The sequence below is a fragment of the Acanthopagrus latus genome, chromosome 10, assembly GCF_904848185.1.
Source record: "Acanthopagrus latus isolate v.2019 chromosome 10, fAcaLat1.1, whole genome shotgun sequence".
Taxonomy (NCBI): domain Eukaryota; kingdom Metazoa; phylum Chordata; class Actinopteri; order Spariformes; family Sparidae; genus Acanthopagrus; species Acanthopagrus latus.
Genome location: NC_051048.1, coordinates 18,900,614 through 19,402,380, shown reverse-complemented (window position 1 = coordinate 19,402,380; position 501,767 = coordinate 18,900,614). Strand labels below are relative to the sequence as shown.

Below are 501,767 nucleotides of genomic sequence, written 5' to 3'. Positions count from 1 at the left end.
AATACAAATATAAAGTATATATATAATAATATAAATACCAGGGATGTCAACACAATACACTAAGATATAAATATTTAGATTTTTTTCATGCTGGGGCCGGTGGTGAACTCATGAAAGAAATATTGTGGCCGGTCGTGGCTGGTTTACAGGCCAGCTCAACCTACGTAGAAATATAAACAAATACATGTAAAACTGGGGGAATGCCAAATGTCCGCTACGATAATAAACAAATGCCTCTTTTCTGGGTATGATAAACAAATGTGCTCCCACAAGCCCCAGGGGAATAACATGGTAAAGTGAAGGGGCTTGGGGTTTAAAGGGGCTCCCCAAATAAACAAGATGTGGGGGGCCAGAAAAACAAAATACAGCTTATGGAGACCAGAGTTTCTGGCTGGAAATCTGAGGGGGAATGAAGTGCTCAGTGATTCAAGGGCAGATTCAGTATGAGGGCGAGAGCCACCTGTGTGCCATTTCCTTCCTCTTTTAAGCCTTTACAAAAAGGGTGTCATTACACCGTGATTGGCTGGGACAGAAATGCCCCAAGCTGCTTTCACTCCTCAATCAGGAGTCAGGCTCCCCACCTGTGCACAGGTGATCTGAACCCCCTGCAATTAGTCATGAGGGAAAATCAGCACAAACTAAGAAACACAGCAAGTCAAATAATTGGACTGCTACAATATAAAAGGAGAAAGTCCTGAGGCGCTCATGGTGGAACAGTAACAAACACTTCTTGAGCATCCTTCAGGGCACATTTTTCCTCTTGTTTGTTTTTTGCTAAAATTGAGAACGAAAATAAAAATCTTCATCACCAAACCTGTCAAACAACTTCAGTATTTTATCATGAACTCAGTCCTCACTTAGTTTTCAATCCTTTCTCCTGTGGATAGACTGCACCTACAAACGTTCGCATCTCAGGTTCCTCTCTGTCTCTCAGGTGCTGCTGTGTCTTCTCCCTGCACAGATATAGCAGTGTCATACCTCACCTTACAATCAGGACTCGCAGACATTTTCACAGCTTGAATTCTGGTAACAACCCCTGTCATGTGTGCCATCAAAAATAAGTGGAAGATTTCTCAGTAATTTCAATTGAAGTTGTATTTCTTGAGCAAAAGAAACTTGAGAACTCAGAAGCACTATCTGAGAGAATGAGAATATCCCAAACTCTACACACTTCATTTTTTTTTTAGAAAAAAAATGAAAAAAGTTTGAGGTTGTGCGAGAACACATCCAACAGGAGAGTACACTGTGTTCCTGAGGAGAAGTCTAATGAGGCAGGTGGAAACACCTGTGTAGGAGGACCAGGAGTGTTCAGTATTGATTTAATTGAACCGTATAAAGTAAAGGCTTTTTCAGATGATGAACATGTTGGTCTTGGACGCTTCTGTTGGGGAGATTGTAAGATTTATGTTGGCATGTTAGCATGCTAGTGTTAGCTTTCAGTCCAAAACACTGCTGAGGCTACGAATAAACCTGACAAAGTGCAGCTTAGACTGAATAGAGAAGGTTGTTTAATGAGCTGAATTGACCCTTTAAAGCCTGAGACTTTCATAGGCTCTGTGAGGCAGCATGCAGTTCCTGTAGCACTATAATACATCCCTGCAGATATCCTGATGAGGGCGGACAATCTAAAAAATACGTTATTTAAATTAAATGTATTAGATTATGTCCAAATATCACATTCATGGTTCAGGAATGTATTCACATTGATGGTAAATTATTGCATAGTCAAATTCTGTTATTGGCACTGGTTAGATTAACGGTAGTTCCTAAAGGCTGCTACATACTGGAGTATGATATCGACTGTGTAAGCAGATATTTATAAAACCTAACCTTGACCTTTGACATGATAAAGAGTTAAAGGTGTGAGGAATTAACAGACCATTTCCTTTTTGATATCAGCCTCAGGTCTCTGTTCTTGTTCACAGCAGAGGTGACACGCTTCCGGAGCTGCGTGTTTGACTTTGTTCGTCAGCCCACGACATAATACAAGCTGCCTGGCCTCAGCGACCTCCACCACCGTCATGATCTTGTGCTGGTATCACATAACAAGGGAGGGAAAAAAAAGCAGGCAGGTTCCAGCAAATCAACCTGATACTAGATTTATAGATCACAGGGATGTGAGCTACAAGTGGGATCCCCAGACCCTGATGAATCAAGGTTTTTAATGCTCAGCATCTTTTATTAACTGCATGTAGGTAGAGAATAATAACACTGCAGTCATTCTTTGTAGACATATTGAATTCCTTGTAAGACAAAGAAGTGTGAATCTAGACCTAAATTCTTAATGAAGGCCTACTACTAACATTGCTGCAGGGGGATCCATTATTGGCAGAACGGACACAACCTTGTGCTATGATTCAGGTCTCATCAGTGTCTCATTACGCCTCTTGTATTTTTGCTACTATAAACAATTTTTCAGGGACAGGAACAGTGTGGCTCATTCCTCTAATAAAGCGTGATGCTCATTTACTGTCTGTTGTACACACTGGTTGAACAAGGCTATTATTAATACGCCCAGACGCTGAATGTTTTTGACATAGACGTGCACAAGAAGAAAACATATGGAGTGATCCTGATTGCGAGGGAAAGGTAAAGAAGGCCCAGGATGCACCTTGGAAGAGGACACAGCCTGCTGATAAAACCTGAATTCTCTGTCTGTGTCCTGTTTATAGGATTATGCTCTCCATTTCAGGCGGTGATGCGCCGTGCTTATCAAATTTGATATGAGCAGTTACTCGAAATGAAATGTATCAAAATGCCCGCCGGGATGGAATCTGTTGCCTGTTAAGTCATGACTCAGATCGAAACTGCACCAAAAAAGCAATGCTCTGATTATATTTGCATTGTTCCCTTCAGTGTAAAGGAAGAGAGAGGGACTGGCCAGGTGTCAGCCCTTTAACCACCAAACTGCAAACTTTAAAACTTTTAGTTTCCATAGATCGAGTCTCAGATTGAGAGCAGGAGCAGGCAGCAGGGTCACTGTGTAAGAAGTCATTTTCAACCAGGGAGGGGAGAGGGATCCGAGCTGCTTTCAGAGAGCTGATACAGACTAAATCCCTCCACACCGTTTATATCTTTACTTCTAGCTCCCTCTTATCCAGCCAATAACTCCCATCTCACTTTGACAATAAGCCACTTTTATGTGGGAGGTCTGACTCAGCCAAACACTGGAAAAGACAAGAGACTGAAACAAGAAAGAAATGAAGGAATAAAAAGACATCTCGGCTTCAGCATTTTGTATTTTTATACCTGCCCATCACCGGCCCTCAGCGGTAGTCGTTGCTTGAGACTGCTTAGTGACGTGAAATGTGGTTGTTAGGTCCAGATGTTCAGTGCTTTTTTTCCCCCCCTTGAATCATCTCTCATTTAGGGCAACAGTTCTCTGTTCATTTCATAAAAATTGAATAGTGGTTGTATTTTGTGCCCCAAATTACACCCACTAAAGGGACGCTATAGTTTTGTAGAATACATTTAAACTCAGAATTTTAATACAATATCAGTGAGGTATTTTTGCCATAACTGAAAAAACAAGCTGTTTTTTCTCAGAGGAAACGTAGATCCCCAGAACACTGTCTGAGGCTATAAAGGTGGCAGGGTCCGCCACATGTAAACAAAGTAAAACAGTATGAATTCAGTTTATTTATTCTGTTTACTCAGTCAGGAAAACAAAGACAGTTTGGTTATTTACTTTGTTTGGGCAGATTCAAATTGTCTTCCCCTAAATAGTGCAGCTTTAAACTAATTTACAGGGGGCCGGTGTGGGATGTTCTCCATGACTACAGGTGCATCCAATAACTAACAAAGGCGCAGCATCATGACTGATACTGTTTGAAACCCTTGTTGTGTGACCGGTCTGTAGATAGAAGACATACAGTACTTTGTGCCAGTCACGTTCACATGGCTGACGCGGCCTGATTGCAGTGTAGCGCCAGGATTAATAGAGGAGGTCGTCATTCAAGGTCACAACAATTTGGCAGTAAAATGGTGACCTATAAACCTGCAGTCAGAATGACATCCCTGAGTGGAATCCACACATTTTCTTTGAACGAACCTCTCGGATGTCATCCTTTATTAGATACTCGCTTAGCGAGGTGTTTAAAGTCACATGAGGTACCCCGAAGGAATCACAAATCCAATGACTGAGCCGTGTTGGCAGACTGAGAGCTGGCATTGTCCGCCTGTCTTGATTTATTGCCAATAAATCCATCAACATTCAAAAAGCCTTTGAAATGGAAACATTCCCAGATGATAAAAGGGCTCAGGGGAAAGAATCAGACATTATGACTGTATTTGTCACGCCACTAGGATAGATAGAGCTGATTAAATGATAGATATTGCAAAGTAGTTTCCTGTCAACAGGTCTGATCTTAATGTGCTGGGTCAGTGGTACTAAATGGCATTCACCAAGAAAGAACAACTGCAGGTTTAGCAGAGTTTAGTTTAAGAGTTTAAAAACTAGAAGGCTATCCGGATGCTGGTCCTTCAGGGAATTATTGCTTTGTGATAAAAGTCAATCGGGGTCAGAGGGTTGAAAATTGAAAGTTTGGCCTCATGATGTTGTAGAGCAGAGGTCACACAGGTCACAGCTAATCAATAGGTCTGTTCCTGTTGGGAATGTGCAGATGAAACTGAAATGCCAATTTAGCTGCGACTTTTGGAGATTTTGAAGGCTGCGAGAGGCTTTGTTAGCTACAAAGAAAGTTTGACGGAGGGGTTTGGCTCTAAGGAGAGGTCGTTAGATTGGTTAAAGTAAACCTTTTGAGAATGAATGTGCGCGCTGAATGTCATGCCAATTCAGGCATTTAATAAAAGTCAATAACACACATTCAGCAATAACAACTGAACTGTAACCTTCAGTTTTTTCCTGGCTTTCAGGCCTGATGTTTGACTGGAAGGCATTACTGTGCACAAAGTATGAATGCTGCGTTTGCTCATCGAAGTCCTCTAAAAGTCTTCTTGAATATATTGTAGTACTAACACAAATTTTTAAAAAATTTTTCCTTTCAAAACCAAGAACGGTTCCCTCCTCTGAGTCATGCACAGAAAACTATATGATTTAAATATTGTAAATATTACATCATACTATATTATATTATAATGTCTTGTATTGCCCTGTATTACATTATCATAGCTCACATTATCTCGTCACACTATATTAGGTTAAACCATATTGCATATTATATTATAATGTCTTGTATTGCCCTATATTATCTTATCTTATCTCACATTATCTTGTCACATTAGGTTAAATTATATTGCACTATACTACGTTAATATAACGCATGTTGTATTGCAGATTATTTATTTATTTGTTTATTTCTCTCTTTTTCTTTCCTCTTCCTTCTCCTTTCATATTTCTACTTTTTACTTTATTTACTTATTTATTTTTATTGTATCATCTATCTATGCCACATTATAAGTGTATATAATACCATACCACCTGCCTCTCATTCACATGCACACAGGCACGCACACACACACACACACACACACACACACACACACACACACACACACACACACACACACACACACACACACACACACACACACACCTATACAACATATACATATCATTGTAACTTTACATTGTTATATGTTGTTATCTGTACTGTCCGTCCACTGTCTCTGCTTGTAGTCCATGTGGTGTGATGTATTTGTCCCTCATGTCATCTTGACTGTCACTTAATTTCACCAATAAAAAAAAAAAGAAAGCTAAATAATTTGAGCAGTACTGGAAAAAAGACCTTTTTTCAGACCTTCACTGCGATAGATATTAAGTGTGGTGTGATTAAATGTGATTAGGATCACTTGCAGTTGGCAGCTGTGCTACTGCTTGCTGGAGGTCGCTGATTGCTAACCTGGCACAAAAGGTTAGTTTAGACAATTTATTGCCTCCCTCTTCTTTTCAAGTGTCTGTAGCATTACACCACCAGGAAATTACAACTTGCATCATTCAAAAGAGCTTTTAGAGCTGTTATCCGACCCATATTTCCACAATATCTGACTTCATATCATAACAGCTGAAACAAAGGCCCTATAGTATATATCCAATAGTGAGGGCTGCTTTTGTCGTGCTCTGAATGTCCCATTCAGACAGAATGAATTACTGAATTACTATTATGATCTGACAGTAGAATCAGATACAGGTCAGCTGCCTGTGGCTCCACCCAGTGGATCTTATTTGATTTGTAGGAATCCACCTCTCCTGGAGCAACACAACCAATCAGAGCTGAGGGGCGTATCTAAGAAGTGTCAATCACTCTTGTGCATACCCTGTGACAGCCCCCCTCTCTCACGCAGCACACTGGGCAGGGCTCCTTCCAGGTGCAGGTGCAGGTACAGTGCCTGCTCTTATCTGGTCAGATATGTTCAAGCTCAAGACCAACCTGGAAGCAATGGCAGAGAACAGACGTCAACAACAGAGCCAAAAATGCCCCACCAGTGCCCACGACAAAGAGAAGATATAAGAAGACTGACAAAGAAAAACAGCGCAAAAAGAAATAATTGGACTGAGCCAGAGAGAAAACAAGGATAAATATCAGTGTTATGTCAGAGGGGAAGGAGCTGCAAGGACTTTTCTGCTGGACAGGTAAGGACCCCTGCTGGATATATGTTAAATTCAATGTTTTAAACACAAGGCTAAGATGCCGGCGGTGACAGTATTGCTGGTCATAGCGCATACCGCTGTGCGATGTGGCAGCTACATAGCTTGTTGCTAAAGCTAGCTTGTTAGCTTGTATGCTAACTCCAGTGTTTAGTTTTGTCTTTAAGGCTACTGGTTAGCAAAAGTGTCTCAGGTGACTGGGCAGTTATAATAACGTTAGTTTGTACTCAGTGCGCTCTGAAGTGGTTGAACTGGTTTAGAGAAATAACATCACTCATGCTTCAGAAAGGCATCATGGTGAGAATGTTGCACCTGGTGATGATTACCAGGTAGCTCCGCCCACCGCCATGTTAGGAAGACTGTTTGTTACTTGGGATATCTACAGTGATCGACATGAGGCACCACTCATTTAGTTGTATTGATCAGAAAATGGCTTATTTTGTTGTTGTTATTTTGAATGCCCATCTTGGTTATCTGGCTTCCCCTGTTACCATGGTTACAAGCGTCTGGCTCCTCTATGGGGAGGGGCTTTGAAGGCCCAGCTGTAGGGAGCTACCAGACCTGGGAGTGGCTAAATTTGTACTTAGCTGTGTTTTCAACATTGCTAATAGGATGCATCTCAGTGAATTTGTGCAGTAACATTGTTTTTGGCTTTTTATATGTTTTAGTTTGATGCCCTTTACACTGTCAGACTAGCTGTTCATACAATTTCCCTTCTTCTGTCTTCTCAGCTAGTAATTAAACTTTTTAAGGATGCATTCAGAACCTTAGTTTTGCACAGTTGTAGCAATAAATGTTCACTTGTTTGTGTTTATAATTATGCTTTTGTCATTCTGAACTGACAGGATGACAACGCAGCAAGAAATAGCAAGATGTTTTTTTTCTGGTAATTATTCAGAACGCTTGCAGCTACAGGCGTTTGGATATTTCCCAGACATTTTTTAGACAAGCTTACAATAATGTAATGTGACTGTGACTGTCCTTGTCAACGTTTCCACAGCAAACTTTAAAGTGAGGAAAAGTTGCGGACGCCTGTCATGATGATAAATAATGTAGCGTTGTTTGTGGGACTGCCTTTTTTAATTGCTGATGAAGTGACTGCCACACTGTATGTGTGACAGGGTGGAAAAAAGTGCTGCGAAGAACCTCTGCGAGAAACTGACTGATCGTTCATGTAGTGATACACATGAGCACCTTCATACCGGCGGAGGCTGAGCATTTTTCTAGACATGCAGTTGAATTTAAAACTGATAGAGACACACTGAATGAGTGCTGAGACACACTGAATGAGTGCTAACACACACCATGCTGTTGCGGCAAATGCTTCATGCATGTTTGTTTTTTGATGAGTGGGTCATAAAGTTGAAGAAAGAGACACATGAATACGATTACAGCCTTCTTGTTGTGGTTTATGGTTTGGTTTACTTGATCTTAAAACATTAAGCACAACGTTACATAAGCCTACGATTATAAAGGGGAATACATGAGTTATACTTAAACTGCGTTTGTGATGTTAATTCAATTAGCTGTTGTCTTGGTTTCTACCATGGCAATTTATGATGTGCTAGCTAAAACCAGCTAGTTAGCATTCCGGACAACTCATTGTAGACGCTGCATTAGCATATTTTCATCTTATAAGGCTGTAATGGCAAAGCTGTTAGTTAATTAGGCTAAACGTCTAGCAGAGACAGAGTAATATTAGCATCTCAAATCATGTGTCTGGCTGCCTAAATGTGTCCACTAGTCATTATTTTTTTTTTTTTTAGGTCTGTTTTGGTCTCCAGCTCCTGAGTGAAATATCTGGTGAATTCAGATAGCTAGTGTGGATCACAGGAGACGTTTATCTTCCTTCAGCGGCTAACAAAGCTGAGGTAAGGTATAGTTAGATAGGTATAGATAGTCTTTCCAAGTGTTAGCATAGGCTAGCTGTTTTTCTCTTGCTCTATGATAAATTCAGCTAATAGACCCGTTTCACAGCAGACATTTTGACTGGCCAAAACAGGTGAAATTTCAAGCTTTAATGATGGCTGCATTCTATTTTGGTGAGCTAGTAACAGGACTTATATTTGTCTTTTCATGGAATTCTTGAATAAGAATATCTGCCAACATTTGGAACATCTACTTTTACAGTGACAGTCAAAGCTACTATCAAAAATGTAAGTCTGTGTTTTTCTGCTCTTTTCCGTTTAGACCATTTCCGATCGCCTCCCTATGTTTGTCAGCAGCTCGCTACACTTCGGGCTCTTTAAAGGTAATGAATGTGTTTTAACCCCATATAACAACAACAACAATCATAAGTGAAAATATATTCATGATATGTGCCAGTCTTTGTTTTAGCCTGCAATGATGTAATTTCAAGGCAAACCAGTGAGAACTGTGAAACAGGTGATGTAGAGATAGGACGTGTACATCATTCTCCGTGTCCATTTGAAGTTTTGCAGATTTGATCTATTCGCTCCCTGACTCACCTAAACCTTTAAATAACACCAACAGCGGTAGTAGCAAAGTAAACTTTTTAACAAGTGTGCACATTTAAAACTATATAATTTCAAGTAGCAGTAACTGTTGAGAAACTCTGCCATGTGGGCTGAGGAAGACTCTGTTTTAGCACAAAGCTCCAGTCTCTTCCTTTTGTGGCGTCTCTCTGTATGTGCTGCAGTGTTTTTCTCGCTGCATTGACATTTTCAGTCATGTGGAGGTTTAAAACGCAGCAAAGGTCAAACCCAAATCTCCAGGAATACACAGATACGCTGTGGGTGTATGTTTGACTATTATTAGCCCTCATATTGTTGGTATACTATTTAGATATATTTGGCATTTTGACACATCCAACACAGACAATCAACTCTTGCTGAGATTAACATCAGTATTATTAGCAGCAACTCATTTATGTGCCATGAAAAGCCTCAGAAGCTAAAAATTGCCTACATGACAGTAGGTGTGTGCATCCAGCCCTGCTCTCACACACACACACACACACACACACACACACACACGCACACACACACACGCACACACACGCACACACACGCACACACACGCACACACGCACACACACACACATACACTCTCTTGCTGCAGACATACAGACGCTCCCGCTCGTCCAACAGAGGAGAGAGAGCCATCGATCCAGCTTTTAATTTCAGTGCATTGAATTACACAACCATTTTTTAGAGTTTCTGTCGAAATCATTCTACCACTATTCATTAGGATGCAAATTAATCCGAAGTGGATAGCAGCCGATATTGTGATGGGAGGAATGTTGTTGTCGATTACACTGTTAGAGAAATTCTATTAGAGCTAGCTCCAATACGTCTTAGTCATCGTATGAATAAGATTTAAAAGAGAAAGATTCACCTTGATCCAAAACGAGGCTGCGTGGACACCCACAGTCACGCACACATAGATACAATCAATCACCAGCAGCCTGTTGGGCTGCGCCGTGGTAACCCACTCGTGACTGGACCACCTTTGACGTTCATTCTAGTCAGTTGTAAGTGGACTTATTCTACATTGTGCCGCATTATGTATGACATTTCTTTTTAACTGTAATTAGTTAAAGTTTATATTGTTACTGAGGCTTTTTGCAAAAAAAAACATTGGAACGTTCCCTAGTGGAAGAATTAAGGCTGCCGTGGGTGAAACAAATGTAGGTGTTGCTTGCTGAAGTTTATTGCAGCTGATGTAACGTTAGATGTAGGCAGGTTTTGTGCCCACTGACTGTGGGTAGTCATGTGCCTACACGCACTGAAGTCAAATACAAACTCTTGAAAATGTTAAGAAACATATACACAATAGGTTTAACAATGCAATCAGTTGTATAAATGGCCTAATTTTGCCACGTTTTACTTCATAGGACTTTTAGGCAATTATTGGCTTTTACCATAACAGAGAGGAATATTAAGGATACGGTTCAGATCCTTACAATATGTACTGTATGGAGTGATAGTTATTGGTCACTTTAATTGTTCTGCAAGTAGCAGTTCCTTTGTAGACCATCAGCACTGTTCTGTGCATAAATTCGGCCTCAGGTTGAGCCAAAGCTAATATGAGTATTCGTATTATATTATATACTTTCATACATTTTTCTTGGAAGTTTCACCTAGTTTTATTGCTACCGATTTGTACCTGCAAGGCTGTTAACTTCCCTGTGTACCAGGAAACGCACAAAGGATTTTTGAACTGAAAAGACTGCAGCTTTTAGAGGCAAACACTTAGTTTGGCTGACTCACATTAGCTTTTTAGTGAGCATCAGAATGCATTGATTCACCTGCGTTGATGTCTCAGCAGTCTTCCCTTAGAAAAACTTGCATTTTATTTATTCAAGTAAGAAAAGGGCACTTCAGGCTCAGGAACTTCATTCATATCTGATGAAGACCAAAATGTAAGGCACTTTTTTGCTATTGCTTCCCCATTTCGTAGTATCTCTTTTTTTCTGTTCAAAGGCCTGTTCTAACCAGAAAAACTGCCATTTGGTCGTCTGTGCGAGCAGCTTGTACGTCCTATATTCACATGAATTGTTAGGTGGTAGCTAACTTCTAGGGGGTCGAAATTATTACAGGAGTAAAGGAGGTAGACTTATTTTTGATTATGCAATGCAAAGCTTAACCTACATCAGGCAACCTTGATCTTTTCCTTAACTAACCATGATGTCATTTCAAGGTCATATCATTTTTGAAAGCAATTTGAGATTGACCCATTCAGCTGTTTAGGCATGAGGATGTGCTCATGTGAAGAACAAGAACAGTCCAACATGTGTTGTATTCTCATGTGGACTATGTTATGTGTTATGTTATGTGTTAAACTTGTATCTGTAGAACTCATTTCTTTACTCTCACTCCTAATATCACAAACACACCCTCCTGAACCAAGTGCACATCCACACAGTTCCCCACAAACAACCGAAGAAGACTGTCTAGTTGGCTAAGCACTTTAAGCACTGCTGCATACGTAAGTGTCAGCACTGTGGAGATGATAATTCCAAGGCTTGCTAGCATGGATAAACAGGGAAAATGGCTTCTGCATTATTGGATTCACTTTGCGCAACAACTGTCCCCATAAGCCTTAATTTTCCTGAACAGCTTTGTATTTGGCAGGAGCTTCTTGCAACAGCATGGTGAGTGGCTGTACAGAGGTTTTATGGTGTCGTGCATCACTTTATGGTGTTCAATTATGACTGTGTCTCAGGTGCTTAACTCTCCGTATTTAGTAAATCCATTGTTGGCAGCTGGAAATTTAGCATTAGCATGTCACACATGCAATTACACATACTGCCATAGAGCTGAAATGTTGGTGTTTACAAGGAAATAGACATTGAAATGAGTTTGTCATTATACAAACGACTTGGCTCAGAAGCTATGTTTGTTACATTTTCCTCCCTTTGCTTGAGCATTTCTTTATTCATTGACATTGTATAGGTTACAGTTATGTAAAGTAAACAAATCATATTTTCATCCTGTTTTGCTCTCAAGAAACACTGAGTTTGTGTAACCAAATACATTCCACTTGAACTTGACACTCTACATTGTGACTGCTAGATTCTGTAGTTAATGCTCTAGAATGCGTATTGTGTTTTCGGCACCCAGTAAGACACAGTGAGTGCCTCCTTTTTGGTGTAAGTGAATTAGCTTTGATACTGAATGTGTGCCAGAGAATCAAAACTGCTCCACTAGAGTCCTTTTATTGAAATGTGTAATCAAACATTCAACAAAAGGCCTTTACAGTATGTTATTGAATGCATTTTATCCTTGGCCATCATTGCACTGGAGATACTACAGTTGTATTATGAAATGTTTTGTGAAGTCTTTTGATCGCTGATGGATTTTTAAAGGTGGATTTAGCCGTCCATCCTTCATATTTCTGGCCACATGTTGAATGCAATTCAAATAGTTACCGTTCTTTTAGCTCTGTTTTTTGTCTAAACTAAATCCTTGGGTATGTACTGTCTCTACTGAATGCTTCACTATGGGTTCACCTGCTAATTGCTCAACCCAATCACCAGAATAAATGTTGGCATTGTGCATTTCTGCAAAACCAAGGACATGTTCAATTTGTTTTATATCAACATGTATATGATTGATTTTTTTTTCCTTTATATACATTTTTTCTTGGTGTGAAAATGTCTGGAACAGTGGTCTGAGGCCTGCCGACTGTCTCAAATCTTGAAATGCCATTTTGAAAAGAAGTTTCTTATGCCAGCAGCAATTAACATTTATACAATATGATACATATTGTATAAATATTAATTTATTTATTAAACATAGAACGTTAATGTGTACATGTTTTGCTAAGTTTGTCTCTTGGCCGCTTGGCGCTGGGCAGGTGGAGTACAGGTGGTTCTGAAAGCTTTGTCAGTGAGACAGCTGTCGATACGAGCTGTCAGAGTGAGACACAACAGTAAAAATGTGGGTCTGAACAACAAAACAATGACCTGAAATATGCTCAGATGGAGCTGAGGGTAAGTTGTCATGTGATCAAATATTGATTGCAGCAGTGTGAAAGTTGTAAATCAGCTTATTTTATCGCCCTGTTGCTGGTTTAGGGTATTGCGATGAAATAGGTCTCAAACCCTGTTTTCCTGTTTACAATCAGAATTCTAATGATGTTGTCTGTAACACAACGGGCGCGTGGGTGTTAAATTAGATTCAATAAAAACACTTCACCTCAAAAACTGAACCCATTCTAATTTTGCAATTTAGAAGAGGCATCTGAAAATGACTGTTTCTTTTTATTTATTTTTTTTTAATTCCTGGAAGGAGACTTAATTTGAATTGAAAGGGAATTATTTTTATATTATCTGACAGCAGTAATGTCATCTCTGTCTAGAGGACACTTAGTTTAGAATTAACATGAAGAAATCTCTTCAAGCATGAAGTCAGGAACAAATCTTTGAGCTGATCCGCTCACTGCAGATGCTCAGCTGGCATTAATAGAATATAAGGTATTTTAATGCCTCTGATGAGGATATTTTAGGAGCATAAAATCCAACATGTCTGATTATTCATCGTCTTTAAACTCAGTGCTCAGACCGGAGCTGTTTCTTTGTTTTACAACTTTGAATAAGACTTCCTATTCACAAGTATTGAAGAGTAAAACTATTCATTCTTGGTTCATTTTTGATCTAGAGTTTTTCGCTAACCCTCCTCTTTTCTGTTTTCAAACAGGAAACTGCAATATATTTGTGCGGTTCAGGGACGTTTTCCAATCTCTTTCATGATTTTCTGTCTTTTTCTGCAGTAAAACTCGATATACTAGGGTCTCACTTGCCTTCATTTCCATGTTTTTGAAATGCTTTTCCATTTCAGTGGAGGATGTGGAAAGCTGTTTATACTTTAATCGTGAAGAGTGTGTTATTCAGAAGATAAAAACGAACTGATCTGAATCTGACTAGTATTCTATTAGTCTCTAGGCATCTGCATCTCTAATATTGGTGAAGCGGTCATGTTACTGCTAATGTGAAGGCTGTTATTTTGTAGTCTTTGTATATTTTATGAAGTCAAGAAGGCAGCAGTATGTTGCATGGCACTTAAGGTATCGCTTTGAAGCTACCTGGTTTATGCAAGCATAATGGCAGGCAGCTTTGGTCAGTGCTCTACCTGGAGAAATCCATTTGCATCAGGGTGGGGGTTGGGGGGGATGTGCATGCAAAGCGGTGCCAGGGAGAGATAACACTGCATCTTTTTCAAATGCAGGCAGCCTGGGTTATTTTTCATCGGGGCGTTCAGGAGTTCAAGGTGTTCCTCAGACAGGAAACAAGTGCAAAAATGTGCTTTACCGGGTCTGTGTTGGCATGGGCTCATTAGTGGAGCACTGGGTGAGTGATTGGTTGATTACTTGTTATTGTTTGATTGCAATTAGGATTATTAAAGTGATTATTTAGCTATAGTGTGATCGAGGGGTTGAGCGGTGGCTGGCCCCAGCTGGAGATGCTGCAGCTGGTGCACCATCCAAAGGCCATCAGAAAAAAAAGAAAAACATTTGTGTATGTGTGTGTGTGTGTGTGTGTGTGTGTGTGTGTGTGTGTGTGTTTACATTTAGTCAAACTGTGCGTGGTCTGTAGATTTAGGGTACAATTATATGAAGCCATTTTTAACTTGTGTTTTATTGCATGTCCAGCTGCAAATGCAGTTGAAAGAACAGCTGGGATTATATGGTGGGATAAAAATATGGAGCTCCACAACAGCCTTCAGCACATTGATCTGTGTGATTAATTGGTTTCCAGGAGAGAGGGAGAGCACCATGAACTCCTCTTTAAGGGCAATACAGTAGTGAGAAAAAAAATGCATATGTCTTGGAAGCAAAGACTTTTCCCTGAAGGAGAGGAGGTTCGGCTCAGTCATTCACTGAGATCTCCTGTCCACGTTCACCTCAGCTGTCAGATGATCAGCTCTTATACAAGCTGCATTCTCTTGAAGACTTTTGAGAGGGAGAATCAGTGGGTTTCGCGTGGATATTGCAGTCACCGGCGCACAGACAGAATGTAATATAACATAGGTCTCCTCGGCTGCCTCGGGCGAGATACACTGTAGGTGGAGAGGCTCTGGGTCTGGGGCATGTCATCTCCCACTTGCTGCTAGGTGGAGCCCGAGTATACGGCGAGAGCGGCAATCCACATCCGAGTTTTTCCTCTCACCTTTCACTGGCTCTCCAAGCCCTCGGTCTCCATACAGATTTACTCCCAGCCAGTGCGCACAATTGGTTTGTCATAGTCGCAGAGAGCTCAGTTTCTGGACCCAAACAACTTAGACTCCCGTTTTTTTCTCCTCTTCCCCCTGCGGAGCTTCTCTCATAAGATTCCCTCCCTCCCCCTCTTCCTCTGCTCCTTGTCAAATTCTTCTGGATACTCTTTTTTTCCTTTTTCTTTTTCGCGTGTGTTTGTGTGCGTGAGCGGCGCGGTGCTGCTGGCGTTTCGCCTCTTCAGCTGTACGGGACGTGATGTAGCCCCCGCACAGAAGGACGCCTTGTGCCGTTAAAGGGATGTAAAGGTGTTTGGGGTGGGTGACAGCACCGTGGATACAACGCTGTTTTTCCTCATCATCACCATCACCATCGCCGGGACTCGGGATTGTGGACGCACGGCAGATTTCAACCGAGGCAATTTGTGTGTGTGAGTGTGTGTGTTGTTTTTTTTTTCTTTTTCTTTTTCTTTTTTTTTTTTACGAGGATATTGAACGCAGCGACAGGAGGCAACTATTTGGGGATTCGTTGTTCTCTCTCTCTCTCTCTCTCTCTCTCTCTCCTCGACCCTCTTTCATCAAGTCCGATCCTCGCGTAAAGGACGGTGCCCGACGCCCGAGAGACAGTTCCGAAAGGGAAATGGTTTGAATGGAAGGACGTGGGCTATAGCTGCTTCTCACCCAGTCATTTCTTTAAAAACAAGCCGCGGTAAGTGTGACTTTCCTGCACAGAACGCACACATCATCCATCCTGCCTGTGCGCAATATCCTCAATTATCTGCATGATCCAGCTCGGGGCGATAATAATGCCCACGGATGAGTCCCCGCAGCGGCGTTGACGTGCTCTGTAATGTCAGTCATGGCATGCACTCCACTCTTAATTACTTTAACTGGGCTATCGATGCGTTCAGGTGTAATCAGCGCCGATCAACCCGCAACATATTGATAGGCGATATGAAAATTCCAATTCTCTGTTGCGCTGATTCGTCCGTTCTGTGGGAAAAGGTTGGATTATGATCCAGAGTGTCCCAGGATTTTTATTTTTTGGTGCCATTCACATGGCGCGTGAAACGATGTGGTCTCTGCAAAACAGAAGTTGCATGTTGTATTCACACCTATGAGTGAAGTTTGTGCATTCTGAAGTCTCGCCGTTTAGTTGCATCTGACCTCTTTTGAATTTTGAATTCAATAGGTTGCGTCCATAGGACAGAGCTGAGACGGTGGCTGGCTGTAAAGCATAAATTGTGTGTCTCTCAAACGTGATTCAATGAAGCAGGCCTGTGTTTTCTGTTGCAGTTTCTTCTGCTTGAGTGTGAGGACGGATGCAGTGCTGTGAGCGCCTGCATTTTTCATGAAAGGTTGAATTTGTGTTAGGAATGGAATATGCAAGTTATTGGTATTGGCTGTGTGGGGGGGAAAAAATCATATAAATTTTACTGGATATCCTCCCCCAGTCAGTGCACTCATTTACATTTCCGGGCTTTTTGGCAGAATATCCATTGCAGTCAGAAAAAAAAAAAACACTGCTCAACACAAACCATTATTTACTGCACACATAGGAGAAGAAGGGGGATGGCTGCCGAGGAAGACATCCTGCCCTGTGTCTGAGAGAAGTGCAGGGTCCAAGGGCCGCTGTAACCCGCACGCTTTGATGTGAGGGCATCACACTGTCTTTCAACATCAGAATCAAAGTGGGAAAGGTAACCGAGCCCATCACTTTGAATCGCATCTGAAGTTTTCTCATCGCCGCATGGTGATGCCCCTTCATTTCCAATTCATGCTTCGATCTCTGCCGGATTTTTAATCCTAAGTAACATAACAGCTGCACACTTTGAGATCTGTCATTAGCAGCTTCTCATCCAGGGAGTCTTGACTGGGGGGGGGAGTGACTTGACTTTGTGATTCAGATGTGACACTAACTCCCATCAGAATATCATTAACATTACTGTTGGTTGTATCCTTATTTGACAGTTACATTCATTACGGCCAGGACTGCAGTGCCATCTGTCATATAATCTGCATCGGTAGAAGAGCCCTCGAGCAGATGACACACAGACACACACTGCTCTCTCTCACTCACACACACACACACACACACACACACACACACACACACAGAGTTTTCTCTGTGAACACTAAAAACCTTGACTTTCTCCTCCAGGGGGGAAACTCAAGAGGACATTTGATGCTTTCTGACTAAACGGTTATGCCAACCTGCACTTTGTTTTCATCGGTCTCATCCGTTCTGATTCCAGCTAAATGCTCCTCGTGGAAAATAGAATCTAGGTTGCATTTAATATAACAGCAGTTGAACCCAGCATCTGGTGTGAAGCCTGATGGAATGGCGCTGTATGAAAATAAAATAATTGTTCGCTCGCTTTACTCGGAGCTGTTGTTTTGTTGCAGTCTATTATAAGAAGAGTGTGCTGAAATAAGAGACACTGTGCTGCGTATTGATTCAATCGGTCGTCTTGGGTAAAGAATCACATTGAGATGGAGGTGATACGTGATGGAAACACGCACTGATCCACAGCATTTGAGCTTTTAATTTCACCATAACTTCTTATGTCAGTTAAACTTGGAAAAAAAACACTTTACATTTAGGATTCATTCAAGCACTTTCAGGAGTGTTTCTCAGACTGTCTGTTAGTGACTCATTCTGTTTTTTTTGTGCTGGCACATATTCCTTCCTGATGTATCGTCTTACACCAATATGGGTTAATTTGTTGCTCTCATTAAGAAGCGTGCTTTTTCTTCACTCGGTCAGTTGTATCAGTCCTCTGAGGTATCTCTGTGATGTTCCCGTTTTCCCTTCTTTAGACTCGTTGATGCAGCTTGGTCTTTTCAGGCTGTGGATTTCTTTCCATGGGCAGTCCCATTTATTTGATTTGATTTTTTTTTTCTCCTTACCCTTTTTTGGACATGATTGCAAGCCAGGAGGAATCCAATTTGTCGTTGCGGTATGAATGGAGACATGGCCTCCGATTTTCTTCATTAGGTTAGCTTTTGTGGGGTACAGCGTCACGGCCCGTATTATGTACAGTGGGGGCTCTCGCTGGTGTACCAATTTGGATAACTGCTCTTCACGGTTTCCTGTCAATATCTTTTGTACTACAAATTTAAAGTGAATGGGGTGAATTGCATTTATTTTTTTTGCAATGAGAGGCATTTACTGTAGCTCTTAGCTGTGAAGACTCTATATTCCCCTGAAGTGACCCTGCACTGTCCTTATGCTGTCCACGCAATTTAAAACCAGCCTTACAACTATGCCCGAATATGAATCCACTCTGGTCTGAAGAGCACTACGGCGCAGTCTCTGAGCGAATGAACTCCTTTTTATGTCTTCATCTAACTGCTGTGTCCGTCGTGATCTGGCGTGCCGCTGTAAAACCAAATGCAATGCTTGAGGTCATGTAGCACAGCTCGCACTTTTTCAGATGTTTGATTCAGATTTGCTCGCACTGAAAGAGCGGTTATCTCTCCGGAGATCACATGCCGTGGACTGGTTGTGATTTAGTTTTTATATTCCTCCTGTCTGCCCTGTACATTAGCACCAGTGAGGGAAGTTATATATTTAAAGTGTTTCTTATCCATCTAAGGCAGAAATATAGTTCAGTAGAGGCACAGATGACAAAAGCTGATTACAGATAGATTGCAGTTTAGTTTGAAGTTGATGGTCTTCATAGCTACCAATCAATAGCCTCGCTCTTAAATTTGATCGGAAACATTGCTGGCTTCAATACGTTCAGTAATATAAGGTCACTTGTTTTCCCATTCACTTCAATTAAAGCTATGGCATGTTTATCCTGTAGAGTTGAAACGATTACCTTATAAAAATCAGCAGTTCCCAGCCTCTCAAATGCAAACTGAATGTTTTTGAGTTTTGGACCTTTTGGTCAGAAGAAGACATTCGAAGATGTCCCTTTAATGATCTGCCTTTTCTTCCCCTTATATTTTGACTAACACAAATATCAAGAGAATAATCAGTAGTCCCTGGTTGCAGAAATAGTGTCCTGTATTGGTGTGACATTATGAATGTCACTGTTCTGTGACTTCAATTAGGTCATTCATTGTTGGCCAATAGAAGAGCTCATCCTCAGTCTGAGGGGTGCTTCGATGGCTCACACACAACCAGACTTTCACTCAGGAGAATGCCTTTTCTATGCTGGTACTGTCCAATGGTCATATTCGATAGCAATATATGGCAAAAGATGTATTAAATCGTTTCGGTGTGAGGACGTGTTGCAATAGAAAGACTGTCAGGCATTATTCTGAGGGAGTGCCATCGCCTTATTTTGTGAAATATTACACTACCAGACTGCAAATCGCTGCAGCACTCTCATACGTTTGTGTTTCCAGCGCTGAGCGTGGAGCAGTTTTGGTACCTCAAGGCCATGGTTTCCAGCATTCCTAGATCCCTTACATGGAAAAACTTTGTTAAACCTCCCCGCAAAAAACATGACTGCCCTCAAAAGATTAGAAGGTTTTCTTTTTTCTTTTTTTTTTCATTATCAAAGGCAGCACTGTATGAGAACCTGGACGTGTTAGAAAATAAGAGCACCGCAGAAGAAGAGCTTTTCTAAATTCTCACACAGGCTGTCTAAATGATGGATTTTTAAAACTTATTTTGCAGTTGAATGATTGTTTATCCCCGCGGCTGCATGCTGACATGTTGAGTGTCACAGGTTCATCTTCAGATAGGGGAGATGGTGGTTTTTATTTTTTGGCTGATTTTCTTTTTCTCCTGTGATTTTTGAATAATAGGGGGCTCAATCTCCAGCATGACCCCATATACAAGGTGGCTAACTACACTAGGTAATATGCTTTATATATACTGTATATGATTATAATTGTGTTTCTTTTTTAACATATTACCTAAAACAGTGGCAAATAATTCCAGGTTGGCCACCTACCGTAATGCATTCACATTCTTCTGGGTTAAATCTCACCCACGGCTCCAGTGAGGCCCTTGGTTTTTGTAAGGTCCCAAAGACTGGAGTTACCCTGCTGTTAGGAGTGAGACAGGTTGGTCTGCTGGGGCCCTTTCTCTGGCAGGAATGTCACAAAAGAAGAAAAGTGAAAAGCTGAAAATAAAAAAAAGGGAAAGCACGCGGCCGAGGAAAGGTCCTCAAGGTCTCCGCCTCTCAACACTTTAGCTGTCCTGTCTCATAAAGAGCTTGGACACAAAGGTTTTGACACAAGCTTTCACAACCCCCAGCAGGAAATGGGGGTTACAGTTGAGATGGAGATTTCAGCTGGTGCTTGATGGAAAGAGCAGACAATTAGTTTCCTGATTCTGTATGGCTCTGTGAAGACTGACTCCAACATTTGAGATTATTTGAAGTGTAGAAGTCAAAGAAAGCAACCGATGACCCTCATTTAAAAATTGCATATGCAGCAAGACGGCATGTATTGGAACAACTTGTGTATATATTTTAAGCACAGCTTTTCATGGGAACAGTTTGAGAGTTTGGCACATTTATTTATGCATTTATCACACTCAAGAAAAGAAAGATGAGAAAAAGTAAGTACCTCTGTCGAGACAAAGAGAAAAATCAAGAGTCTGTTGATCTCCCTTGCTGTGAAAACCCAACTGTTTTTTTTCCACCAGTACACCTGTTATTAACCAGCATGATGATGGGGATTATCAAATTAATCCCAGACCCTTTCTCTGTGGCTGGTTTACAACCAAAAAAAAAAATCAGTGCGGATAAGAGAGAAAGGTTGTGTGGGGTATTGATGAGCCTCTTTAAATCACTGACGGATTTGCAGGGGATTTTGTACCACTCCAGTGAGCCTGTGCTTTGCGGAGGATGGGAGGGGGCCTCGGAAACATTGCACTAGTTATACCTCCAACTTGAAGTCATGACAATGAGTAAGAAAGCAAATGTGGAGATAAACTAGGACATGACATTGTTGTGAGAGTCAGTTCATCGCCATTTTTTTTTTTTTTTTTTTACAGTTGCATTCACAGAACACACTCCGCCTCAACTGTGTTTTGAACTCCACCAGCATGCCATTTTAATTTATGCATTTCATTTTACTGAAGGGCCGCGAGGCTGGTACACTGTCAAGCTCAAGTGTAGATGCTAGCATGACCAGTGACAGCTTGCTGTAAAAAAAATCATCATGTCATAGTTTGCAGTTTCTATTATCTGCAAGGCACCCCTCCCCCCTCAAACTGACACATGGTTAAGTTGTCCCTAGGGGGGTCAAAACACTTAGCAGTTGTATTTTAACACGTCACAACTTCGGCAGGCAGAGATACAGAGACCGCATGCCAAGGGTGTGGAAGCACAACGTGTTAGCTAGCGTGTGCAGATGCAGATATGCATTTATTATACGAGTGAAAGCGGAGATACCATCTGTGTAATGCAGCAATGATTCTTATAAGAACGTCGCTTGCAGATAAAGGGGTACTGCAGTATATCTAACCAGGGAACAGTTCAGTAATCAAATCAGTTGACCCTTGTTGAGATCTGCACTGCTTTTTTTTTTTTTTTTTTTTTTTAATCAATAATAACTGTATTCTGAAAAAGCAGTCTGTTGTATAACTGTGTTAGCCCTTCCAAGACACAACTGGCCCAGGGCAAACTAATGGCTACAAGTGTAAGAGATACATCTCGGCTGGAGTACAGATATGGACCCAAAAATGTCAACTTAGCATTTAAAGCAATCCAAGCCACTCTTACGACTCTGTTGGTGGTGTTAAGAGGTACCCAAAAGCTATGAAACTGACAAAGCCTGACAGAGCCGCAGTACATCAACCTCTTTACTACTGTGTAAAATCTGATACATTTGTCTATGTGCATTTTACAGTATGACACCAAGTTTTTTGCAGCAATATTGATGGCCCTCCTTTGTTCTGAGGGTTTTTTTTCTCCTCGTGAACTTTGGACCAGTGAAGAGGATTCAAACAAAGATGCAATGCTTCTCTGAGACCGAAGCTCTAAAAGAAGTTAATTTATGGCCTGTTTGGGAGGCAGGTTTGGGCTTGAATACATAATAAGGTAGTGCACCTGCAGCCGAATACAAATGAATGGAAATGACGGTTAGTATTTACGCCTCCCTAAACCATTGGGACCTCCTGATCTGACCACTAATTGGCCAGCAAAGAGAAATGAAGATAGCTTCCTTGTTTACAGGCCGCTGTAGCTGCAGATATCAGGTGCACATCTGCGCAGAGCAACTTTGCATACCCAAATTTTGCATCAGTTATCTAAGAGGGCACTTTCAATTTACCGTAAAGTGACATAAAACATGTTTTGTGTTGTCAGATTGCCTGTATTAGACTGAGGTTTGCTAAAAACTAGGCCACAGTAACAGTTTGGTTGAGACAATGTGCTCCGTAACTTGGATGATGTAAAGTACGGTGGCTCCTAAACAATGGACAGAATCCACAGACTGAGAGATATAAAATGACTACAAACGACAAATCATGTAGTCTCTTTTCGTTTTGCATCCTTTGCAGTTTGTTTTTTAATCTCTGTAGTTGTTTTGTTCAGCCTCCATACGTGTTCAGTTCAGTGCTCCTCAGCAGTTTGTCATCTTCAAAACATGGCTGCACACTGAAAAACATAGAGTTTTTAATAGTGTTAATATTGTATTTGGATAAAAATTCTATTACAACTTCTCTTTTTTTTTTCCTTTTTTAATTCTGCCATATTTTATGCCTTCCACTTCAAAAGCGCTTGTAATGGAACTCAAAGCGTGAATGCTTTGCAGAAACGTTGATTACAATATCCTGCTGAATCTTTTTAAATTAAAATACCATTTCCCCATTCCTACTTGATAAGATTTACAGAGGGTGGAAGCATTTTTTGCAGGTGGATAATTAAAGTATTTCCGCACAGGTGGATAACTCCACAATGAAGGATTTATGCTGCTATCATGTGAGGTCGTTTCCTCTTTTTGTCAATTAAGGGAAGGAATATTCATCATGCATTAAATCAGGGCATACTGGGTGAGTTGATCAGTATCTGATTCCACTTGTGTCTTCAAAATGTATTGCAGCATTTCAGCATCTCCCTCCGTGCTTGTGACTTAGACCAAATTGATTTTCCTAATCGATAGCATAGGATTGGATTTAGGAGTGTGGGAGTGGGGGGTGGGATCTGGCAGGACCGCCTGCCTCAGCCAGCAGGCTCCTCAGCAGTAGTCCCTTGTTTGTTCTCATCTTTATGAGCCCTGTTCATGAGGAACGGTGAATTATAATTCTTGGTGCTTTCCTGCGATCCCGCTTCATCTCAGGTTGGTATAATGACAGCAGAACTGTGCATCTACTGGCAAATATAAACTTCCCTGCCAGCCCTTTGTCACCTCTGGAATGATGACTGAATTGATGCACCGCCCCAGTGGAGCAAAACGGTTTAAATGACAACACATTTTTGTCTCACCTTGAACTTAATTGACTGCCTGAAAGCTGGCGTTTGAAAAGTGCTGACAGAGTGACTTCCCTGGTTGTTTGGAAACGGTAGCTATTGACGGAGCCTGTTCTGTGTTGTTTTCAGACTGCTGTCACACCTGCATGCAGCTGTGCACCACATTCACGAGTGACGATAGGTGGTGTCTTCATAAGGCCGTGCATTATGGATGGTTCATGTGACACGTATTACTCCTAATGGGCTTAATGTCTGTATGCATTAGTATGCATCACATTTCTGCAGGGAGGAGAGGAGGCGAATGTGCTCCTTACTATTCAAGGGTGAATTAGTATAGGGATCGCGACTTTGTCACGTTTTTTGGAAATGTTATTCTTATTTCAGCCTTTTAGTGAGAAGAAGCAGTCGTTAACAAGGTGCCTGAGACAGTCAGTTGATGACCCAGGTGTCCACTAGCGTCTCTTTCAGTCTTGACAGCTCGAGGACTGGGTAGCAGTTATGCTGTCATTGGAAAAGCCCAGCTACCCCCCCACCACCACCTCGTCATCTGCTCATACGTTGGTCTTGCCTGTGATGCTATGCCGCCGCGGCGCAATAGTGGCAACTGTGGGATTTCTTAGAGGGGAGCCACAAGACTGTAATCAGTCATTATGTCAGAAGCGAGCCCCGTGAGCCCCGCTCCAGCTCATTCAGCCAAATAATAAGCAGCAGATAACGGCGCTGGCGTGCAGGCAGGAACAGAGCCCCCGCAGGCGAGCGAGAAAACAGGGGGCCTATTCCTCTCGTCTGCCTACGCAGAGACGTCACCTTGGTTCAAGGGCTGGACTGAGCCTTTCATACACAGAGCATTTCGACTGTTGTACACAGCCCTCCCTGCAGTTAATGGAAAACACACCTTGAGAGGCTGACGAGGAATGTGTGAGGTCAGTTGAGAAAATTATCCCGACTGGTTATTGCAGGTGATTAATTGTTTTTTGGTCTAATGGTTGCAAGCACCACAAAAGTAAATGCTAAAATGTCTATTTCCTAATAGAATGTATTTTTTATCGGTGTGATTTTTGCGTATTTCTTCAATCATTTTCTCTTTTGGTTGTCCATTGTACTTTACATCCTCAACACTGTAAAAAAAAAAAAAAAAAAAAAAGGCCTTCTGTTTGTTGATACGATTCCATTTTTCACTTTTTCAGTTGCTGTTTTCTAAAGTTTATTATGAAAGCATCTCTGACGTGATAAAGGTTGTGTCTAGTATGGCTGCAGCTAACAAATATTTTTGATTTCATCTATGGATTATATTCTTTGAATGGATTAGTTGTTTGATCTGCAAAATGTCAGAAAGTGGTGAAAAATGTCGAACGAGATAACCAAGATAACGTCCTCAAATGTCTTGTTTTGTCCAGAACCCAAAGATCTTCGGTTTACTGTCATAGATGAGAAAAAAAACTGGAAATAATCACATCTGAGAAGATGGATTAAGATATTTTTTACTTTTTAAAAAAAAATCGACTCAGACTTAAAATAGTTTCCGAGTATAGTTTTCATTGAATAGTTTTCATTGTAGCTCCACTCGATATCTCGCCGTAGGTGGATCTTAATGAGCTTTTTTTTTTCAACATTTGTAAATATGTTTTCTTGCAGTGTCTAATAAGCTAATAAAAAAGTGCCACCACAGGACTGCTGAGCTTGTGATATTGAATTAAAGAAAAAAAAAAACACACCCTCCCCCTTTTAAGCCCCATTCCTTTCCCCTCCGCCCTAATGGAGTTTTGTCATTCCATAACAAGGGTCACAGTCCGCCATTGTCTCGCTATAGCATTCCTCTGCATGGTGGTATTGACTGGTTCTGCTGGGTGAGCGGTGCCGTATAACATCCATACATCACTGGGAAGACAGAATGACAGACAGTAGGAGTTGAGATGTCGGCTCGTCCTCTCCAGACAACTGACATCCACTCCCTCCCTGTTCTCCACAGTGATACTCTATCTTCTGACAGAGGCTGCATTGATAGAGGCTGTCCTCCCGCTTCGGCACCTTGCTGGTGTACTTGACATGCTCGTGATATAAATTTCCTATGAAAAGCGCTGGAATCAGTCTGCCTCTAATTAATGTTTTTTTAAGGTTCTCCAGCAGCTCAGATCGTACAGTCGCAGAGATATAAATGTTATTTGTTCATCGACTGCCATGTTATAATTGGTTCACTACTGTATGCATGCACAGATTGATAGCAAGATTAATCTCATCAAAATGTTAAGCTTTTATAATCTTCTCATGGACCCCTTTTACTCTCTCATACATAATAAATGTAGCTAAAAGTCAGGCTAACATAGTGCAAATAGCCTAACACCGTAGCATGCTAGTTCCACACGGAAAATATAAAACTGCAGCATGCCATCAGAAAATGAGCTCACTCAGGTCAACATAGGTCAACCCTTTATGGAATTTCTGCCCATAATGATTAATAAGGTAGGTGTAGTTATTGCCCTGGAAGTCATCAGTGGAATGCTGGAGCTGAGCTGTAATCCAGTTTCATTACACCTGTCTCTAGGATTTCCCTTTCTAAATGCATTGTTCTTCCTTCTTTGTTAATTTTGTGTGCCGTCCACGCAGCCCTTCATTGATTGGTATAGACAACAAGGATTGCTTTGTTCCACAATTTCTTATCAGTTGACTCTCTCCCAAAGAAATATCGAACGCGGTACAGAGACATTCGACTCCTTTTGGCGACCGAAAGGCCGTTTAGCAGGGGTTCTGTTGTCGCTCGTGAACGCTGTGAAAGGTCAGGCTCCTGTAATCTTGTTTATGTTTTTGGTCAGTAGTAAGCCTTCCTAAGCCAGCTTTGTGTCAGACACAGCTGGAGAGGCCTCTACAATTGCAACAGAGCAGAAATAATTGGTCTTGCAACTTGGATGCGGCCGTGACACACAGGTAATTTGCTAATTTCTGTCTCTCAGCTGGTGTTAACCAGCGCAGGAAGCTGTGGTTTTTCAGAAAGAGTGTATGAAAATGATTAATTCTCTTCATGTTGCTTTGGTGGGATTTGAAATGAAGCGGGGCAAACAACTTGTGTAAAAGAAGCTTCTGTTTGCTTTTTTGTGCCAAGTCCTGCTGTTGCAATTTCATAGTGCTCGATTGTATCGTTAAGGGGAGGAAATCAATTGTGATAGTACAATAATTACACATGACCCCCTGAAATCTTAAAGCCTTCACAATTTGCCTTCACAACTTCCCCCGCTGTTGGCTTGGCTGTTTTCAGCTGTACGGTGTGCAGTGCACATGCTCATCCAGTGAATTGCCACAGAGTAGATGCCAATAACCCAACCTGCCATACAGTCAAGTTCTGCATACATGATGCCGTGACAGTCCCAAGAGAAGCCTCTTACCCTGAACTCAGCATGGATGACTTTGAGCAGGCCACCTCCAGCTGATGAGGAAATTTGGATTGGAAAGTCGGTAGCAGCCACTTTTAATTATGCTGGCAGTAAAGGATGAAATTGAGCAGGAATGAAGTGCTTTTTGTGCATCGATTTTTCTCTGCATCTGTGGACGCACTGGAGAGAGCGAGAGACAATTGTAACCTTCCCTATCGCTGCACTGCAGGCAAACAAGGGGGGCTCCATGCATAGGTCGTTTTTTTTTCTTTTTTTTTATCTTGGCTTTATTTTTAATACAATGAGAGCACAAACATCAAACCATCCTTCTCATCTAATTAGGAAATGCCATTGAATAGAAAGGGAACTTGGGCAGGTCTGGAAAAGGGCCACACGAGCACTTTACCTTGATAGAGTTTTGATGGTTTTTTTGTGATCTGTTTTGATATCTGACAAACTTTGGCCAAGGTTCAGTGTGGATTTGTGTGACTTGGATGACAAGGTGTGGCAAAGGCCAGCAGATGGATCCTTTGAGCTCTTTCGACGGCTTTCCCCTCAGGATTTATGCCCATTTCAGGTGCTGTTTCCAGTAATCTTAAGCCTTTATTTTGGCAGAATGTCACCTCACCTGGGTACTGGGAGAGTGACTGCCACATTGATTGCCCTCAGGTCCCCACAGGATTCCTGCCTGACTCGGCTACTGCGGATGACTCCGGACTATAAAAAGATCAGTTACTTTGGAAACAGATGACAGCCTGGCTTTTGTTTGCTTGTTTTTGAGATCACGCTTCCTCCTGTTTTCTTGAGAACTTCTCCTGACCGCGTGCATTGCACACTCACACCAGCAGATGCGACAATTCATCATGCATAAGAAACCCCACTCCGGCAGCCATCTGTCTTCTTGTGTCTGTTACCATCCACCGGCAGTTTGTTTTCGTACCCATTACCCATATACAATTTTAATGGCATGCAAAATATGCAGAACCAATATCATGACCTCCGAACCTCATTCTAAAATCTCGCTCCCGACCTATACATGACCCACGTAACAGAAACCAGAAAATATACTGACTGTCAACATATATAGTTTCTGAGACCAGCGGAAAGGTTTGCCATTTGGTGCCCCGCTATAATGTTACCTCCACTGGATGGCTGGGAATGAATTATTATGCCCAGTTAAAATTAAATTTGACCTCCCCTACCTGATTCCTAGATGCCCTAACAAAAACAAGATGCCAAACCATAACAAGTCAAAAGCAGTGAGGTCAGAGGGGTTTGGCAACGGCTCAGGGGAACTGATACCAAATTCAGGAGCCATTTCTCTGTTTCACCAGCTCAACTGACGATATGAAAACTAGTGCATACTGATAAGAATACTTACACACCATAAAGTAAAGTGAGTAACTAAACCAACCCTACTGCTAGACGAGAACATCAATATTGAACTGTTCTGCCATTCCTCAGCATCCAATGCCACATTTCTTAAATTCTTGCAAGCTACAATTATAGTAGGATTTTGAAAAGGTGGTGTTATAGCCAAAACATTGTGCTTACAATAAAGTTTGAATGAGGCAACCAATACACTTGGTTATGGTTAGGGCATGGTTACAGTTAATTTTAAGGGCAAGATTGCCGTCATTTAACAATGACTGATTGTGGCAAGGTGGCAGCTTTTGGCAGGTTTTCCATTGGATTGCATTGGGTGTTAATCTTGTTAATGGTAACCTGACGTGCCAGATGGTTTGTTACACAGATCCATCTGGAAAGGTTTGGAAAAGGGCAAGCCCCGTTCAAAAAAAAAAAAAAAAAAAAAAAAGGTTTTGCAAGATCACGTGATAGCGGGATATTGTCAATCCAGCTGCCTCCCAGGCACAAGGAACCATCTAATATGGATGCAATTCTGAGGATGCTGGGCTGAGTTAGACAGTTGTAGATATGTACTTGGAATATATCCAATAAGACAGTACCAGCAGGAGAATGCTGAGAATATGCTAGCTGCTTCAAAGGTCCGTGTTTCCATTATCATGCAGCTCCCCTTTCAGTTGAGCATTGAGCTTTTGGTAACCACAGCACACTGCTGCTCACCAGTTTGATTGTTTCCGGTTTCCTCCCCCACCTCCACCACACCTTCTCTTTGTCTTGCATGGCAGTTCCATCTCTAGCTCAGAGGACTGCATTTCAAATTTCTGGTGACAGTCTAATGTTGGAGGTGGGATTTGGGAGGCTTCAGGGGTGCCTTCACAGTGTTGTGTAAAAAGGTCATGTATAGCTTGTTCTGTACTGCCAGCAAATGCACCGACCGTCGAGCATCCAAGTGTTTCATCCCCCTCTTTTTCTATACGGCCCTTTCTTGTAATTATAAGAATGAACACACCATTTTCGCTCACACTGTGGCCATTAACCAGCCCAGCCATTGTTTCTCTTCCCACCCATTCAGTTCAGTCACATTTTCTCATTGCGGGTGAGCTGATGAGAACATGGCCCTTATCTCTTTCTGTGCCTAAGACGAATTGAACACGTTTCCCTCAGTCCATATTGTAACATTAAAGCAGTCGATTGCCACATGCTATCGCCGCAGCCACTTGCATGGAATAATGCAGTGCAGGTTTTTCAGTGATAGAAAGATGCCTATCATTCTTTGCCCAGCTTTTACTCTCCTCAGGGCAATGTGTTTAATATGACCCTACAAATGTGATTTAGTGGGCAGATAGCCTTGGGACTGAGGGGTTGCTGCTGCAGAGACCTCTGCTGTGTAGTGTAGGGAGACAACGTCTGTAGGTTAAGGTTATCTTGCTCATGTTGGATATGTTGTGGAACTGGATATAGCGGAGGGATTCTTATAGAAGATGTGAATGTCAAGGCCTCTATCTTCACCAACAAAGGCAACAACAAAGGGAACAAAACTTTCCGATTATTTCATGATTTGCCACAGTTTTTCTTTCTTTCCTCAGCGATAATTTGTTGTTTATCCCTTTTGAGCGGACTCATTCCTCCTGCACATTTCCTGAAAGCATCCTCTTGCAGAACATCAAATCTTTGCCACATGTTTTCCTTCAAATCTCATCCTACCCTGTCTATATTCATTCTCGATTCAATTACTTTTTTGGTTTCAGCAGAGACTCGTTTCATACAATATTGCTCTGCGATGCGTGTTGCTGCCCCACAGATTTATGTCGGAGCTGAAGGATGGCTGTCCCATTTTCTGCATGGATAGCGGCGCCGGTGGCATTGTGTGTGCTTTAAAAGCTCTCGTCAGATGCGCGTTCAGGACGTATGGACAGCACAGCCAAGTCATTCTTCCAGACACCGGCCATCTCTGTCACATCCTGCCATTAGCTTGTGTATCACTATGATTTGTCATGCCAGTTCTTTTGGTCTAGTGTCTCAGTGAGGTGTGTGTGTGTGTGTGTGTGTGTGTGTGTGTGTGTGTGTGTGTGTGTGTGTGTGTGTGTGTGTGTGTGTGTGTGTGTGTGTGTGTGTGCTGAGCTGAATTTGAAACTATAATTCGGTGACAGTGCACATGCATGTCTTAGTAGTTAAATTACTCAAATTACCAGACTTATTAATTTCAGAGATAACTTTCACCACCTGAATGGTCACTTTGTTCATTCTTTTAAGATGGGTTATAGGGTTGAATACAAAATGAGAAATGGAACAAGCCAGTTACATTTGTTGTAGGGATATTTAATTTTTGCTAGATGTCTGATAAAAATGTTTTTTTGAGTGAGGTTTAGAAACTGGAAAATGTATTTATTCTCCTTTCAATAGCTTGCTTTCCTTTGGCAGATTTTGGCACATGCTGGGGATAAATGGAATAAAAACACTCTGTGCTACATTATAGTGTACAGCACATGCCATAATAATCAATCCTGACAAGTCTCCCAAGCGTTTCCACTCTTAATGTCACTGCTATTCGCTGTTCAAGACCTATAGTTCCACATCAAACCCAATTTTTGGCCTTAATAGTCACAGATATTTCAGCAGTATCTGTCTACTCTAGACATTTTCGACAACCTAAATCTGTCACAAACCAGTAGCCAGCCAGCACGGGGTTCCACAGCCCATTACCGTCTTGATGCAGTTATAGTTATGTCTTCTTTTGTAGTCACATTTAAAGGTTGACATGCCCCCAGATGACCGCCCCCTCCTCACAGGGGTCCTGCGATATCTCGGTTGTCTCCTTCCAGGCCTGAATGGGCACATTGTGCTGCAGCTCGCTGCTGCTCTGCAGACCACTAGGTCCTCCACACACACCTGTCAAGCCATGTCCTTGGCGCCTTGGGTGCTGAGACACTCCAGAGCCCCCCTGCTGCACACATGGTTATTGAACCCCCGCACAACCATGCAAACACACATATACACACACCTTAAAGCAGCCATATAGGAACAAATAAACACATGTGGTTAGGCAGACCTCTATGAAGTCACAGACGTGTATACAGAGACACACACAATTGAATTTCACATAAATACAGAGCATGCATACATGGTCTTTCACACACTGCAACACACGCACGCACTCAAAGACTCGACTTTATTGGAAACACACCTCGCTCCCCTCGTGTATGCTAAGGTTATATTCAGTGCAGGTCGGCCTCAGTATTCAGACGGGGTCAAGTTCCATATTTGTCAGGGTGGGGAGGGCAAGGGCACAGAAGGCTGGTTGACGCGCACACACTCGCACATGGAAACAGGATTCAGAAGTAAACTACTCGTAACTCGATCCACCGCCTCAATCAGTTGCAGGTTTTCTGTTTTTGAGCTGAGGGGGAACCACCGGGGGACACAGTGTCCTTTCCCTTCATATAGCAAGATGTGTGGTTTACATTAGTGCTGAAATGACTGAACTTTTATAATTGAGTAATCATTTTAGAGATTAAATGATTAGCTAATTAATCGATAATTTCAATGACATTTGTTGAAGTCTTTGCATAGTCATCCATGGTAATAAATGGAACTTGGTTGGACATGTATATGTATACAAGACATATGAAGATGTCATTTTAAATGGAATTATGTATGTTTTTCACTATTTCATTACATATTTTAATGCAAAACCATCTAGCCATTATTTGAGAAAAATAACTGCCACTTTAATTGATCTTAAAATAATCATTGGTTACATCGCTAAATCACCTTATCAGGGTTACTGCTGCGCTGATGTGACATGTAGTATCTTCTTCTTCTCTCTTTTTTTATTATCATCCCTTTGATGTCCTAACTGTGTTTCAGCCAAAATTAGCAGTTTGAAGATTATACCTTTCAGTTTACATTAGTATCCTTTTTTTAATATCTTCCATTTAATGGACTAAACAACTGCTTGATTTATCTTCAAAAATGTTGGCCAGATTAATTAAAAATGCAAATAATTTAGTTGCAGCCCTGGTCTCAAAAAGACATCATTTTTAGTGGCATGACACATTTTGAGAGCACTATGTAACTCATGACCCATTGAAGGTAATCCTCATTTTTGATGTCTTGCCGCACTCATCTCAAGTACATCCTCTTTGTCCCCTATAAGTGTCTCTCCATGGCCTCGGCTGGTAACCCGCCATAGTGCCTCTCCATGTGGCATCACCATCACAGAAAAATGCTAAATGGCTGATTGTACATGCACACAACGTGCACAGTGGTGAAGGACCTCTGGTGTCAAGTCCCACAAGTGTCACCCACACAATTTTCCCCTCTATTGACTTTTATGTTCTGCTGCAAGGTTGGTCATCGTGGGGGGAATATGTATGTATGACATGCGTGATTATCATAATGATATTCCCATGCTAAGGTAAGCAGCTCCCGAAGATGGGGGGTGAAACCGTCCATGCTAATGTATGGGGATTGTGACAGCTTATTTTTGACGATACATTTTATGCATTTAGTATTTGGCGCCGTGGACATCAAAGCCTTTTAAGAGCCATCTCTGAGCGGGGATTGGTGATGACATCATGTGATAACATGAATCTCGTCTGGGCTTAAGAAGCAATCTAGCGCTCGAGGAGTACAAAAACATGATATTTACATAAATATTCAAATCCATGAGCTTGCACACATCCAGTAATAAAAATTCAAAACAGAGGTGCTGTGTACCACTTTGGCTGAATGCATTATTCTGTAGGCTGTGTGTGTTCATCACTTCTGTCGTTTGTGCCTTTGCACAGACACATACAAATGGACACAGTCGAGAACACACTCATGCTTACAGGGCATAGTAACCTACAGACTCATATCCCACGGTTCATCCCTTTCCAATTAAGGCCAATTAGGGCCCGTGTAAAAGGAAGTCTTTCGGGGAAGGACTGTAGGTTGGTATTGTACATCCCCCATCACCTCTTCTCATTGGTATGCTAGCACAGGGTGTGAGATAGAAATAGTGACAGAGGAAAAAAAAAAACATAATGAAGGTAGAAGAAATGTCAGAAAAAGTGTCGATGAGACGAGTGGATGCTGAGAAATAGACGAGGTGGAGAATTAGTGAGGCTAAACAATGAGGAAGTATACGTCATCTTGCTGCAGTTGCCAGAAACCTCAGTCAATTGTTATCAGCTTGCTTGAATTTAATGTGACCCTTGGGGGTGAGGATGCTGCCCATGCATTATAAATGCTGCCCATTGACTCCAGCTGGTAGGCTTTTCCTCCCTTCCGAGTGAGCAATCCCTGACTGGCTATGATTACTCAACTGATTGTTGCAGCACAGCATAATTTGCACAAGTCACATTTCATAAACCGGCAGCTTTGTTTGTATTTCAAACTTGAATGCGTCGAGGGGATTGTTCTCCTATGCCTTTACCTTTTTTGGGATTAAGACCCTCAGTACATACAGACTTATCCTCCCAGCATGAGAGGTGTAGTTACATTTGGTGAAAGTCACGGTGTGTTATCCTAGAAGTGCGCCTTACCTGAGGGTGCAAGCCAAATCTTTATGAAGCCCGGTTATTTCTGTCTCTGAGAGCAGCTCATTTGAAAGTCTGTATAATCTATGAAATAGCTGCGAGTAGTCGAATAAGTACAGACGGTGCATATTGCACACTTCACACACAGGAGTATGTAGGTTACTCAAGGCTGACTCTACTTGTAAAGGATGCCACCATTTCAATACATTTTTCTGTCCATTAGCCGTATCTCCTTTGCCTTTGGCCTCAGTGTGCACAGGCCGGCTTGTCAGTTACAGTGTCACGACGACTGGGTCATTTAATTTAAAGCCCTGCTCCGCCGATTAGGGCTTTTGTTGTGAGCAGCCGTGACTACTGTAACGCGGGTGTTTGGGTCAGCGTTGGGCACAATAGCTTAGTTACTCTCGCTGACTTCCTCGCTATTGCCTCCCCCTCTCTTTCTCAGCACATTTTCCACTTGGCTGATAAAATAAGCCACTCTTTGATGAGCTTTCGGCAGGCCACGGTGCCGTGCCTCAGTAAATGCTTTTATAGAGACACACCACAGGCTGTCGACTTGGATCAGTCATACAGCGGCTGCATGCGTCCACTGCTTTCTCATATGTCCCTTTGTCTCCTGATTTTCTTTCTTTTTTTTGACACACAGTGAGAAGCCGGCGCTTGAGCCGCTAATATATTTCAAGAATGCCCTTTTAAACTAGAATATGGAACCCTTCGCCTTGAGTTAATCCCGCCTTGTTTTCTCTTCAGTTGGTCAAACTAATGACCGTGTACTATTCATCACGATCAGTTGTCTACCTTGAAACAGCATGAAGCCTGAGGGTGTGGTGGCCAACAGCTGCAGAGCCATCGCAGGCTGTAGAGTGGCAGACAGCGGGTGCAGCCAATCCCCCCACCCCCCTGCCAGAGAAATTAAAAATTGATGTTGTTCATTGTAGTTTTAGTCTTGTTTGTTACCTTGTGTTACCCTCCTTGTAATGTGAATAGCAGCTCCGTTAAGTGTTTAATCCAATCTCTTTCTCATTGTCACTCTTAAGTAGAGTTTTATTACCCTGATGCTGGTTTCCCTTTTTTTCCCTCTGTAAGTAGTTGTGAAAAAGAAAAAAAAAGAAAAAAACACTGATTATTTTGTGTGCTTTTGTTTCAGTGCCTGTACTGATTAAACACACTGCGCTTGCATTCAGCTGCTTTATGTACTTATTTAGATATGTACATGAATGAAAGTCCTCAGTGGCTGGCTTCAGCTTGTTGTTAACCCACCACAGCTCTCATATTTCAACCCCTTTTTGGTTCTTTTGTTGAAATGAACATTAAAAGATTAAACCCTGCATCTTTCTTGGCAGAAGAAGCATTGTTCCACCCAACATTACTGCCGGGCGTGGCCAGCAGTACGGTCCACTGCACTTGTGACCAGACTCAGTGAGCAGTGGTGTCCAGCCACACTGTACCACAATGAATCACTTCGGGGGTGTGAAATCAAATTACGGTTGGAAGTTCACGGCGGTGAACGCTGGACAGTCCGCCTGTGTCTCATCACTTTGTAATTTAGAGAAACACTCCTCTCACCATGGGAACTGAAAAATAGGAGTACAGTAGATAATGGGAAGAAGAGAGAGAGATTTTGTGTTTGATGCCATAAAGTTCCTACATGCAGCGTCTCCTCTTGGTTTTCACTCACACTCACAGATATCAAGTGGTCCTGGCTGGCTTACTTGGCAGTCCAACAAAACTCTGCCCTCTGTAATATACAAGACGTTACTGAAAAGTTAAAAACATGATGTGAAAGCAAAATCTTATATTTTTTGGCTTTTACTTGAAATAGCCTTCACATGGAAATATTGCTCAAATGTCAGTATGCAGAGACGGGCATAAATGTACGACTGTTTCATGGTGTTAGTTTGTTCCTTCAGGTTCAGTGAGTCAGCTGGTGGATGCTGCTGCTCTGCAATGTTCAAGTGTAACATTAAATAAGAAAAATCTGGGGAAAATAAGTTGTTGGAATCTTTTACTTATTAACCTTTTTAGGTGTCATTGTTTGTGCTGAATTGAAACACCCAGGATTCATACCCATGATGCAGTTCTGTGAGGCGAACGTTGACCTAAGCTTAGGTTCATATTAGCTTAAGGGCTGCAGGACATGGTCAAAAAGTGATATTATATTTTATTGTTGTTGAAAAACTAGTAAAATCATGACGATGGGGCATTTCTCCCGGTCTCTGCCAAACAGACGTGTTTTATTTCATCTGGAGAACAAGCCTTGTAGGCCAGAGCATCTCTGCAGCTCTGCAACATTTCATTAAAACACTAAGACACATTTTAACTGTTTAATTAGATATTGCACTTAGTCATATTTCGATTCTAATGCAATTTATTGCACAGCCCGAGCAGCTACAGTGCAGCACGGTCAAGCATTAGCTTCTGTTTGTTCAACATTGATAACATTGTCAGGTTTGTCTTTATTACCACACTATTTCACTACTGCAACTGTAAATATAACAAAGCTTTTGAAAGCCATGATTATATTGTAATACCTCTGAGTAAAGCCAATTACTCAGCTTCTATATAAATATGAGCCAAATTGGTCAGTTTTTGTCAGTTTATGTCTAATTTTTAACTTTTTTCCAAGTGGCCAGGTGAAAGATTGTGGTTGAATCGTTTTCTCAGAACAAATTTAGCTCTAATGCCAGCTGTGTAAACCTTACACAGCCCTGAGTAACTCCACAGCTATGCTCTGTCATTAATGAGCAACCTGGTGTTAATAAGCAGCTATCTCTCACAGTGTCACATCAGGTCATCCATGCGTAGTACTTCAATAGTGCTGCATATCTTTGGAATGAACATCCTAGAAGTAATGGGACAAGATAGCCCTGAGTGCCTGGAACAGCCTGGTGTAAATTTCTCTGGTCCAGAACCCTTTGAAGAGACTTTGGAGGCTTCAGTTCTCAACTACAGGCAGCACTTTAACACTGCTGATTATAAGAGAGGAGGCTTGAATTGGGCTCTGACAGTGTTTCTGCTCAGTGAGGCCGTTCAGGGAGAGGAGCAGTGAATATAGGTTTTATAAGAGGTACAGATGTGAAATTAAGTATATTTTCATTTCATTTTCATTTTCTTTTCAGTTGTCTGTGAAATCGGTCACTCCTCTCACGCTGCAGTTTGCGGGTAGGATCATTGCAGTGTGGTGTGATTGTGTTCCTCTCCAAACACTTCCAGGCCTGTTAAATGACTGGCAGATGCTCTGTTGACCACACTAGCTTCAGTGGTTCAGCTGAATTGACCTGTGGCATCTGCCTTCTCTGCCATGGTCTCAAATTTGATCGAACATAATGGTCAGCAGATTTGACGCTTCACGGCCCTCGCACTTGTTTGGAAGCCAAGACCGGACAGCCATTGTGCCCGGATGATATTTGAAAGTTTGGCAAAACAATTGGCTTTTTTATGTCTGTGCTCGGTTTATGGCTTTCAAAGCACGTGTACATGTTTATAAATTATATTAATAGACTTCCCAGATAGGTTAGGAGAAAAAAAAGTCTTTTTATTTTGTGTTTTCCAGTATCTAGCTAATTTGCATAGTAAACACAGGACCACTGATGAATCATTTTTAATTTTGGCTTATTATTCAAGACCTTAACCTGTTTTAGACACCTCAATTAAGAAAAGCTTTTATCACTTGTATGATTGCAGGTGAGATTTAATTAGAAACCAGGTAAAGGGAGTTTGCATCACAATAATGAAAGGGAGTAAGGGGACATGTTTGCCAGTGCTTGAGGGGGAGAAAGAAACAAGCTTTCTAATTTCACTGAATACAATTTGAATTTACCTGTGAAACCGTTCATGTCGCTCATTAATTCAGCCATAATTAAATGTAACCACTTCACCTGCACACGCTGGTATCAACCCAACAAAGGTTCATATTGAACCTAATGAGTGAAGAACGCAATGAGCTGACCGGCGCGAAGGCAAACGGGGAGAAAGCGCCACACGCGAAAGACGGATTGATACAAAGGCGAAGAGGCAGAGCAGGGGAGGCGAAAATGTGTGCGAGGGGAAAATGAGACGGCGCGAAAGGTGACTGGAGGAGGCAGTCATCAAAATGCTAATGTTGCATGGGATATTTACTGCAGAGTGTTAATGCAGTTTAAAACAGGCTCTTTGTCCCGCGGCCCATCACCAAGCCGCTGTTGGGCCCTAATAAATCAGCCATTAAAAGCTGATGTGACCTGAATAGCACTTCATACAGCGGCAGTCCAGCTCCATCGCCAGCGTGGGAGCCGGACAACAGCTGAAAAATTTATGAAGATGCCAGTTAATGAGGGTCGACCCAGAAGAGACAGAAATATAGAGTTTGTGTGTGACGCGACTTTGACAAACTCACACTTCAGGCATTGAAAAATAATTATTTTCAGTGGTGAAAAGTAAAGTGGTCAAAGTAAATGTCCTGGATGTGCACAGACCAGTTAACGGTGACCTAGAGTCGTTTTGGCAGACATTAAGAGTTGCTGGACTTTTTAATTATGTCCCCTGTCGCCCCATTTTGAAAAAAAAAAAAACTGTTCTACTGACGCAAGACTATCCTGTTCCATCTCCTAACCTGCTTCCTCTCTCTGTTTCCTCACAGGGCAGGACATGGTTTTATTCTCTGGAATGTGATACGCAGGACTTGTGTGGAGAAGACTCAAGAATCACGCTCCTCCTCACACTCAGGTATCGTACATTTTCATCACGGTTTGTGACGGCGACGGACTGGAAATGTGTCTTTACATGTCATGAGTAAGCAATGGATTCCTGACCTCCCTCCCCTAACAACACATCACTAATGAAGAGCGTACATGTGGGCCAATTGGGCTTGTTCTTTGTGTGCAATAGGATGTTTATGAAAATGATTCAGGATAGGTACTCATCTTCATATGCAAATCTGTGGGACTTCAACAGCAAGCCTTTAATTTCTGCCGCCAGCGACAAGGAGGGCTTTTTTTGGTCGCTATCTGCCGAGCGTGTTTGGATTTCATTCCCCGATGCAAATGATGTTTTCGCTGTAATCATGCAAAAGCGCAGCTGGCTTCCATTTCTCTTCGCCTCTAGTCCCATGCTCCTTGCACACACCCCCTCCACCACCCAAAAACCTTCACGCACCGAGCTCTTTCTCCTCTCGCTGTCTGTTTGTCATTGTTGTATTTTGCAACCCCGTGTTTGCTCTCTGCTTCTCCTACTTATCTCCTTCCCCTTTTCCTCGCTCACTTGTCATGCCAGCTAAAGCCCCCCCCCCATCCCGTCGATATGCGCACACTTCCCCTCCGCCACCGCCGCCGCCTCCACCAGCCCTCTCCATACTTAATGGAGCCACCAGCCTCCGTGCCTCCTGTGGTGAGCCTGGATTGAATTCAATTAGGGAGATTGTTTGCCCTCCAGAGTTTACTGGTGGGCTCCGTGGATGATAGGTTTGCTGTCGTCCCTCCTCCTCTCTTTCACTCACACTCACACACACACACCTACACACACAAACATACCCTGCTACATCCATCTAACCCAGTTCCCCTTCATCCAACTCAATGCAGCCGCCCCTCCTTTTCTTTTTTCCTAACAACTTCCCCGCGGCAGTGCATGTTTTTTTTTTGTTTGCGCACATTGTTGACATTTCTTTTCTAGCCTCTGTTGATGTTTTTGTGTTATTTCACGCCATCGTATTCAACAAGATTAAGCCATAAGAACTTGCCGTGTGAAAAGAATATGTCATACCACCTTTTTTGTTAAGGCCTCTGGGGCTCGTCTTTCTCCATACGACTGTTGGAGAGTTGATGGGATGGGAGATTTCAGAGGAGAGTAATTGGAAATCATGTTCGAGCTCAATCCCGGCTACTCCCTGCACATTCCAGTATAATCCCATTTTTAGAATTAATTTGCCACTTCGCTTGCATATCCAGCACAAAAGAGAGGACAGTAAATGTTGCTGACATAGGAGGAACGGTCACATTAGTCGCAAGGTGAAAATAGAATTGTGCTGTCATTTATATCACACTGAGAGCAGCAGGCGGTAGTTAAACGCAGTGTTGGCTCGTGCTTTTCAGATATGAAGCGTACGTCTGGTACAGACATAATGGTCTCTATTCTGTGTAGGAACACACTTCAGCATACTTGTCCGGCAACCCGCTGCTTTTCCTCCAGATGTCACGCTGTGTGACCGTGTTCTGGTGCTTCTCAGGAATCAGATACTGTATTCGTGCTGAAAGATGTCAAATGAATTAAAAGCCGGGGATCGCTTTGATGATAAATATCCTAATGCCCCCCGAAGTAGAATTACAACCTTCATTTGATGCACCTTCTTTTCTTCTTTTTTTTTCTAAATTGCGGTCACTTTGGATTACGTCTAATCGACCTTGGGAAGATATTTTTTAGTGCTTAGAGAGGTCAAATTTACAGCACAATGTTTTGTCATGAGTTGCAGATAGCTTTGATTAAGCTGGACAGGCTGAATGTATCAAGTCTCTGACTGCTTCAGTTGCTGTGAAGCTCCAGAGGTGTTTTGTGGATCTTTCATTTTTTGGGTGAATTTATCTTTTGAGGCAAGATCTTTGATTTGAAAAATCTTCAACACTGCTCAACTACAAAACCTCATTTCAGTCTTGTTGGAGAGTATGATCCTCTGCACCCTCCCACAATGCTTTGCATACCTAACACGGTTGCCCATAGCATCGGCCATTCAAGTTAGTTTGACCATAATGGCCTGTGATGACATTAACCCTGCCAAGTTTTGGTTCTGTTATCTTAAAGCCCTGCCCTTTGTTTTCATAGCACGATCCTGCCCAGACTTCTTGAAATGATGCAAAGCAGGTCATTTGAATGGAAAAGGAGCGAAATCCTTTTGGCCGATGTCAGCAGTGTTCTTGAATTTGAATCCCGCCCACAGATAGTTGACTTTGCACGTCTTTGTTGTTGTGTCCTGTTACTTGGGCAACTACGGTCGACACCAGAGCAACCTGGCTCAAGGATACCAGGCAGAGCGTCGAAACCCTCTAAACGACCAAATTATTTAAAAGGCACACATTGCTGGATGTGGTGTGAGGCTGATAATGACAAATTTGTTGACCCTCCTTGCAGATTGGTGTTGTCTTGACAACAGCAACGTCCTGGAAATGTGTTTTGCTCAGACATGTTTGTGGTCATTTTGTCCCAACAGGTGCAGAGAGTTCATGTGAGAACACTAGTGCAGCTGCATGAAAATGTCATTTATATACATGGACTGAGAGATGAAATTGAGAAAAAGAATGTGTTGATATTTGAGTGCATTGTTGAATTTAACGCCAATGTGTTCTTTAAGGCGCAGTTTTATTTAGGCCATGTGTGTATAGCTCACAGCACAGCACACTTTATTTATTTCCTTTTATGTTCTGAACTTAAAGCAGCTGTAACCTTAATTATTCACAGTGTTGTCTTCCTCTTTAGAGGATATATTTAACTGTGTGTGGTGGTCATGCTTGATCAGCCCGTGTATATGTACGTGCAGTAAATGTGCATGCGCGTAATGCACATTTACCGCTGAAATGTGGTGTTTGCTGAGACAGTGTGCATGTCCGCCCCCTCCACCTCTCTCAATACAATATTCATGCCTTCAGTGGCTCTACATCGCTCTCAGGAACTGCATTATCACACTACAAGTTCTTTTCATTTTCTGCATACATCCATGCATGTTTAAATCCTCTGAGTTGTCGGTCTCACAAGGGAATATTTTTAGGCATCTCACAGTGCTAAGAGGTTTTTTCACACTACGGTTAAAAATCAATAGTTCAGCTGCTGTTAATTTCAAAGTTAAGAGGTCAAAGAAGAGGTTGACATTTTGGGAAATGAATCTTTTTTTTTTCCTGGCCAAGAGTTTGAAGAGAAGATTGAAACAATTCTCATATCTTTCCACTCAGAGTATAGCTACAGTGAGCATCTTGTTAGCTTAGCTTAGCATAAACACCGAACACAATGGTGAAGGATTTGGCTTTGAAATACTGTTGGTATATTTTTAGGCAACATCTGTATAACTGCAATGATAATTAATTACTTGTTAAACCATTTTGTTAATAGATTAATCAGTTGTAGTCATTTTTAAGGAAGTACTCTGATTTCAGCATCTCAAATGTCATTATTTTAAGGTTTCTAAACTGCTCCACCAAGACATTTAAGGACATCACCTTGGGCTTTTAGAAAAACTGATGGACTAGACCAAAAAACAAATTGATTAATCGAGAAAATAAATGACTCACCAATGAAAATAATAATTTGTTGCAGCCTTACCTATGTCACAACACATCATATGTATTTTAATATTTTGAGATCTCCTCAAAAGCATTTCATAAATGCATATTTTTGACCTAATACCTTGATATAGTTATATTGACAATATTGTAGGAATTACTTTTGTTATTTTTACAAAACACTAAGACAAGACGAGACACACTCTCATATCACGACATTATAAATTGATATAAGAAGTCACTTTCCTGGTTAACTGTTTCTTCAGCACTGGCTTAATGGGGGGATATTTTGTAAGAATTTACTTTTTATAACAGTTTGTAGTTTCTTTCTCTTCCAGTTTGCCTCCCACACACACAAGTCTACATTTTTATTACCTGTCACCACCCACCTCCACAGTCTGGACAGAGACACCGGTGAATTTGGATGGAGCTATTTCTGTCCGAGAAGGGGTTACCGGGGATGTTAGCACAAGTGTCTTGTCGTGTGGCCGGCTGCTCTCCTGATACCTGCCCTGACAGTTTGGGTGTCTTAATAAAACAACACCCTTGACAGCGAACTCACACAGCAGCTCAGTGGTTTCTCTCCATCATCTTCTGCCAACTCCCCTCCCACCCCCAATCCTCCTCCTCCTCCCCGTGACCATTTACGCTAATGTGAATGAACAGGACGATCTGTTGATGACGATTAGATTCAAGCGCCGCTTGCACCTCTGGGGGGCTACGCTGATATCATCTGACATGACAGAAGAATCCAAAGCAGCACACTGGCCCTAATTTGAAAGACACCACTGTTATTTGAGCTCCGAGGCATTGGGTTAGAGATATGGTAAGTGGATACTGAAGTCAGCCATGCTGATTCAGTGGAAGCTGTTCAAATGTGTATAGTCCAGAGAGATGTCCACTAACTTGAAGAGTTTTTCCTCTTTGGTTTTTCTAACACTCACTCTCCCTTGAACTTGGTCGGCACCCTGTCCAAAGCTCCTGCACCAGCAAGGTGTGCAGCTCTAATCAGCCCTGTTTGATGTGCAGAGGCAGCAGGCTTTATGGAGGAGCCAAGATCTCTTAGGACATTAAGGGGAGAGGAGAGAGAGGAGAGGGAGAGATTACTGCTGGTCTTTTTATAGAGGATCACTCCATCTTGTCCTTTTTAGCTCACTCATTAGTTCTTGCTTCCCCCCGGAGGGCGATTCTCTCTTTCTGTCTCTCACCACGACCATGGCCACCTCCCTCACTTCGGCGAGGAACCTGTCTGGATCTCGGCGAACCAAATATGAATCCCCGGCCTTTACCGTCATTATCGAGTCACAGTCGGGAGGCGCTTGTGTGGTCTGTGCTGCTCCTGTTCTGGCAGGTATGAGGAAAAAAAAATCGGCCCATGAGAGGAAAAGAGAGACAGATGAATAATGATTGCACATGCTTTCTTTTGTTGGCGGTCCAGGCTGAGGAGCCTGTGACATACCCTTTCTACCCCCCCCCCCTCCAATTCCCCTCTATTTCCTACCTCCCTTTGGCGAGTACCTGTGAAATCAGACATCCCTCTGTGCCCGTCAAAAAATAACCAACACTCTGCAGCTGGCTGTCAGGGGAGTTTGCCGCCATACAACCGGCGTGCACGCTGAGGTAATCAGAAGTTGTCAAACGTGAAGTGTCCTCTTCTACGACTGCGGGTGCGCTGGGTGTTTGCCTCTCCAGCACCCGAGCCTTGGCTACAGTGTAGGTGCACTAATAGCCTCTTTATCAACAGGGATCACTAAATAATGTCCTGCGACTGCATATTTGGCAGGAAAGTTGTTGTTTAGCAGAGGAAAATGGAGACAGAGATGGATAATAGGAGCTTGTTGTCACTGCCAGCCTTCCCGGCCAACCCAGTCGTGAGATGGGACTCTTTCATACACTCTGATGACCTCTTATGATTACACATCATTTTCAAGTACGCCGACCGCTGTTCTGTTCACATATTCCCAAGTGGTTTATGAAAAAAGGAATTTACATATTTGTTCTCCATATGCATAGCCCACTCTCCAGCCCCGTCTGAGGGGAACGCCTGTCTTATAAAAACACAACCGGAGAAATGATTGATTTGCATCTGTTTATCTGGGAGGAAGCCGAGCACCCCACCGCCGTCAGGCCCGGCGGGCTGGATGCGAGGATCCCAAAGGTGCCATCGCACCCGTCTGTCCTTTTTACGGTGGCTCTAAACCGTGGACAGGGGCTGCAATCTGTTTCCGCCCTCCCTTGAATTTTATTTACAGCCGCAGCTTGGCAATAAAGCCTCAAATTTATGACTTACTTTTTAATTAGAAATAATGTCTTGTAGAGTTTAAGTGATGGATGGTTTAATCAATATATAGACTGCGGCTGGCCCCATGATGAACGCTGCTATTGACAGCGTGCAGAGTAGCCTAACTTAACACTTTGTCTTTCAAAGAAATATGTAGTGTTTTGTTTGCCGATGGAAACTGTACGCCGGCACCGTCTGTGCCTCTCTTCAGTCTTTCTCCTTCCACTCTTCTGTCTCTTGCCACTCTTTCAACACTTTCTCGCAACAGGCAGCCTTCTCTCCAGAATGAATCAACCTCCCCTGTCACCCTGTATTTAGCCAATTATTTTACCCTCAGCGATACCCCCATTGTGTTGTGTGCCATATTTGCTCAGGTTTAAATAAAGTATGTGTTGAAGGTGGCTTCTCGCCAATGGAATCTGACAAGCTGGAAGAAATGCAATTCGAATAGGTAGAGATTTCTTTTTTTTTTTCTAATGGGTAAAGCAATTTCTGCTCAGGTTCAGAGGAAGGAGAGAGCAGAAAGGATTTTCAAGTAGAATAATTAAATATGAATCAAGTCAATGGGATTTGTTTCCTGGCGCCGTGGATGATTGCGTAATATACACCGGGGATGGAATTATGGTACTTGACAAGTGAAGTTCAATTTTGTCACTTGTGGCTTATTGTGAAGTGCTCAAACAGGGTTGTGGGGAACTGGATGTGGCTTTTTCATTTACCAGACAATTGCAAACACTGATCAGAAATGGGAACAGCATTTCCATTCTCTGTCACTACATGAAAAACTGATTTCAGCGCAGACATCAAGGATGTGATGGTCCGGTGCTGGGCGGATGCGCGAAATGAGCTACAGTACTACAACTTTTACTTATTTGTTTGATTGTTTGATTGATTGTTCAGTCTGTAAAGCATCACAAAGTGGTGCACATTGCCTACAAATGTCCAAGAACCCAAGGTCTGCAAATTGCTAGTTTTCTGAAACCCAAACACATTGCCTTTATAGAATATAAGGAATTGTGAAGAAATTAAAAAGAGAAAAAAGCTGCGATGGTAGGAACGTCATAAACCACCAGCTCATGAATGCACCAATGCAAAATTAACAACGTACGCAGACTATGAGACAGGAAAGTGTTCCTGTGTATGAGGAAGTAGTGTAAAAGGACTGTTTAACTGTATCATAGTGTGAGAGAATATAAACTGTTACTGTTTTTAGACTGTTTTTGTAAATATTGTGATGGATTTAAAAGTTTGTGGTTCGTCCAGAAGCTGTGTGTGGGGATGGGTCAGCACTGGGGTCAGGGAGGATGCAGTAGAACCTGACCACCCGAGGGGAGAAGCTGCTGTAGAGGATGCTCTGGTACCGTCCGTGCAGCTGTCTGTGATATAGTGAAGTGAGTGGTGTTAGTTCTGACGATCTTCTCGGCTGTCCTCACTCTCAGCTGTAGAGATTTCTGGTCCGCGATGCTGCGATTCCTGAAGTAGACAGTAAATTCAGCCGTAGACGGCGCTCTCTGTCGTCCCTCTGTAGAGGATAGTGAGGATGGAAGTTGTGAGGCTGGCCAGGAACATTTTTTTTTGGTGTGTGAGTGTTGGACAACATAATCATCTCCTTTTGTTTGACAGAGAACGATATTTCTCTCATGGTGATGATGATTCTTTAATGCTCCAATGGGCTGGATTTGAGAGATTATTGACTTTTGAGTGATAGTGTCCAAAAAGGGCACCATAAGTAGAATAAATTAGCTTAAACAAAGCACATTGTTGCATATTTCATATACGCACAAGACCTAAGGCCATTAAAAAACCTTCTAATAAACAATAACGACATAAAGAAAATTATACACAGGGGCTTTGATTTAAGGAGCGGGGGAATGAATAAGAAATCAGTGTAACCATTTCTTTTGTAGAAGTAGTTTCAGTCCCCTGGCGGGTAAATATATTGTACAGGTTAAAGTCACAGTTAATAGAGTTAATAATTGAAACTGAAAGGAACAAAGGCCATGATGAAATATTTCCAACGTCTTATATTAACAGTTGCAACGTGATGCTCGCTGCTGCCGTCCAGGCCACCTACCTCAAAGAGAATTCTAATAGACAGGATAATCGTATCCATCCGTGCACACACAGACCAACACACACAACATAATATCATCTGTCCTCTAAGACCGACCACAATGCCTTTCTTTCTCATTGATTAGTGTTGCGTTCACTGCCCAGGGCAGGCAGAGGCCTTAATAATGACTTTATGCTTTGTTTTCTCTGGAATAGAATAACCATGGATGACATGGATCCCGCGCTGTGTAGCTTGACTAGTCCCTCTAGTCAATGGTTAACTGTTGTTCGGCAATTCAAAGCATCCAGGCTCTGTCGCAACTGACCGCACTCCTGTAGATCTTGACCCGGGTACGTTTTCTTCACCCCCCCAGCCCTCGGCCTCATTTCCACTCATTTCTCCATTCCTTCATTCTGCTGGCATGTCTGAGCTTATCTGCCTCCTTTGTGCAACATAAGCTTGTAGATAAGCGGTATATTGGGCCGGGTTACTCATGTCTGTCTTGTTCATTCATCAGAATCCTCTAATTCCCCCCAGAAACCTATTTCCCAGACTGCAGGTGGCCCGTGTTGTAACACGAAGGGCACGCCTGATCTCTCCAAAGCAAACATAGACATTCAGTCACCGCTGCCGCTTTTGTATTCCCTGCGAGTGCCGGTAATGCCCCGATATGTATGTGCACTGCGAGTGTACACATGACTAATCTCAGAGACAGTGGAGAAACATGCCAGTGATGGGTACGCAGCTTTAGCTGAGATTAGCCATGAAGTCTGGAATTATTCAGTTGTTGGATTTGCCCCCTCTTTATATCCTGGCTGACAGATAGGTGGCACATAAACAAACAGAATCCTACCAGGATATTTAACAGTGGTTACCCACAAGTCCACAGGTGTCTCCAGTTGTGCTGTGTCTTGAAACTACGTAGCCTCCAGCTGGCCTCAGGTTGTCTTTCTTAAAGAATGACCCAGTTCTTGCCGTTCCATGACACACGGTGCTGTAACTACGTTGGCGGAGGGTTTATTGGGAATGAGCAGGTACAAACCTGAGTAAGAGTAATGCCCTGAGACTCCAACCAGTTCTGTTCGCCAGTCAGGGTCACCGCCGACCACGATCTCTGTTCTGGCCAGTTAATTAGGAATTAGAACATGGCACGACCCTCAGGATGTTCTCCATGGTTTGAATAATGAACACCTGAAAATGGACGAGGAGCGAGAGTGGGGAAGAAAAAAAAATTACATTGGCGCATGCACAAGTCATTCCATTAAGATTTTTGAACTCGTGTGACCTTCATAATTACACGCCGTTTTTTTTTTCTCCATTTCTTCGCAGTCCTTCGAGTATTTTTTTCATTAATTTTGAACGATTTAAAGACACACGGTAGCGTCTGCGGCTAGAGGAACTGCGGTCCTATTTGTCATGTGATAAAGGCTATAACACAGTTAAAGATACACTGACATTTATTAAGCACAGATTAGAATAGATGCAATGCCACCGGGTGCCAATGAAATCCTTCACAAACCAATTCCACTTCACTCTTTACATTAATTTAATTGCTATAATTTAATTATTTGATGATTCTTTCAGGAAGCACCATCCCTTGATTTTATTAAGCAATTTATCAAGTAGCCTATTGAGAGGAATTGCTGCACAGCTATATACATGTTGTTTGCCGCAGAGCATGAAAAAGCTTTTCTCAGTCGCCACAATTCATTGCGTCGCGCATTTATTCAAAATATCCACCTGTATGAGACATAAATTCATGGTGAAAATAGAATTCGAGAAAAATCTGACTGGAGATGATGCAAGTAGAGGCAAAAGAAAATGTGTTTTGCAGGAATCCAGCCTTTTTGTTTGGGGAGTTTTGAGCATTGCCTCGCTGTAAATTCCCAGTGAAATGTGTGTTGCCTGGTTATATCTTGCCATTTGTATCGTCAAAACAAAGACTGTGTCGGCGCTGTTTGTGTAGTCGTGGAGGGAATGCAGTGCAGGTGGAGCGTGGGTTCCAAAAATACAGAGCCCTAAAAATTACATATACATGCTCTCTCTTAAAAAAAAAATCCAATTTCATCCATAATTCTCATATTGCTTCTCCCGCAGCTGGTGTGTTCATGATTTAACATTCTCCCCGTGTATAAGGCCCAGTTTTGCTCCCGTCTGCTATATCATAATCATTTGGCTCGATGCCTTGATTCGAATTGGTGAATTGTTGCACCCCGAGTAGGTAGAGTATGATACATCTGCTCACGGGCCACATTATTTTATCAACCGCATTTGCAGGTCACAGTGCAGTGTAGTCAGAAGGTGGTGTTTTTTTCCCCCCTCTGTCTGTGCTGGCAGTGAGTACGCCCCAGTACACACGGTCCCTAGATGCAGTCTGGCAGGCCTAGTGAATCATCTTCCCGTCACAGGTGGGGGAAATACAACAGCGGGATTGGCAGTCCAAAGGTGGCGTCTGGCTCGCTGTTGAGTGAGGTGTTTGGCTCGCTTCCGCTGGAAATGTGGATATGTCATATTTCTTCATGCAGGAGAGGGAAAGTAGTCAGGCAAGTTTTCTATTTTTCCTCTGCCCAGACAGAATTAACCACTGAAGATTTTAAGAAGGATTATTGTTTAATGTCAGGATCTGTGCAGCATCAGTCTGCTTGTGTGCATATATGTTAGTCGGCCTGCTTGTTTGTTTGTTTGTGTGTTTGCACTTCTACCGGGGTGGGTGTGCTTCTCTCATGCTCGCCGGGTGTGTTTAAGAGGCTGTTTCATCCAAGCTCTTGTAGGAAGGTGGTTTTGCGAGGGCCGCTGATCAAAGGCAGAATCCTGAGGGCCAACAAGGGCCCGGCGCAGGCAGCAGATGTTCCCCGTCTCTGTTAGCGCCTCAGTTGGAGCTATCCTTATTTAACCAGCTCTGGCTAATGGCCCTCGCCGGCGTTGAATACACGGGATCACTTTTCTTCTCTGTTGTGTGCGGAACATGGGACGGAACCCGAAGCGCCAGGGATATCTTGTTCCTCTGTGACACTCTCATTGTGCTCCTCAGCGAATTTCTGGCCAGAAAAATCCCTTTCACAGTAATTGGGTGTGAATGAAACACTTGCGCTCGCCTATTGTCTCCAGTATAGTCTTGCATTCAGGCCAGTGGTTAAACAAGCCAAGAGCAAAGGCAGAAAAGGGTAGAGAAAAACTGGGTGGGAGGAGAGGGGGGTTGTTGCAAAGTGAAAGGGATCAAGAGAGGACATGGTTAGAGAAAGAACAGTGTGTGTGGAAAATGACAAAGAAAAGTCTCAGGTATTGTAGCTTGCAGAAAAAGAGGGAAGCAAAGAAAATATTAACGGGAAAAGCAAGGAGGGAAAAAAGCACTTTTCAGGAACAGCAAGGCAGCAGAAACGGTTTGTAGTGTGTGAGAATGCAGGCAATTTGCAAACTAGGCACCAGAATACAAAGTGGACAAGCACGTTGGTTGAACAGACACAGAGAGCCCCGGCCTTCATATAGCATGCAGGAGATTGATTGAGAGATTCGGCGGGCCTAATTGTGCTGTACCATCTGCCCAAGTTACAGAACCTGCCAGGCATGTGACAGTTTCCAACAGGCTCACTGACAAGCAGATGTGTTCAGGAGTGTGTATGCTTGTGTGTGTGTGTGTGTGTGTGTGTGTGTGTGTGTGTGTGTATTTAAGCACATCAATCTATCTACTTTGTGATTACGTCTTTTTATTCAATTTTTTCAAAAGGAAATTGAGACGAGGATTACTCTCTTGAATTACAGAAAAGTGACAAATGCAAACACAGTGTTATTTTTCGACATGATTAAATCTCCCCATATGTGCTGCTTTCTTGGTGTGTTTTTATTATTTGTAGGATCTATCGGTAGATGTCGGAGTGGTCATTGTTGCTGTCAGTATTGCTATTGATAAAACAGCCTGAAAAATATTATAGGCGCAGAATGAATTTCCATAAATCAATCAACCGTTTCCCTCCCGCCGCTCCCACAATGAAACGGATCGTCAGCACTTCAACAAAGGAAACCAACAAAAAGCTCCACACAAAGCATGCATACTAATTCATCCGGTAAATTCATTAGGCATTCAATGGCTGATGAGGGGATGTTTTTCAAAATAAAAGTGCAGTCAATATGTGCATTAGAAAGGCACTGACCAAAAAACTCACAAGAAATACTTTATTTATTCTTATACTTATTTATATTTTATATATTTATTTGATACTTATTTGTAAATACAAGTTGAGAAATAATACAAGTTTTGTTCTTTATCTGACAGTTGGGTGAGATGATTGATACCACTCCTTTTCCTATGCACCAAATATGAAGCTAGCAACGCTAACCAGTTAGCTTATGTGGTGAAAACAAGAGGAATCAGCTAGCTTGATGCTCTTAGCTTGCAAATTGCCATGTCACGTTTTGTAAAGTAGAAACCGATGTCGGATTGAACAGTAAAAGCTACAACATGTTAAATAGTGGAGGTTAGGAGTGATGGATTTTGTTAGCAGGATGGCTGGTTCCATGTTTCCTGCAGACCTACTTGGAGGACGTTCTGCCTGCAAAATAAAAACACAATAGATGTACAAACATGTCCTTTCCCAACAGACTATAGAGCTGGACAATTTAAAATCCAAGCACAAGATGGTGTTTCTAGAAGACAAAATCTGGAAGCCATTTCTTCGACAACGCTACAGTGTCCAGTTCTCTACTTGCAGCTACAAAGAAGTGATTGGATCCACCTGAAATCTGACATCTTTGTCTTGCCAAAGCTTGAGGAGGAGACACAGGATTAGCAAATAAAGTAATGGCATTTGCATATCAAATCACCAACAACTATCCTGCTGCTGCCTTGTCGCTGCCAGGGGTTTGATTTGGCTGCAGTATCCACTCATACTCTGTCTGATTGAAGAGCCTTTCAGCCATCAAAGTGTCTTACATCATCAGTATTATAATTAATGAACCATAAAGGCATTCATCTACATACTGTTTTTTGGCTTCTTTTGTACATATAAAAAATAGACACATTCCAATATTAATTTTATTAAATGGCTATTGGCTACTGAAAAGTACAATTTCAAGATTTCCGTTCATTGCAACTTATAAAATCCGGCTGAACTCTGTTGTCCCCAGCGTGACTATTTAACAGCCTCATTCATTGAGTTATCAAACCGCAGCATCTCCAGCAAAAAGTATTTTACATGGAATCCTTGTAAATGTCCAACAGCGATCCAAGCCACTAAACATGACAATAAAGTAATGGGTTGTTAATTTACATGCAGGGCTGAGGATTTCACTGGTGCAGATCCCACAGATGATGTTAACTATATGACAGCTAGAGCAGTTGTGGTTAAAAACGTTCTTACAACGGCCGGCTAGAGTCGCTTACATTTGAGAAGACTAAAGAGAAAGGAATGAAAAGCTGTGTCCACTGTTGTCATGTCTTTGTCTTTCATTATGTTCTGCAGCACTGTCCCCTTCCCTTGCTTTGGCCACAGATGACAGGGGACGCTGGCATGTGTTTCATATTCTGCATACTCATATCCCCAAGTCCCTCTCGTAATTATTATTCAGTAGATGCACTGTTTGGCACAAGGACAAAAGTTTGCATAATTTATGCAAGGCCGTCATCAATTTTTGAAAAATGGCCCCGGCCTTTTCTTGTGCTTTTAACTAAATAGATGCACTTCAGCCTGGACATAAAACGACCGCACGGAACAGTGAAAACTTTATTTATATCTTTACCTAAACTTTGAACCAATTCAGACTTCAGAGAGTATATTAGGTTTGCTGTGTCCAGCTCAAGGAAATTTATTTTACTTGTTCTCCTGAGCCTGCTCTGCTCTCTCCCATTGGGATAACGCCACTACGGTGTATGAAAAATTTAAAAATAATACTTTGCGAGACATCTTTCCTGCCAGCTTCTCAGATAAAGTATTCGGAGATGAGCCGGGTATGATAACGTACAGCCCGCTTCCTCTGGATGTGTCCCTGAGGGCTCTCACCTGAGGACACTCAAGTTATTTCCAGCATATCGCTCTCAGGAAGAGGTCCTCGGAGAAAAAGAAACTTTGTTGTTCCACATCCCGAGAGAAAGCGCTCTATATTTATTTTAATGAAGACTGAGGTGATGTAAATAAATCCTTGTCCATACATCCCACTTTCCATCCCTTTCTCTCTAATCCTGGTTGTGAATGTTCTCCGCTGCATTGTCCGCCGGTTCTGATTTCAGCAGTCCACAGCTTGGACATTGTAATCCATCTGTGTTGCCAGACCAGGGAAAGGATGTTTCTCCAGCTCTTTTGTTTGACGTCTTGCGAAGACGGAAATTTGGCAATGGCCCTTTAATTTCTAAATAGGCTATGTTTAGTGGACACGAAACCATTATCCAGAATTCTGGAGGTAAATTGCGAGATTGAATAATAAGCTTTTTGGCTCTTCTCCTTGTTCCTTCAATCCGATGATTTGAGTATAAAAAGGAACATTAAATGGTATGTTTCCCTATTCTCTTCTTAAATCTACTACACAAGGTACTTACTCAGATCTCCAAAAATGTGATTATGGTGTTATAATTTCCCGGTACGGACATCTTTGAAGATAGCTTTTGAAATCTATTTTTAAAATGATTCTTACATAAGCTTTATTTGGAGAAACCACGTCTTCTCATCGTAGTTGACAGATTGAATCACTCCTGCTGGCTGGCCGCTTTGTACCAACCCACTAATATTTTTTATTTGTAGAAACTCAAGATTCATGAGATGTTGTTGCTCCGTAGTCATTTCAGTAAAGATTTAAAGACACATTAAATGGGCAGTGTTTCCATGCAGACCGAGCTCATCCGATCGCATCGCTTTTCCCTCCATGCAGACTTAGCATTTCCATTTAAAACCTGCTGCTTGCATCTGTGGAGCCAATCAATAACCCAGCAGAGTGTGTTATTTGCATGGTAACTGCTGTGGAGATGACAGAAAAAGTACAGCTAAAGAAAGAGTGGAGATGGAGGTTTTGCCCTTTGACCTTCAGAGGAATCTGTTCAGGGAGAATAAATAACCATAGAATTCAGTGACTTTGACTGTGCTTAATGACTCTGCACAGAAAGAAAAAAAGGAAAAAACAAGCCCAGCGGTGCAGAAATATTGCGAAAATTGCTTAGAAGTATGTGTTCTTGCCCAATCGCTCTCTCTCTCTCTTTTTTCTGAAGGAAAACAGATCAATGTGCTTCACTTGGTTAGGGGACCCTCGGGATACATTACTCGTCCGTGACAAGAAGCTCCAAAGCCAGGATTTTTGCCAAGATTTCAGGATGCCAGACAAATACGTTGGCTGCGTCTCACTTCATAACCTGACCTCCAGAGCTGTGGAATTTGAATACATACATATTAACATAGAATAATATTGGGTCAAGAGCGGACTTGTCGGATATCCCACTTACTCTGCGCAGTCTATTTTGTTGTCCGATCTGAGCCTGACCATTTATTACAGCTCGTACGGGGACAGTGATGGAGGATGCTGAATATTAAAACTGTATTTCTTGGTGAGCCTCACTTCTAGATAAACAATGATAATTGCATCAGAGTATAACGCACGGATGGGCCAGTGTTTGTTGTGACCTTTTCGGAGAAAAGAACTGAGAGCTAGACACTTTTTCTGTCTTTTTTCAGCGACCAGCGACAGCTTGAGTTGATCCCCTTTGTCCATCAGTTTACAGACAACACTGCTGAAAGTGGATGTGAAGCCATATGGCACTCTGAACCCCTCAAAGTGCAGTTGTCTAAGTGCTAAGTGCTTCATTTTTCACACTAGCATGAGGTCTGTTGTATTTATAATTCATTTAGCGGAAGGGCGAGCTTCACACGGTAGACGGGACATTATATGCTTAAACAATTTAACACCCACAAACTGCGGCGCCCTGTCTCTGTTAATACACTCCAACGTTTTCAATTTTTCCTAGCTGTTTGAAGATGTGACCCAGGATATGTTGCCCTATTAGAAAGCAATAAGGGATAAATTGCTTTGCAGAAGTATAATAAAGGAGTGCTGTGAAAGACTGCAGGCGCTAAATAATTTCATTTTCAATCGTTCAAATATGACACATTATTAAAATTTAAATGAGTGTGTTTTTTTTTCTTCTTCTTCTTTTTCTTGACCTGCAGGGTGTTGCTGTGTTTATTTGGTGGGAAATATCATATGCAAGTCTGACTCACAGCTCAAACGTTATCAGTCAGAGTGTTCGAACTGGGTCGAGGTATGTGCTTAACACTTGTTTCCTGTCGTGCACAAGCTCCGTACGAACACAGATGTGCATTCATGCACCTCGCACTCAATTTGGTCTGAAACGTGAGCCGAGTTTCGGGCCGCGGCTTAATAACTGCGCTCTGGTGTTTAATGTGCGGGTCATGCTGTCAGTGCAGTGTGATGTGCATGTGCTCCATCTGAATGAAGACAGACTTTGACTTTGGCATGTACTCCGTATGTGTTTTGGTTGCAGCTGCACCGTTCTGACATTCCACCGCAGGCAAATTGAGCCACTTGAATCCCCCGTGAAGACGAGGAAAAAAAAAGAAAAACACCACTTTAATTCAGAGGCCAGGTTTCCTTCTTGTGCAGCCAATGAAAGACCCCGACAGATTTGCCATGCTTAGTTCCACTTGCTAACGCTGTGATTGGACTGTTGCTGTAAGGGGGAGGGGTTTAGCGTAGGGTGACGTGATTTCAGACGCGTGGGCCGCATTGCTGCTTACCGAGATGATATAAGGAATGTTTAATATGAAGAATAACAGCATAATCAAGAAATATCAAATGCAGCATCAGTTCCTGTGTCACAGTACCTGAGGCGACATTGCATGAAAAGCAAATCTTAATCAAACCTGTCATGAAATCATAATCACTTTAGTCCACTAAATCTGAATGAATGTTTGCATTGCACATTGCCAACTGTCTTTCGGCGAGCCTTACTCCCACACTCCCACACCCTGCCTCGTCTCGCGCAAGTCATTTGAATTTTTAAGGGATCGTCAAAGAAACTGTCAGCATCAGCTTGCGCCGAGGAAATCACTCAAATGCGCTGAGTTATCGGTGCCATTTGCAGCGGGCATTAGTGCGTGGATACAGGCCGGGATCGCTGAGGTGTGCTTCAATCTGAATAATGATTTGCGGAGTCAGACTGAACCGGGGACATTTCTCCGTGTCACTCCACTTAACATGCGCCCTTTCCATCCCAGTGACAGGTCTCCCGCGTTTCGACAGGATATCTGCTGGGAAATATGTGTAAATATCTTGTGTGATGTTGTCCTCACTGAACCTGAATCAGAAAATACGTGCCATCGAAAGGCGGTGCAGAGAAATACTGCGTGAAAATATGAAAAGAATAGGAGAAGAAATGCCTCTGGCTCCGTTTTCTCACACATTAGTGGGAAAGGGCAATGAAATCGACTTTTTGAATAAAGCCGTGTGTTATTGTGTTCTGAATCAGGCTTTCACAGTCAGCTGTGCAAACTATTTGACACTGTCCTCTGCTATTGGATCCACTTTATTGTTATTTTTATTTAAAGGAGTAAAGTTATCCTCGTTCTATCATAAAATCGCATTAGTCGTCGTGACCTTATTTTCATGATGATACAGACAAAATCTTTGTAATGCTCACATTACGGCTGAAGCAAAGTTCTCGTGCACTGTGCAGGAGCTCACATTGTGAGAACGATTCTTTTGGCTGATGTCTGCTTCAGCCCTAGGCGATGAGTGAGGTCAAAGCAGATGCCGACTGTATGCAGATAAGGCCGCGGCGATTGGAGCAGAAATGATTACGATTCACGCTCGTGGGGTTTTTTCTTAACAGTGCTATTTAGACAACAGAAAACAGGAGCGCAGCAGTACATGTTGCCATCATCAATCACCAGAGAGACTCAGTCGCTGTGATGTGTCAAAAGGATGAAAGGCATGATTCGCAATGATAAGACTGTTAAAAATTCAGACTTGGGAATATGCTGTGATGCCATCCGAGCTGACCCAGTGGGGAGTGTCATCCCACAGACCCACTGACTGTGTTTACATACACATAGGAATCCAAGTTATTAAGGGAAATCAGGCATGGAGGCAGGGAATCAGAAAAACACATTTACTGTAATGATTGCTGTAACAGTTGTGTGTACATGCACATGGTCAGCAATCATATTTCTCATATACCCATGACCATGTGCAATTGGAACTGAAACAGGCCAACTTCTATCATGAATGATGGTGATATTAGTCATTACTGGCGCCTCACAGGCTGCTGCTTTTTCGGCATTTGAACTGAAAGTACAGTGACAGTTTTTTCATTACTGTCTGACTTTAATAAATAATTGTAATTTTAGTTTAGTGTCACTCCAGTCAGTTCAGTCAGACCCTCATTTTAATTATTTCGGGTACAAAGACGCAGCGTAATCAGGTTATGTGACCCTTGAAAATGAAATCAAAACCATCAGTGTCAGTTTTTAAATACTTTCTGGCTCTTCCACCTGTCTGTGCCACACTCCACATTTACAAATTGACAGATACAATAGATCATATTTTTACCAAAGCAGGGGCAGATGGTGCTTTTGTCTGGGACTATTTTAAGCTGTGGATGAATACACATCTGGTGCTGTACCGAGTATTGGCAGCAACATGTCAGTGTATGTGGGATGGACTCAAAAACAGACATGCATAGTAATGAAAGTACATGTTGCCTGGTGTGATCCTGTGAGGTTTTTTGTCTCTATGGCAGAAAGGATGAAGCTATATCAAGGTTTACCTGAGATATACTTACTGTTTATTAGGAGAATCAAATCACTGTTGATTTTGGAATTTTCATGGAATTTGTTGAACAAATATGGAATATCAACAAACTTATTCTTTAATTTCATGTAAATGCACCGACTGTAATCAAGAGACACTTAAGCTTGGCATTGGGAGTTTTCATTCTCCTGGCTCTTAATGTTTTAACAACCCTTAATATGAATTTTTACTGTGAATTACGCATAACTTTAATGACGAAAACCTCCCAAGTAAAAATGGGCCCGGTGTGTATAGTCCCAGGACAAGGCAATACCATTTTACATTTTTTAAATGGATGTGAGTCGGGTCTACCATTCACATCATTTTAAGTCTCCCCATCGGCTGCATCCCATTACTCATTTTTCAATCTCAGTTTGGAATTATCCGTCAAATTTGATGAAGCCTCTCAAACTCAAGATGGTAACAGATTTTTAGAGGGAGTGCAGCCCCTGCACTGGGAGTTCTTAGTCATCTGTTAATCAGAGACAACTATAATTATTCTAGTTGTGAGGCATTTTCCCTCATTTCTCAATTTGTATGCCTGGCATTGCCAAGAGTTGCCTAACTATATCCATTATGAAATTCTTGACATGAGCATTGCGGTGTTGGCTGCTGTTACAATATTTCCACCCTCCTCCCGATGGACATATTGGGTAATAAATATGAGATCCACCAGTACAGATGATGTTATTAGACTTGCCAGCCTGAGGCATCAGCTGTGTGTATTGGACGTCTGTCAGAACAGAGTCCTCCCCTCCCCCTACTCAAGACTCCCCTCTGTGCTGAAACCAACTGGTCCAGGAATCGCATGCCAGACTTGTGGAGAGTCCCAGAGACCCGTCTTTGGTCTGTGTCCAAGTCAAAAGAAAGAGTATGGCATTGAAATGGACTCCACTGCACACACATGATGTAGAAGTAAAGCAAAAATGTTCTTTGACTCGCCCAGCCTCATTGGGGATTCAGGGTGGAGGTGGATTGCAAAAGGTAGTGGGTAGGATAGAGTTTCAGGGTTTAAAGGTGGTCCCCCACATGCTTTTGACGTCCTGTTGTGCGAGTTGAATAACAATCCAGTGTTGGATTGGTATAAAAATGAAATGAGGAGGATGAAAAGAGAAAGGATGGCTGGAATGGAAAGTCCGCTTCAGCTTTTGAGCTTTGGGCACCCCGCTGTAGGTAGACAGAACAATATTGACTCGTTTCTGAGGAGTCCTGTCAGCCATCTCTGAGAGCGTGTGAGGCTTCCAATCAAAGAGGACCATCGGTGGTGCAAAAAGAGCTGTGAGATTGACATCAGCATTTAAATGATTTGTCAGTACACAGCCCTCAGATGTTCTCATTTGAAACAAATGGGAGTGCAGGTGGCCATTATGACCAGACGCCCAGTCTAGATCCACAGTACACTGAATGCATTCTCTTGGTCACAAAGCTAACATTCTAATGTTTAGCGGGTGTTGCACCACCTTCACCATCTTAGTGCATAGTGTTAGCATTTGCTAATTAGCATGCAACAGAAGTACTGAGGCTGATGGAAGTGTCATTAACTCTGCAGGTGTTTGGTTGTAAACTGGCGGGAAAGTGTTTGGGATTCATCATCTTGGAATCGTAGATGTCTTTAGAAAATGTCATCATAAGCCATCAGAGTTGTTGCACTATTTCTGCATGGACCAAGTTATTCAAACAGCTGACTAGTCCATAGAGCCATGCAGCTAGTTCATAAAATAGAAATCTAACTATTAATCTAATTTGGCTGCAGAGACGCTGTGAAGATTGTTAATTGGGTTAAAAATAAAAGACTCTGGCACAAAAAAAACAGCTGGATGACTTCTCTTTAAGAACCTCAGGGGCCCATCTTTTTTGGCCAGATTAGATACAGGTTGCACCCAGAGACCTCCCGGCATTGATGCGCTTGATATTGATTGGGAAAAGGCCAATGCCATCAACTGAGAGTCTTCTGTTATCCCGTCTGCATAAACAGGAGGCAATCTCATTAAAAAGACTTTGCTTCGAGTGGGTCTGCGAAATTTCCACTTATTTGGGGTGCGGTACTCTGGAAAGTCAAAAGCAATTACTGACTTCCTCGCCTTCATCCGCTCCATGGAGGGCACAAAATGGTGTTTGCGGCTGTGTCGTAAGTGGACGAATAACATTACACTAGAGTACAATTAGGACTTGGACCTGGATCACAAGTCGCGATGATTCGACGCTATGTCAATTAAAGTGTGTTGTAGAGAGACCGAGAAACCACAGCAGCTGTGTAGTAACCATCGTAGAATGAGACTGTGTGTGTGTGTGTGTGTGTGTGTGTGTGTGTGTGTGTGTGTGTGTGTGTGTGTGCACTTGCTGCGTCTTCAACACACTGTCGCAGCTGCCAACAAACAGACACTATTACATTTTCTACAGAGGATCTGGGTGCAAACCCTATTATTATGCTTTCCAGTCCAATCATACCACAATTGTCAGGCTTTCCAGGTCCATCTATCCAAAACCTTTATTTGAATCCATATTGTGCGTTTTTAATTCCTGGACTGTGGGCTGTTTCTGTGACAAACTGTCCAGTGTTGCTGCCTGTAACAATCCAATGTGTGTCTGCGGGTGTACATGTGTGTAAGCTCCAATCACAGCACTGTAATAGCCCCTTTTTCACAGTCTGTTCCTGTACTTTGACATTCGCTAACTATCCCCGACTGTTATGTGGCTTCCTCACCCCGGGAGACCTCCGCTTTTAGATTTAGAAAGGTTGCCTGCTGAGTCCAAACCCAAACACATTCTGCCGCTCAGCCAAGAGAACACAGGGCAAGGTCATTGAATTGTGTGTGTGTGTGTGTGTGTGTTTGTGTGTGTTTGGGTTTTCATGGCACTCCCTGAAGTGTTTCTGAATGCGTAAAAACACAAAGGCACACACAGGTCATCCAGCGTCCTCTCCTCCCCCCGCTTGTACTACATCTACTCCTCGTTCTCATCTTGATTTGACATGTAAAACATCTGAGTTGCCTCCCGCAGATAGAAGGAACGATGATAGCATCAACATGGTGTCAATGTGATTCTCTCTTTGTGGTCCCCAATCCACTTGTTAAATCCCTTGTGTTTGCAGATTTGTTCTTCAAACTAAGTCTTTAATGACTTAATTAGAGTCAGCATCTAGTGAAATTAAACCGGTATGTCCTAAATAGCTTGTTTTTCTTTTTTGCAGTCAGCTCAGCATGAGAGTCCATGCTGCTGAGTCTATTACACAAATGCTACATTAGTTGGAGTCATGGTTAATGCCATACGTCTGCAAATCTCATGTCTTATTTTTCCTCACAGCGCATATACAGTTGGTGGAGAGCTGCAGGGGGAAAAAGTACATCGAGAAGGAGAAGAAGAAGCTTACTTGAAATTCAGCAGACATTTAGATTGAGGTTGATATAACCCTGGGGGCCCCAGCTATCTCATCAAGTTTTAGAACTCGTGGTAAGAGCAGGCACCTGGAGACCAGCCATTTGTCAGACCTGAGAGCATTTGCCTCGACAAGAGAGGAGAGTATTGCTCCCTTTGTCCGGAGACATACCCCATGAGGATGTTTGCCCAGACCAATCAGACTTTCATCAAACTCCATTCTATACAAGTCTGAGTGAGAACTGAGGGTACCCCACAGCCCGCGAGCTGTACACCCTTCTTCCATACATGACTGGGCGACCACCTCTTCCCTGTGGCTTGGAAAAAACAAAATACGGAATTAAAGATCATAATCGCTGAGAATTTTGTGATAGGTTGGAGCCGAGGAAGACAGGAGGAAGAAGTGTTGGCAACCAGGAGGATTCCTCGGGATGACACGAACCATAATGATTCGGAAATGGTTCATGGGATCTTGGCTGGGCTGGCAGCTGATGCCGGTCGCAGGTTGTTTCTCTTCACAGCGGTCTGCGTGGGCAGACCTACAGTCTGTATAAACCACCAAGATAAACAGTTTAAAATAAAGATAATTTGATTTTTATTGCTCTGAATGCCTTCTAGTATTAGTATCATTCTTCTTATACTTTTCAGTTGAAAAGTCCTCCAGCACTCGACTAGGCATTCACAAGTTTATTCTTGCCCACAAATCGATCACTCTTAAGCCGGGTCACTGAGGTCTTGACAAAAGAAACTCTCTCACATTTCAGCCAGCCTTCTCTAAAAAGCTGCCCAACAACTCAAGCAGTTCACCGCGATGACCTTTGACCTCTGTGTCAACTATGTTTTGGATGATTACTTACCTTTAAACAGTGGGTGAATGCGAGCATGTGATTCAACAAGGAAACAGACTATCGGTGACCACAAAGACCGAGTCAAGAGTGTTTGCTCTGTTTTTCTCTCACATTTTTCAGCCTTTTCACCTCCTCTGACTATTTTATAGAGATGGAGTACATTTAAAGGGTATTTAAGGTGGATTTTTTTCCGGCAGGGCTGATTTTCTCTCATCCAGGTCAAAGCGGCAGAGAATAAAGTCGGTGAATGTAGACCAGTCTTTTGCAGAGTTGCAGAACAGTGGTATTATTTTTAAATTTAAAGGTCTTGCTAGCAAGGTTTGGGTTGGGAGTCGATGTTACCTCACAGTACAAGACCTGATTCAGCACTGATATATCATGTTTGAAATAAACATGCTGCAGTAAACATGACACTAATTTCTAAAAAGCCAGAATATTTAGTATTTAGTATTAATCGATTCTCATATTGACCTGCTTTCAGTTTCAGAGACACCAGAGGCAAAAAGCAGGACGAAGAAAGAGATCACAAAGAAAGATATCACAGTGTAGGCGCCACTGAATCAATACTGTCTTGCAACAAAACCCAATATATCGCAGCATTGATTATTTGTTCGCACTTTTACAGTGATGTTTGCACATTTGGGAGGCTTGCTAGGACCAGGACATTCAACACAATCACATGCAGGGAAGGTTCCAACAAAAGACATTTTGGGCTGAAATGTCTGCAGTTAAGCCTCATTAAAAAGACCCTTAAAGAGTCGGCAGTGGTGGGTCTTCCTCCTGCTTGTCTACAAATCACATTGTCACTGTGTTCCTCACAGGGAGTCCATTTTTGTATTATCTCCGTCAGATCAAAAGATCGCAATTGTCTGAAACTTTAAGGAAGATTCTTTATGGACAGAAATACTAAATCCATCTCATATCAACCTGTGGGGGGGTTTTCTGCTACAACCTTATTTGTTCCGGTATGAACAGTACCTTTCAGTGGCTCATGTTAGCTAGCTAGTGTAAGCAGCCTTAAGATAGAAATTTTAGGATGATAGGCTCTTCTCTGCACGTGCTTTACCTGTTCACATTTGATATTATCCCCTAATTGTACTGTCATTTGTCACAGTGGCCACTGTTCGGCAGAAGTTTTAGCCTGTTGCTGTGAGTATGATATGCAGTAAATGAGTTGGCTTCCTGGTGAGCGAGGAATGAAACAGCGGTGAATTATCTAAATTGCCTCTGCAGTTTTCTCAGCTTTTGACTTCCCTCTCTGCTTATTCTGTGGTCAGTGGCTTTGCTAATGTGCACCTCCTCCCTTCAGCTATTCATTTATATGTATGAATTGAACATTTGGTGGACATTGATTGATACATAAGCAAATGTACACACACCTGCCTTCTGTTCAAACCACTGAATCCCCCACCCCGTCTAATTGAGCTGTGAGTGGAGTCCAGGTGGAAGCCATTTGAATTCCCTCTGGTCGTGACCATTGTGGTTCCTTGTGACACAGTCGTACCTCTCATTTCCAGACCATTTGCAACATATTCTTGCCATCGGTAACACTCATTCCACAGTCATTATGCCACCTCGACACACCGGAGCAATTTGTGGTCAAAAACACTAGTGCAGATATGCAGGACCAGATGGAAGGCGGAATTAACATTGTAATCAACTCTGTAGAAAGTGCATGCGGCATGATACATAATGTATTGCACATTAGGCTAGCCAGGGGTGCTGTGCAATTCATGTTTTAAGATTTCATTATATTCTGTGCACTTGGCTCAGCATCAGATAATGATATTGAAATGCATGCGCCATTGGGATCAGTGTTATTGACACTGGAATTTGCTGTACCTCTGATTCGGCAGCTGAGCTGAAATTGCTGTTGTTGTTTGCGTCTATGGTGTGTGTGTGTGTGTGTGTATGTGTGTGTATGTGTGTGTGAGAGAGAGAGAGTTTTTTTTTTCTCTCTACCTTCTCAAATCTGGCAGGGCATTGGGAAGTGTCTATTGGAAAATTATGCAAATACAGTTAGTAGGAATACAAACTTGAGGGAAATTGAGACCTGAAAGAGTCAAATACAAATAAAAGGAAAAATAAATGGAGGGTTTTTTTCTCAAGCAGATGCTCTCCATACGTGGCTCAGTTAGGTACAGGCTGTGCTGAAAAATGATAGCAGTAATTAGAAAAATGGCTTGGTTCGGCTTTGTTTCAGGTGTGAAAGGGTGCAGCCTGTATTGTGTTTCTTTGTGTGCAGTGGAGCTCATGTTTACAGCGCTTCGTGAGGTCTGCAACCGTCCTTTGGCCATATGTCGTCCATTTTAAAAATGGTGCAGGGGTTTTTATAATTGCTAGCCAATCACTGAAAGCAATTATCATCTCAATCAGATATATTTATAGCTTCAACAGAGTTTGTTCACAGTCTGCAGCCATGATACTGCATGATAGAATGCTCATAATGTATGCTAATAGCATTTATATAAAGTTTACCATAACATAAAGTAACGTAACAAACAACAAAGTTAGATGTTGAGGCTGTCGTTAGTTCTGTAATTACAATCAGCTTTAGGGGGGCTTGAATTTATCTCAAGCTGTGATGATTTATTGATGAATCAATCGAAAAGGAAATGTCAACTATTTCCTGATTTTAGCTTCTTAACACACTTTGGGTTTGGGGACATTTTCATGAGTGTATGTTTTGAACATGTTTTTCAACTGATAAAATAATCGTCAGATTAATCTATGATGATGACATCAGTCATCAGTTGTGGCCCTAAATGTTTGCACCAAATTAAGTATTCCAGTAGACCCTCCTGGTGGCTCTAGTAGAAAAGTCATGAGGATATTGTTGGGGCATCATTACACTCTGCTGTGTGGGTACAATAAAAAGCAATTTGATCCCATTATCACACATTGTGAGGAATCATCCTGTAATCACCACTGATCAAACTCCTAACAATCAACACAATAATTGTGGAGATATTTCACCAAAACACTGATGTTCAGGTCTTCACTGAGGTCAGTTAAATTAATGAATGAGAGGACCTCGTTTCATGTCGATCCATGGTACGGGTCTGGCCCATAGTTGCAGGACTGTACTGATGAGGTCATGTTTTTTTCATCACATATCCATCAAACCCATAACCCTGTCAGCTTGTATTGTTGAAAATTGTTCTAGTCAGCATAACACATTGGTTATATATTGACACAGCTGTCTGAAAAGGAAATCCATACAGATCTCTGGATTTACCTTGGAGGTCACAGTGTTTCTAATGTATATCCCATCGTATCTCTGTCTTCGTCATATGGCAGTAAGAGCTGTGAGTGCTTCTGCAACATGCACGCTGCTGTTTAGGCCACAGCAGTCATGTGATGTGCTGCCAAAATCAAGCCTGGCCGCGGAGTGACTCGCAGTGTTTATGGGCACGGCGTTCCAATCGCTCTGAGGCAGGTGATTAATGGCCAACAGGTAAGGTTGTCATGGTAACCTGCCCACTAAAGCAACAGCCGCCAAAGTGAAGCCTGTACGTATTTCACTCGCGCTGCAATTCATGACCTTCAGATATCAGCTGATACCCCTTCTACTTTACGTCTTCATCTCCGTCCATGCATCCTTTTCATCCGTCTTTTGTATTCACCTCACTGATTTCCCTTTTCTCTCTTTCTGTCCTCCTACTCTCTTATCCATCCCTTACCATCCCTCAATCTCTTGCTCCCCCCTTTCCCCGATTCTTGAGAGTCCATCCCTCTCTCTTTCCTGTCCTCCCTATTTACCCCACCTCTTCCTCTCTTTCGTCCTTTGTCTGGGACCCATTTGTGCTGCATTAGGCAAGATATGCCGAGAGAGAAAGAGAGAGGGAGGATAGAGAGGAGGAAGACGGGGAAAATGGATAGTGTCTGAGCTTTGCATTATAATGGAGAACTGTCTCAGGGCTTTAAAACGACGCATCTATCTGCATTCATTCACCTAGCTGTGCGTCCGCTCAGGACTTCCTGCCTTTCTTTCGCTCTCTTGTGGGAATGTATCCCGTTCCTATGGTGTACTGTTAAATATTTGTAATGGTAATTGGTTTTATTTGTTTTGCAGCTGAGGTTTTTATTATTTTTATTGTTTGTGCTAGTAATTTCCTGTAATGGATTGCGTTTGTATTGTCCTGCAGTTGGGAAGTGTTTTGTGTGTCAGGAGGTGTTGCAATGCCTTTTGCGCGCATGGAAAGGAAGAGGGATGGTCCCATTATTTAACCCAGGCCATCAGTCACACTCAACAAGCCTATCATATAGGGCCATTCAGAGACTGTGGTGGCTAAAGTTAGCACTATTATCTGCCTGTCACTGGCTAGCTGTGTTGGGGTCCCTCGTGGAAAACCAATTGTGTGAGTGAATGCCTCGCAGCTCACGTTGTCAAGCTCCAGGGATGCGAGCAGTGCCTTTAAAGAGCAGCACTCTCCATTTACCTTCAGGTTTTCACACCTTTCAGCTCGCATTAGAAAAGCACGATTTTGATATTTCTGCTGTTTAGCGCTATAAAATTGACCGCTCAATTTTTAAGGTTCGAAAGCTCGACCGAGCGGAAAAAAATAATCTTCACCTCCTCGGAGGAAAGGATCATCTCGCTTTTTTAATCATCGCTGCTCATCTCCTAAGATTTCCGAGTGAGTGCTCGTCAATCAAGCTGTATGCAGACAGTGTGCCTGATTAATATTCATTTTATACGAGACACTTCATTTACATGAACACACTGTCTGTCTCATAAAAATTACCAAGTCCTCCCCACTGCCGCGATAAGCATCTGGACATGAAACAGTTGAAAATCTGAGACATGGTACTTAACCCGGAAACAGGATCGCACTTCATTGCATAGTGTTACGTGGGAGGGCTTAAAGCAGGCGTGACTAGTAACATCATACTTACTGTGCCCCCATCAGATAACACTGAGGATCAAGTTTCACTTAGTTTCACAGGCATTGTATGGAACACGTCAGGATTAATCATCTTTGGTTTCCTCAGGTCAGGCAGTGACAGATGGAGAAATGCCCCGAGGCAGAGCTACAGAATTGAGCGTGCTGCATGTGAATAAATCCATCTCCATCATTAAAAAGCCTCGATATGAAAATGTATAGCCAGTGAGCAGACCTCATATGAGAAGATGAGTGCTGATTAAAAACATGTTCAGACGTGTTCAGATACATTTCAGCGGCCGTTAGGGATGCACGCAGGCTCGGAATGAAAGCCTCTTCATTAAAATCATATCAGTACAGCTGAAGCCGAGTACAATTGACTTTCTTCGGCAAGATCTTTGCTAATCAGTTAATTGATTCAGTGACTTTTCAAGTAAAAATGCCAAACCTTCCCTTGTTCCAGCTCCCCAGCTGTCAGCATTTGCTGCTATTCTTTGTGTGATGTTGTGGATTTTGGACAGTTGGTCAGAAAAATATAATACTGAACTAAACTTATTGGCAAATAGCTGCAGGTGTGATCAGGCGATATAATGAAATACTGAGTGAGGCAGCAGAAGCTAGGCTGTTTTTTTGGGGGGGGGTTTGGTTAATTACCTGTTTAATAAATGTGGTTGTATTGTGGGCAATGTTACAAATCAATAAGCAGGGATGCTTATGGACGGGCTGCAGCTATGATTCATTTCATTATCGATTATAACTTTTTAATCTATAAAACCTTAAAAAACCTGAAAGCCTGCTCATCACAACTTGACTCAATTGTGCAACCGACAGTCCAAAACCTAAAGCCTCTTCATTTGTTATATGATGTGACGAAGAATGTATGAAAATCCTCACATTTAAGACGCATTAGGATTTCATGCACTGCAGTTGATATGTCAGGATCGTCACATCTTTTCAGAGTGGATCAGGGCTCAGTGATGCTGCGCAGCAATCACAGTGGAGAGACAGTGACTCATATGTAAACTACCAGTTGTGTATTTAAGAATGAAAAGCATATGTAAAAAGCATGCAAAACCAATGGCGTACTGTATTTCACTCCTGGCACACTCTCAGTCGAGCTCTTGGTAGGAAGAAGGAAAGAAAAGGAAGCTTTTTTACAGGCTGGCCAGGCTGATGTGAAATATATAAAATGGCCTCCAACAATTTTCCGTGACAGAAATGACTCTGTAGCCGTGACAGGCGGTGCAAAAATCCCCCCCCAAAAAAGAGCTGTGTATATAATGTTTTTCTTTTATTCGGTAGAATGTATTTAGGCTTCCAGCTCGGCCCTCCAGAGGTTTTTATTTTCAGGTGTTGTGTCATTGACATAGCACAGTCACACATCGTTGCCTAATTGCAACATAACACGTTTGACTCTCACCCAATCCGAGGAGCACAGGAGCGTTATCGGTGTCAACATACTGTAGCGGGAAGGTGTTTAGTAGTAAATCAGCGGAGCCAAACATCTTCTTCTCAGATTAATGCAGGCATCTTCAACACCTCTCCAGAAAGGTGTTTTTGTCATCTCCACCATCACCACACGTGAATAATGCATTTATATTTGAGCTTGTTGCACATGTATGAAAAAAGACTCATATATATTTGGCATTTTTAGTCTGAATTACTCTCTTTGAATGCAGCCTTAATTTTGGATCAAACTAATAGGTTCCATTTCCCTCATCGGTCTTTGCCTCCCATTTGTCTTTATCTCCAAGTCACATGACTGCTGCGAGACAACAACTGCTGCTGTTACCTTCTATATCACCCGACTCCGTTTTGCTTTAACTAGATAGAAAAGTCAATTAATTAAATCTGTCAGGTTTCATCTGAGCCGCTTTGGCAAGTGCAGGGTTCCTAAAATAACAAAAAAAAAAAAAAAAAACACAGCATCATCGCTGATTAGAAAAAAGGTTGCAGGAAACAGCGCAGCAGTAATGAAGAAGTCTCCTTGATGTGGCTGAGAACAGAAGCCGCGGTCGGTGCTGCTGGGCCCGCTAAATGTTGGCCAGCTTATCTAAGGGAGTTATACTAAATCCCCCTCAGAACAAGTACCCTTGAAACGTCAGCACCATAATGTATCATAAGGCTCCTTCTGGAATACAAGACGAGTTGGCAATGCCGGACTACTGCTCTGTCTTTTTTTTTCTTTTTTAACTTCCTCCTTTTTTCAGCATTGAACAGGGTCCAAGCCCCTCTCATAAATATGTATTTTATGTTTTTGTGGTCCCTGTACCTAAGCCCACATGTTTTGTTTTTTTTTTTCTTTTTAATTTTTTTTCTTGAGAACAAATTAACAACTGTGATAGTGAAGTGTTTTTCTTTTTATGTGATTATTTCTAAGCAACACCTGTGCAAGTAGCTTCTGCTTTATCGGCTGCGCTGTGAGATACGGTGCACTGGAGTCTCACTCTCGCACGTACACATCACTTGCCGACTGTATATTCACACTGTCTTCACAGCCTCTATCTCCCTCTACTTCCTGATCCTGATTTTTTTTTTTTACATTTTGTGTGACAGTCGGGGTGCCAACTTGCAAAACAAAACCCATATGCCAACAATCCTCCCATGAATGGATGATAGATTGTTTGATATATGTATTTCAACATGCCTCCTTTTCAGTCCGTTTGTCTGCCACTTATCTCAAGCTTGTCCTACAATATAAACCTTCAGGTCCAATTTGCCTTTGTGACAATGTATATGAATGTGATTTCTCCTGGAATTATATGTTTTTTGTCACAGGAGTCATCTTATTTGATGTCATAATGTATTTAATTTGGCTCTCCTGCACCTGTCAGCGCTGTTTACTCACAAGGATATTTCTTTGATGGAATTCACTCCCTTACACTGCTATTTTAATGTCTTTAAAGTCCTGTCACCATATGTATAAGTATATAAATATATATATCCAAGGATTGAAGTCAACAATATATCAGATGTGGTTCCGATGAGTTGTTAAGGCTCTAGCTTTTTTTTTTTGTTTTTTTTTTTTTTTGCTCATGGCCTCCTGCCAAGACTTTACTGATGAGCACACGACCATAACCTCCTAATATTGCCCAAATGGTCTGTTTATACAGAGTCTCATGATAGGCTTGCTGCCCTTCTCTTTAAACCCATTAATATCTGCTCAAAAGAGGAGAAAAATCTGATTAATCTAATGTAGGATTTTCTTTAAAAAAGAAAAATAAACGGGGGATTAAGAGAGTTTTGGGATCGGGGGAGAAACGCCACCAAAGAATTCAGTGCGTGCAACTCCACGTGTTGAAAAACATAGTGTTGGTATGATTTGAGATTTTGATGTCAGTCGGCTTCTCCCTCCCCCCAGTGGCTTGTCCTTTGATGCAGTGCTCACGTTTTGACCTTTTGTAACTAGATTTTCTGGCATCCCACAATGGAATTAACCGGCTGCAATATTAAACCCGGTGCGGAATGCCTAATGTGCAAGGGTTAGCGTTGTGTGTGCGCTCTTTGGCTTGTATCATTTTGCAGAGATTATATTTCTGCCGCAGATCATGGTTGATGGTGGATAACAGAGGGGTTTGGATTGCCTAATCATTAAAGCAGACTTAACCTTAATATCATGATACGGGTTTGATGGGGATAATCTCATCAGAATATAGATGGAATATAAGATTTCTCATCATCTGTCGTCCCTCACTTATGGGATTTGAAGCCATAAACGTCCGCTTACTGTGTAGTTTAGGGGAAGACATTTTCATCAGAAGAAAAAAGCTCTAAATAAACAGTCTAAACAAATACATTTTGTGTTTTCATGACTAAATGAAGAAATAAACTGACCTTAAAGGACTGCACAGCTTCATCATGTCATACATTGTTTATATTTGGCGGACCCTGCCACCTTTCTAGCTTCTGGGGACCTGATTTTCCTCTGAAAACAGCTTGTTTATTCATGTATGGAAAAGACAGATATTTCTTGAGACTGTTTGTTTGTTGCCTCCTTGATATTATGAATATTCTGAGTTTGTAATTCCTCTTGAGAGAAATTACATAGTGCCCCTATTATATTGACACATTCAGAAGTGTAAATCTCACAGCAGTCACAAGCCAACACCGTGTAAATCACATGTGATGTCTGCAATTAATTTGATCTCAATGATGACTTCATCCAGCGTCAGGCATGCACTGCTGATGGCTCTCCCACGAGCTTTAAAGGAGGTCAAGGTATCTCCGGCTCGTTCGGCTCTTCAGAGTGTAGCTGTTTAGCCATTTTGTTGACTGGAATTTTGGAGCGAAGCCTGAGAGCACAGTAGCTTTTTCTTAGCCCGTGCGGGTACATACACAGGTGCAAAGACTCAAACTGTGAAATTATGGTACATGCCCGCAGGAAGGGGAAAAACACCGCAGAGATTCTTATGTCGGTTACCATCAGCTCTTGCAATAACACACAAGGTCTGGAGCACATATGCGCGTGCAAGGACAAACATGAGTAATACGGCAAACACATGCATAGTTCTCAAAATCCCAAAGCAACGCGCGCTTCGTCGCTCCCTCCTTGTCGCTCTGTGGGAGTGATTTGTTGGTAAGGTGGGGGAGTTAACACATTGACGAGCAAGCAACCACAGAAAGTCCAAAAATACATTCAGTGGTTCGCACTGCCTTCGTGTTTGGTTGATCGCACCCGGTATGAGTTCAGATGACTGGAGACTGAGCAACTTGCACCCAGTCACTTGATGACAACTTGAAGCCCACAATGCCATAAGGACCGCACATGAGGATGATAAAGCTGTGGTGCATCCATCTGTTGCGGTTCTTTACTGGAAAAGACGCCCATTGTTCCTGTAAATGAACAAAGAACTCATTTGCCTAAAAACTTCTGCACAGCTAACACGTATGTTTTTGTTGGTTTTGTTTTTGCCTCTGACAGATTTTCGACAGCATCTGCAACAGCAACTGTACTTGTGGTCTTGTGGGAAGAGTGGCGCGGTGGAGGGAACCGTGCCATAAAGGAAGCACCCGATTCGGGCATTCGCCAGCAAAAGACTGACCTCAACTGGGACCTTCAGCAGCGGGGCGGTAAGAGGAGGAGGCCATGTGGACCGCACGCCTGCTTGTCCTCGCCAGCCTCTTCGCACCAGCCGCTCTGGGTGAGTTTGTCTGTGCGTCTGTGTTTGTATCCATGTGACGTGTGTAGATGTGAGCGCAAAAACACACCTCTTGTATTTTGTGACTTGCGTAGTTTGAGGCTGTACCAAAATGTCCTCCTCTTGCTATTTAAGTGCCAGAATCTGTCAGACAACTGCGATAAAAGCCTCTGACTTTTTTTTGTCAGTCGTCTCTTCGGCGTCTATCTCACTCCTCTTGCTAATTAGCAGTTTTTTACTCTCTAAATCCCCTGAAACTTTTTTTTTCTGCACTTTTCTTATTTGCACTCTCTGTCTGTTTCATTCTCTGATTTACTACCTATTTTTAGATCTGTCCCTCTGTCTCTTGTCTCAGTCTCTTGCTCTTCTGGCAATTGGAAAACAAACCAAAATTACTTTCAAGGAATCATTAACACTGCTTTGGCTTTGTGGCGGTGCCTTGTTTAGGATAGAGGGACCTGCAGGAGGAGAAAAAAATGTGTTTTGTCATTTCACGCATAAAGATCTTCAGATTAAGTTGCAAAGTCTTTCTTTTCCCCTCGTCTCTGTAACCGGAAACCGCTGTAGATCTGCATCGTTTCTCTTTTGGCCTTTGGTGGATTGTTTCAAAAACAGACTAAATGAAGTCATTTAAATTCAGACTAAAAGACGTCAGTAGGGGAGGTCGGGCTGTTTCTTTGTATGAAGAAGTGTGTGTGTTTGTGCGGATGGGGTGGTTGGTCACAGTCAATGACGGTTTAATAATATGGGAAGTGTGGGGAGTGGGATACAGCCCATAGAAGTGTTAATTTGATATGGGTAAAATCATTATGGGAGATTTGAAGCTAATTGAATAGTTTTTGTGCTGCGATATCTTCGCAGGACGGTGACTACTGGGCTCACTAACGCTAATGAACTCCTACTTTCCTGCCTCGTTAGTTTTGCCTTAATGCTCAATACGAAGAGGTCAGGGGACAGCGACACGTCATACATCTTCTTTAGGGAGATCTTTTGAACAGAGGTTGAGACATTATGGAGAAGCTTATTTCATATTAGTCAGCCAAAAGAGCTACAAGCACGGAATATAGAAATTGAGGGTTGTATTTTGAAACTAGGACTGGAATAAAGAAATCATTTTCACTGTCAAACCACCAAATATCCTCGGTGTTTGTCTGACTGACGATGTGGTTACTGCTAATTTGATTGGTTCAATATCTTTTTGGTTCATAATAATGCGTCAGCTCCAATGGCTACATTATGCAGTTAACCAGCTGGGGACTGATGTTTTTATGCTCCACTCCCATCTGTGCGCTCCCAACGAGCCTCTCTGCGTTAATTCCGTGTCTCGATTGGAACCATTGAGTAACATACGGGGGCCTGAGGTCACAGGGCTCCCCGTTGTTGAGTCAGGCCATTTGCCAACCGGACCCTACGGCTAAAGCTAACTAGAGCCCCTCCTCTCTATAATGTGGTGTCCTCCGGAAATCAGCACTAATGTTGGCAAGCTAGGCTGACGAGTTTCCTCTTTCCTCACAGAGACTAGTTAGCCTAGCTTTCTGACGCACTCTGTCTGAGTGGAAAAACAAAATAAACAGCACAATGGATCCTTCCAAATGTTGTATGGAAAAGGACAGACATCTTGTATTAACCTAATTTTGCAATTGCAATTGCTGGAGTATTGACATGTTAGGAGAATTCACCTTGCAATCCACTTTAAATCCATTCAGTATTAATCTTACAAACCTGCTAGGTGAGATGTAGGTGCGTGTTGCCCATACCCAAACATACAGTTACATATTTAACTATCTATTGCTGACCAGCACAATTTAGTACCAAATGTACACAGATTTGCTGTGACCCTCTATCCAGCCCTCTGTTAGGAATGATGCACAGGCACATCCGTGCAGGAAGCATATAGCAGACAGCCTTATTGTTTTAACCTCTCGACCTTCTATTTGACTAGCATTGACTCTAAAGTGCTAAAGTGTACAACAGATGTGTCAGTCACACAGAATCTCCTGACCTATCCATGTGGATCTTCAATGCAATGCAATGCATTTCAATCTGCACTTCCAGACATTATTCTTGGGTTTTCATAATGTGTTTGAGGAGATACACGCTGCCCTCTAAATAAAAAAATCTATTGTCCACAAACACCATCGAATCTGAAAGCACTCAAGCATATCTTTGGGTTAGGGAAATGCATATTGATGCTCCATTTGGCTGGGTAAACCCTAACTGGAGGACAATCAGCCTCAGCCAATTAGAAAGTGTCACGGGGGATTGATGTGAAGTGGTTTAAAGAAGATATATGTCTGTGAAATGCTCCTGAAACGTGTCCACCATAGACACCATGTGCCAGTTGTGGTTTATTTAAGGGCCTAAGATGTGTTTTAGCATGTTTGAGCCCGTTTACAACAACAAATCTTGCACACTTCACATTAGTGCAGTATCGCTTCCAAGCATACCATAGTTTTCTGAATTTATGGTATGATTTTCGCATCTTCCACACTGCCATTGTGTTAAGCTCATGATGGGTTACAAATGGGCTAAAACGTGCAAAAACAGCTTCACAGTCCTTTAAATCAATCATTCTACTTCTTTCCTCATACCCAAACAATCAATCACTCATCGATCCCGTAGGACTAGGTGACATCAAACTGACAAACCAGCAAGTGGTGTGGCGGTTTAGTGCTCTAAGTAATGAAAGAACTCTGCATATGAGTGTTTTGGGCGTGACATCCCGAATAAATAATATGGTAGTTTTATTAATAAAACGCAATCATTTAACACCCAACCCAACCTTGATGCTATAAGTGGACACAGCCAGATGTTACCAGTGAATTGTTCTGCAGCTGGGAAAGCAGCAGTGGGAATATTCACTGCGGTGTCATTGTGCATTTTTCTCCCTGAGAGTGTTGGAAACGTGTACTCCAGGGGATGCTGGCCTACTTTGGGATCTATAGCCCCTTTTGTCTAAACACAAGTCAGGCACAGGCATGCATGGGTGACTGGATTCAAACACAAGGAATAGCACTCTATCTATTGACACACATGCCAATATTCCCGTTTAATAATCACATGTGTGTAGACACTTGCGTGGCGGTGTGGGCTGAGAGTCCGCATTTGGAGCTTCACAGCATCCTGTCCTTTCGTGTCTTTATCTTTATGTCAACACGTACCAAACTGTCTGACACTTTACTCTCAACTGAGGAAAAATGAGGAATATTTCTGGACAAGTGACACAGCAGCGTCATGAAAAAAGTCAATGTTAGAACGCACCCTAAGGAGTGGTGGGGGATGTGTGGGCGGACATATGTGTGTTTTTGTTTGTGTGTTTGCTCATGCATCAGCTTCAAGTTTCCTTTTGTTTGTGGTGTGTGTGTGTGTGTGTGTGTGTGTGTGTGTGTGTGTGTGTGTGTGTGTGTGTGTGTGTGTGTATTTGTGTGTGTGGAGGTATAAGTCTTGCAAGATTAATAGAAAGTTCTATCACAGATGCAGTCACTGGGTTGACAAATAAGTAAAACGCATCCTTGTCATTGTTTTGGTAACGGTGAATAATAATGGAGAAGCAGCGTCCAAAACACTCAGGCCACGCCTGAGCAGCACATTAATCATGTGTTTCTGTGCACATAAAAAAGCTCCAGGAAGGATTTTATATTCATTCCACTTAATACTACCCCATGGAATCTGAGACATAGCGGCTATAATGGATGGTGGCTTGTGGACCAATCCAGCAGACGAAAGCGTGAAGTCTGACACATATTTTTCATGGTCAGATACTAGTGCATACATCAAGCCGGGAAGCAGATCACGTCCTGCCGGGGTGGGATAGGTACGTAATGAGGGATGGAACGAGACGGCCGGGCAGATGTGTGCCGACACATCTGCTTAGCATATGTGTGTGTTTGTGTTTTTTTTTTATTCTAGCTTTCTGAACAATGACAGGTAAGTGGCAATTCTGCATGAAAAAGGTACATGTAATATCCATCTTGTGTTTTCCTTTCATTTTCTCGGCATTATCCCTAGTTTGTAAAAGAAATCATGGTTTCCCGGTTTAAGGGAGGATGAAGAAAATGGACAGGAAAGACGGAACCTGATGGAAAAAGATAAAAATGATGAAGAAAATGAGCTTTCCAATGTGATTAGTGAACAGATACCATCAGTTGGGTCACATTACAGGAAAGCTACTATTGCGGGGAGGGGCAAGGCTGAATTCTGATAAGAAATATAAAGTAAATTTGAAATGAAGAAAAGAAGAAGAATCCAGTAGCTTGCACAGCGTTGAATCCATGCCAACAATCACCTCACAAACACCTTCCGCTGCTCACGTAGGGCCATCCGCATCAATATGCTAAGGTTAGCCTTATCTAACCAAACAAGAGCATTAAACTCCAATGTCAGTCTCAGTGTTCCCGTACCCGATCCACTTAATTAATCTCCTTGTGCCAGGGCACCGACTCCATCCGCCAAGGCATCCCTGGATTTGCCTAATTTGCTTAATTAATTAAACAAATGATTTATTTGAGCTCATATTTCAAAGCGGGAGAAAGTTCTTTGTAGAGCCTACTGAGGCATGTACTGTTTTGTTGTGACTGTGAGATGCCTCTTCAAGCATTGAAAATAAGTGGGCTTTGGAGTGGGTGGATGTCAATCATTTATTTGCAGCGGCATAATGTACGGGCAGACACACCCAGTACCTCAGTGCTGCTCGTAAATTATGTGCACATTTGCATGCGACGTAAGATTAAGGAAACATTGAACAGTGTCTGTGTTTTATGAAGGTGAGGAAAGGGGATGATTACCGTACGATGACTCTTTTCTCTTTGGTGGAAGTAAACAGAAAAAAAGTGTAATGACTGTAGGTTTTGTACAGCCAAATTGTCAATGAGACGAAAACAGGCCTTTTTGTATGTTACAGTTTGAGGTGCAAAGTGAGTGGGAGGTGGAAGGCTTAAAGTCGAGGAAGTGAGCCGAGAGAACTTTTTTTTTGGAGTGTGCGCCTCACCGTGACTGCAGGTGAGGTGCAGTTGAACAAGGCACTTAATCTCAAATTAGTCCAATAATGGTTCCTGGTGGTAGGCAGGTGTCAGGCTGAGCTCCAATTTTAAACACAATCACATAACAAACCTATTTTGTCATTACCACAGCGGGTTTTAAAGTGTTTCAGGTCAGTACTCAGTTCTTTTAGATCTCTTACCAATTATGCACCGTTCATATCTCTTGTGCACACGAGTGTACCGAGTCTCCGTCTGTCTTTTGTTTTGCATTATTATGGCCAGGTATTGTGCTCATATGGACAATCTGCATACGCATACAGTGAATGACATTTACATATACAGAAAATGAACAGCTAAATTACTTCATACAAAACATATGTTGTGCTATAGCTGTGTGACAGTGACTTTAAATCATAAGAAAGAAAATGAATAAATAAATGAAATGCTGAAAAAAAACAACCAGTTTATTTTGTTTTAAATCAATTAACAAGCCTACAAGCATCTGCAGCCACACTGTGAGCAAAGTAAGCTAAATGCTGTCATGCCAATCCATAGAAGGTAATTTGTTGTGTGTTTACATCATTAATGTCATTAATTATGCAGTTATTCAGACATAAATCAAAGGTTTGGACACATTGATGTCTGACTGAGTTCCTACCACTCATCCTGAGGGGGAGCTGGATGTGTATGATCTCGTGGTAATACAGCCAATTGCTTTTGAGATATTTCTGTCTGGACCAAAGTAGTGGACTGCTTGACATCGTCATTCCCAGAGCCGCACCGCTCTGGCTTAAAACCCTTATTTCCAGCCTCGTTTGTGTGTTTGTTTTGTTAGAGCTCAGTGCTAGTTGTGCAAGGTAGTGCGCCTCATTCAAACTAGATGAGGGTTTGATAATGCGTACAACATCCCTCAAACCGGCGCTTGGAATGTGGAGTGTTCTGCACATACTGGTGCAATAAATGTCAAGGCAAGGCCACAAAAGCACTAAACAGACGAAAGGCAGGAACACAGCTTGTACCCGTTGACATTAGCCCGTCCCTGGTGCACGGTCACTGCACTTGATCTGTGCAGGCATGAAATTATAGCTCCTGACATGATGATAAACATAATTCAGTTTAGTCTGAGGCTTGATTTATTGTATTGAGCACTGGAGGAGTGTTCTGCATAGAGATCCACAGATATCTGATCTAATGATAGAGCAATTTATCCCCTGCAACATGTTCGGTTAAATAATTTTGTTACTCGACTTCCACATAAAAGTTTGATTGCTTTGAAAATGGTTTTGATGATGTTCTTAAAGACGCCTTGGGTTTAATGCTTCAACAGATCTTCTTTTTTAGTTGCCTCTCTTTATTCCTACAAATGGATTATGCTTTTTTCCCGTAAGCCACACAAGGCTTCCTGAAAATAGATAATAGTGTTGCACTTATGGAAAAAATTACTTCGATTTTATACCCACCCTTAGGGTGGCCTCCACAGCTGTCATTTGGATGCCAGCTTATTCCATAGCCTCTTCCTGAATGCTAATTTTTCCTTGCTTTTTGTATAGCAGTTTTACCGGGTCTCTTGTTGTCAGGACAAGCGATGTTATATGAAAAGAAGTACTTTAATTTAAAGTAAATAAACTGCTATAAAAATCCACTTTTTTGTATTCCGTTCCAGTTCTCACTTCCCCGTTATCCCCAGTAACATTTTGTGTGGCATTTGGCATGGTGCTCAGAACTCCCCTTCCCTTTTTATGTTCTTCTGTAATGAGTGAAAAATCAATACCTGCTTGATATGGGGAATAAAAGAATGGCCTTTGCTGCCCATGGCATCCGTAGCGACTGCTTGACATTGCCAAATTGCTGTCAGAACTTGCAACCGAAGAGGAATGAATGACAGCAACATTAAGAATGGCAGGGTGGGGTTAAATACCTCTGCATGTTTTATAGGTGTGGGACCTGTGTATATCTTCCAAATAAATGAGCCCGACTCCCCATTCATTCTGCCCAGTTACACAGGCATAATTTGGTAAGCGCTGAATGATGCCATTTAAAGTGGACTTGCAGCTGGCCGAATGGTGTTTAATGAGGACAGATATTGACAGCAAGGTCAAGTGGCAGTGGATGCTGGTTTACATTAGGCCTGCATAATGGGCGCGTGTGCGGAGTGCACGTATATGTTTGCGGTGTCTGGCACAGTGGAGAGAGAATCGCTTAGTAACCCCACAGACCAGCTCACAGGGCAAAAATGGTGGGCGTGCGATACCACAGGGTTTCCCACACTGCAGAACAGCAGGGGTCAGGCAGTAATTTGGGGTGTGGGCGGAATGTGAGGAGCAGGAAGGGCAAACAGAAACCACACAGAGAGACAATGTGGCGACCTATGCTTTACTCAATTTGTGAAATTAATTACTTTTTCCTTCCCGAGCCACACGTTCTATTTACACGAGCAACATATGCTTTTTCATCTCTCGGCTGTAAAATATAAAATCCAACACATGCATGTAGCTGTTTGCATATGTGACATATTTGCATTCTGATGACACAGTAGGTGCTGAAAGACTGAGCAGATGATTGCATGTTGCAATGTAAGACACTATAGCGCTGTATATGCAAATATGTCAGCTTTGTAGGATGGGCGCCGTAAGCTCTGTTCCCACCGTAAGGCTTTCACAATCATGGTCGACAGTATGAGGGTGTGTGAGTGAGGCTGTCAGTCCTCTTGCCCACCCACATGATGAATAGTTACTGCAGCAGCATATGATGTTTGCCTCGGGGCTCCACTCTATGCATGTGTGCTAATTATTTAGATTAGAGTCTCTGCCTTTTTAATGCACATGTTGCTAATAAAATGCATTAATGGTTAGATCTTTTGTGTGTTTTTTTTTTTTGTTTTTTTTTTTTTAGCTTTAGCTGTGTAGGAGTGAAGTTGCCAGGCTATCTGTTAATGATGTGCATCCCTCCTTCTCGGATACATATTGAGGTCCAAGATCACAGATGAGTTAGTAATGCTGTGATAAACTGTAATGCAAAGCCCATTCGATACAATCTGAGTCAGCTGTGATAGCTTTCCTTTTCTGATCATTAAAAATGTGGCTCAACTTATTTCCTTTGTTTCTATTTCAAATACCGAAGCTTGGCTACCCTGCTACTGGGTACTAACCAGCCCAGCTGCAACAGCCTAATAGGTCGGTGTGTTTACTGGGGAAACTACAGCTCACAGTCTGCTGTATCAGCTCCATTGCTGGCTGGAAGCAAAACACAGACGCATTACCACCAGACAACCTCAGAACATAACAGTTAGGAAAGAGCACTCTAGCTAAGCAACCCTTGTCTGTTCTGTGGTGTGTAAACAAATAATCCACGTATTCCACTGACCTCCCTTCATCCCTCTGGTTGCTCATTGGACTGTTACGTCGCCCGGGGATGTGACCAGAGGATTATCAGAGCCACTGCAATCTTCATCAGATTTTTTTCAGCTGAAAGAAGGTCGCTCATTGGTTGCACTTCACCACTTTTCTCACATCCCCCATTGAAAATCAGGATTGTACATAATGGTGGATACATTGAAAATGGGTATGTGATTGGGGAACGTAGCCAGATAGCAGGAGAGTGCAAAGAGGAGTTATTTAGAAAGGTTGCTGACAGCCTCATCAACCCTTTTTCTGAACATCACACAGACTTTGGGTTGAATATGTATTAACGGGCTGAATCTCTGATTCAGTTTTGAGAATCGGTTGATCTTCACTCCTGCTTTTTATATCTGGCTTGCAATCTGGCTAGCTAGCTCCATCTGTGGCCATCCGTCTTTCACATCAGCGGGACTACTGATGTCATTGTAGTGTTTTTGGCATTGTTCATTGACACTGAGACCTGCAGATCATATGTCCAGGGAAGCTCTGACAGCCTGTGCATGCCGACCACAGCTTATTTCAAATGTGGTTTAAATGCTACACAGCAGCAAACAGTGAGCACCTAAACAACTAGTTCTCTACCTTCATTTGCACAGTATTGGCGGCTAATCTTGGAATAAATAGTCTTGTATTGTTTGGTGAGTGATTGTCGCTGTTCCTGGAGCAATCAAGGGTATTAGAGACCTGCCTTCTTGAATACAATTGAGAGGAAGGGGTGAAGCGGTACCAACTTTATTTGACCAAAAGAAGGAATAATTGAGAAACAAAAAGGGGCAAAGGATTAATTAGTTATTGTTCCTTTTGATTTCTTTTTCCTACCCATCACTCGAGCTATCAGGTTGAATTTGAATGTGTCCGTACACAGACAAAGACTACTAAAGATCTGATACCACTTCCCTCAAACTCAAGTCCACCACAGTGGGCCAATTATCAGCAAGATGGTGTGTGTGACCCAGCTCCCTCTTCCCTCAGCTCTGTCATCGAACAAAACAAGCATGCACAGTAAATGGTGATTTCATCCCAGCAAATCAATATGAAGTATTGTAAAGTCTGCATTTGGAGCACAGGGGTGGGGGTGAGGGGTGGGGATCAAATGATACCATGGCACAGATTAGCCCATGAGACCTTGAGGATAAGAGAGAAAGGGAGCGAGCAAAAGGGAGGTGGTGGTGGTGGGGGTGATACTGGAGATGGCCTTCAATATGGCCCAGTGGCCTTGTAGGGGAATTCAATACAGCCATTGACAAAAGAAGGCTTCCATTGTGGAGGAACCAGCCTCCTTTGGGAAGCCGTTCCATTTCCTTATTAATTGTGCTCTCATTAAAATAAAAGGAAGGGGAGAGGGGAATGGATAGCACCACAGTAATGGTAGCTCTTCAGCGTGGCCTTCTTGTTTGGACACATGCCAAGGTCAAGTAGTTTACAGTTCTGGTGCTTTACACTGGATGGGAAATACACTGTAGTTTATGTGTTTTATATACTGCACGTACAGCACACACAGATATGAGCACACATCCCTTCCTTAATCTTCATCTTCTCTGGCCCTCCTACACACGAGCACACAAATCTTCCTCACCGGCATCCACTACAGATGTACATTATCAAGACTCTGGGGGGCTCATCCTGGCCTCAGTCTCACACCACAGCTGACAGCAGACATGGGAGGAGTCGTCAGTTTAGGCCATGGATCACCAAACATACTCCCTAAAGAAGCCTGTAACTCTCTGCTTAACGGGTAATTCTTTTTGTACTTTTTGCCATCATGTCTTATCAGTTCAGCAGACACTGTTCCCTCTGAAGTCATTTATGAGATCTGGGATCTGGGTGACAAGTCTGATGGGGCAAAAAAAAACAAGCAGTCAAAAAGAAAAAAAAAAACTGTGCACAGAGAGTGAAAGTTGACAGTGTGTTTACAGCAGTTTGCTCACCTGACAGTCTGTTTAAAACCTGTACGATCCTCTCACCTCTCCTGATTGTTCCCCCTTTGGACAGACACATTCCTTGATTGCAGCTCTAAGCACTGCAACTAAAGTTTATTTGATATATTAATTAATCTGCTGATTACTTTCCAGATTAATGCTGTTTTTTGAGTCTATAAAATGCCCAGCACAGTCTCACAGAGCCCAAAGTGACATCTTCAGATTGCTAAAAACGAAAAACAAAGACTCTTTGTTTGCGATGATAAATGACAAAGAAAAGTGGCAACTTGCCTTTGAGAAACAGCAAATGTTTGATATTCATGCTTGAAAAAAATGGCTGAAACGATAAATCAATTATCAAAGCATTCAGCAGTTTCTTTTCCATCGACTAATGGATGAATCTCTAAATGTTGGTGAGTAGAGAGTTAGTGTATCTGATAACAGCAATGGCTGAAATACCGAAAATAATGCCCCTTTTTAATAAAGTGGACTTTCTACTCTCTTCACTTTACTCTGGGCAGTACAACTTAAAATTAAATTAGTCCCCAGCTACAATATTAAATTGAACATATGGTCATTTTTCTTTAATTCAAATGTAATTTCTACCCTATGACTCTCTGTGCTTCATTATAAATGAATCTGCCAAGTTCTAACGGCATCGTGTGTAAAGAAAAAATACAAAAGCCATTAATTATATGACTAAATGTGCATGTTGAGTATGACCTTCATCTGTTTTTTTTTATTACCAACCATATGTTTCATTTTTATGTTTTCCACTACTGTCTTTGTTTTTTCCTCTCCCATATGGACCTGCAGCTTTGTTACAAGACTTGTTTACGTCTGATGGCTCTCGAGTGATGAGGTGTGTGTGTGTGTCTGTGCTTCTGTTCAGCTCCCCCCATCTAAAACTGAGAATACCACAGTGAAGATGTCTTTTGTGGGGTGAGTAGGGGGCAGGGGCCGTAACTTTCTCAGACATCTCCCTGTGCCCGAGACCCCTACAAAAGACCAAGTGTGTCAAATGAGAGAAATTGCAGGTGCACATTCCCCAGTGGTGCACTCCCTCTTGCCTCCCCGGTTCCACACACATACAGTATTAACACTTGCAAGCACACACACACATTCTGCCTCTGCGATTACGGCCCCTCGTTTGGCGGCGGGAGGAGGCGGAGGGGGTTAGAAGGAGATCCTTTTTCACTCTGATAATACGCTCCTTTCTCTGCCACGAGATGGACTGAGGAACAGGGGTGAAACTGGAGAGGCAGAGCGAGCGATGTCATTCCACAGCGAGCGACGGCATCAAACAGTACTGCATGCCATTTTTATAGGCCGGCTGCAGATGTTTCTCAGCAGCATGTTAGCTCTGTGCGTACAATGGTGGGTATTTTGCGCTGGGGTCACCATGAAGTTCACGGGGGCCACACTTTAACTCAGAGGTCTGGATTTCACCCATGTTGCCTTTTTGACCCGTTTCTTGTGTCGTAAACGAGTCAAATGGAATGCGAGTACATTAAACACAGAGTGCAACTTTAAAAATCATGCTAAAGTTATAACATGCTTCTTATAACCATAAAAAATGTTCTGATTTATAAAGACTATGTTAAGAAATATACATAGACGAAGACTTGATGCCAAAAATGTCAGTGTTTTGTGTTGCAGAGATATCTACAGAAGTTAGCATGCTAACCAGCTAGCCCTGGTTCATCCTGTCTTGTAATACCACATCTGGATCACTAGCTAGATGGCTAACTAAGCTAACAGCAACAGCAGCTACAGCTAGCAGCAGTTACCAGCCACTCCTGTAACATGCTGCCTCCTCTCAGTTCGGAAGGACATTCGACAGGTCATCTTGCATATTGACCCCTTTATAATCCTGTAAAAAGAGTGGGTGCGAACTGTAGTATCCAAAGGTGTTATGCACCCTTTTATCGAGCCCATCTGAGTTTGCTTGAGGTACATGTTTAAGAAGAGTTTCATCTCAAATTAATGTATGCAGCCGCTGAAGCTTCTCAGTTCTCCACTGGCAGCTTTGCCAGATAAATTAATTGTTTTCTGAGGTGCAAGCCTGCCTCGATGTGATACTGTGTCACGCATTACGGCGCTACACCTGCTTGTGTGAAACCATGTGTGGCATGTTTTGCCCAAAATCTCGCATTCCTTCCCATCTCCTGCCTCTCACGCTCGTCACCGGATTCCAGCGTGCCACATGTTAAGAGTCGCGGCCAGATGAGTTTGATTGGTACACGTTGCTTCATACATATTCAGCGCTCATTATATCCGCACAATAACCCCGTGTCTGATACCTGTCATTTTGAATACAAGCAGAAAAGACGATCAAAGCAGATCATCACAGCTGTGTGTCTCGGATGCAGCGTAGCCACCCAGCCTAATTTCAGCAGCACTGCCTTGATTGCATACATGTGGAATGAGATTACGCCTCACTCTGTGGGTGGTTTGAGGAATCACTTTTTTTTTTTCACATTACCTCCATTTCAAACACTCGGATTCTGTGTCAAACACATCTCCTTTCTTCTCCTCACAACCTTTTTTTTATCTCGCTTTTCCCCTGTTGTTTTATCTTTCTTCTCAGATCCACCTTTACAGCAGTGTCACCCACACATTCCCTTTCGTCACTCCTGTTTCTTCGCTTCAGCCTATTGACTGGCGGCATGTCAATGCTTCGCTACAAGTTAGCGCCTTAGCCATTGTAACCCCACTGAAAAAACTCTCTGTATTGTAGAGAGCAGGGGGAAAACGATACGGCCTATGAGGCGGCTCGTGCCGTCCCACAGGACAGGCTGTGGCGCTGGGAGAGGATCGACATGAGATTGAATCAGTGCTACACCTTGCCGGTGATGTCGTAGCTCAGGCAGGAGGCAGCACAACAGAGCAAGCAGGGAGCCTGATTTAAAAGTTGTCATCCTTGAACGGTGTCTCGTACTGAGCGCGTAGGTGTGCGCGCCAGATAGCAAGACTCCCCAGGGAGGAACACCCCCCACCCAATGCATAATGTATTAGAGTGGGCACACATAAACACACATGTAAGAATGAACAAACCACAGGGGAGGGAACAAAAGAAGTGGGTCGCATTTAAGTACAGATACAGACAGCCTTTAATCTGCTGATGCCACCCACCACATCAGATTGCACCACCCTTTAGGTTTTTACAGTATATAGGCCAAACCCCCAACCCCCAACCCCCAGTTCATCTCACTGTTATCTACAATCATTATATACCTTTGAAATAAACCTATCAGGGATTTAGCTTAAACTAGTTTTATACTAGTTTTATCATCCACAGAGGGAATGAACATTTTTTTGCAATAACACTCAAATAAGAGTCTTTTTTTTAAGCATTTTTACTGTATGCTTGACTAAAAATGTTGTTTTTTGGCCAGCGCTTGATATTATAAATGCAGCTCCACTGGCACAAATAATTAGAGAAATAAGAAGTGATGTCTTTGTTAACCTAAAAAGAAAACAGATGCATATGCATGAAATCACATTTTAATTTTGTCATTTAAATAATTTCTTGTTCTTCATTATGTAAGTAAACATTACAGCACCAAGCTTTAATTGGTATTAATTCATGCTTTTTGGCCCTCGGATATTACACTGCGGTGAAAAAAAGATACACTCGCAGGAGAATGGGAAGGAGAATTGGCCAAGGTTTATTTCCACGGAAAACAAATCACCACGGTTTAATTTAGAGAGTTCGCTCGGTCCTCCTCGGCGAGGATACTTCTTCTGATAGAACAGAATGAAAACAAGTTCAAACAAGGCCGCTTTCAGAGCGAGCGCCAATTTCCTGTTTTATTGTCAAATGGCTAGAAATGGAAAAATGCTCATCCTGACTTCGCATCATCCCAAATTCCAAACAAGGCCAAATTCTTTATACAGCCTTCATGACAAACAGAAGACGAAATTCTACTTCAACATTTCATCAACAGCCAATATGCTCTCCTTGAACAGCTGCTTTTTTCAACTTGAAAAATAAATTTTTAAAAAATTTTTTTTACCAGCCTTCAACATGTTACTGCCTGTTGGTGTGTTTGATCGATGAGTTGCAGAGTTGTGGTCATTATTTTGCCACTGTTGACTGATTGGGGTCATCTCAGATTGAGTGCTGCTTTCACTATCATCCCTGTCATCTTATTGTGTCAGAGCAGAACGCTGTGACCAGTCTGGTGGCGCTCACCTGATGTCAGAGCGGGAGTTCAGCTCAGTATGCACTCACTATTAATACAATGATGAGTAGAGCCCTAGAGATCCATTCAGACGGCGATATTGCCTGGCTCCTATTCATTACAAGAGAAGCTATTTTCTACGTGTTCTCTCGCCAGTTTGTCCTGTATCTCATGTAAAAGAAGCTCAGAAGCTTTTACAATACTGTGATATGCTGGAGCAATAAAGGAAGTGCCGTTGGTTATTCACATGAGGTGTCAAAGGATACAGAGGCATTCTTTACATTAGACTGAGTATGTTGAAACTCCTCCGCTAGATTGTGAAGTGTGTCATATTTTCAGAAGATGTTCAGAAAACGGTGTGATTGAAAACAAAATGAAGCAGAAAGCAGAATTCAGGTAAGAACTCCCTGTGGTTTTAAAAACACACTGCCTGTAACTCGAGTCTATTTGATGTGTTTTTTGTCTGCTGCGGTTACAAACAAGCTAGTCACATATTAATTTTAGCAGCCGTACGGAAACAGACTCATCAAAAAAGTGATTATCACATTAAACAGAGAGAAATAAAACGTCTGCTACCAGTTTTGGAAAAGTTTCTTTTAAGCACATTTATTCAAATACTGTTCGATACTTGTCACTCTACAGTTGAGGATGATGGTAATATTTTTGTTTTTCTACCTAAGTATTAATGCAGAACTTAATTTGTAATCAAAGCATTTTTATCTTGAGGTATTGCTACTCTTACTTCAATTAAGGATGTCATTACTTCTTCCAACTGCACATGCATGTAGGTTTTGGAGAAGCTAAGGATGCCTAAGTGGTTAACTTGGCAGCAATAAATCCAATATATTCCAACTGGAATTCTTTATGATAACCATTATTATATAACAATACAGTTAAAATTACTTAAACATCAGGTAATTATTTCACTGCTGGTGTTCATAATGCATTTTAAGTGATTAATACATTCATAAGCCGTTGCAACTGATTGTAAACCATTACAGCCCCCCCCCCATAAAATTAGGCTACCATATATTAATGATGGTTAAAATAAAGTGTTACAGATACTTTGTATATAAAAAGAAAGAAAGTCTGTACATTTTGGTTTTAAAGCTGAACCTTCAATTAAGGACTGCTATAAGGAGGCGTGTTAGAATAGTACCTTCAGAATAATGTTTTTCAGTGTACAACATTACAACATTAATATTGTAACATTAATTTGCTGACACCCAAAAAAGCTCCCACAGGATGTTTTACATGTAGGCACGCGTTTTCATTTTATTCCTTGGCCTCTGTACACCAGTGTTTTCCTGCTCTGATCATTGAATGTCCTCCTTTTTTCCAGAGAGGTTCAGATTGGCGAGGCTGCACCGCATCTTGTCTCAGTTCACAATGCTAAACTTAGCCGAGCCCTCCCCTCCGGTCCGCTGTTAGGCAGTTCTATCTGATAATGTTTGGTAAAAGGAGGAGTGAGGAAAAGACCTCTTCCCGCCTCACACAGGATGAAAAAAATCAGCCTGTTGTTTCTTTTCTTTGACCTCAATTACCATCAGGGCACTCGTTACTATAGGGGCATGTTGAGTCATGCCTGCTCTGGGAGCTCTGTGTGTGTGTGTGTGTGTGTGTGTGTGTGTGTGTGTGTGTGTGTGTGTGTGTGTGTGTGTGTGTGTGTGTGTGTGTGTGTGTGTGTGTGTGTGTGTGTGTGTGTGTGTGTGTGTGCGCGCGCGACAGCGATTGTGTTCACTTGAGCCTAGGAAGCAGCGTACAGTAGGTGGGGGCCAAGGTGCATTAGTCTGGGCTGAGATGCTCCCTTGAGTGATGTCGGCACATGTGGGTGGGTTACAGGAAGGATGGAGGAGGCAATGAGAGGAGAGGAAATAGCAAAACGATGTCAGACATGACGAGAGCTGAACAAAGCCCAGCTCGCTGTCAGGAGCCGCAGCTGCCAGCGCCGCAGACGCACCTCCGGCTTGACAAAACGCCACTCCGCTGATAGAAAGCAGGACACGCGCCTCTGTTCTGTTTACACTGAGGAAAGGAAAATTGGAAAATGACCAACACTTGCACCAATTTAGCACTGTAACCAAAGGAATACTTTTTAAACTATGCTAAAAGTTCCATTTAAATCTGATCAATTTGAGCTACTTTAAATGTACAAACACTTTGAGCTGCGGTGAGAGGAATCACTGACGCATCCTAAGCTGGAGTGGATTTGATCTAAGAAACTAATGTTGCAATTTGCACAGGGAAGTGGTTTTAAACATAAGACCTTGATGGGAGACTTACTTCCCATTTCCTCATTTTTTTCCCCCTTCTTGCCACGGCTATGCACTTAATGAATTGAAGTGGTGATTAATTAAAAGAAAGTGCTTGCTGGATGGAAGGACGCGTCACCCCTGTGTTCTGAGTATGTGAATCAAGCCTTTATGGAGAGGTGGCATGCTTCTTGTATTTGTTACTCGTGTGTACACAAACACGAGGTTACCGTCTCCTGGGAGTGTACCACCGAGGGAGAGAAGCTGCTGTGCTCTGCAGATTTCCCTCAGTCTAGCATTCAATTTATTAACTTTCACAGTTATTAACTTTCACTGTGTCAGTACATCTCTGCCCTGCCATGACAGCTTTCTTTTGATTTCGCCGGGAGGATGTTGCGTGCAGCTCCTCGGAAGAATCGGATCAAATATTCACCCTGTGAGGAGGTTGATCCAGTAAGTTGCGGTAGTTTATTATGACTGCACTGTATCTGGTCCTCCCTCAGAGCTAATTTGTCAACACTGAAGAGCTAATTTCCCCCACAGGCATCATGGGCAGTTTGACTGACGGTTTGAAACTCGCGTTTGTACGTTGCCACCCGGCAAAGAACACCCCATCAGTCTTTCCCCCTCTGCTGGAATTTGCAAGTACGTGGTGTGTTGCCAATTAATGTGTTCAAATGTGTGTCAGCGGGCGCGAGGAGAAGCAAAACAAATGGCTCAATCATGCGCCGTGCTGAATGGATATCTGGGCCCTGTCATGATGAGTAATGCTAATTGTGCTTAGCAGCACCGTTGGTCAAAGTGTCAAAAGCCATCAAGTAAGGTTTAAGAAGTTTGTCACGATGGTTCCCGCGGTCAGCTCATGAATTCATCATTACTGAGGTGCTATCTGTCATCCGGCTGCATGTCTCTTTAAAATGGCTTATTCAGTCGAACTTTTCCTGAGGTTGCCTGACCACTTTGAGCGAAGCAGGCAAGAGCGAAGCAGGCAAGAGCGATTGCACTGGTTCCAAGCCACAAATTCGTCTCACGCAGCATAAACATTGTTTAATGATGGTGTTCCCTTAAATCTGCAGAGTTCTTTGACAGTTAAGTTCTTGGATAATTTTGCACTCCGCGCAAAAAGCCTTTGAGATTTCGCTTGCCTTAGGCCATATGTAAACGTAATTTACTTGGGAGAACAATTTGCCTGAACTGTTCCTCACTTCAAGATAAATAATCCCTCATGCATTATTGAAAGTGCGATACTTTTACCACAAGTCACAGTTCACGAGGATTTCTCCCCCTCGTTCCAAAGTCGTCTTGCAAATGACTTATTTTATTTCTTGTCCCCTTCCAGAAATTGCAGTTTGTTGCAAACTAGGAAGTGGGTGTGACAGTTGTAATCAAATAACGGTATCCAGATTCATGCGCTAATTAATCACTAGCTCTGGGGGCCGAACCCATCCAGCGATTCTCGGTGGAAAAAGAGACATTTGATCTGTTGAATCAGCTCCCTTGCCGTCTCCTCCTCCCTCTTCCATCTATCTTCCATTAATTCAATGAAGTCAGAGTTCATTTGAATGCAGCCCCCCTCTCGAACACGCGCACATTAAGTTTTCAGTTTGTATCATCCGCTGCAGAGTCGCAGCCTCTTTTTAAAGAATAAAATATTGTATCTTCACATTCTAATAGCCTAAACATTTTTTTCCCCCTCTTCTCGGAACGTATTTGGCACTTAGCCCGACTTTCCGGCTGCCTAATTGTAGAGAGCATTATTATTTATTGAGATATTTTTCCGCTGTGTCTGAGCTTACGCACTTAAGCTGAAGCCTGAGAATGATCTAAAACCACATTCCTCTTGTTGTGAACCGTCACAAGCCCCCGACATGTGTTTATCCAAGTGGAGGTGGCTCATGTAGTCAGCCTCATTGTCATTGTTCATGGCAGTCGACCTTAACTTCTTCTCCCTGACACTTTTCCTTGAGAGATGAAATGAAATACAAGCTCCCCAAGGCCGCTCTTTTGTTACTAATGATGACTTTTAAATGTCATTGTTGCTCTGCTCCGTCTGCACTCCAATGCCCGGTGGTTCAGAGAAGGTAATGGGTCTTCGTTTTGTATTAGTGACCTAAGAATGAGCTCTGATTTTCAACAGCTAAATTCTTCCCTTCTTACTATTAAACTCACAATCAGAACTCAAAAGCCCCCCTCCCGGAGTGGTTTTTATACGCTCTGTGGGGGTGCGACATTTTCCAAATGAACATTCTCTTCCTGACCTTTCTGCTGCCCTTTTTGGTGAGTAATTGCAGTTTTTGAAATATTCATTTGTGAGTTATGTCATTTGTGGGCATCATGATTGAAAACACTGCTCTGCAGTGTGAAAGTAATGGGAACTATCCAGCGTGACCCCTCCAGTTCACCCTCCCCAAACTAGCACTCCTGCAGGCCTTCTTCCCTCCTCCCATACTCAGCGGTGCACTCAGAGGAATTATCCCGGGAGAATCTTCAGTGGAGGAAAAAACAGTGCATATAAATACTCCTCTGAAGTATTAACTGGAGAGGGGGGAAGAGAGATGACTTGGACAGAACATGGGATGACTTTCGATAAGATTTTTTTCGTTTGTCGATAGCTGTGGCGATGATGTGTACAGGTAGACAGCGGTACGTGCGAGCGGGGCAGGATGCTGGCTCTGGCACCCGAGGAATATGAGCCCCATCAATCACCGCCTCCGGGCACAAATGTAATTACAGTACAGTTGTTGACTAGCCGGGTAATCCGAGACATCACTGGCATGCGTTCACTTGCTTACATTAGGGGATTGCTGGTGGCCGTGTTGACGGCGTCACTCCTCTCTGATGTTTTTTTAATGCTTCTTTGGGGGACGCTGGCCTGAATCGAGCCGCAGCCTTTTAAAAAAAAAAACACAAAAAAAACACAATGATTCTTTTAAGCTTGAGAATTTGTAAAGTTTCTGTGCAAATTGATTAAATAAGTCAAGATTCATCACATAAGGTTATATAATGGAACCCATTCCGGGCCTTTTGTGGGGTTTAAGATATCTAAAAAATAAAGGACACTCAAAAACATGAAGATCGATAATCAACATCATATCGGTCTCATTTGCTCATTTGTCTAAGTGCACCTGTCTAAGTCAGCTGACATAAGTTCCCCTGTTTCTTTGCCGTTGTCACTTTCAGAGAAGTTTGGTGTGATCCAGACCAGAACTTCTCGGGGGGGCGGAATAAATCTTCCTATTAAGAGGGAGATAATTGATGGCTTTCATCACCAGCATGAATTAATTTATTCCAACCTGAGATGTTTGTGGCAAGTGCGCTTTACCGTGTTGAGGTCTGAATGATTTCTGAGAAACCAAATGAAACGACACGATAATGAGGGACTTCTTCTGTCGTCTCACCCCTCCGCCACCGCATCTCTTTTTTAAAATGTTTTTTTGTGTGTGTGTGTTTTTTTATTTTGTTGATTGTCAGGGAGGGAGTGCCTGCATGACACCTGAAAATATGAAAATGGCAGTGATCGTTTTGTAACCTTGTGAAAATGCTGTGCGCTGACCGCCTATGTCTGTGTGACATATATTATGATTTATAGTATGACTTTTTTATTTTCCCAAAAAGAACATGTGTTTTTTTTGACGGAACCAAAGGGCTTTTTGACTGAATTCTAAATGGATATTTTCATATACAATATCTTATATTTCACATGAAATATTGTGAGATGCCCGTATGGCTCATGTGCTTCATGTATTTCTTGTGTACCAAACTCTTCATTGTGTGTGCTTTTTTCTGTAAGGATTGCTTGTGTCACTGTAAGTCACTGGTACTTAAGTCAAAGGCACCCATATAAATAGTATTCAGCTAAAAGTCTTTAGTACTTTCATGTCAAAAGTAGGAGTCTTTATGCTGTTTTATTCCTGGTAGATTTAGTTGTGTCCACATTATTACGCGCACTGCAGCTGCTTTAAGATACGCAATTACCCTCGAGATGGCCGGTATAACTTTTGATAAAGCAAGACAACCAGGATGAGCTGGTGCAGAAGGAAAATGCCTCGTGAGTCAACACGAACAAAGTTACATGTAACTTCTGTCAGAAAACAGTCATTATCACAGCTTCAAGATGAAACAGGAGCAATTTTTCCATCACCTGAATCACAACAACATTATATAACGTGATGATTGCGCCGCTGAGAAAGAAGGAAAGAGTGGAAATGTCACGCTAACGAGACAATTTTCAGACACAGAAGTCTGTCACTTTGCATTTGCCATTTTATACACCTCCGACAAACAGAAAGAATGATATGATTGATGCCATGAACGTGTCTTTCAAATTCAATTCTGTGCAACAAAATCATTTTCAGTTAAGGTAGTTTTTTTGTTGTTAACTGAAATATCAGAAACATGATAACAAATGTTGTTTCCATTTAGACGTTGTTAAAAGCTCAGAAATAAAAAACTGCCGTTCTGTGTGTGAGTATTTGTAATATTATCATTGTTGCTCGAAAATGAAATTGAGCCTTGTTTTAATATGATATGAGGCCCATTTTGTAGCAGTTTCCAATCCCGTGACTTAATGGAAATTAAAATCTTGTGGACATGTTTGTGTCATTTATTGCTACAGAGGCGAATGTGACAATTAATCATGATATGGCTTTCAGGTGATGTTGCCTAGCTCTGTTTTCTCCGCGCTGTTATTTTCTGTCCCCCCCTCTCTCTGTCCTTGTGATGAATGTGTGTGCCCAGCGGTGGCTCTCGCAGCTCAGACGCTCGTCTGAAGGGGATGTTTATAAAAATCTATAACTGCCACAGTCCTCCTACAGTCTCTCAGGCCACTGTTTACGTTTCTTGCTCATTTTTTATTCTCGCTGTAAACACAGAACTCCTGCAGTCTGCCGTGCACATGCCCGCTCGTGCGTGAGTGTGAGCCTCCACAGACGTGCGTGGGTGTGTGTGCGTGTGCCTGTGTCAAGGAGAGGGTGAAAAAAAAAATGCAACCTCTGAACTGCCGCCGCTCGGTCCCACTAGTCCTCCTGGCCATTTTGGCTCTGCGGTAAACAGCAGATTTTTTTATTTTTTTTTGCCAAACAGACTCTCAGCTTTGGCTTGAGGCACCGAGCACCTTTTGACCTGCTGCCTCCTGCCGGCTTGTAGTTTAACTGAAGTGCATTGTGTCACCTTAAAACACAAAGCATTAGGCAGCTCTTATGATTTATGGATTCAGCTCTTGAGGGAAATTGTACCAATTTCCATGAGACACACTCCGCTCTGCTTTCTCTGTCTCTGCATGTCTGTCTGTCCTCTAATTTCTCAGTTGAATGCTCGTGTAATTAATGTTTATTTTCTCACAGCCGAATGCAAACACCGTGTCTATTTCCTTATGTTTGATCCGTGTCAATCTCGCGCTCTCTCTTTCCACAACCCCCTGGCTTCTCAAAGGCCCCTGTGGTATTGCTCATCCACCCACTCCAAGCAAGCAGCGTCCTGTCCGCCCACACTCTCTAGACCAGGGTGGACAACCTCTTCTCATATGTCTTAATGTCGGACCTTTTGATTGCAGGTCCTCCCGTCTGTTGTTGTATTTTCCTGTAGGAATATTCAGACTTATTTTTTCTACAAACCCTGACACCAGGATAGAGTTGTATCCACACTAAAGTGCAGTGTGGTTAAAGCCTTTAACCAGGGGAATGGAAGGAATCAGAACAAGTCGCGCTTACATTCTGGTTCTTTTTCTCTGCAGCCTTCAGTCGAGCGCCCATCCCCATGGCGGTGGTGAGGAGGGAGCTGTCCTGCGAGAGCTACCCCATCGAGCTGCGCTGCCCGGGCACCGACGTCATCATGATTGAGAGCGCCAACTACGGTCGCACCGATGACAAGATCTGTGATGCCGACCCGGCGCAGATGGAGAACACGAGGTGTTACCTGCCGGATGCATACAAGATCATGTCTCAAAGGTAGGGACGTGTTTGTGGTCATTATTTGGACATTTTTGCATGAATTTTGCTAAATGAAGTGGGGATTTCATTGGACTCAATTGGGCTGAAATTGAGTTTAATTTTTGCTAAGAAATCAGTATCCTGAGTGTTTGTTTTGACTTTCCCAACAACGTGGTGAAAAAAAATGTTATCACCAAGAACAAGATATTTCCTTTTCGAATTCCAACATCCACAAAGGCAGTTAACCAGCATGATTAAAAGAGATGGCTAAGTTAGATACAACACTTACCTGTGAAGAGCAGCAGGTGAGTTTGTGAATGTTAGTATAACATATTGGAAAAATAAAATCTAATTAGCTCCACTGCTAGCTTCCACTTTCTGAGTGGAATACATACTTGACCGTACAATGGGTCCTCCCAAATGCTGAATGTTGTGAAGACCGACTGCTTAATGGCTTAAAGGACATAAAACATGCTTTAGATGTTATTGCTGAAAATGAAATGAAAAATAGTTTATCAGGGCATCTGCGGATCCTTAAATTGTTTCCTTCCTGTTACTCAGTGTTCATCTTAACACAACCCTCAGGGACTTTAGGAGAGAAGCATGGTCTTTTTAAAAAAATCTTTGTTTAGTACAACCTATAATTGACAGTCATCTTTAGTATGGAGTCGACAGTGGCCAATAATTGAGACGTATCAGCTGAGAGGAAGGCGGCAGCAGACATTTTAAATCGTTGATCTCTTCAGCGGGTGGATACTCCATAGTTAGATAAGCTCTTAAGATGGAGGAAAGAGCGGATCAAATATGTCCAGAACTGCTAAGACTGTGCAAAGAAGTTTTACTAAACAGGCCGAGAAGAAACAGGGAGGTTGTAGTCTTATTCGAGAGAGAGAGACAAAAGAGAGACAATGTATGTTTTCGTCTGTGGAGACGATCAGCTTTGTATTTGGACATGGTGCGACCTCGTTCTCTGACGTTTTAGTGTGATGAACAATATGTTGGCAGTTTCAGAGGAGATAATTAGTGGAACTTCTCAGTATGTGTGATATGCAGTCAGGTTTGTTGGATGTAATTATTTCTGCAATCTGCACCTAGACTGTGCTATCGTTCCTTGAAAGTGTAGATTTTAGCTGTTGCCATCAGTGATTTTGTATAAATTGGTGGTGCAGTTAAAGGAAAGTGTTGTCATTTTCTAGACAGATAAATGCGTGATGTGAGCATCTCCCTCTAGGAAAGTTGACATAAAGTACTGAGTAATAAATTAATTGGGCGAAACTCAATAAATCAGTTGATGATCATTTAAGGTGATGTAGCTGTTTGCAGCATGTACTTGTTTTATTTTTAAATTGACCACAAAAGATTCATCATAGTTTATCTGTGGCTTAACACGTGATTAACAATATATCTTCTTTCTTTCTGCAAGTGTTGCATATTTATTTGTCTGTAATTTAAAGCTCTACAGATAATTACAACACATAGCCGTGATGAAAAGTGCTCGTTCTTAGCCACATTCTTAATAAAGGAATATTTGCATGTATGCGTATGTACACATAGAGTCACTATCACAAACAAATTGAGCTTCTGCTGCTAAGTAATTGACTCAAGGAGCTGTGTTTGTTAGAAAATCTGGAAAACATAATTATCAGTTAATGAGAGATGCTGTAATTCACACCTGAGGTCAGCCCAAATGGAATTACATGCCGCTCTCCTCGGGACATGTTTTTTTCTCCATGAAACAACTGTTTTTATTGATCTCGCCTCAGAATATGGAAATTAGTGGCTTTGTGGAAAACTGGTGCAGAGTATCACACAGTGTGTCCACGATTCATGTGTGTGATAAATATGAGGTCTGGCCCTTGAGATTTGTAAAAAAAAAAACAAACAGAAAACACAAGAGCCATGTTTAAAGTTTCCAGTGGTTTCAGAAGATTAATACAAAAGCCCTCCTGTGGGGTGGTGTATGGTTTAGTAACATATCCCTGTTATTGATTAATTGGGTCAGGAGTCCCAGTAAGCCATTAACACGTTCAAACGTAACCTCACCACGCCTGGCTCCTAATCTATATTAGTCATAAATCCGTTCCGACACAAATCCATGTTCATTTGAACTAGTATGAATAACATTATCAGCTATTTGTCAAAATAAAAATGTGCTCGATGAGCTTTGCTGCCATGTGTGAGTCTTCTTTTCAGAGTTATGACCCTGTTGTGCAGAAACCGGGACATGGAGACCTATTTGTCAGGGCAGACAGAGTATAGTCTTACTGTGCAGTGGCTCTTGCAGTGTAATGGATTGCTAACATTAAGGTAATATATACACAAGTTTCTGGGGGTTTTAACCAAGTAGGCTGGATTCAAGAAAATGCACGGTTGAGGACAAGTGTGGACTGAATGTATATGTAGTCCATTTTAGCTCTTCTATTGACTTATTGCAGCACTTAGAAGGCATGGACTCAATCTAAATAGCGAGCCTGCGTTAGCGTTTGTCCAACTCTTTTTATGTCCGAAGCTTTGGGTCCACATAAGACAGACCCCTTTGAGAATACTAATGGACCTGCAGGGCTTTATCAAACAATTGCTCTTGGCTTTTTTTTCGTTGGGTGCCATAGAGTTCAGATAATCAGCTGTGTGAAAAGCAGCTGATGGTAAAAAGAGGCAGTTTGAAACATGTTGTCAGATAATTGATGCACCCTGTGGCTCCCTTGTTCTCCAGCCGCCCACTCAGACTAAAAATCCCCGCAGGAATGAATCAACGGGTCCTGCCACTGTCAAGAACACAAAACTACCATAAAGTGCCAGAGAAAAGCGAGTCTTTTTAGCATCTCGTCGCTACTGGGGGCGTTTCAACTATGCTAAAAGGTAACCACAACCCGATTTCAGAGCCAGAGCACTTTGTCTTGGAAGAGGAAGTCGCTAAGTGGATGAAAGGTGTGGGCGGTTTGAATCGAGGGTGGGTGGGGAAGGAGGGTGCCAAAGTAGGGACGGGGCGAGAGGATTCAATGATATTTGTGGCTGCTGCGACACAGCCGCACATTAGCATGCGGAGGGTTAGCACAACAAACGAACGCCACCCCCGACTATTTCATTGTCGAGCTGTCAGCGCCGTTGCTAGGAACCTGTGGCTAAGCTCATTAGGGTTAAAAAGAAAACGAGAACAAAACAGAAACAAGTAATCTGAAGGGAGGAAGTCTTCAAAGGCTTTGTGATAAGGCCCAGGTGACAACAGGGGCACCCAGGGCTGACTGGATGTGTTGGGGCTAGATGTATACAGCATGATTTCTGTGAGGATAATGTGACGCCTGAATAGAATGAACTGCAAATAGAGTCACATGCTTGATTTCCAGTGTTGCTTTCCCTTTTCTGACTTTCAATTAGCTTGCTTTGATCGGATCTGTGGCCTGTAAGCCACCGTCAGCACAATCTTTAAGTTGTTATCACGTTCATCACCACAGAAAATAGTTTTTTTCTTTTTCTGTGTAATTGTCTGTGAGTCAATATCAGCAGTCTGTCATCAGACCCCGCCCCCCCCACGTCTATTGATCAAGCAGTATGTTTACATACGCGCTATAACCCAATCACTGGAAACAAGCCGAACACTGTAATAGTGTGATTAAAGCATTTAAGTGGGTTTTGCAGTAACCGGATTTCCCCAATAATCGGTGGTTTCCATGAGATGTTTGATTACAGGGCGAATGTGTGGAAGGATGTGCTTCAGACTGCAGAAAACAAACGGGAGACAGTAAATGGACAGATTCGTTGATGTGTTTTGTTCTTTGTAGCGGTTAATTTGCATAATCACACCACTGCGCCTGTGTGTGTGTGTAGAGACACATTAGGTTAGATCTGTTTTTTTTTTGTTTTTTTTTTAAATGATTGGGGCAAAAATGAACACTTCCAAAGACATGTTTGAGTTTAAAAAGTAGAGCAGAGATCAGCACTTTGAAAATGTGCGGTTTATATCAGCCCAGACACACTGCTTTGCATCTGGTTTACTGTGACGTCAAGTCAAAACAAGGTAATTAAGAACAACAAATAGAATGCTAATAATTTGAATTTGAAAGAAAGTATTGAAATCACTACGACGTGACATTTGTTGGCGTCCGTACCACACAAACACGTCTTACATTGAAAGAGGCTGGATTTGTCGGCCAGGGCCATCTCTGCATTATATTGTTTTATATATTATAAAACACACATGTAACCTCTTCTAACTTCTTTTTTGATTCATATAATCAGCGTCAGCACGTTCGTATCCTGTTACTCTGGAATATTAGAGCATGTTTGTATTCTAACTGCTAAAACCAAAAGCACACAAGCTGAAATGAGACACAGCAGGGTCAGCAAACACGCTGGCATTTATTTATCTAATCTGATTATGTTTACCCAAATTTCAATCTTAATTCAACAAAGACAAACTGGTTAAAGTGTAATAATCTGAGCATTACCGAAAAAATCGAATTAACATGCTCGTGAATGCACTGATAGTAATTTCCTCTTGTGGGACTTGTGGCCCCCTTTCTTCCCCCCCTAGCCTGTGTACCACCTGCCTCTCCTGCTGGCACCAGTTAAGTCGCGGTGACTGGCAAGCGTGGTAGTTAGCATTCACATCCCGTCTGAAGATGAGCCACACTGCTGCCAGCTTAGTCTCTGTGCCAGGCTCACATCCATCACCGGCAAATGCCCGGCCATGTCACCAGCTCTCGCAAGCTGTCAATATACATTTAGGCGGCTCAATCCCTCTGCTCCCCCAGCCTCTAAGAGCTCTCCATTGATATTCAGCTATCAAACCCAAGTGCTACCTTTTCCAGTTTAGCACCCTTATAAAGCTGTATACTGGGCTACTTCGGCAAGGTGTTTGGTTCCATTACAGTCTTCTAAGCGAGAGCTAATAGCACCCTGTACCTGAGTGATATCACGCCGCTGAGCTAGTGAGTGCCGTAATGCATCTCAAAATGAAGGTTGTCTCGCACCACGCTGTGACAGGATGAAATGAATGGCCCTCTTTCATTAGCTATTGCTCCCTTTGTGCTGTGAACATCATGGCAGTGCCGAATCCCCAGCCTCTGGGTAAACATGTCACCTATAGGTGGTGTCGCATTGCAAGCACGACGGAGGCTAATGATGCTGTAATTGCAGCATGCTACCGAGGATTAATTTAGCACAATTTGAGGCCATTTGCATTTGCCTGTGCACGCACACTGCAGCCTGTGATTTTTGCAAATCGTTGCTATTCCCCGGCGGGATATTTTTGGAGCTCATTGTTTGGGCGCTGAGGCGTCTGTTTGAGTCTACCTCTCTCCAAAAAAACGTGTATAGATCTAGTGCCATTTCCCATTGAGTGAAATCGCTGGAGAGACCGGGCACTTGTGCTATCAAACAACAGTGACCCTTTTCTCATCAGAGCCTCAGTGTCTTTCTCCTGCCTTTTTTGTGTTCCCCTTTTCCTTTCCCCAAGGCGGTGTGGCCTTCACGGCCAGTAATTACAGGCTATATCAAAGCTATATATCACCTTATATCTCGGTAGAGCTCAGCGGACACCTTAAGGGACAGCTGATAGCATTGTGGCAGGCCTGTGCATGACCCCTGAAGGAGAAAAGCAGGTCAGGATGGAGCAAACCAGCCCCTCCCACCCACCACAACACCAAAACACACACACAGACACACACACACACACACACACCCTTGTCCCTGTTGGCCCTGACGCTGCTGTTCTGTGTCACTTTAATTTCCTTTCTAAAAATTCTTCCCACTGCTGTGTCATCACACTTGTCATTTCAAGGAACAAAACATAATTTTGTGTACCAGCATTTTGTTATAATGGGCATGACACTAATGATGAAGGTTAATAGATATCACAGCTTGATGAGTCTCTTGAGGGAGATAAAACTAAATTAGCGCAACCTGGGATCTGAACCTGCTGGCCTCGTGACAGTTGACATTTGACAAACCCTCCTGTTAATGACGTTTATGCCGGAAATAAATGCTTCCAGGCCATTGTTTACCTCACAGCGCTCCGGTCGGAATGCATGAAACGAATGGCTCCTCTCCCGATGGATGAAAACATGTGCCGACAGAGGGGACAAGAATGATTGAGGGATAAGAGGAGGGAAGCAGATGGGAGGATCCTTCCTCCTTTGCTGATGATCTTGCCCATACGTTCCAGTTCTCATTATCCTTGGCTTTTGACCTTATTTCAGAGTTGAAGGATTTGATGAGATATTTGTTTTAGCAGGAGAGGAGGATTAACTGAAGAATCCCCTCAGGTTTTTTTTTTTTTTTTTTGCCCATCTTCATTTAAATCCCCTCATCTAACATCAGGATGTCATGGGATTTCCGAGGAAGCAAACAAATTCTGACGTCCGTGCATTGCCTGCTGCCAAAAATACTAATGTTCGGCTCATCTTGGGGAGGTTAAGATGTACATATATGTAATGTGATTTATGAAATCCTATTAACTTAGAATTTGTATCATTTAATATCAAAAGTCGAGCAAGAGACATTATTATTAAAGCAACAAAGGAAAAAATTCTGCTAATTGTCAGCGTATGAATCAACATATCGATTGCAAACATGATGTAATTCTAAACAACTGAAAACACAAACACATGCCTAACTGTCCTGATGTGCCCTCTGCTCTGAGACATGTTGTAGAGCATGAACATCTGCTTCATACTCACATACAGTATCTCCGCTCTGGTTGTGGTGTGTAGCATTATATAGTGCTTAAATGTGCCTAGAATACATCATTTTACTTTGGCATTTTCAAAATGGCTGCTTCGTTGGGGGAATATCGGAGACGATATCACCTGAAATGAATAATTACTTCATAGAAGGTCACCATAAAAATAATTTAGCTGTCTGCATATTCTCATTTAAAACACCGGTTGCCCTTAAAGATGAGCTTTACTTATTATCAAAGACAAAAAAATGTCAATATAGGGCATGGTGTCATTACTGGAGTTTGAGAATTTAAGGGTACACTCAACAGACAGCGTACATTTCGTGTAAGATTCTGTCAGGTTGCATTATGGGAAACAAAGGATCAGGTGTATTTTGTGGTTGACCCAGATAAAAGTTTAGACACGTGGATCAGTTGTGACCATTTTCAAGTGCGTCCCACAGCTTTTTGGTTGTGTAATTCTAAATTGCAATTCCAAACAGTTTTTTGCAGCCTTTTCTTTCTGTCAGTACAATTGTTTCTGTGTAAAGTAATTAGATTATTGCTCTACGTTTTAGTTACTTTTGAGTGAATGCCCAGATAGCCTTTATAAAACAATTAAATTAAGAAAACAAATGGCCTTGGACACAGGGATGAGCAGGCAGACAAAGGATCAAAGTCTGATACATTGTGAGACAGACATGAGTAAATATTTGTGATTGTAGGCTCAGTCATATGAAACACAGTAGAACTATACAGTCTATAATGACAAGAGCCCTCGGAGGATTAGGCTTCATCATTAAGTTCATTTCTGTCACACAGAGACATGAAGAAGTTAGAGGCTATGCTGTGATAAACACACACACACCTATGTTAATATGGAGAAATATATTACTGTAACTGTTCATAATGCATTAAAGCAAGCTGGCATCAGTGCATATTCTTAGGGTAGCCTTTAATACTTAACATAGTCTTTGATACAAGCTGCCATTGGCATCAAGAGTGACCTCATCATGCTGAGAGGAGAACCAGCATTGTTCATGCATGACCCCTTGTTAAAGTCAAGGTTTGCATAAACATTTAACCCCGCAAACAATGAGATTTCAGACATATTAATTCATGACTCTAATGTTTGAAGTGCAAATATCACACAGGGTCTGCTTTGTATTGAAGGTTCCATGAGGCTGATAGCAGTAAGAGACTCTTTATTATATAGCACTTTATTATATGGAATGATCCACCACTGATACTACTTCAAGGAAATGGATTCCAACTGGGCACCTAACCGAGAAATACAATACCCAGGGATCAACATATATATGAACAATTTGTTGAAACCATTTGCTTAACAGCACAGTAGATTATAGTGCGTGCATGTTGTCCATCAATCATCCAGCAGAGTTTTTTTTCCTACCAGCCATTTTCCATTCGTTTCATTGGTTTGTCTTGCTTACTCTTGGTTGGAGGCTGTTTTTCCATGATACAATTATGTGTTGAGCACCTGACAATTACAGAACAAAAACATGACCGATGAGCGCAGCGGGGGACAACTGCCTGTTGTAATAGTATGAACAAATAGAGAATGGTGGGTGTTTTTGCAGCCAGCGTTAATATGCAAAGGGGTATTAATAAAAGCTCTCTGACAGAAAGAGAAGATAAAGACCTCCGCTCGCTGTAAAGCAAACTTGCAAAGTAATAAACACATTTCCCGAGTTCTCTGGATTACTGATGGATTTTAAACCGCCTCTCCTCTGCACGTTTGCCTCCTGCCCTCACGTCACCCCTCTCTCCGTAAAATCAAAGAGGTTTATTTCCTCCTCGTTCCATTCTGTCCCCGCGTCGGATGACATCACCTGACATTCATTATTCTGTCTCATTTTTCAGCCCGTTCTACCTCCAACCCTACTTCTCCAATCCTCTTTGATAAGAACCTGCCGCATTCACTTTTGGCCAATTATTTGCTGTAAATTTCGAGCTGGCAGCCTATCCGGTCAGCCCCAGGTGCCCAGATGAGGCCATGCAAACCTCTGTGGTGATTAGACGAGAAAGGAAGCCTGAGTTGGCAAATGGGAAATGTTTAAGGACATCTCCCCTCGTACGAATGGGATGGGACCTCTCAGGAAGTAGAGATAAAAGAAGAGCGGATTGATTCCAACCAGGCCAGTGGTTTGAATCGACCGTAACACAGTCCATTTTTGGATTCCTGAGCTGAATGCCCCATAGACTTTGTTATGGCCCTATAAGTTGAGCTCTTTGCCAAAGAATCCAGAAGTTTGGGAGTTCTCGCAAGAAATGTTATTTTGTGCCCCTTTAATATTACCCTGAGGAAGCCTCGCTCTGGTCATTGGTGTCAGATTAATAGCCGTCACAGTAGTGGCTCACTAAACATGGGTTTAGGATCAGTCCATTTGTCAGCCAGGGGAGTGAGTTTCACTTGGATGAGTGCAAACAGTAAAGAAAGGGCTAATTCAGACAGGAGCAGGTGGTTAGTCAGAGAGCAGGGAGCGCACAAGGCTTTTTTCCTTCCCTCTATCTGATATTTGCCCTTCTCTGCGCTCCATAGTCTTTCATCCCTGTTCTTCTAGTTTTTTACTTCTTCGTCTTTTTTTTTTAATTGGCAGGTGGGAGTTGGCAACATACACATTTGATGTCTACTGCTCGATCTCTTCCTTCTGCCCTGAAGCGCTGGATCCATTTTTTTTTCTCTCTCTCCAACATAGAGAGGGCATGCAACTTCTTCTGACCTTTAATAACTTTCCTGGCTATTCATCATCTCTCCTTCAAGATAAAAACAGCATCCTTTCAAGCTGATTCATGGCTCATTATTGGAATGAGTTCCGAAACGTTTCGTGGCTCTTTTATCCCTTCAGCTGACCAATTTTGCCGTTAAAAACAACTTCACTCTGATGGCTTTCCTGCAGCTTGACATCTGCAATTATGGAAATACAGTGTATTAGTTGAGGATCTAACAGCAGAAAATTAACCCTAACCCTAACCCTATAAGAAATAACACCAGTGTGAAGGACTGTAAACAAACTTGTGTAAATCTTTACAGTGATTCGGATCCACCATCATATTGGTTTTCTCACACCCTCCATTGCTGCAGCACCACTATTCATCCTCTTTTTGCGTGCTCTGTTTTTAATAGCCTGTCTCTTTAACACAGCTAAAAGCTCTGATTGGTTGGCTGCCACAGGCCTGAGCAGTTTCCCTGTGGATGAGAGTTTTAATACTCACTTTCTTCAGTATGAGACCTTTACATCAATTAGCAAAGTTTTCTGTGACAGCAACATTCAGTCAGATGCAACCGACACCACACCGCTACAGAATAACCACTCGTTAATCATTCTGTGCCAACTGTACAACTCGGCACGCTCACATTTCTAAGCATAACAAGCGATCGGCTTAAGGAGACGAATTTCTGTGGGACGCATCAGTGGACATACAGTTCAAAGAGAAAACTCTTAAGTCAATTTAAAAGTTCCTCTCTTCTTCCTTCACGTTGCTGAATGATCTGGAGGCTGTTTGTTCCCACCAGTCTCCTCTCCATATTCTCATCCAAAAAACCCACGGGCCACAGCTGTGTGAGTCACCACCTTGCTTTCAACTTGTCTGGCAAAACTATCCTTGCATTTATAATTGCTGAAATGCATTTCAAGCGGCAGTACAATGCCATGCAGGGGGAGTTATGATTGGAATACTTTTGATGAAATATGATAGGGGTGAGCAGACAATTTATCTTTTTGAGGAGAAAAAAAACAAACATCAGCAACTCTCCGTGGATAGCCATGTAAACAGGATTATTGTGCGGAATTGTCTGTTTATGCAATCATATAAACAGCTTAAACAAACTGCTTCAGTCTTCTGGTTTTGGCAGCAGTGGCGTTATCGTCGCACATAAAAGTAAGTATATCTAATTGAATCCAACCTTATTAATCACTTAAGTGAAACAAAGGCAAACATCAAAATAATGTGATACATAATTCATTTAATTTTACGACAGAGCCGGCGTGCAGCTGGGGATGATTGTGTTGCCAAATTAAACTTTAAGTATCTCTGCAAACACAAAGGCACATTACCTGCCTCTGGTGTTGTTGAGTTGCACCTCGCCACTCTTAACCTCCCAGACAATCAAATGATCTTTCCAACATGCATCTGCTTCCCGACCAGCGAACCCGAGGTGCGACTCACCTGGGCTTTGGTGTCAGTGACTTTTAAATGTCATTGAACCAACACCCCGACCAGAGTGGCCTCCGTGGACTAGTGTCAAATGTGCATTTCCAGTATGAAATGATCAATTAGATCTTGTTTTCTTTAATGTAGTGACCTTTTGCTGAGTCATGCTTTCCTTTGATTGTGCTTGTTTTGTTTTTTTGTCATTTTGATTAGTCTTCATGATTTGCTACTGATGTTAGGGCACTGAGTCATCTCTAAGCATGAGGCAGCTCTTTGTTACACTTTCAAGAGTCAAAGTCTTTAGTCTCTCAAAAAGAGGCTTTTGAGTATTTTGCTGCTTTAGAACAATTCTCGATTCCCAGCGTTTGTCATAGATAATATGTGGTTGCTGTTTGTGTTTGTCGTCGTGTTGTTTGTGGTGATGTGTGTCATCTAGCTTGGTTGAGGTTGAGCATTGCTTGAAAGCGACTCATCTGTGCAACGCGGAGCTGTACTCACCCTGAAACGGTTGATGGCTCAAACTCCTCCAGTCGTTACTCAGCCTGGCATCGCAGGGCACTGTCTACCTCTCTTAATCCTGCTATCATCCCCTCGCTCTGTCTCTTTCCCCGTCCTCTCAATTACCATTCGACTCCTAATCCCTTTTGCCCTCCTCAGCACTCCTCTTCCCAATGTCTCCGTTTGATTTATTTCACTTTAATGTTTCACTTTTTCTTCGTGTCTTTGTCACATCAACCCTTTTTTTCCTAATGGGCTTACGCTGGGCATGAATGAGTCGCCACAAAATCCAAATTCTCTGTGTGCTGGGAGACTCACGAGGGCAGCGAGAGAGAGATCTACATTCAGGCCACATGCCCTCTAACCTTGGAAATCAAGAGAGCGAGACAAGGAGCGGTTTCACCTTGTTTCCTTCGTGACTCTCCGTTGGCCACACACAGTTAGCACCTCACAAAGGACCGTTTTTTTCTAGCCTGGTCTCATTCACCCACGGTCACCGCTCTCCATTTCTCCACAAGTATGTCTCTGGGATTATGTTTGACGTAAGTTTGAAAAATATTACTTTCCTGATAAATGTGGTGCTTGTGTATTTCTGCTAAATGGAAAGGATCACATTTGGCTGAGCCTGAAACTTTAAATCCTAACTAATTAAAACGGTGCAATTATGCCTCCGTTTGATCCTCAGCTGCTGGACGCACCTGCGTAGTTAATATGCAGCAGAGAAAAAAAATGAAAACATAATGCATCAATCTTTAAGCTTTAAAACTGATGACACTCTCGTAATCAATGTTTCATGGCACCGTTGCATAATTCACTTTGATCAAGGCCAAGCAGCTGAGTATTCATTGAGTTTGTACCACTTGAACTCTATACGTATCCAGTAATCCATACAGAAATACTTAGTGGGCGGGAATCTTGAGGGACACTGTTCACTATTTGAGACTTCCAGTGCATTTAGATTTCATGACAGTAGATCTGTTTGGTTTGACCTCGAGTGACTGACGTGGTCTAAATTGTCCTAATAAGCACCATCAGGCTAGTCGGCCATCTATCATCAAGGGTGTCCTTATTTAAAGGCATTTAGAGATACTTTTCACCTTTCCTTTCCTCATTTTTGTCTTTGAAACTGTTGTAGAAGCTCTGGAGACTCTCACAACCAACTACCAGAGTGTTTTGTTGTGGGTCAGGTCCTGGGTCCCAGGTCTTTGCAAAACAAGTTTCACTTAAGTTGAAGCCTTTTAATACTATTGTCTAGTCTCAACTTTCAGGGAGTTAAGTATATAAACAAATAAATCCAAAGATTTTGTTTCTTAAGCCTAACTCGAGACCAAGTGTCAAGTCTGGAACTCTTCCCAGTACTGAAAATACAACTTTCTTTCTTTATTTTGGAAAAAATAAGTTTCACTAATATTTAAAAACAGTGTTTGGCAGCAATCTTATATGTTCAGTTCCAAAATTCTGAGACCCTGACGAACAAGGTTTTCTAAATCAGTGATGTGAATTTGAGCACGCTGCTCTTTTGTATTTTCAAATGTTTCAAGCATTCAACAAGATTATTTCACTTCACGGACAATTTGTTTGCTGTTCTGTTTCAGAGCTTTTGATTGTAACACGTGATCTTCATCAGCAGGTGCAATTTGGGTAGAAGTCCCGAAAATGTAGATCAAATTCCCATTTTTTTCTCCACTGATTCTCATCCACGCTGTTAACAGCAAAACAGTCTCATCTCAAGGTTCATTTGGTAGCAGTTCTCCAGCCTTCCACTGTAACACATGAGCTCAATTTTTTTTTTCTGACGAAACTCAACTATTTCAAGCATCATTACTTCTCGTATCATAATTATGCCAGTGTAATTTTCACAAAAATCTTCTACAAACCCATTTGCAAATCAGTTGACCCCCATAAATTCTGCAGCAAAGAACTGCCTTTGATTGTCCTCCACCGCCTCACCCCGCCGCTCGCCCATCTTCAGTGGCTCACACGTCCTGTCGAGGGCTTCGTCTGTGTCTAGAGTGGCCTCTCCTTTTTTTGGCCTCTTTTGAAAGCTAATTATGCCAGGCTATTTTCCGACTGGGGAGCATGTCAATATTACACAGTGGGAGAGCTCTCACTCGCTCCGCGCTGCATTCTTATTCATGAGCCTTAATTCCATCAATGGCCTCCTCAGCCGCTGGACCGTGGTTGTTCCTCGCTATAGTCTGTTTTTGAGTGAAGTGCTTGTCGCCGCCGCAGAGAAATGCTATCCCCATAAAGGAGTGTGGCATCGAAGCCCGCCCTCTCGCCATTTGCTGAGAGCATGTTTAAAAGTGGTGCTTATAAAGCCAGAGGGGGGCTTTTGTGGGGGCCTAATTTTTTCATGTACATGCTCATTGAGGAGTGTGTACCTTATCAACACTGGAAAAAAAAAAGGTTTAAGTTCAACCAATTGGATGAGAAAAAAATTTAGTTGCACCAAAATGTTTATAGCTCCTATTTTTGTATGACCTGCATTCAATCAAGGTATTCTCATATAATATAATCCCAATATAATTACAATTAGTTCAAGCAGTTTGAGGCTACTCTTCAAACCCCAAGGAAAGTAATCAAGTTATATATTTGAAATTAATGGCTGAAAAACATTTACAGACCCCTCTCTGCCCACATCAAGTGTTAGAGCTCCCAATCAGCCTCCATTTTTGCATTTGGTGAGCTCTGGAAGAGTCATGAAATGAATTGATTTTTGTCTGTAAGATATGATAGATGGAAGGAAGCAATTTGGTCCATCAGTTCACTAGAAAATCCTTTATCTGCCTTCTTTTACTCAGAGGGCTTGACTATAAAACAACTTGAAAACGGTTAAAGAATCTAAAACTGTGGCTTTAATCTGTATTTGTGTCAGAGGAGCAAAGAGGTTCAAGGACTCGTTCAGAAAGTTTGGGACGGAGGGAGGGAAACTGCGACTGTTTCCACAAGTTGGAGAATGGCAGAGGGGAATGCAGCTGAGATAAAAAGACGGTTCATCTGAGGCTCCACTGCACCCTTTCTCCCTTTTTCGCCTGCTGATAGTGTCACCACACAATCAAGTTTCTCACGTCACCTTGAAAAGTTGAATTGTTGTTTACAACGCTGTTGACTCGCAGCCTGGACATCTGTTGGTGTTTGATTGGTTGCAAGATCAGAATTTGAATTTGCCTTTGCAAGGATGTCTCTTATCCTTTCCTTTCTTTCGGGCTCGGTCATGGTCTGTTTATTTAGACATTATAAGTTTCGCCAGTGTGTCGTCCACCTTTGACCTTCCACTGTTGTCTTATTATTTTGTAACATTTCTCTCAGGCATTTCAAGAAAGTACTCCAATTACCTCGTTCTCCGTTGCGTCTGGGGCCTTTCCTCGTGATGCAAGTTCACATGAAAGAGGTGAAAGCTGTGCAGACAGCCAATCGCTTGACAGCAGTATATTTAATAAAAGATATGATGGAAGTGTTGACTCCAGTTGGGAAATTAGGTTGCTGCTGCAGCATAAAATAGTAAAATGCTGCAAAGTTAAGACATAGAATACGAGCAGTAAAAAAGGGTGAAAACAATGCAATTTTTAAATATTAAAAGCAGGATGAGGAAATATTTAAAGTAGACTGAAAGCTCTGCTTTTCACTTACAAAGTGAAGAGCAATTTTAGCATTTAAAAGTATAGTTTGAGGAAACACAGTCTACAAGAATTCTCCAAATATTGTGTCATTTCTGTCAAGTACCAGGAAATACGTCACTCTGAGCTTCTCTGTCCTTCTATGTAAATGCAGGATTTTTGTCCCTGCTGATGACCCATAGACATGAGGCTCAGTGGTCTAGGAGTTGGTCTTTTTCTACGTATCTGTCCACGAGCCTGGACAAAAGCAGCCACTTGGAGGTTTGGTGTGGGGGCATTAGAAACCATGGCAACAGAGCTCAGTTTGAACTCGACGCGTCTTTGTCAGACACAGTGAGGGTTAGCTCGCCTTCCCACTAATCCTGCTTTTTGAGACGGGCCTCTTGTCATAACAGATACCATAAATGATGGAATTAGGTGAGGATAACACATTTTATGTTCGGTACAACAGCACAACAAAGTGCGCTCCAAAAATCTGTCATTTTTCAAAGTGTTTTGCAATAAATCTTCTGCTACCGACAGACGTCGACACCAAATACATACCGTAGTTGGAAAGCAAGCCGAGCAGAAACAAACAGACAGGATGACACACTCTAGACTTTGTTTTCCACCAGAATGCGACTCCTCTCCTCCCCAGGCTGTATCTCAGGAGACCTGTTGGTATGGAAGAGAAGTTAAAAGACAGCTAAATGTCTTGGCTTCCCTTGACAAATTCAATGGGACAGCGGTGCTGCGTGGGTGAAATACAAGGAACGCCTTGTCACCTCTACCAGTCCAGGAAGGGGCCAGTACTATATCAGTCTTTGTACTTCTTGTTCCTTCCTTTTTCACCTCACTTGCTCTCCTGGTCTGTCAAAAACAAGCTCTGAATAAATCCGACGCAGTCACAGCATGTTCGTGAAGCCTGGCTTCTGAATCAGAGCTGGAGAGTAGATGTTACTAAGGTAAAGAACCTGCAATGATTCCACACATTTTTACAACAGGCTTTGGCTTGTTGTTTTCAAGCCAAAATGCCAACTACTGCTGCTGGTTCCAACTCAGATTTGAAGATTTGCTTTGTTCTTTTTTTGTGTGTGTGTGTCTTTGTTAATTAAATGTCTTTTGGTTTTTGAGAAAAAAACAAAAAAAAACAAGGCGTGAGCCACGATTCACATCCAAATTCATCGTCTTTCTCTGAGTCATAACTGTGAACAGACAGACTTGATAAACATATTGTCAGATCAAGACTGACTTAAACTTCTCGAAGTTATCATCATCATTATTATCATACAATATCAATACTAAAATAAAAGCCAAGCATCTAAGTAGTAACCACAGAACAGACAAATGTCAATTTGCAGTTCTCTTAGTTTCATCTAGCAAAGAGTTATTTGATTAATTTAAATTAACAGAAAGAAACAGTGATTTCTATCAGCCTCTAAAGGTTTAGAATTAACATCAGCCTTTCAAAATGTATTTGCAAATTCAACACATTGTAATGTACCTAAGTCGTGTTTTTACCGCTGCTGCCATCCTACCATCAACAAAATTGATACACCTTGTACTGAATTAGCACCCTTGTGCAACTAAATTACTTTCCTCTCAGACTTAAGTCGTGAGTGACAGTACCTCGGGCATATTGACACAGAGAAGACAGGAGAGTTCAGTCAAGCCCAAGCTTTTAATCCCAACCGTGCGTCTTTCAGGACAATTCCTTAAGACCCGCGGCGATTTCCTGCATGCCAATGCACGCCTGGACCCTTGCCGAGGTATCGACGCCTGACCCCTCCTGTCTAGAGCGCTGAGGTTACTCATAACCCCGGCTCGTCATTCATTATTGAGATGTGAATGAGGAAGGTCAAGGGGTGGCGTTCATCGATCGGTCAACACAGGAATATTTGATTGTCGCTCGGACGGCTCTGCCAAGACACTCCTCTTTGTGGCAACAAAGGTGGCCATTTTGAATGCGGAAAAACGTTGAAGTGAGCAAAAACACGCAGGTTTGAAATGGCTGGGTAAAATCCTGCAAGGTCATGTTTGGCCTGTTTAATTCCGTTCTTTCACTGTAAGGATTATGAAGCAGCAGCTGTGGAGAAGGGTTTATTTATTGCTAAACGTTGTGGCTGGTATAGATAGAGTGGTTTGTTATTAAAGGCACCTGTGCGTCCCTTTGTCACATGAGGTAATTAGCAGCCAAACACCCCTTCAAGAAGCTAAGCACTCTGGGTGACCGTTGGAGAAGCAATGTGGTTTGAGGCTTTGAAAAAAGGGCTTTGAAGAAGGAAAGTGCTGGAAGCACATACTGGCCCAAGTCGGACATTGGAAGTTACCATGGTGACAGCGACTGGAAATGAAAAATCTGTGCTTAAAGGCAGGCCTTGGTGTGTGTGTGTGTGTGTGTGTGTGTGTGGTGGGGGAAGGAGAGAGAGAGAGAGAGAGAGAGAGAGAGAGACAGAGAGAGAGAGAGCGAGAGAGAGAGAGAGAGAGATTGGCGGATCGGGGATACAGTGTGCTTATTGATTCGTGTGTAGATTATAAATACAGGGAATGGAGTGCAATCCAGTTCTTGTGTGTTGGTGTGAGTAGAGTTTGTATTCTTTATCCAGACAAGCCTCAGAATTTCTTCCAATTTTCCAAAATAGAGATTGAATAATGGTCCAAGCAAAGGATTAGAATCTGTTTTGTTGTCACTGTGTGGTGCACACAGCCACACAAGTCTCCCCCAAAGCTCTCCTTTGACTCGAACCAGCAGCAGACGTCGCTCTTTGTGCGTAACAAACGGGACTCGATGCCTTGAAAAGTCAAAGCGGTATCTCTGTCTCTCTGTTTTTATTCCCTGTCCGTCCGTCAGAAGGCCAGCACAGCAGTGGCACCCCTGGGTATCTGGCCGAAGAATCTGAAGCTTGCAGAGATGCTCTTGAGATGGGCTTAGAATCTCAGCAGGAATGGTTCAAAAGGCTAACCCTGGTCAGCAATTCAATGGGGCCTGTCTCTGGAATCCTTCAGGATGGATTCCTTGATGCTGCAGGAAGAGTATATTGAGTGTGTGGATGCCGCCTGCCTGCAGAGATGCTCATACATACATCACTTCAATTTAGCCACAGATGCACATGCGTGTGCACATGGCCATCAGAAATCTCCTCTCGCACCTCGCACATCAAATGATCGTTTTTCTTCAATATATGACCCATTAATATTCATATGACTGCGGTTGTAAAAAAAATATGAGCCAATCCTTACTTTTACACGTTCCCTCTGGAATGAGGCTTAGCCTAAAATGGGCCTACGGGCTGAGAGTCCCTAGGGCTGCGGCTGGAAGATAAATCAAGCATCACGGGGAAGATAGGGAGCAGCATCATGTGTTGGCAAGAATAGAAAAATTCATCCCGGAAATCGTAAATCATTAGACAGGCAGGCCCCGGTGAATAAGCCTCAGCCACCAAACAAATCGATTCTTGAAGTTATTGCACATTTCAATCCTCCCTTCTGCCTCCTTACAGGCACCTGGAGAGACCCCGTGGGCGTCTGTGATTTACATACCCGGAGATTAGACGCTTCTTGTTTTTTGACAGAGTGACAGATATTCAAATCACACACTCGGCTTTTTATTTATTTGTTTACTCGTAATGGAAGAAATGCATCAAAAAAAATGTGTTATTAGGCTTGTGTAACAAATATCAGTGTCAGCAGGTTAGTCCTCACAGTGTGGGTGCCTCTGAGTGGAGTAGGAGTGCTTTTCCAATCAATGCCTATTCTTCTCACAGCAACAGATTTCAAAACATGTCTTAATTAACTCTTTTCCTCAAGCTAGGGGGAAATAATTTTTCTTTTTAGCCCATTTGACTTAGTAATAACCAGTCTCCAAATAATAAAGACTGCTGCTTCTAATGACTTTTTGCATGCTAATTAAATTCATATCAGTTTCCAGGTTGAGGCCTTTTATTAAGGTTTCTCAGAACTATTTGTTTTTCTCGATTAAATTCCATCCAAATGGGACAACCCAAAAGCCTCTAAGACAGATGATATGTTACTCACAGATCATACGGTGAAACGGCAGCCCCATACATTATACCGTATCTTGTGTCACAAGTGTGACAAATTGTGTGTTGAGTTGTCAGTCTCAACCTCCATGAAAGAAATCCCAGTTGCCTTGTTTAAGTTTGAGCAGTCGAGGGAAATATTGACAGCAGAGCTCATGCTTGTGTTTTAATTAGCCACCGTGGCTTCTGCATCATGTAAATCATATCTCTGCATGCATGATGATGTCATTTGCATACACCCCTCTTTTTTCTCGAGTTGTGGCTGCGATATAAAAAGCAGCAATAATGATAATGGAAAATGTGTAATTTCAGTGAACGTTTGCGGTGGATCCAGCTCGCTCAACGGGTAAAACAAAGAAAACAGAGTGCGGATGATGCATTATTTATCGGACACTCCACTCCGGCTTCAAGGCTGCGGTTCAATCTATGTGTGTGTGTATGTGAGAGAGAGAGAGAGAGAGAGAGAGATTTAAACTAATATTGGCAGAACTTGGAATCACTATCAAGTTTAAACAAAACAGTGTTCTTTGCTCTCTGTTCGAGCTCCGCGCAATTTTCAAGATGTGTATCTCCTGACATCCAAGGAAGAGCGGCTGAGGAGGATTATTCGGCTGAGTTTATCTTTTGCCCTTTTGGAGATGGAACTCAGACACTCGTGTCTGCGCTCCAAACGACCACTTGCTGTGCCCCTGCCTTGAAAGCAGAGATAAGCTGTACATGTGAACGCATGTATGAAATGGGCCTAGCAGTGGTGTCAAAGGGGAATTCAGTACACAAGCTCTATTGTCCTTAAAATAATGGTTCTGTATTCCCACTGAGTGAAGGAAAACAATTGAACTGCGGCAATATGAGGTCGCCCATTTTAAATGAATTACCATACAGGGCCAAGCTTTCATTGTATAATTTAAACAATGCACGCAGTATAAACTCTAGCTGCCCCCTTCCTATAAAAGCAGTCTCACTGGATTTATTTGGATTCTTTTTCTTCGTCTTCCCTAATGTTGAATTTGGAAGCATCAAACTCCCCCAGCGCTCCTCCAGCGCCTGCCACATTCCAACTTTAATGGAATTTCGGTGTGCACAGCCAGATAGATGTCTACAGCATGTGCAGAATCACGGATTGACCTTTCAGGTGGAGAGAGAAATTGCATCACCTAATACCTGTTGTGGCACTGAAATAGATGGATTAATTTCAAAGAGGCTAGCTGCGCAAGTTTGATCTGTCTGCAGCTGGATTACTTCTCCTCCAAAATAACAAGAGGTGCATTCAAAACTGTTGCAAAGAAATCGCAGTGGCTCTCGAGTTTGATGTGTCCCAGGGTTTAGATGAATAGCTGTGGCTTCAGACTTAATTTCTTACTACAACAACTGCTTTAATGCACATTCACCACGCAGTTAAAACACATTTCCCTTTGTTTTAGCTCTCCCACACAGTGTGGTTTGGAGCAAGCTGGTAGGGTTACTTAAAGGTGAAGAAAACATCTTCCAAGGAGCACAAAGGTTTGTCTAATATGTCTGAGATTTACGGGTTATTTTAGATTTAGTCACTGGTATGAGGAAACAGTGCAAAAAGAAATAGGAAATGTCTTGCTCTTCCAAAGTTGTCTGACTACAAAATGTTTACCACAGCTGATTAGCCTTTGGTGTCAGCACAGATCTCTCCGCTCTCACAAAACATCCCGTGGTTTAAGCCTCGCCGAGAACAGCAGCCGACCCGAGGTAAATAAATTCCTCCTCGGAAGCAATACTCATCATGGGAGGAGCGCATACCCTGAGGTGATAACCTTTGTCTGGCTCGACCTCAGATCCATGTGTTGTCTGACAAAGTAACAGCCCGGAAAAGTCTTTGCAACCAAGTCTTAGTTTTTCTCCTGTTTTCCTTTTTTATTTGGCCCCAAAGACACAATTATCTTCCAACTGCAACAGAAATGTGCACAGATCCCATTTCAAAACAAGGGTAAATTGACATTTTACATGATTTATTTTGTTGTTTCAGATCTGCTAATTGTTGTTTCATGTTTAATTTCACGTTTGAAATCAGCGAATAAGAGAGCGGTAAAGTAAATGGGTAGTTTAAGCAAAATATACACACCAACATATGAAACAAAACAAGTGTGGGTTTTTCTGCTGCGCTGCATTAAGGGTCTCGATGCTGCTGGAGGACTGTGCATCGGCAACTTAAACTTGTCATGACCGCAGTGGCGGATGTAAGTCCTTGCCCTACAGACTGTGACCATATAGTCAACATTGTTAGAATACACAATTACCACAAAGCCACATATGTTAACAAAAACAAACCCTGTATACATTTCCTCTCCAAACTAAGTGGTAATAAAAAGCACATGAACTATGAAGAAAAATGTATTACGAGGCAGGATTCCTTCTCGCTTTAAGCCGCAGTGAGTGCGGAAATGTACCAATAGAAAGAATCAGAGATAGAAATGTTTTGACCGGTGTTTATATTTGTCTTATCCATCATCGTGAGCTATAAACAAGCCCAATCTCCCTTCTCAGTTACAGAACATCGTTTTAGTCATCACCTCGGTGGAAGTGCCCACTCGTCCGAGCACGCGGCGAAACAGCAAAAAGCATGTGTTTATCAAGCCTCACTTTGGGCTCTTGGACTGTTTCCAAACACTGTACTGCCACATATAGCCCGCATCCATAAATTCTCAGCAGGAACTTGTAAAAATACTCAAGAAAGTCTGTACTGCGGTTGATCAGCACTCCACATCCAGCCGCAGTGCCTCAGTGCCACTGTCTTTTTCTCGGATTGTTGTTGCATTGGGATGAAGTGCGGCTTATCTTCCAAATACAATATTGGGGGGGGGACTGTGTGATGTAAAAATCTTATGAAAGCTGCTAATCTGTGTGAATGGCTAAGAGGGATTATGCTTGTCAGGAGGAGAAAAAAACAAGCGGGAGATGCTCTTTCCTCTTTTTTTTTTTTTCTTTTTTTAGAAGTAGCCATGAATTTATGTAAGCAGTGGAAGTAGTTCATGTGAGTTGATCAAGCTTGACCTTTGTTTGACCAGCCCTAATGAAACTCTTATTCCATACTTAATAGAGCCTGATAAAGGTCATTCATATAGCTCATGCACATAAACAGTCCATCTTCTCTATACTGGACAGCCACTTGGCAGTTTATTCATTTATGCTTAGTTACACATAGTTAATCCTATGAAAATATGAATATGGCTGATGTTTTGTCACACATGGTGTTTGTACAAACAGTGTGATACAGCTTGATGTTTCGTTTTTTGATGTGCAGCACGTTGCTAATGCCACCAAGCAAGCAGGCCACGCCGCGATGTGTTAATCTGACGTTCAGTCGCCTCCATATGTGACGAATCGCATTGACAAACATCTGTTGGATATGTAGGTGCTTGTATGCACTCGAGTGCAGATGTTTATCCGTGTTTGCGGCGCGCTGCGTGAACTACTCGAGAACAGTGAGCTCCTTTCAACACTCCACGCCCACACTCGGTCATTGTGTTTGTGTTGTATACGTTTACTCCCAATCTTCCTCTCCTGCTTTTAAAGCAGCGTCGAGCGGCTCTCATGGTGTGTGAAACTTATTTGCTTTTAGCAGTAATAACAACAGCGGGGCCATTATAGATCATCTCAGAATGTACAGAATGCGGTGTGTATTCGTGTACAAGTGCAGGAGATCTGTGTGCAGGTCGATGGAATATAGATGCACCTATCCTTGATGTGGATTCAGCCTGAATTAAAAGGAATCCTTTTCATTCACCAGAGCAAGTCGATGTGTACTCCCAAGTTTGACCTTTAACCCCTAACACTGTATGTATACTGTGTAACACAGGGGGCTTTCAGTGCAGATAGGTCATATATATTTATATATATATGTATGTATCGAAGGTTGTGACAGGAAAGTACAAACATATGCACAAAGATAAGGAACAAAAGAAATGAGCAAGTAAGCCTCTACCCAGTTCACAGATGCCATATGAAGATGTAGAATTTATTCTGGTATAATTAATATATGGTGACTCTGTTGTTGTGATGATAAAATCAAATGCTCCACAAACAAAGAAAACACTGTTTTGAATATGATCAGCAGTCTCACAGCCTGGCTTTAGATCATTTTGTTGGGAAAGAAGACGATCATATAATCTTTAAAAGAGATTCCAAGTCTTTGCGGCTGACTGGCAGCTCGTGCATCAAAGGCTGGATGGTAAACAGGTACCTTATTGAATTAAATAGGGACAGTGATTATAGGTGCTCATAGGAACAGCTGTACAAGGCTGTTTTTTTGTGTTTCTCCTTTCATTTACAATTCTGTGCAAAACACTTGGAGATTTAAAGTGTGCACCCACACAGCACAGACGCCTCAACGTATACTCTACCAGGTTAGTATTGCAGCACCTGTATTCATCCTTTGTCTGAATGCTTCTTCTCTTTAAGACCCAACTACCAAAAAGCCCCGTCTGCTCTGATTGGTCAGTTCTCACGGGCCTGAGTAGGAATTGTCCTCCGTGTTTCTCCATGGGACACACGGCTGAGGGGCCTCGGTTGCATACTTGTGACATCGCAACCAAACATTCGCCGCTTTGCAAGCAACATCTGATTTGCCAGTTCAGAAGAATTTTGTTGTTTGATACCACAATATACGCTTCAACGACATGAATCATTTTGCAGCTTTCCACCTGTCGCAACCAACAACAAAAACTAAAACATCTTTGCGATAATCCTCTGGCTTGTAACACCTCTCTGTGAAGTAGTGGTCCACTGTACTTCAGCAGACGAGATAATCAAATCAGTGTAGTTTGAGTTCAATCACACACACACACACACACACCAACCTCCCACGCAGAAGTGGAAGCAGCAATTAGAGAGCATTAGCATGGTTGTTAGAGTTTGTTTCATAATCCCCAGCTCGGGGTATCTTTGAATTAAGGCCAAATTATCAGAACATATGAAAGATACATTATTCTGTAGCAGTTCCACAACAGAACACATGATGCATTATGCTCTTTAACTGGCTTCTCTATATGAACAAAGGGCCTCCACGTGGGCTTAAACTGATCATTCCTCTTCCTATAAAAGAGTTACACTAATCAATAATCAACAGTTACCTTTTAATACTTCTTGGTTTTACTCAAGAGCTAAACGCACAGGCTCAAGGCCATCGCTTCCCCTCTTGTAACATTTCCTTTAGGTTTTTCATGGGAGTTTTAAAGGCTTTTTTTTTTTTTTTTTGTGCTGCGCCAGGAGACAGGCTGGATGAGAAAAGATGGATGCTGCGGCGTGCAGCTGGGAAAGATAATGAATGAAGTCGACCGTGGGTGGCGAAGACCATCACTAAAGCGTAATGGGTCCCAACAGAGAGACGGGGATATTGACCCGTCCGTCACTCCCCCCCCACCCCCACCCCCAACACACACACACACACACACACACACACACACACACACACACACACACACTGGCTCCCCTCCCTTCTGGTCTTATGAACACAAACCCTCACAAGTGTGTACACAGCCTGCCACATACACACACAGACAGACACTGCAGTGTACACATGAATCAGACAACATGCACTCTGTCTTTGCACACACACACTCCAAGTCCCTAAAGCACCATGTGCATCTTTTTCTCATCTTAAAACATGAACCAATACCTGTGTGTGTGCGTGAATCTCTTGGAGGCGGGGCACTCTGGACGTGTTTGCTCTTTTTAACTGAAAGCAAATGGGAGAGTTTGCGCTCCCTGACAGGAACGTTCTCATCAAACATACACCAACTGCAGGAGAACTCTGCGGAGAGACCTCCCCTCGATGCAGAACGCCAGCTGAACCGTCTCCGTTCTTATTTGACGCACCTCAAGCAAACATCGTTGATATGAATCCAATGGAAAATCACTCAACAGCGAGCATTGCATCATTTTCTTTTTTTCCCCTCCGCTACTTTTACTTGGTTGGTATTTTCCATTGGATATAATAAATCACTTTAGCTTTGAAAGGGAACAGTGGTGCACACCACTTCTCCTTTATTACTCTCCATTATGGACATAATATCTGACTGGATTTGTCAGCAGCTGCATCGTCCTTGTCTTAGACAACTGGTTAGATTCTTTTTTTCTTCTTATTTATTCACCCATTTATTTATTTGTTACATATTTATCTTGGTCCTATGTCAGTGGTCAGTGGACTGGAGGGGACTCAGCCCCTCTTACATCAGAGGCAGCAGCAGGATCAGCTGGCGATTACAGTCATTACAGTTTGTGCTTACATAGGGCTCTTGTGCTCTGTGCCACATCTCCCCTCGTCAGCTGGCAGTCTGAGCTCTAATCTGCCAGTTATAACAAACAGCAGACGAGGGAACAGGAGGAATAAAGCTATAAGGGAGGAAAAGCGGGAACGTGGATAAAAAGGGGCAGTTGGTGGCCAAATTGCAGACTTGAGTTGTGTGTCCTCTTTTAGAATCTTTGCCCTGATAGAGGTTTATATCCAGATCTAATCTGATAACATCTACAACATGATCTGTTACCATTGTATGTGCTTCAAAGATGACATTTCGACCTTTTGTTTACCATATGCCGCTAGAAGCTGAGCTACCAGCAAGGCACCAATTAGAGCGTTCAGGCTGCTTCCGACTACCTGCTGTCTTCTACCTTCTATAGTGAATATGCAAAGCACATATTTCTATACGTATTTGAATACATCACTCAGAGTGAATCCATCTCCCTCTCTCCCTGTGAGTTCAGAGGGCTCCATCAAAGCCAAGTGTCTGATGAAATCCTAATTACCCCTCTAATTGGTAATTGTGAAGTCTTTGTGGCACGTGGTGTGGGCAGCTTCTCCTTCCATCGATCGGCCTCCTACTCTGCCATTGATTTGTGCTTGATACATTTAATTGTAATTATTCCTCCACCTTATTTTATCCCCTTTCGAGATGGGGGTTTTTCTCCTAGATGCTACTGGAAGAAACTGACCAGGGGGGTATTGTGATAGTTGAGGTAAAAACAAAGAAATGCACAGCACAGCAGTGATAAAAGGGATTTTTCTATATGGGTCAAGATAAATGTTAAGGCTGGGATTAAGTCTGCAATCCACGTTAAATACACATTATGATGGTTAATCCCTCAAGAGGAAGTTATTACAAACCGTGATTAAACTTCCAGATTCGGTCCTTGTTTGACCTGCAGGGCAGCATTATTGAATCAAACACATCACGTCATCCGCCCACAAAACAAGCCGACCATTTAATCTTACGTTGCTTAAAAAAGAAAACTGTATGTTGAGCACAAGTGAATGTCCATTCATGCAAGTGTTTGTCTCTGCTCCGACCTCTAGCTTGTTACATCTCCTCCATCCATCTCACTCCTAACACTATGTGACACTTAATCTTAACTTGTGTTCTCACTCGCTGATTAGGCTACAACCCCTCCCCGGGTGTCAAAGCTAAACTAGAAATGGTAGTCAGGAAGAGGGGTGTAGAGATGAGGAGCGTGCCTCTATAATTGTTTCTCAGTTTCACAGGCTTGACCCCTTATTTATTTGACTGGCATTTACTGCCTGGGAATTAACTCTTCATGTGCAGGGACAGGCCGCAGACAGCTGAGTGAGTGAGTGGCAGAGGGTGATGGGGGAGGGCGGGCACTGGGTTCATGTACCCATAAAGCTCGCATGGGAGAGACTCGGCAGACCATATCTCATTACTGGGTTGGCTTGAAATGAGATGGGCCCCTTTTTGCTTGTCCCTCACTGGTTCGATTGATCAGTCGGCAGCCAATCAATGTTAATTAAGGTGTAGAGAATCCTTTAATTGTGGCGTATGAATCATTGTGTCAGACCCCGCCTTGACCTTCACAGGACTTTACACTGTGAACGGCCACGCTGGGGAATAAATACCTTTCCATATATGGCCAGATAATGGCAGATCATAAATGAGTATAGATTTGACGGATGCTGTAGCTCGTCAGCAGCAGCACACATGAGGATCACACACACAGTGGGCGCTCAAACAGAAACCCGACCGCCCTTTATTTCCCGCGTTGCATTTTGCAGAACGGATGCAGAGCACGGACAGATCAATACCTGTCAGAACACTTAAGAGTTAATGTTGTGGGATAAGTGTTGCTATTATGTGTGGCGAGAGGCTCTCCGTGCATATGAAGTGGGGCTTTGATTGATGACTGCCAAAAACAAAATGACACATGAGAACACCACCGGCAGCCATAATTGTGTTTTTTAATGAAGACCTACATTTCACGTTGGAGATGATTTTGCACTCAGTTGATTGGGTCTACCCCGCCTCCCCTCCGCCACCACCGCCACCATCCATCATGTGGTGGGAACGATATAACCTGCACATGGTTTAAAGCCTGGTTGTAGGTCCGTGACGTCCAACTTCGCTCCTCAACAGAAATGAATTTTGCAACGACAGTGCTTCCTGATCCTAAAGAGAAGAGTGAACGTCGCAATCCCTCAAGATTAGAAACGTTACATAACTGTGCTCCAGTATATCATTTTTTTTCATTGCCTTAATTTTTACCCCCCCCCCCCCCCCCCCGACTTAATCAAGGGTAGTATGTGAGACTGTTGCCTGATTCCTTATGCTATGCCATTAGTTATTTAGCCATGTGACACCATAACTATAATGTCTACAATCTAAAGCAATGGCTTATGATAAATACCATTCACTGTTATGTAGAAAGATTACACATGAAAAATACAAATGCTCATTCAATACTCCAACCAGTGGCTAAATTATCTAAACGGCACACTTCCTCTTAAACAATCAGATTGAATCATAGCTTTCCAATGCAAAATGGCAGACGAATGAATAGTGACCCTGACCAAAAGTGATTCTGTGTCAATACAACTAGAGATCATTCAGCTGGAATTAAGATTATTCATAAGACACTCAAAATATTTTATTAACCTCCAGTAAAGTTGCAGAATTCACAAGAGTTATGTTGATATATGATCAAAATTAAAGTGTCCAGGCTTTTTTTTTTTTCCCTCATCGGTATGATCCACTGAATCCTTCACTTTACATAACCCAATGTCATAACGGCTGTCAGTGGACCCTCCTGGCCTGTTGAGCGCCGGTGTCTGACAAATCTCACAATCCCATTTTGTAATACACGCTTCCCGTTGTAAATGTGTCGACTTTAAGCCCAGTGACGCAGACAACGTTTCATATCTATTTTCATAAGATGACTCATGTTTCCTGACTGCGATTAAACTTAATCGAATGTTTAAAAATGACAGAGTGTCCCTTTAAAGTATCCAGATATAAAAATACCCACTTCGTATATTCTTTAAGGAGAGAGACTTGGTGATTCATCACCAGTGGGGCTTCATAATCGTCATAATCTCCTCTACACAATTAAATACTTTCAACCTCATTAACTACACACTAAACATCTGACTAATGTGCCGCTGTGTAAAGTGGCTATTCAGAAGAACAAGATTGTCTGATGATCTTTCCTCTGTTTTCAGATGTAATAACCGGACCCAGTGTGCTGTTGTGGCTGGACCAGATGTATTTCCTGACCCCTGCCCAGGAACCTACAAATACCTGGAAGTCCAGTATGAATGTGTACCCTACAGTATGTACTCCTTCTTTCTCTCACACTCCTAACCACCTCCTAATGCTCTCCTTAGCCCTCCTCATTTCCTCTCTTACAGCAGTGACTCACGGAGGAAGTCGATCAACATGCATGCTCTTAATGTTCCAAGTGTTCAAAAATATCTCGAAAGGTGTCATCCAGTTTTGTTGAGCAGATTAAGACGCGGCGGTGGATGATTCCTGTGATCCGGAAAACACAGCACCCTGCATGACTACAAGAAACATTATTGAGAGTGTCGCGCACATGTGAGGGATGATACAGTACATCAGTGTGGAGTGATGTTCACCCATCGATGCGATACTGCTGTTTATCAAACGTTAAAGTCTTTGTTGTAACTGACAAGAGCACAACGCTTTTTTCCCTTCATTTTCTTCATCTTGCACGGCAGCAATTATGTCAACAGTGTGCCAGCTTACACTCAGTTGTGACAAATAAATCTACTCTGGTTTCCTATTATACTTTTTCTAGAGTATATACCTATGAAATTACACCACCAGTATCCCTGAGGACTTCGTTTTTTAGAATAATGTCAGCAACATGCTAATAAGATTAAAACGGCATATCTAATAATGTCATCAGTCAGAGAAATTGTTAGCTAGTTTTTATTTCTAGCTGGTGCTCATCAGCTTCCCATCAGCTCCCCCAGTTCACAGCACGTTAATATCTTTGAGGAATCATGTCTGATCGTGTCATGTCTCTGTTAGCACAACAGCGAGAAAAAGGTCCGTTTGACTTTAATCAAAATGAAAACATGCTTGTTGTTTTCGGTTCAGTTCAGCTCAGCGGACGCCAGTTAATGTCGAATCCAGTGAGGCATCTCTGAAGGGAGTAAATAAAAAACGGATTTAATTAGTGCAGCAGGTGAAAAAAAAACACGGTCAGACTGCACATAACTTGAGTGGAGACATTCGGGCTGGGAATGGAAGAATCAGCATGGGGTGACAGGATGAGCACACCAGTGAGGAAGTCCAGGTGAGGTCAGAGGAAGTGGCTTGGACATTGCTGTATGACCCGAGGTATTGTGTTGTAATGACCTTTTGAATCGGAACACCAAAGTCACCATAATTACGTCTGCCAACATGATGTGAAGCTGGAAATATTTGGTCATTTTATCTGTGTAGTCTGCAGCTGCTGGGTTCAAGCGAACTCTAATAATTCAAATCAAAACCGTCTTTTCAACATTTGATGTCCTCACATGGCTCCCTCACTACTCCGCCTGACAGGAGCTTTTATGTTGTGAGGTAAAAACCATTTCTACCTGTGATCCAGAGCCGGCAGATGGCTCTTTTATACCTCGCTCTTTGCAATTTGCACATTTTGCTATCTCAGCTACCTGGTGTCACTGTCTTTCTAGTGACCTGACTGAAGCTAATGCAGTAACACAACTTTAATTAACCCTCCATTTTTTAGTGCCCCTCTGAGCTTCTGTCAGTACTTAAACATAAGGTGTTTGGCTTTGCATGCCATTTATGGACTTTTGGTCCAACATTGTTCCATTTAAAGGTCCAGTGTGCAGGACTTAGAAGCAGGAGAAGAAACTTTATCTTCATCACGTACAATTAAAGGATGTAGTAAAGCTGGTTCTCTGCATTTAACCCATTCTGGAGGAGCAGTGGGCCAGCTGAGTGGACCGACTCCAGACCTTAGCCAGTACCTTGGTAAATTCATCTATTCAAACCCAGTCCCACCACATCCTGATTCCATCATTCCCGCTCCAATTTGTATCATAGTTTCAATTTGTAACTTAAATACTTAAATTCGACACCCAAAGTTGGGTGTGACACTCCACAATTAACTGTCCTACAAATTGGACAGTTAAGGCTCAAAATAAAATTTTCATGAACTCATGTATAATAGTAGACATCTTGTGACACCATATATAAAAGTCCCATCTAATGCTTGGCTTGGTTTTGCCTCAAAGTAACAGCAAATAGTCCAACGTAAATGTCATGAGACTCACAGGACCCATGGCATTCACAGTCAATCGTCTGCCTCAACACCGCCTGCCTGCTTTTTTAATAATACACTCAACTCCCTTCACCAAAGCCAAGTCGCAGCACAAAACAGTCTGCTGAGCTGTTGGAAAACTGCTCCTGGCTGCTTTGTTCTAGCAACAGTAACGAGGGCCACAATTAGGGGTGCACCAGGGAGGGTAGGCAGGGGCAACTTGTGTGGCGTACAGTTAAATATGGATCGTGCCCAGAGACATCGCAGGATTGAAAAACCTGCTGGCAATGCATAAACATTGCAGAAGTCATGTAGGCGTTTATTTGTATATTGAGTGGGGACGCAAAGTAAAATCCCAAATGGTCACTGGAGACGGACTTTTACTGCAGGGTGTGAATGCAATTCATCTGTGACAGCCCAGTGGACTTTGTTATCATCGCCCAAATAAAGCAGTCGGATCCTTTCAGTGTGAATGAGACACATTTAGGTACATTTCTTAGTCATGAAGATCAATCGACGCCCCAAGATGAAGGCTGAACAGGGTTAGGGTTGTTTTAGCTCATTAATTTGTGACTAATAATTTGCTGTTTACATCGGCAGCAGAGTGTGCTTTGAGACATGGCTGCTCGATTGTGGATGGGCTTTTAACACAAGTCTCCTTACCAAGTTCCTGAGACAGACTGAAGGATTTGAGTGTGTAATAAGAAACGCAGCCACCCATGACTCCAACTCTCTTCAGTGGTGAAGTCTTGACTCTGTATTCCACAGAAGAGTTCTCCCTCTCAGTCCTAACACTCTTTTTTTATTTCCCTGACTTTCCTTTTTACATTTTGTCCTTAAGAGTCTCTCACTGCCCTCCCCTCCCCATGTCTCTTTATTTCCCCCGTCTGTTCCCTCACCTCACAATCCCAGCTGCCCCTCCCTGCGTTCTCGACCACCTTCACTGGCAGCTTTTATCTGTATTCTGCTTGGGGAGCTTCTTTTCTTTTTTCGGATAAATTACCGCTCTCATCTCCGTATCTTTGTAAGCCGGCAAGATTGTACAATCGGATCCGCCCGTTAATAACAGCGGAGGGGTGTGCTAAATTGATGGACACATGCCGCAGATACAATATTGATTTTATTAATTTGCGATTTGATCCGCTCCATCAGTCACGATGGGAAAAAAAGAATGTTACAACAATTACTAAGTGTGCCAGTGTTTGCCTGTACAGTGTGGCAGTGCCGTAGCATGAGGCCATCCATCATATTTTCATTTGAGCTGCCGCCTGAACAATTATTTGATATGAGCTGTGTTTCTTCTGGGATCTAACATCAAAGGTGAGACAATGAGAAAGAAAGTAATACGTAGTGGATTCATAAAGCTGAATTGAATACTCATTTTGTATTTACACCCTATAAATCATAAGGAGACCTGTGAACATCAGGGCAAGTTTTTCATCTGCCAAAGCACGCTGTCGTCTTTGTGCTGGTTCAGTTTGTGCATGCTCCCACATGCACTTTAAAGATTAGTAAGGCCACCCTCCGGCTGAAGTGATGCGCTGACCTCTTATGATGACTCATAGACATGACTGTGCTCCGCCGGCTGACATCCGTCTCCACCACGCCCTCTCACCTTGACTGTCCACGGTTCAGCGGAGAGACGCACGTCTATTCTCTTAGCGCCTTATTAAAACCGCTCTCCCTCGCTTGCTCCTCTCTGTGTAGCTTTCACTTTAACAGCTCCTCCCAAAGGTCGAGCTCATGAGAGGTCAACGCAAGTGCGTGTCTCTCCTCTGCCCGCCCCGTGTTCTTCCTTGGCAGTAATGAAGCACTTACATCCCCTCGGTGGCCCCTCAAATTCTCCGAGTCGTCACACAAGAAAGCATTCGGACCCGCTCCGGCGCTGAACGACTCTTCCTGTTGTTGTCCTTGTCTCGAGCATCAGCCACCTCCCTCCAGTTAACCTCAGTGTGTTGTTTCCGTGGCAAATTGACTGATTGGGTCCAGACGAGCTGTCATACCCCTAATCCTAAAAAGGATGAGGTAGGGAATAATTACACGTCCTTTTTGTTCAGTTCACTTCTCAAAATTGACACTTCAGTGTGTATGGCAGATGAGGTTGGCGGGAGCGACAGACAAGAAGACAGTGAGAGAACAAAGGAAGAAAACCTGCTGGCAGTCTTTTGCTATACATAAGCCACAAGTTCCCCCCACTGTTTGTAGCTAATAAGGGCAATGTAAAATCCTGTCTTGCACAGTGGGATCCGGCTCAGCCCTGTCAGATATTTCTCACACTTCGGAAGCTAAGCCAGAACACATAATCACGCTATCAATTCGCCAATTTTGAACGGATCTGGCGTAATCCTGAGCTCACACCTCATAGAAACTTGCCATGTAATTTGTCGAGTTCTATTGTTTTCCAACTCGCCTAATTGGTTTTTAATTCATTTTGCTAATAATAACACACCTAGCGGGTTCAGGGGGCCCTCAACGAATAATGGAGTAGATTGTTTTGGCATGTTTTACAGAGCACCTGCTACCAATCTCTGTCCTTCTGAGTTGGCAGGTGAGACCGTGAAATTGATGCTGTACACATGGCTATCACTTACAATGCAGCTTGGGCAGAATGGTGTGATTACAGGGCCCATTATGCAGTGGTCACGCCTAAGGTAAACACCACCTGTGTGACCAGGATGGCACTGGCTGTAATGTGGAGGCTGCGATCGGTTATGCGTCTCATCAGGCCAGCCCATTGTTTTATTGTCTCTAAACATTTATTGTAGCTGATGTTCAAATGTAGATCTGTAGATCTGCTCAGTATTCAAACTTCATCGGCGGGCTACCTTCAGAGCACCGTGGCAGCTCTCTTTGCTCCTTATAATCTTGCGGCAACTTTTAAGCTTCTCGAGGAGTGGATCACTCCGTCTGCTGCTATCGGTAAATCTACTAAGCAGATTGTGTGCAAGTTCAGTGGCTTTTTGCCCTTGAGCTCTCCGATCCCCGCTCATCAGGTCTAGCGTGGGAGTCGACACCGTGACAGCAGATGGATCACACAACCACACCCTCCTCACTCCCCGCTGAAATGCCACTGAGCATTAGCCTTCTTGTTCAGACAGCTTTTTCTCTCCTCCTCCTTCTTCTCCCCACCTGAGCGACCAGCTCCACTTCTTCCCCATGTGTGACGGGGGCCTGTAATGCCAGAGCATCACTCAGTGACAGCTGACCACTCCCTAACCCAAACAGCAAGCTCTGATGACTATGACTTTCTGTCACATATCTCACACAGCAGATTCGCACTGCTGTCGTGGCCTGAATTGATCATGTCACCATGCATTGGTTTTAAACTGTGCTTTGCAGAGATGTCCTGCTTTTACCAGGATTTATATGTTAGAATACAACTAGAATCACAATTAGGCATCCTTTATTGAAGTAATGATGCAATTTATTTTTTTTTATATTATTGAAAAAAGACCAAAAAAAAAGTCTTGACAGAAATAATAGAAACGCTCCCTTTCCCTTAAGCCCTTGAGTGGGCGTGTCTTCGTCTGTGCTTGACGGACAGTTTAGTTAAAAGACTCATTTGCTGCAGGAGAGGAAAGTAAACAACGTGTGCTGGTATCTGCAGCTTTTAAGCCAATGACAGACAGCATTTTGGTTGCAGAAATAGGCACCGCAGCTTCTCTACTGGCCAATCTTCAGAGGATTTAATGTGCTTTTGTTACACCTGACTAGCTAATTGGCTATTTAGCCTACAAACAGACATTAACAGTACATTTTTCCCGGCAGTGGATGTTTGTTTGGTAGACCATTCAACAAGCTGTGGTGCAGGAACAAGCAGGTCTCTGATTGTAGATTACAAGGATGCATTAGCTAGAAAGCTAAAGTGGGTTGCTGTCGTCCTGTGTAGCAGATAGGTAGATGTCTGGCGTCTGCAAACAGATTTTAAAAATGGAATAACTTGATGGGCTGCAGTTATGAAAGCAGAAATATGGAAAAGAAATTTCTCCCAATGAGCTTATGATTTAGTTCCCAGTGAAACCTGGATAAAGGATGGGTCTCAGCCCAGAATAGACCCCACTACTTTTTGATGCAGATCTGGATAAACAGAAGGATTCTGGTATTTTGTTTTCCTCACTGTCTTTAACGTTGCAGGGCTGACATTTAGTTAACTTCTGAGATGCATAAATGCTGATGATAAAATATGCGGCACGTTTAAGTAGCTGGTATCTATAACAGAGTAAAATGTCATGCAAAACCTTATCAAGATCTGGATGTGGCAGAATTAAAAATGTTTTCATTTGATATTGATTTGGCTTGAATGAACTAAAGGAGGACTGTTGGGATTTTTCTTTGGATCTGCATCAAAGTGTGCTCACTCACAGACACTGGCCAAAAGCCTTTTCACAAATTCTTTCATCAATATGCATGCATTATTCCCTGAGGAGTTAACAAAAATGTCAAAAATGCAATCTTGCAATGTTAAAGAAAGAAAAAAAATGGATCCCAAGTTTCGTGGAAATCCGCTCAGTAGTTTTTTTTTGTAATCCTGCTGACAAGCAAATCAACCGGCACAGGCAAAAAACACCTCGGTGCTTACCGCCCTGCGCTACATGTTTACCATCGTCACATGGACCATAAAAGGTCAGTCTCCCCGATTTAATAACATGATTACAAGTAACAAACACACTGAATGAAAAAAAAGAGAAATAAGAAGCAGCTTGGGGGTCAGTATTAACGATGGTCCTTCTGCAGGAAAAAAAATCCCAGCTGAGTGGCGAGATAATTGTTGGAGGACACTGTGATTACCAATGTGGATAAATGGTGGTGTGAAAGAGGGTGAATCTGGACATGTGGAAACTGTTTCCCCCGACTAATAGCTGAATAAGCTGCTGTAATCTATCAGACTCTTGTTCTGTTCTGCTCTCTGTTTTCCTCAATTATACATACATACAGGATCATCCTTCGTTTTTAACGGAGCGACAACAATGTGCACACTCCAACATATTGGAATAAATGCTCTGGCACGCCGAACAAGCTTCCTGTAATGTTCATAAACACTTCCATTTATGTAACGCAAGCAAAGCTTTTATCTCGTGTTTCCTCCGACTGCTACCCACACACACACACACACACACACACACACACACATGTTTGAAAGGCTCATCGGGGTGCCAAATGTCGAGGATACAGCACTAATTAGAGATCGGTCTCTTCAGGGGGTCTCTCCTTTTAATGATCACCCCACTAATCAAAGCTCCTTCTCCATTTCCTTGTCTTTCTTTGTTCAGGTCCAGCCACACGCCAGACTAAACACTCTATTTCATTTTCTCTTTTCCCCCACAATTTGCCCCAATCTTTCTGTTCTCTCCCATAATTTCAAGGTCCTTCAAAATCAAGACATATTTTAGGAGGTGCAATTAGGTTATTTCTGCTCCAGTTGCCGCTCTGTTCCACAAAAAAATGTATTTAATTTTGTTTTTCCTGGGCTGCACTTGTCTTCTCTCCCTCTGTTGCTCAGTCCCACATGGGTAGCGGGTTGGATCAGCGCCAAGCCCTTGCACCTGTCCCTCAAAGAGAGACAAACACACACACACATGCTCACAGACTGAAGAGTGAGCACACACACACACACACACACACACACACACACACACACACACACACACACACACACACACACACACATCCTGCACTGTCAAGGTTATAAGATAGCATAGCAGCTCCCCAGTAGGAGGGAGAGAGAAAGCGGCGGAGACAGAGAGGAGACGCCAGGGAGGAGATTGAATAAGTACAAGAAGGGAGCACAAGGAAGAGCAGACAAGTGGTTGAAGGAAAAAGAGGAGTGTTGAGAAATGGAACCTGTAATGATCATATGGGAGACTCATGAGCACCAACCGAGGGAAATGACGGGGAGAAAAAATGAGGGAGATGAAGAGAGAATAGGGAGAAAGAGAGATGGTAGCCGGCGTGTCCTCCCCCATCCTTAGGCACATGCTATTCAAAGCCCCGTAATTTGTGTCATTAATTAAAAAGCTGATGGGATGGAGTTAAGGGGTTTGCACTCTGCAACTCCTCGGCAGAGAGAGAGAGAGAGAGGGAATGAAAAAAAGAGGAGGGGGGGATATTGCAATAGATATTGCAGCCATTCCACCATGAATCTCTATTAGCTGCTAATGATACCATTCTGATACCTCTCAACCATTAGTGTGAAATCGTGAAGCGTTAATTATTCAAATGAAGATCCATACAGCTGCCGCTCACACGACAGGGTCACAGTCGCCCAAAGGTCCCCATTGTTAGCTGCTTGGCATGCGCCTGGAGCAGGAAGTCCAGTCGGATGAGTATGCAGGGCAACTTCTCAGGTGTAAATTATTTTTTGAAATTATGAATTACCTGAACAAATACAGTATGGACTGCATTATGCAGTGGCAATATAATTGAATTGTATAGCATGTGGTACGGCTGAACTGAGGGGTGCCTCAGCATTGTCTGCCTGTCAGAGCTGAATCACTCTAATTATTATTTAGATTGTAATGTTACGACCATGAACTAAAATACATTAAAGGGAAGCCACACATGTAAGTTGCCTGTTCTGCTGATTAAATTTGGTGCGACAGCTTGGCCAATTAGGAATGCTGCAGAATCAGCCGTGTTGAGTTTTTCCAGCTTTATGTGTTTGGCAGGTTGGACCATACAGCAGCCAAACCCTTCCAAGCTGCAGGCCCACGGTTCAGTGAGTTATCGTTTTGGCCCGAAACATGTTGCCAGAATCATCCCCCGACCTCGCCAAGCGACCCTCCTCTGATTGGATGCTTCTGTAATTGTCATAAAGGCAGCCTGATGCAATAGATAGAAATATATTTAAACAACAAAAGTACTAATTTATAAGTGTATCCTAGATGTGTGTGGGCAGCAGTTTTCCATCCCTGGTCTAACCCTGAGATAAAGTAAGCAGCATCAAAGTGCCTTAGAGCAAACTTTCTCTCAATGGGCAGAAGATAAGAGTGCTCGCACTGGGCTGCTTCCAGGTGTGCAACTCTATGAAGCTCAGTTTGGTGCTAGTGAAAAAGAGCAAATCTCTCCCTGATAACTGATGTACAATAACAGAACATTTGTCAATTGGCAAGCTGTGGAGATTTGTTAACTTTAAGGGGTTTTTCTTTTTTCTTTTCCTTTTTTATCTCTTAGCCAATGGTGGGATTGCCTCCGTCTGGTTTGCCTTGGCATCCAAGGAAGGGTGATTACAGCTGGTCATTTTTTTTTTTCCCTTGCCTCCAGCAAAATGTGCCAGACACTTGTGTTTCTTGATGAAACATCCAACTGTCCTGCCCGTTTGCAAAAGGGAGAATGATGAGCTGTTTTTCTTATGCTGCTTTATCCATCAAAATTGGTGCAGTAAAATTGTCAAATTATAAGTTCCTGAGATGTCGAGAACTTTAAATCCAACCCGGCTGGACCCATCACTGAATAGAAGTATATCTTTTCACATTTGCTCAATCCCACATCTTTAGAGTTTAATGGCCACTCATTGCTCATCATCTCTTATTCATATAATTAGCTCACTGCATCATTCAAAGTTGATATCATTGATGCACGATGTGTTGGAGAGCAGCATGATTACCATTAACAACATCATTAAGGCCATTTAGTGAAGTGTTTCCATTAATTGTATTTTCGGTATACCTTCAAATGGTGCCTGAATGAGCAGATCTTCAGGAAATGGGCTGTTGTTTTTTGCCCTCGGCTGTGCTGAAAACACATAACGTACAGTGGAAAGAACCCAGTGGGACACGTTAGACTGTGTGCAGTAAATAACCCAATAAATGTGGTGTCCTTGAATATCAGGATGAGGCTTTGTCAAGTGCTTCAGTGCAGAATTAAAGATATAGAATCCTTTTTTTTTTTAACCATGCAGAGCTCATGAATGAGGCACTCAAAGGGCTGTTTTGTGTGATGGAAGAGGGTGTTAACACTTTCACAGAGGTAAGAGTAGCTCCGAAAAGCACCCTCATTTTTTAATTTGTATTATTTTGTGCGCGTGTTTCATGATAGTTTCGCTCTGCTCAGACATCAGAGAGGGGGGGCGGAGAGAAAGACAAGGAGAAAGGAGAGAAAGGGATTGGATGAGAGGATGAGCGAGCTAAGTGCTTTTTAGTGACTCAATGACAGCCGTGACCAAAATCGTATTAAGGTCACAATGGGGGTGGTGGGGTGGAGTAAAGAAGCTTTTCAAATGAATCAATTCTCCGTCTCACTCTGCTCCCCCCCGCTCCACTGCTTGGATCCATGACGTCGTAAACGCGGCTCTCCGAGGCTCCTGTCGCAGGTGCGCCTCAGCCTTTGCTGTATTTGCAGTGAAACACGAGCCGACGCCACGGGAACAAATTGGTTTGAGTGATCTGAGGGGTGACCTTGCTGCGTCCAGTGGCAACCTCTGGCCAAGCCACAGGGCCGCGTTACTGTACAGTAGCCCTGGGAGTGGCATATTTCCTTGTCAGGGATTTCATCCGAATCCTTTACTCCCCTTCTCACACCATCTCCCCCGGCGATTGCGTTGTATACCACTTCTCACATCCCGTCCACTAATGCCTTTTTCTATAGATCATTACCCTCCTCTCCCCTTGCCACTGTTGGTGAGCGCTCAGTCAGAAACGCCGGAGGTCCCCCTTGTGTGGCCGTTGCTCATGGGAGGTGAGGAGGCTTCGATTGGAGACGTTCGGCTGTTTACTTTGATTTGATCTATGGGGTCCATGTGCAGTTCCGAGTTATTGGCAAATTTGAGTGGCCGGTAATGATGATTCAGATGTAGCCCAAAGCTATTGTAGCTCAGTCTCGGTGTGGACTTATCGTGTTTCAGTGACAGCTGGAGTGTTTGCTGTTGATGAGGTGCCACGCCGGTACCAGCGAACAATTTTATGATCTGACAAACACAGACGACTTGTTGAAAAGCTTCTCCCCTCCCCATTATTTTTCTCTCTCTCAGCTCTTTACCCCCGCCTGACGTGGTCCACCTCGCTTGCTCGTTTTTTTTTTTTTCCCATTGGCTCACCGCCTCGCATTAATATTGTTCTCCTCTAATAACTTTCCCATCGTTCAAACTTTACCCCGCCCGCCCCTACCCACTGACCTCCATACCTCACTCCGTTGCACTCTCCATTTGGAGGAGAGGACTCTTGTAAGCCCTGGTAACAGAGGTTAATCCTCTCTTATTAGAACCGGGATTACTGGAGGGGAAGGGACAGGACCAGCAAAATGCCATGACTGACATAAAAAGCTTGTCCACGAGAGGAAGTAATACGTATAGTGTGGAGAGAGTTGAGATGTAATAGCCACAGTAGTTTTCAACAGGCTTTCAGGATACTTGTTGAGCTGGAGAATCAAAGCTTTTACATTTCACTGACACCTGCAGCTATACGTGTTTGATAGAAAAGGTCAGACATGAAGAAAATTAGATTCCAATGCCTGTCATCTCTAAAATACAAGTGCATACAGTATTAAACCAAAATTATACAAATGACAATATGTGACGACAATATGTGACGATCTGCACAGCATTTTACAGTCTTTTAGCTCATTATTTTGGATATATATACTTTAGCATTACAGGTTTGGTCAGTATCACACAACATACAACTACACAAAACAGCACACAAGCAAAAATGATCAGATTTTTCTGCAGTAGACGTTGGTGGAGACCAAAACGGAGCTGAAACACTGAACATCAAGACATGCAATATGGACCAAATAGCAGTGATTACAGGTTTAAACAAAGATCTCAGTCAATATCAAAGACATTTAAAATTATGTTTCACCACTCGCAGTGTGCTGTGATTTAGGTTGGTAACTATACAGTATGCTAGCTTCATCCATCTGTTTAGGTCATCAGTGATTCAGTTTGAGACTACAGCTGTGCACAGTGTGAAATATGAGCAATGAAATGTTTTTTTTCCTTCTCACTAAACTCAAAAGGTTTGACTATAAGCTGCCACTTGTTTGAATGATTTAATGGTTGTGAGAAACTCATATATGTATCTGTTTATCAGGTTCTGAACACACCAAAAAAAACAAAAAACAGACAACATTTTGCACAATACAAGACCTGATTAATCTGTCTTTTTTCTGCAGGCTCATGTGTGACGCAGTGCCTTTTTTTTTTTTATTTCCTCCGTCCTAAAAGCTTATGATTGATTGAATGTTCTGTGTGTCTGTTCCACTAACCCCATGCTCTTCTTATATTGTTAAAATAAAGACCTTTCCCAGTTGTCACATCAATAATCTGTTCTTTATTGTTTTGTTTTTTTTCTCTGTCTTTCTCTCCCCTTCATGCCTAATCATAGAAGTGGAACAAAAAGGTAACTAAATGCCAACAACTTTTCTTCGTCATCTGCATTGTCATTCGGTGTACGCTTGCATTTTTTGGGTGACGGGTTGCTAAAGCAGGTTTTTCTGACTGGTGCTCATTGTATGGTTCATTGCTGAGGTCGAACATGTCATTCATGGGGAAAATGAAATCAGTTAGTGAAACAGTGTCAACGTAATGAGCAAAATTCCTCATCATTTAGGGATTTTTTTGCACCGCACTCCTGTCATCCATGTCTATCAGCAGCTTTGCAGACAGACAGCTCCTCTGACATTGCCACATCTACGCTAATAATTTCAGGGTTAGGTCCTTAAAGACTTGCTCTCCCCTGACACCCTGTGACCCTGGGATGTTTTTATTCCCTGTTATAACTGCAGATTATTCCAGCTCTGCTTTATCAGCTGCATAATATTATAGCAGAGGCCTATACGAGGTGATCAATAGCTTGTCCAATAAGCTGTCAGCATTTTTGATTATGGCTCTAACATGATGATGGCCATAACCTTCAGGGACTCACCAGTCAATACTGCAGACAGATCATAGCAGTCATATTCTTACCTTATCAGCACCGCATGATGCTGCAGAACACATTGAACAAATTTTCACTTGTGCCTCAGGAGAATTGTGTTCGCCGAGCTACCTTTTTAACACGAGCTAGAAATATGTCAGATGGTAACTATAAAGCTGGATTCAAGTCAAATATGGAAATGGAATCGTTAAACAAGAGTCAAGCATTCTGCTGTAATAGCTATGCAATACATTTTAAGTTCCATTGTAATTAATTAATGACATGTCAGTGAAATCTGTGGCAAAGAGAATGAACAACGAGATGGCATTTTATAGAGATGGCTTTATAGAGACGCAGCCATAAGAGTTTTTGTGAAATTCCCCATGAAAGCCATGATTGCTTTTGTATCACTTCGCTAATATATTTCATTTGCTCCTCCATCTCTGTGCTTACATCCTTAAAAAGCATATTTTACAACCTCCTCAGAGCTCAGTGGGCTGTCAGTACAAAGCTTACGCTACCCTGACCTCGTACCCTCGCACAACTCATCTTTTTCAACTGTAGGAACAGACCCTCTTAGCATTTAGCAGAGCAACCGCTGAGCTGTGTGCCGAGGCGCTGTGTCAACGGGACGCATCTCGCCACATTTTTCACCTGCAGGTAGACAACATGTTTAATCTTAGGAGATTACAAGGGAGAGAAGCCCGCGTTTCTGCTGTCTCTTTTCTCTGCCTTCTCCTCGGAGCACAGCAGCTTTTACCTCTCGACGGATCTGTGGCTAGAAACTGTCAGCGCCGTGTCAGGCTGCTGGCCCATTACTGGGAAAGGAGCCTTCACGCACACTTTGTTTTTATATGTGATGGACTGTGGGCCCAAACCTGTGGAAAAAGAGGGGAAAGCTGCTCCGTCTGCATTCCTTCCCATTCCTTTGTGTCAGACTTTTTCTTCTCCAAACAATTTGCTATTTTAATGACTTAGATGATATTTTTGGTCTATATAGAAATAATAAATGTCATTTTTGTTCTTTGTTTTAAATTTCTTTAGAAGAATTACAACTAAAATTGTCATTTAAATGTTTCACCCACTCTGATTTTGATCTCTTTATAACCCTGAATTCAGACGTCATCTTTTTAGAAAGACAGAACATCATAATAGCCTCAGTCCAAGATAATCCATAATGAACTCAAATGAGCTTTTGCAAACGCTGCCCACTATTGACCTGCTCTGGCTGCATTGCCTTGGCCTGGCTTTATCAGATTTGAGTACAAACCAGTTCACATATAATTAGTTTACTGCGTGCGGCGCTGTAAATCATGCTGCAGACTAAAAATGTCATGTGGATGAAATAATGGACAGGCAATCATTATATGGACAATGTCATTACTGTATTTCTTTTCTTTGTGTTTTCTGTCCCCTGAAGGGCTGCTGCCGCAGCCAATAATTACAGCTTAGCTATTTGTCAAAATCTTTTAACTTTGGATTTGTGTGGTTATTAAGTTGCATTACAAACTGCCACTGGGTTGCTAAAATCAAAGCAAAGCCTTTTTTTTCTCTGGTGAAATTCTATTTAATTTGAAAGATATTTGCAGAGAAGACATTTCATGACTAAAATGGGAAAACGTGCTTGTAAGTGCACGCGGGCGAGTCGGTCTGCGGTAAGTCCGAACAACTTCTTCTGCTCAACATTAAGTCAAAGAGATAACCTTCATTTCATCTATTCAGCCCTGCAAAGTCTATTCATTAATGACATTGTACAAGAATTACCTTCAGGCTCGGAGTAGGAGCATCTAACGCGAAATTTTTTTAATTGCAATTAGTAACTGAAACAAAAAAGCACTTATTGAATTTGAACTAATAATAATGGTGGTTGTGTATGCACATCTGCTATTCTCTGTTTAGTTTACATGCAGTGTACAATCCCAAACTTGTTGGCGTAATCCAATCACATTACTAATTACATTCTTTGTTTGACAGTCAGTCGTCTTTTCTGCATTTAATCTAAATCTGATCGTCTGACCATCCAGATGTTGATGACGAGGGTCTCATTCAACATTTAGGTCCTTCATGGTGGAGAAGATTCAGCTGCAGATTTAAACGTCAATCTAACTCTAGCTGCATCCAGTTGCTGTTTGTGTTCATTGGTGTGTAATACCTGCCAATGTAACTCTGTACTTGTCTTTCCCCTATTTTGGCTCCTCAGTATTCCTGTGCCCAGGGCTTCTGCGCAGGGTGTACCAGAGCGAGCACCTCTTTGAATCAGACCACCAGTCAGGAGCCTGGTGCAAAGACCCTCTCCAAGCCTCCGATAAGATTTACTACATGCCCTGGACACCTTATCGCACTGACACATTGACTGAATATTCCTCCAAAGAAGACTTCATTGCCGGAAGACCGACGACAACCTACAAACTTCCACACCGTGTCGATGGAACTGGCTTTGTGGTGTACGACGGGGCGCTCTTCTTCAACAAGGAGCGCACGCGCAACATCGTCAAGTTTGACCTTCGGACTCGTATCAAGAGCGGCGAGGCCATCATTGCCAACGCCAACTACCACGACACCTCTCCATATCGATGGGGAGGGAAATCAGACATTGACTTAGCGGTCGACGAAAACGGCCTTTGGGTGATTTATGCTACTGAGCAGAACAACGGGCGGATTGTCATCAGCCAGCTCAATCCCTACACATTGCGTGTGGAGGGGACCTGGGACACGGCCTATGACAAGCGCTCGGCATCCAACGCCTTCATGATCTGTGGAATCCTCTATGTAGTGAAGTCGGTGTATGAGGATGACGACAATGAGGCAACAGGAAACAAGATCGACTACATCTACAACACAGAGCTGAGTAAAGACGGGTTTCTGGACATCCCTTTCCCAAACTCCTATCAGTACATCGCTGCAGTGGATTACAATCCCAGGGACAACCTGCTGTATGTGTGGAACAATTACCATGTCGTCAAGTACTCTCTGGACTTTGGAGCGTTGGACAACAGGCTTGGTAAGACCACTTTTTTAAAAATTCTGTTACATGTGTAGATGTTGATCTCAGTGCTCATTGCGGTTTAGTGTTTCAGGATGCGTCCAGTGAATTGTTTTGTTGTTGGTTAACATGAAAAAGAGAGACAGGTGAGAAGGTGATTGAGCACAGAGATGACAGGAAATCCCAAACATTTCATTTTTCCCTAATTATTTTGGAAGTGAGCTCACATGTATGTAACAAGATAATGGGATCCAGCCATCCTAAACTTGAATTCAGAGGAGGCAATTTTTAGATCCAAGAGGATAATTCCTTAAAATGTGTGAGATCCATCAACCTTTCCTCGAAAAAAACATTTTTCCATTTGGCCACAACAAATACAATCAAAATGTATTTGTTGGATTACCAGATTACTATTCAAACTCCTACTTCCCTGAGGATATACCTAGTCCCCTCCATAAGCTTTTTACTCGCACCAGCAGAAATCCCTCTGCACTCGAGTATCTTCATAATCTAATGCATAGATTTACATAAAATTTGCTTGACAGATTCATGCCTCCAAAAGAATAAATCCATGTGCCTATAATGAACCATTTGATCTTCTCATACCTTCAGAATGAATTATATTTTCACATTTTCATCATTGGCACATGGAAGACTCTAAGAACCGAAATATTTCCAACATGTTGTTTCTTCACCCCATATTTTAAGTCTCATTTTTTTCATTTTTAGATCAAGTAGAGTGACATTATAAGAAAGAAAAAAATAACTTAAAGGTAACACCCCAAGACAGTGTGGGCTGGTGATAATTGCCTGTATGTTATGCAGCTCGATGTGTTATTTCTGTATTTTAATTAGTCTGAGAAATGAAAGTGTAATAAAGTTAACTCTCTGATAGATACTGTACATGGATGAAAACAAATAATGAGTAGCATAAAGCTGCAGCAGCCATGATTGGGCAAAAAAAGAAGCAAGAAGCATGCGTGTGTATAATGAGCTTTATAAATTCTCACTTTTAGGGGAAAACATTTGTCAGGCACAAAAAAGGAGCAGCTAAATTGTCTTGAAGTCTGTGACACGCTGGGTGAAGCACACTAAATACTTCATACTTTGTGTTTCGGCCACAAGCTAAATCTTTTACCAAATCCAGCAGTTGCTGTAACAAAAGAACAAGCAACCGCCTGAATTAAACTTCCCAAAAACTCTTTTGAAAAGTCTAATTTATCCACTCCATTGTTCTTTTTATAAATTGGAGCTTGTTGGGAAGCATGAAACGGGCAAAAAGAACCTGTTTTGACACACCAAGGTAATTCTTTGCTCTATCTCATCAACAGCTCTAGTCAAAAATGTCACAAGTTATTTGACTGTGAAGTCTTTACCTCTGCTTTCTCCTCGGGAGCTTTCTCTACCTGCCGCTTGCCAGTTTAATTTATTTTCCTCAGTTGGCTGCTGCCCGCGCCCAAATCTTTTTTATACACTGAGTCCTGCTTCAACACTCCCTGTAATATATTCACTCATTCACTGGCCATGCTTACCGCCTTTGGTTCTGATAATACCCGACAACCCGTAGTATCATTTATTGTAGTTAAGGAAAGTGAAATGGTGTTGTTCTCTGCTTTCTGTATTAAATGATTATCCATCTCGTTTTTAACAGTGATACACAATGATTACGCTCACTTGCACACACACACACACACACATACACATGCACAAGCAAGTGCAAATTCTTAGCACTATACTTTCCAGTGAGATGTTGACTTGATGTTTGGCTGCTGTTCTGCAGAGCAGGCTGCCCTCCAAAGAGGCTGCTGCATGAATATAGATAATAAAATGTTGCATTAAGCGGATGGATGGAGTCAAAGAACAGATATAAATGTCAGATAAACAGACGGATAAGAGATGAAAGAGTGATTGAATGGACTGTGGAGTGATAAACCATTTTATTTGATCAACTCTCAGACCCAATACAGAAGAAGCAGACTGATTTGGATAAAGTATTTTTAGCTGTGCACATTTTCCATGCAGCTGTTTCATAAGGTGCCTCATTTTGAGATGGCACAATTGTGCACTTGTATAATTGTGGTTGCACAAAATTGTTCAAATTAGCATCACTGTAGACCACTTCATCACACACAAATACGTCTGTATTAGCTGCTGGATACTGTCGTCTCAAACGGTGACATACTGCTCCAGTGAGGACGAGATAAATCAAATAGCCAAATACGATTAAGGAAAACTGGAAATAGCAGTCACATAAACTTACAACAACAATAGCTGCTCTGAAAAATGACCAGTGGTGCTTTGCTTCTGCTTTCTCTGTAGAGCCCAGTGCTGTACTCTCCTTTTGCTGAAAACATGAGCTTTTGAAATTTGATCCAGTGTCATGATCACAGTGCCTGTTAACACTTCCCGAAAAGGTGTCATTCTGTGATTGCTCTGACACGAGCTCATTTCCACTTGTGCTTCCACCACCGTGAGCATGCATGACCTGCCACACCACTGAAGCATGCTGCATGGCCAACGGAGCAGGAGCGACATGCCCCGGTCCACAGCTGGGGCCCGGTGCCGTATGCTGAACCACATACGCCGCGACACTGCACATGCTACAGGGCAGAGGCAGGGTAATGATAGAGGTGACTGAGTTCTTTCTTTATCTCATCAACACAAAGAAAGTGAATCGTTTTTTTATGACATTCATGAAAAAGAAACTATTTTCCTGCGTTTTGAAAACTCCCCGCAATGAACCTGAGCTGATCCGCACAGATGCTGAAGTGTCCTCAACAGACAGAGCAATATTTTTCTCCCAAAGAGGATGTTTTTTCAAGGACAGATGATCTATGCCCAAGAGTGCTTCCATGACAACTCCATTGATAATTAAATTCTGTGAATTGGTGATAAAAAATATGCTGCACAGACTGCTAATAGCAAGCAGATATAAAAGCTCTTGTACCATTAGTCCCCCTCTACATGGCCAGATTCATTGCTGAATATGCAAGGACAACTGGGAAATAAATTGCTCTGTGATCCATTCTTAAAAACATAAAATAGAATATAACCTGAGGTTGATACAAAGCTACATGCTGCACATATAGTGCCTGAATTAATACAGGAGCATGGAGAATGTGACATGTGTCCTATCAGGTAATTATGCAAACTCATTCACAAGGCCACAATGACCTCTCTCTAGAGGTTGTTGATCTTTCAAGCGGTGGAAATTCATAGTCTTCCAACTGTCCGTGACCCAGTTCTCCAGATTCGCCGTTTAGAATGCTCCCACCTCTTCCATCACTGTGTGGCTCAGCTCAGCCGTCCCCTCCACTGAGGACAAATTGTAGTGAATTGTTAGCAGGATGCAGAGGCTCGCAAAGCAGTTTCGAGTGGATAAGTTGCATGAAGTCAGTGTCAAGATAATGTGTAATGTAATTGCTTATGGCCCGGCAATCACCCAGGGAAAACGCTACTGTTCCGTCAAAACCAGTACATCACAACAACTGAACGATTTCTTACTGCTCAACAAACCATCCATCCATTTTCCTAAACGCTCATCCTGTCCAGTGTCACGGATCAACGAGCCATTTAAGGCACAATATAAACCAGACGAATCATCCCAGAATTTAGATCCTCTGCTTATTGTATTCCAACATTTGGGAAAATATTTAAAATTGAGTCCACATTATTCATGGTCTGTAACAGTTTTGTTTACCTCTTCACTTTTCATCCAGCACCATCATGAGGTCAATTGTTTTATTGACCATATACCTGTTAAACCAATCGCTTTCCCATCAGCCTCAGCTGCACTTTGTGTTAAGTGCTACTGCACAACTGAGAATACTGCAAAACACTACCGCTGTGTTTTAGCATGCTGACTTTAGCATTTAGCTAAGCACCACTTTGCCTCAAAGAGCTGCCAAACATGGCTGTAGGCTCTTAGTCCTGTTCAAATAACCCAGTCAATTCTGTTGATTCTCATCTCTAAAACTTCACTGCCTGTGATATTCACTTTTTATTTCACTGTCTTTGGGCCATTGGAATTGTTAAAGTTTCGCATCATGATGCTTATATAGATGCTGTGTTTTGTAGCCTCTGTGTTGTCCTGTCAGATTGAGATCATTGTCTCCGTGCTGATTGATAATTCACTCACAGAATGGTAGTATTAATATCTAACTCCAAAACAAATCAGCTTCTTGTGCTGGCAGTGAGTGCAACTCGCTCTTTGCAGTGTTGTTTCCTTAAACTCGACTGAAGACGTTACCCCCGGCCTCACCTTTACCAGGATATCCTCTGAGCTGTCTGCCACAGTGAGCATGAGTCACGAGCTGCATCGACTCCACAGGGCTGCAAAGACGAGTGCAGCCACATGAGAATATTAGCCTCAGTCTCACACACCTCCTGCAGCAGTACTCATATGCTGCTATGGCATAAAATCCATGCCGCGTATCTGACAATATATCTGTGTTAACTCGGATGCATTCTTCAGCTTCGTCCCCACATTCTTCTACAGTCTTCTCATGGACTTTACAATGACGTGTTTGCTGTCTGTGTACAGTAATTCACTTTTCAATGATTTCTATCATTCAAATTAACATATTCAGATCCAAGTGTGATCTGAGGGCTGTGTGTTGAGCACTGTTTATAGAATACAGCAATCAGTGTCTATTAGTCTGTTGATACTCGAGTATCCGCGGGGTGTTCCCCTCGTCGCACATTTCAGTCAGGCAACCTCTGATTTCTGAATGCGTCACTTCTGGAGACATTCTTTTGTTGGCTCGATTGGTGCATATGATGTAGCACAGTTGGTGTCATAGATACATTCACTGTCTGGCAGCCCTGTAATTTTGCCACATGTTGCCATCTGGCCGGGGCACGGTGCCAGCCCTGATAGCGCGCAGGGAGTCCGCAGTCGCGGCACCCTAACCTTCATGCAGAAACACCCGCTGGTTTTGACTGTCAGGCTTTCTTGGCTCTGCCTGGAAGTGCCTGATACATGCTAAATTGATTAAGACTGTCTAAACAGAATATGCAGGCTGGCAGAATCTAGTGGAGATGATCAGAGTGTGACTCACTCTGATTTTAAGGTGAAATCTTTTTGAACCTTTGTGTTCTGATGCTTACGCACCAGCTTTCCAGCGCCTGTCATTGCTTTTGATTGATTTGCTTTGATATTCTATCGTATGACCTGTGTTGTCACAGGACCTTGTCTTTCTTGATAACAAAGCTTTAAGGAGAATCTCTCCGTAATTCAAACTAAACGCTCCTCTTCCACAAAAAAATGTCTTTTGCATTCTGCATGAAGCCCTTTTGATGTGGCGGCTTAGAAATGTAGGCTACATGCTTATTTGCAGACTACGCACTCCTCACATGCCGGGTGCACCTCTTGCATAGGGCAATTTCCTTCGAGGGAAAGTGCAAGGTTTAGGATTATAGTTCAGAATGATTTTCCTAAAGCAATTGCGCGTGTGCACACACGTGCACAAATGCACGCTCTTCTTGCAAACCCTTTAATGCTGCAACACAATGGGGCTCTGTTAGTAATGCAGCTTTAGATTATTTTCTTTTTTGCATGGAAACAGGGAGCACTTTGTCGGTGCACCAGAGCCTTTTTTGAACCTTCCTCATGTAAGAATCATTTGAAGTATATTGTAAAACATAATGATTCTTACCCTATTAGTGCATGTGTGCATTTTGCTGATCTGAGTATACATCTATTTTTTTTCTGGTGTCGAATCTCAATGAACCCTTTGTCAATTTGAGCGTGCGAGCTCCTTTGTTCTTTCACTCTGTGTGTGTATATATATATATATATATATATATATATATATATATATATATATATATATATATATATCTCACATGATTTTGCCTGCCGGCCCTCCTCCTGACTGGCCATCCATCATGTGCCTTGGCGGCTCTACCTTGATCCAGAAATCATACACAGATCACCTGTGTAGTGAGAGCGGTGGCAGGCAATCCCTCAGTTAAGGCCAACACCCTATCCATCTCTCCTGACATGTGCAGAAATGGAAAAAAGACATACTTATAGTGCAAAATCAAAGAGTTTTGTGTAATGTGAAACTTGTGGAGATTGTTAGGCGCGCAGAAGGGCATTTTTTCCTACCTCTGTGCGTATGTCATTGTGCTTTTGCAACTCTTTCAAGAGTCTAGAGCCAAAAAATACAACAGTGCTTTGTCACTGTTTTCAATTGGTTGTTACACTAAAGTGTGTCGGTCTTCTCCTCCACTCTCCTGAAGTGTGTGTGAGAGTGAGTGTGAATATATAGCTACCAGTTTCTCTAGAGCCACTCGAAATAGCCACATTAGATGGGTGTGCCTCTGCGTCGCCAAGCCTGTTAAGTTCGGTGACACACAAGCTCGAAGTGATTTCTTTTGGCCAATTAGCCGACCAAATCTGATTGGAGGCCTCCGAAGCATCTTTAACTCTCTTTGTCACCAGTGTCATAGTTCCTCTGCACCGCTTTGCCCTTTTCATTTGGCCCATTCTACTGTTGGTTGACAGTCTTTTGAAAAGCCTCTCTCGGTTTTTTTCCTGGCAAATGGTGAGACCTTGGAGGAGAGTGCCTTTTCCTCTTTGTGAGTCTGAAATCCCCCGTGCTCATGTCCTTCCACTCGTCTTTTCTCCTTTTGCTTCTCTTGGTACGTTTGTCGATGACTGGCCTCGTCAGTAGCCTGAGAGACTTGAGTTTTGGCTCATTAGACTGGAACGGAATCCAAAATTCCTCAGTTTTGCTTCAAAGAGATGTTGCTAAATATGTTTTTCCGTGTTTTTTATGCACACTAGTACAGTAATGTACGAACGGCGTATATATATATATATATATATATAGTATGTAGGTGCATGATGATTTGCATGATGTATGATTTGGTTTGGGGGTTTGAGGCTATTGAGAGTATTTAAAATAAATGAATAAATCTCAAATTAGTGTAATCCCCTTTTCTGAATGCAGATGAGCAAATATTTATGCACATTAGTCAAGAGGTGCTTGTGTTTTTGTGTCTTTGCATGTATTTCCCTGTCGTGAATACATACATACAGTACTTAACTGTGGTGCATATGCGAACAGGCTTTGCTCACGTCTCCCTCTGTCATTTAACTCAAACGCTGCGAGTGTCTCTCTGGGCCTGTTTCCACGTGTGCATATATATCAGCCCCGGCGCATACGCTTCTCCCAGAGCTGTGTGACCTCCATAGATGCCCTCTCAAGTCCCGGCAAGAGAGCTGGGGAATGAGAAATTAATTGCCAAACAATGCATAGCTCCCATCCATTACGGTTCTCATCATGTCAGATGATATCGAAGCATTACCGGATGTCTGGCTGCATAATTTACCGCACCCCCCTCCACAACCACCGCCGCCGCCACCTCCCCTCCACTGCCCACATCCCAGTTGCACTCTCTGATGGATTTGTGGGCCCTGCCACAAAAGGCTCCATTAGATGACGTGACTTTTATCCTCTTTTTCTTTCCCACCATTCTCCTCAGCCAACTACGACATGTGTAGCTCTCAGTGGGATCATATGACATAAACATGGGGGAATTGATGAGCTTTGGGAGTTCAGTGAATCATGCCATTGTGAAGAGGCTGCTGCTTGTCTGAGATAGCTTAAAATAGATGTTCTTTCTGTATAGGTGTGTGTGTATTTCTCATCATAGATAACATGTGACATGGTGTCTTATAAATTGATTCTTAATTAGCTGATGGCCGAAATATAAGAAACCCTTTGGTTAACATGTTAAAGCCTCAATTACTTCTCTCCAGTTTCTTTTGCTTTTATTTTGTAGGGATAGGGTGAGATCGGGACGCGTCTTGTAATGTTAATCTCATTGTTTTTACATGACTGTGAAGACTCAATGACTTTTATATTGGTACTATTGATATAGAGCTGCAAATTAGCTTAGCCGAACATAAGGACTTTAAATAACTGGAAATGGCTGCCCTGACTCTACGCAGCAGTGACAAAATCTGCCGACCCCCACTTCTAAAGATGCCGAGTGGTGTGAGTTAAATTTCATTTGTTAAATCCATACAAAAATCCAGACCACTTCATGTCAAGGAGCTGTGACTTCATGAGTCCTCAGATGATGGTTCAGAGATTTGATGGTGACAGCTTAGTGAAGAAACTTGTAGACCAGTCCCAAGATTAAAGCAGCAATTAGGTTCACAATTACACGTGTCATACATACATTAAAACCTGGCAACCAAGGGAGGTATTTTGAGCCAAAACATGATCTTTTTCTTAACCCTAACCAAGCATTCTTTTGTTGCTTAAACCCAACCAGACAATATGCGCAGCATTGTCACAACGTAACATAAAACTCAACCTAACATAGACGTGCAGTTTCAGCATTTGTAGTTTGCACAAACATTTATACCTGTAATTATTTACATTTTTTGTTCTGAACCATAATACTACCCCTAATATAATGCAAGTGGAGCTGTAGCACTGTTGCCACCCCAGAAGGCCTCTCAGTTTGAATACTTGAGGGAAAGCCAAACAGTTTGCACCGAACCATCATGACTCATTAATGGTATTATAAGTTGACAAGACCGTTGTTCCGGAACTGTCAAAACTTAAGTGAATGTAGTTTCTGAGAGAGGTTCTGACATCAGGCCAAACTTTAAGAGCAGTAGACTGAGCTATAAAGTGGAAGCAGCACCCTCGGACCAAACAACCAAGTGACACAAGAACAGGGTTAGAACTTTTTTCATCCCTTAATGGGTGTGATCACGGATTTGGTGAAAGTACTTCAAGTTCATTTCTTTCTAAAAATACATGTCCCAGCACCCAGAAATCCCTTTTTGCAGGCTTTAAACAGTTTCGTGGAAAGTTAATGGGTGACATCACACAAAGACTGTCAGATATTTTCAAAAGTCCCTACTGAAGATGTAACCATGCATAAAGGTTCAACATCTAAAATTAGGAGGTAATTGGGTTCAGCACGAGGTTGGTAGAGTCACTTTACCGTCTGAGGCTCATTTCATTTTCTCCCCCCAAAAGCCCTCTCCACCTCCTTTGATCTGGCGTCTGCAGAAGTTTCTCAGAGCCGTCGAGCCCGCTCTCGGTGCGGAAACGGCAAGTCATATGAACCGGATTCATTTCATAATGGCATAGCAGGTTTTTTTCCTGGAGCGAAGTAGAGTGGGCTTATCTAATTGTGGAAGCCACGAGCCCTGGGATACAGAGAGAGAGGCTAATTAGTTAGAAATTAATGCTTTGAAATGAAGCACAAAGCTCTGTGTGCGGTGGAAACAGACGTCACGCGTTTTGTTGAGGGGGACTTTTGTGCAACAGAAGCTGAGCGTAAATGATGAGCGAGACTCGATGCGAGGAAGTCGGAGGAGTGCCCACAGACGTTTGTCCTGTCTTATTAATGTAAAGGTCGCCTGTTTAGGTGTAGGAACCCTTGGTTTAAAAATCATGAATATCTGATAGCTGGCTGTTAGCATTATTCATATTTAATCGACTTTGTAATGCCTTTGAGAAAGCATTGAATCTTTAATATACAGGAGATGAATTACTCTGAGGTTTTATGCCGTTTTTGAATTATGTTTCTAAACTTGGCCTTGAATCATTGTGGAATACCTGAATGCATCCGATGACGCAATTCTAATTAACAATACCGCAACGAGGAAGTGCTTTTTAAGTAGATTTTGAAATAAGAGATTCTCAAGAGCTGAAGAAGAGTTCAACCATCTATATTCATCCGTCCTCGTCTTCGTTTAGGACCATGGTTTTGTTGTATTTCTAAAAAACTCACAACCAGACATTGAAATCTTCCTCTGAGGTCACTCACGAGTCCCTCGGAGCATGCCAAAGTTCTCGTTCAGTATCGTTGGTGCTCTTGAGGAAAGTTTCTTCCTCCCTTCATCCCATTGGATAGAATGAGAAAGCTGGCAAAGCAAAACAAAATGTCCTTGTGTTGTCTCCAAGGCGATAGTGCCTGCAGACTGTGGCTGCTGTGTGCTGCTGGCTTCCCTTTTTTTTTTTTTTGTGCTCATCTCATGGAAAAGATATACAAGTTTGCTCAAGGACACTTTTTTTCTTTTCCACTCCTGCTCTCTGTCTCTTGTGTGAGCCTTTGCAGGCGTATTTAACATGCTGCGTGGTGAAAAATAATTCAACAGCGGGCTCAACGGGATCATCCGGAAGTATGGAATTACATTCTAGACATGGTTCCCAGTGACTTTGAATTAACCTCATGCTGCGATGGCGATTTCCTGCAGCTATATTCTGCTGTACTCATACTACCTCCAGTATTAAAGAAGGTGATACGATGACCTTTTTCATTATTATTTTAAAAGGATCTGTAAACTAAATTAATCGAATGTTCTTTGAAATCTAGACATAACCATACACCACATTACTGATCGCAGCACATCGTATCTTATGACAGCTAATGTTAGCTCATCGTAGCAAACCTAGAAAGATAGATAATGCTGCTTGACTGACTTCACGGAGTCAGTCTGACGAGTGAACACACCGTATGTTACCAGGAACATGTTTGTTGCCTGTTGTCCCATCATGCTGGCATGTCGCGTTCAGTGTCAGCAGAATAGGAGCAACAGGAAAAGCTTCTGTTCTGTCTTAGGAGTATTATTTTCAAGATGGTCGCCCCTGCTGTTAGTCTCGTAGTCATGTAATTTAAAATCTAAATTAGACTAAATTAGCTACTTTTGTGGTGTAATGTACTGGAAGTCAGCCGCTGCTAATCTTGATCTGAGTGACGTGATGTGAAGGTAATGAGTGATCTCAACTTAAAGCAGCTCACTTCATTTTGGAAAATAAAGAGCGGTTCAGCGAGACAGTATTCTGTTGTTGCCTGGCTCTGGCTCTGGACCTGCCAGTCCACAGGTGTGCAAACGTTTCTGTGGCTCTCAGCGTGTAAAATGTTCCAGGAGCAGCCTCTTGGTAGGGCATGTTGTGTTCACTTCTTAGTTTAACAAAAGCACAAGAAGAGATATTAAAGGGTAACTCCGCCCATTTTATACATTTTACACTACTGTATATGTAAAAAGAAGCAGTGTAAAGCATGTAATATGATAAATTACCTCCAGTGGCTTAGGTGCATCATGGGTAATGTAGGCAACGTGTTTTGCTCTTTTGTTCTAGTCCTGCTCTATCAATTTTGATCATTTGTTTTTGAGTGCAGTACAGAAATAGCGGTGTACAAACATGGTGCCTGTATTACCCATTATGTAACTTAGACACTGAGTGACATCACTGGAGGCAATATGTATCTGATAACAAGCTGTTTCCTCTGGAGCTACAGAAGGCTTTGTACTACTCCCCACCCCACTACCCCCAAGTATGCAGTAATAGTCTGCCAACATTAGCCACGCTAAGCTAAGCTAAGTCAAGTCAAGCTTGCTTACAAATAAATATAACTTTCAATTTAAATAAATAAACAGAATTACATAATTATCCTTTGCTGATTTTGATAATTGATGTCACAAATATTTTTGAATTAAATAGTTACTTACTTTAATACCTAATATATTTTTATATATATATATATATATATATATATATATATATATATATATATATATATATATATATATATATATATATATATATATATGAATCTCACATCTCTGTGCATTTTACCACTTGCTCTGCATTCTGGGCTGCCAAAGCAACACACTCCCTCAGCAAAAATCTGTCACAGTCAACATCAGTCCTGCATCTGCCATCCTGACCAGCACAAGAACCACCTTATCCTAACAGGCCCGTCTGCACACCTTTTTAGCCACCAGCTTATCTGCGTCTGTGCACTGCGACCTTTGCTGACCTCAATATGAGCAGTACATTTCCATGATCAGATTTCCATGAGCCACTCCAGCGGTCTCATTTTTCTATATGCTGTTTAAGCACCGCCAGCCGATTTCAATTATACAAAAATTGATGCTACTTCCCTTTACCGAGAGTGCGGCTGACATATTTAAGGTTATCATCACTTTTCTTCAAACACACACATGCGTAAATAAGTTCTCTCATAAATAATCAAATAAATGGGCTGGTGTCCTTGAAGATATTTCTCCCTCGTATTAACATGATCATTGCAGCCACTGGGCTGCTGCGGCGCAGATTGATGATGATGTCTAATCGTGGTTATAGAATGTAAATGGTGATGTCTTGGTGGCTGGTGGAAATGTTAAATACCTATTTGAGCATTCATGTGATTTTTTTTAAAGCCCTGTTGATGGGTGGTGGTGTCAGTTTATGTTGGCCGATGAGGGTTTGTGACTGAGTGTGTGGCTGCCAGTGTGTGTGAGCACGTGACTGTGCATTTATGCTCACTTATTCAAATGTTTGCATCCAGACACACCAGTGTGAAGACGTCTTTTCAAGGCTCTTGTATTATCCACTTAACATTTACGGCTCTATATTTTGCCGATTTGTTTTTTTTTTCCTGTCTGTGAGAGAGATTTGGAAGTTATACGGCATGCATTACCAGGTAGCTGGGATTAAAAGAGAAAAAAAGGCTCTGCATGTGCTTAGTTCACATTGCAATTCAATTAGGTTCTTGTTATAGTACCACTTTGCTGATGGACTGCCTCCACAGGAGTGTCCACGATACCTGTGGATCTTAGGAACACAACAAACCTTTTTGTTTTTCTGAAGAACAAATACTCAATCAGCCTGGAACTCTTGCTGCGGCTGCAACCTATTTAATCAACCTCGGCTGTCGCTGAGGCTGCTTAGCGTCGAATGCATTGACTGCTGATAGCGGTCTGGTGTGTGTCATTACAGCCTCCGGGCGTCTCTGCGATTCCCTAACCGTGGCACTAATTTATGCCATCTTATTTTGCCGCTTTTCAAATTCCCCATACAGAGAAACCGTCCGATTGCAATTTGAAACTCGCTGAACAGGATTTCTGCAGTCATGTCTGTTATCTGAGCTCTCTGAATGTGTGACGTCCATTACACCTGCCAAACTAAAATCGACCCTCATTAAATTTTGTTTCGTGCCCCCTTTATACAGAGATTGGGACCATTTGTCACTTCTGTCATTTTGATTGTATCTCTGCATTAGGCGGAAACAACGTCTATCCCAAATTGCATTTTTGCAAAGGCCCAGATTGGGTATGAGTGTTGTGTGTGTGTGTTTGTGGAAGTGCTCTCTCATGGGAACTTATTTAAAGGGCCTAGAGTAAGCTGCCTTCTTCTGAACCACACAGAGTAATAAGATCATGACATATAGAAATGTCAGTGTAGCATACTGAAGAATTATCGTATCAAAATACCAATGTGATGCAAATGTGTAATGAGTAACACGGAGCAATCTTTCTAAATAAAGCTTCTTGCCACTTTCTGAAGCTATATAACGAGGTGTGACCTTTCTGTGTGTCCTCTGACCCTGTGTGGGTTAACCGAGTCCACACATTCATAAAAAGCCTGTCGCTTAATTCATTTTGGGCTCCTGTTTTCCAATCAGCGACGCAGGGGAAGGAATATAAAGGGGACAGAGTGGATGGGTTGATGGGATGATTGATGACAGGGAGTCGAAGACACTGAGAAAAGGGATCTCTGTGCCAGTATATGTCTCCTTGTGTGTTTGTGCTATGATAGCCCTCGTCCCCAACAGCTCAGGTAAACAGCGTCATTAGCAAGCACCCCCTGGAGTGTATCCACAGGGAGGAAATAGGTATTTCAGTTTATCCTGGCTGACCCAGAAATAGTATGTAACTACAACATCCAGTGTCTGACTCGCAGAGATATGCCCTCTTCAACAGCTCTATTTAGACTGCACGGCTATAAGTGTGTGTACGGATAGTGTGTGTTTGTGTGTTAGTTCAGCCGGTGTGGGTCCCATCGCAGACACCACGCATGCCCATGCAAGTCACACCTGCCAGTTCCAATTGATCCTCTTTGAACCATCCTCTCTTAAAGTGACATGTGGAAAGGAGGCAAGAACAGAAACCGCTCTGCGCTCTGTCCTTTTATTTTTCCCCAGTGCCAAAATAAGTTCACTCTCAGACATTAATGAAGTGTGACTGGAAAAAAGAAAGGCATTGACGCGCAATCTTCTTTTTCCAAACTCTACTTTTTGTCTGTGAGTACACCGCTTTACCTCGTGTCTTCTCTCTGTTTTTGACAGAAACATCCTCCTCTGTCATGGTGTACATGGACACGACAACGATGACGACAAGGACCACCACTCGACCGACCACTCTGACTATGACAACCACAACAGCCAGGACTACCACTACCAAGATGCCTGCTACGACACCCGCGATGGCCCAGTGGCCCCGGACCACGTCCACTGTGGTGGCCCCTGTCCAGACGCTGGTGGAGGGATTGGTACCAGAGGATGACAACAGGGCGCCGCCTTCCTCCAAGCTGCCCAACATAAGGGTGGAGTACTGCAATCCTCTGGTGATGATGGACATCTCCTGGCCCAAGACCAAGCAGGGCATGGTGTCCAAGATGCCATGTCCACCTGGAACCATAGGTACAGTCAATCCTGCTATCATGACAGATATTTAAAGGTAGTACTTTACTTCACTACATTTCATTTTAACATACAGCTAAGGTTAATTTTACTTATTCTACGACTTCACTTTATCCAAACTTATTTGGAGGTTGTGGTGGCAGCAGGCTTCACTCATATACTCTGCCCACTGTTTCCTCTGTTGGAAGTTTCTACCACTTTACAGTGTGTGGAGCGTCAATAGAGCAGAACAATGTGTGTCATTACACATCAGTTCAGATCATGGCATGCAGTTAACCTGATTAATCTTCCATAAACATCAAACATCCCTCTGAAAAAGTCTGCTACTGAAGTGTACATGTTTTTTATCCCCTCACTCTGTGAGGTTGTCAATACTCTCGTTAGGAGACACAGTCTACTGTGAGGCTCTTTGCCTTGATGTTGGTCACCAGTGTGTGTTTTGTTTATGCGCTTCCTGACTCATCGATACAGCGAGCCAAGACATACCTTAGCATTGCCTCTGTATGTAAACTACTAACTAATACACCACACACCGCCATATTTATTTCCTGTCTCTCAGGACACAGTTGGTGTAATTAATTACTGGTTAAACACATTTGTGTGCAGCGTTGTTCACCAGGCATCAGGCCATTAGTTTTAATATACGTTCCAGTTCTGACTTTGTATCAATACTGAGAGAATGAAGTCAAGTGTGCATTAAGATAAAATGTTGGCTGCTTTAGATAAGTAAGCTTTTCCCCTGAAAGCACAGTGCTGATCTCACAGCGGTTCATATTGTAATCAGGCCTGGCCACTCAGTCTAGACTTTGTGAAGGTCACATAATGGGCTCCTTTCCAAGTTATTTACATTTTGTGTGTCTTAAATATGCCTAAATGTTCAGTAAACACGTGTTTTTTTCTTACACTGTCCATTGCTGCAACACCTCTATTCACCCTGAAGCCCCAATTTCATGCCGGTCCTTGTAAGGCCTACAGTAAAGCCTTGTCTCACATTGGTCAGCTTTCACACGACTGAGCAGGCACCACCCACTGCGTTTGCGCATCAGCAGCCGTTTTTAGACAGGGCAGCAAGCCGGCAATTTGGCTGTTTTTTTGCGGCCTGGTCCGCGGTTTTAGACAGAGGGCGGCAAGTTGGGGGTCTGTTTTGGTCCACCAATTTGCCGCCTTGGACGGTACACTTATTTCTGCCTCGAGTGCTAAAAACGAAGCGTCAATGTGCCGGCCACTGTGTAAAATGGGCGGAGCCTGCCTGACCTGCACTGTTGTGCGACCTACAGTCGGGGAGTTTTAAAACCAGGAAACAGCTGATCACAGCAGTCAGTCCATCACTTCATCCGCAGACATCAAGATGAGCAACTGGACAGCTGCTGAGATCCAGGAGATGCAGCGTCTCCTCGGTCTCTGTAGCTGTATTCGTTGTCAGCTTGTTGTTGTAGCGGCAAGCTTCTTACGGTCACTACTTTCAGATTAAAAGCCCCCTGAAAGAACCCAGTTCTAAACTCCAATGGGATGCAGTGTAAAGCTCTTATTTTGAAGACAAATTCATTGTCACTGTTCACAGCTCAGCTTCGTGCTTCACGTCACGTCACATGTTTATGCCTACCTCAGAGGCGGCTTTTGGAAAAGGAGAAATATTGCGCCTCTGTTTTAGAAAGACAGGCCGGCACTTAGCCGCCCTTACCTTGGAGCAAATGTGCCGCCTTTTCCATCTAAAAAGGGCTAGTGTGTTTGCAATCACGGTTGTGCTGGGGGCATGGCAGGCTGTCTGCTGTATAATAGATAACATGATGGTAATAAGTATGATGCCTGATGTTATGCTCTGATGTTATAAGGTTTAAGATAGCACTACATTCCTCAAATGATGAATAATGAGAGACAAAATGATGCTTAAACTGTACCAACTATAACCTGGAAACCTTGAAATGAAGGGCTCTCTTTTGTCAGGTAATATCACTGCATAAATAAAATAAGTGGTGATGATACATTATTACTAACCCAGAAGAAGAGAGAATGCAAATCAGATGGTTGAAACTTCCCCATCATGATTTTCTTATGGAGCCAGTCAAACCTAAAATGGAGAGTGACATCATACGATCAAATCTGGCTCCAAGCCCAAAAAAATCATTCCATCAATCATCACATAGACTCTCTCTCTCTCACACACACACACACACACACAGAGATACAGTACGTACAGGGTTCATTAATGGGCACCACCAGCACCCTTCGAGACCTCATATGGCAAGATAAGAGGAACACATACCCCATCTCCCCTCAGCGTGCTCTTCAAAGCCGTCGCTCTTCAGACGACACTGCCAAGCAGAACATGACTGTGTGAGCTTCCTCTGCCACTCTTTGAAAGTTCCTCGAGCTCCCCCCTTCCATCTACCTCACTTGGCTCGCTGTCATTGCATCTCCCCCCCGCGACTCCCTCTCTTACTCCTCTCTTTCATGCTCCTTCTCCTGCCGCTCAGTATAGGAGGAAATGCAGAGTCCCTTATCTTATAAACCCATCAAACATACGGCTGTCCAAGGTGGACCGGGGAAGGAAATTATATGTCAATCAAAATTTATATCTGTTAATGCTGCTCGTCTCGCCCTCTAACGCACCCTCCCGCTAAGCACAAGCAAGGGCGATTTAATGTCAGCGCGTAGCCCTGCTGATGTCAGCCGTGAAAATATAGATGCAAGTTATTTGAGGTACCTGGAAGAACAAATGAAAGACACTCTGTTTGTGGACATATTGAATTCAGTGCAAATATCAGGTGTCCACAAACAGTGTAGGTTTATGCTGCATGTCTCTTGATTCAAAGTATTTGATGTATTAATTACAATTGATGAGGGTGGGTAGATATAGCAAGGTCAGACAGCCTTAAAGGTCCATATATTGAGATAGATGCGACAGGCACTAAAACGGAGCATTGAGAAGGTGAATAGAGGTGCTGCAGCAATGGACAATATGAGAAAAGTATGATTTTTGCACATTTAAAGCACATGAGCATTTTCTGTTAAACATGTAAGCATGAACCTGAGTATAATATATAAAGGCCCCTTGAAAAACGATGGCCACACCGTTCAATTGGACTCAATATCTCGAGGTATCTTTGCACTTAAACCGAGATGGAAAATTGTAAGACAGTCGCTCCATGAACCACATCTCTGTCAGCACAGAGACAGCCTTCTCGCGCGAGCTTAATTGACCTTTCGTGATGAATTCAGCTATGGCAGACTTAATTGGCACCTATTTTGGTGTATTTTCTTTCTCATGCAGGAGTTGAACTGTCACACGCACGCAGACGCCGTCTGACTTTTAATGATTTAAATACAGACACTGTCTGGGACGAGCTCGGCAGGCCTCGAGTGAAGCAACTTCATTTCATTCGCTATAAGATAAACCCATCCAATTACATTTTGCTACATCCATCAATTTAATCATGTAAGAAGTGTGTGTCTTAGGACATTGCGGTTTTATTTGGGCGCGTTTTGCAAATAAGAAAAAGTCAGACACAGAAGATTTGGGCATTAGTTGACCAGACTGATAGCAGCGTGTGCTTCATCACTCTATAATGGAAAACAGTAGTAAGAGGAACGAGGAAATGTGGCTAAGCTTGATTGTCCCAAAAATGATCTTTAAGAAAGACTCGCCTTAATCGACACACACTGAGAGATATTACCAAACACATGTCAGTGTAGCTTTTCTCTCTGTGCTCACATGCACTTCATAGTATTGTTCTCACTGAGCTGCTGTCTTTCTCCTCTCTATAGGTGTGGCCTCATACGTGTGCGTGGGTCCAGAGGGATACTGGGACCCCCAAGGACCCGACTTCAGCAACTGCACCTCCCCCTGGGTCAACCTCATCAGCCAGAAGGTACCAAGCCACCCAATATCCTGAGCAGAAGTGGTGCTACTTGAACTAACATCACAGTCAGGGTGTTTGTATCCTCACACATTTCTCTTGAGAATACAAGCATAGGAAGATTTGCCAGAGTTGAAATGTTATTTTGACATTAATTTTTTTTTTCTTGATATTTGCCACAGCTCACAATGCAACTCCACGATTTACGTATCGCTTGTAGGGTTTTAGCAGTTGTGTGGCTTTTGTTATTTGTCTCTCCTTAACTTGTCAGTTAAGTCATGGATAGCCACACGTTTTATCTGATAGAAGGGTTATGCTTTATTTCTGGTGGGTGGCTGGATCGTGGGCAGAGTGAAGACCGATACCACAACGCCGCAGTCTAATGAGCTGCTAATATAGACCACTTTCTGTCCACGATATGATACAGCAGTCGGTTGCGTTCCATCTTTCTCCAGCACACACGATTTGTATCCCCTCCTCCACGGGCAGGTTATTATGCAAAGCCCCATATAAACCCTTTCTATGTTTAAATCGGTAATAGAATCAAATCAGAAGAGGAGAAGGTAACCGCGAGTAAGGATTGGAGGTTCCAGGTTATGAATTGCTGGCAATGTTGAAAATGTTCTCCCTTAAACTCATAGGAGCCTAAGGCGTGCATGTTATAACACTTATGATGTACTCAACGGCACAATGCTCGGCCCATTAAACAAACGGCAGCTTGCAGATATGGATGGAGAATGGCTGAATAGAAGGGAGGGAAATGTTCGAGTGCATTTCTGAGCGGTGCAGCACCATTTGAGCGGCGCAATAAAGCTCCTCTACAGGCTGCTGAGAAATTAACTAAGGCAAAGTTGTTGTTTTTTTTTCTCAAACTAGCTACTGGGGCTGTTTTGCTGTGGCCATGTTGTTGCATGGATGCAGCAGTAACAGCGCGACTCTGACAGAATATTACCTGTTTAGATGTACTTGACAAAAAAAGCGGGGTGTGTATTCTGAACAAAAAAGTGTTAGTAGTTGTTGTTTTTTTTTTTAAAGCAAATCACACTTCAGCAGTGAGGAAGTCTAATGAAGATCAACGTGTCAGAGATCTGGAAATCTCCATCTGGCACTTCATTATTTTAGATCCAGAGCCGTCCTCCTGTATGTGGCACTGCTCATTACCAGATGGTTCGATGGACGAAATAAGAAAGGAAGATATAGAGGATAAAAAAGAAAGACGTGACACAAGATAAGCAGAAAGAGAGGGAGGGAAAAGAAAACATAGCTATTTATGTTGCATCCTCAGCTCCCCTCATTAAGAGACAAGAGCAGGGAGGGAAAAGAGAAAAACATCTCCCAAAGACACATTCCCCTGCATGCACCTCTGCGAAGACCAATTTAAGCAGCGTAATTGGCTTGACTAATAAACTCAAAGACGATGATGGCAGGTGATGCCAAAGTAAATCAGGATTGGCCTGTTTTAGTTGGTGTCACTGCGGTTTTGAGGCTCATCTTGCTGTGCCTGGTCTATTAGTTAAAACCTTGGCGGTAACTGACCTGTGACCTGCAGCGGACCAAAAGGGTGTTCTGTGTTTAGTCAAGTTGACTGCTGGTCAAGATTCTCTTGACCAATTATTGAATGTTTCATGTCATTATTGTACATATTAATATGTTGTCAACATGGAAAATATAAAAAAAAATCACTGAAAAAAGTTAATTTTGTTCCTGAGTTGTTGCATTAGGAGCATTTATTCCAACATGTGGCAAGCAGAGACTTGCAAATTAGAAGTGTGAAAAGGTTGACATCTAGGGGCACCTCTTTATATAATTAGCTAGCTAGATGGAGGTTGAAATGTACAGTGTAATTTGGTTAATGGGAAGTCTCATTAGCCAATAAACAGATTCCTCCAAAGCGCACAAGTAAAGACGATATTCTTTCCCCTGTGAAAGGAATGTAAGAGGCACTTTTATGTTGGCAGTTGAAAAGTGCAATATGTAAGAATTTTAGTCGAAAACATTCAAAAATTAATAGATACAATTAACAGAATGTGAGGAACAAACCGTTTTAATGTCATGACGTCTGTTATTAAGAGTGTGTGAGTGCCAACACTTTCAGCCTGAACCGTTAGCTGCACAACTAAATGAGCTAACAAGCTAATGACCATAATAGTTAGCCGCAATTTGTGCCTACTGTGGTGACATGCTGCCCCCTGTTGGTTCTGAGAATGGACTCAGCAGGTTGCTAGTTCTTACATATTGCACCTTTTAAAAGATTAGCAGATTGTATCAGCTAATCAAGGTACCTTCAGGTCCATGAAGTGGTTTTAAATGCAGTCTGACATCTGACTTTCAAACACTTAGAATGAGAACAATGTAAAAAAGAAAAGAACAATGTAACCCTAATGTAATGGCTACATATGATGCTAACATCCTGAAGAATTAAGCAGGTTCCAGGAAAACAGGCAGAACTCAAAACCCTCACAAGTTTATGATTCAAAGGCTTTTAGAATTAGGTCTAATGGATGTGTTTGGACAGGGTTGCTGGAGTGTAAAACATCTCCCAGTCCACAAAATGGACAAGATAGGGATGCTAAAGTTAGCCTAAACCTCGATGGTTTTCAGCTCCACTGCACTGGGAATAAATACTGTGCCTCACATGTCTCGAACATTTTTCTTTTCCTCTTAATTTTTAAACCCCAGAAATTAATGTGGTAAGATAATCGGCAAACCTTATTTTAGGTCTTTAAAATAATAAAGGCATATACTTTATTTTTTTTAACAATTCCTCAGAGACAAAAATCATATAAGCTTTCAAACGTAACAAATATCCAACAGGATGTTTCCTCTGCTCACAACATATACACACACTGCTTCCCTCATGCTGCAGTGCTCCCCATTAGTTTCATAAAGTTGTAATGCTACCTGGGGAAATTCCCTCAATAGTTGATTTCATAATTGCTTCCAGATACAATATTTGCCCTGGTGCACACTCAGCTGAGTACCACCTCGCCACATTAATTGTGTGCAATGTAGCAGCCGTTGGTGAAAATGCATATAGGCTAAACGGCATTCATTTTAAGGGTCTACACATTTGTATGTGGCAATTTGTCATGTTTTCTCCCATGTTTCCGGTGTGTAGGGTGCTGGTAATAAGTTTGCAAGCCTTGTTTTCCTTCAGCAGCAGAGAACTAAATCCCTAGTTCACATATATTATTTTTGTTCATTCCTGTTTTTGTTTTTTTTGTCATTCTTTTACAGCTAAAAGCTGGAGAGACAGCAGCGGTCATCGCAAGGGAATTGGCCGAGCAAACCAAGCGTAACCTTCAGGCAGGGGACATCACCTACACGGTGAAGGCCATGGTTCAGCTGGTGGATCTTCTTGATGTGCAGCTGAGGAACCTCACGCCAGGCGGCAAAGATAGTGCAGCGCGGAGCCTCAATAAGGTAGGTGAAGAAGCTGTTTGATAAGAAATACCCAAACTGTGCTTCATTCACTTCTCCTTCGCTTTAAAAGAAATATCCCGACTAGCCAACAGGCTGGATAAACATGACCCGCAGGACTGGTGACCTTCGCCCCTGCATGTCCACACTGTTCAGATCAGCCTTTACAAAGAGAACATGGAGGGAATTTAAGGTGAACTCTTTCCCTCAGTAGTGCCAATTTGTAAGTCAACATTTCCATCCTGACTTCTAAACCTCTCTGAATTTCCAAAATGGAGACCTACCTACCTTTAAGACTTCAATCCAGTCAGACCTGAACAGTAGGTATTCTTTTAATGATGCAGTATGTGGCCCAGTGCTGTCAGATAAAATGATATCCAGCGTTTCCCCGTGGTCCGACGCATGCTGAAACACACCTTCGATTTTCAGAGGATAGCTCAGGCACATCTCTTACTCTAGTAGCATGTATTATGCCATCAATTTTACTTTGATTTCGTTTAAAGGATGCTATCCATATGTCATGCTTGTCAAAAGCACTACACTTGCACCTCTTGATTTTTAGTAATGGGACAGGGTAAAGATTTTTGGAGGGGTTGGATCTAAGCTGCGGGAGTGCAGCGTTTTTCATTTTTGCTGAACCTGAAGCTAATGCATTTATTCCCCGATTCACAGCAGAGCACAGCGAGGGGCACTCAGGCAAAGCGAGCTAAAATAATACTTTCTGTCTGCTGAGCAGCCAACAGAAAAGCAAACATCAGTGAAATTCAAAATGTCAGCCGTTAATTTGCTGGAGCGGCTTCACTTGTAGAGGAACACGAACACCTGTTCTCAGATAGCTTTTTTTTTTTCCCGGACGGGTTTTTATTTCATTGCCGCAACAGACACAGATGTCCCCATTGAGATTTTAGTGCCAGTTTTCTCCAATGGAGAGGAGAGGCAGTAAAGATGGCCAAAAGGGCCTCAGAAGGGAATGTGGCAAGTAAATTCACATTGAGGAGCAACTAGAGTTTATAATGCCTCTTGAAAAAAAAAAAAAAAAAAAAAAACTAGGGTTTTATCATAAAATGAGGCATTCAACGTAGAGGCAGCTGCTGCGGCTGAGATTGCCGTTGTAGTCTTAAGTTTCTCTTGTAAAGATGAAGGATAAAAGCAGTGCTGTTGAGGGAAATGGGGAAAAAAAGCTTTTAAAACCTGGATAATTTATTCAAGAGGTCAGCAGCTTACCTGTGATTTATAATTCTGTGTCCCAGTATACACAGTCCTTTCTTGCTGCATGGTGCATCTGAGGAGAAAAATGGCCCTGCAGCTTTGTCTTGTGTTCGACTTCCTTTGCTAATGAGAGCCCTCCCCGAGGAAAACCCCGAAAGCCCACGGAGCTCTCCCTCGCTGCTCCGACAGTGGCTGATGTTTACCTCCCGAGTTCAATCTTTTTGACACAATCTGCAGAGAGCTAAGCGAATTAAAGATTTTTTTTTCTGATAGCGAAGCACAATGCTCTCTGCCAGCAGACAATGAAAGGATTGAGTTGGCAAACGGTGAGATCAGTGTCGTTTTCATGATCAAGGGGCTGCTGGCTTACGGTACGGATGGGACTGTTTCCAGAGGAGTGGGCTGTGATGTCGAGCGAGCGGCTTCTTTATGGGGGGGAGACGGTACTCTTTGGAGCTAATCTGCATGGGATTGAGCACGGTACCAGAACCTAGCTGTTTCGCCGCACAGTGGCTCTGTTGGCCACGCCGCTTGTATCAGATCTCAATTAAAATGATTGACTCTCCTTCCTTGGAGTCCGTGCTACCTGTCGATTTTCAGGTGTTCTAAAATTTTGTCGGCTCTATCTCTACTTCAATGGTAGTGAAATTCAAATGAAATGAAGTAATACACGTCTTCTATGTCACATTTTGTTGCTGTATACTCAACAATCTGTTCTGTTGGGTTTTGCCAGACCTGCACTTTAAGCAGACATGTATTTTGGAATTGGTTGAGTTGCTGACCTTTTCTAACTTTTGCATTTTCTCTTGGTTGCAGCTACAGAAAAGAGAGCGCTCTTGCCGGTTTTATGTTCAGGTATTTCGACCAGATTTTCCCTTATACCCTTTTGTCTGTCATTGTGCTGTCATTTTCACCTTCACCACATCATTTGTGAAGTAATTTGTCAGAAGTTTGACCTTTTGAAGTGGCAAAAAATAATAGAAGGATTGGAGCCTTGGAGTCGGTGTAAGTATTCTAGTAGTGCTCATGTTAAATCCAAAGGGTCAAATTTCATTATTTACATTTGCGTCATGTCCTTACACCTAAATGTGTGTGTCATATGTCATCGATTTCCCCTGCATGGAGACGTCACTGAAACGTTTGGCCTGAGCACAAGGCTGAGAATTTCCTTTTTTTTTTTCTTTTTTTTCCCCCCAAATCTGGAGTTCTCGGGTTTCTCAATTTTGTTAAAAATGCCCCAAAACTATCAAAACTATCACATCAGCACTGCTTTCCAGTGAAATAACCCTGGTAAGTGGATAACATCAGTACAAAATTTGAGCTCTCAGGCGTGTAAAGCACTGCTACATTTCTCAGCAAATGCTCAAGAGCCAAAAGAAGTGACCTCATTATGCTCACAAGTCAACTTCTAACTACTAAGTCAGCCAAAGTCATGGCATGTTATGATTCCCCCTGATGAATAATACATACGTGTCCTAATTTTGGGGGGTCTCTATCGCCCTCACTCAGCTATTTCTCGGGCTACTGAGTGATTTTGTCATCCCCGGGGTGACATTTTAGCTGTCATCAGAATCATTTCCACCTTGATGAGAGAACTGTGCAAGAAGTTGACATCCCTGTCTTCCATACAGATGGCTCCAATAAAGCGGCACATTAGAGCCAGATGTTGTTTTATATGTATGCTCTGCAGCGCTCGTGTTGAGCAACATGCATTTGCCCCGATTCCCTCAGGCATGTCGGAAGGCAAATGAAATGCACGTCTGTATACGGTTGAGCGTGCTGCACGTGTGCAGATGGGTTCGTGAGGGCGAGATGCTCAAAGGATAAGGCTGATGGTACTCTATATTTTCTTATTGTCAGTGAATGCAATAGAAAGACCAACAATGAACCAACACCTGTCGACTGTCTGTGTAGCCGAAGCCTGAAATAGCTCATTCTTCCGTGCCTTACGCCTCCAAAGGAATGAAAAAAGCATGTTATTGAGCTGAACGTTGAAATGGCTGACATGTTACTGCAATACAACAAACAGTAGGTTCATCCCCAGCTCAGTATTTCTTCCTATTTTAGGTTAAGTAATAAATAGGTATTTTTTTTAAATATTAAGTATATGTTTTTATATATAACTATGACCCATTAGGTTTAATCAGTCATTACAAACAGTGGTTGGGACATTTCTAAAGTCTAAAGAGATGTTCATACAGGTTGTGTGTTTCCAATAATTTCATAAACTACTGAAAACCTGCAAATCACAAACGTATTCCCAAATTAATCAGGGCTTGCTAAAAAGTAACGTGCTCATAACAGCAATATTAACATCAAAATGAGAATCGGCTTTTATTGAGCAAGTTTGTGTGCACACATTTAATAAACACGGCTAACAAAAACTAAACAAGAAAAGAATAAATAATTATAAACTGTCTATAGGGTGCATATTATACATTCTGTATATCATTCAGGATTTATATTGACAACATGTGTACAGCGAGGGTGTTATTGACAGTGACGGTGATCAAACTAAACTTTGAACCTAAAGTCGCTGCTCTTATGCAAAAGAAGACATAACATGCAAACCTCTCCTCTCCTTCCTGTACATGCATCTGTGTTTTGTACACTACCATTCATGACTGTACACGCTGCTCAGCTGTGCACCTCCTCCTCTGTTCCATTCCCTCGCCAGGTCGACAAATTCAAACAACAGTGAAGAGCTTTCACTTGACGAACCGGAATAATGGAGCAACATCTGTGGCCTTAGGTAAACACAGGCATTGACTGCGCGCGCTGCCTGCCTTTGAGGGACTTTCATTGATTAGGGAAATTTGGCAGTGTTTCCTCCAACCGGGCCCTGGTGGTTGACATAAGTGGGATTATCAGAGGAATACAAAGCAAATGAGAGGTGCACCTGCCTCTGTCGTCCCTCTGCTCGGAGACCACGCGCCGCACAGAACAAAAAAGACTTCGACGGTACTTTGGGAAGAGGCACATTGTGTTAGTGCAGGTGTGGTTGTGGTGAAGTACTGCAAAACAGAATGCAACACTTGAGATTCATGTCTAATGAGATTGAGATCTAATTTTAGCTTGTCTGAGTGGTGAACTAGCACGTAGATGACACTTGAGTTCACCTTGTGCTGAGGTCTTCATCTCGTTAGGGAATTTAAATGCAAAGAGCCTCGTTTTGCTGTTTCAGTTACATATTCACAAGCTCCCTGATGCTGTGCGGATGAAACAATCATTAGATCTAACTACTTTGGAATCTTTCTCGGTGGTTCACAAACAGCGCTCTGCCACGTGTCATAGCCAGTTTATTCCGAGCGAGCAGGATTTGGCCCTGATAAATCTACAAAGTGTATAATGATCAACTCCCTGTGTTCAACATTTCCCCTGCAGGAATGTTTCTCTGTTGTGCCCTTTGATTTTCGAACAAACATGATAAAAATAGCAGCCTGCCTCCTGTGCCTTTTGGTTGTATTAACGGCAGCATTTTCATAGGCAGTGACATTATGGTCATCCAATTACTGTGATTATGTCCATCTATATTTTACCAAAGCTAAAGTCAAACGTGCTAGCTACGATTGGCTTATTCCTCTGGCTTTTATTTAGTTTTTAGGGGAGTGAACTTTGTAGGATTTACAGCAAATTATCCCAGGAATACCACTCTTTCAACACATAAAAAGATCAGATAATATCTCGTGCTTTAGTAGGAGCCAAGTGAGAGTGAATTTGCAGGATACAGGGAGGATATTGAGCTCCGACCCCTCATTAAAATGACACCTTTGCATGTGAAGAAGACTAGGGGGAGTGTCACAGCGCAGGATGACCTTAGAGCAGGCGAAACGGAGGGAGGCTCCTCGTTCGGGAATGTAACGAGATGATAAAATTTCCCTGGTAGTCAATTTGTCGGAAGATAAAGGTAACCACATCCTCATAAACAGAGACCTCCTCATCTCGCCTGCAGAGCAGAGTTCTGCCTGAATAATCCAGGTGAGCCGTCTGTTCCAGAGTGGAGAGAGTGGGAAGATCTCTCAGACGCTCCGGAATTTACATTAGTGTTCATTAACTTCACATAATCTTGGATTATATTTGAATGATCTGTTTGTCTTCATACAGTACATATATAGATATTGTAAATTCCTAAATAAAAGCCAATATTCAAATAATGGTCGTCTCCAATAAAACTTAAATGACCGTTAAAACATAGCAATAGACAATGACGCACAGTGAGGTGCAGTCATTTACTCCTTTCCAAAGTCATTTTTCATAGAAAAAGCTTTGTAGATACTAGAGAGACGCCCTTTGGCAGTGAAAGACTTTTAATGTGAAACGTCTTTGCAGGAAATGTCAAGTTCCGTTGATGTTTAACATGACTGTTGAGGAAAGGCTTTTGTTTCTAAAATCAAATAAGATGTACTTATGAAACAGGGAAACATTGCAATAAAGGCACGTCTTCTAATTTCAAATGAAAGTCTGCCCCTCTCTGCCGCTGAGTTAAATAAAAGGTTGTACAATAGCGAGATTAAACCGAAGACATAAGACAAAGAGCACAAAGGTAATCCCTCAGGAACTCACAAGCACCCCGCTTACGACAGAGAAGAGGTTTCATGAAATATTAAACAAGACGGTTGTAGGGATTCTCAAAGAAGACAGATGATTTGGCTAGCAGGTACAATAAAACACCGTGAATGAAGTACAGAAAAATGATGCAACGGATTCACCTGTGCTGAGAGACATCGAGTCAGATAGAAGAGGACAGCGAGAACAAGATATCCCACCTTGTTTGTGTTGTGTGTCCCCCTCCCCAACCACCACCACACACACACACACACACACACACACATTTTGAGATCAGCCTTCAACTTTAGTGAGAGGAAACAAGTGGGAAGAACCAAACCGGGAAACGGGAAGGTAGGAGTGATGAGGAATGAGGGGACATAGGGAGAAAAAACAGCAAGCAGAGGGATGAGGGGGAGATCAGCCTCAGCCAGAATCAATTTCCCAGACCCAGAGTTCATTTCATCAATCAGCACACAGATAGAAGCACACACACCGCGGGTTGGCTTGGACTCCTGCCAAGCACACGCTAATGTCCACCTCTCCCTTCCTTCCTTCTGCATCGGTACCAATGGCCCGTGCACTGCAGCTTTTCACGCCCAGTCATCATCCTTGTTCCAAGTGGAACATTCCAGCAGTGAGTCCAGTTAATGATTAGCATTTCCTGATGTACCAGGAAGCAGAATATATGTATATATATCTTTTTACTGCTGGCTTACATTCTTTCAGTGCAGGAAAATAAAGTGGCTAGAAAATGGTTGGGAGTTTGCGGCAGCAGAGCGAGCTGCTGCATTTGACAGATGGAGTGGCAGTGTGCTAATAGCAGTAAAATAGCAGCAAGTCACCATCACGTCTCTGCGACTCAACCGCACAGACTATGATGATGGCGGCGGTGTGCTGCTCGGGTACATCCCCCCTCCCCTCTATCTGCCTTTTCCCCACTGAGGCTGGAAATGATGCATTTCTCACACAGATCTCGTGAAATTTTGTAGAACGAGCCCGACGATTTCAAAATGCAATTATCCTGCTCCGTGCATGAAGACTGAGAGAAACACGATTCCCCATATGTCGGCGGATTACACGGAGGAAACACAAATAGAAACAGGCAGTGTTCTGGCAATGGAATTTCATCATGGCGATGGTTGTCTGGTTGATGTAAATATATTCAATCTAAAATAAAATGTTATTATTCAACCATTAACTAACCAGCCATCCGTTACCTTAAGTCATGTGATATCCATGACCTCACCATTACCTCAAGAGATCACTGTTCGGCCAAGCTAACGTTTTTTGCGTAGATTTAAACCCACAAGGAACTTCCACTTTGTTGGTTGATTCTTGCACCCTCTGTGGACAAAAGCGAATTGTTTCCACCATCTTCAATATAATGTGGCTGGAGGAATTAGGTTCTCTGCTTGTCTGTCTCTTCCTCCCACTCAAATGTCTAATAGGATAAAATGAAGGAACGAAGTTGTGACAGTAACTTGTTTGGTATGCCAATGCATACGACCACGAGTTTAAGTTTAAGTTAATTAACTGTAATATGAGGGTAGTAAAACAAAGTAAACTTTGTAACAGTATGCTTCATACAGCTTGCAGTTGCTCAGTATGAGCAGTTTTGCTGAGCTAATGCTAAATGTATCAACGATCCATAGTAATGTTACATCTTCATAATAATAAAGCAACATAAAGATAAAGCACGACACTAATACTGACATAAAACGTTGCGTTATGAACCAGTTATTCTGCTCGTCTACCACCAAAGTACAGAGCAGCATCTTTCACCCAATCTGCCATTAAAAGTTGTAATGTAATGACGTAGTATTTTGCAGGGAGTCAATCAAGGGACAGGCATTAAAAATAATTATAAGAGTCATATAGAAGTATCCAGTCTTCCTGCTGATGGCCTTGTTTGCCTATAAAGGTCAGATAGAGGTATAACATGCTTATCAGTGAGCGTCACTGGGCTTTTCGCTTCTCAGTGTTTCCAGGCCTTTTCTTAAGCAAAGCCAATAGAAGCAGTATTAATCTTTCTATCCGTCTTTCACCCATTGAGTGAGTGAGCCACTTTGGAACTGAACTAAAACGCTGTAAACACGAGCTGTCATGTGGTGTTTATGTTTTAACAGTACACTCCAGAATTTACCTGGTCCAGCACTGACATGAAAGGGCTTTTTGGATTTGTATGTCGCCACTTGGATTAAACTAAACCCATCCATTACCTTAACATCCCATAAAATGGCTTTTAGATCTTTTTTTCTTTCTGTTTTATTCCATTAAAGGGGCTCAGTGGAGCTCTGTGTTGTGCTAGTTGTTAGTTTATGTTGGCTCACTCCATTTCTAAACTAACTCGGGTTCCTAAAGGCAACCGAGCACGACGGGGGTGATCTCATTTCTCCCATCTTGTTATAATCCGCTCGCTGCTCTGACTGGCCACACACGTGCCCATAAACAAAGTGAATTGTACATGTAGAACGATACAACGATACAAATAATTTACACAGAGCCCCTTTAAATTGCCAGTTGGGGCAGGATTTAGTTTTTCAGTTTGTTATTGTCACGGTCTACGTGGACGAAGCAGGGGAGAAGTGATGTGTTCTCCTGAATGACGGACCATGCTTCATTTGACAGCTTCTGCTATTTTGGCACTCTGTTGCCAGAAAAAATCCATCTTTGACACACTTCATACTGCTCATGAGCTCAGAGATAAACACTTACCCAGAGGTTTGATGCGGAATGAGGGGTTGGCTACACCAATGCAAAATCTATGATGATATTTTACTGGAAAGGCTCTCTGCATATTCCCCCGGGTGCAAAATCTGTCAGGAAAAATAATTTGACGCCTAATAAATAGAGGAAGTGGAAGCTTTGGTATAAACACATGTAAATACACAGGATTGACGTGTATTTGGCATCAGAGCCAGAGGTGGGATTTTGAAAATATTGTGATTTGAAAAATATTAGTATCAGTCCAAAAAAAAAAAAAAAAAAACTTTGGATGATTTTCATGTTTCTGATAAAGTCAAGACTGTGCTCCTTTCTTGGGGTTTTGAAGAATTTACAGATGAATTAGGCCAAAAAAAAAAAAAAAGGAATGAAATTTCAAAACAACAAAATTAAGTGTTCATTTGACATTGTGTAGTTTGACATTTTTGAAAATAGCCCACTTGTTTTTGCTGAGATTAAACCATGATTTAAGCCACCCTCATGTCCATGCAGTAAATAAAAAGCCAGCATCTGTCGACCAGTTAGCTTGGTGGCTGTAGCTCAGGAGCCAACGTCCTGTTATCAGAAGGTTGCTGGTCGCATTCCCCTGGTCTGCATTTGGAAGTGTCCTTGTGGAAGATACTGAACCTCAAACTGCTTGTGCCGCCATCAGTGTATGAATGTGTGTATGAATTACTGTATGTTGCTTTGGACAAAAAGTGTCTGATAAATGCCCTAAATGTAAATGTAGCTTAGCTTAGCACAGAACTAGAAACAGAGGAAAACAGCTGCTTCTCTGTGTTTACAAGTTCAAACATTTAGACTAGTACCTGTAAACCTCACAAATTACCACTTAGTATGTTGTTTGTTTAACCTGTGCTTGGATAAATAATGCTAAGCTAAGCTAACTGGATGCTGGCGTTGACGATGGTGTCAATTTTCTTATTTAACCACCTGCTAATAAAGCAGGAATATTTCACAAAATGTCACTTTTTCCTCGCAATTTGACTCTTTGGAGCAACTCGCACTAATTTGTTTCGTGAAAAAAATACCAGAAAAAACATATGAAAGACACACGATCCTCAGGGACACAGTGCAATAAAACAGAAAGGCTACACTTCACTCAGTAGAGTTATTTTACTTGAATTGTTGGCAACAGTTGTATCCAATGTGGCAACAAGTAGTATAAACACTTCCAATTGATGATTATAACTCTAAATGAGACACTTTTTTGCCTGCACTTGACGTGTAGTGCCTGTATCGGTGAGTCACCTGCCTTCCAACATGGAGCCGATACTCTCCAGTCTTTATATGATAACTTGGAAACTGGCACGCTGCACGCATATTAATAACAGTAATGAATAACTTGCAACACAGAAATCTATTGCATGTCCAAGTGCTGCACCGTGAGTGAGTCTCCACTTTATTGCATTCTTCGGATGATCGTATAAATGCCCGAGGGGCCAGTAAGAAAACTGATCTCCATTCCAATATTAATTTTTGATGCATACTGTATCTGCCCTCGGTTGTTTTATTCACAATTGTTTATCAATTATCCATTGTATATTCCCTCACCATCAAGTTTCTGACCCCTCCCTGTGGCTTTGGGCTGGGCTGTTCTTCGCTCTTCGTCTCTTTTGCATGCGAAAAAAAAAAAAAAAAGAAAAAGTGAGACAGCCGCCTGTGCGAGTCCATCAATCCCTCCCTGAATAACCGTTACTTCAGTGTTTTAAGAACTGCTGGGAAAAAAAATATAGCTGTGGCGAACAAAGGGAAAAGAGAAATGTCAGTGCCTGAAGAAAAAGAGCTCCTTAATTGAGAGTGAATCAACCTCTGCCTCGAGCTGAATGTCAAAAGGTGTGATTGGAGATTGGCTGCAGATAATGAATAATTACATCAAAGATGCCGGGCTGCCTGCGCGTGCGTACGTGGAGATGTTTTTTGTGCACAGGAGTTTGTCTACGTGCCGTATACTAGCAGGTGCAGAGGTGTGTTCACTCTTGCGTCAGTCTTTCACAGTGTGTGTGTGTGTACGTGTGCCTGGATGTGGGCGGCTTAATGTGTGCAGGGTATGTTTTGAATGAGGGAAAGCCAGCTGGTGCTGTTTGAAATTCTCTGCCAGCACCAGCGAGTTAAACACAATCAGTCCTCCATCTTCTCCTGCTATCAGAGTCATTTGAAACAGACATACAACTTAACATTATAAGGTAATTGGGTTGTACATCACACTCGTGACTGTAAAGCCCTTTTCTTTTTTTTTCTTTCTTTTTTTTTTTTTTTTTACATGTTTTTTTTTTTTCAGGAATTCATTTGATGCACTCGAGCACATGATTTCTCTTATCGCCTTCGGCTTTATCCCCGTGCTGTTTTTGGAGTCATGCTAAAACTCTTACTCCCTTTCATAATCCGTTGATCAAAAAAAGGGGGGATCTAAGCAAAGCTCAGAGAGAAGTCTGTGCCGTGACGCACCCCGTCTTTAACATACATCATAGCCTCCATCTTCAGGATTACGAGTGTGTCAACCGGCTTTTGAAGAAGTGCGAAAGGAATATCAAAATTCTGAGCACTTCTTCGTCAGATGTGTGATTCCCTCTCTGGAGCGTCACTGTTTTTTAGCAGTGAGGGAACTTTTCAATAGTTATGTGTTTGACCACCTACAGTACTGGACTGAAATGGCCTTTTTATTTCATTTTTTACATTTTGTGCCCCAGAGCAGTGGCACCAGGAGGGGATTGCTTGCTTGACCCATTAGTATTCCACTTATAAATCTTGCCATTGGCATTTTTAAATCTTTAATGGCTCTTAATTTTTCATCTTGTCTTTGTTTTTTCCATGCAAACCAGCTTCAGCTTTGTTGTGTCGGAGATTAAGGAAGGCATAATAGTTGTCCTCTGCTATTAATATGCAGGAGTGATAGTTGCTACCGGCAAAACACCTTGTACATCCATTGAAATGTCTCAATGTTGTAGTGTTATTTGTACTTCTTTGGTGTATTGGGATTGTCTGCAAGGAGGAACATTAATCACTCCAATTAAGGGCTCTAGCCTCAAGTCATGTAAGAAGTGGCCTCTAGTCTTGTAATAACTGGCTCCAGTTCATTTGCATAATTAATTCTTCTACTTAGATATAAAGGAAACAAAAGCAGCCTAAGACCATATCCAGTGTCATTACAGATTCAGGTGTTGCTGCTGCTAGTTGATGATCCATGTCCAAAAGCAGAACTTGTAAATGAATTGGAAATAGGGTCATGAAATTGCTCGGCAGAATGATGATTATGAAATTTCCAGTTCAAATGAAAAACAGGCAACGCTTCACGCTCCGTCTTTGCGCAATCCCACAGGATTGTATGATTTGTTTCTCGAGTCCCGAGCTCCACTTTGAGCTCACTCTCACTCATATCATACCATTTACCAAATCACCATGTCAAAGAAAAGCAGTCCCGGCCCAGCTAAGCTTCTTTTTTCACTAAATCGATGATTTGGACTCCTCAGGCCATGGTGGAGACGGTCAACAATTTGCTGCAGCCGCTGGCCCAGGGAGCGTGGAAGGAGCTGAGCACGGGCGAGCAGCTGAGGGCCGCCACCATGCTGCTGGACACGGTGGAGCAAGGGGCCTTCGTCCTGGCAGATAACCTGCTCAAGACGGACATCGTGCAGGAGAACACTGAAAACATCCGTGAGTATATACTCTGCTTGTGCCTTGTGAGTTTTCTTACATGGATGCATTCAGAGAGGAACCGGATACTGAGTTCTGAGATGGCGCCCCGTTCATGAAAGTTGCTCACATTACTGGAAAATATAATTTTCTGAGGTTGTCAGATGTTGAATGTGTATAAAATCCTTCTCCAGACCCAAGCTGGTTGAAAACATGTGAGCAGCTTTCCTCGATCTGAGTGGGGATGACCTTCCTGTTGGCCCTCTGAACACATACATGACGTAAAGTGATTTAATGATGTGGCTCTTGTAGGCTTCTCAGAATTACCATTCTGCATTCTCCTCTGCATTACCAAGTGTGTCCACTGTGGTGTCTCAGTGCTGCTATCCACGAGAGGTCAGGTTACCCAATTACAGGGTAATTCAGATCATTTGAAACCTGGGACTTGTTTGTTCATGTTTTGGACTGTAAATAAGAAGATCGCCTCAGCCACCAGAAGACAGTCAGGCTGCAGCTTAATCCTTGAGGACAAATGCACTTGTCAAAGTAGGTCCACCGACAGGCTCAGGTTGTTATTCTACGTGTCCGACACCATTATGGTAAGGACCCATACAGAGATAGACATCTTTGTTAAAGAGTAAGATCCGTTTTTTGTTTAACTGGAACGCAGTCGTTACATCTGTCTATTCAAAGCCACCCGACTCTGGTGACAAAACAGAAATCTGACCTCTCAGAGCAGAAGTTGCCCTTCTACTGCCGCCTTAATCAGTCGGCTTGTTTGCGTTGAGATGTGACTTTGGTGTTTTGTGTTGTTCGGTTTGGATCCGGATGATAAACATATTGTTGTTCATTTCCAAAGTTACAGTTCTTAAAAGTCCAAACTCTGCACACACATCATTCTATACAAATATCCAAGGCGAATATTATTAAGCACAACACTTAAATGAGCGTGGAGTGGCGTTCTGCAGAGATCCTGATCATGTTTTTATTCCATGACAATTGTTTGCCAGCAAGTTGCATTTTAATTTAGTTGTCTTCGTCTGCATGAGTAAACCATGTTGGACAGAATTAAGTTAATTTCTCCTCAATGCTGCTGGGAAACAGATGATTACCTCAGCTGGGGAAGACTTGGCATTGTCAATTACGATATTCAGAAAATTAGATGCAATAGTGGCATTTAGAGCAGCGTCGTGTTTGAAGAGCTGAACATTCGGTTCGCTCTTCATAATGTTTTCTGGTGGCGTTGCTCGTGTGTTTCATCCTTCACTGGTCCTGCCGGTTGTACAGGGGTTACAAAGTTCACTGTGCTGTTATTGATCCAGGGTGCTCTCATATTGACAGCAGAGCTCTTGAGACTGTGGAACAAGTGTGAAGGTCACTGGATTAATGCCTTCTCCCTCACAGGAGGTTAAGTTTGGCAGGGCTGCTTATGGCTGATGGCAGTCAGCTGTAAATTGACAATTATCTCAAACGATTGTGTTCATATTAATGTCAATTAATAGTCGGAATTAACTACTAGTCGTGCAGATCAGGGAGCAGCGCTGATTATTCGGTGAATAAATACCAAGTGAGCACAGATAATGGAAGTTCTGTCGTCAGACATTTTCCCCCAGTCTTGCTTTTCCAAACTGTTTAAATCGGTTACATCAGAAAAGTAGAATTTATTACTGAGAAGCATTTACAAAGCATAAAATAAAAATTGATTAAAATAAGCTATTTTGCACATGGTGTTGAGTAGGGCAAGGGGAATTAAGGAAACAAAATAATGTGATGATGTATCGTCCTCTTCTCTGAACAAGTGGGTTTTTTTTTCCCAAGCTCCTGCTGCCATGGCAACCTAAAAATATAGGTCTGCTGACTTAAAAGGAAGCGAGCGTAAGGAGAATTAATAAAAAGGATTTTATTGTATCTGGCACACAATTCATCTGGGTATTAAGGAGATTCTGGGCTCGTTTGGAGAGGGGAATGAGACGATGCCTGCTCAACTCAAGTGAGATTTTATAGCTCATAGTGGTAGCCTGGTTAATTATGTGCTGGTGACATGTTTACTAGGCCTTATCTCTCTGTTTGCGCGGCTTATTTCTTGCAGCCAGTTGGCTGCTGCAATCCCTCATGCCATGCAGGGTAGTTAAATGAGGACAAGGAGGCCCATTTGAACACTGGTAATCACTGCAGCAGCTAATTATTGATCCCTCACTTTGACTTACATCTGAGGTGAAGGGTTTTGTGTGTGCAGGTGTACTGTAGCTCGCACATAGTTCACCTGGCAACGCTGTCTCAACGTCGAGCCGCTTCTTCTGGCTTTAAAGTGAATCCGGAAACACTCACAGGGCCTTGTTCCAACTTTAGGCTCGAGCCGATAATGAGATCTATTTTCGAAGGAAGACGAAGGATATTTCCTCGCCCATTGTGTCTGTGTTTGTGTTTACACCTCACAGTGTATGTGCTCGTCCGGAGCTTTGTCTGCGCGAGGGTGCGCTTCACTCTGCATGGTAATCTTATGAGCAGATTTCTGCCGATTAGCATGTTATTTAAACGGGCTTTGAAGGTGTAGCCTTTGGGTCTGACTACCACTTCGGCATCAAAGAAATTCCCTGAAGCCCGTCATAAGCCCTTTTACACAACCACACAGGGAAACAAGAGTGAGAGTGAGAGAGGGAGAAGGAAAATGCTTCCTTTATTCCGAAGGCAGGCTCGGAATCCAGGGAATGGGGAGCTATCTGGGGTATTGTCTTAACTAAGTTGAATAGGAATGTATCACCAAAACCCCCTGGCCTTTGCAAAAGCACAAGAGAATGTTAATACAAAGGTTTTTTTTTTTGTTTTACTTATACGAGAAAGTATGGGAAGCTTTGGTATGAGAACAGACACAAAGGGAGGATTAGATGTGGCCTCTTTGTATCTTTTCCTGGGCACTAACCTTTATCAAAGACAGACGTGTCATAGTCCGCTGACACCAGATCATCAGCTGAATACCTTAACCGGCTTAATGAAGTTTCTGTTTCTCACACTTGACGAAATTGCGTTTCAAGTCGAAGGCCGTCCGCTGCAGACTAATATGTGTTGAATCAACAGTGACTGCCGTGGGTAGAGAGGCGCGGCAGGGGTGAATGTAGCGTCATCGACCGCGCAGGTGTAAATGTTTGGACTGATCACGGCTGGAAGTCACCTCCTCCGACAGATTAAGGTCACCCAAAATGTTGAACTCTCGTTTTGATAGCTTCACTGCAATCTAACGTATACTGCAGCAGTTCTACACCCATGTATACGGAAAGGCTGTGGCTGAATTGTGTCATCCTGCACATAAACTGCATCCTGTCTGTGTGAATCTACGGGTGAGGTGCCACCTTCATAGCTGCAGCTTGTTTCCTTCCGTCTACCACCTGGATAAATCCGTCCTGCTCACCTCTTCTTTTAGAAGTTGACATTTGTGCAGCGTCTACGGAGCAGTGATTCAGTGGACTCATCTCCGTGCTCCGGGAGTTCATGTGACATTTAGGAATTCCTAGACTTCACACAGGTCGCCTGCACTTCACATGAGAGCACACTCGACTGCTTTATTAAACTGAATTGTATCCTACTATAATAACGTTGATGGAATGAGCTTTTTATTCCAGCTTGGCTCCTATCAGCAGCTCATTTTCCTCTGCTGTATGGCTCCGGAGTCTTTGAACCATAAATTAGGAGCTCGCTTCAGACACAACAGCTGTTGAGCTGCCGCAGAAGCAAGCCCGTCTTCCCTAGCTGGTCTTTATCTCCTCCTTGCATCTCTCGCTCGCTCGCTCGCTCGCTCTCCTCTGCAGAAAGATTCCTTGAAATGATGGAATCTTGTTTTTTTTTTTTTTTTGTCAGAGGGCAAAGGCACCCTTTGTTTTTAGAGCTTGAGAGGAAACAATGTCACCTGAACACTCGATATTCTCTTGATTAAGAGGCCCGCAGCGAGATGCTTTACCTCGACTGCACATGGAGAGCTGAGAGGGAGGCAGTGCTTCAAAGCTGCGTGAATCAAGAAAGGGTGTGTTGCATTTAGTGCTCGCTGGAGATGCATTGATTAATGAAATCAGCTGCTGGAGGAGAATGGCTTTTTGAATCAGTGAAGTGATTGGAGATGTGTTTCAAGGTTTCCATACGGCTTCTGGGTGCTGCACTCGTCAGGTCGTTACCTAATGGCACTGATAACAACTAAGTCATGGAAAGGTCAAGAGCAGATCATGACAATGTTTTTTTTCTGTGTTTCTGCCTCCCGCACACAAGACATTCATAAACTCTGTTGTCAGAGTTTATGTGTAAACAGTTTCAGCTCGTCTCCTTTGTTTGGCAAGATTCAGCTTTGGCTGGGTGGCCTTACGGTAGAGGTTATATCTCCATCTGTTGCTTTGGCGTGCGATTGACAGCCTGCATTTGGCTTTCATACTGTTGGTGTGTCAAAGATGGTGTATTTTCGCTGTGCTGTTCATCAGGCGATGTTGATAAGAAGAGCAGACATGCCTAGTCCACATATACGGTGTTTGAAACTTTGGTCTCAAAATGATCTGCGTCTGAAAGGGCATTTTAGCACTGCAAATATACAGTCCATACTAACACACACCTGAAAACGCATGTCACAAGTCCATTTATGTACACCTGGGCATGAGTGTGTGTGTAAGGAGGATGCAGAATGTACACTTGGTTACAGAAAATACAACGAATGAGGCGGAGAAATGACTGCTCTCAACAGGATCCTCCTGGATAGTGATTTTTTTAATAAAACGCTGGCAACAGTTTTTTTTTTTTTTCTCTCTATTTCCCACGATTGTATTATCAATGTCCATTTGTCTCTTTCTAAGTACGGACATCAATTTTGTTCGTCCACAAACTCAAATACTCTAATTAAAGCTAATGTGGTCATATGCATCGATTCCAAAAATCTCAGGCTCTGCTCGCCGAGACATGAACACTGAAAACAGAATTTCTGAATATCTCCCTAATTGTCAGTGGCCTAAAGTACCTTGTACATGAGTAAAGAAAGGCCAAACTCTCCTTTTTCTGGAAATGTGTCCTGTGAACAGCCTCATTGGAAAGTGGTTTTGATGACACAGCTTAAGGAAATAGTTAGGAATGTGTATGCCAGGACCGCTAAAGTTATTAAAACATTGGGTTTTAATAAATATTGTTTTTAGCTTTGAACAGAGCCAAGCTAGCTATGCTAAGCTAAGCTAATGGCCACAGGCCATACATACATTGCACAGACCCAAGAGTGCTTTCAGTCTTCTCGAGTCTTAGCATGAAATTTAACAACCATATTCTTCATGCTGTTGAATGTTTCTTTTAAGGCCTCAGTTGGAATATTACACCCTGTTGTGCCCCTTCAGTTCCTTGAATATTAAGTATGCACATCTTTTTAATGTCTATGAGCTTGTGTGTCATAAAAAACAACCTTATTGTTTCCTTAATGCTGTTTTACTTGGGTTTGCTGTCTGTGTACAGAGCTGGAGGTGGCGAGGATGAGCACGGATGGGAACTTGCCCGATCTGAAGTTTCCACAAACGGGTGGACAGGGCAACTCCATCCACCTCTCAGCTAACACGCTAAAGCAGCACGGAAGAAACGGTGAGTAGTCGAACCTCAGAACATTCTTTAATGGGCCCCCTATTATTGGTTTGAAGTGTAATCATGTTTCATGCACAGCCCCAGTCGGGGTGTTATTCAGGCTTGTGATGAAATAGACTAAATGTGACTTGGCTAAAATAGAAAACTGGTGTATGACTTGAAAAACTCCCTGGCACCCGCTGTAATTAATCAGAAATTCCATTTTTTTTTCACATCTGGATATGGCATTGCATTGGGACTGCAGGGGTTTTGTAGGAATTCCATTACAGATGCCTTTGAATAACTTTCAATTTGCTTCTCGAATCCTTTGTTGGGCTGCATAAAAAGCACAGGGACCGTTCTGCAGTATTCAAATAGGACCCTGGCTGTAGAATTAGTTACACTCGAGCACTGCCTCTAAACTGTAAATGAGGCAGTTAGACACAATACACAGCTATCTTCAGGAGCAATGCAGCCCCATTTTTAGACTTTATTATCAGCTCATGCAAATCAGAATCGACTCAAGCTGCGCCCGATGCCTCTCAGCTGGATGACTAAGTCAATGTCCAGCCGTGCCCAGGCGGATCATTATAGCAGGGTGGCGGATATTTTCCCGTCATCCAGCGCTATAGCACCCAAATTGTTTTCTTTTCATCTGAGTGAGTGATCTCAGTCACGGCAGGAGGGAACTCTCTTTCATATCAGTGCTCAAAAGTGAGACGGCAGGAGGGGAAAGAAATGTGAATGAGAGAGAAGGAGAGGAGGAGATTATTAACAGGGAAAATGCCCGTCTTTGTCCGTCCCAGTAGCAGAGTGCTAACCACATTATATGGAATGTTGGATTGAAATCACCGTTTGTCGATGTCAAAAAAGACTTCTCCTGTTTTTCTTTCCTCCTGTGGAACTATTTTGGCAGACTAGACACTGGACAGTTTTACTGTTCACAGTTACTGAGTCATGAGTGAAAACATTTCAAGCATTCCTTTTGTTGTTCTCACCAGTATTTCTAGAGTTCACCAGTATTTATCAACGAGCATAACAAAGCTGCACTTGTTCATGGAAGAAACACACCCTAACTGACCATCTTACACATTCTTCCCACATAACTATAGTCGACACTGTGTGGCCAAAACGATATTAACCGTTATAACTTATAACTGAATTACATTATGTATGAATGTGTAGACATGGCCATCATTGCATGTGTCACCAAAATATTTTTCACAATGTGGCTGCTGCTACTTTAGTCCCCAGAAACATCAGAACTACATGTTCTGTATCAGCTACCTGTACGTGTACCCAACACTGCTGGCTGCTGCTGTCGACCTATAACGAGTTATGGCTTATATAGGTTTGATGTAATGGTTAGCAACATGGAGCATATTTTGAAAAACGTTGATGCATAAATATCTTTGATGGCAGCAGCGTTGTCGGCAGCTGCAGCTTACTGTTTAAATGTCAATCTGGACATCCTGAGTGGCCAAAACCTTTGGGATGAGTCGGAACAATCGCACAACGTCGAGGCGTCCACATGCTTCTGGCAGTGTGGCATTTTCTTTACTCAAGTGTCACTTATGGAAGACTGAACAATTTCCCCCGACTGTCCTCTTACAGGTGAGATCCGGATAGCGTTTGTCCTGTACAAACACATCGGCGTCTACCTTTCGACGGAGAATGCCAGCATGAAGCTGGGTAGTGAAGCCATGTCCACCAATTACTCTGTCATCGTCAACTCGCCGGTTATCACGGCTGCCATCAACAAGGACTCCAACAAAGTCTACCTGTCTGACCCTGTCATTTTTACCATCAGACATCTACAGGTAATTTCCTGTCTCTTTATGTGAGTCTGTGTCGAGGCGTGCTTTGTTTTTACTTTGATGTTACTGCCTCCACATTTAATGTGCTTTTTATCTATTTCCTCTCTACGTACACACACAGTCACACTGGCACACACACTTTCGTGATAGAAGTCTTTCATCATATTTATTTTTTATTTTTTTATCCCTGAAGTGCAACACAAAACTGTACAAATCCAATCTCCAACCAAGAAAACAAAGTTAATGTGAAGAAGTTTTATTCGGAGAAGGGTGTGACAGCAGAATTGCTCACAAGGTGATGCATGTTGTTGTTTATTAGCTTGAACAAATACCTGCCAGATCTCCAGAACAAATATCAGTCATATCGCGGCTCAGCGGAGGCTGCTTAGTCATTGTGGGGAGTCGCGACTTCTCCCTCCTGACTACATTATCTTCTCCACACTCTGCTACCCTCGAAATATCCCTGTTTTGTCTACGAACGGCACCTTCAGCGATTATCAGGGATGCTGAACATCCATAAGGGAACTGCAGCGGGTCTCATGTGTAGGAGGGACCTGGAAGGAAGCAACAACGGCAGAATTTTAAAGACACATGGAGAGTGCAGAGGGATAAGAGAGTAAAAGGACGATAGCTCACGGATGTCAGAATGAAATGGTGGGAAAATGTCAGGGGGCAGTGTCAGCGCAGTTATTGCTGGGACTCACCTGCCTTAAGTGTAATTTGTAATTTGGACTGTACATTCGGTAATTTTACTGTTGGGGAACCGGCGCTCTTGTAATCTTTTCCTGCTCCGATCGAGTCATTTCAATAAAACAGTGCCCTTTTGGAGAGAGTGTGTTTTCTGTACAGCAGCTTCCTTCGCTCATAATACTGTGATTGCACCACGAAGAGCTGCTGCTGGATCTGTCGCTTCATCGCGCCAAAGTTCCCGTAAATACACAGGCATTTCCGTACGCTGCTGAGTGCAGTTTGTGCACACAGAGGGCTGTGCAATTAATCATATATTAATAATGATTGCAACTCACGGCTTCTGCAATTAACTCGACGTCATTGGATGCAATATTGATGTTATGCATGTAGAGCGCTTTCTGTGGCGCATCATCTCAAGAGCTCCCTGTTCTCTGGTAAACTGGTAAAGCGGTCGGAGGTGTTATTAAGAGAACGCTCTGCCTCTCAGGAATAGCTGTGGCTGCGAGTTAGGACCTTTCCCTGTTCTTTTCTGTTAAAGCCTAAAGCCTTTTCCTTCGGTGCACGCTGCTGTGGTGTTGCGTGTGGAATAATTGTGATAATCGTGACATTAGTGAGATTTGGACATCTCAGCCCAAGATGAACTGAACATGATTATGCATAGAGAAAATTGTGTGTTTGAAGTATTACATGTATTGCACCTGCAAACAGTACTTGTTTATCTCAGGCATGTGTAGTCGACTTCAGCTGCACCCTTGAAAATTATTCCTTAAATATCTCCATTTTTATGGCTTCCCACATTTATGTACCCCTCTCAACCGTGAGGTTTTGGATCAGCGCTCTTCTAGGCTGGCGATGTGTCCTCCAGTTATTGTTTTGCTTCCTTGCCTCACCACTTAATGGGACCAATTAAAGCCATTAATGGGACAGCGGGTCATCTTATCTCTTTGCTGTGGAATATTTTACACAGGGTCCGCTCGTGTGAAGGGTAAACTCAATCAGCGGCAAATTTACATTCACAGAGGATAAAACTTATTAGACTAATTATCCGACAGCGAGTGTGAAACTCTTAAACAACTACAGCTCCTCGTGGTGTTTATGGTTAAGAAAGCAGATATGTTTGACCTTGGACACTGAGTCATAAAGGGAAGGGTCGGCGTGAGTGTACTCTGCTTTGTTTTCCAGTGCTACAAAAGAAAGTGGGCTCAAGAGGGAGAGGCATCTATTTATCAGCAGTTATATTCTGCTGTGCCTGTGTGTTACCCAACGTCGCGGATTACTTTTTATGAAATGGCAGGCGAGATAGCGGGGAGGCGTGCTTGTCGTTAGCGCGGCGCGGACAGCGGTGGTAGTCATTAAACAGTGGGGCAGTCCATTCTCATGCGGTGAAAGTTAAAGAGAAAGGTCAGAGAACACAATGAAAAACAGGCATGGGGCCACTCGATGCTGTATGACAGTAAAACCACCTGCTATTCACTTTAGAATGGATACAGATTGCAGTGCACACAAAGGAAGGTAGAGAAGACAAAGCTAATGTGTAATTAACTCGAGGATGGTCCGGTTGTACTGACTTATTCATGATTTTTTCCCCCCTCCTTTAACAGCAGTCTGAGGAGAACTTCAACCCCAACTGTTCGTTCTGGAGCTACTCCAAGAAAACCATGACCGGTTACTGGTCCACGCAGGACTGCCGCTTGCTTGGCACCAACAGGACGCACACCACATGCTCCTGCACCCATCTCACCAATTTTGCAGTCCTCATGGCCCACGTGGATGTCAAGGTGAGCCGCTTGACGGGGCGTATTTGTCCTCAGAAATGTGCAATTTCACCAAAATGCAGTTGAGAGAAATGAAAAGGCATTAATCCATCACGGTTCACTCCGCCGGTCCATTCAAAGATGATTGGCTGACAAGAAAAGTAAATGTCCAGACAGTGGAAGGCATTGTGAAGCAGAAACCATCACTTCGGTTGCTGTTTTGTAAATGTGTGTTTTATATTTCCCGTGCCTTTTAGTTCAGAGGGAGAACATTGCCGGAGCAGTTTTCTGACCTTCGCAGCACTTTGTAGACTAACATTTAAAGTGCCAGCGTACGCACCCTATTCATATAGCGTCAGACAAAGACCCCGTCAGTGTGAAGTGTGTATTGATTGCAGCCATTTTAAACCTCCAGTGTGGAGCCCAAATATACGATTGGTGTTTTGTGTGCTATACAATGCTTGTTGAAATCGCATTTTACACATAGCTTTTATTTATTTTTGGCCTTTGAACCTTTTTGAAACTCTACATAGAGCATCAGGACAGGCCTTCAACTATACTATCTGTACTGCTGCTGCCTCCGATTGTCCGACCAAAGGTGGGAATTTTGGTAACAGAGTTGAAGGGTTGGTTTGGGAGTTCAACACTGGATCTTTGCAAGATCGTATGATAACCAGATATGTCTAAATCCGATTAATCGCTTATGGATATCTTACCTTATCTTACTTTTTCCTTAACAAAGACTAATGTGCAAAACATTTACTGCAGGTAGTCATAAAGCTAAATATTTAATAACTAATTCCTGACAAAGAGTTATAGGTTGTCATTTTGGGAGAAGATTTATACCAACCTTGTGCGTGCACTAATTAGGGAACTAGATTGTGCAGATGATTAGCTTATCATGACGATTAAAAGTAGAGAGGTTCAGCCAGCCTACATAGTGAATATATACGTATCTTAATTTGTGTGCAAAGCTTACAGCCTTGACCTGGAGATTTAGATGGAGACTTTTGGTGTTTTATTTTTTCAGGTATTTTTTCAAGTCAGTAAAATGAAGACATTTGTCAAATAAATGTATCTTAACTTTCAGAGAGTCTTATTTCCGCTCTCTATTTTATTATCAAAGGACAACTGCTGTAGATGTTCAGTCTAGAGGAAAACTTAAAAGTCTCAGTATTTGACTTTAAGCTCTCAAAATGTCATTCATTACGGGATGTTTTCACATAGGTGTCTATTTGCTCATTTGCCAGGAGTTTGATGAAAACATTGTTACTACAGGAGTAAGGACAGGAAGCAGTGAAACTGATTGCCAGACTGATTTGTGTCTTGGACTTTTTCAGTCTGCTTATGTTGTTTATGAAGGGTTTGTGTTTATTGACTTATGAATTTGTTTTTGTAAAGACAGAAGGGAAGAACAAAGAAAACATTCCCCATTTCGCTGCGTTCTCTCTGTGCACAGCGTCTGTTTTGCCTTCAGGTGAGTCACAGAAAAGCAAAGTGAAACTGAGTACAGTGAGTGTGATGGGGCCTGCTGGAGAGAAGTTGATTGGGAGGTGCTAATGGAAGTTCTCATACAGAAAAACCTGTTAAAGAAATTGTCAGTTGGCTGTGAGATTTGTGTGGAGTGATTATTGTAAGCAGCACTTACAAAACTGGAAAACAAAACCAAAAAAAAAAACTACAGGAGGAGGAGGTAGGTAAACAGAAAAATCAGGAGAGCTGAAGGAGGGAAAGGTCGGAGAATATCGCCAGTCAGGGAAGAAGTTGCGTCGTAGTTTTGATGCTGACGGACGGCTTTATTATTTCTGTCACCAGAAGTTTTGAGGAGCTTGCTGCTGACAGAGCAGACTAGTTCTTGGTATCGGGTATGGCATCTGCCTCTCCAGAGCCTCTCTTCTGAATCAGTCACAAAAAAAATATAAAATAGCACTCTGAGCTCCGTCCCAGTTGGCTCTTCTCCATGAAACCACTAGACTTTCTTTCACTTCCCTCTCATGCCCAGTTCGACTCCATCTTTCACACACAGACAGTATGCACCTAACCCAATAATCACACACAGAAATCTAAAATTCAATAAGGAAAAAAAAACAAACTTTCAGAGTGAGATGACTCTGGGGGGGTCAGGGATTGTGTGGCTCCCTTCGAGCAAGAGAGAGCCCCTGATTGTCACTGAGCAGCATGACTTTTGGACCCGCTAAGCTCTCTGCAGAGCCAAAGCCGAGTCTGGAATAGAGAGGGAGTCGCGAAGAATGGGAGCCTTCACGCGATGAAAGCAAAGCAGCAAAAAAAGAAGAAGAAGAGAAGAAAAAAAATAAGGAGGCAAGTGAAAGGAGCGCTTTCAGTCAAGTCAGTCCCAAACATTCCTCGGCAGAGAAGAAGTGGACAGTACTTACACCCCAGCTCTGAGTGATAGTGCTTTGCTTTTTCTTTTTTCTTTTTTTTCTTTTCTCACCCTACCTTATTCTTTATCTTTTCCACTTGGATGTTATAAAAGGCAGCTCGTTGGAAGGTGCCACTGAATGGGAGATACGGAGGCTTTTTATTTGACAAACTGTCACCGTGTTGTAGCTGAGAACACAGTGAATGGAGGCAAAGTGGGAGTGTGTGTGAGAGAGAAAGAGGAGCAGAGAGGGAAAAAAAAATGTAATAATTTGAAGATCTGTTTTTGTATCCATGGCAACAGCACATACCACTGCTGATCTCTGCATTGTTATTACTCATTACCCTCAGAGCAACAGATTATATTCTAACCTTGTTTATTTCTCAGTGGCATCTCTGAAAGAGGAAAAAAAAAAAAAAAAAAAACAGATAGGCATGCTGTAATTACAATTTTGCTTCGGAGGACCGAGGCTCGCTACAATAACACCATCATCTTTCATCTTGTTGGGGTTTTTTTTTGGGGGGGGACGGTTCGTTTTTGCGCTACATGACAGCGCTACATGCAGAGATATTTATGTTCAGCTCGATAAGATGTCATCCACGTTGCGCTCGTAGTGTTGCTTTTTTCATCGTGATTGCATTCGAAGTGCCACGTACTTCACGCAAATCACAAGTGGCGAAACGCTCGTGCTTGTGACATTGAGAACGCTGTCATTTTGTCCTCGACTGCGGTTTGAAGTTGCTGCATGGTTTTTTTCGGACGCTTGCACTTGGAACGGTTTTGAAAAACGCGTTTTTATATTACAGCTCACATTAAGTGTGAAAAAGAAGCCAGCTCTGTCTGGGAACGATCTCAGGACATCCACTTGTCTCCAAACTGGATTTTTACATGTCATGATGTAACAATCACTATGCTGACTCAACAGTAAGACCATACATTTGATATAAAACCCAATATCTGTGTGCTAAAATACTTTTTTAACCACAAGTGCCTTATAATCAGGCTCCACCTGACAGTGATTGTGAGTGTGGGCTAGGTAAAAACCTGGCCCACACATTCATCTTTAAAAGAAACCCTTGAACTCGAGTGCACTGTATGTAGGATTGTTAGACACGCTCGGCGGTGGAGAAACTCCAGATTGTGTCTCATCGGGATTAATTATGTTTGAAGTCAATTAGTTCCTCGGAATAATTTTTAATTCACATACTGTAGATGTTTGAACGTCATTAGAATTTTTTATTTTTTTTGGAGTGATTATCTGAAGACGTTTAGAGCCTTGGTGGTTTCTAAAGCAATGTCCTCAGCCCAGTAACCAGATGTGAAACTCGCCGGCTCACAAGAACTCATTAATGTCAGATAGCTGGAGCCAAGCCTCTTGGGTTTCAGGAGCAGGCCCACTCCAACAGTATCTGTCATATACAGGGTTGTTTCAGGTAACTGCCACTTAGATGATCACAAGGACATGGAGTGCTGTCACCGCCGCCTGCGTCGCCACTCGAGCCCTTTGTTTGCAAATTTTGAGCTATCTAGCCAGAGAGCTGATGCCTTTGACTGATCCTGCAATCCGAGCCGAGAAGTGCCGTTGGCCGCATAAACAAATTAAACTGTACTCACAGATGGCAGCTGCGTGTGAGAGATTATTTCTCTTTTGTATCTTTTTTTTTTTTTTTCTGAGTGATTGCAAGCTTTTGGAGGAAGTGATGTGAGGGTGGTTTTACTTTCATGTGACTTTGCTGAGAACCCTAATGATTTTTAACTCAAGATGTCCTGTTACTGAACCCTTCAGACATGTGCTGCAAATAAAGATGCTTGAGTTGTCTGGGGACTGAATTCACTCCATTCAGCTCGATATTAAACAGTCAGGATTTTGCCTTTCGACTGGTGGCGTCGAACTTGGACGTGAACATTGCGCATTAAATCACTTGATCATTTGCAGATTAGCCTCTGTGTTGCAGCAGCCTTTCTAGGTCGGTGGAAAGACCACTTTGTCATCGGGGTCAAGATATCCTAATGTTCAAGCTCCTGAGGCTCCCTTTGAATTTAAGCTCATGGGAAATTAGTCAAAAAAAAACAAAACAATCTTTTTTTAAATATGGGCTAAGTTACACACCCCAGCTCAAGACATATAGACCTGCTCTGGTTCCACCTACAGGCCATTATTTACGTAGTAGATGTGCATGCTGAGATCGGCCCCAGGGAAGCATTCAGCTACTGGTAAGTGGCACTATTCCCGACAGACCAGTAAGTATAAATCAATGGCGTATCCCACTGGATGATGGAGAGGGTGATATTTGGGTACCATTCATCACTGTCCTTATAGAACATCTCCACGCTGGCACCATCAGACAGTAACTATGATGAGAGAGGACGGTCAAGGTTAGTTGTGTATTTTACGATGCTACACATAAGCATGGTGCATGTGCACACAGCGCGGCTCAAAACAAATCTATTTATACGTTTAAGGGCACAGACAAGGGAGATGGAGACGACATTAACTGCCATAGCAACCGATAGGCGGGCTTGGCCGTTATATCATAGTTATTGTAGCTTAGAACATGGTGTGACATTAGGTGCATGTGCTGAATGTCAACCCCTGCCACACAAGCTGGGACCTCTCTCCCAGCTCTTTTAAATGTGACGAATTTGCCAGGACCCCTGATTCATGTGCCCTCTCTGCAACTGTTCCCCATCCCTGTGCAGATCATAAATCCTTGGTCATACCGCAGGTGAACTTGTCACATGACTCCCTGCAGTGGGCCACTACCCCTTAGCGCAACTGTCTGCCCTGCCTGACCGTATTTCATGAGTCAAAGCCTGGCTCCAGAGGCATATAGGGAGATTTATGCATTTTAATTGGATTGGCTTCATGGCCCTTTACTCAGAGCGGTTCTTTGAGGTATAAAGGATTGACGCTCTGTTCTCCTCACTACTTCACCCTCCTAAGCATTTCAGAGAACTGGTTCAGGAGACTTTGGCTCTGGATGTTATGGTAATTAAGTGCGTATGATGCGATGTCAGGTTCAGATGGCTTGGCTGTGATGACCAGTGTGCAATGCAAAAAGGCTCGTTGCCACGTCTGCTCCTCCCTGTCAGACTGCTCGAGTGCCCAGAAACCTTATTTTGCGCTACGTGGGAGCAGATCAGGGGCAAAGCCAATCTCCTAAGGCATCCGTCTGGAATGAAAAATATGTGTGTTTAAGAAATAAGAGAAAAATGTAGGAGAGAAAGATTGGAAGACAAATCGAATGTGCACAAATGTGCCTCGCCCCGCTAAGTAACACGGATGCTATATGACTTGGCCGCCCTTGCGACACGGCGAGTGAATTTCAGAGCAAATTACGTCTGCCCACTTTCGAGTCCCCTATACCGATTCCCATCTTGGAGGCTTGTCGGTGTGAGGTTCGGTGCAGAGGCTCTACAGATCACATCATTTGCCATCCTGCCCGGACAGAGCCCCCGGTGAAAGGGAACTTTTCAGCAGAGACATTGTGTCTGGCGACGTCTCGGCCATCATCCACCTCCCAGAACAAAGAAATCATTCCACAGTAAATCCATCACCCAGGTGTAGATACACTCCATGCCCTTCTCTCTCCATTTCTACAGCTTTGTCTCTTTTTCTCTCTTTCTCTGTTACCATCTCTTTCTCTCTGACCTGCCCCCCCTCCAATTGAAGGTGAGATTGTGATGGATAGAGCCTGCAGCCACTGCGCATCTCGCTTGCCTGAGAGACCTTAGGGTCCCCTCACAATGCGTCGCAGCCAGCGCCACCCACCGCACCAATACCTCTGTAATGCAGCCGACTGAAAACAGACTCCTGTGTCATGAGCGCCACACACCTACAAGAGCACGCAGGCACAAACATCAACATCTGTCGCCACCCACGACGTATAGGCACCCTCTGAAGCTAGGAGGCTGAAACCAGCCTTACTTTCACACAGACTGACACACATACACATGCCGACGTCTGCTCTATGTAACATCTTGCCAGCCCCCCCCTCACTCGTCCGACGTATACACAACGGCTCATCAGGCAGGAAAATCAAAAGAGCGCTCTCCCCAGACTCAAGGAGCACTGCGGCTGTTATTGTACCAGAGCCCCTTAATGATCAGCATCTGTTCCCCTCTCTGCTAGCGTTAGCCGAGCTGCCACTAAACAAGGCTTTTGTGCGACACTTCATCCCCCAAGTTTTCTCACTTTAACTTGACTTCAGGGGGGAAGGAAGGGAAAAAATAAACTCCTGTGGATCTGGATAGTCGTTCCCCCCCGTGGAAAATCCTACTGACTGTGGTAGAAATATGATTTAAACAAGTGCCTGTTTGAGAGACATATTAGACATATAGTATGCTTTTGAGGAGCCATTTTTCAGTGTAATGTGTCCAGTTAAGGGGAGCATGTATAACATTATTCTGTGATAAAATAATGCCTGTTTAATCTTCATTAGCATTCAGACGTGGTTGTCATATGAAAACCGAGAAGTTCCACCCAGGTAGTCCTGGAGTCCCAGTAGGGATGACAGTCAGTTGAGAGGACGCTGGCAGATTTCTTTAAGAGTTACTCACCTCCTCCCCCACTTCCACTTTCTTCCTCCCTTTTTTCAAAATCAATGCCCAGCAGGCTGAAAAAGAAGTCTACTCCGCTGGGAAATTAGGAAGCCTCAGAAGCTGACCAGAATGTTTGCATGCAGTAATTATGTTTTGTTAATAAATCAAGATGTCGCTCTCTGATGTCTATCCCTGTGTTTTATATATAAAAGACACAATTTTAACAGCCGTGTCATGCTTTGGCGTCTGCCTTGGCAAGTTTTTTTTCCTCCCTGCTGGTGGCATGATGCAGAATTTGTCAGATGACAGAGCAGTTCCTTATACCTGATGTGAGATATTACAGGGAATCTGGGCATCTGCCTCAGTGACGTGTGCTTGTTAAATCTTTTAACGCGGTGGTTTCCAACCTTTTCTGTCAGATGTGCACTCACAGCCGCGTCAGATGAACCCAAGGAACGGCTCATCACCACCAGCTGTCAGGTTCCAAATGTGTTCCCTGGATATGAACTTACACTGGATACTGTTTCACTATGAAGAAGCTGGACAATGGAAACATTTATCCATTTTCCATTTCCCATTTTTCACCATGATAATCTTAACAATATATTTTGATTCTCCATTATTATTATATTGGTTTCCCATTGAATCCGTTATCATGCTTGCTGTTCATTATTTTCAACTAGTTAAACTATTTATCTTCCACATTTAGCTTATTATTGTCAATATTTCACCATTACTTTTAGCTGTTTCAACTGGTTTCGATATTTCCCGGTTCTATGTTCTCAGGGTCCAATGTTAGGGTTATTTGACCCAGTGATAATAGGAGGGTAAATGTGTGTGTAACAGAATAATGAGATTAGGAACATAGGACCTTCAGCATTTAAAACACTGCAAACATCAGGCCCGTGGGCCAGGGAACATGGATACGCTCATGCTTTTAGCTAACTGTTTCAGCCTCTCTGCTCACATGCTAACTAGTGTCATGTGGTGCTTAAGACTTGATATGTGGATATATGTGTATTTCAATCAAAGAGTAGTCTCTATGATATCGTATTTGTTGAGCTACTTGTAAGTCATTCCGTACCCTCTGTGAGGTACGACAACCACCTTGAAGTTTGCTGCTCGAGCAAGAAAGAAGCATGCCTACAAAAATTTTGTGCTGAACTTATTGACAAGATGTCACCTATTACACATTCCTAATTAGGCTCAGATTCAAACGGGCTCCAATTTTCACCCGTGGCAGCTTCTTGGCAGGAGGTTGCGCCTAATGTGTTTGTTTTATTTCGCTTAAGGCCACAGAAGTCAGTCATTCTGCCGACTCCGCTGTTTCAGCATGCATTGCCTTTTTCCTGCAGCTCTCCTCGAATCCCTCTGTGCACTTGGCTTTTTATGGACTGATGTAAATTTTCTTTCATGGCTGTGGTGGAATCGCCGTTGATCCTTATCTCTCCCGTAAAGCCCCCGGATTTACTGTCAGCAAAAGGCTTTTTAGTGGCCAAAACTGGCTGTGGTGGCAAATTACTATTTGAAAAGAGAAAATTATCTAAAGGCAACAGTGAAAGTTATCGAGCATGTTGCGGTTTGATTGTGTTCCCGTTGTGCTGGTCTCCGACACCTGCGGCCCCGTGGACTGCTCACTTTGTTTCACTTTGCTGCCTGTCCAAAATAAAAACAATAGGAGGGCATTTTAGATTGATTCATGACGACTAATTCATGATTCATATCCACCACCTGTGGCTCGCCTGGCACTGGTTTATTGAAAGGTTGAGTGAATGCACCATACACCCCCCCCCCATAGCAATGGAAATAAAAGCTTTTTGGTTGTTGTTGGGCTTAAATGGTAATTTTATGTTATGGCCATTTCTCTCTGTTTCCACTGCTTTGCCTTTTGCTTTGCCGATGAATGAGCCCTGTGTCGATGACCACTCTCTCTCACCACCTCTCTCTCAGAACACGGACCCCGTTCACGACATGCTTCTCGATGTCATCACTTGGGTCGGCATCCTCCTGTCGCTGGTCTGCCTGCTCATCAGCCTCTTCACCTTCTGCTTCTTCCGTGGCCTCCAGAGTGACCGCAACACCATCCATAAGAACCTCTGCATCAGCCTGTTCATCGCCGAGTCCCTGTTCCTGGTGGGGATCAATCGGGGGGACCAGCCGGTGAGACTGCCGCATACTTGGATGTTGTGCCACTGTATAGTATTGGTTTATTAGCACCACTGCATCAAGGAGACTTTTAACAAAATCATCCTCTGACAATTTCCCACTCTCATGTCTTAGCTCTATAAAATCCACCTTTTATTTTACACTGCTATTACATTTGGCTGTTCTAAGTTAAGCTAACCGGCTGCTAGCTCCAGCCACATACAGTTTTCAGAGTACAGATATGGGAGTGCAATAGAGGTTTTCATCCAGCTCTTGTTGAGAAAGCGATCGAGAGTAATTTAACCATCTTGTCAAACAGTTCCTTACAATTTGAAAATAATGAAGGTTATCTGTAGTTTCACATCTCGACATGAAACAGTTTCATGAGGTAATCCGATATGTTTTCAGGCATTGTTTTCAACAATGTAGTGATGTTAAAAGTACAAACCTTGAAAAAATCGGCTGTGTAGACGGATGCAAGTGTGTCTATAAAAGACACAGATGAGGAATGAGTGGAAATGAACGAAGGTCTCTTTCTTTGCCCCTTGCACAAAAGCTTGAACGCAATCGTTTTTTTCTAAAACTCCGTCCCTTGTGCCTCCCAGACTGTCTCCCTGAAATCTTTTTGTGTTCACCTCCGCTGAGGACACCTCACTGTCCAGTTTCTCGATTGAAGAGCATAAAAATTTGTAAGGAAATGTAACCTTGGGTGTCCCACTGTGCTGTGAGTGGTCAAAAGCAGCAAGCGCCAAGAGTCCTGAACTGTTTCACTGAGAATAAGTGCTGATAGAAAAGAATTGAATGTTCCTCATTCAACAAATGCTTGCTTCCTTGGCTACACAGAAGCAAACACACACTTGAAAGAGCTCCCACACACTCACACACTGCCATCTCACTATTACGTCCTCAGATCATTATAACACTTCACAAACTGTCATGAATTCGTAAACACTTCAAGTTTCATCTGGACTAATCCATCTCCCGGTATAATAACGGTAGTTTGGAGGGCATCTCCTTCCTCGCGAGAGCTCAGCTGTGGCGGCAGGTGGAGGAGGCATGCTGTCACCGCGCAGTGCTCGAGCAGACAAATGTGGTGTCGTTACATGTAGACGGGATGGTGGAGGGTCCCCACCTACAGCTTCTCACAATCATGCTGTTTTTGCTTACTAATGAGGCCGAGTACGCAGTTAGATTTACTCTCTTAGCTGGAGTGATATCTGAGCACCGTGTGGAATGATCTCTATGTCAACACATTCAGTCTCTACTTGACTGATATTTGATCAGATGATCCCACACATACCTTTAGGTGACAACTGCAGGTGAATCGCAACTGATAGAAATACTAAGTTTGCCAAGAAATAAATGAGCATGCCTTTATTTTGTTCTCCAAATATGTCCTGAACTACCAGAACCAAAAACTCACACATCGTAGTTTATCCGCAGAGCTGCTTCCCTGTGAAGTTAAAAGATAATGCTTTGGCCTACACCTTTCCCTTCCATAACATTTTATGGGCGTGATTCACAGCCCGGCTCTAAGATCACTCTCCTGGACTGCAATTAATGTCCACTCAACCTTTTAGTTATTTAATTGAATCCATTTCAGTGACAAAATACACCAGTTATGTTCAACTGTGCCAATAATTAGATCAATCCACGTAAGTACTGTATCTTATTATTGTTAGAAAGTGTGTGGGCACGTGCCTACATGCTAATCACAGTCTGCTTCCGTCCTTGTCTCGCCTGCAGGTATCTCTATCAGCCCAGGAAGTGTATAACTACATCATGTGCTCGCACCTGGCCCGGGGTATAAAATGCAATGAGCTCCAAATGGCTCTTGGACTGTTGACTTCACTTCTTCATATCTCTCTTTCATCCATGCCAGCTACAGCAAACAAGACCACATGGGCGCAGTGGCTGCAGCGTTCCTCTGCCAGTCGCTACAGGCAAACATCCAGTCGCCGCAGCCAAATATAGCTTAGCAATGCTAATTGTCGGGGAGATACAAACACGCGGAGGTCAGAAAAACGCCGCTCGGATGACGTTTTCTGCCATTATCTTAGTCATATTATGCTCCTCAGCAAGGCTTTATAGCCCTGCAGGAAATCAGCGAAATGCACAAAAGTGTTTGGTTGAAATATGTTTTGAATTCTCAAATCTGCCTCCTTTTGTTTCTCTCCCTCTTTATTCCTGCCACTCTAAACCCCTCACAGATTGCTTGTGCCGTATTTGCCGCCCTGCTCCATTTCTTCTTCCTGGCAGCGTTCACGTGGATGTTCCTGGAGGGCGTGCAGCTCTACATCATGCTGGTGGAGGTGTTTGAGAGCGAGCACTCGCGCCGACGCTACTTCTACCTGGTGGGCTACGGGGTCCCCGCGCTAATCGTGGCTGTTTCCGCTGCGGTGGACTACCGCAGCTACGGCACCGACCGAGTGTGAGTGCATTGTGACATGTGTTGTCTTCACAAACTGTATGAATGCTGCAGAAGCATTTTTTTTTTTGCATGCAATACTTGAAGATCATGGACCTTCTATTGAGATGGTCCATTTAAAAAAATTATAATAATTGCCTTGATATTCATTTTTTTGTAATAGCTGAAGGGTACATGGACAGCTCTGAAAAGTGCATTTGTCCACTTAACCAGCAGATCCTTTCACTACAGCTTGAATTTACACCAAGATCCATTTACTAGCCCTTAGAGTACCACTCAGTCAGCCTGCAAAAACAGCTGTAAATGTCTTCTGTTGCTGTGGATGAGAAGTGTAAAAAACCCTTGTGAACCTCAACAAAATAAGCCTCGTGTTTGTCAGGTTTTTTTTACACCAGAGAGGCTGCTGTTTGTTTTCCAGGCAGCCAGAGTGTCAGAACTGTTTTCGGTGCTTGACCCACATTAATGACCAGGTGGAGATATCCTGAACTCCGCTCTATTTATTTTGACGGTTTTGTTTTTTAATTTGTCTCCTGCGAGCCCCTCAACTATTTGAAAGTGAAAGGAAATGTTGCATCAGGTATTTAGATACAAAGATCAAACCAAAGGAACTATGAAAGCGTGAACACTTATTTGTCCTTTTTCACGGGTGGAAGATTTTTGGAAGAGAGCTAGTGTGGGCTTACGTGGACGTGAAGAATTATAAATGTGTCGTTGTTTTTACCAAAACCCATTTTTAGAAGCTGGAACCAACCGTCTTACTTGGAGATAAAAAAAAACCTTTAATTTCAGATGCAACCAACATTTTAAAATGATTGATTCACAATCAGAATAATGCTTCAAGGAAAATAGATATTTATAAACAGCTTTCTAAAATCTCTGTAGATGTATTGCATTATTTATTTGTCTACATTGTTGTCAATAGGGCCTTTAACTTGACTTATATACCAACTTAATGCAGATATTTCACCTCAAGACAAGAAAATAATACTTCAACATAGTTGCACCTCGATCAGGTGGCGTTCAGTGTGGATCCCCAGAGGCCGAACACACATGTGCCTTCCTTCTTACACAGAAACCCTGCAAACACCTTGACAACTGCTCGTGGTTGTTCGAGGAGCTTTAACAACCATGAAGCTGACGCTCCAATTGCTACTGCTCATCATCAACTTTTAATGAAGCAGAGCGGTTACTCGAGCTGCGTGGATTCCCCCCGCTGCTGAATTGACAGTGTTTTGATGGTGAAAAAATGCTAGCTTCAGGAGAGTGTATTACTGGACTGATGTCTTGCAAAGGTGGGTAACGCCTTAAGCATTTGAGGACGCGCAAATTACAGTGTGGGGATGGAGAGAGTATGAACAGGATGATGGAGAATAGAAGAGAAGGAAAGTGACAGGTGATTAACAAAAAGATGGGCAGTGGCAGAGACTGACTTCCTACAGCAGCTTCATAAGATATAAGTTGATATGCTTTTTCTCTGAGACACAAAGCTGTCTATAAACCAGTGTAAGAGGATCCCCCGTCATCCCTCCGTTAATCTCAACCTCATCTGGAAATAATGAAGGCCAGCATCAGCAGTTTGCTTCCGAGATGTTTATCAAATATGGCACACACAGCGTAACTGGTAGACAGTGCATTTGTAGATTGGCAGAGCCATAGTTCTTGGTGATGGATGAGGTGATAGCTGCCACCGCCTGAGCCATGGCATCATGTGAATAATTAAAGCCTGCCACCGGTGGAACAATTATACGCAGCCTTTGAAGGATGAGGGAAGGGACAGGGCGTGACACGTGGTGAATAGCAGAAGGCGCAAATTGATTTGGGGACCAAAAGCAGCGCTATCATGGGTGGTCTCGCTTTGAGCAGAGAAGTGTCCAGCAGGCAGTTGTCAAAAGTGACCCAGGCTTGGTAGATGGCTGAAGCGACGTCCCAGCGATTCGTGATAATCGAGCACATTAAAAAGGGCCGCGGCAGCCTGAAGGTCAGCGAGCTTGTTGAAGTCATCTGTTCAAAGTCAGGGATCAAACAGGAATCTCGGGTTCCTCAGAAAGGCAAGTGGGATTTCCGATCATTATGTCTCGGTGATTACACTAATTGTCCCCCTGAGCACGGCGTTTTTACCCCTCTCAAGTCCGGTGACGGTGCTTTGAGGTCAGCAAAACAAGAGTGTGATCCTGTGTAATTTCTCCAGGTTAATGAAAGCAATACATCAAACCACCTGTAAACTCGGGACATAGAATTGGCTTTTTCTTTTTTTCTTTTTATTTACTTCAGTAGTTGCTGTTGTAGCGGTCTGTTGTCCAGTCTGCGCCACTGAGTGTGCAGAATAATGGGGGAGTGTTGTCAAAAGTCCCCTGTGGTGATTTTTTTTTCAGCTACTGAAATCTAAAAAAAAAAAACCAAGCTAAACCACTGCATTATGAATGAAAGCTGTGTTTTGTACCTCTTCACTGGTTAGCGTCTTACTGTAACATACAGGCTAGCAGGGCCTTCCATGTCGAAGCGGTCTCTTGAGTCATTTGGTGGCATTTTTCTTTGTCGTCTTTCATGCCTCATGCTGCATTTCTTCGTGCCTTGTTGACCCCATTAGCTGGAATTGTCGTCGCTCGAGGGACGAAAGATACAGACAAAACAAGGAGCCAAACAAGTTTTGCTCAGTTGCACCACTAGTGGTCAAAAACTTGACAGGTTACCTTAAATAAAGACACCACGCACGTCTTGAAGATCAAACTTTAATGCCTCGGATTAAATGAAAGAGCCCCACACGATCTCCTTGATCCAAATATTTGACATTGCCTCAGCAACTTGCTTGGTCATCAGCCCGCTATCACGCCAGCGAAATGGCTATCTCTGCTGCAAAGATGTCTTTGCAGATTAAGCCGCCTTGGCTCAAAGGACAGCCTGTGTCAGATCACTGCAGATTGGTGCCACAAACGCTAGAAAATTCAGCACAAGCTGTTGGCACGAGCACGGCTTGTGTTTTGACTGGCACACGTTTGCGTTTTTTTTTAGTTTTTTTTATTGCTTGGTTACTAAAGGAACAGTGCTCAAAGTACCGGGAGGGGAGATGAAACTAGAGGCACCGTGCAAGCAGAGAAGGGGAAGTTAGAGGAGGCAGGAGAAAATGAAAGCCTGCAGCTCCCACCGCCTACCATGTCTGTAAATCTCTCTATGATCTGAGGAAGAAGACGGCAAAAACAAACAATAGAACCTTCAGCATAATTTATAACAGCGACGTGCTTTGATAAGCTGCCAGAGTTCTGCATGTTTTGCATCTTTTGTGTGCGCCCGTTCACTTCCTCATGCAGCCATATGTGTTTTTCTGCGTTGCCTCGTCTTATCCATTGATATCAGTGAGGGGGAGACGTATCAAGTCCCAGGAACAACAAAGGAGCAGTCAATTTTTCGTCCCATCACGTCTCGTACCGTATTATCTCTTGTTTGTCAGCGAGTTCTTGAAGCATGCACAATGTTGTCCATCGCGGTTGAGCTTTTCAGTCTGACTTTTTCCATTTTTCGACTAAATACTGGAGAATGCCTCGTTTTGGTTTGCCTCCAAGAGAATGGGACCAGAATAACATCCATCATATCATGGATCATTGTATCTAGCGTTGTTTAGCCACCCCATTGTGCCTGCGCAGTATAAGAATAGGCTTTGATAGAAGATAAAGAATGTATTCGCATTTTATCTGAAATCACATTTTACGCAGTGCAGCGCATTTTTTTTTTTTTTTTGATGCATGCATTTTTGTATGTCAGCACTTTGTACCACGGTCATTATCTGTGCTCCTCCAAAGTGCCCCACACTCTTCAGTTTGCCTTAAAATGCTCCCGAATTACAGCTAATCCTCCGTCACTTCCATTTCCCCCTCTCCGTCAGCCTGAATGACAACACGGCCGCATGAACTATAATTTTCCAGTGGCCAAAAATGGAGGCGTCTATCTGCTGCAGCAGCGGAGATTAAAAGATTAATAATTCAACCGTAGGTCATGAATCAAAGTTTTTTTATTTTTTTTTTCTCAGGCGCACTGTCACCTTCCACTCTGGCCCCGCTGCTTCTCTTCTGTGTTTAGTCTGCTTCAGTGGAGAAGAACAGGCCATCTGTAATGTTTGGATATGAAGTGCGAGGTCAGGAGGAGCGTGCTATTTAATTATTGACATAATTATAACAGTCCTGCAGTGTCATCGCGGCTAACACGGACATGTAAGACACTTTGTTGAGTGCTTAAGGACTGCGTGTGTCAGGGTCAAGGTCAGTCCAGTTCCTTTGAAGTGATACAGTGAGGACTGAATCGAGAGCTAATTGAATCATCCATAAATTATCATCTGTAATGGTAATTCTGCCTCCGCACCACGACGAATTGAAATCATATGAACTGTCTGGTCGCTCACTCGCACTCTTTAGCTGCGTCCTCTCCCCTGTTTCATCTCTACCTTTTGATGCTACACCTGTTTTGCTTATGAGAGCCTGTCAGTGACACTAAAAGCCGCCTTTCCTCCAAATTCCTCCCGGTGGTCATAATTCTCAAGCCCCTCGTGGCGATCTGTGTTTTGAAGTGCCTATTCCTCTCTGTCACTCCAGCCTCCCACTTGATGTATATCCTCTGAGCAGAAGTGTGAAGCCATAACCTCCAATCCTTCTCTCTCCCCACCCCTCACATTCACTGTCCTCTCTTGTACTTCTTATCCTCCTTTCTCATCTCACTCTATCTCTTCCGTTGCAGTTGCTGGCTTCGCCTGGACACCTACTTCATTTGGAGTTTCATAGGACCAGCAACCTTGATAATTATGGTAAGCGTGACACCCCCTACTTTCCCCCCTTTTGCTCATTAACCCTACTTAGCCTGCGGGTCGTCGCTTAAATGGTCCACTGAGATCCCTTTTTCCAGCTCCTATCCTCCCTCTTTTCTCTGCCCTGTTGAGCATATATGCCACCGCCGGGCACAGAGCCGTCCAGAAAAACGAATGAGGGGTGTAGAGAATATATTGCAGTTTGTCACCCCGCCACAGTCACCGGCTGAGACAATTTTGTGGAAAGGAGGGGGTGGAGGAGGTGGGAGACAAGAGAGAAAGAGAGTGAACTCTGCTCAGTATGCAGTGTTGGAGTAATCCGCACTGCGATTATGATTGATTTTGTTCCCGTTCCAACTCGTACTCCACTACCCTTTTTTTTCCATCTCCCCCTCCCGGGCTCACAGGCAGCTCGGGGGGCAGATACACGAGGAGGACACACACACTTTCTGTCTCTTTCCCAACTAGGACAGCCCTAATTTTCTCTCAGATAAAAAAAAGACAAAGAAAGAGCAGCTCATTCATTGATCCAACCACTTTAAATCTGGTGTCAGGCTGGTGTGTTCGTCTCAGTATTTAAGCTAATGCCAAGCTGTAAATATCACTCTGGCACAGGAGATGTGCTCCTGATTTTCCAGGACACCAATCAGCCATCATAATAAATACTGCGCCAGTCAGTAAATCAACTCTGCTGTTGTTAAATATCCGTAAGAGCTAAAAAAATTGTATATTCTTGTCACACAGAACCCAAAATATGGAATACCAGCAAATCTTAATGACGACTCTGGATGCTAAATGGAAACATGCATAAAGCGCTGTCACGCTCCAGTTTGGTGTAATCATTCACAATGCGTCTCTGTGAGTCTCATGACTCACGACTTTCTTTCTTAGATTTACAAAAAAAGAATATCTGTGTTGGGAAGAAGTGCGAGAGCTCCGATCCAACGCTGCCTCTGGGAGTTTGATGAGGGTTTGAACAGAGGCGCCTCGTAAGCACTTAAAAATGCAAAATAAAAAAATATATTGCTCACCTCCTTTTCACCGAATGTCACCTGTAAACAGCAGTCGAGCAAGTCAGTGCTTGATAATTGCTGTTTTGAATAGACCCCCACGCTGCCACCAGATCTGACTCATTCTCTTTTTTCCTTTTTTCTTATTTGACACCGAAATGGGTCTTTTCAATTGAATTCTTTTTTTAAAATATCCAGTAAACAAACATGCAGTCATTTTTAATTGTTCAGACTAATTACAATTTGTTTGTCAAACATAAGTCAAAGAGTTCCTCCTTGAAATGAGTTTGACACTAAACTGTGCTTGTTTTTAAGCTTTATTCCACAGTCTGTTTTTTTTTAAATACATAGAAGAAAACTCGAGGAACACAGGTGAATTCATGAGCCTTCTATTTGTGGCAAATAAGGCGCATCAACAGTGCAATTGCATTCTACCCATTCTGTCAATGTGGGTGATATCGCAGGCAGCACAATGTTATAGATGCTGGAAGTTCTTCAAGTGTGTGACAAATATTTCAACCAAAGCCAATTCTTTTTGTCTTTTTCCCAGATGTAGTAGAAACTGTAAAAGCAAACGAATGCTGCAGCAGTGGCAGTTATTCCCTGTGGTTGCCTCTAAGTGTGAATATGATGAGACAAGTGTGAATAAGTCAGATGGAAAGGCTCCCTCATACAAGTATGCAGCTGTCTTGTCTCACCGTCCCCTGTTTAGTCTGTTGTACCACCATGGAGGTTTCATAGGATTTTGCGCTCTGTTTGGCAAAGTGGGAAGCCGAGTCTGTCTGCCGCGTTCCAGCTTTGTGCTACAAAGTGCTCTGATTTAAAATGAATGGAACTGAAACAAGAAACATCCCAACTTCATTCTCTCTCTCCCTCTCTTTTTTTTTCTTCTTTTATCTCCGCCTCTGTGAATCTCTGTCTGTCTCTCAGCTCAATGTGATCTTCCTGGGCATCGCGCTCTACAAGATGTTCCATCACACGGCCATCTTGAAACCAGACTCCGGTTGCCTGGACAACATCAAGTAAGAGCACTCAGATCACTCAGATATCCATTAAAGCCATCTAGAAATAGCTCTCCTTGTGACGCTTTGGTACAGAAGGAAGAAATGTTTCAGCATGAGTGTGACGGACCTCGCTTTCAGCGGCCGACAGCTGAATGTTATGCAGGATGACTCAGTTTGAGCTGCTGTTCCCCTCCTGTTTCCCTCAGTTTAACGATCGCCTGGTTAAATATGTTGAACCCACTTTGGATGGTACTTTGTATGCAAGCCGAGCAATTCACTTTATCTTTGCCTTCCGCCTTTTGATATTTTGAAACCTCATTAAAGGCACTTAAGGTTGTGAACACTCAACCCAAGGGTCTGGGAGTCTAAGCCTACAAGGTAAGCACCTCCCATTACACTGAAAGGTGGTGTCAGGCAGGGTTAAAATCAAACAGGTATTCGTCGGCGTCTCGATCATTATCAGAAGAACACTGTTGTCTGCGCGGGAAAAAAAGGGCCAGGAGACAATCTGGAAGACCTGACCCGGTGTTATCTGGGTGTCAACATGCCACAGATGAATATTCATCGTGTGTGTGTGTGTTTTATGTGTGCGTGTGTCTGTTTATCTGCCGATGCCTGGCTGCTCCCAGATGATATGAAAGCTAAAGTGACAATAATAAACCCTAAAAAGTCAGATGTAAAGTTTCTTTGGTTTTCAACAGGTTTGCCGGCAAGTTAAAATTCCTCGTGATTTACATATGAATTCACTTTAAAGGTGAAAGTACATTTTTAGCTTTTTCTGTTGTGTAGGTTCACCTGAAAATGAAAATGAAAATTCAGTCACTGTGTACTCACCCTCATGCCGATGGAAAGTCAGGTTTTGTAGTCCACAAAGGAAGGGGCAAAAATAAAATCTCGTCCTGCTCAACCCAAGTGGCTTACGCCGGTCCCTGTCTAACTTGGGCTGCGGGACGCCGTTTTGATGTGAAGCTCCAAAAAATAATAATGTGCGCTGCGAAACTTCACTTGACTTTCCAGCTGGCATGAGGGGTGAGTAACTAATGATTTTCAGTTTTTGTGTGAATGTATCCTTTAAAGTTACAGATGAAATAGCTGTGCTTGAGGCAAAGATATTTGGAGGAGCGATAAGTTTGTGTAAAACTTGCATCAGTGTTGCAATCCACTGTGGTTACTAAGCATCATTAGAGATGTCGGGTAATAAGAGCGCTAACGTAACATTGATAAAAAAAGAAAAGAATAAGAGTCCTGATGTCACTTTGATGGATTAAACAATGGTACACAGCAAAATATTAAACATTGAAGAAGCAGAAAACCAAACACCGACATATTATGAAACCCAAAACTGATCTGTTGAACTTGTTAGCACACGTCCTGGATTCACTCTCTTTTGCCTCCGTTTTGTTCTCCACCAGCTCCTCATGGAAATAGCTCACCCTCTGTAGCAGCTGAAGGCTTGCACTATTGTCACAAGCTACCTTTTTATTTGTTTTTATGTTGAGCAACTTATAATAAAGCCGAAACAATTAACTAAAAGATACTAAAATGCTTTGAGGAGCTGAGGTGGGCGGCGGTGTTGGGTTTGACCCCTACGAGCGACCCCGTACACATTCGAGTAGTCTACCTTTAAATATGACAGATATATTTGGTTCGGTCAGAGTTATAAAAGTTTCATCAGAAAGGGGTCTGACTACAGATGAAAAGAGTTTTAGAAAGTTGTTTCAAAGGTCCCTCTGCCCCGGGGAATGACACAGCATTTTCTGTCATTGTCTTTGACGTAAGCGGAGGCAACCTGGTGTCAGGGCAGACACGTTCTATAGCCGGTGTAAAGTTGTTTTGCTGCCTGTTTGCTATGATGGATAAGGCTCCCTGTTCTGTTTTTGCAGCCTGCCTTGTTTTTTTGAAGCCACTCTGGACACATTAGTCTACTTTATGGCCGACGTTCCGGCTGTTTTTTTTGTGGCATCACATCACTGGTTGTGTCTCAGCACAGTGGCCCGTCTGCCCCGCTCCTCTCAGCACAGTGATACACACATAAAAAAACAATCTTCTGCGAGCATGACATAGCCTGCTTTAGCGGCGCCAGGGCGCACTGTACTGTGCCAATGTGTTTTTCCATCACAGATGCACTGCAGGATGTTCCTGAGCCCAGCCATGGTTTATAAGTGCTGCTTTTGAGCGGGGCCAGAGTGTGGCCTGTACTTACACGGCAGTCATCTCAAGGTGACATGTCGTGGGAGACAGACAGGATGTTTAGCTTTAACTAAATTTGGCACATCTGAGAAACACAAAAGTTGGCATATTTTTGCCGTTCTCGTTGTTATCCTCCTGGGAACTTGCTGGTTGCATCAGCTTTCAAGTACACTTAGTTATAACGTACAGGTTTACTGACTAGAGATGTGTGCATTACTGAATAAATAGAATAGAATAGAATAGAAAGAATAGATGTTTATTGTCATTGTTTCAGAAACAACACCACCTAGTTAGCAGCTCTTTGTTTCAACAATATGAATATAAATATCAATATAATAAACACACTTGCATTTTGAAGATTTTTGATTACGTCTCAGCTGACCAGCGAGATAACAAAACACTACATTAGACTAAAGACCAAATAAGTCAGGTCAGCATGACTGGACTGTGCACACTCATTCTAAACTGTGGAGTTAAATCTCAAATTTCCATTTATGTGCATTTAAGTTAAAGTTATACTTACAGTTCCGGAGGGTTGGCAGGTAAACCTAATGTATTGGTGCCCTCGTTGCAACGTTGAGTGAGCATAAGTGATTTTAAAGGGAAACCAAGTATGTTAAATCAAACTTAAGACTTACAAATATTACTGAAAGCTGCTGCAAGCCAATCCTGTCAATTTCTGATGTGCTTCCTTTGTTTATGCTGTAACGAGGTCTTATACTGTCTTGCAATATTAATAATGTGGTTATCCAAACTTGACACCTCCACCTTACAGAGGCTACATGTTTTCTCCAGGTTTTACATCATTTTCTGAGAATAGCAGGCTGTGTTATTCTACCCTTTTTTTCCATTCTGGCGTGTAACACAGAAAGCACAAATCAGTACTGTGCACTTTGCAGCAGTGAAACTGAGATTGGGTCATTGCTTGAGGATTGTGGAGCAGCTGTTGGACAGGCTGACACAGTCATCGAGGTTCGTCCAGCGACAACTTGACTTTTAAGTGATCAGAATTAGATCATTGTTGAACATTGAAACAGGTGGCTTTTTCCCATGCTGTATCTATCCTATGAAAACACTGTCAGGACTCACAGTGTGGATTATGTTTTTAAGCATATCTTATTTTAGAAACACAATTGAACCTCAGATACAGGTCTCAGATATATGTCCTATAGGCACAGGCAGCCCAAATCTCAGTAACGGTTCAAACACTGGCAGAAATACAGGCAGACCACCTGCAGCCACCTGAACGCTCTGAAGCTTATATACTCGGTGGCTCAGTGTTCCTGATCCAAAGAACCATAATCAGGAAAAATTCAAACACCTTGTTCTGGCATTTGAAGCAAACACATTAAGTCATCTCAAAGTTACTTCTTCGCTTTGGCACACTACTCCGTGTTCGGTCAGCATTTTCCAAGTGCATTTATAGACGCTACCCATCTTTGGTACCGCGAGATACATAGTTTGTTTTGCAGCAAAATATTGACCGCAGGAGTTCTCAGTGTCACATGATTTATTACACCGGCCTCCCATAATGTAACATACACCTGACCGCCTGACCCCGAAGTCTTAGTGGCTTTCCAAACAGTGTGCAGTGTTTCAGATGTGCATTGGGAAAATGTTATGAAGCTGCGCTGCCTTTGTCAGCCCTCATTCATCTGACACAGTTTTTATGTCAAGACCCATTACTCAGTCCTGGACTGCACGACCACGATCACAGGACTGGCTTTAGTATCGCTGGCTGAACCGCGCTAGTCATTAAGTGGTATTTCATCACACACCAGTGGTAAGTATCTCTCTCTAACATGCACCAGATACAATTCATTTGATCCCTGTGTGTATCTCAACACAACAAGTATGAAATGTAGATATGTGTTTAACCAATCTGTTGTCACCGTTACCATCACACCTGACTCAAATAGAATGGCCTTTACACATCACAGCAAATGTTTTCAGATCCGGCGTCGCCTTCCTTCTCATATGAGCTTTTCATCAAGGTGAACTGGTTTGATGATGATGATACTGCAGGTTAATTAAGTCAATTTAGCTTAGTTTAATGAGGTGTGTCTTCCTTTGTCTCATCTTTCCCCCTTTCGGTTCCTCTTTATGGTTTGATGTCACGTTTTATGTTCAGATTTCATCATGCTGCTTTGTTTTAATGTGAATGTTTCATCTCTCTTTCACTCCGTATCTCTTTCTCTGCTTTTCCTCTTTTGATTAGCACTCACATCCTGCCTGTTTTTCTCTTATTTTATCTTATGCTGTGTTTATCTTTAACATCTGTTTTTTCATCTTTCGTTTTTTTTTTCTTTCTCCCCCTTCGTTGTAGCTACCGTTATTATGATGGATGTGTTATTGTAGAATGGCACTGGTAAGACGCAACATTTCTCAGTCGAGGACGTAGAATAGAACTGATATTGTGTTTGATGTGTTTTTCCCCTCATCACGGCGTGCTGGAGACAGCGGCTGCCACCACCCTGTGATTCATTGATTACAATAAGCACCATCGTGACTTTAAATACCGAACCTGCTTCTCATATTTAGAACATGGTGGACTGAACACTTTCCAGAGAAGGGCCTGCACTGTGCATAGCCTCCTCCCTGTGCAGATAAGAAACTTCAAATGAAATATGCTAACGAGGATGATGTCAAAGATAAAAACGTCTCTGCCAACATCAAAAACGTTGCACTATTGATGTCTTAAACACTCTGAGGTGATTAGCATTTTGAGCATACCTTTGCTTAAATAATTAACACCCTGTCGGGCTGATCGCAGCTATTCCTCTTCTCCTCCTTGAACCAGCCTATAAAATGACTTTATACAAATTTGAATTGACCAATTTCAGTCTCATACATAAATGATCTCTGACACGGCAGTGAATGGCACCTCTTCAAATTAAGTCATTTTGAAGGAAATTGACGGTGATTTGATGCCACAGTCTGAAGTAGTTCTCTGCTCGAAATTGCTCATTTTTGCAGTTTGTTCTCGACGATTAGCACAATAAAGCTTTGCTCACTTTTTTTTTGTGCTTCGAAAAGCCTAGAAGTGTTCCACCGCAGCTCTCAGCAACGGATGATGTATCTATATATTGCAGTCCCGTTTTGGCTTGTTCTAAAGCACTTATATTACCTAGTTGATATTTAACACACTAAAATCAGATTAAACTACACATCTAATTAGAATTATTCCTAGATAACTTGATTCTTCACAACTGTTTTGAATGTGTTGACACCAGGAGGATGAATTGACAGTATTATAAAGCTGAACTGAAATGTACCCTCTTCATTTGTAAGTGAGCCGTTATGCTTTTCATTGTCTGTCATGCAGTCTCAGAAAGTTTGGCCTCGAGGCTTCTTCCACGCGGCTCTCGAATTCATCCTCATATTTATCTGATAACTCCAGAAGCAGATAAGCCATGTGCGATACGAGTCGCAGCCTCTTCATATCCTGTCCTCTCCGACGCATTTCACATGACCTCTCGCGTCTCTATCATCCGGCATTCTTCGAACAGAGCTGCCACTAGTTAGAGGACGATATCTTGTTCTCTTTGTGCCCACTGCTTGTGTTTCTGTGTCCATTCCGGGGGCAATCGCCTTGATGAAGTACCTCTCCCACCAGGTCATTAAGACAGCCCTGGGAAAATTATGTTTAATGGTTGCCCTGGTGAATTCATAAATCATTTATTTTGCCGCACACCTGGCCCATTTATAACAGCTTAAATGCGAAGGTCTGCCAGCATTTATGAGGCAAGCTCGATACTTGTGTAAGGCGAGATAATTACGGCTATCACTTGTAAATCACTAAGAAATCCCTTCCAAAAATGTCTGAATGTCTGGCCTCCATCAGGCTTCTGGATGCTGTGAATGTAGCTTTAATCTGCTCTCCTGCCAAAATAAGCCATCTACCTCCTCGGTGTATTGTTTCCCTCTTAATGTCTAAATTTGTCCATTGTATTCATGGCCACACATCTCTGGATTACACATATCCGTCTCCTTGTTATGTGATTTGATTTATTTCTGCCTGTTTTCATTCTGTTATTTATTTATTTTTTTTGCTCTTGTCGCATTGCTCAGCTATCAGGATTATGAACCTGAGATCAAGTAAGACAAAATTGGAAGGGGCCCCTCTTCCCACAATGCCATCTTTCATTTACTCCCCCATATTAACAAATCCGCACCCAAATCCATCTAGCTGCCTCTCTGAATCATTACCGTGATTTACTGTGTGGTGCTCGGTCATGTTGAAGGCCGCATTAGCGTGAACACGGCGCTCCCATCTTAGATATACATAGCCCACAGATGTGACAAGCAAGATTAGTTTTAAATGACACCTGTGTCTTCACACACACTCTATAGATATATTAGCACTCACATCTGCGAGTCAGAAACCGTTTTTCATTCTGTCTGTATACATGCATACCGTAAGAGCTTAGTTCATGAATGAAAAGTGAAAGGCACGGGATCCCACACAGAGGCAGGCCTCCTGTCCTAACAGACACTTTTGTCGGAAGATAGGCAAACTTGTGCTTGAAGATATAGAGCAGTGGAAACAGTTAGCTAACATGAATACATGGTTGACATAGCTAAAAGTGAGGCTAAATGGTTGAAATAGTTCAAACTAATGTATGTATGTTAGAAAATGTTATGTAAAAGTAATGTATAGTTGTTTAATAGCTAAAAATAAGAATACATGGTTAAAATAGTTGGCTACAAGTAAGATAAAAGATTATTTGTAACATAGTTAACTAATAGTAATGGATACATTGATGAAATTGGTAGCAAAGCACAGTTCTTTGTTAAAAATATGGCTTAAAAGCTTACGGTTTAAAAAGTTTAAAGCTAAAACTTCATTTTTAGTATAGTTTGCAACAAGTAAAGTACCGTGTATATGGTTGTAGTAATGAGCTCAGTGTAATGGGTAGATGTTTTAAGTAAATTAGCAGTGAGCAGGACAGTATGCTGGATTTATTATATTACTGTAAAAAATTATTCCACAACAGTTCTCTGCACAGCCATGATTCTGATCAGCTACAACCGCTTATATGCATAAGAGCAGAGAAGTTTGTTGTTATCTTAGACGGCGTTATGACATGTATTATTTGTGCAATACTGAACCAAGGTCACCGGATTATTCTGGTGTGTGTAACTGTGCTTTGACCAAGCGTGCCACACAAAAGGACAACATAAAAGCTTCTGTTGGATCAGAAGGATTTAATCAAGCCAGAGTGAAGATCTTCTTCATACATGCCGGCTGTTGTGGATGACAAATGCTGGCAAGAATCAGATATTAATCTTAACTCCTCGTCTACTGCGGCGCACAGGGAGTCACCAAAATGCCAAAAGGGTGCAGGTGAAGAAAAAAATGCCACTTCTCCGCGCAGTGTACCCGCACATAGATAGAGCCCTTTATTCTTAATAGACTTGGCGCACTCAAGGGCATTTATCTCAGCTCAACCTTTCAGCTTGAGTAAGAATTTACAAGACACTTATCCCCAACCCTCAGGCGATAGAATCCAACATGTGAATGAATTTACTCATGTAAATCTTCTAATGAAAATGCCGTATTTGTTACCCCCCCCCCCCCCCCCCCCATTTATACAGACCTCCATTATCGTATATATGAATCAGCAGTTTTATTATCATTGATGGCTTTTCAAACAGTCAGCGGCGTTGCTTCGAGAGAGGAAGGGCAGGTGTCAGAAACTGAAAATGAAGATTGAGGTCGTCGTCATTTCTCTTTTTTTTTTTTTTATTGTTATTCTCACATATTACATTACACAACTGGTATTGATTTCTTGATTCACAATTATTGAATAACCAGAAGAAAGGAAAGCGTCAGCATATCAAATCATAGCTGTCACCATATTATCCTTGTGTAATGTTAAAAGAAACATAACCTGCATATATTTATATTTAAAAAAACTAACCAAGGGCAGACAGAAAGTTGAATATCAAAAGAAACAAAACAAAACAAAACAAACAAAAATACATAAATATATATAAGAACAACAATGATGAACCAGAGCAGGATGTAGGGGCTTGTAACACTAGCTGCATTCAGTTGTAGGAAGACCAAACAACAACATTATCTGAGTTTTGTTATGTATATATAAGACATATAAGACCAGGCAGTCCTTCAAACCAACAGAAATGACATGAAGAATGGATATAGATAAGTGATTTAGATTCTAAGGTGTGTCTGTGACATTTGTACATAGGAAATCCATTTTGACCATGACCTTGTGAATTTGTCCAATTGTAAACGAAGTGAGAAAGTAATCTTTTCCATTATATATATTTCATTAACAATATCAGTCCATTCCTCTATTGTGGGGGAGTCAGGATGCAGCCAGTGTCGTGTGATGGTTTTCTTGCCAGCGGAGATCAGAATGCCAAATAAGTATTTGTTGAGATGCCCTGTGAGAAAGTTAGTTTCTCCCAGAATAAAAGTTTTGAAATGATATGGTATTTTCATATTAAACATGTTTTCTAATATTTTATGCATCTCTAACCAGAAATTTACAATTATTGGACATCCCCAAAATATGTGCCAGTGGTTTGCATCCCGGCTCCCGCACTTCCTCCAGCACTGTGGGTCCTCTCCTGCAAAGTGAGTTTTTTGTTTAGGGGTTACAAAAAATCTGATTAAACACTTCCACGAAAATTCCCTCCATATATGCGAACTGGTACATTTCCACTGATACCCGCAACAACTATACCATTCCTCCTTGGGAATTAGGAAATTACCTTCCTTCTCCCAGTTATCTTTAATGTAGTCTGTAGAATGGGTTTTTTTAATCATGAAGCCCTTATATAATCTAGATATGGTACCTTTGATTCGCTCCGATAAATAAGCACGTAATATCTCTTTCAATATGGGGTCTTCTGGATCCACTGTATAGTTTCTAATAACCTTATTGAAGTAGTCACGTAGCTGCAGGTACCTGAAGAAATCTTGCTTTTCTAAAGAATGATCTCTTTTCAAAGTTTGAAAACTCTTAAGTTGTCCCTTATCTATTATTGAATAAAACGTTGTTATTCCCTTAGCTATCCAACTTTTAAATCCATGGTCCAATTGATTCGGTTTAAAGTCAGGGTCGTATGCGCACCACCTAATTATTCCTAATTTGTCATGCAGTTTATATGTGTCTTTAATTGAGTTCCAGGTTTTAATTTGGAATTTTGTCCATGGATTCTGCAACCTGTTTACAAAATTTTCCAGATCTCTATTACCCAGTACTGCCAGGAGTGGAGGGTCCTTAATGAGTGAGAGCTCAATATCTTTCCACCTAGCATGGTAGTCTTTATTACACAGACTTATCAGTGGTCTAACTTGAGCTGAGAAAAAGTAATCCTTTAAATTAGGTACTCCCATGCCTCCTCTCTCTTTCGATAATTGTAATGTTTTAAACCTTATCCTGGGTTTTTTCCCCTGCCATATGAACCTGGAAATAATGTTATCCCACTCAGAAAATTGTTTTGTAGGTATCTCCACCGGAAGAGCCTGGAATAAAAAAAGAAGTCTCGGGAGTATGTTCATTTTTATGGTCTCCACCCTTTGAGTGAAGCTCATAAAGGGGTTGGAATTCCATCTTTGTATATCCCGTTTTATTCCGGTAAGGAGGAGGTCATAGTTGGTCTTTGCTAATGTAGAAATGTCTTTAGGAAACAGTACACCCAAATATTTCATTGCATCCTGGTTCCAATTCAGATGATATCTATCTTGAAGTTGTTTAGGTGGCGTATAATTTTGTGTTAGGATTTGAGTTTTCCGAATATTTAATTTATATCCCGCGTATTTACCAAAACCATCCAAAAGTTTAAATAGTTCAGGAAGTGAATAAGTAGGGTCTTTAAGGTATATTAATATATCGTCGGCGTACAACGCAATTTTGTGTTGTTCCCCGTTTATACTAACACCTTTAATATTGTCAGATTGTCTAATCCATTGAGCAAGCGGTTCTATATAGAGTGCAAAAAGGAGTGGTGATAATCCGCAACCTTGCCTAGTGCCCCGTTCTAATTTAATAGTATCCGAGAGGTACCCATTTATTTTGATGCGGGCAGTTGGATTATTGTATAAAGTACCTATTCCCTTAGTAAATGTTTTATGAAACCCAAATCTCTCAAGAGTCTTATATAAGAACTTCCAACTCACTGAATCAAAGGCCTTTTCTGCATCTAAGCTCACCATTAAGGCCTGTAATTTATGTTTTTGTATATGGCTTAAGACGTGTAAAGAACGTCTAATATTGTCATGGGTTTGTCTCTGAGAAATGAAGCCTGTTTGATCTGTGTGAATAAGGTGTGGAAGGACCTCTTCAACCCTCTTGGCAAGAATTGATGTGTACAATTTGTAGTCAATATTCAAGACAGAGATTGGTCTATACGATCCACAATCCAGACTGTCTTTTCCCTCCTTCGGTATAACAGAGATTGTAGCTTCTCTCCACGTTGGTGGGGTTTTTCCTTCTTTTAAAGCTGTATTGAATATGTTGAGAAGATTTGGTATTAATTCGGTTCTAAAGGTCTTGTACCATTCAGAAGAAAACCCGTCTGGCCCTGGTGATTTATTTGTTTTTAACCTTGAAATTGCACTATTCAACTCCTCCTTTGTTATTTCAGCTTTTAATTTTCTGTTTTCATCTTCTGATAGGGTGGGTAAATTAAGGGATGATAAAAACTGCTCAATCTGTTGCTCATCTAATAATTGAGGTTGAGAGTACAGTTGTTTATAGTAATTTTGAAACGCTATTTGTATTTCATGTTGCTTATGTAGCACAGCTTTGGAGTATGGGTCCCTAATTTTGTAGATTGTATTATCTGACTGTTGTTTTTGTAGTTTCCATGCCAATAATTTGGCAAATTTTGAACCAGATTCATAGTACTTTTGTTTTGTATAAATCATCTTTTTTTGCGTTTCTTGTGTGTGTAGAGCATTAATTTCATTCCTAATTTCTTTCAATTTTGAGATGAGGTTTGGGTTTGATCCCTTCTTATGTTTTGTCTCAAGTTCTTTTAATTCTTTACTTAATTCTGATAATCTTGATTGTCTTTGTTTCTTTTGGTAAGCACAAAAGGATATGACTTTCCCTCTGATAACGGCTTTTAGTGCATCCCATACAATTTCTGGGCCAACTTCCCCATTATTGTTTTCTTCCATATAATGTTTAATTTCTTCTTTAATTTTTGTTTTGAATTGTTCATTATTAAGAACACTTGAATTTAACCTCCATAGTGTATTTCCAGGATTGTTATTTATTTGCAGCGTCAGAGAGAGAGGAGCATGATCTGACAGGTCAATATTACCTATCTCGCAGTGATGTATTCTATGGCGATCTCTTTTGAGAATAAAGAAGTAATCGATTCTGGAGTAGACCGCATGTGGATGTGAATAATGTGTATAATCTCGACCTGTAGGGTGGAGGTCTCTCCAAAGATCCACCACTCCCATCTCCGACATAAGGATCTTAAGTTTCTTGTGTATGGAGGTTTGGGTAGAATCTTTGGAGCCATCTAGCCTGGGGTTGAGTCGTATGTTCCAGTCTCCACCACATATAAGTATACCTGTTGCCTCCATCATTAATTCAAAGATTTTTCTATAAAAATTTAAATCACTATTGGGGGGCGCATAGACGTTAAGTAGGGTTATTTGGACCCCTTCTATCTTACCTGAGACAAGTGAATATCTTCCTTCTTTGTCCTTTAACTCTGAAATTTTTTCAAATTTAACTCTATGAGATATCAGAGTAGCTACCCCTCTCTTATGGCCTAATTTGCAAGATGAGTGATACACCTGAGAAAACCCCATTCTTTTCAGCTTTTCATGTTCTACAGAATTAAGGTGTGTTTCCTGTAAAAACACAACCTGTGCATTTTCCTTTTTCATTTTACTCAGTATCTTGCTTCTCTTAATTGGGTTCAGGACTCCATTTATATTAAATGAAACAATTTTAATATTATTATTGTTAACCATGGTCTTCTACTTGTGTTGCATATGGCTGAGCTCTCCCTACATCATGACTAGCTTTTAGAACCTCGTACATCCCAAAAACTCTCGTGAACTTCGAGAGATGAACGTAGCACAGTGAGAACAGTAACACAGAACTTAACCTAGAGTTTTTTGCTTCCAATGTTGAGGCTATTTCTGCATAAGCCTCTGAGGGGCTTGAGGTGTTAGAGCGCCCATAAAGGGATGTCCAGCTCTTTGTAAAGAGTAGGGCCCTTTGAGATGACTGTATGTCTCTTACAGTCATAGCTGAGGGATTTCTGTGTCCCGACCATTTTACATTTTCTTTTTTTCTTTTTTCTAAAGAATGATCAAACTTCTAATTAAATAAGAGAGGACCATATCAGGCTACAGTCATAGAGATAATAATAAAATAATAAAATCAGCCTAATCCTTAGATTCTTTAGGTCTCAAATGAAATTAGGTTAAACCAGCCAATCTATAAACATAGTAAAATAAAATGCCAACTAGGACAGACTTATCTGCATCCTTTACTCGATTAAGTGATTGATTGTCTCTCACTCTGGGGGGGGATTCCGTCTGAACTCCTGAAGTTTCTCTTTAAACTGCGTTTGAGGGGCTTTTTTCTTTTGTGGAGCTCTATCGGAGGTGCTCGTGGTTCCAGCCCGACGGCGTCCTATCACTTGCCATGTAGATAAGAGTTCAGTCTCTCGTTGATCCGGGTTGTCTGGAGCGGGTATGATGGTAACGGGGAATCCGCGTGAGGCCATGTCCTCCGTCGCCTCTGTTGCGCTCTGATAGAGGCGGGTGCCGTCGTTGTAGAAGACCCGTAGTCTCGCTGGATAGGGAGTCTGGAACTTAATCTTTCTTTCTTTTAGTATTTTCTTTGCTTCCGCGTATTCCACACGTCTCTTAAGGATCACTGACGGGTAGTCGTGGTCTACGTAGAAGCGGGTGTTGTTGTAGAAAACCTCTCTTTTCTGCCAAGCTTTCCGGATCACCTCTTCTTTTACTTTGTAACTGGCAAGCTTGGCAATGATAGACCGGGGCTTCATTTGTGGGTCGGTGGGTTTGGGAACTGGAGCCCTGTGTGCTCTCTCAATTTTTAGCTCTGTGCCTGGCGGAAAACCCAGCGACTCTTTCAATAAGTTTTCCAGAAATAAAGAGACGTTATCCCCCTCCGCATCCTCAGGTATACCGTATATTCGGATATTGTCTCTGCGAGCCCGTCCTTCTTGATCTATCAGTTTAGCCTCCATGTTAGCCTGGCGCTGTGAGAGCCGTTTCACGAGCGTTGACATCGCTTGTAATGCTGTTTCCGCTTCGTCCATTCTGGTCTCAGCTTCCACCAGTCTGTCATTCGTCTTGTGTAATTCTTGTTTAATCTCTGTGAGTTGGTGTTTATTATCTCGCCTGAAGTCTCGCAATTCATTCAGTATGCCGCGTAAGCTAGCTTCGTCTTCCCCGTCCTCGCTCATCCCGCATGTCGGAGAGCTGCTTCGGCTATCGTCTTTTTGTGGCATACATTCATCAGTATCTCCTGTCATGGTCATACTTTTACAACTTCTTGTGCTAACCCTGTTCATCATCGCGTTAATAAAGCACTCACTTTTGAGTTATCTCAGGGGTTATCAGGGTTAATTCGTGAAACCGTCGGGGAGCACCAAAATCACGCTGCCATCTTCGTTGCGACCCGGAAGTCTCCCCCCGTCGTCATTTCTCATCAGATTCTTTTCCTTCCTCATTCGTTTGGTGCCTCCTGTCACCTAGACTTTTATCTGCTGACCCAATTATTTTATTTTTCATTTAATTGCTATCACACACTACAAATAAAGCTGCTGCTATTAAATCTGCCATTAAAATCAGTTTTAACATTTTGAGGATTAAATCTGCCTACAGGTTTGTAAGGTGGCTGCTTGTTTATTTCGCAGATCGTGGGTGATCGGGGCGATCGCCTTGCTGTGCCTGCTGGGCCTGACCTGGGCCTTTGGCCTGATGTATGTCAACGAGAGCACGGTGGTCATGGCCTACCTGTTCACCATCTTCAACTCCCTGCAGGGGATGTTCATCTTCATCTTCCACTGTGTGCTGCAGAAAAAGGTACCGACTCATGCCTGAAAATGTGCAACGCGACATCAGTTGACTGCACATATCATTGCCTTCATTTCATGCTTCAGTGAGTGTGCCAGAAGAGCATCTCCAAAAGTATGAAATGGGGTTATTAGCCTTGGATTTGGTCTAATGTTCAGTGTGTACTTGTGCTTGATTCATACAGGTGCGTAAGGAGTATGGGAAGTGCCTGCGCACTCACTGCTGCAGTGGCAAAAGTGTGGACAGCTCCATCGGCTCTGGAAAAGGCACCGCCTCTCGTGCTCCGGGACGTTATTCCACAGGCTCTCAGGTGGCGTGACACTTTAAATGCTCTTTCTTTTCTTTCATCACATCCTTGAGTCTGTCTTCTTTAGCAAATCTGGACCAGCGAATGCTTGCTTGGTTTTGGAATACTACTGAACTTCATCAGAAGTGTGGGTTGCTTATTTGTAGGTGATAATCTGTGACATTACACAGATGTGCACCTCCTGATGGAGTGGATGAGAACAGATTTTAAAGGTGGCTGTGTAGGTATGCGTGATAGATTTCAAGGAAGTGCAACATATGTCCTTGTTTGGAAGCGATAGCAGGATAATGTGCTGCTTGGTAAGCTGAACATTGAAGTCAGTCTGCAATTCATTTTCACGTTGGTACAGTGGCGCTGACGGAAGCGTTGGCTCGAGCTTTTTGTGAGGGATTGCTCACGAATACAGATTTATTTGTCTCTGCCAAAACATGTGAATTCTGCGTGTATGTGGCGAGGCTCCCTGTAAAGTCAACTGTTAATGCATTCCTCCCACGTTGACATGAAGTATAAGATGTATTGCCACGATACACTATAATTGAACATCATATCCATATTCTAAAGAGAGTGATTTCCTTCCAGTGTTCAATTATAAATAGTCCTCAGAGTCAAGCATGCAGTGGCAGCCCACGATACAAGCTGGATTCTGCCGACAGATCAAAGTGTTTAATTATACACAGTGCTTTGACAAGATGGCTCTAACCTCAGTCGCTCTATATGAGCCAGACAGGAATGGAAACACTCAGAAAGATGCGGTTGTTTATTGCTAACGCCGAGGCTTCTAAATGAATGTGTAATCAGCGAAGTACATTCAAGGCCGCTGGCTGTGAACGGTTTTTATCTGTCCAAAAAACACGAAAAAACAGCAGTGTCATTTTCAACCCATCTGTGCCTCCAAGTGCGAGGGGACAGCGCGATGTACAATATGTTAATGAGATCAGCTGTGTCAGTATATGATGCTGTTAGAATATGTGAGCCGCGCGTCACCGGGGGGGGTCGACAGCGACGTGCCCCAAACAACACGTCCGTCTTGGGTTGACGCTCTGCACAGGAATTTTATTTAACATCGTTTGTGAGGATTAAAGCTTTTGTGTTCACAGCCTGAATGTCACACTTCAGTGGAGAATCTCAGGGAGCGATGAGGTGAGGTGCTGTGGCAGTCGCTTCAGGTTCAGTTAATGGCAGCGGCAATGACTTAATTAGGCTGAAATCTGTCTGAGGTGTCGAATAGCAGTTGCAGAAAAAAAGCGTTCTAAGAGTGTTGCTTCACTGTGTGACTTTGCACTCAAACTTGTCCTTTTTTAGCTTAAGCCCTACTGTAATGCTGTAATGATAATAAATTGTAATTATGTCAGTATGAAGATGAGACTTTAGTAGAGTGTTGTTGTTACCAAAACTACAAGAATAAGGCCTCAGTATCCATTTTGCACAGCGTTTTCTGCAGTTTGCATTTTCTTTCCACCGTCACCAAACCTGTTATACAATAATCTGACATCCTCTGCCAAACCCCACTGGCACAGGACAGAAAGTAGTCAGCTCCTTGGTTGGATATCCAGACCCTTAGCTTGTGCAACAGCCCATGGGACTCTATCATAATTAACCAGGATGAACCCTCTTGGATTGAGTCTTTGCAACCTGAGACACTGATTCGAAGAGCTTGACTGATGACTTTATTATTGACTTCACCTATCCCAGTACTAATGCTCATCTTTAATTGAAGTTACTTATCCCCACAGCTGACGTGTTTCATGGGTTGAATACTAGGTTAGAAAGCTGACAGGCCCTTTTAAAGCATCACATCTACGCCTTTACTGTGCTAGAAAGTCGGTGAATGTACCTTTGAGGAGAAATTACTTGCAGTTAAACTCCCATATGCAGACTTTTTAGCTGTATTACTGATAGCTTTCAGAGTGAGAGTCTGATGTGTTTTGACATGTTGTTTGTCCCTGCAGAGCCGCATCCGTCGAATGTGGAATGACACGGTCAGAAAGCAGTCCGAGTCCTCTTTCATGACCGGCGACATCAACAGCTCTGCGTCACTCAACAGAGGTACGAATGAATGACTCCTCCCTGCACTGGCCTGAACCTTAGACTACATGACTAATGCCACAACCACACTTTCTTCATAAAAGCTTTTTCCACTTAATGTCACGCAACAGCTTTAGAGTTTAAAAATCCTCTTTTTTTTTGGCAAGCTTTCACTCTCAAAGGTGGGACACGACATCTCAAGTCAAGGCAAAATAAGTCGGTTTTCCAAAAGGTTCGCTCCAAATAGTAAAAAATTTGAAGTAAAAGAGGCACTATTCCTCACAACTGTCAATTATCACCAAATGCTGAAGCCAGTTCTTAAATATGAGTAATGAGATGCATCATAACTGCTGTCAATAGCCATGTCACGCTCACATAGCGGGGTGTGCTTGTCGTCATGTCTGCCTGGTTGAAAGAGAGCATGATTGTGAATACAAGGCATTGATTGAAAGGATAAAATCCTCCTCTGGTGTCATGCTGCTCAGGAAAATTGTTTATTATGTTGTTATTTTTAGGCATCAAAAAGACTTTTCCACCGTCTGGTAATTTAAAGGACTCTACAGAAAGGCTGTCACTCCAAACAATACAAAAAAAAAAAAAAATAAAAACCCAAGTGAGTAAATGCTATTTTTGATGCATCATGCATTTCATTAGCTTGTTTATGGAAATTGTAGTCATGTTAGCTGACTGCAAAAACCTTGAATGTGAAACTGGGCATACTTTGAGGGAAAGTGCCGAATAAAAAACCTGAAATAAAAAAATCAATTCAGTGGAATTCCCTCGTAGGAACACGTTGATAAAAAGTATTTAAGAATAATGCATTTGACAGCAGCGCAGTGAATAGAGTTAACTTCCAAGTCTCTCAGGTTACACAGAAAATAGATACCAGACTGCAACTCCAACATCAAGTAGCAAATACTGTCCTGGCTGGCATCCCTCTCTAACACTCTCCCCGCTCATCGCATCTCTTGATGGAGGGCTCGAGTTCCACACTGCTCACTCGCTAAATTCGCTCTGGGCGCCTGCCTGCATAGACACTAATGCATAGTTACAATGATGGATTAATGTTCGACACAGGGAGGAAGTGTCAGGATCTCAATAATTAGGCACTCAGCTCAGCACCATCAACAGACACAGCCTTTCTCAGTCACACAGAGGCTGAATTGGGGTGGGAGGTGGAGCGGTGGGTCGGCTTGTTGAAGGGAAAAAAGCGTACATGGATCTTCCATAAAGGCAAAAGGCGGAGATAGAAATTATTAATTTTACACCCCCTGGCTTCTTACCAGGCTGGATCTGATAGAGACAACACTTGGAAGAGCTCAAGAGTGTCTCCCCATCACAAGTGTCATCAGGAGCAGATGCAAATAGAACTGCACTTACCCGCAGCTGGGCTGCTCCGGTGTTGTTATTAAGGAATTATGTGTTGAGGAGAGACATTTTCCTGCTGAAAAAAAACCCTCCTCTCCAACCAGCTTCCCCCTGCCGCCACCGCTTCGCACCTGAGAGTGAGCTCGCAGCTGACACTCTGGCTGCGCTCTCCTCGAGAGCAGAGTCATGCAATCATCTTGATAGCGTTTGCATGTTCAATTTATCCCAGCATTCGGGATTATTGCACCACACAATCAGTGCGGTTTTGGAAATTGTCCAATTTATCAAACGCAGACACAATAAGTGGGGAAAGAGTCGTCGCAAGAATGCGTATGGAATGCACTGTAATTAGGGAAAGCGGTGGCAGCAGCAGCAACAAATTACTGCTTTTTAAAATCAAAACAACATTGATTTCCATGCGAAAATTATAATACGCCTAATTAATACTAAACTCAGGTGAAGAATGCTGAAAGATTGCAGTTTCTTTTTAACATTTTATTAAGGAGACTCTTTCAGGACGGAAAATAGTTGTGTTGTCAAAAAGTAAAAAAGAAAAGGAAGAACTTTTCAAAAGATTGGGGTGATCACAAGGTAATAAAAAAAAGCCTTTCTCTGTTGGTATGACAGATTCAGAGCATTAGAAAATAACAGTACACTCTGCCAGAGGATCTAATTGCCGTGTACTCTTACCTCAGATAAAAGGTATTTACCTGCACTGGAGGAAGCTACATGCATGTTCCGCCCTCATACATCTTGAAATCTGGCTGCTTTAAAAATAATAGCATCATATCATGTTGACAGGGAGGGGAAAAAACATCTTGTAAACAGGAAATGAGCGCGAGTCGCAAATATTTTCGGCATACTTGATATTCCGCATAATGCATTCAAACGCTCGGAGAGAAATTATTTTTTATCAACAGCTAAGAAAAAAAACAAACATCAGGGAATCTGCGCTATTCATGTTTAAGATTGCAGCCTTCATATCTGGAGCTAATCACGGGGCTCGGTCTGTGAAGGTTGCCTTGGTGTGGTTTGTATGTGGTTGGGAAAACTGATGAGTCACCCGGGTAACATCCTGGCAGCAAGTATCTGAGGACGAGCGACGCATGAGTAGAAAATGAGCCTCCATTCTGTTTGTGCAGAAGGAGGCGAGGCCAGAGCAAAGTAATGACCAATCTCGACTAAAGAGAGGACGTGACACTTGATTCAAAAGTTTATTTTAGCGATGACACATAAGTGAATCAGACAGAATTTGAACTTTGCTCTTTGTGGAAAAAAGGAAATATTGCACCACCGGACCAAATACCAGTTCACAAGATTGGCAATGGCAAAAAAAAAGCAATAGTAATAGTGCAGTATGTGGCCATTTGCAAGGCTGTTACCATGTCTGCATGACTTTCAAGCTATCCGTTCCCACACTGCACATACAGTATGCAGTTTAAAAATGAAACCAGTGGCGGATTTACCACCCGTGGTTTCAGGAGGAGGGAGACAGAAGCAGGACTTTCATTTCTAAAAAAGTTGATTCTGCAGGCTGAAATTACAATGCTCAGCAACATGACTGACCAACATCTGGCTGCTTAGTCCAAATACTTCATATTTCAAGCGGTACGTTTGTGCTTCATATTTAACCTAATGCAGCTTCATTCTCTTGTTAGTTAGCTAACATTAACCACAACTCTGATAGCATCCCATACATGCTACCAGAGGGCGTTAGAAATGTTTTGGCTTCACTTCTGGGCATTCTTCATGGCGTCGATCTTTACATACAGTCCACTGGTTACAGCTGTGGATGTAAGCTCATCACCCAAACATGCTAAACTTACTTCTTTCATTAGAGCCAACGTAGACAACGTTAATCCTCTCTTTACACTAATTTTTGCTTTGGTTCTTTGAAAGGTTAAAAGAGACCCAACCTATAAATTCTTCACTTAAACTACAGCCCACCACACCACTTCATCAGATCTTGACAGGGCTAACCCCTCTTAGTTACCCTTGCTAATCATTGCATTGAGAGCACCTGTTTTATTTATTTCCTCTGCCTTTAAAAAGTGATCTCATTATTGTACTGTGTCCTGTTTGAGTAGAAATGTAATAGTACATGTGTTGCGTCGGCCCCGTCGGTGCTTCTCTGTAATTTATGTCTGTTAACACGAGTGCGCTGCCTGTATGTGGAGCACAAAAACAGGCTTAACACTAATGGCCGGCATTAACAACACAATTAACACACTTTCCATCGGTCCCATTAGCCATGTCAGTTCAGCTCTGCCACTTTTCATGTAGCAAAACCCCTCACATTAATGATCATGTGATCATTTGGATGTTAATGGCTGTCATTGCTCAGCTGCATCTGCCGAACTGATATGTATGTTCTCTCTCTTTCTCTCTCTCTCTCTCTTTCTCTCTCTTGCGCTCTCTCTCTCTCTCTCTCTCTCTCTCTCTCTCTCTCTCTCTCTCTCTCTCTCTGTCTATATCTCAATTTATCTGCCCACCTACCTTTTTCCTGTCTACGCTCTTCTTCTCCTCTGTCTCACTCTGTCTCTTTCTGGCTGCTCCAGGGGCTATGGCTAACCATCTTATACCTAATGCACTCCTACGTCCTCATGGCACTAACAATCCCTATAATACATTGCTTGGGGAATCGGCAGTCTATAACAACCCTCTGGGCATGTACAACACACAAGGTGTGCTAGCTTCTTTTCATTCTTTTACATTGTGGCTGGGGCAGTGTTTTTTTAATGTCTGGTCCTGGAGAAGCTGTGAGGTTGCACATGTTTGTTCCTCCCCAGGAACAGTGAGTAACTTTAGGACTGGAGAGTTAAAAGTAATGGACTTGCACTAAGCTGAGATGCTAGATTCCTGCCCTCGAGGGTTTTTACAGGACTTTGATTAAAAAAACACTGCTCTAGATGTTCTGTGTTAGCATTGAACAAACTGTAGCTTTATCACAAAAACCCTGCAGGTTTGTTTTGCTGTGGGGTTTTTCAGTGGAGGTGTATCTCGGCTTTAGGTTGGGGCATGCAATTCGGTTACATAAGTCCCACTCAGACGCGGCTGTTTGGCCAACATAAATGTTGCAAAAAAATGATGGAGAGTGGTTTCCCTCCGCGAGCCGGATACATTCCCAATCATTACCTTAAATGTGCTCTAATGTTGTCAGTGAAGCTTGTGTGCCATTTTCTTCTGTGTCTCTATTTTTAGTTTCAGCAGTTCTTCCATTTTTATGATGCTGTTTGTATGTTAAACATTATTGTGCGTGATAAATGTCATCAAATCTGATATCGCAATTTAAAATGCAAAAAAAAAAAGAAGAAATATTCTGAAGAACAACATGGGGACGGCCGTTAATTTGATGCAATAATTGATCGTGATAAACTCAAGATTTGGCTCTATCCACACATTATTTTGTATTTTTTTTATACATATATTTTGGTCTTTTCCTATTACACAACTACAAATTCTTTTTCTTCTTATTATTAATATATATTATTTATACAAATTATCTGAGTAGGAGAACCCATCTCTAATCCGCCAACAAGAAATTCACTTCCCTCAGGGATCAGTCCAACGCTGCTATTTTCCTCCCCGTGCACAATTTTTATTCCAACTCTCTGCCGTAACTTTGGGAGTCTGTAAAACGGAGAAACTGGTGTAAAAACCGAGCTTTGATCAGCTGATAATTTATGTATACAATACAAGTGCTGCATCGGAGCCCATGACAGAGGGCTATAACTCACTTACATTGCCGTAGATGTAAAAGGAAATATCTGAAAGGATGAAAATGCTAATGCATCAAGAGATTTACTGGTGCATTTGATGCACAAGCACCAGTGCCGCGTTTTAGCACGATGATCCAGCGCTAAGTCTTCTCTTCTGTATTTGTTTAGTAGATATCTTGTGGTTTTCCTCTGTGCATGGTGACAGACAATAGCATCCTAGAAAACATTTTCTTGATGCGTCATCAGCATACTGTATGTGCACATTTCTCTTCTACCTGTCACTGTTATGCTTATTGTGTTTTCTTTTCTTCTTTCCTTTCCCTCATGCTGTCCCTAAAAGAGCCCTACAGAGAGACAAGTATGGGAGTCAAACTAAACATTGCTTATCAAATGTAATTGACTTTGGCTTTACTTTTCTTTTCACTCAGTGCTGACAAAGGGCTAATGAAAAAAAGAAGTCATTCCCTTTGGAAGTAATAGCATTCTTTTATGACAAAGGCCCTCACCAGTTTAGATCGAGCTGCTGCTAAAATCAGTTTAAATCACATTATGAATTCCTCTGCTCACTGTAGTGTGCACCACTCGATGTAGACTTCAGTGCATCTGCTGCTCAGCACAGGCAAATATCCACCGGCCCTTTTTTGCTACGACACCCCAAAGAAACCAATCCAATTACAGTCAACATCCAGACTCACCTCAACATTTTATGAGGCACATCAATAGGAATTGATCTGTATTCTTTCCAGCGAATATTGAAAATCCGTGCCTTTGTACACGCACTTGTGTTTTGTTTTTTTTTTTCCGCCATTCACTTTGATCAAGCTAATACACTTCTTGAAGGTCTCAGAAAATGCGTCATGTCAAATTTTCAAATGGTCTGACCGCGTGGATTGGCCGTGTCCGGGCTAGTTTGAATTATCGTCAAACATTTGCTTTGATGTCGATGGCACGGACTCGGCCCGACTGATAAAATCTGAAATCTACATGTTCACGCAGCAGAGAGAACAGAAAGGCTCCCTCCTTCAGTGTGGGCTGATTCTGAGATATCTTAACTAATTCATGTTTCATGAGACGTCTGGCTGTGTTCTTACGGACAGAGCAGACATCCCTAAATTACATTAAGATGATTACAATGCAGTGCTCATACGGGACAATATGGCTGGGGTCCAAATTTACAGCTGGTGCTATAGATTGTGTTCACTCTAAGTGTGAGGTGCATGGCTGTGATTTTTGTCTTTGCTTGAATTGTGTACTTAAAGTGTTGTGTCTCTGTGCTGTGCTTGAGCTTTGTGTTGTGGTTGTGTCACACATATGTCAGTGTTTTCATCAGCGCCATAGAATAATCTATAACAATGAAAAGTGAAATTGGGTCGTAGAAAATATTCTTTTAAGACAAGGTAAGTGTGTATGATGTTCATAATTTGCATTACACAGGATTTTGATATAAATATTGTGCTTTATGTCTTACCCAGCACAAATACTGAGGGTCTTTGTTCCCACAAAGTGCACTTATTAGAATTGAAGGTGACATTACCTGCTGAGAGTGCTTGAGGGTCAGGACAAATTTCATAATAAAAGCGCTGCAGTATTGTAGTAATCCGTGTTTGTAAAAATGGCTGACATTTAGCTCTGGCAATTACATCCCATCAGATTTCACCCTACTCATTCGCCCACTCTACCCCCCGACCCAACCCATGTTTGTCATTCCAGAGGGAATCCTGAACAATGCCCGGGATACAAGTGTCATGGATACTCTACCACTGAATGGTAACCATGGCAACAGCTACAGCATCGCCAGTGCCGACTACATGAGTGACTGCGTCCAGATCATTGACCGGGGCTACAACCACAAGGAGACCACCCTGGAGAAGAAGATCCTGAAAGAGCTCACCTCCAATTATATCCCCTCCTACCTCAACAATTCCCACGAGCGCTCCACCGAGCAGAACCGGAACCTAATGAATAAGCTGGTCAATAATGTGAGCAATGGTGGCAAGGACAGCGGCTATGGGATGGGCTTGGGGGTGGGGATGGGCATGAATGTCGCGCTGAGCCTCGATGACCATTCCACCTTTGGTCCGCACCACGACGAAGGCCTGGGCTTGGAGTTAATCCGCGAGGAGTCCAACGCCCCTCTGTTGCCTCAGAGACCGCCGCCGACGCTGCAGGCGGTGGACAACCTTCACAATCACCTCCACCAGTCGGTGCCCCCACCCCTCCCACTGCCCCACCATCCCTTCTCGTCTGCCACCACGTCCTCCTCGTCCCGGAGGAGGATCCCCCAGGAGAACAGCGAAAGCTTCTTCCCCTTACTCACTAACGAGCACACCGAGGACGAGGGCTCGTCACCCAGCCACAGCCACCAGAGAGACTCCCTTTATACCAGCATGCCCATGCTGTCCGGCCTGCCCGACGCGTCTGCAGAATCTGCCGACGGCTCCAAGGACGGCAGCGAAGCCAAGAGCCCGGAGGCCAGCTTGGACGACGTTTACTACAAGAGCATGCCCAACTTGGGCTCACGCAACCACCTCCATCAGCTGCATTCCTACTACCAACTAGGGCGGGGCAGCAGTGATGGCTTTATCGTGCCCCCAAACAAAGAGGATCTATCTCCAGAAGAGGCCCACCAGGAGCCCTCGCACCTGGTCACCAGCCTATAGGCCCAACACCCCTCCTTACTCTTCCAGTGTCCCCCTATTACTGTAGTCCTCTTCTCTTCCCCGTGTTCCCTCGTTCCATCAGTCGTTGGCAGTGGTAGCCTTTCTTTTTATTGTGTCCCGAAGACTGACGCGGAGCAATTAACTGTTCTCTTCGCCGTTGCTGAACACAAACAGGATGATAATTACTACATATGGGGGCTAATACGCGACTGTATCTGGTTAGACATTGCAGGAATCTGTTGATGTTGTGTGTCCCCTCCCCCTCCTCCCCTCCTCCCAAACCCTGTGTGGATCGGTGTGTTTTTGTCTCGGTGTGAAAAGAGACAATTACCCACACAGGATATCTAGGTCTCAGAGACGTAGTCTGACAGTCGAGAGGAGCCGCATAGCCCCACACTATACGAGTCTAAACTATAGACTTCACCAGAGTAAATGGGAAAATTTAAAAGAAGGACTATTTTATTATACTTCTGTATCTATATTGACTTTTTGAAAGATTTTCTTCCTCTTTGGTGAGTTGCAGCACATTTTGTTTGCTGAAGTGTCCCTTCAATGAAAAAAAAGACAAAAAAAAACCCAAAAAACCCACAAATTTTGAACAATTACCATGAAGGAATTATTGATCGTATGCTTTCAAGCATAGCTGTTCTTTCTTTCTTTCATTTTACTGTAATAACAGTTGTTAAAAAGAGGGAGAAAAAAAACTAATAAGAGAATTATGAGATATTTCTATGTAATTGTACAGATAACTAGCATTGCACATAATAGTATGCTTTTTTTGTTCCGAGCAAACCCTTTGTCTCTGTAAATGTAGTGGTTAGGAGCAATTCTGTTCTGTTGTGCTGGCCTTTATGGGTTTCTGGTACCAGTCTGTTTTTTTGTTTTCCTCTTTAATCACTTTCTGAGAAAACTACCATCTCAACAGAAACAAAATAACACAAAAAAAGTATCACAACAAAACACTTATCGTACAGACATTTTTGTGCAACATAATCACCTTTGTTTTCAGGTCTTTTTGTTCCTGTTCCAGTTTGATTTCTTTTCCCTTTTAAAAAAAAATATAAAAAAAATGTGTCGATGGCTGAGCTCTGATTCACAGATCGTCGAGGAGACAGAATAAAGTCCAAGTTAATCAGGAGATGTCCCTCAGAAAGGTTCATAGTGCATTCTGCCTCTTTACTGACATTCAGAAAAACGCCTGTGCTTCTCAGAAAAAGAACAAATGGAACATTGATGAGCACTCGGCGCTTGTATGCAAGAGAAAAGATGGTTGTTTTACTTATTAAAGAAAGAGCTTTTGGCGTGAGAAAAACTGGAAGTGTTTTTCTTTTTTCTTCCTCAAGGGGAAAATCTATTTATTTATTTGTTCAAATAAACGGTAATAAAACGGAGGACGGAAGTAAGTTTAGTGGCACAGATAAGTTTTTATTATTGGCTATGATTATGGCTTCTTATTTATTCCTTTTTGTAATGGTTTCCAAGTTGAATGACCTCATAACTAGTATTTGTTGTAACAGTGAAACTTGTTTGCCAACAAATAAATTACTGATTAAGATTCATCACTTAGCTACGACAAAAGTTCTGGTGTTTTGTCTGGGTCTTGGAACACTTTTTATATGGATAACAGCGAAGGTCCTCCAAATGATGGAACGATCCATTTATTTTTTTTAATTATGAGTTAATATCTCTCATTAGCCCTCTGTCCATTTTAGTGCCAAATGAATTTTGGCCCAGCAACAGTGGATGTGCTCTGTATGCTCTGGTCTGCTTTACAATAGAAGCAGTGATTTCATAAGCTGTAATAAATATTTCAATATCACTGCTGGTGTAACCAATGAATTCTTTACGGATACTGAATGTTTTACATGGGTTTGATAAGCTAAGAGGGAGACGTGAAAGTCACCTGGACTCATTCATCCAGGCAGAAGACATGTGGAAAAAAGGTAAGTCAGCCGTTAAGTCACATGAATCAACTCGTCAGTCACAGTGCTGTTCAGTGGAAGCGCTGATGGTTGTGATGATTGTGTAATCAACTTCTTCTTCAGGAACTCGGAGATAAATTATGTAAATTGTTTGACTTTAAAGCCGCACACATCAATATTTTTTATAGTAGTAATTGATTAAATGGCTGTGGTATGTGAAAAGTGTTGTTCACCCCCGCCCTCCAGAGCGTTTCAGCATCTTTCACCTGTTTCACCTGGGCCGATACATTCATTTGATTACCGTGTGATGATGAGTTACAAATCTACTTCTCTCTCACCATGTTCGCCTTTTTATTTCCACTGTATCCTCCATGTAAAGTATTGTAGGAAGAAAAGGAAGAATTGAGCCCATTTTCACAAAGCTGGTCCTGTGATTGATGGCTGAGTCATTGTGAAAAATTGCCAGAGATGCTCGGCTTCTCTTATTACAGTCTGGATCTTGCGTCACAAGGCGGTGGAGTGGGGCGTGGGCGGGGGGTTGGGGGGGTCTGAGCTCTGGGGCTCTTTTCTCAGGCCCCATATGCTTAAGCGTGGATTCCTCACTTAGAGATATGACTTGGGTGGACAGAAAAGAGCTCCGGCCGTCACCACTGCATCACTTTGACTGGCATTTGCAAACCCGGGCGAGTTCATGAAATGTGCTGAAGATGTGACTCTGGTCCCTATCCACTTTATTAATGAGTTGTTACACAAGCTCATAAGGCAGCCCGGGCGCCTGACGCTGCCCAGGAACATGCTTGCGTGGCACAAAAATGCCACGGTGAGTAAGCAGTGCTGCGGCTCACTCCCCCCTAACGCCATTCAGATGTTTACTGGCACATAAAAGCATACAGATTGCAGTCGGCGTATGATATTTTGAAGTCAGCCTGGATCCTTTATTCACGCTGCTCACCCCAGTGAGATTATTTTCTGACTAGCACAGTTGCGTATTGATTTTCCTGGCTGAGGCCATCAGACTTGAGACTGAAAACCTTAATTGCTAAAGGTTTTCTGCTTACCTTTCCAACTACAAAGTAAGTGTTGACATGTGCTCAATGCTCTGAAAGTAGAGCACTTTGAAGGTACTCACGGTCGATATACAGCATTTGTGCTATTTATTTTTGTCTCACTTGTAAGATATTGTGTTGGTGATTTGATAATACCATAGGAGCACGGAGCATGTTAAACATATGGCAGGTGTACATTTATTAACACTTATTAACACTTCTAACAGACGACGGAGCAGATGCTTTTGATAGGAAGAGCGACACACCTCAAGCCCCCGGAGGAAGCTCTCACTGGCGAGCCATTTCGTGACTGGAGGTCTCCTTGGTGCTGACAGTTAAGGGCGATGTCAGTTTCCCTTCGCATCCCTCCTTCAGCACTTCACCAATCACTTCGACCGCCTCCCAATACACGACTGATCTTCTATCATTTTCCATTTGACATAAGTGAATATCTAACTCATCCACTGTGCCTTTCATTGTAAAAATCAATCGTGTGTAAAAGCTAAACTGTGTCTGTTTTCATTAACATTCATGGGACCGTAACGTCAGTGTATTGTGTTGCAAAGATAACTGTGATACTAGCATGCTAACCAGCTAGCCCCAGCCCAACATGCTGCAAATAAGCTCCTGCGCTAGCTTCGTCGACACCAACACCGCCCAGCTAACTAAGGTAACTTGCTAATGGCAGCTACAGTTTGCAGCAGTTGGTGGTGACTCTGGTAAAGTTTAACCCTGTTTCATTTTCCTGCCTCGTACGACAACCGACCGTACATCCATGCAGGAGAGATCATTAAATGTGAAGCACGGAAGAAAAAAACAATCAGAACCAGTGTTTATTTGCAAGCTGACTGGTTGAGGAGAGAGTAATGGAAGGAAACCGTCGTCTGCCGTGCACAGTCTGGAATATGTGTGATCATGTATGTGCGCGCGTGTTTCTATTTGAGAGCGAATTAGAGAAAGTGTCCAGGCGGAGACACGCTGTGTGAACAACGGTCTACGAGCAGCTCAGATGTGATACATAAAATGGCACATTTCATATCTCCGACCTCCCCCGACCCACCCACCCACCTCGAGAAAAATCAATGGCTGAATGCCTGGCAGAATTCCAAATGAAAGGTGAATCAATGTCATCTACAGCTTTGTGTATTGGAACAACTTGACAGCCTTAGCACATAACAGAAAATACCTCTCTGGCTTTTTTAGTCAAGATAACATTGATTTAAGATAGAAGGTGGGGTTTGTCAATGTTTGCCACTTTGGGGGCCCGACGTGTTTGAGACTTTCGGAGATATTAAATCTCGGCCAGTACCGCTACTTAAGACGTCTGAAGATTGGAAGTTCCCTGAACTTGGTGAAAGTTGTGATCGTTCTTATTATTGTTGTGCATGTCGATAAAACAAAAATCACCCCAAGGTCATGTCAGTGTCAGGTTGTTGTTTTTAATGCACATATCTGATATATCCTCCCACAGTCTTCAACTTTTGATTCTGTGCACCTTTTTAATCATGAATGTTTTATGTCAGGTACGGAGAAAATAAATACTCTGGCTAATTTAAAACGTTTTCTTCAGGGCTGTACTGGTGTTTGTCAGACTTCTTCACTGCACCTGTGGGACAAATTACTCATTGGTCATGTTTGGACTTTGGTGGTTTTTACATATTTTTCGGCAGCAGAGATCTAATCAGCCACAGTAACTGGCTGCACCTGTGTGGCTGTGCGCCTCTTCAGAGCTGACTCAAATTATACACATGAATATTCATTCTTCGCATTAACTGAAAAACTGACCATTAACTGACTTAACGTGTTGGCCACTGCGCCTACAGCTTTTTTGGTGTTGTAATCTGGGTTGCTATCTCTAAAATGTGGCAGGTAGACTACGTTTAACCAAGAAAGGAGCGGTGAGTGATGTGAAATGTTAGTTTTGTTAACTGGACGGGGGAAAGAAGGATGGAGGAGACGCGCCATTTCTCCAGAAATTATGGAAATGCGCATCACAACGCCACGTCCCAAGCTAGCTGAGAAAGCTCGGCTAACTAGCTAACATTTTAGAGACACAATGACGGACTACAAGCCAACAAAACAACTCTGGAAAAAGACGCACAAAGGTGAGTTGTTGTGGTTAGCAAACGTTCGGAATTAACTGAAATGTTGAGATAACCATTGGCCCTTTTTACTTGGGCCAACGGGGGAAGCTTCAAGGTTGAGAATTTGGTCAAATTTATGCTAACAAGCTAACTGCACTAGTTAAACGGCTGCTATAATTGAGGTAAGCTAGGCTCAGTCGTTATAGTGTTTCAGGTTTCCAGTGTTGTTTATTTCACTTGAAATGCTCTAATTTTTAATAAGATTTAGCTTAACATATAGTTGGATAAATGTCACTTTTATTAAGATATGACAGCACATAAAAACGAGGTTGTATCCAATGTTAAGGCTTCACAATATGGTTATAAGAAAACAGTTTGCGGGGGTCATTTTTGTATTATTTTTCTGTGTATTAAAATTGTAATTATGTGACATTTGTTAGGGTCTCTAACTTTTAGGCATCTGCAGCACTGCTTTACTGTCCATCATGCTGTTTTTTCAGTAATTTTACATTTAGACATTTAGTAACCTTCAACTATATTGCAGCTTTTGCAATTTGGATATTGCATTTGACCATATTTCAATTCAGATTATATTATTATAGTTTTGCATCGCTATTAACTCTGGTAAGTTTTCTTACTTATTCAAAATATAATGTTTTCACTATTTCAAGTTCAATTATCCAGCAGGGAGGGAAGAATAAATTAGATCCTGCCTTGTTCTCATTAAATCTATGAATATTGCTGCTGAGTTTGGCTGAATGAAATTTAGGTTTCGGCAGCTGTTTATCAGCAATGTGGCGTCGAGTTTTTAAAAAACAACATGAGATAGCTGACAGGGGTCCAAAAGGACCAAATCATCTGTGGCCAAATTGCTGATGCATCTGTCAAAACAACTGTAAAAGGATTATTTATTTTTTTTGTTGTGCCACCAAAGGAGACAAAGAGAACGGGAGAAGGAAGGAAAATAGAGAGACCGCTGTGAAAAAACACGAAACGAGCAGCAAGATGACGCTCATGTGAAATTAGAGACAGTTATTTTAAAAAGATAAATGTTTTTGACTGGTAAATTTGGTCTCTCGTATGTCGGAAAATGTGCCCATCAAAATTTTTCAGATGTCCACGTTGACGTCTTTGACTGTTGAAATTGTTTTATCTGTGCAACATTTCAGAATCAAAAGTTAATCAGTTAACTGTCACAGAAAAAAAAAAAAAAATCTATTTTCACATGATGAGCCGGAATTAAGTGAATTTCGGTATTGATTTGGTGACATAAAAGTCTGTTTTCATGAAGAGTAATTTGGTTATTTTTCTTCTATCCTGTTTAATTTTGCTCTCCCATCACATGAATATCAGCCTTACAAATTCTCTTACACGGCCCCGTATGCATCACCCTGTATCTCAAACCCATTCCCTAGTTGCCCTTGTCACTTTTGGTCACTCATAAATACACTTCATCACGTCCCATCACGGCCTTGTTTTATGACAGGAGGGATAAGCAGTAAAACCCCTCGTACCCCTTTAATGCCTGACAGTATCACAACACTTACTCACCCGAGAGACGCGAGCAGGCCCCTCACGCCACGGGCAAGCAGGTTACGTGACATTCACAGAGGCCCTCTGTGAGTTAATTTGGAGGATAATTTTCAGTGCACAGGCCACGAGAGAAGGAGCATGCTAGTCGGGGAAAGCGGTAATGGCTGTCCAGGGAATTTCTGTGCGTTACTGCGGGTCACAGGATGGAGTTTGTTATATAGCACATAGTACATAACCAGACTGGCTGCTGCAGCATGATGTAGTTCACCTGTTATTTGGTTCTTGGTCTCAGCGGTCTGAAAGCTCTGAGGTCAATTTAGCCGCAGGCTTGTTTACAGTCGGTCTGGGCACGAGTTGAGATGTTGCAGCGTGTTCACCTTGAAAGACTGGACTGGATCACAGTGATTTTCCATAATGCAATGTGATTGGATAACACACTTTCTGAGTAGTGATCAAACACTACAGTAGTTGTATTTCCTTCTTTTTCTTTTTCTTTTTTTTTTTTTTGTTTGCCTTTTAGGACCTCTGGGATGAATATTACTTTCCTCTGTTTCTTAGATCTAATACACAATTCATGTTTTGCAATAACATAAATACAGTTAAAGCTAACATTGGAGTAGTGGCATGGTGATATTTGAAGGTCCAGTGTGAAGGATTTAACCAGCTGATTACCCCTCGTCTGGTTCTTCAATAGCGGCTGAAAACGTAGATGCAGCAGGTCCCCTCTGTCCTTGAATAAGGATATACTGTAATGGCCACCTGATTAATGGATTTAAAAATAATTGCCACCTATTTTGATAATCAGTCAGTTGTTTTAATTTATGGTTGTTAATTACATGACAGTCATTTTGATAATCAATTATTCAACATTCCACGGATATCTGGTTCTTCTCCTTGGCTTTAGACTGTTGGTTGAATGAAATAATAATTTAATAGGCATTTTCTGACGTTTTATAAATAAATCAATTCAATTTATAGATGTGAACTGTGGGGTTCCCATGAATCAAAAACGACCTATAGTCTTGACATTTACTTTTAATTTCAAGGAAATAATTGGCAGATTTATTGGAAATATAAAATAGTAAAATAAAACTCTGAAGCCCCACTGAGAAATGTGACGGTGTGATATTTCTGGCCCACAGTTTGTATTGCGCTCTCAAAGTGTATCAGTAAGCTTGTTGTAGCGGTGCACAAAGGTCATTTTAGAGGGTCAGTGATACAAATTTTGTTGTAGCAAGGTTGCGACAGCCGTAATGACACTGTAATTATGCTCTCGCACACCTCTCGATGAATGATAAAAAATGCAGCGATAGAGGTAAAATAGTTTTGTCCCGGAGCCAGATGGCGTGCCGCGATGATATCTGGCTCGCAGTCAAGGTGGATGGCAGACACGCCAGTATTCTGACAAGCCAATAGATTCCATACTCACTGTTGCCCCCGTCCATCCCACCTTCTATGGCCAATCAACAGAGATAATCTTTTGAATTAAGAGAAAAAATCCAGGGTGAACACTTTGATGAGATAAGTACCCTTTGTCAGAGGCAGGCAATGGTATTTTAATTAAATATATGAACACATGGTCCTGCCCCAGATGCTCAAGTCTAAACAAAGATAGCATCATCTAATCAAAGCCAGGCCCGGAGTGTTTCAAGGGCAGAATTATTTTCTATTAGGGACCCTCTCCTCGGGGATTGAGCCAATTTTCTTTATTATGATAGAATCAGCATATTGTAGATTGACTGTGGTGATAGTGTCATGGCAGGGTAGGTGCGCTGCTCCCAGATGCACCACCAGCATCTTAAAATCTTTCAAAATGTACAGGCTGTGTCTGTTTTCTTCACATGTCCAAAACGGCACGCGTCTTCCTCTGAGTGCTGAAGTGAAAGAAGTGTACTGTTTCCAGATGTCAGTTCTCAGGAACACAGTGTGTGGCTCTAATGAGCTCACTGATCCATTAATCTCTTGACCTTGCTTGATTATAATCAGTGTTCTTTCAAAAATATGCCATGGAGAGCCAAGATAAGGGCTTTCTCTTGTGTTTCAACCAGGCATGGAAGCATTCAGAACAATTAGAGCTCTACTGTACACGCAGCGCCCGCGAAGATAATAAAAATATATTCCTCTGGATTCTCTGTGGATACTGTTGATTGGACGCTGCTGCGATCCAGCAATTTAATGAGATCTCCTAAAGGGATACTCTTACTAATGTGTACACATCTGCTTTCATCACAGGGGCTGATATGGCTGGATGCTAATACCAACACCGGGTTGTATCATGGATGCTAACACGTAAGGGCACACAGTTAGATATAAACGATGCGGTCGTAATGTGCCATGTTTCCTAATTGGGTGGCTGAGCGGCCTGGTTGAGCCTGGATTTTTAGCGGGGAAGACGAGATGCCGTCTGGGAGCTCCAGGCTCAAGTTGCATAAAATCTTCTGCAACCGTCACCTGAATTTCCTGCTCTCAAACCAGCTGAGATTTGAATCTGTGTAGGATTATTAGTTTTTGTCATGAAATGTATCGCATCCTCAGAATTGCATTGAACTCAAATTGCATTTATTTCATTGGAACAAAAACAGGCTCAGTTTCCAGTGCCTCCGCAGGAGCAGTGTAAGTCTTCTGACTGGTTGCTGCGCGTTAAGAGATTGTGTATGAGAGTCTGAGGATTTGTGTAATGATTAAGTAGCTTGAGTTCAGGCTTTGAACTAAGCATTCAGATCGCTAATTGGCTTTGCTTGTACTTTCTTAATTGGCTTAAATTCAATCAATTGCTTTCTGAAAAAACATGCTGAGTCAAAGGTTGGATGTAGGTGTTATAGTGTGAGTTTATTTGAGTGTACAATGTTAAGGAGTTAAAGAAAGTGAGAGCACAGATGCAAGGAGGGTATGTTTTTTTTTTTTTTTTGTGATTTTGTCACAACTGGTGACCACTTGTCTGATAAAACATCGCAAAGAAGCGAAAGTGAAGAAAAAGGATGAACTGCATTAAACAGGTGAAATCATGAATATGAGTATGGAATGGAATCATGCTCTGTTTCTAGTTAACAAATGTTACTTTAGCAGAGGCCTGCCATCCTCTGTCGTCTCTAATGTGTTTGACAAATGTGTGCGCAGACGTGTCCACAGTATTTTTGTTTGTTTGTGAAAATGCGTAAACATGTATTAGTTTCTGATTTGGACTTAAAAGAGTTGTACTGGCATTTTCCAGCTAACATCACAATGATGTCAGGGTCAGTAATACATATTTAGCTCTGCCTTTGAAGCCATGCAGGTTCTAATGTAAGCAAACAGAGCTGAACTGATCCATGGCAGATTCAGATATAGATATTCCAGTGCAGTAAGAGATTGGGTTGTTAGATTTCAGCCCCCTTTTGTGTCACATTTACCAATATTTCCTGCTTCCTGTGTATATTCAGAACTGCTGCTTTATGCTTTTAGCTTGGCACTGACACAAGTGTTATAGCCTAAAAGATTTTAACAGCTGAATCCATCATAAGAATTTAATCTGAATTGGCTTTAGCTGGACTGTTGTGTTATCATTTCATGCACTATAAAGGGTCTTACAGTGGCTAAGTGATCGGGGATTGCTGTTTTTTTGGATACAACCAAGAGTTCAGTGGTTTGTCCTAAATTGTTGCACACTTGGATGATAGAGGAACAAAACTTGAGAGGGAAAGTTGTTTAATTTACTCTAACCCTTCCATGTGTTATATTTTTGGCAGGCCTGCACCACCCACCAGTCCACACGATGGCCATGTCCAGGTATGTATCAATCAGTTTAAAATCTCATATCCATTATATTACTGCTGCGGAACATTTCCCATGACGTAACCAACGGTGGCTTGAATAATTGAGCATGTTTGTCTTACCTGCAGGGCAGGCATTGATTTTCATTCATTCTTGTAGCCCGTGAGGTGTAAGTCACAGTGGTGAACGCTGTGCCTGCTGTTATTGTTTTTAAAATTGTGTTATTGTTGAGTTGTGAAGCAGCACTGCTCTTTCTCAGACCAGTCTGCACTGAACAGCTCAATGAAAACAAAATGTCCACTGTGATCAATCCAACTCAAGCACCAGGTCAAGTAAATTGATTTTTATTAAATTATTAGGAGCAATTATTGCCATCGATGCAGTTGATGCTTTTAAAAAAAGGTCAGAAATTATTTAGATTAATAATTAAAGGGTGAAATGGTTATTTAGTCTAGCATAAATAACAGTAACCAGATGAAACAGGACCAATTTTCTCACACAGCTCACAGGAACAAACAAATACTTTTGCTATTACTGCTCATCACAGATCTAAAGGATATATATCAAGCCGTGAGTCATATCCATCCATCCTCTTTGAAAATAGCCGCATTTATACACGCTCAGTGGCAGAACAGAATGGGAGTAAGTCCGATAAAGACATTTTTCACAAGACAAAGGGCAGCAAACAATCAGTTTATCTAAAATCTGCGGGACTTTGCTTTTGTATCAAAATGTCATGGGGCCAGGAGTCAATAACTCACATTTAATGACTGGGAGAGAAGTTGTGGTTTCCTTTAATGAAGCCAGAAAACAGTTTATCTGGCTAGACTGACCTTAGGCAATTACTTTAAGCGCATTCCTCAATCAATAAAACACTACTACTGTTTTTGTGTGTGTGTGTGTGCGTGTATGTGCACGGGTTAGATGTATAGCCATGTGTTTTCCAGCTTCTCTTGCTGGTGCAATTTAACAGATGTACTGTGTTAGATGTGGTGCTGTTGTGCAACACTTGACTGCCATGTTTTGCATCTAAATACTGTGGAATATCTCATTTGATAAGGTCGATCTGTAACTGTCAGAGCACACAGCCTGACTGCTTGGTGGGTAAGAAGAAGTTCAATAGGACTGACGGCGTTTAGACATCAGGCTCCTTTAGTTATTTGATATGTTTGTTTTCTGTAAGTGTTCTCTGTATCTGTCAGCAGCAGCTGTCAAAACTAAATGCCCACTAGCTGTTTTAAGAGAATACAGATAAAAGTGACCCCCCCACCCCCAACCCTGCAAATAAGCTTTGTTCTGCTTAGGGTTTGCAGTGACACTGGGGTACAATAAGAAATTACACTGCAGATGAATATCTGCACAATGGACCCTTTTTTCTTCTGTATGTCTGGATGACCTTGTAAGATCAAAATTCCAGATAGAGTATAGAGAGGATGCTTCAAATTAAAGCTTTGCACAGGAAATTGAACTGTCAGACAGATGGAGAGGGAGGAAAAGCCAGTTTGTAATACAGCTGATTTTTATGCAGAGGGTCTGCTTGCGCAAATGTCAGACTTAATGGCAGTTATTCTGCATGAAATACTGTACTTGAAAGGAGGGCTGTACATTTCTGTACCTGCCGTGCTGTTATCAAGGTGGGAGGCACAGTCGGGTGCTGTTTATATATAAGATATTTACATAATAGAGATAAGTCAAGAGTACACCGAGCTGAATGCTGATTTGAATAATAAATTATTGGGAGTACGTTGTGGAAATGCAGTGCACAGCAGAAGAGGTAGCGGGACCAGGAGGATTTCTGCAATTCTTGTTGGTATTTATTTAACACGGTCAACTGAAATGTTCTCTAATGTAATACACTGTCATGTTCTAGGGTGTGAATGTGTAAATCCAATGATGCACACATTGCTTCAAGACCTAAAACTCGTTCATCTGACATTTAACTTGTTTCACTCTTACAAAATGCATGCAACTGCAACCGCAAGCATAATCGAACGCTTTAAATCTATTTTCTTCTGTTTTCGTAATTTGTACGTCACTACTCATGTTAGGACACGTGACATTTTGGTCTTGTTCTGTAATTTTTAGAACTGCTCACAATCAGTCACATGCTGCAAACACTTAAGTAAGTCAAACAATATTTAATGATTTAATGAATTAAATCAGCTTCTGGACAAATTGAAACAACCTAGTAACCCCAGGGTTTAATTTAATTAGTTTTTTTTGTAATTTTACATTTCATTTGATCTTTTTATCTTAAATTTGATTTAGGCCTAATCAAATTTTAATGTACGAGGTAGTTTAATCTGCTTGAATTAATTTAATTGATTTTGACATCTTGATCGAGTACATTTTTTAAATTAAATTTGATTTAATTGATTTAGCCTGTGTTGATTTGTCGTATTTAAATGTTTACATGAATTTCAATGTAACTTTTTTACTTTTTAATCTATAAAAAGATAATATAATTTATATGATTTTAATGTTTATCCTTAATCCAAAGTTTGATATCAGTCCAATCACTTTTATCCATTCTGATCCAGTGTAGTTCCTTTTTACACTCTATGTATTGATGGTTATTTTATGACTGACAGACTTGTCATTAATCACTGTAGACACAGTGAGCAAACTTATTTAGAAACGTTGATGCCATCCAAATAGCAGCAGGATAAAGTCGGCCTCTCTTACATCACTACTGGTCGGTATCTTGGTTAATACAGCAGCTATTCAGAGGAAAACCTTCGCCCTGAACTTTAACCAGCATTAAGGAGAACTCCTAATAGTACTTTGTGAAAATGGCCCCTGGTTGTAATCTAAAGTGTTCATTGCAACTGTAGTTTTTTTGCCGGTAGAAGGTAATGTAATTCTGTCCACTCTGGGTTTGAATGGATTTTGCAGTGTATGATAAGGGCTGGCTAGTTGCTGCTTAAAGTGATAGAATTGATCACATAAAATTTGCCTTCAGTGCAATAATGCGACGATCCCTAAGCTTGTAGGAACTCTGGATTTTGATGCTTAAGGAATATTTCTGCCACTTGCTGCACTGTGTTCCAGTATGTTTTTTAAGCAGGGACAAAATCTGAGGTGTTTTTTAAAAAAAAAAAGTTCAGTCTCCCTGCGCATCCATTCCAACTATCGAACGGAACAGGCGTACCCTATTTCGTCAGCTCCCTGGTTCACACTCGCAGCTCTCCTGCTTTCATGGTTTGTCGGCTTGTCAGGTCACACCTATCCTCCTCAACAGTGCCTAAAAAGTATGTTCAGAAACTGAGCAAACACGCTGGCGCTGACACTTTTTTCACGCCTTGTTTGTATTTTCACGCGTTGAAATCAGAGGCTCAAGTCACTTGTCAAGTTTGGGAAATGACTGATTCAAATAAACAGCAGGCTGCCAAAAAAATCACGCACCCCCCTAAAATATTGCTGAGGTATGTTGATAGTGCCGGCTGCTTACCAGACATGATGTCTTTATCGCAATGCAGATTGAGGCTTCCGTTTTCTTTTCATTTCTCCCTTTGATGCTCCCTTAATATTTTGATGCGGGCAGGTGAACCTTTGGGATTCCAGCCTGTCCTGTGTTGTCAACGGTGTTCTTTATTTTTCTGAGTAGATACCGTGCTCCCTCGATATGTTGTCAAAAGTGTATGAAAGATATCAAACGCAGCAGACTCCAGGTTCTGCCCTGTCTGTTGTCTGTTACATTTCTCATTGACAAACATCGTCTTTGTGTATCCCATCTTCTCCACTTTAAAGCATGACCTTTCCTCTCAGGCCACCCGCCAGCTGACTCTGTCATCAAAACATACAGCAGTGTTGTAAATCCATCAGCGGTACAGATAGTGCTCCTTCAGCACATGATCCATGGTCTCCATTTCCCATGTTACCGCGACATCCGTGCACCTGCTGCAACCTTACATTGTCTCCTGAGATATGAGTTTCAGTCAAAATCCCCCTTCTTCCATCTAACCCAAAGTAATGACCCCAGAGCTTACCAAGACCTATTTCAATTGAGAAGTACAGCCATTCATTTATATCTGATATCATGGACAGTTGTGGTATTCTCTTTCCCCGGAGAGGCTAACCAAGACAAGTCTCTCGAGCCTTTGATGCTGCACCATTTCCAGTAGATCATACACGAGTGAACCAAATGGCCTTGTCTTGGGAGCAATTTAAAGCAACAAATGACCTCCTGGATAAAAAGTCTACCTCAGCCTTCGCAGGTATTACCATATCGTAGAGGAAGATACAGCCGAGTGTCTGGCACGTCATTTTACAAAAAGTGTCTGATAGATAGGTAGTTTAAGTTTGAGGAAACACTAATACATCCTCAGGCCTAAATGACTGAATAGTTTGATCAAAATGACTCCTGATATGACATACATCAGTGTTCCAGCGTACAAGTGACAGGCCTACACAATCTTTTAGTATATGATCACATTTTTCATAAGTTTAGGCACTAAAACTACTTGGTTAGGTTCAGGAAAAAATATTGTGGTTTTGGTTCAAATAAGAACATAACTTGTGTAATTCTACTCATGTACATACATTACGCATGTAGCTTATGTTATGTGATGTATGTAACATAAATTAGCTAGGTTGCTAAGTTGAAATAACTCTATGTTGACTTTTGGTTTCTTGATATTATGTCACACGACTTCCTCCTTTGCTACTGTACCACAATAATTACTATGGCAACTGAACAATATATGCAAATATAGGTTGCAATAAGCTGCTTTCACAATCAATTTATAGACGGTTAACTGATGAATACCCATAAAAGTAATACATTAATTGCCACTGACTGCTTTTTTTATAAGTTTTTATTACAATATACAGGAGGGTTAAACTTTATATTAATTGAATGTTAAACTGTGAGAGTGCATATTTGTCTTTAATGACACAGTTTAAAAACTTTCATAGTCAAAATGGATGGAGGAATGGCAGCTTTGTACCGTTGAGGAAGAACGTGGAGTTCTTTATCCTTTCAGGCAGGTCATGTCCTCCATCCTATTGGGAACAAATTTAATATAAAACCTTCATAAATGTCCTATACATTTCATGCAGTAGCAGTTCTGGCAGTGTCCTTTATGTGACTGAAATTAGTATCTAACTAAATCTGCAATAAGCTCCTGTATTAGGAGAAAGCTCCCATAGGACAAATGATGTGCCTGCATTAAATTAAGTGAGCCTTCTGATGCCATCACATCACCCAGAGCATCTGTGTCTGTGTTTCCATAATTATGCATGTCCCACTAAGAGAGCTTTAAAGGCAATCTATGCCATAGCTTATTTAGTATTCCTGCACAAATACTGTCAATTAGGTCCGGTTCCCAACGGGCCACCGGGATGGTAAGTGGATTGATTAAATTGTACATTTGAATGCACTTTCTGATTGTTTGTTTTATGTACTAGCAATGAAATTATAGGCTAATTTCATCCTCTGACACCTCTGCTGGCAGGTGGATGCTTTCAAGGGATTGGAAAGTATCGATGTTTATTTAGATATTGTCTTCTATAGTATCAGCACCTTGACGTTTAGCATACTGGCTGATGTGACTCCAACAGCACTGCAATCATTTTTTTCTTTTTGTAATTCTTCTGTTTTTATGTGTGGCAGTTGAGATTATTGTCCAGTCAGACAGCTCCACAGTTGTTACCAGGCAATGATACAACAGACAGATGATTCGTTATGGTATTGATGCCAGAATGGGTGTTTTTGTCTTTACTTGAAACACAATAATTGAGTCTTTTGTGGCAGCTGACATTCTCTAGTTTTCAAGTTTTTCTTGTGGAACTTTTTAACTGAAGGTGTCCGTTGTCCAGTATCACAAAATGAGTATTTCATTGCTGTGGTGTTCTGGGTAATTTGTCTGTGAGTTCAGGGTGGCACCGTGCACACATTAAAAGGCAAGCATCCAGCTATAATAAGTACAACTTCATTGGATTCTAATTTGTCATTCCTCCGCCAAATGCGGCCATTAGAGCAAATGGATAGCTATTTAATTGTCCTGCTGTGGCTATACTTCAGTGCTTTCAATGACAGTTGTGTCTATAGCCTTGCTGAATTACCTCCTCTGCTTTTTTTTATTTGAGATTCACATGAAATAGTTTATTTTTTCCTTGGCTCGTACCTCTCCCCATCCTCCTGTTCTTCTCTCTCAGGTATGAATCGTAGGCGAGGATTAATAGTCTTCTTCAGGGACACTTCTCTTTGGCCAGCTCAAAGGATTTAAGGTGAGCTGAGCCATGTTCGTATACCGAGTGTGTATTAATAGTCATCAACAAAGAGAATGGAGACAGTTGGTCTAATCTTCTAGGCAGCACTTCATATAGTTTATAGCTGTGTTCTTCGGTGTCAGACACTCTTTAAACATTTTATATTTATCTAGTCATACAGTTAGTTCTTCATTTGTATGCAATATCATGTCTCCATGGTGGTCTGCTAGGAACAATGAATGCAATCATGAGCCAGCATGATATTAATTATTAAAACTCCATATTCTTTATTAGCTTAATAATTCCGGTTCAGACTTCTGGCACTCTCAACGCATGACGCCAATGAACAGTTCATCAAACTGACCGATCCGGAAAAGGAAACGGCGTTTAGCAGCGTGATTAATGGGGTCAATATGCTGCTAACGGGGGACACTAAAACATGTCATTTTAATCATGGGAATGCTTGTGGGGGAGATGGGAGCAAATTATTTCATTACCATTTTCGAGCGTCTTGCTGCAATGAAAGAAAATCTTTGAGCCCTGCAGCTCTCCCTATGCAGGGGTGCTGGGGACAGTGACGGCTCAGAAGGACTAGAGTCTGTCATTTCACATGGCTGTTCCCTTAGAGAGTAAAGACAAAATGGCAGCAAGTATACAGTGTTTTTACTCTGGAAACAGCATGTCATCAGTGTCAGAGCTCGAGAACTTTGCATTTTTTATGGTCTGTCATGTTTTGTGACCGAGTCTGGGGACGCTGCTTCAGTTGTGTTGACTCGAGTTCCTGCACAGGGCAGTGATTGGGCGAGTCTACGGCTAATATAACCGGATTGGAAAAATGTTTTTGTTCACAGGCCGCCTGGCAGAAATGGTGGCTAGTCCAAGCACCAGCGTATTTGTCACAAGTAATTAATTTTTCACCCATAAAAACGCCCACTGGGATGATGGAAAAGGTGGGTTCATTAACCTCCCTCACCCAAGCTTCGTGTGGCATGTTACAATGTGTTGGTGGATGGTCCTTTCAATCGCCTGTGGCGGAAAATGTGCAGGAAAGAAACACTTTTCTTCCAAGATGGCTGTTTTGCTCAGGGAATAAAAAAGGATTTGCTTGGCGGCTCAGTCTCAAATTTCTCAGACATGTTGACGACACTTTCACATTGGCTGCTTCTTCTCTTGCCCAAGACACATCAGAGGACATCTTGGAACCCTCCTCCCAACACCCCTCTCTTTTTTCCCCTCGTCTCATCCTCCCAGTTTCCCCCAATTCCCTCCCCCCTGTCTGACTCACTGCCACCACTCTGCCTTCCCTTCCCCAGGAGCTTAGGGTTTGGACTTTGAGTTGCCTTTTTCACAGTTTATTTCAAATTGACATTTTATGGAGTTTAATCTCCAGAGGGGAACAATGGGTACATTCCATCACACAGAGTGATATGAAAAGCCCCAGACCTTGTGAATGGGAAGTGAGAGAGGGAATAAAATAAATAAATTAGTATCTCAGAGTGACCCAGAATACAGATGACAGGAACCACAGTGGCGGGCAACTTTGCATTTCAGCACGTTCTCCTTTTTCTCTCAGTCTCTCATCTCTGCCTCCGTCCTCTTTATTGTCAGTCAAGGCACTTGCAGCCTGCTTACTCGAACGTGCTTAAATATTCAGAGATATGATCCACAGACTGAATGAGGCTTGTTAAAAGGAGAGGGAGGAGCATCTGTATTTGTATGCTGCCCTCCCATAGTGCAGGCATGTAGATGATTTGCCTGAGGAGCATCAGACAGCTTGACTTGCTCCACAGAGAAGGAAATGAACTTGTTTATACACCAGGAGCTAATAGGTTGACGGGTTGCAACACGTCTGGCTGCTTGTCGGCCCTCCAAGAGGTTCTGAGCGTAAGCTTGTCTTGTCAGTCTGCAAGGCAAGTGGTGAAGGAAAAAGTCATGTATATTTGTATTCCATGTAGGATTTAGTGCTCCCCTCAAAAAATGGCATTCTTAGCAGTATACAGGAGTTTTCTAGTCCATCCTGCACTTGCAGGCATGCACTAAGTTTGCGTCCAATGAAAGGCTTTCTGAACTTTCAGGACGCCATGGTGAACCTGTAAAGATGACAATGCCAGAGCAGAGTGTTTTTTCTGGGGGCAGACCTCATGGATTATATGCAGACCCATATTATGTAATGTATTTCACTGATTTGGGAAGAACTGGATCTCTTTTTTTTGAGGGAAATAACTAGCAGTTACCCAGTGATCATGGCCTGACCAAGAATTCATTATTGAGTTGATTTATGGAGTTTCTTGATACACAGATAGCTTTAATTGATAGTTAAAGTTGATAGCTTTAGCTTTAGCTTTTGTTGTTACATACCTGCTGTTTGCTAGTTAAGGGTCCTACTTATTCACTTGCTTTTTTGCTTAGTGCCAGAAGCTGAACTTGGCAACCTGTTCGAAGGTATCTCACACGCCTCTATCTAAAAGCAGCGGACTGTTTCTCCCCATTACCAAACATCGGCAGTGATAAAGCTTCACAATATGAGGCCCCCGTTTTTTGCTGTTGAAAGTCTTTTTACAATGAAAGAGTGAAATCAGGAAAAGTTGGATTTTTACCAGCAGTAACTTAAGACAAGTTTAAGTTTTAGTCAAATTAAGTAAAATAAAGCACATATAGGGACACAGGAGCGAAAGTACTCCACATACAAGTGCAAATCATTTTAAAACAATAAAACTATCATCATGGCTGCTATGAAGGCACTGACCAGCCTCAAGACAGCCCACTTTGAGAAAAAATGGCATTCAGTTGTGTTTTATGAGAAAGCTAAGAGAGCGTGTCAGTAATTTCCTTTATTATAAAATAGCCTATTGCAGCCACAGAGGCAGGTGGACACAAACAGTATTGCCATGCTAAGTACTGTCACGTTGTGGGGGCAGACCACATATTCAGTGATATTGGCTATTGTAAAAAGCAATTTATATCTGTCCCTAGATGCCTGTTTTTACAGGAAACATGTAAATATGCAGAAGCAAATAGCACTCTGCTAGCCATTTTGTCTGAACTTAAATAATGATTGGAGGACATAATTGCTAACCATTCATATAGAAGAGCGCTGGGGAGTCAATAAATTGCAGATGCTCCCAGACCACAGATGAGCTCAGCCACGTTTGACGCCTCTCTGCCGAGAAACTTGTTGTGCATAGATTTGTAAGGCCTCTTTTAGCAATTCACCATGAAGATGAAATGCATATTTCACCCATTATGTGTAAGCCCAAGGCAGTGTCAGAGATTATTGGGTGTAATGTCTTTTGTTTTCCTCTGTGGGACAGAGTAACCAACCGACCAGGCAGCTAGTGTCGTCTGTAACTAATGAACTGCAATAGTTTGTGGAGTTGATTGCGCCACTTGGATTTATAATGTGTTCATTCCTTTATAATTTGTTTGATGCTCTTTACATTGACGATCTTAATATTTTGTTATTGAATTGCCACATGATTAATGTTTGATAAATGATCACTACTTGTGTTTGAGATGGAGAAAATGAGAAATTACTGAAACCCAGTGGTGGAAGAAATATTTATGGCTTCAACTTAAGTACAATTAGCAATATTACAACCTAAACCTCCTATGTGAAATTCTTATATACGAAATCAAACTTAAATAAAACTATAGAAGTAATACAGAAAAATGTACATTAAGTATGAAAAGGTCTTATTATGCAGAAATGACCCCCTGTGAGTGATGTTTGATATTATTTCATATTATCTTAATGTCTGAGCAGCTTTTAAGGTTCACCAACATGTAGCAAATTTTGACCACTTCAATTGAATATGTAAAAATCCAGCCTAATGTATGTTGTGAAGTAAAATATCCAATAACTCTTGCATTAATGTAAAGTAGCAACAAATGTGAATTTAAGCCATCAAAATCTGTAAATGAGTAAAAACAAGGTAAAGCGTACCTACTGTAGCATTGATAAATGTTAGAGTTAAAGGTGCAGGGGGTTTTTTTTTTTAGCACAGGTATTGAATTGTTGGCTAATTTAAAGAAGCATCTGGCGGAATGGCAAAGCCAACTGTTTAAGAGTTGGAATACATGTTCACAGTTCTGTTCCTCCCACAGATGCAGAATTCAGCCTCAGTCAGATAATCAATTATCCACCATATCCGTGTTCCTCTTGATCGCCCACAGAGCTACCTGGGGCTATAATTGTCATTTTATTTTGAATTGTAGCATGCCCATAAATTATTCTCTATGGTTTGACCTTCGTCAAGTCTGACAGCAACACAGTCCCTGTGTTGGTCTTGTGTTAATGTTTGAATGACACACAGATGGAGGTTAACGCTTGTGTGAACTTAAGGCAATGCATCCTCACAAACTTGAGCACGAGAATGTTAATAGACATTTAATTCTTAACTGAATGCACTCGGGAGCTGGATTGGATGTGTGTAATTAAGCCGGCATGGGCCATAGCCATTGAAATAGATTGCTTGGCAACCTCTGGAGCTGCAGGTCTTGCAGTAATGTAACTGGTGGCTTTAAAGCTTAATTCGTTCTTGATTTGTTTCATCTGTTGAAATGACAGAGACGGCGAGAGACGTAACACAGACTTCTGGCGCTGTAGTGAGTATATCTAGTTTAAACCCACTATCCCACTTTAGTCCACTTTATTTGGATTCATTGGTTGAACTTTACTTTTAAATCGATGCTTTATGAATTCCCTATGACAGTGTTGCTAGGAAGCATCTCTTCATATATCTTTATATAGATGGGTATTAACACAGTAAAACCACAGTCAATTAACACGTCTTCTGCAGAAGCCATATAACAATGCTGCACCTGATGGCACAGCGACTGAGGCAGATGGGTTGATCTTGGCTCTTGGACTCGGAAGACTTATATGAAGGTGGTGTATTAAGTCTCAGCCCGCTCCCTGCGGCTTAGGCTTGGCTCTGCTAACGGTCATTCATCTTCACAGTCATCACTCACATCATTCACAGTCATCCCACCACCCCCCGGACCCCAAGGGTGTTGAGGGAGACTCGCAGAGAGAGTTTCCTGGAGGCTCCATGAGTGGCGCCATTATCAGAGCACAGTAATGGATTACCTCGATGGTCAGCCTGTCACGGTCAATGTTTGCCCTGACATTTCATGTAAAGTTCTCTTCCCCTGGTGAAATATCATACTGCGGCAGCCAGGCAGTGGTTGTTTTGCCAAATTGGTTGTCACTGTGTTGGCGGTATAATGCCCTCCTCACCCCTCCTTACTCTTTCTGCCTGTCAGTCCTTGTATCTTGCCAGCTTGGCTAAAAAGGACCTTGATTTCTTTTCTTTTTTTCTTCTTATTTTTTTCCTTTTGGTGATGCTAAAAGGATAATAGTGTAGGCAAACAGAAAAGGGGTAATTGGAAAACACATTTGGCTAAATACTCAAGAGACTGATAATTGGTGTAAAGATGGAAAAAATGTTTCAGTACATGTTAAATAGCCCTTTTTCCCCTTTTAATGAAAAGCCCCGAACACCCACACAGGTGTTTTCAGTTACTCTGGCTGATTAGCCTTTGTTGTGCTGGGAATTATTTGAGGCCACCAAACTCAATATACCAATAGAAACAATTCAGATTGTACCATCTTTGCAGTCTCGACAGAAAATGAAGGAGGTTGTTCAAGCCTGGTCTCGGCATGCTTGCAGTCCTGAATAAATAAATGAAAACACCTGCATGAATCTGGGCGTATGTAAAACAATCATACATTTTTTATTAAAGTCACTTTACATCCACACATTACAGTCATCACCCTCTGAACTGAACGGTGTATTCACCTTTTTCGAAATTCTTCTTGTAGACAGCATCATCTCCTAGAAAGCTATTGTGCTGCTAGTGGTACAGAAAATCACCACAGGCAAAATGAGTTTGACATTGGTCCATGGTACAGGCAATGGAGGGTGACATATCCAATATCAAGAGAGTGGCAGGGCTAAATATTTTTGTCAGGCCGGCGGCTTTACTGTGAAGAGATGTGGATGAAGGGTTCATTTGGGTCTGGATTTGAGCACAGCCTTCTGGAACCTGAGACTCCAGGTGAATGCTTCTCTTTGGTCTACCGATGTTGTATCACCTGGCACAGGAGGGCAAACATGCAAGGTTTTAAGCTTCACACTAAGCAGCTGAAGAGGCAACAGCAAAGTCAACTGTCAGTTCCTTTACGTCAGTCAATTTTAGATGTCTTTTGAAATTTTAGATCATACCATTGCTCTAAGTGGTGGCTAAAATTGAAAAACAAGTATGTTTACATTTAATATTTCTCATTAAAAGGCTTTGTTTGCATCCTTGAGATCTTATGAACAAGTTGAAAGCATTTCTGTCCTCGTATTTACATGTACAAAGCTAATATTTTGAATAATATGATAATGATTTGGATAAAGTTGGCATTCTAAAGGCATGTGCATCTATGTGTGCATGTATTACACTAATAAAGCACAACAAGGGGCCTCTTTTAAAAGCATTGTTACCTAACACTGCTAGTAACTCCGTGTAGCGTGCACATGGCTCATACCAAGTTCTAAAGCCAGACTAACACTCAACCAAGTCTATTGCAAATAGCGATATTAGGGAGTTTTTCTTTCCATGATCCCCAAATGTGGTGATCACAGACATATATGTAGTGGACATTGGATTCTATTGGTCTATTGGTTTCTATTCTAAATTACCCGACATCTTTTTCTGCATTATATATTAGTTTTCAATTTAGCACATATTGGAAAACAATGTACCAATGAAACCCTTGACATATTCCAGGCTTCATAAATAAAGCGTAGTCCACATCCTGTTGGAGGTGGGACAGGATCGTTACTCATAGTTGGAAACCCCCAAGGCTATTTTACCACTCAGGGTCTTAAAGATATAGAGGCTTGCATCCTTGGTATCCAAAGATTTTCAGCACTGTACTGTCGCTTTATGGACATAACATGTATGACATCTTGGGCAATATTTCTTTCTTTTAATAGCTTCTTTATTGTAAGGTACGTAGGTGCAGCTCAGCCTGTGTTTGTATACAGCTGCGCTTCGTTGTCAGCGTGTGGTCACGACTGCTGTTTTTGTTCAAGCTTTGCTGGTTACAAGGTTTTAGCCAGCAGTCACTGCCTGCTCTTTACGCCAAGCCGTGAGTCAACTTCCTGCTGGGATAACAGCCCGAGGAGCGTGTCACAATGGAGGAAATAACCTGAGCAAATCGATGGACTGTTTTTTGAAATGCCAATCAGGCTTTGAACAGAGTGCAATTTGGATCCGCCTGAGCCGTCTGCACTGGAAGGTGTGGATCCAAGGTCAAACCTTTTAGAAATCCATTGTCACCCAGAGCCATACAGTTTGGAAGAGTAGATAAACATATGTCAGGAGAAAAACCGAAGAGTACCTAATGGAAGATAAAAATATATTGTTTTGACCTTTTGCCTCACACTTTTATGGCAGTTTACCAACCGCCCAAAGATTTTTTTTTTATAGCTTTACATGAGGCTATAAAATCGCCTACATGAATAGTGTTATAATGTTGTGTGTCACCAAAGTGAATCAGTGAATTGGGGAAATCCACACTTTTTTAGATGTCATAATGCTTTGTCTCTTTTGCTGGTGCAGTATAGAGCTGTGGCGCATTGCATGTGTACCATATATTTACATGACAGTGAATGACTTATTTGGTGCTTTTGGAGTCATGTGTACTGTTATGTGAAGAGTAAGGTAAAGGCCATGCATGCAGATACTGCTCCATCCAGTGTGTTCCTGTGTTGTTCTTTATTAAGAGCCCGATGGTGCTCCTACAACCCTCCTCCAGCTGGTTTATCCACCTTTTATCGACTCTCTTCGCTCATGCAGTGGGGTGAATCCGAGCTACCTCTTGTTGTCAAATACAGCATGAAGAGATACCAGCCAATTTCCTGTATTTCCACCATGAGCTTAAGTCTGCAACACCATGCTGGGATTGGTTAATAACATCTGCGTTTGTGTTACCTCGGCCCTGTTGTGTAAAGAATAGGTCAGGGAACACAGTGATTGTGTTGTATTTTGTGATGAATTAACAGTCTATTTGCAGTCCAGCTCTCTCTCACTGCATCTCCAGTCTTTCATTTACACCCTGTACCTGAACAGATCTTGGTTCACATGTCTGAATAAGATGGCAGTTTTTGGCAATCAAATATGAGACTGAGATAACAACATGTTCAGGATAGGTTACAGCTCTTTTTTTTTCAGCACTGCAGCTACAAAGTGAAGCACACTGACGATTCTGGCCACGAAAGCATAAACTCAAACATTTATTTCTCGTCTTAAAATGTTAATTTCCCACCCTGTAGCCAAGGCAATAAATATCAAGTGTTAGACATCACATAATTTCTATTCTACTCACATGCTACACCTGTTTTAGAGTGTTTTAATCCTGTAAGATTGATTTAAAGGGATGGTATCATGAAACATCGCCACATTCAAATGCCTAAAACAGACTAGACCTTTGTTGTGTAGTCATTTGCGTTTTGTGCTTACTGGCTCAAGGCAGCAGTGTGTTTTTATTTGGTTGCCTATAGCTGTCACACCAGGGGAAACTTGAGGTCATACGTCAGAGAGTGAAGAAGGACGTTGATGATCCAGAGTAAATATATAGGAAATACAACTTGGAAAAAAGTCAGATTAAGATTTAATTTTCAGGCAATGGTGGCTGTTTAACAGTGAATAAAACAACCCCCATGATGCCTTGCTCCCTCATAACATCCTCAGAGTACATCTTCTGCATTTAAAAATAACATACTGTGTTAAAAGTTTAAAATGTTACCATAATCTTACAATAAAATACTTTTGGTAGCGAGCCTGTACGGTGCTCTTTTTCAAGGGTGAAATGTGGGAATTATTGTCTCTCATGCTCATTTATAAAGGAGTAAATCTCTCCTGTAAACCTTGAAAACAAAAATAATGATGATATCGCTGTAAAATCTAACATTCAAAAAGCCTTGAAAATGAAATGAATTTTAAAATGGCTTCGCTCAGAACAGAAATTGAATTTTTAACCCCTTTGTTGAGCTTTGTTGGCTGATGCATAGTGCAGTACAATGTTGGGGCAAAGGATGAAATTAAAACATGTTGCTGTGCTGCTGTGTGATGTGCTGATCACCGAATTCCACTTTTGATATCTTAATCATATAACCTTTTATCAAGGCTAAACTGAGGAGCTCACACTGCCTCCAGGCAAGTCACAGCCACAGTATCAACAACTAAAGCTGTGTGGAGAGAAACCTCTGAATATTATACGCTTATATGCTTTTCTTCTTCGCTATAGTTTAAAATTGATCCACATTATACTTTACTTAATTTGTCTGTGGGGCACATTTCATTTCCTTGCACACAAGAAATTATAATTGAAAGTCATGTCTTTTGTTTAGATTAATACACTGCTGTCTTGTGAATGTGGTGCAAGATGAATTCTGTAATACATGAGGTTTGCAAGCAGAAGATAATTGTGAGTCCTGTGAGCTGGAGTGCATTATCCAACCATGTATGAACAGATGTATGTATTTATTCATTTTTAACAACCAAGTACACATAAAACATGGGCATTTTTTAAGCATTTTTGTGTGAATTACCTAACGTTACACTCGTAATTCGCACACAACACTGTCAGTAGCCACATGTAGGCCACCTGAAGTACACCCTCCTGTCCAGTTGGTGGTAAGTGTACACATTGGACAGCTATTGTCGAGTCATGTATATGATAACTAGCAGGTTTACTCATTGCATTCTTAACCTAGCTGTGGCAAGTATTTTTTTTAAAGAGTCAGACAAATGTGCATTGGTGAAATAACGAGGTAAACAAAAGAAGAATTGATGTTGTGGATGATGGACAAGTAAGTAATATTGATCATCTTCAATAACCAGGAGGAGCTACAGAGCTGATTATCATTAGACATGACAGGTAATAATAGATCGTGACAGAATTTTTGTGGCCCTGTCTGTCAAAATTGATGTACAGTGTAAAAGACTGAGGCAAACTCTGCAACATGACAAATATTTATCACTATTTTTTTTTTTTAAGCTTTCTGCTTTTATCTGACAGGAAAGCGAGGATAGAGAGAGGGGCGGTATGTATGAGCCTGGATGGAAAAAAATATGTCTCTAAATTTCTCTGTCTTGCTGTTAAATGTTAAAAAACTGGATGACTTCTTCTCACTTGTTTTATGTATGTTTGAGTAAAGGTCTTCACCGAAGAAAAGTATTTCACTTGCCGGTAAAGTTTCTTTCAGCTTTTCTGTCTGTGTGAGCAGCTAAAGCAACAGTCCATGAAGGCCCTAACCCTAAAATACAATACTATTTGCTTATCAAATCTCCACGCTTCATTGTAAATGTGAAAAATGTGAAGAGGCAAATTAACAGCTGATTTGACTGCTATACTAATTGACATTAATACATGTCTGTTTGTGTCCGAGTTGGTGGAGAGCTTACTCTGGGAGCATGGCCTACCGTTAGCACCCTGCCATTTGCCTTTACGTGGAACCATAAACAGTGGGCAAGGCACACTACTCACCAAATTAAAACACTAATTCACTCTGAAGGCTTTACAGTATGATAAATAATGTCAATTTCAGAGTTGTGTACGGTTTACAGAATGAGGCCCTTAAAATAGATTCAGTATAATCAGAATAACATGTACAAATTTTCTACTTGTGAACACGTTTTATGCTAAATAATGGAAAAAACCTACATGTATTTTCCTCAAAATGTCAGTTATCAGACTATCCATTTTTCACCCCTCCTCCATCGTCCAAGCCCAAGGTTTTTTTTTATCAGGTTTGGTAACATAATTAGATATTGAACCAAGGCCCTCACACAATAGATGAGAATAAACTGGAAGAAAAAGAAAGGTAGAAGCCACAAATGCGTCGATTTGTGAGGTGTCCCTAACCAATTGACGACTGAAATTCCATTACTTGCCTCTTTTCCTGTGTGCACCCTTGATATTTGCAATATTAGGGAGCCTTTTGGTCTTTGTCTCTGAGCTCGCAGTATGGCTTTCCTCATTGACATACAGTGACAGCTGACATATATGTCAAAGACTGTTTTTTTTTTTTTTTTTTATAGTCCCGCTGAGGTTTATTTGAGCCAAATGCTGGTTGATCTCTTTGAGACAGCAGGTATAAGCATCACTCAGGCAACTCTTTTATGGAGGCTTCAGATACGTGGCCGTCAGGGGCAAATAATTACTCCTCCAGCCCAAGAGTGCCTTTGTGTGCTGGTGGAAAAAACTTTTGACAGTTTCCTCTGTTCAGACATGCTTCAATGCACGCCTAACACCATTTATACTTTTAATAAGGGTCTGGGGTGCAAAACGCCTATTGACTTCATCCTTCCAAATTTATAAGGTCCTTTGAAAACACTCAAAAAAGGTCCCGTTATCTTCACAAGTCACAATGAGGTTCAAGCGCAGTGGAGCGAGATCAGGGACGAGATGCTTTGCCTGCAGTTGTTTCAGTTGGCAGTAATCAATACGCAATCAGTTGTTATTTTTATTTCGCCTTGGAAAGAAATGATTTGCAAGCACATGCACATTGTTGGCAATGTCACTGGAGGTGGACACACTGCAGATGAACATAACTGCAACACATATATATATATATATATATATATATATATATATATATATATATATATATATATATATATATATATATATATATATATATATATATATATATATATATATATATAAATTTAAAAAAAAATTATGTGCCAGGGAGGTGTTGAATCACCTCTGTGGTCTTTCCCGAGGCCTCATGTTGTGCATTGCGAGTTGATAATGAAGGTTTATCCCCTCTGCCTCACTCAAAGGAATTTAAAGCATATATTGAAGTTACACCTTTTTAATGCATTCGCAAAGCCGGAGCATTCTGAGCATGGCGTTATCCGGCCTTAAGTGCTACTTTTAAAGCAGCTGCTGCTTTTTTTTCTAACAGACAAAAGTGAAGTCAAAAGGAGGCTGAGCAATGCCAGAGAAGTCCCTAACCACTAAATAACTTGTGTTGACTGTTAATGTCAGGCTCTGTCCTCCTTAAAATTTGAAAATTGTACCTTAAGATATGTTTTTTAACAAAGAAAGTTAGATATTGATCAATTTGTTTTCCCACTTGAGAAGAAGACGGGAACTAAAACATGTGCATAAGTCACTTGATTCCCCCTGTTGGCAGATGTTTTTCACTTATTCATTCACTTGTTTGCTTGGCATTGCACATCTGAACTACTCCTTGACCTCTCTGTAGCTACACTCCGACTGATGAAGTCTTAAATAATTTCACAGTAAAAGATTTCCGGGGCAATCCATCGGGCTGGGTGATGCCTAAAATCTGTGCGACTCTCCCTGATAATGACTCTTGGAATGGTCAAGCTGGGCCTGTAAATGGGAAGGGAATTTTTATGTGGGGCCAGTCTCAGAGGCCTGAGATCTCACTCGTGCGAGCGTACACAGCTTAGTAGGGCAGGCTCTATATGGTTAGCATTCTTAAAACTGAGCCTGGTAAATGGAGAAGTTGTAGACGCTCAAGCATCTATTGGTCAGACGCTGCATTTTGACAAGGTTCAAGAATAAGTGTAGTGATGATATTATTTCCAAGAAAGTTTGTATATCTGAAGCATTTAAAGGGATATTCTGGTGTAAGTTTAATCCATGGTCTCACACACTTTGACACTGAGTACGACCCCCCTCGAGAGATCAAGTTTGCAGACCGCTAGTTTACGTAGAAACCTCAGAAATGTCTGCACAAAAACAGTACATTGCAGTATACGCCTCCAACAAAAAACCACCATCAAAAAGCCACAGTACAAAAGTACAAATAGGGTCGCAACACATAGTTCGAGGCATCAAACCTCCGCTGGATTAGCCGGATTTCTATTGTAAAATGAACACAATTCACCACTCTCCTGCAGCAGCTTCCTGTTGTGGGGAAGCTCTGCGAGTCGATTACCGAGTGCAGTAGAGTTCTGCAGCTCAATGATGAAAATGTTTAATACTCCATGGAAATGCAATCAAAGTTCATATGTGTCTTACCTATCAGTTTATAACAGTTATTATTGAGCATTTGTAACCGCGCTCGGTAATCGACTCGCAGGGACTTCCCACAACAGGAAGCTGCAGCAGGAGAGTGGTGAGTTGTGTTCGCTTAACAATAGCAATCCGGCTGAGCTAGCAGACTTATGGTGCCTCGATCTATGTGCTGAGACACGGTTTGTACTGTTGCTGAAGTTTGGTGCTGTTCTGAGCATTATTTGTGGCTTTTTTAATGGTGGTTTCTTGTTGGAGGCATATAATGCAATGTATTGTTATCGTGCGGTCATTTCTGAGGTTGCTATAACTACGTAAACTAGCGGTCTGCAAACTTGATCTCTCGAGGGGTGTCTTACTCAGTGTCACGATGTGTTAGACCATAGACTAAATTTACACCGGAATAACCCTTGAAGGAAAGAATGGTGGAAATATGTTGGCACGTATAACATCAATATACATAACGTGTACATCTTGATATTAGCATTCTTGTGACTGACTGTCAGGTGAATGGGGAATAGAGATTAGCATCCACAAACAGTTTGATTCCTGTGAAAATGAGAGCTTGGTGTGTTTTCAGTCACTCTTTGAAACCTGATTGTCTAGAATGCTCCTCGTTTAGATTTAAATGAAAATATCCCCTTTATTTATTGTGTCTCTTCTCGAGTTACCTGTTAGTTTTAAATTTTGCTTTTATAGAGTGAATAAATTAGGTATTTACAGATAACATAGGCACACGGTTCAACACTGAAGAAAGCTTATATCTCCATTAGGGACACAGATAAAAAACAAAAAAAAAAAAAAATTCTCATTAGCGCTTCTTTTATCTTTGCTGCAAGTGTCGGACTGTCTCTTCCCGCTTTGAAAATGAAGATTGTTAAACAGCGTGCCGTGTCACATTTGGGAAATGCTTTTCAGAGTTAAATGTTCAGAGCAGCATCATAGACGATAGCACAAATACTGGTTCTTTAAAAGTGTTCCTCAACTCACAGGTCAGTAACTCTCTGTTTACTCTGTCCCTGATGACTTGTAAATCAGTAATCTTTGAAAAAAATAAAATACATTCGTATTTACCAAAAGGGTAAATGTTTTAGGGTAACTCAACTTTTTGTTAGAACTTGGGCCACTGAAAAGATACTGGAATGAGCCAAATGGATGTGAAATGTATGCTAAAGTATACAGCACTGCGTTATGCTTGAGTCAATGTAAGCATCAAGGCCATCTGTCCAAATGTCAGTAACATCCAACCCAGCTATTGGTAAAACTCTCTGACTCTGAATTGCACCCAGGATCCCAAAAGACTTGTTAACACATTTTAGTCCGATAGAAGTCTTCACCAATACAAGTGATTGGCCCAGCGAGCCAAACCGATGGAGCAGCACCAACTACTGCAGATTATACCATTGCTGACTTTGGCCCCATCAATATGCTGGCAAGTAGCTGGGCTGGCGCAGTTGTTTTTGTGGTTCTCTATGCCAGTGTGGCAGCAGGTGTCACACCTGGCTGTGGCCTCGCAGACTATTAGCCCATTTATCATAGGCTGTCCATATGCACAGTGGAAAAAAATCATAATTTTTTAGCCTCTAAAATTTGTTAGGGCCAGTTCCCCAAACAGCATTAGCACCCACAATTAGCAGATGCAGAGTTTAGTCAGACTTCTGCTTCTGCTGTTTAACGGAAGCCATCAACTCAGCAAGTAGCTTCATCTGGACAGCATGATGTGCGCTGAAGTTAAGTAAGGGGCCCTGCAGATCATGACCCCATCTGTGTAGATATTCGGCAGAAGCCATTGGTGCAGTGACAGAGATGTAATCCCTTACTGGCTTCCCTACATGGATCTAAGTAAAACAGGGTGATGCAAAAATCACTGTATATTGAAAAACTTGTCTTCATTTAATGCTTGGCTTCAGAAAAGCAATGTAGACTGGCTTTCTCTGAGGGGCCGTGAAATGGCAAAGTCACCCTTTTTTAAAAATGTATTTATTTTTTTAATCTGACTGACAAACGCTGCATTAAAATAAGTCTTGATTGTAGGGCTGAATCACCTTTTGAATCTGGGTGGAAACAAATTAGTCAGTGACCGCAGTTTGAGTCTTTGTGTCAACATCATTAAGGATTACACTGCTGGGATATATTTATCAAGACTGTGGGCGATTTCTAGCCATGGCGTCACAAACTGGATGCTTTTTTGACAGGAATCGGGACATCCTAAGCTGCATTTGGGACCAAAACAGGGGTTCACAACAATAACTAAGGGGTGTTTGTTTCGCATGAGAGCTACCTGTTGTGGTGACTGAGGTGAGGATATTGGCACATACCGTATTATTTGTTGATCTGGGCTAAATGCAGCACTATAAGGGACTGTGGGTAGCTTTCCCTGGCAGTCGCTCAGTTTTGATCAACCTTTAATCAGGCGTGTGCAATATTTTCTATCTAACAACAAAGAGAAATTTACCAAGTGTATCTTTGGAGTCTTATAAAATTGGCTAAGAAGTGCTGGAACACTTCTACTTCAATCTCCTGGCCTTATGAGCTCACATCTCAAGGTGTTGTTTTTCTAACACCGTGTTCTCACTGCAGTCCATACAGTGGTGATGTCAATATAGACTGCAGTTTTTCTTTTTTTGTTTTAAGTGTTGTTCTTCCTCTGCACAGTCTGTGTGGGCTGTGTTGGCTGAAGTCAAAACAAACACAATTGTACCCATGGCCAGCAGTCAGGAAGAGGCAACAGCATCTGTCGACGAAGGCTGTTATTTGTTTTCCTCAACTTCTCTGGTTTTTTGTTTCCCCGGGACAACTCTCCACCTGCTAAGAGGAAGACATAACACAATGCGGAAAGCCAAAATGCCAGCTGTGACCCTATAGGGCTGTCTAATGCTTATCCCTTCCTGGTGTCCGTCAGCTGTCTAGTTTGTCCGGATGAACATGGTTAACAAGCACCTGCGTGTTTACTCCTCACCTCATCAACAGGGGGAGAGAAATTGTTGAGAATAAGGGCAGGAGGAAATCAGTTAGCTAGCCAGCACAGACTCAGGGTTAGATCTGGCTTGGCCACAGTGAGCAGCGTTAGATATTGACTGTTTCTGCTTGGGTATTCATCTGTGATCATTTCTTTAACGTTGCTTTTTTAAAATTTGATTGAAATGCAAGCACGCAAGGGTCTAACCAAGTAATAGTGCCAGCTTGAACTTTGATGCACATAAATAAATCAGTGAACTTTGCTGTACTTGAGTTCCCCTGAGCAGGCAATAAAATCAGCAAAGATTGCAAAGAAGCTCCTTCCTCTCGTTCGAGTTTTGGGGAATAGTTTGACGTCCCTAGATCACAGCAGACATTAGTGCTCTGTAATGATGATTTGACTGGTGAGATGCACTACCCCTAATGCCAGTGGGCATTCAGGGTAGCTGTGTTTGATTGTGTAAGTAGAGTGTTATGTAAAATAAGCTGTTTTTTCTCCCTGATTTATTTGACTAATCTCACATTCTTTTGAGCGGATCAAGAATACAACGTTTGATGCATCTCCTCTGCCATAACACTTGATCCTTCGCGGTTTCAGCTTGTAAATTATTTCAGTTTTCTGCTCTCCTCTTTAGAATAAGAAATCATATCCCAAATACAGTAAATAATGTACTGATGCTGAGCCTCGGAGATGGAAACTGTTAAATTAACTATTTGTTGCTCTGAATATTTGCTTTCATTATAGCTTTCCCACTGTATGCTCCTCTAGCTCCTCAGCATGCAGCACGTTTCCTCCTGTCAGGTTCAGGGTGGCGTTTCCATTATCATTTGCTCCTTAAGGTATGCGAGAAATAAATCACAAAGTAGTGCTTTTGCAAATGTTCACTTTGTTTTTCATTAGTATGACTGGACTAATACAGGGTTTTCTGACCTGGGAACAGCAGGTGTACTCCACCGCGTTGGCACCTTTGAGCGGCAGCACTTCATTAGTCGAAGCAATTACTTTTGGGCAGTGGAGGTTTCACCTGCGTTCCGTGAGTGTGAGTGGGTGTAACGAATTGTGTGTGGACCCACACCTCATGACCAAGTCACAGTGACCTTTCTCAGTGGATTGTAGGGACAGAAAAGTTTTTGCTTGTAGTTTGCAAGAGCACTGGAGCAGCAGAGTTTGATCACAATCACGAAGGAATTAACTTTATTAGTCAGAGTTCTTTATTGGCCCACTGTGCTAGTGTTTAAAAGTCAAGCTGGTATTTTCAAATCTTATTAGGAAGTTTGTAATAAGGCTGCAACTAACAATTATCCTCATTATTGTTTAATTCGCCAATTATTTTCTTGTTTGGACAAAAAAGCAGTTTGAAGATGCCACAAACAGCAGTCCACAAACAGGAGACTCTTCATTTACCATTGTAGAAGACAAAAGAAGCAGTTATTGCTCGCCTTTTAAAAAGCTTGAACTGGCAAAGGTTTGGACTCATCTTCCATGAAATGGCTGGAGCAATTGATCAAATTTCTCTCACACAAATTACCGGAATGATAATCAAATGTAGTGTTGTTTTTTATAAATGAGAACAATGAATTGCAGCACTTTTATGTAATAGCATTGCTTTAACTTTCCGGTGGCACTTTTCTTCATGAACACTAGAATAACATCCAGCGTGAGGCTTCCCTGTTTATTTCCTGTCTAAACACCCATCTCATCTACATAATTATATGCTCCCTGTGCACCTCTGGTATTATTCTTTATCACCTAGCATAATAAACTCCTAGCCCCTTGTTACCAAATTATATAGATGCTATAAAACCCTACAGTCACTGCACTTAGCTGCTCCCCTCTTGTGACATGTTTAGTTGATCATCAACAACATCATCAACATTTTCAGGCCGGCGCTGTCTCACAGTAAATAAATGTGCATCCCATGATCCCATCTGGTCTCTCATATCTCTAATTGACGCTTCACTTATTTAAGAAAGAAGAAAAAAAAAGATGAGCTTTAGGACTAATTAGCTCATGAATAATTTGTGCTAAGTCAACAGGTGACTAAATTTCAAAGTTTCGTACAAGACACCCCGCGAGACAAACTCACCACTGCCCATGAATACAAAAAACAAGGCCAGAGAAATGTAGGGCACCGATCCCTGTTTGCCCTCCTCGCCTCATCAGGTGACTCAGACAAGGCTACAACAAGTGGACATATGTGTTCTGCTGCGGGCCTTAGCTTCAGGGAACATGCTGTGTAATGTACACCACCTGTGTGCTGCCTGGCTTGTGCTATTACTGTGGCTACAGTCACCACGACAGGCCCAGCAGAGGTCATTTGCATACTTTATGACTCTGGGTAAAAGGGGATGGCTGGAGGTAGAGGTAGGCAGGGAGCGTGTGTGTATGTGAGAGAGAGAGATGGAAAAAACGTTTCTTTTTGCGTAAGTCATAAGGAGAGACAGTTAAAACTGGCCGAATCCATCTCAGGGCCCTGAGATGTGCTGATGGCTGAAGAGCAAACAGCTCAGAGGTAGGTTGTTTTTTCTGACAGTTTGTTCTCTCTAACAGGACACATGTTTTGCAGCCGGGCCTCCTGTGATGCTGTCTTTTCTACTGCTGCTGCTGCTGTTGTTGTTATTGTAGCTTGCTCTCTACTCCCGAGGCTAGCTTGGGCCCGGGCCTGGGTATCCATACACTTGTCTGTTTTCCTCCGTCTGTCTTGTCTGCAGCGGATCAAATGGAGATGCCCTGAGAAACTGCTTATCTTATTTTGAAAGCGTTTAATAAACTGCCCTCCTGGCAAGCTGCTTTTTAAAATGGAAATAAAGTGGCTGAGGAGGAATTAAAGGATTTCAGTGGATACCTTTTTGTCTTAGACAATAACACAAGAAAATTAAGCACTTATTGTTGAGGGTTTTGTTCCAGTAGTTGGGAATCTGAACGTGCTGACATTGTGGGTTTGTTTGCTGAGTCAGAGGGGAAAGACGGTGAACTTCAGCCTGGGCTGAGCAACATTACCCGAATGGTAATGATTTACAGTGAGCCTGTCACTGACATAACGAGTGGTAAACAGGCGCCACAGATAACGTTATCTATTTTACTTTTTACTGTATTCACAAAACAAAGTCTTCTTGAATGACATGTCTTAATGGTTTGTTAAGTTCATTAAGTGCTAACATTTATCCTTCTTTTTTTATTTATCATTTTCATTTGTTTCTAATGAATGAGTAATTAGCTGCTAAAAGTGATTGACAGGTTGCCCCAGGAAGCACAGTTACCAGAGCTCAGAAACATTGCCTCTCCAAAACTAATTACCTGTAATGACTGACTTAATATCTGTGATATCATTTTGACAGACTCCAATATCACAGCTTAAAGTCTCTGTGATTAAAGGGACTATTTGGAGAGAAAAGGTTGAATTAGTGACAGGAGCAGGAAACAGTAGTGTGGGTTGATGGTTTATTCTCCTGCAAATACTGTTCAGCATGTACACTTTCACTCAGTGTGTACTTTTGGGGGCACGGAGGCATTAGAATAATCCTACTGTGCCTCCAGCATTAAGACATCTGTTTAAGTGAGGCACATTCTAGAGAGATATTTAATGTATTTAAGCTGCAAATTGTTTTTGTAGTGCATGAAGAGGTAAAAAATAAAGTCTGGAATTACTTGTAATTTAAGTCTGAAGTCAGGTCATTGGATCATTAATAATATCTAATATTGTGCTGTGTGTAAGCAGGCTGGCCGTGTTGCATTTTTTTAAAAAAAACCTTGCATTGCTGCTCTGTGAGGGCATGTGGCTAGCAGATGAGGCCAAGATATGAAATGAACTTCTGCCAAAAAACCAATTAGTGGACTCAACCCTGCGCTCCTGTTGCTCAGAATTTGGTGTGAGGGTCTGCAAGATAATCAGGGTCCATCTTTGGGTCAATAAACTCTCTTCCCCATCAGCTTGGCAGCTGGCACAGGGGCAAGCAACAGAGGCGCCCCAGGGAGGGAAGGATACAATAAAGTAAGATTTAAGCTACCATTGGCTGTTGCAGTGCATACTGTAGAAGTTCCATGGACCTGGGCTACCAGGCACCACTAGCTGAAAAACTAAAACCAAATCAGACAAGAAGAAAAGGAAGCTGTTTGCTTTTGTTGTAGCAGTTAATGCCAAACATACTGCAGAATTATATCACCAGTCTTGAGCTGCTGATATAAGCAACCTGAGTGTCCTGGTTCTGTGATTCACATACTTATGATACAACAAGCAGAAGTGTGACCTGTGCACTTCAAAATAAAAGGAGTGTAGTAATAAACAGAAGAAGTGGATTATGGAGTGGTCTGAAACTGTACTATAGTTGTTTAGTATCTTTTATGATTCTGGGTAACCAGTAGAATCCGCTGTAGCAACCTTGGTCCTCTGTGAAAGAGCGAGCAGGTTGCTATAAACTTTTCAAAGCCATCTTTGAAAAGGAAAAAAATATATATTTTTCATTTCGTCTTCTGATGAATATTTTAATGTTTGCACCTTGCACTACATTTTCTGTCAGTTTTTTTCAACTGTATTTGTTTCTTTGTTTGAGTCTTATGAGAGAACCTTCTCACATTGTACAGTATGTAGTCTTGCTGTAGGGGAGCTCGTGATAGAGAGAGTTGGAAAGAGAAAAAAAGACAGATTGAATGAAGTAGCACTGGGACCATTATGCCCTTCAGAGGGCTATAGCGGCCCCCTTGTAACGGATGTCGCAGACATTCTCTGCCGTCCTCTGCTCTCATGCTGTATGACAAATATCTGTTTACTCTTTCGATCATCCTCTGGGCTGAAATAATGCACTTTGCTGTCCCTAGTCCCCAAACGCCGGGCACGCATCAGCACTTATACCCTCTCAATACTTTTTCCTTTTTTTTTTTGTATCACTCCATTCTCTCCCTTTCACCCCTCCTTGGTCCTTTCATGGGGCTTTCTTTGGAACTAATGATACTGTGAAAAGCTGATGCCAATGCCTGATGGCCACAGTCTTGTGAAAAACGAGTCCAAAAAGTGGCAAAAAAAACTTATTCCAATTATTCTCAGCTCTCCCAGTCGCAGATTAAAATGATGATCTGGAAACACTCTTCACACTGTATGGTGTCTGTTCTCCAGAGGACCGTCTTCATTGTGTTTTGCTACACAGTGACTGCAATGCAAATCGCAATCATACCCGCTCTTGTTACTTGTTATCTGTTCTTTAGATGTGGAATTGAAAAAGAGTCCTTGAGCAGGGCTTTTTTTCCGCAACACTCCCCCACACACAGATACATACACACAACACACACACATACCGTCTTTTACAGGCACATCTCTTTTTCTCAGATCCTGACACAACTCACGCACGCACATTTTTGACGTATGGGCTGAGTATATTCTTAGAGATGTTTTTCACCCTTCATGCTTGACGTGATTTCAGAGTGGAGGTGGTACCAGGCTGTCCTTTTCTCGTGCATTACATGTTTCAAAAGACAAGGCTTGAAAGCTGTGCTGGCGAATGCAGCACATACTCAATTATACAAGCACTGATGGAGTCGAGTGGTCATGCGTGTACCTCTTGGTGAAGACCAGGGCCATTTTCCCCTTGTTCAGTTCCATAACCACCATGTCCTTCCTAAGATATACGAAGCTGGCCATGTAGAGAAAACTACAGCAAATAATGATTAGGACCCCGCAAGGAAAACTACCATGGAGGAGGCAATGTGATTGCAGCATTTTCATCCTACAGCATCTCCTGTAAATGCCAGAAACATGGACCTCTGCAACAGTACAAATGGACACTGCCAACCAAACAAAATGATAGTCAGGAGAGTCTGTGCTTAGCCCGTTACCACCTCACCAATACCCTCCAACAGATTATTGAATGGCGCTCTAATTCTTCAGCCCATCAGAGCTCTTATGTGGCCATTTGGAAGTTTCCCATGACAGTAAATAAAACATCCATGAGGTAGCAGTAAATAATGTAAACACACAGAGGGGAGGATGGTACAGAAAGAGGAAATGGAGCGTTAAAAGGTGGCACATTTGTCAGGGCTACCCTTGGGCTAAAAAGCCCATCCCCATCCTCCACCTGCACCACCTTATACACAAGCTCTAATCTTTAAAGTGTCCACAGAGCCTCAGTGGAAGTGCTCTGCAGCCTGCTGTAAACACAGCGAGGTTAAGCAGTTAATAACTTTATTCTTCAAATGTTTTGGAGCTTTGCAGCATCCCTCCCTGTATTTATAATATTTTGCAATAAAACTTTTATCACATGCAGTCAAATCAAGCATAGTTTTATGTATGTGCATATTAGAAATACATTTTTCAGCCTGTAACTGTTTGTCCACAACACACAATAAAGAAAAAGAAAGACAAGGAAATCTGATCCTTTGATTTGCACTGTTAATTCAGAAATAAATCAAATGACACATGTTTGCAGGTAAGTACAGGATGCATCAGTTGTTTCAGTTATTTTTTTCATATTCTTGAACAAGAAGACATCAAGTCCATCCTTATACTCAAATGTATTGTATAAGAATTGTACTGTATATTCATATATAGATATTATATTTAGTTTATGTCAGAGTGTGGGTTTCCAGTGGATTAGAGATAATGGTATTGTTCACAATACATTATCCCCCACTACATTGTGCAGGTAGACACAAAAGTCCATTGTGAGTAGTAGGTAAAATAAATATCTCTTAATCCCAGAGTAGGTAATAATCAGGACCTCACAGCAGGCTGATGTATAAACTGTAGTCACAGGACGGACGTCAGTTGTGGAGTTTTTAATAAAGGTCATACTTGATGTGGCAGTGTAAAAACACCACGGCGGATCTATTTGTTTATTATCTGTGTAATCAGTTTTCAGTTGCCAGTAAAACCAGCCGTAAAGATTTAACGGCAATCTTTGGTCCACATGAAAAGTGAGGCAGCTGCCCATGTAGCTTTTTGTCTTCTATTTTACTCTGATCACCAAGAAAAAAGGCTGATTAATTGACAAGAATTGTAGCGCAGTGGTGGTTAATGAGACAGAGCGCACAGTTTACATTGCCTCATCCACCATGAAGAGGCATAAAATGAAGGAGAGGTTTTGGTTTTGACCTAACAGTTTTATATGCAGTACATTAAGCAAAATAACATGAACATGGTCTTTAATAAAGGTTCTCGTACTGTAGATCCAAGTGCTGAGACATTGCACCATCCTGAGATTTGCTGAGTGTAGGTGATAATAATTCTTAGAACAGGTGCTGCACCATAAGCCCCAAGGCCTGGGGAAGAGAATGATTAGTGGCACTCCCCCAAGATGCATTGCTCCTCTGTATTAAAACCAAACTCTGCCTTTTATTCCCTCCAGGGTTTATTAAGTGGGCCAGTTGCCATAGCGACGCTTTGGCAGGAAATTGCCAGGATAAGCCATAATGGGTCTCCTGACGCAGTTCACCCTGCTCCTGTGGAAGAACTTCACTCTCCGGAAGAGACAAAAGGTACACTTGTGCTCGCCAACCCCCCCTGCAAATTAAGGTATATCTGCTAAAATTGGTCAGCAATGGAGGGAAAATGAGAATATGGTCCCAGGGTTGTGTCATCAAGGGCGACTAAGTTATTCATGGGGGGACAGGTAATAGAAGGGATTTACTACCAAAATTGTCTCCTATAGAAGTAAGCTGCCTTTAACTCTGCTGCAAGAGAACAAGAACAATCTTACCTTAATGCCAACCAATTTCAAGTGTCACCTTCAATTTTTGGAGATCTATCTCTTGTGCACGTTATGTCACATCGCCTGTTTTTTTTAGTTCTAACAAAGCCGGTCTCTGGCCTAATGGAATGGGATAGGGAGTGACGAATGTTAAATGCTTTGTTTGAAGGGCAAATGTTCTTTCTGGCCCTTTCTCACACACACTTGCTGTCCTCAGCAATGTTATCCAAAAGTTTAGTGTTACTGCAGTTTACAGAAAGTGTCACCAGGCAATTAGAGGTCATTAATTTTTACTCTTCATCTGAAAGCTCAAATACACTGACTGACATTTAATTTTTTTTTTTTACGATGCACATAAACTGTCCCTGCTCCTTCACTTCAGCTGAAATTTTAACTGCTTTCATATTTCACCATTTCAGTGACAGTTCAACTGCTTTCACCGCTTCAAGGTTTAGTTCACCTGCTTTGAAGTGCTCACCATCCAGCTCACAAGTCAACCGCCTACAGGGATTAAACTTCAATTCAAATGCTTTCAGCGGTTTCACTTAAAAAACATGCTCCAAACTTTCACTTTAACTGACACTTCAACTGCCTTAAGTGCTTTTACTGTAACACCGAACCCCCATGCTTAACATTTAAATCATTTTTAAGCTGATTTTCAGCATATGCAAGCACATTTAAGTTATCTCTGGATTGCTTTTTTTAACTTGTAGGGCTTTATCTTCATTATTCTCTAAACCGCTAAACGTAATATGAATTGTTAATTCTATTAGATACACCAAAGTTTGTTTAAACAATTCACCGCATTTTTTGAGAGCCCAAAAAGATGTCTTCTAAGTTCTAACTCGTTTGTCCAAACCAACAGTCTTAAAACTCTTAAACATCATGTTTTTTATGAACTAATCACTTTTATGTTAACAGGCATTGTCTCTTTTTCCAGGCCTCTTCCCATAACGCCACTCATTACTTCCTCATTCCCGCAACAGACAATACTGCAGCATACACATGATGCATCAGTGATATATGGTGGATGTTATTGCCTCTGATGTCATCCACACTGGCCTAGAGGTCACATGCTGCAGAACAGTCGCACCATGTGTCGCACACCACATCCCAAGGGTCAGAACAAGTTGTCATGGAATCCAGTCAGCCTTATGAGTCATTTTTGAGGCAGATATAGCTGTTACAAAGAGCTGCAGTGTGTTCTTTGATTTACACCCTTGCAGTGATGATAGGAGTCACATCCACCCACTTGTTTTGTTAGGGGTTCAATCGCAGCAGTGCGTCTGTTGCCGGAGCAGAACAAAAGACATCTTCACCAAAAAAAAAAGAAAAGAATTGGCTTTCATCAAAGTTCTTGCTTTCCTGGAATAACTCAAGGCAAAGTCATTTGCAATTTCGCAACTTTGTATCTGAGAAGCAGCCCCCCCCCTTAATTTTTTCCACAAGCAGAAAAGAAATGTATGGTGTCTTTTGCATCAGGAAGAAATATGTGCTTCCATTTCCCAGGAAATATGTAAGGAGACAGTGGTGGTTTTGTGCCTGGAATGTGGGATATTTGGCCAACATCAACATGAAATATTGTTATTAGACAAAACCAGTGGGAGTTAGCAAGGACAATGGTGCTTCTGGAGGGCTCGTGGAGGTTAATGACCAATTATATGAATGCCTCACCAAGCATTTTAAGATTTTACAACAGGCATGAAACTGATTTTATGGTCCAGTATTTCACATAATTTCATAGGAGGAGATTATCTATTCACAAAGACGCTGGTGTCCGATGGCAAATGCCTGGGGAGCCAGACATTGAGAAAGTCCCCATGATCCCTGTGTTCCCTCTACATTGCCTTTTCTTTGGAATACATTATGATAATTCAGCCTCTCAGCAGAACTACATCCTCTCTGACATGCACTGGAGGGAATTAAAAGACAGAATTAGATATTCTATCTAGTTTCTTTGAAATATGTGCACTGTGACAATTTTCCCATTTGTAATTCATTGACAAAATCGTAGAACAGCATATTCGCTGCGTGCCTATATATATATACATAACAGAACTCAATAGAATGTGTTCAGCTCCCACCCCTCCTCCCCATTATACAGCACAAACTTTACGTACATTCATGAGGTTCCCATAGCGCTGTGGCATAACAAACAACACATATCTTTGAATTCCCCTCACCTTTGCATGCCCTCTAGTCTTACTGTGAAGACAACAACATCAGTATAGATGTCTTCTATCATTATTTGTGTGAATATGCGTCAGCAGATGCGGCATCTGAACAGGCCACCAAAGCAGGAGCAGGAAATCGACTGGCTGGATATTTTTTCCAGAGATGTTGGAAGGGATGAGCGTGCAGGCGGACCAGGTCAGCCGAGGTTAGCGGAGAGGGCTCGGTGGGTGAGCGCACAACTTGGCGGGTGGGGTTGTTGAGCGATGGAGTGCCAAGGGACGCGTAAAAGCCTAGATGGTGGAGGGTGTGGGGTTGAAGAGTCAAGGAAGGATGAGCTGCAGCATTGTAATATCTCACTGGAAAGTCATCTGTGTTGGATGTTACTGCGGAAACACTGCAGAGATGAATTGCCTGTATGAAGTGAAATCTGCTGTTGCACAAATGTTACTCGGCCTTCAGCTTTCAGAGGGGCATGTTACCTTGACTTATGTTTTGATAAACTGCAATGCTTTGGCTCTACTACTGTGAGAGGTATGGTTAAAATAAGCATTCAGGAGTGTTGGGAAAATGTGCGAATCTGTAGTACCCTAAGGTTGTTCAGAAATATGTATGTAAAACCTCCAAACTTTAAGGTCTTGCTACTTTGTCTCTAGAATCGCCCTCAAGGCAATCTGAGGGGGAAGACCTGAGGAACGACCCTGTGAACAAGTACAGCCTTGAGGTCATCCATTTGTTCTTTGTTGCTTTGTCTTTTCACCCACTCCCTGAGGTTGCAATAAATAGCTTGGCATGTCACGTGGAGTGCTGCCTACCGGCAAGGAAGTGGTTGGTAGTCTTCATCTAGAAAAAGGATTATAAAGGAAATGATAAGGTGGGTCAAAGCAGAAGTTCAGCGCAAGACAACAGGAAAACATGTGGACTTATGACGTTTACAGCTGCACACTCATGCGGATACACACACCCTCATGAGGTCTTTTTGGTCAATCATTAATGGTATCTTGGCTGTAAAAACACAAACACATCAGAAGCCTCCCATCTGCACATCCACCTCACATCTTTCAAGTGATTCACTTTGACCGACAAGTGACATAACATCTCTCACGTTTGGAAAAAACAAATGATTATGAAAACAAAAAACCTTTGTCCTTTCTGCAGGTGCGGCTGGTTGTAGAAGTGATATGGCCTCTGTTTCTCTTCTTCATACTGGTGTTGGTGCGCTCAACCAACAAACCATTTTACAAAGGCCAATGTAAGTACATGCCTAGTTTAATGTCAAACTCCATTTAAGCCTATAGAAGAGCTGCTCAGGTTTTAACATTGATTTCCATAACAACTCAAATTACCTTATTGATTCCTGATGATTACTTGTGTGGATCATATCATTATAGCAAAGGATATCGTCAAATACATGACATTCCTCAGTATGATCTACCAAGATTCACCAATACATACCTCTGTGATGACATTACTGCAACATTTCGTGAGACATGAAGCTGGGCAAATAAGTAAAGTAAGTGTTCCCCGCTTCCTTCAGGCCACTACCCAAATAAAGCCATGCCATCAGCTGGTGTGCTGCCCTGGCTTCAAGGTATGGTGTGTAATGTCGACAATCCCTGTTTGAGCTATCCAACGCTGGGTGAGACACCGGGCCAAGTCAACAACTTTAACAACTCAATGTACGTACAACTGGGATTTATTTATTTTTCCCATCTTTTAAGACTTCCAGGATTTTATCCCATCTCTCATCTCTTTTTCTCTCTCACGCAAACCAGAATTTCTGGGATGTTGATAGAACTGCAAACGCTCCTGGTGAACAGATCTATTCTCAGCAAGGCTCAGGTGCTTGCAGATGACATCGACCAGTGGAATTCTATAATGTCACAGTCCAACCCTGGTAATGGTAAGAGACTTTGGAGGCCAAGACCTTGATACAATGACCTTCAAAGTAATTCATTAAAGGACCTTAAACACTATCAAAGAAACTGGTGAAGGCACCAGGGTCAAAGTTTAGATCGGTATGTCGTACTGTAAAAGTTTTTATTGCCAGTGAGTGATGATTTAAAAAATAATTGGTATAGAAAATACTCAGCCTCAGCAACAATCACTCTGCTGTGTCTTTATTAAGTACTCTCCATCAAGGAAAGTATCCCCCTCATGTGGATGACAAGTTGGAGGATTTGTTATTCCCCTTTATCCCTCAAAAACAATGGCCTGATTATTTATGATGCAATTTGCTGTGCAGACTGACAGATCGTTTGTCTTGATAAGTTGCTGCTTTGCATTAGGCTCATTTAGCCTGATGATATTCAGATTTTCATACGGCACCTAATTTGCAAAAAGACAAAGGGGGGGGGAGAGGGGTGTTGCTGTTCAACAAACGGCTCCCGGGCCATTTGCATTTTGGGGTCGCTGGCTTGTAATATACAAGATTAAATCCATCAAAGATCTAAGCCGGAGCATAATTAATGGCATTCGCTGTCAGACGAGAGAGCACAAAAGGTCATTAACAAGAAAAAGGGAATGGAGTTCTATCAAAAGACTGGGATGGCAAAGGGGATTGTGTTGTCCCTTCTTTTGGTTGATTAAAAGACTCAGGTGGTCACTTCAATCAGGACGGCAACAGTGTTCAGGAAGAGCCTAGACGTGTTCTCCTTCCCCAAAGTCTAACCCCGTCCATCTCCTGAGCCTCCGGGGGCTTAATAATACATGTGTAGGAACCAGAGGGTGTTGTGTAGAGAGTAAGCAGTGCAGCAAGCAACATGATTAATTTCACTTGTGAATGATTATCTTTTTACCAAACATTTGATTTAATAGAACCTTAAATAACCCAGTGCAACTCCCTTCCTCCCCTCATCCTCATAATTGACCAACTTGCATGCATTACACTTGCAAACGGGCTGATCTAATTAGATTATGAAACCTCTTCATCATCTCAACAGCACATGCAGGAGTCCCAGAAAGAACGAAGACGCATGCCACATACTTTACTATGCACATGAGTCTGTGAGTCTCCTGTAGTGGGCTCGATAAATAAATAAATGTTGAATTTACAGTTAATTACACTTTTGTTAATAGTAATTTTACTGTCAACAAACAGTGAAACATTAAAAACAGGATTGTAAAGGTTTGTAAACATCAGTTGCAACTTCATAATGGCTATCCAAATAACATTGTAATAACTATTAACTTAAGTTTAACAAACCAAAAATTCACTATTTCATAATGATCAGTATTAGGATCCCACATATACTAAGCCATTGTGAGGGAGTATCAGTAGACCACAGATTGTTTTTTAAAGCTGACTACCTGTGGGCAGCTAATAAGGAGAAAATGGCTTATTAACAATCTGGTCCTTGTTTAGCAACAAATTATCTCCTCTCATGTAGCTCAAGTGCTCAACCTCCATGCGCACCAATGAATGATTTAATTGTGACAATGGTCTAAAAAGTATCATTTAAAATCATGCTGTAAAGCCACTCCAAGCAAAATGTCAAGACTCACGCACATGTGAAACTTAAATGATTTCTTTTCCACAGCGTCTCTCAGTTGGGATGAGATTATACCCGGCAGCTGCACTGCAGTGATTTTGAAGACAGGGACTTTAGCTTTAACCTTGTCCTTTCAACAACACAATAAATCCTCTAGTGCTTTGATGAGATCAACCTTCCATTGCGATGGAAGGGCTTCGTTACACGACAGGCTGTCCTGCATGGTTGGCATAGGTGTCCATGAGGGCAAATAACACGTGTGTTTTTGCATGCACCCTGAATTTGCAAACTGTAGTGTAGAAATCAAATGCAGGGGTAAGGACAAAGAATGGAAGCAGAGACAGAGAGGCTGCAGGGTTGGGTGCAAAATATCTGCAGTGCAGATGGCGAGGAAAAGAGGGTTTATAGCTAAAAGTAAAAGAAAAACTTTTGCAGCACATGTGTAAACATCAAATACACTGCTGTACACTGCTTTTCCTATACTATGTCCTTGTGTATTAACTACTGTTCTGTGCAGGTAAAGACTCTCCATCTTTTTTGTTTAAGGTCAACCAGTGATCCTAAGGAGTATCCTACGAGATGATGAGACTTTCTCCACTCATCTCAAGGAGAATTTGACCGTGCCACCTACAGTGGTCCAAAGCCTCATGAATGCTCAGATTAAACTCAATTCAGTGAGTATCATTCTGCTACTCTTTCATGTTGAACCCCCCCCCCCCAAAAAAAGAAGAAACTCTCCAGTAAGGATCCCATCTGCTTTGAAAGCAGATTTCTCACCTCCCTCTGTACATAAAGTAATTTAAGTGTTACGGAAATCTTCAAAAGACCACAAGTGCCAAGAGTGTTGTGCTTGAACATTTAAGAATAAAATGTCCCGGCCAGAAGCTGCCTCTGGGACTCCTTGTCTTGACAGCTATAATCAAAGCAAACTCTGGTATTTGCTTGGCAAAAAAGTCGTTTGAAGCCGCCTACATTAGGTAATTTGGGATGAAATGAACTTGCAACGGCAATAAGTATGTCTTCTCTCTAAATACTCCCCAATTTCTACTGTGTTATGTCCCGATTAATATCAGATAAGCTGCAAGAGGGTAATTATATTTCATTGACACTGACAAAAAATACAGTGTGCAGTGAAGAAAACATCCCAACTGTTTGTGAGGCATTCTGAGGGTGCAACTGCACAATGTGTTGAGAAAGTAAAAGTTCACGATCCGTCGTCTGTCTGCTGCCCATGCCTCCTGTCTTAGTTGGTCTCACCGTGTCCTGTCTGGTATGTTGCATATTATCTGTGTATATGCATCTATGTGTCCATGCTATTTCAGGTATCTCTATATGTACATATGTACACTACTAAATGTCAGTCTTTACTTGCGGCTCATACAAAAAAAGATGAAGCTTACAGTAGCTGCAATGACAAATCAACTCTATATTTGATTTTTAAATGTGATCTTGCATACCATCTGCCTGCGCAACACGCCCAACGGACACAGCACATGAATAAATAAAATATGTTTAGATGCAAAGTTGTCTTGTGTGTCAACTTCCACCAAACTCGGTATTTGTTTTTCAGATGATGGGCACCCCGAGGCCCGGCAACCTGAGGAGCATCCTGTGCGAGGGGACAGATCTGGATCAGTATGTCCAATTTAGCAGCCAAGCTGAAAAGGAGGCTTTTCAAAATGTCAGCTGCTCCCTCACTCCGCAGCAGCTGATTAACACCCAGCAAGTGCTCCTGCAAAACCTGGATGCGAGGAGAGTGCTCTCTGAGGTGAGCCTTTCTAGCTGGCGCCCACACACAATGAGCAAATCTGGAAACTTGTCTAATTTGAGTTTTATGAGAATGAATTCTGCATTGTAACCCGGACACAATTAGTCTGATTCTGACAACAGTTAGAGGGTGAATGCATTAGGGAACCGTGTTTACACTAATTGCCCTGATGGGGACACTGCAGTTGTAATACAGGCCATAATGTCTAGATTTGAAAAAAAAATCTCATTCCTTCACGGCAAGGTCACCCTCATCTTGCATTCTTGCAAATTACGCTGTCTGGGCTAATGAAGGTGGAATTAAAATGTTAATCTGAAACTCTTGTGATGTCTTAGCGAGCACTGGTGAGGAATTACTTTAAGGATGCTGTTAAACCCTCCACCAGGCATTTTAAAGTCAAACTGCAGATGCTGCAGCTGTTGTGTGTGTCTTATTTTACTCCCATTTTTCCAGATAGAATAAAACTGTTTTTGGACATTTTTGTGCAGCATTTGATTCAAGGCCTCTTGCTTGGCATTTCGCATGATGGGAATTTCAGAGCTGGCGTTGCTAGGAGATGCACTGTCAACCTCCATGCTGTGCTACTGACAGGAGCATGCCATGTCCCTGTACAGCCCCTGAACATGGGTCTTTTTATTAGTTATTGAATTCTCGCACGGCTCGCATTAAATTGAATTAAAAGCCAACGATGTTCTCTGCCAACCAAAACCCGGGGATGTAACCAGTTTAAGAACTGACCTGCCAGCAACAACACAACACCTATCTTGTATTACTGCACCCTTTATCTTAATGCATTTTCATTTCTTCCATTTTGATTGAGGGATCCTTTTCCATACCATCGAGTCCAAAGCTTTTAAAAATGTCAATGCCGTGAGCACCTCTGTGTCTTCAAGTGATTTTACTAGAATGCATGCAATCACGTGGGAATTATTTATTAGAACCAATGTTTTCTTGAGTTCTTTTAAATCTTTGAGTCTCCTTTGGGATGATGAAAGCCAGCACTTTTCTTTGAGTTTATCTTTGAGAGAAAATATATGGGACAGCAAATCCAATAAATAAGTGATAAGGCAGGAAGTTCGTAGGAGAGAGCATTTGAACAATTTAAGCCCACAGGCATTTTCAGACACAGGGAAAAAAAAACCAGAAAGGCCAGACAAGATATGGCGAAAAAAGCTCTTCAGCGCCGCAAGCAAATGGATGGAAAAGAACATCAAGCCCTTCACACTTAAAGCTCCATGCTGCTGAATGATTGTGATAACAACAACAGCATAAAGAACAGGACAAGGAAAGAAGTCAGGGTTTATCACTCAGGTAGATTCAGACATTGGTTCCACAAGTTTGTGTTTGGGTTTGTGGGAATTATTTCTGAGCACAATACACTGGGAACGAGGGAAACAAAAAGGAATTGAATGTGTGTGGTGTGAGGTCACTCGAGTGCGTCCTTGATAATCTGCTCTGCAGTTCATTAGCTCAACAAATCTCAGCTTTCCTGTACCATTCAAAATATTTGTGGTCACATCAGCTTACCTGGTGAGCAAAAGAAACACACACACACACACACACACACACACACACACACACACACACACACACACACCATCAGCGTCCTCAGTAAGAAAGTGTAGTGGAAACTGAGTTTCACAAACAAGCTTGAGAAATTTTATTTTTGCAGCATGCTTCACTTTGTCTACCTCCTAATGTGACATTGTTACTCACAGGTGCACAGCTCTAAATTGCCTGAGACTTCTTTCACACACTCTCCTCTTCATGTCTGAAAGTAAGAGTGATCCTAAATGAATGTGCTCGAGGTTCAATCAATAACTACCCTATTGTCTGAACCATGCTTGAGTGGGCTTCTGTTTGTGAATAGAGTTTTATCTAAAAATACTAATGCAGTGTTTCAACCTTCTTTACACCTCTGCCTGCCTTCTAATCTTTCCGCCCCGGGTCTTTCTGGACCCGTGTCTTTCACACATTAATAAGCTTTGTAATTTTAATTGCTGAAAGACAATACAGGCACTCCGAACACAGCCTATACTTGACGCCTGATGCATGAAAATGACAGTGGTTTAAAGGGCATGCCATTAATTTGTTCTAATTGGACACATACTGCGCACCTTCAGAATGTCACACAGTAACACTTGTCATTTTAATGCAACTTTTATTAACCGGTGTCAGGGACGACGATGCCGGCATACAATTTACAGGTGAAGATACACACATTAGTGTGTGCTTTGCCATCATATGTAGTGTCTTGAATGGAAAGGTTGATACAGAAGTGTGGATGTCACAGTACTCATCCACCAATAAAAATCAATGTGGAGCTGTGACTGCAGCTACAGGCTACATAACACACTGACATCATTATTTTTCAGGATGTACCGGTAGTTTATATATGCAAAATAACTTTCATATGAGCACAATTTACGCATTAGATTATTTCCTTGTTAAATTTTAATTTAGATTTAAACTAACTGTTTGCACCCTCCTGTAGCTTCCTTCAGCTTTGGACCTGAACACAGCAGACTCAGCTGCGTTAGTGAGGAAAATCGGTCAGGATGCGGTACCAGTGATTGAGGAGGTTAGTGTTGCTACTGTTTCATGCACACTATATAGCCTACTGCACTATCTGTGATGAAAGGGCTTAAAATCTATTTCCATGATTTGCTTTTTTTGTATCCAGTTGGCCAGGTTGCAGAACTCCATGATCCTTAAGGCTGCAGATGCATTGGATTTCCAAAGAGACATGTTTGGCAGCATCGGTACGCTGCTGTGTAAAACGCAGACTGACTCTAATTCCACCAAGATGCCCTTCACTTTACGCTCGCCTAGATCGATGCATCACAACATGGCAAACTCCATGGGCAACAGTTCTGGTAAGTGCTGCAGCAAACAGTTGCGTATGCAGATGTCACACTGTTCTTGTGTCTTAATCATATGTCTGCATTGTAGCTTTACAGTAGTGGACATAGTCATGCCAGGAAATGGACAAAATTGCTCCCATCTTTTTAGAAACCATTCGGCATGCAGGAAATGGCAACTGACTTTCAGTCAATATGCAGCCACAGGTCTAAGGCAGAACTGTGCTGTATTTGGAAAAAGTGGAAGAACTGGGAATAAAGCTCGATCAGTGGATAGGACAAAGGAAGTCCTGAATCTTAACTCATCTATTCAAGCTTTTCCTTCCTTTTAGCTTCAAGTATCAGTTCTAGCAAAGCAACTTTGGGCCGACAGTTACGGTGTTAATGCACCAAGACTGCAAGAAATAACAGGAGATTGATCCACTTTGGTATAAATTCAAATATAATTCAACGCCCCTTTTATCAAAATATGCAAGCATGAGAGAGAAATATCCAAATGATTCCTATTGTCTTGAATGAGTAGTTCACAGTACGCAGTGCAGTCAACTGTGCAGCTTGCACAGGATGCGACCGCTCGTGCTCATGCAGAAAGCCGCCACCTGTGGCACAGTTGGCACCTGTGCCAGAGCTGGAAACTGGGTTTGATTAGGAATACATTATCGGCGGCTGTGTCAGGTGCTGGCATCAATCGCAGCCAATCAAATCAAGCTCATCTCATTCTATTTATAAGCGCTGCACTCCCAACCCTGACATAATGATGTTTTCTTAATGGAGAGGGAAGTCCAGAGCAACTCATTCCAAGCGGAAAACTAATGTTGTTGTCTGGATGGTGCAGATTCACAAAGGTGAGAATATATAACATCCTAAACATGAACATATGGTAACCCAAACTTCCCACAGAGGACAGATGGTGCCACTAAAAGACTTTTCTGTGTTATAAACTGGTATTTTGTACTGTTCGGTGACAAAATAAACAACAACCTTGACAGCCATATTGTCAGCGCTTTTGCTTATATTCCCCAGGTGTTGTATTGATTGCACTGAACCTGGCTCAGTTTGTAAAGACTTTTGGGAAGTGGCAGTTGTGAACTGGAGAGTAAGTGCCACCCACTGCTTAGCTTGTGCCAACTCCTGATGATGGCATAATGGTAGAGGATGTAAACAAGTTTCCTCGTTGTCTTTGGTTGAAATTTGTGATATTTTTGGGCGGAACACAGACTATTGTCTTCCATTCCCTTGATAATACGCAGTGTTTAAACATGATTACTTGATTAGAAGACTTGATTAACTCTTTACTCCATGGTTCCAGAACCACCACCGTCCTAAAGTGAATGTAAACCATCCCATAGTCGTTAGTTAAAGTATCAGCATTGCTATACTTGTACTCTCAAACTGTATTCAGCTGAAGTACTATTCATTTATGGTAGCCTCATCTTGTGTTGTCACATTAAACCGCAGTTCACTGTTAATGTTCCTCTAAACAGAAACTCTCAGTCCTGCTGTGTATTTAGCCGTTAGCTATATTTCCACCGTTATCTGTCAGCTTCCTCAGCCAGACACACTGCTGGACTCTGTCATTCACCAGCTGCAAATAGCTAACAGCTAACTAGCTAGGCTTTGTAGTTCCCAATGTAGAATCAGGGGAAACAATGGAGCACGTCCTTTTTGTTATTTTTTACGTGCTAAGTGATAGTCGCACAAAAACTCCCTATCGTCCCTGAAGCACAGGAGGGCACATTCTCACGTATTTTTCATTGCTGCAGCCTGGCAGGTCTGGTCTTATAAATGATGTACTGTAGCTAGCCACATTGGTAAAAGTGGTATGTTTACACAGCTTTGAAAATCTGGGATGCACCACGACCTTCAGTATGGTTGTAATATAGGTGAATGAGAGCTCTCCTTGCTGCAAGTATTTAATTAATAAAAGGGGCAAGATAGACTCTACAAGCATTTTTGGAGGACCGTTTGGAGAGTCTAGCACTGATATGAATCACCCTTTGATCTGAGCCAGTGCACACTCTCCTTTGCTGGCATTACTGCATCAAAGTGTGTTCCTGATGCGCAAATTTGTCAGGTGGTGGAGGACTTGATTTCAAAGTAAAATAGGCATACATACAAGACATTTGTGATTCGGGTGACTCACTTCTCTACCAGATGAAAGGTTACTGGTTGACCATATTGCTTGTAGTTGCTTATAGTGTAAACTTAAAGTAAAGTCAGGTACAGTGTGCACCGACACACTTTCCACTTTTTCCATCAAAGTTAGAACATGTGTCTCTGTGCTCCGCTGGCGAGCTGACACTATGAGATGTTTCATTTAATGAGCCCAAAAAAAAGGGCCCACACTGTGGCCAGAGGCCTGTTGAGGCAAAGTGGCCTCCTCGAACTACTGTATGATGCTTCACAAATGATTAAGGCTGATGTCAGTGTTTTTTTTTTTTTTTTTTTATCAAATACATGACTTGGTCCTGCATGCACATTACACATAGTCTCAAAAACAAGAAAAAATAGCAATGAAATGAGGGAAGTACTAGCCTTCTTAAGTTAATCAAAATTATCTGCCGAGCAGAACACTTGATGATGTTTTTTTCCTGGAGATGAAAAAGGTGCTCAAATGAATTATGACTTCTGACAAAACTTTTTTATACAATCAGTCTTGATCACACAGCTTTTATAATTCTGGTAATTCTATTGTCAATCATCAAGTTACTCAGAAGCAGTAATAAAATCTCAGTGAGGAGTCATAATATCTTGATTAAGTTCAGAATCGCTTAAAACAAGTTAAGTGTTCTCTACTAAAAACTAGAAGAAGAAATACTTTGTCTGACATTCAACATCATATCTATTGCCTTGATTTAAGATATTTCATCTCATTTTTTGCATTCACAGTTCTTCACCCAGATCAAGGTTTTGTTGTTGCTAACATTCCTCGACATTGTGAAGCTATTTTCCTCTAAACAGACCCTATTTTCCTTTAAACAGACCCTCTGAAATGTAAGTTTTTACTATTATTTTTTGTTATCACACACCTGAATGTATAATTCTGATCTGGATGAATGGCTAGAACCCTTGAGGACTAACAAACTTCTTTATCATTTGCACCTACTTATTAAGTGCACCTGATTCTATTTTTAGTCATTTAAGGAATGGTAACTTCCACACAGGGATAAGCATTTATCTTGGTTCTCTCTCTGCTCCAATTCTGCAAACATAATATCATGTGAAAATAAAACTTTTGTTTTTTACACATTTTTCACATGATACTTTAAAATGAGTTTATTTAATGTTATTTCTCCTCACACCTGCTTAATGTTACTGAAAGTACAATGGAAATTAAAACCTAATAAAACATGTAAAGATAAACGGTTTGATATGGACCCTTTGTCATACTTCGAAAATAGATAGAAGGATTGTGGATAATGGCTCTATGTTCAACTATTATAATCCAAAAGATAGTTGGTGATGTGTCAGGGACAGCTTTGAAAACCCACTGAATACGTTTTGTTCCATAAAATCCTTGGGAAAGAGATCTTCAGAGTGACTTCTTGTAGCCTCGTGCTCATTAGAGACCACGTGTTTCTGTTTCATTAAACAGCTGTTCTTTGGAGGAAACTTTGCAAAATTAGATTTTAATAAGAAGCCTTTATTCCCTGGGAATAAAGCAGAACTGTAAAGTGCAATCGCATGCTAGTGCCAGCACTAATTAGCAAAAACATTGTATCATCCATACAAAATAAGCACTAACATCTCTGTTAGCATGCTAATGGCTGTTTTGGATTTGCCGTGGCATTTCATTGTGTTGCTCTATGTACAGTTAAATGAATCTGGAGTGCGGAGTGTGTCTGCATAATGGCCAATTACAACTGCTTTGTAAGTGTAAAAGTACACTCAAAGGAATAGTCGAATAGCAATAATAAAGGCCAACACTGAGGCCCAGTAATGGTCCGTTCCTAATTAATGGTTGACAGCAGAAGGAAAACTTCTGAGTCACGATACAGAGTAGTTGAACTGTTCTTCTGTGACAGTAAACACTAGTTTTAAGTTGTTTCCATTTTCAAAACTTGCCCAGCAGATTAGCATGGATATAAAGTGATTACATTGCAGTCATACATTAGCTGGATACATTTGTGAAAAGATATTTTGCAAATGCATTTGGAGGTTCTTACATAAACATAGGACTTACTTTAGAGGCTGTTTTTTCCTGCTGTTGAAAATGTGCATGTTGTTTGGTGGAATATTTGAATGGCTCATCAATGACTTGACCTAATACTGTTAATCAAAGTGACATTTTAACGGTATCTGTTGCAGATGTCGTGTTTCAAAGTGAGTATACTTTGTACCCACTGCAGACGTCAGCCTTTCAATTTAATGCATCTTTTGTTGATCCGTCAAAATAACTCTCAGTCAGTCATTTAGACTTTTTCCTATTTTCACTGGAGTGATTTTCCCTGACATTTCCTAATTATCTCAAGAGTCACACTGTCATCTTCTGAGTATTCGCCTATGGGTGTCTCATTGAATATTTAGTAATTGGTACCCTTTATTTCTAGTTTTAAGCACATCCCTTTAATGTATACTGGAGCTGGTGAAGGCAGAGGCAGTGAGAGAGAGAGAGAGAGAGGCTCGTCTCATACTGCTGAATGTCAGAGCTGCCTCTCTCTCTCTCTTATGAGAGTGACTTCAATGACATTTATTCACACTTATTTGACTTCCCGTTGGAATGCTGCAAGACAGCACATGAATTGTACTGCTTGTAGGAAATAAGTACTGCTTTATTGATGCATGGGTTGGCTCACTTTAGACTGGCGTGTCGTATTAGGTGTACATTCATGCTGTGTGTCTGTGTGTGTGTATGTAAGTGCTTGTGTGTGTGTGTTCACTCTGGAATACAAGTGAACCCAGAGTAATAGGATTTTCCTTGTGTGATGCGATTGCACGTGCGCTACGGTGCGTGTGTGGCACCAGGATTTGTGTGTGTGTGTGTTTCGGCGGCACTGTCTCGCTGTAGTGCTGGATCGAGCCCATCTCCAGGGTGCAACTCAAATTGATTAAATTTGCCAGGTAAGTTGAGAGGCTGACTTGAGGCTCCAAGCAATTATTTGACTGTGGCTAAACCCGGTGTAAAGAACAGATTCTCTTGTTCTTTCATTCTGCCGTTTGGTAATAAAGTGCAGATCTGTTGTCAGAAAAGAGCTACAGCTCACCACTTTTGAGGCTGTGTAACCTCTGTAATCTGATGCTCCCTTCAGTACACAGAATATCAAAAATGGATGTATGTTCCCCTCGGTACAAAGACTGCCAGCTACATTCATGCTCCATTGTTGACTGGACTGCTTCAGTCTTTGAGTCAGACAGTTGGCCTGAACTTGCTGGTCAAGGTTCGTTTGCACTGCTTTCTGTTCTCATTATAGCTCTGATAATCTGAATATTGTTATGAAAGGAGCTATCAAACTGTACACACAGATAAAGTCTTCAGAGGTATAGAGAGACAAAATGAAAAAAATCCTTGTATGTTGATGACATTTTGAACAGTGTTTGGAGAGCTTAAAAACCTGAGAAATGTTTGAACAAATTAATTCATCAGACTCACAGTTGTTCTAGATTTCCTCAACCTCTAAACGATAGTGTCTCCCAAACACTTTGACTTGTGAGCTATTAAAATAAAGCTTGTATCCCACCTTTAAGGTACCCTGAGGAGTTTGGAATCAAGTCAATAACACATTCAGTATATCGCAACAACACACATTGTGTATTTTGGAGATCTTGCAAAGCCATTTTCTTTGCATACTTTAAATCCTGCTTTGTTTTGCTTCCATAGCTGGGTGCTTGCAGTCATCTACTTCACTTCCTTATTTCTGCATTATTTCTGTGTCTTACTACCACCAACTGTCAGTCAGTGTAATGGCATTGAACTAACATCAGGAATGTGTTTTACGTCACCTGCGCAAGAGCATGCAACAAAACATACAAAAATACTGGCCAACTAGTGGTAAAAAAAAAACTCCTCCTGGCAGCTTTTAAAGTGGGCTTGAGACTTATAATTAAACATTAAGATTCTATAACTTACAAGGCCTGATAAGGTCATAGTGTTGTTAATTTCAATATCTAAGGGGACACTGTAGAACATCATTTTGTGTCACAGAAATATATACTTTTTGTAAGCATCTTAATCAATTTGTGACCTGTCATATTTATAGTTTCTAATCACATCACATTTCCAGATCTCCAGATTGTGAATCACTGTCTCAAGGTGATCAGTCTACGTTCAAGCCTTCTAGTCTGTTTTTCAATCAAAAATCTTAGTATTTTTGACAAGCATGATATGAAGTCCACCCAGTTTATAAAAAAAACAAAGTCTTTGGTGTCTCTAACAGCAGAGAGCTGGTGAGCTGTTCCTGTCTTTCAAGTGTCATGATCGCAGGAAGTGGCATCTGTGCAGTCTGCGGAGGGAACAGCTGGCCAGACTCAGAGTAAGGGGTGGCCATTAGCTGCCCTTGCACATACCTCCCAGGAGCACCTGGGAAAGATGGCCGAGAGGCAGAAAGGCTAACATTTAATTGCACTGAAAATGGCTGGTAAAATCTCCCTGATGGGTCAGAATGGTTGCCCCGGTGAGATGAGAAGAAGTGCCGGATTGAGGTTTTGTTGCCGTCTTGACAGGAGATAAATGAAAAAGGACTGAGGACGGAGAAAGGGCTGACGCTATGACAGGTGTCTGGACAAAAGGTATACTCAGCAAACGATCAGAAAAGGCAGGCGATCAAATTGACTGTCGACACACTGAATTGATCAGTTGTCTGATTATCCACCACAGTGCAGTGTGAGGCGGACTCCATGAAGCACCAGCTCTCCTTCTGCTTCAGACTCTTGCAGTGCAGGGCCTCATGTAACCTATTCAGTGCTCTTCCTACCTGGCAGTATTCACGTTGGCAGATAAGTTAAATTAGTAATGATTGTGCCGCTGTTGAGCATATTGACTTTCTTTTTTTTTTTGCTCTGCTACACAGAAGCCTGTCCTCGTGTACTCAGCTCTGAACTCTTGACTTGTATTTTCCTCTACCTCTGTGCTAAAGTAATCCTAACTTTTGATAACTTTTTGTAAATACATCCACTTTGCAGCTCTCTGGTCGCTGATGCATAATAAAGATATGTACCAGTAACTGACCGTGAATCCACTTCAGGGGAGCTTTTCATAAGCTCAGGTAGGGCATTCCCAGGCACGCTCTTGCATAATGTAATCTTCTGGACGTATGAAATAAGCAAGCAATGGTGTGTTTTGACAGGTAGAATTAGATAGTAAGCTTTCTTAGCTACAAAAATAATATCCAAAATAAACTTTATCCATCTATCTGATTGCTGTAATTGTAGATTCTAGCTACACTTTGAGATTATTTTTTTCTAAACTACTTTAAAGGTGCAATGTGGAAGGTTTAGCCAGCAGTTGAAGTCATATCCCAAACAAATAGGGGGCAGCATATCACCAGTGTAATTGCTAACCGCTGCTAATTCTGGTTCGCTGTTAAGCTTATTTAACCACACAGCTAGCGGTCGTATTAGCCAACTCTCTCTGGACTGTGAGCTCGGAGCACTGCGGGATTGTTGCTGTCGTTTGGACTACCACCTCTCGAGGTACATTGTGGCTAGGAGCTGGTTGGTAAGAGTGTTAACTTCAGTAAATATTCCTGCAACATGTCACAGCTGTTATTTCTTCACACTGTGAGTTAACCTTTGAGTGTTTCAAACTAAAATTCTTACATATTGCACCTTTTAATGTTGGTGGCAAGGCAAGTAATGAATGAGCTAACCTCCTCATCCCTATCTTTAGAATGTATACTTCCTTCTTTTAGACAGACCATCTGCTCAGTTATTTGCAAATAATCAGATTTTAGGGTTCAGACATCTGTAGAGATTGCTGTGGTCACGGCGTAGGCATCAGTCACTACTTGTGCTGGTGACATGGCTTTCCAATCAGGAAATGCCAAAAACTGAATTTTGGCTGGCAGTCTGAACCTGAAAGTTGTATCACAAAACATCCCTCATGCTTTATTTTCTTGTGATTTATTTTTGCATAGGTATATTTGGTGAGTGGCAGTATCATTATAAAGGACAAAAGTAACATACAGAAGTGAACGAAAATATTAAAAAAAGTGCAGCAATAAAACCAGAACAGGCATTAAACATCCACAAAGGCTTCCTTATGAGTGATGTTTTAAGAAAAGATAAGATGTTGCGTTACATTTAAAGTCATTGTCAGTTTGTCAATCCTCTAACATGACTCATTTAAAACTGGCAATTACTTGGCTCTCCTAACAATACGCTACAATAAAACCAAATCAACTCTTTCAACCATCCTCCTACTAAATGGCCTCATAAAGCGCCGGGAGCTGCCGTCAGCTCAAAGTACTCGTTGTGATCCTTACACAAACATCGTTACGCTTACAACTCACGATGGCGTCAGAAAAAAACTGAAGAATCTTCTTAATCAAGACTCTTCAGAAAGGCGTCATCAGCAGGCGTAAGGAGTAATGGGTATCATCTGAAGTGCAGTGATTACATCAATACTGTCCCTACAGGGTACACGCGGGGTGCTGTGTACTTACCTGTAGTTTGATTTAGTTCTGTCCTTGAATTTTATCTGTGCATTCCAGTGTGTTACCTCAGAGTTGCTGCTGCCAAACTGTAATGTATTAGTGTATATGATAGAGTTAGTTAAACAGTGGATGTATGTTTAGTTGTTTCACAAACTCTGCTTTGCTCATATATCATGTTCCTTTTTGCCCACATACGAATTCAAGCTCATGTTCAATATTTATTAGCTTCTCTGATATCTTGTGGATCTCACACCGTGTTTCTCCCCTCTTGTCCCTTGAAAGAGCATCAGGAATGTGCTGGTATTTTCTCGGTCTTCGCTTGACTTTCCCTGTCTTGTCCGCTCTCTTTCTTTTCTACTGTAGATGCTTTTTGTCAGACCCTTGTCGACACCCTGGAGGGCACACCTGGTCTGCGCTACATTTGGAGCACCTTCAAGCCGTTATTGCAAGGGAAAGTCCTCTATGCACCTGATACACCTGCTGCTCGCCTCATAGTGAAAGAGGTGAGTCTGGAGAGAAAAATGTACTGTATTTAAATGCACACTGACATATCTTGCGCTCGAAAACTAGCTGGGTATCTTGCTTATATTGGTTTGTGATATGTACAAGCTGAAAAAACTTTTTTTTATTTGTTTTCCGGGCATATTTGAATATTCTGTGTACACAGGATCAGAACAATTACAGCGAAGATGCCTTCCTGTGAGGGAATGAAAACCACTGGATGTCACACACAGTCACCACCTGGGACAAAAAATAAAAATAATGCACAAGTTAGTCGGGGGGCCTGTACGTGGAACGTGGCGAATGTAATGCATTTTCATGACATGACATTTCTCCGAGACATTAGCATCGTTTTGATAGCTGCATAAGCAAAACAAACAACAGGCAGGCAGTGAGAAGTTCTGCATTACGAATACATAATGAGTTCACAGCGAGCGGCCCGGTACTGGCGCAGGAGGCCCTTTTTACACCAGACATAGATTGTTTACAAGTCAATGTTCAGGGGTAAATAACCCCATTTACATTTGTCACCGTGGGGGGTGGCAGTGTTACGATGTGATGAGTTCCTCTGGGGATTAGCTGAAATGTTAAGATGTGAAGTACTTTCATGTCTGGATTGGCTCAGAGTGAAAGGAAGAGGCTCAGTGGGTATGCTTTCAGTCAGGGTGAGGTGAGATAACTGGATTGTTTTTATATTGTTTTTCTTTTCTTCTGTTTCAGGCAAACAGCACATTCACCGCGTTGGCCATGCTCAAAGAGCTCGCTGATTCGTGGGATGAACTCGGGCCACGTGTCTGGGATCTCTTTCAAAATAGCCCTCGAGTTGAAGCAGTCCGGGTAAGAAATTGGTCTTCTTTTGGCAGAAATTTTAAAGGTCACTTATTATAGAATGTGAGATTTTTATTTATTTTTTGGTCTCTAAGCAGGTCTTAGCGCCATAAATACTGTGAAAGTATCAAATCACTTCACCCATGGAGGAACTAACACCATCCTCATTCAGAAACTAAACCTTCAAACCAGCTGTCAGGACTTTGGTGAGGTTGTGATGATAAGAACAGTGGGCAGGGCCTGCTCTGTGCACTAAATACAAATTATATAAAAGTAATTTGTTTGTTTGTTGAACTTTAAAACATGTAAATATTTTCCAGTAGACAGCCAAAACAGAGGTATGAATCTGCATAAGAGCACAAAACAGGGAAAGTTACACGTTTTTCTAATTATAAACCTGTAATATATGGTCAGGTACTTTTGGTTTTAAGTGTCTGAGCTTGTGTATGATGCTGTTTTACATTTACCAGTACAGAATTTAAAGAAGATAGGACTTATTTGCGTCCTTGCCCTGAGTGAAATCAAAGACCAATGTGTCATAGCTTAGCAGAAAACTTGAAACAGGGTGAAACATTTAGCATTGTGCCAGTCAAAGGTAAAAATTTGCCTACTAGCTTCCCTCGAAACGTACTAATCAACAAGAACATGTTGATAATTTAGTTGTGTCTGTTATTTTAAGAGGGTTAAAACAACAATATTTAAGTTACAGAGGATGATGGGCTATTTTTTTGCAGCCCACATAAAAAGGCAACAGCATTTGAATGTGTAAAGCGACACAAAATCCTTTAGCTTCTCCCAGAAATCCTGGTGTTTTTAGTAAAAAAAAAAAAAAATCACTAAAGGCTTGAAAGCGGTAAGACTCATATATATTGCAGGTGAGAATATACATGTCGTGTATATCAATTTGTCGCACCTTCTGTTAGATATGGAAAACGGGGGGGGGGGGGAGTAATTATGGATAAGTGCAGGATAATTTTCATCCGGGCAGAAAGGATTATCTATAGAAGTAGAGGACATGGACTCCTCACCACCACTTCTCCCTCTCCCTCCCTGCTCTCCTTCTCTCTCTCTCTTTGCCTCTCGCCGTATTTCCTTGACACTGACATTACTCCAGTGTCACTCCAAATGAGCTTATAGGCAGCTGCAGGGAAGCAGACATCGGGAGCTCCATATAGCCAGGGTATTCATTACCCTAGCCCTAACCTTTACACAAATGGGCCGGCAATCCTCCTTTGTCTTCATTTTCTCCCGGCCCAGCTCCCTTGCTCTGCACCTCTCGCTACGGAGCTCGTGGCTTCGGAGGTTTGTCATCTTCAGAGGTCCTTCAAGGTCGCAGACTCGTTTTACGTTGATGGACCAATTACCATCACCACCACAGCTACATTTCAGATAGAAGATTTAGGGTGTGGAGCTGGATAGAAGAACACAGTGCACAGAAACAGCTCACCATCAACACTGGTTGAAAAAATGTGTTTGACATAACAACACATGCCGTACACGGTGTTCACATGTTGGAGTTGAAAGCTTTAAGGTTTCAGCCGCGGCTAATTTGGTGACGCCCGCAGTTACCATGGTGATAATAAGTGCAGTTTAATGCTTCAGGTCTTTTGGAGCAGAGCGTTTACAGTCCAGTCAGTCTCACTTTGCTCTGATAAAGAAAGCCAGTCAATAATCTGCCTTTTCCATCACCCCGTGAGTAACTGCAGTCCTGCAGTAGTTCATGTAGTAGTATTCTCCACACAACAGTCGAACACAGTAAAATGAATAACCTTTCTGGGAGGTCGAAGGTGACATTTCAGTTTAACACCTCATCCAATGGCTCACTATAGCTGGCTGTCTTGTTCCATGTAATGCTGAAAAGTTATCCTGTGTCCAATAGTGGTGAAAATGTTAATTTGAGATGAGAATTGAATAATGTTGCTTTCTTAAAGTGAAGCAGCAGCAGCAGAATGCTTTGTTTGCTCAGTAAATAGTCAGGCTGTTAGGAGTTAGAGATACAGTTACACAGGTCAGTCACATGCCATTATTAAAATGAAAAAGGATTATAACTTAAAGTCTAAATATGTTTGCTTAATGTAAGAACTGGCAATCTGTCAAATTCATCCTCGAAACAAATTGGGGGCAGCATATTCGCAGGAAGGTAAAAGCTAATAGCCAGCATTAGCAGATGTTAACTTCACACCTATCTCAAGTGGAGCAGCATCAGAGTTAACTCTCTCTCTCCCCTGGAAGAGCCTCTCATGACGAGCCATGTCATCTGATACATGACCAAGCTTGTATCTCTCAGGCCCCAAATGCCACTGAAAATTATGATACTGAGCCGGTTAAACAGTTCTGGTCACTTTACTCAGCATGATTCTGCTGCTGTGATTTCTAAATGACTCAGAGACTTTTGAAGTACACACATTTTTGAGGGGTCATGTCCTTAATGTTGCACACACAAAGATGGATGTGCAGATTTTTTTTTTTCTCATCGAAAGGTCACATGCAGCATAGAGATTGCTTAATTTGACACTGTGTCTTAAGGTTAAGCAGAATATCATCAGAAGTGTTGACACTGAAATGCCACTGCACTGGCCAGAATATATCTGAATCTCAGCTCAGGCTTTCACACTTCAAAGGCCAAGTTCCTTTTAGACGCTCATCTCCTCTCCAGTCCACACTGTCCACTTTGAATTGTGATCCAAAATTATAAATGGTGTTGAACGTATATTTTGATTTACTTATTATGTCAGGGGGTTTAGTTTCCCTTTCACTTTTCCTCCATCAACACATCTATAATCATAGTCATGTTTAGTTTAATTTGTTTTTTCTTCATTATTCTTTTTTATGTAGCAACGCTGTCATTACTGGAACAGTGCCATATTCATATTTGCGCTATAATTTCACAGTAGCACTCATACTGGGTGGGAGCGAGGGGGTAATCGTTGGGGCAATGCATTTAAACCTATGGGTGGGAGTGAAACTATCGCATAATGTAAGAGCTATTGTTGGAGGAGTTCACAACCATTTATTTCTGACAACAATGATACCTATGCATATTCATGTCTTGTATAAATGCAGGGCTTAAGTGCGGCAGCAGATAATGTTTGCTCCCAGATGAGCATGTCACCTTTATTAATTCATCACATAATTAGAGCAATTGCTGTTTAATACGTGACCCGAGAAGACTGAAAGAGGCTTCACACACATGTCTCTCATCATGTTAGTGAAGAGGATACAGAGAGGAGATTTAGCATTTGCCTCTGACTGTTTTTTTGCTCTTGTGTTTTGTGTGTTGTGTTTGTGTGTTTGCATACAGGCAGATTTGATTTGCATTCATTTTCACTCTACTTAATGTATGTTCATGCAAATATGCTGTGTGTGTGCTGTACATTCATAATGTATGCTGTGCATGAGCACTTCCCGGCCAGGAGAATAGCTGATTCCCAGAGGCGAAGGTACAACAGTGCCATCTATCTTAGCACTCCTAATTAATTCTGCAGGAGAATGAATGTCACTGCCACCAGTGAACATAGCTGACCTCCCTTACTTTCTCTTCAAATTGCACTGCGTTCATGTCGCATCCATTCTAACCCTCTCATAAGTAACCAGAATGACTATGATTAAACCCATATTCTTGCCTTTTTAAATCAGACTCTGCTGGCGAATCCGCTGTTTGCTGTTGTCTTCAACCAGCGTCTCGGCGGCACAGGGTGGACAGCCGAGCGGCTAGCCAACTTCCTGTACAGCGGACCTCCAGAGGATCGTCCACCCGGCATGCAGCCCTACGACTGGCGAAATGTCCACAACACCACTACCCAAATCATGAAGCTCCTCTCCAACTTCCTTGGTGTATGTAATTCTTTTGTCTGTTATTTTACCTCATGAACTTGGCTGCCAGCCCACTCATGCACCGGAGGGTTCTGTGACCTCTCCAGTGAAGTGAGAGATTTGATTAAAGGAAAAAAAAAAGCACAGACTTTCTGACATTTTAGATTTTTAAAAAAATGTTATTCACACTTTGACGAGATTGGCAAGACATTTTCTCTGCCATCCCTCTCCTGCTCTCTTTTAGCCTCTCCCTCCTGTGTTATTTATTTGATTTACCTGATATTACCCATGTGGTATCTTTGGTTGGACTTGGCATTAAAACAAGGGCTGTGTGACCTTTTTAAAGCACTCAAACAAAAGAAATAGGTTGTGAAATTCTAATGTTTCCGCTGTTTTTCTGGGTTGTTAGTTTGCCAAAAACATGATTCAGCTGATTTAACGTTAGCCATGCAGAACCAGCACAGCATCATCTTCCGCATTTAATATACATTAGATTACAATTTATTCATAGCGTCTATTATTTTCCCATTTTTATGTTTTCACTTACAGACTTAAAGGTCCCATATTGTATAAAGTGAGACTGCCATGGTTTTTATTTGATTATAAAGCAGGCCTAGGTGCTACATAAATACTACTAAAGGTGCCCTGTGCTCAGTCCACAGAGAATTGCCCTGTGGCTTCAAATGAGCCGGAGCAGGTTGTGACAGTCGCTACCTGCCCCGAGCATGGCGGTGGTTTCAAATGTTGGCAGAACGGTGGGTGGTGCCTGCTCAAGCTTGTGAGAGCTGACCAATCAGAGCAAAGTGGACTTTTTGGGAGACAGAGGATGAATATAGGTGCTGCAGTAATGGACAGTATAAGGAAAATAAAGACACCCAGGAAGTATGAACCCTGAAAATGAGCATAATACAGTGGGGGACCGTTAAGGCGGTGATCTGGTGAAAGTCCTGTATCCTTGATATAATTGCCACACTTACCCCTGCATCTTGCTGTTCACAGCTGTGACACAAATCTGGCAGAACGTCTGGGGTGCTACAGTCTGTAAGCGGAGTGCTTTGTATCTGAGGCACAACGTGTTGAGCACAGTACATTTTGTTTCTCGGCTCTTTTGTTGCTGTGTCTGTGCTCTGCTGCTGTTCAAACCAAAATCAAGACTTTTCCACTTGATATGTAGGTTTTTTTGGGGGGGGTTTATCTTGCTTTTTTTTTTTTTTTATCTCTGTCATTGTGTGTGTGTGTGTGTGCGTATTGAGAAAAAAAGGCTTCGATCTTTTATTCATTAAACTTTAATATCCTCGACTTAACAAACTGTCAAACACACAGGAAGATCTGTCACGACATTGCTTCCGTGATAATCATGAAGAAACCTTGTTATGAGCCTGACTATAGAGAATGTGTAAAGGCATCAAACAGAGTGGTGTCTCTAAGTAGAAACACACACACTGTTGACATTGATATATTGATCTGTGGCACAGTTTGCAGCAAAACCCTTCAATCCCTGCGTCGAGTGATCAAACACATCTACAAAGCCCCCCCACACACACACACACCCTGACATGTGTGAAACACGTGCACACACACACATTTATATCAGTCCACAGGCTGGTGGAATGGCATGTTGGGCCCTTGGGGTTAGCCATACATGGCCAATGAAATTCCAACATAACACAGTCTATTTTCTAATAGAAATTGCATTTCTCAAAGTGACCCAGTATAGGGAGAGTTATTAGACCGCCTGTACTGTGGTGTGTTCTCGACATCTGGGGGGAGATGCGCAGTTTCTTCTAGTCTTGGGTTGATGAGTGTATTCTTTCAGCACTGATAAGCCGATTTAAGGAGGTACAGTAGAGAAAAGGCAAATAATGCAATATAATTAAGGCAATTGGGCCCAGCGTGATATTCTATATACCATAATCAGTTAAACTGTTGGAACGAAAATGAAAATTAGGAAAATTTGCCGTTTTCATGGCTAAACTGATGAAAACCATGATTTTACCCTTATTCAGTTACTTTTTGTTTGCTTGTTTTCGCATGCACCCTCTGCATTATAAATGATGAGCACAATGCCTGTTTGCAGCAAAAATGACTTCTTTACCATACAGTACATTGAAAAACGAACGAGGCCATTAAGCCTCAAGTGCTAAGATGCTAGAAAGAGCAAGTAGAGAAAGTAAATGCCTTGATGATATGTGTTCAGAAATGACTCATTTGTATCTCTGAAATAATAATCTGTGTGAGCAAATTAACAACTCGAGATCAATGCCCAACAATCTGTGGTGATTTTATAATTGGCATGGCTTCTCTCCACTATGCCACCACCGGCATAAACACTGCAGAATCAGGCTGCATCCCTCTGATAGCACTGGTCCAAATTAGAGCCACGAACTGCTGCTGCCCGGCTACATTTATGAACTGCCCTACAATTTTATACGATTGTGATATTAATGGAGGGATTATGAAAGATAAATGTGAGGTGCGATAGTCATGTAAACTGCATAACAAGTCATTATGAAGGAGTTCATGGCAGCAGTAACAGTAGCAAACAAAACTGTAGAATAATACTTCATTATGAGCTTAAGATGACTTATCAGTTCATTATTGGGAATGCTGCATTGTAAAATTTTGCTTGCACTGTAAAAACAACACAATGTATAAAGTGTATTTTATTCATTTTTGGTCAAAATAGTATCTCACTACACTCAATATGAGACTCACCTAGGAAGTGGCTTTCATGGTATTCACTCAAGCAGCCACCCGACAAGCACATCCTTCAGTAACCCACTCAAGTGTTAGAAACTTCATCGGGACACACCAGCATTAATCACTTAACTATAGGTCTGTAGCATCCACACAACCACGACACTATCTTGACCAGAGCAACTTAATATTTTGCCCTTGACGTTCCCTCTGAATTGGGCCAAGATGGGTTTGGCAAGCTATCAGTCGTGCTAGTTTCTCAGGCCACAGTGGGAGTCAGATGGTTGGGATTCGACAGCTTAGCTGGCCCACTAATAACAAAAAAACAAAAATACCAACCAAAATGCATTAAGTATCTCACTTTGTCTCTCCTGAAAATATCTTGTTTGAAAAGGCGTGCAGAGACAGAGGATGGTGCTGATATTTAAAGATTAAATACAGACACGAGAGGCTCAAAGGGCCATTTAGATTCAAATTAGACTGATGTTCAGTTACTTTAAATGAGCATTTGAGAACAGAATCTGTACTGCTAGTTGGTTGAAATGATGATGTAGTATATCATAACACACTGAGTCTATGAAGAGAATTTTCTTCCATATATTTCGCTCAGCACTTGTCCAAACTTTAGGCCAAAGTATCCATACCACTGCTACGACATCCTCACCACTATGTGCCGAACTAATGCTGCTGCTCTGATGTTTTGTTTCCCACCGGGGCTTGATATAGAATACAGACTAGAGGATCCTGGGGGGAAATGATAAAACTATTGCAGCACTGAGATGTGTGGACAGCTGTCAGGTGTGACTGCCTCCCAGGATGGTTAGCTCATTATCGTCTCATGAAACGGGGGACAAGGCTACAGAGCAGGGAGTGCGAGTGAGCCTGTATCTCATTTGCTTGTCTGAAGCCCAAAACATTTCCCACCCCCTGGCAGTGCCAGATAATTTGGAACTAGACTCTGCGTGGTTTAGTCAATAGCTGGGTGAGACTTTTTGCTAAATATCCATCTGCTGTTCTGTTAGTGAGTTCATGTATGCCTGTTATATTCCCTCTATTGTGGATGCTAAAGATGTATATGGAATGGGAGGAAATAGCTGTAAGCATATAAAAAGTAAGTTTTTGTGATACCTCTGTATTTTCTTGACAGTGTTTAGACCTGAATAAGTTTGAGGCATTCCCAACTGAAGGCCATCTGGTGACCAAAGCCCTGGACCTTCTGGAAAACGGTACCTTTTGGGCCGGTGTTGTCTTTGAGAACCTCCAGCAAGACGCCAGCCAGCCTCCTCCTTATGTCAAATACAAAATCCGCATGGACATCGAAGAGGTAGAGCGCAGCAACAAATTGAAAGAAAGGTAAGGGACTCTGATCCTATCTATCAAAACTGTTACTTACTGACTAACAATACATTACATTTCATACAAGTTATTTAAAGGAATAAGATGAGATTTAGGAAAATGTACTTAAGGTGACACCTACAGCAATACCGGTTCTTGCCAGAGTTGCAATTCTTAGAATCTGAAACGTACTTTGGTCATACAAACACGTAGCAGCAAGGCCACAGATAGAAGGAACTTCTGTCTGTGTGACTAATTTAATGAGACACAACAGCATATTTGACTACTGTCACTTACTGTTGAAGTGCCGATTAGCCCTCCTTGATTTAGAGTGGCTCTGTCCAATGGTAAGAAACAAACACGAACAACAATCCACGAAACAGCACTTACCATGTAGTGCTAACTTTACCTTTGGTTGAGCCATGATTAGCCGTTTCCTCCTTCTCCTAGTTTTCAGATATTCATGCTAAGTTAAGCTAATTGCCTGCGGGCACTAATTTCATATTAAAGTGGAGACCTGGGAGTCATATCAATCTTACTTTCAAACTCTCAGCAAGAGAGCTGATGAAGCACATTTTCTGAAATGTCAAAGTGTCCCTTTAAGCCCAGAGGTCCTGAGTTTTATTGTCCTTTCTGTTTACAAAAAGATCAGATCTTCTGTGTCTTTAAAAGTTTACTGTCAAACAGTAAGACCTCTAAAAACAGTCATTACACCCTGACTATGTTTCTGACCATCCTGGTTGTAGTTTACTTGCCCTTTGCTAAGACAGATCATGGTGTGTCTTCTTTTTAATAAGGTTATGGTTTCCCGGGGCCCGAGACAACTCCTTTAACGACCTGCGCTATATATGGGGAGGCTTCGCCTACCTGCAGGACATGATGGACCACGGCATTATACGAGCGCACACGTCAAAGACCCAACCCCTTGGTGTTTTTGCCCAGCAAATGCCATACCCTTGCTTCGTGGATGACGGGTGAGTACAAAGGCTTTTATCTGTCAGCCTTGTGATTAGTGGAAGAGGAAGGAGGTATTACAGCAATAAAATTCTGCTCACTCCGGGGAGTTGCCACTCACTGCCACCATAGTTGAGTTATAGTATTATCAGTCACTTAGGGCCTCCAGATTTCCCTGTGGAAGCTCAAGATGCTCCCTTGTATTTGTCTAACTTACTCTTACTTTGATATCTATGTTGCTTTTCTGCTGGTGTCTGGTGAAGGGACTCTTGTAGTAGTGTCACTCTTAAAAGTCAATGATAAAAATGGATCCTTGAGGATCAATTTAAACATGCATTAAAGGTCAGTAGTCGAAGATAAGTGAATGAAGACAACAGAAGGGAAAGAGTGGGTCAGAACTATTGATTTGAGTCAAACCACAGGAAATTCCTGAATAGCTGATGGATGCTGAATTATTAAAGCAACCACAATGAGTCCCTTCCCTCGTATTTCTGATGCATTTCACTGGCAACAAAGTGAGCCCACCGCACCCTACGTGTCACATACCTCCGTCATGTGCAGAGATTGACATCAGGACTCCATCTGTGTTGTGCATGTATTCACTGATAGCACTGGCTTCTATCGTGTTAGACCATTCACCTAGGGACAGAAGTGATGGGATATCACTCTTGATCTTCCACAGGCAAGATTTCCTCAGAGTCCTGGAAATTACTCGCATCCATGCAGCATTATGATCTCCATTAATAAAGAAAGGCCCAGTGATGCCATCAAGAGAAAAGATAATTACCAGGGAGATTTAAGTCCAACAACACAATACGCCCCTTTCAGTAGGCACAGAATATTTTGCACCCTTTGGGAAAAACGTAGTTCCAGAGATTAGGGATCTAATTTAAAAACATTATCTGCTTTGGATAGCACAGAACGTACAGTTAGGCAACCTTCTAAGGGTTTTTGGGTCCACGTAAAAAATCTGACTTAACATTGCTGCTAATATCTACAAGCATGGCCCAATTCTCTACCACATGTTTGTTAATGCAAAGGAACCATATACAAATCTTTGGCTTCTTTAATAAGGTTTTTAATTATGTATGCTTTTGAATGAAGTGCTTTTGTCCTCCTGATTTATATTCACGTTGTGGATTCCGCAATAAATGCAGTTTCACTACTTTGCACTTTATTTCACAGCTGTGTTCGTGAACCTGGTTTAACACAAATGTTTTTCATATTTGTTTTCAATTCCTTAAGTGGGTGGAATTGGTTTGGAAAGCCAGGGAATAGGATTGTTTCAGGAGGACTAATTGGAGGAAAGCTGTACCAAAATTTTGCATCCAGTCTAAGAAAGGACAGAGCCCAAATGCAACTATTTGGGGGCTAAAAGATGACCACGATGGTTCTGATTTAGTCCAGATGGGAACATTTATAGATGTCTGGTGCCGGGCCTGTCCCCTCTGTACATAAACAGGTGAACACACTGCACACAGAAGAAGACCGACATCCCCGCCGTGTCCTTTTTGTGCATTTTCCAGCACAATAACAACCAAAACGGCGCACCAAATTTTGTAATTTCACTCAATACCTTCAGAGGTGGCTGATTCCATTTTCAGCAGGCCACCTCTGAAAGCGCTTTGCACATTGAGAGCACCAATTTCCTCATGTCTTCATTTGCAACCGATTGTTGTGATAATCATATGAAATTAGACAGCCGTGCTACAGCTTATTTGCTGATGCCGGCCCCATTGCCTCAATTTCATCTTCCTGAAACAAAGGATTAATAATTACAGAACATAAATGGGAGCCACAAAGCGCTGCTCTACCCTCGGTCCCACCACCATTTACTCTTTCGCCTGCCGAGCCATTTGGGCATTTCTATAAATTATTAACACTTGAAAACAGCTATGTGATTCATACATAATTTAGAGTGAAATCACACAAAGGAAGATGCGCTACAACTTGGAGAGGCACGACGGTGGAAGAAACTTGGTGGTAATTATTTTCATCTCAAACCGTGAAGTCTCGCCAGCCAAAAAGGAAGAAGAGAACATTGTGCAGTCAGACAAGCATGTTTGCTGCCTGCTGTTACTGGTTCTCAGTTTAGAGGAGGTCCAATCTAACATTAAGGTGTCATTAAAAACCCTCAGCATGTATGCACATGAACATGCACAGGATTCACCATCCACCTGGAACATATGAGATGAATAATATACAACTATATGCTCACGATCAATGGAGAGAAGATACGCTGCTGACAATTAAATGTGATTGCAGTAGCGCTGTCACATGCAAACAATGACTTTTAGCCAAATAGTTAAAATTTGAGTTAAATTGCAAGAATTTAATTAATAGTTCCTTCTTTACATTTGATCACATCGTGCACAAGACAGTATATCTTAACAGAATAAGTCCCCTCCCTAAGTCCCTTTCCTGTTCCTTTAATCTCAAGGCACCAGCACTCAGCGCCACATCCAACATCAGACGTGGTGGGTTGCTTTTTTTTTTTTGTTTTGTTTTGTTTTTTTTGTGCTCCGTGATCTGGGCCTCTGGAACCACGGCTGACCCTGCTGGCATTTCGAACCTGAGATAACCAAACTGTATTAGCTCCCCACTGTCTTCACACTCACTTTGTGCACAGATGATGGTGCAGGATAAAGCTTGACCCTTGCCGAGCCTGATAGCATGTAAACCGCTCCTTTATCGGCGGCCTCTGCACCCCCACGTGCCCCTGAATCAGACATCTCTTGTTTGGATCCTGAGGCTGTGCTCGCCATCAATAGGTCTGTGTCAGTTGGTTTTAATGTGAGCTCTAAGGCTGCTATCGGCCATACATTACATACAGTAAAGGCCTGCAATGGACGTGAGGCATATTCAAATCAAGGGCTGAAGAGGAATATGCTGCACGTCTACAGCAGCTAATTAACCTACAGTGATGTGTGCACTGTTAGAACTGAGAGTGGGCGAAAAAGCTTGTAACAAGGGAAAATCAGCTATTGATGCTTTGTTTCATATTTTACTGCTTCTGCAATGTGCAAAAGTGACACACTGTGTTATTAACAGCAGGAAATATTCCCTGTATTATTCCCCCACATGTAATTCCGTCTTTCCACTTGCTGTTTTTTGTGCTTACATAAGAGAACGCTGGGGAGCGAAGACATCTACAGTTCACAGTAGGCGGTTTATTGGATTTATTTTACTGAGGCTCTTATAAACAATTTGGATACCCATTTGGATGTCCAGATGCAATATTTTTTATACGCTAAATCGATACTAAATCGTCACAATGCATGAGCGCTCAGCCCGTCATCATGCTGAAGAGTGCTGAGGGCGCAGGAAGAGCCGTGCATTAATGAGTTTGTTTAGTCACTCGTTTGATCCTGTGTGATGCTTTTCAACACCTGACATTAAACGGCATCAGATGGAGGCCCGATGGCAGATCCTGCAGTAAACAAACAGTCCAAGCTGATAAAAGTTTGTTGCATTTGTTTTTAAATTATAAAAATAGTTTTTAGATTTCTTCAGTATGGCATTTTAGAATCATTGGATTTGGATGATGGTATTTGGAGGAAGATATTAATGAAATGATCTGTTTGCTTTCCAGTAGCTGGACTCACTTCAAAAGCTGATACTGTGTTTGCTAAAATACATCCAAACCTGCAGGAACATATATGTTAAAACTGTATGTTTGTAAAATGTTAAACAAAGTGCATTCTTCAGAAGGCTTAAGACCGGCTCAGATTCAACATTTCAAAATGACTAAATGTTTGCAGTGTTAGGTATCTATAGGTCGCATTTAATTTAATCTCTGCTTTTATTTCATTTTTCCAGTTGTGAGGAAACTATGATTCAAATTAAACATGACTCTATAAGATTCTTTTTTTTATCTCATATAAAAAGCATCCATCCAAAAGTAATCAGCACTAAGTTGAATAAAAGTGCAGATCTCAAAAAGGTTTGTTGAGAGGCTTCCAGGGCAGCACCATGAATAGTTGAAGCAATTTGTTTCAAGCACTTCTCAAAAATTAGATTGTATGCCTGATGGAAAAATTGCCCTGGCTTGTGGGTGTGTGTGTGTGTGCGTGTGTGTGTGCTTCTACAAGTTCATGGCCTAAGGCAGAAGGAGACAAGTTGTTGAGCTCTCGTTCCACGCAAGTGCAGTTCAACTCTGTGAGTGACAATGCAGAAAGTTTTGTGATATTTATGTTGGCATTGTCGGTGAAAAAACTACAACATCCACCTTGAGCATCACGGTCTTATGCCCAGGGAGGTTCACATGGATACGGTGCTGTGGGAAGGGAGCCCCTTCCTACAGCACCGTGAGGAAGTGGGCTGGTGAATCCAAACATGGCAGAGAGAGGTCCTGGAGGATTACCCTGTTGTGGAGGGTTGGTCACTGTCGCCACACAGGAGACAATTGACAAGATCCCCGACAAGAAAAACACAGCAGTGCATTGCCACAGAGCTGGGCATCTCCCAGGACAAGGTGATCAGCTGATTGGCTCCTTAGACTCCTTTGTCCTGATGAGAAGCAGATTGGGTGCGTGATGACAACGGTTAATCTCGCAATTGTGCTGACAGATCAGATAGATTTCGCCAGCAATTTAATGTTATTGCATCCAGTTTCACATAAGTGACAAGTATGATACATTTCATATTACAGAAAGTGGTTTGCATTGCCAGTCTTTACATAGAATGGATGTAAAACTGCCTGCTCAGTGTACAAAGACAAAAAATACTCCCTTCCTTCTGTCTCTCAAAGATCTCGATCCCACTTAAATATAACATGATGTACTTCTATATAGAGTCAGACATCTCGGCATACATCAGGAACATTGGATAATTGACCCAGCTCATCACCAGTGCTGTTAAAGAATGCATTTAAAGGTTTTCTTAGAATAGGCTGGTACTGGGAAAAGAAATATTGATTAAATGCTGCTTCTTGCCTTCTCACACGTCTGAGCTTCTTCATCCCCAGTTATTAATATTTATAGAATTATTCACAAAGTGTTCAGCGAGGTTGAATGAAAGCACTGCATCACTATCAACAAAAGCATGGTAGAGATATATATTTTAAGATTGTATAATAAGCTTTAAACTCTGGCTGTTTCTCAAAACTTTGCTTCACTGTTGGTTAAAGGAATTATTCTCCGTTTTATAGATGGGATCTTCGACAAAAACAGGGAAAAAAATAGACATAACAGATTACATACGCGTTCCTAGGCACTTTTTATGCCATAACCACATGCACATTTTTCCTCAAGCAATAATTTGTACCAGCGACAAGATAATCCACATTGAATAAAGTCTGTTCCCTTCAATGAATTGCTCATTTCCATCCCGCTACGGAACCCAATGGCATATTTGCTCAAAATGAGACAGGAAGCTCTTTTTTTTTTTTTTTTTTTTTAGCATGGCACGCCAACCTCTGGGGAGGCTCTGCTCTACTATCTCTCGATTTACTAAGAAATCAGTCTTCCAGCTTCCCTAAATTTAGGTCAGGCTGCCAATGTAACTGGAGCCCCGTAACACAGACCCGCCTGGAGTTCTATTACTTAAGCACCTTTGATCGATCAGCGAATGTATAATTCAAGAGCATCTGGTGGCAAGGTTGTCAGTGTCAGACACGGTGTGCATGACTGATCTCTCCCCCTCCGGTGCTAGAAGTCACAGAAGGAGTTAACTCACACAGGCTGTCAGCTGTTACAGAGACGTTAGGGTAGAATCGGGAGCAGATAATGCCAGAATTAGTATTCCACCTGATGCGCGTGCTGCTCGAGGCAGCTCGCCTCCCTAGAAAAATGTGCAAGTGTGCAAGTGAGCCTTTATTTGTTGAAGTGCATCGATCTCAAACTCTTCAAGTTTGAATTTCCAGGTTCAAAGAGGCAATTTTATTTATGCAATCTTCAGTCACAGATTTGGTCTGAAGAGGTCTGAACTTTCCGAAACTCTGTGTCATCCAATCCTGTTTTGCTGCTTTCAAGGCCTAGTTTGTTACTGATCCATCCCACGAGGGCAGGGGAAGTGTCCTCGAAAACAAGTCCGTCTCACTCTCCTTCAAGTTCTCATGTAACTGAATTTCCCCTCTGAGGTCTCAGTGGAACTAACTTAATCTCTCTGTTGTGTTTGCAAGGCTTTCATTGTTGATTTACTGACAAAACTGTCTATACTAAACTATATCTTACGCAGATTTAAACTTAAAATGAATGTACCTGTAGCTGCCTCGTCTCTGTTCATTTGGTGCAAAGTCAAATTATCCACTGAAGTGAAAGCTGTTGGCAAGAAAATGCTTTTTGATTAAGACCATTATAGTACAGTAGTTTGTGCTTATTTCAAAAGAAATAAAGAATAAGAGAAAAAAAAAAAGCAAATTACTGATTCACAAAACCACTCACACAGGGCTACCTAGCAATTATGGTAAGTAGATGTTTGCGTGAACTGCTCTCACTTGGCTGGGATTCAATAAGGCCTTTTAAAAAATAACTTGCCCAGAATTACAGGGGAAATTCATTTCCTGAAAATGTGCTCGAGGTGTACTTTGATCAGTTGTTTATGTTAAATCGCTTGAAAAGGAAAAGCATCACTCTGCCAATTACTGCGTATTCTCTTTGTGCTTCATCTACACGCCCGTGCTGAGCCGTGCTTCGCTTGCATTATATCCCTGGTATTTATGGAATGCAAGCATAAGTGATATATGAAATCTATACTTTGTCAAAATCTATTTGATATCCCTCCTTCACTGTCTAATAAAGCAAAGGAAGCACTTTGTTTTATTGGCAGAGGAGGAGATATTGACATGGCATTTCGGTGGCATTATGAAGCCAGTTTAATATCACCTTACTGTGCTGTAACAGCATCGAATCATACATCATGTCTGGCACAAGGTGCAGCACTAAATGAGTTGATTGAGCCGATGTGCCAGATTTATGAAGGTTAGCGTGGTGTAAAAATAAGCGGTATTAATGGCATTGAATCCATAAATACAACTCTGACAGTTTTGATCGTCACTCTCGATGACACTTTAATCATCTGCATAGTTTCCATTTCTTCGTCTTCACCTTTCTTTGTTTTTTAAGACCACCTTTATGTAGTGTGTGCATGTAAAGATATGGTTAATCTTTCTTAGATATTATTGAGGCTCTAAATAACTTTTTTTTATTATTATTACCCGTGATTTCTCTAAAATGTAATTTCAAAAGCGAAAAAGACTCACCAAGCTCCCTTGAAGCCCAATGTGTGTCAGCAGTGTGCCTCTGTTGTTTAACCCACAATCCTAAAAAAACAATTTTAGATATTCAACAACTAGCAGTTTCTCACGGTTATCACAATATGTAGTACATGTGCATATACTCTGACCTGGTGCCTACGCATGTGTGTACCCAGCATTTATCTGTGTACAAATGGGGAGCATGCAGCAGATTAAAAAAAAACAAAAAAAACACCCATCTGGCAGTGTTGCCTTTGTCTGTGTGCTGTCCTGACCTCTTTTGATCGCTTTCTTCTACAACCAGCTTCATCCAGGGCGTTGGAGGCATGCTCCCCATGTTCCTGGTGCTGGCCTTCATGTACACAGTGTGCATGACCATCAAAGACCTGGTGCTGGAGAAGGAACGGCGGCTCAAGGAAGTGCTGCGTGCCGTTGGCATTCAAAACGGCGCCCTTTGGTGTGCAAGGTTCACAGAAAACATTGTTCTGCTCGCAATTCCCTGTGCGCTCATAAGTGTCATGGTTAAGGTCAGTAGAAAAAGAGTTGCTTAATGGAAAGTATTGAAACACAAAGCATACAACGTGAAAACAGTGCATGTTCTCAGGGTTTTTCAGTCGCTGTTTTTTTGAATTTTCTTCACACAAAAAATGACAATTGACAAATAAATTGTAAACTAGAAGAGGCTAAATATCGACCAAAAGCATCCAACCAAATAATGGGATGCTATCACGGGTCACTCAGGTCAGGGAATTGTTAATGCTTTGTGTTTTGGTATTCCTCCTGTTATTAATCATAACGCATTCATCAGAACTGAATCAAATCATTATCTGTGATTCCTTCAATCGGCCTTCGTGGGCTTACTAATCGAGCATGAGACCACAACTGCAATTTAGTCAAATTAAAATCATACCAGTGCTGTTTGTCCTGTATTTCCTGTGATTGCGTCACCTCTCCATCTGCGCCTTATGCATAAAGAAAGGCTCCTGTTATGTAATATGAGAAGTGAATGATCGGAACTGTATATTTCCTTTATTGCAAGGACTATTGCTCTCTTTTACATTATTGAATTTGTAAGGTAATAACCGTGAGTGCGAGGAAATATGCTGCACTAAAGTTCAGAGGGAAGCTGTAGAGTGTGGACCAAATACCACGTGCAGCCCTGAGGTTTACATTTTTTAATATACACTGCTCTTATTTGTATGACAAATAAGATGAATTACATGATTTGAACAAACAAGATTAATATTTGGGTGGTTTCATGAATCAGAAATGATATAAACTCAGGGTGGCTCATCAGAGCGTGTTTAGATTCAGCATATCGAAAAGTTTGCCAGCCCTTGAACTCATGCATAATGTACTCAGGTTGGAACAGCACGAAAAGAGCAACACCTTAGACGACCAAAGCATATCTGCGTCATCACTCTCATGATATATAATGCACTGCAAGCACAATCATCTAATGGGTCTCACAGTATTAATCATTCAGAAAAACTTTTGGAACAAAATGTAAATTTCATTTCCCAGAAAAAATGCCTAAAGAAAACATTAGGTGCGGTATAGTATAGCTTTTTTTTTTTTTTTTTACTTAGCAAATGTCTTTATTCTGGATATATCTTTTAGGTTGATATGTATTTATTGTAGTTTGTTATCTGTTCAGTGATCCACTGCTGAATCAGTAGTTTGGTAGGAAATAATGGACTTCCTCATCCGTTGGAATGATCCTCTGCTCAGGATTGATTCAGGAAAGATGCACAAAGCAGTTTTCACAAAACCCTCTGTGCCTCCAGTGACATGTGCTGCAGCTACGTTATTGTTGGTCTCCTTTACATAGCACACATCTTTCACCGACTTCATGCTTTGTAGGCGTTAATGAAATCAAAAAGGATGGTTATTCTGGATCCCCCTAATCAATTTTTGCAGTTTAATTGGAAAATGTGGCTGGTAAATAAAAACCGATATTTGAACAGCTGGGTGAAATGTAATTTCCCATCAGCCTAATGTGTTTGCAAGCCACCAACAATTTGTAAACATTAATAACAATAAATTGAGTTAGTTGAGTGCCTTGGAGGAGCAACTGCGAGCGCGCTGTGTATTCAGATCACAGGCCCGTTCTAAATGATAATTTCACAGCCATTTTCAGCACATTAATAATAATAGCAAATCAAATGGTAATTATCACAAGGCTGTATCTGGATTAGGTGTGACAGCAACCAGTTTTGTCATCTGCACCTGAGTCCTCTGTCACTTTACACTTGTTTCGTCTTCCATTATGGAGAAGCTAATGCGTGTATTAAGCTGCAGAATATTTACAACCTTCCCACACTCAGCTCCTGCCTCAAACCGGCTGAATCCAAGTGTTTGATAAGATCTTCGTGAAAACCAACACTGATCGGTGATGATCAATACCCGTTTCCTCTCCCCGACCGCATGTCCTTGTTGTGACAACGCAAAACCACCTTTCAAATTTTGTGTCATGTTTGTGCGTGGTCATTAAAATTTGATTAATTTGTTGTGAAAAGCAACACCGAGCACTGAGAAAAGGATGCGAATGACGGCGTCAGAGACCACCTTCACAGTTGGAAGACAGCTGCTGACATCTCATCAATCAGCCATGCAAATAGGACTGAAAAATTAATAATAAATGAGACATTGTCGAGCCAGAAATGGATGCCGGTCGAACATTATTGCGTTTACCTTTGTTCTGAAGTTTTGAAGTAGCTGTACTTTAATTAAACACTTCTATGTCATGTCACTTTTTATTGCCATTCTTCATATTTATTTGGCATCTCGAGTATAAAATATATTCCCAGTTTATACATTAAACTCCCATTTCATTGTGCAGACGATGACTTCATTCTGACAAAAGCCAGTATTCCAACTAAGTTGTTTGAATGGCTAATAAGGAGGACTGTTGCAGGCATTCACACACAACACTAAACAAACACAGCCTCCCTCTTTCATTCTGCAATATTGGTTCATATCCAGAACCCTGTTGATATCCAAGTCTTGTTTTAAAAGTAAGTTTGGTTTTGTGGACGTTCTTTTTGGTGCATTCATCTTTACAACAGCCTTACAAGCTGTTGCCTTGGCAACGCACAGAGCTGATGGTAAATCGACAAGAAGCTAACTGTCGCAAACTGTAGTAAAAACCCCAGTCGTGACGCACACTTCTGAATGCATTGTATGAAGAATGCTCTTGAATGATATTTGCTCATCCCGCATGTCTTATTTAGAAAATACTACATTGGGGACATGCTGTTTACTACGTGTATCTTCCTCAGTCTGCATGTTAAATGTAGTTACCATGGAGTTACTGCTCTTTCTGCTAGTTTTTCCTCTGAGCGTTTCTTCCACTACTATAAATGGAGCATACCTGCAAGAATGTTGGGCGTGTTCAACACCGTTCTCAAGTGTCAGCTGCTGAGACACTTGCCACCGTTTACTCCTGGTACTGAGATAGAAATTTCCATCTGAATGTATCATCTGGAAAAGGTGAAGACAGCGTGTTTAATGTTCAATGTGCATTTGAAAGTGGATGGTGATGTACCCTCACTTCAGCTCTACATAATCTTTTAGCATCTTTCAGCTCTTCATTTGCATTCATGTGACCTTCACGGTTTGGGTTGAGTTTCAGAGCTCTGAAGCTCTAAAAATGACCTGACCGGCACCAAACAGCAGACAGAAAAGTTAGTGACTAGCTGGTGAGCAGTTAGGATTAGTAATGTGCGGTTGATTTGATTATTATCTGGGGGGCGTTTCCTGATAATGTGTCCAGATACATGTTGTAAATGGGAGTCATTATCCTGTCTGGTCTGGCTCCTCCACCCTTCAGGTTCCTCCGGAGTCTGGCACGCTCCCTCCCCTTATACATGACCTTAGCCTGGATCTACTCTGTGGCCGTGATCGTTAAAAGTATCGTTGCAGAGAAAGAGGCCAGGCTTAAGGAGACAGTGAGGATCATGGGCCTGAAAAGTGCCATCTATTGGCTGAGCTGGGGAGTGTCGAGTTCCCTGCCGCTGGCTGTCAGCTCTCTCCTGCTTGCCCTTATACTGAAGGTGATTTCAAAATGATTTAGGAATGATCCAAGGAGGACCCAACACTACGTTTGAAGAGTTCTTGGCCATCAGGTCTCATGGACTAATGAGACTTTTGTTTAAAATAATGAAGACATTAATTCAAAGGGAAACCGAAGGAATGAGATTGCTTCACTTGACGCAGTCGTACTTGAAGAGTTCACTTCGTCTGTGCAAATTTAAAACATCGACTGTAATGAACATTCCTACAGCTCCATGTAGCATTGTCCTCTATAGAGTTTTTAAATCATAATTGCATCCATTACAATAGCACCATTATCCTACAATGGTTCAAGTGCCTCTTTGAAACGGGCTCGGAAAGAGCATCTGCATCGTGGTGCAATGTGGAACAACGGATGGCTTCACAAGTAGCTCGCTAAAATTAGTGAGGGGTCCTCCATCACACTGGCAGAGCAAAAGAGTGACGTGTTAAATGACTTTGGGACAAAAGAGTATCAGTCAACTGGAGAAGTGTTCAGGTGTGTCAGAAATATTGATGCACTAGATGTTTTATTCCTTTGAAAACTCTTTTACTCTGTCTGCTGTGTCATGAAAATTGACTGTAATAATCACAAACTCTGAATCTCCTTGATAAATAATCTGCCTCTTCTTCCAAACCTCAAAGTTATTTTGGCATCAGATTCCTGTGTTGCTCATTCTTTTTGTGCCTTTCTCCACAGTATGGCAAAGTGCTGCAGTACAGCGACCCGTCTGTAATCTTTGTCTTCCTGCTGGTGTTCTGCCTGGCCACCATCACTCAGTGCTTCTTCATTAGCGTCTTCTTCTCTAAGGCCAACTTAGCAGCGGCGTGTGGTGGCCTCATCTACTTTGTCCTCTACCTGCCGCACGTCCTTTGCTTCGCCTGGAGCGACGTCATGAGTTTTGGGGCCAAGGTTGCCGTGGTAAGTCCGTCTTTAGCTCTGACATGATTTTTAATATCTCCTCCCGCTGTTATCACACGGGAGGGCTGACTGTATTTCGAGTTGTATTCCTCGGTTATGTTTTTGCCACTATAATCACACTTTGGCAGTCGTTTGTTCCTAATGCTTTTCCTTTTCCCTATAAATCTAAACAGACACAAGACCGATTTGATCGGAAGTGAATTCAATAATGTCTGTACGAGACTTGCCTTTATCGTGCCTGCACAACTGTCCTGATACAGGGGTGTGGAGACGAATTTAGAGGTCCAGTGAAACTGTGTATTGGTTTCCATTTGTTTGGACACCTTTTGGCTCAAGATTGGAGAATTTTGTCAAACCCGGACATACCCAAGTGACAGAAACATGAAACATTTACATAAAAGGAGACACTAGACAGACGCACAGTGAGGAAGTTGAGGCTTTTCTCTCATCCTCTAAGGGATAAAGATAAATAGCACACCATTGCTCAACTCTCAGTGTAGCCTTTCAGTGTGACCTTTAAGGACGGTGCCAGAATCATTTGTCCTCAAGCTGTCCTTTCTGCCGACAAAGACGCACAAAATCTTGAATCTTCATTGCTGTGCGGGCGAGTGCGTCTCCCCGGAATTTCAATCAGGTCATGCTTTCTTGTTTGTCAGTTCCAACAATTCGATATCAGGTGCAGGTGGCAAGGTAAAAAGCCTCATGTTTTATCAAATTGAAATAGTGGCAGTCAGTAATATCTTACATTGGCGCCTGACAGAAGTCACTTCTGCTGTCATCTCTCATCCTTGGACGACTCTGTAAACCTCGCTTTTGCCAACAAGTCGTGCCAGCGTACCTGCTGAAATGGCGCGTCTTTGAGCAAGTCTTTTAAAGTGATGTCATTCTTTTCATTTAGGAAACTTTCCAGTCCGTTTTCCTTTTTTTCGCAGGCTGCACGCAGGTTAGGCAGGCATTTTACATATAAAGCACTGCAAACCTTATTTAATCTCTACACAAAGTGCTGTTGCTCGGTCCTCCCTTGGCGCTGAGATTTTTCTCCCCTGCTCCGACTAGATGGATAGCCCTCTAGCCCTCTAATTAGCATGAGCAATGTTCCTCCGACCAAACCGCTATCCAGTTCATCCTTACACTTTGTCAGAGGTGTGTGTGTGTGTGTGTGTGTGTGTGTGTGTGTGTGTGTGCGTGCGTGCGTGCGTGTACATGCGCGCAGAGGTTTCTCTCTCTCCCAGCTCCGGCAGAACTACATCGTGCCAAGGCATACAAATTCTCCCCCACATTGTCCTTGATAATGAAGTCTTTAATCGGAACAGAATTTTCAAAAGATCACCTGAGTTTATACGAGCAGGTTTTGATTGCAGCCATGTGCCAAAGGAGAGCTAAAGGCAGTGCATCAAAGGGCCACTGTAAGACAGGATGCAGTCACAATCCAACCATCTATCTACTGTACTCTGACTACCATCGCCCTCTTTTTTACCTCCAGTTTGAAATAAGGCTGAAACAAAGAGAGAGTTCTTTTATGTTCTGGAAATTAAATCACTTTCAATTTTGTATTGGTCCAATATCGAATGTTAGAGAAGCAGACAGGAAATTAAGGGAGAGAGCAGTGAGATGACTAAAGGTCTTTTTGTTTGATTCATAAAATGTCTTCAAAAAAAGATGATTTCTGTCTTTGATATTTCAATGACTTCAAGAAGACATCACCAAAATAGCTGCTGGTTTTCCATCAATCTAAGAACTTACAACAAATTATCTTAGCTCTTGCTTTTTCTTTGTTTTTCAAAATCCAATTCATTTAGAGAAATGCTATTTATCCAAAAATGCCCTGGAAAAAGACTTCTGTTATAGAGCAAAGAACCCTGATTACTCTTCCTTTCAACAATCCTCTCAGTCTGCAGCCAGCTGAACGGGGGCTGAATGTGCAGTGGTGACATGTGTTCAGTAGAGGGGGCTTATTCTCGTCTGCCTCCCAACTCTTGCCCATTTCTCGCAAGCCAAAGGAGTGGTTACTGTCATACTGTCAGCTGTTCATGCAGAGGTCAAGGATTGGTGCCCACTAGCTCTGCTGTCACCCCTCATCTACTGACTCGCTGTTGATCGCTTGGCAGTAGATGGGCAATGGGGGACCACACAGGAAGTTGCCAGCAGCGTTAGCAGCCGGGGCTAGAGGACTGGCGTTACTGCAGAGCTTTTCTGATTCTCTGCCTGGTAATGTAACATTGGGGTAGACGGTATCCATGGTGGATCGTCTCTGAAGCTTCAGCAAATGCTTCCACCGGCTTGGAAATGCTGCGAGCAAATGAGGCGTGATAAAACAGCTGGCGGGCAACATGGCAATGCAGAGTGATAGGCTATGGCAGATGATGTCTCGTAGGCAAAGCATCATTTGCAATTTCCTACTGTATGAAAGACATATCTTGGTTTTCAGCACACACATTTTAGCCTCAGCCTTTGTCCATATAGAGATGTTCACGAAGCAGCATTCACACCAGCTGATGCCTGCGTGGATGTTCTTTCTCTGTCTGCAGCAATAGTTTATTGATCAGTTACAGGAGTGACCTTGGGCAGCAACAGTATATTCACCTGATTATAACATCATCTGTATTTAGTAACCGGAAGCTATCGCACATCCAGTTTTATTGTTCTCATGAAAGTATGAATAGTGATATATTTCCCTTTGTTTCCAGTCTCTACACTAATCGTATGGTATCTACGTATCCTCTCATTCAACTCCTAGTCTTGTATTCTCTTTTTCTAACAACTCCTTTAACCCTGGATGTTTTTTTTTACCAGAGTTTACTGTCCTGTGTTGCTTTCGGCTACGGGTGTGAGACCTTTGCCAAGTACGAGCAACAAGGCGTTGGAATCCAGTGGTACAACATCAACTTGAGTCCAGAAGAGGGAAACCGCTACACCTTCATCGTGTCCATCTTTATGATGCTCATCGACGCTGCTATTTACTGGGTGCTCACCTGGTACATCGAGAATGTCTTTCCAGGTACATGATGGATAAGTTTATGTTATTAGTACACTATCTACTACTGCCATTTCTAAAAGAAGATGGAAAGATGCAAAAATTGCTACCATATTCCCTTAAGCCAAACCATCATTAAATTCTTTCCACATTTGATCCCAGGGCAGTATGGAATCCCAAAGCCATGGTACTTCCCTTTCACTTCATCTTATTGGTGTGGGACAGCCTCGAGGACCCGCGTTGACCCAGACCTGCTGAAGGACTCCACAGCATACAGCGGTAAACAGCCGTGAAAACGTTCACCTGTGGTGTGTTGCCGGAGTCTGACATTCCCAGTTATTATGTATGTGTCAGATTCTTAAGTTAATTAGGGAGTGACTTAATTGAGATGGGTCGCAAACAAACATTAGCACCTTTTTTGTCACATTGGGTGATAGTCGAGCTCGGCGCTTAGTGAGAAAAAAGGTGATTTTCAAGGTACGCACTTGCCAAAAAAATAAAAAACATCCAATTAGATTTCAGAGTAAGAGCGCAAGCTCATTATTTTTTATCTTTTTTGTGCTCAGCAGTGTTTCCTTTTCACTTTTTTTCCAAAGGTCCAATCAGTATTTTGACAATATAAATCAAAGGAATAAACACATACTGTGCATAATTAAACAGTTCGAGAGAAAACGCAGGATTTGGTGTGTCAACTATATTATTTTTAAAAGGTGTTTTGGCACCAGCAGATATCACACAGTTCAGTTTTGATTTTATCTTGTATTAGTTCACGTTTTGTGACACATGCATCATGGTTTACGTCTTTAAAAGACATCTCTGTCTGCAACAGATCTGCCGTGACGCTTGTTTCTCTGCTGATGTGTGAGTGTGTTTGTGTTTTTACCAAAGAGTATCTGGAGAAACCACCGCCAAATCTGAAGGCAGGGGTCTCAATCCGCAACCTTGTTAAAATCTACAAGACTGGGAAGAAGCTTGCTGTGGACGGACTGAGCATAGACTTCTATGAGAATCAGATTACATCTTTTCTTGGCCACAATGGAGCCGGCAAAACAACCACCATGTGAGTTGCATTATCTATTCCTCCCATGCTCTGCTGCTTGGCTCAACGCTCATGTGATTTCAGAGGGTGCAACTAATCTAACTTGTACACAATGCCGACTGTACTGTAGCGCCATTAATTCAGTGGTCACCGCTGTCAGAGAGTGGCATCGTCTGAAAGGACATTTATCGCACAGAGTCAGCTGTGACGTTAAAAGTGGGACTCATCTAATTGCTGTTTTTAAAAATAAAGTAGTGGAAAAGGTTGGAAGGGGTTTAGGATGACAGGATATAACTGAAACCCAGTGGCCCAGAAAGAATGAGCCAGAGAGAGAGAGAGAGCAAGTGATGCAAGACTAAGGGCTGAAAGGGAAGACATCCGCTCTGAGCAACTGTAACCAAACATAACAGAGCACAACAACAGAAAAGGACAGAGGAAGGACTCCGTGACACACTGAAGCTCACAGCACAGTATCTGTCTGTCTGCGAGATGCAGCATTACAATTGAGTTTGGGCACACATGTTAAAAAAAGGCAGTGTTTGTTTTGTCTGTTCTGTTATACAATCTTTTGCTATTTTTCTGCTTAGTCTAGTAAATAATCAATACATAATTTATGACCTGAGACTGATGATATGAATAGTTGTTGCTCCCGATCTTCTGGCGCAGAGCTACAATCCTGCTTTCTTTTGTCAGTACTTGAGATTAAAACATCTTTTTCTTTGCTTTTTGAGCCCTAAATTAGAACATGTTGATGAAGTGGAACATAATGTCTATTGACAAATATGTTGAAATGGGAGCAGGGGGACAAATCTAATTCACCATTATGTTCAACCAGCTGCTTCTCTCCTTCTGAGATTATTTATCACCAGACCCAAAAAAATCAGCAGCCAGAATGGATCACGGAGCCTCCGTCTTGTTTGCTCCTTCTTTTCTCTGTAGGTCAATTCTGACAGGACTCTTCCCGCCTACATCAGGAACAGCTCTCATCAACGGATACGACATCCTCTCCGACATGGACAGCATCCGAAAGTACCTGGGAATGTGCCCACAGCACAACGTCCTGTTCAATGAGTGAGCAATTCAGCTGATCCGCCTCTGTTGTCAGTTGGTCATTGGTATAATCATGTTTTGCCTCTGGTGTATTTAAAAAAAAAAAAAAAGAAGAACAAGAAAGGAAAAAAACACAGATCATTACAGTGCAATTTAATCACATGCATAATGAGGGCTCAGTCTGGGCTTATGTTTCACATCAACACATCATTATCCCTTTCCTTCTTTCTGTTAAGAAATGAAGTGAACTTTGCTCACATCCATCCACTAAATTCCCTCTAATGGCACCATTACCAGTCATTATTCCACTTTTTTTTAATTTCACCTTTAGATTCCCCTCTATTTCTCCCTCTCCTCAAACTGATTACCTGCAACTCGACACAAGTCTTACATCATAATTACGGCTGAGTGACCGCAAATTACTTTCATTAATATTAATCCCAGACAGTCAAAGCATCTATATTAAGTAAGGTTATGATATTAATGCAAACGTAAAGGTAGTTATTACGACCTATTATGTTGTGATGAAATCCTTACGTTGGTTCATATAAGTGCACCGAGAACGGAGATGAGATGCATTAATCGGGCATTTTGGGCCACTTATCCACAAGAAACACTTGTGAATAAGTGGCAGGTGATGCCTTTACATGTCAATCACACAGGCCTCATGATATAATTTCCACCTTTGCAGACTGACGGTGGAGGAGCACATCTACTTCTATGCGCGGCTGAAAGGATGCAGCCGCGATGAAGTGAAAATTGAGATGGACCAGATGATTAAGGATGTTGGCTTGCCACATAAGCGGAAGGAGCTCGCAAAGAACCTGTCAGGTGTGTCTGTATGTGTGTACACTGACGTGCTTTGGGTCTCGGCGCCTCGTTGAAATTATGCAGGAATGTAAATGTACTTTTTGATGCGTGCATCAGATTTTGAGCTCGCCTTCTTCATTTCCCGTGGGAAGAAACATCATCTGTAGATTATCCCTTCTTTTCAGGATGAAGCTGCCCTGTCCTCCTCTGCCAGCGCACGTGTGTGCAGCTGTCTCAGCATACACATGCACTGTACCTGTGTGTCACAGGTTGTAATTCATTGTCGGGGGGGGGGCACAAGCAAGTCCTGCTTGATGAATTGTCCCCAGTCATGGATTGCTTGTGAGCAAAATCACTGAAATATGACTTTCAAGGTTGATCTATGCTGACATTTCCACTACATTAGCACTACATTGGATGCATTTTGAAAAGCTTGCTATGAAAACCTGGACTGGAGTTGGGTGTGTGCACCTGCCTGTCATCAATCATTTCACACCGTGCAAAAGACAATAAGAGCCGGAGACAAGTCGACACATTTGTTCCATAATCGGTTCCCGGTATTGTGCCCATTCTACATCTGAAACCTAATGCTGACAGATGGTTGTGTAGGATTTTCACCGATTGCAGAACAAAGACGTCCAAGAGACAATACCAGTGAAGCTGATGTGGGTTGTTCTGTCTTCTAGGTGGGATGCAGAGGAAGCTGTCTGTGGCTATAGCATTTGTCGGCGGTTCAAAAATCGTCATCCTGGATGAACCTACAGCAGGAGTGGACCCCTACGCCCGCAGGGGGATCTGGGAACTGCTTTTAAAGTACAAGCAAGGTAGTGTATGGGATCGGTGGTAAGAACTAAGGCTCTGCTAAAGACTTTGAAGCGAGAATTGACTGGATTGCACAGGGTGCTTCTTTGATTTGGCTCAAACTGAGAAACTTTCTAAAACTGAGCTGAAGTCATTTTAAACTTTTAAGTGACTTTGCTCAAATGTATCCAATATGAGAGCTGTTAAGGTAATGAACCATCTAGACTACTTTTCTTTTCTTTTTTTGCCTTGGTCTCTCTGACAGTCAATTGTGGGTGGAGAGAAATTTTAATTTGCGCTGGAACAGATTGAAATGGAAGTGAAGACAAGGGAATCCAAGAAGCTTTAATTGACATTGCTATTTAACAGAGTCCCTAATTGTCCGCCGCCATCAGTCAGCTTGTCACTTCCCCCGGCCTTATATACTGTGTGGTTGCTAGTGGCTGTAAGCAGGACACGGACATTATAGTAACACATTCTCTCAACAGATGTCTAAATGTTTAATGTGCATTGAGTGACATTCCGCCCTCGCCGTGTCATTAGCTTCTCTCTCTCTAATCAAGTCCTTTCACTCCAATTGGGAGGCGGAGATAACTCTGTTATAATGCGAACACCCACATTCTGGCTGCTTTGAATGAGTCATGTTTTTGTGCCTCTCCAGTCTTATTTGCGCCTCGGTGTTACTAAGGTTTGTCATTAAGCAGAAAAGGCTACAGGCCGTCTGTCTGTGTGGAAAAACTGAAGGCTGAAATTGGACTTAATATCGTGGTTCTTCATAGCTGATTAAGTGTTGAGATTGTTCACACAGGCAGGGTGATCTGACGCCTTAAGTGGATTTTGTTTGTGATTGAATTCAGTCGGGGCTTGTTTGGACTCAAAGTTGCTCGAGGTACTAAGAACATGGGCACAGCATACATGTGTTAATAGGTTCATTCAAGCCCTTGGTATACATACATACAGACAAGTATGTTCAATATATCTTGTAATTAATAGGGATTGTTCATCAAAATCCTGATAAGGTGGCATTTGATTAGTCCTCAGATCTTTGCATTTAAGGTGCCTTTTAATTCTCTCTTTTGTTGTGTGTCATTACAAAATTACTGCAGAAGGTGAAGATTTAACGTGGAAAATTAGCAAATTATGAATTTTTAATTATTATCCATTACTGGAAGTTGATTACTATTAAATTACCCCACTCATTATGCTATAAAATGGGCCTTGAGGACGATTCATATAATGGATTTTTATACATCCAGCTTTGTGCCTCCAGCCTTGCGTGTTTTTGCTGCAACAGCATCATTTTATGTCACTTGATTTATTGATCATAATGATAAATTGATAATTTGCACAAATTCTTTTTAGTTCTCTCGCCTCTTGGATTTTTTTTTTTTACCTCAACTTCCACATAAACATGATTTTCTATTTTACATGTGTGCACAACATAAACAACATTTTTTAACTGACATATTTCAGATTCCTCACACTGATGTATCTCAGAGCTCGTATCAGCAGCCATGTAACGATTGTGAGTACAAACATTAGGGTCCCTGAGGTTCATTGTTCTGACTTAACTAGTCGTTAAACAGTTAAATAACATAAAGCAGCTCCTCAGAAATGCCATAAACATCATATAAAAGCAGCGTGTTACGATGTTGAAAGTTTTAAATCCCACGTTGGACACTGAAACCATGAATAAATTTCATTTAGGCTGAGATAAGACTAAAGTGTGCGAAGCAGTTAACATTCTCACTCTTTCTTTATTGATAAAGAATGATATCAATAGCATGTTGAAGTGTATTTCTTTTAGCCATCCTTCGCAGGCTTACTTTGAATTTGAATGTTTGGAACAACTCCATTTATCGTAGACTCTGATTGCATTCATTTTTGTACTTCCTCTGGCAGAACCACCATACATAATGCATTTTTCCCAGGAAAAACAAATTAATGTAGAGTTGAAGCCAATGTTGCAGTGCAAATGACATAAAAACGCACCCGCCTTTAGTTTTTCTTGTATATGATCTTACGTAAGCCCTTTGATAAAATAGGTTGCAAAGTGTGGAGAGGAAGACAGGAGCAGGCTGTAAACTTCCGACTATATTAGCTGCAACATCATATAACATTTAACACAAACTCAGAGAAAAATATTCTTTCAGTCTGTGCAACCTTCAGCACATAGTTAGAGATTCCTCCTGCAGTGTCTTGTTTTTCACTTGTGGCAGTACAAAGACTACATTCAAGTGTGAGCAATTAACAGAACTTGAATCTGGAACATGTGTGTTTTCTCCCAGTCTGTCTTTACAACATTGATTAGCCCATCTGCCTAATTTAACTCCACTAGCAGGTGTTTAAAATGTATTAATATGAACAGATTACGTGTGGTGCTGAGAAGGTTTTAGGTTTGACCCTGCCATCTGTCTCTAGCTTCCCTGTGGCCTGTCTGTGTGGACTTTGCATGTTCTGCTCAGGTTTTTGTGCGGGTGCTACGGTTTCCTCCCACAGTCCGAAGACATGTAGGTTCACTTAATTGGCGCCTCTAATTGGCCGTAGGTGTAAATGTTTGTCTGCTGGTGAATGGTTGTCAGCTGGGATCAGCTCCGACCCCATTGCCTTCCGCCACCCCTTCAAAGGACATAGGTAATGGATGAATTGATTGCCACAAACAGCTGTTAATACAGTTCTGTCCAATTTTTCATCTTCCTGCCGATGTACATAATATCTGTCCAGCTTTACTCAGCCACTGTGAAATTCATTTCTATCAAGTTGATCGAGGGGGAAGGAAGCTGAATAACAGAAACCAGATTTTCAGCCTCAATTTGCTGTATGTAGTGCGACTACCAAATTACCTGAACACACCCAACTCAATTTGATATATCACTTTGTGCTGTAATACACCACAACACACTATAAATCAGAATACCTTTGTGGGCCATCTGCAGTCCAAACACATTTATTTTGCTCCCAACTCATAGATGATGCAGTGCGATTTTATTTTTTACATTTTTTTCTTCTTCCTTGTGAACCACAACAAATCCTAAGGAAAATCATCTGTGAGTTTGAGAATCCCATACAAAATGAGCTGGTTCCGTCACACCAAACCTCAAGCAATCTCCTCAACCCACCCCCATCATGAGCTTAGCTTTTCACAGCCATATGTTGAATTGACTGGGTTGTGGGCATTCATTCAACATAGTTATTTTGTTGGAGTTGGATAAAGAGTGGATCCAGACTTGTTTGCTATAGCATAAGGCTGCAATACTTAACTGAGGAGGGATGGATTTAGCAGCTCAGCTGGTGGCAGGGCATAAAAAGTGTGGGGGTGGGAGAAGGGGAGACGGAGCGGAAATAGTTGGCCAAGCAAAATGGCTGCACGGGGCTGCAGTTAATGACCTCTGAGTGTGTCCTTGTCCCCGGGATAATGTGACCTGCGAGCATAGAGATTTAACTAGCTCAGTGCGAGGAAAGCCGCCAAGCTCAGCAGCTCACCTGACCTTTTTGTAATAAACCAGCAAATTCAGTGAAAGAACGGGTGAAAACTCAATCCAGTCAGCTTCTCACTGAGCGTGCAGCATCTGCTTGCCATGTTTTGAGATTAATATGCTTGATATGGCACACAGTCTCCGTGGGGAGCCGATGTGATCTGAAACTTGTCTGAACAAGGCTGAGAGTCTTCTGCCTTGTTCCTGGCACTGCTTTGAGCTAAAGGCTAATGCTCACAATGCTAACATTCTGATGCCTCATACATTTTTTTTCCTCCAATTGTGAATATACTTTTGCAGTGAACAACGGCTGTAAGTTTATTGTCTCAGTACCTACACTGAAATCAATTAAAAATGGATCTTTTGTTCAGGATGTAGTGGCATCCAGCCATAATGATGAATATGATATTCAATCTCTGCTGATAGATCCTCCTAACCTTAATTTAGCATTTAACATGCTATCAATCGTGAAGTACATAAGCACTAACCCCAAAATGCAACAGAGGCTGATGGGAATGTGTTTGTGAGGAAACTGTTGGACAAACAAGAAATTGACCTGATAATGAAACTAGAGAAAAAGTTGAGGACAGGAAAATTATAACGGTTATCGTTGTTGTTGTTGTTGTTGTTGTTTCAGCTAACTTCCCTTCTGTGTCACAGTTAGCAGTCTCCTCCCACCACCCTACATCCACCACATGAACACACAGCGGTAATCGCCAGACATAGCAGCAAATAGGAGGATCCTGCTCTCAGGACCGCCTCCGGAGTTTTCTGTCCTGATCAGATAAAGTGGACAGGGATACCAACATTTTTTCTGTCTTTTACCTCATGAGCCGGTGAGACATGAGTTACTGACCAAACACTCTGTAACAGTAATAGCTGTTGGAATATGGAGCGATTTAACTCTTATTCTAATATAATAGATAACTTAAAGCAGGATTAATTCAATTACACCATTTTATTTCATAGTAATTTAGTTTCGGCACTGCCATCCATTGAACCGTAGTAGTGTTTCTGAAAAACATACGGCGTTAATCACCGTTTATCGACTCTTTTTGCCAACTGCAAAGAATATTATTCTTTTGAGCTGGCAGAGTCTCAAAGTTACTGACTTCTAAGGGGGTTTATTTCTTTGTCACATAATGATAAAGGCACCAGGTTAAATGTTTTCTGCTTTAAAACATGATTGGATCAAAAGCGACCCTGTGCTTTGTGATGTCGCTTTCATGCCGACTGAAGAGACATGACCATGCTGTGACTCCATTACAGATCCAGTCCTTTTTTCTGATTTCTGGGGTATGTGATAATTAATGTGTGTTATCTGATGCAGCGTGATCTGAAAGGATTAGAACACCTGTGAATAACCTTGCAATGCATGCTGTAGTCGTCAGTGCAATTGTGCTCTGTTTGACGTCTTTCAAATCAAAGGATTTGCAGCACAAAAGGGAGAGCTGAAATGAAACGTGGTCTCCTATAAACGCTGGAAAGTAGGCTTAGGGTGGCCTTTATCATAATTTTAATTTTGTCCCAGATTCACACCCACGCGCTCCTCTAGAGTTTGCTTTGTTGCCATGCGGATAAGCGTTGCTAAAAAACACAGTGGAATCGGCAATAAGGAGATAAGTGTGGAGACAGATTGTGTTATTGGCTTGATTCAAACACTTTTGATCTGTGGCATCTTTTCTTGTCAGACTTCTGCCTACCGAGAGTTGTCAAAACAAACACGGTCCAAAGAGAAAAACGCTTCAGAAGTGCGATTTATTTTACAGTATCCAGTCTGTGCCTCATCTTTTTTTTATAGTTGCCAACCAGCATTTTTGTTCTTTGACTTCAGACGCACTCTCGACTCAAAATCCGCACACGAAATACACTACTTCAGACGAGCACACGCTCCTATTACTGTGGTTCAGGTGACATTGATCAAATCTCTCCCTCTGTCTCTCTTCAGCTCGCACCATCATCTTGTCCACACACCACATGGATGAGGCCGACATCTTAGGTGATCGCATCGCCATCATCTCCCATGGACAGCTGCGTTGCTGCGGCTCCTCACTGTTCCTCAAGAAATACTTTGGCAGCGGCTACTATCTCACTCTGGTCCGAGACGGAACTGAGAAGATGACAGCTCAGCGAAATGGCATCATACACAGTCAAGCCAAAGAGGTATGAACAGAGGGATAACTACAAGTTTATCAGTGTTGGTTTGATGGTCCTATGTTCTTTAACTGTAGGACATCTGTGTTGAAAATGTGCAAACCTGCTTCGCTTTAGTATTTACAAATGTAAACAGATGGCCCTTTTGAAGGTGCAGTTTGTTAGACTTTCAAAACTTAACTGAAATAAAATGATCAACAGAATGTGAGGGATCAACAGTTTTGACGACTTCTGTTTATTGTGTTATTAAGCATGTTTAGTATGCTAACCAGTGAGCCCTGGCCCTAGCAGCGGGAATGCCAGCACTTCCCCGGTGCTCCATGCTCCCAGTCCTGATCGCTTGCTGCATGGCTAACTGAGCTAACTAGCCAACAGCAGCTACAGTTGGCAGCAGTTACTGTTACTGTTTTGAGTATGAATGCAGCAGGTCTTACAATTCTTACATGCACCTTTTCAGTGCATTTTAAACTCGTGCTAACTCTTGCAAAGTTTGTTGAAAGGCTTGAGAAAAAAAAGTTGCACTGTGCACCTTTAAATCAGACGATTTATCAACAGTAAGGAGTGTGGTGGAAATTTCTGTCAATAAAAGAGTAAAGTCAGATCTGTCTTTTCGGTAAGTTTAATCCAACCATCTGCAGATGGACTCACCACACAGTCAAATTCATGAGCTGAGTGAATGAGCCCCGAGTAAAGGAGTGTTCACAATTTTATACACAGATATCTACAAGGTCAGGGGAAGAGACAAGCACTCTCGGTGCCAGCAGTGATTAAGCTACACACACGTACATACGACTATCCCAATCAGACAGGCTTCTCATCGACACAAGACGTAAAGTTAAAACTTCATGACGCATGACCTGGGACTCTGTGCAAAGCATAAAATTATCAGACATAAAACATAAGACAAGAAGACGACTTTCTATCTGAGTTTTGGCTGGTTCGTGACACTGTTACAATCATATAGGGCAGAGGTTAGGTGTTCATGCATTTGCATAGTTCAAAATTCATCAACCCATAATGAAAAGGAATTTTTCCATCACAGGAGATTGTATCGTTATTATTGTAAGAAGATAAGATCGCATTGACTATCCTATATTATTATGGACCATAATCTAATTCACAAGCAACAGATTTGCAGACATATAAAGAATGTGAATATAAGTCTGTGTTAACAACCTATTCCAAGCGGTCTCTCCACTTTACCACACATTTCTCAGCCCTACCATTAGAGCTGAAAGAAATTGTGTTTGTATGACACAACTTTTGCAAACTCTGCAAACCATTCCCTGAAAGATGGCTCACCTGGGTAATAATTTGCTTTCCCTCAATTATACTGGTCGGAATAAAGTCCTCGGGTCCGCAGTGGGATGTGATTTGTGGATCACTGAGAACATACAGCCTCGAGCGGAGATCAAAGTTGGTCTTGGTAATGTTTTTTTTTTTATACCTTCATGAACCTTAAGCTGGTTTTGAATAGTTTTAAGCATGAGGCATTCAAAAGGTAGGTGAGGAAGCACTAGCAGCAGTTGGCATATGTTATTTTTGCACAGTTTTATTCTTGTGTGAATATTTAACAGTTGAGACATTTGACTTCTTATGTTACATGAAAAGAAAAACATTATTCTTCAGAGTAAGACATCACAAACCGTCATCTTATAACCCCCAAGTGTATTTCACACGGTTGTCTCTCTGTTGGGAGGCACAACACTGGCTATGTGATCTCATTATCTTCAGATATACACACATTTGGTGATAAGGACCCTTGCCAGACCACGCAGTTACCATCCTTTATTCTCCTTATTAGAATAACTTAACATAAAACTGTTGTATATGGAAGGGGATCAGGGTTTTTGATTTCATGTGTGAAGAAAAGATCTCGAGTTGCAAGTCCCTTTGACAAAACAGTAACCTCCTTCTAGTCTATTATTGAACATGGCCCCTTCTGACTTTCCTGAGTGCTCTCGGTCTCTATTGCCGCCCTCCCCTTATAATGATCTGTGTTTAGTCTCTCCCAGCATGAGAATTGGCAAACGCCTACGTGCTGGATGATACTAATTGTCACAGGGGAGAGGGGTGATTCTCGCTCCTGCTCGCCAACAGTGCCTCACACACTTAGTTTTAATCAATAGGAGCAAATGAACAAGATGCACTGATGCCAGCAGGGCTAGAGCAATTACCATTAGTCTGCAAGCTCTTTGAGGTGAGTGGTGTCATTTGTTTGAAATAAATAAATAAGCATGCAAACACCTTTGTGGGCGAGGTAGAAAAGAAACCCCTTCTCCAAGATGACAACTTTGCAATACGGTGGAAGATTTTGCAATTACACAGCTAATATAACTCTGAAATAGAGCTGGATGAAGTTTCATCATCCCGATCTTATTCCCTGTGATTAAGCCCCATTTAAAACATGTCATCAAGTTCGTTTGAAATGCAGTGAGGCTGAGGATCTTGAAAATATCATCTTCAGTTGTGTCTTTTCTTCAACTTAAAAAGACTTGATGGTACACCACAGGTTGAATGCATTACCTGTCATCCGCCTCATGCAGTCTGTTTTATTTAAAGCAATTAAATAGAAACTTTTGGATGGCATCCATTATTCCATTAACTTAAGACAGGAGTTGTTCTAAGTGGTGAGGCATGATAAGGCCCTTCTAATCCAATTCTGGTTAACAGGAGAAAGGCTGTCCTTCGAGGAGCAGCAGCATAGATGACGGCATTGGCAGCACAAGCTGGAGCAACTCCGATCCCTCAGGTAGAAACTTTATCTCTGTTCTGCCAGCCCTATGTTGTGTGAAAATGTTTTATTGTTGCCGCAGAATGTTGTTTGACAAACAACTTTTTCATATAATTTTGTAAATATTTCATCCAAAACTGAACAATCTGTCATTATTTATTCAACTCTACTGTACATGAAACCTCCAGTAAAATCTCTAAGTTAACATAACACTCTCCAAGGTTCGCACCGTGAAAGCTTTCTTCAGATACAGGAAATCAAAAACAGGACACCTTCTGAAAAATGATATTCCTATTAGCTCATAGATGATTTTTTTTCCCCACCCTTCCACTACTGAACCAACAAACACGACAGGAGCGGTGAGGTAGCTGCTACCTTTAAATGCTGATGAATCATTCTGGCTAATGGTAAAGTGCACTAATGTCCCACTCAAATGTGAGATACAAATGGGAAAGCTGAATTTTTGGTGATGGAGAAAGAACTAATAGAGCTTTGTGAGTGCAGAACAGGCAATATAGAACGTGATGGATTTGAACACAAAACTATGTTGTATAGTGTATTTTGGTAAATTCCCTGTAAATGGACGATGATCTTGGAGATTGATTAAAAGGTTCTATTTTTCTTATGTTTTCCTCGATGCCAAAGTAACTGATAGTTCAACACTCTTTATCAGTCCACTGATGAACCTACAGAGAATTGCAGCCTGAATGCACAGCTCTCCTTGGCTTCAGTTTCCCAGTGATTCTCATCTCATGGTTGAGTCGTCCAGTGCAGATGTTCACTCTCAGAGCTCTCACAGCTTCATTTTCATCTGCGGCAGGCAGCTGTTTTCAGAGATTTTAGACAGCTCATAAAACTCAGTACAAAATGGCAGACAGGTACAGTCGAGCTAGCTGGTGTGGAGCATGGGAAGCATTCAGCAGCTAAAGTGCAGAGACCATTTGCAGTTGGTAGAGACCAAACCAGAGCTAAAAGAGAGTGAATATTACATTCATGAGGTGGACAGAAACAGGACTTATGTTGCTTCCTGTTAACACTTAACAGATGATATGTCATTTTTGTGTTCACGACTTGTTTAAACTGCCCCCAAGTGGCAAAAGCATTTCCTTGATAGTATTTTTCAACTGTAATTCAAGAAACTTAAACTTAAACAGTGGGAATCCATTTACCATGCGGCAGGTTTCATCCCCGGTATCTCTGCCAGACACTATTGTCAAAGCAAGTCAGTCCTGGGCAGCATGGATTAATGCATGTTTAAGTCCACATTTCAGACAACTCTCTGATGCAAGTGTACAGAATAAAGAGAGGTAGCTCAGATTGAACTCATATTGCAGCACTACAACATGCGATGCTGATTTGATTTGTTAAGATCGTCCTTGGCCTTGATCATGTTAACAGAAGTACCTGTGCAAGGCGTGATCAGATGAAGAATCTCCAGTAGGTTCGAGTTTGTTATGCATGGAGAGTCAGTCGGTCTTCAGAATGATTATACACATGATGGGTAAATATAAGATGCCATAAAAGTAATCACATTTCCACAAGTGACAGCACATTTCTCTTTATTACCACACAGACGGAAACACACACACATTTTCACAAATAATTTAGTCTGATGTGTGAAGAAGATCCCTTTACTTCTTCATAAAGCACCGAGCCGGTGGTTGTTAAGCTGCAGTAATTATGTATGAGAGGTTCGGGATCAATAATGGATGCGGTGCGTTCTGCAACACTGTCCTGATTGATTCTCACTAAAACCGGGCTTCAGAATGGATGAGGCAGGAGAATTATGTCCACTGATCTGTTTCAGTATGTTTAAAGGTCACATCATCAGGTATGTTGAGATCTCAATTCATTACACGGTGGGTTTTTGAGTGTTTCACTACAAAAGATATTTAACTAAAGTTCGCTGGTGGTATTATATCAACACTGGATTTGGAAACTTTAAAAGAATGCTTGCTCTTTAATTGTTTGCAAGTTATATCACTCAGGAGACAGTGACAGAGGGATAGAGATCATCATTTCACACTTCTCTAGTTTATGTTTGTGCAGTTTTACCATCCTTTGGAGTTTGTTTCATGAGTACTCTTGCGGATGTCCATCCGGCAGATTTAACGGCTGTGGGTAAGCTTGTGCGGCGCCACGTCCCTGAGGCGGTCTTCCTGGAGAGCATCGGTCAGGAGATCACCTACATACTGCCGTATAGCGGAGCGAGAGATGGGACCTTTGCTCTGCTCTTCCAAGAGCTCGACCTGGCCATGGCTGAACTTGGCCTGACAAGCTACGGCATCTCTGACACAACGCTGGAAGAGGTACAGTAAGCGTGGGATTGAAAACCTAGCCAGAGATGCAGTATGGAATACACAGATATACTCTAGAGAAAATACACACAGGAACATAAAGTACACGTACAGATCAATTGCCCCTGAGTTTATTATTTAACTTGTCTTCTGTTTCTTTTGGGGTCATTCAATGTCAAGTCAGAGGTTTGTGGTTTTCAATCTTGTTCAAAAATGCAGACAGCCTGTAAGGATCTTGTCCCAGTACATCAAACTCTGTGCTGGCACCTTTACGTTTTACTCTTTGGCTTACTGTGACTTTTTGCTTGCTGGCCCTTGTCACAAGCTGCACTTTTCTGGCTTCTCCATATTCTGCCGTGGACACACATAAGGTGAAGTGCCCGAGAGCAATGCCCACTTCCTTTCAGCACCCATCTTGAGCGATTGGGCTGTTGAGACGGAGCGCAGAGCTCATCAACCTGATCGCGATCTGCCCCGATCATTTCGGCATCTGTTTTTATTGTCTGCTGCGAGCGATCTGGCACAAAAAGATGCCGGTGATCTATTAAAAATACTGTCAATGCTGTTTGTGAACCACTCACAGATCTGTGAATAAGGATTGTACTGGCACTTGAAGCACTGCATGAAATACTGACATTTTTAAATAAACATAAAGTGTTCATTTTATTTGACACAGAATATCTGATATTGCTGCAGAAACACTCAACACCACACTTACTTACTTTTGGTCTTTTTATGCTTCTCAGAGTCTGTAAGTAAAAAGTCAGAATTTTGGTAGACAGTTTTCAAATCCTTCCCACAACTCAGGTAATGCAAAACTACAAAAACAGCAGCACTATAACAAGCAACTTCACATTTACTACATTAGATTTCTTCCCTTAGACTCGGTCTTGGTGCCAAGTATTGTTTTTCGCAGCATGCTGATTTGAAATACATGCGGCCCCTTGTGTGTGTTCTGCTGTTTTTCCTTCAAAGTTGTTTCACTTTCAAATAAATGTCACCCAATAGGATCTATGGGCTTCATCCATTTCTTGGCAATTGTGCAAAGCTCATGTTAAAAACTACACTAGACTGTAGAGTAAACAATGTATTTTAGATAAACAGCAACTTGAGATGGAAAAGAGTCTTTTCAAATACTTTTACAACCTTGTAGCAACTGCACTGTAATCTTTACCAGATTTTACACAACACAATAGTCAACTGCTTGTGTTGTGTATATGTCATACATTCCCTTTATTTGCTTTTTCGCAACAGACCAGAGAAGTTTATGATGAGATTTATATGTATTTCCAAATTTCCTTAATTCCAATTTGCCCTTAAAACTGAAGGAATACGTAAGAAACTTCTCCCACTCCTTGAGCTAAATGGACAATTTAAAACATGATGAAAAAGCCAAACATACCATTGTCACAAAGCTAAAAAAATGGCTTATAATGATGTGATTTCACAGAACAGCAACATTTTGAAGCTAGAGCATCCACACTTATAGAAATGACTTTTGTGTGAAGTACCTCAAAATGTGACTACATTTAGTCAGCATCAGGATGTATGCTTGAAAACGTCATTGGTGTAAAAGTACTACTTTACTTGCAGATGAAGGACTTTTAATCAATATTTTAACTTTGTTGTTAAACTGGATCAACCACCAAGTGAGGTCATAGTAGAAGTGTTGTCACTGTTATCATTACACGTATGGCACATGTTCTTATCTTCCCAAATAAATGACTCACAGTTTGTTCGGCATCCAGACGAGTCTCGGATCATGAAGTTAAGCGACTGTTGGTTAATGCCCCTCGTGTAACTCAGACATGATTCAGACACTCGTGGCCTGCAGGCCATGTAAATAATTCCTTTTGAATTTCCCAAAATTTCAACACAACAAGGTTATTTCATTCATCCATGTTTTTCTTTTGAAGTCCAACCACACTGCTGTCGAAATATGGTGTGATTTATATATATATATACGGAACTAATAATCAAGGGATGATAGACGTTACGTAGGAGTTAGTCATATAATAACACCCACTGAAGTTACTGTTACCAAATAACCTTTGAGCTGCTTTTTGAGTGTTGTTGTTGATTTTTTTTACAAAGCCAATAGTCCTTTTTTTATGTTTGTTTTTTTTTTTTTTTTATATAGTTCACCACATAAAATCATACTCTGTACAAACTATGTATTTTTTAGGCTTGCCCTGAAGCGTGCAGACACTTTTAAGAGGGCAGATGTTGAAACGCTGCTCAAAAACCCACAACAGAATGAAATCAACGCAGGTCACTTGAACATTTTTGCACAAATGTGGAGATTTATTTCTTTTTGACACATATGGCCTGAATTGATAATTGAAGTCAAGGAGGGCACTTCTCTTGGAGAGGTGCTCAAGTAAAGGTTAGGATCTCTGTGGATGCACAACCGTGATCCGACACCGGGGGTAACTGGCATCAAATCCGTGTTAAACAGTTAACACGCATTTGCATTCATCTTGCTTATACAGGTCCTTTATAAGGTGACAGGACACAAACTACAGCTCTTATAAGAAACTTTATTCACACTTACTATGTTAATTTTTTTACAGATTTTCCTTAAAGTGGCAGAAGATACCGGAGTGGATGCAGAAATACCAAGTAAGGAGATGATGTGTATGAAACATGCTGAAACAGTCAAAGTAGAAAACAAAGAAAGAAAAATAAAGCAGGCATGAAGAAATGAGAGGGAGCAAAGTAGGTAAATATGGTTTGAGAAATAAATGGAATGCAAAAAGAAATCAATACAGACATGAATATGTAATACATCAATACAAAAAAATCAATACAGTCATAAACAAAGTGGAAAATGTAATGGGTAAGTAAATAGATAATGGAGTTAATACCTGTGTAATTAAAAATAGAAGCAAATTGATACAGAAATATCAGTTTATGTAACATTATGTGAATTGATTAATGATTACATGTATTTTCAACATTAGTTTCGGTGCATTAAATCACACTGATTTATGAATTGAGCCATTTCTTCCTCCTTTTATCTTGTAAAATATTTAACCTCCTGAATCTCCACTTTACCTGTGCAGCTGGTGTTTGTCTGGAGAATCTGGCAGCAACACAGAGCTCTTCAGTGTGGCCTTCCACATTTAGTGATGATGTTTCTGCATCATGTTGTATCAGGTTGAATGCTGGGTAGTATCATGCTTCATGTTATAGCTGATATAACTGACCCTACATACACAGAGGCCACTTCCTTCGACTTGTGTCCACAAATCTTGCACTCCCACAATTGCAACATTTGTGTCCGTATTTATCGGCAAACAACTTCCCCTTTCAGTATAATCGTACATTTCCTTGCATTCCTTAAGCACCTGGGTTTTTGTGCTTTTGCAGGGAATAATATGGCGTCATGCAGGGCAGGTAGCTATTCTTATTGTTATTTATAACCCTAAATTGGGTCAGGCCAAAACAACATATCTTATTTGTATTCCCACAGCAGCAACGGAGCTGCTGGTGAGAGACTGCAAGAGAAGCTCCCGCACATCCAAGAGGAACAGCATCGCCAGCGCCCACAGTAAAACAGAGCACGTCTCTGGAATAAATGGCGAGTCCCTCTTCAAATTTATCATACATTGATTTGTTCTTACTGAATTACGACTCAATTTAAGATTTGAGAGTTTACTCAAAGCTGTTTTTTATAAGTCATTCATGGTGGTGTTATTTTGAACAGATTTTCAGTTAAATTAACTTTAATATACACCTGAGCCTGGTTTCTTTTCTCTGTTTCAAATGAAGAATTGAAAGAAAAGTTCACAAGTAAAGTTGAAGGTAAGTACTGTACTGTTTTATTACGCCAGCAAGTGTTTTTTTCCATGCACCTTTTATTCTCTCGTTCTCATTACCTTCATGTAGTTTGGCTTCAATTTGTCTGTTTCACCTCAGTGGCCTTTTTGAAAAGAGGGTATAAACAAGTGCTCGGTCTTTTAGAATGAGTCATTTTCAAACAGAACTCTCTTCCAATCCGCAGAACCCTATCGAAGTTTTCTCTTCACCTTTCTGCCCTCCTGAAAGAAATTTGCTTTCATTCACTGTTTTTTTTTCCCATCATAACAAATAGCTTTCAATCAGAAAATATTCATTATTTGATTTATCTTATCGTAGCGAGGCATAAAATCAAGGTGTCAACCAGACCTTTTCCCTTCAGAGTTGCACCCAAAAAAAAAATTTCAAAATTCTTGATGTATTGAAAAAGAAGTAGCTGCTACTGTGAGGAATGAGCTAATACAGCTGGCAGGCTTAACGCTTAAGTCATATTTGATCAGCCCATTAGCTGTGCTGGAAAGCATGCTCAGCAGGTCCTTTTACATATGCATAGATGATAAATAACAGGGTGTGTTAATGTCCACTGCAGACTCAAAGAGGAACGCCACTGTCAATGGGAAGGGATCCACAGTCATCACTGGATGGAAGCTGATCAGGAGGCAGTTCCTGGCGCTCTTTATCAAGCGCTTCCACTACGCCCGAAGGAGCCGCAAGGGACTCATTGCCCAGGTAATGGCCACAGTCTGTCATATTGATGGATGGAAGGGTTATACTAGGAGGGTTGCATGGGAGGATCAAGGTAGGATTACATGTTGGCTTTCAAAATCAGTTAATGACACATGTGATAGAGAAAGCTCGTTTAAAATCTGGAGGGAAAAGTCATCCATCTCGATGGGGTCAATAGTCCTGAAATTTAAGTTGCGTGGAGAGAAAATCAGCACAGAATGAAAAGAAGTTGAAACATCTTGCAGAGCAGTGGATGTCAGTAAACTGGTCATACAGTTATCATATTTATCTCTGAAAAGAACATACTGGCATTCAAAGTACTTTTACCTCTAAGCTAGTAGCTTGTAAGCTAAACACTGCTGCTAACAGCTAACAGTTTACCAGCACTCGTCCTGCCAACTTAAACAGAGATTTATTGTTCACTTTCTTGTATTAGGGGAAAACAAAAATATGCATCTCTGATAGTGAGTTCCTTTCAAAATCAAAATGTGGATTCTTTGTTTCCTAATCATCTTAAAGCATGTTGTTCTCAAAAGTTTTAGCCTACAAAGTATCTGACTTCAGCACAGGTTCATTTTTCACAATGTTGCATTAGGAAAAAAAAGTCTTTGATCATGAGTTTACTGGGTGGATTTATGCCTAGCTTGGCCAGGAAACTGTTAAAACATTTGTGTGTGGAGCGAGTGAGGTGTGTTGGCTCACCTCGGAGTACGATCAGTTTCACCTGATGGCTATGATTGGCACCAGAAAGGCCAAGTGACACCTGCGATTTGTTTTCCCATCACTTTACTGAGCGCTAATCATGTGTTTTCGTTTAGCCGTGTATTAAATGTGATCGCATAACAATTACAGCGATGACAGACTGCTATTAGCCTATTAAGTGGATGTCTATATTATTTTGTTCCTCATAAACATAATTTCAAAAGTCAAAACCGATAAACAGACGTAATTTTAAACAAGTCAAAATCAATTTTGGTAGGAAGCAATTTTCAATGTGGTTCTAAAATGTGGGTTGTGACTTAAATTGTGTTTGCACACACACAGACACACACCGACATGATGCAGAAATAATCATAAGTGAAAGTGACTGAAGTGCAGCTCATTCACTCAGGCCTGCTGTTGTGTGTGTGTGTGTGTGTGTGTGTGTGGGAGAGAGAGAGCGATGTTTCACCTTTGTGAGGTGTGCAGGTTCTTCTTGTAATTTGCTGCAGTACCAATCCCCATTAGTCACTGTCAGTCTTGGACGTCCCTCTTTAGTGCGGACGCAGGGCAGGATGGAGGGATAAGTGTGCGAGTGTGTACGTACAAGGGTGCACGTCGTCTGCAAGGGCGCAGCTCCTACCTCCTGCTCTTTATTCATTTGGCTAAAGGATTTTTTTTTTGTCCCCCACCATGTCAACAGCTCCCATTGTCAGCTGATATGATTGTGTGGTGAGGTAATCTCCTGGAATACAAGCGGTTAGGGGAACATAAAAGAGATTATGGCATGTAGCACAAAAGGAGTGATTTATGGGAATGAAAGTTGGGCACAGGCGAGTGTTGGCAATGTCAGGATCAGGGAGAGCAGTTATTGGTCATGTTATAGCAGATGAGTTGAAGACTTCTGGTTGTTTGGAGCTCAACCTGATGACAGCACAGCCTCTTCAAGGCTGCCTTGCCTTGAAGCAGCAGATGACACTCATTCCTGCTCCCGTGTCTGAAATATTTGTGTTTATTTCCATGGATCGGGTTTTCTTGCTGGAAATAACATGAAGTTGACGCACTATTTGTTGTCTTTTGTCTGAATGCTGTGAAAAGAAAACATTAATGCACCGGTCAAAAAAATCCAAGGTGATGCTGCTATCCACTTTAACATTTCAATAGCAAATGAAATTGGGCAGACGTAAACATTTCGCTGAGGAAACAAACTCGATTTAATGAGCTATTTGAGTTTGCTGGGAAATATAACACATCTTAATCGTGTTTTGGTGTTTATGCCCTGTTTGCATATAATCCTGTCCTCTTCTTTAAATCCCAGTAAAACTTGAGAATGTGATAAACTCATGCATTGTTCATGGCGGCGCTTTGGCTTTGTGAGCATAATGACTTCCCCCTGTTTTTTTGCAGATCTCTCTCAATGGAGGAAGTACCAGCTGTCACCTGCAATTACTGTTGAGAGAGAGAGAGAAAGAGAGGCAGAGAAAACACAGTGAGAGAGAGCGCAACAGGAAAAGAATAGTTCCACCATTAAGCTTTTCAGTCCCATTGCTGCTCTTTATCTTGCTTTCAAGCACATTTCCACGACAGTAGCTCCATGCAGTTAAATTCAGGATTTTCAATTGTGGCATCTTGAATTGGCCTGGCAAATTGGGTGCCCCGCAATTAATCAAGTGTACGAATACTTCCCCCTCCTGCCGCCAAGCTGCCCCCCAACCTACTAGTGATTAAACATTAAAGATATCTTGCTTTTTTCCCACTGACCTTTTTGGCAGCTCCAACAATGAAATGAAAAGAGAATTACAAGATAGAGAAAAAGGCGATTGAATGAGGAGGGGCAGGCGCGAGAAGGATGGGGGATGGGGGAGGCTCGGCGCCGTCTAGTCTTTAAAAATAACAACACAAAAGACAAGAGAATAGCGAGAAACTAATTATATCTGAGAGGCCAGATGATGGTGGCAGCAGTGGAAGTGTTTAATCAAACTCATAAAGCGTGCCGAAGAGCCCAAACAAGTTTGTGGGGAGCATATTAATGTGGCACGCGTCACTGCGATGATTGCATCAGGCATTTTGCTGCACGTAATAACAGTGAGGGGGCTCGTGGAGGGGGATGATGAAATGGATCTGAGTTTGAATCTTGTGCCGTCATGCTTACACACAGAATCGCCTGTACAGATCTCCAGTGCACACTGCATGATATAATACTGCTTTTCTTGTGTGTTGTTTTCTTTTCGAGGAAGCCCCGCCATGGTTTTACTATTATTGTGTAATTTATGTGGTAACAATAGTCATGAAACGAATGCAGCCTGTTTCTACTTACATTATCTATATTGTGCTCTATGACTATTGACTATGAAGCTATTTGAATTCTGGATTAACTCAGGTCCTCGAGTAATTGTTGTAGCTCTAGCGGTCAGTGGAATGCCTCAAATCTGATTCTGTTCCTTGCGATTCAGGGAATTTTGTGATAGATGCAAAAACAGTCAAATTGAGATCGTTTGGCAGTTAGAAAAATACCCACGACTTCATTCCGATCGCACACATTTGTAGCATTTCTGTAACATTTTGCCTTCAGATGTAGCAGGATAAATATCTCAAGCAGAGCCACGACAGGGATGCTTTAATGAGATAATTTGATTTCAAATTTGTCACCATCCTCCTAGGTGGTCCTGCCTGCTGTTTTTGTGTGTCTGTCTTTGATCTTCTCGCTCATCGTGCCACCGTTCACTGAATACCCGAGTCTGGAGCTGCAACCGTGGATGTACGGCCTGCCTCAGACCACCTTTTACAGGTAAGCACTTTATGTAAAAATGGCATGGGATGATGATTTTTTTTTAATTATTTTATTTTATTTCTTATTATGGCAGTTTAACTGATTCAGCACAGTTTTGTGATATTCTCAGAAGCAGAAGAAATCTGCTTGCGGTGGATAGTTACAGTAGAAAGAGCAAATGCGGCCAACAGTACGCTGTGAGAAACTTGAAATTTCAAAGGCAGAAACATGACACTGTACTGCTCATGTTGTTTGATTGCCAAGAGATTTTTGCATTGCTGAGGTCATCAATCTGGACGCTGTCCCCTTCTTGGCAGCAGCTTGCCATTCTGTCAGTGAGAATCATGCTTGGTGACAGGACACGGCCTTGGTGGACGTCAGCACCCATTGCGAACAAACCTGACTTATTGCAGAGTATGTGGACACATAAAAACTCCCAGATGTGCAAAACTGCAGATGGCTTTTTAGTGTCTTTTTTTTAAATAATCTGACCTGAGATATGTCCTTACTTTCATGTGTACATGAAATGTGGATTTCTCTATAGTAAATTTCAATCTGAGTTCACAGGTAAAATCTCCATATTCACACCTGTAAGCCCCAGATTTCTCCCACAGGACGCATCCTTCTCCGTGACAACGAAAGTGCTGTAAAAATGCCAGTTGAATTCTGATAGGCGTCACCGGTCACAGCGTCTGTCTCAAGCATCAAACTAATCTCGACAGTGCATTCGTAATCTGTTCTCGTGACACGGAGCCGCCCTCGCTTATCCGCCCTGCAGGTATTTCATTCACGCTGGCAGGGCTTTGTGGAAATTCACTTTGAAGATGTCAAAACACAATTAAATGTAAGGAGAAACTGGTTTATTTAAGATGCAATCTGAGCTCTCAGGCACACGCTTCTCCTTTTGTATTTGTTGACTTATTTATACCCTTTCCACACGTTCGTGTACTGCCAAAATGCTTTAATCGACCACTGTATGTATTATTTTGGTTGCTTTTGACGTGGAGGTTAATTATTTTTTAACCCTTAAGTGAAATCTAAGCAAAGATTTGTAGTAACATTGTCAGGTGTTAATAAACAGCTCATGAATGTGGTTTTATCCACACGGCCACCACATAACCGTCCCCTGGCTGTTATCTGATGTTGCTTTATTCTTCTGCTGCTTCATTCTCTAGACCAGTATTTGTCACAGGCTTAGCATCACACATCCACCTTTTTCCTTTTGTATGGGCACTTCTTGGCTTTTTAGAGCATTTTGTGTGTAACATTCAAACATGAAGATCAAGAATACAGGACTTATTCTGTGTTGATATTGTAATACTTTGTTACTGATGCTCATTCTGCTGAGCACTGAAAGTAATAACCATGATCGTTTCCCCAGTAACCTCCCTCCTGACCAAACCAGGAACAGTTGAACTTTTGAAATGCTCTAGACTTTAGACTTTTATTCAAAGAGCAAAAAAGTGCAAAGAAGCATTTAAACACTTGATCTTGAAAAAGGACTTCAAGCTTTTCAAGTAGTCTAATAGTAGGTACTAGTGGGTTTAAAGTCCAGTTCTCTGTCACTCTTCGTAGTGCTGAAACATACAAATTAATTCTGTCTCTGCCTCTCTCTGCTGAAACATTCAGCATGGTCTGTCTCTCTCCATGGTGCTGAAACTTTCAGACCCAGTCTGCTCGTTGTCTCTACTTCTGCCATTGCTGTGTCCTTTGTGACCAGCTCATGGAGTACATGGTGTCATCATTTGCACTTAGAAACAACCAGCAAAAGGACAGCCCAGAAAACCCAGGCAGCATCTGCTACCAACCTTAGAAAGCTAACTATACACTAAAATATCATCTAGCTCGAGCATAGAAGGTGAAGGTGAGGGTAAGTGTAGCTCACAAGCTCCAGAATTTCAAAGCATTTTGCTCAACAGACTTGTTCACAAAGTCTCCGAATGGTTCACCTCTCTCTGGATTTCCTGGGGACCATTCTTGTGTGATTCGTTTTTAAAACTGGAGTTTTCTTCATTTCTCTGACATTCCCCCTGGCCAATTATTAAATATTGTCTTTTCTCTTGAGTGACTTTAAAACATCCTGCCTGTGTAATTAAAAGTAGTGTGCCTTTTCATCCTAAAAGTTCATTCGGAGGAGCATTGCAGCTCTGCTTGCATCATAAACGCCAATGATCCATTTAAGTTTCGAATGATTGAAGATAATGATTGATCTAGTTTAGCAGTCCAGGCGGCTTCTCACCCTGCTCACTCGTGTTTAATGTATAACAGTGAACATAATGTGTATTAGTTAACCTCTCTACTTTTAGTTTTAGGCTTAGAGATGGGAATATTAAGGGTAGTACTTGCTCCTAATAATGGATCAAGAGCACTGCTTTTCTTACTGCAGTAATATCATGTAGCCTTCATTTGATTTTCTTCTAATATTGTCTCATTTCTTAGTTCTGTGATGTTTCATTTTGACTTGATGAACTGTTCATTAGTTTCTACTCTTTATGTGTGTGTGCACAAGTCTTTGGAACTGTCCAATAGTTTTATTACTTTGAATAACGTGCTAACCCAGCCATTGTTAATTACAAAACAGATGGCTGCACACAATCCTTTTTTTTTTTTTTTTTTTTTAACAATCGGACCACTTCAGTTGTGCTCACTGGCGGGCAAGGGAACGATCGTATGACCTTCACGGAGACGCCTCTAAATGAGACAATGAACACAATATTAATCCAAATGGTTGGTCGGGCTGTGGCCCACTGCTGGCAGAAAGCCATCACGATGGTCTTTTTGTAACACTGTGTTTTAACTCCCTCCGGTACCCTTAAGATAAAGGGCAGAGTGTGTGCGGTTAGTAATGAGAATGAAATTGGAATGGGAAGATTGTTTAACCGAGACACGGGGCTCAGATATGTACAGGACACTCAGATAATAATGAAAGGCTGTGAAGAGCTTATACTGTACACAGAATCCTGAACAGGCTGGTGTCAGTACGTGCTCACCCAAGAGTTCACATCAGAACAGAGCTGGACTCAAGCTATAAGCACAGAGTATGTATCACCGTACAGTCAGTGTTGATATGGGAGTTCTGGTTTTGAACAAGCCGGTAAACTCTCTCGCACTTCTTGTATAATGAAACCCCAGCAGCATGCAGCATCGCAACATTGCAGCCAAACATCTACTCGAAATGCACCACGTCTGATCACCTCACGTGCGTGCCGGATTTTCCTTCAGGCCTCCGTGGATGTCGAGATACATTTAAGATTAATGATCGTCTAAACTCCCGTGCTTTGTGGAAGACAGATCAGATGATCAACTGCGACAGGAGACGGATTATAAGATGTGTTAAACACTAACCAGTTGTGATCAAAGAAGGATTAGAAGACTTGTCAAATCCTAACCAGCTGTGACAACTGTGTATTCCAAACGTAATGACAGATAGCACTACTGTTACATTTACTTGTCACTTACCACACTTTCAGACAATATCACTGACTGAAGTGATTTCAGGGCCTCTAACATCAAAACATCTTTGTAACACCAGTCAAACCATCAATAGAGGTTAATAGTGAGTCTCAGCTTGCTTCTCCTCACAGTAAACTCAGCTCTTATTGAGTGTTGGCTGTCTTTTCTTTTTAGATGGGATCTCTGCCTCCAATATTATTAAGGCTGCACAGGTCAGTCTGTGAATTGATTCAGCTGTTTAAGATAGACTCCATCTTGGGGCCCTGTCAATGTCCAGTGGGATGACAAAAGATCTCAGTCGATCATCGGTCAAGACTACCAAGACTCTGATATATTTCCATCTTGAACACATGGATGGGTAATTCTGATGTAAATCAGTCCAGTCAATGCTGCTGCAAGCAAGTGTACGACATGACACTTTTGATGGGTATGGCTCTTTAGAAATTAAAGAGTTTTAAATTTATACTTCAGCAAAAGGTTTCAGTTGTCTTCACAGTAACCAGCTGTTCCTCCAGCTGCTAAAGTAACTACCCAATCACGTTGCCCGACAACTTGTGACAGTGTTAATGTTAATATCAGTCGAAACTTCATCACATGTTGAGAACCATAAATCAGACTTCTGACAAAGGGGCTATATTCCATCAGTAGGTTTGATGCTCATGGATTAAGAAGAAACTTAAGACACACTGTGTTGTTGGTATGTGTTTTATTTCTATTGATCATATTCCCAATTTGTACAGCAACGATGGGCCAGATAATGTGGAGGTGTCTCGGGTGGTGGAAACCTTGGTGAACGAGCCTGGCTTTGGGACTCGCTGCATGATTGGAGACCCGATACCGTGAGTGTTTCCGAGTGCACAAGAAGACAAAACAACAGTGTTTGCACACGCATTCAAGCCAGACGGTAACTGTGAAATGTAAAGCTCTGCAAGCTGTTTATGTGTGGCTAGTAGCTGGACACCTGTGTATGCACATACCCAAACATGGACTTGTGCGTTCTTGAGCATGTGCCTGCGCCTCCTTCATGGAAATCCAGCTGCAGAAATCAAACAGCCCTGAAAAAGAGCAAAGTAAACCAGAGCGTAGTAGAAGCTCCACATGCCCATGTTTGGAAACTAAACGACCGTCTTTATCAGAATAATTTGAATAATGAAAACGCTTCAAAATGAAATGGAATTATTACTGACCCCGGAGCCCATACAGTTCATGAGTGTTTGTGCATAGCAAATGCTGTGAGCTCCATACTGTGCCGAAGTACTTAAAACACACACGCATCTTGTAATTCAGACGCATTATCCACCAGCCTTTAAAAAAGTATTTTACTCGTGACATATGTAAATGTATGAGGTCGGTAAACAGAAACCTCTCAGATTGCAGACAATATCCAGTCAACAAAGTACTTCCAATACCTCAATTCGATCTCCCTCATTCTCCTCACTTCTTATCAAGCTTTATGCCACTGAAGCTGTTACGAATGTGGTAAAGATAAGAGAACATTTTGAGAACAATATGTTTTTCTGTAGTTGCGGTTGGCAGGACTCAATTATTACCAATTAAATACTCATTGTTCATCCATTGTTCTCTCTTAGGAAGTTACCATGCTCACCGAGTGGCTCTGAGTGGTTCACTCCACCCGTGGATCAGTCTGTCGTTGACATCTTCCTCAATGGGAACTGGAGCATGTCAAACCCGTCCCCCTCCTGTGAGTGCAGCACACCTGAACGGTCGTTCATGTTACCTGACTGTCCACCCGGTGCAGGAGGGCTCCCACCACCTCAGGTCAGTTTCTTACACTGGAGCTTGTGTTTTTTGCTGGGAGGGTAGTGTGGAAGTTGTGTTAGTCACTATTATTTGGCGCCGTACAGGTTATACATTTGACGTGCTGCACTGTGGTTCTGAAACACAATGGATGGTGCCTGCTCAGGCCTGTAAGAGCTGACCAAGCAGAGCAGACTGGGCTTTTTGACATGGGGACGTTAAAGAAGACGGGCACTGAAATGGAGCATGCAGACAGAGGTGCTCCTGTTATGGACAGCAGGAGAAAAATGTGTTTTTTGAGATTTGAATACAGGCTAGGACTGTTTGCATATCCACAGATATGTACATACACTGTGAAGGTACAGGTGTTTTTTAGGCATTTAAGACATGAGGGGATTTTTATTCAGGAACAAACCTTATATAATGAATATGTAATTTTGATGAAGACAGATGGGTTTTTCAAGGTTTAATCAATGCCAGGAATGATACAACAGCACAATAAAAAAATGCTTCTCATGGACGCTTTCAGCTTGCAGTCTGAAAGTCCCAGTCAGCATCATTTTGATTTGAAAATGTAAAGAGACTTACCAACAAGGAATTTGCATTGCATTGCAAAATGTAAATCAGCCTTTTGTGCTGTGTCCCTTTTGTGAACTGGCGTGCATGCATGAAAGTCGGACCAAAATTGATTCCACTGAAAATACACTGAATTTGGCACTGAGAATGATTCAGCTGGTTCCACATCTGCTGAAAACCTCGAATATACCCATAGTGAATCCTCCTGCCCTTTCAGGTGTATGCCAACCTTTAACTTCCTGTTTTTGTATTTCTGCCAGCATAGACCTTACCTGACGTCACCTTTTTTTCTCACATCATCCCAAACCCATACCTATCCTTTATTGGCCATTACTTTATACACATGGCCAAATGCACTAGGGCAAATGTTGCACATCTGACCTGATGAGGATCATCCAGGTTGGGATCGAAGGACAAGTTAGAGGCTCTCCGCTACCAGCCACCACCTGCTGACTGAAACAATCACTATAAAGAGACTAAAGTAGTGTCTCATTTGGAGCTAACTGGTTTGCACTGCTGTCTCCCAAAGATAATGAGACATCTAAGCTTGAGAGAGTAACAGATTGAGGAGCTGCCACCTCCACTTCAATGTCATTTTACTTGCAAGGGCTTTGTCTGTATACTTGGGCTTTGCATACTGGGTAGCTTTCTCTTCACATGCAATAGCATGCCAGAAAAACTGCCATCTGGCAACAGTTTGTAAGTCTTAAAGGATGTTTGTTGTACTAAAACAGCATGTCTGCAAATTATTATTTATATAAGCCCTAAAAATGTATTTTAAAAGTTGAATATTAGATGGCAGTGTGGGCAGCCTTGATGTAACAGGAAGTGCAGAGGTGGGAGGGCGGGGCAGTAAATCCTTTCTGTGTCAGTAGGTTTTTACAACCAAGTGTAACTTTTTCAAAAGTGATGAATCGCAGTGATATACACATGACCTGTGTTTGCCCACAGCTAATGTCCATATGTTCCTCCAGTCTGGGCCCTAACTTTTTTTAAATAATCATCAATAATGTGGATACATGGTAGAACAGTTCAGAAAATGCCATCACTTTACTTTAAAGACAGCACTAAAATAAAGCCAGGTTATGATGATACCCAAAATCTAAAATGACACATAATCTCCTATCACGATACCATAAAATATCAAGATATTGCCCAGCACTTTGATGCCCCTATAGGACAGGGATGCACAGTATAACACTTTTGCTAGTGTTTTTTTGCATTCACATACCTGTACAGAACATCCTTGATATGTGTTCATCGATTTTTAAATGTTTTTTATTGTGGATTGGTTCATCTTCCACTTCCAGAAAACCCATTCAGCGTTCAACATCCACAGCAGTGTCCTTCACTTTGAAACCATGCATTCATGCAGTCTGATGACTATTATTCAGCCTTGCAGCAGTCATCTTCAGCACTTTTGTTTATAGCGTTCACTTAAATTGAAACATTAATCTCTCAGTTGAACATCAACAGCAGAAAGTCGTAGAAATGATCCTTGCTCTCACAAGTGACCTGCAAGTAATTCCGCTACAAAGCAGGGGGAATACATGAGAGAGGTTCTATAAATCAAGCCTTTAAGTTTTCCTTGAGCAGTAATTAACATGCTCTATAATAATGGTACATCTGTGAGAAAACTGCATGTTTTTAGTTACCTGCCGTGAACATTGGCATCCAATAATGTGGCTTGAGCATTTTGAGTGAATATAGCTTGTAGAAAGGTGCACAATCTGTGAGTCAATGTGATAACACCTTTGGTATGGCTTGGTGTTTGTGTTTTATCAGCATGAATAGTCTTTGGAAAAAAAAGTGTAAAATGGCTGATCAAAACAACATTTTATATAATTAAGGTGCCTCTCAGGGAAGAGAGAAACTCTGTGGGAGCGGAGGAATCAGATCGTCTGCTATAATCGTCTGCTTCACTGAGGTTAAAAATGCCTTACAAGTTTTTATAAAAGTGTTAGTTTTTAGATGTTTATGATATCATTTAAATAGTCCTTGTAAGTTCAGTTTGCACAGCGGTTATGAAGTAGAAAATCTCTTTTCAGTCTCAGTTCTAAAGAGAGGGAGTGTTGAAAGAGACAAAACTCACATAGCCACATTCAGATACGTATATCTAAAAATGATTGTGTCTTTTAATTGTGGCTTTTCCCCCTTCAGAACCTAACACTCTTGGGAGATGTCATCTTGGAAGGACAAATGAGACACCTATAAAAGAGAGAAACTCTGGCAAGGACATGAAATGACACAGTTTGAAACAGCAGGCCTCCCCAGACCGCCAGTCTTTTATTTTTCCTCCATACCCTATACAATACTCCGTGCGATATAATGTGCCATTTCAAACCCTCCACATAGCTGTAATGCCTCGTTGAACTTGGGCGAGTCTCTCTGTGCGCTCCCTCCTGTGACAAGGCCATCCGGAGCCACTTTAATAGAGCGACTGTCCAGGTATCATGTTATAGGATGATTGTTGAGACAGTCAAACAAGAGATGTGCCCTTTGTGTAACCTTTTCCTTTCCCTGACGTTCGGTCCTAGCTTATGACAGCACTGTCACACAGTTGCCCATTTGTTGACTTGCTACTTGTATCTGCAAAGTACCCTGCGAGGACATCAAGGTCTTCCTTTATAACCTCCTTTTTTGTGTCCTTTTCTTCTCCTTCACCTGCTACCTCCAGCTAAAACAGTCTGGATCTTTTCCTTTTATGTTATGAATTGCTACCACTTGGTAACTTTACTGGATTTCTACTTTATCCTGCTGTAAGTTGCAATACTTTGGTACATTTAGCTTCAGTAAAAAAGCAATTTATAAAGGCCAATTCTTGACTACATCTTGTTACATTCACTTGCATCATTTCTTTATTTACAACATCTTGTTTCGTTCCAATCCAGATCCTGTAAAAAGGATATTAAAATGGACTCCTGTATTTTTTTATTTTTTTGTTTGTCTGCATGGAAACAACCTTGAGGATATTGTGTTATTATCATGCAACAAGATTATTGCCAGTCATCTCCCACTGTGGCTAAAGGAAGTCTAAATTTAGCATTAAGAAACTGCTAGAAGAGGAGAACATTTATATGCAATACATATGCTGTAAACAGTCTGGTTTCTCTGCTCATCACCTTTCTTTTTTTTTTTTTTTCACATAACACAACACTATGTTTATTTGGCAGGGGTCAGTTTTTTGGTAACTCAGAAAGCCGGCAAGCTGTGCCTTTTATTTCATCATCTGAAAGCTTGAAAGATTTATACCACTGTGACAGTGTGCGAGCTCATATGGTAGAGAGATACTGCAATATATCAGGATTTTGGTGTAAAATGATAGATCGGTAACATTTTAATGCAAATAAAAAGACCTATCTTTGTCTGCATACTTATCCAATGCGTTTATAAATGACAGTGAACAAAAATATGGAACTCGAAACCCTCGAAACCTCTTACCCTGTTCACCGCAATCTACATGTGGGCCGTAACCTGTAATTTACTGTTTGAGATGCAGTGTAATACATAAGATCATGGGATCGAATCATACAGTATATGTTTTTTATATTGTCTGGCCATCATGCATCAATATAGCGTCATCTCTGGAAGTTTGAGGAATTGCTGCTTAGCATTGCAACATGCTGCTGAACACACATATGCACTCAAGAGAACGTATACTCACATGCTCTGGAAACATATGCATTTATCATCATTGCTCACCTGCAGACTGCGGTCCATCACGGTGGGGGGGCGATGAATGAATGTGAGTCCAAGGCAGAGACCACCCATAGTGGCAGAGCACATTGTGAGGATGTATTCCCTTTGACCTGAAAGCTTCCCCTGTTGAATAAATCATGACAAAGCGAACCAGCCTTACGCAGGTTTGCTTTTTTATCTTTTATCTTGCCCATCCTCCGAATATGCCCTTGAGAAGCTACAGAAAAAGACGAGAGAGGAAAAAAAAAAACATGGACACATCACCGCAGGAGGTAGTGCGAAATCATTGTTTCCATGGAAATGGCAGGCAACAGTAAGCCTCGATGAATGGGCCGTCATGCATGCAGCGGAATTGATAAAGCCGCCACGTTCACCAAATTACAATTGATGGCTTTATCATTGGAGACCGGCCTAACAACTGCTCACTTTAAAACTACTCTCCTCAGCCTCATCTGTTAGGTTATCGAAGTTCGGAATTAGCTTACCATTTGTGTTTCTTAAAAAAAAAAAAAAAAAAAGTTGTGCGAGAGAAATTAAAACTACCAATTAAAGAGTTTGTTGGTCTGAGAGAAGCTTTCAGCAGGAGTATTTGTTGCATCTTCTAAAGCTTCTGCATGGCATATTCACTTTAATTCAGAACATAGACTGACCGGATCAGTGAAACCATAATGAATCTGTTAACTGCACACCTATAACCAGCTTTTTTTTCCACCCCCCTCTAACAACAGCCTATTGGCAGAGAACAAATCCAGTAAAAGCAGATCAGCTCCAAAACCCCTGCCAGCTCCATACGCAACCTGGCAAACACAACAGGCTGGCACATCCTTTCTCTGCTGGGCCCTGTTGATTTGTCACCTTGACTCCCAACACCCGCAGACCCATTTTAGTGTAAAGCGACCTGTCCTGAGCCACCCTCTCAGCAGAACGCAAGAGATGCTCCAAAACAAGAGCAGAAAGGTCATTGGATTGTGAGTTGAGGCGAGTGTCAGACAGGGCAGCGGTTTTACCCTTTGTTGTGGTTAAACAGAACAGTAGGCGTCCAGATGAAAATCTGTCTCTGGACGAGGATGTGGGCAACTCGGTCTCTCATCATCTGGGACAGAATAGGCAGAGCAGCTTGTGTGTGTTTGTCACCCAACAAGGGCTTTACACACCACTCCAGCTATTACCTAATGGTTGTGTTTGGCTCAGTTTGAAATGATTGTTATGACGGGATCAGATTGGACCTAATCACACACAACACAATGAAACCGCACAATGACACGCACACTTCACACAACAAGGCCACCTGTCACTTCCTGCCCTGCTCATCATGTTATAATGAGTTAAATGATTTTAGAAACAACTTTACACTTGCAGAAATAGAGATTGTTTTGCTGAAAACACAATTAACCTAATCATCACTTGCGAAAACTTGAAGTCAGAGGACATATGACCCTGCACCTCAACATAACATGTTTAATTATAGGAGAATTCTGCTTCGCTGAGATTGCTTTTCCTTCGCTCACGCTAGATAACGTTTGAATTTTACCTTAGAGGTACAGTGCGATATAAACAGTGCTAGGATTAATATGAACACAGCGCGGCCTCTTATCTCCCCTGCGCTCGAGTATGCCAGCTCATTCAACGGATTTGATTACTCCTTAGTTTACATTTCCCTCACCCCTGTTTGCTTCCCCAGCTATCAAGCTACCACTGTGCTGTGGAGAGATGCCGCTATGCACAGAATGCCAAACAAACTGACGCTGTTCACAGGTAATGAACAAGAGATGCAGGCCCAGGTATTGCACGACCACGTATTGCACCAATTTCAGTTTTTTTTGATGGGGGATATGGACCAAGGCCAAAATAATTAGACCCACACTGACTGCATAAACTCATTGTACACACAGCAGAGTGTAAAAGCTCTTATTTATGGTTTTGTTTGTTTCTGAGTTCCTGTGGTCTTTTCGAAAGAGAAGTATGTTTGTTCAGAGATAAGCCAAGGTTGCCGTGCCGTTCGTCCTCCTTATCTCTGATTCATAAGCCAGATGGGTCCCCTTCTTCCTCTGCCTTCTCCTTCTGTTTGTTCTTTGCCTTGTGACTCGAGTTCTCCTCGTCTTCCTCAGCGCTCTCCTCTGCTCTTTTAGCTTATGTTTCCACCCTCCATCCACTTTCGTTCTGTTTTTCTTCTGCAATTTGTTTTTGGAGAGACTTTCTGACCTTTACTCTTCACCTCCTTCTTGTTTTACCTCAACTTATCCTCCTCTCCTCTTCCTTGATCTGCTCTCCACCATGTGACATGAAAGCCAAAGAGACCGTGATTTATCTTTAAAGGGAGTTTTGGACTCAGTAAGAAAAGACATGCCCAAAAAACATCCTTCCAGCTGATTCCATCTTCTTTACAGATATCTTGTGTACTGTATGTCCTACGTGATAAAGAGTGGGTGTCCACACAAGGATAACTGACACACAGGAGTGACCAATTAAACAAGATAAATCAAGCTTTTTGTACAAACGTTTAGATAACCAGTGTAGGTTGGTACATTGGTAAATTGTGCCGCAGTCAGGGGTCCCTACTGCGCTTTATCAAGGATCACTCTGCTAATTAGCATACAGCTACCTCTCTAAATAAGCAGGGGCTAAAGCATCTTGGCGTGAGCGTGTTTGTACTGGGAGGAATCAGCCTACACATAGTGGAGTGTATTCATGTTAGTGTGTCGCACCCTTCCTTAATTGGATGTTGGAATGTACCCATTTATCCACAGAAGGGCGTCTAATTAGGGTCCTTTGACATTAGATACAGCTTTCATAGCTTTGGCGGGGGTCTAGATATCAGCCAAGCTTCCCATAGCCAGGCTTAATTGACTATTATGATAAGGGCTGGGGGAACGTGTTCCACGCTGCTGTGAACAGATATCACCTGCAAAATGGTCTCGCTCTTAAGTTTTGTTGATTTTAATGCGTCTAGCGGATGACTTTTTACGGGTGGCTGAGCAGTTGCGTCTGCTGGTGTCTGTCTGTGGTCAGCCGCTCTGCTCATGATGCTCCACTACACACGGGCGCAGCAAAGTGCTGTTTGCAAAAGTTTGGGATCTTTCAAGAAGTAAAAGTAAAGGCACTGCACCTCTTTTCATGAATGTCACGCATCTCAAAACAATTTGAATGGAATTTAATTTTCCCAATTGTGTTATGTGCTATCACTTGAAACTGCAAATTGTTGTTTCAAATCAATCATCGGCTCAAGAGAGGGCTTCTCAGGTTGTCTTGTTTGTTTTGCGTTTTCAGCTTGCAGATGTAGGGGAGGGTGAGACGAGGGGTATTCACTTGGTCATAATCTGCAACTACACTGTTGCAGATGCCACTGAATCCTATGCAGCACTGGGCCTTTAAGGCTGCTCTAAACACGATGTTACTCTTCAATGCTCCTGAGCTCTACAGAGCATGTTGGAATCTTTTAGCTCATTGTTTTGCTTTCATGGTTCACCACTTAAAGCTGAAATATTAAAGAAATGTCCACCTGTCAAATCCATTTTCAGAAGAAATATGTGACAGCATATCAGCAAAATAACCACGAATTGTCGCTAGCTGTTTGCTTGCTCTTTCTCTCATTAGCTAATTAGTGCAGTTAGCCATGCAGCTAACAGTCCAGACTGTGAGCTTGCAGCACTGGGGGAGTGTTGGTGCTTACACCGCTAGCACAGGAGCTTTTGACCGAGATGATCCAGGCTAGCTGGTTAGCATGCAAACTGCAGTAGATATCTCAACATAAAATATGGATGTCATAACAGGAAAACTATTGAATGTTTTCATTCAAATTCTCACGTATTCTACCTTTAATGTTTCTTCTATTCCACCTCAAATGTTTTCAGCAAAAAAGCATCAAAACAAATGCGTGCTACTTACGCAGCACCCATAGCTGTCAGGGAGTTGGCAGAAAACCAAAATTGAGCTCAAAATAGAGAATTTTAAACCCACCTTTTTTAAAACCTTTTTTTAAACCTTTTTTTTTTAAATTTTTTTGTATCTGCTGTGTGATGTGCATGGTAAATTAGCAACTGTTTGCTAACATATTCAGCATTATCGGACAAATGATAAACCAGTTGAGTGTATTTATTTTACAAGCGCTAACACTTTTTGGGCTTTGTCTCTTCTTAACAGAGGATCCAGAACACAACAGACACATTGTTGGATTTAACTGGCCGGAACATGACGGACTTCCTGATCAAGACTTTTGAGCGCCAGGGTAAAAAAAGGTAAAGCATGTCAGTGCTTTTGACTGTGGGTACTGCAAGTGCATTCATGTATCTGTTAGCACTTCAGAGAGTGACTCTCCTTCAGTGCTTTGGCTTTAGTCACACATTTTCTGACACCGAAAGGAGCCAAATTACTACCTGTGTTGCTGTTGTGGTGTTGATGCATTCACTTTCAGAAGGTCAGTTGAGTGTAATATGAATGAATGGACAGAATTCTGCAGAGCGTGCTGCCATTTCCTTCTCTACATGTTATGCCGTTGTCATGCTTTCACAAATCCTGCTGGCCCGCTTCCCTCAACCTGTCATCTCATGTGTTTGCGGATGTTTAGAGTGTGCTCACAGTGACAGAATTGATTAATTGTAATCTTTATGTTGATGTGTTTGCTTAACCCTGTGAATGTTTGGTCATGTGTCCAGAATCAATTCTATGTGTCCACAATTCCACTGCTTTTACTGTATGTTTGTGTCTCCAGAGCAGGTGTAAAAATGTGTAGGTGTGTAAATCCTTGGCTCTGCTCATATGATTTTACTTCCCTCTCCTTCTGCTTTATTTCTACCACTCCAGGTACGGAGGGATCTCTGTCGGAGGGGTCAACTCCCAAGTCCATCTGAACGAGTCGGCAATCGAAGATGCATTCAGGGATCTAAAAAACCTTTTCAGTTCATTTCAGGTACTGTATATATTAGATATTTCATGGAGCCAGACCTGTTGATACCACTGAATTATCTGAATAGCTCGGAGGCATCTACAAGGATCCTTACAACCCTAGAATGTGTTAATAAACCAAGGACAGAAACACTGAAATTGTACTGATCCGTGAATGTGGACTTTGTAAATTTGTTCAAATAGGTCCTATTGTCTGGGATTTTGATATGTCCAAACAAAAACATTTTGTCCAAATTAGTTATTCAAACAAGATGATACAACTTTTTTAACATTACCGTGTTACTCTTACACATGAAACTCTCCTCCACAGTGGAACTCACCCAGCAACAAGTTTCTTTTTGATCTTCTCAACTGAGCCTCTCTCCACGACCGCATCTCGCCCTGAAATCCAGTTGTTCCACATTTTTAACAGTGTTTTAGAGTTCCTAAGACATTGTTCTACAATGTTACAGTGTGTTTCTTGTTTTTATTTTTAAAGAATATTGTCTTAATCACTGTTTTACTATGTTTGAGACATTGCGATGTGTTGATGCTGAAGGGAAATCCACACAGGGCAGAGCTCCCTCTTCTTCCTGCTAATTTAACCAGATCGAGCTTTGCTGTCACTTACTTACTTACATAGAAGTCATACAAAATCACATTTTCCTTGTCAGCACTATGATTTTGGTGCTGCAGCTCTTCTTTCAGCACTGAATGTTTACACAAGTTTTGTGAGTGAAGAGGTGGTTCAGAAAACGATTTTCTCCTGTCAAGGCTGCAGTTTGCCAGTTTTTCTTTTGAGCGAGCGGCTCCTAATTGGAGCACAGCGTCCTTTGTTCGGTTAGCTTTGTATCTCAGGTGCAGGTGATGTTTTCTGTCGTGGACTTTTGGACCCCGCTCAATTCTCCAGCGATTGAGAGAGAAGAATGAAGGAAAGAAGAGGAGGTTTAGATTCTTCAAATCTATTTTGTTGAGTGTCCATGGCAACAGGCTATGATTGTCTGCGCGCTGCCTTGAATAAAGGTATCTTGGTCTTTTTCACCACACAAGAACACTTGCATTCACACACACCATCCTGCAAACCTTTTCACTCTCCGGTTTATTCAACTTTATCTACTTAACTACCTCAATTCAATTCGTACACATATGTAAACTCACACACTTTCACTCAAGCTTTGTTTTGTGAACTTTGTACCAACTCACTCGTCCCGTTCTTGCATCTCTCTCTCAGCCTTGCATTCTCACAGTCTCTCATTAACATTTCAAATTTTGGACGTTCAAACTACTTCGAGATCAGCACATTGCTTCGCCCTCAGGCATCTCCGGTCTTATTCCTACCCGGGCTCCTTTCTCTGTCTCCCGGATCTCAGCGCTAATGTGACTTTAATTCGTGCGGCAGCGATGATGTAACCCTAATGGCTGGGCATTAGCCATCCCAGCTCTGCTTTCCTTGTTATTAAAGTGCTACGCTGTCCTTGGGAAATGTCTGGCTCTCTTCTGCTCGGCAGCCATTGTGATGTGAGACGTTAACGGGAAGTAGCGTGTTTTTGCACTCTGTGCCACCTGCACAGCCTGGGAAGTGGGCTCTGAAATGTCTCTTTAATTGCATTTCCCGTGTCTTCCAGGTACAAATAGGTTTCCATGTTTCAAGAAGTGATGGGAGCGATGCAAACAAGAATGGCTGTGTGCTGGAAGTTGTTTAATTAGGCAAAAAAAAAAAAAGTAATGCATTAATGTCACTGCTCTTCCCTGAAATGTTTATTTAACCTCCTCAAACACCATTTATTTTTATTTATTTTTCATTAGAGAAATGAGCCTGTAATTTAAAAAAATCATGAATCCCTTCCTGGCAAGTCGTCAACACACACACACACAAACACACTCACAGACACAAACACAGACCACGCTGTCACACACACCATTTGACCACTGAACTGTGGAGGCCACATTGGAATATTGGCCCGAAAAGTCACCACACACTCGAGTGGCTTTATTGCTGTGTCGTTAGCCGTGGCACCGGCGGGTCCACTGGCCAAACCAGCCTTGTCATTGTCCTTGAGCGGGGAGGAGTTCTGTCAGGGATTAGACCACGCAGCGGCTGGCCCACTTCTCATCTCGTCTCAGCCAGCGCTAATCCTCCGGAAGGCCACCTATTGGTGCTGCCTGGCGCTGCTTGGCATGATGCAAACCAGAGTGAAGGAAAAAAACACAAAATACCCTTAAGATTCCATCGCCTTTTTTTGCTGAAGGAAGCATTACGGACAAGAGTAGGAGTCTTGTTCTCTGCCCAGTGTATGAATAGGTAATGACTTGGAACAGCGCGGATGTTATTTAACACAAATACTCTTGTCAGTGTAGATGGGGGTGTGTTTTTTTTTCCCCCTCCCCTTTCACACTGTGATATGAAAAGAGTTGACGAGTGCGTGCTGCGTTGCTGATTTGATGTGTAAACATTTTGTTGTGCCAAAGGAGCAGACGTGATCTACGGCAGGGCGGAAACAACGCTCTGAATATATTCCTGAAATTTGTCCAAATGTCTGAGAATGTCACAATGTTACCGGAGGCTAGGTGGAGGAATGTGGGGGAGGAAACGTAAGAACAGGAGCAGTATGATCTCCTCAGATATCTTGTGTCTACTCCTCCTTGCACCTGAGCACACTCTTGCATTCTTGCGATGTCTTTCTTGATTTTTCTCCTCTTATTTTTCCTGCCTCCCCGAACCTCTCTCCCCAGTTGTCACCAGCACTTTTCCTCCACAGACCTCTCCTCACCCCTCGCCACATCCGCCCCCTCCCTTTTTTTTTTTTCCCTTCTTCTCACCCCAGCTATAGGCTCATGATGAAGGCAGGGTCCAACAGGAGGTCCATTTGCATTTATATCACATAAGAAATGTGCTCAGTGCTCTTATGGCTGGGCTGAACAGCATGGTATCAACATGACACTTTGGAAATCGCATGCCTGTCATCTCCAGCCATCTTCCTGAGGCTCATTTCACCTGAAACATGAGAGGAATAGAGCAGATTTCTAATGCAACCTGTCCGGTCTACACTCTCTCTGCCATTTCATCTCCTCGCCTCACCACAAAACCCAGCAGACACTCCAGATAATAGTTTTTTTTTTTTTTTTGGGGGGGGGGGTTATTTTGGACACTTACAAACCAGTCATTCTAGTTGGATCTGATTGGTATGTTGGATAATGAGGTAATTTCTGTTACATGAGAGTCTTTGTTTCATGTCCTCTCCCTCGTCTCATGGTTTTAATTATTTGGCACGATTTAATAAAACAGAAACGTCAGAAGAGAGCGGGGGAAAAGGACTCGCAACTAGCCAGAATAACAGGGGACACATTTTTCCCCAAGACTGTGGGAAATAAGTGGCTCAGCACAGCCAAAATGCTCGGAAGTCTTAATTCTTGTCTCCCTCTGCCTCATGTTTTGCATTTCAAAGAGCAGTAGTGGTTTTCCAAGTGTATCCAATTAAGTCTCAAACTCATTTTTTTTCTTTTTTTGTTCTTCTTTACTGTTGTTTTGCTCATCTTCATTAGGATAATTTGACTGATCAGATCCTCCCCAAGGCTGAGACGCTGCTGAAGAAGCTGGGAACCAGGGACAACGTAAAGGTATTACCCTTCACTCGACTGTTTGATTTAACCCGATCTGATGAAAGTTTAATGATCTCTGGGGGGAAATGAGGCAGGTGCCGTTTCATATTTTTTGGGGAGGAGAGGGGTGGTGATGAGGAGAAACAGGACATGATGGAGAGAGTGGGGGTACAAACTCAACTAGGTCCACCTTAAATGTTAGTCCACCTTACCTGAGCAGGGATCGGAGTTGTCATTAAACCCCATTCATTTTAATTAGGTTGCAAGCAAGATGCGAGGACTTGGCTCGGATATGTGACAGTTGTAGCAGCTATCCACCAACAATAAATAGAAAAAAATCCTAATGAATATATATTTATGTGTGTGTGTGTACATATGTAAGCAGCATTTTCTTGTAGCTGGTTTAGATGGAGCTAGTTTAAACTGCTCATACACAAGTTTACTCCAGTGGTTCCAAATCTAAAGGATTGCCGTATAAATTAGAGAGGTTGTGACGTGACTAATTGGGTAGCAAAGATGTCAAAGTTATTCTACGGTTCTCAACTTTTTACTTTTCTGAAACTGCAAACAACTCCTACATGTCCAACGTACTGCAAAGGGCCCCAGCTAGACTTTTTTCAACGGGGTCATGTACTAAATTGGTTGGAGAGCACTGGATTGTATCTTATAAACTTAAAACAGAATCTTGATCTTTATCTAGCAACTATTGCTGTCTAATAGATTAAGTGGAGTAACAGTACAAAGTAGCAGAAAATGGAAATACTGTGATAAAGACTCAAAATTATAATCAAAAGTACAGTTCATGTGTTATTGTACATTCCACTACTGGACTACGCTTCTATCTCATGTTGAAGTTGATGCCTCTTACACATATCTCCCGCTTGTATGTCTCAAGCTGAGACTACAGTTTTGCTCCTCCTCAAGAACAGCGAGAGGTTTGAAGTGGTGTCAGAAATGCAAATGTGACTTGCCATCGTATCTCCCCTCATATTTGTCGCCTCCCTCCACACCACCCTCGTGTGTTTAGCAGACACGATTATGATCTTAGGTACATCAAATAATCTTTGAGATGTGGATCTTTCAGAGACTCCAGGATGAAGGGAAAATGATATTAAAAATAATATCAATTTCGGTGTGTGTGTGTTGAGATACGGCGAGAACAAAGAGAATGAGAGTCGCAAACAGACAGAAAGAGAGAAGAGTGTGTGTGTGTGCGTGTGTGCGTGTGTGTGCACATCTGTGTGTGTTGTTTCTCCATATCCTCCTCTGTGATGCACTGTTATGTCAGGCTGACACTCAAACACCATCCACTCTTAATTAGCGCTGCACTATCAGCGGGGTGTCCTCTCTCACTCCCGCTTGCTTTCATCCATTCTTTTTCCTCTACACCCCGGCAGCCACCGACTCAGAGAATCACTTATTAAAAAGAAAGTGTGCAAAAAAAATAAAAAATGCTTCTTGCTCCGTCTCTGCAGCTGGCATGCCACGCCATATCGGGATTTGGCAGTCATCGCCGTAGCCTTTATCTTCTATTAGAAGAAAAAGTAACATTTGACAGTTCTGTTGCTGGCTCTTATAGAACAGTGTGTTGCTGTGAAAAGTGTTTGAGAGATCATCTGACCCCTCTCCTCAGAGCTCCTTTTGCACGCTAAGTGGACAAAAATCTATTTTATCTCTTATTGTATTCTCGCCATATTAAGACGAAATATATATAAGCATACGGAGATGGAGAATAGAAAGCCCAACGGTGACAAAGTAACATGCCGCACATCTCACTGTTGGTTGCACAACATGTTCATGTGTCTTTCTTTGCCACTTTCTTGACAGTTAGTGTTCTGACACAGCCAGAATAAAGACGGAAAAACATTTCCTTTGGAAAACAGAAATGAAATCCATACCACAATCAGACTCTTTCATCTGCGACTGTATGTCTTATTCTTTCTCAAGTGTGCCTTCTTTCTTAGCCTGCATTTTAAATCTTTCTCCATTGTTTGTCCACGACCGAATGTATCGACGTGTCGGGTGTAGTTGCTAGGAGACATCTGAACCGACTGCAAAGCCTCTGCATGCTGTTCTCTGAGCTAAAGCTCGCCTCTTCCTCGGCAGGTGTGGTTCTACAACCAGGCATGGCACGGCATGGTGTCCTTCCTCAGCACGGCCAACAACGCCATCCTGAGAGGAAATCTGCCGGCAGGACAGGACCCCCGACAGTACGGCATCTCTGTGTCCAATCACCCCCTCAACCTCACCAAGGAGCAGCTCTCCTACGCTGCCATGTGAGTCCTCAGACCGAGAAACCAGTTATAGATTTAATGGAGCAAAGGTGCAACGTGAGAAATCGCTGTTTATGTTCATTATGAATTCCCATGTGCTTCGTAGAGTTCCAGCTGAGAAAAAACAAGGCAAAGTATAAATGCGAAATATACTGTTAATTAGAAATGCAATCAAGGTAGATAGCATGAAATGATGGCAGCTGTACGAACATGTGCACAGTATCTTGTGGATATAAACAGTTCTGAAGACTTTACAGTGTAGTCTGCAATCATCTTAGAAAGCTTCATCTGCAAACCTCATCTGCAGTTTCCCCCCTAAACAATTTCAGCATGTAGGGCTGCTGCATTGCATTCTGCCTCTTGTTGGAAAACATGATTTTTTATTTTGTGACAGTGCATCATCAGATGCAGCAGAGAGAGCTGAGAGAGATAAAGCAGAGCGAGCAGGACGAAGCAATGGAGTGTGGGGAAGAAGAGCGGAGACAAAGGGAGAACAGATGAGTAAGAGACAATACAATAGGAAGCGGAAGACAGATAGATGGATGAGGGATTTCTTTGAGTATGCACAGATTTGGAGACCCATGGGAACCCCGTGCGAGGATATACCATATTTTTTTTCTAATGCCTTATCCCAGGGCTAGCAAGAGAGCAGCTCCCCATGAGAGTGAGAGATTAATGACGTGCTAAGTCACGACATATGGATGTAACCGCTCACTGTGCTCTGTGCACTGTTTTGTTCTCTGATCATGTCCAGCGATTGTGAGCTTTTGTGTGTTCCTTAATAAGATCTAACGTTGGATTTTTTTTTCCCCTGCTTTTAATGGAAAGGAATGTGCTCCGCTGCAGCAAATTATCGAGCAGTGCCATAACCACAACTCCTGACATTATGCAGGCAATTCAGTGGCTGCTACCAATCACCACTTAGCAGCAGTTTTATTCCGTCCTCTGCTGCTGCTTGAGCCCAGTCCTCAGCCAGGTATTTATGTAGTGATCAGGTACCGACGACAGCCCTGAGTTAGAGAGGGAGACCGTGCCGAGGTTAGGAGATAATTACAACGGTAGGTTCAGGATGAGCCTTTTCTCCTCTCTCTCTGCGCAGTGTGACGTCTGCAATTTATGAACTATGATTTCCAGATTAGCTCGGACACTCTTTCATTGTTGAACAAGCGTGCAGACAAGAATGGGGGAAATGGAGAGAAAGGGTCGACGAAGCAAAGTGTTTTTCTATATGAACACTGGATCAAATGAAAACCTACAAAGAAATATCAAACTACTCTGCAGTTCTTCAGACTATCTCTCTGGAATTTCTTAGCTTTTTTCAGCTTATTATTTTTCTGCAAATAATATGCTCTTCAACACCATTTTTGGCAGTGTCAGACATTTGTTCTTTTGGTGATAAATGTCTGAATGGCAGGTAGAAAAATGTCCTTTTCTACCTGCCCAACACAAATATGTCAACAGCTTAAGAAACAGACAACTAGCAGCTATAGTTTTTTGCAGAAGGTGTTAGAGAATGAAAACAAAGCTAAAAGGACAGTTTCATGGTGTAGCCAGAGACTGAACTCCAGATAGCCTAAAATGCTAATGTTGTTCTGCAAATTCCTCTAGTGGTGTCCCTCTGTGTTGCATTGTGGGTAATGTGGGCACCAGTTTTTTAAAATGGAGGATTAATGCATGGAATGAAAGCAGTGACATCTTTTGTTGTTTGTTTCTACTGTGCACAATGAGTCCAACAGTGTTATAGGAGTGCGTTAGTGACATCACTAGATGTGTTACAGTCCCAATGTGGGGCAGTAATGCAAGTTATTGGTTGATATGTGGCAGTACTCCCAAGACTTATAAACGTAGTTTAACGTACCCTTTAAATACACACATTTTAGTGTGCATAATTCGATGTTTGTTGTCATTGCCTGTTGAGCATGGTGGAAGAATGTTTGGACTTGTGTTAGATATATATATGTTAGATATATAAATATATTGCAAAAGTCATTTCCATTAAATTTGATGAAAAAATGCCCACATGTTTATTTTGCTCTCAAAGTCAATTTGCTGCAGGAAGCTGTCATTGTGCTTGTGAAGGCTTCTATAATTTATCTGTCACCAGCCCAAGTAAAGTCCCTGAATTACAGAGAGTGAAGAATAACCACCAATAATGAAAAGTGTCTCTCTGGCCGGTAAAAACAATAGTCAGCCTTAAAAAGGAAGTTAGATTTCTCACTGACACCTCCTTAATGTCAGGGAGAGACAAATGCTCGAGCTGTTCTGTCAATAACAATTCACCACAAATGTAACCTGTTCCCGTGCCAGGTGTTGGACACCAAAATTGCACCACACCATCTAATTTAGGAGTGACACGCCCGTCTAGTGCACTCCTGAAACAATTTCAATACAGGTGATGTCACGGGGGCCCCAAAACTGTCAAAGTGTGTATGTGGAAAGAAAGGTGGTGCTCACACCCATGGAAATGACCCCTTCACTCATGCTCTGTTACATCCGCACGAGAAAAGAGACTTCTAATTTTCTTCACCGCATTCAGAAACGTCACATTTTGGCACATTTCCATTATAAAGATACACTGTATCATGTCTTTATTGCTGCCGGCCAGCAATTTGGCAGCTGACTTCTGTTGAATTTGATGACTTTCAAATTAATATTGTTTCTGATTCGTGAGCATCGTCCGCAAAACATCCCATTGAAGAAATCATGTATGGCTGAGCTGCCAGATGAAATGTAATTCTCACCTAGCAAAATTGGAATGGCTCTCTACATAATGCTGCATAATACAAATAACGGCCTTAATGTTGCGCCTGGAGCCTCAGATTTGATAATTATCTCCTGCTATCAGCCCCCCTACACTTTAACATTTAAGGCTGTGGCCCGCAGCCCTTGTCATTAAAAGAAAACGAAAGGAAAGCAATACATCCTGTAACGCTTTACTCCCACCGCTCATCTTTCTTGCTCTTCCATTATTACTTAATTAGCAGATTGCTTGTCCTGTTCTTCACAGCAATTAGCCAGCTTCAAGCGTATGGGGTTAGATCATTCACAGCTTCGTCCCCTACATCATCTCCCCACCCGACCAGAGCAAACGGCCCTTGAAACCTGTTGAAATGTGGACCGGCACCCGCTGCTGTATGTTATTTTATTTATGTGTTCTAATTGCGTCTGGTTGGTGGTGATAAATACAGCCACGTGTCCACACGGGGTAGCTTCTTTAATATGCTAATTACACAACAGGAAGTCTTGTGAGAGATTATTGCCGGCCGAGGGTGAGGACGACAGTGTGGGTTAAAGGAGCACATCACGATTTCATCTGATCCTAATTGAGCAGGACTCAGTGAAGGACATTTTCAAAGCAGAAATGAAAACATACACCAGGCAAGTGAAGGTCAACAGTTTGGAGGACAAAGGGACAGTTTTTCTGGACGAAGTCAGGATTTTAAGCTGTGGACTGTTGCCAAGAGACCACAAAGGGGCTGTGAGTCGAAGAAGAAGCTAGGATTCAAGCCTATCATGGTTCCGGAGGGCTAATGATCTTTAAAAGCTTTTTTATTACACACAAACAGCTTTGTCGGTGCTTGTCTGATTAAGTCATCGACACTAACGAGCAGCATTTCTGCAGGCGTGACAAAATGCATCCAAACAATGCAAAGTAATGAATGTAATGCGTTTATTGCATTACAGGAAATGAGACAAATGCTGCTTTGACTATATTTAAGTGTCATCTGGCTCGTTCCCTGGTAACAAGAGATCCAACCGCACACCTCTTCTCTCTTGTTTGAATCTCCTGAACTTTTCTTGAGTCACATTTATACACCTATAAGTACACTTCTACCTCCACAGAGAACTGAGTCCATCATCTTTAACCTTTTCTGTTGTTCTCATTGATGTCAGTGTGGCAATTAGTAATATTTATAGCCTCTTTGATATTGCCAGTGGAGGTGGAAATGAATGCTGTGGTATGTAGCTATGTAGCCATAGCCAGCTCTAATGAAATGAAAATACATTTTAGAAAAGAACATTAAAGGGGCACTTCAGCCTAAAATGAAAAATACATATTTCTCCTCTTATCCATAATGCTGTTCATCTGTATAGAATGTTCTGGTATGAAGTTTTGTTTTACTTTTTTAAATATGGACCATCTAATTCCAATATCTCCAAAACTAAAAAACTTAAACAACAACAAATTAGACAAAGGAAGAGTAGGCACTCTTGAGAGTGTACTGTCCCTTTAAACGCAGTGAATATGCACTTTGCCTTCAATTGATTTGAGGCCTTTTCTACATTTTATTGGCGTGTTTGAGTTTTGTACTTCATAAAAACACTCATATCCTAATTCATTGTGTTTTCAGTTTTATCCAAGAGAACCCACAGAGGGCTTACTTTTAGCAAGCGTATCTTCTCTCTCCACTCAACCTCCTGTTTGCTGTGCTCTATTCATTCACAGGGCCACGACCTCCACTGACGTGGTTGTGTCCATCTGCGTTATATTTGCCATGTCCTTCATCCCTGCCAGCTTTGTCCTCTTCCTCATCCAAGAGAGGGTGAATAAAGCCAAGCATCTGCAATTTGTCAGTGGAGTAAACCCAGCTGTCTACTGGTTGGCCAACTTTGCCTGGGACATGGTGAGTACCAGCTTCATCACGCTGATGAATCACCTCTTAATTGATCGTAGCGTCTTCGGGTACAACTCAGACATTGCCAGTTTTATACATTTTTAATGAAATCTAGTTGAAAAATGTGAGACGCTGAGATTCTCTCAGGTTTCAGTGCCATAGGCCTCATTTTACCACAGTTTTACAATTTTCTACTATTGTGAGTTTATTTCCACCTAAGGCTATATGTAAAAAAAAAAAATTCTACCTACTGTAATTGATAATGTAGTTTTGACACGGCTGACCTCTGGGAAAAGCTTCTGCAGAGCAACAGTTATTTGCTGGGACGTAATTATCGACACCAGCTGCCCCCGCTGGTTATGCTCAACAGGCTCACCAGCAGTTTCCCTCAGGCATAATTGAAGTAAACATTTTATCAGGTACCTTTGGTAAAGAAATGGCATCAGGACGCTCATCATTACTGTGGATAAACGCTGTCAGAGTGGAAGACAAATGCACCTAAGGAGTCAGTCTAATGATCCTAGCCTGAAGCCGTCTGCATTAGCATGCGTGCTCTATCAACAATAGGGATATTAGAGGGAATCCAGGTTGATAGCTCCTCAGTATATCCGTGAAAGCCTTTTTTGTGAACTGTAAATAAACACGTGTTGGCGTATCTTGATGCATTCTGTTTATTTTATCTGTGGTACATCATTTATTCACCAGTGGGAAATTGTAGATGTGTTTTATTAAAGAGCTCTGCAGCCAAAAGGAATATTAAACCTCAAAGTGGAAGTTTTTTTTTTCCTTCACCCATCTTTTGATATCCAGTTTTAGCAGATTTAAATAAATAGTCGTTTTAGTTGGAAGATTTTAGAAATCATGTACTTGTTCAGTTAAATGTGTCAGTGAGCAGCCACGTGCCTTAAGCAGAGCAGAGGCAGATTGGTCTGTTATTTAATGAATTAATTAGACAGATAAGGATGGAAATATTTGAGTGTTGATCAAGAAAGTAATTTACAGATTTCATAATTACACGTCCTTTCAGTTTGTCTGGAAAAACAAAAAAAGAATTTTCTCAGGTGATGCCCGTAGAGCAGTTTCTTCTTCCCCACACTTTCCTCTTCTGATGTGTCAGCTGCTTATTGTTCTTCATTTGTTTGCTCTGACAGTGTAACTACGTCATCCCGTGCCTGATTGTGATTGTGATCTTCCTCTGCTTTCAACAAAAAGCCTACGTTTCACCTGCTAACCTGCCAGCTCTGATACTGTTGCTCGTTTTGTATGGGTAAGTAAATTTGAAAACGCAACACTTGAAGGTGCATTATGTAACTTTGTTTTTAAACATTTTTATAGTAAATGTCATGTGTAGTTTGACGTCCCGGTTGTTTTTTCCTCATTAGTTGACATAAACAACAGCATCATATACTGTGTCTCATCCTGCTTCCACTAGTTGGAGCACTTAACGGAAGCTACGGTGCGATCATACTTAAATTAAATTGAAGACATCATTTTTTAAATTCTATTGTAGGTGACATAACCAAAGCTGTCTCTTTGATTGATGCCCAACTTTGTCAAATGAGTGAGTTATGTCTGCCTCTCATACCTGTGTCAACAGACGTTGCGATGATTTCATTAGTTGAATCACTTTATCTTTTAGTACGAAGGTGGTCACCACCAGCTGAATAAATGACGGCAAGAAATCGTGATACTTTTAGAAAGTACAACCTGTTAGTGCATGAACCACAGCCTGGAGATATTCACCCACTATCTTAACATTCAGAATGACCTGCTACCATCAGCTAAAATGTGTGGCACATTCATTTAAGCACGTTCACACTAAGTGATCCGAGCTTGAGTGCAAAGTGTACTGGCTATTGCATCATTGTCAGTCAGACTTGCCCCAATGAAAGCTGATTGAAACCAGTATGTTAATGAGGTGTTCTTTAACAGCCGACATTATTGGCTATATCATGCAGCGCTGGCCACAAAATATCCCAAAAAATGGAAAAAGTGAAAGAGATCTGCAGACTGACCTTTAGATACTGCCAGTCTGCAGATGAACTTTGATTAACATTAAAACTCTGAGGTCTAGCATTTGTTAACTCGCCCGCATGCACAATATTCATGCTGACCTCAATGATAAAATGATAAATATGAGCTATTGAAGTCTTATTTTACTACTTAAGTAACTTTGAGCGGCACCTCACTCACGCTAACTGTGAACCGCTGCGGGCCGAGCGTGGGTGGCATTTCTTGTTCAGCAGTGTCTTTGTGGGTCACTTATTGGTCATGCAAGAGGCTGATGATGATCTGCAACTAAAGTGGATCCTCACTGTGTGAGTGCTTCTCTTTGTAGACTTTAACTATACAATAGGATTGCTAAATCAGGTCAGGGGATGAATGTGAGGGTGTCCTTGTGTCTGCAGGTGGTCCATCACCCCCATGATGTACCCCGCCTCCTTCATCTTCAGCGTGCCCAGCACAGCCTACGTGGTGCTGACCTGCATCAACCTCTTCATCGGCATTAACGGCAGTGTGGCCACCTTTGTTATGGAGCTCTTTGATGATGATGTAAGTGGCACACACACACACACGGTACAGTATGTGCACACATCCTGGAGAGGCTTACATACATATATGCAGAATTCCAACACCATCGAAAACACAGTTCCTGTGAAACAGCAGGCGCAACCACTCATGCTCCCATTGCTGCATTAAAGATATATTTGGCAGCTATAGCAGTGGATGGCTAATTGATATGAATCATAGATAAACACGCTGTGTTTTTCGAAGCAAAGGCCTCCATACGCATGTGGGTGGAGGTGTGTACCCACCTGCTATAACTTTTAATATATTTCCTTTATCCTCTCAAGGATTTTTCAAAGGAGCTATTTTCCCTATTCTCTTTAATGTTTAATCGTTTGGTGAGAATTGGGTCTTCGGAGAACTTTCCTCATCCATCTTTCAGTAAGTGTTCATTTTAACTGCAAGCTTCTTCAGTCTCACGGGAATCAAAAGACAAAGACACCAAAAAAGGAACCGCGTGAGAAATGGAGTGTTGACTGTCAGTCATTTCTCTTCTGATTATAATCTGAATCACGTTCCATTTTAAAAAAGAGAGAAATTGGCCGACACCGATGACACAGTTTGCGTAACATCCAGATCTCTCAGCGGCAGGACCTCGGCTCCTTACAGGTGGTGATGATTGAGGAAATTATCTGCTTTTCTTGATGTCTTTTTCTTCTCTGAACTAAATACGTCTAATTTGATTTGTAGACTTAATTATTATTTGCATGATTAGCATACAACGCCCACACTTGGACTTTCTCATATCACATTTTTAGCCTGGCGCTGATCTGTCATTCCTTGTCGACAGACATAACGCCGCTTCGCTCCCTGACAAGCTGCTTATACATCTGATGCTTCATCAGGATGTCTCCCACAGCTCTGAGCCGGCACTTCATACGCATGTTGTCTGAAAGTCTTTGCCGCTGCACAGTCGTGTCCCCCTCCAACACGCCTGCCTCTGACTTGACGCCTCTTCTGGCGCCGCTTGGTGATGGCATGGGATGTTTCCTGTCTCCTAACGAGGCTGCCTTATTTGCATCGTGATTTCATTATCGCCAGCATTCATTATCAATTTGTGTTTTCCAGCCGGTGCATCCCGGAGAAACCTTGTTGCCATTTTGTTGTCTCTGCATTCACTTTATTTATTGATACGGTGCTAGTGGAGCGTATTACTCATAAAGGGTGCCATTGCTGATAATTTAATGGACAGCGTGTGGCCCACTGGCAGTGTAAAGGGCTGGATTTATTGCGCTATTCTCTTGTCCAAGGCATTAGGGACAGAGATAATGTTTCTCTGGGACTTGACAGGGACAGGGGTCCATGGTAATTCTGCTAATCTGACCTGATTTCACAGCTGATAACAGAACCTGATGGGTAGACATCAATCAACAAATGTTAAAACTCTCAGAGTTTCCGTGTGCCCCCTTGTTCAGAGGAGATATCTCAACGGAACAGACTCTTCACAATATAGCAGTGCCCCATTGTGCCCCAGTTCGGCAGGAAAGGTAGATCCTAGACATGACAGCTCAATCCAGTCGTCTCTTATAGAGATTTCTGCAGTTTCAAAGCTACTTCTTATCTTTTTTAGGCTCCTCAGCGGTGGCTTTAGTTAAACATTGTCGCTCAAAAGTGAAGCTACAGGCTTCAATCTGCTCCCTGTTTTTCAAGCACGGGGTGAATCTAGATCCCTTTTGGGCACAGCACCATTTTTACCAAGAGAAAAAGTGTGAAAGCAGAGCTCCCGTGTTGCAGACTCGGTGCCCCAGTTTTGTCTCGAGACCAATGGGAGATTTTCTTCCCCTCAGGACCGGCCAGCTCCCTGTGGATTGCATCAATCCCAGCCTGCCTCATGTGCTTGAAGCGGTGTCTGAGTCAATATCTCCACCACGTGCCGCTCAGTGATAACCACAGGCACACATAGATTTTCCAGGATAAACATAAAGGTGCGGCAGTGTCGCTAGGTACTGGCTTCCACATTGTAGTGTAATTTGAGTGCATTGTGTGGAGCCCGGCAGCTTTCATTGACAGGATGATCAAAGTAAAGGCAGAAGTTTTATGAAGTATATTCTTCTTCTTTTCTGTACTACTTTTGTTGGATGATACACTGTCACAGAAATAACTGCGATAAACAACGTTAGACCATTTTATGCCACTAATATGATGATAAAAATGCAGGCACACAGAGCGTTGAACCTCCAATGCATAGGATTATTCGCATGTTGGAATTTGAAATGGATATTTAGATATCCTGATTGACTGATTGAAACAAAAATCTAATAAACCACTCTGGCTCTGTGGGGGATTATAGAGGTCAGCGAAAATGATCGATCGATACATTTCCCTGAAGTGTCCTTATAAAGTCTTGAATTAGCTGATAGGTCGTGCCCTTGCCTTTCCACAAGAGCTATACTGGTGCCAAAAAACAAGAAGAAAAGCATGAATATCATCTCCAGAAAATATCTAACTAGAGTGCTTGAGTCATATATTGTGTCTGTCGGCTCTCATTGTGATTCCTGGCGTTATGAATGAAGCTATGCTGTGGGAATAAGCACAAGAAGCGATATGGGTCAGATAAGCGCCTCGCAGACTATACCACCTTCAGAACCGTTTGAGAATGATTTATGGGCATGTGGCTGAAACGTAAGGAGGAAAATTGTCCAGCGTTTCATCATCCCCGACTAAGAGCCTCTTAGATCTCCTTGATGAACACAGTTGAGAGAAGATGTGTTATTTCATGTATTGATCTCAAATTAGGTCTCGCCTTCTACGCATTTCTCCGCCAGACAGATGGGCCGGGCTGAGCCAAGGTCACAGCTGCTGTTTATTTATTTGACTTTCTTTATGTCTTCATAAGCTCTGCGTCGAATTTAAAGAAGTGTGTCTGAACAATTATGTTTGCAGGATTGTGGGTAAAAACATGTTTGACGTTTATGCTGTGTTAATGACATCTTTAGGTATAAATCCCTCCGGTACACTGAACTGCTTTAGTAGCTGCTTTGTTTCCAGGAAAATACATGTTACATATGTTTCAGACTCTCGTGCTAATTGGACAGACTTATTTATTGATCAGATACTTTTTCCAACGATGTCTCATCCACATTCACGGTGGATTTTACTCTTAGCTCCGAACGACCCTCGAAGTTCTTTGTGCCCTTTCGACTTCAAGCAAAGGCGTAAATGTAGATAAAAGGTTTGATGAATTATTGTTAAACGCGTTGCCGGACATCTGAAGGTTTGCCCTGACATCATGATCAATGATGCCTTTTTCATCGCACTCTTGTATCTTTCCTGAGAGAAACTAGGCCAGTGACCACCTACTCAAGGTAAAAAATAAAAATCTGCTAACATATGCAGGTGCCCACTCTTGGATCTTGAACATTACTGTGTGTTTTGCCCCGGGGGGAAAAGATTAAGTGAGATAGCTTTCTTCTTTTTGACCTGGATATACTTGTTAGGAACAGTGAAATAGAAACGTTAAGAAAGACGGAGCTCTTTCACATGAAGAAGTTTTTGTTTGAAACAGTTTCGCAGCACAAATGTTGACTTTCGACCATCCGAGACAGGGTCAGTGCCACTCTGTCTGTGTGGTAAGATACAGAGTCAGCAGGCAGGTAGCTTAGCATAGCATTAAGAGCCAAAACAGCTAGCCTGGACATCTCCACAGCTCTGTGGCAGTGCTTTGGCTTGTTAGTATTTCTTACTGACTTCTTACTGAACACAGTCGACATGAATGGTGCTAAACCTCAGGTGTAGCGACAGTATGCATGCAAATAGAAAACTGTTGTTGTTTCCTGTAATAACAGAGATTTTTGAAAACATCAACACACAAACAGCAGAAGGGAGGAGAATGGTGCCAGGTGGAGACCCACAGACTACATCTGGTGAATCACACTGGCCCAGATGTAACAATATCAACCTCTAAAGCTGACTAATTGACACTGCATACATTGCTTTTTGAGGTGAGAAAACAGCAATTAGCTTTTCTGTTTTTTTTTGGTTTTGTGGGACCAGTGACTGGGGAACCAGCGGAGGCTCTAGAAAGTTACCAACTCAAGATAAAACATGTCAATTAGCATGCTTTTTTTTTACCTTTGTACAGCTCCTCAGTTTTTTCCCATGTTTTGCTCTGAGAGAGAAAAATGCTGCACGTTTTTTTTGATTGAAGTCTGCTAAAGCCATGGCAACAGAGGGCTGACCACACAGCTAGCGTGATAAAAGCACAACGCTCACCGGCAACATTGAGTGTCCAGAAGACCTGCTCCAACAAACGGACTTCTCTGTCTCTGTTATTAGAGTTTCTGTCCGATGAAGCTTTTCCTTGATTTTCAGGATTAGCGCAGTGACAGGTGACGAGTCCCAACCAGGCCAGTATGTGATTGGTTGCCTGCAAAAGAGCAACGGTGATGCCCCCGGCACCTTTCTGAAAACCTGAGGGATTTTCAACTTTTCTCCAGGCTGCAGCTCCTCATTAGACACACCTGAAAAAAACTGCCACTCAGAGAAAGATGTCGTGTGGATACAGGCCATAAGCTTGAACTAACTGGCTGCTGGCTTTGACTATATATTTACTGTACAAACTTGATTGTGGTATCAGTCTTCTTATCTAACTCTCTGCAAGAAAGCAATTAAATGTATCTCCAAAAACATCCGACCATTCCTCCGAAAAGTAGACATCTGTTAAACTAACTCGACAAAGATGTCATTCAATCTGGAATTTGAGTAGTTTTGGTTTTTTTTTTTTTTTTTAATCGGATGGACTCATAAGACTTCAAGCGCTCATCCTCAAGTGCCAACTGAGCGCCTATTCGTTGAAACCAGTAAATCACGGAGCAGTTACACAAACACCCATGGATAAATCCTGCGACAAAAAATGGCCATCATGTGGAAATCCTGCACACAGCTTCAACAAAATGCACTGCCGCCCCCGTCCCGCCTACTCTCTGCTGAAGCTCGCCTCCCCTCAAAAAGAAAAAAAAACGGAAATGATGAATTTATAGTCTCCCTCCATGTATGCAAGTGCTTTGAAGACTATGCTGCAATGAAGCAGTATGCATTATGCATGAACCGTCTTTTGAATGCCATGCCGCGCCAAATGTGGTAATATTTTGTCATCCCCCCTCTCTGCCTTTTCCTCACTCAGCCCTTCCTTCCTGACTCACTGTACTCCTTTTCTTATTGGAGACAGTTTGTTACAGCGCTGTCCATTGTGTCTTCATTTAATTAATTATTTTCTTTTGTGCTTTACTGGCCCACTGTTGAATTGCAGCTCTGGTGAGAAGGAGGAAAAGGAGAAAGGGGCAGTCCAATTCTAGGGAGAAAGACAAGTTGTAGCGAGGAAATGCCCTGTCAAGATAAGACTAGCCTTTTATGTATGCCTTGTGAAACACTAAAACAATACGCTTTGGTTCTGTGTTCGCGTGTCTGCTTGCTCTTGTATACAGTATCAAAAGAAAGAAAAGAGACAGACACACAGAGAGCCTGCAGATGTTTTTGCGTTTTGTGTTTTTTTTGTTTTGTTTTGTTTTGTTTTGTTTTGTTTTTTTTTCAGCTGTGTGCTCCTTTTACCTCATTTTAAGGACCAGCGTCTGCTTACACGTGCACCATCTCATCAGTTTGTGTTACACACACTTGTGTCTATCGCCAAAATTGAACAACAGAAAGGTAGATGAACTAAGATGCCCCACGCTCCCTCTGTGGGCCATGTGGAGCCCCGCATCACAGCAGAGCGCAGCATGCAAACGGAAAGCAGGATGTTTGTTAATTATCCAGTCTTGCATCAGGGATGCTGCACGCTGCCTTCTAAACCTCCCACACATGGCTGGCCCTGCTGATTCAAGGTGGCAAGTCAGCGTCACGGGCGTATCTTAAATATGCCACCAGTTTGTATCTTATGTGTGTTTGTATGTGTCTCCCTCAACAGAATGTCACCCGCATCAACGACATCGTGAAGCAGGTGCTGCTGATATTCCCGCATTTCTGTCTGGGCAGAGGGCTGATTGACATGGCCAAGAACCAGGCCATGGACACCCTCTTCAGCAGTTTTGGTAAGAGGAATAACTGATCCATTAGAAAACAAATCCATTATGTTTTGATATTGAGCACTAAGACTACATTGTCCTCATATGAAAGAAAACATCTGCCACGTGATCAAAGTGGGACTATAACATTTTTAGTAATGCACTACAAATAAGCATGTTGAACTCAAGCAGCTGTGTTTGATAACTCGCTTTAAGATACTAAATGACTCTGAAACGTTTTCACAGAGAGTCTCTGACAGTGAACTGATTCTGAAATAGAGCTTTCAGTGTGATGTTAACACAGTTTGAGTGTGAAGGTCTGCGCTTAAAGGTCCCCTGTGGAGTTCTCTCGTAAACAAACAATAGTTTGTGTTTCTATTCGATGTTACCCCTGTCGCACATCACCATCAGGGAATATGCATCAATATTCCATCTTTGTCTCAGTCTCTCTCATGATGTTTTATATTTTAACAGGGCAAAACCTCTGTTCTGCCTTGGTCGGCTAGTAGTAGTTATATTATTTTGCAGAGTTTATCTGTACCTCTTGAAAAGATTCTCCCAGTGAACCATCCCAATAAGATTAGGCGTAATAAAATGTTAATTCCACTACAGGAGACACTTGGGCTTCCCTTCAGCTAGGTGGAACAAAATGCATATATTGGTGTCATCAATCAGCCCAAATTGTTATGATGATATAATTACATATCGGCATGTCAAGTAACGGCAAAATCCAAAATGGTGCATACCGAAGTTGCAAAAAGCCAAATGCACATTTACTTTTACTCACTCTCTGGGCTCATTACTGTCACCTGTAGGCTGGTGGAATAGTGTCAAGACATTGACTGGAACGTGTATACTGAATATATGCTTGTGCACAGTCCTCCTTCTCTTGAGAAATAACTCTTAAACAACATGCCTTTCCTCTGGAGTCCCTCTCTACCACTTCATTCAGAATTCTACTTCTTTATCCCACCAGTGTTTGACCTGTAGTGCAGCCCCCCGAACCTCCTCCTGCGCTGTACACTCTACATGTGTTAAATTTAGATAGGAGAAAGGGAGACGAGGGGAACGGGGGTTGAAGAGGTGGAGCCGGGAGGTTGAGGGGGCCATCAAGAGGCAAAGAGGCGCATGAAAGTGGAAGAGGGGTCTTTGCTGTAGAGAGACGGAGCAGGAAATAGTGGTTTGAGGAATCATTTGTGGAGAGCAGGAAGAGAAAAGCAATCACAACCTAAAAGGGCTGGTGTGGAGAGGGGCTATTTACGAGAGAATGAGACTGAAAGCGCTTTCGTTTTTCTTGTCTCCCTGCTCTGCCCCCTCGGGCTTGAGAGTCGCAGACTCTGAGAGACGGTGGAGAGGCAAAGAGAGGGAGAATTGACAATGATTAGAGTGGAGGATGTCAGCGGTTTACTTACATGTTCATTAGCCAAAGAGGCTTCAACATGAAAAGTGCAGGATATCAGTGATTTTCTCACATGACACACTGTAGGTGACAGCCATTTTTATTTTTTTAAGGCTAAGTGGTGTTTTAAAAGTGCCAGCTTTCACCAATGAACGTGTCTCCAAAACACTTCAAAGAGCTGACAATTTCCTGCTCTCCACTAACTTTTGACAAAGATAAAAACTTGGCTGCCAATGGAAAGAGAAAACACATCAGCTAATTCCTTTTTGTTTTGACGTTGTTTCTGCTAAAAATCATCCCCTGAGCTTGTAGATAAGAGCTGGGAATTAACATCAAGTGACACACAGTCACAATGCATTTCATTGCTTACCTATTCCCTGTGTATCGACGTGTTTATTAATGTTCTGTGTTCCTTTCCATCTCTTTTCTATCAGGGGAGAACCGCTTCAAGGACCCCCTCGGCTGGGACATGGTGGGAAAGAACCTCTGCGCCATGTTCATCGAGGGAATCGTCATGTTTGCCCTCACGATCCTCATCCAGTACAAGTTCTTCTGCAAGCCGAGGTAAAAGCAGCTGTCAGAGGGAAGTAACTCAGTGTGGGTAGTAACCTAGTTCATGTTTCTTACTTATAATAATAGTTGTCCTCCATTCATTCAAGCAAACCATTCTCTGCTATTCTCCCCTTTTTAAATCAATAATGCACTTTTTGAAAACACTACCTACTTTTTTTTTTTTTGCTGCCATGGAAACTAATGCCTGTGGCTTCCCCTTTTCTCCCACTTATGAAAATTGCAGAGATTGTTTCAGTGAGCTTAAACTTTGACCGAGATAATGTGTCAGTGCGAGTTCATGTTAATTTTAATGAAGGGGTGTTGTGCCAACTGTGGTCGACTTCTCTCTGCCAGGCTTATTTCAGCGAAGTCATTATCTGCAGAGGAAGAGGAGGATATCGACGTTGCTCGGGAACGCAGGCGGCTGTACGAAGGCGGGGCCCAGGATGACCTTTTGAAGATCTGCGACCTCACTAAGGTATTGTGTGCAGTATATGTTAGCTCCTGCAGAAGCGCTGCTCTGACAATGAGACACTATTGTTATTCATTCGATTCTTTTATGTTTTTTGGGTCAGATGTTGATTGATTGCTGTTTTTATGCTCTTTATCTTGTGTATCATGTGGGATATTTCATGGTAACAAGTCCAACACAGAGACCTGCTCTCTGACCTTTGTATACCCTTGGTTTTGTCTTGCCCTCTGTGAATCCTTTGCTCTGCCCTGCACATATGCAACCTTCACATCAGGTCAGCTTGAGCATTTTGATTTCATTTTATCTTTCCATTCTATTTTTTAGATGTGTATCTTTAATCTTATTCCCTTTCTTTATTACACACCATCCTTTTTAACCATCCAGACTAGGGGTGGCAATTGAGAACCGGTTCCGCCTCAGAACCGGTTCCAATTGATCATTTCCATTGGAATTGTACGCCTCCAACATTATCGATTTTTCTTAACGATTCTGTCATTTCCCTGCCTGCATGAGGTTTTCCGGATGTCCTGCAATTTTGCGTCGCGGTACATTTGCGTCACACTCTCTGCAACGACTCAGTGGAAGTACCAAGAATGTCATATGTTCGACCGCCTGCATACGAGTGCAAAGTTAGCACTTTTTGACACTCAATTAACTACTCAGGAATCAATATAAGAATTGATTAGGAATTGCATTGATATTGATAAAAACTTATCAATTCCCACCCCAATCCAGACAAAAAGAAACAACGACAATGTTTTTTGTCCTGCATTTGAATAAAGATATAGTTTTGAAGAAGTAATTCAAGCTTAGAAATGTAATATTTACATTATTAATGACGTAATGGTACAAACTCAGTAATATTTTTCTTCCATCACTGAATAAACAGTTGTTTTTTTTTTCCTCCACTTGCATCAGTGTTCTTCACTTTGCAAGACACATAGGAGAGACATATTACCGCTCTGCAGCTGTGAACATTCACGAACATCAGAAGTGGGCATGAAGCAAACAAGCCTGTGTTTTAAAGAGTGTAAAGGTCTGCACTCCCACACAGCCCCGGACGTTCCCTCCTTTTGCAGCAGGTGAAGTTGAGCGTGCTGTGACGGTGCATGCCTCGACACCGCCGAGATTAACACCTCTTCGGCAGCAGATGTTACCTCCCCGCGGGCGGCATGGCAGCAGGAAGTGTCGCCACAGCAGCCGGCTCTGCTGCTCCAATGCCAACAGCTGGACGATCTAACAGCATTTCGCTTCTTACCAAGCCTCCTCACGCCTTCACTCCCTCGCTCTTCTCAGTTTCACTGTACTTAATCTTTTGCTCATTGCTCACGGACACAGACGCGTGCCACACTCCCCGGGGTAATTACCGAACAAGTGCTGGGTAGAACAGTTGGGCGAATAATGTATTACAAGGTGAAACGGCATGGAGAAAGGTGTTACCCCAAAACTTGCTGGGATAACTTCACAAAAGCAAAACTTGTGAAATCACTTCAGCTGCACTGTAAATAAATTTTAAAACAATGGCAAACACTTTAGGAATGTTAAATTAGATCTTATTAAGCTTGTCGGCTGTTGACAAGCAGCCATCGTTCATACGCACCTTCATGGTTGACGGTATTTCTCTGAGATGAGACACGGTGGCCCATCACCGCACGGAAACGGCAGCGCAGCAGCGGAAGGCATCAGGATTCCTCCTGCAGTGCCCTCATTGACTCCCACCACAGCTGTGCCCCATCCATTTGGGGGTGTAGATAACAAATTGATCAATGAGCGCGTGGCTTCAGTGGCCACGCGCCACAGGCTGAGCCCTGTCATAAATCTAAGCATGCCTCTGAAGCGATCGACAGGCCATCAATCATGTGTCAAATTCCCGCTCCTCCCCTTCCTTTTCCCGCTGCTTTAAACAGGAGCATTTTGCCGTGTGCCCCACCTGCTAGCCTCCACTTAGCTGCTGCATTAGCATCGGCACCGTAATCGATGGGGACTGTAATGGAAGTGTGTCCGTCTGCGAGGCCCAGCGCTGTCAGTTCAACCTTCCAGTCACTCACTAAGCTGACGGAGAAAGTTTTGAAGAACCTTGTGACAGCTGTTTGGGTTTAGCAGACTAATGAGAGATGAGTGGCATATACAAGTATGCTCATGTGGTGATATGCACTCTGGGCGTACGAGAGCTTCAGATGAGACTTGTTAGCCAAAAGGTCTGCGTTGTATGATTATAGAAAGGCTGCATTCATCCACCAGGTATTTTTATTTATTTTTTATTACAAATGGTCCTGAAAAACAGCCCAGCTGCACTTCAACCTCAAGACCTCACCAAAATGTTTTTTTTTTTTTTTTTGGTGATTCTTTTCTTTCATTGTTTTTTTTCTTTCTTACTCACACAATGTCATTTTTTTTCTATTGTAATTGTTTATTTCACTCCCTTTTCAAAATATTATAAATCCGCGTGGGCAGTGTTTCCCAGCAAGGGGTACTTCTGTAGTCGACACAAGCTTTCCAAGAACCCGCGGTTCTTGGAAAGCTTGTGGAGTGACAATAGAAATAACATGATTTTGTGAAAAAGAAGTGTGAGGGTTATCTTTCTCCTGTATTTATTCACATAATAACCAACAAACTACTAAGTACCCCCCCAATCAGAAGCAATACAGTAACTTAAAGGTGCAATATGTAAGAATCGGCCACCTGTCTCATCCACACTGAAAACCAATAGATAGCACCAGGGTCATCTACTAACTGTAGCTGCTGATTAGCCCAGTAAACTGTACAGCCCACCTCCAGAGGCCTGAACTAAAATATCGGACTCACGCCTGTTGAAGTACAAAGTGGTATTAGGAGGTAGGCCACCAGGAGCTAGCTTGTTATCTTGTGTAGACAACTAGAATGGCACTCAGTCGAGCACAATCCTCAGCCGGGGCCCAACTGATGTACTCACTTACAAATAACATCCATGCATTATTCCCTCAGGTACCTCAAGATACACTTATGTTAGCCATGAATTGAATGAATGGACCAGATATTAGAGAGTCCTTTTTAAGAAAGCAGTGTCAGTGTCATGGTTTACCACCTGAGCTGTAGCATTTGGCTTTTGAAGCTTGTGATTTTCCAGCCTAAATCTATATTTCAGGTATGCACAACTGCCGCCGTCACTTTCTCTCAACTGTCTCATCTGATTAGACGTCTGCCTGCTTATCGTGACAGCTGCCGTGGTGCTCAAGTCAGAGGGGAATTATCCTTTAATTGCCTTCCTCCTTACATGTATCTGCTGCTTTGATGTAGCTTTAGCGCTGCAAACTATCACTAAAAAGTAGTACGTGTAATCCAGGTTGATAAGTAGTGAGTGCAGCTGCCAGATGGCACTGGAAGAATGGCGGATCTCTGCAACTCCTGCTTTTATCAAACGCTTTTGATGTGCCAACTGTGAAATAAATGCAATGTCATTGTTTGTCAGGCTTCAAGTGGCAGTTCTAAATTTATATTTGCCTGGTAGCATTCTGCATGCAGCTGGGAGAGGTGACTGTTTACAATGGTGAATATTAGAGATTCTATAAGGGAAACGTTCCGCTGTCACTTCTCTGTTTTAATGAATGTTTGTTGTGTCGGTATCTGACTCCGGAACGTGCGTAAACATACTCATCGAGAAAAAACTTTTAAAAAAGAAAAGCCAACAGTAGTCACTCCGCACAGTCTGTCCTTGATTCTGAATGGTAAATGTCTTTACTGTCACACCCAGTAACAACAACAAAGGCCTTGTCTTGTCTTTGCGTGCTAAAGCAAGACAACTGTCTTCAAACCACTTTGAAAACATATCAAACCCTCACAGTCTTGGATGTGGAGGAAGCACCCCATGCACTAAAATGTTTCTTTTACACTACATTGTTAAGTTTGGTCTTGTGAAGTGGGAGGTTGCTCTGGTCAGTGGGGGGGGATGTGGATGCAGCATGGAAATTCTTTTCAGGTGAGATGTGGAAAATCATAAACCACCTTTTTGTTTCCAGTTTCATTCTCTTCTTTGTTCTGAGAGAGAGGAGATTCTGCTTCTCATGGGGTCCAGTTCTGTGTGTGAACCATGGCCGGAGCTTTAAGGGTGGCCGTGTTGGCATACTACAACTGCATCCCTCTTGGTTTGATCGAGCATTTTAGCTTCTCTCAGCTTATTGCTTTGGTGTTTTGAGTCACACTTGCATTGTTGTCGTTCAGCACTGCTGTTTTCAGGTAAAAGTATCAGGACATAGTGGTGTATTTAGTAACTTATGAGCCAGATATGCCCGTCAGGAGTTGGTGGAGACCATAACAGAGCTAAAAGGAGAATTAGCATTGGTTTTAAATGTTAACTTTGCTCTGTGTCTTCTTAGGCAAGTGTTTGCAAACCCGTTTACCGTAACAGCTGTGGTAGGTGCTTGACAAAACTATGGTATCATGCAATTTTAACATGCTAACTGTAGACTTGCTAACATTACATTAGCATTATAGTCGTTGTAGATCTCTTCGAGAGAAGGACCAGCATGTCTTGAGATTCACTAAATGCAGCCGAGTTTAAAGTTGGAGTCCACACATGAAGGACTGAGGGACTTGTTTTGTGTTGAAGGTTACTGAGGGTACTGAAGTGGCACTCACAGTGGAGACAGATTTCCTCATGAATACTGTCACAAATATTAATGCTCATGTCCTCCTCTCCTCCCCCTCTGTGCAAGTGTCTGACTTTTTTTGTTTCTAGTACCTTTCTCCCATCTGGCTCATTCTAAATGTTGCAAATTAGCCCTTCTTGTTAAAATATGTTTCCTTCACCTTCTCTCTCTCTCTCCTCCCACTTCTCCTCCACCTGCTTGTATCATCTCTCCTCTTCCCTGCTGCTCTGGTCTATCGCTCCATATTTTCTCATGCAATCCTCTCTGCTATCTTTCTCACTGTCTGCTCCCCATCCCTCCCCTGCCACCCGCCTTCTCTCCCTCTTTCTCTCTCCGTCTCTGGCTGGCTGGTTGATTCATTTTATTGTCTGCTCTCCACAGGTATACCCTCGGAAGAGATCTCCTGCTGTGGACAGGCTATGTGTGGGCGTACCTGCTGCAGAGGTGAGCCAAATGCAACTAAATAACACAAGCACCTTTTCAAGCCTATAGTCAGTTTGCTTCCATCCATATTACAGGAGTTACTAGCGTTCCATCGTTTGGTTTACAAACACTATTTACCTATTCCTCTGCTGCGTTGGATAAACCATTTTGCTATTAATTGACTAAATGAAGCGCACTCAACAAAAATTTCAATGTTGATGATAATATTTACAAAATATTGACACACACGAGAGCAAAGAGCATCGAACAGCGATTCTCTCTCTGGGCTTCGATTTTCATTTTTTTTCTTTGTCAAAGATTCGAATTGGCTCTGTCGAATCAAAATATCTTCCAAACACTGCTCGGTGAAGGCGTTAGGAGGAACACTAATCTCCTTATCAGGATTGTTTCCTGCCATTATGCTACTGCCAAGCATGCGTGTGCTGAAAACACACAGGCAGGCCAGTGGAAGAGCGTCGCTACAGCAACCCAGTGCGAAGCGAAGGTGCGTGGAGCCACTGATGTTCAGATCAGTAGATTTGCAGTGGGAAACTAAGTCAACCAAATGCAACAAATTTAACTTTTACACAGTTTTGTTGAAAGAAACTTATGTGTGAAATTGAAGTGAAGCATCCCCGTTATGCAGTAAACATTCCCATACGCACATTCACCATCACACACACACACACTGTACCGCTGGCAGCCTGATTTAAGCATAATCTCAAATGCTGACAGGCGCTCGTACTAGGTAGGCTTTCAGGCCGTATCCATCCACCCTGTCACTGTTTACTCAAAGCCCAATGTAAATGCCAGCGGAATATTGTCATTCACAGGGCTCTGCTGATCACACACTGCATTTCCATGCATTATTTACATCAAGCTTAGCCCATCTTCTATGCATTCACAAGCACAGGTCACAAACAAGCGGGGATCAATGAATGACAGAAATCAAATATTTATGCCAGAGCACCTAAGGCGGGGTCACGTGATCGCTGGGGCTCCGCAGAGACAACTTCCTGCCACCTGCCCTCCAGAGGGACAGAGCGTCTGCAGCATCAGGGAGGAAACACCGGGTAGTGTTTGTTGTCGAGGATATACAGAGGCATGAAGAAATGCTGGTGGGAACAGTCACCAGAGTTCTTACAGTGTTTGTTGCCGCGTGCCTGCCGTGTTGATTTAGCATTTGTTGTTTTGTTTGTGCACGGAAAAATATCAATTTGTTATTTTGCTAAACGCCAAAGCAGTCGTGCATACTCTATAGACAGTAGTTCCAATTGTATGTAGTGAACAAATACTGACTCAGTCTCTAGATAAACTTCATTAAAGTGGTTAATGTGTATTTATTCGAAAGGGAACTCGTCGATGTCCAGAATATTTGAAAAGGCATCCAGTACGTCTGTTTTCCGATGAGGCTTGTATCTACAGAACACTGTTTTCCTAACGGAGTCCGCACTCCCCATTGTGTCTGTCAGTGTTTCGGGTTGCTGGGAATCAACGGGGCTGGGAAAACCACCACGTTCAAGATGCTGACAGGAGACATCCCAGTCTCCAGTGGAGAGGCCTTCCTAAATGGATACAGGTGAGGCACAAACTCCCACTAGTGCACCAAGTAACTCATCATAATTAGCCACCCAAGATGGCTGCTCAGAAGGGGATCGAGCTGGAGGGTTTTTTGTTTTGTTTTTTTTTTACACACACCCGCTCTCAGCTCCTCTTGTTCTGTGTAACACAGCTTTCTATTCCTCTGTCTCTCTTACCTTCAGTCTTTTGTTTTCTGTTGGCTAGGTAGTTTCAATATCTCTTATATATTCTGCCGTCTCTGCCTTTTCAACTCTGGTTCTCTCTCATGTCTCCTCGCTGCGATATTCTCAGAAAAGCTGAACACTCTGCTCTCGCTTTTTCCTCCTGCCTCTTGCACATATTTCATTCCTTTTCACATCATCAGCCTTGCTCTGTTTTTTTGTCTCCTCCGTGCAGATTCAGTCAGGAGAAATCTTTGTAAATGCCAAAAAAGTACCTTGACACCAGCAATATGAGACTCAAGCACTTGAGCGAAGGAAGGCTTGCTTCCTTATTTTTAGGAACAAACAACAAGGCAGCACAGCTGAGCATCGCTGAGTATGAGCAGCGGTTAGTTTTGCATCACAACGGTTGCTATAGGTGTTCATTTTTACATCCGATAATTGCGTTGAACAAAGAAAGAGCTGAATAGAGCACAGCAGTGTTAATCCCGATTAATGTGGGTAACAGAGCTCACAGAAAAGTCCCAGGAACCTTAAGGGGAAACAAAAACGTGAAAAGAGAGAAAAACAGCTTTAAGTACGCCCACACTCAGCTCATTACGCTTTCTGGATATTGGCAAGAAAAATGATCATCATAAAGAAGAGACGGCATCGCTTGAATGGAAGTCCTCTCCTGACAACCGTCTCTCTTATACACAGTTGTGTCCTCTCAACGCTCACAAGGAATAGCTGGCAAAAGCTAGCCTGCTAGCTTAGCAGTCTTCATGCTCAGCTAAGCATCCTCCTCTTGGCAAGAAAGTGGACACGACTCAGAAAATCAGATCTGTCTGAACAAAATAATGCTCTGGCAAAATTAGCATGTATGTGGCTTCATTCTTCAGTAAAATCTGTGTTTGGTGTGTTTTTGTTTGGATCTGGTCACTGCTTTCATAAACATTTCCGCACAAAATGAATGTTAATGTCTAGCAGCAATATTAAAGGGTAATTCTTTTTGTATGTGGTGACAGAATCTGCCCAGCTTTTTCCAGCAAGCTTAAAAAGATGAAGGTACTTAAAAAGCCGTGGTGGCACATGAACAGCCTGAGCTATCCAAAGGCAGTTAAACCGACTGCTATCATGAGCCTTTAACAAAGCTAAAATAAAAACAGCCACAATATCAGATCAGTTAGTCAAGTTCACGATGGCCTCCAGAGACATCAGATCACATTTAGCCTCCCTCAGGTTGACACTCGCACCAGGAAAATAACAATCGAGGGGGAAAGAATGGATCCAATATTATCTTGAAAAGAACCCAAACAAAGCAGCTGTAAAAATAAAGAAGAAAATCGGCTGTAACATTTGTCGCAGCAGGTAGTAAAAGTATTTATATAATAGTTTGAGCACATATTATGACCCATCGCTGGTCTGAGGATGTATTTCAGTGAAGTGACGTACCTTGACTGGTTCAACTCTGATTTTCTCTCTCTTCTAGGCCACATAAATGAGTTTGATATCATATGCTCTGTGTTGCTAAGGCATTCAGTCTCATTTAGATCTGTCATCTCAAACACAGAATGGCATCCATTGTCAAATCTCCCTCATGTCCTCTTCTCTCAGCATCCGAACAGAAATGAGAAATGTGCACCAGAACTTGGGCTATTGCCCCCAGTTCGATGCCATCGACGACCTGCTGACTGGAAAAGAACATCTGGAGTTTTACGCGAGGTTACGAGGGGTACCGGAGGAAGAGGTCACCATGGTAACCTTTGCATCTCTTACTGCTTGTCCTTGTAAAAGATGAGTTAACTAATTGTTTTACTCGTGTAGATTAGTTGTTGAGCTCTTTTCAAATGTTTTACTACTTTAAGACGGGTCCATTTCCTTCCAGATTGTTTATATTTTATTTTCACCATCAAAATACTTTTCAGCTAGAATGCATGTAGGGCAAGCTGAAGGTACATGTCGGAGTGATAGATAACCTCAATGGGAGAAGCCATACATAATGAAAAATGGCCAGTGGTAGAAAAGCAGCAGCTGTGGGTTATGGCTCTACATTATTCACCATGCCCAGCGGTGTGGCCGGCCCTGTGCGGCCTCCCTGCACTCCTTCTCACACCGCCCGCTTCTACAACAGTGAGATCAAAAGAGGAAGAGGCTGGCGGCGACCAGAGGCCTCAGACCCGGCGCCAGGGCTTTGATCTCGTAGCTGCAGCATAAAGGGACCCAGTTCTGGGCTGCTAGCATAACTCTAACAAATTTTTCTGCAGCCCATTGTGATATGGCTTTTTTGGGGGGGGTATCAAGTCTCTATCCAGATTGAGCCCTGGTGTAGCCATATTTGCATATTGGGTAAACAAAATGTCTTCATGTATGTTCTGGAAAGGCACTGGCAGTGAAATGTGACTCTTACAGCTTGCTAAACATCTCCTTTTTGATGTTGTGTACTTCGGAGACGGTCCCAATTGCCGGCGCTTGACGAGATGTTGTTTAAATAGCGAGGAGAACAGTAAAGCGCCTCAGCAGGCTATGATTAAGGTCTAACAGTGGAGCCAGCTGTCACGCCTTGTCCTTGAAAGCCGCGGAGCACAAATATGCCGGAGATCCAAGCCAAAATATCATCCATCACAAATTGTCTGATGATGCAAACACTCCTCTTGACACCGTAATGGGTTTGGTCACTTTGATTTCTCTCTTCAAAAGGTGGCCGAGTGGGGGATCCAGAAGTTGGGGCTGGTCAAATATTCCAACAAGTCAGCAGGAACCTACAGCGGTGGGAACAAACGCAAGCTCTCGACAGCGATCGCCTTGATCGGCTGTCCTCCTGTGATTTTCCTGGTAAGATACGCTGCTCTTGACGTGTTGTACACAGTGAAAATGTGGTACAATGCTGTTCCACTAACTAAAGGTTGTAATACCTTAAATCAATATTGATGCTTTGCAGGTGTTTGGATTACAGTAGATCAGTTCTTTTTATGTTTATAATCACTCTTCAAATATAGAGACGGTGGTAGGAAGACGAGCAAGTGTAACAGGTTCAGATCAATCTGGTAAAACCTTATTGAATATCCCAAAGTACATGACTCGTGGATAAGAGGGGTCACTCACTGGTCATTTCCTAATTATTCTTTTTAATTTTCAAAGACCAGTCCCGTTAGAGAAACACGGAGCACACAGAATCCTACTTACACGACAAAAATTCTCATTCACGAGTACTTAATACTGAGCACAAAAGCATTTTCTCACTGATGGAAGAATTAATGAGCGCCTGACTCGGAACACACTGCATCACATGCTTCAGTTAAGTGGCTTTAATGTGTCTTATGAAGTTGTGTCCGTGCTATAATGAAGGACATACTTTAATGACCTTAAATCACTGCGGGGCTCCTTAAGGCGATACACCAAAGTCAACATTTTCATTAAGATTATTGCAATTTCTACATGTTACCCTGTGTCCCACATGAAAAATCACATGATCGAATAAGGCAGAAATATTATATTACATAAATACATTTTACTGCCGGCTCATGCTGTTTAATTTGCTGCCTGTAAATTGTAATAAACGCTTTACTTTGCATGATTTAAAGCAATCCATCAGATTATGCTGCTAATAACAATTTAAGGAGTAATCACTCAGGTAATGAGTAATCCATAATAAATTACATTTAGAGAATAATCTCTCCAACCCGTTTCTGTTTTTCTGGCTCAGTGCTGCTCATCCCATCGAGCTGCTCTCTCCCAAACCTACTTATTTACTCGCCTGAGCCAAGCTAGCCTTCAGTTTGAGGCAGTGGGATAATGTGTTGTCAGTGTCTGTGTCAGTTTCAGTATTGTGTTCAAGCCCGGGGAGTCCAGGCGGGCCTTGAGGCAGTGCCACGTCGGGTCTGCACAGGGACACATTGGGCACGGTGATGGAAATACCCCTTGGGATTTGTAGGACTCTGCTAGTGAGGGAGAGGCAGGCCTGGAACGAAAACCAGCCAATGGACTGAGTACTGTCACTCTCTAATCATGCATGGGCAGACTAGCCCTGAGGAGAAAAGACACAGCAAGTCGCTGAGGCCTCGTGTGTGTGTTGTACTGTGTGCGAATGCTAGAGATGGCTTCAGTATGTGTCTCCATTATGTGTAAATGAGCACTCTCATAGTTCACCCAGACCTTACCTTATGTCGCCCAAAACGCCTCTTTTTGCCTTTCAGTTACGTGTTTATGTATGAAAATGTGTGACAAATCGAGAGAAAAATCACCATGAACAGCTTTGGAACACATGGAACACCACCCTTCCAGAATATGTTCCCTCTCTCGTTGTGTTGATGACGATGTTGAAGAACGCACTCACATGTTAGTCCAAAAATTCACAGTTATTTAATTGGGTAGACCTGCTTTATGTTGTGTGTGACATTTCTTCCCTCATTAATTCAGGTTTTTCCTTTTTATTTGTTACCCATCTCACACACACATCTCACATGAATCTTCTGCTGAAAATACATTTGTGTGACTGCGGTATCCTACATTTTCAAACGGTGTGCTGAGGCGGAGTATAATCAGAACGGTTCTAAAGAGGCTGTGTTTATTGCAGGATGAGCCCACCACTGGGATGGACCCCAAAGCCCGGCGATTCCTGTGGGACTGCATCCTGAGTATCATCAGAGAGGGACGTTCAGTCATCCTCACATCACACAGGTGCAGAATCTCTCTTTATCTATTGATTTGAGGGATTTGCCTGCTAAGATGGTGTCCAAATATTATGACTCCTCACCAGGGACAGCATATCAACTGTATTTGTCCATGAAACTAATGGGAGCTGTAAATATTGTAATTATAATTGATTGGAGTTGGACTTCAGTTGAAAGGCATTGTTTCCAGCGCGACTGCCAGAAACACAGTGGCTAGGATAAAGCTTTCATGAAGCGTGAGGGCATATTGACTGGGTGGCGTGTTTTTTTTTATTTTGTTGTTGTTTTTTTCTGCCATGAAAAGAGGAACTGTCAATATCAGAGCTGGAGTCTTTTCATTATCCAAGATTTCCTGGAGCAACATCAGCTTTTTTTGTCTTATGTAGCGTTGGCCAGTTTTGGTCATGGTTTAGATGGAACGCCTCATTTTTCATGAAACTTAAAACTTGATGGAGTCGATATGGAACATTTAACAATGCACATGTCTATTCATTTCACCGTTTCCCAAATTGGGAATCATTCCTGCTCTTGGCACTGCAGGTGAATAATCTGCGCTGCTGCTTCCTCTGGAATATATTATCCTCATTACACTTGTTGCCTTCCTGGGGAAATAAAAAAGCGTTTGTTGTCATCCCAGGCAATGTGACTGTGCTGCATCCAATCGTCCATGGCATGACCAGGTGGTTGTGTTTTGTTAAGTGGCAGATTCGCCAGGTTTTACAAAGTCATAATCCTAATTGCGCCATTCCTCAGAAAGGCTTCACAGGTTTTGCTTCAACTACAAATGACTCCCGCTCCAGCCCAACGCTGAAAGAGAAAAAAAATGAGATGATGGGAGCTACAGATGGTCTCTTCCTCTCTCTCTAATTCCCAAATTTGTCGTCCATTTAAGGTGTCAGAGTGGACATGCAAAAATGTAATTTTGAATAAAAGGTTTGGCAGAAATCAGAGTTGATAAGGTTAAAACTATAAAACGATCTATGATCAGTGCTTTAGCCTTGAGAACAGACTGAGAAGACAAAGACAAAAATACCCTAAAATACCCCCATTATAGCAAAGAGACCCATTTTGAGATGTTGTTTTTCTGCAAAAGATGCCACTCACACATCTGGCAATCGTGCTACTTTTCATTTATCCTGCAAACCTGTCCGCTGTTCTTCAACAGTATGGAGGAGTGTGAAGCACTGTGCACCCGTATGGCCATCATGGTGAATGGTCGTTTCAAGTGTTTGGGGAGCATCCAGCATCTGAAGAGCAGGTAAGGAACCTTCTGTTTTGTTTTTACTGCCAAGTGTGTTAGACCAAGAGTAGAATACAAAAAAATCTTTGAAGCTCCTTGAAATGAGATGAAAGAAATCCCATTCTCCCACTGAGCTGTTCTGTTATTTATACTGTGTATGTATAAATAACATGGGACAATGAAGTGTATAATGGTAATAAAAGTATCCAAGTTTTTCAGGGAAAGTAAAGGAGAGAAGGAATATTCTTCTTTTATCATGTATTGTTCCAGATATGAAGGACCACATGAGATACACAAATGAGGACATGATTCATCAGAAAGTACCAATATTACCTGACATGAGCTCCACAATGTCATCATTCTTAAATGAATACTTAAAAATTGTGATTTATATACTTATTTGCTCTTTTGCTAAGAGATGAAACAGTTGGTATCACTCTCACATCTGTCCTTGAAGTACAAGGCAACACACAGAAGCTAATTAGCTTAGCTCAGCTTAACACTGAGGCTCAAAGGAGAGGAGAACGGCTAGCCCAGCACGTTTTTCCACTTTGGTTTTCCATTGATTGAATGGACGGGATATAATAGTTACATTTCACCCCGAAGAAGTAAGGTGCAAAAACTCAACCAGTGTACAAGCATGAGAGTAGTGTCAGTCTCGGCACAATAAAACAAAATGTAAAAACATTCCTCTGATTCACTTTTCACCTCTCCGTTGTACAGGCTTTGAGGTTTCAGAGGCTATTTAGCGATAACATATTCATTTGTCTGGCTTACCGGGGAGCTTCTCGTCATGATAAACCCACATATATCCCTCACGCGCTAAGCTAAAGACGTTTGTGTAATGGAGACTGCTTATTGTGATCAATGTGATCCATATAGGGGGGAAACGTGCAGACAGTCAGGTCTGTGAGAGTCAGGTTAGTGTCCTCAGTCATCCACCATTATCTGTTTCCCCCATTTGTTTCTCTGCAGACCTATAAATTGTATTCCCACCACCCCTGTCCTTATGCACACCCTTAATGGGCTTTGTACACGTCTCTTAATGCGTTTTGTTACCTCTCCATGGCAGATATCCCCTGCCTTTAACTCTTAGTGCTCCGGTCTGCTCTCTGATATCCTTCTGACATTTCCCAAGGCCAGCACTTATACCCCGAGCCCTGCATGTAGCACTGAAGCCCATCAGTTATGTTAGGTACATTCTGGTGACATTATTACCACTCCATTGTGCTATCTTGTAAGAGGAAGGACACTCCACGCAGACACAAGAGCTTTGCACACGGTAGGAATATGCAGTTGCAATCGCCGGGCAGAGGGAAAAATCAATACACTTGGGATGAGGGGTGGAGCACACCATTTTTAAAGTCATGCAGGGGATTAGGAGAAATGGCAAGGAGGGGGCACTGGTGTCAAGGGTATTTCATATCAAGAGCGTTAATGTCATGTCATTGGCCACTGTCTGACTAGGGAAAGGGAGGAGGTAGATTGTGTACGGGGCTGAAAAGAGTGAGAACGAGGGAGAGTTGAGAGGCGAAGGGCAAAAGTGGGAGAGCGATGTACCAATCAGTCCCTCCCAGATGTTAGGGTAATTGACAGATCCTCTGTGTCAATTACATCCTGTCTGTAGGGGGACGGGCAGGGTGGTGTAAATAATTTATGAACCACACAGGAGGTATAGGGTAGGTAACAGCGAGGGGAAGGAGGGGAGGGGAGGAGAGGGTTAACTCGTGTCCTACTTCACTCAACATGCTATCAGGTAAAAGGGAATCGCACTTCACAAGACAGTCAAGTGAGAGGAAGCCAGATAAGCATGACGTCTACACCGATTATTGCCGCGCTTATTTTAGATCTCACACGGACAATTTACATGCCGCTGAAATGCTATCGCTCAGTTCTCCCCACGCAGTGAATAATTTCTAATTAAGCGTCCCTATCTCTGCAGTGCTCGGTGTAATTAATGTTTCATGAGGTGTGGGACCCTGTTAATGACTGAAAAGGCAATTAAGGACTGTCTTCTCTGTTTTCTTTTCTCGTCACTATCCCACCACATGTTTGTGCTGCTCCCGCCCCTGGTTTAGCATGTGAGCCGGCATCATTTAAGTTGCTGTGAGCCTCATCAATCCAGCCTGGCGTGGTGAAACACTTGACATCCAGTAGTCTGTCTCCATATCTGAGACCATGTGTGGGAATGGAGGGGCTGATTCTCACAAATGCACAAGATGCTTCCAGTTTGCAGATGGGAAGATTTGCATCAGACAGCAGGGTTGGAAGTGGAGGGTGGGCGAGGAGGTGTGCACCATTGTCAAATGGCGTGAGCGGCTGACCTGCAAAGATGGAGGCTACTTCTTCCCCTCTGCCCTCCGCCCCGCCACCACTCACTCTACACATCATCCCCAACGTCTCCATCTTTTTCTCATCGCAAGCCCCTGAAAGGAGAGCAGAATCTCACAGCGGTGGCAGCGCTCACATTTTGACCCCCCATTGCTCACCCTCACAGATTTGCAGCCCCCCCCCATCACCTCCTCTCCTTCAAAAACCTCTCGCCATATTACCCTTATTTATTCCTCCCTCTGCTATTCTCAGGTGGCAGGGCTTCCAACCCAGCCATCCAAGTGCTTGTTAGTGCTGCCCCCTTTAGTTCAGCGGTGACCCTGTCTTTATCACCAAGATGCCCTTCTGTTGCTTTAACAACCCTGCCTCTGTGTATCAATCAAGGCCCAAATGAGCCAAAATAGGCCATTTAAACTGCCAGAGAGGTGGTCGGTGTGTGAGAAGGGCTGAATATTTCATTTGGGCGGTGGATTCTGAGCAGTGGGGCGGCCATTTTAAGAGAAGCCCCCTTAATTATCTTCCTCAGCAGCAGTTAAAAAAAGCATCCTCCTTACTCATCCGGATATTGAGACCCTCAAATCAATCACACTTCTAGGAATTTATGAAAGGCTGACGGGGAAGGAGGGGGAAATAAATAAGTAAAGAAAAAAATCCAAGGGGCTGTAAACAGTGCTTTAGTACAGCACTGTGCTGGTGTGAAAGCTCCCAGGTGTTAAGTAAACCCAAATGAAGTGGAGGAACCAATAAAGGCAGCTTCAAAGCTCCCCTATAATCTTGTCAGTTAGGAAGGACACCCACTAGCCGATGCAGGATTTTTCACTGATTGATATCATTCATATCCCCCTTCATAGAGTACCTGCTGTAAGTACACACCACATCCTGGAGTCTTATTTTCTCCTTGCTTAAAGCACGTCGGGATATAAAAGTGGGGGGTGAAGTGCCTTTAATGCATTAAGGTAATGCAGTGTGGGCACTGGAGAGTTTTTTTACAAGAGTGGTGTCTAAAAGTTTGGATCAAATCCCCTGAAGTTGACGTGGAGGAGTCCAATAAACTCCAGCCCACTCACTCTGCGTCAGCTCTGCAGGTGTGCCATTAACTAAATAGTTTACGGCTTTAAAGTGTGTGTCACCGATGGAGATGGATGGCAAGATAATTCTCTTTACAGTTTACAATGCATCAGCAACGTAGGTGTAATTAAGACGACAAGAACATCAACCCAGATGGTGTACTGTATATGTACTGTACACATCTGAGAGCTGTCTGCACCCAAAATATACGACATCTTTACCCTTGGTATTTGGTGAGCAAGTCAATTTGTGTGGGAGTCGATCTCGTACAGACATTAGTTTTTATCATAGCTTATTTTGTGTTGTAACATTCAGGGCAAACACCAGCATCTACATTTGATCCTTCAAGGTCTGCAGAAATAGCTGCACGGCTCTCGGTATCTTATCACGTCCTTGTTGAACTATGCGTGTTTAAATATCCCGTAGTAATAACCTTTACAAGCCCGATGATGGCCTTCATGTTAGATTACTTTTGAAGCATAATTTTCTGCGCTATCACCTTGTAAATATGTCCTCCCATAGAAGCAGACTGTCACTACTGATCACTGTCAACGATCACTAAAGGCAGATTAATCCGTTATATTTGAACACAATAATCTTAACTCAAGGTCCGACAACTGCATTTCCAAGGTTATAACTTAACTTCATGCACTTTCTAATCCAATCATAATGATTTATACTGAACGTACGCTGAAAATTTTAACTTTCTTCCAATTAGCAAGCACAAGACTATCGTCAGGTGATTCTCACGTGTTCATTTGAGATAGATTAACACTCAAACTCAGGTTGTGTTAGAGTAAGATGCTGAGGAATGAATCCTCAACATCAGCTTTCACTTTATTGTTAGGAGATGTCAAAAAACAGACAGGTGTCAGGAGGGTTTAGGTCTATGGGAGGAGTGTAATAAAAAATTAGAAATAAAAGAAACTACATAACACTTAGTATGTCAATCCAGCCATCAGTGGTTAAAAACCTAATAGTTCCAGTATATGGGAAACTCATCTTCAGCTGAGTCATCATGGGTATATAACAGTTTGGTGGCCTGAGAGATAAAATAATGTTTCACCCTATCAGACTTGGCATTTGGTAGACTAGAGCTCTGCAAAAAGACGATGAAGACACTAGAAGGACTCACGTCACTTGCGACCTGTTCCTGTCTCCTACTGAGAGAACACCAAACCGGGTAAACAACAGAATAGCCCCCAGACCACTTAAACTCGTTGTCACTGCTAAACCTTGAACATTATTGGACAACTCTGGTGAATAATGAGCTTTATTCATGGTGAACAATGTATTTTAATCAGCTCATTCTTGAATCCCTCCACACAATCCAAAGCTCTTACTTTCTGATTGGCCACAGATCACTTACACATCCTTCTGTTCATTCATCTTTCCCTCTGTCCTCACACTGCCTGCAGTGCCTCTGCCTAGAGTTCTGTTAGCTCCCCCTCCAGGAACTAAGAAACTTTTTTGGATGACTTCCTGCCTGATCAAAGCACCAGACCACCCAAGCCTCACTGTGACCTCTCGCCCCGCGTCCGCCCTCCCCCCTGCGGACACAAACACAAGGTTTGGCAGTGGTGAGGGTGACCTTTCTATACTCCCTCAGATGAAGGAAGGCAGCAGAATTATTTTCTGCCTGTCATGCCCTTATCTGTGTCTGGCTGTTGTTTGTTTTAAATTACATGGAAGAACGGCTTTCCAGCGGACCAGGGTGGAGGAGAGGATTGAGGCAGAATAATGAAAATGAAGAAGCAGCGCAGACATTACAGTGTCTCTGCCATGCTGTGTTGAGCTGCCATATCGTATCTAATGTAAAATATTATGAAAGGATTAGTTGTGACAATGTGGTTCAGTCATGACTTTAAATGTAATCCATTCATTATTTTCTCTAAGACTATATCCAACCCAACACTGGAGAGATCTCTCTCTCTTTTTTAATTTATTTTTTTACCTTTTATACCACCAGCTACTGGTTAAAAGCTAATCAATTGTTTCAGGCATGTCATGCCTTTGTCACAAACACACAGTGTAATACAGGCTCTGTTAAAGCATATCCAAACCTACCTATCTCTATCCAGGCGGAGTTTATTTGAGGAGAGCCAAGACCAACAGTATATCAAAGATGAAAGAATTTGTTTTGTTATGAATACAGAGGCAAAGTAAAAATGATGAATATGAAAGGAAGATATTTTTCCCAAAGTGCCGCCTGAAGCCCCTGTGTAGCTGCAGAGAGAAAGGAAATAAAAAGTAAGGTATGCAGGGAGAGAGAATGAGGGGAAGCTAATTGATAAGCTCTTTTACTGTCACTGACAGGCAGCATTTCATTACCCACATACGCCCCGAACCCTTACGCCAAAACCCTTTTGCCACATTGCTTCCCGGCCTTATTGGATTTTTGCAAAAATGTTTTTGCATCTTGGCCGAGCTTGGCAGTCCTTAGACAAAGCACATTTCCCGAGCCAGGAGCTATAATAAACACAAGGAGATTATGGTCATAGTCTTGATTGGATGATGGACCGAGCTTTATGTGTGGGGACGGCTGTGATGTTGGTGGTAGTGTCTGATTACAGACTGTGTACCTTATAAAAATCATCACAAGCTATGCTGTTGTCCTTTAATGAAAGTGTTTTGGCTACGCTTCATATGGAATGTATGCTAGAGCTGGGCTATATAGCCTACGAATGATAACCAGGGACCTTTAGGCCGTATCACAATATACTATATATATCTCAATTTTGAAAAATACATAAAAGCACCTATCAGTATCAATATTGTGACAATATCGTGGGGATAACTATTGATACTTTCACAAAATATTAAAGGTGCATTATGTAAGAACTGGCCACCAGTTGAATTCATACTCAGCAGCATACCACCTGAATTAACCGCTCACTGCTGCTAACTGTAGCTGTCGTTAGCTGGTAAGCTAAGTTAGCTTTCTCATGCAGCAAACCTATACACAGCATGCTGTGACCACTTGTTTTTTGGTGACTTTAAAGCCTCGCTGATTACATTTAACATGATGTAATGATGTGACATAAATTCATCGTCACGATTTTTTGGGATTGAGCACCTTGCTGTAAAAGCTGTGTGTGTGTGTGTGTGTGTTTTCACACTGGTTTTATTAAAAAAACACCAAATTTTATTCATGATTCTTTCATACCTTTCACACTGAAAACAGCCAAATGAACATATTACATTAACAAGTACCCATTAACAAGTCTAAGTCCTACTGTGTAATATCTCTCATTATTAATCATTTTATGCCTAATTTCACTGGCAAATGTGAATAGTATTACAATGGAATGTAGCCATGAAAATAGGTAATTAAAAAGTTTGAATACAACCTGAGAGGAGCTACATAAAGAAAGGCGAAGCAGTGCTTCTATGGTGTAATTTGTTTTGTGAGATAATATCAGAGTCGTCGTTGAGACCCGTTTTCCTCTGATGATCATTATCATACTGCCTTCCCTTTGCACTTTGAGCTAATGAAGCCCCACACACTCAATGAACTCCCCTCCCAGAGAAAGGAACGGTATTTCATGGCAAGGTTGATCAGGGCTCAGGTCAGTATAATAGGAGTATAATTTAGTATGGTTGAAGGGCTGTCTAAAGGGCAGTCGGTTAATTAAGCGCTAACATGCTGATACTTGCAGGGCACGCATAGTTGTATCCACATGATGTTCACTACATAACAGGTCTTGGAGTTTCACGGGGATGCTTTTGATCACCCGCCGTGTGCAGCCCCTGAGGAGATCACAGTGCAGGCACAGCTCTCAGATCTTCCCTCATACAGCAGGTTCCACGCAGATGTGCTTGTGGCAGGATAGCATGCCACCCTATTGCATCATGAAAAGGGAAATAGTCCAGTAGTTGCAGGACATTTTCTGCACTCTTGCGTGTCATTTTCCTTCCCTGTAACACTGCAGCCAATTTAAATGCAACGGATTTGAATATGTAGCTGTTTTTGTTTGGAGCTTCTTCGTCACTGTGGTGTCACACGAGGATGCCGACAAACACCAAATCTTAGGAAGACATCACAATGTCCTGAATTTATTCTTGTCACGCTGCCAGTTCTAGATCAAGGGGCAGAGGTCAAAATATGTTTTCTAGCTAGTCCAATCATAATGCAAGAAAATTCCAGCTGAGGATGGCGGCATTAATCTGTCATAATGTAAATCAGTTCTAAGTATTGATGCACAGTGCTTCTATTCTTGCCTGCTGCTCTTCAGCGTCAAGCAGTTGTGTTTTAACGAGAGGCTCTCTGCTGCCCATGGTGCCCGCTCATTGTGCATTTCAGCACCGGCACCAGGCTCCACTTCCTCTCTCGCTCCCGTTGGGATCATGTAGGCCTGCAGTTTATTCACCATATCTCTAATTGCCACTAAGGGAGCCTCTGACTCTCGTTGCATGTAGCGCTGTACCAGCCCACAATGGACATTTCGACGAGTAAATCCAACATTAGGGAATTAATTAGGCTGAAAACAATGGGTCATAAGAGTGCTAACGACAGAATAACAAGGCACAGAGTCTTATTTTGTGCTCGCCAGACGTGGCGTACAACCGGGAAGATGCAGAATGCTAATTAGCTTTAGAGCTTTAGCTATGGGCCATTTTCATCTGTGAACGTGTTTTATGTCCAGGATATCATTCATGTGAAGTTGTGCTGGGACATTTTCAAAACCCTGGTTGTTCAACTGAACCAAGCACTTTATATGCACTCTACATTATGTATCCTATAGTATGATTCCTTAGAGTTTTTATGCTCAGATTATTGAATTAGCATTAAATGAATTTTTTGCCACCCAGGGCTTCAGAACATGCTCCAAACACAACGTGGATATGTTATCACCTTATCATCACTAGCAAACACCGATCTGCTCGTCAAATATAAAGCCAATGCTTACTCTTTTTAGCTGCTTAAATGCTCCAACCTGTGTCTGTGTCTCATTTTTAGATTACACATTAACTATTTAATAACTATTTACTATTTAATGCCATAACAATCTTTTTAGATTACAGCTTTTGAGCAGAAATCTTTAGGTTTAATATGTTTAAGTCAAATATGGCTGCAAGAGGCTCAAAATGTATTGGCTAGCATGACTTGATAATCACCACAATGCCTGTCAATATATGAAATATATTTTCTTTGAATCCTTTGTTGTTTCAGTCATGCAAAGCCTTCTTGACTTATTTCCACCTTTGTCTGAAAGTCTTTTCTGTTCCATCTGGTTTGGCACTTTTTCAACTCAAATTGATGTCTTCTTAGCTGACCGGCTATTTCTTGAGAAAGTTGATTCATCAGCTAACAACTCTACTGTTGTTAGAGTGAAGCTGCTTTTTCCTCTCACCAGCCCCTCCAGTTCACCACATCCATGAAGACTGAACTGGTGGGAAATATGAGTCCAATTATATATCTTGCTTCCTGCCTCGCCTCTTTCTTTCAGCTCACCAACCTATCATCCATCACACTGAGCTGTGACTACAAAAGAAAGGGGAAAATATTCAGATGACCAGCAGTGAGCAATTTGTGTCTCTTTTTTTGTACTGAATTCTCGGGTCTATTGTTTCTAGATTTGGCGATGGCTACACAGTAATCGTGAGGGTCGGCGGCTCTCCTCCTGCCTTGAAGCCAGTCGAGGACTTTGTCCAGAAGAACTTCCCGGGCAGCGTCCTGAAGGAGAAGCATCACAACACGCTGCAGTATCAGCTCCCGTACGAGCAGGGCGCTCTGGCCAACATCTTCAGCGTGTTCACAAGCCATCAGCAAAGGCTGGAAGTCGAAGACTACACTGTGTCCCAGACCACTCTGGATCAGGTAAGGCCCGAAGACTTTTTCTTCCTCTCACCATCTTCTAAACTGAGGTGAGCCTAATTTGATTCAAGTTTTATTTACACAGAAAAAGCTCAGGTCAACCTATCTGACTCCCAATGCCCTAGACATTGAGTCCAATTTGCTTCCATCAAGGCAGAGGATTTACCCCCCTGACACGTGACAAACAGAACTTTTATTCCTTCAGCTGATCAAATATAATTTGGCCTGTTACTAGATGTGGATGTCCCCATCTTATTTTTTCTGTTTATTCACTGATCTCACAGGTGGTTACGGTTAGAAGTGACAGTCGCAGACAGCGACATCGGCATTAACCTGCGTATTGCTCCAATTTCTGGTGGTTGAGATGAAAATGGAGAGATTTGAAAGAAAGCACAGCCAGCTTTCAGTCGCAGTAACAACAGATGGAGATGAAGAGATGTCAGTCGATTCCTTCTCACCTTTACCTTGTAGAATGATACCATTGTATATTGATCAAAAGGGACAGTATATTCACCCCCAGAAATATAATGAAGACTATATCAGAGAATGCAGACCTGGAGAAAAGAATTACCAAGTTCAGCTGTTGTATCGACTCGCCTTCAGACGGTGAAGGATTACATCTTACAAAACTTTCTTGAAGATGTCTGAACTTGACCCAAACTTTACAAACAAAGTAACATTATGTAACTTTTTACATTAAAATAACAGCTTCAGAATCATGTTGATGCTACAGTGTCTCTGTGATATAGTGGATAGTGTCTCTGTCTCAGCCACTCCGCCACTTTTACTTCAACATATAAGATTTCAGTACGTCATAATTAGCACCTACATTACGTCTGACATATTGCTACAGACCTGGCATTTGCATCGGAAAATGTTTGGGGTGCCAAATTGAACAAAATGATTAATTTCTACGTAGTTTTGCTTGTTTGTTCGTTTTTTCTCTCATGTAATATTCTCACATGTAACTTTTTGATTTAAAAAAAAAACAGATAAAATCTAGTTTTGCCAGTCAAATTTAGTTTAGTTTAGTTATTGTGCAATTATTCGTGTTATCATCCTTGAGGGCAGAACGTCAGTTTTAGCTGAACAGTTGTGGGAAATGCACAGTGTGACTCCAGATTTCACTTCTGACATGGGCAGACAGTTGGACGACTGCAGAGTATCAGGCACCGGCCGGCCGGGTTCTATTATCCTGCTGTGATTCTGTGGAGTGCCAGTTCAGTTTAAGAGATTATTTGGTCATCAGTCAGTGCATTCAGCATTTTAAGTGCTCTCGGTTAATGCTAGTCTGTGCGGTCCAGGACAAGATGTAAACATCTATCATTGCCGATGCATTGTCATCTCCGATTTAGGCTGTCAGACTGATCAATGAGGACCGCACTGATTTCATGTAGCCAAGATAGTTCAGCTGCCAGATCCCAGTATTGATCAAAAATCTGGACTGTGATTTTTTCTTTCCATATATATATATAAAAGGCTCCTCCGGCCTGTGCCTTTTTTTATTCCAGCCCGAGTGCACTGCCCAGACCCCCTGATCGGTGCGATAAAGTAAGCTCTGCATGTTACAACTGGCTTCACCTTGTGTTTTCCAACTGGCCCCCGAGGACCTGATGCAATCAGGCACTCAGAGGCGAGTGCAAGTGTGTCTGGTCTTGCAAGCCCGTCATTAGCTCAGCAGCAGATGACCAGGTGGGAGGTGGGGATGACCTCCAGAAAGGTCACCTGTCCACCTCATCTGTCCATCTCACCATGGGGGAGAGAAGTGGCTCCTCTTGGATTTCAAACTAATCCAGACTGATGTATGAATAAGTGAGTGACTAACAGAGTTGTCTGTTGTACTCTGGCACTCTTGTATTTAAATCAAATTAGGTGGTATAAAGAATACTACAGGGATGTTAGGCATTTCATTATCAACATGATCCCCTCGTGGATAACCCCGTAATTCAAGATAAAAACCATCTTTAGCAGCATTATTTAAGTGAAATGTGCCCTTTAGGGGACAGTCAGCCTTCCACTGTGACAGGAAAGTCATTTATGCAAAGAGAATTTCTCTGACTTTGTTGTCGGTGATTCCTCCTTTGATCATTGGTGTCTTCCTTTATCCTTACATCACGTCATTTCTCTTTCAACTTTTATTCCCCAACTTGCCCCACATTCTGCACTGGTCAATATTTACCAGATCAGAGGCAGTAAATAAATAATACCTAGACCAGGAGGAGGTCATAGTATTGAAACACAGAGGGGAGGACTGGAGACCCAGACTGTCACCTTTCAGCTGGTGATTTATAGAGAAGAGCCGTGACCTATAGTATAACACCAGACTTGCACTACAATTAATATTGATCCACGCTCAGCCCGGAGCTCGGGCGTTAACGCCGATGGCCGAGACAGTGCAGAGCAGACTGAGCGTTTGAAAGGAAAATGTGACTTTCTAAACCGTCTCTTCAGAAGCAGATTGTGTGGCAGGAATGTGAAGTGTTAGTTAGTCACTCACTGCTGCACATTTAAATCACATAACCTCTCTTCGTATATACAGCTCCAAAGGATTTCTTTTTACAGGCCTTAGTTTGTACAAGCTAACATGAGTTTTAGTGTTCATAGAAATACTACAGTCAAGAATATGGGACTGTCACAACGATGATCCTGCAAAAAGCTACGTTGTGCCCCCCAAACATTTTAGTTGCATTACAAAACAATATGACAATAAGAACGTCAAGTAATCTGACCCACAGAGCTCATGTAACACAAACCCTTTATGTAGCATATTAAAATAATTTAAGATCATATTTGTTCCCCCCATCAGAGGCTAACATGCTCACTTTTGACTATTGTATGATTTACAGTCCATCTTATTACCTCTTAGTTATAGTAAAATAAAACATGACCCTATTATAAATGCCTTGGTAATGCATACCCCAGGTTCACTCTTCACCATGTTACAAGACACTATACCATCAAAATGAGTCTGTTGTTTTAAGGTAAAACATGATGCACTTAGAGTTTCTTGTAGTTATAGACCCACAAAGAATTATCATGTGGTCCCGGCTCTACTGAGTGCTTTAGGGTCTTTCGGCTAATTGTTTTGGGTCCACTGGATTGTTTTTGGTTTACTGTCAGTGCTCAGAGCCAAACATTTCCCACTAGTAGTTTGTGGAGACAAAAACAAATAGCTGTCAGAGGAGATTCTGTATTCGACTTACATTTTCCGGGTGTCCGGGGACGTGGCTCCAAGTAAATGATATTTTTGCTTTGCAAAAAGGCAACAGTGTTTTCTAGCATTTGTCCCCTTTCAAATGTTTAAAGTGATAACATGCCCAAGTCTTGTTTAAAATTGTACATAATAATGATATTAATTCCAAATAAGCCTACTGATGGCAACCACATGATTCCTATATATATATAAAGACATGTAATCTTATTATGTATTACTGAAGTCAAATGTTTGAGTCCAGACTAAAGCAAGATCTTGATGCGCCCAAGAGCATTTCAAAGTCAGTGGACATGTGGATGACATGTAAAAGTAGCTGTTTTACATTCTGCATGGACTCCTTTGAAATACAGCGGAGGTTAATTGGGTGACTCACGTCCTTCCCCTTCTCTGTTCTGCCTCAACGGGCATCAAATAAACACCCAAATGCAGCCTCTGTAATGTAATTAATGCCTGTATCCATCTGTCATTAAGAAAATGCCACTCAACAGCACTGGTGCATGACGTTCAGGTCATGAATGGATGGCTGGCTAAATACAGAAAGCGTGGCGTTATGAGGAGAGAGGGGATGAATTCACCGTGGTCACCACAGGATGAAACGCTGTCAGCTGCACTTGTTGAAGCGCTTTCTGTCACACTAAGAATCTTATGGAAATTTGAATGCACTTAGAAATTCTAACTATACAGCCTTGACTGTGAATATGAAATACTGTGCATGCATCAGCACGTCAAGCCAATATCAGCCAGTGGCAGGGTCAGAGGCCGAGAGAGAGGGGCGCAGGGTGTATTTGTTGCTACTGTCATTCTTATTCTCTTATTCTTTCTGCCCCGATAAGATGCCTTGACAACTGTGACCTTGATACACACTGCTGATGGCCTGACATCACACACACACACAGACAGACGCGTGATTCAGCCTGAGGCTTTCTGCAGACGTAGCTTGCTCTTCAGTTACGAGGTAGTCTGCTGTTTTTGCTCTTTCTGCACCCAGCTGGCGACCAGCTCCGCGAGCTCTGAGGTCAGGAAGCTTTACATATGTAGGTCCCAAACTCCAATTAAACTGATTTGCTGCACACAAAGTGAAAAGTCAAATTGCTGCTTATTCTTTGGAAGCAGCAAAAGCCTATTTTACCTTCAAGTGAACAAAGGAGGCTAATCCCCTCTTGTAGAATTACAGTTTCTGACTGGAAGCGTAACAGTTTGATTCCTTGACATCCCGAGTTTTAAACCGTTTGACTCAGAATCTGCCTCTGCTCATCACTGCCACTGAGCTGCCCTTGAGCAAGGCATTTCACCTCTGCCTTGCTTCAGATGCTTAGCTGCTCTGAAGACAACAAATTGAGTTAGGTTTTGTTTGTGTTGGGGTGCTTTTCCAGAGAGACTTTTGAGCAGGTTTTTTCCAGAAAACAATGTATTTGTGCTCAGGAAACTTCTCCTGGATAAATAAGAATAAAAAGAGACATTTGACAAACATCAGGTGTCAAACACTATAGGTTTTTTAGAAGAGATGAAAGCCAGAGAATCATTAACTTAATATGTAACACTAATATTGATGTACCTAAAGATACAGTATGTAACATTTCTGCATTGGTCTAAATCGACTAGATGTTCAAATCCATAATTTTACTGAAGGTGACTGTGTTTAACAATGAAGACAACAACTCCCATGATCCCACACTACTTATGTCTTTTTATTTCTAGTAGCAAAGATGTGTGTTTAACATGCACCCCAGTAGAATAACATATCTACAATTAGATCACATGGTCCCATAAAAAAGGACTAGTTCGAGTTAGAGCCAGGAGCGAATTAGCATAGCTTAGCCTAACATTTACACTTATATTTAGGACATTTATCAGACACTTTTGTCCAGAGCGACTTACAATAATTCACCAGCATATCAGGAGCAGTTTGGGGTTCAGTATCTTGCCCAAAGACACCTCGACATGCAGACCAGGGGAATCGAACCAGCAGCCTTCTGATAACAAGACGCTGGCTCTACCCCTGAGCCACATATCTTTTTATATCTTGTTTTTGTTAAACAGAAATATGAAAACACTCATGTGTGGTTTGAGAGAAGGCTAAGCTACTTTTTCAGTATTCAAGATCATTACAGTGGGATCTGTCCTCTCATCTACCTCTCGGCAGGAAAACTGAACAAAACAAACACTATTTCAAAGGTTTGAATGTGTATAAAGTAATGTAATGTAAATGCCTGCACTCCACATTTTCACTTCCAAAGAGGGGAGATATCACACAGCTGTGACGCAGTGAATGCATCAGAGTAATTGGAAAAGCTCTTCCTTTGTTCAAAAAAATGGAACTGACTAATGTTAATAAGACGTTTTCCTCTTTATCATTAACATTGAATTATAAGGGTGCTGATTATATGAATTGGCTAATTAAAAACTGCTGCTTCAAAGGCTGACAGGATATATCTTTATCAGCCTGTCGTCATTATCTGAGCTCCTCAAAAAAACAAAAGCCCTAAGAAGGACACGACTGTTTATTTATCTTCATTTATGTTCCGTCCCGCGTTTGTCCCGTTTAATTTGATGGAGAGTGTGTAGCTGCGAAGACGGGTTTAACTCACAGGCAGTCTGAGGGGTTTCTGATGGAATTGGTCGGGATGATTTATTTATTTATTTTTATATATTTTTTTCCCCATTAAGATTTTAAGTACAATCTAGTAATTCACATGTGCTTTTATGCTCACACGGCAGCTGAAAACCCTTTAATGAAAAAGCAATGCTCTTATCATTTTATATGATCCTCTTTGTTGCCTTTCTTCAGTCGAGTGAAAAAAATCTCTTTGTGGAGCTTTAACCGCGACGGGCCGCTAATGCGAGGAGAGTAAAAAGCCCCGACTACAGTGATGTTTACAGCACAATGAAATACACACAGCTTTTTTATGAACGCCATAGGATTGATTTCTTCTGACATTAAATGGGCATCACAGAGAGAAGAATGATTGTTTTATACTCCTTCTCAGCTGGTCAAAGATGTCAAACTGACATTCACTGTGTGAGTCTAGACGCTTACTTGATGCTTCATAGCTCTCGTCTGGCAACTCATTCACATGCACCCCGTTGTCTGTAGCGCTACTTCTGTTTGTTTTACAGGCGGAGGGTGGGGGAGAGCAGAAATAAGCCGGGTAGAGAAATGTCCACAGGCCCTTTAGTGGTGTGTGTGTTGGATTTTTTTGACTTTTTATATCTTGCATTTGCCTTTAAGTACCTTCTTCTCCTTGTTGGTATTCCAGGTCTTTGTGAATTTTGCAAGAGAGCAGCACGAGGACAAGGACTGTGAAGCCTACGACAACCCGGTGGATACCTCAGACGAGCTGCCACTGAAGTCTGTGAGGACCGCCCGAGAAGCCCAGATGGTGTGATACAAAAAAGCATGTTGCACCTACATTTGTCTAGCAGTCTACTTCCAACAAGATTAAATTAGTGTTATTTGTACTGCCAGAATAATGGCTCCACGACCAGAGCAGAGTGCAGTATGTGGCTTTAAACATTACATTGTTTCTAAGATGGACTTCGCCACAATTCCTCTAACATAGCTAATCTAAACGTGTTAAAACTATAAAAAACGTTTAAAACAAATTGAATGACTAAATTTCTACACTCCATTAACATTCCAGCTCATAAACTTATTTCTGTCTATAACTGAATTGTAGAAAAGCAACTTTGTTTAAAACAACACGACTTTTGTTTTCTATAGTTTCCGATGGAAGTAGGCTTGTTGAACTGAGCATCTGGATACAAGGCCGAATGAGGAGGCCACTGCACTGCAATCAGGAAAAATTAAACTGCATGTTAGAAAATAATCAATTTGCAATTTAAACACACTCACTGCACTGCACATTTTTCCTCTTGCACCAAGAAAAATTCACTTTGAGAACAAAATTACAGACAAAAATTACTTCATCACAGCGGCTTAACTTCAGAGACAGCAGTTTGATTTTGATTAGAGTACTTTTCTGGCCTCGTTATACCTCATAAGTGTGAAAGTACCTCGGGAGGCTCCACCGCTAGAGCTGAGCATTAAGCATTTAGGATTAAGTTTTAACTTAGTTATATTTTACATCTGTTCACATTTGCTGTTGGTTGTTTTTTTTGTTTTTTTTAATATAGAGCTCAGGGTGCGATCAGGTCAAATGTTGGATTGCTTACTTTAAAGAATATCACCAAGCAACTTATGTGAGAATATTTTGTCAACACAAATCCAACAAGATGACAGGCACTTTAATGATCGCCGATGATAAGAAATGAATAATAGCAGCTCTGTCAGATCTGTTGACTTGGACTGTCTGATTGAGCCTCCAGTCAGCTGCAGACAGTGTTTAATGAAAGATGTCGGTGTTGCTGCAGCGAGGACAATACAGAGTCAGTCAGAGTCAACCAGCTGTCAGACACGTTCGGTCTGCAGGACAGACGACGCCTCCTTCGCGTGTGCCGACCTCAGCTCACAGACGACTGCAGCAGCATTAAACTCAGCAATCATGAATGTAATCAGAAAAATCTCTCACGAATGAGGAACAACAGATTTATATTTTGTGCAATTTTTTTAATGCATTGCCCTGTGAAATCTATCTTTTATTTATCCTTTTCCAACTGTACAACTGAGAATTCTTTTGTCATATGAAATGCTGGTTCTGGCACTGGACACAAGAAACCAGTGTTAATCTTCACTCCCACTCCTGCACAGAACTCTGCATTTAAAGTGAATACATGTTGTCACCATGTGCCTTTGAAACACACAGTTTTAATATGTGTAAACTATGATATACTATGCAGTTTTTTTTTTATTTTTGAATTGACCATTTGCTAAACCTCTCCAGTTACTGCTGCTACACCTGTCAAGTTTTACATTTGCAGATATGGAGTTTACAATAATAACACTGGCAAATTAACAATCGAAATCCATAGTAACTTATGAAAACACTGGGGTCTTGATTGAGCAAACGCTGCCTTCTAGCCGCCCTGCCATCGCTTTAGCCACCTCAAATGACAGCCAGCCTTGTGTATAGCAAGCTAATCAAGCTTCACTGTCTCAGGCGGATTTTTTAATATTTTTGTATAGTCTTTTGAAGGTGCAACATGTAAGAAATTAAGTTCAAAACATTCAAACTGTATTAACATTATAAACAACAAATGTGGACATTATGTTAAAGATGTCTACGTACTGTGTGGAAGAGATAACAACTGAAGTTAGCATGCTAACCAGTTACCCACAGGCCTGATGACCTCATTTCCCCTTCTGTCAAAAGCTCCTGTGCTCGGGGTGCAAACACCAACGCTCCCCCTGCTAGTCTGGCTAGCTGCACGGCTAACTGAGCTAACAGCAGTCAGCAGTTATTCTGCTGCCTCTATTTGTTGGCAGTTCATACTCATGCTTACATATTGCACCTTTAAATGAAAACTGTACATTTACGCTTGATTGTCGCATACAGGATGTCATGCTAAACAACTGATGCTAAAGCTGCATGTTCCAGGTAAAATGTCAGTATCATAGTATTATATTTGGATATAAACTTGCGGATTCATGTTTTTACTTTTAATGTTCAGCAGGAAAAAGGCTTTTTGTGGAACAGCTAATCAATGTGTTTGGTGAATTTAATTCTGTTGCCTGGAGTTGATGCAGTTAAAACTTTATCCAAATCCAGTTAAAAAAGCAGAACGCAGCTGCTAACGTTGATCCAAAATTAAACATCATCCAGGACGTTGGGGAAATAATATCTTACAGAGTGGATGTACTGTACCAGTCGCGAAATAGACTCACTAATAATCGCGTTTTAAGGAGCTGAACACACTGTTAAATCAATTAAGTTCTTATACTCTTGCTTTTGTGATTTTGGTTTTGGCAAAGGTAATAAAAAGATACAACCCTCCAAACTCGTTATATGCCAAATATACACAACGCTTCAGTATGAATCCGGCACCTGACACACCTGCTGCTCTTACAGTAGTTAAGGTTTTTAAGCTATGATCGTTTAGCAAATGGTCAATTATGTTTTCTAACATTTCTATCAGGTGTTTACAGTAGAAGTAGAGCTGTTTGAATGAACGTGTAATATTTAGCCCTTTCAAAACTGCATATCTCGGACGAAATCTCACTCAGGAATGTTTTATGTGCAATTTTGACTCTGGAATGTTGTTCGTCCATTCCTATTAGTTTCATCACTCCGTCCCGTACTGTACATGCAGCTCACATGACGTGACACTTTTCCTTCAGAATGCAAATACTTCTTCACCCCGTGCCTGCGCTCTGGTTTACTTTGGGAGCTTGACATAATTTGTATGCTGTGCTTAAAGTCCTCACATTACTATCATGCCCGTTGAAGAATAATGAATCCTGTTTGTACTGAATATTGCTTCATGCCAAGACAAACGATTAAACATTTGCACAAATTGTAATGCGACTCTGACTTCATATTTGCACACTGCCGCTGATTGATTGGGTCCCAGTTTGAAAGTCTCTTGAGCTCAACTTTCTTCACGCTGTTTTATTGTGTTGTCCGTCATGTATTTCACCTTGACTGGAGCTCTGGGTTGAAGGCTCACATTTGTTGAATCTCTCATACGTCCATTCTTTAACAGGAGACCGCAGGATGCCAGGACACAGACTGCACCGCGTTTTATTTCACATTTGTGGACTCGCTCCTTTTCTGTGGGGAGGAGACGTTTTGTCTGCCAGACGCCTGAGAATGAATTCATTTTCTTGTCAAACTCTCTCGCAGACCCTTTTAGCTTGTGTGCTTTCTTATTTAACTATTTTCCAGCAGATTCAAAGTGAGTATGCCTTCAGGTTGAACCAATTGTTTTCTCAGTTTCATTTCCGTGCCACAAAATATGCTGCTCTTGTTTTGGAACACGCCGTCCTCCAATAATTCATTAAGACGTCTCCATTTTTATGTAATTCTAAAAAACCTTTTCCAGTACCAATTTCCTGTTTTGTTTGCCCTCCGGATTAAAAGATCAAGCCTCGTCTGTCTGCTCTACTTTTAAGTCTAAATTATAGAGATGAATGGATATGGATTTTCTGTTTTCGCTCTTCAGGTGCAAATGTATTTGTTTTTGCTCGTGAGAGGCAGTCGGATGAAAAGGGCGGGAGCTGTAATCTATGTATGTTCCTGTTGGATAAATCATTTACTGCGTTTTCTTCTTGCCTCACGAAAACATTGACGTTCTCTCTAATCCTGCAAACAGAATGTACAGAGCATCAGTTAGCTGATCCAGTTATACTATCAAAAAAGTGCCAAATGTTTACAAGTTGGGGAACGTGTTTTTGCACCAGAGGCATTATGTTTTCACGTTGTCGATCCATCCGTCTGTGTGTCCGTACATGAGGAACACCTTGAGGGAACTTCTTCACATTTGGTTAAAGAGTGTAAAGGTCAAAGGTCATTATGATCTCATGACGGCCCATACTCATGAATGCAGTATCTGTGTTCACTGTGACTCATGGATGGACTGAGCAGAATTTGGTGGTCAGAGATCAAGTTCAGTGCAGCGTGACGGACATAACTCCAGAATTAATACGATGGAACTTGACAGTCAGACGTCTCAGAGGATAAAATGACGTGATGACATTTGAGATCCAAAAGGGGGTTAAGGGGGTTAAATCCACTGTGACATCATAATATTCTGCAAATAAAATGTTCTGGCCATTGTTCAATTCTCAGTTGTTCAATTACAGTTTCTGTTCAATATAGAAACTAAATATGTCTGACGCTTAATTGACTAAATGATAACTAAATGTCAAAAATGACCCGTGATGACTTCCAGCCACAGTTCGATTAGCATGCGTCTTAAGGTTTGATCGATTAAAACTCCAGATGTACTCATCTCCATTTTGTCTGGAAAAAAATCGCGTGCGATAATTATTAAGGGATATAAATATACTCAATCACATAAGATAATTACACTGTATATGCAAATTCAGTTAACGGTGCGTATGATTTTCTTTAAAGGCGTGGGTGAATTACCTGCCAGTAATAATTAGTGAATCCTTTGATTATCCAGAGTTTTAACAGCTTTAATACGACCTCAGGTTCCCTTAAATCCACCAGACGACTCATATTTCCCACACACACACACACACACACACACACACACACACACGGAAGTCTTCATCTTTACCTCCAGTGTCTTGAGATGATGTTTGGGCTTTCTGCGTGTGTCGCACTTCCTCGTCTTTGTCGTACTCATTAGAACTGCGAGCTCCGGGGCACGCAGCCAGAGGCAATCCGTCAGGTGGGAACTTCACAGGGGCGATAAAACTTGAGAATAAAGGTAAGATTACTTGTCACATTCCACCATTATTCCCTCGCACTTTTTGTCCCAGTGTAATACTTAGGAGGTTTACGAGCAGAGGTTACATTACAGTTCAAGGGAGCTGGTACACGCGGGGCTCAGCAGGCAGGCCGTTAATTCCCCTGAGCCATTGATTCTGCAATATACAATATATTTATCATGCAGAGCTCGACCTGATCTCACCCATTGACTGTGTGTTTTTATATATATATATACACACACACACACACATACATGCAAGATGCCTTACTTTAGAATTTTTATTTCGCTTTCCCACCACGTTTTAGAACAAAAAGCACACTGTCTGTGCAGTCGTGAGCGCTACTATATGGGAATAAAATGATGTAGAGAGCGGTGAAAAATACACAGAGGAACGCCAGGTAACAACACATAAAAGGTAGTTTCCATTCCGAGGAACTGAAAGCTGCACCGGTAATGTCAGAGTGAAGTTTTGCTCGAAAAAAACAAGATAAGAAATGGGTCCACTGTATCCTCATTTTGCCATAAAAAGTTTAGTTTTGTTTGTCAAATGATGATGATTTCTGCATCATGTGACCCCGATAATCTCACTCATACAGCACATACAATAGTCCGTCCCTTGCCTTGACATTTTGCCAATCTCAGTGCCACATACAAGAATACAATAAAAGGCGTTGTCAGTCGGAATGGGAAGATTACAGGAGTTAGAAGAGATTCAATGATCTGCTCGACAGGCGCGCTTTACAGAAAGCTCCTGCCACCCTTTCAGACTGTAATCACCCTTTGTACTCGGAGGTTTGCTGTTCTTGCTGCAGGGTACTTGTTACAGGCTGTCTAGAATAGGTAGTAATTGGTACAATGTCTGTGTTCATCTCACTGCAGTCAGACTACTATAGACACTTCAGAGGAACTTGTGCTTTTTTGACTGTTGACAGTGATTTTTAAAGTTCAATTTTTATTTATTTCTCTATTCTTAATGCTTGTGTCTTGTGCTCTGTCTTTGGGTTTGCAGAAAAAGTGTGAACTCGACTGAACTTCTAACCAGACGTCATAAAGCCATCATCAGATATTGGAAAATGCTAGAACACTGTGTTTGCCACCAGGCTTTGCAGCTGAAGGTCAGCAGTTCCGTCGCCTGCTCCTCCTGTCCGCGAGCGTGTGAATGATCATCAGGTGATGCCCTGAATGGTAACCTCCACCACGGAGCGAAACATATCCGCAAGAAAAGATTCAGTGCCATGTTGAATGTTCATCGTCATTGTAATGTCCAGGTGACATCCTTACAGGATTAACGGTGACTGTCGGCTGTCGGCAAGCATCTGTGGCTGTAGCTTTGCCTAGCTTGCCTTGGCGGGCACTAGAAAGCCTTTATCAGAGGCTTTTCAGCCGACCTGGCACGTTGACTCCACAGCAGAGCTCTTCGGTGAGAGGAATCACTCCGTATCAGTGCACAAGAAGAGAAGCAGAAGAAGAAAAGGGAGCCATCGGTGTATGAATGTGTGTGTGGAGACCCACAAAGATCAGAATTAAATAATGAAATTAGAATGATAATTATTAAAGCCATGAAATTGGCTACTATTGCCAAAAGTTCCGAAGTTATTGCTCCACAACATAATGTCCTGTCGTCTGTCAGGACTGAGCCAGTTACTATATATTATGTCAGTCTGCTTATCACACAGACATTCTTTCATTTTATTTATTTAGTTTCCCTTCATGTTGGAAAATGGAAAGGTGCAGACATTAAAGAGGGCGACACTGTCCATCATCTGGTAGCAGAAAATCCTTTGAGCACGTCTGCTGAAGCGACTGTGACTTCCCTTTGTGCTCACCTGACATCAGCAGCCATTAAGGCACAACGTCGCAAATCCTCACTGTTGTGTGTGTTCGTCTTTACATACTGTAGGTGCTGCACTGCGTTACGCTCACTTTCAGCAGAATCTGAATGCTGCACTTTGACAAACACCTCGCCGCCCCGTGTCGACTGAATGTGCAGCAGATGACGTGAAAGCATCTCTTGAATCCAGCAGCAGCGGGCTGATGTTTCAACAGGTCTCATGCTGTTACACATTAAGCTGTTCGGCAGGACATGCACATTTTAATATTAACCTCGCTGATGGATTTTTAGTGGATAGCTCAATAATGTACTGAAACTGACTCGCGGTTTTTATCATATCCAGACGGAAACTCTTTGCAGGACACAACACTATATTTTACTTAAAGATTAAAAAGATTTATAGAATAATTGCATTTCACATGGCCTGTGGCAAAAAATGAAAAAACACCTGAAGTTTTCTTTACATAAAAGAAGGGAATTCTTTGAAAATTTGCCCTTTTCAAGCGTTTGTTGTGATCAGAAAGTCATTTTGAAATGTAATTACTGTGCGATTTAATTTTATTTCTCACTTTGAACTCATTTGAAATAATTGTTTGATGAATGTGAATTGTGAATGTTAATAAGGATGCAAGAGGCCTTTTAAGTTCTGTACTAAAAGTCAGTTGTTGCTCCAAACTTTAGATTTGCAGACAGTCAGAGGAGTCATGTTGCCTGCCTGCCTGCAGTGCTGCAGATTCAGCCGTCAGTCTGGGTCAAACACTCTGCCATCACTGTTTCTCTCTATCTACGATAAATGAATAGTATTGACAGGAGCGGCATGAACTGATAAGAATTTTAGGTGGAGAAAAGTGACTTTTGCAAAGGACATTTTGACATCTGCATGCCGACTCATGTATTGGCTGAGTGGGACGTGAAGAGAACAGAGCCATTCTTTAAGTCCTCATGAAGTCAAAATTGACAATATCAGGCCCAACAATGGCAAGAAAAATGGTTGTGTAGGTATCCTCGATGGTATTTTAGAGTTTGTAACTTGAAATAGAATAAGAAATGCTGCTGACCCATCCGGCACTTGTGGGTGTGTTTTCAGGGGGTCAGGACTCACAGAACCAACACAGAACACCACTTTAAGACTTGTACTTGGCAGAAACTGGGTCATATTTTATGGAGAAAGTGTTTTCTGGCTGCTCTGCCTCCCCACTGGACAGGTAGCTGAAGTAACTACTAACTAACAGCCTCTCAATGAACACTTCTTGACCTGGGTCGTACGCTGCCTCTGAGAATGATGGAGGCGATTTACAGTACCGAGTGGATATTTGGAGTTTCCTGATGGACTTATTCCGGTAGCTTCATTGCTAAAGTGTTTGCTGCCGTTAGCTGGCTAGTTGTTGTCAAACAGACCTCCGTCTTCGAGGCTGTTGTTTGTCAACTGCTAGCTCCCCGGCCAGGGACGTAGTGCAGAGTTAGCACCGTTGGCTACTGTTAATGCTAATCAATATCTGCAACCTGTTTTTTTTTTTAAGGAACCATGTAAGTGTGCTGAAGAAAATACCACTACTGTTACAAGTGAAAACGTTTGATGTATTTAAAAAATGCATTGCTTTTCATTGAGCAACAAACCTGTGAAGACTCCATGGTCACTGTTTTCATTGTTTTTATAACAGGTTCAAATGCCACGCTCTGGATTTTGCTTAGCATGTCTGCACGGAAGGTAATTTTCATGATGAATAATGTTTCCTGCATCATCAAAACCTCATGGAAATCAGGCGTGTGCTTATGTTTTACACGTTGCATGATAAAGAACGTGCACGGGCGGCAGCGGAAATGAATGTCAGCAGCTTCTTGCCGACAACAAAAGAGGGGGAAATAAATGCAGCTGGACTCGGCAATGTGCATTTTTATCTCTCTGCCTCGACCAGTCACTGTAAATTCCTCACATCGCAGACCCCAGTTTGTGACCCCGTCTGCAGATGCTGTGAAATATCACATGTGGAAAGGCCTCCCCACTCCTCCTCCACTTAATTGCCTTTGTTGACATTTTTATGCACACGCAGCGCTAAACCCTCCATCTTGTCTCCTGGCTTGATTTAGAGGACGAAACACGCAATCTTCTCCTTCCTGTCCGTTTTATTTCCAGCTCAAGCTGAGACATAACAGCGTTCCCAAAATATTGTTTGCGCTGCCTCTCTTTTATGGAAGCCATTATTGTTGTGAACGTTTGTCACTGATTCTCATGGTTTAGTCAAGTTAAAAGTTATTTCTTTAATCCCCATGTTTGCCTCAGACGTGCAGTAGATGCAGCACAGCTCACACTCAGCGGGTGTTGTATGCTGCTTTGGCCTATTTCGAGCAGGCTTCTGAGCCTCATCCTGTCTACAATAAGTGGCCGGTTGACTCCTGTGGAAGCTGACGTCCAGTTACCAAGGGGGGTTGTACTGATGCATTCTGTGACGGGGTCCCACTTAATTGAACCTCTGATCTTAAACAGGGCAAAATCGAGTTAGAAATTGCCGTAATGACAGAGTACTGTTGTACTTTTTTGTCCAGGGCTATTTTAAGTTCCACCAGATGCCTTTTCTTTTTTTTCCAGCCACCCACCTCTCTGGGGCTTCACGCTGAGGGATGATGAGGGTTCGAGCTCGCTGCGTGGGCCTCGATTCCCTTTTGATTGGTGTTCATTTAGGATCTCCTGCAGCGATGAACGCTGCTATACCGCTGCGGAGTCAGAGACATTTCTCACCACCTTCCAGTGATTCTTCCTCCCGTCCGGCCGCCGTCTCCAAAGTGCCGCCTGTCTTTGAAGGCGGTGGGTGGGGCTCGCTGTCACGGCACCGTCAGGCATGAACTGTCTGGTGCGCTGACTGATTACGGCCATTTTAATAATTTAGCTTTCCTTAAGTCACCTTTGCAATCAGCAGTGAATTACTTTCCTTCCCAATTCATTACATCATGTCTCCTTTGGACTTGCCCAGCTTTTACAAATTGCAATTGTCTTTTTTTTTTTTTGGTGGTGGGGGGGTTGATTATTACGCTCGCACAATTATATCCGTGAATCATCCAGGGACACCTCGAGGACAAACCTGATCAGCAGTTGGATCGAGCCGAGCACTTAACCAGTTTTTGTTGGATAGATTTTTTTTTTTCTTTTTACAACAGCCTCTACCTGGTAAATATGATCGAGTCATTTTTTCTCTTCCTTTTCCATCAGAAAACCGACGATAGCAGCCGGCCAACGTAAAAAGCGGCGTACAGTATAACCATAAGTGAATGTCAAGGCCGTTTCGCTTTTACAATACAAGTTTGCTACCTTCACATATACGATTTATCTGAGAGTGGCTTTTCTATCATTTACAAAACGCTGTCGAGGAGGTTACAGGACAATTTCAGCTCAGACCGGTTGATAAATCCGATGGGCTGAAACTTACTGTATTAATATTCTGCTGTTTGGTGTGGCATGATCCGTTCTCCAGGTCGTTTTTTTACAAACGCAAGACAAAATATCTTCATCGCTCCGTCACCTGCTTTGTACGTCAACCACCAAACCTCGACCTCCTCCTGCAGGCTCAGAGTGTAACACATGCAGCCAGTTAACAAGGTCCAAGAGGTAAAAGAAAGCAGCTCTTGTGTGTTTGTTCGAATCCAACCGCGGCTCGACAAAACTCACATCGACCGATAATTAATTCAGTTCGCCAGACAGAGTTTGTGTGAAAGGTCAGAGGGTGATCTGATTCTAGTCCCTGTAAGAGCAGCAACTCCTGTAATACCTTCTATTGAGACAACAAGGGCTTTCATAGTGTAGTATAATACATTGATAGTTTCCATGTGTTTAAGTTTGTGCTTAAGGAGCTGCTGCAAGACAACCACGTTTGTCTTTTTCTGACTGTGGATACTTGATGAGGGGAGGTAGGATGCAGCGCGATCCTTTGGGGCAGCTCCGTTGTTTGTTTGTTTTTTAGTTTTAATTTTTACAGAAGCTTGATATTGCAGATCGAGACCTTTTTGTAATCAGAAACACAAGTCTTGGTCGAGTACAAGTCTCGCTCTGGGGAGAGAAGTGCACTTGAAGGAGCTTCCTGCAATCATTTATTACCAAAGTCATGACGGAACATTTAACTCATGTTTTAACAGTCTAGATCAGGCAACACCTCACATTGTGTCTTTTCCTTGAACATGACAGAGCTCATTATCTGACAGAAAGGCGTCTCTGTAAACACTGGTGACAAGATGTAGTCGGACCACCTCAGCCCGTCAGACGCGAGCACTGTTGACGGATGTGGTTTTGACAGTCAAAGTTGCCCCGTAGAGATTTACATTGCAGCCACGTGGTGGCTGCCGGCGGAGGGGATCTATCTTCTCGACCGAATCTGATCGCTTTGGAAAGAACGGATCATTCACACACCAACATATGTAAATATAGAGTCCAGACTTACAAACACTGCAACAGCCTCTTTAAAGGCTCCATTCAATCATCTTGACAAAGCATGATAATTAAAGATGCATCCATATCTTCATGAGTAGATTCATAAAAGCATTATGAGGCTCACGTGACTCACTCTGTCTGTGGGTTCCAATAATATCTTCAGCATCCAAACACGAGTCTTCTGACAGCCGTCAGTGTTTCTTCCACCACCAACTTGTTGGGTTTGTTTTATCCTGTTGCCTTGTCCATTAAAGGGCGCCTAGGAGTCTGAACAGTGGTCGTGACTTTGTATGTAATCTTGTCAGGAAAGTGATGCACTCGCTTGAAAGGGCACCGCTGACCTCGTTGACAATAGAGGCAAAATAACGAGCAGGCTCTCACTGCTCCTCGCCACTTCAAAACCTCGCTGTCTAATGGGTTGGTGGAGAGGCTTGGTTTTCCAGCGAGGTTGCTTCAAGGAGGGGAAGGAGAGTAAAAGAGAGGGAAAAGAAAAAAACTGAGGGAGAGTTCACGGCCCAGACACTCTCACGGCCGGCTGTTTCTCTCCTCTCTCTCTACCTAATGCCTCCCAGCGCTTTCCAATCTGTTTTGTAGCCGGGCATGCTACCTCAGTCCCAGTGTTTATCTGACATCATGAAGGGTTTCGGCTTCCCCAAGATCCGCCGACAGCCCAAACCCTTCAGAGTGCGCACACGAGCCAACTCGGCAGATGACAAAGCGCTGCGGAGCCTGTCGGCAGAACCACGCGGCTCCCAGCATGCTTTGCCCTCAGCACGTCACCTACCTGGTCTGGCACAGACTCAGCCTTGGAGACCGGCTCATTATTCACTTTGACAGAGTTTTATGACCCAGCAGCTATGCCCAGACTTGTTCTGGGAGCATGAGCAGATGCTTGAATCTGTAGCTTTTGCACTGTTATCAAACCAAAGAAGCAACTTCTAGTACTCGACAGGAATTTTACTGAGAGACAAACAGGTTAGCTGAGGTTCGCGATTGGGGTTATTTGAGCTGAATCATAGTTGGTGGGTTGGTCCAATTAGCCCGTTCAGAAAAAAAAAAAAAAAAAGTCAAAACACAGCTCATATAAAAGACACAAAGTTTGATTCTCAGTTGTTATGCAGCGAAGGGCTATTGGGTTAAGAACAAAGCCAGGAAGGAACCGATTAATGCAACACACACGGCCACCTGCAGGTACATACTGATCAGCAAAGCTTCACTGAGCTCAGGATGATTCACCCGGGTCTTTATTTTGATGGAGCGATTCAGGGAATTACTTGAAGAGACACCTTACCGTCCCTTCGGTCGCAGGTCTCGTCATGAGACACGCTGAGGCTCGCTTCAACATTAGCCCTTTCCATCGGCAGGGATATAAATATAGGATATATATATATATATATATATATATATATATATATATATATATATATTCTGCCCCCTTAAATCAAATGAGGTTTGACCTTAACGTCGCCTGAATACAGAGTAGGCGAGACAGAGGGCCCCTGTTTAAGGCCGATCTGAAAGAGGTGCCGCCGCTTGCAAACTAACAGTATCAGCAGCCTGCACTCTTGCAGATAAGCGCAGTCGGCTAAAAAGAAAGAGATACATATGTTTACCATCCCTTTACTTTGCTGCATCAGGGAAAAAATGTTAAGGACGCACAAAATGACTGACCTTCAAACGCTGCAGCAGCTGGACCAACCTCTCAGATGAACCTTGTTTTCTCAAGAGGTCACTGAAGGCAACACAGACGACAGCACTGATATCTTAATTAGACTGAACGAGACATTTGAGGGGAGTTTGTCATCAGGAGATTGTGACATCATGTCACTGTATCAAACCCTCAATATACGAAGACTGCAGCATAAATTGTTAACACTTCATTTTACAGCTCGGCAGTGTTATGGTAAGTAGGTGGTAACATAGTGAAAATGACCCCGTCATGAACATGATGTATGGCTGGTTTCTGCCCAGCTGCTCCCGACAGTGGCGTCTGAATTTCTTGCTCTGGCTCTGCTTTGGAACAGAATTCCTTATTGTCACTTTGTTTTACAGTTTTTCTTGATTTACCACCGTGAAATTTCCAGATCAGTAAGATGAAGAGTAAACCATGAATTCCTCGCGGTCGACTCTTGAGGTAAGTTTTTCTCTCCTCAGAATCCCATTGGTTGAAACATTTTAACAGTCTCCTCCAATAATGCTGTAGCGCTCTGCCTTCCTTTACAGTAACTACACGCTGGACTCTAACACAGAAGGGCATCCGCTGCACAAAGGTCTCCCACCTGGCCTTCAGTTTTAAAGGCAACACAGGAAATCACAGGCCATTTGATGAATGCTATGCTGCTATGCTGTTCAGGTAATTATATGCCAGTGGTCTTTCAGTGCCTCTTGACCAATCATAGGCCTTTGCTTCAATTTAAAAATAGATATAATATAAACCTAGCCAGCAAACGTTTTATATTGACTCCCTGTCAGTAGTTTTTTTAAGTGTACATTAGAAAAAAGGGTATCAAGCCGTGTAAAATCGCTCTGCGGGGAAAAGAATAAAAGTGGCAATTTACTCGTAGAGCAGTGAAAGAGATGAACTACATCTGGCCCTAAGTGTGATGTGTCATCCACTTCACGAAATGTCTATTCGCAGTATAAACCACCAAGTTCTGATCCGACACAAGTAACACTTAGTGTTAGTAAGACTAACAAACAGTATCGTTGGCATTTTGTAACTTAAGACAGCAAATTTAAGAAAACACAAGCTGGAGGCTTGATGGTAAATATGGACCGCTGCTCTGCCTCTGTTGGCTGACTGATCAGGTTACCGTGGGTAACAGAGTCTTGCAACTTTCGTCTCTTCTTGTTCGTCCTTTCAACACAGCAGCGTGAAAAACGAAGATGTAACGACGGATACTCAGCCTAACATTACTGCTGCTAGCACTACTAGCCTGCCGGTGTCTAGCTAGAGATGAATGGAGTCTTAAAAGTGACTGTGATGTTTTTACGCTGCACCTGTTTGGATGATTCTGTTCTGTGGAGGACAGCGGGTCACATTAAAGGAGGTGGTGCGGTCCAACAACAGGTGAGCGACCTGCTTGCCAACTTTCATTTCTCCACCACTCTGAAGAGAATCCTACCGAGCCTTGCACCAGGCGAACCGCCCTCAGCGAGTCTTTACCTGTCACTGTGTGGCGGTGACAGTAATGAATGGTATCCATGGCAACAGGTGTCGATGGGCAGGTCCCCCGAGCGACGCAGGGTTCGTAAGTAAGGAGGGATGATGTGAGCCGCTCGCTGCCTATCTGTAGCATCATCCGCCTGTGATGTCAAGTGTCGCCGTGAGCGCGGTCACAACATTTTGTGTGTGCTTGCATCGGGGTTGTTGTATGGACGTATAACCGAGGGAAACAATGTCCTACTGCGCGAGTGTGTGTGTGTGTGTGTGTGTGTGTGTGTGTGTGTGTGTGTGTGTGTGTGTGTACAGTGCTAGTAAAAGGCCAGGCCAATCGATCAGCAGGGGCTTAACAGCTTTAGTCAAAGAGCACATTTCGCCGTGCTGCTCTTCGCTCTGTGGGCCTCCTGTGCCGCCGTCGTTCCACCGGTGAATTCAAATGTCCAGACTCAGGATGTGCAGCCTGAGACCTGGCAGACTTGGAATTTTCAGGGAGCCTGATGATGGCTGAAGTGCCCACCTTGAATATATGACATTGCTCTTTACTCTGTGGCAAATCAACACATTTTCAAAGCTGTTCAAGGATGTGAATCGTTCCCTTCCATTGTCACTAGGAACTTAAGACCATTTTCAGGGCCGTATTCCAGAGACAAGAACAAGTCTCTGTTACAGTACCTGATCTCCTCTATAATCCCATCAGCAGAGCAGTGAACTCACCAGCACAGTCTACAGGCGAGACGCTGTGGAAGTCCACACAGAGCCCGCACCAGATATTCGCTTGAGAGCCCTTGCAGACTTGATGACTTTTGGCAAAGGCCTGCCGTAACCCCTCTGCAAAGCCCACAAGTCTGGGCGAGAGTGGACTTTTGGATTCAGCACATCTTCTGTCTTCAACCTCTGAGTTGTCTAACCGCATCCGAGGCCTGTGAGGAGACGAGCGGCCCGAGCAGAGTGGCTGACTTCAGCTCCGGCTTTAGTCTTTTTTTTGTTCTTGACTGCTTGTGTCTGACTGACTGATTTATTTATAGGAGTTTGAACATGGCTGCAGCTAAAAGAAAATATATTCTCAGTTTGTCTTTAAGCTTTCTAAGAATAAATAAAATGTCTGCATCTGTTATCTGATCGCACAAAATCTGTAGCTTAAATCGTTCAATACTTTTTTTCTTAAACTTGACTGTGAAGTCTTTTGACGGTGCGCTTTCTAATATCCAGTGAAACATAAGACGGATGAAGAGAAAAATGGAACATTTCAAACAGCTTATTGTGTTAAAGGGGCAGTGAGGAAACCAAAAAAACCTTCCCCTGTGAATTCATGTGCACGAAAAACAGCAGAAATGAACTAAAAATGCAATTAGCAACAAATCGCTTTTAAATGATCACCAGGAATTGATTGCTTTTTCTGTGTCACCTAATTCCTTATCAACCAAAAACACATTTTTGGAGTCATTAGGTGCTACAACCTATGCATGTTCTTATCTTAACCTCGCTGTTAGACAGTTAATCAAACCACTTCACTTATCAAATGCATGTTCGTGTCTGGTCCCTGCAGCTGGTCGTCTGTGTTTCCAGTGGCTTTGATTACTGTGCTCCAGCCCACTTGGCGTCCCACATCACTGGTATAAGCTGGCAGTGGAGAGGAAGAGGCGATGCTCACTGGCCTCTGAGGGTAAGACGGCAAGGTGTTCATACCACGAGCGTCATCAGGTGCAGAGTCAACAGCAACGACAGGCTTGATGTGAAAATGTTCAGTTTTTATTTGTCCTATCAGGGTAATTTTTAAATGTAGTGGAGTGTAAATGTACCTCAATAGGAAGCCAAATCCAGGAATTCATTGTTGTTTTCCTCACAGCACAAAATCTAAAATCCCTGCTCTTTACGGTTCCAGTGAAAAATGAGCACCACAATGTCAAAGCATTATGGGTGGATGGACAAGAGCAAATAAATGACAGTAGGGAGATGGTCGGAATAGATCAGTATGACCGATGAGGTCATTGTGTCGGGAGCACAGTGGGCTGAAATCCTCCTTCACAAAAGCCAGGGGTAATTTTGCTTTATTATAATTGTGAAGGGAAAAATAATCCACCAGAAAGAAAAGCAGAGTGAGGAGGGAAATCCTCTTCAACCACCCAGAGCTACCAATACAAACAGGAAGCACTATGGCTCCTTCACGTTCTCTAAGAACTGGGATCAAAAAAGTAGGACTCATTTATTACAGAAAAAAACATTACTTTATGGCTTCTTTGACATTTTGCGAGGTATAAATGGCTGTCATGCTCTCCTGCAAATTGTCAGTACTTGACATCAGTGTCACAAACAAAAAACCCACAAAAGTGCATCCTGTGTGGACGGAGCTGGAGCACTGAAGTTGCTAAGGGTCGGTCCGTGTGCACCAGGCGGACACTCAGCCGCCAGTCAACGTCGGGGCTGATGGCGAGCGCACTTGGACTCGGTTTAAACGGCGTGTTCCACTTCTCAGCCGACTGATCATGTTGAATCAGTGGCAGAGCCTGTTGGTGAGATGTGATCAGTGCAGGAGAAGAGAAACGGGCGAAGGAAGGTGGAGCCTCTCGAGTCTGTGATTTCAGCCGTTTAGCGCAGTTTCTCTTTATCATTCACCCCCACCTCTTCACCAGCGCCATCTGCTGCTTTTTATTGGACGTATTCTTGGTTAGAATGTCCACAAGAGTGGTGTGGTGAGTTATTTCCTCTCACTGAGGCAGAGGTAGTTACAGCACAGCTCTCAGCTGTCGGCTGCGGTCTTCATGGTGTGTTCAAGTGCAGCTTTGTTTGCGTAGACGCCTGAGTTGACACAACAGTCGATGCTAGCTCTTCACTGTTTGCTCTGTGGGCTGTGCAGACACGCTACCGTACGTAGCTGGAGGGCATTAGCCTAGCTTAGCATAAAGTGTGCCAGGCACAGGGACTTCCCTTGTTGTCACTGTCAGTTAGCTGGGCTGATGGATAAACTGTTCCTGACTCCCTCGAACACCTTGAAATTGTCTTCTTTGTTTTTTTGCATTCATGTTTCTGTATGAAGTAAACAAACAAGATGCATCCTGGGAGTTGTATTAATCTACTCATCAGTAACTTTGCATGAGAATGTGATTAACTGTATTTACAAATCAGGTTGATCGTGGGGGCGTTGATTTATGGAGGAAAAACATAAAAATGCGTCAAATATTTTCCAGGAAAACTCTTATTTTAGTTTTTATAGTTTAGTTTTATTTAGTTATTATTTCATGTCACACAAGGTTTGACCAGAAGAAGAAAGCATTTAAAGTTGGTAATTGCACGTAAACCCCGGAGACACAGAGGTCTACATGTTGGTGACCACTCTTCAAATCAATATCAGCTTTTTAATCTTCTCTGTAGGCGATTGCAATACTGGAGGTTAAATTCGGTGCCATTTTAATCAACTTCACTTGGTTTATTTCCTGACGGCGGCACCCACACAAACCCGCTAACGATAAAAAAGATTTTAATACTTGAAGGGAGAGAAGTTGACGTGCACCCTCAGTACCGCTCAGAGGCTGCCAGTCACCCCACGGTGGCCTCACACGGCGAGTGTTCGTCTCCGCCCGTTGCTCATTCCTCTGCTCTCGCCGGACAGACGGGGACATCTGGGATGACATTCTGAAGCAGATGCAAAGAGTCCATTACGGTTGCCCTCCCAGCTCCACGGCCATATTTCCTCTGTCACCGTAACCATGCAATGAGATTCTAAGGGAGGTGACCAAGAGCTTGGCCTCGTCTCCAGCGCAATCTGCTTTCAGGACCGCAGAGCAGACGCGCCAGCGCAGGCATTCGTGCTCATACATCACACACACACACACACACACACACACAGAGCAGCACGCCATATGGCCACGCCACATAATGAGGGTCATTAATGTGTCCATGGAACGTGTGATTGACAGGTGGCGGGGTGAGCTGAGTGGCAGGTCCATCCACAATCGAAAAAAGATTGAGACGGCGGTGTCAGCGCCACACAGGCAGACGCACACGCCTACAGTTTATATTACGATGTGCCGGTGACAATGTCAAAGCTTTCACCTGGCACGACCGAGCCACCTGACTGAAACTGTCTGGATCTTTATGTAAAAGTTTAAGAGGCTTTCCTGTCCCTCCTGTGCTGGAATATTATTGATGCCATTTTAGTTTGTCTCTTCTGCTTGGTTTGAAGTTCTGTCATGGCTCGATACGATTATGTTAGGCCTTTCTCACAGGCGGGGGAAAGAGCACTTTTTGAATGCAGACACCTGGAAATAAAGCAGGCGTTCAGTTGATTTCGCTCCATGCACCAAAACTATTATGGACAAACAATCATGAAGATGAATGGGCAAATACAGCCTCCTTCTGAACCACAGCTTTTACTAATTGGTGTTATTTGACAGCAGCTCATACATTATAAAGGACTGTCTCAGGGTGTGTGCTGGGGTCTGAAAACTATTCAAAGTTACTAAATCAGTTTAGCGAGCATAAAGGCTGTTGAAAAGTTTTAAAACGTGCAACATGTAAAACATTTACCTCAAAATATTACAGACACCAACGCAAATTTCAGTTAAGATGTTGAGTCAAAGGCATCTAAGTACTGTGTTCTACTCAAGTTAGCATGCTAACCAGCTAGCTGGGGGCATGAAAACATCCTTTTTTTCAAGCGGTCCAAAACTCCAAAACTTGTGTCAGCACCAAGACTGCCCCGGTATTCTGGCTGATTGCACCGCTAGCTGAGCTAACAAGCTGCTACTACCTTTAAAGCCTTAAACTTTTCAATCTGTGCATCAGTCCAAAGATGTTGTATGCTGGATTTTACATGGATTGAACCATGTGAGCGCATTGCAAAGGTCTCTTTGCGCCCGCATGCTAATCTTTTAAAAGGTTTTCAGACAGTTTGTTAAGAGGATCAGGAGATTGCGCCAGAAAGTGATGAGTGTTGCCATGATGAGAATCAATACTCCCGCATGCTAGGAGCTAGCGACAAAGCTGCTAAGTGATGCAGACAGGAAAGGCCAAATGCACTCTGTGACTAAAGCTGATAGCACAAAGACTGAGTATGCATTCATTTCATAGATTTATGACGCTGAACGTATGGCTGATTGTGTTTTAATAAATGTCGGTCACAGCTTCATTTCCACTCCCACAATTATCCATAAATGAGAGTAGAAACAGATGCACGCTCCACCACTCGTTAGACGTGCCGATGAAAAGAACAGCAAAGAAGGAAAAGTGCACTTCAACTTGTGTTGCCTCAGCGAGGTTCTGCAGCAGAGCAGTGTACTTTACGTATGTCTGTGGCACCCCTAACTTCATCACATGTACCTGCAAACCATCACTCCTGCAATATCTCCGTCATTATTAAACGTCACGCGGACGATCAGTGATTAATCTGTGGAGCTCATATTGAGACTGAGTTTAGTGCTCTGCAGTTCAGGATCAGATGAAAAGATCATTAACAGAGGACGTTATTGCTCCAGTGTAAATACAATTCATCACTAATAAATTCCAATTAAGCACATACTGGTGCCTCTGAGTAACATTTTACAGAAATGCTGTGTAGACTGCAAAGCAAATAACATCACCAGTGATTCTGGTGAACAAGCATGTTCCCTGTGGCTGCCTCGTGATTTCACTCGCGGCCGTCTCTTGAAGGCCGTGCGTTCGTTGGTCTGAAGTCTGTTCTCGCAGCATATTCTTCCTTTATAAATACCAACGGGTGAGTGGGAACAACACATGCAAATGTTTGTTTCTCTGTCCGTACATTGTTTATTCACGTAGCTCCTGGTCGCTATCTCCCCCCCGAGGCCACCGGCGTCCCCGCGGTATCACTGTTGGCGCTGTTTGAGCAAAGACAGCTTTAGCAGCATGACTACTATCTAAAGCAACAACAACAAAAAAACAGTCAGTTTGAACCTAAGAAGCAGGCAGGTGTTGTGACTGACTCATCTAGACTTCGACACAACACTTGGCTCTCTCCGCAGAGTGAAGGCACGTCCGTTCACTCAGTGTTTACCTCAGTTTCAGTCGCTCTCCCTCTTCACCCTATTTGCCTCGTCTATCAGCGCTTTTCCAATTCAGCCTTCGTCTTTCTGGGGAAACTCCAGCTCGACGGCGGACTAAATGCTGTGGTGAAAGTGAGGCTTATATGGAAGCAATCTATATGCAGATGGTGTCACTTGTTTCCTAGAGCCATCATTACACCACGCAACATGTATTTACTTCAGAGAAGTTGTGTATAGTCACTGAAAAGTTGTGAGAAATGTGTGACATGGACGTGTTGTTACATTCATAAACTGAATGAGCAAACCTCAAAGCCAAACACTCTGAAGGTATTAATAATAGTTCTTGTTTGGGCTAGATTTTTATTTTATTTGGAAAGAAACATTTTTTGCTGCCCTTTTTTTTTTTTTTTTTCCATTTTATGTGATGATTCATTTAATCCTCCCACGCGAACAGAGAAAGGGATTACGGCTCTTTAAACAGTAATCCATTCATCTTTGACCAGAAGAGCTTTTCTTTTTTTCTTACTGAGGTGAGAGTTTTCTCTGTTTATCTTCTGGCTCTGTTACAATATGACAATAACAATCCATGAAGTGGCTAAATATGTCTTTGTCCTCACATTCACGTCTCAAAGCAGCAGCGGCTCCTGGAGGGCAGGAGGTCGCGTGGATGAACAAACCCTTTTGTGGAAGGGAGACTTTTTTTTTCTTTTTTTTTTCTGCAGAATGTGGGCCAGTGCGTTGAAAAAGGGAAAATAAAAAAACATTTTATTTTATTTTTGAGGCCTTGAGAATTGGCAGAAAATTCAAGAGGCAAAGTAAATCAGCGTCTCTACTGATAGATCAACCTCTCAAACAATCACGTTTGTCCCTGTCAGCTGGCAGTTGGTGAGGCCGGCTCGGTGGCGGTGCAGTCCATGGTAAGCGACTAAAAAACATTTTCATTACCTTTTACATTTCCCTGGTAACCTCAATATAAAAATTTCATTTCTACTATTGGATCTTGTATTTGCAGCTTTCAGCCGACCAAGCAGTCGTAACTTTTGCAAAACATTTAGCCTTGCTGTTTATTAGAACTGCAAATCAATGTCTATGCCGGTGTTCAGCTGCTCCGGCTGAACTTGTTAGGCTGTGTCTGTTATGACAAGTGGCAGAGTGATGTTTTAAAACGTTTACAGTTGAAGATAAAATGATTGAGCTGTAATAAATCATATTACTTTAGGGTGTATTTGGGGAAACAAATAGATGCTCCAGTGATTAGAAACAGCCAAATTTATGTGTCGTCCTGTCAGCTCACAAGAAAATGAGGAAAGCTCATAAAAAATAAAACAGCGGGGCGAAATCAATAACACAACAAATATCTGCCTGCATTTGGATTCGGATTATTGGACCATTTCAGCCTGGCAGACAATTTTCTCAAGTTTTACAGTGTTTTTAGGTTTGGTTTATGACAGAGGTATAATTTAATAGCACTTAGCTCTTTCTTTAAAAATGTGTGTTGTCAGAGGACAGGATTTTGTCTTCAACAGAACAGATGGAACGTTCTACTTGCACTCGAAAAATATGTTTCGCTTTTTGTTCACCTCACATTCGACCTTCACGCTGGTGATTGATGGATGTTTGGACTCTGACGCTTAACGACTGTTTTCACATTCAGCGATTGAAAGTTTCTGTGTGATCAACACAGTGTGAGGAAATATCAGCTCATCTATGTAATGTGTTGCAGATACCTACCAAAGCTAGCATGCTAACTAGCTAGCTTGGCCTTTCTTGCCTTATCATACTCGAAAAAAACCTGGCGGTTCGTGTTCTCGGTTTTAGCTTCATGGCTAATTGAGCTAAATAGCTAACCACAGTTGGACGTATTTGAGAGTGCAGTTAGCAGTTACTGTGGTGATATACTGCTCCCTGGTGGCCAATTTGTACAAACGTCCAATTTGTAAGACAGTGGATTTTTGAGTCTCGCTGGAACACTGACGATACGGGATTCTAATTCTCGTCAGTACACGATCAGAGGAACACCTTGAGGGAATATCCTCTTAGACTCAAGTTTGAAGTGATGAGATACTGGAGGTCAAAGGTCGACGTCACTGTGACCTCACGCAACACATTCTTGTTAACACAGTAATAGACTCACAGTGGGCTGATATTAAGCATCTCTATCAGCCGCCTGTGCTCATCTGTGAAATAGTCTCTGTAAGGATGTAAGATGCAACTTGGCTGGTGTGCAGAGGCACACGACAGCGAGGCGGTAATTTGAGTTCAATCATAGAGAGGAAGGAGATGTAATTTAACTTTTTTTAAAAGACAAAACCCTACATGAGACGTCAGTTATTATTCCAAGTGGAGTACTTTTATACCGAATGTCTCGAAACACACGTGGAGGCAGGCTTTACATACTTGTTCAATCATTTATCACTGCAAAGTTCAAAGACACATTTCCAGGGGAAATATAAAGCCTTTTGTGGCTCCAGAGGAAGCTGCATGAAATCTGATAAAATGCCTCCTGGGATCTCACGTCATGACTGTTGTATTGTGGGTAATGTAGGCGCCGAGTTTGAGGAGCAGTCCGCTGGTCTGCTGTTGGACTCACCATGGATATCAGGGACAAATGATCAAAATCGATTGCATTTGTTTTAGGAAACTTGCACTGAAATTATTGGTGAATTATGGACTGTAAGGCGTGACCGTTGTTTCACCTGGTGGTTAATGCAGACACGTATTGAAGACAATTAGCTTAGCTTAGCATTAAGAACAACCAATGGAAAGTAGAGCTGTGTCCATCTTTTCATTCAAGCTGCAAGAAAGAATATTTCTCAGAAATGTCTGACTACTCCTTCAAGAGCTGTATTTGAAGAATCAGCAGAGTCTTGAACGTGACTCTTTAAAACAGCTTTTCCACAGATTAGTTCACTATGCCAGGATTTTTTTTTCTTTAAACTCCAACCTCATTGGTCGGTCACTTCAGCTAGGTGGCAGGTTTTTTTTTTTTTATTTTTTCCAACATAATTTTAGTTATTATAATTTAATGCATGAGAACACTGAGCCAATTCCCACTGCCATTAGAAGAAGTGGCCTGTTGAGTTGTTTTTGATTGCGGGAGAATTGCAGAGGCCAAGTCAAGTTGTGAAGCCCCGGCCGCAGCATGTGGGTCCAAGGGCACATGACTGACATTTCCACAGACCTCTGGAGCCACAGCCAGAGCCTAAAAGCTGCCGGATTTCCAGCCGTGTGAGCGGCCCCCTCGAACGCCCATCAATGGCGAGGCTGCGTGTGTGTTCCGCCCACATTAGGCGTCTCCTGCTGTCAGGGAGACATTAACAAGGCGGGTCGTGGCCTGTCCTCTGCTCTCAAACTGCTGCTTTTTCCTGTTGACTGTTTGCTGCGTCCTCTCTGTGCACTTCCTGTGATGAGGTGACGCACGTGGCATGAAGTCCTAAGGCACACGTTTTCCAGCCTTCCCGCGAGGTTTTCCTCCTCTGTGGCGTTTAAAACCAAAAAAAGAATGTCTGTTAGCTCGCCGAGTCGATGGAGAGCAGTCGTCTCACGCTCTCATTGGCTCCTTACAGTTCAGCAGCGACAGTCATTAAGCAGATAAAACACAAGTTCAAGAAGCAGACCTCGCCCCCACAAAGTCAACCTGATGCCCACTCCTTGGTTGTTGGTTTTTTTTTTTTTGTTTTTCTCTCTTTGTCAGACGGCCTGTGGGGAAATTAACTGATGAGTTCACGCTGGCAACAGGGTTGCTATAGAAACTTCACATATAAGACTCGGGCTGGAGTTTGTCACTGGAGAGAAAACAGAGGGGAGCGGGAGGAAGACAAAGAGGTGGCTGTGTTGAATGCTCACTGGAGAGGCATCGAAGGTGGAGTCACTAGCAGCACAACATTAACGCCAAGTTTTATTCCTCCTCCTCTGTAGCGCGGTGCTGTCGCTGCAGTATCATCACATCCTGCTGCGGGCCGGGCCGGGCCGGGCCAGGACACCTGAGAGGAAGGGTTTCTTTATGTTCCACCAGACTGACTCATAAATATCAAGAGAGACACGTCATTCTTTCTATGAGCAGAATTAGACACTATATTATACTTATTACCCATCGGCAGGGTGTCGCGGTGCTGTTTTGGGAGGGATTTCAGATAAGTGCTTTGGAAACAGCATGTTTTTGGGGAGCCGTCCGACTCCATGCTGCTTTGTACGTATCGATGGGATGTTCTGTTACTGGCCCCTAGTGGTTCAGGTCAGAAGTAAGTCTGCAGCACTGTGTGCAGGGTAACACTTCATAACAACCATCATTCATGGTAAATGCGTAGTTTATTAAACACAAGTTGATAGTTAACAAACAATAAAAACGCTTCATAAATCATTTATTCAGCAATTGAGTTTATAAATGACACTGTATTATTAATCATTTACAACAGCTTCAACTGCACAATTAACCATTTCATAATAATAATAATTATAATAAATGGTTGAGAGGCTTTATGCAGCATTATTTGTTAACTATGAACCATGAATTAAAGGGGCTCTATGTAGTTTTGTAAAAGACATTGTCATATTTACAGTATTAATGAGGTAATAATACAAACTCAGACATATTTATCTTTTTACCCAAATGAATAAACAAGCTGTTCTCAGAAGAAAATAAGGTTCCACAACACTGTCTGGAGCTATAAAGGTGGCAGGGTCAAAGTAAAACTGTATGAATGGTGTTGTCCTTTAAGGTCAGCTTGTGTGTTCATCAATACCAAGAGAGAGTTTGTTTATTTCATTTGCTGAAGAATAAAAAAAACAGTCAATGCAGATTTTTCTCTTCTGATTAAAATGTATTCCCAAAACTACATACTGCTCCTTTAACAATGCATTAATGAGGTAGAATGTAAAGTGTTGTAGTCCTTTAAAATCCTACTTTTTACTGTACAGTGATTGAAAGCTTCAGTGGTTATTGTTGCTTTTGGGAAAAGGGGAATTTAACTTTTCCTCTGCTGGTAAATCTATACAGCGCTACATTAAGGTTTCACATCACATTAATTAATATAGCTGATATTGCAGATGATTTAGCAGGACAAACTGGATTTAATTCATGCCAACAAAGCAGGAAAAAAGTCTTCCCATCAGGACAAATTGATCCTCTCCCTATTTCTTTTTTTTTTTCGAGACAGCAGAATTCAAACCTTTCATTACTGTGATTGAAAACAAATGGATAACTCTATCACGTCTAATGGAGTGAGGAGAAGAAATTGGGCCATTCCTCAGCAGCCCTTCCTTTAGAAGACATTACTTACATTCTTTATAAAAATCTATTTTCGGTTTAAGACCAGTTGAGGGAAGATGTACCTGCTGAGAGCAGGAGATTAAAAGTGATTAAACGGTGAAATTCATTTATAGCTGCAACAGTTTGCGACGGCGCCGCCTCTGATTTATGTCTGTCCGGGCCCGTCCTAATTCCAGTCCGGGTGACACATGAGATGAGTGTCAGCAGTCCTCAGGCTTCTGACGGGAGAGTTGCAGCGTCGTCTCTCGCCCTTTTCCTCCCACCAGTCTTGATCTCCACCGTCTACTCGGCTCCACGGCCTCCTCTGCGCGACTCTTAGAGGAAACGAGTGAACGTTGTCATGCCACACTAGACTTTGCACATCTCTATCAAGTATCCGTGGCCCCCTGGAGGAGTGTTTCAAGGAGAACAGAGAAAAAAAAAAAGTTTATTTTGAACATTTTCCTCTGCCCATCCTCACCTCCCCCCCCGGCACACACACTCTGCCGGTGGGTACGAGTAAATGTGTGCCAGGAGTGAGCTGCAGCACACAAAAACACACCGTGAGACGTTCAAAGCCAGATGCCGCCGATGTGAGGCTCTGGAGCGGGCCTCTGCTCCTGCAGCACATCGTAAACAAACACACCGAGCTCTCTCTACCTCTTTGTGTCGGCGGCGGCGGTGGCAGAGCAGCACCTCGCTTTGCTTCCAAGCTTTCTCAGAATAAACCAAACCCCGGAGTTGACTGGAGTTGGAGCCGAGCGAGACAGAAAGTTGGAATGTCACCTTCTGCTCCTTGGCATCTCAGCCGGGGAGAGTGCAACGGGGCACAGTGGGGGCCCGGGTGAACCTCAGCCCTGGGACAGATGGCAGGTTTTGACCCTTTGGACCTTGCTAATGAGCGGGTCGTGCCAAGCGGTGTAGGACACGGGGACATAGGTCAGGTTGCTCCATCAAAGCCGTGATCTGCCATGTCAGTGGGGTGAGGCCACGCCCAGCTGCTTAGCTGGCTGGTGACAGCCAGTACAGTCGCTCATGATGCGTTGTTGTCGGGGGGCTGCTGCTCATTCACAAATACACTAACTCACTCACGTTCTTTCACATTCCTGACACTGTGAAACATTACGTTGTCAAAAGTAGATGTCTCTTAATTTCAGGATGAACGGTCGCCCGCTGCTCTCAGATTCCTCTCTAACTGAGATCTTGTTTCCTCGAGCACTCCGAGTTGTCTCTGAATGGTGTTGAGCTGCTCGGTTATTTCATACAGCGACATTTCACGGGATCAGAGCAGCGGCTGGAGGAGGCGGGGTTCATCTGCCTTCCACGTGGAAATTTGTGCTGCTGACCGTCAGTCTCGACAACGCTGAGACAAGAGAGAGTTCAAAACACTGCTTCATGAGACGGCAGCGGTTGGCGGGCGGTTGACAGGAGCTGATGATACAGACGCCTCTTCTGGACGAACTGTGAACACGTTGTCCCGTTAGCAGCCGAACAGATGCAGAGAGTTTGCTGACTGACTTCAACATTTTTTCCATTGAAATGAATGCGCTGAGGATCCCAGAGGCCAGCGCACCGAAACAGTCGAAGATACGGCAGCTGTTGTGAATGAGACATCAGTCAGCTAAACAGCCAAAGCGGTGGGCGTTGTTTTTAAAGAAAAACTCACAGAGGGGAATTTTGTTCTGAAAAAGAAAAAGAAAAAAACACGAAGTTTTCCTGCAGCACTGCTCCTGAGGCCAGAAGCTTGAGGTGAAAACATTTGTAAAACATTTTTGCATGTGGATCCAGTCCATCGTCTCTGAGGCCTTCACAGTATCAGCTTCTCTTAAAGGGCAGTTTGCTGAACAGGAGGAATGGTCACATCAACGAACGGCTCTCCAATAAAAATTTTAGCAGTTTAGCATGGCGATATGCACTTGGAACCCGGAAGTAAAGTAAAGAACAGCAATAGAAGGACAGGCCGTGCACAGACATCCAGGACTTTACCTTCCACTCATCTGGATACATTCTCCATTGCAGGAGTTGGCCCCATGTCTGCGTGTGAAAAACAGAAAAGTGTTCCTAACAGCAAACACCGCAGGGAGTGTTCCTGCCAGGAAGCATTTTCACACCTCAGACATCTGCATTTTACACCTTAGTGCCAGTCAGACGGGCCTCCAAATTGGACACTACACTAGATTAGGATCTGGACCGGCTGCATTTAAACACATTGAGTGACGTATTATCCTGTTTCCTTAATAACCAGAACTTTTGTCCTTGTTATCTGCCAAAATGTGAAAATGATGTTATTGTTAATATGCATGATTTTTCTCTCAGATGGATGTGCAAATGTTCTAATCTGCAATTCCAAGCAAAAAAAAAAACAAACAAAAAAACAAACAAAACAAAAAACGCTCTCTGTTTTCTCTCATTTTTGAAGTCTTATTATTTTTCGCCGCGAAGCGAAAATCATGATCTGCATTCATATCCATCCCAGTTATCGATCTGACTGCTGAGCTCACATACGGAGCTGTTTTTTATCCGAGCAAACACTTCAGCTCCTCGGTGAGGAATTGTGTGAAACGGCTGATATTGGTGGGATAGACAGGCTGCATCCTGGGAGCTCATTTGTAAAGAGTACAGGTGTAAGGAGAAAGAGAAGAGACAGGTAGGAACTTGTGATGGATGACGAGGGTACACGGTGGACCGGTGACAGGAGAACATCAATAGTTAAAGCATCAATGATGTATTGCGTTTTGTAGTTTTGCAGCACTCAGTCGAAGTTGAAAGTAGTTTGGGGATTGCAGCGGCCCACACCCAACACTTTGCTTTGTCACATTTAGGAGGCGTGATGCTTTTGAAACGTTATTGTCAGGCATAATCAGTCATCAGCCTGCTCACTGGAGGCTTTTTTGTTCCTCCTACCAAAAGAGCTGAAGGGCGTCTGATTGACAGCGCATGACAGTCCCTCACATTCTGAGCCAAAGTCCCAGGTCCTGCCTATTTGAAATTGCCCTGTAATGTGTGTGTGTGTGTGTGTGTGTGTGTGTGTGTGTGTGTGTGTGTGTGTGTGTTTATAACCTTAACATATCCTGTTAAGTTCTGCTCAGCATGCAGACTCCTTCAGCACCAGTTCCCTGCTTTACTTTCACACACACTGCCGCTCAAAAAACTCCCCCCCGGATCAGACCGAGCCTCCTAACTGCTGTCAGCTCAAAGGGTGGAGGTGACCCAGATGCCTTGCTCAATGGCACCTTAACAGCCAACGCTGATGGGTGTCAACTTCATTATGTAGTTATCGACAAAGTGAGACAAGGCTCCAGACATTTACCTGTGCATTGATTCATGGATCTTCCCTCATTGAAATCACCCTGATTATGTCATATGTAGCGTATTATCATATCTACATATCAATCAATCATACTCTACTTTGTCAGTTTACATCGAGCAGACCCTTTAAAGGTGCATTATGTAAGAACACATTAAAAACTGCCCTCGGTCCAGACTGCTAGCTGCGTAGCTAACTGAGCTAACAGCAGCCTTATAAAAGGTGGCCAATAAGCAAAATTCACAGACAAACTGTAAAAGTCATAATCATTTGTATCTCATTTTTGTAGTTTGTAGTTTTTGTAGATCATTTTGTGGTATGTTTTGTATAATCACTTAATAAATGTATAGTCAAGTACTCAAACTATTTTAACTTTTATGACTAGTTGACTTTCTGATGATGCCCTTTGATGGTGCTTTGACCTAAATGCTAATATGAGCATGCTAATCATCACAATGACAATGGAATGCAAACATGCTCACAGTGAACAATGCTAACATTGTAATGTGTCAACAGATGTAATTACTATGTTCACCATCTTAGTCGAGCATGTTACATGCTAACATTTGCTTGTTAGCACTAAACCGATTAGAGCTAAAGCTAAGCGATGAAAATGGTTTTTGGCTCCAAAACATTTCTGTTAAAACTACAATTAGCCAAAACACTTTTTTATAGACCAAATAGGCTAACTGTGACATTACACTTGGCTAACATTAGAGTTTAAGAGTAGGGACTTTCTATGCAGACGTTATTGTAGGCAAACATGGTGATTGGTTCTTTATGTAAATTCAGTTAAAGAGTTGAAGCGTGCAGCACATCAGTCACCTCTGAGGTTCCCTCCTCCTGCCATGAATCAGCCAGAGTCAACACATACAATAAATCAATTACTCCATGATTAAAATTGTTCTACAGCCATCCTGTGCAATCAAAATTAAATTGAGAATGATACGCCAAAATTAATATTCAGCATGGAGCGACTTTAATATACACATGAGACTCACAAAAGACATTTTTGTCTAGACACTGTCCAGATTCCTGAGCACTCACTCCCACTTCTTCCCTCTACAGGGCCTCATGGGAGGATGATAATTGTTCTCCTCCACTACAGATGGTTCTGACACGTGAGGATTGTTAAATAGGATTGACACCATCGTTTACTGCACCTGCATTAAAAACATCAGCATATTTGCATCCATAAATGAAACCCAGAGGGAAACTGTTGGATCCCTACTAAAATATGTTTTATCAACATCACACTATTATTATTATTATTATTATTATTATTATTATTATTATTATTACTGTTGTTGTCCAGGGAGTACCCTGCCCTCGCCCTGAGATAAGGCTGGGATTGGCTCCAGCAGCAACACCCCGCGACCCCTTGGAAAGGGATAAGGGGGTATGGACAATGATGATGATGATGATGATAATAATAATAATAATACCACAACATCATCATGGACCACAACATGTTGGTTCAGTTCTTGTCACAGCATGACATCATACTCATGTTGAGCTGGCGTCTGCGGCTGCATCATTGTTTCTGGGCAGCACAGGGCTCATCCATCTCTTCTGCAATGAAACAGTGCCATCTATGGAAATAAGGACTGTATTTTGATGCAGACCAACCTGTGGTAGTCCCCCTCAGTACATATACTCCACTGTAGACATACTGAAGCAGGATGTGAACTGTGCAGCAGTCTCTATTTACAAATGCTTTAAAAAACGACAGTCCTCGTGTTGCTTTCTATCTGGCCTGATTCAGATTTCCTCACAGAAAGCCTTTAAGAGATACGAATATGGGAGAGAAATTGCTCCGAAATTTAGTCATGGATAAATCCAGGGCTTATGTGACTGTAAATATCCGTCTGACAGCTGGAAAAGGCACTAATATGTCAGGCTTGGCTGCTGTCAATCATACTTAGTTTGCTGCGAAAGGCTTGTACCTTCAAAGCTTCCTCGGGAGGCATCAAAGTTGTCTCTGTTTGTGCAGCATCCCTGCTGCTGCACAATGTATACATATGCAGTTTATATGTTGAGTTAACACATTTTGTCTCATTAGAAATATTAATTTGATAGTTTATTGATGCATCCTTTAAGCTTTTATGAACTATTTTATATATTCAGTTATGGCATTCATGTTAGCCTCAGCTGTGCTGTACTGATACAAATGTCAAATGGTGACCATTAGCTTTTAGGTTAAAGCACAGTAGCTTACAGTTAGCCTTGTCTGGCCTGCTGCTCGCTTTGAAAGTTTGATGACTGTATTATTTTACTGTCAGGTAGATGTCAAGAAGGCTAGCATAGCAAAACAGTGCACTGCACAAACATCAGATAGGTCGTCTGCGTGTTCAGCTACACATCTTTAAACCTCGTCCTACAATTACAAGTATCACAACAGAAGCAAACAATGATTTGGTCTGTTAGCTTCAGCTGTACTGTATGCTTAGTGCTAATTAGCACCTGTTAGCATGCTAACAAACTAAATTAAGATGATGATGATAATAGCTGCTAAACATTAGCATGCTCTACGTCAGCATCCTGCAGATGTTAGCTTTTAGCATAAAGCACCAGTGTGCCTAAGACCAGTGGTGTACAGGTAGTCCTGTCAAGACAACTACCCCTGCTGGAAAAACCAGCATAGACCAGCACCAAAACCAGCACCTGGTCTATGCTGGTTTTTCCAGCAGGAACTTAATTATGTCACTGTTGCACTTGCTTTTCTGCCATAATTCTGAAGAAATTTTCAAAATCTCAAATAAGTGCCCACCTATCAGTTAGTCCATACTGAATGGATCTGATGCTTTTTAAACGTGTTATAAATGTTTAAAAGTGGAGAAACGCTTGGATTTGTTTTCATTATTCACAAGCCTGTTTGGTTCTGTACCTCAGGTAACCTTCCCTCCCTGCAGTCTGCTTTCTTTATAGACACTTTTGTTCCTGGAAAGTTGCTCTGACTTCAGCTGAAGAAGACAGCCAGGTGGTAGCTATAGACTCTGACAATCCCAAAGCAAGCAGATAACAATGAACTCATCTCTCTCCATTTCTGTTCCCTTTTAAATGAGGAATGTATGGGGCCAACCCAGGCTGACTGTTCTGGGAGTGAACCGGTGCCCGAGGATTCTGGGAGGCTAGGGGTTGGCCCTTAAGGGCCGAGAGCCTGTCAGGTTTCCTCCCAGTCTTAGCCCTCAATTACTGAATCAAAGACGAGGGGAAAACCAAATCCCATCCTGCGCCTGGTCCTCATCTCACCCTGCTAGACCCGACAGGCTATCTGTTCCTTCTTGTTCACTGAGAGTAAGTGGAACGCACATGGAGCACGGCTCTCGGGGAACCTTGCAAGTGAGCTGCTGCTCTACAAGAAGCTTCAAAGTTCGCTGCTCTTTCTCAGCGGGAGGGCAGATTGGGGGGAGCTCTCGATATCTCCTCACTTTATTCCCCACACACACACTCCTTTACATGTTGCTTACTCCTAAGCTGCTCCCACATGAATGTGTGCAGATGAGACATGTCAGCGTGGTTTTCATCCCTCCCGCCTGTCCCGTGAAGAAATGCACTTTTCTATCTTGTTATTTACTAAACACAAAGGCTTACAGCATGAGTAGTGAGGGGCTTATACCAGTGGAGAAACTACTGCAGTGACAGCTGGAATAAGAGTATGAGTGACATCATTTCCACCGGTTTATGTGAAATGTGCGCCGCCTGCGAAAAAAGCCTCTATTTTTTGTATTTTCCTTGGGCATGCTGTAGATTTAAGACGAATATTCCCCACATGATTTCTGCTCGGGATGGAGGAATGAAGCATAAATACGCCCCAAATCTCATGCGAGAAAAACCTAATAAAATCCAGTCTCAGTTAAAGGAATGCATTACGCTGTCTGACAAGCCAAATTGTTGGAGAGTAGAGCAGGAATATTACGTTCGTGCCGCCGTATCCATCTGTCAGTATTTATTTTCTGTGTTCCTCAAAGTGTCATGATGATTTTTCCACCGGAGTTAACGCTTAAAAAACATTTCCTTTACTGAGACGATTCTGAGCACTTCTCATCTGCGTCACCTGAGCAGTTAACTTGACTGACCTGAAAGTAACATTCTTATTATTTTAACACGTGGGTTTGATTTCACTCTCCTTCAGTGGCTATTTTAATGTGGTCTCATGAGATGGTGTTTAAATGGCACGCTGATTTTAGTCCAGCGGGAAAGGATGAAGTCAGGTGACCTTTGCTGTCACGCTCGGCAAAAAAAAACAAACAGACAAATGAACAAAAAATGGCGGCAGAGAAGATTGTGGTTCGGGTTAAATCAAAAGGCATTATCCTTATGAAAGAACACGCATTTCCATATATATTCATGTGCTTTTCAGAGGCAATAACACTGATTCCCTGGCAACACCACAGAGTTTGACTTACAGCTGCAACAATCATTCCAATCTCATTCAAAATGGTCAAAAACAATCAAAACAATGCACAAAGAAAGGCTACTCCAAGCATCATGGGCAGATTGTTTGGTTTTATACCTTATTAAATTATCTTATAATATTCTTTCCAGCATTCTTTAAAGAGCCCACAACATGTATATGTTTATGTATATATTGTAGATCAGCACTTAATCCGAGAAGGGGCAAACTTGACATTCACCCCAGTGGCAACTGTTACTTCTTGGATCTTCAGGCAGTGTTGTCTGACGAAGGTTTCATCACGACGATCCCTTGAAGCTGCTACACGTCTTACTCCAACAAGGCTGCGCAACTGGTGCGCTTCACCATTCAAACCTCAGCGGGCTCATGAGTATTTTAAAGATGTCTCCGTGATAGGATAAACTGATGAGCAGGAGCCAGGCGGCAACACTGTGCGAGGGGCCTCTCCTTCCCTGGCTTGCCTCTTTCAAATCCTCGCCCAATTCGGATCGCCTTCGCTCAGCGATGACTGCTGCGGTTCTCCTAGAAGTCGGCGCGAGGCAATGAATAGATTTTTAATAGACATCCGTGGCTTTCATTACTCAAGGCAACAACTGTGTACACACTGCCTTGTTTTTGCAGTCCTCTAACAAGCTGCCGAGCCTCGCCGGGGAGAGAAGCTGCTGCTTAAGTGAGAACAATTGATATTTAAGTTAACACCGTGCTGAATGAGGGAAGCAGGAGAGCTGTTGCACTGCGATGCTGAGCCAAAAAGAAAGTAATTAGTTCTTTAGCGCCATTATTCAGTGTTTTATGTGGTGCTATTAGTTGCTTTTTAAGGGGATAATTTACTACAGTGGAACGTGGATATTTAGCCAGCGCTGTAAATTGATTATGATGCAGCCATTTCATCTTTTTTAATGCGACAAGGGCTCCTATATGCAACAAACAGACGCACTGTACATTCAGGTTTTACCTCGGTATTGTGTGATCCAGGCTTCCCGATCTACAATCCTCACCTGCCTGGACTGTTGCAGCATCAGAGCGTCAAACTTCAGCGAGGTTATTTAAAACGAGGCGAGTTAGTGGGAGATACATGGTTTCATATTGAAATAAGCACTTTTAAAATGTGAGGAATAATAGTTATTAAGACAGAATGTTAACTCTCATTTTACAACCACTGATCACTAATACATCAGTTACATTTAATGGGTGACAGCTGTCAGACTGCTGCACAAAGCTGTGTAGAGATAATTGAAGCTTATAGAGCAGACGACCATCAGGGATGACAGCTGAGGATGCTCACTGAGAGCAGGACCGGGACGCTCTGGACAGCCATTAGAACGGCTGAATTAAAGCTCTTTGCTTGCAAGTACATTTTTTTTCTCTCTTTTACCGCAAAGCTGCAGTGACTCTTTGGCCATAGGCGGAGATTCCTGAAAGACGCCTCTCCAGACCCTTCAGTGATGGGCCATTATCTGTATGGCTACATCTTTGAGGACCAGTGACATGATATTAAGGTGTCTGAATGTCAATGGACTGTTGAGAAACTCAATCTATCAAAGTGCTCTTACAGTAGCTGTGAGATGCTGCTGAGGAGGCTCAGATGGCTTTGGTTGGATTTTTTATTTTTTATTTTTTGCCACTCAGAGCAGAGCCGGCACCCTGCTGTGATCCTGGATCAGTGTAAGGAAAAAATATGTGACACTCCTTTCACTGTAATTACACACAAATAAACAAATAAAGAATGGACTCAGTGTACTATCAAGTGATGGAAAATAGCAGCATTATAGATAGATTCATTTATTTATTTATTGGAGCCACAAATGATTATATTTGGAAGAAACAACAGGATCTATTTGTTATAAGCTTACATACAATCAGACTTCTTGTTGCAACTGGTGAACTTGCCCCCTGCTGGCATATAGAAAGCATGCAGGTTCAAAACAGTTCCACATTAGCTTCATATTTCATAAATCTGGTCCACTTACAGTACTGTCTAAGAGGACCAGTCCTATGATTTAATTCCCTCTCATGACTAAATACCACGTATACTTAAAATACGGCACGATATTTACATTTTAGGGCATTTACCCTTTTGTCCAAAACAGCCTACAGTAGTTCATACACTGATGGCAGCAGCTGCCATGCAGGGTGCTGATCAGCACATCAGGAGCAGTATGGGGGTCAGTATCTTACCAAAGGGCACTTTGTCATGCAGACCAGGGGAATTGAACCAGCGGCCTTCCGATAACGAGACTCTCGCTCTGCCCCTGAGTAAAGTCACTGTGTCAAGTCACTTTACAGTATGTAATCAATACATTCATGTCAAAACTTATTCATGGGGTGATTCTTTGTCACTGAAAATGATCAGAATCTGAACCCCGGAGTTCAGATTGTGTCATTGGATGGATCCAAGAATCACACACCCGCAATTTTAATTCCTCAAACCTTAATTAAATTTTCACATTTTAAATAAATCTAAACTTGTACAGTTGCTGAACAAAATGCTCAGTGGTATAGTTAGCTGTCTTTTTCCAAGAGAAAGCCCGAAAGCACGGCTATATCTGAAGATAAGACTTAGTCACAGGTGTGTTTCAAGTGAATCAGAACAAAAAAGCACATCGTCGTCAGATGGCAGACAGCCTGTTATCCTACACCCACAGTCAATAAGTGTGGATCTGTCAAGCGAAGGTGTTGATTGGCAAGTTGTCTGTTCGCTGGAACAACTTATACAACTTCGTCGAAAGGTATTCAGAACTACCTGGAGGGCTGAAATGAATAAATCTGACATGCGTGCATCTAACAGAGCACTAGAATAGGGCTGATTTGTGCACTCCAAGTCAATTCAACAGTTTCTCTTCAGAAATGGTAATTGTCCTGAAAGGCTTGTTTGAAAATGTATAATTGTTTAATCAATCCGTGATGACACTGCGCTGTTTTGAATTAGTTTATGTAATTTTTGTCGCACCAAGACAATTGCATGGAAGTGGCATTATTGTCGGCGTGTAAACAAACCCAGATACGACTAATTGAATGCAATCAAAGCTATTGTCAGAACTCTGCGATGTGTTTAGCAGGAAAGGCAACATTTAAACAGAAGAATGTTGACAAATGATATTATGTTTTCGCTCCTTTCTTGGCTGTTAAATCCTGAAAACCACGATGGCTGGAAAACAATGCTGAGTCCCTCATGAGCCGACAAACACACATATGTACCATTACAATAAATGTTTCTCCTGCATCAGACTGAGATTGATTTGATTTTAAATTCTCTTTGTGACTTTGTTTTTCTTTTAGTTTCTTATCCTCTCCTCTGATGAGAGACAACTCCTAACACTTTTCAATCTCACTTTCACTGGTTGAAATGTTCTCGTCTTCCTTGTGACTCACCACGTATTACGCAACTCAACCAAATTAAAAGAGAAGAACAGAAGAAAGCCTTCAACTCGCTGCCACGCGTCTCTTGATTAGCCAAATTTCCTCACAGCCTTGATGTGTATTCAACAGATACTCTCGCCCTTTTGAAGACAAAGTGAGAATCATAAAGCGCAATTTCTCTGAGCAGCCTCTATTTTGAGAATGCAGTCATGGCCTGTGGTGAATCAGAATGATCTCATCAAAAAAACAAAAGAAACGTTGGCATTTAATGTGTCTGCAAACCACTGATATGTGTCATAGGCTACATACCATATTGAAATTTCCACAAAACATATCGCATCCATATTCCATGTTTATGGCCTGACTGTCCCATCAGGAGGTGGAGGTGATGGGTGGGGTTATAAGCCAGAAGCCTTTGTGACTGTATTTCAACAGTTGTAAGCTGTAGTTTCACCAGTAAACACACCGACCTCTTCATCCTCCTTCCCGATCTCCTGCCTCTCTTCTCGGGGTCACTCATCCTCCAGAGCTGGTCTTCACTGCCTGTAGTCTGTCCTCATATTTTATGTTGTGATTTGCACTTCAACATTTGTAAGCATGACACAGTGGAGAATTTCTGGCCGTGTTTGTGGCGACAAAAACGTATGTATTTTGACGGGAAGTCGGGAAAGTCATGTTTTGGGCAAAAAAAAAAAAAAAAAGGTCTAAAGAATATGTTTTCCGAACCCTGAATCTAACCAGACCATAAGCATAGCATTATCGCACGGTTTCTTTCTTTTTTAAAACTGAACCTAAAGGAACTGCAGCTGCAACATAAAGACATACAAAGTTTAACTTATCTGTCGATACAGAAACCTTCTTCTCCAAGTTGGATTGCAGAAACTTGCTTTTTTGAGAAACTGTTTGGCTTTAGTTCTCAGAACTTGCACACTCTCATCTACACACTGTGGTTGTTTTTCTGATCCTGTGCATGGCTCCCAAATGCAATGTCCTCTTCAACAGTGCCAGCTCCATCATTGCCCTTTTAACGAGGCGATATCCAGACACATGGGAGCAGATGTTGCAAAGAAAACACATTGTGACGTGATTGTGATCGATGCGCGCCTCCCACCATATCCACCGCATAATTTGGCGGATGGCATCAGGATAACAACCTGCATTATGTGGAGACAGCTGTCGCCATGGCGCCTGGGCAGCCATCGCATTGGCTCCCGCCTTATTTCAGGCAGAGGCGGGGAAGCCAATTAGAGTGATTTACAGCTTGCTTTTGTCGTCACCACCTTGAAACCTGTGTCTCGGTCCAGCTGAAGAAAATGCACGGCTATCTGGGTGGTAATAAGGAGGGCATGCTGGAGAGCAGCAGAGGTGTTTATTGGTGAGATTTAATATAGTTCTGCTCCAGACGGGAGATCAATTTATTGCTAACTTCAAGTGAAAATAGGGAATACAAAGATGGTGTTTTACCCTTTACATTGCAAAAGTCTAATGGTCTAATCTGTATGTGTGTTCAGCCTTGAGTGCATTGTTCTGTGATTAAGTTAGCTTTCAGTGTATAGTATCTGCAGAATAACATCTCGGTGTCATAATTCAGCAAAATAAAATAATAATTGTGCTGTTTATGTTCAGTGTCACAGTTTGAAATACTCACTATAGGCCATGCATAATGCTCTACAGTCATAGTCATAGATTTTCATACATGTCTCTTGATTTCTGCAAGTTCTGCAAACATCCGTGACATTATGCAGCCCCAAAATCCTTTGTAAATTCCTTTGAAACATGCGTGCTTTAAAATGTGACACCTGCATGATGTAAATGAGCAGCAGCGGCAGGTTTGAAGGTCTTTGCAGTAATGAATCCGATACACAGCGTTTTGATGAAACGGTGAGGCAGATGGAAACCAGGAGATGGCGCGACCGTGTGAAATACAGGAGACGCGTGATTGACTGTCACCAGTAATCCGAGCACACTTTGAAGTGTAAAAAGATGAAGGGATACAGTTTGAATGTATTTGCACTTCCATCAACAGCTTGAGAGAGGTCACAGGAGCGGCACCCCTCGCTGTGAGAGAGAGGATCAGTCAAAATACAGACGGTTTCGCAGCGATAACATTAACAGATCCCATAGCTCTTTGTTGCTGGGGCTAGAAGAAAATGTTTGCTGGGATGATGTGTTACTCTCACCAGTTATGGACATATGGTTATATTCTATTGTTGCAATGCTCATTTGATGGAAGTAAATGTGTGTGTGAACATTTTAAAAACAATCGTGACCAATAAATACATAAAACAACACTGCTTAACCTGAGGGACGAATATGGACATTAAATGTTAAGTGAAATTAAATTAACGTTGCTTGAAATTCTCGGAAATATATTCAAATATTTACAAAAGACAGGTGAGCAGCGACGCCCCAACTCAGCAGGGGGCGATAACACCGAAACGTTGTGCTAGTTTATCGCCGGCACCAGAAGAAGAAGTCGTCGCCTGCTGATGACGCATCTGCCCCGCGACATTCAACTTTAACTAGCGAGAGAGAGAGAGAGAGACGGTTTTCTAGGGACAGGCAGGTTTATTTAGGTCGAAAATGCTAAAAAAGAAATGGAGTAGCGCTGAAAAGAAAAGGAAACACTCGCAGTCCGAAGAACGACACGACAGCAGCAAACGAAGAAGCGCGGAGGCCAACGTAGAGGTGAGTTACTCGAGCCAATGAGACGCTCAAGCTAGCTCCATGCTAATGCTATGTTTGTTTATAACTGTAGCTACCCCATCGTCACACGTACTACTGTATTCATATTAACAGCAGCGTTACACAGACACAATAGGACACACAATCCAGACGTTTAATCGAAGTAGTTGCACAAAACAACTAAGCTGGAATTTTGCGTTAGATTTTAAGCACTCTGATAATAAATTATTCTCAAAGGACACAATTTACAATAGTAATAAAAGCGTTAGAAGCCTGACTGACCTTGTTTGCTGCTGTTAATTTCTAATGTGACACGGTGAAACGTTGCAGCTGTGTGTTTCTTTGTTAATAACTCATTTTAGATATAAATAATTAGTGTTTTGTTAGCCATGAGTGTTGAAATTGATAGATGCTATTATAGGATGTATGTTGTCAAAGACATCTTTGATATAACAGACATGGAGGTGTAAAGTGATAAAGTCAGCTTTGGTACTGCTTCTTTTAAATCAGAACTGTAGTTCCAATTTTGGTAGTATTAAGCTGTGTGCATTATTGGCCCAAACTAATTAAAATAAATTGTTTTATATATTTGTTGATGAAGGTTCTCAGTCATCCTGGTCTTGGTAATATTGTTTCCTGTATCGTAGGTAACAGGTTTGTTTTCAGTTTCTTGGAGATGTTTCAGTTCATCCAATAGGCTTTTTCAGTTCCAACTAACTGGAGAGGAGTTGCAGGATTTTAAACTCTGTGTGGGAGTCTCCTTAGAGAGTATGGGAGTGTCCTCACAGAATCGTCGAGGACACGTGTGAGCTTTGAGTTACAGAGTTGTTGAGGCCACTTGTGGGTGGTTGATCAAACCGGCCTTCGTGTGAGTTGCTAGGGTTAGGTAAACCTAGTTGTGAATGGTTGTTAAGCTGCCTGGGGAGAGAACTCAGCACAGCATTGTAGGTGGGTGATAACTAATGTCGTAGGCCACCTCCTCTGTTCAAAGACGGTCGTTCCAGTTTGACAAGGATGGATTCCTTTACTCCTCTTTCAAACCATCTGTGTTCTCTGGACAGTATATTTACATTGTTGTCCTCAAAGGAATATTTTTTCTCCTTCAGATGTAAGTAGACAGCAGAATCTTGACCTGAGGAGAGAGGCGTCCTGCGTTGTGCCTTTCGTTTATGGAGAGGCTCCATGAAGTCAAACATGTGTTGAACAAGTGTTGAAATATTGATATGAGGTGGACAAAATGTCAGAAACACATTGGTGTAAGCCTCTACGTGATCATAAATTTGAACTTCCAAAATGAATTAAACAAAATCTGATCATTAAATTATTGTGAGTGATTGCAGATTAATTGACCTTCAAACTGTGTTCCGTTTAATGCAGTTGATAACATAAACCTGTCCAATAATAAGAATAACGCTTTAACAGTCCGTTTAGGAATAAATACTGTCTGTTTGAAACACACACACGCACACACACATTTTGATGCAGAACTCAATTACACTGGATGCTTAACTGTATTATTCCTTTGAAAGTGGCAAACCAAACAAAGATTGTTGTAAAGATTACAGTCTCTTTTAGTGCAGGATTTATCACACTTGCAGACTTGTCGAAGACTCCCGTACACTGTGTCTCAGTGACGTATTGTTTTCCCCAAAGCAGGACTCCAAAGATGAACTCGCTGACCCAGAGCTGGACAGGATTGGTAGTGACATCGAGGACGGGGGACTTGACCTCAGTCTGCCATTCAAGCCCATCACCGCTTACGTCACTGACAAGCGGGAGATGCTGGAGCAGTGTTTCCACGTGCTGGGAGACAAGAAGCTACACAAAATGCTGCCTGATGAGCTCAAGGTAGTCGTGTGATCTGTTATATAGGGATAATTATAAACTCTTAATCATCATGTGGCTGATTATAAATGTCAGTTTAAGAAAACGTTCGCTCAATGTTTGTTCATACTTCAAGTCTGTTTTTCATCAATAAAGGAAAAATATAATGACTACTGATCAAAGGGCATTTATTAGCCCCATTTCACAACAGTGTAGATTTGGACTTCCTTAAATGTTGTTTTTAAGATGGTCTCCACACTAAAATTCAACGCATTTTGTGTATTGCCAAGTGTTGTCTTCCAACATATATGTCCATATTTTGTACTGTTGGCTATGTTTCAACTGCACCAGCTTTGGCTGATAGTGTTGATTTCATGAAAGCGGTTGTTCCATGTTTTATAGGCATTTGCTGTATTTTGGTGCACATTTTAATTAAGTTATGTTTTGTTTAATTGCCAGCAACAAACCAACGTTTGTAACAACTTCTGTCTGTTGTGGTGCTATTTAAACATTTTCTAATTCACAGGACTGTAGTTTAGAGGAAATCAAAACGATGTGCTGGGAGCAGCTGGAACCGATCTCAGAGAGAAATCTCACTCAGATCTTGGCAGGTAAGACTTAAGGCCAGGTTGGCAAACTCATCACAGCTGTTTCCTTCCTGGACTGTCTGTGTTTTAAACAATGTGGCATTGTAAAACACGCAAATGCTTTCACTCAGCTCAGCTGTTGTTTGTGTCTAGGGGAAGAAGTAACATCTGGAAATGATGACAAAACCAGTCCAGGAGAGACCTTGGAAAGCCAGTAAGTGAACGCTAATTCTGGGAAAATATGTCAGAATGAGAGAAGAGTTTGTTCTCATACTTTTCTCTTACTTTTATATTATTTCATTTTTCTCCCCATGAAGGCAAGACAATAATGTGGACTCTACATCTTGCCTAAAAGAAACTGCAAAAACTGAAGACCCCAAGCAAGGTAATTAGTATGTAATGCGCACAAGGAACATCCCCCAGGCTCTCCATCAACTTCAAAGACAGGGATAAAGCTATAAAGAGAACAATTTTTACATTTAAAATGTGTTGTTGTAATTTTCCTTACAGAGGGTGGTGGTTCAGGCGAGGAGAGCGACGTCCTCAGCATCAACGCAGACACTTACGACAGCGACATAGAGGGACCCAAAGAGGAACAGACTGTTAAAGCTGTGGAAGGGCCTGTCAAAGTAACAGACAGCATCAGGGAAGGCGCTGACCCAGTTGTAAAGCCTGAACCAGCCAATCTTGACCCCCCCACAGGCTCTCAACCAACTGAAGCAAAGAAAGACATTCAGAGTGACATAGACAAAAGCGTCAGCGAGATTTTAGCGCTGTCGGCTGCTTCCAGCAAAGAGGTAGCTGAGGAGGTACAGAGCCTGCCGCCACAGTCCACAGATGTGAGTTTACCGGTTCAAAGTGCAGGTGCTGCAAGTGGAAGTCGTGCACCTGCAGCGGGTCCACCGTCAGTCCAGCAGCTGGAGCTTCTCGAGTTAGAAATGAGGGCGAGGGCCATCAAAGCCCTGATGAAAGCAAGCGATGGAAAAAAACCTTTGGTAACCAAAACGGTTTAGCATGTATTATTAGTTGTTTTTGTAAAAAAAAAAAAAAAAAGTTAGTGTGGGTACCATTCAATGCATGTTAAGTTATTACTCCATATTGGAATGATGTTACATGCTATTTAATGTGAAAACCAAACACATAAAGACTGACTGACACTTTCTGAATCATTGTATGTCTAAGGGTATTTCTCTCTCTGGCCACTAGATGGCAGTCTTAACCTGCTGCTGTACACTCCTGGTGATGGTCTGATCTGTGCTGAGGGGAGCAAGAGATGCTTTACTCACTCGACTCAAAATAAGCAAGGCAGCATGAAAGTCAGGTTTTCTTAGTAATGGTGTTATTCAGTATTACAGTTAGGATAGAAATTGGTGGAGGTTCTCCCTGAGTCAATGTCAGAGGACGCCAGAATATCAGAAGGATGTTATTTTGTGTGTGGCAGCTTTGAAGCATCATGTGCGGCACACACACCTGCTGTCTTCCTTCACTGAACACCTGTTTGACTGTGTATTACCATGCACTGCCTTCTCTTGCCACCAGGTTTAAATGGATTCTTGTAAGGCAAAGATGTCATCGCAGACAAAAGACAGAGGAAATCTTGAATGAAATAAATCTGAAGATAATCAGCCCAGCTGTTGTCACCTATACATCAACTTAAAGGACCTGCCAGTTTTATCCGCTAGAGTACTTTTCTCTATATGTGCAATTAATGGCATCCTCTCGCCTTATATTGTAATTTATTCTGAAGCTGCTTTCATCCGGTATAAATTATATGTATGCGGTGTGTCTGCAATTACATGCAGATGCAGAGCAAAACAGCCCCCTAACCCACCACCCCAGAGGAGACAATGAAATGTACGATAAGACACCAGCTTCCTCCTGGGCATTTGCATTTAAAAGGGTTATTATTTCATGGAGGAACGAGGGTGGGGAGGGTTAAAAGCCCAATTCTCTATGCATCTGTGTGTAGGTATCATTGTGCTCATTCACAGTGGCAAACTTGGCCATTTTGGGGCTCCAGACGAACAGTCATTTGGGGGCCCCTGCATCTGCCAGTCTAATGTACCTTATATCGCAGGATGAGATACTCCGTACAAGGAAGAAACAAAAGTCACTATCCTTCCTTTCTTCCATCCCACTCAGCCAGTGTAATCCATATTGGATTAAACGTCCTTTTCTATGGATATTGCAAACTCTCATGTTGTCCTAAGGCATGGATGTGCACAAATAGATTTGAATTTGTTTCAACTTTAGTTTTGAAACTAAAGGACTGTCTCGTTCCTTGCAGTTTATACCTTGCAGACTGATTTTTCTGCTGGTATTTAGCTATATACTGGTAAAGCTTTGCTTGAGCAATCCAAATACACCTTCTTCAAGACGTCTACAGCTCACCAGAAGCAAATACATGAAATAGCTTTCATGCAGCTGCTAATTATTTCATACAGGGCCATGCATGATATGCACTACACAAAGAAATGACCATTATTTACAGTAATGTAATATTTAACTGAATGTGTATGAACATATTTTTAAAACACTGAAAAGAGGCAAGTCACAGCAGGGGGCTGGACAGAGCCTCCTGGTCTCTCTTGTGTCACCTGCAAAGTGAGAACAGCATACAAAACAATAAGATTAGTTATGGTGACATATTACACTGACTGTTAACCATTACTGTGTAATAGTTTGCCTTTGTGAATCTGTGGCCCTTTTCATTTGATGGAAAATCTTTATCTTTGACCTGGACTGCCGTCCACAGATGTGGCCCTATTTTGACTATTGAGCAGTGCTCACTATCAGTAATCAGCTTGGGCCAGAGTGCTGGGTCACCCACAAGAATAGCCGGGGGCTGCGACCTGCAAGCCACTGTTAGACGAGCGTTACAGAGCACACAGTGTAGGTGACTGTCGATGCCTGTCTGAAAAAAACGCATCTGTTAATAAATTGTCCAAAAGTGCATGTTGTCAGTCTTATATCTTTGTTGTGAACGTCTGTTCTCACAAACAACTCGTGGGTGGAACAGTCTGAAGCATTTGTTTAAGCCGATCGGCTCGAGAGCAGCAAGGAGACCACAGTGACTGTGCAGCGTCCAGGTTAACTTGTGACACTTGTTACCATCGAATATTTCTTTCATTCCACACCGTGTTCAAATGGTTACTTAAAGCCATCGTTCCCTGCTGCATACATCATTACTAAGCTGAAGCCAAGTCGATGTGAAAACTGCATACACTGTCATACAGCCTGCTCGTCAAATGTATGCTGACATCCAGCCCCAACTCAGAGTGAGGTCAGTGAGAAAGTGAGAGGTTGACTCCCCCTCCCCCTTCACATGGCTAGCGAGTGTGTGTGTCTTTTGTGCTACTGTGTTGAACAGTTTGTTTTAGAATTTTGGCTGTGTTCCCCACTTGTCATCATTTACAACTACCAGCAATTCCAGTTGAGTTAAAAACTTTGCCACATTAAAAAAGACACTTAGCTGTGGATTGGTAGTGTGGTGGGTCTGTTCCTGGCTTGTAGTCACCACAGTGGTGCTTGCGCAGGTTCGACTCCCGCCTTTGTCGTGTTTGAGTCTCGATTGGGTTTAACTCTTATAAAACTCAGTGAAGTTTGAAGTTCGGATTGAAAGATGCCCAGAGAAAAACTTCCAGGTTGTAGTTATCACAGTGTTGCTTGTGCAGGTTCAACTCCCGCCTTGAGGTTTGATTCTTATCAAGCTCAGTGAAGTTTGAACTACGGATTCAAATATGCCCAGAAATAATTAAAGCAGCTGAAGGATTGGTAGTGCGGTGGGTTTCTTCCTGCCTCATAATCACCACATCACAGGTTCGATTCCCACCGTGTTTTTGAATTAGCTATAAAATTCTTGTTCTTGTTCAGCCCAGCCCAGCCCAGCCTTCAGCTTCAGAAATGCCAAAAATATTATATGCCAATATATATGCCAATAAATACTATCTAAAATTTTAGTTGCTTATGGTTCATTGTCCCATAACCCCCAGCTCCCATTTCTGAGAAACCTCGGGAGGAGACACTGTCCCCTCCCAGGTCCTTCTGAGGATGCGGCTGGAGTCGTACCTGTAACCTGTGTTGTTACAAGCCATGAACAGACCCACTGCACCACCATCCTCTGGGCACTGGACGCTTTTCTCTGGGCGCCTTTCAATTCGTACTTCAAACATCACTGAGTTTTATAAGAATCAAACACAAACTCAATCGAGATTCGAACCTGTGCAAGCACCTCCGGGTTGAACTGCAAGCCAGGAACAGACCCACTGCACCACCAATCCTCTGGGCACTGGACATTTTTCTCTGGGTGCCTTTCAATCCGTACTTCAAACTTCACTGAGTTTTATAAGAATTAAACACAAACTCAATCACACAACAAAGGTGGGAGTTGAACCTGTGCAAACACTTCTCGGGTGACTACAAACCGGGAACAGACCCACCGCACTACCAATCCTCCGGGTACTGGAGGATTTTCTCTGGGCACCTTTCACTCCGTAGTTCAAATTTCACTGAGTTTTATAAGAATCAAGCTCAAACTGAACTGAGACTCGAACACATGACCTTAGGACTTCCAAACCTGGTTTTATCCTGCTGAGCTAACAGGATGCAACAATGAAAGAGTCTCTCAGAGGTTTTCACTCCTTCTTCTGAGCAGTAACTTTATGAATGGTCAGGCTGTTTTGGCACATCTCTTCTCTGAGCGAATTTAAGTTTTCATTTATGAGTGTTGGACCTCAAAAGTCACCGAGATCAAACTCTCTCATGAGATCAAACTCTTCACTCTTTGTTTTGGACATCAGGTTTAAAAATCACCTGAACTACCCAGGGTTTGAACCCCAAACTTTGAGAGCTCACTGGGTCTTATTAGAATTGAACCCACAGCTTAAGAAGTCCTGAACAGGCCGCCGTCAGCCTGAGCTACTGGATCTGACAGCTGTGCTTTGTTTCTTTCAGATTTCAGTTTTTTGAACATTGAAACTCAAATTTTAATCAAGAATCAAACCCACTGCCTCAAAACCATAGTTTCACCCTGCTGAGCTAACAGGATGACAAGAGTCTCTCAGAGTTTTTCACTTGTTCTTCTGAGCAGCAGCTTTAGAAGGAGTCAGGATTCAAACCCACAACCTCCAGACCAGCTCATCAGATACCTGGATGTCTTGCCTTTGAGCTTTTGACCTTTTAATCTGAAGAGCTGTCTTCAAAACTCAGACTTTACATTGAGTCTGAAATGTTGAACAATTCTAAGATTCTATAGCAAAGATCAATTCAACCATTGTTTGTCGTATGCAGTCAGCGTCACAGCCTCGAACCCCCAGCTGGAAAGATTCTCTTTCTGTTGCAAATTCAAAAGCCACTTATCTACTTCATGTGTCTTTTGGTGCACATGACTGCTGCTGTTTGGTTTCATATTTAGAATTTATTTGAAAAAAAAAAAAAAAAAATCATTGGAACACATTTGTATTAATTTCAGGTCTTCCACTTGTGTGTGCTTTCACATTCGGCAGGCATCTTCTCTGAATGTTCTTTGCAGCCACTTGAAATGGTTAAAGAAGTATGCTTGTGAAAAAAAGATGCTAATCTCGTCCTACAGGGAAACAATAGGATAAAAAAAGATATTGAAAAATGTTGATGTTGTTTCTTTTTGTGTGTGTGTTTTTTTTTAAAGAGCACATCCTGTTTGCATACATAAAGTAATTCTCTTTAAATTTCCTCTGTGGCATCTCCATTCTTTTCCGCAGCAAGAAATTAAATTGAGCTAACAGCTCATGCTGACAGGCAATAAATAACTTAGCACCTCTGTATGACTAAATGAATTGATTTCCCAGAGCGGTGACTCAGCGGACACATTTCATTTTCTTCAAGTTTCAGGAAACCTTTTTTTTTTTTTTAACGCAGCAGAAGACGACATGTTTAATGTTAAATTTAGTTTGTTTTGATTAGACGTCTAATTCTGTCATGGTGCTAATTGCCGCTGCATTGGTGATAATCAGGACTGCATTCTTACAGACGGGAATACAGTATGCTAAATGTGTTGATTATGCCTAAATAGAAAGAACGCTGCGGTGTGTATGTGTATTTGCTGTCTGTTCCTAAATGTGGTATATCATTCCAATGGTTGGCTTCCTTCTGCTGCCGCAAACAGAAAACAATGACACTCGCTGTAGTCCCGTCTCAGGTGTGCCGCACATCTGTTCACTATTCACTTCATTTGCGTGCTTAAGTGCTTTTCGTTTTATTCTCAAAGTGGCGTAAGCTTGGCTGAGCCCTTTCTGAAAAATCGTGAAGTGGGTGATTGTAAGTTTGAGAGAGAAGAGCTCCCCTTTTTTTTCTATTTTCTTTTTAGTCACACTGCAAAATCCCTGAAAGAGACTTGAACATTTGATATTCCACTCCTCTGACATCTGACTTTCAGATTCCATGCATGCTCTCTCCACATGGGTTTCTCCCCCCTCCGCCTCAACTCCAGGGTCTGCATTTAAATGGTGCATTAATACCATCAAACATCCATTGAAATTCTAGTGTGTAGACCGGCGAGCCAATAAAGCAAAATGCTTTTGAAGGATATCGGAGGCATCAGGCAGGATGGATGACCTCGCACAATCAAATCAGCATAATCAAATGAAATATCACAATATTACATCAAAGCCAACTCCCACCGCGACAGCAACTGCAACGCGATCAACAAGCCCGGTCCTTGGGGTGTGTTGGTGCAATCTCACAGAAATACTGCGGCGGATGGCCCCGAATTGAATATATTTTACAACTAATAGGCTTTGTGTAAATCTTTTAAATGCTCATGTGATCGACGGTTAATCTTATCAGTCAGTAAACACGACCCATTCCCCCTGAAGTTGGCACGCAGGCTGCAGCCCTAATCTACAACATTACGCAAAGATCTATCTGTCCTTTGAGCATTAACGGGTGATAATTATGTACGCATCAGATTATAATTCTTTTTCCACATCAATAACAGGAGCAACTCGTGACGCTAATTTGAGTATAATAACTCCCAAAACAGCCTTCCTGTCAAGTAAAACACACATTATTTTTGAGAAATGCTTCGTCACCGCGCCCAATGGAGATAAATTTGAAATGGCCGAGGCCATAATTCACTTGTGCAACCATTCGAAGTTTGATAAAAGAACGTGAAAACCATGGAGATGTGTAATAATTGGGGTTGATGTTGTTGATATTGATTCCAGCCTCCTGGTAATGTCCTGTCAGATGGTTTATTGAGTTGAGTTTGATGCAGAGCTACAAAAAACTTTCCTGCATCATCACGTCTGTGGGGATTTAATAATTAAATACACATTATATTACACTTAACTAACATCAGTATACTTAACTGTACAGGTATGAATCACAGAGGAACTCACAATGTGATACTGTCACAGTATACTACGTGCGATATTGATGGTACGCTGCAGCGAGGTCTGTGTAACTGAAGAAGAGAACGTAGGAATTAAAAAGTATTGACTCATTTATCAACAAGTGAGAGAAGAAGTTCACGCCAATAATTATTCATTTGTGATATCTTGTCCCGTCTCTACTGTGCTGGAACATACAACGCTCCCCCTTTTTGTAGCGCTGAATATGAAGGTTTTTAAAGACCTAGAAATGTGAAAAATAAACTCTAAAGCCATCCTAAATTCAGTTTCTTTAAACTAATCACTCTTTCTGCGAGGCTAAGCTTGAAACAGCTGCATGGTTATGGTCCCAGCTGTCCTATGAACAGCAGCGGACCACCAAAGTGTCCCCCAGACGGGTGATGGATCACTGCACACAGCCCTGGTAGCTCACACTTTTATGATGCTAGGTGAAGACTGCACCATTTGTGCCGGCGCTGGAAGACATTGAACTGTCAGATCCTGGCGGGGTGCCCTTTATTTATTTTTATTTGGATGATTTATTTCCCGCGGAAGCACAGACGGACTGAGCCGAGTAAATTACTTTTGTCAAAGTTGTGATAAAACTGTCAAATTGCTTCCCACCATCAGCTGGCAGGCAATTGTATTACATAAGTAATTGTCAAAAGGAATGTCAGGAGAGGAGTATATTGCTCGGTGAGTTTCGGTCTGTCTTTCCATCGGGGCTTTGCGTTCCTCGTCTTAGTTTAATGGCCCTGTCGTGTGTTTTAACTACACTGCAGCATGTGGTTCTCGGGGGTAAAGCCGTAGTTTAGATACAGGAGAGACTAAATGAGTCTTAACTCTGACACCAGATTTAGCTGTTTTTGGTGACAGCGGCCTCGACTGCATTCAAACATATTACCCGTGACATTTTAACATATGTATATATATATATATATATATACATATATATATGCCTTTACTATCGTATCTTGTAACATTAACAGTCATGTTATCTGGGAAGTGGCTGAGTGTCGACGTAAGCCACATGTCTATTAACCAAAATTGTCATTTAACCACTTCCTGATTGATGAGCGACTCTAAAGATGATGGATGGTGAAAATCTGAGGAGACGTCGGGTCCTGTTTCGAGGTAAAACGAGGGATTTGATAAAACCATCAGCCATTGTAACCGACAGCTTGATCGATATCAGTGCACATCCTGGAAACATTCCTGTAAGCCTGGAAGTGAAACGCGCAGTAATCAAACAGGTGGTTGAATGCTAACGTTAGCTCGTGGGTTAACTTGAGATACAGTTCCATTGTCCCTCCAGGTTTTCGCCACCCAGTTGATCAGCTCCAGCGTGAATAAACAGGTGGATATGAAATGGCATCAATTCGTCAGTCGATCGAGGTTTGTGACTTGAAACCTGACATGAGAGGAAAATGGCTGCAGTGTGCACACGCTCTATTTCACTTTATGTTTTTGTCTCAAAAATAATAACTAGGGCAAGTGTCAGTCATCACTTTTGACAGATAGCTGCTAAGTTTTAGCATATTTTTGGTAGAGCTCGACAACCTTCAGCTTCCTATAAGTTCCAAAGTTATGGAAGATAATAAGCCTCAAACTATTATACAATAGGCATGAGTCATGCGGCCAATATACAGAGCCTTACAAAAGCTTACCCCCCCCGCAACACACCGCCACCTCAAGTCCCAGCATCCATACACTCGTCTCCGTCATCGCGTCTTATGAATGGAGTGCTATTTTCGGTTGGATTTCTTGACAGCCAATTAAGCAGCCACCGTCTGCTTTACGCTTCCTCAAACTGATTGCTTATCCCTCGCTCTGATTGTGAGTGGTTATACAGAGGCAGCACTTTTGCAACTCCTGTATGTGAAAACACGAAGAAGAAAGACAACAGTGGAATTTCAAGTGATTCTCTCTGTGATTTTGCCATGTCATTTGAACTGGATCAAAGAAAGCATTTACAAAGATGAACTCACACAATTGTTGCCATCTTTTCATCTTGAAGGTCTTACTGTATGACTTCTGTCATCTTCATTACGATCAGTTGGCAGTAGAGGTAAGATCTTTAGCCCGAGCCCGACCCGGCCCGAAATTCGGGTCGGGTCGGGCCTAAAATGTCAATCATTACGTTCGGGTCGGGTCGGGCTCGGGCTTCTCTCTCGCTGACTTTTTTAAAAATAAATATATGTTTATAAAAATGTATACTAAAACGATGTGTGGATACTAAACTAAGGAATACTTGTTGTAAATAAATAATTTGGATAAAACAGAGAAGGCGGCGCTGTAAGGTAATTGCTATATAACTACTACTAAACAGGAGGCGCAGAGCAAGAGCACGATTTGCGCACGGCTTTGCGGACATTTCGTGAACGTAATCTTGAAATTTCGGGATTGCTTCGGGCTCGGGCCTGCAAATCAAGTTAATTGGTCGGGCTCGGGCTGGGTCGGGCTTTAATGCCTGCGGGCCTGGGTCGGGTCGGGCTGGATTTTTTAGGCCCGATCTTACCTCTAGTTGGCAGCTCTACAGTCACCAGCCCTGACTGTGTACTTACATTCATTGGTTGGCTAATGCTAACTCACTGGTGGGTCGCCCACAAAGCCAGGTTAAGAAAATGACCTGATTCCTCTTTACGTTCCATGTTTCCCTGGAGTGGCCCCTCTGTGTGAGCTGGTGAAGGGCTGCCAGCATGTAAATGTGGAACTGTGATTAACCTTATAATTCATGCAGTTAGCTCAGCTTGCCCCGTGACATGCTGATCTTTTGTAAGTATAAAGGGCTGAAAGGAGCAAATTAGATCGCGTTGCTTAATTATATGTATTAACAAACCAAAAAGAGGAATGAATGGGCAGTGTGGGCACAAAACCTACTGTCAGAGTGCTCTCAGCTGAACAGGAAGGCTGACAGTAACGTGACATTTGTATTATGTGATTTCCTGTTTTACTTTGAAGTTCTGCCCTCATCTGTCTTGTGTTGCTTCTCGTTTCCTCCTTTTTGTGCGTTTTCCCAGCACTTTTTCTGTGTCCACCTGTGTCTTGTTTGCAATCAGCCTCTGTGTTGTGACAGCGCTGCACTTTTTCTTTAGTTAGGATTGTGAACAAAATCACGTCATGGTTTTAAATACCTGCCTGGCGCACTGATGATTCAAACTGTGGTCACTGACTTAACAACAGCTAAATTCTGCTTCACATTAATGGTTAAAATATGATGATATAATGATTTAACATATAATAGCTAACAGTCAGAGGTGCCAATGTGTACGTGCTGGACACTGTGAATACTTGGGCACATCTTCCTGACAATGTGACAATTTTTTACAGTGTTATAGACACTTTTTACGTAAAGCTGAAATGAACAACTTTTTAACTTTCCCTGCGGTTTTGCTAGTGTTGGTGCCGCTGTCACAAAGACAGAGATAGCAGCATGGCTGCCGCTAGCAGTCCGGCCGCGGTCCACAGCGAGGACCAACTGTAAGAATCCCAGTTTGACATGGAAACTGCAATCTCAGTATTACAGAAAGGCAAAGTAAAACAGGCAGGTTGTATTACTCACTGATTTAGTCGAAAGAATGCCGGTTTAGAATCGTCTCATGACCTGGTGTGAGGTGAGGTGAAGGAACAGACCGTCAGCAGGGTTCTTTTTCTTGTGCAGGGTCCAATCAGTGCTGTATCTGCTTCAGAAAAAAAGTTGTCTGTTACCAGTTTAAGTAAAGAGTATGAATATGTCCTCCACCAGTGTTCTGTGTGTCCTTTATTGTTAGTGTTGTAATGATAGCTATTTTGCTCACTTAATTAATGGACCTCTCAAGTTTTGCCTTTGAAAGTGAGGTCAGCGAGTCTGTGATGTTAAAAGTGAGCACAGATTCAATGAGGGATCTGGGGACAGATGTTAAAATGCCATCCCTGAGACTCACCTCAGCAGGAACAGGTGTTACTGGGCCTGCTGGTAAATGGATTCGGCACGCTGGGAGGAGAAGGAAAGCTGTTTATCTCTGTGTCCGAGCACCTAAAAGCTTCTGGACCGGCTCCAGCTCCTCCGGACCTGCACGGCCCCACCCGGAGCTGTAAGTTTGCACAACGCCTGGCTGCACATTATCGTTCATTTGTCGATTCCCTCGATCCAGCAGAGAGTGTCGTCATATGTATTTATTACAGATGGGAATGTGACCAGCGGTGCAGCGTTGATGAGCAGAGATGTCACTTTCAAATGAACGAGGCACGTGGTTATGAGCTCAGGAAACCATTTGTTTGTCAGAGGCTGAAGTAGTTCACCACCAATAACGATTTCTGTGGAATTAATCAAGGTGAGTTTGAAGTGACTCTAACATTAATCAACATTCCTCTTGCCATTCAGTGTAATCTGGTCCAACCCAAACTAATCAGCGGCAGCCGATGCAGGCCCCCCTTAAGACTTCACAGTTGAGCTTTTATTCCGTTTTTTCCTGCAAAGATGAATTGACTATCACTTTGCGCAATTAAAGGTCATATGGAAGTGATGAGTCACTTCAAAAATCAACATCGTAAAAGCAAGAGATCCATCATGAGTCATCCTGTATTCACAGCAAAGGTCCACCTATTATAAGGCTCCTCAATATTGATAACCTCACCTCAACCTATCCCTAGGTGACTCATTAGTCACCCAAGTAATGATATGTCATAATAGAGCAATCAGCGTGCTGGGAATGAGTGATGACCGGGGCTTAAGACATGCAAAGCCGTGCTGTAGCGCGCGTCTGATGGGTTTGGTATTTGCAGTCGGGAGCAGAGAGCTGCCCACCCTATCTCCATCCCCCCCCCGCTCCCCCGAGGTAAACAAACAGCATCCTGCCACAGAGAGTTAGACTCAGCATTCACCAAAACCCCTTTTTATTATTTATTTTAGAGAGCTGAGAAGTCAGAACAGCCGTGTTGGATGTTTTATCAAAGCTTTATCACCCTTACGCCAGACTCATTACACGGGTGCAGAGACGGCGTAATAAAACGTGACTTAATCAAAACGGAGCAGGCCTCCAGAATAACGGCTCCCCACAGCTGAATATGGGAAACAATTGGGCAGGGGCTACTGTTGTACTTAACCTCATCAAGGTCCTCATTTAGGTGATGGAGGACACAGATGCTGAGGCGAAGGGGCTGCCGGGGGGTTGTTTGTTATTTTCAATTTACGCTTGATGAAATGAGTCAGCAGTTTGGAGGTAATTACAGTACATTTTATTATATGATGCATTCTTGTTCTCCATTAACAGAGGAGTGATGTGTGTGTGGGGGGACGTTCTTCAATATCTGGAGATTTTTCTATTTTCCCAGCAGCATTTACGTGTAGTTCTGTGTGGATTCAAACTCAAGCTGTTCTCAGAGGACGCTAGAAAGGTGGCAGGGTCCGCCACATATAAACAAAGTCAGACGGAATGAAACGTGTTGTCCTTCGGGGTCAGTTTGTTTCAGTCGGTGAAGGTCTTCTCATAAAACCTTCCAGTGCACCTTTAAATGGTGCAAAGAATAGCTCCAAAAACAAAAAAAAAACCCTCCACCACACATCCTCACACAGGTAATATTCAAGATTCAGGTTTAAAGTTTAAGCAAAAGACAATCGCAGTGTTTTCACACCAGGGTGGAAATCTCACTCTCCCCCGCCCGAAAGCTTCTTTTTTTTCCCCCCGAAATGATGTGTAAGTGTCTGCTCCTGTAATGGGCTATGCCATGGGAATGTTTCCATGGTAACATGGCGAAGGGCTCGTACAGCTCAATGCCGCTCTCTGGGGAGTATCTGGGGAGCTTCTGCTTAGTGGGAAATGATGATTATAGCGCCGAGTGTTGGATAAAACTCAACCGGGGAAGACTAACCCCTTCATATTGCAAAAGGAAAAGAGATGATGATCATCTTCTTTCGCTGGCTTCTTCTTTTTTTCCCCCCCAAAACTGTGCTACAGCTTGTTTCATATTCATCATTTTTTTTTGTAATTTTATGTATCTCACTCTGACAGACAGTAAAAGTAACTCTTCAGGAGCACAAAGGGAGACAGTGGTGCAGGTCAAACCTCTTTTTGAATAGTGCAGTTCTATATATAAAATCTCCATCAGCTTCACCTATTCAAAAAACACAGTGTGATATTGTGCCTGTGAAAGCTTCTTCTGCCTCTCTGACCTTCATTTGAATCCAGACTGACAAACTGAAGGAGGTATGTTATCGCTGCTGCTACATATTCTATAGAAAATAGTCGAAAGAATTAAAAAGATAAATGTCCACGCACAATTGCTCACGCACAGCGGTCAGAGCCTGAAAAGACTACTTGACCCTGTGACTCCTCTGGCAGCGGGAAACTTCGGCTCCAATCAGATACCTGTTTGTTCCCCACCGGCACTCTGCTGCTCTTTCCCCGGCCCTGATATTGGCGCACATGTGCGTGTTGTTCAGTGTCAGATGTCGGATTCCAGCAGCTTAGAAAACACAGCTTTGTATTAGATCACAACTGTGCATAAATTACATCCCCAGCGAGTGTTAGGCGTGGAGGAATAACTGAGGACTAAAACTCTTTGGAGTCGAAAATGTCACATTAATTTCAAACACATTACCCCCCGCCGGAAGACTTAATGAAGAAGCCCATTAGAATGTCATACCTGCTTACTTGTGAATTTTGTCGAAAGTTTATTTGATATGTCTGAGTCAATTATCCAAAGTCTTTGTGATAAGGAACTACGCAGTGAACCTGAACCCCTGGTTCTACTCGGGGAGCACTTGGATATTTTATACACGGTCGGTGCTTTGGATAATTTCCAGGCAGAAATTCTTTTTGGCAGGGCTCTCTATTTTTCCCCTGCCAGCTTAAAGGTTTTGTCCTTGATGTCACTTTGCAAAGTGTGTGCAACTGATAGGAAATAAAGACCTAAAGATCTGTTTTAAGTAGGGCTTCTTCTTCCAGACCGTGAGCATAAAGAGGGGTGACAGGGCGAGGCGAGAAAATGCAGCAGAGTAAAGGTCTCATGACTTTTAAACAGAACAAAAAGCTTTCTTCTAAGCTTCCCCTCCTATTTTAATACAAAGTTGATTCCATGGTGCCATACTGTAGAATTATTCTTCATGGTTTAAAGGGACACTCCGGCAATTTAGCGTTGCACTTAGTTTAAATTGGAGGACATGCAACAGATTGGAGGAAAAAAAGAAAGAATAATAATAATATTGAAGTAGCTGAGGCCACGGTATCCTGACTGTTAGTCCCTTGTAGGAGTCTGACTTTAAGAACACTGGATCCTGCATTTCCCACAATGCAAATGGAGTCTCCTGACACATTTTCACTGTTGTAAAAAGTATACAAAAGCCATATTAATAGATTTAGACATGTCATGTTAAAATATAAATTTGCTAACTAATTCATAAAATGATCAACAGAAATAACAGCATGGATGTCAATGTCATCTATGTATTGTTTAGCAGAGATAGTAAGAATGCTAACCAGCTAGCCTGAGCACCTCTTTATCACAGTGCTCCAAATGAGGTAGTGTGCTACATCCACTCTCCCTCTAGCTGCACAGCCAACTGAGCTAACAAGCTAACAGTAGCGGTCATAAACATAATACAGTTAGCAGCAGTTAGCTAATCTACTGCCTCAATGTTTGGACTATGAGTTCAACAGGTGGTAACTGATATAAAATAAATTGACTGACATTGACAGTTAAAAATAAAAAAGAATCTAAAATAACCAGTGATGGAATGTAACAAACCACAATTTACTCAAGTACTCTGGTTGAGTTCTCTTCCTCTCCACTTTCTATCTTTGGTAGATTTAGCCACTAGTTACTTTGCAGACTCAGACTATTAAGTGTGGATAAGCTATTACTCATTATGTGTGACCAATCAGATGCTGGCCAGATACTGGAGCAAAATGTGCACATTTTTAAATTCTATATTTATCATTTATTGATAAATGTGCTGAAAATGCACTACTTTAGCTTTGAAGCATCTTGCAATCTGCAAAGAAACTAGCAACTAAACCAATCAAGTAATGTAGCGAGTATAAAGTACAATACTTGTCTCCAAAATGGTGCAGTACTTGGGTAAATGTACTGCAAGCATGGGCGTGAAATTGGTGGAATACGCCTTTAATAATATGCAAAAATTGTACAGTGTGCAAGATTCTTCCATTCACTCATTCCTCCCCTGTGCAGCGTGCAGACAGCTGGACTAATACAATGACTATAGTGTGCAGAACATATAAATCATGTTGGGAACATGCAGCATTTGTCCAACATTTACGTTGAGTTGTTGTGACGACCGGCCTACTTGTATTTAAACACCACCCGAGTCATTTTTTATTTGTCAGCACTCTCGCGGTTGGAGTTTGTCTCTCCGTGGACGTGGAAGCATTTCATGTCCCCCTCAGACGCACGGCGGGAGCGCTGGGACAAACACCGGATGAGTGACTAAGAAAAACAATTCCCCTGGATGTGCCCATCGTCTCGCTCTTCCTCTCCCGCGCGCTCGTTCTGCGTCTCTTCGGGGCTGAATCACATTCCTCTTGCTTCCCTCCGATGTGTCTCTGTCATATATAGGCGCATGCACACACACAAACACACACACACACACAGGCGTACGCTCGCTGCTCTACACACACACACACACACACACACACACTCTGACAAATCCTCCCTTCTGCCAAAAAGTCGATAAATAAATGCATTGTCTCTTCACTTTCTGCTGTTGGCATCAGCCTGTCTAAATTGTCTGAGAAGGCAGTGGAGTGTGAAATTGAGTTCAGAACTGTACGCTGTGCGAGGGGGCACAAGATGAGCGTATGTTTTGCTTATTTATTCATATTGCAGCAGCATTCAGTAGCGTGTTTTTTTTTTTTTTTTGCAAGAGAGAGGGTCAGTTAAACACGTGGAGGTGTTGTCGGTGTAAGTTTAAAGGAAGGGTGTTGGGCAGCGGCGTTTTAGCCCTTGTGAGTGGGAGCCATACGTAATTCATCCGAGAGGTAAATGAAGCTTTAAAGTGAAACTGTGCAGTTACAGTGAGTCCAGTTAGTTTCTCATCCCATCAGTCCCCTGGGTGCCGTGAACCAGGACAGCTTCTTTTCTGACAGTCGCCGTCGTTGTTCTAAATGCCATCCACACTGACGCTCAGTAGTTGCATACAAAGCAAAAAGGTAATTTTACTTGAATCGCCAGGTAGTGATTGAATAACTTCACAGTGATTTGCTCTCTCCTCCATCTGAAAAGATGAATTCCTTCTCCCAAAGCCAAGAGTTCATGCGAGAATAATAGCACCTGCCCACACTAATTTGCAAAGAACAAATGATTTTGCTTGAGAATGTAACTTTTGTGCCGCTCTCCCTGAGATTTAATCAGCGGTATTACACAGACCTTCCCTCCCTCAGCTCTTTTCTCGCCGTTCTGTGATGAATGTGTTGTTACCGGATGATGTATGTTTATAGATTGTGGAGGATAACCGCTGTTTTGAAGAGTTATAGCTTCGCCTCACATCACAGAAAGTGCCTCTGTGAGAAAATCAGTCAGGGATTTCAGGTTTGTCTCTCAATTTCACTGAGCACAACGCATGATAAATGTGCAGCTGTGAGAAAAGGGAAGAAAGGAAAAAAAAAAAACAAGTCCACAAACTTTGTTTCCAGACTTTTTTTGACAAGGCTGTCTGAATGACAGTCCTCACCACGGAGTCTGACAGTCAGTGGAAAAATGATTCACGTATCACTTTTTCCCCTCCTTTTTTTAAGATTAGTGGCGCTTCACGCGTCCTTCACTGTCACCACCGTCACCAGTGTTAAGGTCATCCTCTTGATTTTTTTTATTTCAGAGTGACAGAAATTGTAATGGCAGCATAAATCCCATCAGAGTCTCTACATTCTCAGCATTACCTGCACGAGCCGTCCAGAGGTCATCTGACGACAGAGCAGAGCTCGTACATCCAGCCGACGTGATGATGCAGTTCGTTTAGAAATAGGCTGAATTATATGTCGGCAAAACCAGAATGTATGTACAGTATAATATAAAGCAGAAACATTAAACTTGAAGGTGCAATATAGAAGAATTGGCGTCCTCGCAAAGTCACCGCTAACTGCTGCCAACTGTAGATGCTGACACAATACGTATACAAGTCTTACCACATTGTGTTGATGATTTTAGCTGAAATTTGAATGTTGTAAAGAAAGTTTCTTTCAAACTGCACCTTTAACTAACACGATCCACTTAACATCATTCATTATCATTATGGGTTATTATTAAATCATCCTGAAATGTAACTGTTGTGATGTCGTGTAAAAGATGTCTATACACTGTGTCACAGAGATATCTACTGAAGTTAGCATGCTAACTAGCTAGCACTTGTAAACACTAACACTCCCCTGGGCCCTGAGCTTCCAGTATGAACTGCTAGCTGCACAGCTAACTGAGCTAGCTAGCTCAGGGCAGCGACAGTTAGTGGTTACTTTGATGATCCCCCCTATTTGAGTATGAATGTGCCACGTGGCGAATTCTTACATATTGCACCTTTAAAGACTGTGAGTATAGGTTTCTATTCCGCAGCAACAGTGGACACTTTTTAATGTATTATTTAGTTTTAACGTGTGAGATCACCTCCAAGACTCACGGCTGGGTCATAAACCTTGATAAGTGAGAGTGATGACCGCGCCGGACTGGAAGAAGAGAGCTCATATCATGTAAGTCACAGTACCTTGAGGATGTATTGGTCAATTATCTACTTTTAAGCATCTGCGCTCATTAACTGAGTAAATACACAATTACTGTTGTGCTAATTAACGCGCTGTTTGGCCCCCGTCTTTAATTTCCATGGAGCTGCCATCTCTCATTTCCAACGTTACTATGACAAACAGATTGCTTTTCATACGATAGATGTCGTTTGCCCTTTTCTGAAATGCAGATTTGTTTTAATGTGCTTAATGATGTAATTAGTTCTTGAAAAAAACAAAAAAACAAACCCTAAACAAACACAAAAGAGCTCAGATGCCTGCTCCTGTCTGATTTCCAGAAGCTGTCACATTGATTGGAGGATATATTCATCCTGACTGCTGTTGGGGGATGTTCTTTAAACATCATATACACTTTGATTGATCTCATCTGTTTGCCAACCATGCTATGCTGTTTTCTGTAAGGAAATGCCATCCAGCTTCCAGCGAAGCTCTGCTTGTAAATGTCAGCCATTCTCCCCCCAAAAAACAAAAACCCTTGTCAGGGTTCACTTTAACCTTTTTGTTTCTGACTTCATGCGGTACTTCATTCTGTGTACAGATGGTGTATCGATAAGCAATTATCAGTTCATTCTTTCCAGTTTCACCTTTCAACAAACTTTCTGAATTCAAAGTCAACGCTGTATTGTTATTTCTTGGAGTTCCCAAAAGCCATTAGCTCCATGGATGCTGTGCCATCATACTAATGTAAGTCAGTAACTCCCTTTAAGTTAGCTCCAATCAATATTTCAGAGCCGAATGGCAACTTCGTCCTTAAACAAAAATAATTTTCCTTGACAACCTGAACACGCGTTAAGTCAGTGAGAGCAGATTAGCCCTCCTCAGAGTCCATTAAAAGGGTTTTAATGAGGGGAGAGTGGAAGACAGCAGTAGACCCCCCGCCAGCTTTTGATACAATGCACTGTCACCTCATTAAATCCTGATGACGTTCAGCGGTATTTCAGGACAGTTGCGAGGCCCGAGTGGTACTCTGCGGACATTCAGTCGCCATGGGGGCGCCACCGGGGGGCAGCGGGTACCAGCTGGACTTGGAACCACAGCTTGGCCCTAGACGGTGATAATGGCCTCCCTGCTTCTTGTTCGCATCAAATGCTTTGTCACTTTAAACTGCTCTGTAATGGCCTTTATGGGGCTGCCATGAATGGTGTTATAAAGAGAGGACGGAGGCAACCCAAAGAGAATGATAAACAAGCTGGGACGTGTGCTTGGAAAGGTTTGCCCTCGTGGTGAGGAAGTGCTTGTTAACCCCACCCAGCTAACTCGTATTTAAAGTCCAAAACCGCCTTATTGTTGCTACGCCTGTCATGCTTCACACAGCACATACACAGTTTACCCTGACGGCAGTGGGAAAATATAGATACATGGCAAAATGATGAATGTCACTGACAGATTATATCCACTGCTAGTTATCATAATGATAGCTGACTCATTTTAAAATGTGAATTATAAGTAAAGGTGATTTAAATATGAACCTGATGGCTCCATACATGATACTGCGCTGAAAGACTGAGGTTACAGCTACATGTCCTGTTGATCCATTTAGAAACATTATCCTCAACCTCCTCTGTGTTTTCATAGCACGGCTTGACTCGACAAGCCCTTTACTTTGTCGTCCATCGTTGTGGATAGTACCTGCTACTTGTTTGGTATCACCTTTGTGGAGGCTCCAAGCGAGCTGAGCTGGTGCTAAAGGATCAGGGAAAAACGCTGCAGATGGCAGCACGCACAACCCACGCCAAGGTCAACTGACCAATTGCAGACGTTCATCTGTTTGGTTGCTGAAGAGATACATCTCAGAAAGAATCGGTTGCACGAACAAAACAGAAAAGAAGAGAAAATAACCAAAAGCCATCTAGTCGAGCCGAACCGAGCTGAGCCATGCAGTGGAAACAAAGCTTATGATGGTCTCCAATACCTGCTGCCTTTAACAGGACTTTTTAAAGAAAACTTCAATAATTTGCCAGCCCTAAACTTGATCTTATAAATAAGTTCTCCTTGGCCGAGAAACAAATGCCTTATGAAATAAGCTTGTTAGCCAGACTTGCTAACGATTGCGGCTCACGTTAGTATTGCTATGCACCTATGCACACTGCTTTGGCAAAATGGCAACACTCTTCTAGTTTAGATATAACTGTCGTGGCAACATTCACAAATTATTGCACAGTTGTAGAAAGATCAAGATCAAAATAACTGAGATGGTGATTGTACAGAGTGGGAACTCGAGGTCCACTGCTAGCTCTCTCCAGAGGTTTTGAACCAACGCATTGCATTGTTTGAAGAATTGATTTCTCTCTGAATATGACAACAGAAACTGATGGACAAATTAGACGATGTTTCCTTCTGCGCTCCGCAGAAAACCAGAGATCATTTCCAATGGAAAAGCTTTTGATTAATTCTTGTCTGGGAAGAAGAAAGCATTCCGGTCCTCTGCTTTGTAGTTAGGTTTCTGTGGACACTATAATGTTGTTTTTGTCTGAAATATGTAAAGTAGCCCAGCTCCGCGTATTAAGAGGTTCTCGGCTATGAGCGCAGCCATCGCCGAGAACAAGCGTGAGCAAATCATGTCACTGTTACAAGCCTATATTGTTTTTCAATTTGAATTAGTGCCTAAATGAAGCATTATGATACATGCGCACAACCTCCCGGTTTATTATCCCAGCCTTTTCTGCAGTCTGTGGTATTTTAATCACATTGGAGCATGGTTTAAGCGGAATAATAAAACGAACGGGGAGCCTGATTTTAACAGCTTTCATTTTTCATTTGATTCAACCACGAGGTGTATTTGAGTGTATTTCATGTGTGTGTGAATCTGCATCAAGTGTCTTGAGACACTCGAGGCCTCGCAACGCCACAGACATGATAGAAAATGAAATGTAATCCGCCGTCAACCGTCACACTCGGAGTTCTTCAATACAGGAAAAACACAGCAGCTCTGTTTGTCTGTGTGGTTTTACAAGGCCCCAGGTTGTACACATGTGGATAACTTAATGAGATATTGAGGCCCAGCGGGTGAGGAGAGACATAATGGAAACACAAGGCAATATACTGTTTGAATATCATTTACCAAGCAAAGGAGGAGGCCCCACTTTACAACCACCAATGAAGTGCTGAACCGAGTTGCAGTTGGAAGTTGAAGCGTCCCTCAGGAAGCAGAACCTTCAGGTCCGGTGTTCTGGTTTGTTGAGCTGGTATCATCTTATATTCGTTTTCCGGTCTCGATTTGTCAGGCAGATGATGACAGCTGTAGTCACATCATCACCCTTCACTTCCCATAATATTGTTACCTTTTCACCTCCCGTGTTATTACTCCTATGAATATGTTGTAATCTGACATGGGCTGAGCTGTGGCCTTGGTTAATGTGCTATTCTCAAGGCCACCTCATCTTCTGCCCAGTTATCAAAGTATTCTACAAACTGTGACTTTCTCTTTCTCTCTTTGTCAGACTCGTCCAGAAGGCCCTGGTGTGCAGAGCGCTGACCTTTCAGCTGAAACACTCTTATTCTCGATTTTTTCTGTTTCTATTAAATAATACAAAGGACAGTCTTTTGTTGATCCGTATTTTTATTTGTTCACTTTTCCACGAAGAGGAAATACTCATTTCCACAATAACCAGCTCCTGCTTATGTTAAATCTAGTTTTTCTTGCACATATTTTGAACTACAGCTGGAGAAAGTGGGTCTGTGTGTGGGCTCGACTGCGCCGTGATTGACAGAATTCGGGTCTTAATGACGCCACAGAGAATTTGTGTTTCATTTTGGAGCGATGACAACATGAAAGTCTTGATATTCTAACTCAGCTCTCACTGCCGTTCGTCAACCTGTGCACTAGCACGAATAAAAAAAAACCCTTAATCCCCGCTTGGAATGTAAAAGTTTATGTTGATCAAGTGGCCTTTGAGTTACAGCAGTGAGTTACTTACATGTCGCTCTGCCATTTGGGTGTGAAAGGGAAGTTTAGCGAACTCTTTAAAAGAATCCGGCTCCAGGAAGAACAACTGATATGTACTGATACATACAAGACGCTCCATACCATGTTCACATACGTGTTTGAGACGCGACTTTCACATCCGAAGACGGAGGAGTGTGACCCAAGCTCGAGTGTGTTTCAACTTTTGTAAGCGTGACGCCACTGGATGTTTTTAAGGTGACCTCAGGACAACCTCTGGCATGATTGTGGCAAACAAAATAGTCTTTTTCTGATCGTAGCCTAACCAGATATATGTGCCTGAACCTGTAAGCTCAGCGTTGTCACAAATAAAAAACAAACTAAACTGAACCTAAAGAAACGTTCCGTCGCAGCAGCTTTCCTTTGCTCTCTCTCTTGCTTGACTCTGAGTTTGAGCCTGCAAGTATTTTAATTGCATGTTGATGTTCCATTTAATTTTATGGCATTGACTGAATGCAAAGGCTCATATCTAAAGTTTTTCTATCATGTTGACTCAGTAACTTCCTCTGATTAAATGAAATGAATACCAATGTATACATAAATCTTCTGTGTTTATTCAATTGTAAGAAAATAAAGTTTCAGGGAACTGACATTTACAGGAGGTGTTTATATTCAAGTATTATACATAAAGGTAACACATTTCAAATTGGTTATTCTTTCTCTTAATAAATCTCACAGCAAGTTATTTAATTTGTACACTCAACATAATAATAAATTAAACCCTTTGCATTAAATGTGACTATTCAAAATGAGATATATGTAATAAAGTAAGGGCAATAATAGATTTTGTTTGAGTGAGATAAGGTAAAGAAATGCACAACACGACAAAGACAACTATAAGAATGATAAAGACGTAACGGCAAACAAAATCAGGCCGGCTAGCTTTGACATTTTTGGATGTATTTCCTGTAGATATGGGTTATTTTTATGACATTTCGGAGAAGCACAAACAAGCTGTTACATGTGACCGACATTTTGCCATCTTCCAGGTCATGTTGGTGTCTGCCTGGAAGTTTTGGTCTCAACTCCTGGCTCTTTGGCTGCTAGAAGCTCTGCTTTGTTCACCACTTAGCTGCTAACTTTTGTCCGTCTGGCATTTGGAACCGGACAAGGGCATGGAAATGTGGTTAGGTGATCAATTTTAATACAAATGTTGATGCAACCTCTTTAATTAACATTAACATTATCAACATTTCAGTTTCCCTGGGTGACATACCTTTAGCTCAGATCTACCTCTTTAGACCTTTTGGCACAAGACTAGTATAACCAGAGGTAGAAATTCCACTGCATTTTATTCCACCAAACACAGGTCAAGCGATGATATCGTCCCTGTGCGAATCGGCAGACAACTGAACAAGTAGGAAAGTTGATTGCAGCTCAAAGCTGTGCTGTAAAATCAGCCATACTGACGTTTAAAGTGATGACAGAGAAGGTTAGGAGCAGCAACAGGTTGGGATTTCAAGTACAGCCTTCAACATCTTCTGGTTGATCTAAATGAGCTGCAAATGAGTGTTTATGCTTGAAACACCTGCATGGTAGATAATAAAATTGTTGCAGACCAACAGAGTCTTTACATCAGACTGTGCACAGGAGATAATGTCAGTAAGTAAAAGTGAAATCCAGACTTTGCTCATCACATGTTAATGCGCCACATGAAACACTAATTTGGAGTGGTAATTACTAACTAACATGAGGTCCTCTAGATACATAATCCAGTGTGCAATTAGCCCAAAAGTCAAAAGGGGCCAAAAGTCGAGCAGCTTATTACGACACATATCTACGTCTCCACAATACGACAAAGACAAATACAGAGGAAGCCAGATAACCAAGATGGCGCATTCAAAGGAACAACAACAACAACAACATAAGCCCTGATTGTTCTATTTCTGATCAATACAACTAAATTACAATGAGGAGTGCCTCATGCAGATCACTGTATATATCCTGAGTAACAAACAGTATTCCTAACATGGCAGTAGGCGGAGCTACCAGGTAATCATCACCAGGTGCAACATCTTCACCTTGCTGCCTTTCTGAAGCATGAGTAACGTTGTTTCTCTGAACCAGTTCAACCACTTCAGAGCTACTGAACACAAACTAACATTGTTATAACTGCCCGGTCACTTGAAAGACGTTTTTGCTAACCAGTAGCCATAAAGACAACGCTAAACACCAGACTTAGCATTCAACTTAACAAGCTAGATTTAGCTACAAGCTAAGCAGCTCGACTGAGTTAAAAATAGTTAGACTAAATCTTTACGTATTTGTCTTGCTTAAACTTATACTACTTTTGTTCCCTTAACCAAACTCTGACTGTACGATGAAGGTCCAGTACGCGTCACTGTTACGCTGCTGGAGTCATTTTGTTTCAGAAGCTGCCAAATAAGCAGTCAGTGGTTTAGGTTGGACGATGTGTTGCCTTTGAAACCCATTTGGCTCATATTTCCTTTAAATATCACAACTCAGTTTTTCTCTTTGCTCTTTTCCAAGCCAGCACATACCCTTAATGACATTTAACTAAATTATATTCACCTGCATTCATTCATCCTTCAGAGGTGTTATGAACTTAATTAAAAGCTGATGTTTGTTTGCTTTGTCCTTCGCGTGTGTCAGCGGTGGATTGCGTGTTTGTCTATCAGCTCAGTTTGTAATGACTTTTCAGTGACTGTGAAACTTATTAATTGATGCGTGCGGTTCGCAGATACATTTTCACAGCAGAGTTCGGGCTACGAACTGTCTTCTGCCTAATTTCCCTGTTTACACGTCCAAAACTGACTCAGTTTGACAACAGCCATTTGCCACTTTGGCATTTGTTGTAGCAATTACGTGCGACTCTCCTTTTTCATTCCCATTGCTTTTCATTCATCTGGACAAAGACAGAAGGAGCAATTTTTCATAGCATTCTGCATGCCCACTTACTCACTGACAGAGGCACTGTTTGTAATTAGACCACTATTACTGCCAAATTGCGGGTTGTTTTTCCTTCACAAGCTCCAAACCATCATATGCCTATACTTGCCAGTGAGAAAACCGCTTTGTCCATACTGGGGAGGGATCCATAATTGATATTGTGAATTTCATTTGAAATATGTAAGTTGGCGGAGAACCTGTTCCTGGCTGCTGGAGATCTGATAAGCCCCCTGCCCTTTTGTCAAGTTGAACAGACTGTAAAGGCAGAGAGATGTACCCCCGGGACCAATGAACAGCTAAACAGATGACATGAAACCGAGCAAGAGTTCCAATGAACTTTCCTTGAACTAAGAGCGAAGCGGTGATCCATGGCTGTATCTCTCTTCCCTCTCCTCTCTTTCTCTTCTATTCTCTCCTCCACTATAACTCCTCATCCCCCCCACCCACCCACCAAAACCCGTCACACGATATTTCTTTTTATTCATTCTCCGGGCTGTCTTGCCTCTCTGAAGGAGCCAAATGCAGTGGTAGTTCTTAAGCTAAAGTCACTAACAAGGCGCTGTCACAGTGCAGTGCCACTTCGCTGCTTTCCCATCATGTGGGATTTTTGGTTTGAAAGACAGCAGTTCATTTTCCAATGTGTGGGCTTTCACACCACGCCGTCCCCCTCCTCTCGCTGTCCCATTGCGGCTGACCAGGAGCGTTCCCGGGCCATTGGTTTGATTTATCCACTCTGCTCGGGCAGTAAGCAACAATAGACAGCATAAAATGAAAATTCCCCAACCTCCACAAGATATGGTCTGCGTGTTCTCCCGCGAGTCTCATATTTTCACAAAGCCTGCGTATATTTGTATGAATCTCTGAATGGCAAGCGAGCAAATTGATCTTTTAACTGAGAGCAACATTCAATTGAGAGGCCTGAAGAATCATGTTTCACATTGTAGAGGTGCAGCGTTGACATCAGCACGTCTGAATATCTGTCTCTTTTTTAAAAAATCATGATCTCCATCCATCCATCCATCGAGCCAGCCATTTTCTATAAGCACTTAACTACTCCTGTAAGGCTTTTCATCTGTGCATCATGGTGCACGTCTGCACATCGCCAACAGGGGGCAGTGTAGGAGCTCATATCGATGCCCACTCCTGCCTGCCCGTCCCCTCAGATGCACAAAGGCGTGAGGAGGCATCGATTTACATACATCAGAGGTGTCTTTAAAATACTTTTCAAACACTCCTAATCTCACTGTCTCTCCCTGTCGGCCTCTCAGTCTCTGTGCTCTGAATGTTCAGCTGCTTTCTTTATAAGAAAGAGGAATACAATTCTTTATTATTATGCTGTTCAGATATTAGAGGTACTTCTTGTTGTGATGCAATGAGTCCACCACCTGGTTTCAAAGCGTGCCACTGAAACAAATCAACACTATTAACTTTGAATCCAACAAATTATTTGGACAAAACAAACAAACAAACAAAAAAAGGTTCCTTGAATGCTTCTTACATGCAACCAGTCGATCTTTTGGCCAGAGGGCTGTGAAGATTTGTAGTCCGCCCCGGGGCGACTGTGTTGTTGTCAGGAGAACCTGTGGAGGAGTTGATGCCTGCTGTCAAGATCTCCCCTCATCCATCATCCATGTTTACGTTCCGTGCTTTTAATTTATCGGCTCCACAGTGAAACGTCCAGAGTCCGAGCACAATGACGGTGACAGTCCCGTATTGATCGGTGATGTTAAAGTGATGCATTTCCAGGGTTTGGGCTGAATTCCCAAGTCATTCACTTGCATTGTATTATCATTTTTGAGGCCAGAATAAATGATGTCAATTTTCACTTTAATGCAGCAAAAATAGAGATTGAGCATTTTGAAGTGAACGTTTGTATATCTATATATGTTGTAATCACTTAAAGGAAAACACAGTTTCACTATACTCTTCATATGTGGCGGACCCTGCCACCTTTCTAGCCTCAAACAGTGTTCAGGGACCTTATTTTCCTCTTAGAGCAGCTCGTTTATTCGCTTAGGGAATAAAAATATTTCTAAGTTTGTATTATTACCTCATTTATTGTAAATATTAAAATCCTGAGTTTAAATTTCCTCTCCAAAAACTACAGAGTGCCCCTTTAACACGTCTGCTTTGACTTTTGCATCAGCTTCTCTGGGATATTGTCTCAATCTCCTCCAACAGCTCCACGGATTTATTTTCCTCAACCTGTTCCACCTCTGTTTATTTTCTTCCCGGCGATATAAACAATTTACAGAGTGCACTGAGTAATTTATAACTTTCATCAACCTCTGTTGGTGACCGAGGAATTGGCAACAATATCGAGACGCCTCTGGCACAGCTGTGTGTGGGTTAAAGATGGGCAGCGGTATAAAAGTGACAGTTTAACAATGGAACAAAGACTCAAGCTAATTAGGGCAGAGATCCAATAGAAACATTTAGTGAATGTAACAATGCTACTTCGTCACTATTTGGAGCGAATGATTAAGTGTTTGTTGGTACTGATCAACAACCCAAAGCCCTGCTGATGTAAACATGCTCATTTTGTGCAATTATACACAACAAATCTCAGATTATCAAAAATGATCAAACAGCTGTGGATGTATGTGTTCACATCCTACAAATATACAAGTGACACCGTTCATCCTCCAGAAACATTGTGTTTTTTCGACTTGTGACCTGCACATGACGACGGTAGACTTCCTGGCGACAGGCCTGGCTCCCAACATGATATGCTGGCATAAGAAACCTACACCTGTCAGTGCTAATATTTAATGTAGGCAGGTCCTCGGGGTGAAAATGTCACGCTTGTTTGCAAGCCCCCGAGTGTTTGCTGAATCCAAGGAGCAAAACCCCAGAGAAATGTTGGACTGGGACAATATTTGCACGTAATACTCCCCACAGGCACAAACAGTGTATTAAGTGAGATACTATAATGCTTAATGATGAGTAATGAATAGATAATGAAGTGTTACCTTAGCGACTGGCAATGCATTCAACCTTGCGTGCACTGGAAGCTCGCCGCAATTATTAATCGAACGTAAATCCTAATTACGGACTGAGTATTGAGACGAATTTTCAAGGTGGCACAGCAGGCGGATTATCCGTTACCTGCCCACTGCATATTTAATTTGTTCTTAATTGTTGTCAAGTAACTTTAATTATCTATAAATAAGCAATTGCACGCATTAAGCTACAACCAGAGAGGAGCTTTTCTAAATGCCACGGAATTTTAAAGTTACACACTCAGAATTACTTATAATAATGATAATAATGATAATTTATGTTTACATTTTATTGACCAACTCCTCCTGTGTCCATGATACTATTCAGTGTCAAAGCCTAACCACTGAAGAAGCAGCTCAAAAGACAATCACAATAATACATTTTCATTTGAGGATCATGTGTGACAGTTTTGGAGGGCACTGGCTAACAATATCAATTTGCCCAACGTGACACCATATCAAATAACGCTCAAACACTACAAGCACAAGCACCGCACAACAAATTACAACTTTTGCAACTGCAGCCTGGTGTGTCCCCATCAATGCACCGCTCATCAAAACACAAACCAATCGAAAAAATAAATGTTTCTGCAAACCCTGGATATGTTGGAACTTCTCTTCAGTTGCAACAATTTTAGTTGACAATGATTTGCTTATAGTCTGGTTAGGTTTAAACATGCAAACCATTTGGTGAGGACTGGGAAAAGATCATGTCTTGGCTTAAAATACCTGTTTTGGTCGCCACAAACACGGCTGGAAATTGCCCGAGGTCCCCTTAAAAATATCCAGTGGTGTCAAGCCTCGCCCAGATGTGAAAAACATGTGATCCCTCGTCAGGAATATCCTGTGGTTTCACACATTCACAGAAGTGTTGATATGGCACTATGACCCATATAAATGTGAATGTATCATTGGTCCACAACCTGCTGACATTTTATTCTAGCGACCATGCTGTGAAAAAATTACTGCTTCTAAACGCAACAAGTTCAAATTGTTCCCGTTGAAAATAACACATTTACAACCAGCTTTGCTTTAAAGGCATTGGAGTTGCATTGGACGTCAGACGAACACTGCTATGAAAAAATGCCACCTGCAAACACCTGCTGTCACCTAAAATTGCACTATATTTGCATCGGATGCGTCACCAAAGTCTGGCCTCCTCACTACCATTCTCCTGCACATACTTTGCTGTTTTTAGTCAGTAAGAACATGGAATAGGTCCTCAGTTGCTTTCCTAACAATCTGAAAAGGGTCTTAAAAAGTCTTAAATGTAACTACATGCTAGATGCTGATCAAGGTGTCCAGGTCGTGTCCTTTAATAGTTGAGACCGGGATTCAGTGGTAGTTCTGGGAAGCTGTTGAGGGATCCTGAACACTTGTTACCACTACTGGATGGTGTATCAACACTGTTAACACCCTCCCGAGGCCAGCAGGGTGAGTTAGCGAGAAAAGAAACCATAATGAGCCTGTATGCTGTATTAATCGGACATATCGTACATTCTATAAATAATTACTGATCCTCTAAAGAGCAAATAATGTATGTTTAGACCCAAAGTTAATAGCTGGAATAATATAATGTGACAGCATTAAATGCCAAGGTTATGAAAAAAACTATTTTCTACCTACAGTATATATACAGTGTGTAAATATATTCAAAGGACATTAATGATATCTTGAGGGCATTTTCTTTGAAGGGATCCACTCAGCGTTGATGCCCAGGTTGACTTCAGTTAGCATTTAATGACAAACTGGAAATCATTAGTTGTCTGCTTTGAAAGCGGTCAAAAGTAAGCAATTATATCCCTACTTGTGATTAGACCTGGAGCTTTCTCCGAGAATTTTGTTTACATCACTTTTTATCAGGCGTTTGCTGGCAGGATGCCTCGTGAAAAATCAAGCTACAGCAGAGAAATACAGTAAGGAGAGAGAGGGAGGTGGGTGTGGGCAGACGGGCTGGAGCTCAGTTTCTCTTGACTTCCTCAGGCCACAGGAAGCTTCATTTGGGGGATTAAGGTCACACTGACTATTCCTTATCTTTACTGCAGGGTCCACCCTTCAGCCAGCTGGTACTTACAGATGAGATCTGGACCTCAGTGCCTCTGACAGCCAGATTGGCAGTCTATATCCCTCTGCTCCATACCTCTTATCCTGGGCCCTCTCTTAATAGAAAAGAGAGCAACAAACAGGGCACACTGAAGAAACTGGTATAAACCCAGAATCCGCTTGTCATCACTCCGACAGAGCTTAAAGAGAACAATAAATACAGTAAGTGATTGCTTTTATGGTTGGGCAACATTGCAAGATGGAAATAGTTGCAGGACTCAAGGCAAATCAAGATTCTCGGTAAACCAAATTAACTGGTGTTTCCTTTTAACTCAGCATTGTTTGCAGGCGCCATCATCAATTCTTGCTGTATCAGGACATGGGGAAACACTGGGGCTCTTTGAATTTACATTAGAATAGGCATCATTAAACAAATAAAAACGCATTATTCGTTTTTTCCCACAGCTCTGTACGTGCTGTGCTGTTACAACAGGATTTTATACAATGTGCAATTAAAGCATTTGATTGATGTTGCAAGCCATTAATGGAAATTAATGCATTAGGAATAACAGCAACACAAAAGGAACAGCAAAGGGGGAGGTGAGGTGATGCTATCTGCTTTCCACCAGTGTTACTTTTGATGCAACTTAAGTTAGATGGAGCTACAAAAAGATCTTTGTTAGGTTTAGGCACCAAAACAACTTGGTCAGGTTTAGACACAACAACAACTTGGTCAGGTTTAGACACAACAACAACTTTGTCAGGTTTAGGCACAACAACAACTTTGTCAGGTTTAGGCATCAAAACAACCAAGATCATACTTTTGTTTAAAATAACTATATTCAGTGCAGGGGGTAGAAATGTAACAAAGGTCCGTGGCTGGAATTTTATCTGAGGACTTTGTGGTTCATGTTTGCCATTTTAACCATTAAGCCTGTCATGAGAATGACTTTGGCCACTGAATTTCCATTTGTCTTGTAGTTTGCTTTTTACCTACGTTGTCAACTTACACTTGTAACTTACAGCATATAAACCTAGCTTGGATGTTAAACAATGGAAGCATCTGCAGTGTACAATGTGAGGAAGGTGTGTAACTTTCCACTTAAGCTGCTGCAGCTACGTATAGTTGCTACATACTTTCCTGTCTTAGTCATGAATGAGATTCATTTATACTTCATTCTACTTTACAGTATCTTCTCTCTTCAATCAAACTGGTTGCTCTTCTCAGCTGCTCTGGAATTTACCTTTCGTGACTAAACTTAAGCTGTGACGCTCGTACGTCTGTGACTCCCTGTATGAACAGGTGGTGGATGCAGATGCAGTATTTTCCTGGCACCGTCCTCTACAGGGCCATCCCTGGGTTTTCAGGCTCACTGCTGAGCCTCAGATGCCACTCTGTTGTATTTATATTTCATTTGTATATATGACATTTCTTTGCCTGCTATCTTGTTTGTGCTGACAGTTTTTCCACCCAATAGTATCTGCTCTCTGCACCTGTGTGTTCACACTTCTTTTTCTCAATATTTCTCTCATGCTTCATCAATAATTACTGCCTGACTTGTTCTCCTTCTTGTACGAGGTCAGTTCGATGCACAAGGTCTTGTGCTAAACATAAAAACTGCCTTTGCTTACATCGAAATGGCTGCTGCTTCTCTTTTTTTTGACCTCATTAAAAAAAAATTTCTTTAGAGAACAAAAAGTGCTGTTGTTATTGAAGTCACTATCATATTGTAGACTTACACTGCAAAAATAATAACTGTAATTTTAGAGTAACAGGCTAACAACCGCAGTAATTTCAAATTCATTTCGGACTATTATTAGCATGTTAGCCTGTGGTTATCGTTTTGGTGTGTTAGCACTTTATTGTATGACTACCATACTCAATTACTGCATTTTTTTGTTTTTTATGTATTTTTACAGTTTACAGAAATTCCCATTATGTAGTTTTCATGGACACATAAGAAATGGGGATTTTCTGTAGTTTCTGTATTTAAAGCTGTGTGGACAAGTTCATAAATCACTCAGTTAGCTAATGTGGATATCCCTTTTGGAGAAAATGACTATGGATTCTGAGGTGATGGTGATTGCAGAATGAAAATAAGCACATTTGCCATCGTTATCATTCAGACCAGTGTTGGCTGCTGAGGACGCCTTTCAGCAAATGATGACACAAAGGCTGGTTGGCCTGAGGAGAAACGGAAAAACACACTTAAATTCAGCCGTTACATCTGTTAGCTCTTCCTTTTAGGCGTCGTCAGTGCGGCTGGATAAATGGTTATATGATTGAACATGTGAAGAAAAAGGTCAGTAAATAAATTTAAGCACTCCGTATGCGAGGGTGACGGTGACGGAGATATCAACAAACCATCCTGAGATTACACTTTTTCAAAGAGCACTCGCTTCAGTGGGAGCTGTATCGCCTCTCACATTGCCGGCTACATCCAAGACGCTTTCAAACTCCCAACATTAAAAAGGCCGGCCGGAGCCTATGAATTTGACTGTTGCATCATTTGAAAACTAGAAAGGGTTGGTCGCTCAAAAACGCTTCTGCCGTCAGCGCTTTTTTGAAACACTTCTGTCGCCTGTGGCTGGAAGCGATAACGCAAAGTTTACCAAACGCTCTTATTTTGTGGTATCAGATCGATGCAGCTCCATTAGGCAGAGGGATGATGCAGGATGATTTTCTGCAGTGATGGGTAAATATTTAAACGCTGCGTCAGCAAACGCACACGACACTCGTCATTCTAATCAGTTTCTCATTCGTTTCCATAATAAGCTCACTTCAGGGTGCAGCGTGATGTTTCTCATTACATCACATGATCTGTATCATCAGACAGAGAATGTAACGGAGCTGTGGATCTTCATTTTTCTATAATTACGGAACACTTTGAGGATATTTTAATCAGCTTTTAGCTTAAAATTTGAGGCTCAATCGTTTCAGCCTCAGAAACAGCCGCTGGCAGAACTTCGCAGCTCAAGGTCCATTGAGAAGTTGTTCAATCAGTGTGAGCATTTAATGATCTGACACGATGATCTTGACGGGAGATCAACATTGTTTGTCAGTGCTTCATAATATCTTCTATATGCAAAAACACAAACCCTGTTCTGATCTTTACACTTCTGTGGTCACGTTTGGTTCGGTTGATGGAGAGTGACTTCATGTAGGTCAGGAGAACATTGCTCTGGGTTGAAATGGGGCTGTGCTATGAGGCAATATATATTTCTGTGGAAAAGAAGAATGTAAATCGATTCATATGATGCACTATTCTCTTTATTTTTACACTTTTTTTGGCAGAATTAATTAAACTGGCAGAAACTGTGCTTTAGCGAGACTTGTGGTTAGCTGGATTTGAAATGAGCGACTGGGATCTGAGATTATTTTATAGATTAAAATGAACCCTTGATGAAGGTTCACCCACCTCATCATCAAGGTTACAAATAATGACAACTCTGCTAAGATTAAGGCAGCAGTATACAGCAGTACATCTTGGTAGGACAGAATGTCGGACGGTCGAATAGCTTTGAAAACCCCCTGCCCTCACTCTTCTCTGTTTCTGGAAACAGGGGGTCCTACATGTGCCAATTTCTGTAACTTTCCAGAAACCAACAATCCAACATTCACACCATTTCATGCAGCAGGTGGTCAGCTGTCAAGAGTTTGAGATTTTCTCTGCAGCTCTCTCTCTTTTTTTTCCATTTATTAGACATCTGTTTATTACCTCTGCCAAGGAGGTTATGTTTTCAGCCGTGTGTGTCTGTTTGTTGCTGGGTCTGTAGGACTGCACAAAAACTACTAAATGATTTCCGACAGGCTTTGATGGAGAATAAGACTCAGCACAGAACAGACCCTGTTACCTTTTAGTTTGGATCTAGATAAAGACACTGCGCCAGGGTTATTTTTTCTCACTCTCATTGACATTGCAGGCTGGCATATAAGTGAAAACAATCGGACGCATATCCTATATTTGGTGATCATAAATTAGGGTGAGTAGCTGGATTAAAATTTAAAGTGATACCGGGCTATTGAGGTTTTGATACTGGATTAGGCTTGTTAGCATCGAAGGGAGACCATTGGGTCTTGGTGAAAAGGTATGAGCTCTACATAGTTCCATTATAGTTATTCCTGTGTAGCGCCCTCGAGCCCTTACCCCTTGATAAGGGTAAAAGACATTAGCATGCATCTAGGTTCGGACGGCCTGTGTTATGTGATTTACTCACGAAGGGAGAGTCGACATGTAGTTGAACAATGACAACAATTTTATTGCCACAGACACGATCAGTAGTTGTGAAACTATAAAATTAAATAGTATGCAAGTAGTATTTCAAAGTGCAAAACAATTAAAGTTCCAATAAAAGTGTCCTTTCTTTGCAGAATCCTCCTTTAATGGCTTAAAGGTCAGAGTTCACTTCCTTCAGAGGCACTTCTGAAGGGAAGGAGATGAAATGTTCCCTTGACTTTGCGTCACACGCTATTTCTAACACTACCTGGGTAGTTTGAATGTGTTGGTTCTTATCTGTTCCTGAATGAATGATGGTCCTGATGTCCTCTGAGGGCGGATCCACAGCTGGCCACACTGGTTCTGGGTCGTCCACAGTCTATCATCGCCACAGAACCCGAAAGTGTTCAGATTCTGAAACATCCAATCCTAGTCCAAGATAAAAAAAAAACAAAAAACAATATAGTGCAGAATGCATAAATTACTATCTTATCTTCCTATCCATCACTGGACCTCATTATTTAATTCCATCATTAACAGTTTCTTTTCAGGTACCACAATCCTTGTGAAGTGAATTGTTACACTTAACGACAAAGTATTTTAGAGTAAAGGAAAGAACTGTCTATGATCAATTTCCCTATCAATATCTTTTTCTTATTCAACAGTTACTTAAATCACTGCATGCTAAACAGATTTTAAATGGAACTTATTCTTCTCGACACAAACATCATTTAATATATTCAACCTTTTACAACATCAAGATGAACTGTATTACCACCATTTATTGAACAAATGCACTTTAGAAACCACAATGAAATATATCAACTACATCTGTGACAAACATCACAGCATCACTTTCAGTACAAAAGAAACTGCACCACGCTAACGTTACAGTACTGCAGTTATCACTTTACCTTAACTGACTGAGCTGTAGTATAAGCAAAAATCAGCAACAAAACTATGAATGGAGTTGATGTTCACAAGATCACAACTGGAACTCCGCTGGTTAATCACTTGTACAGAACATAATAACAACTTAGCAAGATAACTGGGCGACTTACTATTTAGACCCATGGTATGATAACAACACACTAAACCACGCCCACTTTGATCTGAACATCCAATGGGATTTTCCTCAACACTTCGGTATGAAAACAACAGCCGTTAGCATCGCGGCTAGCGCAGTTAGCGATCTTTTAAAAGACCTTCTAGGCGACTTACAGTGACATAATCTGTACCACGGTAGTGTGAAACATTAGGCATTAATACTATGACTCCGAGTGGTTTTAAGGAAAGTGTCTGAACACAGGTATCGTATGGTAAACTAATGTCAACAAAGCTAACATTGTGGTTTAGCCTATTAGCAACATGTGGCTATGCATTGCTTACCGAGGTTGACACTGACAGGGCTCTCAGGACGGATGCGGCTCCTCACGTTCACTTTCACACACTTCCTGATAAACAAACAACTTGTGAGTAGTTGATATTAGGTGATGAATGGTGGATGTATGGCTTTTACATAGTCTATTTTCATACCGGGAGGTCTAAGCTTGTTTGTAGCGCGTCTCTCAGGGGGATGTCTCAGCCAGAGAAGAGACGCGAAAGAGCGCGCTAACATAACGGTGCAGGGCGGCAGCGCCACCCTCTGTTCGGGCATGACATTACACCTCTGAATAACACGTACAGGATGAGTAACACTCTGTATGTTCATGCGGGTTACACCTGCAAAACTGAGACATGGGAACATAAATTCCTTTATCTCCATATCACATATTCTAAGTATGGCAGTCGACAGTCATGGGTTAAAAAAAATCATTGTTCCTAAGATGCTGAACGGCTTCATCACTTCTGTCACAATTTTCTTCTGTGAAACTACTCAAAATTAGAGATTTTAAATTCATCAGTAAGATGTAATCTTGGTTTAGCACAGAAAAAAATGAAATCTTCCACCTAGCTTTTGATGCGCAGGGTATATATTACTTTATAATTCCGTACACTTCCACTACACTTCCATCCTTTTTGGATTTTACCTACAATTTGTCTTCTCCAGACAAGGATGAGGGTAAAAATACTGAGTAATATGTTGTTCCTTCACAGCACAATGACGATGATTCCCACTTCCTGTCGTCCAATATCGAAACACACGGAAAACATGTGGCGGTAAAGTTCCCCCTTTAAAAGCCGTCCACGTGGGCCTCAGGGGGAGAGAGGAAAAAGAAAAAGTTTGGACAAAATCAGATTTGATACAAATTGCATTTGCTCCCAAGGAGGAGACATTGAAACCTTTTTCGCTAGAATAAGCTGACAGTGATTTCATTTGTCTAAGTAGATAAATCATACATATTGAACTTGTCTCTCACAGCGTGTCACTGCTCAGACCTGATTTAATTTGCCTCTTTTCTGGTGGAGCAAGAAGCAGCCACGCTTAAACTTAGAAACTCTGAAGGTTACACCATTCCAGCATTTTAATTAGTCGCACAGTCCCCGTCCTCTTCTCCATCCCTCAACCAGATGAGTCGGGGCCAACTGACTTCTTTAATTCTTTTACTCCGTTTCCTCTTTTTCAGATGTCTTTGATTTGCACAGCCGTTAAAAAACAGTTTGAACGAGTCTCTTTCACAACACATTCTTGTTGTTGACCTTTCGGAGAGTTCAGACATCTACGCTGCGGCTGGACGCTGCGCACGGCTCGCTATAAATGCCTCAAAAAAATCAAATGAGAGCATTCGAACGGCGCCCTGGAAAATGCTCCGCCAAATTGGGCGGGGTTGGAGGGTTCAAGTGCACCTGATGTGAGATCAATTGTGCAGGAGTGTGGCGGTAACACTTATGATGCTCTTTTGCGACGGGGTGGGGGCGGTGGTGGCGGCGGCAGCAGCGGCGGCGGCGGATGCCATGTCTGACAAGAGGACAGAGGCAGTCACAGGAGAAAAAGGCAGTGATGAAAGACAAACCATTTGTGCCCACGACTGAATACTGAAAGCTATATTTTACGGCTGCTATTCTACCAAATTGCTTTTGTGCGTCGGGGTGGCTTTTTAAATAATGCAATCGGTTAAAAGCTCTCTGTAAAGGCTATGCTTGTGTAGCGTGGGAGCCAGAATGGAATTGAGTGCATTTTTAGGAAAGAGGGTTATAATTTATGCGCCATTGAAATATGGCCACTTTGTGTTTTTCTTTGCCACTTTGATTCAACAGGGTTCAACATGTACACAGTGTGTTTGAAGATGAGTTCAGAGCCCCTCTGGTCCTGTGTCTTTAATAACAGTCATTTCGACCCGTCTGGACTGTTTTTGATAGCAGCTTTTTTTTCTTTTCTTTTTTTTTTTAGAGGATTATGATACAATGATGCCAACATGTGGCCCTCTGCTTCATTTTGCCTTTTCAAACAATTTATTAAAAATCACGCCGCCGCTGGAGCACCATCACCGACACATCAGTGTTTTGTACAGTGGTGATAATGAAGCTAAGAGCAGCACGCGTCTCCCTCACCTCTGCCTCCGCTGCTGGTGTAATTAAAAGCTGTAAGTGGCGGTTGTTAGCATGGTCACGCGTTCATCGGAGAGGCGTAGCTTGTTGACCCTCCCCGCCATGGCTGCTGCTGCTGCTTCTCATTGGCAAAACACACGGTTCACCCTCCGGACAGGGGCTGACAAAATGATGGATCAGTTCTTCCATATTGGCTTGTTGATCCATAGTCGCCCCTCCCTTTGCCCCATGCAGACAGAGTGGATATTGGCATTTGCCACTCAGCCGGCTGCGCCCCCAAGTCCCATAACTGCTGATTAGTCAAATGAGTCCCGGCCTGTGGAATAATTAATGTTTAACATTGGGATCTTTACTCTGCGGATGATCGAGCGGCACCGAGGTGGAGCGCGGTGGTGGAGATCGGACAGCGGGGGCCCGGCACCCTGCGAGGAGGGAGGCTGCAGCCCGATCAGTGTTAATGTTAGCCCGGGTTAACCTTAGCTGGCTCGTGAGCGGCTGCGCTGTGGGGCTGAGGGAGGGATTGCTGTCTGACATTGGACCTACCGTTTAATTGTCTCTTAATTCATTTGTTTATTGCTTATTGAATCAAGGAGGCCGTTTATAGCAGCAGGGGAGGGAGGGAGAGGGGGCACGTGTGTTTGTCTTAATGACTCTCAAATGTCACCAAGACTTTTTTTTTTTTTGCTGTAAGATGTTTCCCATGACAGCTGCGCTGCTTCTTCCAGTTTGAATTAGCTACAGTGGCAGCATGTCTGTAGGGATCGCTGTATCGGCAGACATTCAAAGTCCCCAGAGGTTGGAACCAGTTGACTTCATCCTCTGATTTTTCATGCTGTTCCATCAACAGGTTGACATTTTCGGCTTTTAGTGAAATATCTTTACAGCGATTGGATAGTTTGCCATTAAACTGGACTTCTAACTTAGTGCCACAGGAGGTTCACATTTCTGGTTCGGGGTGAAATGTTGCCACAGCTAATCAGCTCTATAGCTAATTGATCATGGATGGCATGGTTGTCTTGGATGGATAATAAAAAAAAAAACAAATTGGCAAATGTACTTGGCTGTTGATATACCTTTGTGGGGCCTTAGTAAAGTACATGTGTCGGAATCACTGTAATATGTCTATTTTCAGCATTTTTAGTTTTGTTAGCCTGGTGCACCGTGCTGGACAGATACATCGGCATTAAGTTGAGGTCCAGTCGTTATTACGTAAATACAGACACGGCAGACTCAGCGCGGCGTATCCATCATGTATCAGGCGGCAGGTTCTCTCGCTGTCCATGGAATATCTGTCCTCACATTCGGTCCAACTCGTCCTTCATAGCTGCCACTGTGGCTGTAGACTCTTTCTCCAGTTGGATTTTAAGTCCATCACGTCTCAGCCACTTAATCAGATTGATTAAATATTCAAGTCATATTTTTTTAAGTCAGCCAGCCAAAAATGTTAAATTTTCAAATGTGAATATCTGCTGGTTTTCTTTGTCCTTCACACCACTGAACAAATGTCCCTATTTTCACACTCTTCATAGTCTACATAATGAATTGCCTCGTCACAAAGCCATGCAATCGATAACGATTGTTATTAATCATTACAAACCGCACAGGCAGAATTTTTAGCTTACTAATCAAAGAAAGCTAATTCACGACGCAGCCTGTAACCTTGACGTGGTCCCACTCATTTGAGCCGATGAATCACGTCTCTGACTCAAGCCTTAGAGAAGGAGAACAAATAAACCCAACGATCTCAACATGATACAGAAGAATTAAACCCAACCCCGCTCATATTCGTCAACACCGCATCTGAAAGCCTCCCCCGAATGACTCGCAGGTATGTTTGAATTGGATGTACGATTTTTCATTTTGAGGTAATGAAATATTTAAGGGGCAGACAGAAGTCTGTGCGACACGCTTGACCTTCACGGCAGAAAGTCTGCCCTGTTATTACAGTAGTTATGCGGCTGTGCCCACCCGCGCATGCACGGATATAAAAATATTTAATTACTCAATTAACTGAGGTGGAATATAACCCTGCAGGAAACAGGTGAGGGAAGAGGGCGCACGTGACCAAACTCAGCAATAGGGAAACTCCATAGAGGAACACGGATTAATGGAGCAAATGAGAATATGCTTTTTGTGTTCAGGTGTTAAATTAATATGTTAATTTACATGGTGGCATATGAGTTTTTTGGGGGGGGAAAGAAAAAATGAGGTGACATTAAAAAACTGTTAGATTTCAGGCATCATCTGGAGACAGCTCACACAGAGATGACACCTCTGAATGACACTGATGGAGGGGTAATGGCGGGCTCAGCGGACGGATACCGATGGATTCCTAAACGGTTGAGAGTGCCGTATTGTTTTCAGTTTGTGAGCGTCTCTGTGCACTCAGAGCACATTCTCTCATGAGCTCTGTCACTGCGATTCACCCGTGTTGTTATGGATTTTATGGGCAGGGGGGAGAGAACATTCATATCCCAGACGGAGGCTGTAATGTGGCCAGATTCAGTTCATTATCGATTGTTCCTCTTTTAACTGCACCGAAAGCGTTCAAAGGGCCGGAGAGGCGATGAGAGAGGGATTACCGTCAGCAGGTCGGAATAAAACTTTCATACGACCAGTTTTCTATTCCTTCATGCTCAGAGCTGCTTTGAAAGTTAAATTCTGAATTTACATTTCACGGCCAGTCCGGTGGGTAGGAGCTTGACCGAGGACATTTTTCTGATGAAATACTGTACATTCATTTTTTATTTGATGGTCACTGCAATTGTCGACTAGGTTGACTGAAAAACTACCTGAAATAATGCATGCTTTGTTATATTTTTAAGAAAACTGTAAATATGGATTTGCTAAAGAATAATCATACAAAAGCCTCTCTTGTATTGTTTTTTTTTTTTCTGGATTTTGCCAGTGAATATCATCACAAAACACCTCATCTGCTTTAATCGTTTGTTGTTAATGAATTAAACGGCACATCATTTATTCAGGCAGCTTCATTGTTGCTTCACTGAACCACTAAGTACACTTTATATTGTAACTGGCGGTTTTATTTGACAACGCGCGTGTCGGTGGAATGACGGTGAACACAAAGGCAGAAGAAAATAAAAGAAAAACCCTAATTGTAATCTGCAGTTCTGAAGGGGAGCTCGTTAGAATCGGAGCTGCCAAAAGTCACAAATTTTCCCTTAGAAAGTGAAAGTTTTTCCTGTCGTCGGCAGACGTTGATTAATCATCTCTTGAGGAGTTTGAAGGTCCATTCATAAAGAGAGGAGGCTCCATTCCACCGACTTTATGGAGGAGATTAATCATGTTTTGATTTGTTAAGAGACTGCTGACTTAAAGTTGTCATAGAAACCCATTTGATCTTTTTTTTTTTCTTCTTTTTTTCCTCAGTTTTCTAATAAGCACACTTGTGCTGACTGCAGGCAAAATCCTGCCACAATATAAACCCTTTACTTTACTTTTACCTTGAGGGAAGATAACACTGCACAGGATGAAGCCATGCGGACTAAAAGAGCAAAGTGCCTTGAGCAGACATTATACATCAGGCTGACAGCACTGGACATGGCAAACAAGATGCTGATGATTCTGCCGTTCACGGTCGCAGTAGTAAGAGCTTAAAAACTAAGATATTAGTTGTAGTAGTGGCACGAGGACGGAATGGAGTCACCAAAATCAAACAGGAATGTCTCCTGGGAGTACATTTTCGGTCAGAGAAGCGGAGAATTTGTTGACGATATCTTGGTTCTCAGGTCTAAACTGGTCAGGATTAAGAATGCATAAGTTAAACTGCGTGGCTATGGTCACATTATATTATACTTCTGGCCTCCTGATGGAGTTTGAAAGGCCACCACAGACGGGCAGGGTATGATGCAAGTCGTCTCAGTTTGCCAGCAGTCGACTTGTCAGACTCTACGACACTGTCCTATTTTCTAGCGTCAACACCCATCAGCTGTCCAGTAAAGTTTATCACAAACGCTCCCCTGACTGGCACCTCGGCCGCTTCTCTCTGTGGGGTTCTTTCTGCCTGATCCTGCAGGGGGCTATGAATATCAGCACAGACAATTTCACTGGAAAATAATGTCCCCCTGAAGTTAAAATGCAGGAGGATCCAGTTGAATTGGCGACAGTTGGCAGTAACATGATACGGCTCTGTAAAAAGAGTAGTCAGTTCACAATGAGACTGTGTGATCAGTGAAATAAAATGGCATTTGATTTTAAATCATTTTCCTGTGATAAAGCAGCAAAGATAGTTGTGTGAACACTTGCCACTGGTGGTCCAGACAGGGAGTTGAGAAAACAAGGAAGCTTGAGTAGCTATCTGTGCAACACAACACACAGACTTCACAATGTCAAAACTGTTTCTGTAGATCATTTTAACACATTTTATAAAAACTTTGTCAGCTTAAATTCTTACATACGTTCTTACACACAGATTCCCAACATATGGTAAGAGCACTGTGGTATCACTTACAGGGAGGAGGCCAGCCCCCCCTCTGCATCGTGTAACCCTGGGCTTTACGGGATGTCCTAAATGACATTTCATCGGCATGTCACTGGCTACAAAACGTGTATTCCCAAGGAGATTCCACGAGGCATGATCAGGAATAGATTAGCGGCGTCACAGTAGCACGTGTAAGAACACCTAAACTCACATTAGGATGTAAAGCTGATACCTCACATATTGATAGACCATCTGGAATGACATGTGTTCTGACCTTTGTAATCTGATCACAAAATGTTATAAAACAATAACTGTCCGTCATGGTAAATGCATGCGTTGTTAATCATTGTCAGAAGCTAGAGGCAAACCAGGAGGAGATGGTGTGTGCACACAGTGTGCATCATACAGTATCCTCGCTGGTAGATTTGCAAGGCAGTCTTACCCGAGCCAATTTGTTTGGGAGGACTAATGCCAGACAGCTGCGCAATTACACCTCAGCACAAAGCTAAGCCAATCTACTATAGACAGTAATGGCTTGCATTGATATGCCTGTGTCTGTCTGAACAGTACCCACACACTGAATTGTCAACATGATGTCACACTCACATCTCAGGTTGAGCGGTGGAGCTGCGTGGCTTTTTTTTTTTCCCTTTCTGCGGCGCTTGTTACTTGATAATGAAAGCGAGATGATGGCAGCGAAAATGCCCCCATATTAATCTCTCAGCATTTTCTACCATGACAGCACAATTTTCAGTGCCTCCTCGAAACGATCAGCCGCCTCAGTGTATATGTCTCTCAGAGCAGATGCAGAGCGCGCTCGCATCTCCCAGATCCAATTTGGATCTAATGTTTAAGGTCTGTCATTGTGAAACGGAGAGTGAAAGAGGGGGAGAGAATCTGTTGACGTGCAGCAAACTTTGGTAAACATTTAAGATTTCTAGATGCTTCTGTAAAGTTATATGGCACGAGATGGGTTTGGCTACTGTTGCTACAGGTTTATGAAAATGTACTTCAAATACATTTCCCACATCTGAGTAAGTATGCATATAAACGCACAGCAAATGGGGAAACAGCTGATTGAGGATTTAACCCGCCCCGGCATAGAACAAGCCATTCCCTGCACTGGTCTGATTACTCGCAGCTTCATTATTTGCTTCGACAAAATTGAACACAGTCCAAAATACTTTCTCGTCTTTTGCTGCAGTGTTCATCTCGTTCTATTTTACAATGCAGACTTTCCTGCAATTGAATCCTTCAGGGCTCGATGGGCTTTATCTTTTTCTGCAAAGAACCACACATAATTTAAAAGGCAAAAACATATTTAAGTGTAGTAGAAAACCTTCCTCAGCTATTTAAAGAAAAGTCTGGTTGTGTTTTGTTTTTCTGCCAAAGAAATGTGTGGTTCATTTCGTTTTCCCCCTAATGTTTATGGAACCATAAATGTTGGGCCTTGCATTACATAAGGCACAATTAAGTTGTGTTTATGCAACATTAAAGGGGAGATCAATAATAACTCATGATTATCAGGGATAACTATTAATCATAATAAATAATATGATCCAATTTACGTTAGATCACCTCAGGGCACCACCCTTAAAGAAGGAAACACGTAGCAAATTTACAAAAATCGGTCTCATAAAAAGGTATTAAACTGTTTATAACTCCGATTAATAGTTGACTTAATAATAAGCATAATTTGATCAACGTTGAATTAGCTGTCTAGGAAAGCAAACTACCAATAACTTGACTTGAGGTCACAATAACACAAAAACAGTGAACAAACACATTCCATCAACCAGAGTTTAAAGTCGTGTGCTTAGTCCTGGGGAACATCTGGCTTTGTGGCTGCTAAATGCTATGTAGCCCGCTAGTCGCTAACTCCCTCTGTTTACTTTTTGGTGCCATTTGGTGCCCGTATAAGCTACTAAATAAGTAAGTTGCTTAAAGGTGCAATATGTAAGGATTTTGGCTCAAAGATTTTTAAAAAATGATCAACAAATATGAAGAAATAAAAGTTGATACCTACTGATGTTAGCATGTAAGCCAGCCAGCCCCGGCCCTTCCTGGTTCAAAGCTCCTGTACTAGCAGTGTGAACCCTAACACTAGTCCCCAAGCTCCCAGTCTGGACCGCTAGCTGCACAGCTAATTTAGCTAATAGGCTAACGGCAGCTACAGATGGCAGCAGTTAGTGGTCACTGTGGATATACGTAGCCCACTATTTGTTTGAGAAAGGATTCAATAGGTGGCCACTTCTTACATAGTGCACCTTTAAAAAAAAATGAAAATGTTGATACATTTGAGTTCATTGTTAACATAAAACTATTGATCGGAGCAGCTTAAAGGATCAGAACTACTTTAAAGTCTGTTTTCTCTGCTCTGTGTTGAGGATATTTTCTCTGTTGAAGATGTGCTGTCACCTGTAGAAATCGTAAAATACATTTACATATCTACCAGGTAGTTTATTGTCATGCATCTTTTTTTGTAACACGATGTGACATAAAACATCGTTATGGCAGCCGCTGAGATACAGTAAGTGGCTAGAAAACACACAGGAAGTTTCACGCTCCGTTCGGAAGGTAGTTTGCTATTATTAGGGATGTTGTTGTCACGTTTGCCTGCTCGCTCGCTCGCTCTGGATTCATTTCTCCCCCAATTGTTGCCTTTGTGACAAGTGTTGAATGCGCTGAATGCGAATTTCCGATGCAAGCAAAACTAATTACAGCGCGCTTCCTCCCTACAAAGGTAGCTGAATGCACCACGGAGGGAAATGTTTGACAGGCATGAAACCAATTATGTAACGAGACACAGCAAACATATGCACAGAGTCACGAGAGGACGGAATTTACCAATACGCGCGATAATGGTGTGTTATGCAAACAGTTTAAGGAACACTGGATCCATATATGTCCTGCAGGAATGGACCTAAATTCAATTCCAGTTCTGGATTTTTTTTTCCTCTGTGAAGTCCCAGCCAAGTCACAAGTCGCAGCTGTCCTCACAGTCCAAAAACTAGAAAAGGACAGAGGCCTTATTCAACCTTTCTCTGCGACATCGAAAAGAGCAACAGGAGGCACTTTACAGCTTTGTCAGTTTGGAGTGACAGGGATGCTGCGTACAGAGTAATAGCCGGCCAGCGCGTCTCCTTGAGAGACGACGTAAGTAGCGGCGGTGGAATTATAATGCCCTTCTGTTTGCTTCTCCTGTCTCGCACCTCTGAGTTTTCAGAGAATCAATAGAAATAAGCCATTCTGGACTAACAGCTTGTCAAATAATGGTGCTTTTCTGTGGTTTGCACATAGCTCACGTGATTGGCTTTCTGTCTTACTCGCCGGCGAGGAGAAAAAAAAAAAAAAAGGGATGAGACTGCAGATATAGAGGCGAGGCAGGAGAAGCAACAACAATAAAACTCTGCTGCGGTTCTGACTCTGGGTAAAGACTGGCCTGTGATATTTCCCCATAAAGGTTGTCTTGCCTTTTCTCTGTTATCTCCTCTTCCTCTCACTCAGTCTCTTATTCTCTCACTTTAGCTTTCTCTGCCTCTCCGGCACCCTATTTCCCGGGACCATTTTCTGACAGGAAACATTACCACCATTACAGATCACCAGATACTGCTCGCTGGATGTCAAAAGAATCAGACTGATCACATGGCACGACAGAAGTGTTGCACCGTGGCAGAGGGGACAGTCAAATGGCAGAAAATAATAGGGTGCTCGCGAGGCCTGACAGATAACTTGGAAGGAGCCGCACAATAGGCGAGCAACATGGCTGAGCTGCACAATGGAACAAGCAGGAAATGGCTTTGCATTTCAGTCGTCCTCTCATTTCAGCTGACATCTCCAGATAGCACATGTCACGCCGTATGCAAGGATACGGTGAATCACAGCCGCAGCCAGCGAAACTCTTATTAGAGCCCGACCTGTGAAAATGTGCACATATAGGAAGGACTCGCTGTGTATTTCTGGCTGCTTCCAACACAGGACGGTTTTCCTGATTTACGCTCAATTAGCTTTTAATTAGAAATCAATCTCATTTGAATAAAAACATCAATCCTCATTCAAAATAAGCAATTTATCTGCAATTACAAAACCCATTAAAGCATAATTAGACTCTCGCACGGAGAATCACACCATGATAAAACAGAGCATTTCTCAACGCAGAGCAGCGTCGTGTCGCTGTCTCCGCTGAAGGAGAAACACCGGTGATATGCCAGTTAGGAGCTGAAATGATCAGTCGACGGAATAACAGTGCGCAGCCATGTTGGATATTAAACGTGTAGGTTGTATTTAGGAACGGGAAAGTCGGACCAACACCAAAAAAGACGACTTGATGGCTGTGAGATTTACGGCAGGTTCGAAGGTGAGCGATGCCCACGATCGGTTTGAGAAAGATGATAACATCGGAGACATTTCTTAAGCGAGCAGCAGGTCTGGCCTTGATGTGTGTGTGTGCTGCATACAGTAGGTGAAACAACAATCCGACGACGAGTGGTGATAAAAAGCCAGGTGAGGCTGGAGCTGATTGTGTTCAGTAACCGGAGCCAGACAACACAAGACCAACAGACAGGGACGGACAGAAAACACAGAGGAAACATTTAGTAATCACGAAATGAGCAGCAGTCATTCATCAAGAAAACCAGCAGTGACCAATCAATAATCAGAAGTTTTTGTCGTTTTGGCAGAACTAGCTTTAGTTAGGTATTTATTCACTTTCAGTTCGACGTTCAGTGATCCAGATGTTTTGTTTTGGAATGGATTCCTCCATGTGTGGGCGTCGACATCTCAGAATGTCATCCAGGTTCTAATGAAATCAAAGTTCATTTCCGATTGCACATTTCGAGGGTAAATGATATCACCAGATTATTCAGATTAATCATTTTTCGTTCCTGCTCTAATCAATCGTGATTGCAAGCCACTAGCTGTTTTACTACCGGGCCTCATTTGACCCACCTCTTTACCCACGTTTGGATTAGCTGACAGCTAAACACATGATATGTAACTTCTAACACTAGAGGGCTCTCTGTCAGAACAAGACAAAAGACATTTGCTGAGTGCCAAACTAAAGAGTCGGGTGCAGAGCCAGACTTTCTGGAGGAATGAACACCCAGAGTCACGCTGGATTCTACTCTGACCTGTTTCCCAACATGAAATGTACAGATTGCAGCGTCTCACAATTAAATATGAGTTGCTGCTCGTCCAACATCTATGAAAGTGAAGTGAATATATCTGTGGATTTTGGACAGATGGTTGTTCAAAGTAAGCGTTTTGAATCACTTGAGCTCGGAGAGATTGTGCCGGACATGTTTCACTTTTGAAACTGTTTGAAAGTAACGTGCAGGTTAATCGATAGTGAAAATATCCAGCCATTAAAGCCCCACACGTCCTTTTTTATTCCCTCACAGACGGTTGTTAGAAGTTTGACAGCTACGATGATTTACAACATGATCAATTGCGGGAACAACATTGCATAAAAAGTTGCCGAACCAAGCAGAAAAAAAGAAAAGAAAACAGAGCTCTGCCGCTCGAGCTTAATGACCATTGATTTCCAGTGAAAAGCGCGATGGTGAAATGAATGAGCGGATTGTGAAACGCTTCATCCGGCGAGCGCGGTCAATTCGGCGCAGGGCATGAGATTGATCCCATCGTACGTTTCGTCTTGGAAAAAGTCTCTCTCGGTCATCACATCGCGCCGCTGAAGCTGTGTGTGCTGAGCGTTGGTAGCAGCAGGATGTCCTGCAGTAAACCAACAGGCTTCTCCCCCGTGTGTGGGCGTTGGCGTTCCTCCTCCCCTCCGTCCCCTGTCATAAAAAAAAAAAAAGCGCTGTTTAACCTTGAGCTGTTGCTTCTCGGGCACATATCACCTTTGCAGCCCCCTTGGCTACTGATATAAATCAAAATGTCGCCGCCGTTTTAGGATGAATCAGCAGTTTTGGGGGGTGGGGGGGGATTGATTGAATTTTATCTTGATTTCATAAAACATTTAGACAAACCAATTAAAGAGGTGGCTGACTGCCGCCACCAGCACTTAATCCATCATGCTGTCGTGGGGGTAAAATCAGATTGACACTAATGTAGTCGATATGTTGGTGTATTTGCAACCTGGTACAATAAAGTGGAAGTTAATTAGAGTAACCTGAGGAAGGAGTCATGATTGGTTATGAGTACGGTTACAGAGTTTTGACTTTTTTTTTTTTTTTTGATCACGGCGAACTCTGACTCCGTTTGTCTAATTTCCCGTGCATCACGCCTCACAATGCAGCACATCCATTGCAGGCCGATGCTTTTTTTTTTTCTTTACTGCAGTGCGGTCCAAATATTATAATAAGATGGATGGCTACTGCACATTCTCCTGGAGGACTGGCTTTCTTGGTCGTGTCCACCAACTGCAGGTGAAATACAGCACGGCCATTAACATGCAGTGGTTCTCCCCGGAGTTAACGACGTACTCCCACAGAACTCCTTCTCCCTTTGTTTTAAGGCAGGCTTCTTAATTACTGGCTGTCCCATTCAGGTTGTAAATGGCCCTTTATTGCCATTCTGTAATCAGAATAAATCCTCTAGCCTATTCACTGGCCTGATACCCCTTCATTGATTTACAAATGACCCATGTATTATTAATCCAATGTTTTCCCCCTTTTTACCTCATTATAAGCCCTATCTGCGAGTAAAGGGCACCTCGCTACAGCGTTATCACACCTCGCGGTGTTCCTCCAGAAGTCCGTCCGAGGTTTGTTTTTCGATGTGATACTGGTGTTGTGTTGATAACAGAGAATAGGCAAAGGAGTGCGCTGATACCAACGCTTCCTCCTACAGTTAATATGGAGCCGTATCACTTTTATCTGCTCCTTTGTGCATTTTTTTTCTCCTTTTCTTTAATCTTTGTCGAAAAGACAAAAGTACACGGTGACATGGAAAAAGCTGTATAAAATGTACTTTTGGGCAGGAAATTAAAAGTTCATAGCCATCTGAGGCGGCGGGGATGAAACAAACAAACCAAAACAGACTTCAGCTGCTTTGATGAATGACACCGAGCCTAAAAGATTGCTGTCGCGTTATCATCTGACATATATCTTATTTTTTGCGACAGATATTCTGATAACATACATCTCAGCGCTCCGTGCTCTGGAACATGTTCCACAATATGAACTTAATATTTATCATGTTAACAAACACTAAATCTCTTGATGACACACAAGCAGAGACGAGCTCTTAACACGGCGAGGACACGGAGACATTGTAACGCAGCACGATGCACAGGACAGTGCGATCCAGAGGGACTTGTCATTTAAAACCGAGCAAACGTCTCACTGCAGCTATCACCAGCAGCTCGTAAATGAAACTGAAGATGCTTATCTTGGAGATGCGCATTTTCACTTCCTCGAACCACTGGAGCCGCCAAACACTGGGGATTAAATAAGACGTCTTTATTGACCCTTTAGTTTCACATTACGGCCTGAAATGAGATCATAGGAATGATAGAGGCTCTGATCAATGCCTCGGTGGAGCACTGAAATTAATAAAAGTCACGGCTGTATTGATGAAGCCTTTGGCAGATAAAGGCTGTCGAGGAGCAGTGGATATAACTCGTGCAGTCATTTCTCCCACCCCCTCCTCGCAGATCTCTCCAATCTTTATCTGCCTGTGTGAGCTTGTAACAATTCTGCAGAGCAACATGCTCCGACTCCACTCTCAAGCATTCAGATAGTTTGACAGATTGAGGGTGTAACTCGGGGAGAAGTTAAATATTGAGAAGATTACACACCAGCAGGAGTTGGCGCGCCGCTTAATATCACACAGATAAGTTAACTTTGAAAACCATCGTTAGCTAGATAACGGGGAGAAAGGTGGTGCAGGACAATTTATACCGGAGCCGAGCTAAATTAGAAAGACCGTCTCCCGAGCTTCCGTAAGAAAATTACCACGACATCATAAGGCCATCGTCTACCATGTTCACCCGGAGGAGAAAATGTCACGAGAACAGGATTAAAAGTGAACTTTGAGGCAGCACAAGCATTCACGTTGTCACCGTCTCTCACGCGTAACCGGCGACACACTGCAGCCGAATGTACAGACGCTGAATGCAGTCATCAATTCTAATCAACATGCCGCCTCGAGTCCATTGTCCTCACAGTTTCATCTCCTTCAATTACCACGGCAAATTGGCTTTGAAGCCCGAGAATCAGCTCAAGTAGTTAATTTTTAAGCAGCCTCATGAAGGTGGGTGTGGTGCACATTTGGTCGCATTAACTAATTTATTATCTTTCATTCATGGTATTGTCCTCGCAGGGGGAAATGTGTCTGCATTTGACATCACCTGCAGCGGGAGTCTATGCATTAAAGAGGGGAAGTGTTTGTTAACTTTGCGCACCACGTCTCAGCGCCGTTCAAACAATGAATAACAAAGAGGGCTCAAGGAATTTTCCATACGGAGAGCAAAGAGAGCAAAGGCGCTTTGCATATCCACAATCTGTCAGAGAAATAAATAAATTAAAGCGCCGCGCTTCCTCAAAAACAAACAGCTGTCAAAAAGTCACTCAGGGGCACCTCACACACACACCTCCATCCCCCCGGAAATCAAATCCCAGCAAAGAGGATCCTTTTTTATTGTATTCCGCTTTTTTATTGCTCCATTCCTTTGTATGTTTCCATCTAAGAAACAAATCAAGCAAATAACATCCTCGGAGGTGTCTGTGTTTTAATGCGATGTCTGCCGCACCGCGTCTCACTACAAAGTAATCCGTCTTTAGCCCGAGGACGTGCCTGTGATCTCCACTTTGAGAGAGCCAAAGAGACTTAGCAATAAAAATGTCATTATTATCGTGTAGTACCTGGCGCTAAATGCAAATAACATAAATTAAGGGGGAGGGAGCGCTTTGTAAACAAATGCAACAGTCAGGGGATGAAAAGCAGAAGAAATGTTTCCTCCACTGTTTTCTAAGTGGTGACGTGGGTTGTTCGCACGTCACCTGAACGCATCATGCAAACAGGAAGAGTCGTAGGGTTGAATGACAAGTTGAACCTGCTGCTTTTGAACACTTCATTATTATACAAGATACAACCTTAATATCAACGTTACAGGCCACATATCATACTTCTTATTTACGTACTGTAATTCTCTTTCCTCCACATATGGCACGCCTGTCCATCCTACAAGAGGGAATGAAGTGTCTAAGCACACAGGGTGCCATATGTTGTACAGATTGTAAAGCCCTCCGAGACAAATATGTCATTTTTGGCCACGTGAATAAGCCTGACTTCAGGAGAGGAACGAGGCAGTTTGGTTAGCAGTCACCAAATTAATGGCAAAATATACAGAGGATTAATGACAGCGAGCACGTCATCACACAGCAGTGAAACTTGACAGCATCTGGTGTTTGCTCAGAGGCAGGATGTTGTGATAGAGCGGCAAAACTCTTAAAGGATAAGTCCGCTAATAAAAAAATGAAGACCAGTTGGGTGAAGTGTTTCTGTGTCGATAGTGCAGCAGAAAAAAAAGTCACATGAATCATTTCCATAATTATCAGTTCTGTATGTTGTATGAAAATAAGGGTCCCGCAGACAGCAGCGTCATTGGATCAGATTAGGAAAAGTGTTGTTTGGGAAGGAAATCAAAGCCGATGTATTCCGACATTTAGTCTGAAGGACCTTTGGCGATTAACTTCATCGCGTGGTTCACACTTTTAACAATCAGAGGGAATTAAAGGAATAATGTGAGTGTTCTGACTCTTTTGATCAGAAACGAGTGGGCTTAATTATAATTGCAGGGACTTGTTACGGTTTGGATTTCAAGTGACATGGCTCAACAGGTACACAAAGTAAAGATCTCCAATCTAATGTGTTTAGTCATGTGTTTTACCCTTTTTGTAAATGTGTTCATGTCGGGAAAGGTCACAGAGGCACGACGCAGAGCTCCGGTGTGTCTTCGCCCTGTTACGCCGCCTTGCAGTGAGGTGCTCTGTGTATCTCAATCCAGTCTGACAGCATCATTTTCGTCTGACATCAAGATGACTGCCGGCTCTCAGCGCTTCGCTCCTCCACTTAATGGAGTCGCCTATCCGTGTAAATCTAGGCTGCATGTCCTAGAACCTCGAAATGAAACACAGGAATAATCATGACACGTGATGACATGAGGCACAAAAGGTCAACAGGAATGAAAATCTAGTATTTCTGCAGCCAGAAGCACGCTGGACCGACAGCAGCTATGACTGAAGTGAGAAATTTTCCCTATAAATAAAAAATAAAAAGATTTGGATATAATTCAGTTTGGAGCTATTTCTATAGGGAGTTCGGCTGCAGCTGTGTAGAGAGCGCAAATTAAAGGTATATTTCACTGATTTCACATTATTTGGCAGTTCTTGTCTTTCCCTCAAGCTTAGAAATAGATGTGACAGAACACAGATAGCACAATTTAAGCCCTGGGCAGATAGAAAGCATGTCTGCAGATGCACATATCGCTCTGAGAGGCTGCAGGAGAACCTGAGGCTTCGGTGCGTCTCCTGACGCCGCCTGTCCAGGGTTTTTAAAGATAAATCACCATCGAAATTTAAGGAGGCGCTCTCCATCAGCTGTCAGAGGCAAAAACACTTGCTTTGACATGAGATTGGGGTGTGGTGAGAGGAGCTGGAAAGGTTTGACGGCTCCAGAGGAGGGCAGCAGCAGTTTTCTGTCCAGTGTGATTCAGTGTTGATGTGATGTTTTAATTGATTATTTTTAGCAGAAGTGTGCCAATTTTTTGCAGCTTGAAAACACACTGTAGGTGAAAGTGCAGGCTTGTTGAGCAGGTAAGTGTATGTGCTTGATGTGGTTTATGTTCGGAGCTGCTGAACACTGATTTCTGATGAAAACAAACAGACTATTTCTGGGTGCTGATAACTGAAAATCATTCTAAATGCTGGACCACAATACAAGGTCATTAACTGAGAGGGATGCCAAATCACATTGAAAGTTAATGAACTGCACATGCTATTTTAAACCTTAACCTGTGTTGTGTATACTTAGTTGATTGCTGAGTAACACTTTTTAGGACTATATAGTAGATTATGATGAGCTACTAGGGAACAGACAGGGAGCTACTACAGTAATGAATCATTAGGTAATAATTAGTTCATAAATATCTGAAAATCAACATTCTAACCGGTTTGTTCATCAGTTTTTCCTGATTAATCATCATCCAGTTGCTTAGTGTCACAAACTAGTCCCATCATTAATTACTAATTACTTAATAATAAAGTTACTATTTTTGTGCAACTTTAAATGCAGTGAACCATCATACAGAGTAAGTGCTCAGCAGACTCATTAGTTACTCATTACTTAATCATTAGTTAATCTGTTTGTGCACCTTCAAGTACAGTGAACCATTATACTAAGTAGTTACTTTAGAGTCTCTTGTTACTGCTCTATTCCTGATTCATCCCTTACTTGCTCCTCAGTAATTACTCAGATATTTGTATTCTTTTTTTGTAAAGTGATAATCAATTGTTGGTCTGTAAATGGAAATGTTTCAATCACCAAATCCAGTTTGGCGTACACTCGCTGCTATCTTCAGTTGGTTTGAATTTTTGCACAGAAAAAAAGCAACAACTCGTGTCTTCACCCTGTGATGCAGCTCAGCGTGTGGTGCAAAGCAATTCTGGAGTGTCACTCTTCGTACTGTTTCCTCGCTGCGCGCTCTGGTTCATGCAGTGGACTTGTGCAGTGGTGTGCCTAGATTTCTGGGGACTGGTGGGCAGGCTGCAGAGAGGGAGGCATTTTGAATTATGGATTCTCCCCCTGCTGTTTTTGGGGCCTGTTTTCTTGGTTTTGGCAGTTTAGTGCTGAGAAGAAGTTTGCATTTAATTTTTTAGACGTGAGCAGGTGGGTGGAAGCTGTGTTGGCAAACTCCCTTGGTGGTTACACACAGTTTCACCCGGTATTGCCACCCCTGCAGAGCAACAATAATTACCGAACCACTTATGAGGCTTAAATGACAGCAATGCATTAATCCAATTGCATTTTTTCCCCGATGGAATTTGACGCTTTTAACCCTCTACAGCATTAATTATGCCGTTCATGAGGCAGAGATGACTATCACATTTTCCGCACTCTGCTTTCAGAAAAACAAAATACTGTTCTTACCAATCATAAATGGCAAATGAGTTCCTCTCAAGGAATATATCGTATACAGAGCGAGAATGTGTGACTTCTGTTTTTTCTTTCTAAACTGGTGAAACCTACTCGACACAAGTGCCTGCAGGTCTGATGTTAGGCTCTAAAACACTGACCAGGCTCATCATTTAACATCATTAGATTTCAATAGTATCAACAGTACATTATGTATATACAGTATGTCTTGGGCTTTTTTGGGGGCAGCATGTAATGGGATATGTAGGGATGTAGATATCTCTACAACACAATACATATACGTCCAAACTGCTCTTTGGTTGATATTTTGGGTTTTCAAATGTTTTAAATGTTTTAAGATTCTATTTTAAAAATACATCCACAAGTCTCTAACAAACGGGTGTCGATTAGTTGAATTTATCTGCTCTGCACACCGAAAGGGTGCTCCATCCCAAAATGCAACATCATACCCACATGACATGTGTGAAATGTACGATGTCAGGGGTTAGAGAGACGTTCTGTTGTCTCACTGCAACAATATGCATCAGAGATACGAAACACTGCATTCTTACTGTCTGTTATCTGCAACCTGGCTGTTTTGAGCCCAGTTATTATTGAGGATTCTGCTGCAGTGTATACTGTAAATGTCACGGTGCACTGGCGATGTGCTTGTTAACACCGCTGCTTGCTTTCCTTCATTTTAGCATTATGTCCTCTTGCAGGTAACACAGCACTCGGCAATAAGAATTCATGACCCTGCAAATGCTGTCGCCTCTCAGCTGACACATAAGAATGGTAGTAAATGCTTGTTGACATGGATTACATGTGGAAAAACTGTGATTAGCCTTATTTTCTAGTGATGGTCAGACACTCGGACGCCATTTGTGGCGTTGCAGCCCATGCCTGAATGTATGACGGATGATATTTCTGAGTCAGTTACAAACAGGCACGGGCAAAAATTTAATTTCCAGTGCTGCGAAATGGATGTGAGGGAGAAAAAAAAAGGAGAAAGAAATCGATGGAGAAAGTGAGAGGAAGAGAAAGTGCAGGAAGGGAAAATTCAAATAAAGTGAAAAAAGTTCTGGCACATCAATCCTCACGGCCAGCTGTCTGAGGTGACATTTCATTAGTACATTTTGTCAATAGAGAAATCGTCTGCAGAGAAAGCGGCAGGGTGCGAGTAACAAGGACGGACAGAGACACACAGCGACAGAGGAAGCCTATGAAGGTGAGGAAAAGAGCACAGTCCTTTTTCATTAGACCCATCCTGATTCCAGCCATTTGGAAATTAGAGACACTGTGGCTCTAGGCGTGATGAGAGAGAAGGTGGGTGTCCCTCTTCCATTTTAAGTCTCTATCAATCATCCACCCTTCGCTTTTCCACCCCCCGCCGATGTGGCATCGCCAGCCCACGTGTGTTTCCGCCTGCTCGGGGTCCAAGAAAGTTGTCGTTCATCCTTCTCTCCACCCGCCAAGTGGCAGATACATTTGAAGGAAAATCACCGGCATAACGACTCCTGCCATTTCCCATAACGTCCTCATCCATCAATTAAGAGGTTTCCAGTAAGTGGGAGATGGATCTGGCAGAATAAGGCCAGACTTTTTGATGACTATAGCACAGGGGGAATCAAGGGCCCCACTGTTACCCCTGTGTAAGCCCATAATCACAGCAGTGGCTGCAGGCGGTCTGAAGCACGAGGGGTACCGTCGATCACAGCGTTCACAGGCTGTGCACACCAGTGCTAGCTTGATTTGGGGTTTGTGTGCAAAGTGATGGCTTTTTTCCTTCAAATGTCAAATACTGAAATAGTCCCAAGTGACGCTGAAGCTCTAAATATCTGCTGTGTTTAACCTCATACAATCCTGGAAACATTTGATTCGACTGTATTTAAGTGATGAAGCGTGTTGGCATTTATAAGTCACATTTGCACAGCAGTCATGAAGACGGGGTCGGGTTTAGGTTAGGATGAGTCAAACATGAAGCAGTCAACACTATATTTGTTATATTTAAGCCACTTGTGACTCATTATTACTCACTTATAGTGAAGCGTTTTCTGAAAGATCTCTCATAGAGGAGACATCCGTTGTCTTGTCAAAGTCTTTGTTCCACTGAGGGAATAACTGAGAATAACAGAGTGCAAAGCGACTAAACTGTAAACTATTAAACTATTTACATATTGAAGCGAGGAACAACATCAGTGTTCAGTGTAGTTCATAAAACACCTGTTGAATGTAAGTCTGACGTTTCCTCTCTGCTGAGCAGGTAGAGTACAGTTGGTTTATTAAGGTCTTTTTGCTTAAAAGGGGAGAGAGAGGTTAGATAAAATGTTAAAGTTTTACTGTGAAACCAAAACAAAAATCTGAAAGACACAAAAAAGTCCACACCACAAAATCAAGTGATAATTCTTTGTGTATTCGTCGTTCTGAGGTGTCCACTTGTCACCTTTTTTTTTATACCTTGTTCCATCAAATTATGTCATATAGAAAATACTTTGAGTTATTCTATTTAATTTAGTTTTTAAACTAGCTTTATATCATGGTAATTCTGCAAAAATAAATCACTGGAACCTGTTCGCTCAACAACAAAGAATCTCAAGAGGTAATTCTATATGAGCCCTTGAAATTGTTCTTTCGAGAAGCTTTTTTCCAGGTGCCAAATACATAACAAGCTATAGAAATCTAAGTCGAACTTCAAAATGCAAATCAGAGAGCTGCTGCTGCACCGTGGGCTTGTATTGTATGTAGATAAAAGGCTAAAAACAATCAAGCTCATGTGGCAGAAATCAAAGCAGTGCAGCCCAGTGAGCTACACCTACAGCTAAGAAAACTTTAGATCCCAAAGTCAAATGACAAAAAAACGTTGACGTTGTAAAAGCATACAGGAAAAAAAACACTTGGTCCCCAAGAGGGTAGCTTAAAATACAGCTTATAACTGGATAGAAGTGTCAGTTTGTCTTTTGAGGAGCACAGCCGTTAAGCAAAGTCTACGTACGCATGGAGACGTGGGGCAAAAACGGCGTCCTGCCAGTTCCAAAATAGAGTCCTTGTTGTTTGAGAGTGTCCTTGAAACGTTTGTGTCTTGTAGGACAGTTGAGCCGTCGATGTGCAGGACGCAGTGCGTTCAAGCCGTTTGTAGCTAAATAAAATGAGCCTTCACTCCAAAACAGAGACGTGGCTGAATCTCATAACCTCCGATAAGCTCTGCAGTTTAACAAACCACACTGTAATACTCCCTGACTCCCTCTGTCACACATATATAACCACCCTGCATGTAAATAGCAGCATCAACCTGCCAGCTCCCACTTCCAAGTGTTCCCACCCTTCGCAGCCCACTTAGCCCATATTCCCCAGCACTTCAGCGCAGCCTTTGCTGCTACTAGTTCAACAGCGATCCACTGGGCTTCTCGTTGACTTTCCCTAAACTGCCTCGGCTTAGAAGCTCGCACGCTGCACATCACAGGCTGCAGACGGGGAAAAGTCGACAGTTTTCAGTCTTTTCAAGTGCAGAGCGGAATACCTTGAGGCTCTCGCCGTGTGAGACGCCGTTTCCAGATCGAGACCCCCCCTCACTCCTCGCCCTTTCATGTTGGTCCAAGATGTGTTTTTTTTTTTACTCTTCTTATTTGCTCATAGTGCTCCACGGGGTCTGCATCACGATGGGACACACAACATAGCAGATAGCAAAGAAAACAAAAAAAAACCCAGAATAAAACAAAAGGCCGTGTCGGAAAGCTTTAGTTTAATTGTTAATTGTCGCTGGGTACAGTCTTCTGATAATTAGACCTTTTGGGGTAAACAAACACAGCACTCCACCGTTCGGGAGCAATCGGCTCTGTCTATTATGTTAATTTGCATCACTTGACAGTAGATAAATAACAATTAAGTGGCGATAATCGGGATGAATGTGGGAGATCTGCAGTGTCCCGGAAGGACCCTCACCCCCCGAGTGTTTATGTCACAGACGCCGAGCGGCTTCTTTATCGCCGAGAGAGAAACACACGAAGCAACAACAGGTACGATCAGCAACGAAGTTCAGCCAGACGATTCAATAGAACGGCTCTGATTGTTGCAATTCAAAGACACTGTCAAATCGCACTAATTATTTAACGGCGACATTAAAAGAGAGAATAGCTGTCGGGTCTTTTTTCTTTCTATGGCGCCGCTTTCGGTACATTTATTGTAAAGGTTTAAATCCCTTTTCAGCTGAAAAGAAAAGGCAGCTGGAGGTGAATCGCTCGCTCTTATTGTTAATTAAATGTGTCAGAAGGTTAATATAGTGTATTTTCTGGCGACGTTATTAAAAATAATGAAATGTGACTCTTGCAATCTAACTCATGAGGCTCAACAGAACAGGGCTTACAATTAGAGCATTAGTTTCTTTTTGCATATTGACGGAGTAATCGCTCCAAATCCTCAGATGTTGTCTACTTTCAAGACTGGAGAGGACCGGGGCAGAGTGGGACGTTTAGCTGCCAATAAAGCACTTTGAATCAGGGGTCCGACACGGGTGGAATCCTTAAGTGAATTCACAATAAATGGATCATCTTTCACAAGTTTTACTGAGTTGTTGGTGTTAGCCGTGATTATCCAGGCAGCTCCCCACATGTTTCAGAAGGACGGTCTTAAAAGAGCCCTTTTTTTTTTTTAAAGCTTGGACGGTGAATAAGAAGCAGCTTGTGTTGTGTGATTATCGAGGCGCTGAGCCCACATTCAGATGACAATGACCTTCCAAAACAGTACGGAGGGGGAAATGTGTGAATTCCTATTTTTTATTTTTTTTTCTCGCGGAGCTGTTTCACAATGTCATTGAAAAATTGAGGAGCAAGTCTGTTTTATTACAGTTCTAACCATTACTAAAACAAAGTGTGACACAGGGAAGACAACACGGACAGGCTGCCAACAGTTCAGCTAAATTGTTTTAAAGTGACTGGAACTGCCGTGACGTTGGAGCAAGATAATGTGTCCCAATACCACGTTCACATACTGAGCAGATTTTGACGCCCTAAAAGAGACAGTATTCACAAAAGTGAGGCTGTACGACACTAGTTTCAAGTTTTCTTTGGCTCCTAATTCCGTATTATCAACTCGAGAAAACATTCAAGTCCATCCGACAGTTGTGCGAGCTGCTCCTCTGAAAACCACCCACGTCCACCTCATGGCGGCACTAGAAGAAAAAAAAGATAATCAGAGGATCAAGTCCTCATTTGTCATCTTCTGGGGACCGAGCGCCACTTCTGGGCGAAACTGCTAGCATCATGTCTGAGTGTGATGTTGAGACACAAACTATATGATGGTTTGCTACACAGAAAGGCACCACTCGGAACAGGTTTGAAAAAAAGGGTGGGAACTTTCAGAAGCACTTGAGAGCAGATTGGACGAACACAGGCTAACGTCGGCTAATCAGATCAATACGAGGGGAGCGCTGCCACCAGCTGAGCCCCTTAAATGAAACACAAACCCGCCAAATCCAGTCGAGATTAGAGCGAACACATGTCTTCTATCAAGAAAAAACCTCCAGCGCCGTCTTCTGGCGGTAAAGTCTCTCCAGTTCCGATGTCACGGATGAGTAGTCGCCCTTTGCTCCAAGCGCAGAGCATGGAGACCTGGTTTGCAAGATCTTGTGAACCCAACTCACAAAAATCGTGAGCAATGATGTGTAGGGACACCGCAGGCTCATCAACACAAGATCCTCAGCAGCCGGTCCCCAAAAAAAGCTAGACTGCTGTTGCTTTAAACTCATTTTGATCCTTAAAGACACATGCCACGGTCCATAATGGTGTTTTAACAGATCTTGATGGTGCCTGTATGAGAACAGCCACACAGAGCTCAGTCAATATTCCAGCCAGACATGATGAACAGATCCAGATCGACTGTCCCTTTGAAACTCACTCAAGTCCTCTGCAGAGCGCTCCGGTCTCCTGGCTGTGTCTTTGAAACAAATGTGCAACAGGATAATGGGGCGAACTGTGAAAAATGTTTCCAGAGTTTGCACATTGAGTTAAGCCACCATTTAAAGTCCTGTCAATACCCGCAGCAAAGTATCGATCTCCCGAGTCGTCTCGGAGGCCTGAAGCTTTACAGGGTATTGATAGATTATGTAGATGGACTTTGTGGTGTTTGGATGAGCTGTCGGTGCCATGATATAAGACCATGACAACAGTCTCATCTATTTACGTGACACGAGCTGTTGCTATGAATTTCAAAATCGGCTTCTGGGAAGCCACAGGCGAAACTGCAAATGCGCCGCTATTATGGAGAAATAGCTGGAAGAGGAGACGAGGAGACAATCGCACGTGGTCTGTCTGACTCTGTTTTGACTTAAACGTGCGGTCATAAAACGGAAATATCCACTTTTACACAAAAAGCCTTTAAAGTTACAGAGGCAACGTTCCCAGTTTCCTCTTTGGGATGCAGGTGTTGATGCTCTTTCGAGGGGGAAAACAGGATTAGGGAGTAAAGTAAATTGCACTGTCACTTTGTGATGGGTACTGAGGCTGTATTTCCCTGTGACACTACTGCTACACTGGCTGACTTAAACACAGATGACAAGGTGTTGCTATGGAGACCTTAGCGAGGAACCTGCAGCAGCCGATCCATGGACAGTTTATGCAAACACAAGGATGAGTGTGTCTATAGCGCGGGTTTGTGGAGAACATCAGAGGCAGCCGGGTTAAACAGTGTTTCGCCAACACCGGGTCTCCAAAACACCACAACAAAAGGAGCGATGTGACAAAATATTGCTTGTGAAATATACAGCGACACCGTTGAGTCACATTCGCAGGTGACACGCTCAGCTTCACATGATGAATGCGGCTTCTTTGTCTGTGAGGGAGCCTGATCAGAAATCCGACAGGATGAGTCACTGAGTTGTGTCTGGCGGCTGTGTGTCAGGTCATTTGTGTTAAGAGGTCTGATTTTAATGTGACTTCTTAAAACAAACTTGTTCGATTCATATTTAAATCAGCCTGACCAAAAGTGGGAAGATGTTGGCATATCACAGGTGTATTAAAATGTTTGTCTTCACCCGCATGGATTTTGTCTACATGAGATCACTGACGAGATATGACAGACAAATATTAATTGCTGAATAACAGCATGCTAGCAGTGCTATTGTTAGCATGTTGACGTACTGAAATTACATAGCGGTGCTCACATACAGTCACAGTTGATGTGCGCCATCGTTTTGTTTCTACACTCTTTAAACTGCAAAATGTCGCAGGGCTTGTCACAGTTACTAACTACATCTTGCCATCCTGCACGGGGTCACGCCCTTCAGGTTATATTTGTGCTCAGCAGTCATTGGTGGACCACACCTACATCTGCACACCTGTAAAGTTGCCGTGGCGCTACTGTGCTGATGAAAATCTGTCCACAGACTGAAGTAAAGCTGAAACCTGTAGCTCTCTCTGCAAGAGGCGTAAAGTGGGAGTGGGCGGGGCGCTTGCTCAGACCATTCCCATCTTTGAGCTCTCTCTTCATTTTAGCTATCAACTCCACACTAATTATAATAATAATAATGATACATAATAGACTTGATTTATAAATCACCTTTAGAAACAGGGTGCAAAAGCAGGAAACCCAGGAAGACCAGTCTCAGGTGAGTTAATACAGAGGATGTAAAAACACAAGCAAGAGAGGGAGAAAAAAAACATAAATAAAAGAATAAAATAAAGAAAGGATGACAAGAAGACAACATCACATCAGAGGAATACAAAGATTATGGACAGTAAAAAGAATAAAGGATGATAAATTAGAGATAACAATTAAAAGAAGCGAAGGACAGCAAGAGCCTTAACGGTATGGGGCCGAGGTCTTGAAGTGGGTCGTGGTCCTTTACCCCAGCTATAAGAGCCAGAACACATGTGCACCCAGTCCAGCGGGCCTGTTGTGAACTTCCTGCCTTCGAAATATCAGATCGAGTAGATGTAGCGAAGTTAAACTGCAATAGTCGACAGTCATAATGCCTCAGCAGTGACTCTGACTCACGATGTAATCTGAATGCAATCAAGATGATTGGTGGTGTAAATCAGAGCAGTGTGTTCCGCCCGTGGAACCTGCGTGCCTGATTCTCCTCATATTTGGTTAGCGTTGAAAAGAAAATTCTTCCAGTGTGTTCTGCAGCAAAGTGTCAGTTTGTGACACGTAATCATGACCCACATAAAGAAAGAGAGAGTTTCCGTCTTCATTTCTCTTTGTTGGTAAAATGACCTAAAAATTGAATAATTCTGGGAACTATGCAAATGGGCAAAGCAAATGACCATTATAATTATGCATCATTGAAATTCAGATGAAAAAGATGAAGCCCCTATTTTGTAACATCCATCAATATGGTAATTTTAACATTTACTCCCCCTGTTCTCCATTTCTTGGTTCTGTACTTTCTACTCTCTGAGACTTGAAAGCACCGCAGCTGCTTGAAAGCGTGCGGCCATAAAAAAAAAAACGCACGGTGACACGCACGCGACACACACTGCGGCACAGATACACTCGTTCTATTTAGGTAAAGTCGCCGTTTTTTTTCTCCTCACCTACTTATCCTGATATTAACATTCCCCAAAAAATTAATCACTGAATTATCTTTGGCACCAAGTTTCATTTAATTTGCTCCAGGCACTTTGGTCTCTAGACAATCCCTGATGCTCAACCAAAGTATGCAAATAGCAGAGGAGTCTTTGTCATAATTAAAGATTTTTTTTTTTTTAATAAAGCAAAACACGCCATATCCATTAACACGATATCCTTTTTTTTTTCTTTTTTTCTGGAGCACGTTGTCATCCAAAGTGAACTGAGGAGATTTAGCATTAACATTAACAAAGACTAACAGATGTCTTGTCATTCTTTGGGATGGGGATCGGGGGGGGAATTTGCTATAATGGATATCTATTTTGTTTCAACAGATTAGAATCAGTTTGAAGATTAATGCGTCCACTGTTGAGGAGACTGAGCCGCGCGTCGGGCTGTTTGAACGGTGTTCATTCAGGGAGAAAAATGTGTGCAGCCGGGACGGATACATCCATTCTTAGACGGGTAAATATGATGGAAGAGTCATATCACTTTGTCTGTGACACACTGCTGAGCTCAGGGTGGGGCAGCATGATAATGTACACTGTTGGAACAGTTTGTACTGTTAATGTATTCCTTTAATGTCTCTGCATGTATAAAGCCATAGCGTTGGAAATCAATGAGTAAGGACTACTTTATGGCCGTATTAGATTTACTGATCTGTTTGCTCGTCATAGGTCAATTTCAATTTAGTTTCTATATATTTAGTGTGTTATCCATATCCCGCACCCTCGGTTGAAATATTACACAGTGCTAAAGGTTGAAAATCTATTCATATGTCGCCAGTAATCAATAAATATAATGCTCTACCTGCATACCTGCCTGAGTCTTCCACAAGGCTAGGCAGATATACTGCTAATGCTAACCAGTTACTCATTCATTCATTCTTTTACTATAAAGTGCTTCCAAAAAATCTTGTGGGAGGATAGGGCTTAAATTGAAGGGAAATGTAGGAACACAAAACCTAATTTTGAAAATGTCCTAGAAATGTGGGAACACAGGGATGACCCCAATTTTGCCCAGCTCTAACATGCTAGCTTGACAGCTGTGAGCGCTAACCACAGCCATGTTAATCTCAGGTGTTTTCTTACATGTAAAGGAAATGCGAGGTAGCTGTTAGCAATGACACACGCAGGACACAGCTTCTGAGCTGAAGGACGAGTCGCTGCAGCAGCAACAGACTTGTTCAGCAGCTAACGCGGCAATGTTAGCATGAATCACACACTGCGAGTACGCCGGGTCGGAGAGCCATTTCTGACTGAGGCACGTTTGTGACTGCGATTTTGCTTG

General features: G+C 42.2%; 3 protein-coding genes and 2 long non-coding RNA genes across 33 annotated transcripts; 4 read left to right on the top strand and 1 right to left on the bottom strand.

Moving 5' to 3' along the window:
* The first annotated feature begins 15,227 nt into the window (after window positions 1-15,227).
* Window positions 15,228-226,664, top strand: LOC119027225 (adhesion G protein-coupled receptor L3-like). Of its 21 annotated transcripts, none has more exons than XM_037112209.1 (25): window positions 15,228-15,991; window positions 38,534-38,619; window positions 71,299-71,518; window positions 93,982-94,195; window positions 122,621-122,730; window positions 135,018-135,032; window positions 137,749-138,549; window positions 152,647-153,000; window positions 156,766-156,869; window positions 160,095-160,280; window positions 162,303-162,341; window positions 172,229-172,412; window positions 177,858-177,980; window positions 179,574-179,779; window positions 182,068-182,244; window positions 191,093-191,302; window positions 193,498-193,718; window positions 198,438-198,504; window positions 200,445-200,536; window positions 214,607-214,775; window positions 214,951-215,076; window positions 217,023-217,119; window positions 221,025-221,150; window positions 222,526-222,577; window positions 223,896-224,089. In XM_037112209.1, the coding sequence occupies exons 3-25, from the start codon at window positions 71,464-71,466 to the stop codon at window positions 223,954-223,956; spliced, it is 3,789 nt and encodes a 1,262-aa protein (XP_036968104.1). In that variant the 5' UTR covers window positions 15,228-15,991; window positions 38,534-38,619; window positions 71,299-71,463; the 3' UTR covers window positions 223,957-224,089. The 21 variants fall into 21 exon arrangements, with proteins under 21 accessions (XP_036968104.1, XP_036968096.1, XP_036968105.1 ...); XM_037112201.1 differs by having other exon boundaries at window positions 137,740-138,549; XM_037112192.1 differs by having other exon boundaries at window positions 15,232-15,713; window positions 137,740-138,549; window positions 222,526-222,543; window positions 223,896-226,664.
* A 2,764-nt stretch (window positions 226,665-229,428) lies between these two features.
* Window positions 229,429-398,967, top strand: LOC119027099 (phospholipid-transporting ATPase ABCA1-like). Of its 8 annotated transcripts, XM_037111972.1 has the most exons (54): window positions 229,429-229,918; window positions 233,663-233,719; window positions 235,156-235,195; window positions 241,340-241,411; window positions 264,738-264,867; window positions 268,410-268,503; window positions 268,789-268,930; window positions 269,027-269,154; window positions 271,289-271,416; window positions 272,313-272,510; window positions 275,005-275,091; window positions 275,194-275,386; window positions 284,326-284,465; window positions 285,184-285,300; window positions 288,928-289,125; window positions 292,949-293,154; window positions 293,934-294,110; window positions 305,118-305,340; window positions 306,039-306,260; window positions 309,054-309,258; window positions 309,397-309,513; window positions 310,123-310,294; window positions 311,213-311,344; window positions 312,015-312,154; window positions 312,820-312,957; window positions 318,359-318,573; window positions 321,238-321,316; window positions 323,405-323,607; window positions 326,169-326,217; window positions 326,968-326,994; window positions 327,074-327,178; window positions 327,370-327,402; window positions 327,986-328,125; window positions 331,482-331,609; window positions 335,785-335,883; window positions 336,634-336,823; window positions 345,218-345,312; window positions 345,878-345,983; window positions 349,502-349,576; window positions 351,665-351,834; window positions 356,279-356,456; window positions 357,599-357,714; window positions 358,856-359,000; window positions 364,918-365,041; window positions 366,848-366,977; window positions 367,320-367,443; window positions 372,444-372,506; window positions 373,958-374,064; window positions 375,824-375,965; window positions 376,907-377,041; window positions 378,783-378,886; window positions 380,045-380,137; window positions 389,096-389,339; window positions 395,808-398,967. In XM_037111972.1, exons 5-54 carry the CDS (start codon window positions 264,802-264,804, stop codon window positions 395,934-395,936), a joined length of 6,771 nt encoding a protein of 2,256 aa, XP_036967867.1. In that variant the 5' UTR covers window positions 229,429-229,918; window positions 233,663-233,719; window positions 235,156-235,195; window positions 241,340-241,411; window positions 264,738-264,801; the 3' UTR covers window positions 395,937-398,967. The 8 variants fall into 8 exon arrangements, with proteins under 8 accessions (XP_036967867.1, XP_036967869.1, XP_036967866.1 ...); XM_037111974.1 differs by lacking the exon at window positions 233,663-233,719; XM_037111971.1 differs by lacking the exon at window positions 241,340-241,411.
* A 10,158-nt stretch (window positions 398,968-409,125) lies between these two features.
* On the top strand, window positions 409,126-411,923 carry LOC119027859. Its single transcript, XR_005077492.1, has 3 exons — window positions 409,126-409,230; window positions 409,320-409,449; window positions 411,806-411,923. It is a non-coding gene; the product is annotated as an uncharacterized LOC119027859 (long non-coding RNA).
* A 23,148-nt stretch (window positions 411,924-435,071) lies between these two features.
* LOC119027820 (caspase activity and apoptosis inhibitor 1) lies at window positions 435,072-439,310 on the top strand. 2 transcript variants are annotated; one of them, XM_037113287.1, is made up of 6 exons: window positions 435,072-435,275; window positions 436,929-437,120; window positions 437,623-437,707; window positions 437,837-437,897; window positions 438,001-438,068; window positions 438,194-439,310. In XM_037113287.1, exons 1-6 carry the CDS (start codon window positions 435,171-435,173, stop codon window positions 438,694-438,696), a joined length of 1,014 nt encoding a protein of 337 aa, XP_036969182.1. In that variant the 5' UTR covers window positions 435,072-435,170; the 3' UTR covers window positions 438,697-439,310. The 2 variants fall into 2 exon arrangements, with proteins under 2 accessions (XP_036969182.1, XP_036969181.1); XM_037113286.1 differs by having other exon boundaries at window positions 436,926-437,120.
* A 32,596-nt stretch (window positions 439,311-471,906) lies between these two features.
* LOC119027412 lies at window positions 471,907-473,518 on the bottom strand. The gene is made up of 3 exons (XR_005077378.1): window positions 473,426-473,518; window positions 473,279-473,343; window positions 471,907-472,318 (listed from the first exon to the last, which is right to left on the bottom strand). It is a non-coding gene; the product is annotated as an uncharacterized LOC119027412 (long non-coding RNA).
* Window positions 473,519-501,767: the final 28,249 nt, after the last annotated feature.

What these genes read in the sequence shown, in the direction of transcription:
- LOC119027225 (XM_037112192.1), top strand. Translation starts at nt 71,464, where the DNA reads ATGTGGACCGCACGCCTGCTTGTCCTCGCCAGCCTCTTCGCACCAGCC. An exon ending in TTACCATCAGACATCTACAG is followed by an intron (nt 179,780 to 182,067) that starts GTAATTTCCTGT and finishes CTCCTTTAACAG; the next exon opens with CAGTCTGAGGAGAACTTCAA. An exon ending in TCAATCGGGGGGACCAGCCG is followed by an intron (nt 191,303 to 193,497) that starts GTGAGACTGCCG and finishes AACCCCTCACAG; the next exon opens with ATTGCTTGTGCCGTATTTGC.
- LOC119027099 (XM_037111973.1), top strand. Translation starts at nt 264,802, where the DNA reads ATGGGTCTCCTGACGCAGTTCACCCTGCTCCTGTGGAAGAACTTCACT. An exon ending in CATCGAGAATGTCTTTCCAG is followed by an intron (nt 309,259 to 309,396) that starts GTACATGATGGA and finishes ATTTGATCCCAG; the next exon opens with GGCAGTATGGAATCCCAAAG. An exon ending in AGTGGATGCAGAAATACCAA is followed by an intron (nt 326,218 to 326,967) that starts GTAAGGAGATGA and finishes GTGCTTTTGCAG; the next exon opens with GGAATAATATGGCGTCATGC.
- LOC119027820 (XM_037113286.1), top strand. Translation starts at nt 435,171, where the DNA reads ATGCTAAAAAAGAAATGGAGTAGCGCTGAAAAGAAAAGGAAACACTCG. An exon ending in TCTCACTCAGATCTTGGCAG is followed by an intron (nt 437,708 to 437,836) that starts GTAAGACTTAAG and finishes GTTTGTGTCTAG; the next exon opens with GGGAAGAAGTAACATCTGGA. An exon ending in GGAGAGACCTTGGAAAGCCA is followed by an intron (nt 437,898 to 438,000) that starts GTAAGTGAACGC and finishes CTCCCCATGAAG; the next exon opens with GCAAGACAATAATGTGGACT.